Source organism: Rhinatrema bivittatum, chromosome 6, assembly GCF_901001135.1.
Source record: "Rhinatrema bivittatum chromosome 6, aRhiBiv1.1, whole genome shotgun sequence".
In the NCBI taxonomy this organism is placed as follows: domain Eukaryota; kingdom Metazoa; phylum Chordata; class Amphibia; order Gymnophiona; family Rhinatrematidae; genus Rhinatrema; species Rhinatrema bivittatum.
In genome coordinates, this window is record NC_042620.1 from 72,307,480 (window position 1) to 72,788,795 (window position 481,316).

General features: G+C 42.3%; 2 protein-coding genes across 3 annotated transcripts in view; both read left to right on the forward strand.

Moving 5' to 3' along the window:
- Positions 1 to 1,710: 1,710 nt before the first annotated feature.
- On the forward strand, positions 1,711 to 271,069 carry KIF5C (kinesin family member 5C). The gene is made up of 26 exons (XM_029605443.1): positions 1,711 to 2,349; positions 86,030 to 86,120; positions 111,026 to 111,099; positions 134,865 to 134,969; positions 139,385 to 139,433; positions 145,620 to 145,675; positions 150,350 to 150,437; positions 156,513 to 156,637; positions 158,646 to 158,750; positions 161,361 to 161,509; positions 174,854 to 175,002; positions 181,838 to 182,013; positions 195,804 to 195,872; positions 198,665 to 198,871; positions 201,565 to 201,711; positions 205,073 to 205,261; positions 213,273 to 213,390; positions 218,408 to 218,484; positions 226,809 to 226,918; positions 228,234 to 228,335; positions 228,851 to 228,911; positions 231,666 to 231,737; positions 233,650 to 233,754; positions 236,653 to 236,869; positions 237,775 to 237,889; positions 266,579 to 271,069. Exons 1-25 carry the CDS (start codon positions 2,224 to 2,226, stop codon positions 237,882 to 237,884), a joined length of 2,877 nt encoding a protein of 958 aa, XP_029461303.1. The 5' UTR covers positions 1,711 to 2,223; the 3' UTR covers positions 237,885 to 237,889; positions 266,579 to 271,069.
- A 17,049-nt stretch (positions 271,070 to 288,118) lies between these two features.
- LYPD6B (LY6/PLAUR domain containing 6B) overlaps positions 288,119 to 481,316 on the forward strand; it is a 301,641-nt gene continuing 108,443 nt past the window's right edge. Inside the window, exons 1-3 of one of the 2 annotated variants that reach the window (XM_029605445.1) lie at positions 288,119 to 288,268; positions 347,728 to 347,833; positions 386,523 to 386,705. The gene's annotated coding sequence lies outside the window, so the exon portion shown is untranslated. The remainder of the gene's footprint in view (positions 288,269 to 347,727; positions 347,834 to 386,522; positions 386,706 to 481,316) is intronic. The other variant, XM_029605444.1, reaches the window with a different exon arrangement.

A 481,316-nucleotide genomic window follows, 5' to 3' on the forward strand; every position in this document is an offset into this window, starting at 1 on the left:
TAAGACCTGGGACTTGGGTGGGGCTGGGGTGTTGGGAGGGGCCTGGGAATATCTTCAGAGGTCTTGGGGGAAGTGAGGATAGGTGGGAGAAAATAGACCCCCAAGGACTGAGATCATAGGGGTGCTGATGGGAGACACAAGCCAACCACCAGCAGTTTTTGTGTAGGGAGGTGCCCAGAAGGGACCAAACTTGGGGGGGAAGGAAGTCTGGTTTGGAGCACTAGAGATGGGAGAGGTGATGAGCTGTTTTGAGTGTGAGGGGAAGGAATTTAATTTAATTTAAAGAGCAGGGCTCCAGAGCTGGGAGGAGGGTGACCGAGAAGCTAGAAAAGAACAAGCATAGATTTACAGCACCTTGAAGGATGATGCAAGTCTATGCATGTACATTTTGGTAATCACATATATACACATCCCCCCAGGTCTGGAATACCCACTCTTTCCCACAGCTAAATCTAGCTTCCTAATGCATTCAGCTGGGGCTTCTGGGAGGCCGGTTTGGATCTGGGAAGGGAAAATGCATGTGCTTACTTCATTTTCAAATGCACCTGTGTATTTTCCAGCATGTTGTTGGCCTGCAGAAATTGCAGAGCAAAGGCACACGTTTTTTTTTTTTTACCTTATAGTGGGTTTCAATCCACACTGATAATTTCTCTTTAAAAATTAACTCAAGATGCACGAAGACAAAAGTGCCCACCTAACCTGCTCCTCCCTCAGCTTACTGCAAACTGCTCCAGAAGGACAATCTTCAAAGGGTTGAAAACAGTGCCTGCCTGGTAGGCACTATAAATAGATGTGGACTCTCAGAACCAGTGCACTCATAGCTGGATTAAAAGGGGGCATTCCCAGAGGTGTATTTAGATCAGGGGAGAATAACATCAGCTGTAGATTTCATTTTCAAAATTCTGTCTGCTCTTTTACCTCCAGTTGTCTGCTCCCAGAAATAGAAGGTGGATTTACCCAGGCACAAAAATGTATATGGGTAATGGCCAAAACAAAACTGAAGTGCTTGTGTACCGGTCCTTCAAAGCTGATTATGGGTAGATATTTCTCTTTTTCCACAGGGCCTCATTTAGGTAGCATTTTTCCCTAGATAGAGAATGGGAGAAAAGCCTTAGTAATACAGAATCATAGTTTCCACCTAAGGCAATAACGGGTGAAGGAGCTTGCCCAAAGTCCCAAATAGCCTTAGTGGGATTTGAACCCTTACGTCTGGTTTTCAAAACCGCTGCTGTAATCACTAAGCTATTCCTTCACTGCGAGCTTACATTCCCCACAGGCTATCCACAATTGCTTCTCTTGGAAGCAATTTTTCCACTAGTCTGCCTAGTTGCAAACTACACCGGTGCGTTGAAACGTGCATACTTTATGCACATCTTCAAAGGGAAACAGCCCCTGTTTACCTTTGAAAATTAGCAAGCACGCAGTCCACACCCTAAACAAGTCCACATGCTGTGCACCTGCCGTTTGTGCAGGTGTCCCAGCGTGCTCAAAATTGCAGCTGAAAATAACCTGTCTATGCGCTGTTTTACTACCGTAGCCCAAACACTATAGGAATACCTCTTTTTAATGCAACTGAAAGTACGGACTCTATGGAATCCGCTTGCACGTTATCCACATTTGCGAAGAGCAGTTTTCACTGAGGCCATTTTTTTTACCTGGATAAATATTTTTTGAAGAGTGCCCTTTCCATGCATGACTTTGGCAACCTGTACCAAGTGTCATGCCAATAAAGTTTCCTGAATAGGAAGAGAACCACAACTCCCAGCATTCCTCAGGCCTCATGCACGCTGGAACGGGAGATCGGGGAGGGGAGTTGATGTAATGCAGTGAAGTCACAAAAAAAAAAGCCCTTGAGGCTACAGCCGAAAGAAGGCGGCAGGCTAGTGTTGCTGATGTAGAATGGCAGAGCTTGCGGGAGGGTGTGGGATCTGAACCGGGTGCAAGGACTGAGCGGCTCCAGGCGTTTTTCTAACTCCTTGCAATTCATTTCGGTGAAGATTTTGTTTTGCAGCTGGCCCGAACCGAGACACAGATTTTTTTTTGGCTGAAGTCACCCCCGATTGCGGATGCAAACTGACTCGCTGGGGAATGCTTTGTTGCAGCCGGCTGAGCGCACGATAACCTGCGAAAGGTGACAGCTTCTCTTCGCCTCCACGCTGGATGTATAGTGCAAGGCGGCTGCTGGCAGGTTGCTGTTAATATTTGCTACCGGAGACGGCCGAGATGGCGGACCCAGCTGAATGCAGCATAAAAGTAATGTGCCGGTTCAGGCCATTGAACGATTCGGAAATCGTAAGAGGAGATAAATTTATCCCTAAATTTAAAGGAGATGACACAATAGTTATTGGGGTAGGTCTTCTCTTTTTATTCCTGTCTTGTATCCTGGCATGGTTTCCATAGGTGCGCAGAGCTTGTGCTGTTGGCTGATTTGTGGCTCTGGCCGCCCGTTATATTTTGCTGTAGTTGCAAAATAAAACCCACTTATGGCACTTCAGAACTGGGTTAAATTGGACCCCCAGCGCTCGTTGTCACCGCTTTAAAAAAAAAAAAGAAAATGCCCGTGTTGTAGCGATGACGATGATATAACATCTAATGGTTTGTTTTAAGCCGTTCAGAGGATTAGTTTGTCGAATTTTCCAATGCTGTTTCACCTTGGGGACTCGCGCTGGTGGATGCATGAAATACAGATGTGGTCTCCGAGCCTCCTGAATAAAAACCTGCAATCTGCTCGCTGCGGGCAAATTGTGCCGGCTGCATCTAGTTACCGACCGAGGCTCCTTGGAACAAGGAGGTATTAGTGAAAAAAAAATCTCTGCCTGTTTCTGATGCCGGAGCCCTACAAGCACTCCCTTGATGAGGGGGAAGCCTCCTGATGAACCTCCGTATTAAATGTGGGTTCCCTTAGTGATCTGCACACTTATAAACGGCAACGAAAAGAGCCGGCTGTGTTTCCCAAGAATTTCGTGCAAATGCAGTTGGTTTATTTATATTAATTAAAAAATAAGTTGCAAAGAAGAACATAAAATGCTACTTTTTTTGTTTTTTGGCACATTTTTGACCAGATCGTTGATAGAGAACCGATTCTGCTATATGAAAGTTACTCGTTTTAGAAACCAATGATCCATAACACGTAAATGATTTATGTCCACAATAAGGGTTTGCTAATGGCCTCCCTCATCATGCTCATTTCCTCCGTGTTAAAGGACTGCGAGCAAATATCTGATGAGCAGAGCCTATGTATACAGAGGGAGTGTGATTTTTTTTCTTCTTCTAAGTGGGGAGCGGGCACGACTTTTTCGTTATTCCTATTCCTGTTCGCAGTATATTGTAGCTGGGAGGAAGTGAAAAATAGCCGCTGTTTGACATTTTCTGGCTGCTTCTCTGCCCGATGCAGCCTCCCCAGCATTGATTAGGGTGATGTCATGATTGCCGGCGCGCATGCCTAGTCTCGCTCTTGATGCACGGGGGGGGGGGGCAGTGACGGGCACCGGTTTACTGCTCGGAGAATGAAAGCGGCTGCCGTTTGGGGCTCAGGTGGCAGCGTGGATCGCCGGGCATCACTGGGTATTAATAGGCTGCCCAGGTTGCAAGTCTGTGCGTTGGATTCCTTGCTCTTGGCTACTTTTGGTTTGCCATGGCCTCACCTCGTGTGTTGCAGAGAGAGGGCTTTTAAGACAGGCCTGGAAAATGTTGCTATGACCGACTTTTTAGTAACTCCGATTGCGTTATTGTATAAACCAAAGATGTGCAAATGTTGCACCACATCTGTGTGTATCCAGGTATTTGCTGCTGGTCACTGTTGCCTGAGGGGGTCATTTTGATTTCAGTTCGACCTACTTGCAGCAGAAAACGGATACAGCTCATCCCCAGGGCCCTTTCACTAAAGATGAGGTCCCAAGTACTGAGAAATATCATTGTGGGGAGGCTTCATGTTAGTGAAGTCTTAATGCAAATTCAAGACCAAACTCATTCAATTGTTTAAGGTTGCTGTACTTTTGGTATGCATTAGGCAGCACACATAATGGGGGTGGGTTCAAAATGTATTATAGATATTATGAAAGCTTTTTTTTTTTTTGCAATTGCATTAATCATGTAATTTCGGGAAAAGTTTCGCTTCTATTCAATACATCAGAGAGTGCCTCTTCTAACTTTACACTTTGCAGGGCTTTGATATAAAAAGCATATGACCATTTCTTACCCATATTATTGCTAGAAAATTGCCAAAAAAAAACCTTTATAACAAGAAAAGACCTTTTTAAATGTATTTTAATAATCGCTAAACGTACTTGAGAATACAAAATGCAAGAAATGGTTTATTCAAAAGACCTCTTTTTAAAAGCTGTTTCAAACCAACAAAGCACAATGGGGACACATCTGCAGTGGTTCTCAACCTGGTCCTTGAGGACTATTCTGGTCAGTCTGGTTTTCAGAATATCCCTATGAATATGCACGAGCAGGACTTACAGATATCTCATTCATATTCATTAGGGATATCCTGAAAGACTGTCCAAGCGGTCCCCAAGAAGTGGGTTGAGAACCACTGAGATAGAGAACACTCACGTCCAATCCAACATAAGAGCACACACTGCAAAAACACACAAACACAAATGTAACCAGACAAAACCCATTAAAGACACCAGTAAACCTAGCACACCAATTATTTCCAACCTGCATGCAGGCTGTCCACCTTTGAAAGCTCAAATAGATAAAATACTAGCTCAAAAACCTACAACAAGGACAAGGTCTTTCTCTTATTTGTCATAAAAAATGGTCTTTTAACTAATTCTTATACTGGGGATAGGCAAGTGCTGTGAGTTGGTCTGATTTTCAAGATCTCCACTCTATTCATGAGATGCATTTGCATTGTATACAAATGCATATTGATTGTGGCTATCCTGTAAACTTCACCAGCTTGAGGCATTAGGTGACTGGATTTGCTTACCCCTGGATTATACCACCACAGTTCTGCCCAAGTGTTCATCTGTTTTCAGTCAGCAATATTAGCAAAAAAACTCACCAATACCAGGCAAAATAGCAATAGAGTCAAAATGTCTCTGGATCCTGCGGGCAAAAGGAAACTGCACTATACTATTTCAGACATGTTTTGCCTGAACCTGCCATATTCAGGGGATCCTTCATCACTGCACAATTCCCACCCATCCCCACCAATGTTTAAAAAAAATAAATGCTGAAACCCAATTCTTATATAAAGACAAGTGTGGAAAAATGTCAGTTTGTCCTTATAGGAATAGTTTGAGCATTTTATAAAAGAATTGGTGGGGATGGATGGCGATTTTTTTGTAGTGAGGAACTAGACTTACCATGTCAGTAGAAAGTTGTAGGTTAAAAGGAGGCAAGTACTTAGTTTCTTAAAGGCATTTTAAGAGATCATTGGATCGCGCAAACTAAAGCCTCCTTTACCCTCTTACCTTTTGCTACTCTTTAGTAATTAGTAACATATTGATTTGGATAGAAGTTCACATAGGGTGACCTTAGCCCCACTGTGTAGAACAGAGGGGTATTCTAGTAATGGGACGTTCCAAGGGCAGAGTGGTCACTTAGGAGTGACAGGAGGGTCCATCCCCAAAAGTGTAGATCATTAGATTAGAGAGACACATTGTCTGTCAGTCATTGAGGGGGAGCTGTGGTGGAGTGGTTGAGGAGGGAGAGGCAGCCAGGCATTGTATCTCTCCAGGGAGTCGGTAAGGAGAGAGGGCATTTTGTCTCTCTTTCTCTAGTCGGAGATTGGAGTGGGCTCCATGGGGATCCAGTTCATGCCAGATCATTGAGGGGTTTCTATACCAATGTCAAAAGAGTAGAGGAATTCCTTTGGAGAGGCTGGAACTTTTGTGTGTGTGAGTGCGCAAACATTGTCGTGGATTCCGGAGGTGTCAAAGAGATCATTAGGAGGCATCCCCTGAATCCTATTCCAGTGCTCAAGTGGTTTGAAGAGTGTTTGACTTTGTGGACTGACTGCATTTATTCTTGAATGTGTCTGTTTTATTTTTAGTACTCTGGACTATTTCTATTCATGAACCTGCTGAATTTATTGATCAAATTCAGTAAATATTATTACTGTTGTTTCAAACACCGCACTTGGTGTGAGACCTGCTTGTTCTTCTGAGTGTGACCCCCTGGATCTTACAGTTGAATCTTGGTCCTCCACAGCACGCCTTCGTGCACTTTCTAGGCACTGCACCAGTTTGTTCTGTGCTCAGTGGTCCTTGAAGGTGACCCCCTTGTGAAGGTAGAGGGGGAGGCTATACTCACAATTTATTACTCATTTTTTGTTGACTCAGATTCATACGGGAATCAAAGGAAAAGGCTCAGTGTGCTCTAGTGCCTGTAATACCTGCAGGTTTTCTAAAACAAATTCAGGTGCTGATCCTCACAAATCCTGTTAATTTTTTGAAGACTGTGTTTTACCTCTCTATATTATAAAAATGTTAGGGGCTCCGGGTTCTCAAGGTGACATAATGACCTCACCCGGAGCTGGGAGGGATGATGTCTGCACCATGGGGCCAGCGAGTGCCTCAGTGGTGCCAGCACCAGAAAGACTGGTGAGGTTTCCCACCAGCATAACAGGAAAAGACTTGCAGCGGCGAGGGCAGCAGAAGAGGTGGAAGTGTTCCCAGACTCCACCAGCACAAAGGAAGGAAAAAAAAAAAAGACTCACTGGCAGAAGAGCAGGTGGAGTTTCATCAGGCCCCACCAATGCAAGAACAAGAGAAACCTCGGGAGGCAGCAGAAGGGCTGTTAGAGGTTCCCAGGCCCCACCAGCTGTACATAGATATCAAGACTGAGGTGGAAGGGGATTAGGAGAGGGAAGATACGGGAGGGCCAGAGTAGGTGGAAGAGAAGAGGAGGTGGGGATGGGCAGGTGAGGAGCAGTGGGAGGGAGCTGCAGGGGGCAGACCAGTGGGTGAGTGAAGGGTAGGAGGCTGCAGAAGGGGACCTGAGGGAACAGTGGGAAAGTGAAGGGGGCTGGGGAGAGGGCAGCAGGAGGCAGCAGGAGGAAAAGAGGAGAGGGGGAATCGGCACATCTAGCCACCCCCCACCCGCACACACACCATCTGCCTAGCCACTTCCCGACATACCTTCAGTTATTCCCTGGCACACACCAGTCACAACTACTCCTCTCCCCCCAAACACACCAGGGGGGGGAGGTGCAAAGCAGACAGTGAAGGGAAGAGTGCACACAGCCAGCTCCCTCCCTCCTTAGACACACACACACAAATGCTAATATCACTCCACATCAGCCCCATAACAAACACATACAAACACGGGGGAGATTGCACGGCAGAATGAGTCTCTGACAACACACACCTTCTCGCCTTCCTACAATGTGCGGAAGAGGAGAGGGTGAAAAGTGCACCTGCACTCACACATTTGCACCTGCATACTTGCACAGGAGAGGGAGGGAGGGTGGAAAATGGAGGTGGTTTCCCCTCTACGCACACACGCACACCACTCACATCCACCATTCACAGGCAGAACATATATTCACCATTCCCACACAGGTGAGGAGAAGGGATGGAGAGTGCAAGGGAGAAAACAGCATACACCCCCCCCCCCCCCCACACACACCACTCCCACATCAACCCAACACAGTACATACATACATGCACCTCACCCATCACCACCTGCACTCCCCACCACCTTTGCATGCCTTCTGACCTACACCTTCCCCACACATGCAGATAGCTACCCCCATTCCTCCATCCCCCACAGAGCATGTGCAAAACACCGGAAATGTATGGAGCCATAAAACCCACTTTTTGACGGTTCTCATGCAATTATCACTTTCCCTCTTTTGGGGGTTCCACTCGCTCAGTGAAGGGGGAAAAAAAAGAGGGGTGGGGTGGAGAATTCTATAACTCTCTACCCTTCCTTTCATTAGAGTCACTTGCCCTGTTCAGCCATTTTCCATCTGGGCACTAGCTTGGCTTCTAGAGCGGAGAGCCCACTGGCAGGGTTGACGAGCAAAGAGAGCAGGGGCGCAGCCCCTAATTTTAAACACTTATTTTGGCATTTGCTAAACTTACCAACTTAAAATTGGAGCCTTGGTGTTTCCAAAGGTGGTGTTTTTTTTTTTTTTCAAGCTGCTTTTGTAGCCAAACATTTTCTGAGGTTTTTTTCTGAAAGTTCTGTCTGATGATCTAGGTTAATGTTATGTAACATCACAAATGTATTTGCTATTTTACTTTTATTGTAGAAAGTAGTTATTGTGCAGGATGATTTGTGATATAATTTTAGCTTTCTTAGATCAGAAATGTCAATTAGCTTACCTATGTGGGGCGGTCCCGGACTGACCTGGCGGGATCCCCCCTTAGGGCAGACCATCCGTCCTCATGTTCTTAGCAGCTGGTGCCTCCACCTGGAGAAGGTGTTAGTGGGAGGGATTTCCCTCCCTTCACCCCAGGAAACAAATGGGACACTGAACAAGGCTGACAGTATGTACAAATGTATATACTTATATAGTCTAATAAACATGTATACATTTCTACATGATTATGTACATTGCCAATAGGATGTCAAACAGTGCACTTATCTACTTGTGGTTAATAGTCTCAGGCTAGACAACTATACACATTTCTAAGAGGTAGCAAGAACATTTTAATATTTGGCAATTTGGGGTTGTTGCCCTCCACAGTATACCACCATATAGAATAGAAGGGACCTCTTGAGTTCCTGCTTAATCAAGTGTTATCATCCTCCTATTTCCCCAAGTCTCATCCATGTGAAAAGATGCAACAGGACTGGTGGGCAGTGTTTGCATGGGGGGGGGGGGGGGGGGGGTCTGTTGTGTCTAAACCACTGCCATCTTCTCGGTGCTGCTTCCACTCCGTTGAAAGTTCTGTATCAACATTGGGGTCCACACCCTCCTGGGGACCTAACTCTGCTTCCTGGTCTGTTGCTGGAGTCCACATCCTCCTGGGGAACCCAACTTGGTAGGAGGGTTTTTTCTGCCTTGGGTTTACAGCTTCACTAAGCACATGGCTTGTTTAGTGTTCAGTGATTCAGGCCCTCTGCAGTCTCAGCTTTCAGTGATTTTTAGCTCTGCTAAGCTCATGGCCAGTCATTTGCTGTTACTCAGCCTGGATGGGTCACCATCTTTCAGCCAAAAGGCCAAGATCCAGGCAGGAGCATAGAAAGAGAATGTGTGCACACCCCTCCATCCTACCTGGCCTTTATCTGTTGTCTGAGAACTGGGTACCCAAGAGTCTGTCTTACCTTGTTAGGGTGAGACTCTGTTTGCTTCCTAGGACTGTTTTTCAGTACATTGTTTCTCTCAAAACCCTCATTCAGAATTCTCCAATTTAGAACTGTCCAGTTATAATCCTAAGTTACAAAACTATGCTTGATTTAAACTATGCTTGATTTAACTGCAAGTTACCAAGAGTAGTCCAGGTGGCTGTGACATGCAAATCTCCTTTCTGAGTCTCTAAATCATCTGTTCAGTGGATTTAAGCACTTTCACAGTAAGGAGTCCAACCTTTTCAATCTCATTCTGGGTTTTCCTGGGATGGTGGCTCATGTTGCATAGCTGCAGTCCCTTTTTTTTTTCTCTGCTGCATTTCACTTAAATGGTAGCATGTTCTTTACTCTACTCTCTCTCCCTTGGGAGGGGGGTTTCCCTATATTGGCTGCATTTCTTTCTTTTTGTTTTTCTTTACTAAACTTTAACCTTGAACTTGACTCCCTGGTAATACTTTGTGTGCTACTTTAATCAGATAGTGAATCTGTTCCTACCCTTCACCAAGATCTAGCACGCGATGAAGGACAGACCTTGTCTTCAGGTGACATTGTTTTTGTTTTTTTTCCTGTTTTTGCTGCTGCAGCATTAAATGAATCCCCTTGTGTGCTGCAGATCCAGCCTGTTCCATTCATTTATGAACTGCAGCTGGAGCTCTGCTGGGAATAATGGCTGGAAACGCTTAATGCATTGCAAGCTTTGCTTTCAAAATTAGTGCTGGTTTTTTATTTATTTTTTAGGAAAATTGTATTGTGTAATGAATCTGGTGAGGATTATTCCTTGGTTGATGGCTAGATAGAGGGAAACTAAGGATTTTTGTTAGCATGTTAAATTGACTGCATGAATTGCAGGTTCCTTAGTAATTTATAATAAGGTGTGTGTGGGTGTACTTTTTAATTTTGTTGGAAATTTTTATTGTGAAACTGATTTAAAAATTCCTCCCCCAAAATAAACATTTTTCATTTTTTGTTTTTGTGGTTCTTTATCTTTGGTTGGAAGGGGGTAAGGTTTCTGCTTGACATCTGTAAATGCATTCTTGGCTTATAGGAAAGTCAGAAAGGGAAGAGAGCAGGGGAAACTAGAGCTAATGAGAATACATCTGAAGAATTCCAATCCTTTCCCCTGTGGTACAGTGCTTTAGTGCTCATGGCTGTTTTGTTTTTTAATAGGCAGCAATACCACTGACAATTTTATCCTATGTAGAGCAGAACAATTCCTAAAATATCTGATTTTTTTTTTTTTCAGCCAGTTCTCTTCCCAACTAAGGCTGTATATTGATGAGTAAATAAGCTTTTAGTAGGATGAAAACATATATTCCTGATCTATTCTGTAACTGATTTTGCAGCTATAGAGTCCTTGAGGTTTTGGAGCAGATAAGCCTAAACTCTCTTTTAATTCCCCTGGAAATTAGCCAAAGGGACAATATATATAGACTTATGAGTATATTATGCTTTAGAAGGTTAGTCCCTATTTGGTGGTCTAACAGCAATAAATCTGTTTTAAGAAATACTGCATCAGTGGATAATGTTGCATGTTATGGGAAGATTTTATTAAGACTAGCTGAGAGTTTCTGCTAAAAAGCATAATTACGTGTGGCTCTTATGCACAAAAGTCTTAACCTTTCCCTGTTTGAAGCAAGAATTGATTAGAGGTGGCTAGCTACACAAGTACGAGCTTTTGTGCCTGTAGAAGAATGGTGCTGCAAGATTGATTTTAGTTGCTGGGTTTTATTAAATGATGGACAGACATGAACCATATTTAAGAGCAAAGCACTACCTTGCATTTTAACAAGGCTTGAGTTTTTAACATTAAGCTATTTTCCAAAAGACTATGTAAATGTTGATACCCTGGATGAGGATTTTGGAAATCATAATGTTAAATTTTTTTTTTTTTTGTGAATGCAGTTCATCATTCTTAAACTTATTTGAGCAAGCAATTGAATTGTTTTGAATTTATCCAAACTCAACAGGGTGTAAGAGTTATTTAATCAGCCCTAGTACCAAGGTGTGAACGTATGTGCTGAATTGTATGCAGCATTCCTTTAGAAAGGGTTTTAATTTAGTTTTAATATTTTCTATACTGCCTTTCTAGTATAAATCAAAGCAGAATATGTGTGTATATATGTATAATAAGAAAATGTGTGAATGCTATTAGAGGACACTTACTGTTGTCTTACATATGGAAATGAGGTATTGATTTTTAAAGTTTGTTTAAAAAAAAAAAAGCAAAATCAAAGTGAGCACAGTGCGGTTGGGGGAGACATTGCAGTTGGGTGCCCTGAAGTCGCAGGAGAGAGGTTCAAGCTGGGTATCTTGAGAATGGGCTCTTGTTGGTGTGTGTTCAGCCTGCATTGACTAGGAGAGAGTCTAACAGCCACAAAGAGGGCTTGGTTCTGATGGAATTCCCCTTTCCCGCAGAATCCAGGCCACACAGCCACTCTGAGCGCTATCACAGGCAGGATTATGGCAATAATTAATATTTGCTCCGCAAGCCTTGCCGGAAGAGGAAGAGCATGGTAGACAGCAGAGGAAAACATGACTCTCTCTCTGTATCTACCACTGTAAGAGGGGCACTTTCAATTCAGGGTGGGTTGGGCAGGGGGCAGTGTTACGTTGGTTTGCCTAGGGTGTCACAGACCCTTGCTAAGTGAGAAAAATGTGCAGGCTCTTTGTTTTCTGTACAAAAAAAAAAGTTGCAGAATTTAGAAAATGTTTGTGCAGAATTTTCCATTTTTTTTTTTGGCGCAGCATTCCCCCACGAGTACCTGTCACAAGGAGTGGGCAAGAGTATTGATTGCCTTTCAAACCAAGCTGGTTGGGGGTGCAGGGGATGTTTTGCTGACCTATGCATGCACATGCGCCTGAAAGGGGCATTGGGTACCCGGGGCACCATTTTCTCCAGTGTTTCTTATGCACTCCAAAGTTATCCCCACCTATAGACACACAATCTTTTCTTTTCCCCTTTATATATCCCCTACATCCCTTCCCTATTCCATAATAAACCCCCCATTATTTCAAACCAGTATTCTACCCCACCACATTTCTCCTCTTTCACACCCCTTTCTCTGTTTATCTTCCAGTCATAATTACAAATATAACTTGGTTCTTATTCTATTGCCACCCCCAAAAAATCTTCACCTCCCATCCTATATTACTGCAAACTGTTCAAAATTAAACTCCTCATTCTTGGGGTTAATGTCTGTCTCTTTTGAAAAGTGAAATATGACCTGATGCAAATGGACAACAGTGCATCTAATAAAACATTCTGCCATTGCCAGAAGGATGGGCCGTGTTGCTCCATTGCTGTAATATGACTTTTCTCTCCAGCGCACAAGCCTTCCTAAGAACATAAGAAAATGCCATACTGGGTCAGACCAAGGGTCCATCAAGCCCAGCATCCTGTTTCCAACAGTGGCCAATCCAGGCCATAAGAACCTGGCAGGTACCCAAAAACTAAGTCTATTCCATGTTACTGTTGCTAGTAATAGCAGTGGCTATTCTCTAAGTGAACTTAATAGCAGGTAATGGACTTCTCCTCCAAGAACTTATCCAATCCTTTTTTAAACACAGCTATACTAACTGCACTAATCACATCCTCTGGCAACAAATTCCAGAGTTTAATTGTGCGTTGAGTAAAAAAGAACTTTCTCTGATTAGTTTTAAATGTGCCCCATGCTAACTTCATGGAGTGCCCTGTAGTCTTTCTATTATCTGAAAGAGTAAATAACCGATTCACATCTACCCGTTCTAGAACTCTCATGATTTTAAACACCTCTATCATATCCCCCCTCAGCCGTCTCTTCTCCAAGCTGAAAAGTCCTAACTTCTTTAGTCTTTCCTCATAGGGGAGCTGTTCTATTCCTTTTATCATTTTGGTAGCCCTTCTCTGTACCTTCTCCATCGCAATTATATCTTTTTTGAGATGCGGCGACCAGAATTGTACACAGTATTCAAGGTGCGGTCTCACCATGGAGCGATACAGAGGCATTATGACATTTTCCGTTTTATTCACCATTCCCTTTCTAATAATTCCCAACATTCTGTTTGCTTTTTTGACTACCGCAGCACACTGAACCGACAATTTCAATGTGTTATCCACTATGAGCCTAGATCTTTCTTGGGTTGTAGCACCTAATATGGAACCCAACATTGTGTAATTATAGCATGGGTTATTTTTCCCTATATACATCACCTTGCACTTATCCACATTAAATTTCATCTGCCATTTGGATGCCCAATTTTCCAGTCTCACAAGGTCTTCCTGCAATTTATCACAATCTGCTTGTGATTTAACTACTCTGAACAATTTTGTGTCATCTGCAAATTTGATTATCTCACTCGTCATATTTCTTTCCAGATCATTTATAAATATATTGAAAAGTAAGGGTCCCAATAAAGATCCCTGAGGCACTCCACTGTCCACTCCCTTCCACTGAGAAAATTGTCCATTTAATCCTACTCTGTTTCCTGTCTTTTAGCCAATTTGCAATCCACGAAAGGACATCACCACCTATCCCATGACTTTTTACTTTTCCTAGAAGCCTCTCATGAGGAACTTTGTCAAACGCCTTCTGAAAATCCAAGTATACTACATCTACCAGTTCACCTTTATCCATATGTTAACTCCTTCAAAAAAGTGAAGCAGATTTGTGAGGCAAGACTTGCCTTGGGTAAAGCCATGCTGACTTTGTTCCATTAAGCCATGTCTTTCTATATGTTCTGTGATTTTGATATTTAGAACACTTTCCACTATTTTTCCTGGCACTGAAGTCAGGCTAACTGGTCTGTAGTTTCCCGGATTGCCCCTGGAGCCCTTTTTAAATATTGGGGTTACATTTGCTATCCTCCAGTCTTCAGGTACAATGGATGATTTTAATGATAGGTTACAAATTTTTACTAATAGGTCTGAAATTTCATTTTTTAGTTCCTTCAGAACTCTGGGGTGTATACCATCCGGTCCAGGTGATTTACTACTCTTCAGTTTGTCAATCAGGCCTACCACATCTTCCTCATAAATAACTCATCTCTGCTGGTCTTGAATAGCATAGGAGGGAATTGTTCAAATAATAAACCTTTCAGAGTCAGAGAAATCCCATAACCCAGTATTTTTAACACATACTAGACCACTTTAGACCAAAATGATTGGGTTCCTGCAAAGACCAAAAAGCATGTATTAAAGTTCCAACTTCCATATGACATTTATTACATAGCTGAATGTCAGATATACCTGCTTTTACTCCTGGGGGAATTCTGTGCACAAAAACTTAAAATTCTGCAAACTTTATATTGGTCAAAATAAACAACTTACATGACAGTTATTTTAATTTCATTTTAAATTAATACAGAAAAAAGTTATTTTAACATGTAGAATTTTTTTAATATTTTGAGCAGAATTTCCCTAGAAATTCACTGTAAGAGTGTCCCTTCCACTCGCTGTCCCTACTCTCCTGGCCACTTTGCCCTCTCAGGCTCCAACTCCTCCACCTGCCAGTATCTCTCCCCGCCATCTCTAGGCTCAACCCCTTCCACTCTGTCGCCAGGCCCAGAGTTTGACCCCATTCTCAGTACTGCCTCTCACACAGGCTCCCTCAATCCCTCCCTCCCTCTCTCACACACATGCTCCCTCTCTCTAGTGCACATACACACACCTTCATACAGGCTCCTTCACTCTCTTGCACACACACATCCCAACCTACATCCTCTCTTGCATATACACCCACACAAGCTCCCTTTCTTTCTCATGCATACACCCTCACACAGGCTACCTATGTGTCTGTCTCATGCACCCCTTCACACAGGCTCTCTCTCATACATGCACAATCCCTTCACACAGGCTAGCACCCTCACATACACCTGATCCCTTTTTCATACACAGCAGCTCCTAATCTCTCACACTCACACTCCTCTCATAATAGACTCCCTCTCTCTGGCACCTTCCTGCTCACTCTCCTGCTCGCCCCCCACTCACACCCCCTCCCACCCTCCTCTCACAACACATACGCATACACCTCTCTACATACATTCACTCTCACCGGAACCTTCATCTTAGCTGTGAGTAGACCGCGGCATGCAGGGGCTTTCATCTTCACTGTGAATGGCGCACGCTCCGTTTGCTGCATGCTGGGATCTCCTCTGCCATTTTCTGCACAGGAGGGGAATTCTGCCCAAATTCTGCCCTCCAGTAGTGTAGAATTCCCCCAGGACTAGGCTTTACATGCTTGCGATATATAGGCTGTTTTCAAAAATTTGTAGTGCCTTTCTTTGTTGCTTGATAGTTGTAGTGCCTTTCTTTGTTGCTTGATAGTTTTTATATGTTTAAAGCCACCTTTCAACACACTCTCTGTAATCAAAAAATTTGATTCATGAGTCCATCACTCTAGAAGAATTCCCATATTAACATCCAGTGTCTGTTTACGTATTGCTTTATTAATTCTAGCTAAGGAGAGGTTTTTTTGAAATTTCAGGTTTGAAAAAGTGCTCCAAGTCTTCCAAAAAGGTCCCATCCAGATCTTGCTTTGGCAAGGACTGTACATAATGTTGCAGTTGTAGATAAGAAAAATAACTGGTTTCTTGTAAACCACATTGAGCCTTCAAGTCTGGAAAGGTTTGAAGTCACCTATCTCCATCCATAACATGATGCAATTGTGTTAAATCCTTGGCTTCCCAACTTTGAAAATCTGGGGGGAAAGTCCCAATTACCCTGAATTAACAGCTGTGAACATTAAAAAGGTCTCTTAAACAATTTTGTTAACCGTTCCCATGCCCACTTAATCAGGGCTACTAAAATATATTTGGACCACCCCTTAGGCAATCTAGAATATAGAGCATGCAAAATATACTTCAATTCCAAATGTGCTACCATTGATTTCTCCTCCTCCAATTTAGTGGATTTATCATATAACCAGTCCTGTACTATTCTTAACAAACTAGTCAAGTTATAGATTTCCATATCTGGAAGTGCCAGCCCTCCTTGATCCCAATTTCTCTTCAGGATACTGAACGGAATCCTTGGTTTGCCTCCCTTCTATATAAATTTGAACAGTAGAGAATCTAATGCTTTTAGGTCCCTCATCAGTCGCACTGGTAAATTCTGCAAGACATATAGCTATTTGGGAAATATAACCATTTTAAAAATATTAATTCTGCCTACTAAGGATGATGGCAATCCATGCAAAGCCTGTAACTTCTGCTTAGTGTATGCCAATAGTTGAGAAACATTTAAATTGTATGATTTCCCTAGATCCGTTGACATAAGCATATCTAAAAGTGTCTATTGCCCTATACGGGGGGAAACACCCCTCCATTGCTCTTTGAGTGTGTCTGGCAAGGCCAACATCTCAGATTTATTAGTATTCAGTTTAAAGCCAGAAAATTCCCCAAACTTTCCAAATAGAAGCAGAGTTGTAGGGAGTGTACTGGGGTTGGCAGAAAACCGAATATATCATCTGCAAATGCCGCAAATGTGAAATGCGTGGGACCTAAGTGCATACCCAAAATATCTTCCTCACTTTCTATGGCCCTAAGCAATGGCTCAAGAAACAGCAGGAATAATGGGAACAAGGGGCAACCCTGTTTAGTACCTCCCTATTTTAAATCGATCAGAATAGGAGCCATTCGCTGCAATGTAAGCCTAATAATCTCACTGGTTGCTGAAATTAAACCCTGCAAGCCAGTATGATCCAAAATATAAAACATATAATTCCACCTCATCCTATCAAACACCTTCTCGGCATCGAAACTTATAACCAAGACTTGTGCTTCCTTTTGTCTCCCTATCGCCATTGTTGTTAATAAGAGTCATATGCTATGACAAACATATCTCCCCCGAACAAACCTCACCTGTCCAGATTGTATCAAAGTTGTGAGGATAAGCGCTAACCTATCTGGCCAAAATCTTTTCAAATAATTTTTGATCAAAATTTATCAAAGAGATTGGACGATACGTGGATGTCAAGGATCTTTAGCCGGCTTAAGTAATACCACGATCTGACCTATATTAACATAAAATGGATATTCCCCCTTATCAATCAGCACTTGATAATTTAGACTTAGACCAAAACATTGCCCATTAGTATTTTAATAGAATGCTGTGCTGAATCCATCTGGCCCTGGGGCTTTCAAATGCTTAGCCTTCCCAAGTCCCACACAGAGATCTTCCACACTAATTGGTCTGTTCAGCCAGGCAAGTTGGGATTGTTTTTGGGACTGATAATTTATCCCAAAATTCTCTCTATCTCTTTCTCCAGCTGTGTGTGACTCTGAAAAGAACTGCAATTGTTTAAGCATCTCCTTATTAGCGCTAATAAGCCCGCCATCTTTCCTTTTAATTGTGTCAAATCTGGGACCCCTGCTAGCTCTAATTAAATTTGACATGAACTTTAGTTACTTTATTGATAGAGTTGATATCTGTAATAGTGGATGCTTTTTTTGGGAGAATTGGTGGTTGTTGGAGATTTTAATCTGCTGGACGTAGACTGGAAAATCCCTTCTGCAGAATCTAACAGAAGTAGAGAGATGGTGGATGCTCTGCAAGGGGCTCTGTTCAAAGAAATGGAAGCCACAAAGGAGGGATGGCGCTATACTCAATTTATTGCTTACTAATGGGGGTAATGTCTATAAGGTTGAGGTGGGTGCCCACCTCAGCACCAGTGATCATCAAATGGTATGATTTGATATTGCAAATAGGAAACGGAGAAGTTACATGAAGTCCTGAGTTTTGCATTTCAAAAATACAAATTTTGTTGAAATGGGGAAGTGCCTGGAGTGAGAACTAGAAGACTGCGAGAAAATGAGCAAGGAGGAACAGAGGGCCAAACTAAAAGGAGTAATTACAAAGGCAACTAATCTATATGTTAGAAAAGTAAAGAAAAGCAAGAGAAATATGAAACCTATTTGGTTCTCAAAGGAGGTGGCTGATAAATTTAAAAGTAAAAAGAGCAGTGTTTAAGAAATATAAAGGATTCCAAAGGGAGGAACATAAGGAAGAATATCTGGTAAAACTGAGGGAGATAAAAAAAGTAATCAAGAAAGCAAAAGTCAAGTAGAAGAGAGGATCGCCAAAGAGGTAAAGCGAGGTGACAAAACATTTTTCAGATACATCAGAGAAAGGTCTGAAGTAGTATAGTAAAATTGAAAGGATCAATGTGTGGAGATGCAAAGAAATGGCAGAAATATTAAACACTTCAGTTCAGTGTTCATTAAAGAAGACCCCGGAGAAGGACCCTCAATAGTTCACAAGAAAATGGAGGGGGGTGGAGTAGACAAAACTCCATATATACAGAAGAGGTTGTATGGGAAGAACTAGGAAAATTGAAAGTGAACAAAGCCATGGGGCCTGATGAGGTTCATCCCAGGATACTGAAGGAGCTCAGAGATGTGTTGGCAGGTCTGCTGCGTGACCTGTTCAATAGATCCCTGGAAACGGGAGTAGTGCTGAATAATTGGTCCTGCTTCACAAGAGTGGGAACAGAGGAGGCTGGAAACTATGGGCCGGTTAGCCTCATCTCGGTGGTGGGAAAAGTAATGGAGATTCTGCTGAAGGAAAGAATACTGATCTATCTATAGTCAGAAGAATTGCTGGACCAGAGGCAGTATGGATTCACCAGAGGAAGGTCCTGTCAGACACATCTGACTTTTTTGATTGGGTAACTAAGGAATTCGATTGAGGAAGAGTGCTCAATGTCATCTACTTGGATTTCAGCAAAGGTTTTGATACTATCCTGCATAGGAGGCTTGTGAATAAAATGAGAAGTTTGGGAGTGAGCGCCAAGGTGTGGTGGCCTGGATTTCAAATTGGTTGACAGACAGCGTGTGAGGTAAATGGAACCTACTGTGAAGAGAGAGCGAGTGGAGTGCCACAAGGTTCAGTGTTGGGACCGGTCCTGTTCAATATCTTAGTGAGCGACATTTTGGAAGGGATAGAAGATAGTTTGTCTTTTTGCAGATGATACTAAGATCTGCAACAGAGTGAACACACCTGAAGGAGTAGAGAGAATGAGACATGATTTAAGAATGCTTGAACGGTGGTGAAAGATATGGCAGCTGGGATTCAGTGCCAAGAAGGACAGAGTCATGCATCTGGGGTGTGGTAAATCAAGAGTTTGTATGTCTTGTGGGGGATGAAAGGATGTTGTGCAAGGAGCAAGAGAGGGACCTTGGGGTGATAGTATCTAGCGATCTGAAGATGGCGAAGAAAATTTCAAGGCAATAACTAAAGTCGGAAGAATGTGGACTGCATAAAGAGGGGAATAACCAGTAAGAAAAAGGAAGTGATAGTCCCCTTGGTGAGGCCTCACCTGGAGTATTGTGTTCAATTCTGGAGACCATATCTCAAAAGGGACAGACACAGGATAGAGGCGGTCCAGAGAAGGGTGACAAAAATGGTGAGAGTCTCTATCAAATTAATTTAGGAGAGATTGAAGGACCTAAATATGTAAACCCTGGAGGAGAGGAGGTGCAGGAGAGATATAATACAGACCCTCAGATACCTGAAAAGTTTTAAATGATGCACAATCGAAAAACCTTTTCTGTTGGAAAAAAAATCAGTAGAACTAGGGGTCACATAATGAAACTCGAACCAACATCAGGAAGGAGAGGGCGGTGGATGCCTGGAATGCCTCTTGGAGGAGGTGATGAAGACAAAAACGGTGAAAGATTTCAAAGGGGCATGGGATAAACACTGTGGATCCCTAAATGTTAGAGGATGAAAATGAAGAAAAGAGTGCATGGGGGTAACTTGCTGGTGTGGTGGCTTAACCAATTAGCCTTCATACTGTTGATGCAACTCAATCATTGCTCTCTGCTTCAATGGCAAGAGGTAACAGGGAATTTAACTCAGACAGCAACCAACAAGGTCCCTATCTTTGATGGTTTGGGAAACTAAGTAAGGGGGTGACTTGTATGGCGCAGGAGATGCTACCATAAGCTTGCTGGGCAGACAGGATGGATCACTTGGTCCTTTTCTGCCGTCATTTTGTACATTTTTATGTTTCCATGAATGAGTGGTTTCAGTGCAACCTGCATGGCCAAATAAGTTTCTCTGTTCTCTTTATTTGCTGCCACCAATGCTCTAATGGCTTTCTTCAACTGATGCTCAATAGCAACCAACCATTTATAGATATCCTTTCTTTTTATCACATAAGTGATATCTCCCATTAAGACTGCCTTAGCAGTTTGCCAAAACAGCATGGGATGATCCACATGGATGCTATTGTTAGATTCATAATCTTTCCGTTTGGATTTCAAATATTCTTAAACTCTGATCTTCAGCCAAATAATATGGAAAATGCCAAACCAATCCTGCTCCATATCCGTAAGACAGATATCCAAATTGGAGCATGGTCCGATAATGTGTTATCCCCATGGCTGATTCTAAAACTCTAGAAAAAAAATGCTCCGAGAAACTAATAATCTATTCTAGAGTAGGGCGAATGTACCCATGATAGATGGGTAAAGTCCTTCTTCATAGGATGAAGAAATCTCCAATCGACCGCCACTTGCAGTCCATCTTCCAGAAAAAGTATCCCCCTATCTCCCTTTTTGTTTTGGTACCTGTGAAGGGAAGGATTTTGTACTAGAATAAATCCCCTCCAGTCGCTATACCTTCTTCCATATGAATGTGAATGTTTGTTAATGTAAAAAAAAAAAAAAATCATGTTCATAGCTGTTAGGTGCATAAATGTTACAAATAACCAATGGCTTCCTTTATAACTCAGTGATCAAAATGACGTACTGCCCTGTAGGATCCGAAATCTCCTGTCTGACTGTAAGAGGGAGATTTTTTTTATGCATTAATATTACCACTCCTGCTGATCTTGTTTTTGCCGAGCATTATATACATATCCAACCACCCTCACTTTAATTTACGATGTTCCACATCATTTAGATGTTTCTTGCAAAAGGACTAGGTCTGTTTTCTTCTTCTTTTTTTATTTTTATTTTTTAAATGCAGCCAGTATCTTAGTATGTTTAACTGCTGAGTTAATTCCACGTACGTTCCAAGACATCATTTTTACTTCATCTCATTCCATTAGTAAATTTGTCATGAAAATGTAACCTATGGTATCTAAACGGCAAGAGAGAACCCTCCCAGCATGGGCTGTCCCATCAAGTATCCTCTCATAAAACCAAACTACCACTGTCACATGGGGTTGTTTGTGACAATCAATTAAAGCATTCCTGATTTGTAATTCCTCCCTCCCCCCTCCCCCCTTCTCCCTCAAAGCTCACCCTTGTATCCCTATCTTTTTAACCACTTCCATTATCCTAAGAGCACATTCCCTGCTAAGACCCTATCCAAACTTCGCCACCTATCCCATCCCGCAGCACATAATCTACCCAATTTAACCAGTTTGATAGTAATTATCTATCCCATTCCTCTATATCCTCTGAACAACAGTATAATAAACGTTATCCCTCCCAATTTGGGACACCCAACAATGATAACTTAGTGAAATATATTAGCTATTTTGCTAACCCATTTTTACAACAACATAACATATTATTCAGGTGAATGTCACCTTGACGTTAACTCCAGGTCTGAAAGCTGCAATTGGATTTGGCTCACACCCAACCATAAACTTGTCAGCGTTCCTGTTAGAACTCCAGGTATTGCTGTCAGAATGTAAAAATCACAGTTCTGAGCCATCCAGATTCCGAGATGTAGCACAATTAATATTTGCTGCTGCTTCCTGTGCTGTGGCAAATTTTTTCGCCTCTGATAATGAAACAAACCACTTGACTCCATCCTTATAGGCGACCCGAAGTTTAGCTGGGTATAACAAGGTGGACCGAATGCCCAATGAAAACAGCTTTGAACATAACAGACCAAACTCTCTTTGCGTTGATAACTTTGCTGAATAATCTTGGAAAATCAAGATTTTCTTCCTGGCATAATTCAGCTGCAATCCAGAACGTAAAGCCTGCAGCATCTTCACTTTATGGGCATAATTAAGTACCCGTGTGATCGCTACCCATGGCCTCTCCATATTTTCTCTATGTTGGCCTAGCTGATGGGCCTTCTCAATATGCAAGTCTCTGTGCCACAGTAGAGAGTTTTAACTTACAGGACAACCACTTAAACTCAGCAGCTCCTGCTCACCCAAAGAGTCCGGTAAGCTGATCAAACGGATATTATTGTGGCGGGACCAGTTTTCCACGTCCTCCGACTGCTCATCATATTTATTAACAGCCCTCGTAAACTCTCTTACCTTCCTCTTGGAGACCTAAAGGCCATCTTGTATATCCAATACATGCTGCTCGACTTCAGTGAACCTTCGCTCATAGTTATCCAGGGTTTCCGTCAGTCCATGAATCCTGTCTGAGATCTCTTTAAGTTCCAGCGCTTCTATAATCATAGATGTTAAAGCCACAACACAACCACTTTAGTCGGGATCTGTTCTGCACCAGGCTGCCCTTCTGCCATCTTTGGTTCTGCTGGCTTGCTTTTCTCTTTCTTTTTCTTTCTTTGCCAGCCGCACAGACATACCCAGAATAATGGTGACAGTACCAAATGCTTGTGAGCTCTGTCCACATCAGAATTAAGTTGATTAAGCTTATTTATTGATTGGATGTGGGTGGATCAGACTGATCCACCCACATCCTCTCTCACAGCATCAAGTGATTCTGAACCTTGCTGCTAATCGTGACAGAGTCCAGGCATTTTGCTGTTGCTTGCTGAGGTTCACCAAAAATAGACTAGTGCACACCCTGGTACTGCAGGATGGTATAATGCAAACTTCCAAATCGGGAAGAATCGTGGATGATTAACTGGCATCATCTCCCTGGAGCTTACTACATTTAAAAAAAACAAAACAAAAAACCTACCTATGCCCACTATGAGCACTGTGTATAATCATTTGAAGATGATGATCGAATTCTGGTGAAAAGGACGACACACAATTGCAGTGAACCCAGTGCTATGTGTGGAGATTACTTGCATATCAAGTTGCCGTGGTGAAGATTTAACCTGTTCATGGTGATTGATGAAGATAGCAATGTATGAGTGATGTCAATATGAGAATATAGCTGCGCTATCGTGTATTATCATTCCCTGAAGAAGCCCGTGCGGATGGGCGAAACGAGATCTTCGTTGGAGCAATTAAATTTGTATTCATTGTAATAATTAAAAAAGGCGCACAGATGTAGATTGACTATATGTTACAATGTGAAGATTTATGTGTAATTATGCAAGCATATGACAGTGTTAGTAATTTTATGTGGTGTGAGTGATAAGGTTTGGATGGTGTGATATGTATGAATGGATAGATGATGAATGGAGGGTAAGGCATGGATGATATGGTTTTAATGTTAGGGAGGTTATAAGCACACACAGGATTTGTGGGAAAAGTGTGTTAAATATAAATTGGGCATTTGTATGTATACAATAAAAATCTTTTTGAGCATTATATATTGCTGAGTTCCTCTGTAGTATATGTATAATCTGTATTGTGAACAGAGGTAGTGCACGTGTAGTTTTTACCATGACAATGCCACACATTCAGGGTATCAAGACCATGAGTATTTATTGTAGCTCTTTATTATGCTTTGATATAGTTCTGTGCTCAGATTTGCTTGATTATTTTGCTGCTATTGTTTTGTATCAGCTTATCTTATTTTATGGTTGCGTCTTGATGGATCTGCCTAGAGCCACGGTTCTCTTTGAATCGGGCAGGTTATAAATCAAAGAAGTAAAAGTACAGTATCTTAGATGTACCATGAAATGAGAACTGCCTAAGGTGCCACAGTTTCTGCTTTATGCTGTCCAAATCATTCACTGTACTAATATATTTTATCTGGAGAAACCTTATTTTTCTTTAGATTTGTAGTAGATGGCAGAATATTAGTTTAGAAAGGTCAGTCGAGTTTAGGATTAGCATTTCGAATTTAGAATGCTTACACTTCAGACTTAATCCACATGCGGAAGAGCACAGCTACTTTGTTGCTAATCTTTTATGTTTGTCGTGCATGCAGTGAACGTCAGATGAGATTTAGAACAGTTTGATCAGTTGCAGAATGACTTACTGTGCCCATGAATGTGAATGGAGATATGTAAACTTATTTGCATGCAGAAATTCCATAGGTGAATCAGAGATGTGCGTTGTGGATCTTTTTTTTTTTTTTTTTGTTACCCATGGAAGAGATGATCACGCTGGACAGACTTCCTGATTCAGCTAACATCTAGTTTGTGTTTTGTTGTGCTTTTGATACAAGCCTAAAGTTTTGTAGGAAGTAGTGTGCCATAATTTAACGTCTTAATCTTTTGATTCATAAATACAGTCTTAATGCAGTGACCCTTCCCCCCCAAAAACAAACAAACAAACAACCCCCCCCCCCAAAATAAACAAGAAGCTCCATGCAGAACTTATGGAGCCTACTTTCCAGGATGAGTGGGAATAAGTAGTTTTTCCCCTCCCCCCTCCCCAGTACCCCCGTCAGGACCGCTTGAGATGACCAGAAAATGTCTTGCAGCTAGAGTACTGAACATACGTGTTGTTGAAGAGTCACATGGCCGCAAAGAGGACAAGGTGATCTCATGAGCCGGCTTGCCTTGGGGGGGCAAAGAGGGCTAATGAATGTGAGGGGTGCTGTCATTCCTGGGTAAACGGAATTACCACTGCTGCAGATAAAACAATTTGTCTCCCATATATCAGTTGCTATAGAAACTGCTTTGGATTTTCAGCTGTGCGGTGTGCCAGGCCTCCATGTCTGGCCAAAGAACAGGGTTTCCCTTATTTCCGGGATGTGCAGAAAACCAGCTATTCCCCTTGATTAAAAAAAAATAAATTGACTAAATCGTCCCTATTTCTCTGAGCTTCGGTAGGGTTGCTCAGGAATGCTTTATGCTGTGCTCTTGCTGTGTAATGTTCCTGTGTTCCACTATCGCTGGCAGGTGTCTTACGATTAGTAGCTGTATTGGAAAGGGCTGGATTAAACCTGTCAAGTCCCACAGTCATATTTGAACCAAAAATCTTTCGTGATATTATTAGCGTAAATGCAGCTAGTAATTCTGTCAAATCTGAATTTCTTATTTGTTTTTAAATCTTAAATTTAGGAATAAGTTGTACAATCAGGTGGTAATATGCATTTTTTAATGGAATGTTATCCTGGCATATTTTCTGGGTGTTGAGATTTTTTATTTATTTACATTGAGCTCACACCTTTTCATTGGGAGCTCAAGGTGAGTTACATTTAGGTATAACAGATTTATTTATTTATTTAAAAATGTTTTTATACCGCCTTTATAAACAAAGTTTAGTCAAAACGGTGTACAAAAAGATATAATCAAAATAAAATTTTAAAAAGTCTCTTAAAATTACAAAAAGAACATAAAAAAATAATACAAGAAAATAAAATCCATAATTACTAAAATACATATTCTGATATAACATCAACAACAAAGTGCCATATGAATAGTGCATGAGAATAGCATAATGAAAGATGTTGAATTATTGTTTGACAGGTGTAATTTTGAATGCGATTTGAAAAAGATGTTTTTAAGGATTTTTTTGAAATGGCTAGAGTTGGGTCCTGTCCCTGTCCCTATAGGGCTTCGATTTAAGGAGCTCATTCACCAAGCCATGTTAGGCCATTTACCACACGATAAACGGCCTGACGCAAGTTATTTCAAATACCTTGTGTTAGTCTGGCCCCAGCACAGTGCATATTTAAATGAGTGGATTGGTATGCAAATGCATGCTAATCAGCTCATAAATACCCTAAATTATTCAAATCATATAACACGCTGTGAAGAAAAAAATCGCAAGCCATATTGTTTGATTTGAAGTTACAACTCAAGAGTAACTCAAGAGTTGTAACTAATTTCCTTTGGGAGCATCAGGAAGCTAAAGCATGTCCCAATGCTCCCAGGGCCCTATCTTAAAGGGGCCAGTGGGCTTCAGTAAATCCTGATCTCCCTTCTCCCTGCTGCACCTGAAGGCAGCCCATTGTCAAAATATATATATATTTTTTTTCATAAATCAGCTCCAAACCCTACCCTCACCCCCCTACCCTTATTGCTTAGCACTTCTATAGCGCTACCTGACATACACAGCGCTGTACATAAACATGAGACAGTACTTGCTCAGTAGCGCTTTCAGTCTAATGAAGACAAACATACACAGAAATGGGTTTAGGATTTTGGCGTCACGAGGCACTGTTGGTGCTGTCGCTCCTGTCACCTCCTTCTCCCTCCCCCCGAGGTTCAACATTTAGGGAGCAGAAGGTCTGTAAGACACAGTCCCCTAGTTTCCTGTGGCAGCTTGGGGTAGATTCTGTGAAGAAAAAATTAAAAAAAAATTCTGAAACAAAAACATTGTCTTTTTATATTACAGTATATGTCTTGGTATAACTTATTTTATTTTTATTGGTGAAAAAAGGTAATCTCAAGTATTGATACAGAAGGGAGACCTCAGAGATGGGGAGAGGAAGGGAGAGAAATCAGGAATGGGGAGCCAGTGTGTGTGTGCCTGCAGGGCCGGTGCAAGGAGATTAGGCGAGCCTTCTCCCTTGCGCCCCCCCCCCCCCCCCCGGTTCCAGCCCCGACTCCTACATCGTTCTCGATCACGTCCACAGACTGTGTGGTTTTCTGGGTCGCGAGCAGGTTGGGCACTGCTTGCGGCCCGCCAAATCTCCACTCCTCTTTGCCGCCGCTTGCGACCCCATATGGTTCGCACCCAGTGGCGCACCAAGGGTCTCTGGTGCCCGGGGCCCTGGCATTCCCTCCTTAATCCTTCTTGTACTAATGCTTAAGGTCACAGAAAATTAGTGGCATTTCTAGACAGAATAATTTTTTTGGGGGGGAGGGGGGAACCAAAATGACATTTCTTCATCACACCCACCTCTATAGCATGGATCCTGCTTCAAAATTGGTTTAAAAAAAAGTGTTAAAAGTCCAAAGGGTCTTCTGCATAATTTTAAAAAGCTGGCCAGTTTCACCCTTCTAGTAAAACTACTATAAAATTATTTGATAGCCTCATTCAACTAATTCTATAAGGCTATGAGAGTGAAGTCTGGAATATATATAGGAAGGGACAGAATGTCAATACAAATCCTGCACCTCCAGTTCTGTAACTCTGTGCATCCACTGAAATTCCCCCAAACAATGGAGCTTGGATGTTTCCCTTACAGTTCATCATACTAAAAGATATTTTCAAATTCTGCTGTCACCTCACAGTAACAGCAGCACAAACACCTTCCATTTCCAGGCACATTGAACTAACACAAAACCCCACAAAAAAAACACTCAAAATCTATACTGCAATCCCATTGTAACAAACAGTAATAACACCAAGGACTCAAACAACAATAACCCTACCTGTGAAAAAGCAAGGGTAAATATTACACTGGGTCCTAGAATACCAATACATCACCTACTAAGGAAACAAAAGAAACCCGATTGCTATAGATCCCTATACAGAAACTACATGCTAGCAGAATCTCTCATCATGGTCACACACACAGAGCAGAGACAGAATACAAAATAAAGGATCACAAATTAGACAAAAACTGAAATGGAAACTCCAAGAAGCCAGACTCTGGATATTAACAATAGAAAAACAGAACCACCATTTCTCATATAAAACAAATAAAATCAAGAAACATAAAGCATCAGTTATAATAGTAAAACCATAATAAAATAATATTTTAAAACTACTGATAGAATTTCTATTAATTAAAATCATATACATCTTTTACAATTTCCCCAAACACCAATAAAATATTTCAAAACAGCACATATATCAAATAACATCCAATAATTAAAACTAATACGGATTTTTAAAAGCCCCTGCTGTTGCCTTCTGTGGGAGCTCTTGATTTCCAGTCACCCTGATATTGTTGAGGATTAGGAGGTTATTCTCTCTCACACATACACTGTCACATACATACACATTCATGCTCTTATATCCACCATAAGCTCTCGCTCTCACAGACACTGAATATCTTCCATTCAGTCTCTCTCCATTTCCTCTGCCTGAGGAGGTCTGTATATCACACCACCATGGATGGTCCATCTCCTTTTTCCAGATTAATCTGCAGTACCACCTCTTTATATTGTAAGCCCTACTGCTTTAATAACTTTATACACTCCTCCATTTCTTCTTACTCTCTCCTTCTTGAAACGATTGTAGCCCAGAATAACTAGTCACCTAACAGTAGACTACTTTTTGGGGGGTGGGGCTGATCCTAATTAATAGGAGCCAGATAGTCTTGTGAATAGCAATATTGCAAGTATTTTTTCAGGTTTTCCTGTCCAGAAGGGCTTTCAAAGCTAAGTATATATTACTGCCTTAAATCTCTGAAATACAGCAAAAAATTTGTATTTTTATATTATAGTGTCTTGAGGGGATTGCTCAGATTGTAGCACTGAAGAGCAGAAAGTATGGATTATTAGATATTGATTGTTAGGGCTAAAAGGATTAAAAAAAAATCCATCACTTAAGTATATAGAGGATCTGACAAGATCCTTATAACTCCATGTAAGCTAAAATTACAGTAGCTAATAGTATCAACTGTTTAATTCCTTCCCACCCTCCCTAGGGCTTGCTCTTCTAATATAGTCTGGCTGGGATAGATAATTGATAACAAGATAATTTGGTAATTCTTTATCATATTATAGGTGTTCTCCATCAAATCAAATGAACAAAATGATAGTTATTCAATGTAATAATTGTGGAGCCTTTATCTTGAGGGAAACTATCTAGAAACTTAGGGCTTGCTCCATTTGTTCAGAACTCTCTTCCATGAACAAGGATTTGGCTCACCTTAATGCTGAATTAGCTACAATAAAGAAAATATTAGCAACCACCAAGGAATCCTCGCCCACTTTACAGCATTCAGGAATCGTTTCTCCATTACCACAGAAAATTCAGAAACTCAGAAAAAAGTGGTTTACAATAGGCTTAGGTATACTTAAGACCTGTGACCCAAAGACACCCATTCTTCACAATAGTGCAGCCTGGATGCCATCTTCCACTTACACAGAGCATCTAGGAACCCAAGAATAAATGGATTACAGTGGGCTCTGGTAGAATAAGACCTGTGATGCGGAGACAAGTGACACAAGTACAAAATGCCTTTTCTGTATTGGATAATGAAGAAGCTCTAGCACTGGAGACTGAATTGGTATCTGAAAGGATGTCTCGGAACCAACGTCAGAAAATATTTCTTCATGGAGAGGGTGGTAAATGCCTGGAATGCCCTTCTGGAGGAGGTGGTGAAAACCAAAACAGTGTGAGAATTCAAAGGAGCATAGGATAAATACTGTGGATCGCTAAAGGATGGAAATGAAGAAAAGAGTGCATGGGGTGGGGTAACTTGCTGGTGTGGCAGTCACTGCCTTTAACCAATAAGCCTCGATGCTGTTGATGCAACTCCTTCCTGGCTCTGTGCTTCAACGGCAGGGGGAAAAGTGGAATTGGATTTGTATAGCAACCAGCAAAGGCTCAGAGGACAGAAAGGCATCAACAAAAATGTCTTCATTGTCTCCATCTGTTGAATCATCATCCAGTGCTGATTCGTCTTTGTCTTCATAGATGGTGTCATCGTCTTCTGATCCATCTATAGCATTTCTAATGCGGCATTTCAGGAATGACTTCTTGACCATTTGTGGTGGAATTGATTCCCAGGCATCCTTTACCCGCTACCAAATGTATGTCTGATTTTATCAGGTTCCCTCCTTTGGTTAACTTTGCTTGACCAGAAACATCCATTGTTGTCACATATGCCACAATTGAGACAGACATCTAACAGCTGGACCATTGATGTCAGACCTCTTGGAATCACTGCTAATGCAATTGCCATTTTCTTTGCATCGTCGTTCACATCCTCTGTTATATGTGCACGGAACATATCCCACGCCAGTAGTGACAGTCGTTTTCTTAGCCCTGTGCCTGGTTGCCTATCCCACACTGCATAGCCCCCATTTCATTCCCTCCTCATCCATCCAGCCTTTAGGATGAACCTGAACAGTTATGCCTGCTGGAATTTTTAGGTTCTTTGGCATTGTTTTCCTCGTGAATATTACTACTGAATGACATTTTGTGCCATCTGCCAGCCTAGACAGGATCACCATGAAATTAGTCTTTTCATAACCAGTTGTTTTTATAAGTAGGGTCTTCTCACCAACTTCAGCTACAGTGCGATTGCCGGGCATACCAAATGTCATCGGCATATCATCCATATTACCAATGTTATTCATATCAAAATGTTTCTTTATTCTCTGTTGAATAATGAATTTGTGGAACGAACAGATCTTTTCATCAAGCTCTTTACACAGTTTCTGTGAAATTTTTGTGCCCTGACGAAGGTACAATCCTTACCTGTTCATGAACTGCGAACACCAACCAGACGATGCTGTGAATTCTTTCAGACCTTTGGTACCTGAATATTTTTCTGTTTTTTTGCCATTTGAAGGGCATGAATCCTAATGTTTGAGCAAGTCACAATGTAGCCATTCTGTCTGCATTCCATTAACCAGTCATTCAAATCCTTTTCCATTCATTGAAAAGGTGCAATTTTGAAACATAAGGCTTTCTTTGACTTTGGCATTTCTAGCAGCTTTTCTTCATTTTTTTTCTCCAGTCTCTAACTTTTCACTAATGTCAAATTCTCTTGCAGCTACACAATTATTGGCCTCCTTTGCATATTCTATAACTTTCAGTTTCAGCAATGCGGTGCAAAATGCTCTTTTTCTTCTCAGTGCTCATTTTCCTGAGAGTAAGATGTCATTATTTTAATGGCTGTCTCTGCTTTCTGACTCCTTCCCTCCCGATCCCTTAACTCACCCACTGCTATCTGGACAAGAACAATGACACTTGCTCAGGAATTTCCTTCCTCCTCCCTCACGGTCTCCCAGTGTAGTGGTAGGACAGCTTCTCCCCCACAACTCCTCCAGGTCCCTCACTGCTGTTATAAGGAGGATGATGATGGACTTCGGTCGTTCAGCCACGTCCTCCCCCCTTCCGAGCCAGGGTCTGATTGGTGCACTTAGCACCATGTGGTTCAAAGCGCATCACTGGGACCCTGTGGGAGAGGAAGGAAGATGTGCCGTTGTACCAGCATTATGTGGCATGATCGCGATTTTAAGGAGCAGTTTGGGGGTAAAATATTTTTACTTATACACAAGTATATACAGTATCTAATGGTGAAGAGACGTCTCTGGGAACCAATTGACTAATTCATCATCCACGTGGCTTCTGAAGCTATTCTGATAGCCTCCAATGAAGCATCCTAGGGGGAGTAGATGAGCGGTGGTGCTGGTGATTTTGTCATTGACCATTACAGATGTAGTAATGTATTGTCTGGGGTTGGGGAACAGGGCATCGCTTGGACTGGCACAGTATAGGGAGGAGTACTGTGAGAAGCAACAGTTTTTTTTGGAGGAAGCTGCTGGTGTGCAAGTGAATAGCTCGGGAGGCCTAACAGTCATGAAGTCAACAGAAAGGATGGAAGTCTTACAGAATTCGGGCATATTTGGGGCCACAGGTGTGTTAGCTAGGCCAGCACTGGGTGGAAGTCTGGAACTTTGGGGCTGTCCAAGGTTGGCTCCCATTAGACCTAAGGTGCTCAATTTAGAAGAAATTTGGAAGGCAACTGTAGGTCTTAAAGTCCCTTTTGTAGCAGATCTTTTAGGTTTCTGAACAACTACAGGAATTAATTTCCAACTGCAAGTCTCACTGTAAAGAAATGCAACCTAAGATGCTGAGCTACCCAGAAATTGGGATGTCTCCTACTGATAAATAAAGAATGGAGTCTGTTTTCTTGCTCTGTGTCTCCCTGGCAAAGGATCACATCCCATCTTTGGAAACCAGAGGAAACTCCAGTTCATTATGTGACCTTCATAATCTGAGGCGGGAGCAGAGAGGAGCGAGTGTGCTGGTAGTGATAAAGACATGAGAAATATGAAGCACTGACTTAGTTCATTGTGTGAACTAGGGAAATATGCAGGGGAGTATCTGTCCAGCTGCATAAATGTAACAATTAGAATAACTCTATTGTTAGGTTAGGAAAATTACTTTAATAACCTGTAAATTTTCATGAGCTTCCATTCACTAGATCAGTGGTTCTCAACCTTTTTTCTGGCAAGAGACACTTGACAGCTGATGCTTACATGTGTGACACGCTGAGTACATGACTGTCATGGGGCTAAATGTAAACATATACTCTGTATCCACAGGAATCCCCCAGCAATGGGTGCTGAGCATATAACTCACCATACAAAAAAGATATTCTGATTCTGGTGTCATCTCCATAACAGCAACACAAACTCCTTCTACTACCAGGTGCATTGTAATATAATTCAAAATCTGAAAATAATCCACTCATCTCGTGCGCAAACCTGTCATACCATAGCAACACTAACTCAAAGGACTCAAACAGCAGTGTAAAACCAATGCATGACCTATTGAGAAAATGCAACAAATAAGATGATACAAATGCCTACATGCACCTCAGACACACACACAGACAGACTAGTCTCCACCAAATACGAAATAAAAGACCACAAATTACAAATGTGAAGACAAAAATTGGATGAAAACCTCAAGAAGCTCCTCTGTGTGTAGTTCAAAACTGGAGAACTAGAAACCGAAATTAGTTTCTTTCAATACTAAGCAAAGTACAAAGCTGCACAGTTCCAAAAATGACATATTATGACTCTTGCATCCCGTCGCTCCCTCACTTCTTCTCCCAACTACTCTCATTCCCTCGCACACTCATATCTGTACCAAGTATTCCCAACCCCCATCTCCCCGAATCCTCTTCCCTGTGCTCCCTCCCTCCCACCTCACTGCCTAGCTGACACTCCAATCAACTCTTTTCCCACCCTTTCCTGATCAGCATCTCCGATCTTCCCATTTCTCCTCCTCCTACCCAGCAGACCCTACACCACCTCTCCCTGCTCAGGAGCCCCAACCTCCTTTCTCCCTCCCCTTCCTACCTAGCAGACTCCAGAACCCCTGTTTCCCCATGTGTCTCTGCATAGTAGCACCCACACCCTTTCTCTCCCACCCCTCCAAGTCCAGTAACCTGCCCAGACCCCCTTACCTCTTACTCCACTCAGCAAACACCTGACCTCCTTTTGCACTCTCCATGCCTAGCAGTACCAACATTTCCCTCTCCTGCTGGCTTGCAGCCAGCAGAAAAGCAATCAGTCCAGAATCTCCCTCCCCCCTTACCGGCAGCAGAAGTTGGCAGTGGATCTATGCATGTAGAGTACACACCTCGCTCTTTCATGCTCCTGCTGTCTCACTTCTGGGCCCCATGTGGTGAAAAGAGCATCAGCAACATCACTGCTGGACTTGGTGGAGGAAGATAAGGTTGGTTTCCTGCTGGGCCCGGAAATGCAGGAGTTGGTGGTGCCTCGCCCTGATCCAGGTGAAGGAAGAGGGGGAACAGCATCCCACTGGGCCAGGAAGAGGAGAAGGAAGCAAGGGCAGCCTCTTGTCATTCCTAATAATTAAAGAAGGTGGTGAACTCCCGCCCAGGCTCATTGATTTGGGGAGAGCCTTCTGCTGGTCCTGCAACACCCCTTACCGGATCTCGCGAAACACCAGTGTGTGCTGTCGCACCTGTTGAGAACCGCCACGCTAGACGGCACCACAGACTCATTCTGCGATGATTATACCCGTTTCAGATTGATATCGGCTCAGTGTAGTGAGGTCACCGGCTCTGGGTGTAGCCAGCGTGCTAGCTTGTAACCCATGTGTGGAAAGTTGGAATAATGAGCAGATTATTATGTAAACGTGATTTTATCTCCAATATAACATGTGATTTCAAAGATTTCTTGCTTTTTTTTTCTCTTGCTTTGCTTGTACAGTAAAAATTCTCATATTTGCTAAAACCTCATCAGTTCCTAATAATAAAGTCCACATATTAATTATTCTGCAAAGAATGTCTCAATGTGGTATCTAGGAAGAGAAGGGGGCCTGACAGATGAGAATTTATATTAAGGGGGTTTACAGTTTATGCTCATGGGACAATAATATTGGATCATAAAAATCGCTGGGAGTCTCTTGAAGAATAAACTGAAACAGTTCAGGAGAAAGTTATCTGGAGACAGGGTCCAAAAGTCTCAGGTTTGTAGTATAAGGCTTAATTTGTGTGTTAAAAGATACTTATTGGTGGTATTAAAGATTACATCTGAATTGCTTGTACTGTTTTTCCCACTTTTCAAGAAAAGGGGCAAATTGTGTCTTGACAGTTTTAGAAGTGTTAGGAATCATGGAGAAGTCTGAAGAAAGCACTGGTTATATTTTCTGCTTTAACATAGAATTTTATATAAGGTCCTGTCAGAATACTTAAAGATCGGGTTCTTTTTGCCACACGGAAGTACCATTTCTTAATCCTTCATCAGTTAAGAGGAATATGTTCTGATGTGGTGAAGGACATCACAAGAAAAGGAAGCAGCTTTTACAAGTGAGGCCCAGAGTGTCACACCTTGCGCTTTAAGTGTCCCTACAAAGGTGTGCTTAACTATTGGCGTGCATGATGTGTTTTTTTTTTTCAAGCTGTCCCATTATCTCTCTCTCTCTCTCTCTCTCTCTCGCTGATTCAGGGGTTTATCTCCAGTTTTCTTTTTCTGTTTCCACGCCAGTATTAACTACTTGGTTTTTCATTGGTATTCACAATATTCTGTTAGCTTGCAATACACAACCTGCTGCTGTGCTCTATTAAGTCTCTTTGGGTGTTTTGGTGGAGTGTTGAGGTCTGATTCATATTTTGTTAGTTTGCGACTTTGATATCGCCTCATTCTGGACTTGACAGAGCATGATTTTCTTTTCCCTTTTCTGAGATAATACGTGTAACTACGTAATGGTTTCACATTGAGACTATTTCTTAACATAGTAATGATGGCAGAAAAAGACAAAATGGTCCATCTAGTCTGCCTAGCAAGCTTCCCAAGATAGCAACTGCCACTCTGTGCAGGTTACCCCCAAGCTTTTTAATTTATTCCCATCCTCTAGCCCAGGGGTGGGCAATTCCGGTCCTCGAGGGCTGCAAACCAGTCGGGTTTTCAGGATATCTTTAATGAATATGCATGAGAGAGACCTGCATACACACTGCCTCAGTTGTATGCAAATCTATTTCATGCATATTCATTAGGGGTATCCTGAAAACCTGACTGGTTTGCGGCCCTCGAGGACCGGACTTGCCCACCCCTGCTCTAGCCTTTAGGGATCTACAGTGTTTATCCCATCCCCTTTGAAACCCTTCACAGTTTTAGTCTTCTCCACTTCCTCTGGCAGGGCATTCCAGGCAACCACCACCCTCTCCATGAAGAAATATTTCCTGATATTGGTTCTAAGTCTTCGTCCCTGGAGTTTCAAATCGTGACCCCTAGTTCTACTAAATTGTTTCCAGTGGGAAAAAGGTTTGTTGTCTACCATGGATCATTAAAATCTTTCAAATATCTGAAGGTCAGTATCATATCACCCCTGCTCCTCCTCTCCTCCTCTCCTCCAGGGTATACATATTCAGGTTCTTCAACTCTCCTCATAAGTCATTCAATGGAGACCACCCACCATTTTGGTCGCCCTTCTCAGGACCGCCTCCATCCTGTCTCTGTCTCCTTTGAGATATGGTCTCCAGACCTGAACACAGTACTCCAGGTAAGGTCTCACCAAGGATATTGGAAGCCAAATTTAGGATATTAGGTAGGAAGCTAAAATCCAGAACCTCTAGGGTGGCATTCTCTGAAATGCTTTCTGTTCCACGTGCAGGTCCCCAGAGGCAGGCAGAGCTCCAGAGTTTCAATGCGTGGATGAGACTATGGTGCAGGGAAGAGGGATTCAGCTTTGTAAGGAACTGGGGAAACTTTTGGGGAAAGGGGAGACTTTTTTCTGAAAGGACAGGCTCCACCTTAACCAGAGTGGAACCAAGCAGCTGGCACTAACTTTCAAAAAGGAGATAGAGCAGCTTTTAAACTAGAACAAGGGGGAAAGCTGACAGTCACTCAGCAGTGCATGGTTCGGAGAAATGTATCCTTGAAGGATACTAATGAAACAGGAGAGTTAGGGCATCCCAACAGAGAAGTTCCATTAAAAGCAAACATAGTCCCATGTGCCTATATGTAAAAAATCACCAAAACTAATGATCTCCGAATTATCCCAAACAACTGAAAATCTCATCGCATAACCTCCAGAGCTGTAGTACATTTATGCTCTGGAAATGAGGCTGATCTCTGCTTTGAATTGTTGACGTAGCTGAAACTTTGTAAGTTTCCTTTTGAAAATTGTCTATTTTCTGGGTTAAAGGAGTGGCACTAGTTAGATTCTTAAATCAACCTGCCTGTTTGTCATGCATTCTTCTTGCAGTGTTATTTCCAGGTCTCCTTTTTAGTCTCACTTTTTTATTTTCATATGTTTTTTTAAATATTTAAAAGTGTGTCCTTTTTCTTGTGGCTGTATGCCTCTTCTGATTCCACGGGAGTCTTTCTGAAGCCCACTTCTCAGCTGTCCGTTCTCCATTCATATTTTGTGTGTCATTTTGAAGGGGATTTGGCAAGGATCTGCACATTGGAGGTAGCTAAGAAGGAGGGGGTGTGCAAGAACACAAAATACCATTAACTGCTCAGGAATGAGATAAAAATCAGAATGGCGAGGAGGGATATTGTAATGATTTTGTTTAAGTAATCCAGTTGGCAGTTATTGCTACTTCTGCTTTCAATTTGAATACTTTTGCTTCATGGGAAGGAATCATTCTGTTATTGGGTCACAGAGTACCCCATCGCAGTGAAAGAAGGATCCCCTGCGAGCATTACATAGTATCATATTAAATGACGACAGAAAAAGACCCAAGTGGTCTCTTCAATCTGCCGAGCATGCTTTTGTTTGTAATTTTAATTTATTAACTTTTATTCTGTTACGGGTAGTAACTTCTGCTCTGTGCAGATTACCCCTTACCTTCATTTCTTTCCTTTAGCCACTAGTGATCCTCCATATTTATCCCCCACTCTCTGGAATCTTGTCAAGATTTTTGTCTTCGCTACCTCCTCAGGGAGGGCATTCCATGCATCCACCACCCTTTCTGTAAAGAAATATTTCCTGACGTTGTTCCTGAAACTTCCCCCTTGGAGCTTCTTCATATTATGTCCCTTAGTTCTACAGTTTTTCTTCCATTGGAAAGGCTTGACTCCCATGCATCATTAATACCCTTCAAGTATTTAAATGACTGCATCATAGCCCCCCTGTCCTCCAGGGTATGCGTATTTAGGTCCTTCAGTCTCCTCTCATACGGCTTTGGATGCAGACTCCACAGGCAGATGTGCACCTTTTTCAAGGAATAACTCTGAAAGTCTCCCTCTTTCACAATTCATCCAAGTGGTCGTAAATCAGTCTCCTGCGTAAGACATTTTGGCTCTTTCTCTGTTAGCTTTCCCAAGCCATTTACCTTTGTAAATGTGTGGCCACCCCGGTATAAGGGCCTTTTGAAAACTGCTCCTCCCATGTGTGGGTAAACGTGAGCATGTTGTGCCACAACACTTTCTGCTTTTAGTGGAGGCGTTTGCAGAACCACGAACACTTCAACACTGTGCTTTTTCGCCTTGGTTTTGTTTAATTTTTGTGTTATGGGATTTATTGGTGTGTGTGTGTGTTGGGGGGGGGGGGCTGGTGGAAATAAGGTTTGTGTGGCCAACTGTGTGACTACACCTCTGACATGACATCTAGTTGCTAAATTTCCTCAGATGCATGCAGTGTTCCAGTTTATCAGGGATTAGGAAGCAAGGTTGAATTCCTCCTAGAAACAGAGAATGTAAAAAAAAAAAAATTATAGCTACGGTACTAAGTCAAGGACTGATTTCCTTCTTTTCCCACTACAAATTAGTCTCTGGAGAATAAATCATCTAAGAACTAGTAGTACTTCTCTTTATTTAAGTAAAACATTTAAATGCTGCCTGTAGCACAGTTCTGTCTCCATTTCTTTGTCGTCGGGGCCTAACTGCAGCAAGGCTTTCCTTGCAGAACTTACTTACAGCCCGATACTGTAAAACCGCGGGAGAGCGGACGAACGCCCGCTCTCCCGGCGCACGCACCGGCCCTTCGCCGGTGCGAGCTATCCAGTATGCTCCAGCATGCAAATTAGGCGACGCGATGCAAACGAGGGAAAGGAGGCGCTAGGGACACTAGCGCGTCCCTAGCGCCTCCTTTTGGCCTGGAGCGGCGGCTGTCAGCGGGTTTGACAGCCGACGCTCAATTTTGCCGGCGTCGGTTCTCGAGCCCGCTGACAGCCATGGGCTCGGAAACCGGACGCCGGCAAAACTGAGCGTCCGGTTTTCGGCCTGACAGCCGCGGGCCGAATTCAAATTTTATTTTATTTTTTTACTTTTTTTTACTTTTGGGGACCTCCGACTTAATATCGCTATGATATTAAGTCGGAGGGTGCACAGAAAAGCAGTTTTTACTGCTTTTCTGTGCACTTTCCTGGCGCCGGAAGAAATTAGCGCCGACCTTTGGGTCGGCGCTAATTTCTTAGAGTAAAATGTGCGGCTTGGCTGCACATTTTACTTACTGGATCCCGCGCGCATACCTAATAGGGCCATCAACATGCATTTGCATGTTGAGGGCGCTATTAGGTGCCGCGGGTGGGCCGCGTGTTTTCCTCTCCTTACTGAATAAGGGGTAAGGGAAAACACGCGTCCAGAGCAGGCTGACAGTGCGCTCCGACGGAGCACACTTTACTGTATCGACCTGTTAGAGAGAGACGGTGCTGCTTTTTTTTTTTTTTTTTTTCCTCCTCTTGCTGAAGCCTTGAGAAGAGGAAGTCTCGGGGTCGAGACAGCTACCGACTGTGGCAGGGCTAGTGCAAGGGTTACCCTAGCTAACCCCGGTATTGCATCCCCCTCCACCCCTGAGATTTTCAGCATCTACTGGTGGCAGCTCCAGCACAACGCTGCTTTCTCTGGTGGCCTTGGGCTTTGGCACAGCCCTGCTCCTCAATCTTTTACTTTCCCCGTCTGCTCAGCATCCTGTTTGCTCCCTGCCCGTAGTGCCAAGCATTCTCTTTCCCTCCCCACCCCTCCCTAGCATCTCATCTTCTCTCCTGCACAGTATTCTCTCCCCCTCCAAGTCTAGCATGTCTGCATCACCCCAGTCTTTTATTGCCCTTTTTCCACAGTGCCAAATCCTCTCTCCGTCTTTGCACACCGCCCTCATCTGCCCAGGACCCTTTCTCTCTCCCTCCCCATCTACACAACACATTCTCGCTTTATTTATCGCGCCACCTGCTCTACTCACTCTCTACTCCTTCCATTTGCTCAGCGTACACACACACACACTCACTCTCACACACACTCACTCTCTCACACTCTCACACTCTCACACTCTCACTCTCACTCTCACACTCTCACACTCTCACTCTCACTCTCACACTCTCTCACTCTCACACACTCACTCTCACACACTCACTCTCACACACTCACTCTCACACTCACTCTCACTCACACTCCACCTCACCATTCAATTCCCCCTCTCTCCCCTCCTAATGCCAAGCCTCTCCTCTTGCCACTGACAGGATGGGGTTCACTGCCAGCCTGGGGCCTCTCCTTCTCTGCTGACAGAATGGGCACTGCCAGTGGTCCCAAGCCCCTCTTTCTGCTGCGGATGAGACTTTGTCATCCTCTCACTCTCCCTCCCCCCCCCCTCCCACGCCAATGCAATAAGGTGCATTGAGCGGAATTCACAGTTCTACCTGCACTTGAATGCACGTTTTGTGTGCGTAAACTTTACTGCCAATGCAGCAAGGAATTTTACACACATAAAATGTGCGTTTTGAAACTGTGCCTCCAGTTTAGTGCCATCGCATGGAGATCCTATGAAAATGGAGGCATAAATCATTTCCTCCCGATGCAGATATGCACTGCCTTCACTCATATTTTCCTAGTGCCGGAAATTTTACTCTTGGTCTGAGGAGGAATAAAATTTCCAGTCCTAATTAAGCCTCTTTTTTAAAAATTCCGATTTTAGTAGTTTTCCCCCATGCTTTGATAAAAGGCAAAATAGTTTGAGATGATCCCTGCTGGAGGTTTGGCTCCCTACAGCTGTGGTCCTCTGGGGCAGGGCCAGACTTGTACCAGTCCTTCCTGTACTGCAGCTCCATCCCACTCCTCCCCTGGACACCAGAGGCAGCCCCTCCTCCAGCTTACTTGCTCCCCTGCTCGTGCAAAGGACAAAAATCCAGATAGGGGGCCGCCGGAGAGATGAGCTGGCAAGTACCCTTGCCCGTGAGAGACAGCTCCTGCTCCCCTGAGTTGAAATGTGCGTTCACCCTGTGCTGAGGGCCCGTTTAAACCAAGTTTTTGTACTCTGCATTTTATTATTATTATTTTTTTTTTAATTCCCAATGTCTTAGCATCAAATTAGCTTACTGCATTGGGAAGTTCCTTGTGCGTTAAACTGTGGGCTGAGTTTCAGCACACTGTTTCCACGCACAGCTTTCCGCATCGGCCTGCTAGTTGCCTAGAGGAAGAACTGAGTCTGGACTGTGGCTTGTAAAGGACAGTTGGGAGTGGGGAAGAGACTGCTCCAGATTGCTTGGAGAAGGGGTGACAGAGGGCTGGGAGGTGGTAAGTTACACTGTTGTTGCCTCTCCTCCCAACCCTGCCTTGCTCTCCTCTGAGGGATTCTAGGTAGCCTTCTCCCATCTCCACAGGACTTCTGCTTCCCCCCTTTTCCTCCTGGCAGGAAAGTTGCATGTTTCTTGTTGACTTGCCCATTGCTGCCAAACTGGCAGTGGCTCAGTGCTGCTTCAAACTTGGACCCATCACTAGTCCAAGCTGGTGCTGCGCTGCTGTTGGGCAAGGCAGCAGGAAGTAGTCGGCCCTCCTTCCTGGTAAAGCCTTGGGCAGAGGGTTGTATTGAGTTGGGCCTTCAGAGATTCTGGGCAGAAGTGAAGAGGGGGTTAGTGTCTGCGGTCTTGTTTTGTTGGGGGGGTGTGTGGCGGTGGATTAGGGCTTGGACAGCCTCGTTGTGTTGGAGTGGATGATGAGCAGGCGAGTATTCTGACAGGTTCCCTGGGGCCTTAACTTTCTCACAACTGCATGGTGTAAGGCATTTGGCATTCGTGTAAATAATTAGCGCACACGTTTTGTGTTTGAGCCCTATAGCAGCAGCACGTTTTTCTGGTGCACCATCAACTTTTAAGCAGTCATCCTCTGCCCCTGTTAAACCTGATGATAATACCTCCCCCACTCCTGAGATGACCATATTTCTCTTACTCCCTCTGGTTCTCACTCTGTGACTTCTCCAGCTGTATTTCTGTTTACAGAAAATCTAATACATTCTTTGTTGGCAGGGTGAATTGGTTTTGTGCTGTCATCTCTGCTCCAGCCCCAGGATAACTAAACTCTTTTAGTGAGGAAAGGACTGTAGAAAATCAAGTTTTTTTTTTATTATTTATTTTAAGTCCTTGTTTGTTTTTACTCTTCATTAGGGTAACATTTTTTTGTACAAAATTTAACATAGAAATGTCTCTGTTCTCCAAGGACAAGCAGGCTGGCAGTCTTCACACATGGGAGACCTCATCAGATGGTGCCCAGGCTGCAACCTTTGTTTCTTTCTCTACAGTTTTTGTAAGTGATTTTATCTGGAGCTGCAGCTGTTTTCTTTCCTTATCTGACAGTAGTTTTCTTTTCTTTCTCTCTTTCCTCTATCCTCTGTCTGCCAGCTGCATGGCAGTCCTTAGCCATGTGCAGTCTGGCAGCGTCTGTTTCTTCCTATACTACACCTGCAGTTTAGTTTTTGTGTCCTCTCCTTGCGCTATTTTTGTACATTTTGTCCAGTGCAGTCCCTGGATGAGACACCGGGAGGGTGGTGTCGGGAGTCCTCTCCTCCCTCAGAAGAGGGAACCTGCCTCTTGACCTCTCCGGTGTCACGAACCTCTTTCGTGGGGAAGCCCCTGAGGTTCCGTCCTTGGCATGTTTATGAACCGGAGTCTCCATTCTTGAATCGGCACATCTCCTGGGAGGTCAGGGAACAGCAGTGGCGGTCGTTGGATCATTTTTTGCTGGGGCTTTTCTATTGATTACTGTGACCCACCCTTCTGAGGGTAGTTAGTGGTGGATTGGTAGCTTCTGAACCTCTGCGATCAATGATTGTACCTCAGCTCTCCTTGAGAGCTGAAAGGTTTTTAGGATCGGGAGGCCCCGATTTCTATTACTTCTTGCCCTTCAAGATGGGGAGATTTGACCGGGTTCTAGGGCAACCTTTATAGGTTCCCCTTTGGACGCCTGATTGTATACCCCTAAATCCGGGTGTCCCTTGTTCTCCATTCCCAGAGAAGGGATGTCACCGCTTCTGCTGGCGATTGCTATCGGTGCCTCATGAGCTCTATGAGCTGGTTGAGCAGTAGCGCTCTCCTTTGGTCGTTCTAGGTACAGCAGACCTATTTCACGAGGGAGCTTATCCAGTGTAGCTCCCAGGAGAACCTTAAAGGTTTCTCCCATCCAGGAGTCACCTTTATGCCTACTGAGCTCAATGGACTAGAACCTTCCTTACTGAGGCAGGGTCACCTGCGGGACCCTGCCTCAGTAAGGAAGGTTCTAGTCCATCTAATTGGCGAGAGTACCTTTTAAACCTCTTGCCTCATCCATGACTAAGAGAGTTCGGGGATGAGGGACCCAAAAAAAGAGGTGCTGTTCTTGGTTGTAGGGGCTTGCAAGCTATACGTCCATATCTTGGAGATAACCCTGTCTGCGGATAGGGGAATCCTGGTTCATGCGACGATTGTTTCATTACTGACTGCGTGCTTCCCTGGAGGAAGTATTTGCACTCATGGCTGGGATATTAATACCTTTGCCAGGTGCTTGGCAGTCTGTCTGAGATCATCCCGCCCCTGCCCTGGTGCCCTTCGGGATTCCGGCCGGTGAAGAAATCCTGTTCAACAACCTGCACTTATGGCAACCTGGCTTTCTATCTCTTAGTGGAGTATTTCTGGATTTCTTTCCTGGGGACATTGCTCTCAGTTCAGCTGTTCCAAGCAGGCTGAGGGCTTTGTCTCAGTGGGTAACTCCTTGCTGTGTATTGGTAATGTTATTCGCTTTAGGTTGGGATATGCCACCTAGCGTCTTGTGCTTACCCCGGCAGTCCAGCAGTCTGCCTCCTTGTGTTCTTGCTCCCTCTGACTTCCAGCTGGAATGTTGTTATATCCCAAAAAAGATATAATTGCGATGGAGAAGGTACAGAGAAGGGCTACCAAAATGATAAGGGGAATGGAACAGCTCCCCTATGAGGAAAGACTAAAGAGGTTAGGACTTTTCAGCTTGGAGAAGAGACGGCTGAGGGGGGATATGATAGAGATGTTTAAAATCATGAGAGGTCTAGAACGGGTAGATGTGAATCGGTTATTTACTCTTTCGGATAATAGAAAGACTAGGGGGCACTCCATGAAGTTACCATGTGGCACATTTAAAACTAATCGGAGAAAGTTCTTTTTTACTCAACGCACAATTAAACTCTGGAATTTGTTGCCAGAAGATGTGGTTAGTGCAGTTAGTATAGCGGTGTTTAAAAAAGGATTGGATAAGTTCTTGGAGAAGAAGTCAATTACCTGCTATTAAGTTCACTTAGAGAATAGCCACAGCCATTAGCAATGGTAACATGGAATAGACTTAGTTTTTGGGTACTTGCCAGGTTCTTATGGCCTGGATTGGCCACTGTTGGAAACAGGATGCTGGACTTGATGGACCCTTGGTCTGACCCAGTATGGCATGTTCTTATGTTAATTCATGGTATATTTTAGTGTATACCTGCAGGGAAAAATACACTTCGTTTTTGTCTATATGATCGCCAGGCTTTGGCCAATATTACCTTATAGCTTTCTCCCTTCACTTGTTTGCCCAAAGTGCCTTCCTGCTCACCTGAATGTTCTGTAGACAGGATGGATGGCCCTGCCCTTGCCAGGGTGCAGTATGTGTGTGAGCTTCAGGCCTTACTTTCTCCCTGCTCAGGAGTTGGGCTAGCGAACCCTTCAGGGATTGCTATTCATCCTCTGGAACTCTTGCCACTGTCCTACATGGTCAGCTAGATCTGGTGTTTTGGCATATAGGGTCTGTCTCAGGCCCTGTCTTTGTTGTAGATTGTTCTCCAAGCGTTGCTTGGGTTTTCTGCCCATTGTGCCTACTGGTCACAAATGGGCACACTTTTGCAGAGTTGTTTTGTTCTTCGGATGTCAATGGACCACAGTTTTTCTGGGGAGTTCTCAGGCCCCAGTTGGGTTTTTGGTTGTCTTCTAACACTGCCAGAAAACTGTGCAGTCTTTGTCCAAGAGTCCTCTTGTATACATCTCTAGGCTTTTTCCTATACCCAGCAAGTTCTAGGCCTACTTCCTTGTCAGGGTTACTGATCAAAAATCCTGCTTGTAATGTTCTCTGTGAAGCAGAGTATGCTTCTGCTCGCACTCACATCACTCTTCTGCCTTAGGCACCACTACTGTGCATATGAGGGATTTGTCTCAGTCATTTCTAGGTTTTCTTTTTTTCTTCTTAGAACCCAACTCTACTCTAGCCTGGACCCTTTGTGGGTCAGCTGCCTCACAGGCAAAAGGAAGGACGAGTAATGCTTCTGTACTGTTCGGCTTCCTGCTTTGTCTTGCTCAGAGAGCCTATAGCTAGGGATTCGCCCACATGTGAGGACTACCATCCTTCTTGTCCTCTGAGAAAGCAGAATTGCTTACTTGTAACAGGCGTTCTCCAAGGACAGCAGGATGTTAGTCCTCATGAAACTCGCGCGCCTTCCCGGGGAATTGGTTTCTCAGTGTCTTAGCTATATCATGGACCAAGGGACTTTGTCTAGGGGGAAGGGTGATGATTATAGTTACACATGCTCAGTAGGGCATGTTGAAAGCTCTAGATTCTTTGAGTTCAAAGTTCTGTGCTGGGCTCCATCTGATGTCACCCATGTGTGAGGACTAACATCCTTCTGTCTTCAGAGAACATCTGTTACAGGTAAGCAACTCTGCTTTATATAGAACATTTATTTTTTAAACACTTGTTGTTTTTTAGAAAGAAAAATATATTGCAGTGATGCCTACTGTGGGTTTTTATTCATTCATGTTTTAGCATGGGTTTTTCGGTGCTAACCTAGCCCTGGTATGTAATAAGGGCTTTAGCGTTGAAAACGCCCATGACAGGCTTAGTGCGAGTGCATGCAAATTGCATGGTAATAGCCAAGTTATATTAATTTATTCACTTCTTCACTGTCTTCCAATTGGTCACTTCACTGTTGCGCCAGTGAAAGGACCAGTTGCCTTTCAGATGCTGTCCTTTTAGCATTCTTGAAAGGGATTGGTCCTTTCACTAACATGTCAGTAAAGGGACCAATTGGAGATCAGTGAGGGAGTAGCTCTGCTGGGAGGGAGTTGGGGAATCTTCTCCAGCAGGGGTAGGGGCTGCCTTCTATTCCTGGCCTGCAGGAGGGTCATCACTAGACTAAGATAAGAGGGAGGGAGACCCCAAAGGCCTGACCAGTTTAACTGCTGGGTAGAGAGGAAGGAAGGAGGTGCCAGACTGATCCACATGGCTGGCCTGGCTACAGTGGTGAACTTTTTTTCTTTTTTTGATAGTGTGGGTTGATATGCAAATAAGAAAAAGCGCAGTTTTTCAGTTTAGCATGCCTTTTTTATGAGTGGTCTGTTTGTATGTCATTAGCCTGCTACATCCTGCGGGGACCACATGGTTTAGCGTGCACATAAAACAAAATCCGTGCTAAAATCTAATTCTGATTTTAGCGTGGGTTTTATTATTTCGGCTCCATAATGTGATATAAAATGTTATCCAGAACCCTACAGGAAACCACCTGTGGGTTGATCAAGATGGCCACTGAACACACCATTAGTGTAAAGCTTCACAGTGTGCAAAATCTCATCAGTGACATTAAGTTTTGCTTACAGCTGTCTATTTTCAGTTTTTTTCTTCTTTGGCAGCAGTGAACATATCTTCAGTACCATCATACTGTTTTAGCACAAGCAAATATGTTTGCATTTATCTGTTGAAAAAGATGAAAATTATGCACTGGAATGAATTGCAATGGCTAGTGCTGAATATCTCCAGAACTGGCCTGAATATCTTTGGTAGCATGAAAAAAATGCCTTGGGCTAAAACGCATCTTCAGATACTTGTTTATGTGACTAAGGAATTTTGCAGATAGAAACCCAGGAGAAGGTAAATTGTGACCTTAGGCAAGTCACTTTACCCTCACTGCCTCAGGTACAAACTTAGATTGTAAGCCCTCTGGGGATAGGGAAATGCCTACAGTACCTGAATGTAATCCACTTTGCAGCGCTGAAAAAAGTGCGAAAAGCGGAATATAAATCTAAATAAATAAAAATAAAATTAATCTGTATGTAAAACTAGGAATGCAGAGTAAGTGAGGACAGTTCAAGCTCTGATTGAATTATCCATTATTCTTGTTGTGTCTCCTGCCTGCCTGTTGACTAGAATGTAAGATCCAAAGAGTAAGACCTGTCCATTATGTGCGTTTCTACAGCACTGCATACCTCTGGTGAGCAATGCACAATACAAATCATGATAACAGCGATAACGTTTTGTCTTGATAACTAGCTAGGAGGTTGTTCCATGCATCCACAACTTCTCTGAAAAAGAATAAAGTCTAACACCTACCATGGCCCCTTGTTTTAGAGGTTCCATCCCACTGAAAACGCTTGCCTATTATGAATTTGTACATTTGAGGTATCTGAATATCTTGCTTATATCCCTCCTGATCTCAATAGTCTTCCAATACATGTTTAGGTGCTTTAGCATTAAATGAGGTTTTGCATTAATATAGCAATGGAATGACTTTCTAAATGTTTAATTCTAAAGGCTTGCCTTTTCCACTATGAATAACTGGCTTGCACCCCAGCTAGATTTGTGTTTCAAAGGTCTAACCAAAAAGTTAGTCAAGTTAGACAAGGCAACCTTATTATAATAGCATAACCCAAAATGTCCCCTTTCTAATAGCAGATTCAAGCTTGCCTATTGAAATCACTTATTCGAGAAAGCAATTCACTGGGTCGCCAGACAGCTTCTGCAATGTGCAGTATTATATTGTGAAAAAGAATGGAACAGGAGCAGAGGAAACTTTTGTGGTAGGAAAGTGAGGGTAAAGCTGGAGATTAAGTGGAAGTCTTGTGGTATTGCTGAAGTTAGGGAAAGCAAGTAGACTAAATGGCCCTGGCAGTCTTTATTTTGTAGTTCTAGTGTAACCCCCCTCCCTGGATTACCTACAGAGACTTGAGGCCTGACCCTCTTGCTGCAGTGTCTGGAGAATGTATGGATTCATGCTGTGGAGGACAGGATTCGCCTGCAAGGCCCAGTGGATCATATTCTGAACAAAAACAAAAAAACAGTTCACACCAAGTTTTTACCCAAAAATAAAAATAGTTTAAGATAAAAATGACAGACCAAAGTGTAAAGATAGACATAGTTGCTATTCAATAATAGGTTCAACAGAGCCTTAAAAGCCAAATAACAAATCTTCAGACCACTTGAGTACTGACACAGGACTTAAGGGATCCCTGCTAATTCACCTAAAGCTGTCTTTTCTCCTCTAGAAATCCTTAGACTCCAGGAAAATCCTCTTCACACACACACTCACACTCTCACACTCTACCTGATGAGTGTCCCAGCTTCTTGGCAAGATCTTCCTGTCTTCCTTATTCCCTTGGTATACAGGAGCCCTTCTCAGATCTGGACACTAAATGATCCCCACAGAATCCTCTTCCCTTCAGAAAAGGAGAAGCGAGGAAAGCCAATCTTCTCCCTTCTGGGAGCCCAGCAAGAGCCACAGTCCAGGGACACCTCTCACTCCCTTCGATACTGAACTTCTCAAAGCACTGCCCATGACTTGCCGAGTTACTATTTTATAGATCTGCCCACTGACCTGCCCTAATGGGGATGGTCTTACCCCCCCACCTGTCACTCTTAAATGCTCACTACTCCCTGGAACCTCTCACTGCTGAAGAAAAAATAGTGGGGCCTAGTCTGGCCTGTATTAGCTTTCCATATTTTTCATCATGTGAGTAAATTTTGGTATTAGCTGACCTAAGTATGGTGACTTACCTTCCAGTTTTTTTTTTGCTTATGATGTTGCTGTTTTGCTTTAGTGTGCTTTTGAATGCATTTGAATTTAGGAGCTGTGGTTCTTATGTTTTAAAAGCACAGATCATGAAAGTTACAGGAACATCCTCACCCCTAGCTAAATCACAAACAAAAATATGCACAATTCAGAGTAGAGTAGGATTCTCTGAGAATATTGATGTAATTATTATGAATTAGGGTTTACTTAGTAAAACAATATTATGTACATAATGTTTTAAAGTGGTTTCCATTAAAAGCTAAGGCGAGAGAGGTCACGTGATGTGGTGAGCCTGGGTGGCAGGGAAACCCCGAGCTCCGAGTGCCTGTGCTCCATCGGCGCGAATCCGTTTCGTAATTGAGACCCCCAACGCACCAAAAATAGGAGAACTGTAAGTCTGCATGTCCATCATTCGCTTTATGAACAAAACTTCACCGCTAATGGCAGCAAGAGCAGGAAAAAAAGAAAGAGAAAAGCCGCGCGGCCCCGATTCCAAAATGGCCGCCGCGAGCGAACCCGGCGGGGAATCCCCGAATCCAGGGCTCTCTTTGCCTGCAATCGAGAGAGTAATTAAAGCAGCCCTTGACGAAAAACTTGAGGGGGTGAAAACGCAGTTGGGGGAAGTTCAGACTGCACTCGCTGAGATAGCACCCCGCATAGAGCATGCTGAAGGGAGAATATCTGTCTTAGAAGATGAGGCCCTCCGGGCTGAAACAAAAACTGAAAAGCAAGGGAAATTAATTAACCAACTCCTGGAAAAGGTGGACGACCTGGAAAACAGGGAGAGGCGGGCTAATTTAAGATTTTTAGGACTCCCAGAAGAACTGGAAGAAAGGAGCCTAGGGAGGCTACTGGAACAGTGGCTTCCGGAGGCACTGGATTTGCCTGACCTTAAGGGTGTTTTTAAGGTGGAAAGAGCACACAGATTGGGGGCAAGGAGACCCGAAGCCTCCAGGCCACGACTGGTTATTGCTAAGATACTCAGTTTTGCGCACAAGACTGAAATATGGCGAGCATATAGACGCAAATCCACTCTCCTCCATGAGAACCATACCATCCGTATTTTTCAGGATTACTCGGTGCGGGTGTCTGAGCTTCGCAAGGGTTTCTCCCCAGTATGTTCTCAGCTTTTCCAACGGCACATTAAATTTGCTCTCCAATATCCTGCTAAACTTAGGGTCTGGTATGCGGATAAACAACATATTTTTCAGACTCCTGAACTAGCCTCTGACTTTATGGCAACATTGCCAGCACCCTAATTAATTATTTCATTCAGCCTGCTAAAGCTCACTCCTGAGCGGACATGCTCTGAGTTCTTGTTACTCACTAGACAGAGTTTGCCTCTCTTACATAATGTGGAAGCTGACACCAGGCTGCTGGTCAAAAGCGGGATTACAAGTACTTTATTTATTTCTTGATTTCTTTGTGTCTTTTGATCCCAGCACGGACTCGCAGACCTGGGTATCCGACATGGCATTATAAAGTTCTTTTTTATTCATTTCTTTTACAGACTGCACTTCTTTCATGCTTTAAGGGCATTAGTGATTCCGTATCTATGGGACTCCTTACAAGCCACAGTAGGATCTATTATTTTTCTCATTTATTTACCCTTTGGACGAAGATCACTAGGGTTCCCAATTACCCACCATATCCGATGCTATTTATGGAGATACAGCACTTGTTCACGAATCAAATGACCTCTATGCCTCTACGAGTGAGGCGTTTTCACTATTGGACTCTGGGGTTTGGGGTTTTTTTCGTTGGAGGGCAAGGGGGGAGGGGACGATCAAACTTCCTTTGTTTTATGTTTAATTGTACCAGTTTAACTTGTTTCAAGCTTAATACAATACGTGTGCATTTCATCATCTCTACCATTGACGACCTCAAGCGTTTGCCGTGGATCGAGGACATCCAAATTGCTTTCATGTGTCGTTGCTGGCTGAATGAGGGGAGGCTCTGCTGGGAAGTCTCACCTCCAAATCTCTATGGACCTTATGGTTTTTCTTTCCCGCACAATTTTTTTCTCTGCTTCCGCCCACCATGAATAAACTCATATCCTGGAACGTTAATGGGCTTGGTTCACCTATCAAACGAAAAAAAGTTTTAAACCACCTTAAACATCTACATGCAGATATTGCCGGCATCCAAGAAACTCATCTCACAGCCGAAGAGAGTCAAAAACTTCGTCGCGATTGGATTAGCTCGTGCATTTACTCAGCAGCAGTACATAGGAAAGCTGGAGTTGCTATTCTGATTAGTAAAACTGCAAATTTCCAGGTTATACAAAATATCGCAGATCCAAATGGGCGATTCATTTTGGTTACTGGGCATTGGAATGCTACACCGGTCACAATTTGTAACATATACGCACCAAATGAATATTCGCATAGTTTTTTCACCCAGATATGTAATCTACTGCTTACTCATGCTATTGGGCAGATATATCTATTAGGGGATTTTAACTACGTACACGATGCTACAGTAGATCGCAATCCTCCGCAAAGCCGAGCCACAACTATAAAAAAAAAGGGGATAGCATACATCTGTCAGCGTCTCCAACTACTAGACATATGGCGTGTACTCCATCCTGCAGAAAAGGACTTTACTCATGTTTCGCGGTCCCATATGTCCTTATCACGGATTGACTATATCCTCATCTCGCAATCTGTATTCTTCAAAATTACACATGCCACTATTGAACCACAGGCGATTTCAGATCACTCCCCAATTTCGGTGACGCTGACCTCAACATTACCTACCTTAACGGAGAGAACCTGGAGATTTCCCAACTATCTCAAAGATGACTATACGTTTCGAGACTACCTACAAAGGAAATGGAAGGAATATACTGTAACCAATCAGCAACACATATCCGACCCTCATCTTTACTGGGAAGCTGGCAAGGCGGTCTTAAGAGGAGAAATCATCTCTTATGTTCATGCACGAAATAAACGTCTGCATCAGAATATTATAGATCTCGAACAAAGATTGAAGCAGTGCAAACAGAAGATGATCCACACTCCCTCCCCACAACACCAGAAAGACTACTATTCGGTTCTGGGAAATCTTAACACTCTGCTACATACAAGGGCGCAATCCTTCCTTCTGAAAGGTGAACAACAGCTTTTTCAATTTGGAAACAAAGCGGGTAAATTAATGGCTAACTTAGTCCGTACCGCAAGGAAAAAAACCTTTATCAATAGTATGGCTCAGGCCAATGGCACCACGACAACTGATCCCAAGGACATTTGTGAATGTTTCCGCCAATACTATGCACATCTCTATGCGGCGGATCATGAACGAAATGAAGAAGACGAACAACAATTTTTTCAAGACCTGCCACTACCGCAGCTTACCGCCAATCAGAGAACCTTTCTGAATAGACCACTCCAGCAATTTGAAATTTCTCAAGCTATCTCTGTCACTCAAACGGGGAAATCACCCGGTCCCGATGGACTCTCCTATGATTTCTATAAGATACTTCAGCAACAAATAACTGAACCCTTAACTAAATTTTATACTGCTGCTCTCTCAAAGGATAAATTCCCATCTCTCTTTAATCTCGCACACATCACAGTACTACCTAAACCAGGTAAAGACCCGCTCCACCCTTCTTCATACCGTCCCATCTCACTGTTGAATTGTGACTTGAAAATTCTGGCAAGGGTGCTTGCTAACCGCCTGAATATTTTCTTACCCGCATTGATATCCTCCCAGCAAGTAGGCTTTGTAAAAGGACGCTCGCCTCACGCTAATATTTTAAAGCTCATAACAGCTATGGAAATCTGTCAAACACAACAAATACCCGCACTTGCCATTGGGTTCGACTCCGAAAAGGCCTTTGACAGAGTGGCCTGGCCGTATCTTTTTTCCACTTTGCAGCGTTTTGGCATTTCAGGGGAGTTTCTTCAATTCATTCAGTTATTGTATGCCTCTCCAGTTTCTCGAATCGTAGCAAATGGTTACCTTTCTAAGGATGTTCATATCACACGAGGAGTGCGCCAGGGCTGCCCGCTATCCCCGCTTTTGTATATTCTAGCCATAGATCCTTTGTTACGCAAACTAGACCAGAGTTCGCTGATCAAAGGATTTGGAGGGCCTAATTACGTTTTCAAAACAGCGGCCTTCGCGGATGACGTTTTGGTTTTTCTTACCCAGCCGCACTCATCCCTGCCAGAGGTTCTCCGACTCCAGCACCAATATGGGCGATTTGCAGGTCTCAAGATCAACCAAGAAAAATCGGAGGTTATTGATGTCTCAGGCACGGTTCGGACAACATGGCCCGGGGATTTTCCATTACGTTGGGTCACAAAGGAACTTAAATATTTGGGCATCCGAATTCCTACCCGGATAGAACTCCTGTATAAAGCCAACATTCAACCACTTCTGGACCTCGCTTCAACTAAGTTTCAGCAATGGAAAGCGTTACCGCTATCCCTCACGGGACGGATACATTTAGTGAAGATGATTCTTCTCCCTAAATGGCTCTATGTTTTGCAAATGACACCGTTATGGCTCACAAAGAATGATAATAAAAAATTTCAAAACAACCTTCGCATATTCCTCTGGCGCGGTAAGCGCGCGCGACTGACTATGGAAGTCCTTATGGCTCCGGTGCATGCAGGAGGCATGGGGTGCCCGAACTTACTTCTTTATAACTTAGCCTGTGCTTTGCGCTTTATTAAAGATTGTTTAATGTCTACGTCTTCCTACATACCCTATCAATACCTGCTGGAGTGGTTTGGTGTATCAGCTCTCAATTATCTTATACAGCTCCCCGCCCACAAGGTACCGGCACGTCTCAAACCTCATCTTTTTCTGCGAACCTGCCGCTTGTCCTGGAGTGGTTTTTGCAAGCTTGTGCAACACCCTGGGAACCTTACACCCCTCTCACAACTCTGTGGGAATCCGCTCTTTCCTCCGGGACTTAACAAAGGTACTTTTTCTCAGTGGCACTCCCGAGGGCTGATATATATTTATCAATTTTTTGAAGAGACCACTGGCAGGAGACTTTCATTTTCGGAGTTGCAACTAACCCATTCGCTTTCCCCAATTGATTATTATGCTTTTCAACAAGCACACCATTTTATCAGTAGACTCCATTTTACAGCAAACTCTCTCAAAATTTCCCAAAAAATGAGGAGCATGTTGCGAATGGGCACGACACGGAAAAACTCTATTTCTCAGTTGTTGAAATCCATACTTGCGGATATTAAACCATCCCTGCTTGATACTCCTTTTCTTAAATGGATGTCATGGCCGCAATGTACAATCACCCTCGACGAATTCAAGGAATCCATGAAAGGGATTCACTTAGTCTCTGGAAACGTAGCCCTTCGTGAAACCCAATACAAATTCCTGTGGCAGGTGTACCTCCCTCCACTGCGAGTCGCAAGGATGCGTCTCATCACGTCTGATAAATGCCTCAAATGTCTGATCGAGATTGGGACCTACTCTCATTGTTTTTGGGACTGTACAGTAGTGCACCTCTTTTGGAAACTAATCTCTGAGTTTTGCTCTCAACTACTGCACCTGGATTTACCATTAGATCCTTCCCTTTGGCTATTTGGAACGCTTCCACCTGACCTGTCAGCCTTGCGTAAGACCAAGAGTCTACTACTGCAGAAAGCGGCCTTGATGGGGATAAAGACCATCTTACTCACTTGGACCTCTAACCTAGCGCCGAGTTATGAGGTTTGGTTCCGAAAAATGGTCCATCTCTGCGCGCTCGAGTTTGCCACAGCACGGAACACGTCGGCAACAACTTATGCTACCATATCTGCCATTTGGTGCCCGTTCACGACTTATCTCGCACCCACCACGCACCATCCATGACCGATTTTTTTATATACTAAGACTTCTGTATATGAGTGTTTAAACCTCAAGACATTTGTGAAGATATTTTTTTCTGGGAGATGCACATATATGTATCGTATAATATGCTCGTTCTATGGTCATATGGATGAGGCTCTTTGGCTTGTATTTCTTTCCTTATGTTTCTTCTGTTCATCTGTTTCCGGTTGTTTGTCGTCACAAAAAACTAATTATAATTATAATGTATCGTGAACTTGTACAATTAAGCTGAACATACCTTAGTTAGTTGTTTCTAGACAAGGAAGAGGGGAGGGATGGGGGTGGGGGGTGGGAGGTTATATAGAAGAATGCAGAGACAATGTTTAATGGCTAAGGTTTTATTGCTGTTTATTGCTGTCAATTGATTTGCCTGTTATACGCGATATGACATTCCCTGTGTCACGCATTGGTTGTTATGTTCTTCTAAAAATTAATAAATACATATTTCAAAAAAAAAAAAAAAAGCTAAGGCGAAAGTGTAACTCCCCTGCCTCTGAATTGAAGCAGCTCTGGACTAGCCCCCCAGCATCATGCTGTATCCAAGGACCTTGGCTAGAACTTCCTGTCGCTCTGGACTATCTTTATAGGTCCTGTAGCCAGGACTTCCTGTTGTGCTGGCTGATGACATCACATCATATCAGTACTACCAGTCAGTGCCTCTGCAATAGGTCTCCTTCTCGTTTTGTAGAGCAAGTTACTACAATGTGTTTTGTTCCTGCCTTGCCTTTTTCTAGATGGTCTTGCGTATTCCTGTCTACCTCTCCCATTCCAGCCTGCATCGCTTACTCCAGCCTGCTTGTGTGCCTCTCTCGTTGCTGCCTTCAGCCTGGACCTTGACTTTGCCTTGCTCTTTGCCTGCCATGACTTCAGCCTGGACTCTCTGCCTTGTTCTCTGCCTGCCCAGACCACCGTTTGGACTTTCTCTGCCTTGAGGTTTCTCTGCTACCACCTGTTACGGCAATCCAAGGGCTCACTAAACTCCAGAGTGTGACAGAAAAGCAGCATAGCACATCTAATTAACTAAATTCATCTTATCAAAACTGACTGTTTCTGTCACACCTTCAGAAACCATGATTGTTTATGATCAGGTCCTGATAGAGGAGGTTTTTCCTTTGAAACAGTTTTGTTGAAATTCTGGTCTCTGAACAAGAAAGTGGAGTAGTTATTGAATATCTGATACTGTCAGTTTAATTTTTGTTGGTTTATTGTAGTTTTACTGAAATATCTCACATTGGGTCTTTAAAATAAACAGGCACCATTAAGGTTAAATAAATTGCTTTTTAAAATATCCTCACCCTATCGTCATAATGTAGATACTGCTGTTTGGGTGCTTATAACTGATGTTTTTTCAAATTGCCATACAGTCAGTTTAGCATTAATGATATAGGCGGTTCTTTCTATTCCTTCACAAAAGGCTTAACGTGCTTAATGCCATTTGTTAGGTTTGAATGTTTGTTTATTGAAATGGTTCAGTCCAGCACCCCTGTGTGGGACTTGTTAATGGTTAATCTTTTGCTTTTGTTCTGAGCATGGTCAGGTTTCTAGTGTCTCTGGTAAGAGCTTGGAGATTGGATGGTGTTTAGATTGGAGTATGGCTCTAGTGAAAGCCGCTCCCTGCCATATAATCCAACTGAATTTCTCCTTGGGCATCTATATCAAGCCATTTTTTCTTTCGGTGGCATGGCTTGCACCGTAGCCCAGTGAAACACAACTGATGAGCTCTGAACGCCTGAATCTAGTGGTGAAATCCACTGTAACAAAATTAATTTTATCCCTCGTACTGACAGTTCAAAATTTGATGTCTTGAAGTGAAACTACTCCCCTGTGCTGGCGCGATATTGTCATGTTATGTGTTGTGAATAAAATAAACAAGATGGTTGGACTTGCCATGTGGTGGTCAAATCACAAGTACAGGTGCGTTACAAAAGGACCGGCCATTGGGAAAACATCCAGGCCTACGCCCTCAGAGACTGCGAGCTCTATGGAAGTTAGGATGGTGCAGGTTACAAAAACAGGCAAAGCAAGGGTGCGAGCGGAGTATGGTTTGAGAGGTGATCCCAAAAAAGCAGGGCCAGTAAGCAGGCAGAGGGCGTGGGGGGAGGGGAGGTACCTTGGTGCTGAGAGCTCTGGGAATAGAGAGCACTTGTCAGCAGGTACTAGGGATGTGAATCGGATCCGATATTGGATCCGATTCACATCCGATATCGGATCCGATTCACATCTATAGAGATGTGAATCGGAACCAGAATCGGATCCGATATCGGATCCGATTCACATCCCTAGCAGGTACTGCTCTTGCATGAAAAAGTTTGGGCAGTGTAAATTACTTTAGCCTATTGTCCTCTAAAAGAAATAGCAAAGCTTCAGATATTTAAGATTTTATTACATAGATCAGCAATTTTGTAGGGAATATCTTTCTACATGAGGCACAAAAGCATTTGGTTAGTCCAGGGATGGCGAGCTCCAATCCTCGAGGGCCACAAACAGGCCAGGTTTTCAGGATATCCACAATGAGCACGCATGAGAGAGATTTGCATCCAGTGGAGGCAGTGCATGCAGATCTTTCTCGTGCATATTAATTGTGGATATCCTGAAAACCTGGCCTGTTTGCAGCCCTTGAGGACTGGAGTTTGCCATCCCTGGGTTAGTCCATCTTGTGAGAGTTCTACACTTTTAATTGGATCATTGCAAAATGGCTAAAGGGACAATGTTGCTTGATATGTGCATCATGGTCCTTAGTTTATTAGGTAGTGACCTGGTGAAAATTAGTTATAGATGTGTTAGATTGAATTAGCTCAATAAGAGGGTATATCTGCAACTTCTTTACTGATGTGCATTTTAAAGGGACTAATACGGTCATATATTAAGTCATGTAAATGTATTAATATTTTGTACAATGTCAGACCCTACCTACCACATCTTGTGTGTATTTGGCAAGCTATTACATGACATGATCCGACTACCCAAATTAATAGGAATGTGAAGTATTTACACAGAGAAACGTTTTTTTAATTAAGTTCTTTGATATACTTCAGTTGTAGTAGATTAAAGTGAAAATGCCAGCAACGAGAATATGATGTGCTCTGTTTGGTGTAGTATGGTTTATTTGAGATATAATGCATTTTAAATCTGTGCTCATGCTACAGTACAATTAAATTGTCTATAAGAGAATATTGCAAGCTGATTGTCTAAGCAGTGATTTAGTAAAGGGGGCATGGCCTGTCTTTTTGGTATGCATAGACCTTGCACTCATTCTCTCCATCTGAAATGCAATTCCATGCACGAGTATGAAATAGAGGAGGACCACATTTATATGGAGTTAAAAGTTCCTCTAGCAGAGCTTACTGGAGGAAATTATACTGCAGTGTTAATGAGGATTCAGCGCTGTCTTCAGTGGCCGCAAGAGTAATAGCTTAAGTTTGCTGCGCAAAACAAATCCTCTGTTCTAAAGGAAGCTGTCTTAATGACATCAGTTCACTTCTCTATCCTGCCCACTTGCTATTGCTTAGTGCTTTGTGCTCTAAGAATATTGTGACGCTGTAATATTGTAGCGTCATGGTTTTGCAGATAGGTCACCCTAATTTTTAAGAGTTGATATTCTAGTGAATCTGTTTGAGCCAGAAAGGAAAATCTCTCTTGGACTTTTAATCCTGCTCTTTACACGCAACCCCCTAAATGCTTTTTACATTTCAGGTAATCAAACTGAGCACGAGTTTTGTACTGGGGAAGATATTGTAATGTGGAACATTACTTTCACTCAAATTTCACTTGTTTTTGTATTTGCTATGCTTTTGTTCTCTTTGCAAAGGGAGTAGAGCTATCGAGTTTTTTTAAAACCTTTTCTGCCCCTCACATGCCCTCCTGATGGACCTTGATGCTTGGGAAGGATTGCCCTGGCCTCTGTATGTTTTGTCAAAGATTCAGAATGTGGTGGAACCCTTCTCAGACCAGACTGTTTGATCTGTAACCTGGCATGCACTCATCTTTTTGTCACCACTGAGCTACTTGGATTTAAAAAATGATTAATTTTTGTATAAAGTTATCTATGCACTACGAGGCAAAAATTCTTTATCTAGTTCAGTGATTCCCAAACCTGTCCTGGAGGGCCCACAACCAGTCAGGTTTTCAGAAGATCTGCAGTGAATATGCATGAGATAAATTTGCAAGCACTGTCTCTCTAGTATGCATACTTAATTTCATGCATATTCACTGTGGATAATCTGACTAGCTGGGAGTCCCCCAGGACACGTTTGGGACCCTCTGATTTAGCTATATTTGTTCCATTCTCTGTTATCTTAAAACCATAATTCAGTACTAAATAGTAGATAATGACTGGAATATTGGAGGACCATATGGAGCAGCTTTAATGGTAGTTTTCTGGACATGGAAAGGCAGGGTATAAATGTAATAGATAATAGAGATGCATGCTAAGACAAGGCTAATTAAAATTCAGAATTTCTAAATAAAGACTGGTTGTCACTGTAATATACTGTATGTGAGATTTTTAGGTAGATATACTAGTGTCTGATGATTTGAAGGTGGCAAAGCAATGTGCCAAGGCCAGAGAGATGGTGGGCTGCATAGAAAGAGACATAATCAGCAGGAATAAAGAGGTGATGATGCCCCTGTACAGGTCATTGGTGAGTCCTCACCCAGAGCACTGTGTTCAGTTCTGGAGACCTTAACTCAAAAAGGATGAGAACAGAATGGAAGAGAGGTCCAGAGAAAACCAACCAATATGGTGTGGGGTTTGCACCGAAAGACTTATGAGATGGAGGACTTAAATATGTATATCCAAATATCTTGAAGGTAGAAATGATGCACAAGAATGAAACCATTTCCAATGGAAAGGAAGCTGTAGAACCGGGAGTCATGGTCTGAAACTCCAAGGGAATAGACTCCGGAACAATGTCTGGAAATATTTCTTCATGGAAATGGTGGTTGATGGATGAAATGCCCTCCCAGAAGAGGTGGAGAAGACAAGGACAGTAATAGAATTCAAAAGGGAATAGGATAAACTCAAAGCATCCCTAATGACTAGAGGATGGAAAGGAAGGAAAAAAGGGTAAGCTTTATTAACATTCCTGCATAGGGTAACGTGCACAGAGTGGCAGTTATTTCCCTAAACAACTTGCTGGGCAGTCTAGATGGACCATTGTGACTTTTATCTCCCATTATATACAACGTTACTATATTTTGGCTGCTTTATAGTTGATTGAGTAAGCATTTACTCAGATGGAGCAGGATAACACATTGCAGGTACCATTTTACATTTCAGCCAAAGGAAAATGTGTGTTTTCTGGTGCAAAATAGTGAAGAATACAAGTTGTTTCACACAGCAAATATTTGAAACATCTGCATGTGCAGTTTGCACTAGCACAGCATTATTAGCATTTGCTCTGGAGCAAGAAATCATACTAAACAATGAGGAGGATATAATGGAGGTTATACAGTGCGTATGCTCAAGTGGTTTGGCTGAGCTTTGTTTTAAGCAGGAGTTCTACTTCTGGTTGCAGATCTGTCCATAATTTTGATTAGAAAGGGTTTCTCCCATGATGTGCGTACGGTAAAACCTTTATCAAAATGGGACCTATAAGAATTCTGGGCACCAGTTTTTGCTTAATGTAGAAAACTATACAATGAAATTCCATCTGCTTAATGTATGATAGTGCTAGCAATGTGTTCAAATACGATTCTTACATTCATTTTATGGTTGAATTAAAGGTCAGCAAAAAATTGACGAGAAATATTTTTATTGGACTCATTTAATAATTAATTCAATACAAAGATATCTAAAGCTTGTTTGCTGACCTTTTTATTTCTGTATATTTAAGTGGGCTAACATGGGAAACTGTATTTCATTCTAGATCTAATTTTGTTCTGAAAGGACATTAAAGTCTATTGCAGAAGAAAAATCATGTATTACAGTTGTCTAATAGCAAAAACAACAAAAAAAATCCACAACAGAATTAAGCAGATATGACTTGAATGTGAATACTTTTTAAAATGTATTCCTTTATTATTGTGCTTTTAGCTGTTCAGTATGGGCTTTCTAGCTCAGGCACTCCTCGCCCACCCTGGACTTGGGTGGCATGCGGCTTCATACGCAGTTTCCAGTGTTATCCCTAGCTTAGCCACCGCAGTGATTTGATATGGCCCATAGGCATGGATGGATGGCTTCCTTATGACTGGTCAGCAGATGGTATTGAAGTGCAGTTCCTAGGACTCTACTCCTCTTAGGCAGTGTGAATGCTGATGCCTCAGACACCCAAGGGATAGGAGCAAGGTCTAGGAATCAAATCTGGGTCTCATGCAGCAGCGAGGGACAGGGTAGACTGAGCATATAAAAAAAAAACAACAACAACTTGTGAATGAAGCCAGGACACCTTATATATTAAGGGTGTGAGATGCCAAGATTGTTTCCCTCAAGGACACAGAATGAGAGCAAAGTCTTGGTGAGTGATGCCTACATGCCTTACAGCAATGATAAAACACTTTAAAAAATAATTTTCCAAGGAGAACATTTGGTTAGAAGCCATTATAATCTGTCGTTTTGAATCTACTACTCACAATCAATCAAGTAATGTAAAAAAAAATCTTTGTTTTCTTGCTAAAATGGGTCTGTTGGGTACCATTAACCAACGGTTACAAATCTTGTGGAAAACAATCCAGTCAATGAAGATAAAGCATGGTCACAACTAATGCTTTGTATTTTACACTATGCAGCTGCCTTGTGATTCAGCATTTGCTTTAGTTTATTGTGGAGAGTGACTTTGAAAGCCCTATACAAACCCTTTACTATCAAACTTTTTAATAAATTGAAGCAGATTTATGGCAGCACACCACAAGGTTAGAAAGCACAATGACCACATAGTTGTGTGCAAGGAACAGTGTGTGTTGGGTAAAGGAAGTATAATTAGGTTAAAATGCAGTGGTTTGTTTAAGAAGAAAGCCTCACTGACTTTCCAGACTTATATTCCTTATGTTATAGCCCATGCCTTGCTATTTTTGTAGCCAAGATATGAGGAATTTAATTTCTGAGCGAGACAAGGGTACAAGGCCACCTCACTGTTTTCTCAACCACTGGTCCTTGGACTGGCAGTGGTCCTTGGCAGCATTTTTTGCCAGTCCATGGAGTGATTAATCAGTGTAAGAGGAAGCAGATCGGGCAACAGCTGCCCTCTGCAGTGCACAGGTATTGGTTCCCTCCCAGTCACCTGCAGCCATGAGTGGGACATTCTTCATTGCCCTAAACCAATTATTATTATCATGTTTTAATGTAAAATAGGGCAGAACTCGCCCTATTCTCTTAGTTACCTGGAAACCGATGTGATATCTCGATTGAATGTCGGTATATAAAAGAAATAAATAATAATAATAATAATAACCAGTGGTTCCCAGCTTGTGGTCCATGGATCCATAGAGGTCCGCCAGCTTTGGGAGAAGACAAAAAAGGCTGTGCAAAGAAGAGGCCCAACAGGCCACTGCCAGATCCCATCCCATGACAGCCGTGAAAAAGGAGGCCTGAGAGGCCTTCAGTGCACCCCATCTTGGCGGCAGCTGGTGTGAAGGAGACCACAGGGCTATCAGCGCACCCCATCTCAGTGGCTGAAATGTGAAGGAGGCTACAAGACCCTCCTTCCCCCCTGCAGATTGCAGGGAAAAATGGAGAGGGCCCGGGTGAGAGAGAAGGGGGTGTATAAGAGAGAGGGGAGAGTGTGTATGTGCAAGAGGGAGCATGAGAATGAGAGCATATGTGCTAGCATATAGTTTCTATATAGGGATCTATACAGAAGCTAAAAGCCTGAGTTGTTCTGTTTTCATAATTGGAGGTATATTGGTGTTTTAGGGCCTATTGTAATATTTGCAGTGTTAACCACCTTACCTATGAAAAAATTAATATTTGAGTCTGATAGTTAGTGTATGGTGGTTTCCTATAGATTCTGAGTACATGTTTTGCAGGATTTTATATTATACATTATTCCTGATAGTGGCGGGAGTTTGTGTTGATGTTACTGAGGCGACAACAGAATTCTGGTGAGTGGTAAGGGGAAATAGCTTTGTTCTGCTTTGAACCCTTTGGGGGAGTTTCTGTGATCACAGGGTATTTTAGAATGTGAGATGCAGATTTTATATTGGGATTTGACCCACTGCTATATAGAAGAGTTTTTCTTTGATGCTCTTGAATAATTTTAGTAGTAGTTTTACTTAATGGTGGAAACTGGCCAGGGTTTTTTGTTTTTTGTTTTTGTTACGTAGGAGGCTCTTCTGTGTAGAGATGCCACCAAGATGTATGCCTAGCACCTTACAATAATGGTGCAAACTGTTTGTTTGTTAGTGCTGTGGACCCTTGAGCTGGCTCGAGAGTTCGTAAATCCACTGAGGGGAGGCCCTCAAGTGGTTCTCGTACCGGGAGGCGGTGCAGGACCAGGAGACCCAACAGGAGCTTCACCTATACCAGCCCTCGTTCCCCTCAGGTTGAGCCCTTGGGTGCTGGGGCCGGCAGGAATTAGGGCGGGGGTCTCCTGGCGGAGGGAAGTTGAGTAGGCAGTCTGGGTCAAGGCTGGCAGAAGTCCAGAAGAATGAAGACGGTCCAGGAGTCAGGGCAGGCAGCAGTGGTGCAGCACGAGAAAACAGGCCAGAGGTCGGAGCAGGCAGAAGACGAGCAGGAGCCAGATAATACGCCAAAGGTCAGGAAGGGCAGAAGACAGAAGAATCAGGTTACCAGGCCAAAGTCAGAACAGAGGAGACAATCCGAAGGCTGGAACCAGGAGGAGGAGTGGGAACCACAGGAACAGGAGTTGGAGCAAGCAGGAACATAGGAATGGAAACTGGAACAAGCAGGAATGCAGCAACTAGCTCAGTGGTTCTCAACCCTGTCCTGGGGACCCCCCCAGCCAGTTGGGTTTTCATGATATCCACAATGAATATGCATGAGAGAAAATTTGCATGTTATGGAGGCAGTGTATGCAAATTTTCTCTCATGCATATTCATTGTGGTTATCATGAAAACCCGACAGGCTAGGGGGGTCCCCAGGACAGGGTTGAGAACCACTGAACTAGCTACTCCAAAGAGCTGCCCTGTTGCTAAGGCAAGGAATGGGTGCAGGAAGTGGACTTAAATAGCCCCAGCTGATGACCTCCAAGTTGGGGGCCGGGCCGAAGTTTCCTGCCACGGCCCCTTTAAGAGGCCGGCTTGGCTGCGTGTGCCTAAGGAGGCAGGGCCCAAGAGGAAGTCAGCGGCGTCTCCCTTGTGCCGTGGAGGGGAGGCTGTCACCAGCATCTGCCAGAAGAGGTAGGGGACCCGGCTGCAGTGGTCCGCAGCCGGGATTCCCAACGTTGTAGCAGTGCCTCTTGCTTTATGAGTGGGGGGGGGGGGGGGGGGGGGGTCCTGTCCTGTCCTGTCCTGTCCTGTCCTGTCTCTACATATATGGAATTTGGTAACAGGAAGATGTAGAGAGAGCCATTGGACCCCTGCCAGGATCAAACAGGGTGGTTTCCCTGCCACAGGTTATTTCTTAAAAAAAAAAAAATAAAAAAATAGTAGTAGTCATTTTCAAAAAATAACATTAGGGGGTGGGGACTGGGAGGGAAATATGGGCACTAAACCACTCTCCACATCGCCCTATCTCAAACATCCCTCCTTTACTCTTTGCTCCACCAAACCATCCCTGCCATTCACTCTTTCTCCCCTTCACCAGTCCAGCCCCACCAGTCTCTCTCTCTACCTCCACCACTCCATCTCTACCAGTATCTCTCCCTCCACCAGTCTGTCTCTTCCACCCTGCCAGTTTTTCTATCCCCTTCCACCAGTCTATTCCCGCTAGTCTCCAGATTCTGCTCTGTGTATCTGTAATTACCCTGCGTAAATTAGTGAATATGAGTACATTCTTTCACATTTGCTGCTGGGCTTTGCAATTATGTCTTCCATTTATATCAGTTAGGCATTATTTAATAAGATCTATATATTATGAATGAGTCTGGTGTGCATATAATTATTTCTTTGTTATTGCAATAATAACTTTTCTATATATGGCACATAACAGCAGGTAAAAATAAAAGAAAAGCATGAAGGAGGTCCGCAAAAATTATTTAAACTTGAAAAGGGATCCACGTTCCCAAAAAGGTTGGGAACTCCAACCCTAAACCATGGGTCAGAATGTCGTGGTAGAAGCTTCACTTCAGGCTCCAAAGCATTGCACATTGCTGCTGCTTCTGGGTGTTGGGACAGACTGCCAGCACTTTCCAGCTCTTCCCTACCACTGGAACTGAAGAGCTGATCAAACTGGCAGACAAAACATGAGCATCAGGCTTAGCGGAGTCCCTAGACTGCCTCTTCTCCCAGTCCTATATATTAAAAATCCAACAGGTTACTATGCAGCCATGAAAATTGCGGGCAGCATCTACCCCTATTGCCACTGACTGAGTCTGGCTACATGATCCTCTTGAATTAGGAGACCCAAATTTCTCCCTCCCCTGCTCTAAGTGCAAGAAGCACAGCTGCTTTGTCATAATTCTTGTAATTAAAACATTAGTGGGTGGCTGGGTTGAGACTGGGGGTGACTACTGTAAGTGGGGAGAGTGTGTACTTTACCCCCTGCACTTGATCCATGGAGAGGACCCCCATGTTGTATTCGTTTATATATCTTTCCTGTCTTCTAACTCCCATGTTCTTGCTCCCAGTTTAATGTAACTTTACCTTCTGTATAGTTGTTAATTGATTTCCCCCTGTTACACTGTAAACCGGTACGATAAGACCTGGTCTTGAGCATCGGTATATTAAAAGAATTTAAATAAATAACTGTTCTTCCATTGGCGGGAACTCCTCTTTACCCACTCTTCAGTTGCCTCCCCAGTGTTTACCAGCTAGCTGTTCCATGTCAGTTTAGAAGGTCCACCAACCAGTCCCTGACATCAAAAGGTGGAGAAACACTGGTCTAGCTGCAGCATATTGAATGAGCTCCTCTAGTGGAGAGCTTCTGACCTGGGCATTACAAGGGTCACCAGTGCTTTAGAAATAATTATAAGGAACCTTTTTGGTCTTGGGTTTCCTTACCAAAAGGAATGTACTAACTAGCTGGGGAGGTTCAGAGAGATTTCATGAAAAGAGGTCTGGGTTTGATCCCCCCCCAAGTGGGAGCTGCTGATGGTGTGCTTTAGAAGTATATAACAAATGCAACCATCTTAGGGTGTGGATTCTTAGTTGCATGTTTGGGTTATGCTTTTAGAAGGCAGGATGACTTTTAGCAAAAATAATTAACAGAAAGCAAACTTATTATTTATTTATTTATTTATTTATTATTAATATTAAACCGGTTTCTCTTGAGTTGCCCTCTTGGGATCAGTCATTGTCTGACCTGTTTTGCCTTATTTACTGTTTTTGATCCTCTTTTTAGAAACCTTCCCTGTGAGAGCCTTGGTTTCCCTTCGCAGAGGATTTGGGGAGTCCTTGTGTAAAGTTAGACTAAGGGCTAGGGAAGATTCTGCTGCCTTCTATCTCACCTCCAACGGATAGATCAATCTGTGACCTGATGCAGAGGAGTTTCAGTTTGAGTTGCTTTTCCTCACTGTCTATCTTCTCATTTGGGAGACAGATTTTTCTACCCTTCCTGGCTCTTCTTTGTTTCTTCCCCCTTTTCAGCCATCTGTTTTTTGTTCTTCTTGGAAATGAGTGCCCTTGGTACAGGGTACCCAGTTTCTAAACCATTGGTAGAAGGGATGTTTTTTGCCAAGGCAGAGCTTGGAGTTTCATGAAGGAGAAATGGATTTCTGTTCATTATCAGAAGGAAGGAGTTGAAGGCAATTGTTCTAGAGATGGTTTTTCCTACTGTCTCAAGTGTGCTGCACTTGAGGACAGAGTCCACTTAGTGCGTCCGGAAGGAGATTTGAGATATTTAAGAAGACTGCAGGAGAGGTATGAGAATTGGAACTTGCTGTGTTTTGCTTAGTAATTTGGGACTAAATTCTAATCATTCTACATTGGGAAGAAGACTGAGATAAAGTTGTGAGTTGGAAGAAGGATTATGGTTTCTCCAATCTGAGTAATTAAAAGGTGAAAGAGAGAAATTAAGGAACTGGTTTCCATAAATAGAACATAAAGATGCAAGAAATGCAGTTAAGTGAAGCAGTTTCACTTAGAGCATAAGAACATAAGGCTTGCCATACTGGGTCAAACCAAAGGTCCATCAAGCCCAGTATCCTGTTTACAACAGTGGCCAATCCAGGTCACAAGTACCTGGCAAGATCCCAAGGTACTTGTCGTGCCATCCATTGTTCCTACCATGTGACAGGGGCCGGCCAATGGCACTGATAGCCCCGTCACATGGTAAGGGTAAAGGGCCATCAGCGCCATTTTGATTAGTGGCAGCCAACGGCCTGAGAGGGGGACATCGCTCCCAGGACCCTGCTGACCACCAGGTACTTTAGGAAAGTTTTGGGGGGGTCAGGAGGGTGGCCGATTGTAAATAATTAGATCTAAAGGGTCGGGTGGGTTTGGGGGTTTTTTCTGTGTGCCCTTTCTCCCCCCCCCCAAAAAACAATAAGAAAACCGCACGAAAATTTCGTGGGGTTTTCCTATCATTTTCAGGGACCCCCGATACATGACGGATTAGAAAATATTGTACGATATTTTCAGCCATCAAAAAAACCATGCACATCCCTATAGATTTCAAGCTGCTTATTCCAGGGATAAGCAGTGGATTTCCCCAGATCCACCTTAATAAGTGTTTATGAACTTTTCCTCCAGAAACTTGAAATTTATTCATCTTTATTCTTCATTGTTCAATTTTGACATCTAAATGCTATAAAGAATCTTCAGTTAATTGATCAACTGAGTAAAGGAGTCTGTGTGATTATTGCTGCTAGAGACTGGAGATTACAGGACCTGGACAAAGACTGTGTACATGGGTTAATACAAAAGGGCCTTGAAGCTGTGCTTTTCCTCTGTCCTTAGGCAGCTCTGGACTTCAGAAGTGAAAAGCTATCCATGGAGAACTGGTTGCAGATAGAGGGTCTATTCTAGTTCTATGGGCCCTGTGGGACAGCATCAGGTTTCTGTCCCACCCAGGGGTTACATAAGTTAAGATTAGTTATAATGCATAGTAGTCTGCCAGTGTCCTAAATAGATCAAAGCCATTTTGTAGTCTGACTAGTTTGTGGATTGAGTGAACACTTTATCAAGATGTTAGCATAAAATAGTTTCTTGTTATCTTCATGTATTCTTCCAGATTGTGATAACTGCTTATTGGGCCAACAAATATATTTATTTATTTATTTAAAACATTTCTATACAGTCTTTCACAATGGATATTGACCAAAGCTGTTCACAATTTACTGAAAACCAACTTTTAAGATAATAAAAATGAAGAGGGCAAGATGGCTGCCGAGGAATGAACGGAAACGCTGAGCTCCTGAGGTGAGCATTCCTCTTGGCTTAAATATTTCCTCAACTTTTTGTTCTTTTTGCGCGGTATTATGCCGCATACTAAACGTAAAGCCAAGGTTAAAAATATTACCTCAACTCCGGTCCTAGTATCAAGGCAGCCCCGAATAGAGGAAGCGTTTGCCGGACTGGCGATTCCGATGCCGGAGGGAGGGGCCGCTGGAGGCATCAGTGACGAGCAGATGCTGAGCTCCCAGGCCACGGAGATCTCTTTGAGCCCTGGCGCGCCAACCACCCCGGCCCCACCGTGTGAGAGGAGAGATCCTGAATCAATGTTATCAGCTCTGCACGGAGTAAAATCTGGAACTTCATCGGAGGTAGGACCCCAGAGAGGGAACGTAGAGATCACGTTGCCCTCGGTGAGCCCTGATAGATTGGGCTCCAGGGGATTACCAGATGAGGAGTTGCATCGAGCCGCAGTGGGAGCTAACCCCCTGGAGGATGAGCGGGGTGAAAGAAATATACGGGTGATCTGTGAGGTCTCTAAGTCTATGACTCCTAAATCGACGTTGGAAGAAATGCTGAAAGCAATATCTTCAATGGAGAAGGCGATACTTTCCTTTACCATAATTGTCAGGGAAACTATCTAAAAAAATCAAGCTTTGGAAGGAAGAGTTGAGAAGATTGAAACTGAAATTGGAGGAATAGAAAAGAAGTTAATTAATGTGGAAAAACTTCAAATCAATTTAATAAAATCTGAGAATTATCAAATGGTGAAAATGGAAAGCCTAGAGAATCAGCTGAGAAGAAACAATATAAGGATCATTAATTTTCCTAAAATGCATTTACTTTCACATCGAGAATTGTTTAGAAGTTATCTTCTTAATATATTAAAATTCTCGGAAAAAGACTTGCCGAAGATTGAAAGGATATATTACTTTTCTCAGGCTACTGGTGATATAACCTTAGAAGAACAAAAAGGAAATCAAGAAGCCACATTTGACTTGACTGCAATCCTGGAACAATCTCAAGAACTTGTCGTTGAAGATAGAGCGACGCTGTTCGTACAGCTTTCTACTCCTTCAGAAAGAGATTCAATCTTGAGAACATTCTTCCGAAATCAATCTTCAAAATTTTATGGATACCCGATAAAAATCTTCCCTGACATTACTAAGATTACACAAAGCAAGAGAAAAAATTTTTTTGAGATGAGGGAGGAAACACGGGCGAAGGGAGGTAAGTATTCTCTGCGTTTTCCATGTTTATGTATTATTATGTATAAAAATGCTAGATATATATTTAGAGAACCAGATCAGCTACAGCTATTTCTAGACTCCCACTCTAATGAACCTACGGGGGTGTGTGTGTGTGTGTGGCATAAGTAAAAGATAATCTCAGTTAATTCTAAAGGCATATGATATAAAATTTGTGTTAATTTCCTGTATTCTCTGCTTATGTAACATCTTGCCCCTCTGATTTCCTGTATCTTCACATGTAGATAAGGGCTTACATATTACCTGATCATTATAAGGTTTCATGTTTTCTTTTTGTAACCCTAAACTAGAATGTGTTTTTTCCGAACTAAAAAGTTCTGTATATCTTCTTTTGTTGGAAATTAATAAAAATAATTAAAAAAAAAAGATAAAAATAGAAATAAAAATTATTAAAATTCAAAATAACGACATAAAACAAATATTAAAGTAAAAAATAACAAAATAAAAATAAACAAATAGAAATAGAGAGAATTACAATTTATAATCAAATAATTAAAAGATGATATACATAAGCATTGAGATCTCAAAATTCTCTTTTTCATATGTGGCCTAATTCTATCAGACTCTGCACAGAAAGAGAGAGAAAAAGGTTAAAACTGAGCTCCATGTACTCGAGGCTTTGTGTTCCTTGGAGTGCAGTTTCTTGAACTGAAATTTTTTCTGTGTTAAGATCTGAACCAGTTGAGAAAAGTGTAAGAGAGTTTTCTAATGTAACTGAGAGCATCAATAAAGTACAAGCAGACCACATCTGACAAAAGAGGCCTAGGGTGGGATTGCTCTGGAAACAGGATGATACGTTTTGCTCATTCTATTTTTGGACATAAGGAAAGGCATATCAACTCTTGAAAGCTAGTAAAGAGATTTTATTAAATTAGTTCAGTTAAGATATCTCTATATTTATTTTTTATTGGTCCACTTCAGTGCACAGAAATAAAGATGAAACGCATGGCAACCATATGACTTTACCCAGGCTGTTGGTGAGAATTTTAATTGCTGTATCAGTGTCATAGAGGCGAGCATCACAAGAACCCGGCGATGTATAAATCCAAGAAGGTGTGTTTAAAGTTTTGGGTATTTTTTCCTCCAGTATTTTTGAGAGAGATCGGACGCGAGTTGGTCGTAATTTAAATAGAAGGGAGACCAACACTTTCTGCCATTTCTTTTAAGCAGATGCACCATATAAACCATCAACTAACCAATTGGCAAAGCCCCAAGGATCCCTGAAAAATCTATTTAATGGGTTTTGCTATCACCTGTAAATTCCCTGAGTATCCTTGAAGCATGGTTAGTCTCTGCCAGAGAGATTTTTGTAAACTCTGCCTTCAGATATTTTCACTGCTTCCTACCTAGCTGCATTTTCACCAATTCTCTTCCCCTCCCCCCCCCCACACCATTTCCTGTTTTTAAAAATACCTTCTCCCTTGCTGTCATGCATGTTCTAGGTTTACACTTTGGGGAAGCTGAAGTCTCTGATATTTATCTTAAATTTAGTACTGGTTACCTCTTCCTTTTGTCTTTCGGCACTTTCTTCTTTTTGCTCATGCTTTTATGGTCTGTAACTGACAATTCTTATGCTGCATTTTGATGGGATATAGCCTAGGGTGTTAAAGAATAGAATATTGCATTAGGTTGTACTGGTAATGCTCTGGGTAGCTGCTAAAAAAGGCATGGGAAATCCCTCTTTATCCTCCAGCTAGGGCTGTAGCACCATTATCTAATTTATGACGAAGCAATTTAACTTACATTTCTAGCAGGCTGATTCGGGCTCACACTGAGAAAAGCAATTTACGTTTGGAATGCTTTATTTTGTCGCAGTCAGATGCATGAAACTGTATCTCTGAAACAAATGTTGTTTTACAAAACGACAAGCAACACAGAGGAGCAAATGCTGCACTCCAAATATAATATCCAAGTCACCAGGGAGATGCAGAAACATAAAGTCAGTCCCAAACTTCAAGGTTTTTTATACGAACAAATGTTTAATTCATTATATCGGCAACTCCATTGCTTAAAAGACGCAAATGTTTATCAACACGGCGTCCCCCACGGGGGAGTTGCCGATATAATGAATTAAACATTTGTTCGTATAAAAACCTTGAAGTTTGGGACTGACTTTATGTTTCTGCATCTCCCTGGTGACTTGGGTTTTACAAAACGAACCATATTTTTTTCACTAGCTGAGAGCCAGTTTTTTCCAAGGTTATGAAATATGTAATTTAGTGAGATGATAGGAATCTGCATATTTATTCTTAAGTAAGCCTCGTAATTTGGAAGGAAGACCTGAAAATCACAGAGATCTCTCGCCCACCAAGCTACCTGAACTGAGCAGCTAAATAGCCATGCAACAGAATATTCTAGCACATGCAGATTGTAGATATGTCCACCCAAGCCCGTCTCCCTGATGCTTGTCGGAGCTGAAGAACTGTTCTATTACCTGCAAAGTCAGGTGGAAGAGCAGCAATAAACTGAAACACAGTGAAAGGAATTTTGAACAGTGAGACAAATTACTTGTTTTTCTGTTGCGCACAGTTGCAATAACTGGCTCTGTAAAAATATTTGTGTGTATTCATAAATGTGAATTTCCTCTAAATTTAGGGAGAGAAAGCAATTAGTGCAGATTTTGTTTGTTCCCCAGTGCAGTTGGTGATGCTGCTGCTAGATAGCTTCCTGCTGACTGGAAAGACACAGAAGTGAAAAGGGTAACTTATTATTGAGTAGTGAGCAGTTTGCATACATAAGCCCTTTTTAATAATTGGTTTTCATGGCCGGGTTTTAACAAGTAATTTAGGTCAAAACACTTTATCTCCTAATAAAACAGCATTCATAATGCCAATATTTAATGTTTTTTAAAAAAAATTCTGAAGTTTAAACACTTGTATTTGTGACATAAATGTAACACAGGAATATATAGCCTAGAGCAGCAGTTCTCAACCGGTGTGTCGTGGCCAGGGAGATGACTGGTGTGTGTGAGAGAGATAAAGTAAGTGTGTGTGTGTGTGTGTGAGAGAGATAAAGTAAGTGTGTGTGTGTGTGTGTGTGTGTGTGTGTGAGAGAGATAAAGTAAGTGTGTGTGTGTGTGTGTGATAAACTAGTCATGGGCCCTAAGGATGAAGAAAGTGAGGACAGAGCTTCAGCAACCCTTGCTGCTTCTGGTGAGTGCTATTGGCCTACAAGGGAAAGGAGTAGGAGAGTTACTGGAGAGAGTAAATAAAGGTGGCTTTTTAAGTTCTTTCTTGATTTACTGCCATTGTAATTATTGGGTATTATGTGATGTCTGCTGTTAGAAATATTTTATTGGTGTTTGGAGAATTTTTAATAATTTTGAAAATTTTTAATGATTGGATGTTATTCCATTTATCAGTTGTTTTGAAACATTTATTATATTCTAGTTTTAGAATTATTTTATGTTTCTCGAGGGATGTATAAATAGAAATGTGGAGACAAAAACTGAACTAGAAACAGTAAGAAGCCAAACTCTGTATGCAGTGCAACAACGCAAAAACAAAAACATAAGCTTTATGGTCACTCTATTCTGTATTTGGTGAGGGTTTGTGTGTGTGTCCCAGCTAAGGGTGTTCTGAAAGCTTGTAGTTTCTTGCTAGGGATCTATAGCAGCTTGGCTTGTTCTGTTTTCCTAATAGGAGGTGTATTGGTGTTTAGGGCCTGGTGTAATTTTTGCAGTGCTGCCTTTTCATAGGTAGGGTTATTATTGTTTGCGTTCCATAATGCAGGTGTAACTTTGTGAGCATTAGTTTGTGTACATTATTACAAATCCTGGAAGTCTGTTGGGTGCTATATTTCTGTTTTGCACAGAATGTCTTTTTTGGGTTTCCATTCCAGTTTCTGTTTCCATATTTGTAATTTATGCTCTTTCTGTACTTGGTCTATTCTATGTGTGTGACCGAGGTGAAGTATTTTACTAGCATGTAGCTATTTGTATCAATATTATTTGTTGTGTTTTCTCAATAGAACATGCATTGGTGGTAAATTACTGTTTTTTCATAAGGAGGGCTATTGCACCTGGTAGGAGAGAGTGTTTGTTGCTGTTACTGAGATGACATCAGAAATATCTTTTTTGTATGGTAAATTGAATGGGGAATGTTCTAGTTCTGTTCTGTAGTCATTGTTGGGGGGTCAGGGTGGATCCTGTAGAATCAGAGTATATGTTTACATTTAGCCCCGTGACTATCATGTGTTCAGTGTGTCACACATGTGAGAACCATCTGTCAGGTGTGTCCCGACAGAAAAAAGGTTGAGAACCACTGGCCTAGAAGTAAGGGGGAGAATATTCTCAAGGACTCCCCAGTGAAGAGACATATGTAAGGTTTGCCATCATCCTCATATCACACTTTTCCAACCAGAGAGATCAAAGTGTATAACCACAAGTTAGATTTACAAGTGAATATCAAGGTAGAAGCAGAGAAACACGATGGCAGAAAAAACATATGGCCCATCTAGTCTGCCCAGTTAATTTATCTTCATGATTCCCTCCCCTTCCTTAGAGATTCTCTATATTTATCCCATGCTTTCTTCAATTCAGATACTGTTTTTGTCTTAACCACCTCCATTGAGAGGCCTTTCCATACATCCACCACCTTCTCTGTAAAGAAATATTTCCTAAGATTACACCTGAGTCCTACCCCCTTTCATCCTCATCCCATGACTCCTCATTTTAGATCCTTCTTTCTATTGAAAGGCTCACCTCATGTGCATGGAAACCTTCGAGATATTTGAATGTTTCTATCATATCTTCCATATCTCGCCTTTTCCCTAGTGTGCACATGTTTAGATCTTTGTCTATCTTGATATGCTGTAGAATGAAGGCCACTGTCCATTTTAGTAGTCATCCTGTTTACATCCTTTTGAGGGTGCGGTCTCCAGAACTGTACATGGTTTTCCAAGTGAGATCTCACCAGAGACCTATACAAGGGCAAATATCACCTTTTTTTCTGCTGACCATTCCTCTCCCTATGCAGCCAAGCATCTTTCTGGCTTTTGCCATCACCTTATCTACCTGGTTGGCCATCTTAAGATGCTTAGAAGAATTTCATCTCCAATACTGTACCTCTGCCTTGAGCTTTTGCATCCTAAATGCATTACTCTGTTTTTAGCATTAAATCTTAGTTGCTAAACCCTGGACCACTCCTCATATTTTCCATACCTTCCTGTATGTCCACCCTTTTACAGATTTTGGTATTATCAGTAAAAAGATAAACCTTTCTCAATAATCCTACTGTCACGAAAATATTGAAAAGAATTGGTCCAAAGACTGATCCATGAGGCATACTGCTAGTAATGACCAACTCCTCAGAGAAAACTCCAACTACCACTATCCTTTATCGCTTTCCACTCAGCCAGTTTCTAACCTAATCAGTCACTCTGTCCATTACCAAGGGTGTTCAACATGTTAAGTCAACTATTTGGAAACGTGTCAAAGACCTTACTGAAATCCAAGTGCACTACATCTGTTCTGCCTTGATTCAACTCTCTGGTCACCCAATCAAAAAAAACTGGTTAATCTCTGAGAAGATTAACCTCTAGTAAAACCATGCTGCCTCAGATTTTGCAATCCATTGGATTCCAAAAACTGCACTATCCTCTGTTTTAGCAGGGATTCTATTAATTTGCTCACCACAGAAGTCTGACTAACTAGTCTGCAGTTCCCATCTTCCTCCTTACTTCCACTTATATGAATAGGATCCACATCTGCTGGTCTCCGATTCTCCAGAACTATTCCCAAGAAGCATTGAAATTATCAGCCAGTGGAGCTGCCAGGACATCTCTAAATTCTCTTAGTACCCATCAGATGTATCCCATCCGGGCTCCATCACCTTATCTACTTTAAGTTTAGTTAACTCCTCACAAATGCATTGTTCTGAAACTTTGATTGAGGTTTAGCTCACTTCCAATCTTATTTGTAGTCTCTTTATGTGACTCATCCACAGTGAACACTGAACAGAAATATTTCTTAAGCAATTTTGTTTTTTCTTCATTACCTTCTAAATATTCCTAATCTTCATCTCTGAATCTCACAATACTACTTTTTATTAGTTTTTATTATTTCCTTAATTTATATTCTGCATCTTCAAGCACTTCAAAACGGATTGCATTCAGGTATTGTAGATATTTCCCTGTCCCTGGAGGCTTACAATCTAAGGACCTGATTCACTAAGGCATTTCTCTTATTCTGTCTCTATGGGGAAAATGCCTTGATGAATCAGGCCCTAAGTTTGTACCCGAGACAATGGAGAGTAAAGCGACTTGCCCAAGGTCACAAGGGATGGCAGTGGGATTTGAAACCTGGCTTTTGTACTTCCTCCTATCACTAACATATCTTTTAAAAAAAAAAAAAATCTTGGGCCACCCCCCCCCCCATTTTACTGTATTTGCTATTTCTTCCATGTACACTTTTTTGCATTCTTTAATTTTTTGAAATTATTTTTAAAAATATATAGTCTGCACCCTCCAGTAGTTTATTTATTTTATTTATTTTAAAACATTTATATACCGGCATTAGTTGTGGACATCATGTCGGTTTACATCAAACAGTTTAAGCTTGGAAATTACATTTTAACAGGGAAGTCAAACTGGGAGAGGGGGTAACGAAAGGTAGCTGAGAAAAGATAGTATAACAAAAATGTGGTTCAAACGTGTCCAACAAGAACAGAAATACTTACAATGGATAAACTGTAAAAAGAGTCCTTTAACTGCATAGGAGACGAATAGAAAGCGAGGAATTGTGATTTTCGCTCGCACTCAAATGCTCTCTTGAGAAATGTTTTGAGGGCTTTTTTAAAAGCTCTCAAGTCTGAAATGTTATGAATCTCATATAGTTGTGAATTCTATAGACTGAGGCTGGCCAAAAAAAAAAAAGCTTTTTCATGAGTTTCTGCCAATCAAGGATAAGAAATGTCAAGGAGATTCTGGTTAGCAGACCAGAGTGCATGTGAGGGGGTGTGAACTTTTCAGGGTGGTTGTGATCCAAGGGGAGTTAATATTATGGAGCTAAGTTGTGAATTGTGATAGCTATTGTATATGCAATGCGCGTTTGAACTGGAAGCCAATATAGAGAGTGGTGAATAGGAGTAATATGTTCATGTATTTTGGCCCCTGTGACAACCCGGGCTGCTTGATTGTGAATCATTAGTAAGGGCCTAAGCATTATTTGAGGGAAAACCGGTGTATAGTATGTTACAATAGTCTAGCCCTGAAAATATACTTTCCCAGCTTCTCTTAATTTTTCTATCTTCCTCTTTCTGCGATCTCTTGTAGTTTATGAACACTAAGCTTTTCTCTTAGCTTTTCCAGCTGCTACATTAGAAAACCATAGTGACTTTTTTCATTTTACTTTATTTGCTTTCCTAACAAAAAGATTAGTTGCCCTTATTTCCTTTTAGATTTACCCACTGCTCTAATACTTTGCTTAGATTTTCCCATCCAGCTAACAACTCCTTAATGTACTCCCCCCATTTCAAAAAGTTAGTTTTCCTGAAGTCTAGGACCCTCATCTTTGAAATGAGCTTTCATTTCTTGTGCCCTAATATCATATCATCACTGGATCCTAGATGATGATCTTCTGTAACATCAGCAATATTGTCCCCATTGGTAAGCATCAGGTCTAGTATCACCCCCTCCCGTATGGGTTCTACCACTTTACAGAACAGTTCTTCTTGTAGAGAATCCATGATCTCCCTGTTTCTAGAAGACACTGCAGTCGGGATGTCCCATTCAACATTCGGCAGATTGAAATCCCTTGGCAATAGCACCTCCGCTTTCACAGCAATCCTGTGAATATCCTCCATTAAATCTTTATCCATTTCTTCTGTCTGCAATGGAGATCTGTATTTTTTACCAATATAAATAATGTTCCATTCCCTCTTTCCAGATTAACCCACAGTGCCGCCTCCTTTACCTCATAAGCCCAGCAATGCTGTTGGTTTTGTTTTTTTATATAATTCCATGCATCCTTCTTTCCTTTCTTACCCGGTCCTTCCTGAATAGATTGTAGCCCGGTATAACTAATCCCAGTCATGGTTTTCCATGTACCAGGTCTCCGTGACAGCCACTATATTTAGGTAAATGTAGCATCAGGACAAGCTAGAGATGTAAGGTTCCTGGATGCAATAATTTATTTATTTATTTATTTAAGAGTTTTTATATACCGTCATTAAGTTATTTACCGTCATAATGGTTTACAATAAGGCACCTATATCAAAGAAAGTGACAATCCTAATTTACATGGATGGTACCATTGTGATTCGGTAACAAACAGTAATTAAGAATAATATGGGTTGTGCTAGGAAATTACCTTTAGAGAAATTCCCTTGGGAGGTTAAGTGTTTTATGGTACTTCATCCTGATGGTTTGACTACAGTTAAAAGTGAGTGAACTAATTTCCAGTAGTATCTGGAAAAGTATGCTTTGGGTGCTCCGAATCCGCTTTAGCCTTATTGCTCAATGACTGCTTCATTGAGCAATTGGTTCAGGAAACTATGAGGAGCCATTTTAGATCTAATTCTTAATGGAATGCAGGAGTTGATGTGAGAGGGAATAGTGGTGGGGACACTTCGCAATATTTATCATAACGATCAAATTTGACTTAGTGACTGGAAGGGGGATAATAAATAAGTAAATCTATGGCTTTAACACAAAACTTTCAAAAGGGAGACTTTGATAAAGTGAAGAAAATAGAAAAAAACTGAAAGGTACAGCTACAAAGGTTGAGTGTACAGCAGATGTGGACAGTTGTCTGGCCTTCCTTCCACACATTAAAAAAGGTGGAAGGGAAGGCCAGACAACTGCCGGCATGGTTAAAAGGCAACTTGAAAGAAGGTATTTTAGCCAAAAGAATTTCCTTCAAAAATTGGAAGAAGGATACATCTGAGGAAAATAGGAAAAGCATAAGCATTGGCAAGTTAAATGTAAAACATTGATGAGAGGCTATGAGAGAATTTGAAAAGAAGGCCATAGAGGCAAAAACTCATAAAAACTTTAAAAAATATATCCAAAGCAGGAAGCCTGTGAGGGAGATGGTTGGACCATTAGATGATCAAGGGGTTAAAGGGGAACTTAAGGAAGATAAAGATATCACAGAAAGACTAAATGAATTATTTTGGTATTTACTAATGTTCCAGAAGCAGTTTTCAAGGGAGATGATTCAGATGAGCTGAACCAAATAATGGAGAACCTGGAAGATGTAGTAGGCCAGAATGACAAACTAAAGAGTAGCAAATCACCTGGACCAGATGGTATACACACCCAGGGTACTAAAAGGTCTCAAAAATTAAATTTCAGATCTATTGTTATAATTTGTAACCTATCATTAAAATCATCTATTGTACCTGAAGACTGGAGGGTGACTATTGTAACCAGGATATTTGAAAAGGGTTCCAGGGGTGATCCAAGAAGCTATAGACTAATGAGCATGATGTCAGTGCTGAAAAAAATCAGAAAAAACTATTCTAAAACCAAAATCACAGAACATATAGAAAGATATGGTTTAATGGGACAGACACAGCCAACATGGATTTACCCAAGGGAAAACTTGCCTTGCAAATCTGCTTCATTTTTTGGAAGGGTTTAATAAACATATGGATAAAGGTGAGCCAGTAGATGCACTGTATTTGGATTATCAGAAGGCATCTGATAAAGTCCCTCATGAAACACTCCTAAGAAAATTAAAAAGTATGAGATAAGAGCTTTTGTGGATGACAAACTGGTTAAAAGATTGGAAACAGAGTAGGATTAATTGGTCAGTTTTCTCAGTGGAGAAAAGTAAACTCTTTTAAATATACTTATAAATAATCTGGAAAGGAGAACGATGAGTGAGAAAATCACCTGGAGGAGAAGTCCATAAACTGCTATAAGTTGATTTAGGGCTCTATTTTAAAAGCATTGTTCAGGCTAAAATGCCCATATGCACACTTATGTTGGCTGCACTTGAGCAACGTGGATTTTAAAAGCCATGAATTATGTGCATATATGCGCAAGCAAAAACTAAGGAGGTGGAAAATAGGCGGGATACGGATGTTATGGGGCAGGGACAACAGTTAGGCACATAACTGTTGTGGTCCCAGGCCGTGCCCCGGTCCCTCCACCTACCTCGGGGGCGGTCCGGGCCATTTCTAGCCTTCCCCAGGTCGTTTCCAGCAGGCCCTGGGCCTGCAAGCCCTCCAGCACGTCTCTCTGGCACGGCTGGCCCCTCCCCCTGACACGCGCGCAGAGGAGCCCCATTTAAAGGGGCCAGCGTGGGAAAAACCTCTCCCGGGCTGAAGATGATGTCAGACGCCCTCAGGGTATAAGTACCCTGCAGCTAGCTCTCTCCTGTGCCTTGCAACAAGGTTCCTGGTCTTCGGCCTGCTGTTGCTGTGTTCTGGTTTGCACTTTGTCCCGCTTCTGCTCTGCCCTCCTCGCTGGATTGATTCTTCTGGACACCGACCCCTGGACTGGCTTTGGACCGCTCTCTGGATACCGACCCCTGGACTGGCTTTGGACCGCTCTCTGGACACCGACCTCTGGACTGGCTGCGGACCGCTCTTGGACTCAGACTCCTGGACCGACTTTGGATTTCCTACGACCTGCTGGAGGCGCCTGCATCCGGACCATCTTCCACCTTCAAGGAGTTGCCTAAGTCCCAGCGGCCTTGTCCCTACGGGCTCCTCCTGGGGGGACTTCGGCTTCCAGGGTGAATCTCCTAAAGTCCCAGCGGCCGGACTCCTAAGGGCTCCTCCCGGGGGAGTGCCGGTCTCCAGGGTGAAGATTCTTCTATTACCAGGGTCCAACGTCGGCCATTCTCCCAGTGGGTACAGAGTCCTTGGTCGCATAGGACTCCACCGTGGTCCAGTATCTCAGCTTGCTCTGGGTCTCCGAACCGCCTCCTGGTTGGGACACTTGCTGCGGACCCCACAGTACTCCATCCTCTGCCCCAACCGGCCCAAGGGTCCACGAACATAACAATAACTGCATATTTTAAAATTTGGGCCCACATCGTGTGGTGGCTTGTTAGGTCACATATATTTATTGCTGCTCCTGATGAGGAGCAAGTCTTCAGAAATTGCATTTCAGTTCTAACAAGTCAGGGTGAGGGGGTCCAGGTCACTTGAGGGGAGTGCATGATGAAGAACCAGTGGGTTCTGGATGACCTCAAGATTACTTGGGCAAACTGGTGGACTAATAGGAAAAACTGGAAATGTCCTTCGTGCAAAAGTTTTAAAATCTGCTTACCTACACATGTTACAACTGACAACTTCCTAAGAAAGATACATGAAGTACATTTGCTCGTGTAACGGCTTAAAATTAGGAACATGCTTATGCGCAGTAGGTGTGTGTTTAAATCTTAGGCGCACAAGTGTGCGCATGATTTACAATTCCAGTAGATCTCTGCTCATCCGCCTATACACGCGTATATGGGTGCACACATGCTTGTTTTAAAATTAGTTGTGGAAATAGCCGCTGCTTATTACTGGCATTAGCATGGGATTCATTTACTGTTTGGGTACTTGCTAGGTACTTGTATCCTGGATTGGCCACTGTTGGAAACAGAATGCTGGTCTTGATGGACTCTTGGTCTGACCCAGTATGGCAACTTCTTATGTTCTTAAATCACTTCTTCCATGACTGCCTCTAGATCCGGTACTTTATTTCCCATACTATGAGCTTTCCAAATATTGCTCTTATTTCCCATTTCTCCCATTAAATATGAATATTTAATGTTTTACTAACCTTGGGGTTGTGTTCACCCATCCCCGAAGCTTCTTGTTTAAAGCCTTCTTCAGTAATTTTAGCAGTCTATGTTGAAAGATGCTGTGCCCTTCTTTGAATAGATGGACTCCATCTCTGCTCAGCAATCCTTGAAATAACATTCCATGATACAGGAAGCCAAAATGTTCATGTCAATACCATCTAAACAGTCATTCATTTATCTCTTGAACAGGGGTAGGGAACCTATGGCTCGTGAGCCAGATGTGGCTCTTTTGATGGCTGCATCTGGCTCGCAGACAAATCTTTAATAAAAAAGTAAAAATCTTAACAAAACCCCCCACCCTCCTGACACCCCCCCCCCAAAGACCTGCCAAAAGTCCCTGGAGGTCCAGTGGGGGTCCAGGAGCGGTCCGGGAACGATCTCCTGGACTTGGGCTGTCTGCTGCCAGTAGTCAAAATGGCACCAACGGCCCTTTGCCCTCACTATGTCACTGGGGTCGACCAATGGCGGCGGTAGCCCCTGTAACATAGTAAGGGCAAAGGGCCGTCGGCAGCCAGTAATCAAAAAGTCTGAATAGTAAGATTGGAGAATTAGAATGTATGGTATTATGAGGACATAGACATTATAGGCTTTCAGAGATGTGTTGTAAGGAGGGACACTGTGATACCAGGGCAGATTGAATTGGCAGAGGGGTGGTATAAAGGATGACATGCTAAAAATCCTGCAGGAATTGTGGAATCCTTATGGGTAAGAGTATAGCAGTAGGTGTATTGATTGGACCAAACTCATTGGGACATGCTAGGAAGGTTAAGGTTTTTTTTAGATGCAAAGTACTGCTTCATGGAGGAGCAATGAGAGGGGCAACTACTTTAGATCTAATCCTCAGAGGAATCTACGACCTGTGCAATGGCTCACTGTGGTGGGGATGTTAACCCATAGCGATCATAATGTAATCAAATTTGACATACTCACTGGAGGGAGGACGTTTAAATAAAACTATTGCAGTAGCATATAACTTTTAAAAAGGGTGACTATAATAAAATGAGGAAAAAGCTAAAAGGAGCAGTTGCAAATGTTAAGTTTGCATGAGGCCTGGACTATTTTTCTTTTTTTTTTTTTTTTTAATACCGTCTTGGAAGCAAAGATTAAATGTATTCCATGTATTAAACAAGGTTGAAGGAAGACCAAACTACTGCCAGCATGGTTTAATGTTGAGGTCAAAGAGGCACTTAGACAAGGGCATCATTCAAAAAATGGAAAACTGTCCCAAATGAAGAAAATATGTCAAAGCAGAAGCCTTGACAAGTTAGAAGTTAAACAGTAGTTAGATGGGCTAAGAGAGAATTTCTGCCTCACTGGCAAGCTTCTTCTCAGATTAACATTAAAAACCTTTTCAAGTACATTAGAAGCAAAAAACGTGTAAGGGAGTCAGCTGGGCCTCTAGATGACTGAAGGGTAAAAGGGGTGCTTTGGTAGAACAAGGAAATAGCAGAAAACAGAATTAATTCTTAGTCTCAGTCTTCGATGAAGAGGATGTTTGGAATACACCCACACCTGAAACATTCTTTAATGGGGATGATTCTGAGCAACTAAAACAAATCTCCGTGATAATGGACGCTGTAATAAATCAGACGGACAAGCTGAAGAAGTAACAAATCACCAGGATTGTACGGCATCCATGCCAGACTCCCGCAAAGACTCCAACATGAAACTGCAAATCTGTTACTAGTAATTTGTAAGCTCTCATTTAAAGCAGCTACAATACCTGAAGATTAGAGGGTGGCCAATGTAATGCAGCCTTTTTTTTTTTTTTTTTAACTGGCTCCAGGGGTGGTCTGGGAAATGAACCTGATGTCTGTGCTGAGCAAAATGGCAAAAGCAATTCAAAAAAACCAACGGTGTGGCTAGCCATGGCTTAATGGGGAAGAGTCAAAATTGTTTCAGCAAAGAGAAATCTTGCCCTTCCAATCTTTTAGATTATTTTTGAAGGTGTAGATAAAGGTGAACCGGTTTGATTTTCAGAAGACATTTGGTAAAGTCCCCTATGACACTCCTCGGGAGCTTAAAAAGCCTCAGGATAGGAGGTTTGGTAACTGGTTAAAAGACAGGAATGAGAGGGTAGGACGAAATGGCCAGTTCTCCAAATGGAGAAAGATTATTAATGGAGTACGGTCCTGGGACTTGTGCTGTTTTTAATATGTTCTCTTTTTCAGATCAGTTATGAATAGCGGGTGAGTCGATTGGATTTGCAGATGAGACAGTGTTGTTAATGTTGTTAAGGAGCTGCAGAAGGGCCTTGGCAGAGTAGGAGCCGGGGCATCGGAATCCTAGTTCTGTTTGTGAAGGAGTTGCCCGAACAGAGCTCTGCTCCAGGCGAAGGCAGGGAAGAGGGGCGTGAGCCTGGAGCAGAGAGCCGGTCGCCCTGCTCCCTAATTCAGCTCGTTCCCCTAACTGTTTGCCTCTCTCCCTCCTGTTCTGTAGGGAACTGGAGGGCAAGGGGGTAATTCTGACACTCACTGCCGCAGAAAGAACAGACCGAATTAGCATAATTAGGGAACTCGTGAGCAGCACTACCAATTGCCAAGGCTCAAACCCTGGCTACTGCTCAAAGCCACAAACTTGTGCTAATTCAATCCCTTTTTGTGTCTGTTATCCAAGGTTCTTATTTGTGGTGGAACGACCTAGAACTCTGTTCTACCACCCTTTATCCGGGACCTGAAGAACTGTAAATCAGTTCTGGTGGGAGAAGGATGGCTGGTAGGGGCAGGGAAGGAGGAGGAAGTTTGGGAAAGAGAGGGAGAGTTCGCACGTGGTCTTGGCCCCCACTCCCTTGGGCAGCTCACACCTAGCCCTGGCCCTGCTCCATCCCCCCCCCCCCCCCCGACCCCGTCACTGCTCCTCAGTTCCACTTCCTTTTTATCCGCAAATCAAGCTCTATTACGAATGGCAGATGAAATTTCACTTGGAAAAGTACAAAATGATGCCCATAGAGGGAAAGTAATCCCAACTGTAGACAATGTGTTGAAATCCTCAGGTCGGTGCGTGGCGGGGGTGTAAAAAAAGAATGCTAGGAATAATCCGAAAAGGAATGGAGAAAAAATGGAATATATTCCTTGCCCCGTATATTCAGTTTGAATGTTTCAGTATAGCTAGTTAGATTTCTAAGTTACCTAGCCTTGTGTGGCCGGATTATTTGCTGCTTATCCAGATAGCTTCAAAGATTATCCAGTGAAGTAGAGATCTGTAAAAGGAAAAAAAATACATGTAAAAGGACCTGTGGCTCATTTGTCTTGATCACTTGTCCAAATTATAAATGAGGCCCTATCTGCCTTCCATCTACCCTCCCCTCTCTGGCACCAAACCCAATAAAGTATGTTTAAATGCCATAGGCCCACCAACTCTGTTATGTGATTTTAACAGATGGTAAATCTTCCCTCCCTCCCACCCATAGTTTAAGATGTGGCCAGTCCAGACCCCCACCACAGATTGATTTATTCATTTATTCCCCCCCCCCTCCATCCTCCCAGAGTCCTCACAGTCCGTGCCGGGAGCTGGGCGTTACCTTACCTGCTCCCGGCGCTCCAGCAGTGAGTTTGTCGTCACGTTCAGCGCTGGAAGCGTAAGTTACGCACTACTTAACACTTCCAGCGCTGAATCTGACAGCCCTGCAGCGCCAGGAGCAGGTAAGGTAACGCCCAGCTCTCGGCACGGACTGTGAGGTCTCAGGGGGAGGGGGAGGAGTCTGGGGGGGGGGGGCGGGGAGTGGATTGGACTCATCGTAAGCCATAGGTGGGGAGGTTGCGGGGGAGAGATTTAACTATTTGTTTAAATTGCTAACAGGGTTGGCAGGCCCGGGACATTTAAACATACTTTATTGGGTTTCAGGAGTGGCAGATGCAAGGCCGACAGGGCCTCATTTATAATTTGGACAAGGGATCAAAATAACAGATAATAGGCTCCTGTACATATGGGTTTTTTTTTGTTTGTTTGTTTTTTACAGATTTCTGCTTAACCGGACATCTTTGCAGATATCCAGTTAAGTAGCTAGCTATCTGGCCACACAAGGCTGGATAGCTTTAGACCTGCTCAGGAGCTGGTGTAAAGTTATCCGGCTAACCTCGCAGGATACACCAGATATTTGGCGAGGTTTGCCGGATATCTCGGTTCCTCCCTGGAATGCCTTCGAAGCGCCCCCTTTTTTTATCCACGTAAATTATAGCCGGCTGATTACTTATCTGGTTATAATTTAGACTGATAAATAGCTGAATATGCCACATTTGCCATTGCGACGGATAACTTGCAAGTTATCTGTCTAGATTGCTTTTGAATAATTGACCTCTTTGGAACTAGAAAAGGTGCAGTGGAGGGAGATAAAACAGATGGACTTGCTCCCCTATGATGAGAGGCTATGCAGGTTAGGACACTTCAGCTTGGAAGAGAGAGAGAGAGGGCTGAGAGGGGGGACATAAGTTTTATACAATCGTGAGTGGGATGGAATGGGTAAATAAAGGATGATTATTTACCCTTTGAGATAGGGGACCCTCCATGAAACTCACAACCAGCAGATGTAAAACAAATTGTAGATGATACTTGGTGCACAAACAAGCTGTGGAGTCTGATGCTGGAGGTCATGAGCAAAGCAATTAGCAGAGCAGGATTTCAAAGAGGTCTGACCAGGTTTCTGGGAAGAAAGTCTGTAACACCTGGTTAGCCTGGTAGACTAGAGAAAGCCATTGCTATCTCTAGGAGTGAATAGGGGGAAACAGAGATGTACTCATGACTCCGAGCGGCCGCTGTCAGAGACAGGGTGCCGGGCTTGGCAGACCTTAAGTCTAATCCAGCATTACATGTTTTATATCCTTAACCTGTTCGCAGAGATTGAGAGTGCTACTTAAGCAGCATTTTCAGTCCAAAGATCAAGATCTTTGGGACTTAAACCCTTGGATCTTGCTTGGAAACACAGAGCCCTCACCACCCAGTCATTAAGCTGCCCATCACCAAGTATCTTTGGTTTTTTAACCTTTGAAACAAATGTATATCGGAAGCTGGTTGGAATCTGTGACTTGATCTGTTTACAGGGGGCTTGAGAATATATTTAAAGTGCATTTTTGGAGAGTTAGAAGGAGAAATATATGCAAGCTTTCTAGAAATAGGTTCATGATGTAATTCAACAAAACTTACAACACCTTGAAATCAGTGTGCAAACTTAGTTTTTGTGTTTGTTTCTTTTTTTTTGTAAGAAATGGCGCAGCTCATGGCCACTTAGCAGTTTTCTAGAGATTTGCCAAAATGCTATTTCTAGCTAGGACTGAAAAGTAGATTTCTTCAAACTTGTGACAATAGGAAGTCTTACAGTTCTATCCTGTTGTAATTTACTTCCTTTTCAGATTCAGCATCCGCTCTGGGTTCATTGAGGGTGACCCTGTTTATACTGTTTTGTATCGTTACCAGTAGGAAATGTTTTCTAAAGTACTATTTTATTTTATTTTTTGCCTTTCAGCAAAGCAAGCCTTATGCCTTTGATAAAGTATTACCTCCCAACACGAGCCAGGAACAAGTGTACAATGCCTGCGCCAAGCAAATCGTTAAAGGTAAGAATGGGCTTTAAGTTATCTCCATAATAGCAGCTGTCATATCCTGAATGCTCGTTAGTTTCTGAAGCTCGCTTAGATTCTGAAAGGCAGAGCGCAATAGAAAAAAGAATGACTTACTGTTTATAAAGATATTAACTATGGCTGACCCTCCCGATACGGCAACTGAATTGGTCATCAAGGGAATGGAGCGATGGCTACAGTACTGTCCTCATGGGGACAAAGGCTTTAAAGATACAACAGGACAGTATTTATTACGGTACCTCCAGTTGCCTCTCTTATCCGCATGTGTGTCTGTGTGTATTGTACCTGTCTACATATATATAAAGCTGAGTGCTTCAAAACAGTTTAAACAATTAGGCAAAGCATTTCTTATGTTTATTACGTGATTCCAGTGCTATTGCTGTATGTTTATTTTGTGAAACTGTAATGCTTTGCTAACTTGCTGCGCATACACACATCTCTGTCTCAGTAGCAATGGAACGGTTTTTCAGTGCTCCCATACTGGTTGCTAATTGCACGATTAAACAATGCTCCTGAAAAAAAAGAATCTGTTGCTTAACGTAGCAGTGCTTCGTATTATATTAACATTTGCTCTGAATTTGAGCTTTATTTCAGAGCGAGGAAGCATTCAAGCTATTTTTGCTGAAAGCACTCTGAACTGGAAGCAAGTCAGTCTGGTGGGCTCTCGTTCTCCCCCACCATCACTTCGCCTCCTTATTTTTGTTCCTAAGCACCAGTTGTTTACCTCTTCAGGTCTGACTTGTCACACATTGTCCCCAGGGGAGGGTTGAGTGTTCTCTCTCTCTCTCTCTATAACATTTCTTTAAGCCTTGCATACCAGCCATGGTTCTAGGACTGATGTGCTGTAAAGTGGCCCCTGCAGTACTTTGGGGAGAAGCTGTTATGGACACCTCCCTCATATTATGTGACTGAATGATACTGGGGCTTACCTCTTTTTGCTCATCTCTGAAGCTCTCCCTTTATGCTATTTTTTTCCCATTATCTGTAGAAATACATGCCTAAATAAGAATAGCAAATGCCCTAGATAGGTTACATTAATATTGGGTACTAGTGGAAATCAGTTGAATTTCCCCGGAGACCCCTATTCAATGTCCTCCTTCCTACTTCCTTCTTCTCAGCACTCTGATCCCCCTTCCTAGCCACACCTTCACTACTTCCTTTAATCTCCCCCAGCACTATGAGGCTCCTCACAGGCCTAGCCCCAGCACTCCCTCCCCCCGGCCCAGCCTTGGCACATGCACCATCTCCGTTCTCCAGCATGACTCTAGCGCACATGGAGGGGGAGACTGCCCTCCTCAGCTCAACCTCCATTCATTCTGCCCCCCCCCCCCCTTCCTCCAGCTTGACATCAGCACATTCTGACCTCTCCTGCTCAACCTCTGCACACTTTGCACTCCCTCTTAGCTTATCCCCCAGCACACGCTGTACGTATCTCCAGCATGCTCTGTGCACTCCCTCAGCTAATGCCTAGCACATTCAGCCTTCCCTTGCCCATCTTGGCCTAAGCACCCTTTGACCTGTCTGACCCCAATCAAACCCCACCATGCTCTTCCACTCTTACCTGCCCAACCCCAGCAATCCCTTCGCCTCTCAGCGGCCCGGCCCTAGCGTAATCTGAACCTCTTCCTTAACCTGAAGCCAGCACAGTCTGAGTACCCCTTTCCAGCCCGACCCCCCCCCCCCCCACCATGCTAGGACTCCCCTTCCCTCCCCTCAGCCAGATCACTGAACACTTGGATCCACACTCCCCATGTTAACCCCAGCACATTCTGTCTTCTCGCATCCTTTTGACCTCCGCATACTCTGCCCCCCACCAATCCAACCCTAGCACACTGTCCCTCATCTCTGTCCCTCTCCCCAGCCTAACTCCCATTAGGAAAAGTGAAAGACACACACAATAAGAAAAACAAAACAACCCCCCCTTTTTGAAATGTCCAAATTAAACAAGTTCCCCCTTACCCTACCCATAAACTTAGTTTAAAAAAAAAAGACCCTCAACCGCCAGGACTGCCCCCCTCCCAAACCTGATTTGAAAAAAGGAATTTTCCGGCCCTCTAGGTTCACTACCTCCCCCCTCCCCCCAGCCCTTACTGTTTCATGGTTTGGCTCTTCCAGGGGCAGGAGTGATCCCCAATCACTCCTGTTCGGCTACTTCTACTTTGCACATTTTATTGTGCTGCAGACTACTGCTTGACAACATAATGGGGCCAGCTTTGGGTTGACCAGTGGCCATTTTGGAATGTCTGTTCAGCCGGACAGGAGTGACTGTGGATCACTTCTTCCCCTAAAAGATCTGGACAGTGATATTGGGGGGAGATGTATTGGGTGTCTCTGGTGAGTTCTTTCTTCTGTCATTTTAGAGGAGGGAAGTGTGGGAATGTTCTGATCTTGGGTGACCTTTCTTGGAGGAGGGAAGCCAGCCGGCAACTTTGTTTGGGGCAACCTTGGAGACACATGAGTGTTGGCCTTGGGGAAGCCCTCTTCAGCCACTGGCTGGAAGGGACTCTGTCAGTGGCCTGGGCTTCCTTCCCTCCAGGCAGTGGGAGGCTGGTGGGATGAGTGGAAAGTGAAGCATGCATGTGCTCCCCACTGGTCCTGAACATACACACAACATTCTGCACCTGCACCACTATTATATAGATAGATATTGATGGAGTCATTCTAAAGACAGCTCATTATGCCAAGAACTCATAGCCAGATCAAGCTTGCTTGCTGGACTCTGCTGTTCCTTGGAAGAGAAGTAATGGAGTACTGTGGCTGTAAAGAGCATTGCCCATGTCTTTGTTCCCTACTTACTCCTCTCTAGTCTTGGTCTTTTTCAGAAGGAGGGCTCAGCTTTTTTCCCTTGTCTGCAAAAGTGATTGACAGATGTTTGATACAGCTTTGCTGCACTGTGCTGTGGGCAGGGCTCTGCTAGCGTGGGGGAGCTGACATCTTGTAACCATGGTGTCCACTCCTGAAGGACGTGGTCGATAAATGTGCAAGCAGAATACTGAGCAAGGTTTTAATCTAGCGAGCTGTTTGGTGACTATTTTTATTCTTGTTGTACATTTTGGGAACACTGATAGATGTTTCATTTTAGAGAAAGAAAAAGTAGGGTTTTTTCAGCTTTACTTGTTAAACAGCTGGCTAAAGGATTCCTGCAAGAGATGTTTTATGGCCTGTGATAATAGTTTAGGTTTGACATAAAGTATTCAGAGAAAAACGGCTTATTACAGCAGTTTCCATTTATAGTAAAACCCTTGTGGATAGATGAAAAGAGAGGATAGAATGAACATATTCTTAGGTCCTTATTTAAGAGAAGAAAAACACATTGGCATGGTGAAGAGCTGTTCTTATGAGCATATTCTGTTAGCGAGCAGAATCCGAGCTGCAGTAATGAGATTTTCAAAGTACTAGCTTTACACTATGAAATTAGATTCTCCTGTTAGATATTAATGTACTGTATTGATCCAAGAAAAATTTTAGGAATTGATTTTCTTTTCTTAAATAGCTGTTGAACAATTTAAGTTCTAGTGGGTTTAACATTTTTATAGGACCATTTCTGTGAGAATTTTGTCTTTCAAAATGTATGAAAATGAGAACAATGAGCTCAGTTCTCCCCCCTCTATTCCCTGCTACTCTGATGTAGGATTTCAGAAAATTCCCAGCAAATAAAATGCATTATGTATTGGGACACAAAAAAAAATCTATTATCCATTTATCAGTTCAGAGCAACTGCCAAACAGGAAGGTGAATGATCTGAAGGAAAAAGGAGGCACTGTTCCCCTTTTATATGTTATAGGTGGACACCCAGCTCGAGTACTGGAGGCCAGACCTTTTGTAAGGGCATTCAGAAGATAAGAGGAGTTCACAGGAGGGTTACTAAGTTCATACAGGGCCTGCAACACAAACCCTACACAGGTTTAAGGAGCTCAAAATTTGCTCACTGGAAAAAAGAAGGGAAAGAAGAAATAGCATTTAAATACTTAACAAGCTTTAACAAAGTACATAAAGTATGTATGTCCCATTCAAAAAAAAATTATTCAAGGGAAGGGTTTAGAGGAAATTTTGAGGAAATGTTTTTTTACTGAGAGGGTTGTGAATGCTTAGAAAAGCTTTCCAGCAGAGGTAGTGGTAAGCAAAATCATGTCAGACTTCAAGTGTGGCATGCTTGTGAGACGTACAGAGGGCGCGGCGAGGGAATGGAGCCCTCCCTGTTGGCTAGTTAAGTGAAATCATTTGAAACAGTAAAGGGCCAAAACAGACCTGCACACAGCCCATAGCATGGCTGCTTCGCGGTCTGAAGAAAGAGGCAGAGGATACCAATACAAAACAGCAGCAAGGCTTGGGAATATTCTCATACATGATCAGGCAGAGTAGGCGGACTTGCTACACTTCTGCAGACAAGAACCCAAGGAAGAGAAATATAATCTTGCAGGTGGTAAAGCTAAAAATGACTGACAGCTGAGAGAGATCCTTACCTAGGGTAGTGTTGGCAGGGCACCCAAGCAGATAGGGTGGACCAAATGATCCTTATCTGCCAACATCTGTGTTATATTGGGTAAAAAGGATTGCATAGCTGTTAAGATTCGCAGCCTGCAGGTAGGCCCCACAAGCCGCGGCATTCACCCTCGACACCAGTCAGTGCAGCTGGAAGCCGCTGGAGTCAACCTCCCATGCCACCTTGTCTCTCCTATCGGTCTCGATGTGGTTTAGCCTCAGCACAGCAGGAACACCGCCAGACCCAGCATCCCGTGTCCCCATGACCCGGCCTTCCCATAGGCGCGTGCACATATATCTGCACCGTGGCAAAAACCCCTGAGCGCCTCTGCCAGATGACGTCAGTCTCTTGGACGATTTAAGCCAAGGGCTTGAAGCAGCAAAGGGTCTCCTGCGTTTCCTTGCCTGCCAGCCTTACCTTGTCCAGCCTTGTCCTCCTGCCTCATCTTCCTTACTCTTCTTGTGGGGGTGTCTTCAGTGTGACTTTGTCCTTCCTTGGCTTGCCTCTTCAGATCTGACCCCCTTGCCTGAACCTGACCATGATTGCCTGCCGCCTGGATCTTAACCCTTGCCTGGACCTGATCACTCTTGCTAGCTGCCTGCCCAGACCTTGGCCTGTCTCCTCCTGTTGAGGAGGTGGCAGGTACAGGTGAAGCTCTAGACTGTCCCGCTACCGGGTGTGTGTGCCAGCTGCTGGCATAGGCCTCGGGGGGTTTGCCCTCGAGGCTGTCCACTATGCCGCAGCACTAAGGGCTCACACACCCGCTACCCTTCACAGTAGCCCATGTTTTCATTTTGCCAAGAAGCGCTGCACATCTCTGAGAAGCCAAATCAATCTCCTTTTATGAGCCCAACTTTTAAAACTGTCCGCGGTACACAATTTGCCTGTGGAAGTATACATGCGGAGATTTATGCAAGTATTTTATAAACCATATGGTGCGTGTAAGGTAATAATAATACATGGTTGAGTCAGCAGTGGAATTTGTTGGTTTTACTGCTTTGTTTTAGGTTTGGGCTGATTGGAGAGAGGTATTTTGTCAGTTTTCTGATTTGTATTTTGTTTATTTTCTGTAACCCACTTTCATGTATTGTATGTGGAATTGTGAGATATGAAGAGGAATAATCTACAAACTGTATAGTTCTTCCCCCAAAGTATTGTATGTGGTGGTAAATGCGTATATTTCCAATGCTAGACAATAGAGATGTGAATCGTGTGATCGATCGTCTTAACGATCGATTTCGGCTGGGAGGGGGAGGGAATCGGATCGTCGCCGTTTGGGTTTTTTAAATATCGTGAAAATCGTGTAAATCGAAAACCGGCACACTAAAACATCCCTAAAACCCACCCCGACCCTTTAAAATAAATCCCCCACCCTCCCGAACCCCCCCCCAAAATGCCTTAAATTACCTGGGGTCCAGTGGGGGGAGGGCGGGAAAACCGGCACACTAAAACAACCCTAAAACCCACCCCGACCCTTTAAAATAAATCCCCCACCCTCCCGAACCCCCCCAAAATGCCTTAAATTACCTGGGGTCCAGAGGAAGGGTCCCGGTGTGATCTTTTACTCTCGGACCTCCGGTGCTTGTAAAAATGGCGCCGACGCTACCTTTGCCTTGTCATATGACAGGTCAAAGGTAGCGCCGGCACCATTTTGTTTTTGTCCCCCGAGGTCAGGAGCATAGGAGATCGCTCCCGGACCCCCGCTGGACCCCCAGGGACTTTTGGCCAGCTTGGGGGGGCCTCCTGACCCCCACAAGACTTGCCAAAAGTCCAGCGGGGGTCCGGAACGACCTCCTGCAGTCGAATCGTGTTGTCTACGGCCGGCGCCATTTTGCGCCGCCATTTAGCGCAAAATGGCGCCGGCCATAGACAACACGATTCGACTGCAGGAGGTCGTTCCGGACCCCCGCTGGACTTTTGGCAAGTCTTGTGGTGGTCAGGAGGCCCCCCCAAGCTGGCCAAAAGTCCCTGGGGGTCCAGCGGAGGTCCGGGAGCGATCTCCTGCCGCGAATCGTTTTTCCATACGGAAAAACGATTCGCATGCAGGAAGTCGTTCCTGGACCCCCGCTGGACTTTTGGCAAGTCTTGTGGCGGTCATGAGGCCCCCCCAAGCTGGCCAAAAGTCCCTGGGGGTCCAGCAGGGGTCCGGGAGCGATCTCCTACGCTCCTGACCTCGGGGGACAAAAACAAAATGGCGCCGGCGCTACCTTTGACCTGTCATATGACAAGGCAAAGGTAGCGTCGGCGCCATTTTTACAAGCACCGGAGGTCCGAGAGTAAAAGATCACACCGGGACCCTTCCTCTGGACCCCAGGTAATTTAAGGCATTTTGGGGGGGTTCGGGAGGGTGGGGGATTTATTTTAAAGGGTCGGGGTGGGTTTTAGGGTTGTTTTAGTGTGCCGGTTTTCCCGCCCTCCCCCTTCCCCTCCCCCTTCCCCCGATTTACGATTTTTTAACAATAAATCGGGGGAATTGTTATTGTATCGCGGCTCTAACGATTTTTGACGATTTAAAATATATCGGACGATATTTTAAATCGTCAAAAAACGATTCACATCCCTACTAGACAATGCTTACTTTTCTATGCCTATTTTATAAACACGTGAATTTTTTAGGCATGTAAAAATATATAACAGGTCTGCCTAATAACCCTGATTTAAATGCAGATGCCGGTAGTTTATAAAGGCTGCACTTACAGCTTTCTGAAAATACTTACTTGGGTATATACTTGAATTTGGCAATGTTCAACCAGTCTTTCTCCAGTTCACCCTAAATCCCCACCAATTCACACAGACCTCTTAACCTCTTATACGGGCACAAGTTGCTATTTTTTTTATCTGAACTGCTCCCCAGAATGCCCCAGACCACCCCTTTTGTCCTTTGGTAAAATGTATGCGTGTACACTTGAGGTTTATGAAATAGCATATATGGGTGCCTATACTATTTTTACATACAAAACCCCTTTGAAAAAATTCAATTTTATGTCTTTTTTTTTTTTAATGTATTTATGAAATTTTAACAATATCCAAGAAATATATTAAGAAATCAACAAAGAAATAAGATAAAAATACAGGAAAAAAGAGGAAATAATGTCAGTGCATATGCATTCCTCTATTAAAGGGGCAATCAATTCAATGTTCCAGGAATTATAAATTCTCAATTGAGAGGAAAATAGGTGAAAATAATACATGAATAGATGCAACTCAACCTGAGGGATGGAAATAACAGAGGACAGGATGCAAGAGGAATATTTGCAGAAGTTTCAAAACACATATATCTAACATTCTGGTATTTTAATAACCCTTTGGGAAGGTAAATCAAAACTGGATACCCAGTTGTAAAAAAACAAAAAAAAAACCTAGGCCTCATAATGAGAAACTGCTGCCTTTTCTTATATTACTTTGAAAGCATCAAGCAAAATCCTTTCTTTAAGAGTAAGAAACATCTTTGTTCACTTATGAAAGAATAATCTAAGAACCCAATCCCTATCCATTTCAAGCACAAAATCCACAAACAATATTGCAGGACAAGATTCTTCCTCCTGAGTCCTATCTAGCATGCCAGTCAAATCCAGGGAATCAAAAGAAAATTGGGCACCTGAGAAGGGTCACCTGCGTATTTTATCGTAAAGAGTGGAAGGTAATAGGCTCTGGAAATCGGGGGTGGGGAGGGGGGATTTGCAGGAATTCACGATTTTTAAAATTTCAAAAAAATACCCTTTAAGAATATCCATAGGTATTAACCGTAATAATTTTAGGAAAAATTAATAAATCATAATGTTCACCTCACTACATTCATCTCCACTCTCAATTTCATACAATTTTATATTATTGTTCACAAGATGAGATGCCTTCTCCAAATTGTGTTCAATTTTAATTTCCAAAGTATCCAAAAGTTTTTATAGCCTTTCAGCTCAGTCTCAAGCGACTTAGTTCTTCCCAGGGAATCCTGTAACTGAGTTTCCTGATCGGAAAGAGATTTTTCCAGCCTCATAATGGCTTCCCAAAAGTCTTCCAAACTAAACGTTGATAACATGTTGAAAAAGAGCTGAGTCATCCATTTTCACTGCACCGATGTTTCTTTCTGCAAGATGGACTCTGCCGAACCACAAACTCGCACCCCATCAATCCATCCTCTGTTGCTTTTGCCTGCTTAGCACAGGCTACAGCAGCTGTACCAGAGTCCCTTGTTCCTGCTAGTTCCAGTTCCAGGTCACTGATGTCAACCATTGGCACTGCCCACCCCCCCGAAGTCACCAGTTTGTTTCTGAAGTCTGAGGCCCTGGCTTCAAATTTCTGGCTTAATTTGTTACTAGGTACGTCATGTGGAGGGGACTGCTGGCAAACCTTCCCCAGCAATATTCTCCAAGAAACTTGCAGTCAATGGGTTCCTTGAGTGAATCCCGCAGAGATGACAAATGAGTTGATTTAGACCCTGGTCTACCCTTTCCGTGAAACCATACGTAAGAAATAAATAAAAGAAAAGCTGACTAAACCAAACTTAAGTATTGCATTGCTATCCAAACACCATCTTTGATCGTCCCCCTCTTTATGTATCTTTTGAAGGCCGGGCTCCACTCTACAGCACACACTCCTGGAGGAATTCTGGGTTGTGCAGAATTTGCACAGAATTCTGCATTTGTCTCAAAGAACTGGACATGGGGACTAGGAAGCAGCAGCATTGGCTGGAAGAGAAGGGTTAGCACTGGTGGCAGCTGGAAGTGAAAGAGGAGTAGTGGCAGGCTGGCTTACGTGGACCAGAGTTAGGAGACAGTGTGTTGGCCCCTGCAGACCGGAAGAGATGAGCTTGCAATGTTGGCCTTGGCTTGCATGGCCTGAACAAAGGAGAGCAAGAGGGATCCAGTGCAGCATGAATGAGCAAAGCAAACAGAGAATTAGGTTTCTTGCTGGGGTGAAGAGGGAGAGAGTGGGTGGGGAGAGCTTTTTGTTTGCCCCCTGCCCAGGAGTCAAGCTTTAGTGGGGGAGAGAGAGAGAAAGCTAGGGGTCGCTGAAAGGGGAGTGGGGGACAGATACAGCGAGAGAGTCTTGCTGGGGTAAGGAAAAAGAAGAGGGAGAGCAGAGAGAAAGCTGGGGAGGGATTCAAACTTTGAGGGGATCTTCTGAGGTGGAGGAGCCAGGGGCAAGAGAGAGAACAGGGGTGTGTTTAATGTTAGTAGGGCAGAGAAGCTGGTGGAAAGGGGGGGGGGGGAGAATGAGAACAGGGGTCAATGACTGCGGAAGGGGGAGGTAGTGAGCACATTGGGAGCTTGACATGAGGGGGAGAAAATATCAATCATGTGGAAGAGGTTCAAGCCATAGGTGGAGAGAGCTGAGGAGAGTTGTTGAACCTGGGAGAGAAGAAAGCAATCCGGAGGGGCAAAGCATTATGATGGAAAAATTCTGCATTTTTTTAATAATAACTTTTTGTATTGCACTATAAATTACAAAAAAACGGTGATTATCTGAATAAATAAAATCCCTTCCAATGCAGTCTCCCACAACACAGGGACTGTGTGAGGAGACTGATTTCTTCTGTAACAGGACTGTAACTTGCTTCTGATGTATATGACTGCGTTTTCAAAACTGAACTGTTTTCATTAAATTGTGGCTCAGTATAATTTGAACTTGCCCTCAACTTCATTCTCAGGACTGAAGTTTCAGTGCAACAAACTCTTATTACCTTTTGGATAAAACCTAAGGGGTAGATTTAAAAAAAAAAAAAAAAAAAAGCGTTCGTGTTCATGTGCACACGCTACCCAGCTTGCACACATGGAAGGAGCGGACTGGGAGGGAACTTCCCTAGCCTCCCTACCCCCTAAACCTAATCTCCCGTACCTTTTTTTTTTTTTTTTGTTCTGTATGTTGTTGCTCCTTTGTAGTAGAAGCAACTTGTGCGCGTTGGCCGACTGCCGGTGCGCGCTCCCCTTGACACAGCAGCAAATGGTTGCTGTACTAGCACCTCCAGCCCCGCCCCCCGGACCGCCCCCTTTTCAGGCCCTGGCACTTACTCGCGTCCCAGGGTTTTTGCGCGTGGCTGGACCCGTTTGAAAATTGGCCCATCGCGCGAAAGGCCCGGCCACATGCATAAACCCCGGGATTTACGTGCGCCGGGGTTTTAAAATCCGGCCAATAATATTTCCATCCTTAGGTTCCCAAAAACAAGGATGAATGAAGCCCATTTAAAAAAAATTAAAATGTATTTAGTAAGCTAAATAGAATAATCTTTTAAATTTGAAACAAACTGATTGGCTGGCTCACTAGATTCCCCTAAAAATGATTTCCTTTGCTAATTTTTAACTATTCAAAATGTTCGTGTTTAAGTGGTTTATCTTTTTTTTGGGGGTTTTTTTTTTTTTGTCATTAAAACAAATTGTTAAATTGCCAAGGTGCCCTCTGCACAGGGCATTTATTGAAAAATAATGCTTTGTCTGTCTAGGATTACTGCTTAATTATTTGGTTGGCACACAATCTGCCATCTTTTTTAATTTTGCATAACACATTACTTGGTGGACATAGGTTGGCTAACATGAAAATAAATGGTAGCATTTCATTATTAACCTAATGCAGATTTTTTTTCACGGCTTATTTTGAACTTTTTGTCCCTTGCTTTGAATGGTAGAGATCAGTTCTAACGTAAGTGATATCAATTTCATAATCCTAAGGATTGGATATTCCATAACACCAAATTTATTTATTTATTTATTTAAAAGTATTTATATACCGTTTTTCAAAACAAGGTTTTTTTGTCAAAACGGTTTACATTGTAAAATGAAAAATAAAATAAATAGAGTTAAAAATTAAAGATAAAATTAAATAAAATTAAAATACAATAATTGGTATATACCTCATGGTAACAAAAAATCTAAATTAAATAATAAAAAGTAAAAGTGGAGCTGGGCCGTAAGAGATGTTTTATGGAAGGGAAAAAGGTAGGAGAAAATGAATGGGGGGGAGGGAAGGCGTAGGTGGAAACAGGATGATGTTAAAGATGTGGAAGAAATTATTAGGTTGCTAAATGTTGATTATTTGACGTAGTGTATTGTGGATGAATATTAAATGCTAATTGAAATAAATATGTTTTTAGTGTCTTCTTAAATTGTTGGGTATTGGATATTGAACGAAGTAAATTGGGTATCGAGTTCCAAATGGTGGGTCCTGCTACAGAAAATGCTCTTCTTCTAGTAATATCAAGTCTGGCCTGTCGTGGGGAAGGGATGTCTAATAAGTTTTGAGTTAATGATCTTAAATGACGGGTGGGTTTATATATACGGAGTAATGAGCAAAGCCATGTGGAAGATGAGTTATGTAGTAAGCTATGAATAACAGTAAGAACTTTGTATTTTATTCTATATTTTACTGGTAACCAATGTAAGGATTGAAGGATGGGTGTAATATGTTTTCGAATGGGAGTACCTGACAGAATACGAGCAGCACTGTTTTGAACAATTTGCAGAGGATGAATTATAGAATCGGAAAGTCCTAAATAGAGAGAGTTGCAGTAGTCTAGACCAGAGAAGATTAGAGATTGTAGAATAGTTCGAAAATCCTGATAAAAGAGAAGAGGACGGAGACGTTTTAAGAGTTGTAATTTGTAGAAAGATTTTTTTGTTAACGATGAAATATGTTGTTTCATGGATAGATCTGAGTTTATGATGACTCCTAGGTTTGTGGCGTGTTGTGTAATAGGAATAGATGTTCCATTTATGGACCAATGTGAAGGTGGACCAATAGAAGTCTCTGAGATAGAGGTTAAATGAACTATTTCAGTCTTAGATGGATTCAGTTTTAAGCGATTATGGGACAACCAGGAATTAATAGTGGATAAGTAAAGAGAAACCATATTTAGAGTATTAGACCAAGATGTTTTGTAGGGAACTAGGAATTGTATGTCATCTGCGTAGATTTTAAATTGTAGACCGAGTGAAGAAAGAATGTGACAAAGAGGTAGAAGATAAATATTGAACAGTATAGGTGATAGTGATGAACCTTGGGGAACACCAGATGGAATTGTGTAAGCATTAGAGGAGTGATGATTAATGTTAACTTGTTGAGGACGATATGTAAGAAAAGATATGAACCAATTTAGAACTGTACCTGTTATACCAATAGATTTAAGACCAGAGATGAGTATGTGATGATCAACGGTATCAAAGGCCGCTGAGATATCTAAGAAAACAGCAATGTAGTCAGTGTAAGAATCAAAAGCGCGGAATAGGGTATCAAAAGAAGCTAGAAGGAGAGTTTCAGTTGAGTGACCTTTTCTGAATCCATGTTGATTAATGTGAAGAATGTTATTGTCTGATAGAAATTCAGATAGCTGACGTAAGACTGCAGATTCTATTAATTTGGCTAAAGAGGTAAGTGATGCAATGGGTCTATAATTATTGAGATCGGTTGCTTCTTTTGTTTTGGATTTCAGGATAGGTAGAATAGAGGTCTTTTTTAAATTATTTGGAAATTGTCCTGTCTCTAGAGATTGGTTGACTAAAGAACACAAAAAAGTACATGCATGAATACTGAAAGCTTTAAAAAAGGTGCCTGAACAAGGATTTTCAGGAGAGTTTGAGGGCTTTTGTTTCTTTATTATAGCTAGTATGGTGTCTTCGGTTAAGGATGTAAATTCAGACCATTGGTCATTACTGTCTTTATTGATAAAGGTAGGATAAGGTAGTTGAGAGAATTCTTTAGAGATATTTGTTACTTTTGTTTTGAAATTTGTAGGTAAATGATCTGCATCTGTTAACATTGGGATTGGCTGCAGTTGTTTTCATTGTCCTTTGCAGAATTTCTATACATGGAACAATGGAAACGTTACCGTGGTGACCCCTGTGACTTCTTTAGGTGCGACGCTTCCTTGCCATAATTTAGGAAGAGGACCGATTTTGAAAGGACAGAAAAATGCAAACTTACAAATTACATAAACAACAAAAAAAACCAAAACTATTTACATTTCTTCTGCCTTTTTTTTTCATACTTATTTATTAATTTTGAAACAATGAGGTACAAGAATCAACAATAACAAATAATGTACAGTAATAACGCCATGCTTCTTTCCTCTCTCCCTCCGCCTTTTTCTTGGTATCTATGTGCACTGGGCACTGTCAAAATTTCTAGGAAGCATTAACAAAATATTACAAGTTCAAAATTATACATTCAGTCTTACCCAATGCACTATTACTCTCCTTGTTACAAATTCACGGTGCCCATTTGGTTAATGAAAGCCTGCCAGACCTCCATCATGGCTAAATATTTCTTAGTAGGACCTTTCTTAGCTGTTAAATACTCAAAAGTGAGCAGTCTTTCCATTCTAGCATGCCATTGAGAAAATTGCAGAATCTCCCTACCAATCCAAGTATGTAAAATTATTTTTTTTTGCTAATAAACCTGCCTTTTCTATAAACAGTGTGTTTGGATCCATATCCAAGTTCATGCTTTTGAAAGTACCAAATAACCACATTTTTTGATCTACTGGAAGAGAGATCATGACTAAATTGGAGCAAAAGTTCCTTATTTTTCCCAGAATTTTTGAATGGCCTGGCATGAAGTAAGTTCCTTTGTCCTCCGTACATTTGAGACAGGTAGAGGAAGAACAAAGTGTGGCCTCTTATGCTTTTTCTTGTGATAAGTAAAATGGCTTAAAAAATTTGTATTATTTCTATTACAATATTTTCTGAATTTTCATGTATGCAAGTAAAACAATAATTAAATTCTTTTAATGTGAGTTGAAGGTCTGGGCATTTACATCATTTTGCATGAAGCCCAATGAGATCCTCCTTGGTACATATGGTATTTAAGATTCGGTTATAACCTGCTATAGCGGGCTTCTTTACTTTGTCCCCCATGAGAAACTCCTTCAGTTTACTATTAGTAACTAAATCCCAGTGGTGTTCAGGGAAACTCATGATAAAATGTTTCGGTTGTAGGTATGCAAAAAATTCACTAGAAGGAAGAGAAAATGTCAATTGCAATTCTTGAAAACTATGAACGATAGTTGAGTCCTTCAGGAAAAGTTGCTGGATACTCTTACACTTTGTCCTCTGCCTTCCCTGAAAAACTCTACTGTTCCTACCTGGGGGAAACAAAGGGTTATTGTAAAAATGCATGAGAGGAAACTCCACCTATACGATGAAGTAATTTACAAAGTAAAGCCCAAGCTATTCTGCAGGAATCCACTATTAATAGAGAACTAACATTTTTGGGTATCTATCCTATGTTTGTTTGAAGTAAAGCATTCAGAGAAATCAGTCCCAGCCAACTTTGGAGACATTCCCGAGGAGAAAAATAAGAAGAATCACCTACCCAATCAGTAACATGCCTTGACATACAAGCGAAGGGGGGGGGGGGGGGGGGGGCAGGGATGGCTGGTGCCTGGTAACAAATGTAAACAAACAAGTGGTATAATAATACCATTAAGTTCGTTAGCAAAAGCATGTAATGCAAATGCTTATTTTGAATTTGCCAGTATCTTTATATTTTAGTAAAAGGGTCTCTGGCATTTTGGGATATGCATACTTTGAATTCCTTTGATTTGTGTTTGGGTGAGGGGGAGTGACTGGGGTGACTATATGGTGAGTCAGGTGTGTCAGAGAGACTGGTTGAGGTTGTGACTGGTGAGAGAGAGGCAGCCTGGTGTGTTGGGGGAGTAACTGTATGGGGTGACAGGTCACCCACCACACACACCAGGCTGCTTCTCTCTCACCATCCCACCCAGTCTCTATCCCACCTGTCACCCCATACATTCACGCCAGTTACTTCCCCTTACCCAAACACACACATACACAGCAGGGGAATTGAAAGTATGCATGTCCCTAAATGCCAGGGCCCCTTTGCTTTTGCTGACTAGAACTTAATGGTATTACATCACTTGTTTACTCTTCTTACCAGGCACTGGCCATCCCCCCACTTGCAATCTTGGCAGCATGAGCAAATAACTAAGAAGACAGCCAATGGGAATGTAGAACCATACCTTTAACAAACTGCTCCCTAATTGACACTTTTCAACTTATCCTTAACATTTTCAGGTAGTGCACACTAAGTTCTGCTAGTACGCACCAACTCCGAAATTAGGGAAATCCAAAATAAACACCCAATGAACCATTTTAAAAATGAAAAACAGATAACCCAAAATGAAAATGACAGAAAAAAATCAGTGCACATCCCTGTATTTTACTATATTTCCCTGAAAACCAAAACTTTGAAGCACCGAAAACATATATGGCCACGAGATCCGATCAAAGGCTTTTTCAGAGTCAAACCCCTCAGCCATTGCTGAGATAGTCTTGCATAAGGTCATGGCTGTGATTTAATTTAACTGAGTTCCAGTGGTTCTGCCTTTAACAAAGCCTACTTGGCTATTTGAAATAATTGTGGGAAGGATAAGGCTCATTCTGTCTGCCAATATTTTTGCGAAGATCTTTAAATCACAATTTAACAAGGATATAGGTCTGTAAGAAGAAGGCAGTAATGGATCCTTCCCTGGTTTGGTTAACACCGTGATATGTGCTCTATTAAAGTCCTGCAGAAAGGATTCCTGTTGTAATGCATCAGCATAAAACTGACTTATTGGACCTACTATCATAATAAAACCCATCAGGGCCTGGTGCCTTTCCAGATTTGCTAGTGTTGATTACATTTAAAATCTCATAGGCTTGTATAGGTCTATTCAAAAGTTCTAAGTGCGACTCCAAAATCTTGGGTAATGTTGAGTCGGTGAAAAAAATATTTTTCTCCATAAGTCCCCGTGTTTTGTTATCTGTGTATAAAGATTTAAATACCTCACAAATCTTTGCCTTCTTAGATACTACAGAGCCCTGCTTAGTTTTCAGTCTTTCAATTAAAGTTTTACCACCTCGTACTATAACTGCATTTGCCAAAAATTTCCCAGCCTTATTTCCCAATCTATGTTCTGTGACTTGTAATGTTCTTTGTGCTCTTAGATGAATGCTGGTCTTAGATGAAGACCAGCATTCAAGCTTTCTAAAATACCATTATACTCTGCCTTGTTTGCTGGAGTTAAGTTCCTAATCAGTTTTTCCTTGGCTAATTTTAGTTTATCTTCCAATTGTAAGATGGTTTTATTTATCTGAGAATTCCTACTAATCTAATAGGAAATTGTCTCCCCTTAAAAGTACTTTGCTTATTTCCCAAAACAGTTGCAGCGTTTTCCACTTATTCTGGAGAAAAGCTTGAAAATCAGAGACATTTTTTAAAATAACTTGGAAATTTCCAAATATGCTCACCCCTTTTCCATTCTGATAATCGCATGTCTACCCAAATTTGTACTTGATCTGAGAGTGTTTGTGAGCCAATCTCTGCTGAGGCAATCATATGAAAAACTTCTCGAGTTATATAATATATTCCAGGTAAAAGAGGTATGAGCTCTCGATATAAGAGTGAAATATTTCACCTCTGAATGGAGAACTCTCCAAATATCTAAGGTGTTTAGCTTTTGACGCAGAAAGGCAACACCCTTTTTCTTACAATTTCCAGCAAACTGGGAGCTAGGAGATTTATAAAAATCTCTGGTCATGAGGATAGTTAAGTCACCAGTCACAAATAAGAGACCCTGTGTGTTGATTATTAACAGCTTTAGAATCTGAAAAAAAAAAGCACCTTTGTATTCATTAGGGGGTAGATTTTAAAAAGCATTTACTCGAGCAAAACTGGTTTTTGCTCGAGTAAATACACTTTACTCAAGTAAGTGGGCTTTTCAAAATTGCTACAATATATGCCATTGAATTGTCCATAGGATTTACTCAAGTAAGTGCACTTTACTCGAGTAAATAGCTTTTGAAAATTGCTACGATAGTATGTCACATTTACATGCGTAACTCCTTTGAAAATGACCCCCTAGGTGCATAAAGGTTGCAAATAATTTCTTTACCACTCAGTTTGCCAATAATTATAAATATCCCTTTAGGGTCCTGGATCACTTGATCCTCTTTTTTTTTTTTAAATTTTATTTTTATTGAATTTTCCAAATTTACAATAGAACTACTGTTCTGAAATATTTCAGGCTCAATACATAATAAATCAAAAAATTATATGAACATTTTCAACCTTGAAAATAGTATGAAAAATTATAAAAATAGTGGGAGACCATGATATCAAAGGAGCAGTCCTAATAGGAACATTTTACATTAAATTCTACATAGTATATAGCCATACAATTAAATCAATTGCCAAACCCCCAACAGGGTCATATTAGGAATGCGAATCCAGATACAAATGCAATTGATCTGGTTCTGTAAATACATGTTTAGAATTCTGATACACGATTATACATTGATGGAAAACGTAGATGGTATCTAGCCCCTCTTGATACTGCCTCATTCCTCAATGCCAGGAACATATTCCTTCTTTCTTGGGTGACTTTCGTTATATCTGGAAATACTCGCACTTGTTGTCCATAAAATTCCTGTGATTGATTTTGAAAAGCCAATCTTACACAGAGTCTCTCTCAGTAGTAAATGTAACCAGAAGTATGGCTCTTGAATCTATAGCTATTTCTTGAGACATCTCTAAAATCGAAGTTAGATTCACCAAAGATTCATTTAATTGAATTTGTAAATCATTTCTTATATCTTTAGTTGATGGTATATAAAATATTCATGATATTGCAGGAATAGCTTATTCAGGAAATTTTAGAACATTCGTTAAGTAACCTTTAAATAAATCCCGGGGAGACACCATTTTAGACTTTGGAAAAATTAGTATTCTCAGGTTTGATCTCATTATTTCGTTTTCTATATTTTCCAGTTTCTTGTTATATAAGTTTTCTGATTTAATCACCTCCTTCAAGTTTTAAATTTTAACTTCCATTTCTTTTACTGATGTTTCTACGGATATTACTTTATTCTCCAGACTCTGTACCTTTTTCGTACTTTCTTTCACCAATATAGTTAAAGCCTTAATAGATTTGTCCATAGATGTTAGAACACCCCAGATTTCTTCCAATGTAATCTTAGAGGGCTTTATCAAAGGTTGATCATATATTACCTTTATTTATGGATCTCTTCTTCCTGGCTCTGCCGGGCCCATCCTTCCGTTATTACCGAGCTGCTACTCTACCATCGAGCCCGTGGAGCTCTGTAATACTGAGCTCACCAAAGTAAACTGTCTTTCACCGATTCTTCTCGGGGCTTCGAGGTCCTTTGAGGAAGATTTTCCCTTTAGCTCATCCTCCATGTCCTCCGTTTTTCTCGAAGACTCAAACGGGGGTTTGGGAGTCGGCGCGCCGGGGCTGAGGTATGTTTCCTCTGCCTGGAGGCTCAGCGTCTGCTGTTTGCTGGTTCCTCTCATGGCTCCTCCCTCTGGCCGTGAGTGTATGGGTCCTGCTAGTAATGACTCTATCCTCAGCTGTCGTGGATCAAGAATCAGAGTCGAGGTAATATTATCTCTGATTTTTGCCTTTCTTTTCGTATGCGGCATGTTGAATCCGAAAATAAAAAGGCAGTTCGTTAAAGTAGGCTTAAATCAGAGATCCTCTGAGCAGCCGAGGCACTAGCGTGTGATCTGTGCAGTGGCCATCTTGGTCTCCACTTGATCCTCTCTTAATTTCATAGATTTATTTATCAGAACGGCTACTTCTGCTTTCTTACCTTTAGCCACAGAAAAGAAGCAAGAGCTCACTCATTTTCTGGCCAATTTTTTACTCTAACCTTCTGACAGATGAGTTTCTTGAAGGTAGGTTATAGAAGCATCATTCTTCTTTAACGATTGAAGTACCTTTTTCTGCTTGATGGGGGAACCCTAGACTACTTAAATTCCAGGATAAAATTCTAGTGACCTCCCTCATTTCTAACGTATTGATTCAAATCTTTTTTCTTTTCTATACGCAAATGCGGGACACCCAGTCTTGCCTCACATTCCTACTACCATTAGGTATCCAACATTCGTATCCGTTCCACAAACAAATTTGTCTCATAAAGTAAAGTATTACTACTACCTACTTAGAAAATTCCCCTTTATTAAAACCTTCCTTTCATCCTAGCTGTCCTTCCCTTCCCCCCCCCTCACATTTCCCTCCTCAACCCTATATCTCCCCTTCCCAATCCCAAGTATCTCTAACCCTTAACATCCAAGTATCCAATTGTGGGAGACCAGGAGCTATGCTTAACATGAGCGGGTGCCATCCCCCACACACACACATGTATCTGCATCAATGGCGCTCAAAACAATTCCCATTGTTTTCTCAATTACAAATTTACCATATTTAATAAAATGAAAAAGAAGAAAAAAATGCCTTTTTAAGCTAAACCGTCATGCCTGACATTCTGTAGTGTATCCGTGCAGGAAAGAACATTTCCCCATTTAAACAAACATGAAAGATATCGCCGCTTTAACGACACTCTTTAAAAACACTTTCTTTTTCTATTATAATTATTTATGCAGGGTCTTCACATTTTCTGCCACCAAAGAGATTTTAGTCATTCTCCCAATTCTTATCATGCATGGATCATCTTCTGAACCCCTCATAGGGTTTCTTTGTTGACCTTGTTTAATAAACAAAATGCAGCTCTCTAAAGATTATATGTGTATGAATCCTCTCGTGCTGATCTGCTTTTTGATGCTTCCCAAAAGAGTAGCAGTGCCATGATCTCCTGCTGCTCAGTGGCAATTATACATAAAATAAACGGTTAACATAAAATCATCAAAACAGTCCAAGCCTACCAGTGAAGGATAGCTGCAAATAACAGCTGAGTATGTCTCTTCCAAGTGAGGTCACAATATCTCCTTGCGCTGCAAAAAACATGAGCACCCAAAAAAGCAGGAATGCAATAAAGAACAGATTCGGCCTGCTGCCATTATTCGCTGCTCCAATCTTACCAAACAGCTATGAGCAATTTATTTAGGCAGTCCGTCTACAAATGTTGTTGCTGCTTCTGCTGTTTCAAAGACATGCATTTGGTTTCCCTGCTAGATTCGTAGCTTAACCGGGAATTGCAATGTGAATCTCATCTGCTTTTCTACCAATTTTGAGCAGATGGGGACAAATGCTTTGTGCCTGAAGGACACCTTAATAGAGTAATCCTGAAATATCCGAATGGGTTGATCATTATATTGCAGGTTAGCACCTTGCAATATGCTTGCACAATCTGTTGTTTTTCCCTAAAGGTCATTATTCGAGTGATAACCACCCGGGGATGAGTATAGCCGACTTTTTTTTTTTTTTCCCACTGAGTCTGTGCGCTTGTGCTATAATTACAAGGCCTTGTGGTCCTGTGTCCCCCAGATTCTCCAACAACCAATTTGTAACAGTCTCTGCAGTTTCTGCTCTGTTACTTCCTTGGGAAACCTGACAAATCAACGAAAAGGAATGGAGGAAGAACCCCAACCCTCACTCTCTAGCCACATACAAAGCTGCACTCCACCAATACAGAACTGCTACGCTACGAACAAAGAGATATCCATGCCCACCGTATCCACGATATGATCTTCGATGTGAAGGCTCTCTTCTCGTATGTATCAGAACTCACCAAAACTGCTTCCCCAACAATCCCTGACGACCTAGCCCAATCGAAAGCGAATGATCTGGCCTTATTCTTCCAGAACAAAATCTCCAAAACCCTGGCTAGATTACCAACCAGTCCTAACATGCTGTTTCCAGATCCCCCCCCACCCGAACCCCCCGAACCCATACGTAGGTTTGGAATCCTTTGATCCCACTTACACTATAGAGGTGGAAAACCTGATAAAAAGAATGAGACCCTCCACTCACCCTCTAGACCAAATTCCTTCCAAATTCCTGATTCTCATACCGGAATTTTTCTCTAAACATCTAGCTGACATTAACAACTGCTCCCTCTCACAGGGAATCTTCCTGGACGCTCTCAAACTGGCCACCCTTAAACCCATACTAAAAAAAATGAACCTAGACCCGGACGACCCTAACAACTACCGCCCTATTTCAAATCTGCCGTTTGTAGCCAAGATCATGGAGGAAATCGTAAATAATCAACTCTCTAATTATCTGGAAGAACATAATATTCTACTCCCGTCACAATATTGATTCCGAAAAGAACACAGCACCGAAACCCTCCTCATCTCACTCCTAGATCAGGTATACATCGGCATTGACAAAGGACAGTCCTTCCTCCTAGCACTTCTCGATATCTCGGCGGCCTTCGACACCGTAAACCATACTACCCTTCTAAACCGACTATCAGACATAGGAATCGCAGGATCCGCCCTCAGATGGTTCGACTCATTCCTTAGCAATAGAGGCTATAAGGTCAAAATCAATAACAAGGAATCCCCACGCACCAACGCCCCATTCGGAGTCCCTCAGGGCTCCTCCTTATCGCCCACCCTGTTCAATATTTACCTACTCCCTTTCTGTCATTTACTCTCAAACCTAAAACTGAAGTTCTACATATACGCAGATGACGTCCAAATTTTAATCCCCATATCTAACTCACTGGATTCAGCTCTCAAACTATGGGACTCTCACTTACAAACAATCAACCTTCACCTCTCAAACCTCAACCTGGTGCTTAATACTACCAAGACAGAACTCCTGCTCATCTCCCCAGAAGGCAGTCCCTTCCACCATCAGCTGCATGCTAACACACAAATCTCCCACGTTAGAGACCTTGGAGTCATAATAGATAGTCAACTGAGCCTAAAGCAATTCATAAACCACACTACAAAGGAGTGCTTCTACAAGCTACATGTTCTCAAAAAAAACTCAAGCCGCTTCTTTTTCATTATGACTTCAGATCTGTTTTCCAAGCCATTCTGTTTTCCAAGGTTGATTACTGCAATTCCATCTTGCAAGGTCTTCCTGCTTCTACAATAAAACCCCTCCAGTTGCTCCAAAATGCGGCGGCAAGAATTCTGACTAACACTAATCGGTGAGAGCACATCTCTCCCGTATTAAAAGATCTTCACTGGCTCCCAGTAAACTTTAGGATTCTCCATAAATCACTCACAATTATTCACAAAAGCATTCACCATCAGACCCCTCTTGACCTGCAACAGCCTCTCAAACTTCACTCTGCGACCAGACCCTTAAGGGAAGCTTACAAGGGATCCCTACATGTTCCTCCAAACAAAGTGGTGCACCACTCAAACATCAGAGACCGGGCATTCTCAACAATAGGTCCCTCCATCTGGAACGCCATGCCCCCGGACCTCAGGCAGGAAACCTGGCCACTAACTTTTAAAAAGAAACTCAAAACATGGCTTTTCAGTCGAGCCTTCCCTGTTCCTAGCCCTACAGCTTAACTCAGAATTGTTCTCATCACCTCTGTAAATAAACAAACACTAAATCATACAAATACATCATGATGAGGCTGGTTCCTCTGCCTCCCTCCCACATCTTTGTTTGTATATAGTAAATTATCTTGGTTCTCCCCTCTTTATTTCTTTTCCCCAGTTTATGCGCCCTTGTTTAATGTAACTTTTTGCTTCATCAAATTTTCTCTTGTTATTGGTGTTTGTTAATTGCTTAGTTCGATGTAAACCGAGTTGATTTGATTTGTATCAGTCGGTATATAAAAGCCTTAAATAAATAAATAAATAAATCATAAATTATTTCTCCTGAAACAATTTTCCAACTGGTCCATTTTTTCATCTTGCTCTCAGCTTGTTTTTTCTAATTTGTCCAGCCTTCTTGCTGCTGCCAAGTAGTCATCTGTGACCACCACCACTCTCCCTTCAACTGCGTCTAAGCGGCGGTTTTTAAATCATCAATTTGAGCTGATATATTATCTATTCTGCTAGCAATCACTGCAGTCACAGCCTTGATTATTTTCTGTACAGTTAAATTTTCCACTGCGCAATTTAAGGCCTGATTTTCAAAATGTTACGCACGCCGGGCCTATTTTAAAAAGGCCTGGCGACGCGCGTAAAGCCCTGGGACGTGTGTAAATCCCCAGGGCTTGCAAAAAGGAGAGGGGGCGGGGTCAGAGGTGTATTCAAGGTGCAGTCTCACCATGGAGCGATACAGAGGCATTATAACATTTTCCTTTTTATTCACCATTCCCTTTCTAATAATTCCCAACATTCTGTTTGCTTTTTTGACTGCCGCAGCACACTGAACTGATGATTTCAATGTGTTATCCACTATGACGCCTAGATCTTTCTTGGGTTGTAGCACCTAATATGGAACTCAACATTGTGTAATTATAGCATGGGTTATTTTTCCCTATATGCATCATCTTGCACTTATCCACATTAACCCTCATCTGCCATTTGGATGCCCAATTTTCCAGTCTCACAACGTCTTCCTGCAATTTATTACAATCTGTTTGTGATTTAACTTCTCTGAACAATTTTGTATCATCTGCAAATTTGATTATCTCACTCGTCGTATTTCTTTCCAGATCATTTATAAATACAGATTTATAAATGATCTGGAAAGGCACTCCATGGCACTACAGATCCCTGAGGCACTCCATTGCCCACTCCCTTCCAGTGAGAAAATTGTCCATTTAATCCTACTCTCTATTTCCTGTCTTTTAACCAGTTTGTAATCCACGAAAGGACATCACCACCTATCCCATGACTTTACTTTTCCTAGAAGCCTCTCATGAGGAATGCCTTCTGAAATTCCAAATACACTACATTTAATGGAAACTGAAATTTAGCTACTTATTGTTGATATGCTATCCTCTTTGAATGTATTTTCTGGAAAGGTGGGCTAAAAATCATTTAAATAAAGAGTTTACAGAGTTATTGAGGTAGGCAAAAGCAGCTCTCAAATTAAGATGTTCTCATTTTAGTATTTTAAGCCTAGTCTTCTCGTAGTTATGGATTAGCTACTTAAAAACAGCAAACTTTTTTTTTCTGTATAATTTGTTGCAAATTCCTATAATACATTGTTGTTCTATATATTTGTCTATCAATTATTATCTTTTGGGTAGGCAAAAAATTAGGATAATGGAGCTAGCTCTAGTTATTATGGCTATATTTGATGGTAACTGAGTACAATCTTCATGAAAGTTTTAAACAAAATGTTTGACAGTTTTCATGAATAGTAATGTGGTAATCCACTTTTTAAATTGGTTATGCATTTTATAAATTGATAATTTCCTCCTGCTCCTTTTTGGGCTTACAGCCCCCAAAGAGGTCTCACGTTGTGGCTCCTTCAGGAGCCCAGCTGTGGACCTGGAGTCTGTCCACTAGGGATCACCGTTGAGCAATGGTTGAGACCCTGCCTCATATCCCCACCCAGAGTCTGTGAACATTGCCTCTGAAACCCCAGCCCTGCTGGCCTGAAGAGCAGTCTTCTGGCTCGGGGATCAAACCCAATGTTCTCTTCCTGGCAGTGCACAGCGCTACCACTGAGCCCCTGGGCCGACCAACTAACTACATATCTAAGATAAATGAGATTCTTCATGAAGAAAACTGACCTCCTATGACATGTATTTTTTTTCTTCTTTTTCTCCTGCAGATGTTTTGGAAGGCTACAATGGAACCATTTTTGCTTATGGTCAAACGTCTTCGGGCAAAACACACACTATGGAGGTAAAATGCAAAGGGATTGAAATTTGGGTCAGTGGGAGGCTTGAACTGCAAGATTATCAGAAAATGTTGATCAGTATTAATAGGTTTCAGAAGTCAAGTAATTAAAATATTTATTGACTAGGCAGCTTATGTTAGGGCAAAAAATAAATAAAAATCCGAGTAGTGCATGTTAAACGTATTCTGGTCCTGATCCAAACTTTATTCTCATGTTGGGTGACTTGAGCTTGCTCTCTGGACTGGCACTAATATTTAGTGAGCTTGTGTTCACATTATAGTACCTATTTTTATTTCTTACTTTCTTCTAGTCTGCAGTTTTATCTGTTCAATGCGGATAACAAATTTGCATTCATAAAGGCAAACATAATATAAAATAATCATCATCATCATTACAATTCTGCTGATGATGCTACAGTCCACAAAATATTTCCTGATCATGAAAAGGCCTGCACAAATTAATCTTTCCCTTTTTTTTCCCCCTGAATTTCAAGTAATCGCCTTTCTCACAAATATCAGCGGATAGACATTTCAAAACTGTGCTCCTGCAATAGAAAAAGCTCTAGTTCTGGTTTCTTGTAAGCAAAACGCAAGAATAGATGATACCACATGTAGATTTTAAGTGGATGAGTGTAAGGCACGTACTGGGCTATAGAACTTCATCTTCTCAGCTAGACATGCTTTGTTTTTCAGTATACATTGCTTTATGTATTAATGTCAGTATTTTAAACTGCGTTCTTTAAAGCACAGGCAACCAGTGAAGATCTTTTTTTTTTTCTTTCAAAGAAACATGATCATTCCACTTCAAATCAAATACAGTTTGCACTGCAGCATGCTGAACCAATTGGAATAATTTGCTTGAGCATATTTGAAGGCAGGCAATTTTTGAAATACTTGTACTAACATAATATAGCATACTGAGCCCAGTTATTTCTGAAAGAAGAATAGATTTTGCAACACACTTTGATTTGGAAATATGTAGCACAAAAGATGAGAGGGTTTTCAGCATGCATGTCACATGCAGCGATATGGAAATCCCTTTTTGAAAGCTTTAGCCTCCTGCTGTGTACTCATCCCCCCAGGAGTGCCGCCAACTTGCTGAAACAGCACCAGTTCAAATTGGGAATCGATGTTCTCCAGGAGAAAATAATTAATAGGCCAAAGGCTGAGCTCCTTACTACATCCATATCTGAAGCTGAAATCCCCAGAGCATTTCTAGGGACAGCAATTAGCCATAGGCTTGCAAATCCCAACTAAGAGTCATCTGTATCCTTGCTAATTATTCGTTATGGGGTTGTCTGATGGCCAGTAGTTGCTCATGCTCTCTTTCATTCTCGCTCTCTTTCCTTGTCATACATACAGGGCTGGATTTAGGCCTAGGCAATAGAGGCAAAAGCCTAGGGTGCCAAATGTTTTGAAGGACCTCCAAAACGGATTCTCTCTCTCCCCCCCCCTCCCCATTCCCACTCTCTACTCTTTGTCTATGGATGCTGTCAGTGTATATCCGGCCCTACATACATATACGACTCTAATTTAAACTATTCCGCTCAAAGGCATACTGTACTCCACTTTTGGAGCTCCACAGGGTAGTTGGTTGTCTCGATTTGATTGATTTATAAGTCTGTTTTTTAGATCATTATCATTTTGTTATAGTGTTTGGGTAAAGTGTTGCTCTACTGTTGTGAGTTACACTTGAGGACAAAGCTGATACCTTACAATTTTGAGTAGTTCTGTTTATTTGCTTCAGAGTTTCATAGTACTTTACTTTATGTAATTGGTAAAATGCGGATATACAAAAGGAGGAAGGGAAGAGAAGCTATTTGGAAATAACAGCTGGGACCATTTGTTTTGATGCTACTGGCATCCATGTCCAGCGACCATAGAGCAGCATAGGAGAGCTAATTATAAGATGCTTGGAAGAACACAGTTTCACTCGCAATTGTGTGCAGAGTTTAGTGACGATGCATCAAGGAGGTTTGCGCACAATATGTGTTTGTTAGACCCCTCGCATGGAAATTCTATGCTGGTGATGGCATTAGTTATTACCCCCCCCCCCCTTGTTTTTTTTTCTTAGTGCTGGAAACTTAGTTCCTAGTCCAAGGTGTTTCCAGGGCTAATGGTAGTCCACAGGAAGAAGCTAGAGTTCCAGTTATGTAATCTGTATTTGTTACATCCCTCACCTATAATGTGAAGCACCTCCGGCATCATGGCTGAATTTCCTGCAGTTCCTGAGCCTTCTTATAGTCTCTGTTTGGAACACACCCTGTTGACATCACTTCCTCTAGTTTGTAGAGAGGCTCAGAACTACAACTCAGTGTCTTTGTGACAGCTAGTTGCTCAGCATTCCTGCATGTTCCTGTTTATTCCTGTGTTTCTACTTTTTTCCTCTTGTCCCGCTTGCTCCTTCTACATTCCTGGTTGTCTTCTGTGAGTTTTTGTTTTGTCTTGTTCCTGCTCTAGTGTCAATCTTTGTCCTAGCTTTGTCTCCTTGTTGCCTTGACCCTGGATCGGACTTGACCTCGCCTTGCTCTCAGCCTGCCATGATATCGGATCACAAATTGACCACCACTTGCTCTCAGTGAGCCTCTGTCTCAGACTGGAACTCTACCTATGTTATAAGTCTTGCCAGCTGCAGAATGCAAGCGCTCAATTCAAGGGGAAGATGGTTGGCTAGGTGGAAATATTTCCCATGATGTCTCTGCTGCCACCTGTGAAGGTTTATTCTGTGCTTGCACAAAATAGGTTGTGCCAACCTGACAGTGGCTCAAGGCTCACCACTTGCTCAGTATGATAGTTTGTGAAAGCCATGAGCTCCACTGAGTCACAGGCATATCAGCTTCTACAAGGTCTGGTCTTACAGATTTAACAACTTATGTGCTCAGTACAGGCCCTCTGCAACCGAATGGATGCCATGCAGTCCAGAGGGACCATTGCCCAGCCAGGACAGTACCATCAGCACCCTCATCACCACTGCCACCTGTGGCTTCTGTGATACTCCTCTCGCCACCACCACGTTATGATAGAAACCCTAAAGCCTACTGTGGTTTTTTTGAACCGATGCCAAATTATTTTTGAACTCCAATCCATGAGCTTTATGTCTGACCGGGCGTTGCTCTCTGCTTCAACGGCAGGGGGAAATGTGGAAAACAGGATTTACATTCAGATAACATCCAACAAGGCATTGATCTGTGCAGTCTGGGTAAACAAGCATCGGGGTAACTTGCTTGATGCAGTGGTTACTACCCTTAATCATTAAGCCTTATGTTCACCATTGATGCAACTCCAACATTACTCTGCATCAATGACAGGGGATGGCAGGAAATTTGAATCAAACAGTTACTAACAAAGGCCCTGAACTTGGTGGTTGGTGAAACATAAGTGTGGAAGCTTGCTGGGCAAACTAGATGGGCCGATTGGTCTTTTTCTGCCGTCATTTCTATGTTTCTATGATAGCCTATATTTTTCTCTCCTTACTGGGAAAGTGCTGGCTTGGGCTTCTTCACTTTGGGAGCACAACGACCCTCTGTTAAATAACCTGGTTGATTTCTTAACTATTTTTCATCTCGTTTTTTTAGGAATTAGGGCACTCTTCCTCCGCGGCAGCTGGCTTCCTACGTCTCTGTAAAGACTCACAAATTGTGGGCCATTACTTGATCCAATTCAGAACCCTGACAACTGAAAGACTGACTTGGTTCCAGTGGCAAACAGCAGTGTTCTGGCAAGGTTTGGCTGCACCAACAAAGGATGTGCTAGTAGGATGAGAGATTCCTTTATTACTGGATGCACTCAACTCCCTTTGTACCCAGACATACACTTTCAGGAAAGGGCTTGAGAACGCAGGTCCCCTCATACTGCACCACACCTGGCTCCTCGATTCCAACATCCTGTATTACCTCCAGCTAAGGAATCTGCACCCTCGATTTCTCAGGAGGAATCCATGCAGTTAGCTCACTCACGTTTCACAGAGGAATAGAGACGCCATCGTTGCCAACAAAACCACTGTTTGTATGGTGCTTCGGGACATCAGGTTTGAACTGCCCCACCAGGCTGGAAAACTTCAATACCTAGGGTTGACCGGGAAGACAACTCTAGGTTATTCTGAATTCTATTCTGGAGAGGGGAAATTTTTATCTGTCCATCTTCAGACTGACTTGGGTTCAATCCTCACAGAAGCTTTCCTCAATTCAGGTGCAATAGGAAACTGAGGAGAGCTTGATTTGTAATCATGCCATTCCTGTGGAATGGCTACCCTGACTGTTCCTTATCTTTTCTATCCATGGGGAACCTCTGCCAGGGACCATCATTGCCATAATCTGTCCCATCTCTCTCAGGGTGGGATTCTTATATTTTGAGCAATTGACTTTCCATATTCTCCAGAAGCCTGTTCACCCTCTTGTTTAGAATCTACCCTGGCTCCAGCAACACTCACCTGTGGTGAACTGGTATATCAGATACATTCAGTCATGGAGACCATATTGTTTTAAGCACTATCTTAGTACACTTGAATTGTCAATAGTGGTGGCTTTCTCATATCTGGCAACCCTTCCAGGCCTCCCTTGGATCTGTGCTGCCTTCCAGGACAGGTTTAACAAGAAACCAAGTGCAAAGTCTTCCCTCACATAGACTCTGACTGTCCCATCGACCTTCTACTCGGGAAGTCACTACCTCTGAGTAGGGTCAACCTGCTATTGGTGCCCGAGACTCAGGCGATGACGGAATACATCAACGAAAATTTGAAATGTGGATTCGTTCACTCTTCTTCACCTGCAGGAGCAGGATTATTTTTTATGGGGAAAAGACGGCTTTCTCCAACCTTGTATAGACTACCAGGTCCTGAACTCCATTACTATCAAAACAAATATCCATTACTCTTCTGCCCTTGATTCCTGCTGTCTGGTTTGTCTCTGTATTTCCTCGTCTGTGGTCGTCTTTCTCCCGTCTGTCTTCAGTGTCTCCTCATGTTCCTATGGTGTCATCCTCAGGTTGGTCTTCTGGTTTTGACCTTGGACTGGATCACAACGCTGCTTAATCTCCACCTGCCACTGACCACAGCCTGTACCTTGCCTTCAATTGAACTCTGCCTGCTTTTGACCTCTGCCTTGTCCAGACTCCGCTGCCAGTCGCCTGTCCAGATTGTGGCCTGATCATCTGCATTCTCCACTATGCTGGCCAGCCTTCTCTACCAAACTTCAGATCTTCACCTCCATGGAGGCCCACGCCTAAGTCCAGTCGGCCCCGGCACCTGAGGGGCTAGTATTGGTGAAGCTCCACTTGGGCCTCTGCTCTGGCTAGCTCCGCCTGCTGATGGAGGGAACTTGCAGGGCTCCTCCCCGCAGGTTACACCAATCCTGCCTCTGCCTAAGGGTCCATTTAAGCAACATTAGCTGGATAAGGGCTGAATGTAGCCGAGTAAGTCATTTAGACTAACTATTTCGTTATCCATCTAAATGGCTTTTGAATATGGACCTCACAATGTTTATAATCTTATTTTGTTATATGTTGGCGTGTGTGTGATGTAGATATGGTATGTATGTTTGTTTATTCTTCAGGCCCACTACCCGATTCACTTGATTATATAAATAAGGTATTTGGGTTTTTAGTAATTTTTAACTCTTAAGTAAACAGAAGGAAGCATATGTACTAGATATTGTGTTTAGTTGAAAATTAAAATATCTCACAGTTATGGTTATGTGGTTTTGAGAGCTCCACTAAATGTGTGCAGCTTTGCATTTGATGATCTGCAATTTCAGGAAATAGTTAAGGATCTATTCCACAATCTGACTCTGATCATTTGCCTTTTAACAACGGGCAGTATAATTAAGGCCCCAATGTATACATTTCTTATAGCTCAGTGGTCTTCCTGTATTTATAAACTTATACATGATTAACAAGTCATTACAAAATGTGTCACATGCGGTTTATGTAAGAGTTCCTGCAGTCTAAATTAGCCTTAATTAGTAGACCTGTTTTTGAAAGAGTTATTTTTTTTTTCTTTTATCTTGGACTCTTATTTTTCCAGTGTTATAGTTATTTCTTGCAAGAAAGGGGGGCAGTAATTTTTAGAGGACAGTATTTATTAAACAAAGGAGGTTTCTCAGACAGGCTGCCTCGGGCCTCATCTTAATGTGAGAAGCTTTGGATTGTATATATTGTTGTTTCAATAAGCTTCTATCAAAACCACTATGCATTTGGAAGCTGGCATGCAAAGTTGTTTGTTTTTTTTGGGTTTTTTTTAAGCTTAGTTTCCTATAGGGAAACAAGTCTTATTACGATGTTTGTGCGTCATCCAGCCCCCTTCCCCCAGCTCTTTCTTCTTATGAACCATTCCCTCAATTTTATTCAAATTTTTGCCACAGATATTAGAGCATCCTGGGACTGCCTTCCCCTAAGTCACACTTTATTCATGATCTTCAACACTTGGAATCTTTTTTCCTTTTAACCTAATTTCTTACCTAAAAATGGGCCAGTTCTGCTGAAATCTCAGGGAGGTCCTTGAGCATTAAGTGTACAACTGCCTGTGGTCACCAGCTAAGCCTAGAAGGAAAGCAGACAACATGAAATGTTTGCCCATCTCCTAGTTTACAATAAGTTACGTGTCTGTGTCATCCTGATAAAGCCTGGTGACATTTGGGGTACCCATTGTCACTGCGTGAGTTCGTAAAATGTGCGTCGTCTGACTGTTGGCCGATGACGTATCGTTTCAGGTGTGGCTGCATGTCACAGCTGCATTTTTAGCAGTAAGACGTACAGGCTGGTTGCAGTTGCACTGTTTCCTGAGCAGCAGACAAATTCCCATTTAATATCCCACGTGGAAAAGCTGCAAGTGTCACAATGTTTGCTAAAGCCTTCAGGAAATCAGAGCATTTTGAAATGAACCATTAGCTGCTCTAAATTGGTAAAGGTTTAACCTGATTTACTGAGTACATTTAAAGGTTTATTTCTCTGTTTATTGCTCCTTTATTTTCTGAATTCACTGATGGCTAAATATTCATTAAACAATAAAAGGCAGATAATAGGCAGGAAAGCATTTTGCTGCTCAGTTATTAGAAAATGTATGGAGAGATGTAGAAACAACTCTAAATAATCTTTTTTTTTTTGTGCAAGTGACATCAACTATATGTAATTCCCTTTCGGAGCTCATAAAATGAGACCGGTATTTAATGCCTGTTTGAGAGCTAAGCTCCAGACTCTCTGGGGTTCATAAAAAATAACAGGTCAAGTGGGATGAGGTAGTGGACCTGTCCCAGAAGCAAAGGCTATATTTCTCAAGCTGGATAAGGAAAGCACCACAGCACACTACTTTCCATTCTGTGACCTCCTGGGACTGCAGCTCTAATTCTTCCATTGATTGACCAATGCGACTCACGAACCCACGCCTTGTGATAAAGAAAAGTCTCACGTGCAAAGGTATCTTCAACAAAACAAAAACTTGTTTTCTGGGATTTCCAGCAGTCTGGGATGAACAAGATTAACATTCACGGATTAGATCAGGGTTCACAGCACTGAGGTTGCAGCAACTGCAAGAAGGAAACTTCCTCTAAATCTTCACTTGAAGAGCATAGCTCAAAACATATACCTCCTATTCTTCCTCAGTTCACATGAGATTTACTGCTGACTTCTACTTGCACGATTCTTCAGTCATAGTCCCATCAGCACCGTTCACTCCCTTTCCAAAAAGATTCCACAAGGCTGTTGTGGTCCACATTCCTCCAAGGTCACCAATGGATACCACCTGGAAGCCCAACAGTGATTCACTGGCCTCCCATGGTGTGGCCTGCCTGGATATTAGTCCAGCCACTGTCCAATTAACTATCGGGCCGATACAGAAAGAAACACAGGAGAGCGGGTGCTCCGTGTTGAGCACCCACTGTCCTGACGCATGCCCAGCCACCTCTCCTGGGCACGCAATTCAGTATTTAAATGAGGTGGATCACTAATAAGGAGGCACTAAGGACAATAGCGCGTCCCTAGCTCCTCCTCATTAGCGGTAGAGGTGGCTGTCAGCGGGTCCAACAACCGATGCTCTATTTTACGGGTGTCGGTTTCCGAACCCGCTGACAGCTACGGGTTAGGAAAATGGACGCTGGTAAAATTGAGCGTCCATTTTGCTAACTGCTGCCCGGTAGGCAGATTTTTTTTTTTTTAAGTTTTGGTTCCTCCGACTTAATATCGCTAGGATATTAAGTCGGAGGGTGTACAGAAAAGCAGTAATTTCTGCCAAGGAGAACCTACATACTAGCAGAAATACTGCAGTTCAGTCGCACACAGGAAAAGCAGAGACCAACTACAAATTAGAAACAAACATGCAGACAAAACCAAAATCACCTGAGAAACTAGACTCTGAACTGGAATACTGAAGAAAGAGCAAAATACAAAAATATAAGAAATGAACATTCCCAAAGATGGGTTATTGAAATTGCTAAAATCTCAATTTTTTTTTTACCTTTGTTGTCTGATCTTTGTATTTTTCTAATCAGTTGGTCCCAGTCTTCTTTTTCCCATTTTCCCTTGTCTGTCATTTCCTAATTCCTTTTCAGGGTCTCTTCTCCTACTGTAGTTTTCCTTTCCTTACACACCCACACAAGTTCTCACTATCATAAGCTCTCCCCCCCCCCCCCCCCCCCCCCCCACAAGCTCACATTCTCTACACAATTACAGAAGCTCTCACTCTAATATGCTCTCTCTCTCTATAGATATATAGCTATAGATATACACACACTCCCTCTCTCTCTCTCACCTCCCCCCCCCTCCGCCCCAGGCTCCTATTCTTATAAACAGGCACACATTCAGGCTCCCATTCTCACTGACATGCACACATACCCAGGCTTCCATTCTCACCCCCCATACACATACCCCCACAGGCTCCAATTCTAATCCACATGCCCAGGCTCCCACTCTCACCCACATACACGCATTCAAGCTCCCATTCTCACCCTCACCCCCCTCCCCCATAAACACACATTCCAGCTCCCGTTCTCACGCACATATATGCAGGGCCTTTCCATTAGGCACAGACAGACTCCTCCTTTCACTGCTGCCGCTGTGGGGATGGGATCCTATGATGGTCTTGCAGCTCCGGCCCTCCTCTTCACCATCACAGGGATGGGATCCTGCGATGGCATTACTCCGACAGGTCTGGTTGGGTAGGTCTGAGCCCAAAGTGGATGGGCCATGGCCCACCCGTGGCTACACCACTGATCTTAATATCAAAGGGAATTTCTAACACATTTACATTGAAAAGGATCAATCTTACTGTTTTAAGTCCTTCCCATCATCCCAGTGGGTGGGATGATGGGAAGGACAGCCCAATCTTTGCTTTACCCTAAAGCATTTAAACATAGCTTACTGATATTTCGAACTGAAATACAGCTTCAGCTAATTTTGCTATATTAAAAATGCTGTTTAAGGGAGAGCATAGCTAGCATCCATCTTTCTCTCATCTCTTCATCTTTATTAATTATTTATATTCTATAACTTGAGACTGGTCTTTTGTCCTACATTTAAATAATTCTCTCTCTCCTAGGTGAACTATTATCAGACACTTATTTTGCGTAGCACAAATATTTTACACTAACATGTACTTTTATTAACTAAAAAGTATAAAATACAAAATCAAATTTCAGTGCCTTAACAACAAAAGCAACCCAGAAACATGCTGCCCCTACAGCACTGGCTGTTTTTCTTCATTTCCTCCCTTAGATCATTACCAGTATTGGAAGTAGTAAAGACTGCTTAATTAGGATACAGTATCAGCTGGCAAAATAATAGGTTTTGTCAGGCAGTGTACACATACCTTCAGGATATATAAATTTGAACATCTAACTCTTTTTTTGATTTTGGGCTTTAGTGTCTCCATTGAAGAGAATATATCTCACTACACTTCTGATAGGAGTCAATATTTGCAGAATCAGTCAAAGACGTGTGTTCCCACTGATTTTATAGAACACAATGCAGGCTCATTCCCATGCAGTATAATACAAACGTGAGACTCTCTGCCATAAGCAAGAGAAGTAAAATACTCTTAGAACTTGTTTCACTACTAGAAAATCACATTTCCATTTGCTGCTAAGTATTTTGATCTCCTTCCAATCTCTTATCCCTCTCCATTTATTTATTTATTTTATTTTTAATTTTTATATACCGAGGTTCTTATAGAGACTACAAATCACTCCGGTTTACATATAACGATAAACTGCCCAACAGAGATAAGGGGCTTTACATAGAACAGTGGCACATATGGAACAATATAACTGGATGACAATTTAACATAATGATAATAAATAATATAGTATAGTTTAACATTGTAATTAATAAAATTATGTAATATAATCTGTATAATTTAACTATTTAACTTGGATATAGTGACATATTAACCATGCCAAATATAAATAATGAGATAAAATGAATTTTTGAACTTAGAAATTGTAGTCCAGTTGCAGAGGAACATATAAATAATAAGATTAATTTTTAGAACTCAAAGATTGTTGCCCAGTTGCAGAGACCTGAAGGTAGGACTTGGTATGGTGACCATAATTAGGGGATACTTCTTATTTGGGAAGTCTTTCCGTCTTGGTAGGATTGTGAGTCTGGGAAGGCTTGTTGGAAAAGAAGAGTCTTTAGTCTTTTTTTGAACTCTTGATGATTGGGTTCAAGTCTTAGATTTGGGGGGAGCATGTTCCACTGGTGGGGGCCTGCTAAGGATAGCGCTCTTTTGCTCAGTGATGATTTTACTTGTTGGGCATGCAGTGTTCCTTTGTAAGCGCTTCTGATTGGTCTAGAAGATGTGTGCGGTTGGAGTTGAAAGCTTAACGTGATGGGAGCTATTTTGTTTGTCGCTTTGTGGATGATTGTGAGTACCTTATAGAGTATCCTTTGTTTAATGGGAAGCCAATGTAGGTTACTAAGGATTGGGGTGATGTGATCTTTTTTGTTAGTGCTTGTTAGAATTCTGGCCGCAGAATTCTGTACCATCTGTAATGGTTTGATCGTGTTGTTGGGTAGACCTCCATTGCCTTAAGGGTATGGTTTGCTTACCTGATGTATGTCTTCTGTTGATCTCTCAAAGTATCTCTAAACCAAAATGTTGCTCCCCATCCAAAATTCTCTCCACCATTCACTAGCCCCGGGTTTCTTCTTGCCACTTGGTAAACTCCGGGGTCTTCTTTATCAGTCCACAACAGTACTAGATTGTGCTCTCCAGGAATAGATTCTTCACTTTTAGCTTGCTTATTGATCTGAGACTTGGATCACTGATGACTATTTAACTCCATCCACATGTTACTTGACTTGCAGCCCCAGCACCATGTGACATTCTCTCCTCCTTGGAAAGGATAATAACTCACACTTTTTAAGCTTTAGTGATCTTGATTCCTCCAGGGAACAAGCTCTTCACTTCCACTTTATTTCAGGTTGATTCTCCTCCTTTCTATTCACTTGCTTCCCTCTCAAAACCTCAGCAGCCTCCTCCTGAGCAGTCTCACGGGGCATCAATTTCAACTACTTCATTTCAACTGCAGATCCACATAACTTAAACAGGGAACCTCACCAACCATTGTATGGTAATGTCTTGTACATTAAGGGGCGGATTTTAAAAAGCATTTACTCGAGCAAAACTGGTTTTTGCTCGAGTAAATACACTTTACTCAAGTAAGTGGGCTTTTCAAAATTGCTACAATATATGCCATTGAATTGTCCATAGGATTTACTCAAGTAAGTGCACTTTACTCGAGTAAATAGCTTTTGAAAATTGCTACGATAGTATGTCACATTTACATGCGTAACTCCTTTGAAAATGACCCCCTTATTGTGCCCTGAATGCCTGAGTGGTAAGGACATGATGCTAATAGTTTATTTCCTTAAAGGCATGATTAACAGAGAAATCCAAGGCATGCTTGGGGCTCCTGCTTTCCCTCAGTCCTACAACATAATCTGTCCTTTTGCTGCAAAATGTTCCATTCCTGGTGGGGGCATGGGAAATCAAAAATGCTCCACTGGTGCTAATCACTTCTAGCCTCTCATCCAACCCTGTCTGCTGCCCTCTTTCCCTTCCCCACCATGCTGCTACATTATTTGTTTTCTTCTCCCCTCCCTGCTATGTCACTATTTTTTCTCTTCCTGCTGAATTGTGGTTACACTCACTCCATACCAGCAAATATCGAGTGTTCTCCTGCTGTGGCTGTTGCCCAATATGCCCCCTGTTGCTGAGTGGTGATGACAACACCTGTCTCTATCAACATCACGAAGCTCAGGGATAGGACACCAGAGTGAGTGGGGAGGGATGACGCAATGAGAGTAGGGAAGAGATATAGGGGTGGAAGTGGGAAAAGATGTAAGGATGAAAGGGAAAGTATGGAGGCTGAGAAGGAATGGGATGATAGAAATAAACTCTGGACTTCATTGCTGGAGGATGTGGTAAAGGCTATTAGTGTAACAGGGTTTAAAAACATATTTGGACAGGTTCCTGGAAAAAAAATCCATAAACCATTATTAAAGTGGACTTGAAGTCCACTGCTTATCCCTGGGATAAGTAGCATGGAATCTATTGACCTTTTGGGATTCTGCCAGGTACTTGTGACCTTTATTGGCCACTGTTAGAAACAGGTTACTGGGCTTGATGGACCTTTGGTCTGAACCAGTATGACAAATCTTATGTTCTCACTACAGCCTTTTTCTCCCTCAGTCAGAAATGAATAGTAACTTCATTTCTTATCCCCTAGTCTTTGTACTTTCTGAAAGAGTACCTGTTCCACTCAACTCATTTTATAGACCTCTATCATATCTCCTGCAGCTATCTTTTCTTCAAACTAAAGAGCCCTAACTTCTTTAACCTTTCTTTATAGGGGAATCATTCCATTTTCTTTTATCATTTTGGTCATCCTTCTCTGTACCTTTTCTAACTCTGCCATATCTTTTTGAGATGCAGTGACTAGAATTACACACTATTGAAAATGCATCACCATGTACCGATACAGAGGCATTATGATAGCCTCCATTTTATTTTCCATTCCTTTCCTAATCCTAGCATTCTATTTACTTTCTTGGCCGCTGCCGCACACTGAGCAGAGGATTTCATCATATGACGATGCCCAGATCCTTTTCCTGGGTGGTGACTCCCAATATTGAACCTTACATTGTGTAGCTATAACTTGGGTTGCTTTTCCATAAGTGCATCACTTTCCACATTAAATGTCACTTGCCATTTGCATTCCCAGTCTTGCAAGGGATTCTCTCAGTTTCTTACTATCCTCTTGTGATTTCTTAACTTTGAATAATTTTGTCACCTCACTCATTCCATCTCTAAATTTTTTATAAATGTTAAAAAGCAGTGGTCCTGGTACAGATCCCTGGGGCACTCCAGCTTTCTCCATTGAGAACATTTACCATTTAGCTGTTTTCTATCTTTTAACCAGTTCTCTATCCACATGACTTTTAAATTTTCCTAAGAAGTCTCCCAAGAGGGACTTTATCAAATACTTTCTGGAAATCCAAATATACTCTATCAGCTGGCTCACCTTTATCCACATGTTTTTTTTAACCTCACGCAACAACCTATCCATACTATACCCAAACTTGAGGTAGGCTTATTCAAGTCTAAGTCACTTCAAATTCTCCTCACCTACGCTCCTCCCGGACTTTTAGATCAAGATGCCTCTCCCATGATAGAGGTTATAGCCAAATACTTAAAACTAGACTCTCCTGCCATAATCATTGGAGATTTTAACCTCCACATTGATGCCAATCCTCGATCGACCAACTGTGATGCTTTCCTATCAGCACTCTCGGACATGGGCTTCAAACAGCACATAAACCAACCAACACATAAAGCGGGTCACACTCTTGACCTTATCTTCACAAATTCTAATCTCACCCCACTCTCACTCCCCATATGCCTACCAGTCCCATGGTCAGATCATTTTATGATCAACTCCACCTTCAGGTCATTGACAGGATTGACCACACCTCATCAGCCTACAAATCTACTCAGCAGCTTAAACTTGGTCCTCAATGCCTCAAACACGGAACTTCTCCTCATCTCTTCAAATGAAAACAATCTTCCTCCACCTTCACCACACAATGCTCACATCACCTGTACGCACGTTAGAGACCTTGGGGTAATAATAGACAATCGTCTAAACCTTAAAAAAATGGTCAACACAACTACCAAAGACAGTTTTTACAGACTACAGGTTTTGAAACGACTGAGACCACTCTTATTCTTCCAAGACTTCAGGACAGTCCTCCAGGCTCTTCTGTTCGCCAAAATAGATTACTGCAGTGCCCTCTTTCTAGGCCTCCCTAAATCTACCACCAAACCACTGCAGATGTTACAAAATGCGGCAGCGAGACTGCTGACCAACACCAGCCGCGGTGAACACATCTCCCCCGTCCTCAGAAACCTACATTGGTTACCAGTAAATTTCAGAATCCTGTACAAATCTATTACACTAATACACAAAACCATCCATCTGCAACTCCAACTCGACCTGGAAATCCCCTTCAAACTCCATTCCTCTAACAGACCAACGAGAGATATCCACAAAGGCACTCTGAAATTTCCCCCTACTAAAGCCACACGCCTATCTACGACCAAAGACAGAGCTTTTTCAACTGCGGGCCCAGCTATCTGGAATAATATCCCAGCAAATCTCAGATTAGAACCCTGCCTCTTAACCTTCAGAAAAAGACTAAAGACGTGGCTCTTTCTCCAAGCCTTCCCAGATTCACCAGATATTCACTAGTTTGAGCCTCATTTCTTACAAAGACTTGAGCCTCATTTCTTACAAGGACTTCGACACACTTCCTCCTGAACAATGGACACTGGCATTTCCAGGTTAAAGCATATGCTCTAAATCCGTTAAATTATTCGTATCATGATTTATTTATTCTACCTGCCTCTATTTTCCTTCCAGCTTGTCTTTAAGCCTCCAAGTTTTCCATTCCTTGTTGATTGTAACTTTGACTTATTCCTTTTTCCTTTATTATATATTATTTACCAGAATTGTTACCTCAGTTTACCCTTTGTTAAAATGTAAACCGATCTGATATGGTTATCTACTATGAAGGTCGGTATAAAAAACTGTTAAATAAATAAATAAATAAACTCTATACTACAGGAAAACTTGTTCTTCAGAAGATCTTGGCAAATCCCTGATCAGAAAACTCCCAAACTTGGATCTTTCAAATCCCAATTCAGCTATCACCTCATGGCAAAACATCACTGAAATGATAGCCAACGAATTATGCCCACTGTCAAAAAAAATTATAAACCCCTCCCATAAAAATAAGCAACCATGGTTCTCAAATGAACTCCGCACTCAGAAGCAAAATCTAAGACGGAAAGAAAAAGAATGGAGGAAGAATTCTAATCCCCTCACTCTTTCCATATACAAAACTACTCTCCACCAGTACAGATCAGCAACACTCCGAACAAAAAGAGATTTCTATGCTCACCGCATCCACGATATGCTATATGATGCGAGGGCCCTCTTCTCCTATGTTTCGGAACTTACCAAAACGGCTCTTCCTAATATCCCTGACGATACAGCTCAATCAAAGGCCAATGACCTGGCCTTATTCTTTCAAAATAAAATCACCAATACCCTGGCTAGATTACCTGTCAACACAAATCCTACTCTTCCGGACACAGTTCTCCTACCAAACTTAGACATAAGATTGGACTCCTTTGATTCCACCCACACTTTAGAGGTAGAATCGCTGATAAAAAGAATGAAACCTTTGACCCACCCGCTGGACCAAATACCCTCCAAGTTACTGATTCTCATTCCAGAATACATATCCAAATATCTAGCTGATATCATCAATTGTTCCCTTACACAAGGAACATTCCCGGACGCGCTCAAATTGGCCACGCTCAAACCCATACTCAAAAAATCCAACCTGGACCCGGAAGACCTCAACAATTACCGTCCCATATCAAATCTCCCATTTGTATCTAAGATCATGGATCTAAGATCATTGTATCTAAGATCATTGTAAATAAGCAACTTTCAAATTACCTAGAAGACCACAATATACTTCACACGTCACAATATGGTTTCCGAAAAGAACACAATACGGAAACCCTCCTCACCTCCCTCCTGGATCAACTATATATTGGTTTTGATAAAGGACAGTCATTTCTCTTAGCTCTCCTCGACATCTCTGCGGCTTTTGATACGGTAAATCACAACATCCTCCTAAACCAACTCTCAGACATAGGAATTTCAGGTTCAGCCCTCAGATGGTTCGAATCTTTCCTCAGTAATAGAGGCTATAAGGTAAAAATTAAAAACATGGAATCACCTCATACTAATGCTCCTTTTGGCGTCCCCCAGGGCTCCTCCCTATCACCCACCCTGTTTAATATCTACATTCTCCCCCTCTGCCACCTACTTTCAAACCTCAAACTCAAATTTTATATTTACGCAGATGACCTTCAAATTTTAATCCCTATATCCAAATCATTGGACTCAACACTCAGGTTATGGAACTCTCATCTACAAACTATAAACCACTACTTATCCAGCCTCAACCTTGTGCTCAACACTTCTAAAACCGAACTCTTGCTAATTACTCCAGAAGGTAGTCCCATACTTCTCCAATCACAAAATATTCCACATATATCACACGCCAGAGATCTTGGAGTCTTAATCGACAGTCACCTGAACCTAAAGCATTTTATAAAACACACTACTAAGGAGTGCTTTTACAAGTTACAAGTACTCAAAAAAACTCAAACCGCTCCTATTCCACTACGATTTCAGATCCGTCCTCCAAGCCATTCTGTTCTCCAAGATCGACTATTGTAACTCCATTCTGCATGGTCTTCCAGCCTCTACCATTAAACCGCTCCAGCTGCTACAAAATGCAGCGGCAAGGATTTTGACAAATACCAATCGGAGAGAGCATATTTCTCCTATTCTAAAAGATCTCCACTGGCTCCCAGTAAATTTCCGGATCCTCCATATATCTCTCACAATCATTCATAAAAATATCCACCATCAAACCCCGCTTGACCTGTCTCATCCTCTCAGACTGCACTCGACAGCCAGGCCTTTAAGGGATGCTTACAAGGGATCTTTACACGTTCCTACAATCAAATTAGTGCACCACGCAAACCTCAGAGACCGGTCTTTTTCTACCGCAGGCCCTTCCATGTGGAACGCCATGCCTCCGGACCTCAGACTGGAGACTTGTCTAACAACTTTTAAAAAGAAACTAAAGACATGGCTGTTCAGCCAAGCCTTCCCCACTACAAACTCCATTGCCTGATCTAGAATTGTACACCACACATCTCTGTAAACAAAACTCTCCAAATTTTTCATGCATAATATCCATTAAAGAGAGGTTGGCCCCTTGCCCCCTCTTCTGTATATAGTATTTATTCTATTTTATTTCACTTTATTTATATATTTATTGCTCCGTTCACCCCTTCTTTATTTTCCTACTCCAAGTTAAGGCTTCCTTGTTATAATGTAACTGTATGCTCCGTATCTCTTGTTGATTGGTTAATTGTATATTCTGCTTAGTTCATTGTAAACCGAATTGATTTGATTTGTATCAAGAAAGTCGGTATATAAAAGCCTTAATAAAATAAATAAATAAATAAATGTTTATTCATGCCTTAAAGAAAATGTAGCAGATTGATGAGGCAAGACTTCCCTTGGCTAAATCCATTAAACTATGACATCTATATGTTAGTAAATTTGTTCTTTATAATAGTGTGGGAAAACTGGTTGAAACTGATGTCAGATAAAATGCTGAAAGAGTGGGTAAGAGGAGAGAGAGGGAAAAAAGACATAAGAGAAAATGAAAAGTGAAAAAAACAAAACTCAGGAAACATAATAGAGTTTGGGAAAGAAGCACACAATGATTCCGACACGCACTGTAGGTTGAAGGTGTTAATTTTTTTTAAATTATAGATGTTAAATACAAATTAGCTTTAATGCATATATAATTATTTGCAAAATGTATGCAAAATTCTCTATCCCTTGCTGCAGGAAGCCTTGGGCAGAGTGTGTAAAATGCACGTATAAACTCCATGCTAAGTCAGGAGGATTGGCTGAACTATTAGCACAGGCATAGAAACCTGCTAATTGGCCAGTAAGACTGTGCAAGCTTTATGAATGGGGGGAAATGCTGGTGAAATTTAACCCTTTTAATGATTTGCCTTTAAATCTCTTTGCTTTCATGCGTAGTGTAAATGTTGAGCTGTTTTTAATCATTTTCTATATGTAACACTGATTATGGGTTAGAGGAGATCTAAATGTACAAGGCATGGTGTAAAACCGGCAATTTTAATTTAGTGAGCATATCATTAACCCATCTGGGAGGAGACTGCTACTATGTTTCCACATCATAGTTTATCTAATAACACAACAAAAGTTACAATTAGTGCACTTTCAATTAGTTGTGTTTAATGAAGGTTAATGTTCTTCAGTGGATTTTTCTTTTTGTGTAAACCTAGAATATGGTGTCCATAAGGCCCATCTCATCTGTCAGTTCACTCTTCCTGCTGCACTATCACACACCCTGTGTTGTGTTTTTTTTTTCCAGCTTTAGTTTCCGTCTGTGCTTGTCCCATGCTTTCTTGAATTCCATTTCTGGTCTTGTCCCCACCAATTCCCGAGGAGGTTGATCCTTATGCATCCTTCCTCTGTATGCGTGCCATTGTTATGGTCTGAGTGGGGGACAGACAGAATTGCTCCGAAAAGACATCATCTCACTATGTTCTTATATCTGTTCCCACTAACTACAGTAGCTGGAAACATCCTCATGCGCCTGGCTCATTGAAGTCTGTTTTTGAACCATAGGAGAAATGATTAAAGATTACACAGGACAGGAAGCTCAAACAAAGTGTATCCCAGTGAACTCACAACTGCAATTTGAATGGTGTGTGATCACAAATAGTTAAAAAAAAAATTGGTATTTTTGTCCTTTCTGTTCTAGTCAGTAGGAAGAGAGATAGCGAGACTGTTTTATGCTGCTCATTATTGGCAGCAGCATGCACTTGAGTGGTCCTTTTTTGTATAAGTAAATTTTAAGTGGTGCTAGAAAAAATATTCTTCTTAAATAGTGTCTCCCTGTTTTGGAATCTTCAAAATAAGTCTGTGTAGTGAATCTCGGTAATATGAAAAGGTGCAAAGCAGTCCAGCTTCCCTCCGTTTTATAAGACTTGAATTCAGACTGGTTTCTTTTTTGTGAAAATGATGCTGAAGTTAAGTGACCATGATGTCTTTTGACCTGTATTATGAAAGTCAAATTGTTGGCTGGACCACTGTCTTTCCTTTTCTTCAAAAATAACTATTCCAGCATTCTCCTCTGTATTGATTTTATTTTTCCCCCCGATACATTATTCTTCCATCCATCCTTCTAAAGCTCTTAATTTTTTTTTTCTTAAAAGACTGTCCCTGAAGTTTAGAAGAATGATATATGAAGAAGAAAAAAATGTATATGGCCAGCTATGGCCTTTGATTTCAGTATAATTTCTCCCATTCTCCTGGGTCTGTAGCAAAACTCTCTTCAAAACCAGGCCCTATATAATTGTGTGTGGGGGTTGATCAAAGCAATAAAAAAAAAAACTGATTGATTTTATCTACCTTGAAGGTAAACAGCCATAAATCAAGATTTGAGGTGAAATGAAGCATATGATTACAGCTTTGCAAACAACAAATAGCAATTTAGTTCTCATACAAATTCATAGAAAGTTTGATGAGTGGGTCACACTTTGAGAGTGGAGTTGGCTTCAGTTGGTCTACTTTTTGAATGTTGATCTAGGCCTTATTTCAGGGTTTCTGGCTGAATCACACTCAGTCCTGTAGCTAAGTCTCCGTACCAAGTCACAAGTCCATTCAGCCAAGGGCATGGATTCTCCGATTTGTGGAGGGAGAGCAAAACCCTTGAGGCTACAGGGGGACTACCTCTCTCCCTCCTCTCTCCCTCCTCTCTCCCTCCTCTTTCTTTCCTCTTGTACTCAGTTTACTGAATTTGATGCAATGTCTTGGCTTGGGTACCAGTCACACATTGGACACTCCAGTGGATTGCTCCAAAAACAAAATTTACGGCCCCAAAATCTTCAAAGTCTTGCAACCACTCATTTAACCTTCAAAACAAGACTAAGATTTAACCACAGTCTCAGTCCTGATCCTCAGAGTGAGTGTCCCTCATGGTGGCAGGCAGTAGAAATATCTTTCCTTCCAGGGGGGTGGAAGCCAGTCTCCTAGCAGGGTACCAGCGTTCCTGTTTCTTCTCTGATGTATGACGTGGATCTCTCAGGTAGAAAGTCCAAATTGCAGTGATGAGTGAAATCGTCCTACCAGGCAGGAATGTTGGCAAAATGTCCTCCCAACAAATAAGAAACACAACTCATCTCAAGAAACTGCTGTCCCTCCACATCTTATAGGATGGGACTAGCAGATCTTCTTTATCCCTGACCTTCTCCAGGCGGGGTGGGGGGAATCCTGCCAGAGGCAGAACCAAAAATTCACAAACAGCTTTAAAACAATTCTCTCAATGTCTTGCTTCAGTGAGTCTAACCCTTCCAGACCGGTTGGGTACTGGACCAGGGATGCATCTCTCCCCTCCTCTCATAAGGCCTGAAAATGGGAGGCCCAAACAAATTTTCCTGTTTTTTCACCCCCCCCCCCACCCCCCCCCCAAAAAAATCGAAATGCCCCATTATTCTATACATTCAGCTTCAGTTAAGCTGATGGGAGACCACTCCCAGTGTCCTCAAATGAAGTGCTGGTATGGTAGGTATGATATGCTCCCATTTCTCTCTACCCAAGGCAAATCTGAGAATTGGTTATAGCTGTAACTCTACATTGTTTCTACTTTTTAAAAGTAGGGACAATACATTTCAAACTGACACACATGTGCACATGGACGCATTGATTTTATAACATGCGTGCGAATCCCGTCTCGAGTGCATGAGGGGGTGGAATTTTAGTAGATATGCGCGGCGACGCAATGGGCCCATTTCCCCGTTCCTTCCCAGTTCGCCCCTGTAAAGGAGCAGACTTCCTAAAATCCCCTACTTAACCTGCTTCCTTTTTACCCAACCAGCCCCGACTGCTAAAACCCCGCTGACTACCCTAGATTTCTTTTTGTTTTACTACTTACCCGCGGTTGTTGGATCCCGGCGGGTGCTTTTGCGCGACTCTGACTTAATGGCGCTGTCCCACCCCTTTTTTGCCAAACCTTTTTTTATCTGCGTACCAGGAGATACGTGCGTGGCTGCGTGCCTCTTAAAATCCGCGAGGCCCGTGCACGTCCCAGTCATGTGCGTATCTCCCGGATTTGCCACACGTAGGGCTTTTAAAATTTGCCCTTAAGTATATAATTTTTTTATTTTACTCTACAGCTCTAGTGCCAACATGTTACTGATTGAAAATAGACCCAAATCTTTCGCATTGAACTGGATCAGTTGCACGGCACGGTGGTGATGATGATGAAACATGTACTTATTGGGTTCAGTTGTATAACCTTAAATCAGGAAGAAAAAAAATGCCAGTGCATACAATGTTCATGATTTAGTATTTCTAACATTACTGTGTTCGTGTTCAGGGCATAATTGGCAAAAGTCAATTTTTTTAAATTCAGAAATTAATGCTACATCTGGTACTGTTCCCAGATATGAACCTTCTGGATGGAATTGAATATGCATAAAACCCTTCAGTGGGATTCAAGTGCTGATGTAGGATGAAGCAAATAAACATGAAATCAGACCTTGGACCACTGGCATTCACTGATTGCTTCCATCTACTTCATCCTCCTGCAAAAAATTGCAGTGCTGTGAAGCTTCTTTGGATATTTTTGTACATGAAATTATAACAGATTTAAAGAATTAGTGTTAAAACGGACCATGTCCCAAAGTGCCAACACTAAATGCTGCACTAAAAATGCTGCCATCTGCCTGGCTTTCACCATTAAGGTTTTTCTTTCTTTTTTAATTCTTACTCTTTCAGCTTCAAATCACCTACTTATTGCAGAAATTTACAAAGTATGCATGCATATTTTTGGGTGCGTTAATACATGTTTAATGCAAAAAAACATTTATTTTATAGCTTACATTGCTATTTTACGGTGAAGTGGGCGTGAGACTAACTTCATATCCAAACCTGTGTTGAGGAGGGGTAATTTTCAAAGCTATTTCTGAGGGTAAAATAGGGCTTTGCCTGTGGAAATGGGCTTCTACAAAATTGCCTCCTGATTCATGGATTAGAATAAGCATGTTGAGCCTGTATGTGTGTGTACATCTAATCCAGGGGCATAGCCGGAACTGAAATGTTTGGGGGAACCAAGGTTAACATGGAGGGGGCACCGAGCTAACCACCCATCCCGCCCCTATTCCTTACCCCATTCTATGTGACTGCCAACGTTTTAACTACTGGCAACATTCTGTACCTTCTTTTTACTCTACTCTCTCCTTGCCCTGGCTATCTGTCACTATCCCTCTGTGATAGGCTTCCAATCTGCCAGGCATTCCTTAACTTTTAAGTTGCTGAGAGGAGGGGGAATAATTACCTGCTAAAAGTAAACAGCAAGATTATGATGGTCTTGACCTTTACAGGACTAGCCCAAGGGCACTGTTGTTTCCCTGTTCAAGTTAGCCTTTTTAATGGTGCAGGGAATCATGGACTGGCAGTGATTCCAGTGCCTCCAGGCCCTATAACTGCTGTTCCTTTATGGGCTAGGACATGATCTTGCTGCTAGGGGACGGGACCTGGGCCCCATATGTGAGGGGGAACAGGCCCCCTCATAGCTATGCTCTTGTTTCTGTCTACAGTTTGAAGAAGTGTTCTTGGAATTATGCGCACACATTAGCAGGCGTAAATGTTGGCATGCAGCTTTGATTAATGTAATTTTTAATGGGAAGTTATATGCATACTTTTTCTGTCAAAACTAGAGTAAAGTTTGCAGGTAAAATGTACAAAATTACTGTACATAGGACACTTCTTTCCAAAGTTAATATCAACCATAACAAAAACCCTGAACATTTGACACTGGAGAAAGTTACATCTTGATGGAGCCACAATCTTAAGGAAAATAACCTAGTTGCATAAATCAGATTAACAGTAAGGCAAAGGAATACACTATAGGAATTGATGAGAATCAGTGTGCATATGAATAGAAACATAAGTGCAGGCAATGGTGTGGATGCAAATAGCACCAGCTAGGGCAGAAGGCCTAGCATAATTATTGTTGTGTAAAGTTAAATTATGCATATAATGAAAGAATCCGGCAATGCTGCAGCATTGCTAACTACCAAATAACCTAAAAAAAGGAGATGATACAAATATTGGTTCATCACTGGCATCTGGAGGCTGTTTACAGTATTTCTTACACGAAAAACCTGGTATTTGCCAAGCCCTCCTTACCCACCTCACCTCCTTTGTTTGTGGAAATCATGTTTGGAAAGCTATAGATTTCTTAATTTATGAGCTCTGTTCTGTGAAATGTTGTAGAAAACAAATCATTTTTTCTAACCTTGGCCATTGAGACTGAAATCCTTAAAAGCTTGGAAAATACCTCATGAGGGGAACATGTTGCCCCGAAGGTTTAAACAATATTCAGAATTGTGAACTCCACCATGTGTAACTGTATGCATGTGAGGAGAATATCAATTCATCAATTTGCCATCCTCATAGACATGGGATGCAGTATGGCAATCTTGAGCAAGAAAACAAATATTCCTATGTGTGTCTGCACAGAAAATAGTTAGCGAGGTCTTCAGTTATTTTAAATATACTGTTTATCATTTTATCCATTAGGGGAAGCTGCATGACCATCAGTTAATGGGAATCATTCCAAGAATTGCACATGACATTTTTGATCACATCTATTCCATGGATGAAAACTTAGAGTTCCACATCAAGGTAAGTGTGGAATGACACATTACAAGAAACGATCAGGTGAAGAAAAGGTGTAGAGGACTGTAATACAGATGTATATTCATTTCGATCTGAATAGAAAAACACAACAAATGGGTCTATTTAGGTCAACTGAATCAAATAGCTGCAGGCTCTGAAAAAATCAGAACAGTTTATATTTCATTCAGTTTGATCCTATTAAAGTTTATAGGGCAAGCAAAGCAAGGCATTTTTTGGCCTTGAAGCCAGACAGAGTGGAGCCAGTTGGGGATGGGACAAAGAAGGACCAAGACCAATCATGTTTCAGAACTTTTTCAATTAACCAAGAGCATGTTGAAAAGTCACCATTTTGTTCAGTATTTGCCCTATTGAATCTGAGATGGCAGAGATTCTGAAGCTTTTTGCTTCATATCTTACAGTGAAAATAAAGAATAAAGGTTGCTTTTTCCTGTAAACTAAGTGTGCTATTAGTCACTCACACTGTGATTAGCTGAGGTTTGGGGTGCTGCCTAGTAGCAGAAGAAAATATGTAATCTTTTTGAGAGAGTTACAGTGTGTATCAGGGTAAGACTTCCAATACAGTTGACAAAAAGTCCTGTTTTATTAATGACTCAGCAGATGAATGGAAACAAATAGGGCAATTAGATCTGAACAAATGCCTTTCATGGTATATACATTATATGCAAGGACCGCTTGGATTCCCCACTAAATAATGTTTCCTTTACAAAGGACATGCTTTGAAGTAGTAAGGAGGTGGTATGATCCATTTGTAAGGGCACTCCTTTCGTAGGCTCCCATAATAGGATTGCACTGCAAGAAGATATAGAGACCCCTAGAGTTTCTGATGAGCTAAATAGTTGTGCAGGAGGGAAACATAGGCAGCATGACATTATAGTTTTAAAGGGGAGCAGCTGCAGACCCAAGGCCGGGGTCTGTAATATCTCCCACACCTGAAAAGTTTAAGGAAGGGAAACCAAGTCTAAAGCATTCCATTCCTGCTGTTTTTTCATTGCAGTCCTAAATAAATCAAGGGCTGAAGAGATGAGTTTTTCCATGTAGTGGATGATAGTTCTCATGCATAGTAATTTCTCTCCTTTTCTGAGATGAATTCTATCTCTCAACTCAAGAAAGATCTATTTTTTGGCTGCCAGAAAGCAATCTGGAACCCATACAGCAGAGTGCTGTGAATTTTCCAAGGGAGGAGGAGTTTCTATGCTGATTTCTCAATCTGTGTACACGACGCCAATAAGGTACTACAAACTAGGGGGGAAAGAGGCCAGGAGACTATTCTGCCAAAGAGCAGAGCAGAGCTATTGGATTTCAGGTGCAAGGGTTGTGCTGAGAGTCATAGAAGCTTCCAAGGCCTGCCCATTAGGAGATCCTGCAATAGAGCAGCATAGGAATCCTGTTTGCATGACTTAATTTGAATGCAAAGATGAGACACCTTCATCACCAAGAAAATATACTGTTTGCCAGATTGTCATAGTAGAAGACATTTTGTAGCAGCAAAGGTTTGGGTTTTTTTTAGTTGGAACATCAGTCCATGTGTGGAGAGTGTTTTATTCAAGTCCAAAAAATAAACCCCAAGGGCTTAGAAGATAATCTGCTTCCTTACTCAGAAAGATCCTACACCCATAGCCCCTTTGTTTCTAGTAAGGGAGATATATATAGTCTTTCAGTTCCAGAGATATATTAATTTAGTCCTGGGGGAATTCTGCGCTGCTGTGGAGCACAGAATTTGCGCTGAATTTCCCCCCGCTGCGTAGAATTGCCAGAGGAGACCCTGGCATGCCGTGAACGGACCGCGGGAAGATGAAGGCCCATGTGCCATGGGACAGGCTCCACTCGCAGTGACGATGAACACCCTGGTGAGAGTGAATGTGTGTGTGAGAGGATGGGAGGGTGAGAGCAGGGAGAGGGGTGTGAGAGAGAACAGGAGGGTGAGAGAGAGCATGGAAGGTGAGAGAGTGGGGGGAGGGATGATTGTGTGGGTGCCAGAAAGAGGGAGCCTATATGAGGAGATTGAGAAGGAGTGTGTATGTGTGTGAGAGATTGGGAGCTGGTGTATGAAAAAGGGATTGTGTGTATGTGAGGGTGCTAGCCTGTGTGAAGGGATTGTGTATGTGTGAGACAGAGCCAGTGTGAAGGGATGCATGAGAGAGAGATATATAGGTAGCCTGTGTGAGGATGTATGTGTGAGAGAGAGAGGGAGCTTGTGTGGGTGTGTATGCATGAGAGAGAGAGAGACCTTGTATAAGGGGATGTGTGTGTGTGCAAGAGAGTGAGGGAGCCTGTATGAGGGTGTGTATATGTGCACTAGAGAGAGGGAGCATGTGTGTTAGAGAGGGAGGGACAGAGGGAGCCTGGTAAGGGGCAGTACTGAGAACGGGGTCAAACTCTGGGACTGGCAATTAGAGTGGAAGGGGTTGAGCCTAGAGGTGGAGGGGAGAGATACTGGCAGGTGGAGGAGTTGGGGCCTGAGAGGGCAAAGTGGCCAGAGGAGTAGGGAGAGTGAGTGGAAGGGACACTTACAGTGAATTTTTAGGGAAATTCTGCATCTGTAAGTAATAACTTTTTTCTGTATTAATTTAAAATGTAATTACTTAAAGACTGTCATGTAAATTGTTATTTTGACCAATATAAAGTTTGCAGACTTTTTTTGGGCACAGAATTCCCCCAGGAGTACTTCTTTCTTTCTCTCTCTCTCCCTCTCCACAGATTGCAGAAAGGCACAATTGTGTATTGTTGATCAGTTTGTATATTCACCTTTTGTTGTGAATTAATTCTTGATTACCAGTGATCATGTTTTTTATTTATATTTTATTTATAATGCTGCTTTTCAGGATTACATTCAGGTATTCTAGGTATCATCTTAGACAGGCTTCAGCTACCTATGTCCCACTCCTCTGGTTGTAATCAGACTCGCCTCCAGATAAAGCCAACTTCATTTACAGTCCATTAGGGAAAACAAAAAATGACTGCAGTAATGCCTTCTGGTCTGGACTTTGCATAGATGGAAAGTACAGTTGCCTCCATTTGCTTTCATTCAGAAGAGCCCTTTGTACTATGCTTGCCTCTGTGTGGATTGCTGATATTTATCATAATGTTTGAAATTAAAAAAAAAAAATCATCAAAGACTTAGCCAGAATTATAGAACAAAATAGGAAATCCTAGCTCAAAGAACCCTTCCCATTCATTCTAGAACTTTCTTCAGTTTTAAGACAAATATGCAGCACTAATCTAATGTGTGGCCAGAGGTGGGTGCTTTTGATATTTCAGGCTTACTACTCCGGTGAGCCTTACTCTATCTTGCAAATATATGGAGTTCTATGTTCAAAATGGCTATTGGCACAGAGGGGAAACTAGCTCTTTTGAAAATGGAGTGCTAAAGTTCATGAGCGGCCGTTCTCATGCAGTCACAACCCAGAGTGTACCTTCAAAAAGGGTTTACTTTGTTTTTGCTGTGCTGCTCTCATCCTATCCTCTAGCATTATCTCATGCACTCTTAGCTATGTCCTGAAGAAGAACTATTTTAGAATATTATTAGCCCCACAATAAAATCAAATGCTAAGTGGTATTCAGTGACTCTCAAACTCTGTATCAAATGATGAGATCTTATGAGAGCATTAACATTTATTTTAATGACTTTTTGGACAGAGCACTTTGAATTTAACGCCCACCCACTGGTGAATTCAATATGTATTCTGGACTGGAACACATGTTGGGTTTTTTTTTTGTAGTATGATTTGTTTCATTATTTTTCTATTGTATCGATGCCTCAATTGTGTAAGGTCCTGTGGAATTAACATGGCAAAGATTAGAAGAAAAGATAATTTCCAAACCATTCAGTCTTGTGCCTTCAATACAGCAGCCTGCAGGAACTAAATGTTTCAAGCTCCCTATAATATGCGTGTCCTGCACCACACTCCCTTTCTCTGCTGGGACACCTAATTTTTCTATATTTTATTTTCATTCAAAATCCTAAAATTTTCATTTTTTTTTGTGGCTGGTATTCTATTCATGTGCGATTAAACGTATACTAACATAGTAATTATGGTAGCTAAAGACCAGGTGGTCCGTCCAGTTTGTCCAGCAATATGCCCATGGTAGTAACTGCCGCTCCATGCGGGTTACCCCATGTGTTTATGTTAAGGGTAGTAACTGCTGCTCTATGCAGGTTAACCCATGCAGAGATGTTACACCAAATTGGAGCAAGAATCTACATTTAAAAAAAAACCAAAACTGACCTTGGATATGCAGTATGGAAGAGAAATGAGCAGTGACAAGTTCTAGGACGCAGAGTCTCTGTGCTTTCAAATGTCTGTAAAGATGCCATAAATGCACTTTTGGTCCATGCAATAGCCTGGAATTGGGAATGCTATTTGTTATGTATTATGTACATACATTTTGTCTTTATTCAGGTTTCCTACTTTGAGATCTACTTGGACAAAATCAGGGACTTGCTAGATGGTGAGTAATTTGACCATCTCCTTTCTCCTGATGTGAGGAATTAACTAAGTACTTCCGACTATATAGACAATAATAACATATTACATAATAACCAACACTGATTCCAAAAAGGACATAGCACAGAATCTCTACTCATCTCTTCATTTGATACCATCATCAGAGGTTTTGACTCTAACACGAACTACATCCTAGTACTAATCGACATATCCGCAGCATTTAATACCCTAAATCATGACATTCTACTATCCAATCTATCTCAAATAGATATCACTGGAACAGCTTTACAATGGTTCTCCTTCATTACAAATCATCCACAAAGAATTGCAATCGAAAATCAAAATCTGAGTGGTACACCACAGAATCTGGTGTACCGCAAGGCTCATCACTCTCAGCTCTCCTGTTCAATATATATCTTTTACCATTGTGTCGTCTCCTAGCCGGTCTCAACCTAAATTTTAAAATCTATGCAGATGACATTCAGTTCACTATTCCATTTTCTGAATCTTGGTCAAAAACCTTTGCTCTACTTCAACTCTACTTAACAACAATGAAAACTTGGCTGTCACATAACAGACTAAAACTGAACACTTCAAAAACAGAGTGAGTTTATTTATCTACAGTACCAGACTCACCCCATCAACCACCACAAAAGTTCACATTTAAAGTTCAACCTATACCCATAAGATCCCATGCAAAGAACCTAGGTATGATCATAGATTCCATGTTAGCAATGACTAACAATATATCAGATATGGTAAAAAAATCATTTGTCAAATTACAAATGTTAAAAAAACAAAACAAAAAAACCCAAAAACTTCAAACCTCTGCTACTTTCATCTGACTTCCGATCAGTTACACAAGCTTTAATTCTAACGAACCTAGACTACTGTAATTCTTTATATTTAGGACTGCCCACGTCAACAATATATCCTTTGCAAATTGTCCAAAATGCTACAGCTCAAACTTTATTCAACTTACCATGAAGAGAGCACATTACACTTATATTGCAGCAGCTTCACTGGCTTCCAGTAGCCCATCGCATCACCTATAAAATTCTGACAATTATCCATAATTTGTTATACAACTCTAACTCAGTCTGGCTCTGCTCCTTAATGAGAATCTACAAACCCACAAGACAGCTCCGATCAATGGACAAATGTATACTAGAAATTCCGTCAGTCAAGACTGCAAGTTTAGTATTAACTCAAAAGCGAACCTTTTCTGTTGCAGTCCCGATCCTGTGGAACTCCCTTCCCGAAAAAATCCATTTAACTGCAAATACTAAAGAATTTAAGAAAACTTTGAAAACCTGCCTTTTACTATTGCCTACAACATGCAATAACTATTACTTTCTACTCCTGAGAATATATTTTTTCCAGACCAAATTTTAATGTAAATGTGATGTATTTTACAATTGTTTGTTTGTCGTTGATCTATGAATGTTTTACTGTAAACCACTTAGACGGTCAGATTACTGTCCTATTTTGCGGTATATAAAAACTTTTAAATAAATATAATCTCACCCCAAGTTTCTGATGATTAAATTCAACAATCGTCATCAGCCTCTCCCTCTGCCCCCAAGAAGGATCCTGTAAAAACCAAGGACACTAGTGTTACTGAGATTCTGCCGGCCTTAGGGACAATAATAAGCTCCAACCACACTGGAAGAGCAAAGGAGGTAATGCAGTGCTGGTTGAGTCTTACATATGATGGTCAGTGATGTTTCCATTTTCTTATGGGGCTCTCACCAGCTGTGACCCATTGGAAGAGGTGCTCCTTGTTTTCTCAAAATTATTTAAACCTCCACCAACTCTCTCCATATAATAATAAAAACAAAAAATGCATCGAACGTACAATAACCTTTATACTGAAAATTACATTCTGGTCATGGGATTCATAGCAGATTTTGAAACCTTTTACTGGATCAGCATACAAATGATCTAAAAAAATCATATATGAGGTTTTGAAACCACAGGGGCCCCTTCTTCAGATGGTCACATCGGAGACATTTTCACATCTTGTGTGATCTCACCAGCTCATGTAATACGTTTCTGAACACATTGATCCAATAAAAGCCATCACAGCATACAGAGAATCCAGTTTGCTCCACCATCTCATATCACATCACTACTCCCTCTTGAATTACCAGCATTCACCCCTTCTTCATCTCACTCTCTATCAGTATTTATCTCCTCATCATCTCCATCATTTACTTGCAACTCCCTGGCTGTGCTCTAGGATGCCTCCTTCCTCCCCCATTCTAGCCTTAGCTAAATCTGGAGTCCTGGGATTACAGGCTGTGTCTGTGTCTGGTTCAGTTCCTCACCTCCTGTTAAAACAAGGGGGACAGAGTGGGAGGAGATGAGACATATCACCCCAATCCTGCATCATCTACACTGGCTCCCGATAAAATACAGGATCCAATTCAAGTCCTTAATGATGATACATAAGGCCTTACATAATATCGCTCCACTCAATTTAACATTTCAAATTCAGCTACACACATCAGTGAAACCAACTAGAAGCGCATATCAGTACAGACTTAACCACACAACAGGCGAAATGAAATCCTCCCTGAGGAAACGTGCTCTATCCACAGCGGGCCCTTCTCTCTGGAACTCGCTCCCTCCGGACCTTCGCCTTGAACCGTGCCACGCTACATTTAAAAAGAAACTTAAGACTTGGTTGTTCGAACAAGCTTTCCCATAGAACTAATGAGCAAGAAAAAAGGCATTTCATATCCTCCGTATCTTCCCCAGCTTATATCTCTCTGAAGAAATTAACACGAAACTGTACTTAAGCATATGCAACACTATATTTTATCCTGTTACCAGATTCTATCAAGTTCAATGTTATTTACTTACTTATGTACTTATTAACCTGCCTTTTAGTTATTAACTGGTTAACCATATTATATACCTTTTCTCAAATTAACTATTTTATGTTTATTTATGTTTATTTATGTTTATTTATGTTTTCTCAAATTAACTATGTTCAATGTAAACCGCTAAATGTTCAATGTAAACCGCTAATTGAAGCGATAGTTACGGTTCCTTAGCGATAGTTTTGGTTCCTTGTAAACCGGGGTGATATGTATACTATACAGGAACCCCGGTATATAAATTCTTTAAATAAATAAATAAATAAATAAATAATAACATAAGAAATTGCCATACTGGGTCAGACCATCAAGCCCAGCATCCTGTTTCCAACAGTGGCCAATCCAGGCCATAAGAACCTGGCAAGTACCCAAAAACTAAGCCTATCCCATGTTACTGCTGCTAGTAATAGCAGTGACTATTCTCTAAGACAACTTGATTAATAGCAGTTAATGGACTTCTCCTCCATGAACTTATCCAAACCTTTTTTTAAACCCAGCTACATTAACTGCACTAACCACATCCCCTGGCAACAAATTCCAGAGCTTAATTGTATGTTGAGTGAAAACATTTTCTCCAATTAGTTTTAAAATTTGCTCCTTGCTAACTTCATTGACTGCGCCCTTCCGAAAGAGTAAATAACCAATTCACATTTACCCGTTCTAGACCTCTCATGATTTTAAAAACCTCTATCATATCCCCCTTAGCCGTCTCTTCTCCATTCTGAACAGCCCTAACCTCTTTAGCCTTTCCATCCCCTTTATTATTTTGGTCGCCCTTCCGTGTACCTTCTCCATTGCAACTATTTTTTTTTTAGATGCGGCGACCAGAATTGTACACAATACTCAAGGTGCGGTCTCACCATGGAGCGATACAGAGGCATTATGACATTTTTCATTTTATTTACCATTCCCTTTCTAATAATTCCCAACATTCTGTTTGCTTTTTGACTGCTGCAGCACACTGAACCGACAATTTCACTATCCACTATGATGCCTTTCCTGGGTAGTAGCTCCTAATATGGAACCTAACATTGTGTAACTATAGCATGGGTTATTTTTCCCTATATGCATCACCTTGCCCTTGTCCACATTAAATTTCATCTGCCATTTGGATGCCCAATCTTCCAGTCTCCCAAGGTCCTCCTGCAATTTATCACAATCTGCTTGTGATTTAACTACTCTGAATAAATTTGTATCATCTGCAAATTTGATTACCTCACTCACGTATTCCTTTCCAGATCATTTATAAATATATTGAAAAGCACCAGTCCAAGTACAGGTCCCTGAGGCACTTCACTGTTTACCCTTTTCCACTGAGAAAACTGACCATATAATCTTACTCTGTTTCCTGTCTTTCAACCAGTTTGTAATCCACGAAAGGACATCTCCTCCTATCCCATTATTTTTTTAGTTTTCCTTAGAAGCCTCTCATGAGGAACTTTGTCAAACGCCTTCTGAAAATCCAAATACACTACATCTACTGGCTCGCCTTTATCCACAGGTTTATTAACCCCTTCAAAAAATGAAGCAGATTTGTGAGGCAAGACTTGCCTTGGGTAAATCCATGCTGACTGTGTTCCATTAAACCATGTCTTTCTATATGTTCTGTGATTTTGATCTTTAGAATAGTTTCCACTATTTTTCCCGGCACTGAAGTCAGGCTCACTAGTGTGGACAAAGCAGTACATAAAACAATTACTCTGCTCCCTTGTTCAGCTAATCTCCTCCTGGTTCTCCCCACATGCTGCTTGCAGTGTCAGCTCCAGTCTCCCCTCCTCCCCTCCTGTGGGGACAGGATGGGGGAGGGGTTGAGTCTGGAATAGACTGTAGAGAAGAAAGCAATTGCTGTGCTTCCCTTTCCAGTCCCTCTCATCCTGCTCCCTGCAGGCTACCTGGATGGAAGAGGATGGAGCAGTAAACAGAAAAACTGTTTGAGATTTGGGGCACTGGCCAATACATTCAGGGCACAAGCCTTATATGCCCATGGCTAGCTATGCCCTTGTCACCAAATAATGTAGAGTTCTAGAAAATGAACTGCTGCTCTTTAGAATGTTGTAAAAATAATTTGCTTTTCTTTTGATCCAGGAGTATCATCCTATTTCTTTGTACTTCCAGCTCATTTGGAGCCAGGGCTGGTATTTGGTGCCCTGTCCATTCATTCTCAACACCCCAATTATTTTTCTCCTATTTTATATAACCCCTGCCCCCCCCAACATACCTCGTCTGGTCCTGGGCCAGGGGTCATGCACTCATGGGCTCTAAATCTGGCTACTAGATATTAGAGATGTGCTTCGGGTAAAGATTTTGTGTCTGGCTTCATTTCGGGGCCCCCCCTCAGGAATTTCGTTTTTTTTTTCAGGTTAGTGCGCACTATTGGGAGTTGGTGCATGCTAACCCGGCAGAGTTAGCGCGCGCTAACTAAAAAATGAATTTTTTCCGAAAAAATTCAATAGTTTTTCGGTTCTCCCGAACCATTCTGAATTAGGCAATTTTGTTGACATTGCCTAATTCGGGAAAAACGATTGCTAAAAGTGATATCTAGTAGGGATGTGCAATGTCATGATTTACTCTTCCCTCCCCCACCTAGGGATTGTGAACACTGCCCCTATAGCATCTCCAGCTGACCTGGTGAGCAGAAGACCTGGCCCAAGAATCGAACTGGGGACCTTCCATCTGGCAATACACTACTGGCCACCTGAGCCACTGGTCTCCACTTGTTTATACCTGATACTGGGCATCTACTAATCTTTCCCTCAAATGTTAGCCATTATATTTATTTATTTATTTATTTATTTATTTATTTAACATTTTTATATACCGCAATTCATGTAGCAAAGTTACATATCATTTCGGTTTACATAATACCAATAACAGGCATGTAAGAATGCAATTACGTTAAAACAGGGGAGTGAACTAGGATAAGAGTGAACAGGGTAAAACCATAGCTTATAATGTAAAACCAGCTTATAATGTAATCCAGCAAGATTCTAATTTAGATTTATATGAAAAGTAATGAATAATATGGTAATTAGCTTTAAGCCCCCTACTCCTCTCCCCCCAAAAAGTTATACTATATATGATACCTTGAACATTTCCTGTTTATATGCTCTAAAGTTCTGAGTTTGTGAATGAAATTGGACTCGCTTTAAAAAGAACTGACAATTGATATGATGTTTAACAGCAGTTTTTTAATTGCGTATAAGATAAACTAAGATGGGTTTTACAAAGATTTTTAATGAGAATGTTGAGCATTTGCTGTGTCTTGAATTTCTTCTGGTTTTTTTTTTTTTGTTTTGTTTTCACAGTATCAAAGACTAATCTTGCAGTACATGAAGATAAAAACAGAGTACCTTACGTAAAGGTATGTCAGAATTGTTTGTTGGGGAGGGGTTTTTTCGTTCAGATTTCTGGAACATTTTTATTTGAACCGACTTAAAGCTGCAGTATTGACCAAAAACTATTAGGTATTGGTAATTAAGACAAAATCACAAAACTCCTTCTCGTTCTTTTATTTAATTCCTGAAAATGGTAATGGTGTGTTAAAAGGTGTTTGTTTTTTAAGTTCTGCATACCTGCCCAGTTCTATCGTTATGAATCTTGGTGTATTGGGTTACTGATCCTTCTCAGGAACCCTATTTGGGCTTTTCAGCCCAGTGGGCCTAATTTTCAAAAAAATTTACATGCTTAAAATTGGGTTTTTACATGTATAAATGCACTTTACCTGCATTAAGTGGCTTTTGAAAATTGCTCCTATAAATGCCAATGAATTATTTTATCAAAAGGTTTTACCCATGTTAAGAGCCCTTAATGCAGGTAAATGGCTTTTGAAAATTGCTGCAATAGTATGTTACATTTACATGCATACCTTCTTTGAAAAGTCACCTGATTATGTGTAAAATATAAATACAATGCTGCGTTTCGAGTCCCCTTCTGCTTTAGAGGATCCTGGTTATTTTCTTTCATCTATGGTAAATAGTTTTAAGCTCCCTACCTCTCCCTCCCAAAAAAACAGAAATTTTGTGCAGCAATATTGTGCACCTAAGTTGACATTTGGGTTTCTTTTTGGCACCATAACAAGTACATGAATACTGTTGCATAAATATATGAAAACATATTAAAAGGACCATTAATCACAGTCTTATGAGGTTCAAATCACCAGACTCCTGATATTAAGGTCTGACAAACCTAAGTACTATTATCGAGAACAGTTTACTGTGGGATCTTTTATGATCGTGTAGTGTTTTCCCTATAGAGGTTTTGGGCTCTCTGTTTGTGCAGTGATTAAAATATGAATATAACAATCTACTTATATAATAAACCACGTTTAAATGCAAAGGCCAATAATTATTTATATACTAAGAGCTTGCAACAACAACCCTCATATAAAACCCGCAATGTGTGCGTTCTTAAATGGGTCAATATTCCTTCACTTAATCAACTGTGGGATTTAAAACCCACCTTAAAATGAATCTTTTAACCATATATTGTGTATAATCATCGGGTGTGTTGCACGAACCTGAAAATTGAGATTATTTTTTAAGATTCTTTTTTTAGAATTTTCTGAATCAATTTATCTTGCAAATAACCTTGATGGTTCAAAAAATCTTGACAGTTATTTTAAATTCAAAGAATAGGCCTTGATTAATAATGTTTATCCACAGATAGAGTAGAGTGAAAAAACACTTATCCTGATCTTTCCCTAAGCGCCGACGGGAGTGCTATCCGCAGAGTAATTGAATTGGAAGTCCAAGCCCCTGATGAGTATCTAAAACGAAACACACACTGTGTCGGGTTAAGCATTTCGTGGCTGAAATTATGGGTTAAGCATTTCGTGGCTGAAATCGTGCTACATATCCGGACGTTTGGAACAAGGGCACATAAAGTTGGAGTGTCCCTTGCAAGATCAGGATAAGTGTTTTTTCACTCTACTCTATCTGTGGACAAACATTATTAATCAAGGCCTATTCTTTGAATTTAAAAGAACTGTCAAGATTTTTTGAACCGTCAAGGTTATTTGCAAGATAAATTGATTCAGAAATGCGGCCATACCACACACTATCGCCCCCATTGCGCCATGCTAAAAGGTGGTGCTTTTTCCCGTGCTACTGCTGGCGATAAAGTCCAAAACATTATCGCCGGCAGCGGTGCCACCACCCCATTTCCCTAACTCCACCCAAACTCCATCCCTTCCCCTAATTTTAATTTTACCGCCGCAATAAGCCCATTATCATGTGCGTTAGGGCGTTATCACGTGCGATAATGGCCTAATGCATGCGATAATGGTCTATCGCAGCTTGAAAAATAACCCCCTTAGTTACCTACATGTAAGTGAAAAACTAGTAGTGTTAAATTTAAGTTCCTCAGCTTTAGAAACCTACAGAGGTGAATTTTCGCTGAAAAGTAATTTTGGCTGGAAATTCAGCTAACTTTCAGGCTGATACAGTAAGGACGCATAAGAAAAAGTGCAGCAGTGCCAGGCGCCCGCTCGTTTGACGCGCGCACATTTTGGTTCACAAGCCGCTAGATTCAGTATTCAAATTTAGACGCAAATCCAAGCGGCGGTAAACGAGCATCCAAAGCGTGTCAATAAAGCGGTAGGCATTCACAATCCATTTTACTGTATAGAGCAGTATCCAGCCCCTATACAGTATCCAGGGTGCGCTGGTACCTGTCATTTCATATGTCATTTGAAATGTCATTCCACCAGATAAGTGGATGGTTCTTTTCTACAGACCCCACATGGAGGCCCCACTGCCTTGAGCACCCGGCCGGATGTCCAAGGTCGCGGCTTCCGTTCATGGCCCTTCCCGCCTGTATCCAGGCGTCCATGATCGGAGGCCCTGCTGCCATAGAGGCATCCGTAGAGGCATCCATGCCTCCGCTGGACCCCCGAAGCCTCAGGACGCCTAGCAGATGCCAGATGAAGGCGTCTGTAGAGGCGTCCATGCCTCCGCTGGACCCCGGAGCCTCAGGACGCCTAGCAGACGGATGAAGGCCTGGCGCGCCTCCGATCTCTCCGGCGTCCGTAGAGGCGTCCATGTCCGGAGCCTCAGAGATGCCCAGAGATGGATGGTACAGTTGAACCCAAACAGAACACATACCTCCTCTGGTCTTGCTGCTGGGTTCTCTGAATGAAAAATATTGCCAGAGCCAATATATGTATGTTGTCCATGGCGCTGTCCGGTAGGAAGCTGACTGAACACCACACTAACGCCAGGGTCAGGGTAGGCGGTAAATATTCAGGTTAAAGACGCGGTAAATAAGCTGGTTAAAAAGGCGATAATTTGGGTGCAAGGTACTGTATTGGAGGGAATAGCTAAACCGATCATTAACATAACATATATACATGCGGCGGGCAGAAAGGGACACGCGTCTTTTTCGGCAAGCGATAAGGACGCGTATAAGCAGATACTGAATCGCGGGTCCGCCTTACGCGCTCAAAACGCGCGTCCAAAGCGGGTTAAACGGGCAACCAAGGCCGCGCTTTACTGTATCGGCCCGTTTAGGGGCCTAGGTCAGGCGCTCAGTTTTCTTTCCGTTGATTCCAGCCAGTTGGTGGCCATGGTTGTAAATGTAAACCATTTTTAGTTATCATACTCACCTTGATAATTTTGGTGAGGTTGATTATCTTGCTTTGCACCTTCCCCATCATCCCACCCTTACATGTCTTCTTTCCAGTGCTTAAAGGAAATTGCTTAGCCAAGTAAGTTTTAAAAAATGAGTAGCAATGTCTTAAATGGCTCTCGCCATCATTTCTTGCCGCTGATGCTGTGGTACATCAAATAACCATCTAACTCCTCTGCTGACTAATTACGGGATCTGAATCCCAGATGCTTTGTGTATGATATGACAATCTGCGAACCTTTAATTTATAGTCTGCACTGAGCCTTTTCTTCACAGTCTTGGAACTACAATGCATGATGAGCTGAAATATGTTAGGTTTGCTATTTAAAACAAGTCTCTCATGCATTTAAATGCTATTTATGAAAGAAAATTAAAAGCACAATGTGGATAGGCAGTTCTAGAAATGTCAAGAATAAAATGTTCTGATTTTCAGTTCTGGTTCAGTGCTAGGAAACTGATGCTAGGAAACTGTGCTTCTCCACTGTACACTAGAGGTATTCTTAGGAAAGAAATGGAAAAATAAAACAGAGGATTTCATGATGCCTCTGTATTGATTATTGTGTGACTGCACCTTGAGTTCTGTGTGCAGTTCTGGTTACCCATCGCAATAAAAGAAATAGTTGAAAAGGTACAGAGAAGAGTAGCCAAAATGATAAAGAAGCTCCCACAGGTTAGGAGTTTTCAGTCTGGAGGAGAGACGGCTGACGGGAGATATGATAGAGGTCTATAAAATCTTGAGTAGGGTGAAAGAGACACAGGAAATGTTTTTTTTATCTTTTCAAATAGTACTAGGACCCAGGGATACTCCATGAAGCTAAAAGGTAGCACATTTAAAACAAATCAGAATATTTAGCATAGCTGGCTTTAAAATGGGTTTAGATACACACTTGGAGGAGGAATCCATAAAGCATTATTAGCCATGTAGACTTGGGAAACCCACGGCTTAACCCTGGTTTATAAGCAAGGAGGATTGGATCTATTCTTTGAGATTTGCTTTGGTATTTGTGACCTGGACTGGTCAATGTCAGAAACAAGATGCTGGACTTGATGGACCTTTGACTGTCCCAGCAGGGTGTTTCTCATGTTACTCTGGGGAGTAAATTTGTTAACCCTTTAATTCTTCCTTTGCAGAGAGAAAAGTACACAGTAACTTCATTTTACATTGAATCATGTATCATTGTGTGCAGATAAATCTGGTGGATTAATTTCAAAGTGAACTCACATGCACAAGTTCGCTTTGAAAATTGGTATAAGTTTTATGCATGTGTTTGCCAGCAAATTTAAGCCGGCTTTTACAAATGCACCCCCTTGAAGTACCGGTATATGAAACTGTTGTGCCAGACCTTTTTGTTTTTTGAGAGTATAAGACACTTCTAGTAATCACTGGAAATACTGAATTGAATGTCTGCAGGGGTGCACAGAAAGATTTGTCTCTAGTCCTGAAGAAGTCATGGATGTGATTGATGAAGGAAAGGCAAACCGTCATGTTGCTGTTACAAGTAAGTAATTATGGAGCTCTGAGCACAGAAAGCATAACCTGACTGTTTGTTAGGGATGTGCAGAAGGGACGGATTCGTCCAATTTGGTATTCGTATTCGTCGGGACCCAAATAAGTTGCATTCGTCCATTAGTTGAATTCGGTATTCGTTTTCCATTAAAATTGGAAAAACAAGAAAAACCCCTTCCCAACCCTTTAAATTTAATTAACTACAACCCCCACCCTCCTGACCCCCCCCCCCCAAGACTTGCCAAAAGTCTCTGGTGGTCCAGAGGGGGTCCTGGAGCGATCTCCTGCACTCGGGCCGTCAGCTGCCGGTATTCAAAATGGCGCCGATAGCCTTTGGCCTTACTTTGTCACAGGGGCTACCGGTGCCATTGGTCGGCCCCTGTCACATGGTAGGAGCAATGGACGGCCGGCGCCATCTTGTGCTCCTACCATGTGACAGGGGCCGACCAATGGCACCGGTAGCCCCTGTGACATAGTAAGGGCAAAGGCTATCGGCGCCATTTTGAATACTGGCAGCCGACAGCCTGAGTGCAGGAGATCGCTCCAGGACCCCTGCTGGACAACCAGGGACTTTTGGAAAGTCTTGGAGGGGGTCAGGAGGGTGGGGGCTTTATTCATTAATGATACGTTGCTTTCGTGGGGGTTCGCCATACGTTTCAAGAACCCACGAATGCAACGAATAGGGACCTATACGTTGCGGATTTAGCATTCGTTCAAAACAAATGCACATCCCTACTGTTCATGTCCCTTCAGATTACTGGTGGGAACTTACTCAGACTTTATATTTTTCTGGTATGATTGGTACAAACTAGAATAATCCAGCTTTGCATCTGATGGAGTAGATAGATGCAGGAGTATTTTACAGTAGTAGAAAAGTCTTAACGACATTGAAAACTTTGTTGTGTTTTGTGCGGTATTTTAAAAATACATGTGGCAAGTATTGGTTCTTGTCATCAACAAATTAAAATTAATACTGCAAAGCCTTTTTTTTTTTTAAAACAGAATATTTATTTAAAGTTTTTATTATTCTATACAAGGAAGAAAATTGCAATCGCCAAAGTCTGACAATCCAATTTAAGTTTTAATTTAAATTCCATCTTCTGTGATTGGTCAGCCGTTTCAAAGTGGCTTATATTCAGGTACTAAAGTTGTAGGGAATTTTAAAGGCCCAGCTTCATGCATTTTAAACATTGAGTAGTTAACAATGGATTGAAGTATTACAGTATATTATTGGTCCTTGTGAATTAATTCACCATAAACAGAGGGGAGCTTTCTTTTGCAGCAGCAGATGTGATATTTTTTAACCTGGGGATTAGTGGTCATCGAGTCAACATCTGGAAAAAAATGCTGGGGAATTGGTCTGAGAGAATAGTGGATACTTTGGAGATTGCGATGTTATGCATTCTTTTATTCCAATTCCTTTTCTTTTGTTATGTTGCTGTCATTCTAAGTCTTTTCCTAGACTGAGTTTTTCATTGTACATGCTCCCTTCTTACTGGCACACATGCTGTCCAAAGTTCGTTGAATACTGTACAAACAGATCAAATACCCTGTGATTAGTACAGAGAAAACGTTCTCATCCCTTGCCTGAGACACTTTTTTTAAAATTTTTATAATTTCAAATATGACAACAAAACACATTGTTCCAGCAATAGAGATATTACATTATTGCAAAATTACTATAATTTTGCATACAATAGTAACAAGAACATTCTCATTAATCTCTAATTTTAAAAGGAAATATGGAAGGGAGACCAAGAAAAGAAAAGGGAGCTATTACATCCTCGGAAAAAAATTACAGTGATACAAAGGAAGCAAAACATGGGAGCATTTCCACACCCTTATTTTCAGCATTTAACCTCCTAGGCACATGCATCTAGAAAAGACCTTAGTTCATTTTGGTATCTTATTAAACACTTGCAAGGGTACTTCAGAAGAAACTTAGCACCACAATTTAACGCCTCCGATCTCATTACAAGAAACTTTTTTCTTCGATCTTGTGTAGATCGAGTGATGTCTGGAAAAATCCAAACTTTATGCCCATGAAATTGAGATGATCTATTCCTAAAGAAGAACTGTAACACTAAGTTCCTGTCATGATCAAAGACAAACGAAACTAATAAAGTTCCTCTAGTTGGTATTTCTGTTTCAAGAGACATTTCCAAAATCTCTGATATATTTAAAGAGTGCTGATCCTGTAAATATGTTCCAGTAGGAAATCTACATCTTCCGAGGCATATAGTAAGCCTTAGTTATCACAGGCATAATTTCACTTGGAATTTTAAGACTTTCTATTAGATAAGACTTAAAGAAGTCCACCATCGATGCTTTTGGAACAATAGGAAAATTTAGAATTCTGAGATTCGAAAATCTTAAAGAATTCTCAAATTTCTTAATGGATGCATTTTCAAATTGAATTTGATTCGTTTGAATCTTTTCGATGGAAACAGGTTTTTTTTTTTCCAGTGCTTCCAATCTTTCTTGCTGTAAGTTCACCCTTTTCTCTATATCTTTTCCCTGTTTATTAGAATCCAAAACAACTTGAGTTAGAGGTTATCGCCGATCCTATAGATACCAAAGCATTCCACACAGTGTCTAAAGTCATGATAGCAGGCTGCTTCAAGGAAAAAAACAGTTGCTGGTATTAGCAAAGTGGTGCTCCTAGGTTCAAAGCAGCGCTTGTTATCTCCTACCAGTTCAACCACCTTAGGGAGCGCAGACTTCGATGTTCCACTCGGCCTCAAGGCCTCTATTGCTGATTCTTCAGCCACCTCTCTCCCTTTCTCCACTCCTGCATGTAGGGAAACCAGCTCTTCCCCCTCTAAACCCGATGGTTTTAGATTTCCTCTGATCTCCTCCAAGGTGCTTATCGGTTCCACAGTTCCTGCCGCTTCCAAACCGTGGGGAGGGGAGGAAGTCTCTGGTGCTCCCGGGCTAAGCGAAATTTCCTCGGCCAGTGAAGGGGATCCATGCTCCTGATCCTCCCTCTTAGCAGCCCTCGCTTCCGGCATTGTTGGTGTAGAGACAAACCTGTCTATCTTCCGTTGACTTGTTGACAAAAACTCCGTTACAGGTATATTTTCCCTCACTTTTGCCTTCCGTTTGATGTGAGGCATCTTGCAGGCAGTTTTTATATTGAATTTCAATATTGAGGTATTGAGGTCGACAGAACAGCTCTCTCCTGCTCCCTATGCGTCTGCCATCTTGGCCTCTGTTCCGACCGCCTGGGACACTATTGAGGCTAATCCCAAGTCTCTCCACTCTCTTTGTTGGATGTTGTCATTCATCTTGTATGAAGAATGTAGGTTACGTTATGTGCTGATTTCAGTATGTGAATTTGCATAACATCTATGTGCAATTTGTTGGTTGAATTAAAGCTATCACAGTCTCCAAAGCATCCAGTTTTCATTTGCTGGCACTTTTGTTATTGGTGCTGCTAGCAGCAATATAATGAGAGATTTTCATGACTGAGATTTGTTGGAAGTATAAACCACTCAGATGTTTGAATACACATTCATAACCACATTTTAGGAAACATTGGTCCAGTTTTGACTGAAATGAGGAAAATCTAGAGATGAGGGGAGGGACAATTGTTAATGGCAGTTAACAAAAAAATGATTTTTCTCAGTGAAACTTGGCCACCCTCAATGCAATTAAAAGTGGAGCAACATGCCAACTTCTAGCCGGGCTTGTGTTTAGGTCGGGGGGAGGAAAAGTACATGTATCTGACATTTTCAAATCTGTGTGTGTATTTTTCAAAATTCTGCTGACGGCTCTTTTCAAAGTGAAAGTCCTTGCATGCTTTCCCTTTGAAAATTTCTACAGAGACCCTGAGTAAAAGGTATGCATGGACTTTACACCAAAGCAAGGGCAGTTTGAAAGTTGCCCCCTTAATAAATGAAATGTGTCACTGTTTTGTTTTCTTACAGTAGAGCAAAGAAAAGAATAGCCCCCTAATGTTCTGTATTCAATAAGTTGAAAAGGTATTTGTGGCTCTGAGATACAATAAAACACTAAGGGACCTGCATACTTATTTCTTAGAGAAGAAATATAGCCGTTTGTATTGTAATAAAATTGTCAGGTTAGTGGTGGTAATGTTTCATTAGCTAAATATTTCATAAGTTGTGAATCAATTGGCAGATCCATTAATAGAATTCCAACTTTGAGTTTAATTGACATCTGGTCTTTTTGTACATTAGGATGATGTGAAGTGTAATTGGTTGGAGTGTTGTTTTTTTTTTTCTTTTTTTTGGTCTGGGAATTCAAGGAATGACTGCCCATCTTGCTTGTTTCTGGGTCCCCCCACTTCCAGGTATACTAAATATTTAGCTCCAGAGAGTAGCAGTAACAGACAAGCAATATAGAATGTGTTCACAATGGAATTGATTCTCTCAGTTTGAGACTGGAAAGGTGAATAGTGGAGTGCACCAGGGATCTGATCTGGGACCACTGCTTTTTAATATAATTAACAACCACCTGGACATGGGAACGAGTGAGGTGGTCAAATTTGCTGATGACACAAAGTTATTCAAAGTTGTTAAATCACAAGAGGACTATGAGAAATTGCAAAAGGACCTTGCAAAACTGGAAGACTGGGCATTCAACGAAATTGAATGTGGACAAGGGCAAGGTGATGCACTTAGGGAAGAATATCCCAAATTTTAGCTACACAATGCAAGGTTCAGGATTAGGAATCACTATTCAGGAAAAGGTTCTAGGTGTCGTCATTTATAATACATTGAAATCTTCTGCCCAGTGTGCAGCAGCAGCCAAGAAAGTGAATAGAATGCTGGGGATTATTAAGAAAGGAATGGCGAATAAAACAGAGAATATCATAATGCCTCTGTATCGTTCAATGCTGCAACCTCCTCTTGAGTATTATGTGCAGTGCTAGTCACATATAGCAAAATTAGGAAAGGTACAGAGAAGGGCAGCCAAAAAGATAAAGGGGATGCAGCAATTCTCCTATGAGGAAAGGCTAAAGAGGTTAGGACTCTTCAGCCTGGAGAAGACACAGCTGAGAGGAGCTTTGATAGTCTATAAAATACTGAATGGTGTGGAACGAGTAAATGTTAATCTGTTTACTCTTTCAAAGAGTTCAGACTAGGGGTAACCACAAGGAAGTTACTAGGTGATACATTTAAAACTAATAAGAGAAATTATTTGTTTTACTCAAGGCATAATTAAGCTCTGGAGTTCATTTCTAGAGGATGTGGTAAAAGCTATTAGTGTTGCGTTTAAAAAAAGGTTTGGACAAGTTCCTGGAGGAAAAATCCATAAACCATTACTAAGGTAGAGTTACAGAAATCCACTTCTTATCCCTGAGATAAGCAGCTTGGAATCTATCTACCCCTTGGGATCCTGCCAGATACTTATGACCTGGATTGGCCACTGTTGGAAACAGGATACTGGGCTTGATGGACCTTTGATCTGACCCAGTATGGAAAATCTTATGTATGGAACAAAGACCTTGAGCAAATAAGGTGATTAATAAGCCATAGACTGCAGCATTTTCTCTTTTTGGACTTGCAAAGGGCATAGGTGGTGATGATCCCTTTATAGAAAAAGGTGAGCATATGTGGACAGGAGATCAAAGTCTCTAATTTGAATATCATACAAAAAAAAATAGAATATTTTCACATCTTGTGAAATGTGAATGATTGTTTTATTTTCTTTAAATATGGAGTCTTGTACTGTGCTGGTGTAATTTGGTGGGATTTCTTTGCAAACAGATTCATCTAGTAAATTAACTAGAGCAAAGGCATCCAACTTTGGCCCTCCAGGGCCACAAAATAGTCCAGTTTTCAAGATGCCTACAGTGAATATGCATGAAATACATTTGGCATGCCCTGCCTCCGTAGTATGCAAATCTATCTCATGTACATTCATTGTGGGTATCCTGAAAACCAGGCCTGTTTGTGGCTCTTGACGGGTAGATGGCCACCCCTTACCTGGATCAGTGTATAAGATGAAATAAAACCACAGGTTATCTTTTTTGATTATTAGCTTAAATAAGCCAAGAATAAGCTATTTTAAAGAAAGTGTTCAAATACTGTTTCCCCTGTAGATATGAATGAGCACAGCTCTAGAAGCCACAGCATCTTCTTAATTAATATCAAACAAGAGAATATAGAAACGGAAAAGAAACTTTGCGGAAAGCTTTATCTTGTTGACCTAGCCGGAAGTGAAAAGGTAAAACCAGTAATGAACTTCTTTATTCAGCTATATCAGGGCTTCCCAAACCTGTCCCAGGGACTTCACAGCCAGTCGGATTTTCAGGCTAAGCACAACGAATATGCACGAGATATAGTGGCATATAATGAATCTGCAATGTATATGCACATTTATCTCGTGCATATTCATTGTGGATATCCTGAAAATCTTCTAGCGAAGAGGTCCCCAGGACAGGTTTGGCAAGCCCTGCTTTTTAGCCCTTTTCAGAAATGAATTATGATTTTGTATGTGTTTTGGTGACTCTTCCCTTCTCCCTTGAATCTATAGGCCTTTCAACTCTGGCTTAAGTCATGCAGGCTATATCCAAACCCACAAAAAAAGAACAGGAGTCAAAATACTATGTCAAAAAAGCATGCACGTATTGTTAACAGAGAGAATTTCAATGTGGATAAGGGTGTCAGCAAGCCAGGATATGAGTGCAAGACCACCTCAAAGGTGGTTGCCCAGACCTCTCAATCATGACCCAAAGAAGCTTTGTTTTTCTGTTGATTTTCATGAAAGAATTATATATATATAATTTTAAGAAATATATATTAAATATTAATATATATTTCTTAAAATTATATATATATAATTCTTTCATGAAAATCAACAGAAAAACAGAACCCCAACGTCAGCTGGCGTTTTGGTTGCCCTGCATCAGGGGGACTTATCTGACAGCGGGGAGTTCTCTTGTAGAATGGCGCGCGCTTCAATTGAATCACTCGATCTCCATCACCATTAAAGAAAGCGGTATCTGTGCTGCACAAATGTTAATTCATGCAGCACAGATAACCTTTTTTTTTATTTTTTAATATTTACGATTGTACAGCTTTATTTTTCCTGCTCAGTTTCAGCATACAAATTCTCCCAGCTGCTTGCTTAAGTATCCATGGTTGCATTAAGAGCCTGGAATGAATTCTCAAATGCAGTAATGAATATTTTATCATCTATACCGATCCAATCTTAGACCAGCTAAGGATCAGAATTTTAAAAGTTGAGTGGGACAAAAATTCAAAACAGAAGAATGCAAACCATAAGACCATTTTCTTTTGCTGCCTGCCATTCTGCACAGAGCTTTCTATTTGATGTGTAAACTATAATGGGGATAACTGCATTACACCTCCACACCATGCACTCCTCCCTCCCTTAGTCTCAAACCTTTGCATAGAAATTTCAAAATGTCTGTCCTGCCTTTGCAGTTTTTCAGCACTTGAGTATCCATTTAATACATCTGAGTCTCTAGCCAAAGTAGCAGATCTTTAGCAAAATTCCTGAAAAGTCTCCTGCATTGAGCCTTATGCTTTTAAGGGAGGGTATGACCTATATTTTTGGGCTTGGTGGGAATCCGGGATGCTTAGTGATGGGCAGACATGCAGAATATTTGCGAACAGTACTGCTTATTAAAATTAGTTAACTTTGAATTTTTTTGTGTGCCACATTTTAGGATTCTAGGTTTTTCTTACACAGTCTTCATATTCTGTCTAGGGGTTTAATATAAAATAGTGAGGTTGCCATATTTATCTGATTGAATATATGGAAGTCAAGGTTAACCAAAAAAAAAAAGGTACTGTTTTGATTGGACTAGCTTAATACATCTCTTGACTAGCTTTCGGGAACTCCATGTGAGGCAAACAACGGCATGCTTTCCTGTCTGTGTCGAGCAGTGTGCATTCCCTGCATCGGTTAGACACCTCAGTCAATGATGCTGTTAACAGTGAGACGAGGAAGGGGGAGAAAAAATTGGCAAGTTAAATACATGCAGAATATCAAAGGAGAGAGAGACACCTGCTTCCCCCTAAAATAAACCCCATTGTCCCTCTGGACATAAATTAGCTATTACTAGGGTCAAATGCAAATTATTTTGCTTTTGTGTAATACCCCTGAAGCTGCTCGTCTTGATTTATTATCTTTACCTGGGTTGTAAATATGCTCGTGAAGGCTTTTGATGGCGGTTACTCTGACCAATTTCCTCTGATCTGTGTAGGTCAGCAAAACCGGAGCAGAAGGAGCTGTGCTTGATGAAGCTAAAAATATTAACAAGTCTTTGTCTGCTTTGGGGAATGTCATTTCTGCATTGGCAGAGGGAACAGTAAGTGGCATTTTGCTTTCCTGTTTATTTATGTTTGTAGTCCCCTTTTGGGGCATATAATACGGTAGAGGTTCTTGCTTTGGAGCGAAGTACCAGCCTCTGTGGATTCAAACATAAAACTGTGGTCGAGCAGACGCTGAAGGGGACCTGGCCCAGAGGCTAGGGCTGGGTGTCTCATGCTGGACAGGGAATGTACCACAATCAAAACCATTTTTCTCCTCTGTGACCCATCCGACTGCTCTCCAACTTATTCCATGATCCCACTCTGTAGGCTTTTCACTTCAAGGTATCTTCAACCAAGAAAACTTTTATTTTCCATTCAGAGGTTTCCAGCAGTCACAAAACAAAATCTTAAAACTGGAATCACTTATTTCACTGGAGTTCACAGATTCCAAAGAGCACTGAGTCGTCGGCAACATCGACTACAACAGAACACACTTCCTCTATTACTCATCTGTACAGAATTGTGAAATTTCTTTTCTCTAACATAAGAGGCTAAAAAGTATTCCTTCTTCTTAAGAAGAGAGAGTAATCAGTACTCGCACATCCTCAGACTGCTCGTCTCCTGGTTAGGAAGCTGGGGGTCTACTAACCTAGCTGTCCGTGCTTTCTCCTAGGTGACTCGGTGGCACTGACCCAGTTTAATCTGGTCATCTTGTAGCCATGGCCTTTGCTGGCTAGTGGACTGCAAGGATGAGCGAGAAGCTCCCTATCCTGGAATTAGGAGTGTGCATCCTCCAAAATGTCATTTAGGGGTTGGTTTGTTTGGGGTTTTTTTCCTTTTATTGGATATTTTTCTCCCACGTATCATTTCATTTAATGTTTATTTTGTTTCCATTTCTTTGCAGAAACAAAATAAACATACCCCCGCCAAAAAACCACGAAATAGGGCTTCCCCCAGGCCCTCTCACCCACCCCAAATAGTCCTAGGGCCAGGAACCACCCTGGCTTCTTTAGACCATCTACAGGGGTCAAGCGGGACAGGAAGGATGCCCGCTTGCCCACATGAAAAAGGCTCATGGCCGGTCAGCCCTTAGATTGGCGCCATAGTGTGGTCAAAATGGCACCGGCCAGGCTGGCGCAATAGTGTGTCGTTAAAATGGGGCCGGCTGGCGAGCCGTGACATCAAAAAGGCATTGGCTGGCCCAGTGCCATAGAGTGACATCAAATTGATCCTTCTCAGGGCTGGCTGGCACCATTTACTTGTGCAGCTGTACAAGAAAATGGCACTGGCTGGCCCTGAAAAGGTGCCGTTTTGATGTTGCACTATGGTGCCAGGCCAGTTGATGCCATTTTGACATCACACTATGGTATCAATCTTAGGGCTGACTGGCCCTGGAGCCTTTCATGCAGATGACCTCGAGGCACATGGGCATCACTCCTACTCCTCTGGACCCCTGTGAATAAAATAAAAAACGTTCCATTGGTTTTCTTCCATTTTGTTTTGAAAACATCTTGAAACAAATAGGAAATGCTGACATTTCCTGTTTTGTTTCAAATGAATGCACATTTATTTATTTATTTATTTATTTTTAATTTTTATATACCGGAATTCCTGTATACAATACAAATCAGTCCGGTTTACATGGAACGAAAAGCTTGCCCTGGTCTGGGAGGTCCGACCGGGGTTTTTTCTTTTTAACAAGGAACTATGAACAATGACAATAAACCATTAAACAATGACAATAAACCATTAAACATTTTCATAAATTAAATTAAAACGATTAGCAGGATAAACATTGCATATTAACTGTAAGACAAAATATTCTAACATTTCTACATATCGAGACATTTCTACTATTCTGTACTAAAGACTAGTCAGACTCCTATTCCCACTCTGAATGCCACCTTATATTGTACCCTAGGAGAATGCCCCAGTGTTTCTTCCTTAAAACAGTCTCTTAAGGAATGTTGCCAGTCCTTTCTATAAATCCTACCCATATTGACACAGTATCGCAACCCCCAATGTAGAGATTAAGTGATACCCCTTAACATCGTTCCAAGAACACTCCCGTTACAAAGACCTACTTTAAGGTCCCCATCACATGTTTTTAATTGTAGTTTTCTCTTATGAGCAGTAGAATGCTGAACTGCTTTGTCAGGAGGTTTGGTAGTAATTGCAAAGTGATAGTGGCTTGCATAAAACTTTTTACCTGAGATTCCACTTGGTTATATTTATTATATGTATTGGTTGCCAATGTATGGCAGCACTGTAAGACAAAACTGGGAAGCATTATCTTCCCATCCAAATAGGGAACTTAAAAATACCGTAATAAAAACCAGACAGAAAAGTACTTACTAGTAAAAGGAAACATTATTGGAATAATGTCCAAATATTGCTCGTGGTCTTGACAAGAAGACACACATTCAAACTGATAGAAATACAATATATACCCCGTTGCTTAAAAGTGAGTTCTTCAAAGGCAGACCTCTGACACTCACTGGAATACAGTAATAAATCAAGAAAGAGATGTGTGAGGTACTCAGAGGCTGTGATGTGAGCTAGCGCCTGTCCCCCAACCTTACCACTTGCTCTTGTCTACCTATTTTCTAATGGCGTGAGGGTTAATGAAATGCTTTGTACCATTCACTTATTTTTATTTTGATTAGAAAACACACGTGCCATATCGAGACAGTAAAATGACTCGAATCCTTCAAGACTCTCTTGGTGGGAACTGTAGAACGACTATTGTTATCTGCTGTTCTCCTTCCGTCTTCAATGAAGCAGAGACCAAGTCAACCCTCATGTTTGGACAGCGGTAAGACAATGGCGCTCAGATTGGAGTGTACTTTTGTATGTTTAAAGTTGCTAGAAATGAAGCATGAGTTTTCCAACAAAGCTACCCTAAGACAAACTCCTGAAATACAATTAGGTTTGAACTGTGTATTAAATATTGAACCATTTGCTATTAATGAGCTAATGCGTATTTTGCACAGATTATAGATTATGTTAAAGGCATTGGCTAGTTGCACCGTGTCTTGTGAGGTAGTCACGCACAAGCTGTGTGTGTCATAACTAAACCTGGAGGGATGATAAAAGGTCTTTCTTCAGAGTTAGAGCTGATCGCCTGTCCATAATCAACAATACTTGTGGCTTCAGTAGACCTCATTTTAGTGTCAAAGCTGTGGGACTTTTATCAAGAAACTGTTTTGGATATCAGCCTCCGGGTGGGTTTGTAGGGGGAAAGGCAGTCTTTAAGATAGTTAGGGCCTAGGGCTTTTTAGGCTTTGAAGGCAATGCATATGGCTTTGAATTGGACCTGGTACTGGACAGGAAGCCAGTGAAGGTCCTGGAGAACTGGGGTGAAGTCCCTGTAGCTGGGTCCAGATAACATCTGGGTGGAGTTCTGCACTAGGAGTAGTAGGCGATACAGAGGTTTTTGTGGGAGACCCACATTTATAGTGTTTTGCGATAATCCAGTTGGGACAGAACAAAAGAATAGTTTAGGGTGGCCAGGTGGCTTATATGGTTTTATCTGCTTGAGTTGCCTGAGGTGGAAGAGGGCATTCTTAGCCACTGAGGTGCTATGCAAATTCATGTATAGTTTATTTTCTGTTTGTTTTTAAAATTATATCTGTTTTGATGTTATCCACCCAGCACGCCTGATATGATATAGGCAGAATAAAAATGTAATAAATACTAAATGCAATCTTTCAGTGCTCTTTCAGTGCATAACCATTTACAGGACAATTATCAAATCTTTTAATGCAGATAAACAGCTGAAAATTGCCATCCCCCCTTCACTACAGGTGAAAGTATCTGTGGCAAAAAAATGGGTGGGGTTAGGACAAGGGAGGAAAAAGACACATGGGGGCTTTCATTTAGTACTTTCTGCATGTACATTTGCACCTGCTTCAGAGGAGGTGTCAATGTATGTGAACATAAGAACATAAGAAAATGCCATACTGGGTCAGACCAAGGGTCCATCAAGCCCAGCATCCTGTTTCCAACAGTGGCCAATCCAGGCCATAAGAACCTGGCAAGTACCCAAAAACTAAGTCTATTCCATGTAACCATTGCTAATGGCAGTGGCTATTCTCTAAGTGAACTTAATAGCAGGTAATGGACTTCTCCTCCAAGAACTTATCCAATCCTTTTTTAAACACAGCTATACTAACTGCACGAACCACATTCTCTGGCAACAAATTCCAGAGTTTAATTGTGCGTTGAGTAAAAAAGAACTTTCTCCGATTAGTTTTAAATGTGCCCCATGCTAACTTCATGGAGTGTCCCCTAGTCTTTCTACTATCCGAAAGAGTAAATAACCGATTCACATCTACCTGTTCTAGACCTCTCATGATTTTAAACACCTCTATCATATCCCCCCTCAGTCGTCTCTTCTCCAAGCTGAAAAGTCCTAACCTCTTTAGTCTTTCCTCATAGGGGAGTTGTTCCATTCCCCTTATCATTTTGGTAGCCCTTCTCTGTACCTTCTCCATCGCAATTATATCTTTTTTGAGATGCGGCGACCAGAATTGTACACAGTATTCAAGGTGCGGTCTCACCATGGAGCGATACAGAGGCATTATGACATTTTCCGTTTTATTCATCATTCCTTTTCTAATAATTCCCAACATTCTGTTTGCTTTTTTGACTGCCGCAGCACACTGAACCGACGATTTCAATGTGTTATCCACTATGACACCTAGATCTCTTTCTTGGGTTGTAGCACCTAATATGGAACCCAACATCGTGTAATTATAGTATGGGTTATTTTTCCCTATATGCATCACCTTGCACTTATCCACATTAAATTTCATCTGCCATTTGGATGCCCAATTTTCCAGTCTCACAAGGTCTTCCTGCAATTTATCACAATCTGCTTGTGATTTAACTACTCTGAACAATTTTGTGTCATCTGCAAATTTGATTATCTCACTCGTCGTATTTCTTTCCAGATCATTTATAAATATATTGAACAGTAAGGGTCCCAATACAGATCCCTGAGGCACTCCACTGTTCACTCCCTTCCACTGAGAAAATTGCCCATTTAATCCTACTCTCTGTTTCCTGTCTTTTAGCCAGTTTGCAATCCACGAAAGGACATCGCCACCTATCCCATGACTTTTTACTTTTCCTAGAAGCCTCTCATGAGGAACTTTGTCAAACGCCTTCTGAAAATCCAAGTATACTATATCTACCGGTTCACCTTTATCCACATGTTTATTAACTCCTTCAAAAAAAGTGAAACAGATTTGTGAGGCAAGACTTGCCCTGGGTAAAGCCATGCTGACTTTGTTCCATTAAACCATGTCTTTCTATATGTTCTGTGATTTTGATGTTTAGAACACTTTCCACTATTTTTCCTGGCACTGAAGTCAGGCTAACCGGTCTGTAGTTTCCCGGAGCGCCCCTGGAGCCCTTTTTAAATATTGGGGTTACATTTGCTATCCTCCAGTCTTCAGGTACAATGGATGATTTTAATGATAAGTTACAAATTTTTACTAATAGGTCTGAAATTTCATTTTTTAGTTCCTTCAGAACTCTGGGGTGTATACCATCCGGTCCAGGTGATTTACTACTCTTCAGTTTGTCAATCAGGCCTACCACATCTTCTAGGTTCACCGTGATTTGATTCAGTCCATCTGAATTATTACCCATGAAAACCTTCTCCATTACAGGTACCTCCCCAACATCCTCTTCAGTAAACACCGAAGCAAAGAAATCATTTAATCTTTCCACGATGGCCTTATCTTCTCTAAGTGCCCCTTTAACCCCTCGATCATCTAACGGTCCAACTGACTCCCTCACAGGCTTTCTGCTTCGGATATATTTAAGAAAGTTTTTACTGTGAGTTTTTGCCTCTACAGCCAACTTCTTTTCAAATTCTCTCTTAGCCTGTCTTATCAATGTCTTACATTTAACTTGCCAATGTTTATGCTTTATCCTATTTTCTTCTGTTGGATCCTTCTTCCAATTTTTGAATGAAGATCTTTTGGCTAAAATAGCTTCTTTCACCTCCCCTTTTAACCATGCCGGTAATCGTTTTGCCTTCTTTCCACCTTTCTTAATGTGTGGAATACATCTGGACTGTGCTTCTAGAATGGTATTTTTTAACAATGACCATGCCTCTTGGACATTTTTTACTTTTGTAGCTGCTCCTTTCAGTTTTTTTCTAACAATTTTTCTCATTTTATCAAAGTTTCCCTTTTGAAAGTTTAGCACGAGAGCCTTGGATTTGCACACTGTTCCTTTTCCAGTCATTAAATCAAATTTGATCATATTATGATCACTATTGCCAAGCGGCCCCACCACCGTTACCTCTCTCACCAAGTCCTGTGCTCCACTGAGAATTAGATCTAAAATTGCTCCCTCTCTCGTCGGTTCCTGAACCAATTGCTCCATAAAGCTATCATTTATTCCATCCAGGAACGTTATCTCTCTAGCGTGACCCGATGATACATTTACCCAGTCTATATTGGGGTAATTGAAGTCTCCCATTATTACTGCACTACCAATTTGGTTAGCTTCCCTAATTTCTCTTAGCATTTCACTGTCCATCTCACCATCTTGACCAGGTGAACGGTAGTATACCCCTATCACTGTAGTCTTCCCTGATACACAAGGGATTTCTACCCATAAAGATTCAATTTTGTATTTAGTCCCATGCAGGATGTTTATCCTGTTGGACTCTATGCCATCCCGGACATAAAGCGCCACACCTCCTCCCGACTGCTCCTCTCTGTCATTGCGATATAATTTGTACCCCGGTATAGCACTGTCCCATTGGTTATCCTCTTTCCACCATGTCTCTGAGATGCCAATTAAGTCTATGTCATCATTTACTGCTATACATTCTAATTCTCCCATCTTTCTTCTTAGACTTCTGGCATTAGCATACAAACATTTCAAAGTTTGTTTTTTGTTTGTATTTTTATTCTGCTTTTTAATTGATAGGGATAAGTTAGAATTTTTTAGCTCAGGTGAGTTTTTAGTTACAGGCACTTGGACTACTTTTCTAATTATTGGAACCTCACAGTCGGGATGCCCTAATTCTAATGCATCATTAGTATCCTTTAAAGATACATCTCTCCGAACCATGCGCTGCTGAGCGACTGTCGGCTTTCCCCTTTGTTCTAGTTTAAAAGCTGCTCTATCTCCTTTTTAAAGGTTAGCGCCAGCAGTCTGGTTCCACCCTGGTTAAGGTGGAGCCCATCCCTTCGGAAGAGACTCCCCCTTCCCCAAAAGGTTCCCCAGTTCCTAACAAAACTGAATCCCTCTTCCTTGCACCATCGTCTCATCCACGCATTGAGACTCCGGAGCTCTGCCTGCCTCTGGTGACCTGCGCGTGGAACAGGGAGCATTTCAGAGAATGCTACCCTGGAGGTTCTGGATTTAATCTTTCTACCTAAGAGCCTAAATTTGGCTTCCAGAACCTCCCTCCCACATTTTCCTATGTCGTTGGTGCCCACGTGTACCACAACAGCCGGCTCCTCCCCAGCACTGTCTAAAATCCTATCTAGGTGACGCGTGAGGTCCGCCACCTTCGCACCAGGTAGGCATGTTACCAGGCGATCCTCACGCCCACCCGCCACCCAGCTATCTACATTCCTAATAATCGAATCACCAACTATGACGGCCGACCTAACCCTTCCCTCCTGGGCAGTAGGCCTTGGGGAGATATCCTCAGTGCGAAAGGACAATGCATCACCTAGAGAGCAGGTCCTTGCTACAGGATCCTTTCCTGCTACACCTGGTTGGTGCTCTCCCATTATGAGACCACCTTCCTCCAAGGCAGCACCAGGGCTGCCAGTCTGAAGTTGGGACTGGACTACTATGTCCCTGAAGGTCTCATCTATATACCTCTCTGTCTCCCTCAGCTCCTCCAGGTCTGTGGTATACTAATTACCCGCTGTGTGCAATCGGGCTGATTTTTCACAGGGAAACTCTCCAAGGGGTTTCCCTTTTAAACATTAGCTTGCATACCTTTTGTGGCAATTCTGAAAATTGACCTATTAATGTTCGAAGTAATTATAAAGTAAAACAAAATTGTATTTAAGCGCTGTATTATAATCTAGAATGGCGAGAGTTGGTGGTGGAGAGAAGAGTAATAGAAAGGAGGAAAGAGTGAAATGCCCTGAGGAAGTGATGATGGTGATCTGTGCATTGCCCTCATGGAGGTGCACTATTATCTATTGGTCTATATATTTTAGAATATATTTAGCAGTCCAAAGGTTATTTTTTCTTTCTTTTTACTTACTGCAGTAAACTTCTTTATTTATGCTCTGTCATCACCATTGCAAATTTTAAGTAGATAATCTTCTGGTTTTGGTAATAGTTAATTTAATACTGGAGGACATGATAGACAGCAAAAAAGAGAGAGGAAAAGCAGAGCACATTTTGGGGTGAGAAGATATTTAAAAAAATTAGATTAAGAACTAGAAACATAGATAAACTAAAGAGGAAAGCTGAAGAAAAGAGAGAACCAGTGTAGCATGGTTGCCAACCTTCAGGCAGCATTTGATGACAATGAATCATGCAAAAGCCTGTTTCTTGGATCCTTTCTCAAGTCGTCTTTACTTTCAGAATGGATCCCACTTTAATTGCTTGGCATCGCATATCCCCCATCGACAGTGGTACCAAGAATTTCTCCCTCAGCATTGGGATAGAGGGTTTGGAGGAAGTTAGACTGATAACTTTTAGTTGAACTTGGGTAAAACAGCTGCAAGTCATTTTTTTTTTCTTAAATCTAATGAATTAGTTGTGAAAGGCGAGGCCTCTGACTTTCCCTTTTATGTCTGTTGTGTGACTTACAAGTTAAGTCAGTCCGGTTTATTTTGTTTTACTCCCTTGGTTACTGTTGATGGATGTGCCCTGTCCTGACATGCTGGGAGGCTCTTGCTCGAGTGCTAACCTCAGTAGGCTCCGAAAATGTTTCGTGATTGACATTATCGCTGTTGCCCTTATACTTATAGGGTGGGATGATGAGGGTCATGTGGTATAAGTCCATTACCATTATTTACAAAACCATACATCAACACTCTCAGCTCAACCTTCAAATTCCTCTCAAAATATTTACTTCAAATAGACCAATCAGAGAGTCCTACAAAGAATCCTTACAAATACCACATTCCAAAACTATGTGACACATAACAGCCAGAGACAGGGCTTTCTCCACCGCAGGACCATCACTGTGGAACTCCATCCCACCAGATTTGCGACAGGAACCCTGCCTCCCCACTTTCAGGAAAAGACTCAAAACATGGCTTTTTATGAAAGCATTTCCTGACCTAAACTGAACCTTAATCAGTCTTTGACTAATCACTCTGACTTTACCTTAACATAGAAATTAACTCCACAGCATTAGGGCAATTCGTTATTACCTCAAATGCATTGATATGCATATATGTATCATATGTATCTAGTTAAAAACCCCAGCTTCTTTTCTCTGTTCCAAGTTATTACTACCCTGTTTTATTGTAACTGCAACCCTTAAATTTCACTTGTATATTGTTACTATTACTACTACCTTTTTTAATTTTTGTTATTTATTGTTATTTATGACCTCTTGTTACCTCTTCACTTGTTAATTGTAAACCGACATGATGCGATACCCATCGCGAATGCCGGTATAGAAAAACTTAAAATAAATAAATAAATAAATAAATAAGTAACTTCAGCTTGAGTTCAGAGCAAGGGTGATATGTGAGAGCGAATATGTATTTAAATTCTGTCCAGCAAAGTGAAATGACATTGAAGTAAATCATGTTTTGTATAGAAGGATTGGTAGAATATTTGCCACTTGGGAAGACCAAAGACAATTGAGAAAAGATTTTCCCTGTCTTGGGCCTTTGAGAAAATTTATAGAACACCTAGTCATGACTGAAATGTTTATTCATTGCCTTTGATTAGTAATGTACTATTCTGGTGATTAGAAGCTGAACTGTACAGTATGTGGTCAGTGTAATGCTTTATTTAGAAGAATCTGTTTTTGTATTGGTTATTTACATCCCAAAGAAATAATAGAGACCGAGTCCTTGTTCTTAAGGCAAATCAACCAAGAAACTACCTGACTCAGCGAGTTTAACTAATGAGGTTTGTGATTGCTGTGACATGAATATTGAATGCAAGGAGTCAGAGAATGTTTCGGTTCTGAATGTGCACACTTAGAAGAAACGAGATCGCCCATGCTTACTACAGAAATTGGTTGTTCAAAGTGTCAAGTAGGTTTCTAGCAATAGGAAACACTTAAAATTCCCAGTGTGTCCGAGGCAATTGATATAGGCCCCAAAGATGAATGTGTCAGTTGACCAAGCTGTGCGATCGCAGGCGCTCTGCGGACACTTGGAAGTCATTGCTGCATTATGCCCCAAAACTCTTTTGCAACGCAGAAAGGTTAGGTATAGCCATTTGTTTGAAAAGATGCACACGTGCTGCTCAAATGTTTGTTTCTGAAAGTGAATTTAATTGGTAATTGGCAGTAAATAATATATCGATGCTGTTTTTGCATGCATGTAAAGGTGGCCAGGAAGTGTTGAAAAGCGGAGTATAAATAAAATAGATACTGAATAAACTGAATATTTTAAATCGTTATCCCTACTTACAAGTTGTACTGTTGAGTTGCTTACTAACCGCTAGAATACATGTGAAGCAGATCCAATTGCTAAGGTTACTATGCTAGTGGAAGTCTGGGTAGAAGAGCAATTACCTACGCAGACATAGCCCCAGTATTTGTTCTTGTTTACAGAGCATTGGGTACTTGGTGGAATTTTGCTTTGCATAATAGATTTGAGCCCCTTCCGAATCCTGCAGATATTGTCCCTGATGCTTGCAGGCAGAGGGGATGGAGGCAGATCTGTTTCCCATGATACTAATCAGTGTTTGAAAAATCTACTTGCCCACTTCAGGCAAGTGGATATTTTGTGCAGGCGAGACAAGTTGTCTTTGGCCCTGATAAGGGCTTGGGAGAACACAGAGTTGCTGCAGGAGGAGAAGAGTGTGAGAGGGTTGAGGGAAGAGAGGAGGAGAAAATAGTGAGGGCAAGGAGAGTACTTGGAAGAGGTGGTGTGTGGAGGCGATGAGAGAGCTGCATGGGGTGAGGTGGCAGTGTGTGCATTATCAGGGACAAAGTGCATTCACCATGTACATCTATGACCCACCCCTTCAAAACAAATTATTTGGGGGGGAGGGGGATGGATGGCAGGTGTACGTAAGTGCATTTTATCCTTAGTAAGTCCTGGAGGAATTTTTTAAAACCCTAGTCTCAATGATGACATATAAACAAGATGCATAGGTTAAAAACATGCATTAAAAATATCTGAATTTGAAATGGTACATTTTATGCATTGCATTTTTCTTACAGAGGCAAACAAAGCAAGAGATGCTTTAAGCTATAGAAAGAAAGAAGAAAAGAAATGTTTCTTTAGATTTGCTTCATTTGTTTAACATAATGATTGACAGGACCATAGTTATTTTCTACGGTAAACTGATCAAACGAGGATGGCTTTCTGATTTCTGTTATGCTTGAGTTCACAGTGAATGCCATTTGTACCCATTTTACATATATGAGCTTGAGATGATAATGCCTTGCAGTGATTCATAGATCTACTGCTACTAGATAACTCTGCCTATATATAAATGGCATGCATATTAAACCATAAACAAAGATTGGAGACCAGGTTCTGCATTTATTAAACCACCAAAATATAGAAATAGTGCAGAATAAGGTAAGAGTCCACACAATAGTTTCAATATACTCTTGTAAAGGTTTTACTCTTACCTTATTCTGCACTGTTGCATGGATATTAAAAACCATTTGTCTATCCACCGGACAGAATTTCTTGTCCTCCCTTAACCTTAATGACAACGTTTTTGTCAAGAGCAATCCATGAAAATTTCATTTCACTGATGAAGATAAGCTGATTTTTCAGATATTAATCTTTGGGATAAATTAAGAACATATTTGCTTAGAAAATATATCTGGGGGCTGGCTCAGTGGCAAGCTCTGTCCACTGCCAAGCAGAGGTCCTTGGCTCATTAGTCTGCTCCCCAGGTCGCCTGGGGCTGGCGATGCATTTGTTTGAAACAAATGGGGAATCTGTACCGAAAATGTCCGTTTTCAGTTTGGTTTGTTTCAAAAGAAACAAATGACTGGTGCCTCTGAAAAACAGTGACATTGCTGGGAGTTTTGTTTTGTTTATGCAATTAGTGCTGCCATGAAAAATCCAAAATAAAAAAAAATAAAAAGAAATTGGCTGAAAAACAGGACAAAAACAAATGAACCAAAAATTGTTTGTTTGTTTGCAAACCCCTATGCCGCAGAAGCAGCATTCACGGTATCTGAGAGTACTCGGGTACCGTGAATTTCCCTTAACCCGGCAAGGCGTCTGGGAAACTGATAAGCATGGGGGTAACCTGCACAGTGCAGGAGATACTGGCATAAACTTGCTGGGCAGACTGGGTGGATCATTTGGACCTTTCCTGCCGTCATTTCTGTGTTTCTCTCTTTCATTTCACAAACGTGATATCTAGTAGCCATGTTTATGGTGCACAAGGGCATGGTTCCAGAATCAGCCCTGGTCACTGCAATGACAGGATTAGGTGAGGAGGGGTGAGATGGGGAGGAGGAAATCTCCTGGGAGTTTCAAATGAAAGCTGCTTCTGCTGGATCTCATCTTAAGTTCTATTTGAGCTGAAAGTTCAAAGGGACAGAAGGAAACCGGGGAAGAAGACAGAAAATGTTTGGTTTTGGAGTTTTCATGGTTTTTGCTTTCATATTTCAAAACAAGCAGGTTTTCTATCCATACAAAAAGTATGTTTACCTTTTGAAAACTTACTTGCGGGCCCCACTGTTAGCCCGGGTTTGGCCGCACGTTTTCGACGCACTAGCTTTACCCCTTATACAGTAAGAGGTAATAGCGCATTGAGAACCCCTTATACAGTAAAGGGGTAATAGCGCGTCGAAAACGTGCGGTCAACCCCCCCCAAAACTAATAGCGCCCACCATATGCAAATGCATGTTGATGGCCCTATTAGTTATTCCCGCGCGATCCAGAAAGCAAAATGTGCAGCAAAGCCGCACATTTTACTTTCAAAAATTAAGGCCTGCCCAAAGGCAGGCCTTAATTTCGGCCAGCACCGGGGAAGTGTACGGAAAAGCAGAAAAAACTGCTTTTCTGTACATCCTCTGACTTAATATCATAGCGATATTAAGTTGGAGGCCCCAAAGATTAAAAAAAAATCAAAAATTTAAAAAAAAAAAGTAATTTAAAATCGGCCCGCGGGTCGGAAGACGGACGCTCAATTATGCCGGCATCTGTTTTCCAAACCCGTGGCTGTCAGTGGGTTTGAGAACCGAAGGCGGCAAAATTGAGCGTCGGCTGTCAAACCCGCTGACGGCCGCCGCTCCTGTCAAAAAGGAGGCGCTAGGGATGCGCTAGTGTCTGTAGCTCCTCTTTTTACCATGGGTCCTAATTTGCATAGGCCACCCTCCTGAATCGCGCGCCCAGGAGAGTCACCTGTGCACTAGCCGGGAGAGCGGGCGCTCGCCGGCTCTCCCGCGTGTTTTTCTGTATCGGCCTGTTACTGGGGGAGGGGGTGGTAGGGAGCAAGCCATGATGGAGCACAGAACACGTCCCACCTAAGCAGCGTTTCCGAGCAGCACGAATGCAGTGATACTTTTGTTATGTCTTTTGAATTATCTTCACAAATATGAACTTACAGCATGCGTAACGAGCTGCACTGTACAATTCTCATTCAGCTTCCCCCTCAAGTGAGTTTGAAATGCATTCCAGTCGAGCTTTCAAACACATTGTAAATGGCAGGAAGCTCGAGTGGAAAACAGTTCGGGTTCATTTGAGAGAGTGTTGAGCGAGGAGTGCACCGTGCCAACCAAAACCAATTTAAGAGATCCAAGACTGCAGTTTTCTTCGCTAATGCCCAAATTTTAAAAGCCTGGCATGTGCAAAAATCGGGGGATACGCGTGTGGTTGGGCCTTGCGTGCGCTGAGCGCATTTTGAAAACGGCCCGGCCACGCATGTATCTCTCGACACACGCAGACGTGCCGGGCTCGCTCAAAGAGGCGGGGTTTGGGCAGGGTGGGACAGCTGCCATTAGGCCCTGTCCCGGGGAAGCGCGCACCGGCCAAAATAACAAAAAAAAAAAAAAGTTAGGGACAGGGGTTTTAGGGGTCGGGGAGGAGAGGGGAAAAGGGAGGCAGAGTAGGAAGTGGTATAGGGAAGTTCCCTTCCTAGTCCGCTCCCGCCGCATGTTGTCCTTTAACATTCTTCTCCCCCCCCCCGTGTGCGGAGGACACCACCTGCCTGCACATACATGTGTGGATAGTAGAAAGACTAGGGGGCACTCCATGAAGTTAGCATGGGGCACATTTAAAACTAATCGGAGAAAGTTCTTTTTTACTCAGTGCACAATTAAACTCTGGAATTTGTTGCCAGAGGATGTGGTTAGTGCAGTTAGTGTAGCTGTGTTTAAAAAAGGATTGGATAAGTTCTTGGAGGAGAAGTCCATCACCTGCTATTAAGTTCACTTAGAGAATAGCCACTGCCATTAGCAATGGTAACATGGAATAGACTTAGTTTTTGGGTACTTGCCAGGTTCTTATGGCCTGGATTGGCCACTGTTGGAAACAGGATGCTGGACTTGATGGACCCTTGGTCTGACCCAGTATGGCATGCTCTTATGTTCTTATGGATGCTAAAATCTGCTGTGCATGTATGTACGGATATTGTATTTTATAACGCGCCTGCCCATGGACGGCACACTTTAAAAAAAAAAAAACCAAAAACAAAACAAACAAAAAAAAACAACCTACCCCCTAAGAACCTGAGTGAATTATTTTATTTGGGTATTTACTGCCATTGTATCTGGGCTTACTCTGCTAAAATCTAGGGACAATCTGGGACAATCTACGTATTTATAGAGCACGGAGCCCTGATTTTTGCAGGCAGTACTTGTTCAATGTGTTTGTATTTGGCACTTTGACACGTTATAAAAATATATTCCACATGTAATTAGGATTAGCCATAAGGGAGGGGGGAGGTTTAACTTCAGAAATCAGTCTGTAATGGTGCGTAAAACTGATGATTATTTTTTTTAAAGCAAAGACACAGAATAGGGTAAAGCTCTGATTAAATTAAACCCTATGTAGGAATAAAAGAGTGTGCATTATTTGGATAAATGTAGTATGGTGCCTTAGAATTCACACTTTTCATAACATGGCCACTGTTCTACACTTAAGGCCAGAGGTGCTGCTTTTATGTAACTGCAGTCTGGCTATATGAGAAGTGAGGCCATAAAGACCACCACATGCCCATAGCGGCGCGATTTGTGTTTGTCCCTTTTTGTTCAAGTTCATGCATGGGTGGGTTTGTCATTCCCATCTTTCTTGGCACAATTACGAGTAAGGAAGAGATGAAACCAGGTAGGAGCGATAAAACAGAGGCCTCTCCCAAAGTCCATCTCTGTGCTCTTTGCTTGGTCTGTCTACTTTTGTTTTAAAATTGTATCATGTAAAATGAATCAATTACGACTTCCAGTGGGCCTTAAACAGAATCCATTTAACAACTGTGATCCATATGGAGTATTTGCAATGATACAGTATTTGGTACAGTTATCAACAGCATATATGGTAATATATTCTTTAGTAGCCTTAGGGGACAGAAATCTTGCATCTATTTCTTAGTAGTCTGAATCCTCTGGGCTTTTCAATTAGACCTACAGAATTGTTTAGTACTGACTGAAACAAAGCTACATTGGCTCAGTTGCATTTTGTATAGAAATAGAACAAATTGCACTATTTCTGTAGAAAATGTCTGAGTCAATATGTACTGTCTGCGCGCGTGTGTGTGGTGAGGGCAGGGGATATCTAGATTACATTGCTTATGCTGAAACCAAAAATCACAAAGCCATTGTACCTGGTCTAGAGTTACAGTAATGCAGAATTTTTCAGGAAGGCAAGCAGTTTGCTTACTGTAAATGTAAAACTCACTGCATTGAGAGGTTATTTTTTTCTGCCTCTATTTCCAGACCTGGAATGGTCAACCTAACAGGGTCCTTTAAGTGTATTCGTTAAAGCCCTGCAAAAGCAACTTCTAAAATGCAGTTGGTTCATTCCTTTAATGCTTGTTATCTTCCAACATCCAGAGCCAAGACTATTAAGAACACGGTGTCTGTGAACCTTGAGCTGACAGCTGAAGAATGGAAGAAAAAATATGAGAAGGAGAAAGACAAAAATAAATCTCTTAAGAATGTTATCCAGCATCTGGAGATGGAGCTGAACAGGTGGAGAAATGGTAAGAGTCGACTCTATTGTAGAAGATAAAAGCTGAAAAATAATGTAACTGCAGATCTTAAAGAAACGATGCTTCGTTTTTTCCTCAAACTAGAACATCCCTGTGTCTGCACTGAACTTTTTGTCCAGCGGGCCCTGTGAAAGAGTTTGCAGCTGTAACTCCACCATGTGAGGACAGGCAACTTCTATTTTCCAGTACACTAAGTCTTGGTCCTGCTGATGATCCGCTATAGAGTTTCTGAGATCTCTGTCCTCTGGTAGAGACCAGTGCTAGTGAGATGTGCCCAGTGTGACATCGGTCAATCACTGAGGCCTTTAGTACCAGATAGGTCTGAATCACCAGCTTCTGAATCTGTTGCTAAGAATAGCCAGGAATGTGTGTCTGAAGCTTTTGGTTTCAACTCCTCGTTCTACATAGGCAAGCTTAGAATTCTTGTGCACAGGAAAAATCATTAGAAGCCTTATTACAAGCCTTGCACCTAGTTTTCATATGGATGCTGTCGCTTGTTTGACAACATGTGATGATGGCTCCAGAGTAGCACTGTAGAAATAAATAGTAGTAGTAAAAGAGGACCATGTTCGCTTTAATGGCACTTGGTGTATGTGTAAGAGGACGAGGACCATCTTCCCTAGAGTAGAGGGAATGGGTTGGCGGTAAGTGATGAGAAAAATGGGGTAGAAAGAAGAGAGAGATAAGAAAAGGCAATGCAAAAATAATTAGAGGCAGGAAAAGAGGCTGTACAGGAGGTCGGGTACTGGGCCTTGCTTCCAGCACCAAGGCCCAGTACCTGATATACAACACAGTACTTAAAGCTTTTTCCCCCTCCTGTCCAGATCTTATCTCGCTTCAGTTGTATAAAATGAGGTGTCTGCTCCAGCTAGCCTGCTGGTGGCAGAGGGGGCAAACGGCAGCTAGGAAGAGGATCTCCTGCCACGTGCTGGCTGGCTTTACTGCTCCTTCCTTCCCTACCACCTCGCTTGGTCATGGCATAGGAAGAGGAAGACAATGCCTCTCCATGCTCCACTGCCATGGGAAGCAATCACAGCAGGAGCTTTCAGCTGCCCCCCTGTCCCTCTTTCAAAGGGGGCCCCTCTCCCCCTCAAGTATCCATCATGGGCGGGAGCTGTTGGCTCCACTCTCGCAGTCCTTCCTGGGTTTGCCGCGCTGGCAGCAGTGCCCAGTTCTTCCAGCCTGCTGAGTGGCAGGGCATGGGCTCTGAACATGCTGATGTCTGTGCCTGGCCAGCAGCAGCACTGGGAAATGAATCGCACATCTGAGGGCTGGATGCGGCTGTGGATTTTTCTCTAATGTGAGTACAAGAAGTACTTATGAGTCTGGTGTCGTATCAGTGAGGACTTTCCTGTAGCAGGAAATGAAAGGAACAGTAAAATTTAGAGTAAATGAACCAGGAACGCTACAAAGGTTTGCAAGCATATTTTAAATCTGATGTTTACTTGGTTAAATATGCATGTACTTTATTTATTTATTTATTTAAAGCTTTTTTATACAGAGGTTCAGGTAACAGAGTTACTAATCACTTCGGTTTACATTTCAAACATCAAACAATTGACACGAAATATGTCTTACAATGAACAAGGTAGAAAACAACTTGGAAAACAAAATAACAAGGTAGAACAAAGTGTAACAAGGTGGGGGAGTTGGTCTAGTGTGGCCTAAAGCCAACTAGAATGGGGAGGGAAGACTAAGACTACTTTCAAAGTAGATTATAATCAGCACATTGTACCATAATGTAAGCTGGCTGAGTGCCCAGCCATTAGTTGGCAAGTTTTGTGAATTTCAGGAGGCAGATACATCTGAGGGACACACTCAGGACCTGTCATAACGAGAGGAGTTTGGTAGAGGTGGCAGCTAAGCCACAACAGTTGTAAACTGGAAATCGTTAGTGTGGGAGCATGCTCTATCTTGGTTAAAGGTTTAATAGTTGACCTAGCAGAGATGTCAGAGTATCAATATAGATAAATGAGCTCTGACCGACGTGCTGCGAATCACAGTAGAGAGCGGCTCTGACCGAAGTGCTGCACATGCGCGGACCAGAGAGCTCTGACTGACGTGAGCAAGCATCTCGCCCGTGTATATGGGCCCAACGTCTTGTAGCTTGCTATTCAAAACAAAAGTTCAAAGCCCAGTGTTAGAGGATTTTTTTATGTACATGATTTAGCCATAAATTATGGATGTATAGAGGGAAGATAATTTTCAACCTAGGTGTGTTGTTGAAAAGGATTAATGCATTAAATCATCTGCCTCAATGCATGAAAAAATGTGTGCAGTGTTTAAATTCAAATATTTTATTATTTTCCATTATTTTAAAAACCAAAGCTTTGTAATGAAAACAGTGACACAAGCAAAAAACACAAAGTATATGATGTAGGAATCCTAACCATTCCCTGAACCAGTTCACAATATGAGGGGAGGAGACTTACTGAAACTGCATCAAGAGAGGGAAAAATAAGATGGATGGGGAGGTTCCCTTAATGTTCCAAAACAAGGGTGTAAAAACAGAAGAGAATCAAGATTTCCACACACCGCCACCTAGAAATAGAAAAAGCAGTAAACTGGAGCAAGAGGGAGGGATAAAAAAAAATCGAATAGATTGCAGCAGAATTACACATTTACAGGGAGAAATTCAACCAAATTTTCCCTCCCAAATGTAAAACTGTATAGAAATTGCTTCCTTTTACGCTGAGTAACTCGCCACAAATACAATGTGCGGTGCTAAACGTTGCAGGTACTTTTAGCCGCTTTTAGAGAGCAAACACACGTACCTTGGATTTTCGAATCTACAGGTATTTGTTTCCCAGCCAAAATCTCTCCACAGAAAAAGCAGATGCAGAGTTCACTGGTCCTTTGGGCTTAACCATTTTCAAAGCAGAAGCCTGCATGTAGTTTCCCTTTGAGATCCGGTATGAGGTACATAGAAATGACGGCAGAAAAAGACCAATCGGCCCATCCAGTCTGCCCAGCAAGCTCCCACACTTATTTTCCCATACTTATCTGTTTTGCCAACCACCAAGTTCAGGGCCCTTGTTGGTAACTGTTTGATTCAAATTTCCTGCCGTTCCCTGCCTTTGATGCAGAGAGTAATGTTGGAGTTGCATTAAGCATAAGGCTTAATGGTTAAGGGTAGTAACTGCCGCATCAAGCAAGTTACCCCGATGCTTGTTTACCCAGACTGCACAGATCAATGCCTTGTTGGATGTTGTCTGAATGTAAATCCTGTTTTCCACATTTCCCCCTGCTGTTGAAGCAGAGAGCAACGCTGTATATGCATTCTAAGTGAAGTATCAGGCTTAATTGATTTAGGGTAGTAACCGCCGTAATAAGCAAGCTACCCCCACACTTATTTGTTTACCCAGATTGTTGGATGTTGTCTGAATGTAAATCTTCTTTTCCACATTTCCCCCTGCCGTTGAAGCAGAGAGCAACGCTGTATATGCATTCAAAGTAATGTATCAGGCTTAATTGATTTAGGGTAGTAACCGCCGTAATAAGCAAGCTACCCCCATACTTATTTGTTTACCCAGATTGTTGGATGTTGTCTGAATGTAAATCTTCTTTTCCACATTTCCCCCTGCCGTTGAAGCAGAGAGCAACGCTGTATATGCATTCAAAGTAATGTATCAGGCTTAATTGGTTTAGGGTAGTAACTGCCGTAATAAGCAAGCTACCCCCACGCTTATTTGTTTACCCAGATTGTGAAGTTCAGTCCTTGTTGGTTGGTATCCCCCCAGGTACAAAATACTTATAGATTTTGTATCTGGGGAGGGGAGTTTTGAAAACAGGGTATGACTGCCTTGTATTGGGGCAAATGGCAATGTTTATTTTACTATGATTTTCAAAAAAGGTTTCAAAACTGTGTACACTAGAAAAATTAAATACAATATCAATAATAAAAAATATAAAAAGAAATCAGAGAAAACATATTAAAACATTCAGTAATAAGTGAAAAAAAGACTAACAAGCCTTACAGAGTCCACCTAGTGCTCTTACAGTCCATAAAAACCTGATTATACAGTCAGGACTTCATCAATTTCCTCAACTTGATAAAATTCATTTCTGTCCGAAGATCAAGTGGTAGAGAATTCCAGACCAAGGGGGCCTGGCGTTGAAGGGTACATTTCTTTGTTCCTTCCAATCTGATACTTTTTGACATTATGTTCAAAATAAAAGCAAAATCAATGACTCTAAATGTGTGTTAGAATAAAGATTTGTAAATCATGTACAAAGTACCTTACATATTAAACTCTGGTTCAGTTGTTAGATGTCGCTTGTACTTTTTAAGGATAAATAAGTCTTTGTAATTTCCTTACAATGCTGTTCGTCACTGCAGGCGGATGTGTGGTTTTTCTTACTCAGCCCATTATATAGAAATGGCTTTCTGGGACCACCCCTGGAGACTTGGTTCACTGCAGTGCAAGAAAAGTAGCTTGATTAACACTGTGTGATTGCCATGGAGACAGGTTGTCTGGTGTTTGGTCTGGCATACGATTGGGAATTTTCAATTCCCTAATATGCTTGCTGGTTTGAATAAGTTTTTTTTTTTTTTTGTTTTTTTTTTAAATCTAATATCTTTTAAATAACCTTTTCATGGTCAAAATCTGGTAGCGGTTTTTTTTTTTTTTTTTTTTTTTTAAATGCAGCGTGGATGTATTCATTAAAATGTGTACTGAATGATATGTTACAAATGTAAAATAAAATAGATTGAATCATATTCTCCTTTTGTTTTGCTTTCTGGTAGTGGTAGTCATTCAAGGGATTTAATCATTGTCACCGTCATTGTGTCCTACTTCAAGAGGGAGAGATGAATCCATCACGAGAGGGCTAGGCAGTCACCAGGCCATTCTGTATAATGCTTTGTTATGCAAGCATCTTACAGTAGTGTGAAGGTTATAGATATGTGTGCATGCCTTGGGTATACCAGAAGAAAATGGAGAACTGCCTTCTGTACCCAAAGCAGTATGTGTGTGCATATCCTGATGATTATAAAATCTCATATATTTTATGTCACCTTTAGAATGAGCCTGATGAGGTAGGAAGAAAGCTCATTTTGAAAGTATATGGAGCCCTTGAAAAACTACATACAATTTATGTAATGGCGATTAAAAAGATTTTATATAGGTTATAATGTGTGTCTGTCTGAAGAGTAATATTCAATCCTATTGGCCATGGGAGAAACTAAGAAGCTGACATGCTATGCCTTAAGATACAGCCAACGTTCTTGAGATTTGACATTTTGCAGAGATGTGTGCAGTATTTAGCTTTTGTGTGCCAGAATTTTGGAAAGAACATTTTGTTAGCTAATTTCATTATTGCTCATTACCTGGATGCACAGTAATAGCTTATCTTAAAAAAATAAAAATACAACTGTATTTGTTGAGAGGGCTGCTTCAGCATGAGCAATGACATGTAATTAGAAAATAGTTCTTTTAATATGCCTCAAACACCACCTATGCATTCCAAAAATAGTACTGTCTATTCCAAGCATGTGTTCATTTCAATAAAGTTTTAAAGATAGCTGAAGAGGTTCCTTCACAGCAGTTAGGCATTAGCTCAGGGAATTAGAGCTCCACAGTAAAACAAGTTTTGACTTATTTGGTTTTACTACATCTACCTGATCATTGTCATTAGCTTTAAGTGATTATTTCTGTGGGCTTATTGCTTCTTCAAATAGCTTTCTAGCAATATTGATCTTTCCTGGCTCCAGAGAGATTCTGACTTCTAGAAGGATTAGTGCAAAAAGCAATGGCCCAGTTTTGGACGTAGGTATTAGGAGGTGCCATAGCTTTTCTGTCACACTTAAATGTCCCAATCATTCTAAAAATTTGAAATTCAGCATCTATAGATCTTTTTTGCATGCTCTCTTCTTTTCTGAAGGATTATTTCTCCATTAAATTGTAGAAAATGAAATCCTTGAGCAAGATACTCTATTTCCAAATTTATGGAGGCAAACTGATTTACAGGCTTTTTTGTCCCCTCTACTCAAAACTTAAGTTTGACCATTTGTCTTAATTTTTAATAAACAGCTTGGTATGAGCTTACAGCATAATATGTAGGAACACAGAACATAAGAAGTGGCATGCTAGATCGAGCCCCCAGCATCCCGTCTCCCAGAAAGTAGATCCAGTTTCTTACTGCTTACTCCAACGATAAGTGGTGGGTCACCTGGTTAAGAGCTATTTATGAGTGTGTTAGTTTTTGTAACATTCATGAGTTTTGCATTGATTGTGAATCCACATGTCGTTAAGATAATTTAAAAGTTAGGTTCACAAAAAAAACATAAAAAACCAAGCAGTAATGCTGAATGTAGTTTTTCCATTTCAGTTTATGGACAGTTTGAATTCAACATAGTACACATGGTTTTCTATTTGTTGTGTGTATAAGTATGTTATAAACATCCTTGTCTGAGCTATTATATGTCCTGCATATGCTGAGTTAGCAGACTGCATTTTACAGTCATATTAACATATTTAGAAAATTAGAAAACATTTTATTTCTAGCAAAGCTGTATCAAGTCAAATATACAAGTAACTTGTTTGACTGATAACTTTTCTATAATATTATTACATACTAAGTCTTATATACCATATATCTTATGTACATACAAGTTAAAAAAAAAACAAAACAAAAAACCCAAGAAAATGTTTTATATAAGCCATAGGTCATTCTGGAGTGTTATAATGTCTTTCTTGCATGTGCTTATCACATGGGCCTGATCTTTATGCAAAAGGTCTACCATAGCGTGGGTTCACTTTAGAGTTGATGTCTCTGGAATGCATTGGAACATTCTCCTTCAAAGTAACACATTTTTCTTCTGCAGGGGAAGCTGTACCTGAAGAGGAGCAGATCTGTGCAAAAGATCAAAAGAACTTGGAGCCCTGTGATAACACACCCATCATTGACAACATTGTGCCTGCTGTTGCCAACATTTCAACAGAAGAGAAGACGAAGTATGAAAAGGAGATTACCAGCCTTTACAGACAGCTGGATGATAAGGTTTGTGGCATAATATGGCATAGGAAAAAATCAGACATAAACAGAAAAGTCAGTGTGTTCTAAATTCTGTTATCTGTTGTACTGTTGCCCCCCTTGGCTGTGTTATATACTAGAGCACAGGTTTGAGATCAGACACTCACAGGGAAGGAAGAGTGGGCAAGAGAGAGAGAGAGATGCACACAGACATAGTGGTAAAGGAGATAAACACAAGAGTGGCATTATTAATAGAAATGTCAGTATCAAGTGACTATTCTGTACTGCGTAATGGAGAGTGATGATAATCAAGTACCAAGAGAAGCAATCAGAGAACTTCAGAATGTGGCAGAAAAAATAATCCCAATTATCTTGGGTGCTGCTGACCTGATTTAAAAAGAACTTTCGAGCACACCTTGACATATTGCCTTCAAATATTACACCCTGTGAGTTCCAGAAGGAAGCTAGCCTTGGCACAATGCAAGTATTAAGAAGAGCAGTTAGAATAAACTTGAGAACTTGGGGTTGTACCCAATGTGCCCTAGCTTAAGATGCTAGGGCACATTGAGTGCTAGCATCTTAGGGCACATAAGATGCTAGACACACACAGAGTGAGGCATAGCCTGTACTTATCCCAGTTGCACTTGCACATCACCTGAGTGCCTGAGTCTGCAGTGCTGAAAGTTTTGATCCGAAGGAGATCGCCAGCGGGAAGCTTCATCCCCTGCCACTGACATCGTTCTGGGAGGCCTGTAGGGCTGTTAAAAAGACAGGCCCGCAGGTGGCGGGTCATCAGCGAAGGACCATGGCAAAGGGCTGTGCCCCTTTGCTGGTCTCATGGTTGAGCCTTTCACTGAATCCTTCATTTAAGTTTTTTCTTAGTTGGTTTCTAGTAGTTCTTTAGGGCTTATGGCTAGGATTTTATACACTTTTTTTTTTTATGGCTTCCTTCTATATTTCTATAGTAAGTGGATAGGGTAGGTACAATCCTTTTTTCCAGGGTGGTATCCCTTAGTTTTTCTTCCATTAAGCATAGAGAGTGGAGCTCATTTGTCCCCCAAGAGTCGGTTGCTCTGTTGGGGTTCTATACAGATTAATCTGGTTTTGTTGTTTGCTTACATCAATGCTTGTTCGCTGCAAGGTAAAACATATGCTTTCAACATTACTAGCGGAGGGAAATTTGGATATTATTTAATTGTGAGACCTGGTTGTCTTCATGTGACTTGCCCCTTGTGAATTTTTTGCCCTGTAGAGTACTCCTATCAGGATGTTTGGATAAATAAGAAAAGGGGATGAGGAGTTTTGTTTTATAAGGGAAGTTTGCCATTAAAATTGACTCCTGTGACTATTGGTAATAAATGTGAATGTGTGGTGACGAGACTTCAGGATTGGTTGCTAGCTGTTCTTTACTGCCCTCCAGGTGTCATTTGTAAGAACCCACTTTTATGTTAGATTTTTCTTAACTTCTCTGAAAAAATCTTAACTGGAGATTTAAACATCCATCCGGATTGTAAGCCACATTCCAGTTTGTAGGTTTTTATGAAGGGCTTGATAGTTTACAGCTCACCCAACTGATTACTACAGCAACTGACAAGAGGGCTCATATTTTAAATTTATTGATAGTGTCTAGTCAATTTCAGGGTGTAATTAATGATGTGGCAATACATCCTGTCCTTTGGTCCAATCATTATTTTATTTCATTTGCTGTCAATGTGGAAAATATTTTAGGCCTATAAGTAGTGAGCAATTTAGAGTTCCTATTGATTCTGAATGTTTTAAATATGAATGGGAGCAGGTCCTTAGCTCTTTTGATACAGCCTTGTCTGGTTTGTCAACTGATATGTTGATTCAAACATTAAATAATATCTTTGACAAAATTGCTTCTCTTCAATGTAAATATTCAAAGTGGCAGAGACCAAGGGTTCCCTGATATGATATAATGAATTCCGATATATGAAACAATGCTTTCGCCAAACTGAGAGACACTGATGGTAAGCAGCAGTCAGCTTGAAGTTGCACCCATTATTTATCTTTACGCCGGAGATACAATGTTTTGAGATGGCAAAGAGAGCATATTTTAAGGTCTGCTTGTCTAATTCCTTAAGTCACCCAAGACAATTATTTTCTGTCATTCATAAGAGAGTTTCATGTAAATATTCTTCTGCTAATGTTTTTTTCTATTCAAGATTTTGCTCATGATTCTATTAATAAAAGTAATTCTTTACCTCAGAGACAGTTTTGAAGATACATCAACTGCACCATCCTTCTATCAACACTTTTGCACATTGGTATTTTAGGAACAGCTCTTCAGTGGTTCAAATCCTTTCTTTCTTACTACCCTCAAAAAATTATCCTTGGCGAATTTTCTTCTTTGTGGTATCACACTAACTCGGGTAAAAAAAAAAATGTTAGCGCACGCTAACATAAAATTCGGGTCCCCCCGAATTTCAAAGGCGCAAACCGCGGGAAATCAGGTGCATCCGGGAGGCGGCGTGGCGCTTTATGTCCAGGATGGCAGAGTCCAACAGGATAAACATCCTGCATGCAACTAAATGCACAATCAAATCTGTATGGGTAGAAATCCCTTGTGTGTTGGGGAAGAATATAGTGATAGATTTATACTACTGCCACCTGGCCAAGATGGTGAGATGGACAGTGAAATGCTAAGAGAAATTAGGGAAGCTAACGAAATTGGTAGCGCAGTAATTATGGGAGATTTCAGTTACCCCAATACTGACTGGGTAAGTGTATGATCGGGACATGCTAGAGAGAGAGAGTTCCTGGATGGAATAATTGACAGTTTTATGGAGCAATTGGTTCAGGAACAGACGAGAGAGGGAGCAATTTTAGATCTAACTCTCAGTGGAGCCACAGGATTTGGTAAGAGGGGTAATGGTGTTGGGGCCGCTTGGCAATAGTGATCATAATATGATCAAATTTGAATTAATGACTGGAAGGGGGACAGTGTGCAAATCCACGGCTCTAGCGCTAAACTTTCAAAAGGGAAACTTTGATAAAATGAGAAAAATAGAAAAAACTAAAAGGAGCAACTACAGAGAGACTCCTGATACTCGCTTGTGGTAAAAACTTGAACTTTACCTTTTTTTTCTCTCTGGGAGAGTCGGACGCCGGGTCCCCCGCGACGTCATAGGGAGGCGCCGGAAGACCTGCTACAAATAGCGCCTTCCCTTGAGAACCCTCAGAGACTCCTGATACTCGCTTGTGGTAAAAACTTGAACTTTACCTTTTTTTTCTCTCTGGGAGATTCGGATGCCGGGTCCCCCGCGACGTCATAGGGAGGCGCCGGAAGACCTGCTACAAATAGCGCCTTCCCTTGAGAACCCTCAGAGACTCCTGATACTCGCTTGTGGTAAAAACTTGAACTTTACCTTTTTTTTTTCTCTCTGGGAGAGTCGGACGCCGGGTCCCCCGCGACGTCATAGGGAGGCGCCGGAAGACCTGCTACAAATAGCGCCTTCCCTACGGCGCGTCGCCGAAGCTGCGTGCGCCCCTTGGGCGCGCGCGACTTTGCCCGACTTCACCCGAATTTGCCTGTAATTGACTGAGTTATTAATAGGAAAAGGATTTCAGAGTTTTGAATTTTTCAAATAATTATCAGGTTAAAAGGAACTGCATCATATAAGGAAATTTTTGACTTCCCTATTTCTATCATGCCTGCAAAGAGGAAGGGGAAAATCCGGGTTTTCCCTTCAGAGCCGGTGCCCTCAACCTCAACGCAGCAGGAAATTCAGAAATTTCTTATTCAGCTGGGGAAAAAGAGTGCCGAAGACCCAGGTGTAGCTTCCTTGTTAGGAGAAACAGGAAGCTCTTTGGAAGAGGCTTCTCTTAGCCTGGATACCAGACCTCCCCCGGTCCAATGCTTTAACGATGAACAGGTAGCCCAACCAATCATCCTAGAGAAGGAAGAAAAGGAAGGGCAGGAGGGTATAAGTTCCTCGAATTTGGAAGAACTGGAGCGATTGACAACAAGGCCTGAAAAGGTAACTCTCGAGGCAATCTGGGATGCAGTTAAAAGTATGAGTAATGCAGTAATAAGGTTGGAAAAAAAGATGGACTTAATGTCATCGGACTATCAAAAGAATGTGCAATTAAATTTGGAAAAACATGAGGTAATATCACGGAAAGTAAATCAAAATGAAGAAAAAATACAATCTTTGCAGAAATTAAATTTAATGGTTATTAAATATCAGTTAACTTCTTCCCATCGATTAGAATTATTGGAGAATAGATCTCGCCATCTAAATATTAGAATAACAAAGTTCCCTCAGGTTTTGGGAGAATCTCCATATACCTCTTTCCAAAAATATCTTAGAGAGGTATTATCCTTTTCAGAGGAAGAACTTCCCTTAATAAATACGTGTCATTTTTTCTTAAAAAGAGCTACAATTCCAGCTAACCTTACAAATTATTTAGAAGATTCGACACTTGATGTTATACATAGAAACACTTTACTTGTTTCACTTATTGCTGTGAAAGATATTGGTATTTTAATGAAAAAATACTTTCAAAAATTTCCCACTTCTTTTCATGGTCAAATAGTCAAATTGTGCCCAGATTTGGCTCCCGTCACAAGGATAAGGCGTACAGAATTTCTTCTTTTAAAAACAAAAGTAATTTCATTAGGTTTTTCCTTTTTTCTACGCTACCCTTGCAGATGCGAGATCAAAAAAGGGGACTATGAATATGTTTTTTTTCAAACTGAACAACTTCAGAAATTTTTAGATGCTCAACAACCTACTGCATCAACTCCAGTGCCTATTGATATACCATCTGTAGAGATGCTACAGGGTGATGAGCATGTATCAAATGGCTGATTAAATACCCAGCTTGATATGTAGGCTTGACAATTGTGTTTATCTTAGTTTATATCTCCTAGAAAATCCTATGTTCCTTTATAGTCTCTATTATTTCTTGCATTAAATTTGCTTAAATTCTTATTTTAGATATACAATACATAATTTGTATTTCCTTGAATTGTTTTGAGAATGGAAGGAAAAAAGGGTTTATGTAGAATCCATTGTATATTTCTGTATATTTGAAATGTGAAAATTCAGAAATAAAGAATTAAAAAAAAAAAAAAGGAGCAACTACAAAGGTAAAAAGTGTGCACGAGGTGTGAACATTGTTAAAAAAAAAAAAAACAACAAAAAACTATCCTAGAAGCATAGTCCAGATGTATTCCATACATTAAGAAAGGTGGAAAGAAGGCAAAACTATTACTGGCATGGTTAAAAGGTGAGATGAAAGAGGCTATTTTAGCCAAAAGATCTTCATTCAAAAATTGGAAGAAGGATCCAACAGAAGAAAATAGGATAAAGCATAAGCGTTGGCAAGTTAAATGTAAGACACTGATAAGACAGGCTAAGAGAAAATTTGAAAAGAAGTTGGCCGTAGAGGCAAAAATTCACAGTAAAAACTTTATTAAATGTATCTGAAACAGCCTGTGAGGGAGTCAGTTGGACCGTTAGATGATCGAGGGGTTAAAGGAGCACTTCGAGAAGATAAGGCCATTATGGAAAGATTAAACGATTTCTTTGCTTCGGTGTTTACTGAAGAGGATGTTGGGGAGGTACCCCTACTGGAGAAGGTTTTCACAGGTAATGATTCAGATGGACTGAACCAAATCACGGTGAACCTAGAAGATGTGGTAGGCCTGATTGACAAACTGAAGAGTAGTATATCATGTGGACCGGATGTATACACTGGTAAACAAATTTCTGGGAACATTTTGTTTCCTCTACAGCCTTCAGTGAAACAAGTAGATTTTAACAAGCTGAACACAAATATGCATTTATTATGTCTATATCATGTACCGTTTGCAAGAAAAGTATGATATACATTAAGCATTGTTACGTGTCTGTAGCGGCATAAGCTATAATGGCAATGTTGGCACCAGAAACAATGATGGATGGTAGCACACATTTCAGCCAAGCTCGCAGACTACTGGCACAAGATGCGCAACATATATGAGGAGCCCATGCTCTGTCCTGGTCACCAATTTTGCACCTGAAGTATAACTCGTGTGCCTTCTTAATGAGTGCAGTCGTATTTCTTTTCTGTGCTTTCAGAGTAAACTCACCACAGATGTAACAAAACATGTCACGGCTATGACGACATTGGCGCGACATTTCATAAAGTATATGAAATTAAATCCACAAGCTTTAAACTCAACAGTTTTAGTGATACGATTCGCTCATTCACACAGACATTGCATAGGAGAGTACTCATTGCTGCTGCTTATATAAGGCTGCGTCGTTATGGAAACAAGTTGGAATCTTGCAGCTGAGCTGGGGCTTGCCTGAGCAAGTTCTGGCATGATCAGGCAGAGTTTCTTGGTGTATTTTTTAAAAAGTTAGTCTCTGTTTCATGTTATGTTGCTTATGGCCATCAAAAATATGACAAATTTTAAAAATCATAAACTACTTTCCTGCAAGAAAATATATGTACATGAAATTGTTTTAAAATTTTACAATTATTGTAACACAAAATTGGCTGTTTCTCAAAACCTTTATGTGATGTTCAAATTTCAAAGTAATATTTGTGATCAGCATCAAAAATCTATTTGGAACACCAAAAAGCCTGAAAGAAATAAAAACTTTGTTTACCAGTCATACACCTCAGGGTTCTGACGGAACTCAAAAATGAAATTTCAGATCTGTTAGTAAAAATTTGTAATCTATCATTAAAATCATCCATTGTACCTGAACACTGGAGGGTGGCTAATGTAACCCCAATATTTAAAAAGGGCTCCAGGGGCAATCCGGGAAACTACAGACCAGTTAGCCTGACTTCAGTCCTAGGAAAAACAGTGGAAATCATTCTAAATATCAAAATCACAGAACATATAGAAAGACATGGTTTAATGGAACAAAGTCAGCATGGCTTTACCCAAGGCAAGTCTTGCCTCACAAATCTGCTTCATTTTTTTTGAAGGGTTAATAAACATGTAGATAAAGGTGAACTGGTAGATGTAGTGTATTTTGATTTTCAGAAGGCATTTGACAAAGTTCCTCATGAGAAGCTTCTAGAAAAATTATAAAGTCATGGGATAAGTGGCAATATAAGTGGCACATTGACTGGCATATATATTCTTTTAATTTAAACCCCTGCTTCTTTTCTCAGATCCAAGTTATTTTATTCCCTTGTTTTATTGTAACTGCATTCCTTAGCCTTCTCTTGATCTATTGTTTTTTACTACTATTATTATTATTATTATTTATTACTAAATGTTATTTTTTGATTTTGTTCCTATCCACTTGTTAATTGTGAACCGACATGATGCGATATTTATCGCGAATGCCGGTATAGAAAAACTTAAAATAAATAAATAAATAAATATCCTTTCATAGATTACAAATTAGTTAAAAGACAGGAAACAGAGTAGGATTAAATGGACAATTTTCTCAGTGGAAGGGAGTGGGCAGTGGAGTGCCTCAGGGATCTGTACTGGGACCTTTGCTTTTCAACATATTTATAAATGATTTGGAAAGGAATATGTCGAGTGAGGTAATCAAATTTGCAGATACAAAATTATTCAGAGTAGTTAAATCACAAGTGGATGGTGATAAATTGCAGGAAGACCTTGTGAGTGGAAAATTGGTCATCCAAATGGCAGATGAAATTTAATGTGGATAAGTAGAAGGTGATGCATATAGGGAAAAATAACCCATGTTACAGAAACACAATGTTGGGTTCCATATTAGGAGCTACCACCCAAGAAAGAGATCTAGGCATCATAGTGGATAACACATTGAAATCGTCGGTTCAGTGTGCTGCAGCAGTCAAAAAAGCAAATAATGTTGGGAATTATTAGAAAGGGAATGGAGAATAAAATGGAAAATGTCATAATGCCTCTGTATGGCTCCATGGTGAAACCGCATCTTGAATACTGTGTACAATTCTGGTCGCCGCATCTCAAAAAAGATAGTTGCGATGGCGAAGGTACAGAGAAGAGCAACCAAAATGATAGGGGAAAGACTAAAGAGGTTAGGACTTTTCAGCTTGGAGAAGATAGCTGAGGGAGGATATGATAGAGGTGTTTAAAATCATGAGAGGTCTAGAACTGGTAAATATGAATTGGTTATTTACTCTTTCGGATAATAGGAGGACTAGGGGGGGCACTCCATGAAGTTAGCATGTGGCACATTTAAAACTAATCTGAGAAAGTTCTTTTTTACTTAACACACACTTAAACTCTGGAATATGTTGCCAGGGGATGTGGTTAGTGCAGTTAGTGTAGCTGGGTTTAAAAAAGGATTGGATAAGTTCTTGGAGGAGAAGTCAATTACCTGCTATTAATTAAGTTGACTTAGAAAATAGCCACTGCTATTACTAGCATCAGTAGCATGGGGGATAGACTTAGTTTTTGGGTACTTGCCAGGTTCTTATGGCTTGGATTGGCCACTGTTGGAAACAAGATGCTGGGCTTGGTGTGACCCATTATGGCATGTTCTTATGTTCTTATCTTCACTCTCTTTGTGTGTTAATTGAAATTAAGGGGTCGAATTATGATTTTTCTAATTGTCCTATTGTAAATAATGGAATTAATATTCTAATTATCTAACTGTTAGGAACTTATGTGTTTTATTTGACCCTTATTTATCTTTTAAACCCCAACTTCAAACTATTTTGAAATCAGGTTTTTTAAAATTATGGACTTTGCATCATGTACATTATATTTTTTACGCAAATGATTTTCGTACATTAGTTCAATTGTTCTTTCTTCGATTGATTATTGAAACATTCTTTTCATTGGTCTCCCTAATTTTTATCTTCGAGTGTTACATATACTACAAAATTCTGCAGCTCGATTGGTTTTGGGAAGATCCCTGTGGGATTTTGTAAGCCCAAATTACATTGGTTGTCTCCTCAACAGTGTATTGAATTTAAGATGTATTTGTTATTGTTCAAAACTATCAAATTGAATGGCCCTAGTTATTTAGCAAACAGATGAAACAAGGTCGTTGTATGGAAAACTTTATTCTGACAAGATTCGAGCCAGACTCTGGCCGAGTTTTGCTCTTTTCTGAAGAACTGCCTCAGAGGCTACTAAAATTCAAATTAAAACACACACATATATGTCAAACATGCATAAGTGCGTGAACATTAAAGGAAACTGAAAATATAAAAAATCTAAAAAACCAAATCATTAAACAATTATAATGATTTGCAGATAAACAATGACTCACAAAAACATATATGCATGTGAAGACATCATAATAGCGCATAACAGGAACATGGATAAAAAATCAAGCAAAAAAGCGAAGGGATTTATAAACAAGTATAAAGATCATAAGTGTCTATATGGAGCCATATTGTTTGAATACAATGAGGTGAACAGTGATGTGTGAATAACGAAATTGTTAAAAATACAACTTGTTAGTGCGGAGCATGTCAAGAGAATAATAGATAAATAGATAAGATAATAAAATGGGTAAAAAGTAAAATTAAAAAATACTAAATTAAAAGTTAAAGTGGTGACTAAATTGCAAAGGAAATTACGAATAAAAGGAAAAATAAAAAATCTTTGAGTAAGAATGAAAAATTAAAAAGGAAAAGGGACCACTTACTACAAGTCAGCCGGGTAGAAATTGGAAGGTTGAATTCCCACTCTTTCTGTCCCTCTATACAGTCAAATAATTTATATTCTGTTTGAATCCTTTGAATAATAAAATACTAGCCAGCATAGCAAAAACTGAAACCAAAACACAAACGCAATTTGAATATAGTGCAAATTGCGTTTGTGTTTTGGTTTCAGTTTTTGCTATGGTGTCTAGTATAGACAAGGTTAATAAAAGACTGAGTCTCAAAAGATTTTTGGGATTAACATTTTCTCAGCCAAGATTGATTCTATGGTCCAGATTACACATACAGCTGCAATACTAAGGTATGCGGGGTTGCCCCAACGCGTTTTAACACATTAAAGTGTGCAAATATTCATGTATATATACTAATAATGGAAATTTTTGATTTGACACTATTTGCGATATTTTATTTTTATTCTTCGCCAACGTAAACGCTGGGACATCATTATACTTACCCATATATTCCTACAAGCACTTTAATATTCCACTTTTTGACCAGCATTTCCATCACTTGTTTTTATGTTTTATGATTTTTTTTATTGCTTAATGTTTTTAATCTATTTTATTATTCAAAGGATTCAAACCGAATATAAATGCTTTGACTGTATAGAGGGACAGAAAGAGTGGGAATTCAACCTCCCAATTTCTACCCAGCTGATTTGTAGTAAGCGGTCCCTTTTCCTTTTTAATTTTTGATTTTTCATTCTTACTCAAAGATATTTTATTTTTCCTTTTATTAGTAAAGTCACCACTTTATTTAACTTTTAATTTAGTATTTTTTAATTTTACTTTTTAACCATTTTATTATCTTATCTATTGTTCTCTTGACATGCTCTGCACTAACACCAAGTTGTATTTTTAACAATTTCGTTATTCATATACCACTGTTCACCTCATTGTATTCAAACAATATGGCTCCATATAGACATTTATGACCTTTGTACTTGTTTATAAATCCCTTTGCTTTTTTGCTTGATTTTTTAATTCATGTTCCTGTTATGTGCCATTATGATGTCTTCTCACGCATATGTTTTTGTGAGTCATTTTTTATCTATATAATCATAATTGTTTAATGATTTGTTTTTTTATATTTTTTTATATTTTCAGTTTCCTTTAATGTTCATGCACTTATGCATGTTGTTTGACTTATATATGTGTGTTTTAATTTGAGTTTTAGTAGCCCCTGAGGCAGTTCTTCAGAAGAGAGCGAAACTCGGCCAGAGTCGAGCTCGAATCTTGTCAGAATAACATTTTCCATACACCGACCTTGTTTCATCTGTTTGCTACACAGCCATCTTGGATCTGCTTCCGGTTTGTTTTTTGGTTCCATCCTAGTTATTTAGCTAAATTAACGCCTTATGTTTCAGGTAGAACCTTGCACTCTCAAGATTTGGGTTATTTTGAAATTCCCTTTTTTAATGCTATTCATTTGTCAAAGGTTAGGAAATGAGCATTTTCAGTAAGAGGTCCTGCCATGTGAAATTCATTGCCATCTTCATTACGTGATATTACAGATATTAAGGTTTTTAGAAAGAAGTTAAAAGCCTTTTTGTTTCAGGAAGCTTTTGGTGACGTAGTTAGTAGCTGAGGGCAAGTGCTAAGTCCTGGATTATTGTTTGTGGTATTTCAATGTTTTATTATTTCACTTTGAATGTTATTTAATATGTTGTAACCATTTAGCTCAATAGATTTGTTATATACTGACTATAAATGTTTTTAGTAAATAAATGTAATGTAGGAGCCCTAATACCCCCTTCTGCAAATCTGTATTGGGAAGCATCCTCAAGCCATGCCTCTGCATGCTTTTCCTACTTGTTATTGGACTTGGCACATCTGTCATTCTGAGAGACCCTCTCTTGCTAGGGAAGTGCCAAATGAGCTAAAGGTTATCAGAAAGGAGGAGAATTTTCAGGCAACATAATGAAGACTTTTTGGGAGACGGCTGGAGACTGCAGTCTAGTTCTAAAGGTGATGTGAGAGAAGGTGGTTGGTGTCAGAAGCAGCATTTAGCTCAAAAAGGTTGAGGAGAGAAAATTAGCAAGGGGCTGAGAGCTGGTTAGGTGCTCTTAAACTCAGACGGATATAAATATAACCTCAGGCAATAGTTGAGGGGGGGCATATAGATGCTAAGGTAACAAAGTAAGAGGATTGATATTTTTCATTTGCCTGATTATAACTGCTCAGTTCAATTGAAAGAAATGCCGTTCATATCCATAAATAAGAGGTAACTATCTAAAATAATCAGGTAGAGGTTGATAGATGGCTTTTTACAAGGGAAAATGATAATAGGTTAAAGAAAAGGCACAGAAAATGAAGACGGCTGCGAGTTGCCTTGGTAATGGAAGCTTTTGTCACATGAAAAGAAAAAGCAAATACTCCCTTAGAGGCAAGGTTGAGCAGAGAGGTCAATCCTAACTGCTAATGGTATTCCAGCAATGACAAATCTGCTGTGTTACTAAAACATTTCCGCATCGTTCTAGATGGGCCAATATGCTCTCTGAGCAGAATTTAACTCCTGGGCGGAAAATGCAGGGGGCGAATTTGAGCCAAATGCTTTTCTGTCTGTTGTGCAAGGAAGGCAGCCTCATTCATAAATGTGAAAGTCTGCATCAAAAATAGATTCTAAAGTTACACATAAACAGTAGTGTTTTGCACGGCATAGATGATAGATTTTAGTGAATATATCTTGGTGGTTTGTAATGCAAGCTGTGCTCTTTCAACTACTTTAAAACCATTTTTTTTTAAACTTACCCCCATTTCTTTTTCTGTTTGTGCAGATTGCCAGTAAAGAGACCGACATAGTTTGCTCTCCCTGTTGCACCTTTTTATTCAGTAATTTTAAACTTATGTATGCTTTTTATACCACTAACGACTAACAAATGCAAGCAGTAGCACAAAAAATGCTGGACAGTATTTTTGCAGTTGGAAAACTGAAGTTTATCTTTTTTTCAATCATGTGGGTCCCAGCTGCGGCTGCTTATAGTGAAGGCGATCACATTGATGGGAAGGGGAGAGGGTGGGAGAAAGAAGCAGAGAAGGGAGGTCTATGATGCTGGCAGCTACCTTCATGTTCCCCAAGGCTTATTATGCTGCACCTCTGAGCTAAGCAGGTTTCTGAATCTTGCCTCATAAAATATTGCATCAAGTTGCCTGCCAACCTACAATGCATTGATTAGAGAGAGGATTCATGAAGATACACAGTCCTAGTCATTTTCTGTCTGAAAGGAGAACAGTAGGGAAATACTGTGGCAGCCTAATCTTCTGATCTCACCTGACCATAGATGCCTTGCACGGTTAGATGCCTGGAGCTTGCAAGCTTTTCAAATGACAGTGGTCTAACCACAAAAATATCATTTCACCACTGCTCAGGTTGATCTCTGAAGCTGTACTTAATGATTTTCCACAGCTGCTAATCCTTAAAACCTCAAAATAAGCAAAGTAGTAAGTAAAATAGTAAAGAATTTGTAGCCATTCCTCTTACATACGAGTCCAGTCCTGGCAATATTTGGAGCCTCATGGGATGAGAAGAGATTTATTTTGATTACCTCCTGATAAAGAAGATGGAAGTACATTTTATTGTAGAGAGAAGCAACTGCATTGTATTCACATTGCAAGTTATAGTAGTATTATGGTAATGTTTGCTATGTACTATGGACAGATTTTTATGATCATCTTTTGTTCCAACTGGTATTAAATTCTATACATACAGAGTGTAATGCATTATATGAATTATGTTGTAGACTAGTTGAACTACGTGTGTTTGTAACTCTCTATGCTGCGGTAATTCAGTAATTCACTTAGAACTTCTGCACTTGGGTATATCTACTATAAAAATTTGAGAATTCAGGTTTTTGTGCATAGATGTTACAATTAGGGCAACAGTATGGCTAGAGAAATTCAGAAAGCCAAGTGAATTTTCCTTCAGTTTTTTTCTGTTCTAAAAGCTGGAGAAAATGAAATTCGTGAGTATAAGGTATGCCATTCTGCAAACTGATTTGCAGGTTTTTTTGAGCATTATTTTTTTACCTAAGCTTATGCTTGAAGTTTGTCTGGACGCTACTACTGATAAGGGAAAAGAAACAATGTACACATTGCATATGAAAAACTCTCCACTGTATAGACAAATTTTCTGAGTTAAACATCTGACTGAATTATACAGCAGCTGTCAAGTCAGAATTACAAAAATGCTAAACATGTCACTTGTTGTTATAGGATGATGAAATTAACCAGCAGAGTCAGCTGGCTGAGAAGCTAAAACAACAAATGCTGGACCAGGAAGAGGTAAAACAAAAAATACAACAAATCCCATTCAGATGATTACATTATAACGTCTTTGCATTCCTCATTTGGAGGTGGGGTAGCATTTGAAACGAATGAGGCGTATATTACAAGAATGCTTTTCCTCCTATGATTCCTTCCGGTTCTTATTCTGAAGGCACATGCATAATGACACGTAGCATTGAAAGCCTATCACAATCATTTTAGCTTTTTTCCATCAGAACCCAGGTCTGATCTGTTGTTGGATTCTGGGATTTTACCTTTTGGAATTGGTGAAGCGATTCTCTGGTACCACTATGCATGTTATGAGCCCTTGTGGGCCAGTAGCAAAAATGGGGGGGCCTTATTTTCAATGATCTTTTTGCCATAGGCACAAAATGGAAGGAAATACTTTATGAAGTGGATTGTGTTTGAACAAATTCTGGGCCCAAATTATGACATTTATAGGCCAAATAATTAAAAAAAAATATATATATATTGCAGCTACAAAATGTAACTGAGTAATTTTCACACAAGTATTAGACAGGACATCAATAACAGTCAAGTGCAGTCTTTATTTCCTTACTAGATTTTTCACAAATTAGATCCCTATCGATGGAAATAAGTATAATATAGAATCAGTTTTTGTGCTTTGGTTTGATAAAAGCTGTGCAGCCAAGCTGTTTTAATTAAAATGTTAATTACAGGAACTTTTGCATAATGAAACTTGAAAGGTTAATGTCAATAGTAAAATAGGCAATAGTGTGGTTCTGCTTTAAAAAAAAATAAAAAAAGTACTGGACACCATTTCCATGCGTTTCCCACTCAGCCCCTGTTATTACTCTAGACGAGTCTGCCCGCCTTGACCTTCTGCCTTGATTGAATCCATGTAGTACCATAGGAAAACAAAATAGACACATTTCTGCCTTTTAGCCGAGGCTAGTTCCAGTAAGTTATTGTAGTTTACAAATCTAATACCTATAGTGCCTGAATGTAATCGACTTTGAAGTGCCAAAAAAGCGGAATATAATGAAATTAAATGAAGGCATGGATGGCCATTAATCGAAGAATTTGCTTTTCTGCAGCAACAGCGCCAGTGGGTTTGCCTTCTGGCCCCTAGATATCAGTAGCAAATATCGGCAGTGTGCCCAGAGTTGGTTCTCGATGAATTGCTTTGAATTTCCTCCCTTAGCTAAGCTGATTGGCCCTCTTTCCAAATAGGAGGAATCTGTTTGGATGAAAGAGAGGTCCAATCACCCTTCAGCACAGTATTGCTGCTGGCAGTGCAGGAGAGAGAGAGAGAGCGGCCATTTTTAGCACAATACCTGCAGACAATTTCATTGATCCCACAGTCTGAGATCAGGCTGGTATGTGCATACTACAGTATGTACTGCAGTAGCTTGTGTATTCCTTGGTGAGATGCAAATTATGCTGCTCCTCCCACTACTGCAGAATCAGGATCCAGGGGCTATGCCTGTATTCCTTGTTTCATTTTTTTTGGACACTGGAATTTAGAATGAATGACTTTAAATTCCCAGAGTTTCAAAAACTGAAATATTTAAAGGATGCAACTAAAATGAGGTCTAACTTCAAAAGCCATTTAGACAGATAACTGAACAGTTATGCATCTAAATGACTATCTGGTGATTTTCATTGCCGTATGCAGTTAAATTCTAGCCACATAAGTCGTGGGGCATTCCGTGGGCAGGTGTGATGCGTTTCCAGGTGGAACAGAGTTAGCCATTTTAACCTATGCAGCTAACTCTGGTCTGGCTGAAGGGTTCTCCTAAAATTAGCCGGTTAGACATATACTCAGCTATCTTAAAGTTAGTAGGCTATTCAGTATGTTTATCTGGCTAATTAGCCGAGCCACATAATGGCTGAAAATGGGCCCCAATGAATACTTCTCATTAGTTCTTTGTCCGAAATCTCTCTCTCAATTCTATTGGCAGGTTTCTTAGTCATTCATTTAGCCAATAGTGGAGCTATTGAACATCAGTCACTGAAAGACTACAGAATATTATCATTTGTTGGCTCCCAAGTCCATGATTTCAATACATGCAGTTGTCATGCAACCATTGTTGAAAGAACGAACAATTCTAATTGGCTTTATAAGACAAACAACCCTATTGGCCTCTTTGGTTTCACATTAGCTGAAGCAGTAAGGATGGACGTTCTTACTTTCAACAGAAGAACCCCTATTCCAAGAGGAAATTTGAAATGGTTTACCCTTTTCATTTTTCACTGGACTTGGTTAATTATAAAATTAGTCTTCCATTGCAGTCTTCTGTTTGTGGCTTTTGGCACGTGCCTGTGCCAGTTAGTTCTTATTGGGCTAACAGAGGACCATGGTGTCAGTCTTTGTTGCTTATTTAGAATCTTCAGCAGCTACCCTGAAGCTTTAAAAATCAATAAAATAGGTGTGGAGTAAAATGTCCTCATGTCATAGCAGGATGATTGTTTGTTTATTTTGGGGCATCTACAAAGTGCTTGTGGATAATGGTTCTGGAAAAGACATATCACTAGCCAGAGTGCATGGCTCTGATTTAATTTTAGGAAATAGTTTGGCTGCTGTATTAGTCCACTTCATTTGAATTCTGACCTGAAGAGTATTAGCTCATGAAAACTAGTCAAGAAATGTATTAAATTTGTCCAATTAAAAGGTATCATCTCTACATATTTATTTTGCTTTTATTTGTTAACCTTTTATTTATGTGCTAATTTTGTTGCTGTATTTAATGTTCTTAAATGATTTTCTTTTGAGTTAATGTGCAAAAAGTAGTGCAGACTTTTTGAAATGCACCATTTGCTTCCAGCTCTTGGCCTCTACCAGGAGAGATTATGAGAAGATCCAAGAGGAACTGACTCGCCTTCAGATTGAGAACGATGCTGCGAAAGACGAAGTGAAGGAAGTGCTTCAGGCACTGGAGGAGCTCGCTGTCAACTATGACCAGAAATCACAGGAAGTAGAAGATAAGACCAGAGCCAGCGAGCAGCTGACTGATGAGCTCACCCAAAAAACGGTGTGAAGAGATTTCTGGAGGGGTTTTTTTTTAGTTTTCTTTTGTATGTAAGGTTTGTGTTAAATTGTATTAGTGCCAGAAGAACTTAGGAGTAGGCTAAAAACATTTTAGAGATGCCTGAATTGGTTTGCTGTTGGAGTCCATCCTTAAAGGACCTATTAAAAACTGAAAAATGTAAGTTAAACTATTACATTTAAAAGAACGGGATGTGTGAACACTTTCATGATGCCTAGTTTTTTCCTGTGGTACAGAAATTTGCACATGATTGACAACATTCATTATGTGGATTTCTGTGTAATAAATATATTATTAAACAGCTGATTTTTCCCTATAGAAAGCTAGGCAAGAAGTGGGAGTCGGCTGGTGACCAAAGCACTAAGCAATGGCAGTGGTTAGTGCCTGCGGTATTGCAAGATATCGTAGTGTGCTCTGACTTCCGAGAGATTTCAACTGAATCGAACTGGCCTCATGGATGGAGTTTGGGGATAAAAAGGGTAGTGCTCCCCCACTCCTCCCTGAAATGGTCTGCATGGTGGAGCTAAGCCCTCCCCCCCACACACATGCAGACTTCGGCTTTTGGCCTAAGAAAAGCATTCTGTGTGTCAAGGGCCCATGAAAAATGTGAATTAGGGGTCTCACTGTGTTAGAAATTAGAGTGAAATTGGATGAACGACTCAAAAGTTATTAGGCAGGGAGATATGATTACTGGTAAGGCTAGTTTCCTATTAGAATACTAGCATTAAAATGGTGGTTTTCCATTCAGGGAACATGATTTTAAGTCTGAGCTGAAGGCCATGCAGATTACTTCATATTACATATTTCTTTTTAAGCAGTTGGAATTTTCCCTAAATACCTATGTGGCCATACGTTAAACGTTTGTTTGTTTGGAAAGGCTCAACTAGTCCATCAGATTGGCTGATTCTGGCTTTACTGTTAAATCAGCCTGCCAGGGACCCCTTGACGTGAAGGTAGGTTGAAAGCCGGTTGAACGTTGGCATTTCATAGCCTGCTGGAACTAGAGCTGAGGGCAGTGACTTGGGATTTTGTCTCTTAGGTCAGTGGTGGTGAGTAGCTTGGTCTCGCTTTATTTTCTTTAGTAGCTGCCTCATCACTTCTCTTCATTTAATAAGACCTGGGCAACTTTATCCAGTTTTCTGCCATCAAACCAAATAGTTTTTGCTTCTTTTTTTTCTGGCACCCACATGTTTTAAGTGTTTGGTTATTGCTGGTATTGCTGACCTCATCTGATAGGAGTTACATGGCGGTTTTTTCGTTTAAAAAGAAATATGGCTTGACTTGTTATAGTGATTATCATTGAGATGACAACCATGACCTTATTCATAATACCTTCTGTGGGAGCCCTGTGGTAGGGGGCGAAGAGACCATGGCACTGTCCTGGGCCTGGCTTTTTTTTTTTTTTTTTTTTGGTGCACAGAGTAAAAAGAAGCATGCGAGGAAGCAGAACGATAGTCTATTTACCATAAGTACTGATTTAAATAGGTTGCAGCCTACTAGGTATATGTTTCTTGTTCCTGGAAAAAAAAATCTCTGAAAGGCACTGCATTTCAAGTAGCCTGAAAGCTGCTTAAGGTTAGGTCAAGAAGGATGTTTGAATGGGAAATCTTTTTTTGACAGCTGTGTCTAAAAGCCAGCTCACCCTTCTTTCTCTGTTTCACTCTCAGTAGTAAAGTACTTTTTAAATTGGATTGAATGTGTTTGAGAGATGAGAGGGGAACTGCATCGATAAGTGCACAGGGAGGAAGAATGCAGGCATTCTCCGTCTCCAATAGCTGGAAATCCATTTAGGATGTTCAGATGTCCACCTAGAATTTAGTTGCATCTATAATAGATTGTGTAGAGTGCAGCATCATTAAGCCTTATTACAATAGTGGAGCTGGCCTGAGCCAGAGCTAAAGTTTTGTAGCTCAAGATTACTAAGGCAAAATACAAAAAGCTTTAGATTTCATAGTTTGGTTGTGTGAAGACACAAGGTCAGTAAATTCAACCACTTTCAATCCAGTAAGGATTTTGGTTTTTGGGTGGTGTGTGTGTGTTTGTTTTTTTTGTCTGTCTTCCTTCCTGTTTGTCCTCTGTGTTCTTTTGTGGCTCCCCCTCCCCAGAAAACATGCTTGGGGGGGGACCCTCGCTTGTCCGAGAGTGGGAAGGGGGTACCTCCTCCGAGGCGTGCCTGCCATTCTGCCTGTTGGGTAGCAGGGCCTGTCAGCGTAGCAGCAGCCAGCTTCCCTCCTATGTTGGGTCTGATCACACCGTGTCTGCAGGGCACCCATTCTGCCCATCCTCGATGGACAGGGGTTCTGAACCCCGATTCCCTTCACTGCAGCACCCATGATCTGAGCCATGGGGGGCTGGTTCTAGTCCCATCTGGATAAATGCAACCATAATGAGCTAAAAATAAAATGCATTGTGGGACTTAATGTTTCCTTTCTCTATCTGCTGAATTCCCACAAAGTAATGCAAAATGAAAACTGTACAGCTTCATAAGACACATCATTGGAAGCCTGCTTATGTTAAAGTAAAGCAACACGAGCACTGCATAATATTTACTGGATGGCTTAATATGTAGCATAGTTGACGGAGTTAGCATAATGTATTAATTTTTATTCCCCTAACAGCTGAAACAGAGAAAACAAGAGCATTGAGCTAGTGGTAATGTCTCTATTTCTTGTTTGCAGACGAGCTTAATAGCCATGCAGAGAGAATTAAGCCAGCTGCAAGAACTCAGTAACCACCAGAAGAAAAGGGCTACAGAGATTTTAAATTTACTGCTGAAGGATCTGGGAGAAATTGGAGGCATCATAGGCATGAATGATGTGAAAACGGTAAAGTCCTTTCCTTTGGATATTTTTTTCAGAAAGGTGGCAAAAGTCTTAAGTGCCTTAGAGAGTTTGGTACGATGCTGCAATTCATTATATATTATAGGTGAATATGTGTTTCCTATGAGGCTGAGATGGAAGAGACTTTATTGTTCGTTTTCTCCCTCTCCTCATAGTGCTTTATACGGCATTGTGTTGGGTGTGCCATGGTGGGGAGGGAAGGAAGTATCTACAGGAAGTAAAGTCACAGTTGGCACCAGAAAACCACATCTTAACTTGAAACCGTTTATCCTATAGAAAAGTTATGCATGGGGGGGGATTGGTTCCTCCACCAAGGTTGTAACCTCATTTTCACCTTAACCTCTCTCCCCCAGAATTATATTTCTGAACTTAACTTAAAAGCACTAAAGTTTAGGAAATGTCATGTGAATGTGACTGCAGGTTTGCCTGGTCTACTTCCTTAAAGAGAAGGTATCTCATGAAGCTTGGAGAATTTTCACAGGAGACACTCACGGGCTTACTTAGGTGCTGACATATCACAGAACCTGTCTGGTAAACCACAGGAAATTTCAGTGGAGACACACTGGCTTCTGTTCTGAAAACCAGCTTGAATGGCTGATGTGTAACGCCTGGTATCTCCTATGTGCTCAATGGCAGGGGCCAGCTGACATCAGTGCCCGGCGTCTCCTGCATGCTCTGTGACGAGGGCCAGCGTTGGACACGCTGATGTCAACGCTCTGCTCCACACTCGGCACTCGGTGTCGGGAGGTGAAACAGCCTTGGGAGGTCTGGAGCAAAGTTTTTTCTCTGATCTAAATGGGGGGACATCTCAAGTCAGGTGACACAACCGCGAGGACTTGCTGTGTTTTCAAAAGCTTCTGGAAATCTAAGGCCCAAACTAGCCTGTTTCCTCTCAATTGAAGCATACATTATAGCTGATGATTTACTTCCTCATTGTAAGTAATGTGATATTTTTGGCAGCAAAAGAAAAATAGATGAATTCTCCAGTTGTGCTTCTCTGACTTTACCATGGTTTCTCTATATATTGGCACAACTGATGTTTTTGGCAGTACCTTTATATAGCAGAAGTCCCTGGAACTCTGCAGAAAGTTAGTTTTTTATCCCGCTGGTCAATGTACTTCTAATGAGTCATAAATAAACCATAAACACCACAACTAATGATCCATAGCTATGCATAATAAAATGCAGAATAAAACTGGGAAATCTAAATATACACATTGGTGCTAAATCACTGCAGAATAAACAATAGTGAAACTTCAGCTATCAGTAGTTCTGATTTTTGCCAGAGATTCACACACAGGCCTTCTTAAAGAGCCAGGTCTTCACAATTCAACGAAAGGTCAGACAGTCAGTATATCCTTCAGCCTCCAAAAGAAGCTTGTTCCAAATTCATGGCCCAAAACAGGAAAATGCCAAGAAAACAAGAAAATTTATCTTTATAACCATTGGGTGGCATATAACACAAAGAGAGACAGTGTATAGAGGACAGAAATATAGAGAGAGGAACTGTGCTTGCCTAGCACTTGCTCTTACTATGTCCTGTGCTGAGGAAGAGTTAGAGGAATACCAGTGCCACTACTGTGGGGAGAAGAGGAGAGGTGTGACAGAGGGAGGAAGAGCTGGCCGCTATGTCCTGGGGGGGGAGGAGGACTCTTTGCTGCTGCACGTAGGCGTGGAACAGCACCTCAAGGAAAGGAGTAAGAGAGCAGGTTCTAAGCAGTCAGCAGCAGGATGGCTCTGCCACAGATATGTGTACCCTGGAGGGAGAGGAGAGGCAGGGGAGATAGGATACAGATTTTTAATTACCTGAAAGGCATTGATGCACATCAGTCGAACCATTTCTGATGGTGAGGAAGCTGTAGGGGTCATGATATGAAACCCCAAGGAGGGGTAGACTCAGGAACAATGTCAGGAAATATTTCTTCACAGGAAGGATGGTGGATGCACGGAATGCACTCCCGGAGGGGGTGCAGAAGATGATAAAGTGCAGTAATGGAATTCAGAAAGGTGTGGGATACACAGAGGATCCCTACTGGCTAGAGAATGGAAATGAAGAAACTGGGTAACCTGGTAACTTCTGGCGCAACATTTATTCACAGGATAACCTGCATAGAGAAGCAGTTACAACCCTAAACAACTTGCTGAGCAAACTGGATGAACCATTTGGGTCTTTTTTTTTTTTCTGTCATTCATTTACTATATTATTATGGCTGCAACTGCTGCTTCTCCTCTCCTTGGCCAGACTGGGACATGAAAAGCGCCAGTAAAGAGTACTGACCATGTTGTAAACCCTGGCCAACGGCACCAAATAAGAAAACAGTCCCCTTAGAAACCGAGTTCTCATTTTCCCAGGGTCGTCTTTTCTATTCAGATTGCTGTCTAAGGGCTCAATTAAGCCAGTTAGAGGCTGGGATGGAGGCCATGGCAAATAGCAATTAAAGAAGGCCACCGAATACAAACCCCGCCCTCCACATTATTCAGAACTGAAGCGGAGGCTGCACAGGAGGCTGACTACTGGCAAATGAGTGAATCAAGTGGTGTCCACCCAACCCTGAGGCAGCAGGGAGAGCCTGGGAATGAAGAGCATAGACTGGTTCCACCTCATGATTGCTTTGAATAAATGTTGAGAGATAACTTTTTTTTGAGGAGGGGGGGGGGGGGGTTCTGGTCTGAGAGAGTTTTTATGTTCCAAAACAACAGAAATAATGACTGACACTTTCCCTTTTGTGACAGTAGATGTTCAGGGAGATCTCCGTCTCGGGGGGGGGGGGGGGTGAATTGAGTGTTTAGTGATGATTTTCCTTCTGTTTCTTTCACTCCGCACGCACAAATGGAGCCAAAGTTGCTTGCAAAGCACATTAGCCAAAATGGAAAATTAAAAAATAAATGTGTAGCATATGTGACCAATGCTGCTGACTCTTAGAGATGGATTTGGCATAATGTTTTCATTTCATTATGCTAAAATGTGGGATCTAAAATGAAGAGCACTAACACAGAATTACCATTTTCCTGTAATTCTACAGTGGAGCATCTCTGCTGCAGAAACTCATTGATCTCTGTAATATATGTTAATATTTGTAATATGTTCTATTTCGGCTAGTGCAGGCAACTGAAAGCATTGGGTAAACTAATTTAAATCCAAATATCTCTATCTGAGCTCCAGTGCCAACAGCTGAATTTTAAGCAAGGTGTACTGCATTTACTGAGATGTCACAGTGCCCTCTAGTGGGTAACAGAGTTGTGTTAAGCAGCCTTATCGACATTAGGACACCCTTTATTAGTGCAAAATGAAGAGTACCTGTTTACACTAGATAGGATCATCCATTCTATTTTTGTTTGCATGTAGTTGGCAGATGTGAATGGTGTGATCGAGGAGGAGTTCACCATGGCTCGTCTCTATATTAGTAAGATGAAGTCGGAGGTGAAGTCTCTGACGAATCGCAGCAAGCAGCTGGAAAGTGCACAGATGGATGCGAATAGAAAGATGAATGCCAGCGAGAGGGAACTTGCCGCCTGCCAGCTCCTCATCTCACAGGTACGTTGACCATGTTCTTCTTTGTCAGTCTCCATGTTTACATTCTCGCGCGCTCTCATTTGATTTTCCTCTTGATCAGTGGGTTTGTGGAAGTACCACGGTTTGCTAGATATTAGCTTCATATAGGAAGTGCCCTGTAAAATGTGATTGCAGAGTTGTTGGCAGGATGGGTTGCTCCATACCTTAATTATTCCATCTTGGTGACACACAGTTTTTGCCTGATTGCTAGCTGCAGGCTGGATAAAGACTGCAGTATATATTCAGCAGTTGAGGATCAAAGAGTATTGTATTCTCTCTCCTTTGTAGCTCTTATAAAATGGTTATCTTTTTATCTGTAGTATGAGGAAGAAGGAAACAATTTTATTGGCAGGAGTGTCCATTTGTACAATGTCCTGATGTAGCTTAAACCATGAACTAACCAATCCTTGGCTAAACACAAAACTATGAACATGGTTCTCTTAGTGTGAGCAGGAGTAGATTGGTAGCTGCAAGGCATTGGGAAGGCTTTGTACTCTGTGGAAGCGCTGTCTCTAATAACTAATACTTTATTTCTTTCTAATACATGAGAAGTGAGGGATTTAGCAACAGTAAGTTGGTGATAGTTCAGGTCTGTTAATTAAACATTAACCTTCAGCTCTGATGACAAGATTGCCTTAAGCATGCAATTTTCATATGTATGTTCACTGTGTTACTATTTAGTGTGAACATAATATGGCTCAAATATGTAATCTGGTACTTGCTTATGACTTCTGATTTATTCTATATAATACTATATATTGGAGGTAATTTTCAAAGGAGTTTTGCCCATAAATGTAACATACTTTCATAGGGATTTTCAAAAGCCCATTTATGTGCTTAAAGTGCACTTATGTGGGTACATTTATTATTTATTTATTTATTATTTTTATATACTGACATTCATCTCAATTGAGATATCACACCGGTTTACATTCAGGTACTGTAGGTATTTCCCTATCCCCAGAGGGCTTACAATCTAAGTTTGTACCTGAGGCAGTGAGGGTAAAGTGACTTGCCCAGGGTCACAAGGAGCAACAGCAGGACTTTGAACCCTGGTCTCCTGGTTCATAGCCCACTGCTCTAACCACTAGGCTATTCCTCCTCTTATGGACAGTTAAATAGCATATATTGTAGCAATTTTAAAAAGCCCACTTACATAGGTAAAGTGCATTTACATGTGCAAAACTAAATTTTAAGCATGTAAATCCTTTTGGAAAATTATTTATTTATTTATTTATGTATTTATTTAGCATTTTTTATATACCGAGGTAGAGCAGAGTAGCCTTCACTCCGGTTTACAATTATAACAACCTGTTACATAAAACTATTGAAGACATTTAAGAGAAAAACAACATTTAACAATCTGAGAACTGTCATGTCAAACATATGGACAAGGCAAGCTATCCCAAAGGATAGGCACATTGAATATAAACCAGATAAGGTGTACCAAAGGAAAGGTACATTGAATAGACTGAGATCAAGTATAATGATAAAATAGTCTTAGATATCTGTAGGAAACAGGATGATTAGACAGAGGGGGGGAATAAATGACAAAATATGGGAAGCTGTGGGATTAAGTTTTGAGATTGTTGTGCAGGCTGTCAGTATGAGATTGGCAGAGTAGCCAGGCTTTTAGTTCTTTCTTAAAAGATTTTGGGTTTTCTTGAGAGGCGAGGAACTGAGGTAAGGAGTTCCACAGTTTTGGGCCGATGATAGAAAAGGCTCTGTTTCTGGTGGAAGAGAGTTTAGCATAAGGGAGTGATGGAATCACTAGCTGTAGTTTACTAGTTGATCTTGTTGTGCGTGGAGAGTACTGGATATGAATGATGTCATCAAGTGCGGTGTAGTCTGCTTTGTATATTGCTTTCTGTAAAGTTGAGAGGATCTTAAATTCGATTCTTTGTTCAATTGTGAGCCATTGTAATTGCTTGAGTACGGGTGTGATATGATCAAATTTTCTTTTACCCGTCAAAACTCTGGCAGCAGCATTCTGAAGAAGTTGTAAGGGTCTTAGGGATGATTTAGGTAAGCCAATTAGTAGAGAATTGCAATAGTCCAGACCAGAGAAGATTAGGGTTTGAAGGACGGTTTTGAAATCATGGGGGTGAAGCAGAGGTTTTAGGTGTTTGATTACATGTAATTTATGAAATCCTTCTTTTATTTTTGAAGAGATGTGTATTTTATAGTTTAGATCGCTATCAATCCAGAAGCCCAAGTCTTTAACGTTGTCTTTGAGTTGGATGGTGGTGTTGTCGAATTGGAAAGGTGGGATAATTTTTGGTCTGGCATTATTTCTGGCGATTAGAATGCATTCGGTTTTGTTCATGTTTAAGCATAATTTGAGCTGGAGTAACATGTTTCTGATTGAATCAAGGAGTGAGGCAGCTCTAGACATAGAATCTTCAATGGAGGAGGAAATTGGAATGAGAATTTGAATATCATCGGCGTACATGTAATAGGTAATATCAAGTTTGGATAGGAGATGGCATAGCGGAATCAGGTAGATATTAAACAGAATGGGAGAGAGTGCTGATCCTTGTGGTACATCTGTATTGAGGGGATGGCATTTGAAGAAGAGTTGTTGTAGGAGACTCTGAAAAATCTATTTTTCAGGAAGGATGAAAACCAACTTAGGGTTTTTTCAGCGAGACCGATGGCTTCCAGACTAGAAATAAGCAAATTGTGGTCCACCGTATCGAAGGCTGCGGAGAGGTCTAGAAGAATCAGTAAATATCCTTTTTTGTTGTCAAGACCTCTTAGTATTGTATTGGAAAGGTTGAGTAAGAGGGTTTCAGTGCTGTGGTTTTTCCTAAAACCAAATTGGGTGGGGTAAAGGATTTTGTTGTCATCTAAATGATCATTGAGTTGTTTCAGTACCGCCTTCTCAGTCAATTTGGCAAAGAAGGGTAGATTAGAAATTGGGCGGTAATTGTTAAGGTCGTCAGGGTTGAGGTATTTTTTCTTTAAAAGAGGTGTGATAGTGGCAATTTTAAGCATGGGAGGTAACTCGCCTTCTTCTAGGGATTTGTTGATGATTGCTGCAATTGTTGGGGCTAAAGGATGAGCAATTTCCTTAAGAACTCGAGTGGGAATGGAGTCTAAATCATGTCGTGCAGGGTTGATTTTTTTAATCATTTTTTCAGTTTCCAAGATGGAGATGTGTCTGAATTCGAACCAGGGAGAGATGTTATTTGTTGAAGTTTGCATTTGCATATGCAAGTTTGATGTAGGGTTGAGGGAGTCTATGATTTTGGAGATTTTGTCGTTGAAAAAGATAGCTAAGTCTTGGCTTAGGTTTTTTTTGGAGACAGAAACAGTAGGGATGCCGTTATCTGTGATGAGGTTGTTTACAATGTTGAACAAGGATTTCGATTTATTAGTGGAGTTTATTATTTTTTTACCATAGTAGTCCCATTTTGTGTTTTGGATAGATTTTTTGTATGCAGCTAGTTGAGTACGGTACTTCTGTAGTGTTAAGGGGAGCTTGTTTTTTTGCCATTCTTTTTCAGTTTTCCTGAGAGCATTTTTCATGTTTTTTAGAGTGGAGTTGTACCAAGGGTTTTGATTTTCTTTTTTGTTCTTCAGACGTTTGATTTTCTCTAGGTTAACGATATTGGCAGTTTTTTCTGTGATATGAGACCAGGATTGAATAGCGTTGTTTATGTTTGATAGATCAAGATTCGCTGGTTGATGTCCCAGCTCACGAAGGAGGGGATTAGTTTGAAAGGGAGGACGGTATTTGAAGATTTTTTGTTTGTTATTATCGTTAGAAGGGAGGTTGTAGTTCAATTGAGACTTGCAAGATAGAAGATAGTGATCAGACCAGGGAACTGGGGTGTATGAAATAGAGGTGTCCGTGAAGAAACTGTTAGTAAAAATCAGGTCAAGGGCGTGTCCTGCTTTATGTGTGGGGTGGTTTACTTGGGGGGTAAAATTTAGACTTGAGAGCAGGTCTAGTAGGGTTTCGAAGCTTGGAGAACTGGAGATGGCATCAGAGTGAAGGTTGAAGTCACCCAGGATGATGGAAGGTTTTTTCGTGTTGATGTTTATAATGAGGAATTCCAGGAGTGGAGACATGTTGCTGTTTAGTAGTTTGGGTGGACAATATACAAGGCAAACTTGTAGGAATTGAGAGTCGAAAAGAGCTACTTCATATTGTTTTGGGAGGTTATGTGGAATCAATTTCATTGAGAGGTGTTTTTTTATATGAAATAAAAGGCCGCCTCCTCTTTTGTAGTTACGAGGAATTGAGAAGGTGTCGTAGTTAATGTGAACTAGGTGGTTCAGAAGTACTTGATCGGTGTTTTTTAGCCAGGATTCTGTTATGGCGAGGAAGTCGGGGTTATTTTCTTGTAATAAGTCGGAGATTAGCATGTGTTTTTTTGATAGGGATTGAGCATTGATGAGGAGGAAGGTGAGACATAATAGGTTTTTGTTATTTTCAAGAGGGGGATGTTAATAAGGAGTTTGCGCCTGATTTGGAATGGAGGGTTGGTAACAGACATCATCTTAGTGGTGGAAAAGAACTTTGTTGTGGTTTGATTGTAGCTTGCTGCGGATGAATGCGGAAGCTGGAGAGATGTCCGAGTGTGGCTTGCAGGGGATGAATGCGGAAGCTGGAGAGATGTCCGAGTGTGGCTTGCAGGGGATGAATGCGGAAGCTGGAGAGATGTCCGAGTGTGGCTTGCAGGGGATGAATGCGGAAGCTGGAGAGATGTCCGAGTGTGGCTTGCAGGGGATGAATGCGGAAGCTGGAGAGATGTCCGAGTGAGGCTAGCAGAAAATGCAGACAATGAATGAGCTTGAGAGACGGTTGGAGATGAAGTAATGGAGAATGTAGAGTTCTGGGCAACTTTGTTTATTAGTTTGACTTAATGAAGAACTCAGTGGCTGCACGAAGGGGCGCACAAAGGGGCCAGCCCCTTTGTTGTGCTCCTTCGGCGCGCGACGCAGGCGCGCGGCGCCTTCGGTCCAGTTAATTTAAGTTGTGACGCTGGGATTTTGAAAATCCCTCTCCGTTTGGATTGGCTGGTTGCTGGTGGGAGGGTCCGATGGGCGGCGCGGCTGGTGGCAGGCAGGCAGCGCGATCGGAGGCTGGGCTCGCCGGGGCAGGGGAATAGGAAGGCCTTACCCCGACGGGTCTGGGCGCCGATCGCGCAGTCCTTCTCTCCCCTGGTATTCGGCAGCGGCGGCAGCAGCAGCAGCAGAAGCAGAGGTGAGCAGTTAAAGGGACGCGGCGCCTTCGGTCCAGTTAATTTAAGTTGTGACGCCGGGATTTTGAAAATCCCTCTCCGTTTGGATTGGCTGGTTGCTGGTGGGAGGTCCGATGGGCGGCGCGGCTGGTGGCAGGCAGGCAGCGCGATCGGAGGCTGGGCTCGCCGGGGCAGGGGAATAGGAAGGCCTTACCCCGACGGGTCTGGGCGCCGATCGCGCAGTCCTTCTCTCCCCTGGTATTCGGCAGCGGCGGCAGCAGCAGCAGCAGAAGCAGAGGTGAGCAGTTAAAGGGACGCGGCGCCTTCGGTCCAGTTAATTTAAGTTGTGACGCCGGGATTTTGAAAATCCCTCTCCGTTTGGATTGGCTGGTTGCTGGTGGGAGGTCCGATGGGCGGCGCGGCTGGTGGCAGGCAGGCAGCGCGATCGGAGGCTGGGCTCGCCGGGGCAGGGGAATAGGAAGGCCTTACCCCGACGGGTCTGGGCACCGATCGCGCAGGCCTTCTCTCCCCTGGTATTCGGCAGCGGCAGCAGCAGCAGCAGCAGAAGTGGAGGTGAGCAGTTAAAGGGACGCGGCGCCTTCGGTCCAGTTAATTTAAGTTGTGACGCCGGGATTTTGAAAATCCCTCTCCGTTTGGATTGGCTGGTTGCTGGTGGGAGGGTCCGATGGGCGGCGCGGCTGGTGGCAGGCAGGCAGCGCGATCGGAGGCTGGGCTCGCCGGGGCAGGGGAATAGGAAGGCCTTACCCCAACGGGTCTGGGCGCCGATCGCGCAGGCCTTCTCTCCCCTGGTATTTATTTATTTATTTATTTATTTATTAACTTTTATCTACCGACATTCGTGAAGCACATCATGCCGGTATTCCAAAGTATATGGCCTTTCAGTGAGACAACTTAGAAATAACCATTCAAATGTAATGTTATAAACCAAGGGTAAGCAACTCCAGTCCTGGAGTGCCACAAACAGGTTTGGTTTTCAGCACATCCACAGTAAGTTTGCATATGAGATATTTGCATACAGTGGAGGTAGTACATGCAAATATACCTCATGCATAGTCATTGCGAGTATTCTGAAAAGCAGACCTATGTGTGGCACTCCAGGATTGGGAGTGGAGGAGTAGTGTAGTGGTTTAGAGCAGTGGGCTACATACCATGGAAGTCAAATCCTACTGCCCTTCCTTTAACCTTGGGCAAGTTACTTCATCCTCTGTTGCCTCAGGTACAAACTTAAAGCTAGATGCACTAAATTGCAATTTTTTATGAGGGAGGGGGTGTTACTGCGATAGTGGGCCCCTCTCCTGAAAAAAACATTGCAGCTGTATCACCACATTTTGTGTCACGTCATCAACCCTTTATGTGCAGTGGAGGCCCCCAAAGCAAGGGTGGCCATCGTCTTAAAGGGCCATGTTGCTTAAAAAAAAAACAAAAAACCCTGCTCAAAATCGAAAAAATGCATGCAAGGGGGGGAGGGAGGTCAAAGCTGATCCCCCCCCCCCCCCTCATGACAGGGCCACCATGTGAGGCGACCCCAACATACCAATTTAAAAATCATAGACTTTCACGCAATGGTGGCTCCCCCAACCCTGTCAAAACAAAATATGTGTATCCCCCATTCCACTTTTCAATACTATAATGTGCTGGCAGGTCCACACCCTTATTCCTTTCTGCCCCCTCCCCTCCATGATAATAGAATAACCGTTGGTCAATTTGGCGCCATTTAAAACATGTCACCAACCTGGGCTTAGGGGGCGCCTCAGGCCCCAATATTGAATTCTCTTTTGTTTTTGGAGGTTAGGGGGTATGGGAAGGGATTCGGGAGGTTCTCCACTAGACACCCCAACAAGGTGTTCTAACACTTGGGGGATCTGGAGGGTAGGGTTATGGGGATCCCTTTACCCTAAAGATTATTTTATTATTATGGGGGAGTGTGAGGAAGGGAGTGACCTGCTGTTGTATTATAGTATTGAAAGGGGATGGGGGATACACTTATGTTTTTTTTCACAGGGTTGGGGGGGGAGGGGCTGTCGTTATGAGAAAAGCTATGAATTATTTTTAGCTTGGTGTGTCGGGGCCTCTTCCAGGATGAGGAGGGGCATCAGCTTTGACTCCCACACACCTTTGTTTTGATTTTGAATGGACTATTTTTTTTTTTTTTTGGCATGGCTCTTTAAAATCCAACACGGGAGTCTCGGAACCTGCATTAGGGTTCTGAAGCTCCCGCAATAGATTACCGTTTCTTCAAGAGGTAGTGTTAAATTAACAAGGCTGACAACTTTCTAAGTCAGCCACGTTAATTTATTAATCAAATTTTTAATTTATCAATCAAATTACCTGTTCAAGAGCTGCTTTGTATGGATTTGCAAAATTCATGCATATAAATCCCATGCAAAGCAATTCATTGTAATAGGGGAGGGAATCTGGGCAGGATTATGCAAAATAACATATATATTGTGCAATATCGCCACATCACGCAATAAACACTGTTTAACTAACATGCATATTAGAGCTCAGTGCTTCTCCCAGATGGATTGTGAGCCCTCTGGGAACAGGGAAATGCCAACAGTACCTGAATGAAATCTGTTTTGAAGTGTCTGGAAAAAGTAGAATATCAATAAAATAAAAGTATAAACTATTTTAGCTTCTATATTTTTCTTAAATTGATCAATTTACCTTGGAAAATAGTCCTAGATGCAGATAATTGACATTTTCAAGGGCTGAGGAGGAATATCTGCATGAATGGATCTTCTTATCTTGCATGTGCTTCCTGTTAATTTGTTTTAAAGCATGAGGCAAAGATCAAGTCCCTGACAGACTACATGCAAAATCTGGAGCAGAAGAGAAGACAGCTGGAAGAATCTCAGGATGCCCTCAATGAAGAACTGGCCAAACTCCATGCCCAGGGTACCTATTCATTTTGACATTTGCTTTTGTCTGGTTCTTAGTCCAAGTTAATTGCTACCGTGAGGCTAAAAAGTCATTTATGCTACATTTAAGGCTATATTTGATGGCTTAGTATGTGTTTGACATTGACACATTTTCCATGAGTAAAAGGCAATGCAAGACAGGACGTATAACTAAGTTTTTAATTGAATTTTATTTAAAGCACAGACTGCATTTGTGTAAGAGCATCTGCATGAAATTTCATTTAATGACCCTGTACAGCCCTAGAAAAACTCATCCATCTGCTTCATGGTTGGAGCATTGGTGTGAAAGTCAAGACTGGCCTGTGAACAGCTTTATGGTTTAGTCCTGGCTTTTATACTTACCTTGTAAGAGTTGTGGATGAATTCTTATTTTTCAGCTTACCCAGTTACAATTAAGTATTAAATGCATTCCACACTTGTTCATTCCTTTGCTCTCTGTGTTGATCAGCCTTTGTCTATATTACTGATAAAAAAAAATAAATAAAAAAAAATATATATTTCATATACTTCATAGATCTGGCCCAATCCTCACATGCCAGATTCTTATCCTGTGGCTGATTCTTGCACATTGGATGGACTGGGCCCAAAAACTCTGCAGAGTTCATGTTCACAGCCCTCTGAATGCTTGCAGTGTACATGTTATGAGTTTTAAATTAATCTTTCTATAGTGCTGTTAACCTGGTGATATAGAATCCATATGCAAGATTTTCTTTCCCTGAACTTAAAAACTTAGCTTTTATATCCCATTCTCAGCAATTAAGAAATATGATAGGTAGGAAATCTCAGTGAAAAGATGGCACTAGTCTTCTGAACACAATAATTTAAGATCTGCTCTTGTGTTCTGATCCTTTATAAAAAGCCTCTTATTTCCAATGAGTGCACTATGCATACAGTTCCATGATTGTTCTGAGGACAATCCATAAATATGGCAGAGATTTGCAAGGCAGTTTTGAGAGGGATAATTAATTACAAGACTTGTTCTCATATTGATTGAATTTACAAGAGACAAGATTGTGTCTCTCTCTTTCTGCTAGAAAAGTAAAACAAATTCATTTTTTCTATTTAAAACAATTTTACTAGTTAACCAGCAGGGGAAACTTTGGGAATAGTTTCTTACAGAAATGTGCACTAATAGGCTGCTGCAGTACCTTGCACGGGCTGCAGTGCACGGCTCAACGCGCGATTGGACAAATGTCAGTGAAAAGGACCAATCAGGAAAAGCCCTGCCGGAGAAGGGTCTCCAGCTGGGGGTTCCTGGCCGGGAGGGAGGAGATTTGCAGTGTGGCAAGGGCAGTTTTGTCGCAAGGACTTCAGATTCCCGAATTCAGGTATTGGACCCTTGGGTCTGACCCGGAGCACTTGGCCCATTGGGCCAGACCTTGTGGGGAGGGAGTTTAGGTCAGGTCAGCCGCTGGACGCCCAGCCGTGTCTCCTGCGCGCCCAATGCCAAGGATGCGCTAGGGACGCACAGTTTTCTCTAGTGCGTCCTTTTTAGCATGGTAGGTCATTTAAATATGACATCGGGTGCCCAGGAGAGGTGGTTGGGCGAGTGTTAGGAAAGCGGGCACTCAGCATTGATTGCCTGCTTTCTATATGCCGATATTGCATCCGCCTGTAAGACGGTAACTTTCAAACTAGCACGCGGGTGGCCATACACATACGTATGGACGCATGAGCGCAGATACGCTGGAATTTGAAATCATGCACGCATTTATGTGCGTATGATTTAAAACAGGCCGTCCTCGTGTATGTGTGCGCCTAATTTTAAGAGGTTACTCGAGGAAACCTATGTTGCGCTTCTTCCTTAGGACTTTATCGGCTTTAAGCGGATTTTGAAACATGCTCATATGAAGGACATTCCCAATTTTATCAAATACTCCATCAGTTTGCGCAGTCTATCTCGAGGTCATCCATACCCTTCTGGTTCTTCAGCCTGACCCAGACCCTCTTCCTGGTGTATTAAGCCTAAAAAGCAATTTCTACAGACTTGCATCTAATCAGGAGCCGCCATATTTCAAATATGGCTTTTTGCACGTAACTGTTAGGCCCGCCCCTGAAACAGCCATGCCTACCCCTTTTTTGCCTCCTTTTTGTTTTTGGCTGAAACAGGCACATTACATGTAATTTGCAACTTTTAAAATATGCATGGCCCAGATAGGTATATGAGCCTTTTAGCAGAGCAACACATCTAAATTGGACCTCTGTCTTTCATTTTTGGAATATTTTTGTTCATTTTGCATTTTCGGGGGTTTTCTGTTTTTTGTAATTTTTGGGGAAATAGTGTGCACTCTTAGACAATAGGGTGCTCTATTCCTGTAAATGAATATAAGACTTGCCATACTGGGTCAGACCAAAGGTCCTTCAGTGTCCTGTTTCCAACAGAGGCCAATTCAGATTACGAGTACCCCCAAGGGGGATAGATGCTATACTGCTTATCCCAGGGATAAGAAGTAGATTTCTGCATCTCCACCTTAATTATTTACTGACTTTTCCTCCAGGAGCTTTTCCAAAACCTTTTTAAAAACAGCTACATTAATAGCATACACCACATCTTCTGGCGATGAATTACAGAGCTTAATTATGCATTGAGTAAAAAAATATTTTCTCTTATTAGTTTTAAATGTATCACCTAGTAATTTCATTGTGTCCCCTATCATTTGTACTCTTTGAAAAAGTAAATAACCGATTAACATTACTCATTCCACCTCACTAATTATTTCATAGACCTCTATCATATCTCCCCTCAGCAGTCTCTTCTCCAGGCTGAAGAGTCCTAACCTCTTTAGCCTTTCCTCATCGGGGGAATCATTCCATCCCTTTTATCATTTTGGTTGCCCTTTTCTGTAACTTTTCTAATTCTGCTATACCTCTTTTGAGATGTGGTGACGAGAACAGCACATAATACTCAAGATGAGATCGCACCATGGAGCGATACAGAGGCAGCATGATATTCCCTGTTTTATTCTCCATTTGTTTCCTAATAATCCATAATAATCTATTTGCTTTCTTGGCTGCTGCTGCTGCACACTGAGCAAAAGATTTCAAAGGGTTTTCAACGATGACACCTAGAACCTTTTCCTAATGCTGAACCTTGCATTGTATAGCTATAGTTGGGGTTGCTCTTCCGTAAGTGCATCACTTGTCCACATTAAATCTCATTTGCCATTTGCATGCCCAGTCTCCCAGTTTTGCAAGGACCTTTTGCAATTTCTCACAGTCCTCTTGCGATTTAACAACTTTGAATAATTTTGTGTCATCGGCAAACTTGATCACCTCTCTCGTTTGTCCCATTTCAAGGTTGCTTATAAATATATTAAAAAGTAGTGGTCCCAGAACAAATCCTTGGGGCACGCCACTGGGAAAATTTGCCATTTAGGCCTGTCAAATATTTTTTCTAAATTTTCATTTATTTGATGACAAAACAAAAACTGGCTCATTCATCATGTTTTACACTTTTTGTTTCAAACGAATGCACATTCCTAGCTTCTTGTGCAGAGTACAGGCTTAACTAGTATGGCTGCCATGCTGATTTCCTTGAATATGCTGAAATATGTCCATGAAATGCTATAGGTGATGCTTTGTTTAGTGGATTAGCTTGCTACATTTTTTTGACTTTCTTTGGGGGAGCTACACTCCTAAAAGCTTTTCTGAGCAGTTTATTGAAATTATCCTTGTGTTTGTTTCTCTAAAGTCTCACTGGTGGTCTGGAAGTCATTGGTAAGGGGGTGCAGATTAAACTTGATGCCCGATTTCCATTTCCAGTTTAATTTGTTGTGGAATAGGATGATGGACAAATATACTGCCATCTTTAAATAAATTTGCCAACCTTGGCTTTTATTTCTTGCAGCCATTTTGCTTGAGGAATTTAGAAAAGAAATTAGAATTTACTTAGTAAATTTAATAATTTACGTATTGGCATTTACTTTAATACATTTTGAGTTATTCAGTTATTCAGGTTTCTACAAAAAAGCAAACAGAATGTTGGGAATTATTAGAAAGGGAATGGTGAATAAAACGGAAAATGTCATAATGCCTCTGTATCGCTCCATGGTGAGACTGCACCTGGAATACTGTGTACAATTCTGGTCACCGCATTTCAAAAAAGATATAATTGCGATGGAGAAGGTACAGAGAAGGGCTACCAAAATGATAAGGGGAATGGAACAACTCCCCTATGAGGAAAGACTAAAGAGGTTAGGACTTTTCAGCTTGGAGAAGAGATGGCTGAGGGGGGGATATGATAGAGGTGTTTAAAATCATGAGAGGTCTAGAACGGATAGATGTGAATCGGTTATTTACTCTTTCGGATAGTAGAAAGACTAGGGGGCACTCCATGAAGTTAGCATGTGGCACATTTAAAACTAATCAGAGAAAGTTCTTTTTTACTCAACGCACAATTAAACTCTGGAATTTGTTTCCAGAGGATGTGGTTAGTGCAGTTAGTATAGCTGTGTTTAAAAAAGGATTGGATAAGTTCTTGGAGGAGAAGTCCATTACCTGCTATTAAGTTCACTTAGAGAATAGCCACTGCCATTAGCAATGGTAACATAGAATAGACTTAGTTTTTGGGTACTTGCCAGGTTCTTGTAACCTGGATTGGCCACTGTTGGAAGCAGGATGCTGGGCTTGATGGACCCTTGGTCTGACCCAGTATGGCATTTTCTTATGTTCTTATATCGCCATAAATGCCCCACTTTTCTGTCACTGCTTTACTGGAGGGTAATTACCATTCCCCTATTGTGGCTGCATGCATCACTGGCATAGAGATTTTTAGTATTCATAGCTATTCCTAGGTTTCTACAAACCAGCTACCTTCTGGGAAATGCATTTCTTTCAGCTATGTACCCAGGGATTATTAAACTTTTTTTCTTAGCCCAAAGTCACAGTAGCACATTCCATATATTTGTTTTTCATAAGAAATGCTATTCTAAGTTTTCCAGAATATAACGACTGGATAAGTGGAACTTTTTTTTTTTTTTTTTTTTTATGAGCAGAAAAAATGCATGAAGTCTCCTTTAAAGATAAAGAAAAGGAACATTTGACCAGACTCCAGGATGCAGAGGAAATGAAGGTAATATGATGCAATTATGGGCTATTTTCTCTCCAAGACGTTTGGCGGGCTTTGCCAGTTTTTGATGCTGTGGGAAAGATATACAGGTTGAAAGGATGAATGCTTGTGAGAGTGACCCATAACCATTTGAAAAATAAGATTGGACTGCATTAAGGAACAGGATCAGCTATGGAGTGCCAAGTAAGAAAACTATAAAGGAAATAGCTTTTGAAGTTGACGTGCTGATCTAAATAACTTAAGTCTGAGAATAATTTTTAAAAATTACGTTTTGTGATGAACACTGTCAGTTCAGCGGTTTAATGAGCTACATTGCTTTGGCGAGCATCTGACATTTAGTTTTGGATTTATTGCTTGTCTTCCAGTCTACCAAAGGTAATAAAGGCGGTTCTTGGACCTGAAACTGGAGGGAATGGGGGAGGCTCTTGAGAATGATGCACTCTGCAACACTTAGGAAGTTGATCATCTTTTTATTTATTAGCAAATAGCATTACAGCATTGCCAGCTAACAATACTTAGACCTGCATAGTGCAAGAAAAACTAGTGTGATTATAAATATCTATTTCCAGTAATCTGATAATCCTAATAGTTCATTTCCTTTTAAAATACTCCTTGAAGTAATTCTGTGCTGAAATAAAAATTTTGTGCATAATCAGGCCAATACAGAACGGTGCGCTCAGCCGAGCGCACAGTTAGCCCCTGTCTGGACGCGCGTTTTCGACGCGCTATTATTACCCCTTATACAGTAAGGGGTAATAATAGCGCGAGGAAAATGCGTGTCCAAGCCCCCAAAAACTAATAGCACCTGCAACATGCAAATGCATGTTGATAAGCCTATTAATTATTCCCGTGCCATACAGAAAGTAAACTGTGCAGCCAAGCCACACATTTTCTGTACACCCTCTGACTTAATATCATAGCGATGGCTGCTGACAGCCGCCGCTTCTGCCAATAAGGAGGCGCTAGGGTCCCGCTAGTGTCCCTAGTGCCTCCTTATTACCACGAGCCCTCATTAGCATAGAGAATCGCGTGCCCAGGAGAGTGGCCTGTGCACACGTCGGGAGAGCGGGTGCTCATCTCGGAGCGCTGGCTCTCCTGCGCATTTTACTGTATTGGCCAGAATATTTTTAAATTCTGTGTATTTTATTTTTTGAAATGTATTATCATGGTCTTTGAGTAATAATTAAACTACAATACAGGAATATGTTTTTCTCAATGATGAAAAATCTGTTTCTAGCACAGAATTCCCCCAGTTGTACTGTAATGATTCTTCATAACTGGGGCTTCTGGTTTTTGAGGATTTTGCTTTGGCTGCCTGTGGAGCTCCAAATTTGAGGCAGTTCTGGCTTCTTGAAGCTGCCAGTACTTGTAGCAACATAGTGGTATCCATGGATTTGCTACAAATACCAGCAGTTGCAAGAAATCCGTGCTGCCTACATATCCTCTTGGGCTAATCAGATTGGCAATTTTAAATCCCCCCAAACCAGAAAGCATTAACTATAAGGCAATAGACCTTGCCTCCTGATCCAGTGTGTCTCCCCCTCCATATCCTTTTCTTACTTCCCCCTAGCTTGTCTCCAACAGACGCACACACACACACACAAGACTAGACCCATGAGCTGGAGAGGTTTTGCACGTGGAGAGACAAGAGACAGAGAGAAGAGCAGATTATTTCTATTTTTTATTTTGCTTGTATGAAAGGTTGAAATTCAGAGGGAATTGTTAATATTCTCAAACTAGAGTATGTGTATCTGAAAGAAAGGAATGAGATTGTGATTTAAAAGGTTTGTTCATATTAGAGCAATCCAGACATCCAAGCACAAAATTGTATCTGGCAACAAAGAAGGATTGAATGTGGTATTTTAAAGATCACTAAGAGAGCTTGTCTGATCTGTACAGCCCCTGAAGCAGCTCGGTCAAATGAGCGAAACTCAGCCAGAGTCGGGCTTTTACCTCTACTAGACCACAGTTTTATAATAAAAGAATCCCTTTTTTTACCGATCTATTCTTCTTGGTTGTTACTCTGCCACTTTGGATCGGCTTCCGTCTTGTTTCCTGGGCCAGTAAAAAAGATGCAGGAATGACCCTTACCTCCATTTGGCATTTATGGCATTCATCACTGTCAATCAAACCCATCTTATACAGACATATTCTGTTCTCTTGACAGTATAGTATTTTGTAGTGCATTTCCTTTAGTTGTATCGAGATAAGTAACTTATGGATCTCCCAAAAGATTTTTCCCAGCCCCTTTGCTGTTTCTCCCTGTCCCAATTCCCGTTGCCAATATTTTTCTAAATCTGTCAACAGATTATAGTCTCTGTGAGTTTTGCAGTAATGATACCAATTAGCAATAGAATTTTTCCCATGTGCAATCTGTTCCATCTCAATCACCCATTTGAGTTGCTTTTTAATCTCTTCAGACTTCATTCCCAATGAAAGCAAATAATGACGAACTTGTAGATATCCAAAAAAATGAGTTTTAAGTATATTGAAAGATAGTTGCAGCTGTTGAAAACTCATATCTACCCCAGACTCTTCATCTATCAGCTGTCTCAAGGTATTCAAACCTGCCATCCTCCACATGTCAAAGATTTTGTTCTCATCAGCCGGTGAGAAATTAGCATTATTTTGAATTGGTAAAAACAAGGAGACATTGATCGGCATCCCCAATCTTTTCCGTTAATGTCTCCAGGCTTGAAAAAGGGATTGCAGGAAGATTTCTCCCACAATCTCTCTTGGCATGGAGACTTTAGAAAGGTGAATCAAACTCAGTGGAGAGTAAGGTTTATATGTTTCTTCTGTTAGCCGAAAAACATCATATCTGAATTTATTCCCCATAAACTCCACTAGATATCGCATATGACATACTAGGTTATATAGAAAAAAATTTGGAGCATCTATACCACCCTCTTCTTTGGGTCTCATTAACTTGCTGTAGGCTGTCTTCAGTTGTCTACGACTCCACAGAAAGCTTAAAAACATAGCTCTAAGATGATATAAGCCTCGACATGTGACCCAATACGGAAGCATTTGAAGTCTGTATAGTAGCTTTGGTAACATAATCATTTTAAATAGAGCATTTCTCCCCATCATTGAGATTGGAAGATTCATCCAAGTCTTCAATTGATGTTGAAAACCCTCTAATAAATCTTTAAAATCACACTCATATAAAAGGGTCAGATCCTTAAGGATCTAAACACCCAGATATTTGTTTTTGAGGGGCCCCTCTGAGAGGAATGTTGCCATCCCAATTTTCCTTTAATTCACTATGCAAAGGAAGAGCCTCAGAGTTATCAAAATTTATCATTAAACCAGCGAAGGATTGAAAAGCAGAGAAAGACTCCATTATCAAAGATGGAGCTTGTGGGGCATTAGCAAGAAATAAAATATCATCTGCAAATAGGCATATTTTCAGTTCCTTATTACCTAATTTTATCCCTTGCAGATCTGCGCACTTTTGTAGCTGAAGTGCTAGCGGTTCAAGGGTCAGAACAGTTAAGGGGACAAAGGGCACCCCCGCCTAGTCCCCCCATCCCCCCAAGGGAAATTCTTCTGAAAGAGAACAGTTTACTAATATACGTGTCTTTGGATTAGTATAAAGTAATTTAACCCAATCTAGGAAAGGTCCCGCCCAGCCCAAAACATATAAGATGCTTTCTCCACATCAAGACTTAAGACTATTCCTTGAGCGTTCTCTGCCTTTTCATTATTCAGAACAGCCAGCAGTTTGAGTACATTAACACCATATCTTCCGGTCACAAAACCTGTCTGATCTTCCCCTACTAGAGATTGTACTATCCCACCTAGACTGGTTGCCAGTATAGAGGCTAGCAATTTGGCAACTACATGCAGCAATGAAATAGGTTTATAAAATGCTGGGCTCCCCAAATCTCTCCATTTTTTAAGTAGGACTATAATAGCCTGATTCATGTTTACGGTAACGAACCTATGAATCAAGGCATAGTTAAACATTTCTTTGAGGGACTTGAGGCCCTGAAACTTGAGAATTTTGAAAAACTCAGATCCAAGCCCATCTGGTCCTGCTGCTTTACCCAAATTTAGTCTAGTTATAGCCCTAGAGATCTCCTCCTCAGATATAGGCTTGTGTAATTGACGTGCTATTATGTCTGGGATGACAGGAAGTGATAGGTATTTGAAAAAATTATCCCTAGTGCCCGTAGCTGTGCATCCAGCATCATATGTTTTGATAATGCAATCTAAAAATCTCTAATATCTTCCTGGTATCTGTGTGGTACGCCATTGGTACTCCATAGCCAGGTAATATATGCCCTCCATCGTGTCCCTTTCACCAAATTAGCCATTAATCTGCCTGCCTTATTACCACTCTTGAAGAGTTGAAATTTAAAGAAATTGAGAGAGCAGAAGGCTTTGAGATGTAGCAAATAATCCAACGTTACCTTGGTATCTTTTTATGTTCAGCTGACATAGATGAGATATGTACCTGTTTCTGAACTCTTTAAGAGATTAGAAAGGTGCAAAATCTCAGCATCTCAAATCTTTTTCTGCTTAGCCACATAAGCAATAATTTTACCTCTCATAAACAGCCTTACTGGCTTCCCATACCAGTGTGGGAGCCATATCTGGTGTGGCATATACTCCCACCATTTATGTCTTAGAAGTTGACAAAATTCTGTGTCTTTTTTTTATTAATCCAACATTTGTACGCTAAAATTGACCCATCTTCCAGTTTCAATGACATAAAAACAGGGGCATGATCCAATAGATGCATTAATTACTTTTGGAAACAACTTTTCAGAGAGGAGAAAATCTATTCTGGAGTGGCTTTGATATGGATTAGAAAAGAATGTAAAATCCTTCTCTCCAGATATCCAGCCTAGCTATTTCCTTCAAAAGTAAGTTAACCCCTCTCCTATTCTCCTGAGCATTAGTCACCCTAGGCAGCTTGCAATTCTCTCTACTGTCTGCCACCACATTGTAGTCGCCTCCCAAAATTAAATTGTCAGGATAGCCTAAGATAGTGATCAAAGAGGTAAAAAAATTCATATGAATAGACATTTGGTGCATATATATTTTCAATAAGATATCGAATTCCAAAAAGTGCCCCTACCAAGAATAGTGTCCCTCATCATCCCCAGTTGCTTTATCCACCTTAAAAGGGAGATCCTTATGAATCAGTTGCATGTCCTGACGTGACATTTACGCAATCAATACTTAAGTAATTAAAATCTACCATTATTATTGTGTTTCCAGTTTTATTAGCCTGTTTAATATCTGTTGCATTTTACAGACTGCTTCCTCAGTTTGGCCAGATGGATGGTAGTCTAACCAGCACTACTGTACTCTTCCTCGTCTCACTTGGAGTTTCTGTACATAAGAATTGCAGAGAGCAGCTTTTTCTTGCAAAACTTTTCTCCTTGAAATTATGCCACCTTCAACAACCAATTCAATCTGCCCTGTCATGCTGATATAATTCATGCTGTGATATCAGTGTCCCATTGATATGCTCCTTCCACTAGATCTCTGAAATGCCTATTATGTCTATATCTTCTAAGTGCCATACATTCTAGCTCTGTCTTATTTCTTAAACTTCTGGCATTTGTATACATATGTTTTAAAGTACATTGTGTTTATTTGTATTCATATTTATGTGCTCTTTATTTAGATCTGTCTGGACTGCTTCAGCCATTACTACAGCATCTCTGTTGTAACTTCTCTGTATCCTTGAAGTTACTTCTCTCTGAACCATGCATTTCTGAGAGACACTCTCCTTTTTAAATGTTAGCATATGCAGCCAGGTCCTACCTTGGTTAATATGAAGCCCATCCCATTGAAACCAGTTCCCCTTTCCCTTGAATATTCCCCAGTTCTTAATAAATTTAAAGTTGTCTTCCCTGTATTATTCTCTCATTCATGTATTGGGACTGGAGCTCAGCCAGACTCAGGTCCTGTGCATTGAATGGGGAGCATTTCTTAGAATGTAACCATGGAGATTCTGGATTTCAGTGTCCTACCTAAAATCCTACATTTAGTTGCCAGAACTGTCATGGTACCCCATGTACCATGACAGTTAGCTTCTTCCTAGCACTCTCTCAAATCCTATGTAGGTTACACATGAGGTCTGCTAATTTCACACTAGGCGGGCAAGTTATCAAGTGATCCTCAGGGCCAACAGTCACCCAGCTAAAGTAATCACCAACTATGATGGCTGTGCTAACCCTTCCCTCCTGGGCACATGCTCCGGGAGACACACCCTTGGTGCAAGAGGATATCTCATCACCTGGAGGGCAGGTCCTAGCTACAGGATCACTTCTACTACCCAAAGTTGATGGTCTCCTTCCAGGTGATCTTAATTCTCTAAAGCAGCACTGGGACTTGAACTGCTCTACTATGTCATGGAAGATCTCTTCTAAATACTTCTCTTTCTGCCTCAGTCGTCCTGGTCCACCATTCTGGCCTCAGAGGTTGTATTTGTTTCTTGACGGCCAAGAGCTCTTTGCACCAGGTGCACACATACTTCTCACCAACTGGCCCCTGGTGCAAAAGACTGAATAGCCCCCATCTCACTTCTGGGCCTTTGTCTATATCAGTGTTGTTGAGTTATTAAAGTTATTTAAAGCTGTATAAGAAGTGGTTATGTTTAATCAAATTCAAGTTGTGCCATGTTAGCTTGTCAGTGACTTGCAGTAGAACTAAAATCATGGTTATTTACATGTTGAGATAAATCCCTACTTGACTTGGTGTGAAAAAAAATCCTCTGTTGGGTTAAAAATATGACTGAGGTGTGTGAGAATCAAATAATAGTTATTTCTTCCCCAGGAAACACAGATATGCTCAGAATTAAATTTAAAACTAAACTCTGAATGAATTCAAGCACACAATAGTCATACATAGTAATAGTTGATAATATTGATGTTAACTTTGACAGATAACCATGGATCTTTTTTTCTATGCTCAGTTGAATAGCAAAGAAACAGTTTGCTATTGTAGAAAATTAAATTTACAGATTAATACCTTTGCAGAACTTTTCTGTGGAGTCCTTTCAAATGTCAGTGTGTAAGCGATTTAAAAAAACAAAACCCTGAATAAAATAAAAATTAGATTGTCTCTATCAGATTGTAGTTGCAAAATGTATTTGTATTTTGAAAGGGATATGGGTAGATCTATTACTTATATTCGTTGCCTCTCTTCATAAAACATAACTACTGAGAGCAATAAAAAAACCCCCACTAAAAGCATCTTCTTTCAAAGTTGACAACTATGTAGTTTGCATTTTCTAATTTGAATGAGGCCTGATAGAAATCTATATCTTATTTCATAAAATAATGTTCCGTTTGCACCTTATTTAGTACAGTAAGTTGATAAGTAAAACACTTTTTTGCCTGGCGTGATGGAGGGAGCTTACCTCTCAAAAGCTATGTTACATCACATTTCTGTACTGCCTTCTTCAGACATAGTCCCAATCAAAGTGGTTTACAAAACATGAATAATACAACATACAATACATTATAAATAAAAATACATCGAAATATAATGAGCATTAATAGTTAGGGTCCTAGCTCCAACCTCTCCTACATATACTGAGGCAGGCAAGAGCTACTATCCCTAACAAGAAAATTTATTAAAACAACCCTCAATACTTATTTAAGAACATTTCTAGTCTTCCATTTCCAATGCATTTGTCCAAGATGGAGTACAATATAACATACATAATAAAAAATAAAAAATGCATACAAAGACAGACAAAGTTTAAATCTCATCATAAAAATCAATAAAACAGGCTCTCCAACAAATGCACGGCGAATAGCAATGACTGTAACTGTTACCTGAATTTTAGATCATCCCTTTTCGCTGTGTAATCCACAAACCCACCCTATATCTCCAAAATATCTAAGAACAAGAGGCTAATCTGGTCTCTAGCTAAGATGAGCTGCTTATACCGCCCCAGGGGGTGCTGCTGATATCTGCCAAAATTGGAGCCAATCCTAGAGTAGAGCAGCCAGGGGGAGAAATGAGGGCAGCAACCTTAAGCAAATAATAATGGGCCAAAGATGATAGTATCGAGGACCCATTGGCAAAAGTGAAAACCAGGCTAACATCTCAGAGAGGAGCCTATGAGCCAATACATGTAAAAGGTTGTATGACAGGGTGGCCAAAGCTAGGGAGCTAGTGATAAATGTTAAGTTAGCACAGGAAAACGCTGCAGTTTGTTTTATTGATCTGTATTTCGTCATAGGTAAAGCAGAAAATTGTTTGTAAAACTGCTGATTCTGTTAAATGAATAAGGAAAATGCAATCTTCGTAGTGGGGTCTGAGTAACTGCCTTCCTTTCCTCTGGCAAACTTTAGAAAACTCTGGAGCAGCAGATGGAGAACCACAGGGAGGTCCACCAGAAGCAGCTGTCCCGGCTGCGCGATGAGATAGAGGAGAAACAGAAGACCATTGATGAGCTCAACGAGTAAGTGCTTTTCGTGAAACTTTTTCCTGCTTCCTTCTGCAGAAGTTAATTTGCTCCTCTGAACTAGATTCCTTTTATACGTATTAAATAAAGTAGGAAGTCCTGATTTTTAAATCAATTAATCGTAGTTATCTAATAAATAATCTGGTAAGGTTTAGCAAGTGGAGGGGGTTCCCAGTGGAGGATGGTTATATTGGCTTTTAGCATTTAATGTAAGGATACATGGATAGGGGGTTGGATGCATTGACTCACCTCCCAGTGAAGGTATAAATGGTATTGAAATTCAAGAAGGCAATTATCTTGCAGCATTTTCCAGCCTTCTGTGTCTGGGAATTATTTCTGTAGCCAAGGCCCCTGCGGCAGCTCAAAAGTTGATTTGATGGCAAAGGTTAGAAAGCTCTGTGGCAGAGTGTTTGTGTGGTAATTCTGTGACAGATTTACTTAACTTTAGCAGATGTTTTATATTGCTTAACATTCACACAATTTGTATAGAAAAGTTTGAAAACACTTTTAATAAAATAACATAGTTTCCAACTTTTTTGTGTGCTAGGATCAGTTTCTTCTTTTTTTCTTTCATTCTTCTAAACTTTTATCCCTTTTTCTATTTTTTTTTTAATTTTTCATTCTTTGATTTTTTTTCCTCTTATCCCATCTTCACTACATTCTCTCTCCCTTCGAAATATGCTTTTTGCCTCTTACTCCTCCCATGTACTCTCTTCCTTTCAATCTTTCCTCCCTTCTGCATTCCCACTTCCTCTTTTTGCTGTCATCTTCTCTTCTCCATTGCTATATCTCCTCATTTTCCAACTTCCTTCCCTCCGTATACCTTGATTCATTCATTCCCCCACCTCCCATTTGTCTCTTCTCCTTCTCTCCTACCATTCTTCTTTTTCCCTTCCTCCTTGTAGCAGTGGGAGGAATAGAGAAGGACCACATCTCTAAGAATAGTTAAGCCTCAGCAGAGGTTGAAGGAGGGAGAAGAAGCACACCAGTACACATCAGTGGGAATGAAGAAAGGGAGAAGAGCACAGGGAGACCCCAGGATAGGGAAGAGGGAAAGAGAGAATGGTGAACATTGAGGAGTGGAGAAAGGAGTGTATCAGCAGTCCTTGGAGAGAGAGAGAGAGTAACAATGGACCTTGGTGGGACAAGTGAGAGAAGCATTGGCGGCAGCTGTAATGAGGGGGGGCTGGGAGAGCAGTTTGCCATGGTTGGGAGAACAGATTGCTTAAGAAATCATTTTGATGGTACTGGTTGTAGAATCATGGAAAACTGGTTGTCTTGGCTTATAGCTTCCTCCATTTTACGATTTCAGTTTGAATCAGAAAATTGAACTACAACAGGAGAAACTGACCTTAGACTATGAGAAGTTGAAATTAGAGGACGAGGAGCGAGAAATGAAACTGGAAAAGCTCATGTAAGTCCACATGCTTATATCAGTTGTGTGTTCAGTACGAGCTGTCATCATTGCTATTTCCTGGTCTTTTAGTTCAGTAGAGTGAGATTTTTCAACTCCTTTCTTGGAGACATCTATGTTAGAGAGACAACACTTGAGGGACCCTTTCCTTGCCTAGGCTTGATGGGTACCTGAGGTGCCCAAGTCTACCACAACTTTTTGACGCAAATTTATTTTCCTGAGAATGCAAGCACAATAGATGGCTCCAAATGTCATCCACTGTAGTCATCCTCATGCACATCTGTACCCACCGTTGTACCTGATGCACTTCTGGAAAATAAGTGATGGGCAATGTTAGATTGAAAATGTCTAGATACATCCAATGACTCTTGACTGTAGTGCAGCATTTCCTTATTGACATGAAATTTTCTGGAAATTTACGGCTGACTTCTACCTCAGAGAGCTGGTTGCACCCCCATATGATGATATGGGTCCATAGGATACATTTTTCAAAAGAACCTTCTCTTTTATTTCAGGCTGCTTAATGATAAAAGGGATCAAGCAAGGGAAGACCTTAAAGGGCTGGAGGAGACAGTGGTATGTGGAAAACCAAATGCTGCTCAGGTCCCTTGCTTTTCTTGTATAATCTAAAAGTATTTGTTTATAAGTAGATTAATGAATGCTCAGCACGAATGCCTGCATTTTTAATCTTGTATTCCTTGTGAAAACCGGACTATATTTTTCTTAATATTTAGAAGTTCCTGGAATGTTTTTCCGTGCTATAGAAAGAAGCTTGTGTATCAAAAGTTTATTGTATTGGGTTTCTTGTAGGCACTTTTTTTTTAATTTAATGGGTGGTTATGTTTTCAGTAGCTTTTGAGCGTTTTCTATTTGCAGTCACCAGACTCGTAAGTGGAAGGTGAAAATGGATTTTATGGTAGATCATTTGATGATAAAAAATAAATAACCCCAGTAGAACAGAGAGCATGCACAATTTCTTTAAATTTAAACGTACAATTATTCTGTGATATAAGATCTTCAAAGAAGCACTGCCTGAAGGTTTTTGCTAAAGATTTTTGTGAGTAGTTGGTCTCCAGTTGTGTGATTGAACATAGGAATGTGTAATTTTATGACATTTTGCCTGTCCCCTTTAATGGAGTGACTCTACAAGCATTTAAAAAAATAAAAAAAATCTTTCTTAGGGTTCAGTAATCTATTCTGCTTTGAGATTAGAACACCCTCTCCTCCTACAATCAGACTTATCTCAGAGAGTGAGGTGGGCTAGGGAGGAGGTGCTGCAAACTCCTCAGATTTAGCAAGGATCTTCAAGGTGGCCTTTGGCTGCAATTGGTGCACTGATACACTGCATTGTAACTTTTTGATCACTCCCATGCGTTGATGCTTTGAAGCAAGCTGCTTCTGACTTTTTAAGTAACATTTCAAGTCACTGAGAGAGATTGGGAGGGAGGGATCCCCCTTGGAGTTTTGATGTGTATGTGGGGCAGGGGAACTGTCTCCCTTGGAATCCAGCCCTTTAGATGATTTGAAATGCTGAGGGGGAGGTAATATTCCTAGAGCGGCGTGGCATAAGGTGTTGGTAAGAATGTTTCTAGAAAGTTGGCAATTCTGCCACGCTCCCAGAGAACTCTACCATCTTCCTCCCCCTTTGTTTTGCCTCTGCCCCTGGGAGAGAAGAGGGGATGTGAATGGGTAGGGTGGTGTATGTGTGGGGCACCCTGTCTCACTCATGCTTTCCTCCCTTCCCTTCCTTTCACCTCCTCCCCCCCTCCGTGTTAACCCCTCTCCCTCCCCCCCCTTACTCAGTCGTCTTTCTTTTCTGCCAGTGGGGGTTGGAAACTCTGCCAGCACTTCCGCCAGTTTTGATACCAACTGGCAATACCAGCAGCACGAGCATGTGCAGAAATCACAGGTTATGCAGCCTCTTGCTGCTGATTTTACGCCGTAGCAGTGGTGGAGGAGTTAAGCTTCGAATGATAAGCTTCAGTAAAGACAGAATATAAGAATTTTAAAATAAAATGAATAAGCAAAGTTTTCAGGATTATAGTTACTGATGTGATTGACTATGCTCTGATTCTGGAGTCAGTTTTTAGGTGCCTGATCTGTGAAGATTTTTGTCTCATTGAGTGCCTTTGGGTTGTGAATTTGACCATCAGGCACTAAATGTAACGTTAAGTGGTATTTTTGTCGTCTTTACCTTTTGTAGTCTGAAGTATTTTTGCGGTACTTTAACTTCAATAAAGCTGTTGATCTGATGCCCCCCTCCTTCACCACAGTTTGGGGAAATTTGTATTGTGTTCTTGCATGACCCTCGGAGAACTGATATCCCTGTGAACCTCTTTGGTTTCCAGCCGTTTATAGACCATTACACACAAGCACCGCTGAGCACTTGTGCAGTGATAATTACAGTGTAAACATGCTCCTAGCAGCAGTGGATGCTTACTTCAATCCAAGCAGCCTGTCGGCATACATGAATGGAAAGGTTTCAGTGTCAAAAGGATCTCCTGGGGGCCGGTAACTGTTTTTATATGTATAGAGAGAGGAAACAAATGTGAGCTGTTCTCCATAGGTTCAGGATAGAATATGCTAGGAACGCTATTGTGCCCACACTCCCTACTCCACTAGAGGGGGTCTACAGGGCAAATCTCAGGCTTAAGAAAAGAAATCATTTTTAACAAGTATTTTTAATACTGGCAAGTAGCACTGTACGCCCTTAGAGGGCCATTCCAATATAGCTGAATTTAGAGCAGACTGTGCTGAACCACTGCTTTAAAAATAAAACTGTACCTACCAAATTCCAGGCTTTGGAAGTCCATATGTTGCGTAGTAATACAGACCCTTTGTCGGTTAGAAATGTTTGTGGGTTGATGGTTTTTAAATTATTGAAGTGGCTGCTCTGTAGTTCCCTCTGAAGCAGCCAGATTTGGAAGAGTGTTGTGAATGACCTCAATAGTCTGACATCTGATTGGCTCACGTATTGCTGAGTCAGGCGCCATTTTGTATGAGGTCATTCATGACCCGCTTTCCATCCCTGGAGCGAGGGGGGAAGGAGGGGTGCAAATGTTTGTGCCACTTACTATCCACGCTTCTGAAGATCCTGCAGGGTCGTTCTTCTGGTGAAGATTGGCATGCAGTTCCTCAGAAGTTCCTCCAAAGTAGCCTAATTTTACATACATTTGTAAGAGTGCTTAAAGTGAAAATTCAAATGCAGGGAGAGGCGCAGAAAGCTGCAGATTTCGAAGGAGCCTTCGTTTCCTGGACGGGGCAGGATTCTTTTTGCATAACATGTTCACTCCAAAGCACTTTTGTTTTCCTCCCCCTTCTTGTTTCTAGGCCAGAGAACTCCAGACTCTCCACAACTTGCGCAAACTCTTCGTTCAAGACCTCACCACCCGAGTTAAAAAAGTGCGTGGTTCCCACCCCTTGATATTCTATATTGAAATAAGTATATTATAAAAAGTCTATTTAACTGGATCATGATTCCTTTTGCTTGTAGTTGGTTATTCTTTCTGATGAAACCAGCTGTTTCCTCCTGTTTCTTTGGGCCTCCAGCTCAGGTGGCACTAAGTCTGGGGATCCTGTTGCCAAGAGCCTTCACTGTCAACTATTCAGGAATATTTCCCCCTGGTTTTATAACCACTACCACCACCTCTCTACCCAACTCATTGCAGTAATAGCCCTTCGGATGGGGAAATGAGCCAGGGCTCCCTCTGAATCCCTGCAATTATAGGCCCTGAATCCGAGCAGTGAGTGCCACTCTTGAGCGGTGTCCGTGATTTCCCTCCCCTCCCCACTGCCCCAGGGAGTGTGGATGTCTCCTCTGCAGCATCCCCGAGATGACCTAGGGGAGCGGAAATTCCAACTCGAGGATTCAGTCTGGGACCTTCTGCATGGTCTGTTGTCTTTCTAACAACTCTACATGTCTCTGCAAAAAATGGAGCCATATGATACATTAAACAAATGTGTTAAATTATTTTATAAAAATGGCTGCATATGCTGCTTGTAGATATAAACAAAGGAGGAACCACTACTACACAATAAGAATGCTTTTGAAAAAGAGTAATGGCTGAGCAATTTTTCTTTGTATTAATATACTTCAATATTTCTAACTTCTTTCTTCACATGTTCAGAAATGCCATACGCAAGGCTGTTTTCTGTTTGAAATCATTTATGGCACTTTTCAAACTTTTTGTGATAAGGGCATCAAACGGGACCAGTCAAAGTGCTACTTCAACCCTTTGACTTCATGCCCTTAGTGTCCCAAAATGTTTTCTATTTTTCTTCAATTTTTTTTCAAAAAAACTATTCATGCTCAATGCATCTGTGAAATCAAAGGTCAATTTATAATGTCCCCGTAACTGAATAAACAACAAAATGTGCAATCTGTACTTATCTTATTTTCTTATTTCTTGCACAATTGTATTCACATCTCAAACATCTTTCTGTCCTATTTAAAATGAACGATAATCCCGACAGCAATGAGTTCCACTTAGAGGTAATCATCGGTTTTTCGGTTGGAGCTGTGTCAGGGGACCTGTGACAAAATTTTGCATTGTCATTCAAAACTGTTACCTTTTAAACATTTCCCACTGCCAATCAAATCTTTAGGTAACACAAACTGGACTATGTTTCATTAGGAAACCCCATAGCTAATAGATTTACCTCACCAAGTTAGGATCAGATATTGTAGGCGTAAAAATATTTTTGCAAAATGTATGTAACTCCATTTTCACTTATACCCATGAAAAATTAAGAAATTAACATGAAAGCCAGTCGATATAAGCATCAAACCCAGTGGTTCCACGGTGTGAAGTTTAAAAATCCATCTTTGTTCCAATTTAATCAATTTAGCATCTAGATCCCCTCCATGTACAGATGATACTATTCGATCAATGATGCCCCACCGCGTATGGCATTTCTGAACATGTAAAGTAAGAAGTTAGAAATATTTCAGGTACATTAATACAAAGAAAAATTGTTTAGCTGCTACTCATTTTTACGTACACTGCTTATCTTACTCGTTCTCCCTGGAGAAAACATGGAAGAAAATGTGACTCACTGAATTTTTAAACCATATCATGCATGGTCCAAATATTCAAGTGCGTACATCTTTTGTGTGGTGCAATTTTATTTTTACAACACACAAGATGTACGTACTTGAGTATTTGGACTATATATATAATTTTATTTTTTTTTAACATTTCTGCATTGAGGCAATGATTTCTGTATTGAAGTCATCCATAATCTTCTCCTATTCACCATACATGGTGAATGTTACACCATGGTTACATGTGTAACCATTTCTCTGTCTCCACAGTGTGTGGAGCTGGACAGTGACGATGGAGGGGGAAGCGCGGCCCAGAAGCAGAAAATTTCCTTTCTGGAGAACAACCTGGAGCAGCTTACAAAAGTTCACAAGCAGGTGAGATAAATGCATGAATGCAGTGCAGCGTGGGACCCATTAAATTAAATTTTCTTCATTTTTCTTTTCCTAAATGATTTTGTTTAATTGAGTTTTAATGACCCTAGGACTATCTCCAGCTCCTCACAATCCTAGGCTGTAGCCAAAGGTGCTAATGACTATTCTGAAATTGTTTTCTTCCAGATTTGCAAAGATGACTTTCTTTGCAACGAGGGAATGAAAGAATGTATTTTTATAGCGGCTGCTTTGGTGGCCATTTCTTAGAGCTCGGCGATCAGTGCAGAAATGTGTTCCTAATTATTTTGTTCAGTTTAAGCGTTATAGTTTACCCCTTTGTAATGAAAGGAGCAAACCCGCAAGCACTACAGAGATCCTGGATATTTTGCTGCAATCTCAGATTTGGGAGAGAGGGGGAGCCATTGACATCTAGGGGACCTATGCCAGGGAAATACAAGGCTCACTGCTGCAAAGTGGTGTTCCCACTGAAAGAAAGGTTTACTGATGCAAAACGTAGTCATTCTGGAAAAGGAGATTTTGTCAATCAGTCGAAAAAAAAACAAAATTAGAATTTACAGGGTAGCTTCTTTTCTAGTAGTTTCTATGAAGGCAGGAGTGGCACTCGTTCCCAGGGTTTAGTCCTTCCAAAGTCCCATTAAGCCCTGACGTGAATTAGTGAATTCTCTGAATAGGATGAGAAGTGGAGAAGATATACCTCCAGGGCTTAAGACAGTATAAAAGCCTTTTTCTGGCCATAGGCTTAGTCTCTGTAATCCCTTCTGCCAGTAAACAGGCTGGACACTTAAGCAGAGTATTCCAGAATAATAGTTTATTGTTCAGCTTGTTCAGTAGCAATTAGCACATTCGGTTCTTGTTAAATCCATAATTGCTCCAATAAATTAAGTTCAAAAATTGATCTATCTCTGTGGTATTTAATTTTTTTTCCCAGGGGTCCCCTTTCTTCCTGTGAGTGGAAATGGAATTGGTCTCCCAACCTCCACGGAACGCCCCCTTTCCAAATCCCTGTAGTCTGCAGATTGTCTCCAAAATGTTCCAAACGCTCCTCTCCTGTTTCTCCTTGGCAGAAGCTCCTGTGGGAAGCCTTAGGTTTCTCCTCTCTCACCCAGATGGTACCCTTCCACTCTCCTCGCTTCCTCTCTGTAAGACAGTGATCCAACGGACTGAAAAATTCCAAAAAGTAATACAAAAAGAGGAGAAAAATCCTTCTCCATTGCCTCTCGTCATAGGCAGGAAGGGTGGATAGAATATGTCCTTCCAAATATAACCACCATATACTCAAAAGCACTCAAAATCACTGGATGACTGACAGGGGTGTGCATTCGTTCCCTACGTATTTGTAATCCGCAACGTATATGGCCATATTCGTGGGGAAGCGAAACGTATTGCGATTCCCCATGAATACAACGAATCTTCGCCAAATTATTCAGCCATCTAAAGGAGCCAATTTAAACAACCCCCCGCCCTCCTGACCCCCCCCCCCCCCAAGACTTACCAAAACTCCCTGGTGGTCCAGCGGGAGGTCCGGGAGCCATCTCCTGCACTCACACCCTCGGCTGCCTTTGACCTACTATGTCACAGGGGCTACCGGTGCCATTGGTCAGCCCCTGTCACATGGTAGGAGCAATGGATTTGCCAAAAAGACTTGCCAAAAGTCCCTGGTGGTCCAGCGGGAGTCCGGGAGCGATCTCCTGCACTCGGGCCGTCGGCTGCCAGTAATCAAAATGGCGCCGATAGCCTTTGCCCTCACTATGTCACAGGGGCTACCGGTGCCATTAGTCAGCCCCTGTCACATGGTAGGGGCACAAGATGGCGCCGGCCATCCATTGCAAATTTATTTATTTAGATTTATATTCTGCTTTTTGCACTTCTTAAAATGGAGGATGTCAAAATGCCTCTGTATCACTCAGTAGTTAGACCACACCTTGAATACTATGTGCAACTCTGGTTGCCGCATCTCAAAAAAGATATAATTGTATTGGAGAAAGTGCAGAGAAGGGCAACCAAAATATAAGGGGCATGGAACAGCTCCCCTATAAGGAAAGTCTAAAGAGATTAATGTTGTTCAGCTTGGAGAAGAGACAGCTGAGGAGGGGATATGATAGAGGTCTACTAAATCATGAAAGGACTTGAACAGGTTTATGTAAATTGGTTATTTACTCTCTCAGATAATAGAAGGACTAGGGGACACTCCATGAAATTAGCAAGTAGTTCATTTAAAACAAATCTGAGAAAATTCTTTTTCACTAAATGCATAGTTAAGTTCTGGAATTCATTGCCAGAGGATGTGGTTACAGCAGTTAGTATAACTGTGTTTGAAAAAGGTTTGGCTAAGTTCCCAGAGGAGAAGTCCATAAACTGCTATTAATCAATAAGACATAGTAGCTTGGGAGCTATTTAATGTTTGGGTAATTGCCATGTATTTGTGGCCACTGTTGGAAACAGGATGCTGGGCTTGATTGACCCTTGGTCTGACCCAGTATGGCATATCTTATGTTCTTATGATAAGGACTTAGTAGGCGTTACAATATTATGATGACTACTTGGTCCAACTATTATGGTACACCTACAAAATACCCAACAATTCAAAAAGTGCTGAGAGCAAAATCAGAATAAATGATCATCTTTTTCTGCTCATGTTCTCTGAGCTACAGCAATGTGAGACTAAACATGGGTAATAGTAATGAAGGTTAGTGCTGCATATGCAGATTTTGCCAAATGAGACTATTTGAAGACTCCATCCACTGTGTGTGAGTTTATGAGAGTATTAAATCCTTATTTACAATAGCTATGCTTGTTTACTGCTTGTTTTTACTCTGACACATTTTTCAAACGCAGTATTTCACTGTAATAATGGAACCAAATCTTCTGCTTGCACCGCAGCTGGTACGTGACAATGCAGATCTTCGCTGTGAGCTTCCTAAGTTGGAAAAACGACTTCGAGCTACAGCTGAGAGAGTCAAGGCCCTGGAGAGTGCACTGAAGGAAGCCAAGGAGAATGCCATGCGGGACCGGAAGCGATACCAGCAGGAGGTAGATCGCATTAAGGAGGCCGTGCGAGCCAAGAACATGGCAAGGAGAGCACACTCTGCCCAGATCGGTGCGTATACTTCTTGGTGCCAGGCGAAAGTGAAGCAGGAGAGCGGTTCTGTTCATATGTGGCTGCTTTTTTTTTTTTTTTTCTTTCTAGAATTTTTTGGTATAGTTTTAAAACATTAGAAGGCAGCATTGGTCTGCTTGTTCATTCCTCAGTGCTCTACTGTTGTTCATGCACTACTGTACATGCTGACTACTTGCCACAAATATAGTCTGCTGTGTATAGATTTAAAAAGGCATTTTGCCTGCTGTGAAGATAACTAAACACTACCTTTTTTTTTTCCATTATGCACTTGTTACATTTTTTAAGATTAATCAAAGCATAGAATGTGTTTACAGATCACACTGGAAAGTACAAACAGTATAATTGCTCTGCCCTCCACCCACATCCTGTCAGGAGCCTTTATCCCTCCCTCCTTCCCAGCTGTCTTCCTCTTTACCCTGTCTCTTGCTCCCCAAGCCCTTTGATGCATTATCTAAATAGAGAGCATGTTTTTGAGCATCCTTTTCACAGAACAATGGGATGACATCATTTGGTGCAAAAGTTGTTGACTTTTTCTTAGGTGAAAACAGTAAATTGAACAATAGGCTTTTTGTTTAACTGTCCAAATCAATGACTGTAGTAATACCGCAGCAGTCTGAGCAGAGGCATGAAGAATCGGTCAGAACATGAGTGATATTGATATATCGATTATACCATGCACATTAATTTCAACACTCAGAGCCCCTTTTACCCTCTGAATTTGCACTATAGGATCATAGTCATTTGCATTAATGGGTAATTAGATTTGCAAAGAGAAATCATTTTTTGAGGAAGGGGAGGGTTGGGCAACATAGTTTTTATTTGTGCTTTTTTTTTAAGTACTATTTAAATGTTTAATCTTCTCTGTTTTTTTTGTTGTGCTTCAGCTAAGCCTGTCCGCCCTGGCCATTACCCAGCCTCATCCCCCACAGCCGTTCACACCGTCCGAGGAGGGGGTGGCTCATCACATTCCACCTACTACCAGAATGTGAAATAAATCAAGTGAGTCCCAGGGAGATTCCTCGGGTTAAAGATGATTCTGTAACACTGATGTTGCTGTAAATGATCTCTTATCGGCTATTCTTCTGACCATGCTTTATTTTAAACTTCCTGATGTAATCTTTTTGTGTGTGTGTGTTGGTTTAATGTTGCCTGGGGCAAGCAAGTATAGAGGCGGACTGATTGAGTACAATTGTGCAGAGCATGCAAAGCTGCTTGGAGGTGAGTTTGGAGAGGGCAATTTGCAAAAGCTGCAGATTAGATCAGTGCTTCCACCCCCAGAGAAGAGGAGACAGCTGATTTTGCAGCACGCTATACAGGGGAGAGGCTGTTCTGCCTTTGTAGCCCAGCGAGATGGAATAAAGATTTGGAAAAACATTCCAGCCAGTGTGTCTGAGCAGTGCGTTTGCTTTTCAGAATCCTCCCTTTTAGAATATCCATCACCATATCATGTGGGAAGGGGAGGAGGATTGGTTTTTAACCTCAGGAGGTGCATGTTATTTGCATGTGCACACGCTTACCATTGCCAGCATGCCCTGAAGGACTAAGACCCAGGTCAAATGACACTTATGCCAACATCAGGGGTTAAGTTACACTGAGTCCTTGACAGTCAAAAAAGGGCTTTGTGTATCCCAACTTGGTAGCATTCTTTCATTTTTTTTTTTAATGCAAAACCAATATTGCTGAAGAACTTTTTATTTTATTATTTTAAGAAATGCAAAAAATTAAGTCAGATGCTATCAGCATTTTATTCTTGGAAATTTTAGAAAACCTGCAAAATTGAGATGAATGGAAATCCTGGCTAATAAAGTTCCCAGAGTTCAGTCCTGTTGTGGTTCAAGAAATGCTTAGCTGAGGAGAAAAATCCTTTTTTATTAAATACTACAAATAATATAATAAAGTATACCTTATGGAGAGAGAGTGACAGAGTGCCATGGACGACGCCAGCACAGAGCGCTCTCTGAGATGATTTTACTGAAAGTAACTTCTTCACATCTCCAACTTCTAAACCAATAGCTCGGTTATATAATTGTCAAAATATTTCTATGACTGGCTATTTAATTTAAATAATTAATCCAAGTGGCTATATGTAAATTTGCTTTTGCTCAATATGTAAATGCTATCTATGAGTTTTGCAGCTAGGCAAACTGTCAACATTGGCCTTGGTCTATTCTAAACATAACTGTGTGACGCAGTGGTCTAGTAACTTTCTAGCTTAAGCAACATTTTTATCTAGCATCTTCTCTTCTACGATGTCTGTCTAGCAAAAGCAAAGCATAAAATTTAAATATAAATGCTATAGAATACTTATGAGTAATTATAAAGTTACTTTTAATAAAAAAAAACTTAGGAGAACAAGAATGACTCCTTCTAGGACATGCTAAAAATGATTTCATTACTTCTTCACCACTCTCCATCAAGTCAGGACTGCAATAGGACCCTTAGCAGCCACATCCCCACTCCATTCAGACCTCTTCTTGTTGAGAGTGTTCTGAAATATTCCTATGAAGCTTATTAAAGGATGCCTGTATTGTCTGGGAATATTTCCCCAGCATGAAGGTATTGTTTTTGCTGATTTAAATCCCATTCTTTGAAAAGAAACTCCCTTCATTTCTCAGAAATGTATGGATTTAGTAGTATGGCTGCTGTGTTAGTCCTTTTGAATGCAGGGAAGTAAAGGTAAACCAATGAAACAAAACCACACACACACATAAGGTGTGATATATTTTTTTTATTGGACTAACTGAACGCATTTCTTGACTAGCTTTCAGGAGCTAAGACTCCGCTCTTCTTCGGATCAGAATGTTTTTTTGTTTTTATTCAGAAATTTACGGTGGTAAAACAGATTTTATGATCTCCTCTCGACCACAAAACAAACAATCCAGTGCAATTCCTCATCTTCCCACAAGATGGAGCATTATTATTAGTTTTAACCAATATCTCATTCAGCGATGAAGCAGTGGTTTAATAATACAGGAAACCGTTCATAATTATTTCTTACTTCTGTTGTGATTTTTAACCAAAGCATTGTTTGCAAAATTCACAAACTCTGAATAGAAGAATAGAAGATGTACAAGTAACACAGGGGAGAGAACCAGTCTAGGAAAGCACTGGGGAAAGCCCTAGTTTCCTGGCAAGAATCTGAAGCAATAGAAGATAAATGCAACGTGCATGAAGAGGAAGCTGATGTCAGAAATTGAGTGCATGGAGTCTGAAAGAGCAGAATCAAGAGGAGTTGCCTAGTGGTTAGAGCAGTGGGCTGAGAGCCAGGGATATTAAATCCCCCCCTGTCCCTGTAACTTTGGGCAAGAAACTTTCTCTCTTGTTTTCTGTTACCCATGTAAAGGTGAATTTTAAAAGCCCAGCATGCACATCAATCTGGGGGGGATGCACGAATAAATCTGGCTCATGCACGCCTATTGTATTTTAAAAAGTGCCTAGGTATGTGTGTAAATGCCATGGCACACAAATTTCCGAAAAGCGGGTGGGGTGTGAGCGTTTCGGGGCCTGCCCAAGGGATGTGTGCGTAAATACTTGTGTCCTGGTCACCTACCGCGTAACTTTACTTCTGCTACGGATGGGCGTGCAAGTCCTAAAATAAACGGATGGAGCTATTTCTGAGGGGTTCAAAAGGTTTGGGGTAACTGGTGGGAATGTGGGCTATCAAACCAGCAGGGTCTGGAGGACTTAGTTGTGAACTGGTGGGTAAACTGGGAATGGTGTGGGTGTGTGCCGCTTTTAAAATGCCACGATTTACACGGTAGAAGTGGGATTTGTGTATGCCTACTTAAAATTTGGTGCACATGTGCCGCAGGGATGTGTGTAAGTTATTAAAAAAAACAAACAAAAAAAAAAAAAAAGCTGCGTCCCTGGGCCCAGGCTGACCCTTGTGCATAAATTTGCGCCCGCATGCCGGTTTGAAAGTTACCGTCCCTGATTGTAAGCGCTTTTGAAGCAGGGGCTTATTTGTACCTGAATTCTACTAATGCTGTAAGCCGGTTTGAGCATCATTTGGAAAGGTGGGCTAAAAAGCGAAACACAAACAATTACGCTGAAAAAATATTATTATGAGAAATAACATTTTGAAAGGAAGGGAACCAGGAAAGGGGGCATCTGCCTATCTCGGTGGATGTAGAAAAGACCTCGGTGATGCCAGGTGATGCCAGGTGTGATCTCTTCCTGTTACGGAGGTCATGAGGGAAGGGGACGTCTGCCTTTCTCGGTGGATGTAGAAAAGACCTCGGTGATGCCAGGTGTGATCTCTCCCTGTTACGGATGTCGCATTAGAGCGAGGGAAGGAGACATCTGCCTTTCTCGGTGGATGTATAGATGAGCTGGAGGATGCCGGGTATGATCTCTTCCCTGTTACGGACGTCGCATTAGAGCGAGGGAAGGGGACATCTGCCTATCTTGGTGGATGTAGAAAAGACCTCGGTGATGCCAGGTGTGATCTCTCCCTGTTACGGAGGTCATGAGGGAAGGGGACGTCTGCCTTTCTCGGTGGATGTATAGATGAGCTGGAGGATGCCGGGTATGATCTCTCCCTGTTACGGATGTCGCATTAGAGCGAGGGAAGGAGACATCTGCCTTTCTCGGTGGATGTATAGATGAGCTGGAGGATGCCGGGTATGATCGCTCCCTGTTGCGGATGTCGCATTAGAGCGAGGGAAGGGGACATCTGCCTTTCTCGGTGGATGTATAGATGAGTTGGGGGATGCTGGGTATTAGGGGTGTGTATTCGTTTTGAACGCATATGTAAAACGCAACTTATATTTTTAAAAGAGAAAAAAAAGGTTTGATGCGCAACGCATCGCGACTTCCAACTTATTCAACATAGCTATGTTGAATAAGTTGAACCTAAATAAACACTTAAACCCCCCACCCTCCTGACCCCCCCAAGACTTACCAAAACTCCCTGGTGGTCCAGCGGGGAGTCAGGAAGCCATCCCTGCATTCCTTTGCGATTTCCTCACGGCACCGATAGCCTGTGTCACAGGGGCTGCCCGTGCCATTGGTCAGCCCCTGTCACATGGTCACGGCGCCATCTTGTGCTTCTACCACGTGACAGGTAGGTCATGTGGCAGGAGGTCGCTCCGGGGGGGGCCTCCTGACCTCCCCAAGCTGGCCAAAAGTTCCGGTTGGGTCCAGCGGGGGTCCCGGAGCGACCTCCTGCCACATGACCTACCTGTCACGTGGTAGAAGCACAAGATGGCGCCGTGACCATGTGACAGGGGCTGACCAATGGCACGGGCAGCCCCTGTGACACAGGCTATCGGCGCCGTGAGGAAATTGCAAAGGAGTGCAGGGATGGCTTCCTGACTCCCCGCTGGACCACCAGGGAGTTTTGGTAAGACTTGGGGGGGGGATTAAGGAGGGTGGGGGGGGGTTTAAATTTTTATTTAGGGAACCGGGAAAAGTATGGACAGATCCTCAACTTATGGAATTCTCCATAAGTCCATATTGAACGAAATCGACACCCCACGAAAACTTATCAACGATTCAACGAATACTTTTTGTCTGCACATCCCTACTGGGTATGATCGCTCCCTGTTACGGATGTCACATTAGAGTGAGGGAAGGGGACGTCTGCCTTTCTCGGTGGATGTATAGATGAGTTGGGGGATGCTGGGTATGATCGCTCCCTGTTAAGGATGTTGCTCCCTGTTAAGGATGTTGCATTAGCGAGAGGGAAGGGGGGTATTTACCTCTCTCGGTGATGCTGGGGGGTGATTGCTCCTTGTTATGCACAGCACTTTCGTGCTTTAGTTCTGCCGCAGGACCAGGTGGTGGTGAATTTGCTCTTATCGGAAAGTCCACTGGGTGAAAAAAGGATTTGTGTTCCTTGCTTTGCTCTAACAGTAAAACTTAAAGACCCCAAAAAATGTTTTGTTTCATTGTTACTGAGCAATCCTTTACCTGGTGAGCCTTTGATAATAAAATAGACCCAAATAATTTTTGTAATTTTTCTGTTTTTGTTGTGGGCTGTTTTCTGAGCTTGCTGCCAGGACTCGTTTTGGCTTCGGACAGCTTCTGCATCAGGTCCCCGGGAGGGAGGGAGGCAGAATAGTACAGGCATGGCTGAGTATCTGGCGAGCGTTCCCTGCGGGAAGAGGGATCAGGAGGAGCATGACCGGGGAGAGATCTCCTGATTTTGAATGTTCTTAATTTTAGCTTTGGTTTTATCCTTGCCATGGCTTTCTGGTTTTCTTTTTGCATCCTGTGGATTTTCCTTTCGGTTTAACAAGTTGGCTTTGTGGCATTTCCTGCCTCACTGACAGAATAAGTGGTCCTTGCTGGGCAGCGAAGGTGGATCCTTCCCTATCTGTAGGCGCGGTGCTATTTCCTGGCTTTTTGGCAGTCTGCATTCTTCTCCTAGGCAGGGGGCTTGTTTATCGCGTTTCATACGCTCTGAGAACTCCTGTCACCTGGCATTCACACTTCTGATGACCCACAGCCATTATTTTTACTGCCGGCATTTACTTTGTGACCTGTGGATAAAAGAGGGTTTCTAGTTAAGGGAGTAAGATGAGCCTTCTGCTTGTTTGCTCTGGGTTTCACTGGCACTATAACTAGCACCCTAAAACAAACATTTGAAAGCTGGATGCATGTCCGATTATCCCTGATCAGGCATGGACAGGTGTATCGTCCGACGAGGGCATATCACTTTCAGAAAGGAGAAATAATTGGCTCCAGTATTTTTCTTTTATTTTGTATGTGTCAAACTCTTTCTTCCCTACCAGATCAGAGCTCTTACTCCACCCTTGGCCCTAGTGGGGGATTCAGTGTGTGAGCAGTGCCCAGAAGGTTAGAGGCCTTCAGGAGCGCAGCTGCCTAAACAGCCCTGACAGAGACAAAGGAAGTAATTTTTGAAATGATGTATTGCATACGGTCATAGTCTTATTGGGTATGCTGAAATGCTGCTTCAACAAAAGGTAAAAAAAAACAACAACATTTTGGGCATTATTGATGTCTAAGAGCAATTACGGTTAACTAAAATTTTCAAGTGCCACTCTGGCTACCATAAAATACAGAATGCAGCCCAACAAGTTTAAAAATACAGTAAAATCACAAGAGGTGGCCTTTAATAAGCCAGGATATTCTGATATTAAGTGGTTGCTCAGCACACCACAGAGAATATCAGTGGCCAGGTAATGTACACTTTGCATAGAGCACAGCCCGTTTTCAGGAGACTCTGCGCTTTCAGAATGATATTGCTGGCAGATGCGGATCCCGACTCTCTGCAGAAGTCTGAGAGGAGATTTGGTGCCGGGGTAAACGAGAATCTGTGACTATCTGCAGTGCAAAATAGGTCCATGCATTTTAATGTTTAAATGGTGACCAAAAGATTGCAAGTGAAAGCAAAGCACCATATCTGTTTAATTAGAAAGTGAAAGTTATGTTAGAGCTGCATCTAATGGGGAGGGTAAGCAAGACTTGCTGGGAAAGTGTGCTTAGATCTCGCAAAGGAATTTGTTGGAGGGTTGAACTGTTACTTGTGCGCACAGATTTGTGCGCTGGTGTGAGAGTGTAAATTCATCCTAGGAAGCCCCGGGCTGACGCAGCAGGACAGTGTCTTGGTGGTATCTGAACCACAAAGATGGGGATAAGTGCGGCTGGTTGCTGGACATCCCATAGTTGGCCAAAACATTACACAAGCAGATTTACAACAAATCATAGAAATTTTTTTTTTTCACTCAGAGTGCACTCAGCCTATGGAATATGTTGCCAGATGATGTGGTCAAGGTGGGGTTTAAAAGAAGTTTGGACAAGTTCCTGGAGGAAAAATCCATAAGATGCTGTTAGCCAAGTAAACTAGGTAAAACCCTTATTCCTGGGAGTGAGCAGCAAGAAATAGATCTACTTAATGAAAACTGGGTTATTTGGACCCAGACTGGCCACTGGGCTCAATGGATCTTGGTCTGAGCCAGCATGGCATTTATGTTCTTAATCCTTAATCTCTTTGGATTTTCTTTAAATACAGTTCCTTTTTTGGTTGGTGTACAGGTTTTTTAATATATAGTTTCAATGCAAATCTCTACAAGGAAAAAAATTCTTGATCTGTATGCTTTCATTCACTGATGGGAGGTTAAGTAGCCCTCATTAAATACATATTTAAAAAAAAAACAAAAAAACTTATTTTTAAATCCCCACTTTGTCTTCATCTGTTTCCTTCCTGGACTTTTCAGTGTACTAGTTGTCTTTATCTAGTTTCACACGGGTGGCCATGATTTTTGCATCCCGTTAAGATGCTCATGGTTGGTATGGCAGCACAGTTGTGCCATGCTCTGTCTAAGAATTCTGAATTAATTTCTGCAGAATAAATATACCGTATTTTTCGCTCCATAAGACGCACCTGACTATAAGACGCACCTAGGATTCAGAGGGGGAAAATTAAAAAAAAAAATTTGTGCTAAACCGGCTCTGCGTCTGGGCGTCTTATGGAGCAAATTAGGGGAGTGCATAGCTTTTTTTTTCCTCCCCATTTTGTTTTCGGGTCTGGGGAGGGCCATTTCGGTCCACTCCCCAGATCAGAAAACTTTTCTTTCTCTGGGAACCCCTCCCCTCCAAAAAAACCCCCATCCCAACCCTTTAAATTAACAACCCCCACCCTCCTGACCCCCCCAAGACCTGCCGACTTAATTTACTGCAACCCCCCCCCAAGACCTGCCAAACGTCCCTGGTGGTCCGACAGCGGTCGGTCCCAGTGACATAGTGAGGGCAAAGGGCCGTCGGCGCCATTTTGTTTACTGGCAGCCGACGACCGAAGCCCAGGAGATCGTTCCCGGACCGCTCCTGGACCCCAGCTGGACCACCAGGGACGTTTGGCAGGTCTTGGGGGGGGGGGGGTTGCAGTAAATTAAGTCGGCAGGTCTTGGGGGGGTTAGGAGGGTGGGGGGTTGCAGTAAATTGTCGGCAGGTCTTGGGGGAGTCAGGAGGGTGGGGGGGGTTTGTTAGATTTTTATTTTTTTTTTAATATTCGCTCCATAAGACGCACATACATTTTCAGCCCACTTTTGGGGGGAAAAAGTGCGTCTTATGGAGCGAAAAATACGGTATATTTTTTTATTTTGAGCAATTTTCATTTCTTTCCCTCAGTTAATGTAAAAATACTGTATTACCATGTTGAAAATTTTAAGAAGGGAAGATTCTGAGGAAGAGAGCAGAGTCTGTATCAATAAGCTAAGAATAACAGACTAGTGCCATTGTTTATAGAGAAATAGAGGGAAAAAGGTGGGGACTAGTCTTTGGTTGCTGTGCCACATTCTGGCAGCAGTGCTACCTGTACAGACACAGAAACTACTGTTAGAATTTTTTGCTTTGACTTCATGGTTGCTTGGAGATTGGTTGTCAGAAAAGAAAGATACGGAGAAAGGCAGCAAACATGATAAAGCAGATGGAACAGGCTCCCTTATGAGGAAAGGTTAAACAAATTAGGGCTCTTTAGCTTGGAGACGAGACAACTGAGAAGGGGTTATGATAGAGGATTATAAAATCATGAGTGAGGTGGAACAGGTAAATAGGGAATGGTTATTTATACTTTCAGATAGTACAAAGATTAGGGGACACTCTCTAAAACTAATGGGTAGTACATATAAGATGAAGAAGTGAAAGTATTTCTTCACTTGGAATTTGTTGCTGGAGTATGTGATCAAGGCCTAACAGGGTGGGGGGTTTACTTTGCATCCTACTGAAGCAAGGCAGGGAAGTTATTCTTGTCCTCCTGCCTCAAGTAGCGGCAACAAAAATAGCACATTTTCTGTGCTGGGTTAGACCAAGGTTGCATTGAGCCCAGCATCTGACAGTGGCCAGACCAGATCTTTAGTAGGAACTTGGCAGATCCTAAAGAGATAGATCCATTCCTTGTTGCCCACTCCCAGGGATAAGGTTTGGCTTTACTCATCTTCCTGGCTAATAATTATTTATGGACTTATCTAAATCCTTTTTAAACTCAGAAATGGAACTCCGAACAAAGTTAGTGTTCAGTCAAACTTTAAACTTGAGATTAAATCATGGATCTATTTATAATGGACACGTGATATTGCCCTTCCTTTTCCCACCCCAGTTAGACTGTAACCTTGTGGATATACCTTTGAAAGGCAGCGTGACTCACAGTAATCCCATGGATTTCATTGTAATGGTACGAGTCCTATTTATAGTAATTTCTTGTATTGTATGTGCAGATCCTTCACTATGTTACTGCAAGCAAAGGTCACTGTGCCTAGTTATCTATACTTTTTTTTAACGGGAGGATTAAACCTCCAGTTTGGTTCATGGGCAGGGTATTAATTCCTCCTCTCTGTTTTCAATCAAAAGACCAAAAGAGGGCTGGCCATCAACTTAGATTTTAAACCTTATACTTGATTGTAGCCAGTTACCTTTATTTGATCACCTCTTTATTTAAGATCAAATGTAAGGTCTGAGCCATGAATTGGGGAGGATGCACTGCCTCCATTGTATGCAGATATATCTCATGCATATTCATTATCTGTATCCTGAAAACCAGAGCTGTTTGCAGCACTCAAGGGACTAGAATTGCTTACTCCTGCTCTATCAAAACAGGAAGATTAAACTTCCCATTTAAACACACACACACACACACTTCTTAAAAATCCAAAACATTTTAATAAAAACCAAGAATATATGCCATGGAATTTACAGGCCATTCTTCTATTAAAATGGGAAGAGTAAGACGTTTTGCTTGGCTTGTGGAATGCTAATATTAGCTTCTAGTGAAACAATGAGATGTCTGTTATGACATGGTCTGTATGAACGCTGCTGCCTTTTTAATATGTTGTTCTGCCACATGGTCTTGGGCCCGAAGATTTATGATCAAGCATAGAGAGAAGTTTAAGTGAAAAATGTTTGATCAAGGTCGCACAGTAAGTGGGAGAGCGAGAAGTCTAATCTGTTTCACCTCGTCTGGTAATTCTTGCCTCTAACCCTTTGGTTACACTACCCATCCCCATGTAAGTGTGCAGCTGTTCCTTGCACTGATACATTTTTTGCAGATGTCAGGTTCTCTACCTTTCTCTGCATGTTTATTATGCAGATAGTGATGATATTGAGGTTACAAAGACTGGCTCTTTTTTTTTTTTCAGCTTCCGCCCTGCTGATTTTGGGTGCTTTCTCCAATGCAATGTAACTAAAGGTCCCTAATGGTTGCCTGGTATTTTTCCTGCAGTCGCATTACATGGCCTGCTCTAAAGTTGTCTGAATGTAATTACAACCAGATCCTAACAGGACTTAGGAAATTAAAATTTGTATTTAATTTGTTTACAAAACCATTTTAAAAAGTTACTTGAATTTAAACAAAACAAACTATTCCAACTATTCAAGTTGTAGCAGTCTTCTCCTGCCATGTGCAGTCTGCTGGATCTTGATTCTGATTTGGTTGGCAGAGACTGAGTTTTGTTATGAAGAATTTATTGCATCCGGAGTGAGATGATTTGTGGGAAGCTGCCAGTCAAGCACAGAATAAGGACATCTAATAGAATTATACTGACATAACATCTGGAAATCCATGACTCTCAGCCTGATTTATCCCCATTCTGTTGCTAAGGGAAGAAAAGCCTAGTCAGGCCCCAAATGCTTCAGCATGGTGTTCTTTGCGTTTTGATTCCACAAACTGAGACTGTTAATTTTAGACACCTCTTGTTTTATAATCTGACTTAGTTTTTTTAAAGAGCACTTCCAGAGCCTTTTACTAGCACATTTCCATGTGTTAGTGTCATTGACGTTATAATTTAAAATAAACAAATTGGTAAGTGACAGTTGATATCCCTGGAAATTGCGCATTCTTCCGTAATAGCTATCTCTACTTAAAAACATATTTTGAGAGCTGGGCCTCTCACTGACTAATGGTTCTCTACTTTGTCCCATGCACGGCTATTAAATGACAAGTAGCCAGGTAGAAAACACCATTTTCTTTCTCTTTGTCTTATCACTACCTCCTTGACGGCTGGGGAAGAGACCTGTTCTTAGTTCCAGAATTTAATGATTTTCTTAAGTACTATGGTGGAGAGGCAGATTCTTCCCCCCATCCCACTCTAACCCTAAATCAAAAGCTGCAAGCAGAAGTCTGCAAAATGAAGGAAACCTCGGTATCGGGTCTTTATAAGATTGTAAAAATTTGCAAAATATAAAGAACTTTACTTTCTGAGTAGAGAATTCAGGAACTGTAACATAAAGTAGCACATTTGACATTCCTGCTAACATTAGACTTTAAACAGCCCACCTGGATGTGTTGAGCAAATGTATTCAGGGGCTATGAGTTCTCAAAAAATAGACGTTATGGTGTAGGTATCTCGTTCTGATTAGAAATTTCAGATTCTTCATCTAGAAAGCGCCATCCCTTATAGGGATGTGCATTTGGGAGAAACAAATTAGGAAATGATGACAAAATTTCTTGTTTCGTTTCAGGCCGTTTTAAAAATGAAACAATTTAAGTCAGAATCTTGTTTCGTTTGAAAATCAAAAATAAGTCACCCGCTGGATCTAGGCCCAATGCCAGGGCCTCATCTAGGGAATAGGCAGACATCCAAAGCAGTGGCTATGGCCTACGCGCGAGTGCAACACAGGTGGCAGGGCCTTGCCTAGGCATAGGCTGCAGCCCGACCAGGGGCCACAGTCTACGCCCAAGTGCGATGCTGGGCTCTTGGTGTAGGTTCAGGCCCAATGCCTAGCCAAAAAATGTTGCCAGGATCAGGAAATTTCCTGACCCCACACAACTTCTCCATTGGTGATCCAATGCCACAACCAGGTCCAGGCCTGATGCTAGGGCCTGGCCGGGGGGCTGAGTCCCAAAGCCTTGGCCTAGGCCAGGGCACAGACCCAGACCAGATGCTGGAGCTTAGTCCAGAGGCTGGGTCCTGACGCAGGCCCAGGGCCCAACGCCAAGCCCCAGCCCAGAAGCCAGGAATAAATGCCAGGGCCTCAGCCCAGGGTCAGGCCCAAGCCTTGTAGGTTTTCTTCTGTCTTCAAATGATAGCGTCTGCTCGGGATTTGCTGGAGTAAATTATCTGCAGTGCATTATCCCAGTGGAGGGTGCCAATTTGATGTATGGCTCTTGTATAGGTTACATTTAAAATTTCAGTGTAGGAAAAAGCACTTTTATTTTCCAGTAGCCTTTGAGCCTAGTGTTGGGACTGACATCAGTGTTACACACTCCTGGCACGTCTTTAAGATTTATATTACGCCTCATTCAGTTTCACATTGCTCTAGGATTACAATAAAAATACAAACACTCATAACTAAAACAAAACATTAATGAGACAAAAATAAGAATAAAAATTGCAGATACTTTCATCTCTCTTGCTCCCATGACTTCATTTGTCTAACGTATCTGTGCTAAATAGTTCATCCAAATAGCTATAAGCATTCAAATTTAACAAAATGCCTTTTCAAATAAATGTTTACAATTTTTTTTCCCTAAAGGTTTTCAAGTCTTTCTCCTTTAAGTTCTAGCATGAGTGCATTCCAAAAGTAGGACTTGCTACAGAAAATGCTTGTGTAGGGGACATCTGCAATCTCAGTTCATGAAAAGAAGGGCTAGTAAGTAGACGTCTTGTTCCTGGATTACAGAGTCTGAGAAGGGAGACGAAGCTCTCATATTGTGGCATTAAAAATGAATACCTGCAGCTTAAATTGAATTCTAGAGACCATGGAGAGCCATTGAAGTTTTTTCACGTAAAGAATAATATGCTCTCCCTGTTGACTTCCTGTGATCAATCATGCAACCTCATTCTGTGTTAGTTGTGGAGCCTGCAGACAACACGTAGATTACTGTAGCGCATTGTACGTAGGTTTACCTAAACGTACTGGGTACAGGGGCTGGCACTACAGTGTGAAAATACAAATTTGGTAAGATAAATTTAAGGCGGCGCCCCAGGCAGAACTTGTAAAATGTAAACTTTCTAACAGAATTGAGTTGTGGACACAGAGAGGGAAGCATCAAGGATGAAGGCCAAATCTTACTTGAGTCTAAAAAGGACATAACTGGCTATTGAACTGCAAACCATGCAGATATTCAGGGGACATCATGACTAACCTGTAATACTTCTGGATTTTATTTTTTTTAGATTAAGGGCTAGTTTATTTCTTTGCATCTGTATTTCTGCTTCAATATGCTAAGTGTAAACACATTAACGAATCATGAGAGTCGGAACCTATTCAACTAAGAACATAAGAACATAAGAAATTGCTATGCTGGGTCAGACCAAGGGTCCATCAAGCACAGCATCCTGTTTCCAACAGAGGCCAAAACCAGGCCACAAGAACCTGGCAATTACCCAAACACTAAGAAGATGCCATGCTACTGATGCAATTAATAGCAGTGGCTATTCCCTAAGTAAAATTGATTAATAGCCATTAATGGACTTCTCCTCCAAGAACTTATCCAAACCTTTTTTGAACCCAGCTACACTAACTGCACTAACCACATCCTCTGGCAACAAATTCCAGTTGCATGTCATCAGTATAGATTTTATACTGAAAATGAAAAGATTCAGTGAGTTACCCCAGCAGGTACAAATAAATATTAAGTGCCGATCCTTGAGGAATTCATTAGGTAAGGTTCGTAGGGGTTGAAAAAATGTCACCTGCCCTCACCTGCTGTATCCACTCAGGAACCACTTTAAAACTCCTCCTCCTATTCCAAAAGACTCAGCAGCTTATGAGAGAGAGTGTCAAATGCATTGTAGTCATCAAGCAAGACGAATAATACCGGCCTTCCAAGAACTTCTCAGGGCCAGTCCCAGTAACAAGGCTTCCTACCTCCTGGGAAGAAGCAGAGAGATCACAGCCCATGCAGCTCCTGAAATACGGAGTAAACAACATGAACCTGGGTACAGAGTGAAGGAAATGTAGTTAGAATGGACATTTTCAAAGAGCAGCTTTAAAGATGAAACCTTCCTTGTGAATTATCACTGGGTAACACTTCCAGGGGTAAATTAAAATATGATATATTATGGTAACTAGGACTGTATTAAGCTTCTCTATTAATCCTGTACTGGCCTGGCTTATTAGGGCGACATGCATCACAGCACACAGCAGCTCTTCAGTATTGATTTAAGCAGTAAAACTTATTATACTAAGCATTTTAATTAAACATTAGCAAAACTGGAATTTGATTTCTAGATAATATTTAGCTTGTTAACTTAAAATATCTACTTCTCTGTTTGGGTAAGAAATTAGTGTCCCCTTGATAAGATAGCATTTCCTAATGGTCTATCAGTCATTATGCACATGAGACAATTGACATTCATTCAACATGATTTAGACAGCTATATTCATTTATTCTCATTTTAGAGTAATGGTCTGTTAGCTGTAAAGTTTCTGATAGGCTATGCAGGGGACCTAGGAGGCTAGATATATGGGTAACTGCTTTATGGATTGACATGTGAAGGAAGGGACACTGCATGTGAAATAAATTGGTGACCTTTTATGCTAATCTGCTCCGGATAAGAACATAAGAAATGCATGCTGAGTCAGACCAAAATCCATTGAGCCCAGCATTCCATCTCTGATAGTGGCCAGTCGGGGTCATGAGTAGCCAAGACGCACATTTTACTTTAAGAAATTAGCACCTACCCAAAGGTAGGTGTTAATTTCTGCCGGCACTGAGGAAGTAAAAACTGCTTTTCTGTGCACCCTCCGACTTAATATCATGGCGCTTGCCCGCTCTCCCGTGAAATTTACTGTCTCGGCCTGTTAGTTTGTCAGTATTCTTTGAAGGTACTTTCCTCCAAACCATGCACTGCTATGGTTTGGAGGAAACCATGTTCTAGTTTAAAAGTTGTTCTAGTTTAAAAGTTGTTCTATCTCCTTTTTAAAGGTTAGTGCCAGCATTCTTGTTCCATTCTGGTTACGATAGAGCCCATTCCTTCTGAATAGGTTTCCACTTCCCCAAAAGGTTCCTCCAAAGCAGCGCAAGGACTGATAGGAGTTGGGACCACTCTGCTATGTTATTGAAGACTAGAGATGTGATTCGGCTGAACCTTTCAGTTTGGCCTTTATCGGCCTGCTGTCCATTGCTCCTACCATGTGACAGGGGCCGACCAATGGCAGCGTAGCCCCTGTCACATGGTAAGGGCAAAGAACCGCTATTTTGATTAGTGGCAGCCGATGGCTCGAGAAGGGGGGATCGCTCCTGGGACCCCGTTAGACCACCAGGGCTTTCGGCAAATCTTGGGTGGGGGTTGCAATTACATTTGAAGGGTTGAGGTGGGTTTGTGTTTTTTCCCCAATGTGCCCTTTCTCCCCCCCCCCCAAAAAAAAAGATAAGAAAACCACACGAAATTTCATGGGTTACCTATCGTTTCGTCAGCCCCCCCCCCCCGAAATGCGACAAAATAGGAAATATTGTCTTTATTTCCTGTTTCATTGCAAATGAATGCACATCCCTATTGAAGACCTCTTCTATATACCTCTCTGTCTCAGCTCCTCCAGGTCTGCCACTCTGGCCTCCAGAGCTCAGACTCGTTCTCTGAGAGCCAGGAGCTCTTTGCACCAGGTCCACACATGCAACCTCTCACCAGCAGGTCATTAGGCACACTCTGCAATAGGCTGGATAGCCCCCATTTCGTTGCTGGACTTCTATCTACATCTTAATTTGTTGAGTTGAAAGTCTTAAGATTAAGGAGTAGGTATATCTCAATTTAAGGACTGTTAAATGTGATTAAGTTTTTTCAAATGTATTTATTAGGTGACTTTTAAAATCCTATGGTTTTTAAATTTGATAAATGGATGAATAATGTCAGTGAATGAACAGCAAGCAGAACTTAAATTAATCAATCACTAAAATCAGGGTCAATTGAATGTTTTAAGTATCTAATTGACTTATTTTGAAGACTTTCCTCTTAGTGGAGGTGATAATCTATATATCAAAATGAGACACAGGTGGACAGGAGGGCGGGGATCAAACTAGTAACTCGTTGCCCAGGAACTAGTACTCACCTTCACAGATCAAGTAATATGACCTTTGCAAACTCACAATTCAAATACTGATGAAGAAATACTATCTTTTACTAGCTCAGAGAATCAGTCCATTTTCCAATTACATAAACAATTCTAACACGGGCAAACAAAAAAGATGGAGTACTGAGAAGGAAGAAGACACAGCTTGTCCTGGATAGGGAGTGGTATCTTTCAAACTCTATGGCTGGCAGCTGAATATATCCTTCGCAGTGTGGATGGAAATAAATGGGCAGATTGGATGGGCCTGTTGGTCTTTCTCCTGTGGTCATCTATTATGTTACTGTGTTTTATAGCTAATATGAGTGCTCTGGACCTTCACATGATCCTATCCAACGTCTAGGCTATTCCCAGTTCCAGAAGTGCACTTTTAGTTAGCTTCTGCCTCTGTTGTAATTTAATGTTTGCATATGATCATGTTCAGTATAAACACTGGGTATAAAATACTACTTGGACAAAGCCCCATGATCGTGTAGTATAGAGGACACAAGTATAAAGGATGGTTCTGATCATATCATAACAATTGCTCTGATCAGCTTGTTGCACTTGCTCTTACTAGTTCTCATTTTTATGCTTGAGGTCATTGGTCTGTGTGAGAAAAGAGTGGGAGCTGTTACACATGCATCTCTCACTTAAATCCACTCACTGTGAAGGCATGTCAGGGGTGTTAGATTCTTAGTTACGTCCTGTGTTGATTAGTGAATTGCCATGGGCACAAGTTGAGGGATATCACTGGAAGCATCTAATCACTGATCTGCATGTAGGTGGCTCAGTTATGATGGTTGCTCGTTGTTGATCTGGAATAACTGCAGAATTTGTATCCTGCCCCTGAGTGTCAGAGCAGCCCTATGTAGGGATGCTTCTTTGTTTGAAGAAGAAAAAAGGATCCCTTAAAAACAAAACCAAAAAAAAAACCCCATACACTTGTCCCATTTAATATCTGCTGGCTTGCTGTTGCCAACTGGATATCTTTACATGTAGTTGCAATATTCACTTGTATTCACATAAACATTATCGTTGATGCGGTAATCAATAGCTCAGTCCAGAGGTAAAGTATGTAATAAAATAACATATCTGGGCTCTTCATCTTGGAGAAGAGATGACGGATGTTTATAAAATCAAGTTTAAGGAGTGGTTAGTTACTCTTTATTTTTTTTTCTTCAGATAGCACTAGAACCAGGGTATACTCCATGAAACAAACTAGTAGCAGATTTAAAACAAATTTGAGAGTTTTTCTTCATTCAACACTTAATTAAACTATGGAATTTGCTGCCAGAGAATATAGTCAAAACTAGTAGTATAGCGGAGTTTAAAAAAAAAAAAAAGGTTTGGATAAGTTCCTAGTGGACAGGATCCATCAACCATTATTAGCCAGATAGACTTGAGTGTCTCCATCTGAATGGGACTATTGGTCTGACCTAGCATGGCATTTCTTATTTTCTTTATGAAAAGAACGTTCCAAATGACCAAAGCAGATACCAGAGATGAAGTGAATTTATATCCCTTCTCCACACCTTCCTCAGGAGATTAGTCCTTTTTTTTTTTTAAATGTCTTTTTGTTCGAGACATTACAGTCTCCCTTCTGTGGCTCTGGTAGACTGTTTTCTTGAGAAGAACTTGTTTTCTTGAGAACTTGCGTTATCGTCTCTGGAGCATGTCAGACTTTTAGTTCATTGGTTAGTAAACTCATCTTCTCTGTCTTACAGGATTAGCTCTAATAAATAGAACAAGGTATTAGTTCCCAGGTTAAAGATAGGAAAAAGTAATAAGCAACATTCAAACTGAGTTTATTAATGCTTTAATGCACACTGATCAGTATTTCCCTTCAAAAGATGCCAAAACCTATGTAAATGTCAGTGGGGTCATGGCCAGAGGGTCTGGGTTGGAGCTGGCATCATATCCTTGTCCTTGCACCTCTCCCTCTTATGCTTTTTCCGTGCAACTTAAGGCTCCCTCTCTCTTGCCCTCTCCCTCTATACTTATTGGCTTTCAAATGTGGTGGTGGCGGCAAAAGCAGAGAGCCAGTGTGGGAATTCACTGAGCCTGGGCCCACTCAGACCCTGTTCCCATCTGACTTCCTTGTGGGAGGCAGGCTGCTGAGCAAGCGGGGGGCGGGCTTCATAAGTCCCCATGCTTGACTTCCTTCTGCTTGCACTACTGCAGCAGCAGCTGGAAGCCATGGAATGAGTCAGCAGGAGGGATAGGGGCTGCCTTCTGGGGTGGGGAAGGGACATTAACAACCCTGCCAGGATATTCCTTAAAAAGGGGCCCTGACCCTCCCAGTTTTAAACGTTCAGGGGTGGAGTGTGACAGTAACCATGACTGAATTCTGCCCACTCCCTCCTTGTTCCAGCACTACTGCTTCCTCTCAGAAAGCAGCAGGAAGTATTGGGGTGTCTGCAAGAATTCTAATTCTTCATAACAAGGAGCAAGTGACTCTGTATCCAACTTTTCTTAGGATATCCACAATGAAATTGCATGCAGTGTATTTGCATACAATTTAATGTAAGTATGTTAATATTCCATGCATATTCACCAGATGAGCTGGGTGGGCCTTAAGGACTGGGGTGGGAACCACTGGCATCGTAAACGTAATATAAGCCTTGGAAATCTGAAATACTGTTTTCAGCCTGTGCAAACAAACTGAAAGTATCTGGAAGAATCTTTGTACCTTTTGTAGTTCCTAATAAAAGAAGATGGACCTGGCCTCTCCAAGAGCCTCAAATGTCATGCCTCGCTGAAGCTGAATTTTAGCTTAGTCTTGCACTATGAAATATCTGAGCTTTCTGCAAACAATATACATTTTGCAGTAGGAATAATTAAGTTCCATGGTCTACTGAAAAAGTTATAAAGTAACTGGTTTCTGTGTGCATTAAGCATGCTGTGCAAACATGGGCATGTCTTGTGTCGTTAGGAGCATACCATAGGGTTCAAGGGACAATGAGGAGACCAGAACTCCTCCCAGCTCTCCCATCCCAGCAACTTAAAATGTAGTTTTTGTTGAATTTGTAATAATTAAAACTGGAACTATGTCCAGCTCTGCTTAGCTTGGCAAAAGAAGGAACTGGGAATTTAGCCTGCAACTTGCATGTTGCGTGCTTGAACTGTTGCCACCTGGTGACTGCAGATAACCGAAAGAGCATGCAACACTTCTTTGGCCACGTGTGCCGAAGGATGGGCGCACAAATGTGGTCCATAAGGGCCACAAACCGGTTCTAGTCTTCAGTTTCACCACGATGAATATTTGTTAAATATGGATTTACATTCATTTGATGCTGTGAACCAGACTGATGTGCATCCGTGGTCTTCCCGTTTTGTTACCTTCAGTCCGTACTAAGGGGTTTCATTCAGGATCATAATGGGTGGGTGAGAGGGGCAGCTGTCCCAAGGTGAATAAATGACTGAAATGCAAATGTGGGCAGGCAGAGCTCTACTCTCTTCCTGTTGATGAGGTTGGAGGGGAAAAGGGAGGGGAGAGACATGGACCTGGGGATCAGAGTGGAAGGGGTGAAGGGATTGGATAAGTTCTTGGAGGAGAAGTCCATTACCTGCTATTAAGTTCACTTAGAGAATAGCCACTGCCATTAGCAATGGTAACATGGAATAGACTTAGTTTTTGGGTACTTGCCAGGTTCTTATGGCCTGGATTGGACACTGTTGGAAACAGGATGCTGGGCTTGATGGACCCTTGGTCTGACCCAGTATGACATTTTCTTATGTTCTTATGTTCTTAAGGGAGAGAGGAATTGGGGGTTGGGAGGCATCAGAGTGTGAGGTGATGGAGGTATGCAAATAACTTACCTGCTATGAACACTAAAATGCCTATTGATTTATTTGTATAGTTTATTTGGTTCTCTTACAGTTCTAATTTCACCCATTATGCGTCTGCAAAATAAGGGGCATGGAACGGCTCCCCTATGAGGAAAGGCTAAAGAGTTTAGGGCTGTTCAGCTTGGAGAAGAGATGGCTGAGGGGGGATATGATGGAGGTCTACAAAATCATGAAAGGATTTGAACAGGTTAATGTAAATCGGTAATTTACTCTTTCAGATAGGGGGTACTCCATGAAGTTAGCAAGTAGCTCATTTAAAACAAATCAGAGAAAATTCCTTTTCACTCAATGCATAGTTAAACTCTGGAATTCATTGCCAGAGTATGTGGTTACGGCAATTAGTGTAACTGGGTTTAAAAAAAGATTTGGATAAGTGCCTAGAGAAGTCCATAAACTGCTGTTAATAAGAAATAGTAGCTTGGGATCTATTTAATGCTTGGGTACTTGCCAGATTCTTGTGACTTGGATTGGCCACTGCTGGACCTCATGGATCCTTGGTCTTGACCCAGTATGGCATATCTTATGTTCTGTTCTTAATATATCAGGATTTGTTTTTCAAATTAAAACTGTGGCTTATGTATCTTTTGTAGGTTGTAGGATTCTTATAATAACGTAGAAGTGCCCTGCTATAAGGGTTGAGTGCTCCTTTTTGGTTCACCTATGCTGTGGCTGCAGTATGCACAGTTCAGGCATAGAAGAGAGATTCAGGGCAGTGGTGCCCAAACTGGTCCTTTGTCCCTGCCTAGCCAGACAGGTTTCCAGGATATTCTGAGTGAATACACAAAAGAGCAATTTTCAAGCACTGCCTCCAAAGTATGTAAATGTATTTCATGTGTATTCATTCAGGATAACCTGAAAACCAGACTAGCTAGGGGAGGGCCTGAGGACCAGTATGAGCAGCACTGATACAGGCCCTGTGAATTAAGCCTTCTGCCTATAGACACGAAATGGGTTAACTGCTAATTTCAAGAAAAACTGGATGAATAAGTGGGCTTGGCAGTAAATGTTTCATCGTTTTTCTGTTTTTGCTTTTACTGTATGCATCAAGAGAAAACATTTGATTTGTATGTTTTAGTAGTGGATGACAAACATTTTTAATATTCTATTTCTTTCTAGGAGAATGTCACTGCGTAAATACCATGTACATTATTTGTAGCATGAGCAGACTTTACTGCTAGTCTTTCTGATCACTTCTGTAGCGCTACTTGACATGCACATTGTTGAACAAAAACAAATGACAGTCCCTTCTCAATAGAGCTTCCAGTCTACTCAAGACAAGTATATAGGGGGCGATTTTAAGACCTGCGCGCGTCCGTGTGCTCACGGTTCCTGGTGCGCGCACACGGATGCACCAATGCTTACAACATGCACATGCCGGTGCGTATATGTTATAAAATCAGATGGCTGTGCGCACATGCGTACTGGATTTTGCAATCCACGTGTGCATGTGCGGGTGGCCTGCGACTCGCATGCGCGGGGGGGTGGGGGGGGTTGAATTTTACAAAGCAATGTGCGGCGATGTGAGTAGGGCTTCCCCACTTCCTTCCCAGATGGCTCCAATTAAGAAGCGGACTGGGAGGGAACCTCCCTATACCGCTATCTAACCTTCCTACCTTTTCCCCTTTCCTCCCCGACCCCTAAGATTTTTTTTCAAATGTTTTATCTTATTGCTCCTTCGGAGCAGCGGTAGACTCCATGCGCCAGACAGCTGCCGACGTGTGCTTCCCTGGGACAGCGGCTAACGGCACTGTCCTGACCCACCCCTTTTGCAGGGCCTGGCACTTCTGCACGTAACAGGGCCATGCGCACAACCCCCAAAATTTACATGCGTGGCCCTTTTAAAATCAGGCCAATAGGGCACACGTCTGAATTTGTCACTAGGCCTCTATTTAGGGCAGCAGAAGTCTGGCGGCAGCAGGCTGGCTATAACTCTGCTGCCTTCCAGCTGTGCTGACTCTCATTCAGCAGAGATCAGCACTCTGCTTCCTGATTCAGTCCCCTTCTTTCCCTGGCAGTGTGCAAGAAATAGAAGGGGAAGGGATGAGCCTGGAGCAGACAGAGAACAAACAAGAGCTAATCTGTTCCCTAATCCAGCCCTTCATTCAGGAACAGGAGGGGGGATAGACGAGCCTGGAGCAGAGAGCTGTAAAGGGGGATCATTTTGGGGAGATTAGAAGGGACTATATGGAGATCATGGGGTGGGGTGTTTTGAGAAGATAGACTGCAGGATGAGAGAGGGTCAGCTGGTGGGGGGTGTGTGTGTGTGCGTGTGCAAGAGAGCTGGGAATGAGGGAGGGAGCAGTATTTTGTGTGCGTAAAGGGGCTGATGTTTGGATGTGTAGTCCCCGCCCTAGTCAACTCTCTTGCATGGAGACATATGGGGAAGGGCCACGGCTACACAAGGCCTAATGAACAGTCTAAGACAGTCTTTTCAAGGTCACTATAGGGCTCTTCTGAACACTAGTTAGACCAAAAAATTACTCTGCAATCCAAAACTGTTCAAAATTGTCTATACTGCAAACTGATGGCAGGAAAGGTGGATAGTGCCCTCCAGCAAATAAAGTCCAAAAACATCCAACACAATCTCTCCTCCTAACACGTGCATGCACATGCCAGCCCCTGGGACAGGTACCCTTCCACCCTGGGTCTTCCCAGTACTTTTAGGGTAGCTGAATCTTTCCTGTTCCTTTCTCTCTTCTCTAAGGTAAATAGTTTGGATGTGAAAGTGGAGAGGGAGATTGTATGATAGCAGGGAAGGTAGGGTCCAGTGAGAGTTTTTTGGGAAGTGGTGTGATCACATTATGATGGGGTCAACAAAATGGGCCTTTATGTTTTAGGAGAGTGGCCTTGGAAGAAGTCTGGGCGGGGGAGGCCTTTGACTTGTTTCTGAGATCTTGTATTGGGTTGATAAAGTTTTTGAATGTAGTAGGCAGATACATTGTGGAGAGAATAGCCTAGTACTTAGAGCAGTGGGCTACAAAGCAGGGCGACCAGAGTTCAAATCCCCTCTGCTGCTTCTTGTGACCTTGAGCAAGTCACTTTACCTCATTTACTAAACTTTTTTTCCCCATAGATACAGAATGGTAGAAAAGCCTTGGTAAATATGGCCCTTAGACAGTTAGTCCTCGGGTGTTAAGGAAACACAGTACCTGAATGTAATCTGCTTTGAAGTGCTGAAAAGTCGAATATAAATCAAATAAATAAATACTGTTATGACACTAGAAGGCAGAGTTTAAGGGAAAGATTCCAGTGTTATCTCATAATGAGAAGAGCTCTGGATAGAATGTCCATTAGGTTACTCATGATGTCTCCTGTAAGGGGGCGAGTTGGGGATCCTATAGAAGAGGGTGTGTTATTGGGTGTAGATAAGTCTGGTTCCACATTTTGGCAGGGGGAGTTTTGGGGAAGGCTGCAGCACCCCCATCTAGGGCTGCTCGGCTCAGAATGTCTCTCTCTAAGGAGAGGGCTCTTTCGGAGCTTTACCTCTCAAGGGGAAGGGCTCGAGGTTGTGGGAGTGAGTTGCTTCAAGGGGAAACACATAGGGGACTCATTCTGGGTCCCGAAGGAGGAGAATCCGAGGTGCCAAAGATGGGAAGTCTGAGAAATGAGAAGCTTTCCAGTGGGCTGAGCTGGGGATATTAGGGAAATCCTTGTCCATTGATTGGAAAGAAAATTTGGAAGTTAGACAGAGCAAAGATATCAAATTCCTGGAAGACTGGGGAAGAGGTTTCCTGTTCAGGGGAATGAGTACATCTTCGCACAGATACTGAAGTTAGTTAAGGGATCTAGGGAGGAGTCTAGATCCACTATGTATGAACTGAAGAGACTGATGCAATTGGTTCTGAGCAGGGGTAGAAAGGGAGTGAGAAGAATAATTTCTGGTCTTCCTCTGGGTTATGGAATAAAAATATATAGTGGAATAAAAACCCATTGTCCATTTCTGTTTTATCTGGTTACTGCTCCATCTTTTACAGTTAGCTGTAGATACTTGCGTACTAATTCTACCCTTTTTTTCAATACTTGTTCTTAAATTGTGACCACTGACCTACCCAGAAATAAGTTTGTGATTGTTTGAATATATCTGGTGGTGTGAGACTCTGGTTTTTCTTCAAGGGGGGATGGCTCAGAGTTGTGTATCCAGGATGGGAAACTCCAGAGAGCTGCAGAGGGGAAAGCGAGAGAATTCCCTATCCAGCTGAATAGTGTTGACCTTTGCCTCTGACCAGGGATGCTCAAACTGGTCCTCAGGCGTCCTTCCCCCCCCCCCTCCCCCCCAAGCCAATTGAGTTTTCAGAATATCCCTAATGACTATACATGAGAAATATTTGTATACATAGGAGGTAGTGCATGCAAATAAATCTCATGTATATTCATTAGAGAGATCCTGAAAATCTGACTGGCTGGGAAGGACCCAAGGACTGGTTTGAGCACCCCTAATTGACATTTTTGTTCGGAACCACACATATAGAGACCCCCATCATTGGGTGCCAGACCACCTTACATTTTATGTGATCTGTCAGGGAGGGGGTGGGGGTGATGATTAATAGCATGTTTGAAGGCAGTGGGAACAGTTGCAGTGGAAAGTAATGGGCTGCAGATATGACATTTTGAAGGGATGACTGCTGAAGAAATAGACTGAGGATCTGGGAGGGGGGGGGAGAGAATGGGGTCAGAGGAACAAGTAGTGAGTTTGGAGGAAAAGAGAAGATGGGCTGTGTCCTCCATTGTAATTTCAGAAAAGGAGGAGAGAGTGGCAAGAGCCAAAAGAAGAAGGGGTGAAGCGTGAGAGGGGGCGGTAGAGGAACATAGTTGAGAAGTCAACTAATTTTGTGAAGCATATCATGGAAGTATTCAGTCATAGTCTGGACAGAGAGCGAAGTGGTGGTGGGAGGCAAAAGCATTCTGAGGAGGGAATTCAAAGTGTGGCAAAGAGATGGTGAGGGCTGGAGGCAAGAGAGTTTGTCAGATGGATATATAGTAGTCTTGCTTGGCAAAAGCAAGAACAGTAGCAGACTAGGAGGAGGAAAGCATGAATCTGAAATATATGAGGTTGGCATGCCACAGTAACATAGGAATCAAATTCTGGGGGTGAATGAAGGCTTGGGTTTAGCATGCCTTACACTGGACAGGTAAGGGGAGGGACAAGAGTATCTAAAGTAGAGGAGAATATGATATAAGACTAAATTGCTTCGGACAATGTAGTGGAGGCAGTGCTGATGCGAGTGTCTGCTGTCGCCCTAGGCAGTGACATCACAGGGTCATGTGGCACATTCTCTCTTCTCTACCACCACCCTGCACTGCCAAATCGTGCACCTCCTCTCCCGCTCAACAAACCTCCAGCTGCTGCCGCTATCATAACTCCTTGGCACATTTGAAAAATGGCGCCCTTGTGTGCCCCTACACCGCCCCTCCCACTTCCATCACCGTGGTCAACTGCCTAGTCCTGCCTTATACTTGCGCTAGCCCTGCGTGGAGAAGAGGAGGAATGAGAGAGAAGCGGAGAGGATACAAGTGCCAATAGCATAAAGATTCCTGAAGATGTTAGTGATGACTAGACAAGGCTGTGTGGGAGGGTGGTTTAATATGAAACTTATCAGATGATCTGAGAGAGGAAGAACTGAGGGTGAGATGTCTGAGACATAGAAGTTTGAAGAAAGGACAAGGCAGTAGCCATGCTGGTGAGATAGTGGAAGAGAAGAATTGGGAATCAAATGAAGAAATTAAGGCAATAAGTTTTGAGGCATAAGAATTTAGAGGGGTCATCAGCATGGAGATTAAATTCCCCAAGAATAAAGGAAGGGGAAAGATGGTTTAATGAAGAACAAAAGCCAGGAATAGGTCAGTGAGAAAGGAGGGGCATTATCAGGTGTCAATAAATGACAGCAAGAGGTAGTGGGGTGAATAGGTGGATCCCAGGATTGGGATTGATATCCCTAGCTGAGAGGAGGAGGAGCACGAGACTACAGAGAAGAGAGGTGGAGGTAAGATGAGGATGAGATGCTCTCAGGGAGCGTGGAAATGGCTGGATCAGAGGAATCGTTGAAATTCAAGAGCAGTGGAAAGGGTAGACAATAGAATGGCTGGTGAAGTGAAAAATGTAGAGAAATAAGGACAGTAGTCTTGATGTTGGTAGCTTATAGCAGAGAATAAAACTGGGAAAAGCATGAAGAAGAGTAGATGTAGTAGAGCCATTGGAAATAGAGAGAGAGAAACAATCTACTGATCTGAGGTAATGCTATGATAAACATGTCCTGGCCTACTGGTGGAAGCCCAAGTGAGTTGGGGTTTCCTCTGGACTCTACCAATGTAGCTAGAAGAAGTATGTACATGTACTGCAATCTCCCCAGTACCTGGCTAGCTGCTCGAGGAGCGTGGGGTAGCAGCAGCCCATGCCTGAGGTGGGTTGTGGTGACTTCTGAAGTTGCCCACCAAGGTAGACAGGAAAGGTGTGCAGATGTACTGTAACCTCCCCAGTACCTGAGGGGATTTGTCTTCCTGCAATCTAAATAAATGTTACCCTTATTCTCTCGTATGCCTTTGTGCAAACAGACACATGCTATAAATGAATGGCAGTACAGCAGGGGGTATCAGGATATTCACAATGAATATACATGAGACCTATTTGTAAGTACTGCCTCCTCTATATGTAAATAGATCTCATGCATGGAAATCCTACAAACCTTGACTGGCTATGGGATACTTAAGCATGTTTTTTGTACTCACTGCTCTATACTATTTAATTCTGCCAGTGCCTAAGACAGGAATGGCCAATTCTGGCCTTTAAAAGCCACAAACAGATCTAAAAAATACTTAAAGAATATGTATGAGATGGATTTGCATGCAAATCAATCTCGTGCATTTTCACTGTGGTTATCTTGAAAACCAGACCTGTCTGAAGCTTTTCAGGATTGAATTTGGCCACTCTTGACCTAAGGGATGCACAATGCAAATTTACAAGGCCATCTGAGAGCCTGCTTATTATAAATTGTGCTGGTCATGCTAAGATATTTGAATACAGCAGATCAATTTCTAGTCCCACACCATGTTAAATTTTTCCAGTTTTTGCTTTTCATTTAGTTTGGTTGATATGTCTGTGTATTCTTCTACAATGACTGCATTCGTCACTCCATACCTTATGGAGATTTGCTTTGATTTCTGAAATCCACAGGCACCTGCCCTCCACACACCAAAAAACCCTAAAAAATTGTGAAATAATTGAAATGTTCTGACTGTTGGTCTGCAGATGTTAATTGTGCAGTTGAACTTTGAGAGGTGTGATGTCATAGTTAATTTTTCTTTTTCTCTGTATGAAAGAAAATCTAAAAGCATCCACTCAGGAAGCCTGTCCAAGTAGTATATGAATGTACATTGTTCTTGCATATTTTATCTTGGCTCTGTTTTACACTGTCAGCAGTACACAATTTATATCCAGTGAATAGACTCCTTGTTGTATTATGTATCTTGAGGTATTATAGAAGTGGGTAAAGCTTCACCCACTTAACAGGGAAATAGATTAATTAGGGACCTCTTTACTAGAGCATCAACAGTCTGCTTTAATGTGGTTTTTAATGCTCTTTTTGTCTCCCACGTTAATGTGGGATTTAGCAAAGGACAATTTTGTGAGAACACATTTCCACAGCCAGTTACACATGGACCAGTGACAGTAACGTCCATGTGTTCCTGCTCCCCCTGGGATCCTTAAAGGGGCAGCTAGTGCTGAGTAGCATTATTTCCCCTTCTTCCCAGTCGAACACTCAAATCCCAGGGGACGAGAAAGTAGCTCGGTTTTCATACCTGTTACTGTTTGGTATCCCGATCAGATAGCTATGGGGTGTGATTTTGTTGTGGAGTTCTGGCCATTAACAACTTGAAACTGGATTAAACATGTTAATCTGTTCAACTATTCATTCTCATAACACGATTAGGAATATATATTTTCAAGTAAAATACAGCATTTTGTATAGCTTTTTCAATGTGAAGATGGAGTTTGTGTCAATATCTTCTGGCATAAGGTCGTCATCTATGTCTCTGTGATATATTAGTCAGCAGTGATCATTTCAGTCTAGGGCAGATTTAGCCACCATTTTACATGTAATCAGTTCTGCTCATGATTAATGCAACTCTCTATACAAGAGGTTACTGTGTAGCTCCTCCAAAATATGGCCACAAAGATTTTAAGAGATACAAGATCTAGGGGTCATGCTACACCTATTCTGATCAAGTTGCATTTACTCCAAATAGATTCGCTGGCGAGTACAGTTTAAAACATTATCCGTCATGTTCAATGTTTGAATGGGAAGGACCCACTTATCTCTCTAACTGATCTTTTTTTATACTGTGCAGACATTTACATTCTTTTCAGCAAGACCTGTTGGTGGCTCCACTTCCTTCGGTGGCAAAGCTTATCATGACTCAGGTCACCATTTAGCATTACTGGGACAGCATTATGGAACTGGGGTACCTCTAGACATTCGTTCCGAAACTAGTTGCTTGATTTTCAGGAAACGTTTAAAGGCATGGTTTTTTACCTGATTATTTGGCTGTTGCTAGACAGATGGCTATATTTAAGCTAGTGGGCCTAGTCATGGTAACTGAGATTGTGTACTGTACTGGAAGCAGGAATTTTACCATGCTATTTTTTTTTTTTAATTTATGGGTTTTTAGAGGCTTATTTAATTGTTATAATTTGGTTGCATTATGACTTTACTGATGATCTGCCTTGTGGCTTGTGTAATGATTTTATTTGTAGCTTGCCTTGAGGCTCTCGTGATGGAGAGCAAGAAAGCAGATATGAGAAAATAAGTAAGAAACTACACTGTAATACAGCAAGTTTAAACTTTGCCAAGTAGACGTTCATGCTTTAATTTTGTGATTTTCTTCTTTTGACAGGTTATTCCACCACATAGCATGTTCAAGATGGACTTTAACTTCATTGCCTTTTTTTTTTTCTCACCAACACCCCCTCCCCCAAACCTTATCTGCATTTTATCTACCATGTGCTTACTAAGGACATAAGCAGCAAATTAGTTTCCAATTTTTTTGAGCTTTGTAGAATCTCTGTGTACAGAAGTGTTTGATTCAGCTTTTCTTCAGAAACCTATCTAGTGCATCTAAAACATCCAGCTACTGTAGGGAACAGTAGATCTGCAATTCTGGATCTTTCTTATTGGTCAGACTAAGCCTTTGGTGCTGAGAGAGGCAGAAGTTTGTGTCTGCACCAGTATGTCCTTGCATCATCACGTCTCAGAAATCCCGACTTTTGGAGTCCAGTCGTCAATATTAAATGACAAGTACTACCTTGGGCAGGAGATTTTGTTCTGCGTGACCATCTGATTTATTGTATAATAAGCATTATTTTATATTTTTAGGGGACAAAAAAACAATGTGCTGCTATATCGTTTACATTAATTTTTAACTTTTAAATTAAAAACATATTCCCTGGAGAAGCATTTTAAAAATACATTGGGAAGATCCTAAATCTCAAGAACTGGAGTCTAGAGATTCATGACTAAAGATTGGAAACCACTGAAGGCAACAAATATCCCCCCCTCTCCCAAACTCCCCAGATTGTTGCTGTATATCCAGATTTTGAAGTTAAGTGTTCATTTTAACACACAAACGGTAATGGAAATTTTGTGATGTGGTTTGATGCTCTCATTACCGTACTTATAAAGACTTGTTCTCCCTAGCTTGTAGACATGACTGAAAATACTATCTCATCATTAAGGCCTTTGTTTACTCTAATTCCTAACCAGTAAGTCTGGACAGGATATGTAAGCTTCAAATACATCCATCACAGCTCTGATCTGATATGTATCGATGGATAGAACCCTAAGAGGAACCCAATAGGCCTAAAGATTAAAAATTGCTGGATATGGTCTTGCTTTTTGGCACAGATTTTTAAAAAAATGGTCGGAATCCCTAGCTGAAAGGCAACACATTCAAATAGTACTGTAAATTACAAATTGCTGTTAAGATCCTGAATGTACTTGCTGAAGTAGCAGGCTTTCTAGATTCCTCCTTCCCGTATTCTGTTGACAAGACTTGCTCTTGTAATATTGGAATGCAGAAATAGAAGCCAGCAATTTGCTCAGCTAGAAAATTAAAAACTTGTTTTCATTTTATAGGAATACGAGTTGTAGGAATTGATTTTCTTTAGGAAGCCAGTAACAGGCTATGAATGTATGTAATACTTTGACACAGTAGCTTAACAATCCATCAGATCATTTCATTCATAGACATTGTAGTATATCAACCCTTTCAACTGATTGTCCAGTTTCTTGCCTAATTTCTGATATTTCAGGTGCCTGAGATAAGATCCTATTTATCTCCATGGAAGGTTAAAATTCTGTTCTTTACTGCACATCTGTGAACAGAAGATCGAAGTTACTTAGCAAGTGTGTTGCTGCCCCTTTGTGAATCACCATGCTTGAATATGTATCTTATAATATATTAAATCATAAAATGGTATGAGCTAGATCTGCTATGTGAAGAGAAAAACCTGTTAGCAAATCCATCACGTCTAAAGTTGAATATGTATACCATTTCAGTTTTATTTGCTGCTGTTAACTCTGATAAATGGTGTCTTCTGTCTGTTGGTAAGAATAAACCAAATATGCCCTGCCATAGAAAATACTTAAACATTTTCTGTGAAAGTCTATTAGAAGCTATTTTTTGTAGCAGGTACATTTTGACTTACTGCACCATTAAACCGTTAAATTATTTTTTCTGCATTTTGTTCAACATTGTTTTAAATATTTAAGGAGATTTCTATTTTGTATTTATTTTGTCTTTTCTTATGTGTTTTTTTGTTTGTTGGTTTTCATGAATTAGACATGGATTCAAAGCCAAATGCACTGTAACCCCAATATTTGTTACCTCAGGTTAAATATACGCTGCCCAATTAGTCCGTGATACTTGATTGAGTCTTTTAGAAAAATCAGTGTGCTGGCCAGTTTCTCAGAGAGATGGTAATTATTTTTACTGAATGTCTAGGCACCTTCAATTTGTTTAATTTTGTTTTCCAAGAATTGATCAGTGTGTTATAACCAACAAGAACAAGAGAAAGATCCATGAAAAAAAAAAGGATTTTCTCCTGTTTTTGTTGGTTATAACAAACACTTGATACATTTTCAGGAAAAATAAAATTAAACTGAAAACGAATGTTCCTATATACACTGTAAACTGACAATGTTAACTTGAGCTGCTGCAGATTATACCCTGTAATCTGCCTTAATGTGGGCCTCTGGTGCTAAACGTCACTTCCAAAAAAAAAGATCTTTATAGTGCTGAGATAAATCTGTGACTTCCAGCTCATATTGTATCTATTCAGCTGAAATCACTTTTTTTTTTTTTTTTTGTGCACATTCAGGTACCGCACAGTATAGTGGAAAGGGAAGCTAAAGACATCTCTTTCAGGGTCTGACATCATTAGATAATGACAACCTATTGACTGATGATTGTGAAAGAGCCGTGCTGAGCTTGGCATTTCACTGCAGTGACTTTTATCACCAGAGGATCACTTTTAAGCCCCTTCAGAACGTATTTGAACTATTGCTCTGTAAAATGAGCACCTGTATTTTCAATAACTGTTTATAGTCACTGTACTTAAGAAGGACAACCCTATTAAATGCAACCTTTAGCTCCAGCATCTTAGCTTGGATAGTTCCCTGAAGTTCTGTGGATAAGTTGGCTTTGACTTTGCTTAGTGACACAGGGATTAGGCGGGTAGCTGATTAGCCAGTCAGTCTATTAGCGTCCTGTAACTCCTAGGGGAACTTCAAGCTGACTTTCCTCCAGAACGCAAGGTCATTTTTCTAAAACTGCTAATAGGCTGAGCTAAAGGTTCTACAATAGGATTGTACTCCAGAGTGAGACTTGCTAAATTATGTTTACATATTTAAATCCATTTTTGTTTGTACAATGATAATTTGTCCCATTATTACAGTTTATGAAATTTAATTTACAAACTGTGATGCTGTAATTAATTACTTGGATTTTTTTTTGGGATATTTTGAATTTTGTATGCAGAGAAATAATATAAACCATAACTTTGGTGGTCAGATCTTTTAAAGAAGATTGTATTTTGCTATTTTCTAGTACTAATGCTGCTACTTAGCTGCTGTGTATTCATGTATGTTATTTTTTTTTTCTCCAAAAGGGACCTATTCACTCCCATAATAATTTTCTAGAGCCCCATAGTATTAACTGAAAACTCTTTGTGAACATGGCAGAGTTGAGTAATGCTAAGTTTAAACTGAAACAAGTGAGATTACTTTTCAAGTCTAAAGCAGTTCAAAACTCAGGAATATTATAATTATTACAAAAATACACCTGAGTCACATAGTGATTTCAGATTTAATATACGCTTCTATTTTTGCCAAAAGGGGCACCTATCAACTCCTTACATTACAGACGTAATCTTTTTCTATCAAATTCAGCATTTTTCTTTAAAGTTTTTTGCGTTTTTCAATGCTTAAGAAGGGTCCAAGTCTGCAGAAGCTGGACTTGATTTGTGGTACGAAAGACATAGGTAATCATAAAAGGGGGGGAGTGATGAGACTATCCGGGGTGTAGCCAAAACATTTTTATAAGTTCTAGGTTACAATGCTAAGACTTCTTAAAACTATGGGCAAATGATATCCTGTACTCTTTGGTTCCCTATTTAGCCTACATACAAAGTAGCAGGAAAAGCATGGCATTTTTTTCAGGTGCCATGCTGCCCGGAAGAAGCTTTAAGCATCATAAAGTGATTGTAAGCTTTGGTGAAGGGAAAGGGGAGAATTTTTTTTTTTTTCTTATTGGGATGGCTGCTATGGAAATCATACGGCAGGATAAAATGTAATCTACGCTAGCTTTAGTGTAAAGCTTTAATGAGTTCATGAACTGAAAGGTGACAAGATGCCATTTTGGCAAACATAGGCCTAAGCATCCCACTGCAAAAATACAAATAATAATTTTGTCATTTCGTCATAGAAGTTGTGCCTGCTCATTCGACACATGCTGCCCTCAGGAGAGAAGTGGTGTGCGAATGGGGTGCTTTCTGTAGAATTGTACATGTCTAGTTAGTAACGTGGTGTGATGTGTACCCCAGGTGTATGTATTCTCTTGGTTGTCTGTACCTGTACAGTAGTGCTTAATCTAGGAAAGACAATTATTAAATTGTGGAAACATTTGATGGTATTAGGGAAAAATCAATTTACACTCGCATCATCAGATGCCTTACTATACTGAATTCTTGAAAGTGGGTCTGATTCCCCTGGGAGACAAGTCTGTTAAAATCTTGGTTCTAAAATGCTGTCCATTTTAAGATGTATGGATACACTGGCAGACTGCATGATGTACACTTTGAAATTGTTAAAATTGGAAAATAAAACTGAATTCAAGTTTATCAGATTTGCTTTGTGTGTGTGTCTGGTATATGAATCACTTTGATATGATATGATATCCTTTTTTGTTCCATTTAACAGTGGGTGAAGATGTGTTACTCCTGAGAAGCTTGAGTCCTGGTACCCCAAGGGTTTGTTTTGCATATACAAATTGTTCCCTCTTGAGAGTGTTCTAAAATAACCCAAAAGAAGTGCTGGTCTTGGGATGGTCCGATAGCCCAGGTGGCAAATGCACATGGGCCTGCAGAAGGTCCCTGGTTTGATCCCTAAATTCGGGCTCCCACTGCTCGAGTGAGCTGGGGATGCTGCGGAGGCTTCCTTCCCATTCTCGGGGGGGGGGGGGGGGGGGGAGGAGTCCTGGTTGGATCCAGGCCCTATGATTGCAGAGTTCCAGGAGGAGCCATGATGCATGGCCCTTGGACTAGTGCCATCCCTGCAATGACCAGACTCGGTATGTTGGGGCAGGATGGGGTTATTATGGATATAAAATAGGGCAAAAATCCCTCGGTAGTTGCAGATGAAGACTCATGGTGCCAAGTGAGCTGGAAGTACAAAAGAGCCAGGAGGAAACTATTGGATCAAAAAAAAAAAAAAGTGCTAAGCCTTTAGTAGTTTCTCAACCATTTCTTCATGAATGTGCAGAAACTGATTGCTTGAAATCCAGAATCAAGTCAAACTAATTTATCCAGTCCAGTTCATACCTGGAGACATTCCATATTGCTAGACTTTGATGCCAGGCTAAATTTATGAAAATAAGAGAAAAGGGGCCCACCCAACTCTACTTTCTACCTTTCACATGCATGTGCTCAAAATAAAAACCAGGCACAACGTGTCCAGTTCAAGGCTTGCAGGACAGAAAGTCAGTGACTGAATCTTTACCTTTTGTGGCAGAGAGAGACCCAATATGCAGCTAATGACTACAAGCTAATGACTATGAAATCTCGAAAAGCTGGTGAAAACTTAAAACGTCAAATTCTCCATATTTAAGCTAGATTAGCATTTTAGATTTAATTTTCTCGCCTTTCCTAATCCGAGCCTAAGGCTAGTTACAGTTCAGGCACTGTAGTTATCAAGGTTTTAACTCATGACTTTTTTCCTTTTTATTATCCATCGTTTTAATGAATATGCTTTTATGTGTGTGTGTGTGTGTGTGTGTAGGAAAATTAAATTAAACTGATTATATGATCTGCAAATGGATGGTCAAATATTTAACTTCCATTTTTTGGAGAGTATCAGAACTTGTCAGATTACTTCAAGCACCCAGTATTCACATGGGAACACGTTCTATATGTAACCGGGAGAAAACGAGTGCTTGGTGACAACAATCTCGTGCGGCTTAAGAGTCCATTCTGCTCGTTTGGCGTCTTCTGCCTAGTAGTCTGCTAGTTAGCACTTTGTTACTAGTTTTACTCCTTTGCTAGACCAGGAGCTTCCCAAATCTGTACTGGGGCTCCTGCAAACCACTTAGACTTTTAGGCTATCTACAGTGGATATGCATGATTGATTTATTTGATTTATATTCTGCTTTTCAGCATGAGATGAATTAGCATATACTGGGTTTCCAAATTTTATTTCAGATATTCATTGTGGATAGCCTGACAATCCAACTGCCCCTGGCCAATGGGGTCCCTAGGACAGGTTTGGGTAGCACTGAGCTATACGGTATTATAATAGTATTTTATAAAAAAACAAAACTATTTAGTGAGAAACATGCGTCTGTTTTCTGCCCATGGCAAAAAAACTGTTACAGACTGGATCCAAAATGCCAGACATGACTGTCAAAAAATATATTTATTAATAATCATTTGATTTTTGAATTGTCCTTTTCATTACATCCAGAGGCTTTGTTCAATAAAGATTTTTTTTCTCTACTGAGACAAAAAGGGGAAAAGTCTTCTCTTGAATAAGCACAGAAAGAGTACCTCAAACATATGCAGATGGATCCTGTGTGGCAGCTGTTCAGAATGTGGCCACTGAATGCTATAAGTGGATACCTTTTTCCTCGATATTTCAGAAGATGGTCAAGTTCTGTAAGAGCTGAGCAGAGGGACAGAAACTCATCTGTTGAGGGCTTGTAAATACAAGTTCCTTTTGAAAGCAGTTAACCTGGCCTTAAGCAATTGTACCAGGGGTAGGCAACTCCAGTTCTGGAGTGCCACAAACAGATCTGGATTTGATAATCACAGTGAATATCCATGCAAATTTGTCTCATGCATATTTGCTGTGGATGTCCTGAAAACATGGCAGGTCCTTAAAGTAGTTCTCAGGAATAGCAGTAGCTTTCATTGGCTTACAAATTTTGTAACATTATTAACCAGACTAAAGAAAGGTATTGCTATCTCTTGCAGCGAGTAACAGGAAATAGAGCTACTGGATGAGATCTTCCAAGTACTTGCAACCTGGATTGGCTGTGCTTGATGGATCTTGATCTGACCTAGCATTGCATTTCTTATGATGTTATGAGCTGGGGGAAGAGGAAGCGAGAGTGTTGTCCCTATCCCTTTTCTGGTCCTCTTCTCTTTCACATCCCACCCCTTCTCTAGTCTCTCTTTCTTGCTCACCCCCCAATCCTGCATATTCTCACTTACACATACAGCTCACTCTCCTGTACCCTCCAGCATGCAAGCCTGCCCCCATCAGTGATTCCTCACAACCACCTAGCCTTCCTTCCAGTCAGCTTGTCCCCAATCATTTCCTCCCTATCAACCAGCCAGTCTGCAAGCTAATTCCCTAGTCAGCCATTCCCCAAGTCCTGCTTGCCAATGCCTCCCAATTAGCAACCAACATCCAGCCCTGAACATCTCCTACAGCCAGGAAGTCAGTCAATCAGCCTTGAGCACTCCATTCTCTGCTCCCCCAGCCAATATAAAGCCTCAGACCCCCTCCTTTCCCCAGCCAATCATTAGTCTCTGAACCCCCCCTCCCAGCCAGTCTCCAGCCTCAGATCTCCAACCAGTCTTGGATCCTACCTCCCCAGCCAATCTCCAGTTGGGACCTCCTCTATCTCCAGCCAGTCTCAGAAGCCCCCCAACTTAACTAGTTTCCAGCCTCAACTCCCACCTCCCCAGCCAGTCTCCAGCCTTGGAAGCCCCCCAAGCCAAAAGCCTTGGAACTCCCACTCCCAGCAGCTTACCTCATCCAGGCTCTCCTACTGTTTTCAAATTACTGACTATAGGCCTGAAATCGCGCAGCTCTCTGCATGCATGCTTGTGCTGGTCTCGTGAGACATGCAGATCAGCCTGAGAAATCTCATGCTGATCTACATGCCTCAAGAGACCAGCGTGACTAAGCATGCAGAGAGCTGGGCAGAGTCAGGCTGGCAATTACTACTTCTGGGATAGCCTGGGCAAAGTTGGATGGGCTAGGGCCTGAGTGGCCCACCTCATTCCAACAACTGTAGGGCTAGAGCAGAAGAACCTGATCTTACAACAAACTCTAGGTCCAGCTACCTTTAGCTCTTGTGTATGCACATTTTCTTTCACTCTTGTTCAGCCTGGCCCCAGTCATGTTAGTATTCTTTTTGCATACAGTACTACAGGTGCCTTATCCATTTGAATATGTAAAAATAAAGGTACGCAAATACATGCAAGGTTCTACCTTTTTAGTGGACTTTGGGCTGGATTTACGAACCAGAGGTGGGAAGGAAAGCCCTCTCTGAACTTCTGGTTAAGTTGAAACTTTGTGTGTGGGCAGGGGGAGTAGATGATGGAAACCCCCCACCCCCCTGAAAATGTTAAGCTCTCCTTTAGTGGAGGAATCACTGCTGGTTGACAGAGATGAGGCTGGTGCCCTTAGGAATGTGCCTACTTTATAAAATACCCAGGATTTGACAGTAACCTTCCTAGCCTACTTGACTGCATCTGAGTCCCTCTTGGAACCCACTCCAACTGCCTGAAAGAGGAACTTACTCTCCCAAAGAAAAAAGAAGGAAAACGCCTTTGCCTCTCCAGGAAGCTGGAGAGCTAAAGCCCTTGCTAGCTCTTTCTAGTTCCTAGCTCTGACTAGCTTCCAAGAGCTATGTTCTCTTGCTTGGGTCAATGCAATTCCTTTTGCACAAAGGTAATGCCTCTCCAACACTGATACAATCTACATGAACATGGTTGCCCTAAGTTTGTTTTTCTTTTACAGACACATTTTTCTTTGCTTCATGCTATTTATAAATATAATTTTTGTTGACATGGGAGTACATCTGTTCTCAAATCAATGGGCCAGATCTACCTAAGGTTTTTCCCCCATTTTGTGTTATGGGGGAGGGGGGGAAAGCTTAGTATAGAGAGCCCATGTTCCTAAAGAATACCTGCATTACTATTGCTAACTATTAATAATGTTCACTAATCAATACAGCACAACATTATCCTAAGACGTTATTTCAAAATGTGGCATGCTCTGCTAAAAATAAAATACAAACTCGGCTGCATCAATTGTCCCAGGATCTCAAATCTCTCACTCAAACCAAGGCAGCATTATCATCACTCCAGAAAACAGCTCCATCACATACACTCATCCTACCGTACCAAGCACTACACAAGTGAGAGATCTAGGAGTTCAAATTGACAATCACCTAAATCTGAAAGCTAACATCAACAAAATCACCAGAGACTGCTTTTACAAGCTCCAAGTGCTGAAAAGAATACGACCTCTCTTCCACACACATGACTTCAGAACGATCCTACAATCAATCATTTTCGCAAAGCTGGACTATTGCAACACCATCATGCTTGGTCTCCCTTCATCACACACCAAACCATTACAAATGGTACAAAATGCCTCCGCCCGTATACTCACCAACACCAGGAGAAGAGAACACATAACACCTATCTTGATGTGAGTGAGAGACCTCCATTGGCTGCCCATCCACTTCAGAATAATCTACAAGGCCATTCTCACCATTTTCAAAAACATCCATCAATTAGCCCCAATCGATCTCCATATTCCCCTCCGATTACACCATTCCACAAGACCGACAAGAGATGCTTACAAAGGATCACTTCAAGTACCTCCAGCCAAGACTACCAGACACATCACGCTTAGAGATCGGGCATTCTCCACAGCCGGTCCAACTTTATGGAACTCCATTCCCCCGGATCTCAGAATGGAACCCAACATCTCAACATTCAAGATAAGACTCAAAACGTGGCTGTTCACGCAGGCCTTTCCGAACTCCAACCCCATCTAATCTCCCTTCACACAACAAGCTCCGCTAGTATTAGCGTTAACAGCCACCTTTCAAAATGTTATTTATACTTATATTTTACTATCTAATCTTCATTTCCCTTCTCATTCCAAGTTATTGTTTTCCCTTGTTTTATGTAACTGCTTTTCTGCACTTTTGTTAAATGGTAAAGTTTCACCCCTGTTTCTTGTGAACCAGCATGATGGGACCACCGTCTTGAATGTTGGTATATAAAAAACTTAAATAAATAAATAAATAAATACTGCCATTGAACCACCAATCCACAGATGCGGAGAAGTCGTTGACCTCTCCCATTGGCCCACGTTCATTTTGGATCATTCAGTCCTTAATAAACATTCCTTGAGCCTATAGATAACATGGTGAATACTTCCTTAACTGAATGTATGCTCCCAGTACCAATGAAGAGAGCTATAATTTGCCTGATTAGTTTAAAAAAAAATCTAGTGCATGATATAAAAGATTTGGTTAATTATAGACCGATTTCTAATCTGCATGTGCTGCAATAGCTACAGGCCTTTTTGAATGAAAATGACATTCTTGATCCACATCAATGTGGTTTTAGAAAAGGGGACAGTACCGAAACACTGCTGAATTCTGCATTGGATTTTGTGTTATGAGAACTTGATCAGATCAGGTCCGTACTACAAAGACTGCTTGATGTAGCAGGAGAATTCAGTATATTAAGTCACCAATTGATGCTTGTCTGCAGGGGCGGACTGCAGGAAAATATCAGCCCGGGGTTATTGAATCCCTTGTATACTTTCCTTGCAATACACACTTCAAACAGCTGACCCTTAAGAAAAACATCATGTGACCTGGAGCCTGGCAGACCTGAGCCAAAAAATCTCCAAAATAAAATTTTACATTTTTCCTAAATATGAAGTAAAGGATACCCTTGAGCAGGGATGAGCAAACAGAGCTGTAATTCACCTTCCATCCATTCAATTGGTTGGGTCCCTCTGCAAGTTTGGTTGCATCTCTTGTCTGTAGATAGATATCTTGATACAGTGTTAAGTCTGTCAACCAATCAGCTCTTGAACCAGTTGCTAAGTAATGAACCACACTGCTTGCTAGTGAGTGTCAGACCCACACACTCTGACATATTTTCAGATTGAGTACACTTTGTTTGCACATACACACTGACACATACTGCAAGTGTCTGGGAGTCTCACACAAAGACACACATACTCTCTTGCTCTCAGACATGAAGACACACCCCCACACTCAGGCCTATACAGAAAGAAACGTGGGTCAGTGGGCGCTCTGTGTTGAGCGCCCGCCCTCCCGATGCGCACCCAGCCACCTCTCCTGAGCACGCGATTCATTATTTAAATGAGAGGGTCACGCTAATAAGGAGGCACTAATAGTGATCCTTATTAGCGTGATCCTTATTAGCTCAATTTTGCCGGCGTCTGTTCTCAAACCCGCTGACAGCCATGGGTTCAGAAACCGGATGCCGGCAAAATTGAGCATCCGGTTTTCGAGCCGTGGGCCGACTTCAAAATTTTTTATTTTTTAACTTTTTGTAACTTTCGGGACCTCCGACTTAATATCGCCATGATATTAAGTCGGAGGGTGCACAGAAAAGCAGTCTTTACTGCTTTTTTGTGCACTTTCCCGGTGCCCGGAGAAATTAGCGCCTACCTTTGGCTGATGCAAGAGTATTAGGAACCAAAGGTGAGCCTTACAGCCTTGCATTCCTCTCTCTCCCCCCCCCCCCCCAGCTTGCCCTCCCCACACACAATTAAAGTTTATGCATTTATAATAAATTTTACCTGAAATTCAAGGTATAGTCTTCTGAGGTAAAAACATCACTTAAAACAATGTGTGTATTACATTTATGTATATTACTCGGGTGCCAACCAGAAAACCCTTGTAACAACAAAAATGACTGTTGGAGCCCATATGGTATCAGGCCTATTGTAACGCTTGCTGGGCTTGGGTATAGCCCTCAGCAATTCACGAGTAAACCTCCCATATGAAAACAGCACAAACTGCCAGCATTCAAAACTCTTACAACCCTACCTATGAAAAGGCAACACTTCAAATATGATACCAGGCCTTGAAATTACCAATACACCTTCCATTAGGAAAACAGAATAGAAGCCAGGCTGCTCTAGAGCCCTATACAGAAACTACACAGTAGTCGCCTCGTGCTTGAAACATGGTATTGAGAGAAAAGAAGAATGAATGGGGAGGGCTAGTAAGTTAGTTCTCAACCTGGCTTCCCCAGGATAAAACCTCTACTGACTTGCATGATATACAACTGAATAACCAAGATTATTCTCTTTTGAATAAGGTTCATGATCTGGGATTCATAATAATTTACAATTTATATTCCACCTTTCATGGCCCTTCAAAGTGAATTACATTCAGGGACAGGAGTGAAATCCTTGACCTCAGAGCGCTTACAGTCTCAGGGCCTCATTTGTACACTGTACATAGCTGTTCCTTATGTATCCACTTTCACCCTCCCCCCTCCCCCTCCTTTGTCTCGTCTACCCCTACCCCCTACCCCTCCCTCCCTTATTTATCTTATTTTTCTAGTTAATTGCCCTGTTACTGCGTTTATGTTACACACTGTTCCTTGTAAAGGCCTCGCCTATATATCCTTTGGTTGTAAGTTATCTGTAAACCGGCACGATGTGCAAACGGTTGCCGGTATATAAAATAAAATAAATAAATAAATAAAAAATTTTGCCAAGGCTTTTCTCCTCTGTCTCTGGCAGGGCTTCCCAAACCTGTTCTGGGGACCCCACAGCCGCTCGGGTTTTCAGGATTTCCACAGTGACTATGCTTGAGATTTATTTATTTATTTATTTATTTATTTATTTATTGAAGTTTTTTATATACCAACATTCAAGACAATAGTCCCATCATGCTGGTTCACATGAAACAGGAGTGCAAAATAAACTTAAACTTGAACAATAGTGCGGAAATAGCAGTTACATGTAACAAGGAAAATTGAACTTGGAATGAGAAGGAAAAAGGAAAAGGAAAACCAGCTAATTACATATAATTACATTGTAAGAGGTAGCTAATAGTGATGTTGATGGTGATGTGATGATTGTTAGGAGTTAAATGATATTGGAGTTAGGAATATATAGGAATATATAGGAATATATAGGAGATGAACTTGCAGCTCATGGAGACTCAGAATAGGCAAATTTATCTCATGCTCTATGAGAAAAAGGCTTAGAAAAGGAGGCTCTCGGTTTACAGCTGAGGCAATGGAGGGTGAAGTCGCTTGTCCATGGTCCCAAGGAGTGTCAGGAAGATATGAGCCCTGCCTTCCCTGCTTTAATCACTAGGCCACTCCTATGGGGACAGGGAAATAACCAATGTAGTAACCGAATGCAATCCACTCTGAAGTCGCTGAAAGGCAGAATAAAAAGAAATAATAACAGAGAGAATCTATATGCGTAGGCATTCAGAGTCATATTTTCCATTGACGTTTTCTTTCCAAGGACATGGAATCCCTGTTGTTCAGGAGGCAAAGAACCTTGGTGGTGTTTTGTTTTGTTTTTTTAATTCATTTTATCTTTTAGGTCCCATTTCACACAATTGGTGCAGAAATCTTCCTGGATATTGCATGTGTTAGGCAGACTGAAGCCAAATTTAGAGTTTTCTGAATTTAGGGCAGTGCTGCAAGCACTGACTACTGCAACTCTCTATTTTTAGGTTTGCCTAAATATATTCTTAAATCCATTCAGATGCTGCATTTTAGAGTTCTTGCACTGGTTTTCAGTGGAATTCCATATAATATAGAAAACTCCTCTTCTCATTCACAGTGCCTTAAGTGAAGATGCTCTCCCTTTTGTATTCAAGAAGTCAGAGATCTGAAGGGCAATGTCTTTTCGACATACCTAGTTGCCGTCTCCTTATTTTAGTAGATATACAGTACACGAGCGACTTCTCTCAGTAGAACATGCAGCTCAATGGAATAAATTGTCGATAATGTTGCATAAGCAGGTTTGTAGTAAAACCTTTTAAGAAACAACTGAAAATTCATATTTTATTTTTGCTTATTTGTCTGCATTTTTCCTATCCATTTGTGTGAGTTTTGATATGGAAGCTGCTCGGGACATGAAATGATGTAGCATGCACCTTTTTAAAATGAATAAATAAATAAGGAAGAGTTGGGGGAGCAAAGGGGGATCATTTTTTTGAGGTTTGGGAAACCGTGTTGTGTGTCAAAAAAGGGGGGAAGGGTTGTTTGCACATGTGAAAGAGAAGGAAATGGTGCTCAATGGTGATGATTCAGAAGAACTGATACAAATCACTGTGAAGCTGGAAGATGTAATAAGGCAGATTGAAAAACTAAAGAATAACAAATCACCTGGACCACATCGGATACACCCCAAAGTTCTGAAAGAACAAACAAATTGTAGATGTATTTCTGGTACTTTGGGACCTGTCATGGGGATCATCCATAGTGCCTGAACACTGGAGTGTAGCCAATGGACTCCGATCTTTTAAAAGGGCTCCAAGGAGGGATCACATGATGCTGGCTGAGTGATCAGACGCTCTTCTGGTCTCTCCGAGGTTCTCCCTCCACGATCTACCAACAAACGTACTTTTAAAGTGGGAGTTCATCCTTTCAAAGCATAGCAGCCGAGATCTCTTCAGCTCTAGCAGCGTGTGACTACTTTCCCCAGTATTTCCGCGTTCATACTGACAACGAAATCAGGGAAAAAAAGACGAGGAGAAAACAAAGAGGCCGGACCCCAAGATGGCCGACGTTCCCAACACAGCTGCAGTGGCGAAAGCAGAACCAGTGGGCGCGGACATAGCGACTACTGTAATCACGGCCTTAGAGGGAAGGTTTACCCTCCTTTCCTTGCAAATTCCCGGAGTGAATGCCCAGCTCGTAGCCATCCAAACCCAGCTGCAAGCAGCAGAACGGAGACTATCCAATGTGGAAGACAAAATGAAGACTGAGGAGAAGGAGGTGAAATTGCTCCAGGACTCTTACACGGCGTTATAATCCAAAATCGATGATTTAGAGAATCGATCCCACCGTAACAACCTGCGGGTAATCTGTCTCCCAGAAAGCATCCCCGAACCGGACCAAGGCCCCCGTTTAGAAGCCTGGCTGCCACTGGCGCTGCAACTGGATCAGCAACATGGCACGTTCTTCATCTAGCATTCCCACAGACTGGGCCTACCCCCGTCGGGGCCAACAAACTCACAGAGGCCGTGTGCAGTCATACTCTGGATCCTAAATATCACCCACAAAATCCAAATCCTATGCATATACCGGAAGATGCCCACTTTAACCTATGAGGGATCTAAAATCCTCCTGTTTCAGAATTATTCCGCCTCACTAGCCGCACAGAGGAAGGCCTTCGCTCCGGCGTGCTCCCAACCCGCCAATCTCAAAATACGTTCCACACTGCTTTACCCAGTGAAACTTCGTGTAGTGCATAATGGCAAAATCAGTGTTTTCACAGAAGCGGCTGTAGCGATATCCTTCCTCCAGGGACTGAATGCAGGATGAGAGGTTTTTGATAATTAAGTGGGCTATACTCTTAGCCTAGGTAATAGGCTACTATACCTTGCCAGATCAGGGTGATGTTGATGTTACTGAAAATTCATTGTTGGAATGTAGGGATGTGAATCGGGCTTTGGACGATTGAAAATATCGGACGATATTTTCAAAATCGTCAGAAATCGGGGGCTCCCGATAAGAAAACCCCACGATTTTGTGCCTGGGGTTCTCTTATCGTTTTGGGGGAGGGCGGGAAAAACGGCACACCAAAACAATCCCTAAACCCACCCCGACCCTTTACAACTGTTCCCTTAGCCTCCACCACCCTCCCGAACCCCCTCAAAACGTTTTACAAGTACCTGGTGGTCCAATGGGGGTCCCAGGAGCCATCTCCCGCTCTCTGGCCGTCGGCTGCCACTAATCAAAATGGTGCTGATGGCCCTTTGCCCTTACCATGTGACAGAGTATCCATGCCATTGGCCGGCCCCTGTCACATGGTAGGAGCACTGGATGGCCTGCGCCATTTTTAAAGATGGCGCCGGCCGTCCATTACTCCTACCATGTGACAGGGCCTGGCCAATGGCACGGATACCCTGTCACATGGTAAGGGCAAAGGGCCATCGGCGCCATTTTGATTAGTGACAGCCGACGACCCGAGAGCAGGAGATGGCTCCCGGGACCCCCACTGGACCACCAGGTACTTGTAAAACATTTTGAGGGGGTTCGGGAGGGTGGGGGAAGCTAAGGGAACAGTTTTAAAGGGTCGGGTGGTTTTTTTTGTTTATCGGCTTGGGCACAGCCGATAAACAAAACCGCGATCAGGCCGCACAAAAAAAAATTAACGATGTGAATTGGAACCGGAATCGGAATTGATTCCGGTTCCGATTCACATCACTATTGGAATGTTTTCTTTGTTAAAAAAAAAAAAAAAAATTTAAGGAGGTGGAATCCCGCAGCTCAAGGGATCCCACCCCGACTAGTGGATGATATGGTAGTGCATAGGAAGAAACAGTTTGCTTTCCCTAGTAGCTCCATACACCCACAGGAGGGTTATCCGGGGTACCAATACTGGAAGGGATATGGGGTTTAGTATGTGTTATGATTCCTGGGATTGACAAGGGACATGGCACTGAGCGGAATAGCTCCCAGATTAAGACAATGTGCAAGGCACTTTCAGCCAGCAAGGCAGACACAGAGTTACTCTGCAACTTTTTTTTTTTTTTTTTGGGGGGGGGGGGGGTGGTCCATGCTGGGGGACCCACCCTTGTCCTCCATGGTTTTCTCGAACAGAGTACCATAGCTCTTTCCCCAACCTATACCGATGGTGAAGGCCCGCTGCTGTACATGGAATGTATGTGGCATAGGCACTGTCACCAAACGATATAAGGTTTTACAGGTGCTGCACAGACAAAACATTCAGGTGGGGATGCTACAGGAGACAAGACTCACTGATTCTGAACATGAAAAATTAAAAAAGCAATGGGTGGGTAAAGTATTCTATGCCTCCTCCAGCGCGAGGAAAGCGGGGTTAGCCATACTGCTACATAAGACAATCCCTTTTCAGCTACATAGTTCAGAGGCGGATCCTCTGAACTATGTAGCTGAAAAGGGAAATTGAACTCTTTGGGAAGAAAATGCTCCTGGGGAATATATATGCCCCTAATGTGTTCTCCCAAGCCTTTTATAATAAGGTGTTCAACATTCTACATGCCCACTCTCATTTACCATTGATACTTGGGGCTGACTTTAATACAGTCTTAGACCCTACCAGGGATAAGAAACTGGCCAAACGAGCGGCTCCCATTGACGCTACTAGGGGTCTCCCTTTTATATGTCATCAGCTGGGTCTCACTGATGTCTGGAGGGTTTTCCACCCTGCAGAAGACAATTATACTCATATCCTGGGTGCATGGTTCCTTATCCCGTCTCGATTACATTTTCGTCAGCCAGGTTATTTCACCAAGGTAACAGGTTCTGATTATAGGACCCCTAGCGATCTCAGACCAGGCGCCTGTCTGGATGGACTTTATGGGACTCGCTTTGGCTGGGGGACACAATTGTTGGCGCTTTCCTGCAAAGCTTTATTATGATGAGGCCTTTAAAGTTTACATTCAGGATAAATGGCAAGAATTTGCCCACTTTAATCAACAACATGCTGACGACCCTGTCTTTATTGGGACATGGCGAAAGCAGTATTAAGGGGGGAAACGATTGCTTACACTGCCAAGAAAAATAGAGTTGTCAGCTACAATAATTCACTTGGAAAAGCAGCTCCAGCTAGCCAAACAAAAATACAACTCCGATCCCACAAGTGATATCAGATGAGCATATCCAACAAAAAATACAAAGAAGCCTGCTTTACTATAAGTATAGACTATTTCAATTCGGAAAGAAAGCAGTCAAACTCATGGCCAGTTTGGTGAATTCCTGGGAGGGGAAATCCTATGTTAAGGCTCTTAAAGACCCTGCTGGCCAGTTAAAGCATACTAACAAGGAAATTGGGGAAATATTTGCGCAATATTATCAAAAATTATACACGGACGATCCTTGCAATCGCTTGGACGTCCAGGTTTACCTAGAAAAACTATACCTCCCTAAAATACAAGAGCAAGATTTAAAGTTCTTAAATGCCCTCATCAGTAATTTGGAGATCGAAATGGCAATTACATCTTTGACTTTGGGAAAGTCACCCGGTCCTGATGGGATATCTAACGAGTTCTTTAAGATCCTTGCACACCATATCTGCTCCCCACTACAGCACGTCTTTGACTCACTGGCGTCTCCCTCTTTTCAGAATTGGAAGACCAACAGGGCAACTATAGTAGTATTACCCAAGCCGGGTCGCAATCCTGAGCTCCCTGGTTCGTACAGATCTATTTCCCTAATTAATTGCGATCTCAAGCTTATGGCAAAAGTTATGGCAGATCACCTGTCCTCTTTTATTCATAAGTTAATAAAATCTCTGCAGGTGGGATTTGTCAAGAGACGACAGGCAGTAACCAATGTCCATAGAGTCTTGGCCTCCTTGGCATACACCGAAAAGGCATTTGACAGGGTGAATTGGACGTTCCTTTTTGAAACTTAGTTCCTATGGTTTTCAGGGCCCCTTTATGTCCTCCTTGAATACAATTTACACGTCGCTGAAAGCCAATACCTGGGTCAACGAGGAACTTGCATACGATTTCATACTCTCTCGGGGTTCGAGACAGGGATGCCCATTGTCCCCACTTTTATTTGTTCTATCCTTGGACCCTTTAATACATCTCCTGGAGGACACACAGGAGGGATCCAGTTGGGGGAACGTACGATCAAGATGGTGGCATTCGCAGACGACCTGTAGCTTCATTTGACAAATCCCACTTGCTCTCTTCCGAAAGCTTTTCACATCATTGAAGAATATGGCACATATGCTGGTCTCAAACTCAATTTAGACAAATCAGAGGCCTTACTGACGGGCTCGGACTGCCATCCACATTGGAAGAGGAGGTTTCCACTAAAATGGGCAAATAATAACAAGATTAAATATCTAGGTATTTGGATACCAGTCGATATTTCAGAACTTTATGATGTTAACATCCCCAAATTGCAGGAGAAAACAATCAGCTTTAACATCTTGGATGCACCTTCCCCTTTCGCTGATCGGACGCATACACCTGTTAAAAATGACAGTACTACCCAGGTGGCTATATGTTTTGGGGTGTTACCCATTCTGCTGAAACCTTCAACCGTTCTAAAATACCAGCGGATGGTTTTGAAGTTCTTATGGCAAGGCAAGTGACCAAGACTGGCCCTGAAGTATCTAATGCGGCCTTTCGCTACAGGAGGATTTGGGCTCCCAGACCTTACAATCACGCTATCAATTTGAGAGATATTGGAGATTGGCTTCTGAACACTTCCTTTTTCTCTGACACACCTCTAGAGGCCCAGCTGCTGGCCCCCATCTCCCTCAGTTATGGTCTACATGCCAAAGCTCAGGCCATCAGAAGCTCCATTAGCTCGAATTTACTACTTAAACCGTTGCGACGGACGTGGAAGTGGCTGTTACAGAAAGCTGCTTTGCCCTCTAATGAGACCCCTTCGGGGGGCAACAAAACGTTCCCCCCCCCCCCCCGGGGATGGGAGCCACTAAATTCCGAGAATGGGAATGGAAGCACATCACTAGCATATCCACTTTTCACCAGGCTGCTGGAATCTTGCTCTCCTTTGCGGAGATGTGTACTCACTTTGATATATCTTCCTCTGACTTTCTGCACTATTATCAAACTCTACTGAAATATAAGACCCAGTATCTACAACATGATACTTAATACAAGAAATCAATACATGTTAGATATAAAGATGGAGATAGAGTATACCTTCATACGATGCAGGTTCTGCTATCGTGTCTGTGAGCCTCAAAAAACGGCTTCTAATCATTAGGTACCTCTATGGAATGGTTAAATGATATTATAGTCCACTGGTATTGCACTTATCTTATGCTCACACAGTCCGTCTCGAACCGCCGACACCAGGGTGTTTCGGAGCGAAGCTCCTTCTTCAAGGGCAGTATTTATACTGGGAGAGACTGTTAAGACATTGTGGAAATCTGCATAGCATGAAAAAATATACCATAACATTCATCCTGGAATTATTGACTGTTTAGTCACTTAATGCGGTCACTATGAAACTGAAGAGATACATACTTGCAATCGCGGCTGTTTCTGTGTTGTGGACTTGGCGTTAGTAATGCGGTCAGAAGTGCTCCGCTATAAAATGCATATAGAAAAGGACACTTTTTGAGGGTGTCATTAGTGGAGGCAAAGCTGCCTTGTAATAGGTAAGGAAGATCAAATCTGGATATCTGGACAAAGAATACTTACTGTATTTTTGACGGCTGTCTCTGAGCGGCTCCTCTTACTAACGCGGGAAGCCGCACTGATGCCGCCATATTTAAAGGGGATTCCTCCGAATCAAAATCATGACGTTTAGGGGGCGGTGCTTATGACGAGTGAGCTGTGATTGCTAAATCAAATCATTGTGAGCCACTCTATTTTGTCATTGAGCCCATCTGGTTCCAAAGTGTTGAGGCGATGTATCCATTCGTTTTCTTTTCTGTTGAGGATGTTGACACGATCCCCGCCTCTCCATGAAGCGCGGACGTGCTCCAATATGGACCATTTTAGATCTCCGAATGTATGTCCCGTGTCTATGCAATGCTGTACTACTGGCGCTTTAACGTCCTGATTATTAATACGGCATTTGTGCTCCGTGAGTCGATTCTTTATTTTTCTTTTTGTTCTGCCTATATAGACCTTGGGACAGGGACATTGTAGAGTGTAGACAACATGGTCGGTGTTACAATTGACATCATTGTTTAATTTAACCACTTGGCCTGTGATCGGATGATGCCAAGTGGTGCCCTGATGCGATTGTGGGCAAAATATGCATTTGCCACATGTTGTTTGTCCTGTGATGACTGGATTGACTGGTTCTGAGAGTGCTGCCCTGATAACATGCTGTCGTATGTTACGGCCGTAACATACGACAGCATGGAGAAAATTTAAGGACACCCTCCATCATCCCTCCCTTAGCAGACTTCGGTTTCTCTTCTGATCTTGGATTCTATCCCCAGATCATGGAAATTCAGGCAACCGATCCCTCTTCTACACCCTTCCTCCATCCCACAACCTTCCTACCACATCCCAAATTCCTGATGTTCCCCCTCTTTCTAATCCCTGATTGTATGTCCCTCTTCTCCCTGCATCTGCAGTCCTCTCTCCTCCTCATTCCTGGTCCTCTTCCCTCTCATGTCCCCAAGCCCCACTCCTATCACCCACTCTTTTTATCCCTATGCTATTTGAAATTCCTTTTTGTTGCCCAATGAAAACAAAATAAAGTATGTAGATACAAAAAAGGTTCGAAAGCTACTTTTATAATGTAATGATGAAAGCGGGAAATGATGCCAACCTCCTCCACAATTTTTTTAATTCTTGCTGCAGAATCTACCCTAGGAAACCATAGGGCTGTATCTTAGACTTTCTGCTAGCTGTAGTTCAACCAGCTGGGGGATCATCGAGTACAGAGGCAGCCAAAATCTAAATCCCTCATTACGGTAGAGCAAGGAACCATAGTAGTTGAATAAAGTGCCATCTGCTAGGCTCATCGCTATGCTACAAAAAAACACAGCTTCAACCATAGCCCAGTCCTAACCCAAGAAATCCACTTGGATCCGAAAGCTGGAAATCCTTCAGGAAGCAAACGAACACCTCATGCCCCGCCCCATCGCCGTCCCAGAGCGCTCAGCAGAGCCCCCGTAGACAGCAAGTGTGGGAAGGGCTGTGCCACCGGTGCCCGCCCCTCCACAAGTTCCCACCAATCAGCGGCCAGATCCACCCCGGCCCGCGGCTCTGCGTCCGTCTCGAGAGCGCTCGAGCCGCCTGCCCGGGGAAGGCTGTAAGGGATTGTACGAAGTTCGCATCGCTGGCGGCGGGTGAGGAACGGGTCTGCTTGTCACAGGCGAGTCCAAGGTAACGCTGAGCTAGTTTAGCAACTCGTTCGATTTATACTCGCAAAACAGTCCTGTTGACAGTTCGTGACCTGTTTTAACGCCTTCAGCTTGGGAGGGGCGTAAATGCAGTTTGTTCGTGGCTTATTGTCTCTAACCTTGTTGCTGCATCATGACGGCCAAGTCTAATAGGAAGTCTGCACCTTAGGTGAGAAGTTAGTTACACACCGGGTCAGATATGTAGCTTTCTTGGCAGATCTTACCCCGAAACGGGCAGCAGGCTCTGTGCTGGCTTCTTTCCACTTTCTCGGTATTGAGTCGGTTTCTGCTGTAGGACAAAGGCACGACATCCACGGTGCACCGATAAACAACTCCAGCGCGACAGTGACACACAGTGCACAGAGTCGCATGCATAGCGTATGGGTATAGCAGATCATGGGTGCAGAGCATCACACCGGTCACCGATGCGCTAGGAGACACTGCGCGCGGATATCTAAGCTTCTACAGCACTGGAGGGGCAAGTCAGGTGGGGTTTGGCTGTGTGTAGGCGATCGCTTTCAGTGTGATTAATCAGAACTGTCTGAAGCGTTGTATTTGCTTTCTGCTGTTTTTGTAGGTACAATAATTAGTATACATACTAAATCGGCAAGGGTTTGTGTGACTGCCACAGAAACATACGCGCCCATAAAGTCTGGGCGAATTAGGACTCTTACGGCTTACATTCCATGCAGCAGGAAGTATTTTGGCAGGGAAGAAGATTGTGTGAAGCAGTGCCTGAAATGCAAGTAGTAATAATCGGTTTTCTTTTGGGTAAAATTTGAGAAGTGAATGAATACTCGGTATTGGGTAAAGTAGTGGTCTTGCTGTGTTAGCAATATTGAGAGAAGCTGTGTGCAGTTGCTTTTTCTGTCAATACAGTGGGGGTGACTGAATATTGTAATTGCTTGTCTAAGTAATTTAGCGAGACCTTTAATCTTTTTATTAATGGTTGTTAGACACAATCATTTTATGTTTATATATTTACTTGTAATCAAATTGGATACCTGTGTGAGCATGCATGCACTTTTCCATGCCTCTTTGATGAAAAGTCTGGCTGCCAGTTTTGATGCTGGATCGGCAAGACACCTTCCAAAACCAACAAGGACCAGAGTCACTGCTCTGCTTCACACAGGCCTTACTGGGCACCTCAGAAAAATCCAAGTATAGTAATTCAGGAACAGGAAGATTTGGTTAGCTGTAGTGAAATGAACGAGAAAGTGCAGGAAACAATGTCAAAGTCTCATTTGGATTTATTTATCCTCTCAAATCCAAGCTCAAGACAAGTTATATCCGGTTACAGCAGCATAGGACCCTGCCCCAGAAGTTGGTACCTGCAGCAATAGAGTGCAAAGTGATTTGCCCAAGGTCACAAGGAGTATCATTGGGAGAAACAGGATCCAAACTCTGACTACCCTGGTTCTTAGTCTGTTGCTCTAACCACTGGGCCATTCTTCTATGGGAAAGGCAGTGTTTAAAAAGCAGAGCACGAACTGAATGGTTAAGGAAAATGTACTCAGTAGTTAAATCCCAATATAGCTGATGAATCAAACGTTTCCAAAATACAAACACCAGCTCCATGTTACATATACCTGTTAGAGTTTAAGGGACAATCATATGTGGAAAAGACTCTGTCTTAAATTCAGAGAAAAGCCGCTTTTTATAATCATTGTCCCAGTCTTTTTTTTTTTTTCAATTTTGCAGTGCAACCACTTAAGTCAAAACATAAAATAAACACCGTACTTCTCTTTGTCATGTAATATAGTGCTTTTATGAAGACTGCGCTTGACATAGCTGTGCTTCCATTCCTGCTTCAGGTGTGTTGACTTCCATATTTAACGCTTTTCTGCTGGACCATTCTCTTCACATATCCGACTAGAATGAAGGGACAGATATGTGAGGAGAGTGGTCCAGCAGAAAAGCATAAAAGATGGAACACAACACCCCTGAGGAACAGTGACAGCATCTCTGTCACCAACACACACAAGCACACTTATACAAATTCAGCTGTCTCCCGCTCACTCAAAATCCCACCCAGAACTCTTGCTATTTAGTCTCGTGCACACACACAGGCTTACTCTTGCATAAACACGGTCTTCGGGTGTCTCTTGCACACACTCGGGAAGTGTGTGCTTATTGTAAAGAAGGCCTTCTTGCCTTCCATGGCGTACACCTTTCCAATCTTGTTTATTTAATGCTGTTACCTGGTGCAGCTGTGATTTTCCTGATCGATGTACGCTAGAATATGTGCTCGCCCTCTTTTTTCTTATATTTACATAAGTCAAGAAGTGTAGTGACATACAGGGTTAGGAATTTAGGGGTGAGGTTAGGATATATTTGACAGGTCAGCTCTATTTATTGAGAAGCAAATGTTACAGAGTATGGTAAGAGTAACTTTCCTATTGTATTAAGGGTGTGTGTGTGGGTGGGGGGGGGGTGGGAGGAAGGAATGGTTATGCGGATAAAAGGGATGGGGAGAGAGGCTATTGTAATTTACTCAGTTCATTAGTCATAGGAAGAAATAATTATTCCCAAATATCATCAAGTTTTCACCTACAATGTGCCAGTTTTCTTGTTTTGCCCATGGTTTCAGATTGTGATCATTTTTTAATGTCAGCACCCCAGACTGCTGCTGCTTTCATCTCTCTCTCTTTTGCCCTCTAACATGCTCCAAAATACAATATTAAATTTTCATTTCGTTGCACACAGCCCACAAAGGTGTTCTTTATGCCGAGCACAAAGTTCCCAAATGGATTTGTGCGTATGAGTGACAGTGTATGCATGTGTGAGATTGAGGCTTTGCATGTGTTTCAGAGCTTGTGTGTGTAAGAGGAGGCTGTGTATGTATGAGAAATGGCGTGCGTGTCATTGTAGATTTTCATCTATTTATTTTTATAACCTCCGTTCGAAGCTTTCCATTGTTAGCAAGTTATGGGCAAATTGCATGGCTTACGTGGATGGGATTCAAGAACGGACGCTGTCTTGCAGTGTCTCATACAGTCACTGTACGCACCTATTTTTCTGGTACCATGGAAATTGCACGTTTAACTTTTTGAAAGTTCTGAGTACAAGTTGAAAAAGGAGATGGACGGATATCGGCGAGAGTGGAAGGCATCCTCCAGCTTTTCTTGTAAAGAACGCCTGTAAAGATAACTAGAAAGCGGGGATTCTTCCCCATGTCTCATTTTGGAATTCAAGACACCGGACCTTTTGTTTTGATAGTTGCCTTCGCCACGATTCTGGAAGGACGTTGAGCATCTACATCTCTGGGTGCTTTTGACACGGCCTGCTGGTTTGTTCAGTGACGTCTGATTGCAAGAAGAGATTCCACGTAATATTCATTCACTCTAATGTTGGGGGGGGGGGGGGGAAAGAAAGGTTGCAGACTGATTGCTAGGGGGTTCCCGAAAGTTGACTGGTTCAGCAGAGATAGCTACAAAAAGAATCCCCCCCCCATTAAAAGTACGTGAATGGTTTTAGATTAGCCAGGGCCCTTTCCTCCTTTCTGCTACACTTTCTTGGCTTCCATTGTGCTGTGGGAGAAGCCAAAGTGACGTGGCAGGGCCCTTCATCCTCTGGCACACTGCCCTCGCCATTAATTCTCCTCCCCCTCGCTTGGACCAGTGGATGGAAGTATTGGTTCTGTTTTGACTCCTAGGTGCAAACTGCCTTGTGCACTGGTGGTGCCTTATACCTAATAAAAGAGCACCGGTGAGCTGATCTTTTCAAGTGTTTTCAGGCCTTCTAAGGATCTTTTTTTCCTTTCCGTCTGTAATAACAGCAATGGCATACCTCTGTGGCTTTATTTTTCAGCTGTTTGTGTCTGTTCTTCAGCTAGAGAAAGAGGGTGGAGGCGCTTGGATGGCTTTGAGAGGAAGTCTGATAATGATTGTGGTGGCACAGTAATTAGGTGGCACATACACTTGTCTTGTTAACAAAGGAAGCAATCTTCCTTGGCATGATCAAAGTTAACGTCTAATACCTTCTCAGGATATAAACCAATCTTGTAGTTAAGAACCTCTTTTTGAAAAGTCATTTGCTTCTCCTGGAGGTTTATTCCTTGGCGAACATTTTTTCACATTTTCAATCCTTGTCAAATGAAAGCCTTTCTTGATATATATATTTTTTTTAATTAGTAATTTTTATTGCAGTCCAAAAAATAGAGAAAAACAGGTGCAACAGTACACTAAGTATTGTAAACCAACAAGTGTCAAGGACAGCATTTCAATTCTGTATATAAACCCCTTCCCCCCCCCCATGCTTCAAGAGCATACATCTTGATATAAGTGCCAAATTAAACATCGCTGTACACAGGTATTCGCTCATCATAAGCTTAAATATATATTATTAGCATATCTGAGAAGGGCATTCATTAGTGTCCTGGATTATAATCTCAAGGAGTAATGGGTGAGATGTGCTTGTCTCCAAGTCAAATATGGTGTCCAAATGAGATGAAACTTGCCCAGCTTATAGATGCTTTGCCGTGGTGATTTTATACATTGTACGTGTTTTATCTATATGCCGCAAAACTTCATGTATAGTTGTGGGACAAGGTCTTTTCCATGAAGCAATGGTCTCCGTCCTCATAGCTATGCAACACTGTTGGATTAAGGTTTGAGCATTAGGCGGGAGTGGTTCATCTTGAATGTTAAGAAGTGCCTGCTCTTTAGTTAATTGGACAGTGGCCTGAATATGAGTGCAGTCCCACCACATATTGAAGGTACGATCCTGGTAGTGAGCAATGGCCTTTCTTGCTTGCTACTCTGAAGGCCATGAATTTTGGCTGCTCTTTCCAAAATTGGATACATGCTCATTCTTGATATTTTTGCTATAGCCGGACATGAAGGCAGGAGCCCAGATGTGAATCAAAACATCAGAAGCCAATCAAGCAGCCTTACATGACATTTTATTACCCAAATGTGTCTGGTCACCAGGCTGCAGGGAAGGGACATCACTATCTTATGCCAGGGAGATCAATCCGTCTTCCGAAGCAAAAGTCTAAATTTTACATTCTGCCCACATGTTATATGGTCCCATTTGTTATAAATTTAAGAATCACCTTTCCTCCAAGTTGGCCTATGTATCTTTTCTGCAGCATGATGAAAAAAATGCCATGAGCTGACTACCTCCAAGTATTCGTCACGAGAAAATAGGGGTCCACAGTGAGAGTTGTTCCACTCTACCAGACATTAGCTTAAAAGTTCATAGATATTTTAGGGACAAATACTGCAGTAAGCCTTTTAATTCATTAGATATTTTTCAGCAATGCACGTGAGGTCAGCAGAAGATCTGCACACATGTATGGTGGGCTCTTTTCTTTAGCTTGATGTATTTCAGTGGAGGGGGGAGGATTTCATAGGAGAAATTATTGCCTTTCCAATAGCACGGTAGAGTGAATGAGATCAGACTCTGAAGAGGATGTGGCATGAGAACGAACCATCTGGTAGCCATGTTGTGTGGCAGAGAGCCGCTGCTGCTGTTGCAGGGTATTGGAAAGTTATTTCCGGAGCCCTGAGGTATTACTGAATTCCATTTCACAACACGTTTGTCTGGATAGTGTGTCGGCAAAGCAAAACCGCAATCTGCAAACCCGGAATTATCCATTTGGCTCTGCGTCTGCTGAGGAAGTTGGAAGTTTCTTTTAAAAGTTTTGGCATTGGGATAGAGGAGATTTAGGTTTTGCAAAGGAGAAATTACTGTTTTGATGAAGATGATCTTTTAACTCCTGTCTGTGAAAAACAGAAACAGTGTGCAAGTGCCAGTTATATCGTTAACCTACCCGAATCCCACTCATCCCTTTTCCTGCTTATATACATTGTTTTGTAAGATTAATTATTGCACAACGAAAACAGATTACAAAGCTTGGGATGTTATGTTTCTGTAAAATCAGATCATTTGACAATTGGCTGACATCAGTAGATAGTGATTATTCTACTATCTAAAGACAAACTGTAAGTGATTCTAGCAAATACACTGAGCAAATCTAAGTTGCTGGTAACAGAGCAGCCCTATAAAGAGTGCCCACAGGCCTAATTAATGCATAGTAACTATCAGCACCTGAGAGAGATTTCAAGCTCCAGTCCATCGTCCCTTTCTTTCCTTTGTTACAATACCACTACTAAACATTTATATGGTACTTCAAGGTGTACACAACACTGGACAGATGTGCATAAAAGTGCCTGCTCTGAGAGGCTTACAGTCTAACCAACAAACAATTGTATGGAGAGAGGTAGGGATGAGATTTAACAGTCTCAAAGGCGTGAGAATAGGTGGAGTTTAACTGAAGAAAAGCACCACTCTAGGTACAATGCATGAAAATGGTGTGTTAAAGAAAACCCCTGGGTGCTGCAGAGGCAGCGTTCATAGCCCCTGGGGAGAAGGGGGTCTCATCCATGGCATAGTGGTGCCACCTAGTGGCCAGATTTAGGGTCCACAGTAGCTGGATTACAGAGAGAACTACAGCTCATGGCCACCCACCAGCTGAGGACTCTTCAGGGATGACTGGGCCAAGTTGGAAGGGGAACATGTAAAACTGGGGAAAATCTTCTGGATAGTTGCAAATGAAGGCTCATAGTGGCATAGGCGAATAGAAGCTGGCTTCATTTGAGCTGGTGGCCAGATTTCTCTGTATGGTGTGCAAACTGGAAGTCGCGCGACATCCCCAAACTGCCATGGATATTGCATCCCATACTGCCCAACCTGTACTGCTGCACCATGACCAGGCTTACCGATAGCTGTCAATCCCTTATGCAGAAGAGGGCAAAGAGACAGGGATGGATGGTTGCTGGAGAAGAGGGGAAAGAGGCAGAGGATCTGATGCTGGGGAAGAGAAGAAGAGAGAAATGAACGGTTGATGGAGGAATGGAAAGAAGTCTTTATACTGGGATGAGGGATGATGAGAAGAAGGTGAAGGGTATGAGAGACAATGAAAAGAAATGGAATGCTCACACATGTATACTTACAAGGTCATAGCCAATGGGAAGTGGAGGTGATGAGCGGTATACACAAAAGGTATAAACCACAATAACAATAGTATAGCACTAAAGAGGTTTTACGGATCCTTGTATAGAATTACTCAAAGAAAGAAGCATGAAGAAGTATTAGAATAAACATTTCCATCTTTATTCTTGAGTGGTTGAAGGAGAGTTTTGGGGACCCATGAATAAAGATGGAAATGTTTATTCTTCTTTGAGTAATTCTATACAAGGATCCATAAAAACTCTTTAGTGCTATACCATGCTCACACACTCATATGCTCACAAACTATCTTATGTTTGCTCGCACGCTTGTACACGCACCCACACATTCTCTCATGCTTGCTCATATGCTCACAATCTCACACATTCTCTCATATTTGCTCACACTAACTAGTGCTCTCTTATGCTCATTCACAGGCGCTTTCACGTTTCTTCCTCTAAAAAAGTAAAAAAGAAAACATTTTTACTTACATACGGGCTGATACAGTACAGTGCGCTCCGGACGCGCACTGTTAACCCGCCATTGGACGCACGTTTTCGACGCGCTAGCATTACCCCTTATTCAGTAAGGGGCTGAAAACGCGCGTCCAACCCCCTGAACCTAATAGCGCCCGCAACATGCAAATGCATGTTGATGGTCCTATTAGGTATTCCTGCGCGTTTCAGAAAACAAAATGTGCAGCCAAGCCGCACATTTTGCTTTCAGAAATTAGCGCCTACCCAAAGGTAGGCGCTAATTTCTTCCGGCACCGGGAAACTGCACAGAAAAGCAGTAAAAAACTGCTTTTTTTGTGAACCCTCTGACTTAATATCATGGCGATATTAAGTCTGAGGTCCCGAAAGTTTCCAAAAGTAAAAAAAAAAAAATTTGAAGTCGTCCCACGGCTGTCTGGTCGAAAACCGGACGCTCAATTTTGCCGGCGTCCGGGTTCCGAGCCAGTGGCTGTCAGCGGGCTCGAGAACCGACGCGGGCAAAATTGAGCATCGGCTGTCAAACCCGCTGACAGCCGCCGCTCCGGTCCAAAAGGAGGCGCTAGGGACGCGCTAGTGTCCCTAGCGCCTCCTTTTGCCTGTTTTTACCGCTGGGCCTCATTTGAATAGAGAATCGCGCGCACAGGAGAGTGGCCTGTGCGCGTGCCGGGAGAGCAGGCATTCGCCCGCTCTCCCACGGACTTTACTGTATCGGCCTGTGTGTTGGTCAGGGGGATCCCGGCAGGGCTGCCAGTCGAGGCTCCTGGAAGTGTTCCTTGGTGTGAGAAGAGATAGCTGAAAAGTCCTGATGGTAGGAGGAGGTATTATTTTTTTGCCATGGCCTGAGCATGCGGGGGGGGGGGGGGGGGGTGGCGGGGTGGCTGGCACAGCAGAGAGCAATGGGAAGCCTTCAGGCTGCCTCCCTCAGCAAGGACAGAGGCACGGTGGGCGTGAGGGGGAGGTGATGGGAAGTGTTTCCTACTGACATGGAAATGGGAGGGCAGGGGAGGGATGCAGAAGCTGGGGCTGTGTAGGAAAAGCAAAAGTGAGAGGAGATCCTTGGGGAAGGCTCTCGCTCTGCAGAGATGCTGCTGCTATGAAGCACGCCTGAAACCCCGATAGAAACCCCGATAGGCCCATCTGCCCCCTGGCTGTGGATGGCCCTGCGCTCAGGTTTGAGCAGTTTATGTTGGCAAGAGATATTAAAGCAGAAGCCTGCCGGAGGGCAGTTTTCTTGTCCTTGCTGCCCAGAAGACACCTTGCCTTGCTGACAGACTTGCTAGCTCCTACGTCCCCACTGAAGGTTTCCCTGGCAGACGATTTGGCAGCACTCTGGCGTCACTTTGAACCCGATCAGAGTATGGGCGATGGTTCGTTATCCGTTTTCTACCTGCATGCAAACTCGTGCGAGTCCCTGTCCAACTATAGGACTGTGCTATAGCTCCTGGCGACCTGCTGTGCTTCTGGCACAATTCTGGAGGAAGGAGTGGCAGACCAGGTGGTGATGGAGGGGGGTCACAGTTCTGGCCTGCAGAAATAAGTTGTGGCGTGCAGCTAGAGTGGCACGACCGGCCCGGGACAGAGCTTTGGCAACAGTACAAGAATTTCCATTTACCCAGTGCTGATTTTTATAAGAATAAATGTACCAGGGGAGGAGGAATGGAGGGTTCTATGCCAGCTTTCTCTCTGCCGGCCCTGTCTGGCTCAGACCACCTTTCTCCTCCTCCCCCCCCCCCCCATTCCCTTCCTGCCCTACCTTCTCATAGAGTCTGGGGGAGCAGTAACCTCCTTTGGTGGCAGGCAGGGTGAGCTCTGCCACAGTACACCTCAGGTGGGTGGCTAGTGGGATAAGCTCCAGTTCTGCCAATTGCCACAGCACATGATGAGTCAGCCGTGGCCAGCTGCCTCATCCTTGCACTGTGGTCAGTCTGGAAACTCGTGGGCCAGTTGCCAGAACTTCCTGGCTGCTGATTTCAGAAGCTCTCATGAAAAAATAAGTGTACACTATCTGTTCACTGGTGGATCAAGATTAAGATAAGTGCACGCATCAGCTGATTTATTTTACAAAGTGCCTGCACTCGCGATACAGCCCAGTTTGGAGAGTATCGTGTCTCATGCAACCTATGATTAGACAAGCCCAGTGTTTTACGGGCTTGACTATATAAGCCAAAAAGTACTCTGTGGCAATATATGACCGTTGCTAGACAGCTCTTGTCACTGAGTTCCTTTTTCATAGCTGAATCCTTACTTTTTCGTGATTGTTTCTTATTTTCAGCTGTTTTTGGGTTATATAATAGTGCTGATTTCAGAAGCTCAGCAGCCAGGAAGTGCTGCTGTATTCTCCGCCCCCCCCCCCCCCCCATTTTAAAAATGCTGGCAGTGTCTTAAATTTTTTTAACTATTAAATATTTAACTATTAAATATTTTAGTTCCACTCTCCCGGATTCCCCCCCCATGCTCACTCCCATATAGCATACCCACTGTATATATTGTTAATACCCCCTGTATATTTTTTAACCCCTTTACCATCCCTTTGTATATACTTTACCTACCATTAGCTACTACTACTTTATATCATACGAAGTTGTTAGTTTTTGCTTTACTTCTCACTGCCTGTTTTGTTTGTTTTTTGAAATTTTCTTATGATTCCCCCTTCCCCTACCCCTGTTCATTGTATTTTCCTACCTTTCAGTTCAAATGTAAACCGGTATGATGTTGTACACTAATGTCGGTATAGAAAAGTTTTAAATAAAATAAATAAATAACTACGGCAAACTCATGGAAAGTGAATTTGCTATAGTTCAAAAAAGTTTCGGGTTCTACAAAATCAGCAGCCAGCAGCTGGTACTAGTGCACGGAGTCAAAGTCAGATATCTAGTGATATGACTGCCCCAGCGATGGGACTGATACTGCCTGACTCGTCTGCTTCATTAGCTTCCTGGCATTGTTAAGGAAGGCATGCAGTGGACATTTGCAAGTTTACCAGAGCTGCATATTATAACTGCAAACAACAAGGCCATCTAGCATGAGTTTGCAGTAATTCCAAATGTGCCAGTCATCACTTGGGCCCTCGGCACCAGGAGTCCAGTTACCCCTTTCAGCCCTCATGGGGCTGAGGTTTCTCAAAAAATTCTTTTTTTCTTTTTGTGTGTGAGCACGTGCAACAGCCTGTTGCTGCACCAGTGAACACAGCAGGTGTTGGAGTCTCTTCTCGCTACAGGAAGAAAAGGAACCAGAATCACCAGAATTGCTGCCCTCATCACCATATGGATGACACTCACTGTGCAGGGGCACCTCCTGCAGTTTGTTTTAGATATATGTAGGGACCCTGAAGAGCTATGGTAACACACCCACATGGGAGAAAACTACTGCCTGGGCCGAGAAGGTTAGCCTTCACCCCCACAGAACCTTGGGTGTTGCGCTGGAGATGGACCCTTGGCCTGGCGCAGGATTGGTATGGCCCTCAGGGAGGTCCCAGAGGGCGCCTGCCGCCAGGAGGCGGAGCACCCAAGGAGATAGAGGCAAGCTGGGGCTTCACCAATAACAGTCCGGTGGTTCCGCAGGTTGAGCCCCTGGGTACCCGGACCGCCTGGGCTTAGGTGGGCCTCAGAGGATCTCCCGGAGAGGTAACGGAGAGGTGTGCCTACCAAGAGCAAGGGTGCACCGCTCGTGGAGAACAGCTGAGCTAGACCAGAACAGAGAGTACCGGAGACCACTGGAAGGGAACTGGAACTGAAGGTCCTCCGGACAGGATAGGCATCGCCTAGTGGTCTAGCTTGTAGAATGTCATGGGCAGCGTCAGAGCAGGCAGACCTGATGGTCATGGGAGAAGTGAAGAGAGTGTCCAAGTGAAGCGCAAGGGTCAAAGCCAGGGTATCCATCCGAGGGTGGTCAGCCAAAGCAAGGGTCAGTTCCAGGTATCAGTTTGAGCGTGGTCAGTGGCAAGCAGAGGTCCGTTCCAGGTATCAGTTCGAGCATGGTCAGTGGCAAGCAGAGGTCCGTTCCAGGTATCAGTCCGAGCGTGGTCAGAGGCGAGCAGAGGTCAATACCGGGTGTCAGTCCAGAAGTGGTCCGAGGCAGGCCGAGATCAGTACTGTGAATCAGTCCGAGAAGGTACAACCTGGGAAGCGGAGCAGGAATCGGGAGCAGACGCTGGCACACAGGAGGGGGACCACTGGAACACAAACGCAGGAGCAAGGACAGGAACGCAGGAACACTGGAACAAGATCAAGGAAGCAGGACAGGACGGCAACTAGCTTCTCATGAATGAGACGACCCGTTTGCTAAGGTGAGGAGCTGTGGGAAGAGCCTCGCCTTGTAAGTGGTGCTCAAGTGATGTCATCGGGAGGCGTCCGGCCCGAGTTTCCCGCCCTGGGCCCTTTAAAGGAGGGAGCGCGGGCCGCGTGCGCGCCTAGGGGTGGGGCTGAGGACGCGGATCCCTGACGGGAGCTCCGCTGTGAGGCCTACGAAGACGGAGGTGAGCGGGGAGACGGCGCAGAGGACGCCGTTAGCTGGCTGCAGCCGCGAGAGAGGAGTGCCCGGAGCTCGTGGAGGGAAGCGTGAGGTAAGCAGACCCGGGTTGCGGCACCAGCTCGGCCGGGACGCGCAACATTGGGGACTCAGGAAATGGGAATGAGAAATGAGAGGACAGCCCCAGGTATAAATTCTTTTATGGTCCTTCAGAATATATGCTGTCTGCTAAGAAAGGGTTACATACAGATACCCCCTCTCACCGTTATTTCAGTAAAGGTACAGTAACAAATCGGGACAGAGGCAATGACAATCTCGATGCCAGTGACTTTGCTTTCTTTCACTGGCCATCCAGTCTCCCTAAAAGGGGTTATATCTGTGTCTGCTGAGAACCAGGACGAACCACCTTGAAGAGCTGTTTCTTTGGGAAAGGAACTGGTTGCAAGCTTTGCAGCTTCATTTCTGCACTTTCTTTCTCTGATCCACAGAGAAAATTCCAGAAGTGTTCACTGCTAAGTGGGGATGTTTCTCAATGGGGTGGCACACGTGGATGTAAAAGAAGGGGCTGTACGTAAGTTTGTCAAAAGTCAGCCAGCTTCGCGCAGGTTACAAAATCGGGCGTACATTTGTGCGCACCGGGTAGCGCACACAAATGTACCCCGCGCATGTACCTTTTAAAATTTGCCCCAATGGATACACAATAAGCATTTATTGACATTGTTTATTTTTATGTGGTACATAACATTTAGCAAGCAGGGTGGTTTGTATAGAGTGATTGTTTTCTGTTTGTAGCATTCTTATCAGGGACTGTTTATTCTGAGTATTATGCTATGAATAAACATGTTTGTTGGAAGAACTGGCTCAGAATATGGACTGAACAGCCTCCAAGCTATAGTGTGAATATGGCACAAACAATTTGAAAAGGAGATTTTTAAAACTAGGGAGGGGTTTGACTCTAATAAATGTAATACATGTTTGCATGCCTTTTATTCCTCCAGAGTGTGAAAATATAAAAGGGTTTGAAGTAAGATAGAAAAGGAAGCAACAGAGCCAAGAAATAGTCAATTTAAACATTTTGAAGGATCTTGCTTTACACCAAAACCAAAATATAGTCTGCAAAGGGTACAAAATATAACCTGCAATAGAAATCTGAAACTGAAGCTGCAGCAGTTGCTATAATGTTCAGAATGAATAGAGACACTTGTCCTTAGTTTTGCCTTAGACATGTCTTAAGGAGCCCAGGAAATTGCCTGGATATGTAGATATAAGAATGATGCAATGGTAAGGAAGCTAAAGGATTTCCAGCTTGGGATTTCTTTTCAATTTCTTTGTCTGTTTTTTATTATTGCAGTTTTGCACATAAATCCAGATAGGAAGAAAAAACAAGTAGGCGCTGACACAATGTAGAGAATGAACGCAAACTGGAATAATTATGCCTCACAGACCTTAAGTTGTACTTAAATGTTTTGCTTTTTTAAGGTTCTTCTAAAATTGGCTTTTTCTAGTTGTGCCAGTATAGAATTTCTTTTTCTATTTTCCTTTTGGAGCACCATTTCCTTTTCTTAGCATGCAGTAATGTAGACAACACTTGAGAGAAATGCGGGTCATTTTAACATGGCAAGATGTGTCCTCAGCTTTTGGATGAAGAACTGAAGGGGAGTAGATGCTAAGGTGATGCATGAGTACACGGTGTCAAGCTAACGATGATGGATCTGCTTCCTTGAGCAACTGAAGTGACCTAATGTGGTTAGTTTTCTTAAGGACTGTTTCCAAAATATAGTGCTAAATCATCACTGTTTTTAGACCTATTGGAAGAAAGTAAGGCTTTTCCTGAGAAATGCAAGATGAGGTAAGAAAAGATTGAACAGAAAATTCCTCTTTCAGGTCTTCTGCATGCAGCTTGTGGAACCAAAAGTTGGTTCTAGGTAATTTTACAGTTCACAGGTCTGGGAGGATTCAGGGCAGAAATCGCCGAAGGTTTGATGCATGTTGGTTGCTGATTCTAAAATGATGTGTAGTTAAACTATGAGGCACAACAGTGGTAGACTATTTCAGTCCTCGATTGCTGCAAACAAGACTGGTTTTCAGATATCTTAAGCAAAATTCCTTTCTAAAAATGTATTACCTTCATTTTCTAAATATTATTCCATCCCTATTTAAGCAGATAAATAGGTAAAGTTAGATTACAAACCTGCACAATGATCCTTCTTCCAGACTGTAAAAATGTAATGTAATAATGTTCTAGTCATAAGGTTTGATAATTTAGTGATTTTTTTAAAATAAACTTCTTTCTTATTTTTTTGAAGAATGATAAAAATATGTTAAGGAAACACTGATTTCAAAAAGCTCCTGAAGAGAAATTTATCTGGGTAGATTCTCTGGGTTAGTTTCTTTTTTTCTCTCCCTTCTTCCCTGTGTAAAGTGAGGCAATAAATCCAGTTATTTGAAATGAAGAATGTTGTGAACGACATGTGCAAATTATTTGCCTTTGGACTGAATATTAAAATGAAGATATGTCCCTTACTAACGTACAACAAACCTCACTCATACTCCACCTATGGAGCACAAGATCCTGCTTATTAGAAAGTGAAGACTTGAGTTTCTTGTCCACTAAACCAATGAGTGTTTCATCTGATTGCTTTCTTATTACAAAAATGCAGATGATATCTTCATTCCAATATTTCCTAGTAAAAGCCAAAAGAACTGCCATACTTGGTGAGAATAAGGGTCCCTCAAGCCCAGTGTCCTGTTTTCAGTAGTGGCCAATTCAGGTAACAAGTACATGGCAGGATCTCAATAGTAGATAGATTCCAGGTAGCACCAAGTTGCTCAAGCCATAGGTTAATTAGTGGCTTTCCTCAAATCTACCTGGTTAATTATGACTTATGGACTTTTCTTTCAGGAGCTAGTCAAATCTTTTCTAAACTCAACTACACCAACTGACTTTATCACATCCTTCAGCAATTAATTCCAGAGCTTAACTGTGCATTGAGTGTAAAAATATTTTTCTCCATTTTGTTTTAAATGTTTTAACTTATTAACTTCATAGAGTGTTGCCTAGTCTGATTCGCATTTACCCATTTCATGCCACTCATAATTTTGTAGACCTCTGTCACATCTCCCTGTAGTCATCTCCAAGCTGAAAAGCCTTAACTTCTTTAGTCTTTCTTTACAGGAGAAGTGCTTCATCTCCTTTATCTTTTTGGATACCCTTCTCTGAAACATTTCCCGTTCTGCTATATCTTTTTTTGAGATATGGTGACCAGAATTGCACAGTACTCTAGATACCATCACACCTTGGAGCAATACAGAGATAATACAGTATTCTCTGCTTTATTCTCCATTTCTTTCCTAATAATTCCCAACTTTCTCTTTGCCTTTTTGTCCACTGCACACTGAGCTGAGGATTTCAACATATTGTTCATAATGCTGCCCATATCCTTTTCCTGAATGGTGACTCTTAATATGGATCCTAACATCATGTAATTACAGTTTGGATTACTTTCTCCTATGAGCTAAGAAAACTGAAAGTGGACAAAGCCATGGGGCCTGATGAGGTTCACCCCAGAATACTGAGGGAACTCAGAGATGTGCTGGCAGGTCCACTGTGTGACCTGTTCAATTGATCCCTGGAAAAGGGTGTAGTGCCTAGTGACTGGAGAAGAGCGGTGGTGGTCCCACTTCACAAGAATGGGAGCAGAGAGGAGGCTGGAAACTACAGGCCGGTTAGCATCACCTCGGTGGTGGGAAAATTAATGGAGACTCTCTGCTAAAGGAAAGGATAGTGAATTATCTACAGTCCGGTGGGTTGCTCGATTAGAAGCAGCATGGATTCATCAGGGGAAGGTCCCGTCAGATGAATCTAATTGATTTCTTTGATTGGGTGACTAGAGAACTGGATGAGAGAGAGCGCTCGATGTAATTTACTTGGATTTTAGTAAAGCTTTTGATACAGTCCCACAGAGAAGACTCATCAACAAAATGAGAAGCTTGGGAGTCAGCTCCAAGGTGATGGCGTGGATTACAAACTGGTTGACGGATAGAAGACAATGGGTGATGGTAAATGGAACCTACTGTGAAGAGAGAATGGTGTTAAGTGGAGTGCCACAGGGATAGGTGTTGGGACCGGTTCTGTTCAACATCTTCGTGAGTGACATTGCAGAAGGGATAGAAGGTAAAGTTTGTCTATTTGCGGATGATACTAAGATCTGCAACAGAGTAGACATGCTGGAAGGAGTAAAGAGAATGAGACAGGATTTAAGGAAGCTGGAAGAGTGGTCAAAGATATGGCAGCTGTGATTCAATGCCAAGAAGTGCAGAGTCATGCATCTGGAATGTGGTAATCCAAAAGAACTGTATGCATTGGGGTGTGAAGGGCTGATGTGTACGGAGCAGGAGAGAGACCTTGGGGTGATAGTGTCTAATGACTTGAAGTCGACAAAGTAGTGTGACACAGCAATAAGGTTGCATAGAGAGAGGAATATCTAGTAAGAAAAGGGAAGTGATAGTCCCCTTGTACAGGTCCTTGGTGAGGCCTTACCTGGAGTACAGTTTTCAGTTCTGGAGACCGTATCTCAAAGGAGACAAAGTCCAGAGAAGGGCAACCAAAATGATGGGTGGTCTCCATGGAATGACTTATGAGGAGAGTTGAAGAACATGAATATGTATACCCTGGAAGAGAGGAGGAACAGGGGTGATAAGATACTGACCTTCAGATACTTGAAAGGTTTTAATGATCCATGGTCGTCAACAAACCTTTTCCTTTGGAAACAATTTAGTAGAACTAGGGGTCACAATTTGAAATTCCAGGGAGGAAGACTTAGAACCAATGCCAGGAAATATTTCTTCACTGAGAGGGTGGTGGATGCCTGAAATGCCCTTCCGGAGGAAGTGGTGAAGACTAAAACTGTGAAGGATTTCAAAGGGGCATGGGATAAACACTGTGGATCCCTAAAGGGTAGAGGATGAGAATAAATAAAAAAGCTTGGGAGTAACCTGCATGGAGTGGCAGTTACAACCCTTAACAGAAATGTGGGGGTAACCTGCACGGAGTGGCAGTTACTACCTTGGGAAGCTTGCTGGGCAGACTAGATGGACCATTTTGTTCTTTTTCTGCCATCATTACTATGTTACTATGTATGGGGGAGAGAGAGAACGTCTGTGTTTTTGTATTGGGGGGGGGGAGGAGAGAGAGAATGCTGGCGTATGTATGGGGGAGAAAGTACCTGTATGTGTATGGGAAGAGGAAAGCGTGTGTGAGTGTGTATGGAGGAGAAAGAGAGTACTTGTGTTTATATGGAGAAGAAGAAAGTGCATGGATGGGGTAGAGAGAGAAGAGAGTATGGGGTAGATTTTCAAACACGGCGCATTCGTGTACTTTTGCTGGCGCATCAGGCGCAAGCAAAAGTACGCGGGATTTTAGTAGATACGCGCGTAGTCGCGCGTATCCGCTAAAATCCTGGATCGGCGCGCGCAAGGCTATCGATTACGTATAGCCGGCGCGTGCCGAGCCGCGCAGCCTACCCCCATTCCCTCCAAGGCCCTCCCCTCACCTTCCCCTCCCTTCCTCTACCTAACCCACCCCCCCGGCCCTGTCTAAACCCCCCCCTTACCTTTGTCGGGGGATTTACGCCTCCCGGAGGGAGACGTAAATCCCCGCGCGCCAGCGGGCCCCTAGCGTGCCGGGTCGCGACCTGGGGGCGGGTACGGAGGGCGCAGCCACGCCCCCGGACCGCCCCGGGCCGTAACCACGCCCGCCCCCAAAATGCTGCCGACACGCCCCGAAAACGGCACGCTCGGCCCCGCCCCCGACACGCCCCCTCCAAAAACCCCGGGACTTACGCGAGTCCCGGGGCTCTGCGCGCGCCGGTAGGCCTATGTAAAATAGGCTCACAGGCACGCAGGGCCCTGCTCGCCTAAATCCGCCCGGTTTTGGGCGGATTTAGGCGAGCAGGGCTCTTAAAATCCGCCCCTATGTGTGTATGGGGGAAGAAAGCCTGTGTATATGGTTGAGAGAGTGAAGCGAGCATGTGTGTATGGAGAGAGAGAGAGAAGCATGTATATGTATAGAGAGAGAGAGAGAAGTGTGTGTCTGTGTATGGGGAAAGAGAGCACGCACATGTATAGGGGTGGCGAGAAAGCACACATGTATATGGGAAAGAGAGAGAGAGCGCTTTTGTGTTTATGGAGAGAGAGATCATGTATGTGTGCAAGACTGTGTGAGTAATCTAGAGCAGCGATTCTCAACCGGTGTGTTACCAAGCACCGGCAGGAATGTCGCGGCTCCTATTGTCCCACTGCCCTGGTTGTGCTTCCCTGTTCCCTGACCCCGCGGCCCAGTGGCAAGCCTCCTCCATTCTTCCTGCCCCCGTGCAGGCCAATCGGAAGCCTCTTCCTTTTAACCTGCCAGTTAGAAAGAAGGGAGGAAGCTTCTGATTGGCCGGTGAGGCAGGAAGAAGGGACATAGCATAGGTAGGGGTTGGGAGGAGTGGCAGTGTCGAAGTGAGGCCGCCAAGGGAGCTCATCCCGTTGGCAGTGAAGAGGAAACCCGACCTGATGAAGCAAGGTCGCCACGGGAGCTCATCCTCGTGGTGGTGAAGAGGAAGCCTGACCACGGGAGCCATCCCTGTGGTGGCAAAAAATAAGTCCTACTGGAGTAATGTCATGGCGGAACTGGAGCCCATCCCTGCAGCAAAGGAAGAAGAGGTTTGGCGGTGAGGCCCGGTACATGCATGTGAGAATGGGAGTGTGGGTGTGAATGGGAACTTGGGTGAGGGCTGGTGTGTGTGTGGGTGTGAATGGGTGCCTGGGTGAGGGCTGGTGTGTGTGTGGGTGTGAATGGGTGCCTGGGTGAGGGCTCGTGTGGGTGTGAATGGGTGCGGGCTGGTGGGTGTGAATGGGTGCGAGAGCATTTGTATGTGATTTTGAGCTTGTATATAAGAGAGAGCATGTGTGTGATTGAGAGAGAGAGACTGGTCAGGGAGGTGATGAGTTTCTGGGTAAGAGAGAAAGACTGGTCAGGAAGATGACTGGTGTGTGTGTGTGAGAGACCAAGACTGATCATGGGGTCTAATTTTTGGGTATGTGTGTGTGAGTGATTGATTGACTGGTTGTGGGCCCTAAGAAGAGGATCGTGAGGACAGAGCTTCAGCAGCCACTGCTGCTTCTGGTGTGCACTTTTGGCTTGCAAGAGAAAGGAGTAGGAGAGTTGCTGGAGATGGTAAATAAAGATGTCTTTTTAAGTTTATTTTTCTTTATTGACTGCCATTTTAATTATTGGGCATTATATAATCTGTCTGTTTTGAAATATGTAATTGGTATTTGGACAATTTTTAAATCATTTTTATGAGTTTTTAATTGTTGGATGCTATTCTGTTCATCAGCTGTTTTGAAACATTTATTAGTTAAGTTTTACAATTATTTCTGCATGGCGATTTATAGCAGCTTGGCTTATTCTGTTTTCCCAATAGGAAATGTATTAGTGTTTAGGGCCTGGTTTAATAGTTGTATTTCTTAGATAGGGTTGTTACTGTTTGAGTGTGTTCCATAATACAGGTGTAACTTTGTGTGGGTTAGTTTGTGTGCGTTATTGCAAATCCTGAGAGTCTGTTAGGTGCTATGTTTCTCTTTCCATTTCTCCAGATTCGCACTGCATGCAGAGTGGCTTTTTTGGTTTTCCATTCCAGTTTCTGTCTCCATATTTATAATTTGTGGTTTTTCTGTACTTGGTGAAGGTGTGTGACCGAGGTGAGGTATTTAACTAGCATGTAGGCATTTGTATCAATCTTATTTGTTGTGTTTTCTCAATAGGATATGCATTAGTGGTAAATTATTGCCTTTTCATAAGGAGGGCTATTGTGCCGGGTAGTAAAAGGAGTTTGTGTTGCTTTTACTGAGATGTCACCAGAACATCTTTATTGTATGGTGAGTTGTATGGGTAATGACCTAGTTCTGTTTTGACCCATTGTCGGGGGTCGAGGGGGTTCTCGTGGATGCAGAGTGTATGTTTACATATAGCCCTGTGACGGTCACATGTTCAGTGTGTCACGCATGTGAGAACCATCTGTCAGGTGTGTCCCGGCCGAATAAAGGTTAAGAACCACTGCTCTAGAGTGTGTGTGTGTGTGTGTGTTGGAAAGTGTGTTTATGTGAGTAAGATGAGAAAGTTTGTGCTTTCTGCCTCCCACCCCCCAGAGAAAAAGGATGAGGGTGTTTTGGAGGGGTGAGATAGCGGGAATAAAGTTGAGGAGGTAAAAGAAGGGAACTTGGTTGCTGCTGGGTTTAAAAGACAAAAGAAAGGGGCAGAAGGCAGGGGAGGACATGAAAAACAGAGAGTGCTGATGAGAGGATTAGAGGCAAAGGAAAATAGTTGAGAACTGGAGAGAAACTGTACCTAAAGGGTGGAAATAGGGACTAGGGAGTGGAGAATAGGAGACTGGGAAAGAATGAGAAAGCAGGGTGATGGACTGGGAAGGTGGTGGCAGTGGGAGATGGAAAGCTGGTGAGTAGGTGAAAAGAGAAATTGAGGACTGAAGGGTAAGGAGAAAGAAGAAGGGATGAAATCTAGTTATAAGTAGCTAGAGGCAGAATAAAGAAATGAAGAAAGAAGATGGAAGTGCAAGATAAATCTCAGACAAATGTAGAGGGGGAAGGGAAAAAGGCAGAAGAAGAGAGAAGGAACAAAAAATAAAAGGAGTGTTACGCGTGCCGTCCGTGGCAGACTCGCGGCGCAGCCCCCTCACCTTCTTACACAGACTCCAGATCCTGGTTCCTCCTCGCTAGCGGCGGAGGGCCACCGGCTCCGACCTCGGGCCACTCCCGGTGACTCCGGCGCTGCCATGGTCCCTAGTGTTGCCAGTCAAGATACCAGTGTTCGTCGGGCCTCTCCGCGTGGTTCGCGGAGAGACGCCGCCACCAGCGCCGTGCCCTTCCCTAGGTGCGCACGTGCGCATCGCTAATCCTTTTAAAGGGCCCACGGTAGGAACTTGGCTGCGGCCCCATATGATGAAGTCAGACTCTCCAGTGTATTTAAGCTCAGGCCTTGCTTCATAGCATTGCCTTTGCAACAGGTCTCCTCGTACTCCGAGTACTCGTTGCTGATAGAGAATCCTCTCTATTCCGTGTTCCTGACCTTTGTTGTTCCTGGTTCCTGTCTTCATTGTTCCTGCCTTGTCTATGTGTTGGACTGACTCTACGGATATCGATTTGCTTTGCTTGACTACGCTTCAGCCTATCTCCAGACCCGGACCTCTGCTATGCCTGCCTACTCTACTGCCTATCTCCAGATCCGGACCCCTACTACGCCTGACTACGCTTGACTTCTCCGTGCTCAGAGCATCGCCTTGATTGACAACGCTATAGACTTCTCCGTGTTCAGAATTCTACATTGCTTGCCATGACCTCCGTTTGCCGCCGGCCCTGATCCAAGCCTGTCATGGAAGCCTCTCCTAGCCTACTCCCTGGACGTGGACTTATCAGACTTCAGCCTGTCTTTGCTTGAGCGCCTCCAGCCACTCTCGTCCCATTGGCACCCACGTTCCAGTACCGTACCCAGTCCAGGGTAGGACTATGCCATCTATCGACTGCTGTCTCTGGGCTGAACCAACTTCTCTGACTAATCTACCTCGAGGCCCACCTAAGTCCTGCTGGCCCCGGCACCAAAGGCTCAACCCGAGGGGAATGAGGGCTGGTATAGGTGAAGCTCCAGCGGCCTCTACCTTCAGCCCACTCCACCTGCTGATGGTGGGGGTCCCGTAGGTCCTCACCTACAGGTTGCATCAACCCCACCTTGGCCCAAGGTTCCACCTCCGACGCAACAAGGAGACCCTGGAGAAACAAAAGAGAGTCTGATATTAATACAATTTGAAAAATAAGGTGTCCAGACAACAAAGTAGAAAAAAGCATTTTTTTTTAGGTTATTTATTGGAATATGTTCATTTTGGAATTATGTATCTCTTATCCTTTCACTTTGCTCAGCAGAGGAGGAAATGCATTTCTGTTTCGAGTTCTCAAAGGTTGCACTGCATATGGAGTCTGGCTTCTTGGGATTTCCATTTCATTTTTTGTTTCAATATTTGTAATTGCTGGTTACTTATTCTGTATTTTCTAAGGGTCTGTCTGTGTTCTGCATGTGCGACTGAGGTGCTAGTATGTAGTTTTTGTGTAGGGATTGATAGCATTTTGCTTTCTTCTGTTTTCCCAGTAGGAGGTATATTGGTGTTCTAAGGCCCATTTCAACATTTGTAGTGCCACCATTTCATAGGTAGGGTATTGCTGTTTGAGTTTTGGGTATTAAAAGCTGTTTGGGAATGGCAGGTTTGTTACATAGGTGCTAAATGTGCTTTTGGCAGGGTTTTGTGTTGCTTCATAGCTTGCCTGGTACAGAATGGAATTTGTGTCATTGTTTATTGAGATGATGCCAAAATTTGAATATTATTTTTTGTATGGTGAATAGAAAAGATAAACTTCCTCCTCCTGCAGTGCACCCTTATTGGAATGTTTCTATAGACACAGAATATTTGTTTGCAGAACCTGGATTTCTGTAGGGATTCTATTCTATTCTGTATAGTTTGGGGTTACTTATAGATCAGTGTCATATAAGAGGATTAACTTGAATGATGCTATTGAATGAATGGTCTTTATCTGCCATCATCACTATGTTACCAATGGTGGATTGGCAATAAGATATGCGTGGATGTGGAAGGACATCATCAGCTAAAGGTTTACTCGGCACTAGGGATGTGAATCGGGTCCGTAATCGTAGCCGGAATTGGAATTGTACACAGATCATGGGAAATTTTCGTTCCCGCGATTCGTAGCGTTCCGTTTTGTGGCGTTTTAATCAGCTGCATTTTAATCGGCTGCGCCGGAGCCCCGACCCTTAAAATCGAATTCTTTAGAATCCCCTACCCTCCCGACCCCCCCCCCCCCAAAAAAAAAGCTTTCTTAAAATACCTGGTGGTCCAGCGGGGTTCCCGGGAGCGATCTCCCGCTCTCGGGCCATCGGCTGCCAGTAAACAAAATGGCGCCATTGGCCCTTTGCCCTTATGTGGCAGGGGCTACCGGTGCCATTGGCTGGCCCCTGTCACATGGTAGGAGCAATGGGTGGCCTATGCCATGTTTAAAGATGGCACCGGGTCGGGGTGAGTTTGAGGGGTTCCCTTTCTCCTCTACCCCCAAAACTATACGAAAACCATACGAACCATTTGTGGGGTTCCTATCTGTTTCGGGGGGGGGGCTCCGAAATCTGACGAATTTTGAAATATCGTACACGATATTTAAAATCGTCAGAGAAACGATTCACATCCCTACTCGGCACTGAGTGTTTGGAATTTTCAGTTGGAAGTTGGCAAGCCTAGGTGCTACCTGTTGTGAATGTCATGAATATGACCATTGGGAGAAAAGAGGCCTTTTGGGCTAACCTATTTGCTGGCACAGGCAAGGCTGTGAACCAGTCACCATCAGAGAGGAGCCTTCTAACCTTGAGTGTCAGCAGAAGGGACCCAACTCAATCATGGCATTTGTGTTAAATGAAAAGAAATTGGGGGAGGGAGAAAATATGAAGAAGCCATAATTCATGGCTTTTGGCGTTACCATAATTATAGAACAACTAGTTAAAGTAGTGTCAAATACATTTCAGTGCAGTGCAGAATCAATTTTTATATTAATGTACAGTCTACTTGAAACAGATCAAGTTTTGGCTGGAGCCCAAGGTTATCCCCACTCTAAGCTCCAAGCGTGGGAGCAGGGGGGAAGCTTGGATACCAGCCAAAACATTTTAGGAGCCAAGAGGAAACTGTACTCCCTGGCCTCACTTCCCCAACTAGCTTTTTTTTTTTTTGTTGTTTTTTAAGTTTATACTAATTTTTCTTTCTTTTTCTAATTGAACTCCTTTGAATTATTTTTATGTGCCCTTCCCCCACCACTTTATCTCACTATTTCTTTTTCCCGTGGGATGGCATTGGCAACGGCAGCAGCAGCAGCCGCTCTTCTGTTGCCTGGAACGGCGCTGGCTCCTCCCAACAAACACGGCTCTGCACTTTAGCCAGCCACAGCGGGCACAGCGCCAGTTGGTCTGGGCCTGCTGCTGCTAACCACTGTGCTGTGCTGCTCCTGCCGTTTCCGTGCTACGATCAGGCATTCAGGAGCACAGCCCAGGTCACTGACACCTGCACGAAGTGCATCCCTTACTGTGATCCAGCTGCAGGTGGGAGCTTGCTCGTTCAGCCACTCTGCCTGTCGGGTTCCATCAAGTCTTGCAATCTTCTCAGGTGGCATGGGCAGCGATAGGGGTGGTGGACGGGACGAAAGACTTGGCAGGCTGGAAACAGCCCAGGAGCCTGCTGTTTGATACCCCTGAAATGCTTGCTGGTTGTGTAAGATGAGACATTTCTGTGCTCAAATTGAATAAAACGATTCTTTGGAGTCCAGATGTGACTGGATTTATGTCTGAGATTTTAGCAGAATTTAATTTGTGATTCTTTTTGTAAGCTCCGTACCGGAGTGAAAAATAACACTTTTAAACCTGGACTTTTATTTTGGCCTAGTTTTGTTACTTTGGGCCTGCCTAATGTTCTTTACCTCTCCCTTTCATCTGCCCATCTTACTGTCTGTAGGGAAGGAAGGAAGTTATTTCAGTTTCATTGGGATCCATCTATCATGACTTGTAAATGTGGTCCTTATTCAGAAAGAACTTTTCCCCATCCCTTGCCAATGGACAAAATATTTATTGAATAAGGCCCTGTCAGCTGCAGGAAATTACCAAGTAAAAGTGACCAGTTTGGGAAGCTGTAATTTGCAGTATGAGGATTTGAACAACAAAGGGAATATTAAATTGGAAGCTGTATTGATTACTCATTTGAATGAATTATATCTTGCTTCAGCTTTTTGAGAGCCCTGTGAACATTCACTTTGGGCAGGGTTTCAAAAAACTGCACTTGCCTATTCTTCTGGGACAACTTTCAGTTGTTGGGCCTGGGAACATATGGGAGGCGACAGAAGCATCTTCAGTCCTGATTGGGACAAGAGGAGTGGGGAGGAGGAGGCATCTTTGGCCTTGATTGGGGCCCCAAGCTGAGGAAAAGAGGAGATGTTGGGGCTGGGAGAAGAATGAGAGGGCGGAGGGGGAAAGGAAGAGATGAGGTGAGAGACTTGTAGGCAACGGGGGTAAGAGAGGATTGGAGAGACTGAGAGGGCTGCAGGGAGAGAGAGTGAAGGTGGGAAGAGGCAAGAGGGCTGCAGGGGGAGAGAGAATGAAGTTGGGAAGGGGCGAGAGTTGAGAGTGAAGGAAGAGAGGGCTGCAAGGAAGACAGGACTGCTACAAGGAGGGTTGACATTAGGGGAGTGGTGAAGAGAGGGAAGAGGGCTGCATTTACCAGGGGGAGAAATGTACTCACCATGTACTCCCTCTGCTGCCCCCACCTCACAAAAATCATGGAGGCAGGGGAGAATGTGGAAGACGAGTTTACACGGTGAGGGCATTTTGTCATGGAGGAGTTTTCGAATCCCTGCCCCTGGGTATGTTGGAAACTTGTAGAGCTGGCACTAGTTAATAATAGTATCTCATTAAATGTGCAAACATTGCACTGAAGCTGGGATTAGAATGGTTGCTTCCGGAAAGTTTGTTTGAATCAATATTTGTGCTTTGTTAAGAATAATTCTTTCACTGAAGCGTATCATAGAGAAATTTAGATGACGGGATTTTTTATAGTAACATAGTAGATGATGGCAGAAAAAGACTAATCAGTTCACCTGTTTGCCTAGTTCTTCCAGTTCTCATTACTGGGCTGTGTATACTTTTGTTAGATGAACAGTATGCGGTTTACAGTAATATAATTAGATTCTTATTTCTTTGGCTGTTGAAACTAGGTGTGTCATATTTGACCCTTTCCAGCAGTCTTTAGGAGAATTAGTCCTTAGTACTGCTCAATGCCTCTTGCCAACTAAGTCATGGGAGGCCTTGATGGCTGTGCTTCAAACATCTGGGGAGGCACATAAGCTGTGTGATTACATCATTGAAAGGGAGAGACCAAAGAGAAGAAAGCTAGTGAAACCCATGAAAGATTTTACTGAGGACAATTGGTGTCTCCTCTCGCAGTTGGGCCTAGCCTGAAGCAGAGGCGCTTTCATGGTTATCCACTTCATTTTGTGCTAGTAACACACATAATAGATGACAGCAGAAATTGACCTGATTGTGTCATCCAATCTGCCCTGTGGTTCCTGTGCATGCTGCAAGGATGTATTCCAGCTACTTAGGGATGAATTGCAGGAAAATACCCCGGAGGATTTTTCCCTGCAGCATGTCTTCCGACAGTTCCCAAACGCATGCCAAACTGACCCTTCAGAGGTACATCATGTGACCTGGAGCCTAACAGAACTGAAGCAAAAAGTCTCCAACATAAATTTCAAATTATTTCCTAAATAATTAAGTAATAGAACACACCCAAGACCAAGGGTGCACAAACACAGCTGCAGGCTCCCTTCCATCCGTCAATCAGTTGCACATTTCCCCCCTAAAAGTTTCGTTACGTCTCTCATTTATACATGTATCCTGGATTCCTAGTCTAGTATTAAAATCTCTTGCCAACCAATCAGCTCTTGAACTAGTTGCCAACTAATGAGACAACTACACTGCCAGCCAGTGTCAGACACAAACAATCAAAGTCTCTCAGACACAAACACCGACGCACACTCTTTCAGACACTCATTGTGTCTGAGAAAGTGTGTAGGTATCTTTCCCTCTGACACAAAGACAACCAACACACACACACTCTCTCTCTCTCTCTATGTGAATGTGTCTTGTCTGTGTCACAAACAGTGTGTGTGGCTGTCTTTCTGTGTCAGAGAAAAAAAAAGATACCCACCCAGACACACACGCAGAAACAAAGGGGCGGATTTTAAAAGCCCTGCTCGCGTAAATCCGCCCAGATTTACGCGAGCAGGGCCTTGCGCGCCGGCGCGCCTATTTTCCATAGGCCTGCCGGTGCGCGCAGAGCCCCAGGACTCGCGTAAGTCCCTGGGTTTTTTGTCGGGGGCAGGGCTGATCGCGGCGTTTTGGGGGCAGGCCGCGGCATTTCGGGGGCGGGCCCGGGGGGCGTGGTTTCGGCCCGGGGCGGTCCGGGGGCGTGGCCGCGCCCTCCGGAACTGCTCCCGGGTTGCGTCTCGGCGCGCCAGCGGCCCGCTGGCACGTGTGGATTTACATCTCCCTCCGGGAGGCGTAAATCCATGGACAAAGGTAGGGGGGGGGGTTAGGTTGGGCCGGTGGGGTGGGTTAGGTAGCGGAAGGGAGGGGAAGGTGAGGGGAGGGCGAAAGAGAGTTCCCTCCGAGGCCGCTCCGAAATCGGAGCGGCCTCGGAGGGAACGGAGGCAGGCTGCGTGGCTCGGCGCGTGCCGGCTGCTCAAAATCGGCAGCCTTGCGTGCGCCGATCCTGGATTTTAGCAGATACGCGCGGCTACGTGCGTATCTACTAAAATCCAGCGTACTTTTGTTTGCGACTGGTGCGCCAACAAAAGTACGCGAACGCGCATTTTTTAAAAATCTACCCCAAAGTATATGTGTGGATGTTTCTCTGTAACTTAGAAAGATGCCCCTATGTATATTCTCTGACACACACATTCCATTGTTGTACTGCTGCTCATGTGCTCATATAAAGGCAAATTTTAAAAGCCGGGAGATTCATGTAGAAGTCAAGCTGGCCCTGTGGATTTTAAAAGGCACCAAGGTACGCATGTATCTCCTGGTATGTGCACAAAACGTTTTTGCTGAAAAAGGGGCAGGATGTGAGTGTGGTCTGGGCAGGGCACAGGTGTTCCTGGATTTATGGATGAAACCACAGCATAAGTATGTATGCGCACAAGTGTGCATCGGGATTCCCTGCTGCACAACTTTACTTCTGCTGTGGATGGTGTGTAAGTCATAAAATATAAAAAAAACTAGGCTAGTCAGCAGGACCCAAAGCAGCACAGCTCCAGAATCCTACTTTCTCATGTAGAGCCAGTGCAGCCAGGGCTTGTGCAAGGGTATTAGGTGCCATCGGTGAACCTTACAGCCTTGTCCAGCCCCTCTCTCCCCGCACATAATTAAAAAGTTATGCATTTATGACAACAAATTTTACATCAAAAAGGACATTTAAAGTACAGTCTTATGAGCTAAAAATATCACTTACATGTATATTATATTTATATGCAATGCTGTGGTACCAACCAGAAAATTGCAAAAAAAAAAAGTAAAAAGACACTTGGATCCTGTATTGTATTAGGCCTATTCTAACATATGTTGGGTGTGGACTCGGCTCTCAGAAAGCCTTGAGTAACTCAATTACAATTGCAATATAGTAAACCTCCCATACCAAAACAGCACTAAATGCCAGCACTCAAACAATGACAACCCTACTAATGTAAGGTCAACACTACAAATATTACCCCAGGCCCTAAAACACTAATACACCTCCTCTTTGGAATACAGAATAAGCCAGGCTGCTATAGATTCCTACAAAAAAAACTACACGCTAGCAGAATATCTCACCTTGGACACACCCAAACTTTTAGAAACTGATACATCACCACTGATTGAAATACTTGCAAGCCTTCCAGCCTCTAATAGTCCCACTATTATTCTAGGAGACTTCAACTTACACCCGGATATCAAAGTAAAAATCAATGCATGCCAAACCTTTCTTAACTCTATGACAGCCATGGGCTGGACTCAAATCATGGCCAGTCCAACACACAAAAGCGGCCACACACGAGACCTCAAATTTATTAATATGGAAAAATTAACACTAAAATCTTTAGGAATTTCACCAATCCCATGGTCAGATCACAGTTTAATAAACACAGCCTCTGAATATATTTAAAAAATAATTTTACTTACGTTGATCATCAGGGAGAATCCAAACAGGGATACCTGCTGATGGTGCTGGTGTGAGAAGAGATGGCCAGGAGGGCCCCGATGCAGGGTGGGAGGGGTGGAAGGTTATAATTCTTTTGCGGTTCCAAAATAAGGGAGGGGGGGGGGAAATCAATGAGAGGCCTTTAGCTGGTTTGATAGGAAGCAGTGGGTGATCTCCTGGCTGCCTCCCGTGACAGAGGCAAGGCTGGAGTGAGAAGAGATGCGGGAGCATTTTCCCCCCTTCTGCGGTGGTAAGGGGACAGTCCCATACTGCATTGAGGATGCAGCAAGGGGAAAAATAACCCAAAAGGGAGACCCATGGAGCCATGGTGAGGGCTGCAGAAACAAAAGACAGGCTCATGGAGCCAAGAGACAAAAAAAAAACCAAACAACAAACGTTAATGGAGAGGATCCCGCTCTGCCAGGAGAGCTGCTGCAGGGCCTGGCATTGATCACAGCTGCTATTAAAACAAACATCACCATTACCATTAACTTTGCAAGCATGGGGTTGCGGTGATCATGTGACTGGCTGACAGGCCCACTGGGGCATGCCCGAAGTCCCGATAAGTCAATCTGCCCCTGCAGCTACGTAAACGCTTGGCAGTTATAGATTGTCACTCTTTAATCAAGTCAGCTTTTGTTTTCTTCCTCATTGGATCTCTACCATCCTGAGTAGATGAGCATACAAGATCTCATATTTATTCCAACTTTCAACACCCATGTCTTTATCACCAAACTTTCTAATAATATCAACAGCTGTCAAAACTAATGAGGCTATTGCTGGAACATCCAGTTGGACCTTGCTGGACAGCACCTGGCCACCACCAACATGTCAGTACTGATCCAATTGTTTTATAAGAATTGTAGCCTCCTAGTGCCAACTTGTGTGCCCCGTGGCCTACAGTAACACTAGGACATGCTTCCTTTATTTATTGTTTGTTTGTCTTTATCATCTCTCTCCTTGCCAATAATCTTGAGGGAGTAATGAGTGAGTTGTTAGCAATACTGCAGCTTCCCAATTTTATCCCTATCGCTGATGTGGAATATGACAGAAAAAGTCCTTATTTACATTACTGATTGTCATGATTGGCATTAAGAACATAAGAACATACCATACTGGGTCAGTCCAAGGGTCCATCAAGCGCAGCATCCTGTTTCCAACAGTGGCCAATCCAGGCCATAAGAACCTGGCAAGTACCCAAAAAATAAGTCTATCCCATGCTACTGATGCTAGTAATAGCAGTGGCTATTTTCCAAGTTAACTTAATTAATAGCAGGCAATGGACTTCTCTTCCAAGAACTTATCCAAACCTTTTTAAAACCCAGCTAACTAACCTCACTAACCACATCCCCTGGCAACAAATTCCAGAGTTTAATTGTGCTTTGAGTGAAAAAGAACTTTCTCCGATTAGTTTTAAATGTGCTACATGCTATCTTCATGGAGTGCCCCCTAGTCCTTCTATTATCCGAAAGAGTAAATAACTGATTCACATCTACTCATTCAAGACTTCTCATGATTTTAAACACCTCTATCATATCCCCCCTCAGCTGTCTCTTCTCCAAGCTGAACAGTCCTAACCTCTTTAGTCTTTCCTCATAGGGGAGCTGTTCCATCCCCTTTATTATTTTGGTCGCCCTTCTCTGTACCTTCTCCATTGCAATTATATCTTTTTTGAGATGCGGTGACCAGAATTGTACACAGTATTCAAGGTGCGGTCTCACCATGGAGCGATAAGGAGGCATTATGACATTTTCCGTTTTATTCACCATTCCCTTTCTAATAATTCCCAACATTCTGTTTGCTTTTTTGACTACCATAGCACACTGAACCGATGATTTCAGTGCATTCATGGCATATGATGCCATAGACATCCAAACAAAACCCAAATGGGGATACTATGTTTTCTCTGTAAACTCTGGTATCCGATATTGCTTCTATAAGTGAGCGAGAGCTATATCCATCGCCAGCCCATCTCTGTGGAACTCTTTACCCCACAATCTACGAACTCAGTTTGACACCAAAACATTCAAAAAAGACTTAAAAACCTGGCTTTTTACCAGAGCTTTCTCAGATGCACTTAATCACCAACACCAGCAGACTCCCAACCAGACTACACCAAGAAAACAGAGACTCCACCCTATCAACCCATGAAAGATCAACACAACCACAAAATCTACAATAGTCATCTAAGAACTTTTTTTCCTATATAAAACTAACCCCGCTACTTCCTCCCCAATGTTACCCATCTTTATCTATGAAATTCTTTGTTAAAACTCTAATGTTACTCTCCTAATATTTTTTTGTCCTGTAACCATTATGATGGCAAAACCGAATACACGGTATACAAAACATATTAAATAAAAAATAAATAAATAACCACTTGTTGGTTATGACTCTAGTAGTCTTGGGTACCGTTTTAATATTATCAGTTTTGTGCTCCTATGTAGCGTTCAACAGTTTTATATGTATATTTTTCTGTTTGTTTAAAGTGTAAAATGTCTCTTTCTTGGGTGTAAAGTAGCCTTCGACTCTCCTCAAGCGATCAGCCCAACTCATTTGCTCGCATTAGAACCCCTTCACTTATCTTTTATGGATGCGGCATAGAAATGTCGCTGTATATGCACACGAATTCTCCAAAGAAGGGTTGAGCCTTCTTATGTTCTTATCTGCCCAACACTGGCAGTATTTCAATGGTATCCGTCTGCTTCAGGGATTAGGATAGCTGAATTTAAAATAGTTAAAAAGTAAAAAAAACTACCCTCCCCAAAGTTACAACTTCATTAAGCATCAGACTTACTTGCCCAGCATAATTTCTCTTTCTAACCACCATACTTGTCAGTCCCTCAGGCGGTAGAAGGAGTTCCCTCCATCACTGGACATCACAAATGTGGCCAATGTAGTGCCTGTATGTTTTTATATTTCGGGGCAGTCCCTTCGCATACCGGGACATCATCCTTTTTTTTTTTCCGCCAACATTTTTTGTGTACCTCGTAAAATATTATTTATGCACTTTGCTGTCCATGCAATCTTGTATATATTAGGAAAACAACACACAAACTTAAGACACGTGTGCAGGAATATTTGTTATATAAGAACACAAAAAGAGGGAGCTCCCTTAGTGGACCACTGGCAGACAACAGCACACCATATAGAGGGACTTAGAACTGCAGCATTACTACAGATTCCTCATTCACCAAGAGGAGGAGATCATAATCTCAAACAGATCCAAACAGAACAATTCATTTTTTTTTATTGGAACATGGTAGTTCCTTATGGTTTAAATAGGGAAATAGAGTGGTCAGTGTTTTATTGAATTAGACATCTAGCTCGGGCAGATCAACATTAATCTATGTTTCTAACAAGCAGCAACAATATTTTTTAATTTCTATTTCCTGGGACATAATATTACAATGATCACTTGAGCATGTGGCCCGAGCAAGTGTATCAGAGTTTCCTCACAAGATTATTTTTTTTGCAGTCTACCAGGTATATCAGCAGATGCTAGCTTAGTTCTGCATATGGTCAGTTCAAACTAAGAAACACGTAAGTTCACTATCATCATAACAATTATTTCAACTGGATGCACTTGGGTAACGTAAATAGTACCTGGTTTTAGGCTATGAGGAGTACGTGAGAGATAACCTTTCCTAGCGTGTAGCAGATGGACTCAGGACCAATGGGTATAGTGTACTCCTGATAGCAGTTAGAGACGGATCAGATTTCAATCTGACGTCAGCCCTAGTACACATATACCCCTGCAGGAAGTGCAGCTCTTCAGTATTTTCCGTCTCCATAGCAGTTAGGGACTCTATGCACGCTCGCAAAGCGTTAGAGTAATTTCACCAAAGAAAACCAAAAGAATAAGAAAAAATCTTACCTCTACAGATGAGCCCTACTCTTCTGCGGTGACACCCATTGGGTCCCTCCCCCAGTTGAGAATTCCCGAGGTGATTTCCGCGATCCCTCGGAGGTAAGCCTCGGTCTGGCGGCCGACCCTCGGTGGGGACCTAACCCCCGACATCGGGTGAGGCTGAGAGGCAGCGGATGCAATCTCAAGCGCCGCGGTAAAGGTATTTTCCCTCTCCCCCCGCAGCCGGAGAACGCCCGAAACGAGACCAGGAAGCACCGAGACAAGGTAAGGTAGAAATCTAATTAAAAGTCTCTGGTCCCCGAAGCTTGAGGAGTTGCACAGGTCGCCAGCCGGGACCAGTGCCACCGGGTTGATCTGCCCTAGCAGGGCTAGACCCCGGTTAGATCCGAAGGTCCTTCCACGTGGAGACCCTCTGAGGTGGTTGCCATATTGGCCGCGTGGTCGCCGTCACCATTTTTATCTGTTCGCCGCCCTGATCCGTGCTCACAAATACCTTGTGCGTACAATGTCGCACGCACAAGTACCATGCGCACAGACGACGTGCATAGCCTCGCGCTTACTGTGCCGGGCGCACAAATCGATCTGTGCGCACAATAGCGTGCACATCTCCCTGAGCGTGCAACAAACCTACGCGCACAACTCTGACATACCGGAGCGCACAATTGTATTTTACGCGCACAAGCTATGGCACCTCCGGAAAAGAAACTCAAGGCTCAGGGCCTTTGCCCAGCATGCCACATTAGAGCTGCACAGCATGAGGAGGCCACGGCCCTGTGTATACAGTGCGAAGAGGCCCTAGGGGATCCAACTCATGGCCCTCCCCATCCGGTACCGGGTTCCAGCCTCTCGAACAGTACGCCGGACCTAGCATTGCACAGCGGGACCCCCCCTCAAACGGGACTCCCCAGGGACACGGCGCCCCTTAGTCTAGACCCAGCATCTATCTCCTGGGTGGAATTCTTCAAAGGTCTACATACCTTCATCCACATGCAACCGGAGCCTCCTATAATATGGCCACAAGCTCCACCAGAGGACCTCAACGTCCTGGGACCCTCTATGCCAGGGGTCGGGAACCTTTTTGGCTGAGAGAGCCATGAACGCCACATATTTTAAAATGTAATTCTGTGAGAGCCATACTAACTACAACCCCCCACCCTCCTGACCTCCCCACCAAATTAATTTACTACAACCCTCCACTCTCCTGACCCCCCCCCCCCCCAAGACCTGCCAAAAGTCCCTGGTGGTCCAGCGGGGGTCCAGGAACGGTCTGGGAGCGATCTCTTGGACTTGGGCTGTCGGCTGCCAGTAGTCAAAATGGCGCCATTACTGGCAGCCGACGGCCTTTTGCCCTTACTATGTCACAGGGGCTACCCCCGCCATTGGTCGACCCCAGTGACATAGTGAGGGCAAAGGGCCGTCGGCGCCATTTTGACTACTGGCAGCCGACAGCCCAAGTCCAGGAGATCACTCCCGGACCGCTCCTGGACCTCCGCTGGACCACCAGGGACTTTTAGCAGGTCTTTGGGTCAGGAGGATGGGGGGTTGTAGTAAATTAATTTTGGAGGTCTTGGGGGGTGTCAGGAGGGTGGGGGGTTTTGTTAGATTTTTACTTTTTTTTATTAAAGATTTGTTTGCGAGCCAGATGCAGCCATCAAAAGAGCCACATCTGGCTCGCGAGCCATAGGTTCCCGACCCCTGCTCTATGCCCAGGGAAGTGATCCCGCCGTCCAGAAGGCCCACCTTCAGGGACACGGACAACTCGGATGAGGATTCAGAACCCCTGTAGGAAGGGGAACTCCCTCCGGGGACAGAGCCCCATCGAGCAATGAGACGCTTCTTCACCAAGGACGAGCTTCCAGACCTGGTCACACACAGCTTGAAAGAGCTTGCTAACCCGGGCACAAGTGCCTCGGGGGAACCTAAGACTAATCCCCTGCTAGAGGGACTCCGTCAGACCTCCCATCATTTCCCACTATTACAAGCTGTCCAGCAACTAATTGACCTTGAATGGGATTCCCCGGAAACTACGTTCAAAGGGGGGGCGTGCTCTGGCAGCCATGTACCCTCTGGACCCAGCCGCCAAAGATCTCCTGGCATGTCCGAAAGTGGATGCCATGGTCTGCGCGATCTCGAAGCACACTACTATCCCGGTGGAGGGAGGAGCAGCACTCAAGGATGCTCAAGACAGGTGTCTGGAATCTATCCTCAAACAGTTCTTTGACGTCTCCACTATGTCTTTACAGATCGCGGCTTGCTGTGCTGTGGTGACACACGCCTGCTTAGCACAGACCAGGAACAACACTCCTGGGGAAGCCCTGGAACTAGAAGTATCATTCCTGGCGGACGCTGCTTTTGATCTGGTAAGCACTGCAGCTAGAGGAGTGTCATCCGCCGTGGTAGCCAGAAGACAACACTGGCTCCAAAACTGGTCGGCCGACGCATCTTCCAAAACGAGACTCACAAGGATGCCCTTCAAGGGAACCCTCCTGTTCGGAAGCGAACTAGAGAAACTAGCCAACAAATGGGGTGAGTCCCCACTGCTGCGGCTACTGGAGGACAGGAATAAGAGAAAGCAGTGATTCTTCCCCCGAACTTCCAGGGACAGAGGATCACAGCGCTTCAATCCATATAGAAGCACATATCAAGCGGCCCGCTCCTAAGACCGAAGCCAGTCCTTTCGGAACAAGCACAACAAAAAGGGAGCCAGCTCGGACCCAAGCCCCAGCCGCACCCCACATAAGAACATAAGAAATTGCCATGCTGGGACAGACCAAGGGTCCATCAAGCCCAGCATCCTGTTTCCAACAGAGGCCAAAAACCAGGCCACAAGAACCTGGCAATTACCCAAACACTAAGAAGAACCCATGCTACTGATGCAATTAATAGTAGTGGCTATTCCCTAAGTATAATTGATTAATAGCCATTAATGGACTTCTCCTCCAAGAACTTATCCAAACCTTTTTTGAACCCAGCTACACTAACTGCACTAACTACCTTCTCTGGCAACAAATTCCAGAGCTTTATTGTGCGTTGAGTGAAAAAGAAGTTTCTCCGATTAGTCTTAAATGCGTTACTTGCTAACTTCATGGAATGCCCCCTAGTCCTTCTATTATTCGAAAGTGTAAATAACCGAGTCACATCTACTTGTTCAAGACCTCTCATGATCTTAAAGACCTCTATCATATCCCCCCCTCAGCCGTCTCTTCTCCAAGCCACAATGAAAATCAGCCGACCCGTCCAAAGGAAGAAGCCATAGGGGGCAGACTTGCCCTATTCTACCAAAGATTGGTCGAGATAACTTCGGACAAGTGGGTCCTATCTATCATTCGAGAGGGATATTACCTGGATTTCCACCACCTCCCTCCGGACAAGTTTGTGGAATCCCCCTGCCACGACCCTTCCAAGAGGATGGCAGTGGAAGCTAAGCTGACCAGATTGCTAGCCTTAGAGGCTATAACACCGGTGCCTCCACAACAAATAAATACTGGACATTATTCCATCTATTTTATAGTCCCCAAGAAAGAAGGAACATTCAGGCCCATCCTGGACCTCAAGGCGGTCAACCATCACCTGAAGATTCCTCGCTTCTGCATGGAAACCCTACGCTCAGTAATAAGGGCGATACAACCGGGAGAGTTCCTTACATCCCTGGATCTGTTGGAAGCCTACCTACACATTCCGATCCATCAAGAGCATCAGCGTTTTCTACGCTTCTCGATCCCAGACCGTCACTACCAGTTTCGGGCACTACCATTCGGGTTAGCCACTGCACCCTGGACATTCACCAAGATCATAGTGGTGGTGGCAGCAACACTGAGAAAGGAAGGAATCCACGTACACCCTTATCTAGACGATTGGCTGATCAGGGCAAAATCCCCAGAGGAAAGCCACCAGGCAACCAACAGAGTCAAAACTCTACTGGAGAGCCTCGGGTGGGTGGTCAACACAAACAAGAGCTGTCTGCAGCCCTCCCAATCTTTAGAATACTTGGGAGTCCGGTTCGACACCAAACAAGACAAGGTCATCCTGACACTGACAAGGAGATCAAAACTGATGACTTAGTTATGAACCCTGTTGAGCGAACTTCGCCCCACAGCATGGGACTACCTACAAGTCCTCGGCCTTATGGCATCCACACTGGAAGTAGTGCCATGGGCAAGAGCTCACATGAGAAACCCTACAACGCTCACTACTATCACAATGGAATCCACTGTCCCAGAACTACACCATACATCTTCAGCTCCCGGACAGAGTTCGGACCCAACTATGATGGTGGCTACAAGAAGGCCATCTGAGCCAGGGAACGAGACTATCCTCACCAACCTGGATCCTGCTCACCACGGATGCCAGCCTACGAGGATGGGGAGCACACTGCCAGGAGCTAACCGCCCAAGGTCAATGGAACAAAGAAGAGTTGGGATGGAACATCAATCGCCTAGAACCCCGGGCAGTCAGACTAGCCTGCCTACGGTTCGGTCACAGACTCCAAGACAAAGCGGTCAGAGTAATGTCGGACAACGCCACAGCAGTGGCCTATATCAACCGTCAGGGAGGAACCAGATGCCACAGGTGTCTCTGGAAATAGACCCCCTAATGTCATGGGCGGAAGCGAATCTTCAAGAGATCTCGGCCGTCCACATAGTCGGGAAAGAGAACGTCGCTGCGAATTACCTCAGCAGAGAAAGTCTAGACCCAGGAGAATGGAGACTGTCAACCACAGCATTCCAATTGATAGTAAACTGTTGGGGAACACCAACCATGGACCTCCTGGCAAACCAATCCAATGCCCAAGTACCCAGTTTCTTCAGCCGCAGGCGGGAACCCCAGTCCCAGGGAATCAATACCCTGGTACAGACCTGGCCACAGGAGACTCTGTTATATGCCTTCCCGCCGTGGCCCCTATTGGGCACAGTCATCCACTAGATAGAACACCACAGAGGACTAGTACTTCTAGTAGCCCCGGACTGGCCAAGAAGACCATGGTTCACAGACATGCGAAGACTGCTGACAGGGAGCCCCCTCCCACTACCTCCCCTCAGAGACCTGCTCCAACAGGGACCGATCCTCCACGAGGATCCAGCTTGATTCTCTCTTACGGCCATTGAGAGGACTCGCCTGAGGAAGAGTGGATACTCGGGGGCAGTAATTGACACCCTACTCCAAGCACACAAGTTCTCCATTCCCTAACATACATAAGGATTTGGAGAGTATTCGAAGCCTGGTGCGAGGACCGCAACATCATACCACGCTCAGTCAAAATTCCTGCGATTTTGGAATTCCTGCAAAATGGACTACAGAAGGGATTGTCTCTCAACTCCATCAAGGTACAGGTGGCTGCATTGGCATGTTACAGAACCAAGAGCGAAAGCGGCTGCATAACCTCTCACCCGGATGTCTCCCGCTTTCTGAAAGGAGTCAAGCAGATCCGACCACCCCTAAAGTGGCCGGTGTCTTTTTAGAACCTCAACCTGGTCCTAGATTTCTTAGCAGGAACCTCCTTCAGACCCCTTCGTGGCCTGTCTCTCCAACTATTAACATTGAAGACAGCCTTCCTGCTGGCAATCTGTTCGGCCCATCGTATTTCCGAGCTGCAAGCACTGTCCTGCCAGGAGCCGTTTCTCAGACTCACCCCGGGAACCATCCAGTTACGCACAGTTTCATTGTTCCTCCCCAAAGTGATGTCTCACTTCCATCTCAACCAAACCATCTTGCTACCATTGCCAGATGAGCATAAGAATTCGGAAGAGGCTCACAGTCTATGCCATCTCAACGTCGGCAGACTCCTAGTCCGATACCTGGAAAGTTCGGAATCCGTACAAAAGACGGACAATCTATTCGTCCTTCACAGTGGGAAGAAACAAGGGGAAGCAGCCTCACGAGCAACCATAGCCCGCTGGATCAAAGAAGTCATTAAGGCGGCCTACGTAGAAGCAGGCAAGCCGCCGCCTTTACAAGTCAAGGCCCATTCCACTAGAGCTCAGGCAGTGTCCTGGGCGGAAACCAAGATGCTATCACCCGCTGAGATCTGTCGGGTAGTGACATGGTCCTCCATCCACACCTTCTCCAGGTTTTACCGCCTGGATGTTCAGGCTCGAGAGGACACAGCATTTGCAAGGGCAGTACTAAGTGGGTCTCAGGCAGCCTCCCACCTGGTTCGGGAGTAGCTTTTTTTACATTCCATTAGTCCTGAGTCCGTCTGCTACACGCTAAGAAATGGAGAAATTACTTACCTGATAATTTCGTTTTCCTTAGTGTAGACAGATGGACTCAGCATCCCACCCACGGCTGCCGTTATTCATGGAATCCTCGAGTGACATCACCGACAGTGAATGATTCACGGGTAAGCCATGCCTTTCTCCAACTAGAACACCCATCCTACTGGGTGTCGTCGCTTCTCGGTTGAGGGCACTGGCGGTCTCCAGCTATAACCAATTCAACCAGTTCAAATTCATTAAGTTAACCAAGTTATAAAGTTAATCAAATTACCCAAGTTTTAAAGTTAATCAAGTTATTCAAATTATTCAGTCATACATACATCCACAATTGCTTTTCGAGGAGAATACTGAAGAGCTGCACTTCCTGCAGGGGTATATGTACTAAGGCTGCCGTCAGATTGAAATCTGATCCATCTCCAACTGCTATCAGGAGTACACTATAGCCATTGGTCCTGAGTCCATCTGTCTACCCTAAGGAAAAAGAAATTATCAGGTAAGTAATTTCTCCAATTGGCGACATAGAGGAGCAATATAAGAGGACGTGAATGGGAACTTATACCCATCAGAGCCATCGGTAAAGGCTTTATGAGTATGTAGCCCCAGTGCTGGGGCATTATGAGAGTAGACTCTTTAGCAGTAGCACCCAATCTAGTGCTGAGAGGTTCATTCAAGAAAGTATCATCGGGAACTTTGTTGAGAAATGCTAGAGGATGCAATTGAGAACCCATAGTCTCCTCATACATCAGAAATAATTTCACGTTTTACATTTTATGCGGTTTCTGATTTAGGAAATAATGGTGACTATTTTACATCGTATATGACAATTTGGGTTTCCAGTGATAGCGATTGGGCATTTATACGGGAAGGGAGAGGGTAAGAGAGAACACCTTCTATTACTGCAACCTTATGTGGACTGAAAGAGAACTAACAAGAGTAGTACACCCTAAAAGACTGGATTCACAGCGAGATCACGATCCAGTGAATTACATAATATTCTAACCTTGCTTTGGTAAAGGAAGGGGATTGGACAATACTCTTTTAAAAATCAGAGCAGACAGTGCGAACGCCGTCCGACAGTATGTATGGTGGTTACAAGGAGAAATTATGCTGATGCTTAATGAAGTTGTAACTCTGGGGAGGGTAGTTTTTTGACTTTCTAACTATTTTATATATAGCTCTCCTAGTCCCTGAAGCAGACAGATACCGTCGAAACACTGCCAGTGTTGGGCAGATAGCTCAACTCAAAACCCACCTCTTCCCTTCCTTCTTTTATTAATGTACCTGAAAAAAAGTCTTGTCACCTTACTTTACCATCTTAGCTGTCTTTTTTTCTTCCATTCTTGCTATTGCCATCCTGTCTACCTTCCCTGCTTTTCTCAGCTTTACCCAATATTTTTGCCTGTGCTTATCTTTCTGACATCTTCTGTACTTTTTGAATACTAATCTTTCATACTTGATGGAATTACATTTGGGATCCAGTAAGTTTTAGAATTCATTTTAAGGAGAAGGGAAGGGATTGGAGTTAGCTGGATGATACACTGGAGGACAGGATAGTTTAAAGACATGCATGTAGTTCAACATTCGCAGTGCCAAATCCTAGATTTGTGTCACGCTGGTGAAAGGTAAGGGACTCTCCTCTCGCTGGCTTGATGTGGGCAACTATTCTAAGAGCCTGGTGGGGTGGTGATCCAGGGAAGGGGGATTGGAGGCCATGGCATTTAGAGGGTGAGAGTCCATGGGAGGATATATTTTTTAGGAAGAGGGAGGGGATGAGGACTGATGTCAGTTTTTGTGGGGGAGAGAGAGTGATCCTGTGGAGAGAGATGACATTTTGGTGGGGGATGGAGAAGGGGCACTTCGGGGTGTGTGTGTGTTAACAAGTTGTTTGAGGGGGATGACCAAAAACATGGACTCCTATTAGTAAACTTAGCAATTCTTAATCTGTGTGCTACCAGTTTACTAGAGCCCCTGACAGGGACTACATTTTTTTTTTTTTTTTTTTGCTAAAACTGGGCATCAAATTTGGCTCTTACCTAGGGGGCCAGAGTACTTAGGATGAAAATGACTAATAGTTCAGTTGCATGCTAATGATCTTGATGTGTTATCTTCCTTCAATCTCGCTATGACCATGTAACACCTCTTCTCAAGTGGATACATGGGCGCACTGTCTGCTTTCTCAACACGGTTCAAGCTTTTCTTACTTGCCTAAAGGGGCATTCACTCTGCAGCTCCTCGTTATCTATCTTCGCTTCTCTCCCACTGCACCCTTCCTTGTGAACTCCATTTATCAGGAAATTTGCTCTTATATGTGCCCTTCTCCCTCACTGCCAATTCTAGACTCTGTGCTTCCCACCTTGTTGCGCTGTATGCCTGGAATAAACTCCCTGATTCGGTGTGCCATGTTCCCTGTCTGGTCATATTCAAATCCAGTCCAAAAACGCCTTTTGACTCCTAACTACTTCTCTACAATAAACACACACATGTCTAGTAGCACTGTAAATGATAAACAATAGTAGTAGTAAGTGCTTTCATTTCTTAACTGTACTCCAGTAAAAGAGTTTCTTCTATGAATGAAAACAAATTCAACAGGGAATGGTATCTTATCAGCACCTGATATGCTCTATAGAAAATAAAGGTGGTGCTGGAATAGCTTAGAGTTCAGACACTGTGAACACAAGATGGTAGCTTACAAACCGGGTCATGCTGATCTACCCTCTATTTCTCTAATGGGACAGTATCTGCAAAATGAGGGCATGAGGGAAGTGTGGCCCTTGTTTACACTGCAGCGTTATGTTGCCCATGATCCCCTTGGAAGTAGATTATTTTTAGTGAAAAATTGCAGCGGTTTCAAACATTTTGATCTACTTACAGGGACGTTATGGGTAAAATAATCCAATAGCCACACACATGTGAAATCATTGGAAAGCCTATCTTGTGCTGAATGAAAAAATATGCAAAGTTTGCCTGGGTGCACGTGAAGGAAGAACATGTCTAAATCACAAGGACACTTTATGTAAAGAATCACAAAATTCCTTTGCTCGTTTAAGTTGCAAACACCTTGGCCCTGAGGGTTAAGCAAATGTCTCAACAGAGCTTCTGCTCCTTGCAGAGCCCCTCTTTCAGCCTCAAAATTAATATACAAGTTTGAAGTAAGAAGTACTTCTAGCTGCAGGCAAATACCATTTCAAGTTGATCATGAAAAGCCTGTAGAAAAAAACCCCCTGAAACTCCTTTATTAGAGGTAGTTGTGGGTGGTTGGCACAATCTAGGATCTTTTCATCTCCACCTAATAATTCCACACTGAAAATATATAGTTTTGTATATTTGCATTAATCCTAAATTATGCTCCTCTCCTTTCTATATCCTACTAGAGGACTGAGCTCTAGTTTTGTATATACAGTATATATTTTTATTTTAAAAGTGTCTTTTTTTTTTTTTTTTTTTTTTTGCAGTCTTAAATTAGTTTTATGTGCTTCCTAGGTCCAGTTGCTTTTCTTTGCTTTTCAGAGAGCAAGTTTGACCAGAATATGATCTTGTTAGGTTTTACAGATATCCAGAAATCTTGTCCGATTATGTATCATCGGGCAAACTGGGTTTACTTTGTGTTGGCAACATGATGTCCAAAAATCATTTCTTTGAGCATTGAGTACATATTGACTCTCCTACTGTTTTGGGGCCCAGCATAATTTTCTGATGATTATCTGTCCTATTAGCTTTAGAAAGCACCCGTGTCCGACTCCAATTGTCCATAAATGATCTCCCTGGTCAGGCTGAATCAGAACCTGCACTTTTGGTTTATTTGTTCCATTTCATTCCACCAGGTATAAAGTTTAAAAGGTAGTCATGATGATAATTTATTATATTAAGCTTATTGTAAATCAATAGCATTGTCATAGTTAAAGTCTATGATCCATATTCAGTAGAACATTTAGTGGACAAGTTGGTGAATATCCTTGTTTCAACTCATCCGGCTAGCGGTAGCCGGATAACTTTAAACATAACTGGATCTTCTTTTGAATATCACCGGTTATGTATAAAGTAATCCAGCTATGGTTAGCCAAATAACTTTACACTTAACTGTCTATATACAACTGAACATAGCCGGTTAAGTAGCTTTCCTGGTTTAAAAAAAAAAAAAAAAAGTATGGCGGGCCTACATGTCCAAATCTTTCCCTTGCCTCCCTCCTACCCGAACTCCAAAAGAACCTCTAGGTCCAAACCTGTCAGCCCCTGCCCCAGCTCTAAGTTTAATAAAAACTATTAGTTCCATGAGACATAACAATTTCATCTACCCCACCCCCCTGCTCCTATTTCCTATTTTTTTTTTTTTTCAAAAAATGTCATATTCTGTAGATGTCCCGTTTCCTTCAACCCCCCGATAGCTTAGTATGTAGCATTTCTTCAGCCCGTATCGCGGTAGTATCCTACTGTGCTCCAGACCCGGCACTTCTGTCATTGCTAGCCAGTCCATTTTGGTCGCCCTTCTTTGGACCACCTCCATCCTGTCTTATTCTTTTTTGAGATGCGGGCTCCAGAACTGAACACAGTACTCCAGGTGAGGACTCACCAAGGACCTGTACAAGGGCATTATCGCCTACTTTTTCCTGCTAGTTATTTCTCTCTCTCTGTGCATTCTTCTGGCTTTAACTATTGCCTTGTTGCATTGCTTTGCTGCCAAGGTCCCTCTCCCAGTCCCTGCATATTAATCACTATTCAGTCTCTCCTACCCCTTTAGGCATGTCCACTCTGTTGCAGATCTTAGTAGAATTGAAAATAGACAAACTTTACCCTCTATCTCTTCCGCAATGTCACTCAGAAAAATATTGATCAGAACCAGTTTCAAAACTGATCACTGTGGCACTCTTCTTAACACCATTTTCTCTTCAGGACAGGTTCCATTTAGTGTTACACACTGTCTCTTGTTAGTCAACCAGTTTGTAATCCACTTCAGCACCTTTGCGCCGACTCTCAAGCTTCTCATTTTATTAACGAGCCTCTTATGCAAATCCATATCAAAAGCTTTGTTGAAATTCAAGTAAATTACATTGAGCAAACTTCCTTGATCCAATTCTCTGGTCACCCAATGAAAAACATCAATCAGGTTTGTCTGACAGGACCTTCCCCTGGTGAATCCATGCTGCCTTAGGTCCAGCAATCCACTGGATTGTAGATAGTTCACTATCCTTTCCTTCAGCAGAGTCTCCATTAATTTTCCAACCACTGAGGTGAGGCTAACCAGCCTGTAGTTTTCAGCCTCCTCACTGCTACCACTCTTGTGAAGTGGGACCTTCACCACTTTTCTCCAATCTTGTGGCACCACTCCCATTTCCAGGGATCTATTGAACAGGTCTTTCAATGGACCTCCCAACACATCTCTGAGTTCCCTCAGTTTCCTGAAATGTACCTCATCTGGCACCATGACCTTGTCCACTTTCAGTTTTCCTAGCTCTTCTCATACATTCTCTTCTGTAAACGGGGTTGCATCTACCCCACTGCCATTCATGGTTTTGTCAACCAGCAGTGGTCCATCTCCAGGGTCTTCTTTAGTGAACACAGAACTGAAGTATTTGTCTAATATTTCTATTTTTAACTCATCTTTCTCCACACATTGCTCTTTGTCACCTTTCAGTTTCACTATACTACTTCAAGCCATCCTCCTTTCTTTAATATATCGTAAAAATGTTTTGTTACCTCACTTTACTTCTTTGGCAATACTTTCTTCCATCTGACCTTTTGCTTTCCTGATTTCTTTCTTTATCTCCTTCACTTTCACTAAGTATTCTCCCTTGTTTTCCTCTGTTTGGGAAGACAGGGGAGAATACTCTAAATGCAGATAGAGATCTATACAGTATTTTAAATTACTTTTGAATATGGACCTCTGTCAGTATTATATCCTCTGTTAGAAAACAAAGATGGCAACTGAGCAGTCAGCAATGACTTCAATAAGACTTGTACTAAAAAAATTAATTATTTCTTAAATGTCCTTATTGTTTTACCTTTCTAATTTATTATTTTAATTTGAAACCTCTTTGTTTACAGGCTCCGAGGGTGAATAATTATTTCTCACCTATTCTTGTGCTCTCACCTTTATTTAAAGAGGCTGCAGTCATAAGTAATTTTCTTCTCTTGAGCTAGAACAGTGAAAAATGGTTACTTAAGTTAAAGGTTCCTATCATTTATATATACCTGGACTGTTTTGTTCTTGGCAACATTGGTCAACACATTGGTTGTTTAGAGTTTCTATGGAGGTTCAATTTTGTGATATAAAGAAAAGCACTTTTGGTTGTCACCTCGGACACTTGGAAAGGAGTGGAGTCTTAGGCTGTCATCCTCACCAGGAAGAATGCTTTTCTGGCCTCAGAAGACCTCTGCAAACCTTTCTTCTTCCTAGGACCAGTGAAAGGGTATTAGGTGCTCTAGGTGAACCTTCTGCCTTGCACCCGCCTCCTTCCCGCTCCGGTCCAGGCCCCATATTTGTCTCTGGCCCCAACCTCATTCACTTAGACAGGCTCCCCCAATGGCTGGCACCCTAGGCGACTTAGTTTGCCAATTGGGATGTGCCGGCACTGCTTCTTCCTGGTGCCATGTTTTCCCCATTTTTCCCTGGTACCCTGTCCTTCTGGCAGGTTTGCTGCATTCCCAGTACAAATTTTATGATGCGGCTGCTTAGGTAATGTTGGGGGAAAATGTGTTTCTGTGCATAAGTGTATTTTTGACATCGGTTCTGTGCTGGGCTCTGTTATGTAACTCTCTATTGATTGATGCACCACTCTGTATAATAGCTTGTGAAACCAGTATAGTATTCTGGCACCAGAGCTAAATAAATCAGTTATGGGTGGTGATATAATTTGTCTACAGCTGGTAGTGTGTTATTAGTGGCTAATTTATTTATGAGTGGGGATGACACTTTGGTGTCTTGAGGGTGAATTTTTCAGGTCGTTAGCATTTTGTGATGTCTTTTCTCAAGCACTGTTTGTACCCACATAGTTGTAATTTGCTTTTTGACATTTCTGTTTTGAACTTTCAACTTAAAAAAAAAAAAAAAAGAGATTACCAAGGTTGTGACCTCAAAAAAAAAAAGAAAAAAAAAAAAGAAAATTGCAATGTTGGAATTCAATGTCTCAGAAAAGTGTTTAAACAAGTTTTCAAGAAAGTAAATCCTGATGAAGAGTTAGTGTGCACAGGTATTCAAATTAATGTGAAAGCTTGTTTTGTGGGGTAGACGATAAGCAAAGAGAACTTCACAATATTTAAAGTATCATGCTTCTCTTGCAACTTTGCAGATCATAAAAGATGTTGCAGATTCTTATTACACTAATAAAAGTAGATTTTTTTGTGTGAGCATTAAAATATAACTGCCATCACTTTATAAGGAGCAAATAATTGTTTTTATATTAATAGCTGTTTTCTCCCAAAATGTCGGGCTATTTTTGCCATATAATTGGCCACTCTTTGATCCTTATTTAAAACCTGATCTGGGAGCATATAGTTCCAGAACATGTTATGCAAAGTTCTGACCAACCATGTACTGTTACAACAACAGTAAAATTTCTCCAAAATTCCTGATGAATTTGAAAAAGAGGACTAGATATGTAGAAAAATACCCATGGCTGGCACTTTGACAATGTCAAACATGTATAAGAACATGCCATACTGGGTCATGCCATACTGGGCCAGCATCCTGTTTCCAACAGTGGCCAATCCAGGCCATAAGAACCTGGCAAATACCCAAAAACTAAGTCTATTCCAAGTTACCGTTGCTAGAAATAACAGTGGCTATTTTCTAAGTCAACTTAATAGCAGGTAATGGACTTCTCCTCCAAGAACTTATCCAATCCTTTTTTAAACACAGCTATACTAACTGCACTGACCACATCCTCTGGCAACAAATTCCAGAGTTTAATTGTGCGTTGAGTAAAAAAAAAACTTTCTCCGATTAGTTTTAAATGTGCCACATGCTAACTTCATGGAGTGCCCCCTTGTCTTTCTATTATCCAAAAGAGTAAATAACCGATTCACATTTACCCGTTCTAGATCTGTCATGATTTTAAACATCTCTATCATATCCCCCCTCAGCCGTCTCGTCTCCAAGCTGAAAAGTCCTAACCTTTTTAGTCTTTCCTCATATCCCCTTATCATTTTGGTAGCCCTTCTCTGTACCTTCTCCATCGCAATTATATCTTTTTTTGAGATGCGGCGACCAGAATTGTACACAGTAGTCAAGGTGCGGTTTCACCATGGAGCGATACAGAGGCATTATGACATTTTCTGTTTTATTCACCATTCCCTTTCTAATAATTCCCAACATTCTGTTTGCTTTTTTGACTGCCGCAGCACACATATAATCTCTGAGCTCTCAACCCAGATTATTTTATATAGAATAAATAAGTATTGAAAGAGACCATCATACAGGATCCCCACTAAACACACGGCACACTGCCATGGCAGTACCCCAATATAATCATGGGTCTGTATAGTCTTTTTGGTATATGTGTGTATATATATATATATATATATATATAATTTTTGTTACAATTAATAAAAATGCACAACACCTGTCATTTGTGTACTTATTCAAATTTGTTATTGTCTGACATTGTTCTGTGTTTCGATTGTATCTGCATCTGGGTTGAGAGCTTACAAATAGGTAGATTTTTTGTTTGTTTGTTTGTGTGAACTCTGAATTTTTTTTCTCAAAGGTGGTTTATTTATATGAATATTTTAATACTGTACATCGCTGGTGAATATTTCCAGGGTTGTGAGGCACCCTGTGTCGTGAGTGGTCTCTGGCTTGCCAGAGAACAGATTGAGTCTGGACTCTGGCTATCCTTTTGCAGTTTTTATTACAATCAAAAATTTACAAAACAAAAGTTTGTTTACCTCAGCAGTGCTGGAAACAGAAATGCAGCACTTTATACACATAAGACATTTAACAAAGCTCCTACTTTCTCCTAGTCTTATCTGGGGCCTCTTATCCTCTCTGGGACCTGCCTTCTTAACCCTCTCTCCAGGAGAAACACCCTGCAACCAGGATTCCCTTGTGGGCTGCATTAAAATGGACCTGTTCACAAGTAACCATTGGTTAGTGTTCACTGTGGTTTCCCTTTGTTTCAAGGGAATGGTAGCAGAAACCCAGATGTAAAAACTCTGTGATACTGCATGAAGTGCTAGTTGGAAATGACTCACATTTTCAGTTTCAGTACATAAAGGTAAAGTGTTGTTCAACCTTTGCTTCTAAAGGAGTTACCTGATCAGTGAACCTCATCCAAAGCCTCTATGCTCACTGATTTCCTTGGTTAAATGGTAGAATATTAGGGAGAGCACCACTTCATTATGCTGACTCTGTTGTGCACTGTCCACACAGAAGACGTTGGAGAGCTACATGTGGGTTCTGTGCCACGGACTCCAGAGCCCCTGTTATGTGACATCCTTTTAAATAACAAGATATCATAGAGGCTGTACCTGCAGCCTCTCTCTCATTTTTAGATTTGCTTCAGTCTTGTATTGCAGCAGCAGCAGCAGCAGCATTAGTACAGATCCTGCTGCTCGCTTAAATAATGTGTTCAATATGAATTTACTGTTTCAGAAATAACCTGAGGAACTTCATGTCTTTGTGTGAAGAACTGATTGAGCGGCCTTCTCTAAAAAAAAAAAAAAAAAAAAAATTGTACCTTTTTAATTTAAAGCTTCTTATGGCCATCTAGTTGACGAATGCTTTATTGACCAGTAATTTGTAGTGCAATGTTTATCAGAAGGCAGTGATCTGCTTGAGTCACAGTCAACTCAAAGAGTACACAATGTGTTCTGGATAAGCAAATGTCCCTCTGTATCCAAGTTTGTTGACTGGGAGAAAATGAATTTAAAAGCACTAATAATAAAGTGATATAATAAAAGAGATTAGAGAGGTTTGCAGATGGAATTAAACAGAGCTGAAGAGGGATGGCTAGTAGGTAATTTTACCACACATAAATTAAAATCATATTGAAACAAAGTTTAGTTTTTGTATGAATTTACTGGTGTGACTGTACTGCTTTTAAGAGAAAAGTGTCCAGTCAAATGTATTCTTTCATGCCTGCAAGTACCTTCTGGTAGATAACAGCAGAGAGATCTTTTATCTCTTTTGTAACTGAAGAACTGGCCCCTTTATGAATCAGAGGTACCAAGTTATTTCATTTCTGTACTCCTTTGGTGGAAAACTATAAAGTAAGGGCAATGGATTTGGCATTAGTTTTGATGCTGCATTGACATTTTAATGAACATTTCTGAATAAATTTGCTTGGGATGTGCATTAGAGCAGTTGAATCCTACTTAGTAACATTGAAATGGTGGCAGAAAAAGACCAAATTGTCCATCCAGTCTGCCCAGCAAGTTTCTTATGGTAGCAACTGCCGCTCCGTGCAGGTTACCCCAAGCCTTATGTTAAGGGTGATAATAATACTACTAGCAACATTTTTACATGGTCAGCAGCCTTGATAATTCAGACAATGCTGCTTGAATGGGCTTTGCTTTCAAAGTTGGCTGTAGAAGCAGTCCTTAACGTTTTTTTCCTAATGTCGGGGTATCAGTACATTGGACCATAAAAGTTAGCTATTGTCTGAATTAAATTCCTCATTTACCCCCGTGGAGGTCTTCCACATACTGTCCAGCACTGACAAATAATGCTTGCCACCTAGTATCACTGACAGATAAGCTTACAAAATGTGTTCCAAGTCGTGAGAAGTGGGCAGATGAGTGTGGCAGAGATCAAACGTGAATTACACGAAGTACAGCCTGAGAATAAATGGGATTTTTGCTTTGAGAATGCAGTTTGTTTAAAGCAATGTCAAAAATGTATCCTGGATGTTGCTTGCTTGGATTTCAGCAAACTTTTTGATACTTTCCCACATAGACAGCGCATTTGAGGGCTAGACAACAGAGGGTAATGTACATGGAATTCACTTTGAGGAAAGAAAGGTGACTGGTGAAGTGTCTCAAGGATCTGTCTACTGTTCTATTGAATATCTTTCTGGGAGATATCGTGGAGGGGTTAAACGATTTTTTTTCTTTTTTGCAGGTGACACTAAGTTCTGCAGCAGAGTGGAGGGAGTAGATAGAATGAGAATTGATCTAATAAAGCTCAAATAGTGGGTCAGGGTTCAGCAGTTAAGATTTAGTGCAATAAAGTGCAAATTAATGCATTTGAGAATGCAGAAAATGCAAGGAAGCAAGTATACAATGGAGTGTGAGAAACTGATGGGCGCCAACAAGGAGAGAAACCTTGGGGTGATCATGTCTGATGATCTCAGTAGTGAAACAGTGTGATAAGGCTGCTAGGGTGCATAGAAAGACAACCTGCAGGCAAAAGTGAAGTGATAACCCCTCTGTGCAGGTGATTTGTGAGCTCTCACCTAGAATATTTTGTCCACTTCTGGATATAGACAGTCTGTAAAGCTGCTGATGCACTTTTTAGTGACCTAAGCTAGAGAAGTGGTTTCTAACCAGCTTTTCATGATATCTATAATAGTTGTGTGTGTGATATGTTGTGCATCTTCATTGTGGCTAGCCTAAAATCCAGGCTGGTTAGATGTGCCTTGAGGACAAGGTTGGGAAACAATGAGCAAGAGGCCTGACCAGAAAAACTCAAGAAATAGCTGTTTGCTCTCATTTTATGCAAGTTTATTGAATCCTTTTTTTACTTTGGATTGGATTTTTGTTACTAATTTTTATTTTATTTTATTTTTTAACTGGTACTCCTATTAAATCAGTTTGTGGGATTTAAAAAAAGTTACTACTACTTTTTCTTTGGTCCAGATATTCAAAACTAGAGGGTTTTTGACCCATACTAGCCTTGAAAACCCCAAACCTATTTATGTAAGTTCAAAGACATTTAGAATTAACCAAAGTACAAATGTATCTTGTTACGAGCGCGGAGGCGTGGTCGCTTCTGGCGGGAGATGTGAGCCCTTGGATCGCCAAGCCACTCAGGGAGGAGCCCCGAGAGCACAGCAAGAGGTGAGCTGATGCAAGCACGGGCAGACAAGGAGCGGAACAAGGCTGGAACAAAGACAAGGAGCAGAACAAGGCTGGAACGAAGACAAGGAGATTGAAGGTCTGACCCTCTACTGGACCTGCACACCTCAGGAAAACCAACAACGCAATGGTGGAGTCCTCCGACCGTTCCAAGCCCTTTCGGACCTGCCGCTGAATAACGGCAATAGGCGGCAGGCCGGACAGAGGATGAGGGTAGATGGAGGCCTTGGAACATGGAAGACTCTGGATGAAGGCTCAGGCAAGGACACTTGGACGAAGACTCAAGTTACTTAGTAGATTCAAGCAAGGATACTGGGATGAAGACGTAGGATCAAGGCACAGTAGACGAGGAGTCAGGATCAAAGTGCTGGGTTGACTGTGATGCATAGTGCCCTACACAGCCCACCCATGGGGCTGGTCGCGGACCACGCTGGGCTCGAAGTAGGCTCCAGACGAGGTGTGGAGTAGATGAGACTGGAACATGGCGAAGATCCCAAAGAGTCCTGCACTGGGGCGTGCCCTACATAGCCGCCTTGGCTGGTCGCGGACCACGCTGAAGCAGAGCAGATTCAAACAGAGTTTGACATGGATGGACGCAAATGCAAAGGGCTCCGAAGACAGGGAGAGTATTCAAGCTCAGGATAGAAGATACAGGATTCTCAGACAACTGAGGATTCGAGACAGGATTCAAGCAGACGTCTTCTGGAGGCTTGCACTGCGGAGGAGAAGATGGCCTTGTACCATGAGGCGCCCTACACAGCCCGCCCGTGGGCTGGTGACGGACCACGACAATGGCACGCTGGGAAAGTGGACATCAAGGAACCAAGGAACTGGAGGCAGAGGTGAAGACAAAGGCGTCAGAAGGAACATCGGACATCAGGAACATGGAGACATCTGGAGGTATGGACGAAGGAGCTCCGACTAGGGACTAGACCAGGACATCAGGAACATCAAGACAGAGGAGCTTCAGGACACTGGGAACATCAAGGTGACGAAGGACCAGGACATCAAGGACACCAGGAACATGAAGACTGAGCCGTCAAAGCAGGAGAAGACCACAGAGGATCTGGACTGTGAAACCTGATCCGAAGGCAAACCAAGACTGAAGGAGAAACCCTTTTATAGGGCTGACAGGAAGATGCCCTGAATGATGTCATCAGGTGGGGCCCGGGGCATATCCGGCTGCGGGGCCTTTAAATCATGATGAGAGGCGCGGCCATGCACCTAGAGAGGCAGGCAGGAACAGAGGCAGCTCAGGAACAGGGCCAGGCTGGTGATGGCGCTTCTGCCGCAAAGTAAGCAGGCTCTAGCGGCTCCCTGCCGTGAAGGTAGGCTTAAGGGTGGCCCCAGCAGTGGTGGCTCCATGCCGCTGAAGATAAGACAGACTTGGTGGCTCACCGTCGCGAAGAGAGACAGCAGCATGGTTCCGGCTCGGTCACCTGACCACATCGGGGGAAGTCCATGGCAGGCTCCATTCGCTGCGAAACGCGGCAGCAGTGGTGGCCTCCAGGCCGCTTGGGAGGTAAGCAGAGTGGCAGTTCGGGCTGCGGAAGTTGGCAATCTCAGCGGCTCCCAGCTGCAAGACAGAAGAGAAGTCAGCAGTGTCTCTTCGGCGGCTACTCGGCCGCGACGGGAAAGGCAGCGCAGGAAGGTGAGAGGTCTGCTCGCGGGATTGGCACCGCGGGCAGTAATCGCAACATATCTCATACATCTTTGTTTCAAATACAGATATAATGTATATTTTCAAACTCTTTTTCCTCCAATAACACATACATATTGAGATCCCCACAACAACAAAATATCATCAATCCAGCCACGAGGTACATTTGTTCTTTTGTGCACCTCAGGATCAAGAAGCAATAGGATCCTCACCCCAGAGTTCCCTAAACCCTCCCTCCTAAAGCTCACCACCCTCCCGTCCCATCCACCTCATCCTATTTAAATACATATGTAATGCAAATGAAGACGCACCAACAATTTGCATGAGTGCGGCACTAAAAGGCAAAAACACTTGGAAATGAGAGCAACTAGTCAGGCATGCATCAGAAAACACAGGAAGAATCCAAGCTAAAGATAGTACTTTACTAAAGTACTTCATGAAGCCTTAACATGTAATTTTAAAAATCCTTACTCTTACGGCTGTCACATAAGTCTCGGGAGGAGGAAAAGTAAATGCTTGTTGAGTGTCAGCTGAAATCTGTTCTGCTCAATCGTCCCCTAGATCAGGGCTTCCCAAACCTGCCCTGAGGACCCCAGAGCCAGTCGATTTTCAGGATATCTGCAATGAATATACATGAGATAATTTTGTATACACTCCAGTATATGCAAATTAATCTCCTGCATTGTCACTGTGTATATCCTGAAAACCAGGCTGGCCGGAGGGTCGCCATGACAGGCTTGGGAAGCCCTGCTGTAGAGATCACTCTTGCGTGATTTACCTCACATATTTGTGCTTTGCGGGTTCTGATACTTTCAATTGGGCCAACATAAGAATTAGCCAGAGAAAGTGTTACACACATACACTTTTTGATCCAGTGGTTTCTTCCTCTTCCTTTGGGCTTCCAGCTCAGTTGTAATCAGCCTCTGTTAGCTGTAATAACAAGAACATTAATTTGTGATTACTCTGGCTTTTCCGCATGTGTAAGATCTCCCTCCTTATTTTGCTCTGACAGCCTATTGCCAAGGTTCAGAAACCACAGCTCCTACAGATCCTGGCTAACATGGACTCTCTGTCTGACCACTAGGAGTTGCCATTGTACAATGGTAGAGATTCCCTCCTGTCCCCCCTCCCACCACAGCTGTGCCCCGGGGAGCAGAAGACCTGAGCTGGGGCAGGTTCCTTGCATGGCAGTACTGAATCACCAGGCCAGCCCTTTGCACATGATTTTTTGAAATCACATGGATTTCTTTTTCAAAAGGGACCCCTTGTGGTTCTGAAAATTGATGTATAGCATCTTTGGATAATTCCTATGTTCAATAAAAATTGTCACAACCTGTAAAGCATCCAGGTAGGGCTGACCAGCAGCTGTGGGATAGGAGGGAGAAGGTAGTGATGTCAGGCGCTACCAGGAAATTATTGTCCTGGGGGTGGAGCTACCATAGCAATGTGGGGCCTGGGGCACTTTCTACGATTCACATCCTTCTCCATGGGTGACTATGTATCCAAGACCCTTTTATGGCCACTAGAACTTTGCACTACATCCTTATAATCCCGCAGTGCATTGCACCAGAGGGCTGGTTCACACATCTTTTAGACCACAAATCAGCCACACATCTCTGGAAACAGTTGAGTTGGCCTAATAATACAAAGAAGCCTCTTACATCATTTCACTGCCTGATTTAAGATTTTGGTGCGGATATACAGGACTGGAGAGCAGGAAGGGAGAGGGGAGAAAGAGAGGGCCACATCCCCATATCAGGTAGGGAGCAGGATTTTACTTGGCTTAGATATTTGGAGCTTTCAAAATTTGGCACCCTAAACACTTGCCTATGCCTAAATCCGGTTTTGGGATTGAAGAATACTTGTAACTAAATATAGATGAGTGATTGATGGAAATGTTAATCTTTCATTATGACAAAATAAACTATGTCATAGAAACATATCAAGTAATGTAATAACTTGTAACCACTAAATTGGTAATTTAATATGTAACTGACTTATACATAGGTGACTTTACGCTTCCTGACTTGACAAGGCTTTCAAATAATAAATATACTTACTATACCAAAGATCAGTGGTTTATCCTCTTTTTTTTAATCCTTCATACAAATTATAACTGCAAAATATTATGCACATATCTTCCCTGTAATACACTAGCAAATCATGTATTGGACATGTAAGGGCAGTTTTGCAGATCTGCCTTCCCTTGAAGCTAGAGACTAAATATTGAGGAATGCTGAAATAATTACAATTAATCTTCAACTCCAAAATGTTCCGTTTGCAGAAATACATTTAATGGAGAAGATGAGTTTTGTTAACTTTGATCTTCAAACTCTGAAATTTTTTTTTTGTGCCTCTCACAGCCTAGTGGTTAGAGCAGTGGGCTCTGAACCAGGAGACCAGGGTTCGAGTCCCGCTGTCGCTCCTTGTGACCTTGGGCAAGTCACTTTACCCTCTATTACCTCAGGTACAAAACTTAGATTGTAAGCCCTCTGGGGATAGGGAAATACCTACACTATCTGAATGTAAACCGATGTGATATCTCAGATCGAATGTCTGTATATAAAAAATAAATAAATATCTCACAATGACCCTTGTCCTATCTTACAGCGCTACACATTGCTGCTGCCATTAACATTTGAGGTATGCTTGCCTTATGTGCTAGAGATTGGAATCCAAACTTTTTCCAATGAAGTCTGTAAGCTCCTTTAGTTATGTAGTCCCCTTTATTCAGGGTCCTCCCTGCAACAGGCAATGGGCCATCTTTGAGTACTGTAAAGCACTAGCCAACTCACTACAGTCCTGGAATCGGGCTTCTCCAGTGCAAATCAGCACAATTGCTAGGTCCAAAGAAATCAGTTCTTAGTCTCTCATTAATCAAGCCAAAAGTTGTGCTCCACAACAAAATCAAACTACTGTTTACCAGATATGTAGATAATAAAATATTACATAAATCAGGAAACAGTTCTTTAGCATTTCAATAAGCAAAATTACAGTTCCTTACTCTCTTTAATCCCAACAAGAATTTTCTGGAATTTAGAAAGTTTTCTTCTCACACTTGGAAAACTATGATCCAAATACCTGTCTGCTGAAACAGTCTGGTGGCCAATCTGCCATTTCCCAGGGACTCTGGGAAATCAGACTTCCAACACACTATTATTGTAAACTACCAAGGATATACACCATCAGGCAGAGATAGATAAGAAAGTACCAGAGTTTATTATTACAGAGGTCTCCTGACAATAACAGAATATAAAGTGTCATTTTTAACCATTTTCCTGTGTAATTAATACAGGACAAGTAAAGAGAGTGCAACGTTTGGACGGCTGTGGGAAGGCCCTGCAACTGGCCACACTCACCTTGTAATGCCGATGGGCCCCCAGATGCCATTCCTGCTTTTTTGGAGCACAGATGCCGCCACTATCACGCATGACCATGGGTGTGGGCGAATGCACTTTCTCTCGTTTTTACAGGCTCCATGATGGGAAATGGATGATGTTGCATGCAGATGATGTCAGTGCTGGCTGGGTATTTAATTTGGGGCCTGTTCCCATCTGGTGCTTCAGCAACTGGTCTCCTGCCTTACCATGAAGTGCGTGTTGCTCTGTGTTCCTGTGCCTTGCTTCTTAATCTTCCTGCTGGTTCCTTGTCTCCTCTCCTCCTTTTTGCCTCTCCATTGCCTCACCTTGCCCAGCCCTCCTTGGTTATTCTATGTGTGTCCTGTCTCAGTACCTCATACTGCCTGACCGTTTCTCTCTGCTTGCTTCTCAGTTTTGACCTTTTCTTCAGATCTAGACTACTCTATTGCCTGCCACTGACCATTGCTTCAGACCTGGACTGCTCTCTTGCCTGCCACCTGCCATTGACCATTGCTTCAGACCTGGACTGCTCTCTTGCCTGCTGTTAACCATGACCCCTGTTACGGAACTTGACTGTGCCTTGCTTGCTTCCTGCCCTGACCCTCGGCCTGAACCCAGTAACTGTCTGGTTGCTGCCTGCCCTGACCTCAGTTTGACCCCAAATATTCTCATATGGGACAATCTCCTAAGTCCTGCCAGCCCCTGGAACCCAAAGACTCAACCTGCAGGTAATGGGGTTGGTATAGGTGAAGCTCCTGCTCTATCCCGGCCCAGGGTGCATCCAACAGCTGTTGGCTTGGGTCTAGTGAGTTCTTCTACTAGGATGTGCCAATAACGCCACAGCACAAGGGTTCACTCCCCTTACAGAGAGATAGTAATGTTACTGAACATAGCAGAAGCTGCACTTCCTCTCTCTCACTGTACCAAAGACATACAGTATAAACATTATTTTGTGAGTTTAATAACTTGTATATTTTTTCTTTTATTGGTGCAAAAATTGTCACCTCCTTCCTCAGCTGTTTGTTCAAAGGGATTCTTTATCATTAGTTTCTCCAGTTATTGCCCACTAATTTTCCCTGTGTGTTTTCAGCTGTTTCTAGACAACATCTGAAAACATGCCATTCTAAACTTAAAGTTAACTATATGCACTTACCCGAACCCAGGGTGAGAAGACCTGGGTACTCTTTACCCTGAAGTGGAAGAGCAGCAGGGACTCATCACCTCTACAGAAGAGAAGTGTTTTAGACTTTGAAAGTGTTTTGCCCAGACCTTGCTCTTGTCACATGATAGTGGCAAGGTCAGCGCCATTTTGAAAAATGGCATTAACTGGACTGGGTGCTAGGCAATGCCCCGGCCCCATTGCGGGACCTTCATCTAATTTTTAAGCGGGGGCCTCTCTGGAACCCTAATGACTTTTTGGATACATTTGGGGAGGGGAGGGAGGGGACTCCCCCATTGAACCCTAATGATTTTTAGTTATATCTTTGGGGAGGAGGGGTGCCCCGGGGGGAGCATTATATGCCAATAAGGTTATTTTACTATTGGGGTAGAGTGGGTGGGGGTATCCCCCAAACCCAAATTACTTTAAAGTCAACCTTTTGGTGCGTCTTCATTGCATGTGAAATAGTTGCTTTTTTAAACCTTTGAGGAGTCGGGCCCGTTTTTGAGTGGCAGCCCCAGGTTGAGCCAGGGGTCAGCCCTGATCCCCACTCAAGCTTTTTTTTTTGTTTTTAGCCACAGCAAACGTTTGCTTTTGGCAGCGGACCTTTAAGGCAATGGTGGTCCATTGAGGTTTGGGCTGCCATCACACCTAAAAGGCTGTTAGCCACGTACTTTTGTCCCACAGTGTTTGACCATGAAACAAAAGAATGCACCATAGAACTGCAATGATTTTTCAGGAGAGAAGCCCCCACTATTGTGGTGACCCCCCCCCACCGCAATAGTGGGACTCTTTCAACCGAAAAAATATTGCGGTTTAATACATCCAGGTCTAAGTAGGATAGTGGATAAGTCTTAGAATCCAGCTAAGTAGCAGCAAAACCGCCACTTAGGCGGATAAGTCAGAACTTTTTCAGCTAACGAATATCTATTTGCTCGTATCTTTTACATGTTGTAGGGTAAATTTACATGTATTTTATAAGCCACTTATATATGATGCACATAGGTTATAAAATACTGGGTTAGATCTGCATGCGACCGTATACATATGTAAAGTTATCCTCCCTGGGTCCAATATTTTGCTTGTATTTCCATTATTTTTGCTCTATGCATTGTGTATTTCACTTGAATCCCCAGCATTTCGAGCATCAGCACATCAGACAATTCTCTAGTAAAGTTACAGAAAAAGCTCCAGTTCTGTCCTGAAAGTTCTTTAAGGTTATGAAAGTGACGAGTTTCATCTAATGTGGAGGGAGCTAAATAGCGTACTTGTGTATTTATTCTCTAAGTGCTGCCCACACTAATGGGTACATTTTAAAAAAGAGCGCGCGCGCGTACTTTTGTTCGTGCACATTTGTGCAACTTGCGTGCGCTGCCCGTTCCCTCTGAGGGTGCTCCGAAATCGAAGCGGCCTCGGAGGGAACTTTCCTTCCACTCCCCGCACCTTCCACTTCCTTCCCCTACCTAACCCACCCCCCGACCCTATCTAGACCCCCCCCCCCCCCACCTTTATTCGAAAAATTACTACTGCCTCTGGGCAGTAGTAACTTACGTGCACTCGCCACGCCCCCTGGCCACGCCCCTGACCGCCCCTTTTTGCAAGCCCCGGGACTTACGTGCGTCCCGGGGCTTGCGCGTGCCGCCGAGCCTATGCAAAATAGGCTCGGCGCACGCAGGGGCGTTTTAGAAGGGTTACACGTGTAACTTATGCTCGTAACCCTTTTAAAATCTGGCCCTAAGGATTTGGAAACCATCGTCTATAGTTAAGATCATTGTTCTAGTGAAATTAGCTAGCCCATATCAGACCTGATGAAGGTTCTACATAGATAAAGAGTTTCCTTTTGGATCTCTAGAAATACTAGAGAAGGTATGGTTTAGCGGTTATGACCACTGAACTAAAAGAAGAATCTTAGGATGTGAGTTTTGATCTCCTCTTTACTTATGATTTTCTCTGTGACCCATGGTAAAGGGGTAATAATAATATTCTTTCTCCTCTCCTCTCTTTGGAACCAGATACAACTATGTTTTGACACAACATATCGCAAAGCATGTTGGATTCTGTTTGAATGTCAGGAACTATAGAAATCCAAATAATTTGTATAATCTGGGAATTGACACATGCAAAAAAGAGCATGTAAATTCTGATAACTGAAAAGAAAATAAGACCTTTAACACATCTTACTGAAATCTGTGGTGCCCATGTTTACCAGTGTTTGTATAGTATTTTAGAGGGGGTAAAAAGGACAAGGGGCATGAGTAAGGGGGAGGGGTAGAAGAGAATGGGAATAGGTAAGTGCTCAGTTATAAAGTTCTTCCTTGAAATGAACTTTGAATATTGGTTATTTAACCTAATATTTTTTCTTTAGATAGCTGATGGAAAGTGTCAGCCATCATGTTACAGAAGATGGTGGAAGCACATTAAGGTCACTGCCGTCCCTCCTTCACCACATTGTGATATAACGCGTAGCAGAGGTATGTTAACTAATTGCCACGGCTTCTCACTGACCATTGTTTAAAAATAAAGCAAGCTTCCTTTTTTTTAACAAACAATGAAAAGTGTAAAGTTCTTACATATAATTTTGATTAAAACACTTAAAAGTCCTTCAACTAGTAGAACGCATTTTCTCTAAAATAACTAAAGGTGAATTTTCCAAAGTTGCATGTGTTAAAAATAGCATATACATGAGTATATGCTAAATTTGAAACCTCAACATACATGTGTAAATCAGGGTCTGCAAATAAATTTAAGCATATAAAAAAAGGGGTGGGTCAGGGGTGGTCCAGGGAGGGGCCAATATTTACGTGAGTAAGTTGATATTTTATAAGCAATTTATACATGTAAATGTGGCATCTTACTCCTGCTCAATATCTGGAGTAACTGATCGCAAACATACTAAAAGTGATAAAAAGACTGGGTGAGCGGGTCTGGGTGAAATGGGGAAGGATTTCAGGCTGAACAGCCAGGAGGGTCTTCATAAGCTGCAGATGGACTAGGTGAACTGGTAGACTAATTAATAAAACTGGTTATTTCATTTCTGTGTACATGTTAGAAAATGCCCAACCTATGGGGTAGATTTTCAAAAACGGCGCGTTGGCGTACTTTTGTTGGCGTACTTTTGTTGGCGCTCCAGGCGCCAACAAAAGTACGCGGGATTTTAGTAGATACGCGCGTAGCCGCTAAAATCCTGGATCGGCGCGCGCAAGTCTACCGATTTCGTGTAGCCGGTGCGCGCCGAGCCGCGCAGCCTACCTCCGGGGGCGGTTCCGGAGGGCGTGGCCCGCCCCCGAAACGCTGCGTTCCGCCCCGAAAACGGCGCACCGCTCAGCTCCGCCCCCAGACACGCCCCCGACACGCCCCCCTCAGAAAACCCCGGGACTTACGCGAGTCCCGGGGCTCTGCGCGCGCCGGTAGGCCTATTGAACATAGGCGCACTGGCGTGCAGGGCCCTGCTCGGGTAAATCCGGGCGGATTTACCCGAGCAGGGCTCTTAAAATCCGCCCCTATGCTTGTAAATGCGCCTTTAAATTACACATGTAAAATCTACTCATGTATTCCTTTAAAACTAGAAGTAAAGATTTATTTTTATTTTATTTATTTAGAATCTTTTAATATACTGATGTTCAAGATAAATATCTTATCGTACCGGTTTACAGCATAACAAGGGATAACCAAACGAGTAGGAGGAAGTTACAAAAAACAGGGTGTTGCAATTCGGGACAAGAGAGCAAGGAAGAATTGGCTAAACATAGTGTGAATATAGTGAAAACAATAAGTAGATTATAAACTTAACTTGATGAGTAACCAAGTAGGAGATCAGTCAGTTCTTCAGGGGTGCGTAAATCTATACGGGATTGACGGAGGTGGTGTTAAGGGTAGGAAGGGAAATGCCGAGGTCAGGGTGGGGAGAAAGACCAGGCAGTGAGTGAAGGGGGGGGGGGGGGGGGGGAGGAGCTGCGAATCTATCAGAGTGGCTTGCCTAATAATAGGTTGGAGCCAGAGGGCCGCCAGAGTTACTGAAGTTACAATGGAACAGAGTAGAACTGACAGGGGATTATGAATTGGTTAGGGGAAGGCTAGTTTGAAAAGCCATGTTTTCAGTTTCTTTCTGAAGGTGAAAGGGCATTGTTCCTGTCGAAGCTCTGGTGGTAATGAGTTCCATTGGGAGGGTCCGGCGGTGGACAGTGCACATTTCCTAATGGAGGGGTGAAGTGAGGATTTCGTGGGGAGGTTCGTTTAGAGATCCTTTATATGCCGCTCTGATCGGTCTTGCAGAGGAGTGAAGGTTGAGCGGAATTTTGAGTTGGAGTGTAGATTTGAAGGTAGATGGTTTTGTGGATAATGGTCATGGTCTTAAACAGGATTCTATAGTTGATGGGAAGCCAGTGTAAGTTTTTGAGGATAGGGGTGATATGGTCTCTTCGCCTTGAATTGGTTAAGATCCGAGCGGCGGCGTTCTGTATCATCTGTAATGGTTTAGTTGTGGAGGCAGGGAGGCCGAGGAGTAAAGCATTACAGTAGTCAATTTTTGAAAACAGTATGGCCTGGAGGACTGAGCGGTAATCATGATGGTGTAAGAGGGGTCTGAGCTGTTTTAGCACATGTAGCTTATAGAAGCATTCTTTTGTGGTGTTCCTGCTAGACCAGTCCGTATACGTGGGATTTCTCCTCTCCTAGGATGATGGAGACAGAGGACACACCTCTTTTATGCTCTCACTCTGGACTATAAGGAAGGTGTGTGGCCCTAGGCAGTTGCCAGTAATCTCTTGTCTCCTGCACCTGTGGACACGTGAGGGCTGGTCATTCACAACTCCCAGAGCCTAGGTAAGGCCCTGGCCTGGTGGAGTCTCTTTTGCTCCTGTTACAGCAGTCTCGCGGAACTGATTTTCCCAGTGCAAGCTTCCTCCCATGTGGTTTGTGTGTATGTGTGTAATCTCAGTAACTTTAGGGCACTGTGTACTCCTCAGGGGAAGGGTTACCTTGATTCTTTAGTAAATCAGTGAAAGGCTGCTGTGAATACTCAGAGAATGAGTCCTCAAAGCCCGCCCCCCCTCTCTCCCCCTCTCCCTTTCTTTGCCCTTCCTAACTACTATTTTTGAAGCAATAAAGTTCTTGAAAAAAAAAAGGAGAGTAACAAAAACTGGGAGAGAGAAGGAATATGCTGTACAACGTACAGATTAGTTGTATTATGGCAGGCCCCAGGGGTAGGGAGAGTGGGACTCTGTGCTTACCTGCAGTGTTTTCCCTCCTGGACATTGGGGCAGGACTTTCATGGCTCTTGCAGCCTGTTAAAAAAAAAAATTAAAAAGAGTGGCCACAGCCAGTGGCACTAATGCTGCGAGTAATGTAGGGCAGGCACGGCTGCGGGAACTGTAAATACTGCCACTGGGCATATGCAGGAAACAGTATAACAGCACTCAGTAAACCTGCCGGCACTATACACAAAGGCAGGAGATGTGGGGGATGTGGGACAAAATACCACCTCAGTGTGGCAGAATTCTTCTGCCCTGGGAGGATGGTCTCAACCCAGATTTGTAGGAGGATGAGGAAGACATCCCTTCCCCACTGGCTAGGGAAGAGCAATCCATCTACGATTCACTGATTGAGCCAGCCCAATGAACATTAGGAGAGAGAAGTTCATTGCCTCCAGGAGGGCAGGCCCCCATAGTTCCTCCCATGGACACTGCGGCAGGGAAAGCCCTGGCCCCACAGCTCCCAGTATAAAAGGGCCGGCTCTGCTAGAATTACCGTCTATGTCGGTATGGTCCTGACAGAGAGAGAGGCTTTGGTTCAGAATTTGTAGTAATGATGCACCAGGCGTTTTGTGCCCTGCAAAAGCCAGGGGGACCCTCTCCTTTTGGGACCTCAAGAAACAATCTCCCCATAGACAAGCAAGGGACCTCTTTCTGTTCATACTCCTACTGAAGTATCCAGAGAAGGCTCTTGGTCAGGAAACGCTTCAGATCATGGCTGTCCTGGAGCTTCCCAACAAGGAATTTACAATAGTCAGACTGTTCAGGAAAAAAGAGGTTTCAGCCTTTATATCAAGTATGTTATCTGCCTTAAAGAGGACAGATTCCAGCCCAAAGATATGGCAGACGGAGACCCCATTCCTCAGAGAATAAGTTGGTCTCCTAAAGTTTTTCCTTTACATGCCTTAAGGCGGATGGTGCTGTCAAAATTGGAACACCTCCAAGGGTGGCTCAAAGTGGGTAGAGTGATAAATAAGGTATGCCCTCTATCCCTGGAGGAGAGAAAAATCTCCTCAAGATACCCTGTGTAGACATATTGGTCTTGGGAGTAACACTCAAAATAACTTATCTATCTCTGTGGAGGGAGGAACTGCCCTAAAGGATCCTCAAGACAGGAAGATAGAATCCATTTTGAATCAAGCCTTTTCTAAAGACTTACAAGCATCTATCTGTGGAGGTTATGTATCTTGAGCATCCTTCTACTGGATTCCACAGTTCCCTGAAAACACGGAAACAGCGTGGCTGGAATCAGCCATAGCATTCTTTGCTGATGCTAAGTATGAAATCACACATTTAAAAGCCAGTGTATTAATTCTGTTATCTTCATTCAAACATTATAATGAAATGTAACTGGACCACAAAAGAATTGGCGTTTTTATACGACATATAATCATAGACCAGTGTAGCAGGTTCCCCATTCTCAGTGCGTTAGCCTTAACATGGGGTGCTACAGGTTTGGGAGGAAGAATAATGTTCCGGGGCCCTACTCTTCTATCTCCACGCTCAGACTGGAGGTAGAGGACCTCCAACCAGTGTCAGACAGTCCAGAGAAGGAGTAATGAGGCCAATAACAGCAGTAAGGGTATATAAAGGGTATATAACTGTATGGCTCACACCAATAGCCAGCTAATTCAGCTAATAATTAGGGTAGGACAATCTGGAAAAAATACTTACTAGAGTCCAAGAGTGGTGTTCAAATTAAATAGACTTTACTGTAACTTAAAAAGAATAATCCAAGCTACAATGCCAAACATCAGAAACAGCATCAGAAATATAATAGCAATAAATATTATGATCAGTTTATCCATCTTGGGTGTTGGCTCCCTTCTCACTTCCTTTGCACCATTATCCACGAAAACAAAATTCTTCCTTTGTAATGTGGGATAACTGGAATTGGGTTCACGTATAAAAGTAATCATAAGGTAGAAAAGTATCCCCAAACAAGAAAACTGCAGGGCCACAGTCTCCAAATACCCGACATCCAAAAACTCTACTTTTGTCAACTCTTCAACTCTCATAGCTGCAGGGAAATTCTCATTATTAATATATTTATTTATATATAGATAATTAATATATTTATCTTTAATATATTAAAACAGTTTCGCTACTACATAAGAAGCAACAACCTTGATTACGTTATACTGGAATATGTTTATATGTGGTGTAAAAAATGAGTTTTTTTTGTGGATTGGCACCTTGTATAATACCAGTTACATTTTATTATAATGTAGGAATGAAGATAATAGGAATAATACACTGCCTTTACATGTGTAAATTTATAATAGTTGGGACTAGTGTTTGGGTTTCCATTGACTGTTTATTAGTGGATGTTATATATGACCTGATGAGGATGTCCTCCCTGGCACTGGCCTAGGGGTGGCAGCAAGGAGGCTTCTGTGGTTGCGGAATTGGGTGGCAGAGTTAGCATCCAAAACACGACTTTGTTAGTTGCACTTTAAAGGAGGCTAACTTTTTTTGGAGAAGACCTAGAGAAATTTGTAAAAGATTTGAGAGAACGGAGACCCCAAAGATTACCTGAAGATAGGACAAGACTTGGGGACACAAGGGCCCAGACTACAGATGCCTCGGGACTTGCGCAGAAACAAGCCGGTTAGGCGATCACTTCTACACACTGCATGAACTAAGCTATATCCCTTTTGAAGAGCCAGAAGAGCTAAAGCAGAGCCCCCAGCAGCAGCTGGAGGAAGCTATGCAACTCACATACATATGCCCTCCCGGTCATAAAGAGGCACACCCCCACCAGGTTGATCCTCCCTATCATTGCGATATAATTTTTTTTATGCAGACTTGGTCACCTTCAGATTGATCCTGTCTTTTTTGCCTAAGGTGGAATCTTCATTCCATGTAAACCAGTGGGCATCTCTCCCAGCATATAGAAGGAGCAAATATCAGGGCAAGAATTCCAGCCTACACTTACTTAGATGTACCTTATTAGCAATATTTCAGAAGGATTGTTGGGAAAGGTTTGTCTTTTTTACTGATGATACCAATGTCTTCAAAGGGAAGACAGCCAGAAAAGTGTGGAAAATATGAGGAGGGATCTAGTGAAGCTTGAAAAATGGTCTAGAGTCTAGCAGCTAAGATTTATTGCTAAAAAATGCAGAGTTATGCATTTAGGCTGCAAAAATCCAATGGAGAAGTACAGTATTGGTGGTGAAATTCTTTTAAGCACAAAAGATGAGCGGGATCTGGGGGTGATTGTTTTTGATTACCTTAAGATGGCCAATCAGGTAGATAAATAGATAGTAAAAGCCAGAAAGATGCTTAGCTGCATAGGGAGATGAATGATTAGCAGAAAAAGGGAAGTGATATTGCCCCTCTATAGGTCTCTGGTGAGAACTAATTTGGAATATTGTGTACAGTTTTGGAGCCCATACCTTCAAAAGGATAGAAACTGTTTTGAGTCAGTCCAGAGAGCGGCAACTAAAATGGTCAGTGGTCTTCATTCTAAAGCATATGGAGAAAGACTTTGAGATCTAAACATGTACACCCTAGTGGAAAGGCGAGGTAGGGGGAGATATGATAAGACATTCAAATATCTTCAAGGTTGCCATTGTATGGCTAGAGAGAGAGTTCTGATTTCCCTATTGAGTTCCTTAAGAAAAGCAGAACTACATCTCCCTGCATGCAGTGGGGGTAAATCAGGCCTACCTGAACTTGCACATCTTGACATGGAGCTATATGGGTCACCCTGTCCATAAGCCAGAGGACTTTGTCGCAGCACATCTTAAAGTTCCATTATGTGACCTCACACTTCCATGAAGGGGCGTCACTTTACTAGCTGTCAGCCACAGCAAACCATTAAACCCAGAATACATTCATAAGAGAATTGAAAAGGCTACAAGGGGAAGAGTGCTCTTGATTCAAGAATTAGGAGAACTGGATTGAACCAAAATGTAATGATGACTTGAAGTGAGGTTGGCAAGAGTCCCAGCAAAGAGTTAAAGAAACTGTGTCTGTCCTCTACAGAAAAGGTTTGTTTAAACAGCTCTAGCGCAGTCTGACTTCTATACGCATACTGCTGTTTGTTAAGTGTTGTAGCTCACCTTGGGGAAAAATGCACCTTTTATTTAATGAATAATTCATCTTTTATTTAAATGCACCATTGAATCCTTGTCAGGTGTTTGGCAGTGTGAATAGCAGGACTGTTCTCAATGTGAAAAGCAGTTTTGTTCTACAGTACAAGTTCTTGCATTTTAGTTTTTCCAGCTCTGGTGAACCATTGCTGTCTCCTAGCAGTTGTCATTATGCTGTTTAGTTTGACTTTTTAGCTTTAATTCCTGTATTTCATACCATCTTGCCACTTGAGCTCCCTCTATCACCCTTTCCTGTAATGCCTACTGTTAATTTTGCATTTCTATAATCATAGTTTACAGATTTAAAGACTTCAGTTTTTCTATTTAAAATCCATATTAAAGTATAATTATTGGGTTGTGCAGTTTTCCCAAGGGCTTTCCTCTAACACTGAAGATAAAGGGATTCCATGTACATATCTGAAAAGTCGACAGTATGGAAATGTACAGCTGCAGCATAGGAGCACTGAAGAATGCAATAGACCCTGGGAGAATGTATAGGTTAAAGAAACCTTGCACAATAATGAGTAACTTTTCAAAGGACTACACTTGAAAAATTAGTATATACACGCATAAGTAGGCTTTATTGGCATTCATGTTATTATAGAAATATCGAACGTGCGTGCACATTTTTGGTTTTGCACACACATTTACTGGCACAAAAAAGGGGATGTCTAGGGTGTTCTGGGCAGGGGTCGAGGTCTGCACAGAAGTTGCTATTTTATAAGAGATATTTGCATATAAATTGTCTAACTTTTTTGTGCAATTTTACATCTGCTAATTGACTAGAACAGTTTTTTGGAAATACTGGGATAAATCTTCATGCATCTGCTTACATGTGCACATACAGTAATGCAAATAGGTTTGAAAGTTACTCTAAGGCTGTTATCTCCATATTCTCTTTTCCCCTGTTCTTTGCTGTCCATTGGCTGCTGAGGTGCTGTGAAAGAGGCTGGCTCTGAATCTGATTGGATGTACTGAGTATAGGGGGTTTGTATGGGGGGGGGGGGAAGAAAGGTAAAACCTCATGCATAGCTACAGCCCTCCTATAATATTGTTGAAGGGCCATCTTATTTTGAAATGCTCTTTTTAAAATAAAACTAATGGTTGACATATATGTCAGATTCAGAGCCAGCCTCTTTCACAGCACCTCAGCAGCCAATGGACAGCAAAGAACAGGGAAAAGAAAATATGGCGATAACAGCCTTAGAGTAACTTTCAAACCTATTTGCATTACTGTATGTGCACATGTAAGCAGATGCATGAAGATTTATCCCAGTATTTCCAAAACTGTTCTAGTCAATTAGCAGATGTAAAATTGCACAAATAAGTTAGACAATTTATATGCAAATATCTCTTATAAAATAGCAACTTCTGTGCAGACCTCTTGACCCCCGCCCAGAACACCCTAGACGTCCCCTTTTTTGTGCCAGTAAATGTGTGTGCATAACCAAAAATTAAAGATGATCCTGTGGATCTGGGTGCTTGAGTGCTAACCAGAAATACTTCAGAGGACGATTGAGTTTCCGCCATCAGTATTGGTATAATCACCTTTCAGTCTTTGAATTTAAGCCTCAGCGCCATTCTTGTGCATTTTCCAAACATTCCATGCTACTACCATAGACAACAGTTTCAATCCATCGGACCCAGACGTTACTGATTTATCGTTTGGTCCCATTTGTAAGTAGGAATTTCCCAGCAGCATGTGGATATTGCCTGCAACAGGCTTACGTCAAAGGCTTTAAGGAGCCACCCGTGTTCCCCGGACCCTCAGAATGAGTAATACCAATAAACTGTCACAAAATACTTTAGAACACATCATATTACACTTTATTTGCCATTGTTACATGTACCAGCTTTCCATATGTGACTGGCTGCCTTGGCTGTTTGAGAAAAGAATTGACGAAGTACCGCTTCATTGCTCGCTGACAGTCAGGTGCGCACCAGGGCAAGCCGCCTGCCAGTAAATCTAGTAACAGGTTCTTAGTTTTATTACTTGACTCTGCCAAGGAGTTTTCGGATCCCAGGCGATGGAGCTCTTTTTTGTTAAAGAAAGCTGGGTAACTGATGATAATCATTAATTTGTATTTTTAAATTATGTATGCTAGAAATGGGGTTTTTTTTTTTAGTTTGGTGGTGGTTATAACCTATATCAGCATGTTTTCTGCATAGTTTTATGCACAAGATGAGAGTTTCAGCTGAATTTATTGGGGGGGGGGGAGGGAGGAATACACAAACTAAGGAGCAACAGGTGAATAGAAAGGTTTGCTTTGCAAAGGGAAAACTGTTTCCTAATTATTTTTTTTTTAGTGGAACTTCTCTGAAGCAATTTTTAAAATCGGCTCTGAAATAGATATGCTTACTGGTAAGAACTGCAAAATGATTTTAATTCAGCAGTTCCTCCATAATCTCTGGGATTGTGAAGATTCAAGAATCGTCAAGTTCCGCAGACTGCTCCTTAGCAGCTTGATACTGGGTTCAATTGTTTCTTGTAACTGTACTATGTTCAATTTATACTGAGTTCTTTTGTTCTATGTAAAGCTCCCACCCCTTTCTTTGGGCGTTTCACCATTTTATGTAAACCGGAGTGATTTGTATTTCATACAAGAACCTCGGTATATAAAAATTAAAAATAAATAAATAAATAAATGGGTTGGTGTGACTGGGAAAGTAGAACCATTTCCTGCTTCAGAGTTGCCCTTTATAACATGATGCATACTGTATAAAAATGTCCATAACTCCGACTTCCAAGTCAGCTGTTTTGAAATGAAGTTTCAAACCATGTACAGAAAATGAGGTGCCGTGTCAGCCGGCGTGCCACTAGAAACCAAATTATTACATTTCACACTGCATGAAGAAAACAACCATTTCTGTTCCTTCGTTTCAGGCATGAGGAATTTCCAAATAGCTGATGTACATTTGTGTTACTCCTTTGCAGCTCTTGAAATGTTTTTTTATTTTGGTGACCTCAAAGAGCCCTTGTCCTCTACAGTCACACAAGGATGCATGATTATGGACTTCGGTCATGCAGAAGTTAATTGGCATGCAGGATGTCACATTGCTGTCAGGATACTTCATCCCAGTTTCTACAGTTTCTTCTTTATGCTGCCTTCTATTCCTGCATTCTTTTCTCCCCCCCCCCCCCCTTCTTATCCTTCTGATTACATTCACAGGTTCAATACTTGTCTAATGTTTAATGTAGCAGTTTCCTCTGCAACCAACAGCAACATATAATTGTTCCAAAAGAATCTGAGTCATAGGAAGGGTAGTACTAACCATAAACAGGCACATATTCTAGTCATTTTCCTTTTTGAATGACATTATATAATTGGGGGAGACCCACATTAACCGCCTGTACTGGGTGATAAATTACCTTACTATGATCTTTGACTCCACAAAAAGAAGTGAAGAGGCCATTCCCACCCCATCCTCCAGATGTCATATCTGTAGCCTTCTCCTCAGCCAGCAAGGTGTCGGTGAACAGAGTAACTTTTGCAGCTGTTTCCATCAGAAAACAGTGCTTTTCCTGTGGAAATGGCTTATTATAAAATTAATAACCCTCATGGAATAAATTAACAAAAGAAGGAAAATAACTATCTCAAAGGAACATAATGTCATTCAAAAGAATAAGAAAACAATGCTTGTACATATTTAAATATATCCTTACATATCACAAAGTACCAAATAGTACAAACATATACAATCACATAGTAATGTTCACTATTATAGCATAATTAATCATGTTTCACAAAAATCAAACACATCAATAAATATATAACAAGAAAGATATAGTTGCAGAGAAGAAGGTACAGAAAAAGGCGACCAAAATGTTAAAGGGGATACAACTGCTCCCCTATGAGGAAAGACTAAAGAGGTTAGGGCTGTTCAGCTTGGAGAAGAGACAGCTGAGGGAGGATATGATAGAGGTCTAGAATGGGTAAATGTGAATCGTTATTTACTCTTTCAGATAAAAGAAAGTTAGCATGTAGCACATTTAAAACTAATCGGAGAAAATTCTTTTTCACTCAATGCACAATTAAACTCTGGAATTTGTTGCCAGGGGTTGTGGTTAGTTCAGTTAGTGTAGCTGGGTTTAAAAAAAGATTGGATAAGTTCTTGGAGGAGAAGTCCATTTCCTGCTATTAATCAAGTTGACTTAGAAAATAGCCACTGCTATTACTACTATCATTAGCGTGAGATATACATAGTTTTTGGGTACTTGCCAGGTACTTGTAGCTTGGATTGGCCAGTGTTGGAAACAAGATGATGGGCTTGATGGACCCTTGGTCTGAACCAGTATGGCAATTTCTTATGTTCGTAAAACATAGCACAATGCAAGCACACCACACCATACATACCCACTATTATACATTCATACTTGCATCACTAATACCCATCCCTTACCAAGATGATAACTTTACCACACTCCTACAAATATATATAAAATACAACTATTCCATTCTACTTCAGTCCTCTTACATGAGTCTTCTCACTGCCTTGTTTCAAACTGTGTCTCAACTGAACTGCCCACAATTCAATTTTACTTTAATCCTCTTCCATAGATCTTCCTTTTATTTTGGTGTACTAGTCCCAATTGAACTGCCCTAACAAAGAATCCCTCAGTTCGTCTTGACAAGTTTCTTCAGGGGGGGAAATTATATCATGCCTTATAGCCTTTAGAAAATGTATAACCATATTTTCCAATGACTAATCTCATTATAATATTTAAAAAAGGACATAAACATCAACTAACAATTCCAAGTACTCACGTTACCCAGTATAAAGCCGTATTTTAATAGTTGAGTCACCAATTCACTCAGCACCAGGATAAAATTGATTCATATTCCCTTATATAGTTTAGTTACTCACATAACTTAAATCAATCTCATCATGGTCAACGATTACCTGGAACACATCTCTATAATCTAAAAAAATGCTTCTCAATTATATCTGAAACTTTCATCAATCATTCAAACAACACAAAAATGAAAAAAAAAACCAAGAAGAATTGAAACCTTTGAGAACATACCGTCAAGCTGCTAGTGTGCTACACCAACTATGTACCTATGTTATATAAATACCCAACTGTGAATAGACTAATAATTTAGTAGAGGAGTTTTAGCATTAACTTATCAGTTTCACCAAAAGGCTGCCCACTCAGTTTCATTATTTAACCCACTAGATATCACGATACACCATGCAAAAATAAATCATTGTTCTAAACACCACAATGCCTGGGATATATCCCCGCCTCTGCTTAAATGAACCTGCCGAACAACAAAAAATTTTAAATACTCGACCAAATGACTCTACTATATCCAATGTTGTACACGTGGCACATTGTCTTTTACCAGCCTGATGCAGCTCTTATGTTCAATGATCCTCTGTCGAATGATCCTTTTAGTTTGCTCAGTGTAAATTAAATTACAAGGGCATACCATGGCATAAATTACTTCCCTTGTTAAACTCGTAAAACATCCTGGTAATATATAAGAGTATTTTAAATTAGAATGTGCAAACATTTGTACCTCAATACGTTTTGACAAATGGAGCAACCTTCACATCTGAACTGCCAAATTGAAATCCCTATGAAAATGATGAGATATGGGTTCTCAAATTATGACTTTTTTTTATAGCAATAGGACATTATTAAAGGGAACTAACGAAGACAATATTGGCCAATGATCTAAAATTATTTGTTTAATACCTGATGTCCTAGATGAATAAGGAATGGCACAAACAATATGAGAGAGAAATTCTTTTATGGACTTTAGATGTAATTTATCCCTATTGGCATTTAGAGCTCTTTTGTAAGTCCATCTCACCTCTGTCTTTAAATATCCACGATCCAAAAATCTATCCATAAGTCCATGGCCCTGCATTTTATATTCTATGGTGGAGGAACACAGTCGACAAAATCTCAAAAACTGCCCCAAGGGGATGTTGTCTTTCAAAAAACAGGGATAAAAACTGGAGTTGTGAAAAAATGTATCTCTATCAGAACTCTACTGGTCCATCTGCTGTCTCTGGACTGATATAGGACATCTATGGACTACATGGGTGTCATTAATCTGTCTCCTGCCTAAGCTATGAGTATAGGTGAACTGCCTACATGTTAGTGGCCCCGAGAACAGACCTTGAACCAGACAGCCAGGATTGCTTCAAGGAGTGACTTCCCAGTCATCTACCAGCTCCTGTAAGGCATACATAAGACCAAGCTAGGTATTCAGAGTGCAAGTCATCTGGAAAGTGCAAGTTGAGATTAATTTTGCTTAAGGTGTTTTAGGGCATTTGGACCAAGAATGATATATGTAAATTAATTCACAAACGTAAAACAATATCTAATGTAATTTGTATGTGTTGTGAGCTTTAATTGCCACAATAAAGCCCCATAGAACCATAATAAATGAGAGGTCTAGTCTCTGAGTGTGGATTGTTATGTCTGATAATTAAGCAAGTTCAGATAATCTATAAGCACATCTTCTTTACATGCAGTCATTTTCTATGTACCTGCTATTATGATCATGAACCCTGATTTTCTAAACTTTCCAGAATTTGTATATATGTATGTATATATATAGAGAGAGAGAGAGAGAGAGAAAGAAATGAATTTGTTTGGATCATGCCCTTCTACTCGTAAACCCACATTCAGTACATATTACAGTACATAATAGCTAGTTCATTTAATAACTAATGAATTGACAGCTGTATTGAAGCCTTTACAGCAAAGATTTAATAAACAACTGATGAAACTACTTATAGACAGCCAGCCATCTCTGTACTAATGTCTCTTGGCTCTGATTTATCCTTCTGTATCCAGAGTTGACAACTCTCCATATAGAGATGAAAAATATTCCCTTTTAGTAGATCTGTTTGAGCCTAAGGGAAAAGCAGGTTATAAATTAGCAAAAAAATAAATATATGGATAGACGTGCTTATTTATTTTTCTGATTTATAACCTACTTTTCCCTTAAGCTCAAAGCAGGGTTTCTAGATCAAGTTGAGAAGATACAATCAACATGAAAAACAATAAAATAAGAATGTCAACCAAATAAAAAGATATAAGAGTAATAAAATTTAATAGAACATTTTCCAAACATCTAACAGCTTGATCTCGAATGATTATGAAGTGAACAGATCATCCATTTAAAGCTTGCTAAAAGAGCCATGTCTTCACCAGTAGTCCTTTGCTGTACATACTTTTCTGGGAAGAGAATGCCACAATTACAGGATTGCTCTAGAAAAAGCTTGCTGTCAAATCTTCTCCAATCTTGTCTTAAGAGAATGGCGGCATGTAAAGAAATGATTTCTGTTCTGTTCTTATAGTCCTGGTAGTCCAGATGATCTCTGAAGTATGACAGCCCAGTATCATTCAAAGCTATAAGAGCTAAAGATAATATTTCATATTATGTAGTGTAACTCAGTATTGGTGTGTTTCTCACATGATTACATGCTTGACAAAAGACCGGCAACAGCAACTTCCATATACTTCTAGTGGTAATCCATTATAAAGGGAGTTGAAGTAGTAAGAACATAAGAACATAAGAAATTGCCATGCTGGGTCAGACCAAGGGTCCATCAAGCCCAGCATCCTGTATCCAACAGAGGCCAAACCAGGCCACAAGAACCTGGCAATTATCCAAACACTAAGAAGATCCCATGTTACTGATGCAATTAATAACAGTGGCTATTCCCTAAGTAAACTTGATTAATAGCTGTTAATGGACTTCTCCTCCAAGAACTTATCCAAACCTTTTTTGAACCCAGCTACACTAACTGCACTAACCACATCCTCTGGCAACAAATTCCAGAGCTTTATTGTGTGTTGAGTGAAAAAGAATTTTTTCCGATTAGTCTTAAATGTGTACTTGCTAACTTCATGGAATGCCCCCTAGTCCTTCTATTATTCGAAAGTGTAAATAACCGAGTCACATCTACTCGTTCAAGACCTCTCATGATCTTAAAGACCTCTATCATATCCCCCCTCAGCCGTCTCTTCTCCAAGCTGAACAGCCCTAATCTCTTCAGCCTTTCCTCATAGGGGAGCTGTTCCATCCCCTTTATCATTTTGGTTTCCCTTCTCTGTACCTTTTCCATCGCAACTATATCTTTTTTGAGATGCGGCGACCAGAATTGTACACAGTATTCAAGGTGTGGTCTCACCATGGAGCATTATGACATTTTCCGTTTTATTAACCATTCCCTTCCTAATAATTCCTAATATTCTGTTTGCTTTTTTGACTGCATTTGACTGCATTATGACATTTTCCGTTTTATTAACCATTCCCTTCCTAATAATTCCTAACATTCTGTTTGCTTTTTTGACTGCTGCAGCACACTGAGCCGATGATCTTAAAGTATTATCCATTATGATGCCTAGATCCTTTTCCTGGGTGCTAGCTCCTAATATGGAACCTAACATCGTGTAACTACAGCAAGGGTTATTTTTCCCTATATGCAACACATTGCACTTGTCCACATTAAATTTCATCTGCCGTTTGGATGCCCAATCTTCCAGTCTTGCAAGGTCCTCCTGTAATGTATCACAGTCTGCTTGTGATTTAACTACTCTGAATAATTTTGTGTCATCTGCAAATTTGATAACGTCACTCGTTGTATTCCTTTCCAGATCATTTATATTTATTTATTTATTTAAGGGTTTTTTATATACCGAGGCACGTTTGCAAAACATCACCTCGGTTCACAATGTAACATAACTTAGCAACAAGCTTTACAATAATAACATTAACAGGGAGAGGGTTAACAAGGGCAGGAGATGATAATACGAGAATTATATACAAATGTACATGTTAGTTTTAACAAGAGAGTTAAACAAAGCAATCAGGCTAATTAGCAGGGGAATGTAAAAAGGGAAGGGGAAGAAGAGGAGTATACCCACAGTGGGTGGGGGTAGGGAGAGAAGATAGAAAGGGCAAGGGTCAGATGGGCGGTCATGTCGCATCTTTGGGGAGAGACAGTTCGTTAGTCAGGGTACGCTAGTTTGAACAGCCATGTTTTAAGATTGTGTTTGAATTTTTTGTAGCAAGGTTCCTGGCGTAGTTGAGAAGGCATTTTATTCCAGTGAGCGGTTCCTGCAATGATGAAAGATCGCTCTCTAAAGGTGGTATGCTTTATGAGCTTAGGAGCGGGTATTTGGAGTTTGGCCAGGTGATGCATTCTTGTGGGTCTTGTTGGAGTGTGAAGCTGGAGATGTTCTGGGAACCATTGCATGTCATGGTTATGGATGGCTTTGTGTATGAGCGTGAGTACTTTATATACTATCCTGGAGGTTACGGGGAGCCAATGTAATGATTGAAGGACGGGAGTGATGTGGTCATGACGGTGAGTGTTGGTAAGGATGCGTGCCGCGGCATTTTGTAATAACTGTAGAGGTTGTAGGGTACTTTTTGGTAAGCCTAGGAGGATAGCGTTGCAATAATCAAGTTTGGACAGGATCATAGCTTGCAGAACTGTGCGGAAGTCAGAGGTATGAAGAAGAGGTTTGATTCTCTTCAAGGTGTGGAGTTTGAAGAATCCGCTTTTTATGGTGGCTGAAATGAATTTTTTGAGGTTAAATTGGTTATCTATCATAATGCCAAGGTTGCGGACTAGAGGGGTGGGAGGGCAACTGGGTAGTGAGGGTGTGGGGGAGAGACTGCGTGATGGGTTGTTAGGAGGGGAAAGAATGAGTAGCTCTGTTTTGTTAGTATTGAGTGCTAGGAAGTTATCGGAGAGCAATTTATTTATCTCAGATAGCGCAGAGTTCCAGATCTTCATTGCGTTTGTAATGGAATCCTTAATAGGGATGAGTATCTGCACGTCGTCAGCATATATAAAGTGCTGGATACCCAGTTTAGAGAGGAGATGGCAGAGGGGGAGGAGGTATATATTAAAGAGTGTAGAAGAGAGGGATGAACCCTGTGGTACTCCTTGAGATAGTTTGACAGGGTTAGATTTGTTACAACCAATTTTTACACTGTAGCTTCTGTTATTATTAAATATTATATTTAATTAATAAATTAAATATTATATTAATATAATATATATATTAATAAATATAATATAATATATATAATATATATATATAATATATATAATATAATATAATATTAATAAATTAAATATTATAAATATTGTTATTTATATATATATTGAAAAGCACCGGTCCAAGTACAGATCCCTGAGGCACTCCACTGTTTACCTTTTTCCAATGAGAAAATTGACTATTTAGTCCTACTCTCTGTTTCCTGTCTTTTAACCAGTTTGTATTCCACGAAAGGACATCGCCTCATATCCCATGACTTTTTAGTTTTCGTAGAAGCCTCTCATGAGGGACTTTGTCAAATGCCTTCTGAAAATTCAAATACACTACATCTACCGGTTCACCTATATCAGGGGTCAGGAACCTTTTTGGCTGAGAGAGCCATAAACGCCACATATTTTAAAATGTAATTCCATGAGAGCCATACAATATGTTTAAAACTAAATACAAGTAAATGTGTGCATTTTATGTAAGATCACACTTTTAAAGTACAATAAGTCTCTGAAAATATTACACCAGGCCTTAAGACACCAATACATCTCCTATTAGGAAAACGGACCAAGTCAGGCTGTTATAGAGTCCTACACAGAAACTACACGCCAGCAGAAAACCTCACCTGAATCACGTGCTGTCCTTCACCTAACATAGAATAAAGAGACCAAAATGAGAAGCATGCAGAAAAAACTGAATTGGAAACTGCAACAAGCAAGCTGTATGCAGTGTAACAAAGGAAAAAAGAAACATCACCCATCCTTATAAAACAAATCAAGAAATATAAAATCAGCAGCAGTAAAACTGTACTAACAAAAAGAACATATTTCGAAACAACTGATGAGTGGAATATCCAATAATTAAAAACTCATATAAAACATTTCCAGATACCAACAAAATATTTAAAAATAGCAGACACAAAGACCCAGTAATGAAAAATAATAAGGATACAAAATTTTTTTTGCTTTGCATACCTGGGAACGTTTGATATCCAGGTGTCCTGAGATTTGTTCTGAATTAGCAGGAGGCGGGGTGGTTTGCTTGGAACTTTCTCCTCTCTCAGTCACATACCAGCGCTCTCTCTCACACTGGCTCTCAATGACACACCTATACACACATGCTCTCAGTACTCACATTTACACATGTTTTTTCTCTCTCACTTATATAGGCTCTTAATTACACATTTACACACATGCTGTCTATCTTTTCATGCTTACACACACAATCACATAAATACATGCTGTCTTTTTCTCTCACACACAGACTCTCATTCACATGCTTACAAACATGTCCTCTCTTTCTCTCATTTACACACAGGCTCTCAATCACATACTCACATGCTCCCTCACCTAAATCAGCTCTCAATCACAAACAGACACACATGATCTCTCTCTTACTTATACACACAGGCTCTTAATCATACATACACATGATTTCTTTCACACACAAAGGATCTCAATCATACACACATACTCTTTCACACAAACAGGTTTTCAATCACAAACTTACACATACAGGTTCCCAATGGTAAACTTACATTCATGCTCTCAATCACAGACATACTCTCTTTCACATACACAGGCTCTCAATCATTCACATACATGCAATCTCTCACTCACACTCACACACACACGCCCCCCCCCCCCGGCCCGGAAGAGGAAGTGGAGAGTATCAGGTGCGTGCGCGGCAAGAAGAAGCCACGCTAGTGCGCTCGGCATCGGCCCGAAGATAAGAAGACTGCAGCGCGGCTCGGAGGAAAATGAAGAGGTTCAACCGCGGCCGATGGGACTCCGCCTCCGCGAGGGCTGAAAATGAAAGAGGTTAGCGTTGGGAGGAGGCTGCTGCTGCCGCGAGTTCCCGGGGTGGGGGTGGGGGAGAGAGAGTGAATGAGCGAGCAAGCTGCTCGCTCATTCACTCTCTCTCCCACCCACCCCGGGAACTCGCGGCAGCAGCAGCCTCCTCCCAACGCTAACCTCTTTCATTTTCAGCCCTCGCGGAGGCGGAGTCCCATCGGCCGCGGTTGAACCTCTTCATTTTCCTCCGAGCCGCGCTGCAGTCTTCTTATCTTCGGGCCGATGCCGAGCGCACTAGCGTGGCCTCTTCTTGTCGCGCACGCACCCGATACTCTCCACTTCCTCTTCCGGGCCGCGGGGGGGGGGGGCGGGGGGGGAAGAAGAGATCATGCCGGTGCCGCTGACTCCAGCTGTGCTGCCGCGTTCCGTCCGGGCTGACAGCATTTTAAGCCCGGGCGGAGGAGGACCGGGGAGCAGCTGGGTCAGCGGGAAAGTGTGGCGACACTTGTCTGCGAGCCAGATACAGCCCTCAAAAGAGCCATAACTGGCTCGCGAGCCATGGGTTCCCGACCCCTGACCTATATCCACATGTTTATTAACCCCTTCAAAAAAGTGAAGCAGATTTGTTAGGCAAGACTTCCCTTGGGTAAATCCGTGTTGACTGTGTTCCATTAAATCATGTCTTTCTATATGCTCTACGATTTTGATCTTGAGAATAGTTTCCACTATTTTTCCTGGCACTGAAGTTAGGCTCACTGGTCTATAGGTACCTGGATCGCCCCTGGAGCCTTTTTTAAATATTGGGGTTACATTGGCCACCCTCCAGTCTTCAGGTACAATGGATGATTTTAAAGATAGGTTACAAATTTTAACTAGTAGTTCAGAAATTTCATTTTTGAGTTCCTTTAGTACCCTAGGATGCATACCATCCGGTTTGCTACTCTTTAGTTTGTCAATCTGGCCTACTACATCTTCCAGGTTCACAGTGATTTCGTTCAGTTTGTCTGACTCATCACCCCTGAAAACCATCTCCGGAACTGGTATCTCCCCAACATCCTCATTAGTAAACACGGAAGCAAAGAATTCATTTAGTCTTTCTGCAATGGCCTTATCTTCTCTAAGAGCCCCTTGAACCCCTCGGTCATCTAATGGTCCAACCAACTCCCTCGCAGGTTTCTTGCTTTGGATATATTTAAAAAAGTTTTTATTATGAGTTTTTGCCTCTATGGCCAACTTCATTTCAAATTCTCTCTTCGCCTGCCTTATCAATGTTTTACACTTAACTTGACAATGCTTATGTTTTATCCTATTTTCTTCAGATGGATCCTTCTTCCAATTTTTGAAGGATGATTTTTTGGCTAAAATAGCCTCTTTCACCTCACCTTTTAACCATGATGATGATTGTTTTGCCTTCCTTCCACCTTTCTTAATGCGTGGAATACATATGGACTCTGCCTCTAGCCTCCATATGGACTGTGCCTCTAGGATTGTATTTTTAAACATCCATTATGTAATCAGCACATGTATGTGTATGTTTAAAAATAGATATACTAATAGTAAAAGTCTGTCCAAGGATGGGGAAATACTGTGAACTGTAGGAAGTGTGAAATTGAGTTATGTGGTGGTAGAATCACATCACCATCCCCTTTTTCCCTTATCCCCTTTCCATAGCCCCTTTGATCCCTTCACTCTCCCTCCCCCAACCAGATCACATCACTAACCCTGGTTCCCTTCCCTCCCCATGAACCTCTCTCTGATCCTGGTTCCCCCCTCTCTCCCACAATTCCCCTCACTTACCCTGTTCTGCCACAAACTCCTTACTCACCCAGGTTTACTCAACCCTTCCAAACCCCTCACTCACCCTGGGTCTCTGCCCTCCAAACCCTTCACTTCCCCTAGTTCACGTCCCCCTTCATCCCCAATTCAGTCCTTCAACCCCCTTTCTGATCACTCTCCCTTTTTCATTCCCCCTACCTGATCCCCTTACCTTGGTTCTCTCCCCTCATGAACCCCTCACTCACCCTGGTTCCCCCACAAACCCCTTACTAACCCTGGTTCATTCCCCTTCCTCCAATGAACCCCTCCCTCACCTGGTTTATTGCCTCCTCCTAAACCCCTCAGTCACCTTGGTTTACTCACTTCCCCCATCCATGAACCCCTCACTTTCTCTAGTTCAGTCTCCCCCATCCCAAGTTTACTCACTCACTACTCCCACTTCTCCTGGTTCATTTACTTCTCCTCCCCAATCCATTTGATTCATTTCTTCTCTCCCATCCTACGATCTCCAGTTCACTCTCTCTCTCTCTCTCTCTCTCTCTCTCTCTCTCTGTGCACCTCCCAGACTCCCTCACTTACCAGCTCCAGTTCCTAATGGCCAAACCAGGAGGAGGATGTCGGCCTTGCGGTGTCTCCAGCATGTTCTCCTCCTCCACTGTGGAGGACCCAAGCATCGTGCTTTGAACCATGTGGTTGAAAGCATGCCATCCAGGCCCCCAGCAGGGGAGGAGGAAGGAGATAGGATGTGCCGGAGGCACTGCAAGGCCAACATCCTCCTCCTCCTCCTCTTGTTCGTTCGATAGGAAACGGTGAGGGGGAGGGTATATTGCACTGAGAGAGAGGGGTGGAGCTGGAGAGTACAGAGAGGGAGAGGGCACAGCTCAATTTGCATACCAGCAAGGCAACTTTCTTCTTTATTATATATATATATATATATATATATATATATATATATATATATATATATATATACGCCTGCACACACTGTAGCATTGTTAAAGATCTGTTTATCCAGGTGATGACTGTATAAGGCTCTGATGAGAATCAGTAGAACACTTTCAGAAGCTTTGATTTATCTTATCATATGTGAATGGCTAAATGGAAGGAGCTTTCAAAAAGTTGGAACTTAAATGGGTGGTCTTAATTTTAATTTAATTGTTAAATAAATTAGGTTAAAAAGGTCTTGGCTAATAGCGCTGCTTAAGAAAAGACGTTTTGGGAGGAAGAGAAAAGATGTCTTGCTCTCCTCATGAGAGGCACTGGGGGAAGGAATCTTTCAGAGAGGCTAAGAGAAGGTGTCTTGAATCTTTAGATGGGGAGCTGGCAACTCTAGACACAGAAAGATAAGCCAGAGCCAGCAGACATAAGCGCAGAGATGGCAGTCTGTCAGTAAGCAGTTTCATCAGTTGTTAATTCAACCTTTGTGAACTCTCTTTGCTTGCAGGCTTCCATACAGCTGCCTTTATTCATCAGCTATCAAATGATCTTGCCCATTGTCAATGAATTCTGAAAAAGCTCTCATTCAAAAAGAGCGAGCTGAAAAAGAACGCTTTGATCTTTACATTTTTGTCATCATTTAGCCCGCTCTGTTCCCATTTCAAATTCAGCTCATGTATTGAAAGTCCTGCACAACCAATGCACCAGCTGTACACCTGATTTTTCACCAGGGTGCTGCACTCTAAAAGCTCCGAGTTGTTAATAGGAAAAGAATGTCGGCCATGTGTTCTCCTAGGCGCTGGACAATTGCCACTGCAGCCAACTAGTCCCAGATTTTTCTATGGAATGCAAGCTCTGATACCTGAGCCTTACGCTGCTGGGCATATTAGCAACAGGGATCTCATTTTCTGTCAGGTGTGCACAAAGAATGTTGTTGTTGAAGTAGAAGGCAAGGAATGGTGACTTTATGGTTCCTGGCTGGACTAATTTTCGGATGGAGACCAACAGATGTAATCTGCCTTCTCATTAAGGTGACCCCATTTCTACCTCTTGTTGTAATGATGTTACAGGAGTACTTGGAAATTTTATGTGAACACTGTAAGCAGTGTGTCACAGGAACCTAGGTTAAGTGGAGACAGGTGGTGTTCCATGCAATTGTGTCCTATTTTTCCGTGCAGGTTACACCACATTTTGGTAGTTTTTGAAAGAGAAACGTGAGCACTGTTGCAGAATGAGCACTTTGTGAAGATGATACAGGGCCAGATGTACAAAGCATTTTTCCCATGGACACCAAATGGAGAAAACCCTTTAGTTCATCTTGCCCATAGCAAGGAAGGACATTAGTGTAGTTTTCTCCTTGTACAGATTTCTGCCATATGAGGAATGCTTCAGTTAGCAGAGACTGAAAACTAAAGGCTGTCATTGTACACCTGTGCATTTGTAGTACATGATAGCTCTGTGTACTTATGAGGTGTGCACAGAGGAAAACCTTTTGTCTGATTGTATATAAGCCAGAAGATTAAAGTTTAGAGCAAGGACAAATATTGAGAGCTGAATGAAAACAAGGAATTTTGCTGGATCCATTTTTCAAAGAGTGGCCCAACAAAGCTAAAAGAGCACAGTTGTAAAGTGGCTTCCTCTTTCTGGATGGCCCTGTATTCTAGACGAGTAAGAGAAGTTGGATGTCTTTAAACACACCAGGATATGATGTTCACTCCTCTGGGGAAAGAAATTGATGCCAGTGATTTCCTCTTGTGCCCATGACATTTCCACTGCGTTTCTTCTGCAGTGTGGTTTTTGATGGGGGTTTTAGATGACGTTGGCCGTGATTGACCTCTTAGCTCCTCCTCAACTTCTATGCTGAGCAAACCTGATTATTTCATGGAAGTATTTTGGTTTCTGTTAGAAAAGCCCCCAGACTCAGTCTTGTATGTTCCGGCACCTCATGATACAGGAAAGTTTTTATACTTGGCTGGCACTCCTATTTTCCTTATTTGTGCGTGTTTTATCACTTGGCACAAAGTTATAGTGCTGTGTACATATAATAAAGATTATAGTCCTAACATGTTTTTCTAGGTTGTGGTGACCCATGACTGCCGATGTATCTGATCATATATTTCACCTGGACAGAAGCTTAAATTAAAAACAATCTTTATTTGAAAATAAAAGTGAATAGAGTATTAGTCTCACATTCTTTAGTTTTCCTGTTCCCTTTAATCACAGTTGTTTATGGATTTCTCTGTGTGTGTAACTAGTTTTTGCCACCACCTGCTTGGAAAAGTTATTTTGGGTTTGCTGATCAGGTACAGCTCAGTACAGAAGAGTCTAGGTCAGTTTAGATGTTGTTTTGGTTGTTTTAGGGAAGTAAAGGAACATTGAACAAAGCTGTGGAACCAGAATGATTTTACTAAGAGCAGATTTAGGGGCAGTCTTATGAGATGGTCTGTATGAATTATTTTCTTTATTATACTAAGGAATAATAAAATCATTGTATGCCATGGGATATATTAATCCTTGTTATTAAATAATATCAGGACATTCACAATTCTTTCATTTTGCAATGGTCAGATGAGGACCTCATGAAATCTTCCATTTGGGGTGGGACAGGGGACATCTACTTCAGAGTGCACTGATTGGACCACAGCAAGGACCAGAGATTCTGCTGGTGAGAATGGAAACCAGTCACACCCTCTTCTAATGGAGTTCAGCACTCAGACTTTCTGTAACCTTCTTATCCGACTCTAATCAAAATAACACACGAATGGCTTGTGCAAATAGGCAACATTTTGGGGAAAGTTTTCGAAATGTCCATTTTAGGATACAGTCCGCAGGTACTTTTTTTACCTGGGGCTCTGCTCCAAGTTGCAAAATGAAGTGTGTGCATACTTTGGTATCAACATTTTCTGTAGGTGTAAATTGGCCGCATCATCTGCACCTGCTTTTTCTGCGAGCAGACTTTTGCTGAAAAGGTCGGTGCATAGAGTTAAAAATCCAGTCTACACATGCCCTTTTCATTCCCCAACCTATACATGCCCCTGACAATGCATCTTCTGAACGGGACTAAAAGTCTATGCCTTGTTCCGCAAGACATGTACTTTTAGTCATCTTGAGGAAAGGTAATTTTCAGCCCATTTATGTGAGAAGACCACTATTTACCTGTATCAATGGCTTTGAAAATTGCTCCTATACCTGGGGTATGCTGTAATGTCATTGCGAAAGCACTGTAAGCCTGTGCTTATCTGAAGTGCCCAGCATTGCTCTTTGGCCTGAAGCTGAGAGGTCTGCTGTATAGAATGTGTTTGTATTGTTCACTAGCTCGTATGTAATTACTGATGTAAGATACTATACTTAGCTCATTCAGGGCAGAGATACCTAATATCTCTGGAGTATGACAGCAAGTGTTTATTGTTAAACTCGCCTATCAATGTAGGCCGGTGCCAGGGGTGGAAAAATATTTTGAAATCTTAGGCACCAACCCAAAATTTTCAGGAACTAGGAAATTTTTTCCCCTTTTACTTTTCATTGCCTTTCCTTTTGATTTTTAAATTTTGGTTATTTATTTTTTGTTGTTGTTGTCTTTCTGCTTTTAATTTTTTCTTTATTTTTACTTTTAATTTTTCTTTGCTTTCTCCTTCAAGCAGCTGCTTCTCCTGCTTCCAGGCACTCTCTCTCTCCCTCCCAGTTCCTTTCTCACCAGTCTCTTTTCCTTCTCCATGACCCAGGGATAAGGGGTAGCTCTGGGCTATGGCATTTCTTCTGGGCCACGGTGGCAGCCTCTGTGACTCTCCGCAACCCACATGCTGCCCGCAGCAACAACTGCATCTCTCCTTAGCCTGGATCCTACAAGTGTTAGGCTTCAGGAGCCAGATTTTAGGTCACTGGGTAGCCTGGCACCTGGGGTTTTCTCAGCTCTGGTCGGTACTCTGCTTTTCATAAGTAGAATCCTAAATTCCAGGCTGCATATGGGATGGGAGGAAATGCTCTCTGACTGCTGCTTCTGCCATACCTTAGAGCCAGTTGTCCACCATAGGGTTAGGGCACCGCAGGAATCCAAGTAAAGAAGATACACAGCAAATAGAATAACTTCTAGATGAGTATCAGTTACCAGCTGAGATGAATTACTACCAGGTAACAAGCAGCATACTTCTGCTGCAACAGCGTAAAAACACTACATTCTTTCTATCCTCCCATTCACAAAACACTATTTTGTTTCTTTCCCTGTTCTCAGACAGTGTCATGTTTGGGAGGAAACCTACCATTGTCAGTGAGACTTAAAACAGCAGTGCACGTTAAGTTTTGTAAGGAGATTGCATTATGGGGCAAATGTCCTAAGCTCCTTTCCCATAGGCACAAAATGACCAAAACACTTTTGTGCATCAGATCTGATTTATCCTCTGCTGGAATATATCTTAAAGAGCTGAATTTTATGCAAGATATTTTTAAATGTTATGCATCAGTGTTCAGTTAGATGTGTATAAGATATATGTTGTATTATGCTATGCACTTTTATTTATTTATTTATTTTTAGAAATCGTAACTTTTAATAATATGAATGATTTTTCTCTATAGTGTGGGGATTGTTGATCTCCTCCATAGCAGCTCTGTTAGACCCCACTGAGCTTCGTGCAGACGGCCACATTTCACGAGGTGAGCTGTGATCGCTTTTCATCAGCAGGCGGTTACAGGCTAGCTAAGAACACAGAACCTAGAACTTTAGCTAAAATGTTCAGTGGAAATCCATGTTTTTCTAAAGTCTAACATATTGTGCTACTGTATATGCATTTGTTAGACATAAAGGGAGGATTTTGGTGCACAGTAACCAAAACCTGTAGTGGATAGTGTACACATCCAAATTCTTCTCATTACTTATGCTTTTTGTAAATAATAATTTTTATAATATATATTCTGCTATTCTTTTGTGAAGTGATATTCCTCCATTCTTATACCATGACCCTTGTTCTAGAACATTCCTATTAAAAAGTACACCTACACTTGGGCTATTTACAAATTTTCCCTCCCTCCTTCTTCACTAGGGTTTCAATATTTAGATGAAACTGAGAGGGCTTATGATTGTAGACCCCGCACCATTTTGGTAGTATTTCCGTAAACAATTTGTGCGGAGGTATCATATCATAGAAACATATATAGAAACATAGAAATGACGGCAGAAGAAGACCAACCGGTCCATCCAGTCTGCCCAGCAAGCTTTACACTTATTTTTTCTCATACTTAACTGTTTCTCTTGGCTCTTAGTAACCTTATGTTCTAATTCCCTTTTCACCCCCACTATTAATGTAGAGAGCAGTGCTGGAGCTGCTTCCAAGTGAAATATTAAGTTTGATTAGTTGGGTAAGCGGCAGCATAGCTCTCTGCCATGAAGCAGAGGGCAATGCTGGAAATGTGTGAAGTATCAATTTTTCTTTTCCCCTGTCATTGAAGCAGGGAGTCATGCCGGACATGCACCGAAAGTGAAGCATGCCTTGAAAGTCACATTAACTATCATCAAATATTGAAAAGCCTAATAATTGGTAATACCTATAGCCCATGAACCCATCCCTGTTTTTTTATTTTTTTATTTTTTTTTTTTAATTGGGAGATGGATGCCCTTCATCCTTCTACTCTGTGAAGGTGGACACCTACCACCTACCACCGGCCACTGGCATCCCGCTCCGTTAATGCCTTTGTGGCTACTGCCACTCCATGCAGTGTTTTACTACCTGCTCTTTATATGCGTCCTCTAGAACTGATGGATCCCATCCCTGGTTTTTTTTTATTATTATTTATTTAATTGGGAGATGACAGCCCTCCATCCTTCCGCTCCGTGAAGGTGGACACCTATCACTGGCCACTGGCATCCCGCTCCGTGAATGCCTCTGTGGCTACTGCCGCTCTGTGCAGTATTTTACTACCTGCTCTTTATATGGACACCTACCACTGGCCACTGGCATCCCGCTCCGTGAATGCCTCTGTGGCTACTGCCGCTCTGTGCAGTATTTTACTACCTGCTCTTTATATGGACACCTACCACTGGCCACTGGCATCCCGCTCTTCCTTTGGTCTTGTTGCTCCCTGTGTACTGCAAAATCCTACTTGCCCTGTCTTGAGTGTGCAGCTTTGCCAATGAAAAGTAGCTGGGGTGATTCTAGTAGGCTACAACTCTCCAGAAACCAACTGGTAGGATGGTGGTGACTGGGCGCTTTTCCGCAAGGCCACAGGGACCTAGGAGGCTGGCTGTTTGGGCAACAGCCTCACTAGTTCTATTAGCCTTTTAGATAGTGGGAATACTGAGTGGTGGGGGAGGAGATTGTGTCAGATTAAGTAGGAGATCTTCTATGGTCATTATAATAATGTGCAGTCCTAGCTGAAATGCAGATGGTCACGTAGCTGGGTTTGTCTGACAGGCAATGCAAGGAATCCTGGGAGGCTGGATGTTCACGCAACAGCTGCATCTGGTTAGGATGATAGAATTCAACTAGCAGCTGATTCTCTACCTGTCAGGCTGCAAGTACAATAAAAACTAGTAATCCTACTGGAAATGCAGGTGTAGGCAAAGCTAGATCTGTGGGACCTAGATGGTCAGATGTTTGAGAAGTGACCATGCTAGTATTGATAGCTAGTTAGGTCATTACAAAGCTTTTGTGGTGAGACATGGGAAGGGAGGGGATCTGTGTGTGAATTAACAAATACATTTTAAATGGGCTACATGTGTAAATTTTGGGGTTTTTGCACGTGGCTGGGCCTTGCGCGCCGCACGCATTTTACAACAGACCCAGCCATGCGCGTAAACCCCGGTACGCACCGAAGTGCCGGGCCTCTCCAAAGGGGCAGGCTGAGGGGCAGGCTCTGGGAGAGGAGGGGCGGGGAGGGGGCGGGGACAGTACCATTCGACGCCGTCCTGGGGAAGTGCGCAGAATGTTAGGAATTATTAGGAAGAGAATGGCAGTATGTACCAAAATAAAAAGTTTGGGAATAGTTAGGTTAGATTTAGGGGGTCGGGGAGAAGGGAAGAAGGTTAGGTAAGAGGGTAGGGCAGTTCCCTCTCAGTCCGCTGGGAGGGAACTGGGGAAAAGGCCGATCGCGTTGCTGTGTGTAATTGGAAAATCCCCCCCCTCCCCCCGTGCATGCGGATCGTGGGCCACCTGCACATGCGCGCTCGGTCATAGGATTTTATAACATGTGCGCACATGTTATAAAATCGGCACGCGGGTCTTAAAATCGACCCCTAAGTGAGACGTGTATGCTCATCTGCTAAAGATGGTAGAGTACAAATGAAGAATATTGAATTAACTCCTTCTTGGATAAGGAGTGATATCTTACAATATCTTGGTCTATTGCTGGCAGCTGGGATATATGCTTAGCAGTCTGGGCAGGAATGGCTGGGCAGACTCGGTGGGTCAGTTGGTCTTTTTCTGCTGTCATCTTCTGTGTTACTATGGGATGAGTTTTTTAAAAAGCTGCAGAGCATAAAAGGTATCTGGTCAATTTTATCCAGTTATCTTTAGGAAAATTTTCAATTGAACCTAACTGGCTAGGTTTATCAGGTGAAAATTCACCTAAAACTGGTTAAATGTAAGCCTTTCTGTGGTTTCCATAACTATTCAGTAACTTAACATCCTCAGTCTGATCTAAACTGAAGGATATGCAAAACTGTACCAGCATTTATTTTGAAATTCTCGAAACCTATGCCACGTTGAACTGCAGTGTCTAGGGCCTACTCCTTTATCCGACTTACCTTTTCATCAGGGTAGCTTTGATTGCAATTATATTCCTATCCTGCCTCAGGACAGCACCTTATCACTGCTAGATTTCCCTCACATTTCTGCCTTAAATTCACATCTGATTTTCTCACCTTGCAGCACGCTACTTATCTTAATAAAATGTCCATTCATCACATATAATGGATGCAAAATAGTTGTGGGTGGGGTTATTTTTAAACTCCCAGATTATATGCATCAACTAGGTAGGAAATGCAGATTTCAGCACAGGACTAGCTCTGGTGTAACAAATGTAGCTTTGCCTTCCCTGTTACATCTGTTTGATCTTCAGAAGCCGGTGTACAAAATAACATCCTTATGAATAGAGGGAATATGCAAAAGGTGACAAAAAGGGCTTGTTTGCCAACTCCAGAGCACCAACACCTTTTTATTTTAGTCCTTACAATCTGCTAACAAGCACCTGGCAACCACAGGCATAGATACCCGCAGGAGACCTCACCCGGTCCCTGGAGTACTGTGCGCATTCCCAGGAGTTTCCCCACAGTGGTCAGACATGTGCATTATATAGGGGTCACCAGTGCTTGCATTAAGGAATGGCAAAAGGACACTGTTTTCCTCTCTTATTTTCCTTTCTATTTGTTTGCTTTTTTACTCCACTATGACGCCTAGACCTCTTTCCTGGGTGGTAGCTCCTAAAATGGACCCTAACATCGTGTAACCACAGCAAGGGTTATTTTTCCCTGTATGCAACACCTTGCACTTGTCCACTTTATATTTCATCTGCCAAATGAACAACCTATCTTCCAGTCTCACAAGGTCCTCCTGCATTTTATCACAATCTGCTTGTGAATTAACTACTCTGAATAATTTTGTGTCATCCACAAATTTGATCACCTCACTTGTTGTACCCCTTTTCAGATCATTTATAAATATATTGAAAAGCACCAGTCCAAGCACAGATCCCTGAGAAACCCAACTGTTTACCTTTTTTCACTGTGAAACAGACCATTTAATCCTTTTGTTGTGCCGGAGGTGGACCCTTGGGCCGAGGTGGGGTTGACACTACCTGTCGGAGGGATCCTACGAGTCCCCACCTTCGGCAGGCAGAGAGGGCTGATGGACAGAGGCCGGCTGGCGCTTCACCAATACCAGCCCTCGTTCCCCGCAGGTTGAGCCTTTGGGTGCTGCGGCCGGCTGGACTTAGGTGGCTTCCGTCGGTGGTCGTCGATTGATGGATCGAGGTCCGCCCAGGGGCAGCAACAGATGAGGTATCAGTGTGTACTGGACGAGGCGGAGTCCCGGAGACCCGGGCGCCAATAGGAACACAGTCAGACAGGGGGGGGGCCTGAGCAAAAGCAGGCCAAAGCCTGAATAAGCCATGTCCAGGACAAAGGCTGAAGAGGCATCGTTGAGCAAGCTGGGTTCAGGGCTGCCGGCAATCTGGAAGCAATGGCAATTAAGGCTGAGGTCTGGACAAGGAGAGAAGCAAGTGGATGGTCAGACTAAGTGGAAGTCCAGGGCTGGAGAGAGAGGCAATGGAGTAGTCAGTCAGTGTAGAAGTCAAACCAGGTCAGCAATCTGAAGGGGAGATGAAGGATCGGGGACACAGCTACGAGGAAACAGGAGCAAGGATACTCAAGATCAGGAACAGCAGAAGCAACGAGCACTCGACAAGCAAGGGGACCTGTTGCAAAGGCAATCTGAGGTAGCGGGGCCCGGCCTTATATACCAGAGCTCTGCTGACATCATCCGGGGCCTGTGGCTAGGCTCCCACCGCGGGCCCTACTTAAGGTCTGGTTGTGAGTGCGCGCCTAGGGAGGGGTGTGGTGCTTGTCGGAACGGTGTCTCTCTGCAGGCCACACAGAGAGGCCTGGCACGAAGCACCGGGAGCAATAGCAGAGCTGGAGGCACCAGGGGCAGCCCACAGCCGCCAGAGACCAGGGACCAGGCACTGGATTACTTTGAAAGAGGTGAGGGGGCCGAGCCGCCGGTCTGCTGCGGCCGGTGCGCGTAACACCTACTGTTTGTTTCCTGTCTTTTGAACCGGTTGTCAATCCACAAAAAGAGATCGCCTCCCCCAAACATTTTCCTGTCTACACAAACTATATTAAGCATCCTTCACTAAAGCTGTCCTCTCCGTGAAGGATCAGAGTTTACAGGATACGAGGCGCACACCTGCATATGCAGCTTGTACCGTACAATTCTCAATGCTTGCATCACATCCGGGGCCTCACAATCACCTTCCACATATGAAAACATGCCCAGGTTAAGGCACCATGCACCGAAACCTCATCTGTTGCCTGCGGCTGTAAGGGATGGCCGAAAGTGTCTTCTCGAATCTCCATCGCTTCCTCCCTTCATCTGTCCTCCTGAGGGATGCTCCTTCGTAAACTGCAGCCCTGCTGTCTAGGTGCAGCAACAGCTTCACTTCCTCCATCCCAGTGGAGGCCCTGCCTGCCTCTGTTTAAAAGGAAAAACTAAACAGGAAGCTCACACCACAGGACATGAGGCTGCTAAGGGGCGACAGTGATGCTGCTACCACCGTTTGTTGAGGATGTGTAGGGTGGCAATTGTGCACCCCTTTGTGCTACCTTTTTATTTTAAATTCCATTATTCTTCCTCTCTCAATTAACCTTTCTCCATGTTTTTAGTTTTATTCCTTGTTAACAATTTCTTTGCTATAAATGTTCAATGAATTAGACACAGGAAACTTATTTCCTGCATCTCCTGTCTTAATGTAAACCGGTATGATTTGTATTTGATACAAGAATGTCGGTATATAAAAGTTAAAAATAAATACATAAATACATAGTAGAATTAGAGAAATTAGTAGTAGCAGTGCTGGGTGCTTTTTGAGGAAAGAAGGTGAGGCAGGCACATGACCTGCTGGGAAAGTCCGGAAGGGGATGGGACAGTGGTGATGGAGTTCCCTTAGAAGGAGGGGGAGGGGGGGGCACTAGATTTCGATGTCGCCTATGGCGACAAAATTCATTTGATTAGTCCTGAATTTCCTTCCTGGCGAATATGTTTTCTAGAAGTTTTAGAATTCATGGTTTTGTGTACAAGCACAGAGAATTATGAGTCAGAGGGTTTCCCCTAAATTCTGCCTAGGTGTGGAAAAGTACACAGTGTACGTTAGACATAGTATTTCAAAGAAAATTGGTTGAATTGGCAAGTTTGTAATATGTGCAGGAATACCAAGGCATTCACTTCTCATAGACATCGAGTCCCCACACCCAACTGGCAGACACAGACTATAAAAGAGTTACTAGACAAGACAGAGACCGTTTTAAAAGGGCTTGACCTATGTGGAAAGAGAGAGCACTTTACAAAGTTACCATCCTATGTGGCAAACACAATCCATTTTGTCAGGCCTGTATGTAGTGGGACTTTAGAATATTTAATAAAATGAGGCACTGTGGGTTTGAGTTCTGGCGCCTTTGCAATTATGGAAGATATTCCATAATAATTTTTGGGGAATTGTTTACACCAAGGGGTAGATTTTATAAAAAAGTGTGCTCGCGTACTTTTGTTCGCGTACCAGGCGCAAACAAAAGAACGCTGGATTTCAATAGATACGCGTGTAGCCGTTAAAATCCGGGGTCGGCGTGCGCAAGGCTGCCCAAAATCAGCAGCCGGCGCGCGCTGAGCCGCACAGCCGGCCTCCGTTCCCTCCAAGGCCACTCCAAAATCGGAACGGCCTCGGAGGGAACTTTCCTTCCACCCCCCAGCCCTATTTAACCCCCCCTACCTTTTGTTGCACAATGCGCGTGCCGGGCTGGCCGCCCGCGCGCCATGGTCCGGCCACGCCCCCGGAACGCCCCCAATGATGCGCTGGCCGCGATATGCCCCCCGACGCACCAACCGCGACACGCCCCCCCAGGAAAGCCTCAGGACTTACGTGCATCCCGGGGCTTTGCGCGCACCGGCAGCCTATGCAAGATAGGCTCGGTGCGCGCAGGGGGCGTTTGGGGTAGGTTTTCGGGGGTTACGCGCGTAACCCTTTGAAAATCTACCCCCGTGTGTGTGTGTGTGTGTGTGTGTGTACAACCAAGGGGAACATTTTTAGTAAGCCACGTTGTGATGGTACAGCTAAGCTTAGGGAATATTTAGCTACAACCTAGCTGGCTAGGTAATAGTTGCGGCTGAAACGTTCCCTAAATTAATTTAATCAGCTACAACATAACAGACTACAGCTAACCACAAATGGCTGCAGATGGTCTATTTCCCTAAATCCTTCATTTTAGGTGGGTAGATCCTTAAACCCAGCACTATAATGCTTCAGAGAACCCCACTAAACCATCCCCAAACCTGATGGTTGCCTCCACTCCACTTCACTGAATGCTGAGGCAGAAAGGAGTTCAGGATACCTCTTCTGGGCTCCAGGATCAGAGTCTAATAGTTGGGCTGGGGGAAGCCTGGGGTGGGACATTTTTTTTTATTTTTTTAAGCCTCAGGCCTCTAGGTTGAAAGGGAAAGGAAGTGCATTTCCGGTTCTGGGGGTCCAGGCACAGTCTGTTAATATTTAAGCTAGTTGTCCCTGCACATGGGAATAGTTGATTTAATGTAGCCAACTAGTACTTAAGCTCGAAAGCTAAATTACTCTCCCAACCAAACCCCAAACCCAGGCCCACCCTGAATTTGAGAAGCTAAAATACAGCCACCCAGTAAAACAACGAGGCAGCTTTATTTAGCCATTCAGGGTGGTAAGTTTTCAAACTATTTGATCTAGCTACCTAGCACCATAGTTAGGCAGTTAAATCATTTTGAAAATCAGTCCCCAAATGTTGATCCTTAAAAGCATCATTATGTGCTGTGTGAACTTTTGCACTTTCTAAGCTGTTTTTTTTTTTTTTTTTTTTGTTAATCAAGCCCAGAGCCGGCAAGATTAGGCATTAAAAAGTGAGCTGCATGTATGCTTAGGACTGTTTACAGTGCATATTCTCAGGGTTACAATCTGGGTGGTGTTTATATTGTTTAGAGGGGCTTTGTTTAATTTCCTATCCGTCATTCCTGCTGGTAAAGATTTCAGTTTGCTTTATCGTCTGTGTGCGGGGTTCCTAATGTCGTTTCACACTTTCTCCACTTTAACCTGCAACGCTCAGGTAACCAGGAAAGCTGTGGAGAAAAAAACCTGTGAATCAGGGACAAGGTGAGTTTTGTGTGGAGAAGGAGACTGCCCCTGGAGGTGGCTAAGCTGAACCTTAATAGGAGAGGTTGACGTGTCAGGCATATTAGTTTGAAGAGTTCAGCATATCCACAGTGTGATGTATCCTGAAATTCACTTAAATACTAAATGAGAAATATGCCAAGAATTGTATTAGTTGCGTTGTTTATTTATGTGCAAATATTTATCATTTGTAAGTAAAAGATATGACAAATTCCAGAATATGCTGTGCTGCTTACAGTTTATTGCAACAAAAGATTTGGCTGAGGGTGTACAGGTTAATAGCACTAGAAGGCTGGGTTAAGTTACAAATCAGCCATCCTGCTTTCTTGTTCATGTTCATACTGTGCTTCCATCTGTAATATGGCAGGCACCCTGAATTGTGTAATGAGCCACATTATTGTTGTAGCCAGTGTGCAGCTTATCTAATAATATTTCCGGCTTGTTTGGAAGGTCTGCACTTACCTTTTGCTGACATTGGTGAATATCTAGTGAATGCAAGTTTAAACACCTTTATTGTTATAGAGAGTGGTTTTATACAGGTCATTTTATAGCGGCAGATTTAAAGAATAATGTATAAATGAATGCAGTAGCAACTGGGCCATTAAATGCTAAGTTATTTTAAGTTGAGATTTAAGTTCTTTCTAAATCTAAAAAAAAAAGATTTAACAATTTAAAGCCTGATTTTCAAAAGCATTTACAAGCTTAAAACTGGATTTTATACATTTAAATGCACTAAACCTGTGCAAATGGGCTTTTGAAAATTGCTGCACTATCTGCCATTGAATTGTCAATAGGTTTTTACCCACGTTAAGTGCATTTAACGTGGGTAAATGGCTTTCGAAAATTGCAGCGGCAGTGTGCTACATTTACATGCAGATCTCCTTTGAAAATTCACCTGTTAATGTTTTAGTTGTTGGTAATTTCAAACTAAGAGGCTGGAACGTGTCAGGTTTAGGGACAGGGCCATTCATCGGGAGAACCCACTCCACACCACTCCTTAAATAGCAGGGTGGCTTGGGGAGAGCTTCTAGGAGGTGAATTGCTGTTCTATTTCCAGCACGTTAGCTTCAGTAGCCCGACACTGCCCATGAGAATAGAACAGTGGCCTGTCCTTTATGCCACAAGGCTATTAAGTTGTTGTTTTCCTGTCATAAACTTAATTGCTTCCTCTGCATTTTGATGGTACGGTACAGTAGTTGACTGTTTACTGGCACCCGCTGCGTAAATTAGGGCTGCAAATTCCTTTTAGGTTGCAAAGTCACAGAACAGGAATAATCTATTCTGTTGCAGCCTTGCTTGTGGCTTGTCTGAATTGCTTTGTGTGAACCGCACCCTTGGGTCAGTTCTATAGAGTGGAACAGTTTCAGAAAAGGAAACTGGTGTTTTGTGTGCGCACTGACCGTGTTAAAGGACTCAGCCTTTTCCAGGAAAATGGGGCATTTGGCAGCGCGTTACAGGCATACACAGCAGACTAGTTTGGATGTTGTCTTTAGGGAAAATGTTTCTTTTTTTTTTTTTTTTGGAAGGGTTCTTGACAGTGATGTGGTAGTGGCTGGGCCTGGTGTCTGATGTGGCAGATTTGTGTACAGTGCAGTGCTATCTCTTGTTTGAATAAAGGAGCCCTGTCGGGCCTGGGAAAAGCTTTCCATTCAAACACTATTCACTGTGGCTCTGCAGCAGCCACTCGTCTGCTTGAGGGAATACACAACAAAGCAGCTAGGGTTAGATTTCAGATGTTTAATCAAGAATACATTTATGTCTTGATACAAAACCATAGAGACCAAATGGCATGTACATGTAATTAACTCATCTAAAATCTACTTACTAAATATACTGCAAAGAGTGTGAAGCTGTGTGCAAAATAAAAAATAAACAGTAAACTGTCCATATATACTGTATCTTAAGCAAATCTGGAAAATGACATTTTTTTTAATGAATATGTTCTTCAGCAAAATTTTGAGAATACATGATTTAAAAACTAAATTAGCAATTAAACCAAACAGACTCCACTTCTCATCTGCTTAGTAAAAAAAAAAATAAAAAAAGCCCTTCATAAGAACATAAGAAATTGCTATGCTGGGTCAGACCAAGGGTCCATCAAGCCCAGCATCCTGTTTCCAACAGAGGCCAAAAACCAGGCCACAAGAACCTGGTAATTACCCAGACACTAAGAAGATCCCATGCTACTGATGCAATTAATAGCAGTGGCTATTCCCTAAGTATAATTGATTAATAGCCATTAATGGACTTCTCCTCCAAGAACTTATCCAAACCTTTTTTGAACCCAACTACACTAACTGCACTAACCACATCCCCTGGCAACAAGTTCCAGAGCTTTATGTCTAAAGGATATTTATAAAGGCCTGGAAGTATAGCCCAATAGGTAGCACCCAGAGCTATGAAGCCTGGGTATCTCAGTTCAAATCCAACCACCACCACTCAGTATGTGACATCTAATTTCCCTGTGTGTTCAATCTTAGCATCTAGCTCAATAGTGGTTTGGTTCCCCTCTAGGCTCAGAATAAAAGAAGACACATGAATCCAGCCTGTGGCAAGATATATTACTCCTGGGAGAACTCTGCATACTTTATATTTGTCTAAATAACACAATATACATCACAGTCTTTGGAGTGAGTAATTTAAAATGTAGTGCATAAAGGATATTGCTCCCAGATGCAGAATTTTTGAAAATATTTTGAGCAGAATTTCCCTAGAAGTACATTGTAAGAGTGTCTCTTCCTCCCTACTTCCCTGGCCAGACCCCTTTTACTTTGCCCTTTCAGGCCCTAATCCTTCCATCCTCTACTAGGTTCCTCCCTCCCCCTCTCGGCTCAACCCCTTCCACTCTATCTTCACTCCTCAGTCCTCCACTCCCAGAATTTGACCCCTCATACTCTCTTTGTCCCTCCCTCTTTCTTACACACTGGCCTCTCATATAGTCTCCCTCTCTTGTGTACTGTCCCGTCCCCCCCCACACAGGCTCCTCCCCCCCCCCCCCACACACACACACAGGCTTCATCTCACTGGGTCTCTCATCCCACTCAGCATGTAACATCTTTGCTGTGAGCGGGATGGGCTTCACTTGTGGCTGCAGGGCCTGCCAGATCCTTGCCGAGAGCAGGATAGGCTCCGCTCATGGCCATCGGGCCTGCCAGATCTACATGTTCTCCATGAGTGGGCTGGGCTCCGTTTCTGGCTGCCGGGCCTGCAAGGTCTTCATCTTTGCCACATGTGGGATAGGCTCCACTCACTGCTGCCGGGACTGCCAGTTTTTTTGCCACAAGCGGGATGAGCTCCGCTCATGGCGCACTGCCACTCTCTCCAAATTTTGTGCAAAAAAAAGTGGAATTCTGTGCAGGAGGGGAATTCTGCACAAATTCTGCACTCCACAGTTGCACAGAATTCCCCCAGGAATAATATATGATTACTACATTCACAGAATGCTTTCTGATCTATTTCTGTTTTAAATTTATACTCCATCTTCTCACAAAGGCTCAGAGTGGTTTACATACATAAAAATAATTGCTTAGCAATAGCATAACAATAATAAAATAGCGCAAGTTAACACAATTTCAAAAACACAAGAAAATAATTAAATCCGTTTTAAAATACAGTAATACAACGTGTAAAAATATCTACCTCAAACAACCTCTCACACAAAGGCTGGAGAGAAGCCTTCTAAATAACGCTCTCACATGGCTCACTGGGGTACTCATTGCATCTCTCTATCTGTCTTTCTCTCTTTACATATATACAAAATATTCTCCCTTCCTGAGATAGAAGAAAGAATCAAACCTTTAATTATTTATTGTTTCAACATATAATAACAAACAACAAAAACACCGAATATAACTACTGGACTACAAGCATATCTTAAACATAATCAAGAAAGCAACCATACAATGTCATATAAAATAAATAAGATAAAGAGTACATAGATAACAACCCTCCCATCCCACAGCAATTTTGTAATGTTTATTTGCTTTATTTATGTGTTCTTAGTAGATCTTAGTTTGTATTCTACTTTATAATAGATTAACTGTTCGATATGTTCCATGTAAACCGCCATCCCGGCGATAGTTATCTCTGTTATCTGTGAACCGGAGTGATATGTATATTATACAGGAACTTCCGGTATATAAAAACCAAAAAATAAATAAATAAATAGATATATGTGAGAACTAAGTCACAGAGAAATAACTCGGTGGACTCCAAATCAAACCTCTGTTTTAATTGCTAACCATTATGTATTTTTGTTTATTGCAGCCATGAATGGCTTTAGCATTGAAAGAACTTTTTCAGAATTCAGAAATCACTAGATGTTTTCTGTGGTTGAGTTTTGGCAAAGGACCACAATTTCTGGTTTGATTTTTGTTGTCTTTTGCTTTCTCTAGCTTTACTTCCAGGCTTTTAGCAAGAGAATATTTTATGTGCATATAGAGACAATGGATTGAAGAATGATGGGAGACTGGATGTTGTACTTATAGCACAGGGTACTGTTTGGTGAAATGCAACACGTTTTTTCGGTTTCCTGTATAATATCCCATGCAAATGGAAAGGGGCATCACTGTTCATAGGTAAGTGTGTGTGTGTTTGTGTATGTATACATGTGTGAATATAGATATGATATGTATGTATGTATGTGCATACAAGCCTGGAAAGGATATTTGTGTATTTACATATATAAATCAAATGTATCCCGAATGGAAACTACATACTGAAACTTCTCCTGTCATGAGTGAACAGCAAAAATAAAACATTTATCTAATGAACAACCATTGACAATTAGTTAAGCCATATGTTTTGGCAACAGCCACATAAGTGCTGGTAGATATACTCAGATAAATTTTTAATCGGCCACTCGTGTAAAAAAACGGGGGTTACATGCGTGGCCGGCCCTTGTGCGCACTGCTCGCATTTTCAAAAGGGTCTGGCCAAGCGCGTAACTCTTGTTACGCATAAAAGTGCCGGGCTGAAGGAAAGGGGCGCAGAGGGGGTCAGGGAGGCAGCCATTTGCTGCTGTGGTGGGGAAGGGACTGCTGGCGCGCGCAAGTTGCTTCTTCGGCAACGGAGCAGTAAGAAACAAAATAAAAAAAGTAAAAAAGAGGAGAAAGGGTTTAGGGGGTAGGGAGGAAGGGGCGTTAGGGAAGGGGGGTAGGGAAGTTCCCTCCCAGTCTGCTCCTTAATTGGAGCGGAGTGGGAGGGAACCGGGGAAGGCAGGGATGCGTCGCCGCACGAAAATTACGGAAGTCTCCCCCCCCCCCCCCCTTTGCGCGTGCCGCCCGCAGATGTGCGCTTGGATTATAAAATCCGGCATGCATGTGCACGCGGCCCCTGGATATTATAACGCACGTTATAAAATCGGCGCGTCCATGTGTGTGCGCCAGAAAGTGCGTACGTGCACCTTTAAAAATCTACCCCTTAGAGTATTGTGTGTTTAGACATGGGAAAGGAGGGATGTTGAATATGAATTAATTAAGGGGGATCTTGCAGGCTCATTTATTATTATCATCATCATCAGGATTTGTGTAGTGCGTACTGTATGTATGCAACACAGAGGCACACACATAGGGCCGGATTTTAAAAGCCCTACGCGCGTAAATCCTATTTTAAAAAGGCCCGGCGACGCACGTAAAGCCCTACGCGCGTAAGCCCTGGGGCTTTACTAAAGGGGCGGTCAGTGGGTGGGGAAGGGGTGGGGCCAGAGGCCTCCGACACAGTGGCCATTGCCGCTGTGTTGAAGGATCGTGTGCCGGCAGGTGCAAAAGGTAAGATAAAACTTTTGGGGGGATTAGAGTAGGACTAGGGGAAGGGGTGGGAAGGTCAGGCTAGGGGGAAGGGAATGGGAGAAGGCAACGCGGCTCGGCGCGCACAAGGTGTATAATTGTGCATCGCCTTGCGCGTGCCAACCCCTGATTTTATAACTTATAAGTTATAAAATTGGGCATACCCTTTTAAAATCTACCCCATAATGAACAGTCGCTATTCCTTGGAGCTTACAATTTAGTTAAGACGGAGAGGATGTATGATGATAAACAAGTAGGAGGCCTTGGAAGATAACAAAAGCTGACTTGGATAAGGAGTGATGTCTTACATGCAGTCCCGGGCTGTGGCTGGCATCTGGGATGTATCCTTGGTGGTGTGGGTAGGAATAACTGGGCAGACTGGATGGGTCGGTTGGTCTTTTCTGCCATCATGCACTCTGTTACTGTGTGAATGATATTTCTGTATTAAGATGTTAAATTAATCTTGGATGTAACTTTTCCAGGCTAGATTGGTTGACTGTAAATATCAGAAGGTCTTAGGGCCTGACTCACTAAGACTTTTCTCCTATTCAATATCTATAGGAACAAAGCTTAGTAGATCAAGCTCATAGATGCCACTAGTCACTTTGAAATTAGCTGATTGATTATAAATAGGGCTTCTGACTTTTGCTTATTATAAAACAAATTTTGGTACTTATTTTTTGGATTTGTTGTTTCAATTTTGTAAGATACATTAAAATTGGTGGGTTTCAGGAATTTTACTTTAAATTTTACTTTAAAATTTATACCCCTAAGTCCCCATCCATTGATTTTTAACTCTCCCTTCTGCTTATTCTGAGCACCTCTCATACTTGCTCTCCCATTCTAGTCATCCCAATACATTTCTTCTCTTTAGTTGTGTCTTGATCCTCCTTACATCTCCCTCTTCTCTCTCCTGGGGCCTTGGCAATGCTGCTATCTGGCTATTCCATCCGTTGACTCTACTGCTGTATCATCTATGTGGCTGTATGAGTTTGTCATCTGGGTACCCATAGCCTTGTGCTATTCTCTTCTTTAAAACAGCAAAACAGGAAGCCTCCATGGAACCACATGGAGGGTCAAACAGCTGTGGAGCAACAGAGCCGGCAGACAGAGGAACAGCACCGCAGTGTTAATGAGGATCCTTATCAGTGCTCATTGGTTAAAACCAAAACATAGAAGCCCTGACTGTGAAAGGCCTTTTGTATCATTGCATTCCAATTCCAGATCAGTGCTGAAAGTATAGACATCAATTCATGCAGTGCAAAGAATTGCCCTTTTCTGGAATGATAATCTAGATGTGTAGAGAGCTGTTTGCATTTTTTACTTTTTTATATTCTTTTTTGGCACTTAAAATTGATTACACTCAGGTACTATAGGTATTCCCCTATCCCCAGAGGGCTTAAAATGTAAGGGCCTCACTTAATACTGGGTTTTCCACATGTAAAAAACCCGTGTAAGCGGGCTTTTGAAAATTGCTACAATAGTAAGTTGCCTTTACATGCATTACTCCTTTGAAAATTGCACCTAAGGCAATGGAGAAGTGACTTGTCTAAGGTCACAATGCATGTTGTACTATTCCAGTCAGTCAGATTGCTCTTGTAAAAGTTTTCCTATAATAAATCAAGTCAAACCTTAAGAATTTTTGTCAGCATGCTGAAGTGTGCTGAGGGGCCTCCAGCCACTCATTTTATCAGGATATCTGAAATATATTTGCATGCAAAGGAGGCAGTGCATGCCAATCTATCTGCTGCTGCTGATCTTTTTAAAAGATGTTAGCTGTAAGTTTTGTCTGTCTCTTGGGAGGCAATATCCCTGACTTCTAAAGTATATTATCATCTTACATCTGTTATGTAAAATTCTGAGTGTCAGCAGCCAAAAATGCAGCAACTAGAGGGATTTCCTGAGGGTGTTTGAGGTCTAACACAGGAGATTGGAACAACAGCCTTGTGGGTAACTTTTTTAATTCTAGAACAAGATAAGACTTAGAGTCCAGGCTTGTATTTTCACTATTTAATTAATTAATCAATTAATTAAAACATTTGTATTCCACTTATAGTGACTCTTATGCTATGCAGATTCCAGATAAAACAAATAACAATAACATTAAAAAAAAGCAAAAATTAAAATATAAACATAAAAAATAAGAAATAAAACAAAATAAATCTTCATGTCATTATGGTACCAGAGCATTCATTAGCTGTGTAAATACCAACGGTAGCTAATTTCCAGGTTAAATAAGCTGCAGGTCCATTGTGCCCCCTCTAGGCATCCATTACATTAATTCCTGAAATGTTTCCCTAAACAAAATAGTTTTTAATATTTTATGAAACACCTTATAATCAAGAGCCTGAATATCCTCGGACAAAGTATTCCATAATATAGGCCAATTGATTGAGACTGAACCGGTTGGATAAGACTCTAGGTTTCTAGATTATAAAATGTGTTTTCTCTGATATCTCACAAATTTGTCAAAGTGAAAAACATTAGATTCTTAGATATTTCATGATTCAGCTAAAGGAGAATTTTAAAAGCCAGATGCGTGTCAAAATCAGGAGGAGCGCGCACTAGTTGAGTTTACTCGCACACAAATTTTAAAAGCTGCCCAGATGTGCGCATATCTCCAGCTGCACGCACATCTCACTCGCTTTAGTAAAAAGGGATGTGGTCTGGGTAGGGCATGGGCGTTTCAGCGTGAGGCCAAAAGCTGTGCATGTAAAGACTTACATGCTCCGCCGCGTGCCCAAGTTTATTTCTGCCACGGAGGAGGTGAAAATTTGAAAAAGCGAGAAAAGCCCGGCTGTAATGAAGGGGTTTAAAGGGTCTGGAGTAATTGGGGAGAGTGCAGGCTATTTAAACCAGGAGGGTTTAGAGGACCTAGCTGTTAAGTGGACGCACGCCGCTTTTAAAATATCCTGACTTATGCAGTAGAAACGGGATTCACATGCCTAGGCGCACACCTACTTAAAATTAGGTGCACACGTGCGTAAGCTCAGACTGTTTTATCACTTGCATGCATATGTATGTGCAAGTTAAAAAAAAAAAAAATCGCTGCATCCATGGGTGCACACCGATGCAGGTACACCAATGTGCGCCTATGCGCCGCTCTGAAACGTAGCATCTTAGGGGTGAATTTTAAAAGCCCGGCACACACCAAAACCAGGAGATACGTGAGTATGTCTAGCCAGCGCACACCAAGTTGATTTTAAAAGCCACCCATGAACATGCCTATCTCCCAGTACGCACACATGTGAGAGCTCCCCAATAGAGGTGGGGCAAGGGCAGGACATGGGCGTTCCGGGACTTTAAGATGGAATGTGTGCATAAGTACGCGCACAGGGGTGCGCTGCTGTGTAATTTTACTACTGCTAAGGATGGCGTGTAAGGAATAAAAAAAATCTGGGCATGTCAGTGGGGTTTTAAGGGTCGGGACTATTAAACTATGGGGGTTGAGCAGTCCTAGCCCTTAACTGGGAGAACCGAGAACAAACTGAGAAAACTCCCTGTGGCATCGGCGCACATCCCATATAAAGTTCCCCCACTTCTGCAGAAGAGGCAGCATTTGCACGCCCAGGCACGTGTCCATATAAAACTGTATAAACATGCACAAGTGCACATCCTATTTTATACCTTAGGTGTGAATATTTGCGAATGTTATAAAAGGGTCACGTCCTTTGGGAGCGAGCCGGCATATGTTTGTACATGTGAGCCTGCACGGCTGTTTCAAAATTACCGTTCCTGGCTCTGAGGAACATAAGAGAACGTTAGATTTGCCCTTGTGGGTCAGCTCAAAGGTACATTTTGCTCAGCATCCTGTTTCTGACAGTGGCCAATCTGGGTCACACGAGGTGCCTAGCAGATCCCAAATAGCAGATCCATTCTTTATTGCTCACTCCTAGTGGTGGTTTTCTCAAGTCTACCCGGCTAATAATTTTTTAAGGACTTTTCTTCCAGGGACTTAGCCAAACCCCTTTTAAATCGAATTATGCTAAATGCCTTGACCACATCCTCTGGCAATAAGTTTCTCAGCTTGATTGCATGTTTATTTAAAAAATACTTGCTCCAGTTTGTTTGAAATGTGCTACCTATAGTACTATTTGAAAGGCTAAATAACCGTTCCCTATTTACCTGGTCCACCTCACTCCTTATTTTATAAACCTCTAGCATATCCCTTTGCAAACGTCAGTTCTTCAAGCTGAAGAACCCTTAACCTGCTCAGCCTTTTTCACAAGGGAGCCGTTCCATCCCATTTGTCATATTTGTTGCTTTCCTCTATAGCTTTTCTAGTTCCGGTATATCTTTTTTTTTTTTTCAGATAGGGTGACCAGACCTGCACACAGTATTCAGTCAAATAAGTAAATGATGTGATCACACCATGGATGGATAGAAAAGATCTTCTGTTTTATTGTCCATTCTATTCATTATTTTTTGTTCACAGCCGTACACTGAGCTGAGGATTGCAACGTATTATCCACAGTGACTACCAGATCCTTTTCCTGGGTGGTGCCTCCCAATACACAACTCAGTATTATGTTCCTGTAGTTAGGATTATTGTCCCCTATCTTCCACATTCAATGTCGTCTGCCATTTAGAAGCCCAGTCTGGCAAGGTCCTTCTGCAGTTCCTCACAGTCTCATTGGATCCCCGTGTGAATATTTGGTCAAATATCGGTGGAAGAAATGGTTTCAGCTTTTGTAGTTGTTCATTCTGTAGCAGAAGGTAATTCTGTGACTGTCTCTCAGCTCTCTGGCTCTTAAGATGTTAATTCATTGCTCAGCAGCTCATTAGATCTGCTGTTTAGCAATTTCTCTGCCATTGCTTCCTTGCTTGGATTATTGTAAAATATGGACTTTTTCCTTTTGTTTTCTTTCTGTTTCTTTTCATGTTTGTTTATTCTCCCCTGTATATGTTATGAGCTTTTTGCTGGGACACTCTTTTTTTTTTTTTAGTTTCTCTTCTTTTTGTTTTCTTCAACAAAGTAACATAATAAATGATGGCAGAAAAAGATCAAAATGGCTCCTCCAGTCTGCCCAGGTTTAGGATTAGATATTGCCCTTGCTACTTTCTTTTTTCAAGATTTATCTGCTTGAAAATATAACTAGTAAAAGTTCTAAAACTAAAGTTAAAAAAAAGAAAAGTTCTGCCATGTGAATATTGCAGATTTTTTAGAATCAATATTGGCCCTAGAGAAAACTTCATTCTTTGTAGGCTGTGATACCTTTTGTTCGACCAACATCAGAATTGTTCAAAAACGTATTTTCAAGGAGGGATCTATGTGGTTTTAAAAGCCTATTTATTTATTTATTTAGGGATTTTTTTAATATACTGTCGTTCCAATGTAGGATCACAACGGTTTACAAAATCTACATTGAAATTCTGGGTTCAGCATTCCCATTCTGGTTCAATATTCATGCAGCAGCAAATACATATTCTAGGACAAATTCATACATAACCTAGTTCAACATAACAGCAAATGCTAGTCAACACATCAATATATGGTACATGTTAACTAGGGTGGTCTGATGGAGGTTTGTGATCCATGATTCCATTTCATTATTCTTCACGTAATACTCAGTATATTGTCTTGTTACACTTTACACTGCTCAATACTTATTGCTCAATCTGTTCACATAATCTAGGGCTCTGATAGTGACTTTACTGGCATATTGGTATTTTATGTTAGGTCATATGCATTTCTAAAGAGCCATGTTTTCAGTTCACGTTTGAAACTCTTTCCGTTGTCAGATGTAATGACCTGCTATGGAGAACATTCCGTCTCTTATTTGTGCTAGACGTGTATTCCGTGTTGTCGGTAATTTTAGAACTCTTACAATGATGCAATAAAATTTAGCACCACCTGCCATGTGAATAATAATGTATAGGTTGAATGCATGAATGCATTACATTTAAACATAATGGTGAAAACAGTGTACTGAAATGTTAGATTTTAAATAATAGTTACTATTTAAAATATTTTCTTTTTTGGGGGGGCAGCGGGAAGCAGCAGTTTTCTCCTGCTTCTTTTTGTGCTTTCAGCTCAGTTGGAACCTGAGCTGAGATCTGGGGCCATGAGCCTTCATCCACGAGTATCAGCATATTTTTCTCCGACTTTATATGCCCTCTCAATTTACTGTAATTCAGCTGTTGCAGCGACAGCCAGCAGTCACGCACCAGGATTCCTTTCAGCATCCTGCAAAGATGGGCCAGCAGGTGTGCCAACCTTAATGCTGACAATGATTCATCCCCAGCCCCAGCTAACCCAGAGCGTGGAAGACGTGAACCGGGGGGACCTTCTGCATGGCATTGCTCAGCCCAGGCATCTGGTATTCTGCTGCTGCTTACTGATCGTCATAAAATCAGCACTTGACTATTGCTAACTTACAAATTCACTTATAATGAATAGGTTCACTCGGTGGACCTATTCAACAACATAACATTATTTTTAAAAAAATTGAATTTAAGTTTTTTTTTTTTTTTTACAGTTCACTTTTGGGGCTTTGCAAATCAAGAACTGTAGTTTATTGCATGGTGGCTGCAAGCGTCTTGCTTGGACTCAGAGATAGCTCTGAGAGACTTGATCTTGAAAGGTTATGCCTCAATGAAGTACCACCAGTTTCTGTGTCATTTTTGCTACTACAGACTAACACGGCTACCCAGTAGCACCAGGATGTCATGTCTCCTTTTACGTTCTTTTTAACAAGATAGGAACTTGAGTGTAAAGTATTAATTTGTTAACTTGAAAAACAACACTTTTGGCTCCAGTACCTAAAAATGTTGACTGCTTTCTATTTCTCTGTATCCAGTATTGCTGTAATTGACAGTTTTTGAAATTGGAAATGGAATTACCAAGTCAGATTTGCAACCATGAGCATGCCTTCTCCTGTTAGAATTCAAGAAGCAATGTAATAACCAAGCTGGAGGCAAAATGGAACTCAGTCCTTAAATAGGTTGGCTAGGCTTTTCCTTGATATTATCTCAGCCTGAACTTATTTGTATTGTTTTGTATTGGTGTTTAGTTTCTCTTTTTTTTTTTCTGAAAAGAATAGATTTATGATGTAAATCCTGATAATCTCTAGATAGTGTATGTTGAGGCCTCTGGTAATTTGGTAGCAATTATAAATAATTTGTTTATGTGTAATATTTATGAGGTGCCTGTTCAGATGGAGGATCCAGGAAACTTACAATCCATTTAAATCAAAATAAGTTAAAATAATAACAGAATTAAAAAGAAATCAAAACAATTCATAATAAAAGAAAACAAATAAATAGTGTACAATATAAAACAGCCAATCCACCATGAAATATTCAAAATCAAGCCCCATTTACTAATAATCTGTAGAGAAAATTATTATTTAAAAGCAGCCAAGCTTTGCAGATTTTCCTAAACAAATTATTATTTTACACAGTTATTTAGGCAACAAATTCCACACAATAGGTGCTGCCTATGAGAAGGCCCTTATTCTTGGTATCCATATTTTTTACTTCTTTAATCAAGGCCCAATATTCAGAGCTGCTTGGATAAGTAAATTAGCTGGATATAAATTATGCCACTGAATATCCATGTACAGTTCGCTACTTAGCCAGATAAGTTTTATCTGGCTAACCCCTAGATTCATCAAAATGCGTTAGTAATGCATTGATAATGCCTGCGATAAGAAAAAGGGGTGTGTTTAGGGAAATTTTAGAATTACTGCACCACGCGATAACATACCGCTTCGCATCAGTAGTATGGTAAAATTATGGTGCCAGTCATATATTTTTGCATCTGAGTGAGAGAGACTATCTACAAGGCCTTCATGTTAGTCAAGTATTTATATCTCAATAGGAGGGCCATCTAATAGCTTGAGGTGAGGTGGTGATGGTGGTTTAGGGGTCAGTTTCTCATGTAGAGTGAGACATGTAAATAGCACAGTACACTTTGGTGAAGAAGTGACATCATTTGGAGTGAGGAAAGTCTCACAAAGATGCAATTTCTACTATGTTCTCTCACCCTAGCTTGATGGACTCTATAACAGGGTGAGAGAACATAGTATAAAATTTCATCTTTGTAAGGCTTTTTCCTCACTCCAAATGATGTCAAATCTTTACCAAGGTATACTATGCTGTTTGTACATCTCACTCTACATGAGAAACTGGCCCCTAAACCACCACCAGCACCTCACCTCGACCTATTAGATGGCCCTCCTGTTGAGATATAAATAGTTGCACACTGTGAGGGCCTCCCCAGAGTCAGTCTCTCTCTCTCTTTCTCTCTCAGTCCAGAAATGGCCAAAATGTAATTTTAAAAATTTATCGCGAACTGCGTTATGGCACAGCCTTACACCAGGAAAAAAGGTGTAGTTATTTTCGGCGTTAAAACTATATGATAGCATGCATTATGCTATTGCACGATGTGATATTGCCCCTCATTTTCCTAAATCCCACCCCTTCCGAAAATTTGCATTTGCCCCGTGCGCTAGCGTAATTATCACATGCATTATGGCATTAATGCATGCGTTATCGCCATAACGCATTTTGATAAATGACCTGGTAAGTGAGGTGAGCAATATTTGTTTTTTATCAGGGAAGTTTTATCTTGTGTTTGACTATCTCTTAAATACTAGGGATGGGAAGAAGAAAACATGTTTTTTCATCTAATCTTTGTTGTTTGTTTTTTTTAACTAAATAAAGAAATATAAAAATAAAAATAAATGGGGCCTCTCAAGTTCTCCCATCCCTCCCATCCAATAAAATGCCGAGGCCAAGATCCTCCGCAGCCCCTACTTACCCGGTCTGGGGGGATCTGACGCCTAGGCCCAGGCAGAAGACTGGGCCTTACCTAGGGTTTAGACTGAGGTTGCAGTGACCTATCATGGCCTAGACCTATGCAAGACAGAAGCTTCAGCCTTGGCCTAAGCAATGGGTCCAGGCTTTGAGGCCCCAGTGTTGGGCCTGGTCTAGACCGTAACACTGGATCCCCGACAGAGTAGGGAAGTTTCTACAATTTTTGGGGTCTCGGTTAAGGTCCCGGCATTGGGCCCGAGCCTCCTCCAAGACTCAGGTGTCGCGCTCCGACCTAATCCCCAGCCCTGGGGTATAGGCCGAGGCCCCTGTTTTGGGCCTGTGCTTAGGCCTGATGGATCACTTTTTTGTTTTCAAAACGAAATATGAAAACCAACAAAATTTTGTTGGATTTTTGATTATTTTGCATTGAGAATGAAATGAAACAAAATAGGAAATTTTGAATGCCCATCCCTATTAAATAACGCTGATTAATTATATTCTGAGGATCTTCATTTTGGTAGAAAAGGACTGGTCAAATTTTTCCAAAATATTTGTAGGTGTATACAGCATTTCACCAATAAGTTCTTTTCCACAGTCACTTCTTTGAAACATTCCTTCTCTGTCTTTTCACGTTGTTGATTTTATTAAATCATACATCTCCACTTAGGAAAACAATTGGTTTAATTTTCAGTAACTCCACCCTTGTAATTCCACTGTTGCAAAGTGTAATTGCTGGTGGTGTCACTACTGATGAATTATAGTGCTGGTTATTAAAAGAATAATTAAATAACCTAATCATTTTATCAAATTAAAAAAATTCTCATGGCTTAAAACTCTGTTCTACAAAATGTTCTTTACAAGTACAAATTTACAGCCTTGAAAAAAGATTCCAGTTTTACAATGATCCCAGTAAACCAGTTAAATATTAATTATGGCATATGGGTTTTGCTGTTATTAAGAGTTAGATGTACATTTTTATAGAATAGGAGGTACTCTAGAATAAGAGAATTTATTTCACTCAAAATAAATGTCAGCATACAAAGGACAGGTGATTACCTTTTATTAGACACATTTAATGCATTTGTGACTAGCTTTCCCTTCCTTCTTTTCTTCAGTACAAAATGTAGGAATGATAACATTGTATGAATACACAAGTTAATTGCTTGTCGGAAGATGGGCCTGGATGTGCTTAGTTTGTCTTCCAGTCATTACATTTGTTTTCCTGGTAGGAGGAGTGGCCTAGTGGTTAGAACATTGGGACGTGCTTTAGAAGTTCTGGTTCATTAGTTCAAGATGCAGTTCAAGACTCATTTTAGCCACCGATTGTGTGGCACCCTGGGCAAGTTATTCTTTCTCGTGTTTCTGAAAACAAGACATTTCTCTTAATCTGGCTTTCCTGTTCAACAAATTTATTTTTTTTAAGTGTAAAATGGGCCATAGAGACGAGAGCATATACAACAGAATTTGTAAATGCAAAATCCTTATAATGTGTGAGGAAACAAATATCTCTGAGCCTTTTTAGGTTCAAATTTCTTTTGTATCCAAGGCCATATTTACAAATGATGGAAGGGAAGGCCCCCTCCAACTTCTGGTGGAGTTGAAACTTTCAGTGTAATGGGGGAGGAGGTCATCCTACTAAAAATTGAAGCTCCCCTTTGGAAGGAACCACAGTGTCGCTGCTAGTTGGAAGATGTTGATGCCTCTTTGAAGTCAGCGCCCTCAGGCTTATGCCTACTTCACCTACAGGCCGATACAGTAAGGTGCAGTAGAAAGAGCTGCGTTAGTGCCGGGCGCACCTGCGTTTGCCGCACGCACAGTCTGGATCACATACCGCTCGATACTGTATTTAAATGGCATGCAAATGCAAGCCGCGTCCATGAAGCGCAATCCATTTTACTGTATAGGCGCTATACAGCGCCTATACAGTATCCTGGGTGTGCTGGTACCTGTCATTTCAAATGAAATTTGAAATGTCAGGTACCAGGAAGTGGATCCCAACTTTAAGCAAAAGAAAACCTAAAAACCTAAAATCCAACGCGCCGGGAAAGCCACTCTTCAGATTGCGACTAATCCCATCCCCCAGCCCCCGCTCACTTGCCCTGGCCGCGTCCATGGGTGCCAGTCTCCGGGGCAGCCCCAGTCCTCTTTCCCATCCTCCCGGGGGCAGCCGGCGGCGAGAGCAGCCCAGGGCGGATCGCGAGGCGGCTTCCAGCAGCCCTCGCCGGCGATGGTGCATGAACGCACGCTGTGACCTCTGACATCCAGCCGGGCGCTCAGGTCACGGCGTGCGTTCATGTACCCTCGCCGGCGGGGGCTGCTGGAAGCCGCCTCGCGATCCGCCCCGGGCTGCTCTCGCTCTCGCCGCCGGCTGCCCTCGGGAGGATGGGAGAGAGGACTGGGGCTGCCCCGGAGACCGGCACCCATGGACGCGGCCAGGGCAAGTGAGCGGGGGCTGGGGGATGGGATTAGTCGTGATCTGGAGTGGCTTTCCCGGCGCGTTGGATTTTAGGTTGGGCAGGCAAGAGTTTAGGTTATACTTGGAAACAACAGGTTCTTCCTTCCTGCTCCGGAGCTGTCAGTGCGCCCGCACGGGAGACCGGCACCATGGACGCGACCAGGGCAGGTGAGCGGGGGCTGGGGGAAATTTTGCCCGATCCTGGCTCTTGTCCCGGGGGGGGTGAGGGGGTCGTTTGCCCGTGAAATTTTGTCTCTCTGACCTGACGCTCCACACTAACGCAGGGGTAAGGGTAGGCAGTAAGTTAGCAGGTTAAACACACGGCAAAACTGCAGGTTAAAAAAGCGATAATTGGGGCACACGTTACTGTATGGGAGGGAATAGCTAATCCGATCGTTTACATCTCATATACATGCCGCGGGCGGAAAGGGTTACATGTTGATTTAAAGAAGCGGTAAGGATGGGTTAAAAGGGATAGTGAATCGCGGGTTGGACTAACGTGGCCAAATTGTGAGTAGAAAGCGGGTTAGAAGCAGGGTAACCGCGGCCGCACTTTACTGTATCGGCCTGTTAATTAGAAATCCAGGCCTATATGTTTCTGTCTAGTTTTGAAGTTCCTTTTTATAATCCTTATTGTAAACTCATTGATGGAATGCCCTGGCTTGGAAAGGTTTTCCCCCAGTAGGCTTATCCATTTGTTCTTGTCGGGGGTATGGGGCGGGGGGGTGAATTTATTCTTAAGTTTAGCTTCTGATCTGTTTCTATAGTATAACATCCTTTTTCTTAATTTCTGCTTTGGCTGAGGTATACCACACTACTAGGAAAGGTTCCCAGTGATTATGTTCTTAAATGTGATTCTTTTACAGAGTGTCATCTTTATATGAGTAATTAAGCTAGCATACAGCCCAGGACCATATCCTTTTGTGTGATAGTTTCTTGCATGGTGCAGTGCCTTCCTACACTTGTATTTCAGCTGTAAGTTTACTTGTCATCAGCTTTTGCTTTTAATTGGTTGGTTGCTGGAAAAGTTGGCCTTGCATTAACAGAATACTTGTAATTATCCTTTCTCCAACAATGTCATGGTAATGTGGTAACTTGGGCGAAAGCAGCTTGGAAACAGCCAGAGAAATAAGGAGGCAGATTCTGGCTGTTCCTTAGGTGACGTTTATTTACAGTGGCAAAAGCAAAATCAAAACAATCAGCACAGCTCACCTTAACTTCAGCTAATACACAATCCTTAAACATAACAGGTTTTGGTGTACAGTGCATCTCTGCCTGCTTAACCCTTATAGGCCCTGAGTTCTTATACTTTGATGAAGGGCTCCTGCTTTTACCCAGGATTCTCTGTGAGTCTGGATCTTAAGGAGGAGTGGGCGAAACAGCTGTGCCCAGTCTCTTAAGGTAGTCTGAGGGAGTTTCCTACAGACTCCCTCACAATTTGTTTTTTATTTATAAGTTTTTTTTATATGTCCATTTTCAGGTGAGGCTATAATGTACAAACAGTTCACTACCTCAATTTTGCATTTGCATAAAGGACAGCATGCATGAAACAAGCTGTAAGATTGCTAAAGATTCTGTTTTCCTTCAGTCCAGATCCCAAAAATATAATCAATATACTGTAGTATCTAAACTATTTGGCTTGGTATGCATTCAGCAGTTTCTCTGCAAAATCTCTCATAAGAAGACTGAACTGCTGAAGTGTCATCCAGGTACCTGTAGCAGTTCCCAGGATCTGTAAATAGATTTCGTTATTGAAGACCAATGAGTTGTGAATGGGATTGAATTTATTAATTTTGAGATGGCTTCTGATGGGTATTGATGATCCCGGCATGCTATTATTCAAAGTGTTTATCATGTTGTTGTATGATGATTTCACATTCATAGTGACCAGAAGGATATTTGTTAGTAGCTATTTCATATCATTTATCTTGCATAGAAAGTTCTGTAATGTCTCTTTTATGAAACTGTATTTATAAGTAATTTTGAGACTTCTTTCCACTAGTCTAGTTGTTTCTTCTGTGAGTATACCAATAAATGCCAAATTCTCCAGATTTGTGGCTTTTGGATAGTGCATGGAACTAAAGCACAATGAATGGTCTTGTGAACTGTTGAGACTGTGCCCTTGTGTATTGCAATCCATTGATATCATATGTAATGTATAATGGTTTTCCTTAGAGAGAGAATTTATCCTCATTGATCATGAGTGAAGGAGTATCTATGCAGCTCATGCCAGACATTGACACAATTCAGTTACTAAGAATCCACCACCCATAGGTGAGCAGGAAGAATTGAACCCATTGTCTGATGCTGGTTTCCCAACCCTGTCCTGGAGACACACCTAGCCAGTTGGGTGTGCTCGGAGACCTTTCTTGTGTTGCCACACTCCAGAATGTTGTGTGTTTTGTAGAGAATTTACGACTGCAAAGGCCACTTTTGCAAAATGTTTTTTTCAAAACCTTTGCATAAAATGTCCCTACTTTGGCCTTTTGTACTATTTTTTTTGTACAAAAACCCCTTTTATGAAAAAATGTTGCCCTTTAGTACATCGGCCTCTTAAACGGTGTGAGTCTGAGAAAGTGAATTGAAGTTTGCACAGTGTTTCTGTTGAGCTGTTGCTCCTGTTGTGAATGGGGGTGTTTAGTGTGCCCTTGGGCCTCAGCCCGGGCCCAGACCTTCACGGCCGAGCCGAGGGTTGACGGTGGCTCCGCATGGCTGATGGGCTGACCCTCTGCCAGGCCTGCAAGCTCCCAAGCCCAACACCCAAGGATGTTGGAAGTTGAATGGTCCTCCAACCATTCCGAGCCCTTTCGGACCTGCTGCGAACAGCATGGAGCAGCAGGCCTGGCCTGAGGTTGAGGGCAGATGGAGGCCTTGACACATAGACAGGACTATGATGGATGCGGGGGCATCTCGGACGAGACTGGGTTGATGCGACGGCATCACAAGCATGACAAGAAACTTGATCCAAACAAGACAAGACATAGGGCAGGAGGACATTGGCACTGTCTCTCTGGGCGCCCTACGCAGCCCACTTTCACGGGCGGACCCAATGGGCTGGTCACGGACCACCCTGCCCCAGGGGAGCGGGACAAGGGCAGGAAGACCCAGGCAAGGAGGAACTCCAATGACGAAGCCGGTGTCATCTGAAGCTTCCCCCAAGGCTGGCAGGAACGGAGGCTCAGGAGCACAGGGACGAATCCCACCTGCAGGCCACTCCATTCTCGGGCACGACATCATCCGAGAACCATGGCTATGCAGGGCGGAAGGCTCTGGAGCACCAGACGAAGATGCAGGGAAGAACATCCTGGCAGGCAGACACATCAGGATAAGGAAGATCATGGTGGAACATCAGGACATGGTCAGGGACCTCAGGCAAGACATCAAGACATGAAGCCGTGGTATAAAAGCAGAAGAGACGAGGAGCTCCACGAAGAACAGAAGACCTTACAAGGCTCTGGCAGGCAGGAGCCTCCAGAGGGAAGTCACGATGATGCAAGGCAAAGACAGAATGAAGCTGAAGTCCTTTTATAGGGCTGCAGACCGGCGACTCCCTGGGAGGAGTTTGGCAGGCCCACACCTAGCTGGCCCTATAACTACGGAGAAGTGCTGCGGGCCGGCCCCTAGGGAAGGGCGTGGCTCAAACCAGGAAGTCCATGCAAACACAAGCAGCCTCAGGCAGGCCCCAAGAACATCAAGGCCTCCCAGGCCCTGGAGCAAATCGTGGACAGTTCGCAGGCGAGACCCTGGCTTGGAGCGGCCTCCAGGAAGAGGTAAGGAGCCTCCCGTAGCACCGCTACAGGAGGGTTCATAACAGCTCTAGAGTGTCTAAAGAATTGAAAGGCCTCACATAATGGTGAGCTGTACATTGTGAAATACCAAATTGTTAGAGGTGATTAAGTGGCCCAAATAAGGTGGGAGATACAAGAGTAGGAGAGGAAGGTGTGTTGGGTTAGGTGCTTCATTAATTTTCAGAGAAGCAATTAGTCTAAAGTCCTGGTAGGATAGACCAGACAGAGCTGTGATGGACCGGAGTCAAAGTCTGCAGAGTGGTTTCTTCACACAAGGGATGTCAGTTTTCAAAAGAGCTGACTTCAAGCATTAACTGATTAAACCTCTGCTTTTAAAAAGTTCTCCCCACTGACTGGTTAAATTTAACCCCACACATTCATGAGGCAGGTGGCTTTAGCCAGGGCAGGAGTTCCTGGGGTCAGCTTATGACCTATCTGGTTAGTACTGATTGTCAGCACTAACTGGCTAAGGCCTGGATTTTCTAAGGTCACAGACAGGTCACAGACCTTAGAAAATCCTGTGGTAACAGGGGGCGGGGAGGCGATGCGGGGGGCGGGCCTGCGAAAGCCGGCAGCAATCACACCCAATAGCACCATCGTGAAAGGTGGCACTATTGAGCATGAAACTGGCGGCGAAAAGGGTCCTTCCCTTTTCGCCATCAGTGAAGTCGTCGCGGAGTCCACCCAGACTCTTCCCCTTCTGGTGCGGACTCCGCCCCGACTCTGCCCCGATTTAGCTATCACACGCAAAAAGTCCCTTTTCACGTGCGGAAGCTTTCAAAAATGACCCCCTAAGTTAGGCAGGTGACCCCCATCTGTACAAACAGCTGTCCTAAATCTAACTTGAGGAATATATTTCCAAAAATTGGGTTAAGTTTGGATGAAAATTTATCTAAAGATAACCAGCTAAAATTAATAGATTATCCCATCCATAAAGCAAAACTTAGAAAGCGAGCAGTCACATGAGCTCTGACATTTTTAATAAATGTAAAGAAATGTATTTAAAACCTTTATGATTGGTCCATGAATATTTTTAAAGAATTATTTTCAATCTATTTGGGCTCTTTTCAAATGACTTTAGGCCTATTTAAATGTAATTTTATTAATTATGGAACTGTTAAAGAACTTTTTATGTTACATAAGATTTTAGAACACAGAAGAGAGTTGACCTGTTATTACAGTGTCATAGGGCCTGTTTTGGGGTCCAACAGTAACAAACGCAGAGGGAATTCATATAAAAACAGGCTTGAAATAGGATGGCTGCATGAAGTATGTCGGAGAAAGATTTAAATTGTTTTTATTCTAGTTTTTGCAGGTAAGGGTTAGAATAGAATAGATAGATACAGTTAAATACAGCCAAATTGTGGGATTTTCTTGGCTGAATCGATTTAGGATTGTTGAAAGGATTTGTTAAATCCAGGAGACATAAGTAAAAATCATACTTTGGTACGATTTGTCACTTTTTATGGGGGCAGTCATGTAAGCTCTCTGTGTTTCTGCAGTGCTGCAGTGATATTGTTTAAGCCTGCTTGAATATTGAAGGGAGAGAAATAATTCACCAGAGCAGTGAGAGAGAGAGAGAGAGAGAGAAGATTTTTTACCAGGCTACTGAGATCATTATTTAACTTATCTGAGTGACTAAGGAGTCTGTATTTAAATTACAATAAAAGTCTGTACAAAGGGAATAGTGACAAGGAAGTTTTCCTAAATAATTCCTTTACAAACTGAATAGATTATGAGACACTTTTAAATATAAAGGCATCATATTATAGAGACAATCTGTGGAAGTGGCATGAGAAACATTTATCCTACAAAACAATTCTATTGATAGCAGGAACATTACCAACTGAAAAAAGGGCAATCCCGAGTTAGCTTGGAGTCCAAAACATATGAGTGTAAACCACAAAGAGAGTGTTGATATGGAAGTTCAGGGTTTTGTTTTTTTTTTAATTTTACCTAAAATACATATGATGGATTCACAGAAACTATATTATGATCAAGTGTGATCGAAGAAGAGGATATTTGTGAATGAGTGTGAGAAGCTTCAGAGAGGAAAGAGACATCTCCTCTGTGAGCTACTTAGGGGTACATTGATTATTCTTTTATTTACTCACCAAGCCAGCCTTAGGACAATTACATGGTGTAGACACCAAGCAGAGCAACATATTTAATACCTCATTGGAAGAGGGGGACATGGTAGTGCAGATAGGGAACATATGTTTTATGTTATTTACAGATGGATAGGCTTCAAGTGACCATCACCAGATGATGGAAAGAGGAGAAATACAGACCACGCACACCAGAAGCCAGAGCCAGAGTAGACTTTACCAGAGCATTGTAGCCTGAAAAGTAGAGACAGCATTGGAACTTCTACAAGCCTGCTAAGTGTATGCACCGACCCAAATGCCTATTGGTCTAACTAGACTATCATAAGAGATTAAAGGAAGTAGACACCCTCACAGAACAGAAGTAAAAGTAAAGTGAGAGTGCAAAGTAATAGTGTTAAAACTGGAGAAAGTACAAAGAAAAGACAGAAACACTTACACAGAACATACGTACCATCTAAATATACAAGGAGATTGTCTGGAACGCCTGCGAAAAGAAGCACCAGGAAAGAATCATATTCTTTATCAACCAACACCTATTTTTTACACACATTCTAGTGGAGATAAATTTGAGTACTCAGACATATGCAGACAGCTATACTTATATGATGAGAGCTCTCATATAATAAACTCTGGTACCAGAGAGGAGAATAGTAATCCTAGAAAGGGAAAAAGGAAAAGTTTTAACAACTGTCATTTTCTGTGTTGTGAAGAATATTCTCTGATTTATAGGCAATATACAAAAGGTTGCAAACATTTCAATTGTTTATTCATAATACTGTTTCTTGTGACTAAAATTTGAGAAAACTGTGTTTTTTGAATACAGTCTTGAATTCATCTGAGTTTTATCCTTTAAAGACCCTGACTTTCCACTCTGCCCCTGGGAAAACCCAACAGGAAGAAGGGCAATTTTTCTCTCTTATCCCCTCTTTGGTGGTTATAGTAACTTCCAAAGTAACATCTGAAGCCCTGTACGTCCATATCGCCATAGTCACCGTAGCAGGAAAGTCACAGAAGTAGCGGAGTACATAATCATAGTACTATTGGAAAGAGTAAATAACTGTCCTCAATCAACTTATTCCACACCATTCCTGACTTTGTAAATCGGTACCAAGTCTCCTCTCACTGATCTCTTCTGCAAACTGGATCCCTAACCTGTTTAGTCTTTATTCATAAGGAAACTATTCCAGCCCTTTTTTCATTTTTTCCCCTTCTCAGTACCTTTTCTAGTTTGTTTTATCTTTTTTAATGGGGCAACCAGAACTGCACACAGTACTCATGGGGCAGTCGCATTATAATAATCCCTGTTTTGTTCTCGAGTTCCTTTTGAATAATCCCTAGCATTCTGTCTGCTGTATACATGTGTTAGGACTTGGGATGTTTATTTCAAGAACTGGCATCACTGGACAATGTCTTCCTCTTGTCTGCTGAGGCTAGGCACATGCTCAGTTATAGCTAATGGAGCAATCATCCTTCAGTTTTAAGCGTTTGAAAGAGTAGATGGTGCTCTTTCATAACATCAGAGAACTTTTTAACCTTTGTGCTTGCAAATGGTTTTCTAGCTGCAGACCATGAAGGCAACCGTCTTTCTAGTCTGATTTCTGGCCTGCTTGCTAAACCATCTTCATCACTTGTTTTGTTTGCCTTTCTGTGTAAAGTGATCCCTTAAGACAAAGTCAGCCATGGATTTAGAAAGTCTGAAAAGTAATTCCTTTAAAGCAAGGCTGGATTATCTTTCTTAGAGCCATGTCACCCTAAAAATATCCTTTGGCTAAAAGAAAAGTTAAAGTTTTCTGATCAGATTACCAAAAAGCATAAAACTTAACTCAGACTGACAGGAGGCAGAGTAAAAACAAGAGTTGTCAAGTCCTAACCAAGTTGCAATAGTGCATATTTGAATATGATATTATTGTAATCTCAACTCGGGTGAATCTCAGGGAGTCACAAGGCTCACATTCCATACTGGGGCTAATAGTGTTCAATCCCTTTTTATGACTGGAGGATTCCTCATTGAGGGGGGTGCAAGGCTAAACCTTCAAGATCTTAGGCACTAGGGATATTCTCTTTCTATATGAATGCCAGTAAAGAAGTAGGAAACTGTAGCAGTGATCCAGTATAAAACTTTACTAAAGAGAGGATTCAAAGGAAACAATATGGCACTTGGTACAAATCTCTAAGATAATTTCCATAACAAAACTGAAATCTGTGAATCTGCGGTGCCATAATCTCTCCCTCGGGGGTCCCTTCTTTCACTTTAGGTGGAATGAGAAGCTGAAACCAAGGGGGTTGCCCTCTCCTTTCCTCAATACCTGGGGATACACTGCTTGCTCTTGAACTCTCCAATTTTCTCCTCTCCTTCTCTCATGTACCTTGTGGGCAACTCCTTAACTGTGGGTGGTGTCTCCGCCTGGTTAGGGTGCCCCTGAGTATCCACTCCTCCTCCCAGCAATTGCTGGATTGGCAACAGAATCCCTTGGACTATAGGGACATCAAGATAACTAAGAAAAATCTCTTCGCTCCTCTTTCTAAGGTAGGAAGGGGGGATTAAAGCGTCCTTCCAACAAAAATCACACCCTGAACACAGAACTAAACAAAAACCACAGCAAAAACATTTATCAACCACTGGATGCGAGCTGGAAACCATCTCTTAAAACTCCTCAGCCAAGGCTTTGGGCCTTTACTTTACGAACAAGAGAACTGAAAGAAACAGTTTCTGCTGTCTCAAAATCCAAACTAAGAAATCCACAGACTCTTGGGGTCATTTGCATATGTGCAAGCAGGAATAAACCATTGCAGCAAACTTCGGTGGGGATGCTGTGGCCTTCTTCTACTCCACACTGCCTGACCTAGTTAGTAGGCCATACTCCTGAGCAGGGATCCCAGTAGCGGCCCTACGTTATTATAAATTGGTATATGTTTGTATGTTCCATTTAAGCGATGTTCAGTCTGTGCCACTCAATAACATCAGCACCAATTTCAAAGAGACACATTCCATGCTAATCTGTTTTTAATTGTAACAGCAAAGCAGATAATTAAAAAAAAACAAACTGTGCGTGTGTATATGGCTGCATGCAGATCTACCACAGTATTTTATAATATACATGCGGTTTATAAAATATATGCAAATCTACCCTGCAACATTCCCATGCATGTAAAAGAATAGCTCCTCCCGGTTACCACCCTGGAGCGTCTCTTTTTTTTTTTTTTTTATATGGCTAGATTTTAGCTAGATAATGACTTATCCATCTAAACTCTTGCGGATAAGAATCTGAATATACCAGAACTAAGTTATCTGTCTAACTGGCTTTTGAATATCAGCATTTGTAAGATTTATCCAGCTATCTTCCTTAACTTCAAAACTTGTCCGGCTAAGTGGTGCCGAACATGCGTATTTTAACTTTGTTTGAAAAATATACACATGGAGATTTACGCACATTTTAAATAACACTTATGCTCATGAATCGCTTTTTATGCACGTAAGTCCATACATTTTTATCATGCGCTTGTGAAGGAAATTATCAGTTATTAACCGATTAGTCCACCAGTGTTTCACCCAGTCCATGAGCTGGTAATGAGACTGTCCTGGTTCTTCAGGCCTGAACTCCCCAGTTCTCCCAGATTCCCCCTCCCACTCAGTACTTTACAATAAAGCCATTTAATGAGGCACGCCAGATAATGAGCAGGTGTAAATATATACCTAATCTACATGCATACGTTTCTTTAAAATTGCAATTTACATGCAGAGTTGTTGGGCCCTTTTTTACTTGTATATATTTGTATGCGAACCCTATTTACTTGTGTATATTTGAGCTTTATAAAATTGCAAATACGGGGATATTTGCTATTTACAAGCATATATGCTAGTTTTTCCATATGCACCCGTTTCAAAATTCCCCCTTTGTGTTTTATCAAGAAAAAATAGTTTAAAGAATGTTTAGAAAAAAACTCTCACTAAAGAGTCAGATGTGCTGCTTGAGGTACAGGTTGCAAATTCCTCTTAGTTTGTGAATTAGAGTGTGTGTGTGTTTAAAAGGGTTCGTTACCTGTTCTCCTGAGCAGCCGGCTGACGGCGCGGGCTTCACCAGGGCAGCGCCTAATGGTGCTGTCCGGCTGGCCCTCGCCCTTTTTAAAAACCCAGCTCTTCTGCACGTACCCGGGAGATATGCGCATGGCAGGGGGACGCTCTGAAAATGGGCGGCCACATGCGTACCTCCCGGGATTTGCGCGCGCCGGCATTTTAAAATTCCTCGTATGTTGTCATCAGTAAGAAGTCGAGCTTTCGGTAGTTACACCAAGTCATACTGCTATGGAGGAGGAATCTTTTAAGGACTATAGAACACTGAACCTTAACTGTGATTCAGGAGAAGCCCTGGGAATGTGGTCATCATTGTTCAAAGCAAGTTTAACGTTAGGTTTCTGCTGTCTTCAAATAAATAAACTGGCACAAAGGTCATCACAGGGATATGTCATAGGTGCATCAAATAAATCAGGGGAGATATATCAGAGAGGCACATTAAAGCACTGTGAAGGATTCAAAAGAAATAAGGCACTTGTGAGGTAGAGCATGTGCGTACAGTTTTATCCTAATCGCTTGCCTCACCGAGCCATGTGTGTAGTAGTTTTCTGAAGGCTAGAACTCTGCTTTGGTGTAGCAAAGTGATTCAGTGGGTTGGGGCAGCACCGTCAGAGGTTTCCTGTCAGTGGTTGTGAGGCATAGTTCCTTACAGGAAGGCACTTGCAGGTGAGCGAGGGAGTCAGCAGCTAAGGTAGGAAGGTGCACAGGTGTTTATTATCTTGAAGGCCAAAAATAAGATTTTGAATTGGACCCTGTAGAATACTGATTGGAAATGTAGAGACTGTAGAAAAGTTATCCTTTCAAATTTATTTACATTTACAATCAGTGGAACAGCAGCATCTTGTGTAAGTTGCAGGGGTGAGTTGAGTGCTTTTGGAATTTCTATATAGAATGAATTGCAGTGACTGTGGCAAATGCAGGGTCATTGAAGAGAGAGTGAAGGTGGTGGAGCTGGCATAGCTGAAAGAAATTTGATTTGGATGCTGCAAGGTTTTGAGGTTCAATTGTGAACCTGTAGGTCAGCACAAAATCCCAGACTGTAAACTTGACAGCTGAGAGGAAGAGCTATGTCTTCTAGGATTATCTCAATTTGCCTGGTTCTTTAGCAATTTGAAGTCTTTCCCAGTCATCCGTTCAGCTGTCGTTTAATCAGGGTTTGGGCCGAGAGGGACCAGTAGCTGAATGAACTGATGATCTCTAATAGCCTTGCCAAGGAGGCTGGAGCGAGAATGTTTACCCCAATTAATATAAGTAGAAAGGAGGCAAGGATTCATAAACAAGTCTTATAAACAAATTTGCATTTCTTATCTTTGTACCAGAGGTATCGTAGATGAAGAAAAAATTCAGAAAGGTTGTTAGGGGCAAAAACGTCCGAACCCCGACACGAGCCAGGTTTCGCCACAGGGCTGTCTCAAGGGAGGGGGGGTGGGGATAAAACAATCATGAGAATGCTCAAATAAACAATAATAAACCGCTACAGAAAGCATGTAAATCGCATCATAGAGATGCTCAAGTAAACATTAAATAGACTGCTGCATAGAAAAACTTAAAGGGATTTATGAAACCCTCCCATATGAAGGAGCCCAGGGCTGTATTTTTTTGCATGGTAGGTCATTTGAATAGTAAACCTTTTTTGTCTCCATGGTGGCTCTGCGATAATGATGCCTGCTGTCACCATGCAGCTATTTCTGTCCTGGTCGCAGAGCTTGTGTTCTAACCCTCTTCTTTGGTTGCTTGTTTTTTTAGCTCTAGTGTGAACCTACTGTGTAAGCTCCAGGCTGATCATCCCACACAGGACCCCAAGGACCACCTTTGAATTTAAGGGCTTCTGCTGTTCAAACTTTCTTTACCGACATCAAGCCCCTCCGAGTCCAGAGTTCTTTGTCCGGGGGGGTTGGGGGTGGAGATTATTCTCCAAGGCCCTGAACATTCTTAGCACAATCTTTTGGATACAGCAGTAAGAATCATGCTGGAAGCTGGTATTGGTTTCCAGCTTAACTTTACTGACAATTGATGGTGGATGATCCGCATGCAATTCAATCCATTTACATGTTTAGCTCTTCGATAAATCATTTGACTGGGTAATTCTTTAATACAGCATTTAGCACATTCATGATCCTTTCCAATTGTAAAGTAATTTAGAAGTTCCCTCCCAAATTTAAATATTCAGGTGAATTTAGCTCAATTAACCTGGCATATATTAAAGCCTCATGTCTCATACCTTTAGCCAGTTGTTCTTACTTCATATCCATTCTCCTTACTGTTCTTGCTGGCACTTGGAAGCTACCTTCTCACTCTTCATATCAATATCCAGATAATATTATAGTGACTAACACCAGATGGATGACACTGGTCTTCTCTGAAGTCCACTTCTCTTCCTCCCCAGAGTGAATGGAGATTAAATCTTTCAGGGGCTGGCCTAGAGTCCATGAACTCTCAAGGGTGAGAGACTAATAAACTCCTTTTAGATGTTAAGTACTGCGTCCCTGGATCTTTGGAAACTCAGACAAATGGTAAAAGTAAAATCTAAATAATGAAGAAGGAAGGGTGGATAAAAACTTTCTTCACTCAAATCAAAAGTGCAACAAATGACATCCTTCAAGGATGGAAAAAACGGCATCCTTTTCCTAGTCCATACCTGAGTTTCACTCCATGAGCCCAAGGGTCCTTCTCCAAAAGCAAAACAACCTAAGGAGCAAGAACTGGAACATTTTGCATCCTCAAACGACTAAACGAAAATCCACACATCAAAATGGTGGTATGGGATTTAATACATAGTAATAGCAAGAGTGGAGAAGCCTCACATGCCAAAGTGCAAATGTAAACAAAGAAATGTGAGGAAATAATTTAAATCCAAAAGTAATATTTTTGATGATCCGGTGCATCACAAGATTTCTAATGTCAAGTTCAAAGTAACATCTTTATTAGTTTTATGCTCATATTATCACTGTATCGGTTATAGAATTCTTAAGCCTTAAAGTCCCTCTTTAAATATTAAAGTCCCTCGACACGGCCATGTTTCACCAGTCAGCTTCTTTAGGAGGGACTTCACTAGGATACCATGCAGAAACTTATAGCCCAGTGATATAAATAGCTTAGTGATTGCACCAGATCATCAAAAATATTACTTTTGGGTTCAGATTATTTCCTCACATTTCTTTGTTATACATGGGATTTAATACTCCGTGGATTCCATCACCATTTCACAACCTCCTACTTGAAACATAGAAACACAGAAATGACAGCAGAAAAGGATCAAACGGTCCATCCAGTCTGCCCAGCAAGCTTATGGTAGCATTAGATGTGCCATACAGGTCTCTCCCATACTTAATTTTCCAAACCATCAAAGTCAGGGTTCTTGTTGGTTGCTGTCTGAGTCGAATTCCCCATTACCTCTTGCCATTGAAGCAGAGAGCAATGTTGGAGTTGCATCATCTCCATGCTTATTTGTTTTCCAGACTGTAAAATCATATCTTTGTTGGTTGCTGTATGAAACTAACTTCCCTTTTCCCCCTGCCGTTAAGGCAGAGAGCAATAATGGAGTTGCAATCAACAGTAAGAAGGCTTATTGGTTAAGGGTAGTAACCACCACACCAGCAAGTTACCCCCATGTGCTCTTTTCCTCATTTCCATCCTCTAGCTTTTAGGGATCCACAGTGTGTTTATCCCATACCCCTTTGAAATCCTTCACCGATTTTGTCTTCATCACATCCTCTGGAATGCATTCCAGGCATCCACCACCCTCTCCGTGAAGAAATATTTCCTGACGTTTGTTCTGAGTCGTCCTCCCTGAAGTTTCTATTCATGACCCCTAGTTTTACTGATTTCTTTTGAACTGAGAAGGTTTGTCGATTGTGCATCATTAAAATCTTCAGGTATTTGATGGTCTGTATCATATCTCCCCTGCATCTCCTCTCCTCGAGGGTACACATATTTAAGTCCGTCAACCTCTCCTCCTAAGTTAGTTGATGGAAACCCTCACCAATTTGTCACCCTTTTCTGGGCCGCCTCCATCCTGTCTCTGTACCTTTTGAGATACGGTCTCCAGAACTGAACCACAATACTCCAGGTGAGGCCTCACTAAGGACCTGTACAAAGGGATTATCACTGGTTATTCCTCTCTCTATGCAGCCCAGCATTCTTCTGCCTTTAGCTAATCGCCTGTTCACATTGCCTTTGCCGTCTTCAAATCGCTAGACACTATCACCCCAAAGCCCCTCTTGCTCCATGCACAGCAGCCCTTCACCCCCATCACATACAATTCTTTTGGATTACCACACCCCAAATGCATGACTCTGCACTTCTTGGCATTGAATCCCAGCTGCCATATCTTCGACCACTCTTCAAGCCTCCTTAAATCACTTCTCATTCTCTCTACTCCTTCCGGCGTGTCCATTCTGTTGTAGATCTTAGTAGCATCCGCAAAAAGACAAACTTTACCTTCTGTCCCTTTCGCAAAGATGGTGAACAGGACTGGTCCCAACACTGATCCTTGCGGCACTCCGTTTAACATCATTCTCTCTTCAGAGTAGGTTCCATTTACCATCACATGCTGCCTTCTGTCCATCAACCAATTTGTAATCCACGCCACCACTTTGGCACTCACTCCCAAGCTTCTCATTGTATTCACAAGTCTCCTATGCGGGATCTTATCAAAAGCTTTGCTGAAATCCAAGTAGATGACATCGAACGCTCTTTCTCAATCCAATTCTTTTATCACCCAATCAAAAAAATCAATCAGATTAGTCTGACAGGTCTTTCACCTAGTGAATCCATGCTGCCTCAGGTCCAGCAATCCTCTTGAATGTAGATAGTTCAATATTCTTTCCTTCAGCAGACAGATGTAAGCCATCTTTGACATAGACCCTTTTATTGTTCCATACACGGCTCCATCCTCCAATATATCTAAAACTTTGTTCCTTACACCAAGTTTTGAGCCATGCATGGAACCTCTCTTTCCCTTTTCCATGAACAGGTATCACTTCTAAAAAGGCAATAGACTTCGCTATGTGACTAATCTGCTTCACCAGAGTCTGGAAATCTCTCTGTGAAGAATGGGTGTCTTTGGGTCACAGGTCTAATTTTGCCTGAGCTGGCTGTAAACCACTTTTTCTGGGCTTTTGAATTTTCTGTGGTAATGGGGAAATGATTCCTGAATTATGTAAAGTGGGCGAAGATTTTTTGGTGGTTTCTGATATTTCCTTTATTGCAGCTAATTCAGCCTTAAGGCGAGCCAACTTCTTTTTCAGGCAGAGAGTTCTGAACAAATGGGAGAAGCCCTCAGTTTCCATATGATTTGCCGCAAGATAAAGACTCGACAATTGTTACATTGGATAGTCTTCATTTTACTCATTTGATTTGATAGAGAACACCTAAAGACTTACCAAACTAACAAATTATCTTGCTACCAATTATATTCCAGTCAAACTATAATAGAAAACCAAATCCTGGGGTGGGTGAGTAGAGGGGTAGGTTGGGAGGGAATTAACCAGTTGGTATTAGCTACTTTAACTTTAGCTTACAGGGAGCTATAGGGATTTTGTAGGATCCTCTATTTAGTTAAAGTAATATATATATATATATATATATATCTTTTTAATTTTAATTTTAATTTTTTAATTTTTTAATTTTTTGTTTTTATTTTTCTAATTCCTCTCTATTCACACTGCCAAGATTCAAGATCAATACTCCACACTACCTGCTCTTCAGTGCAGCAGCCTGAGCAATCCTCTAAGAAATCCCCACAGCACAGAGAACTTTTGGTTATATTCCAAAAATATCAGGCAGGTAGCTAAAACCCAACCAACATCTACTTCTGTGACCCCTCTTACTAGAGACCCTGTAGGGCTCTCTACACAAGAGGTGGGTTTGGCGGTTTTGATATGGCAGGCCTTCACCGAGGCAATAGAACTGTTGGCTGCTTTTGAGGTCTGTGTTCCAAGAGTTCTGTCGGGGTAATGCTCCCAAATAAGTTAGTTTCTGTGCATACCATGACAGGAGTGAACCTCACTCATAAACCAGGGTGTATTGGATATGATCTTAATCTTTAACAGAGGGCCTCTATCTGGAGTTCATAAGATATAATATGTGTAGGCAACTTTTCAAGATGCCCCTGGAAATTCTTTTTAATCAAGCCACTGGCACTTAATACAGGTGGGACTACTTCTGTATCTTTCTGCCATATTTTCTAGGTTTCTTCATCTTTTGCTACAGATAAGGATGCTATGATATAGCATGAGCTAATATCATTTTTTTGAGGGTTTGTAGTAATGTAATGATAGGTAAACAAATATCAGAGTTCTGAAGTGGAATGGACGCAACTTGATGGAAGCAGCTATATGGTAGGGGTAATTTATTAACTTCAGCCCCCATCCCGCTGAGCATGCAGACGGTCCTGCCTTCTCCTCTTCCTTAGGCACTACTCCTGGTTTCTCCTCCTTCAGGTCCTCAGTCTATAGTGGCAAAAAGGAAGAATTGTTACAGAAAGTGAATAGCTGCAGGACATTTGACCCCCCAGCACCTTCTAACCCTCCCTAGTAGCCTTTTTTCCCTGCATAGCCGTAATTTGTCCACCCCATTAAAACCCCTTGTTTCTCCAGAGACCCTCTCCCTCCTGTACTAACCAGTTCCCCCTCATCCCCCCTCCATATATGGCCTGACCTTCTCCATCTCTTTCCCTTCCACGCACTAACCCCTCCTAGTAAACATCCCCATGCATGGCCTGACTCTCCTCCTCCATCCACTAGTGAGAAACACCCTCTCTTCCCCCCATGCATGGCCTAACCCTCCTCTTCCTCCATCCATTAATGAGAAACACCCTTCCCCTTCCCCCCCTATTCCATCCACTAGTGAAAACCATCTACCGCCCCCCCTCCTACCATCCTCTCTACCCCCCCTCCTCTCCCCCTCCCCTCTCCCCCTCCCCCCCATGCATGGCCTGATGCTCTCTAACCTCCTCCTACTTCTCTATCCATAGTGAGATCCACCCGCCACTCCCGCCCTCCCCATGCATGGTCCAATATTCTCTTATCCTCCTCCTCCTCAATCCACTAGCAAGACCCCAAGCATGGTCTATCCTTCCTTACCTTGCGTGATAGGAAGCTCTGCAGTTGAAGGCAATGCGCAGACCACTTCAGGCTATAAAGGAGTCGAAGATTCTTTCTGTCTCTGGGTGCTGTGTACAGCCGATTCTCATTCTCCACCACCAGGGACGCCATCCATCAGATGTCCCTGGTGGTGAAGTTCAGCTCTCTGACCAGAGGACACATCATTGTAATGTATTGCTGAAGCGGGTGCGTAATCTGCTCATGCACATGTGTGCGTACCTACCCCTACACACCTAAAACAAACGCACACAAATAATGTTTAAAAAAGGATTGGATAAGTTCTTGGAGGAGAAGTCCCATTACCTGCTATTAAGTTCACTTAGAGAATAGCCACTGCCATTAGCAATGGTAACATGGAATAGACTTAGTTTTGGGTACTTGCCAGGTTCTTATGGCCTGGATTGGCCACTGTTGGAAACAGGATGCTGGGCTTGATGGACCCTTGGTCTGACCCAGTATGGCATTTCTTATGTTCTTAATGTGTTACCTACCATGGCTAAGGGGAGGGTTGGTTAATATGGGAAGGGGGGGATGGGGGGGTGGTGGTGTTCTGTGGAGGGAAGTGGAAGAGGAGAGGATCAAGCCTTGCATGGGGGAGGAGGGGGAGAGATTAAGCCTTGCATGGGAGAGGTGGGGGGGGGGAGGAAGAGGGAGGATTAAGGCTAGAATGGTATGGGGGAAGGATATGGGAAGGGGGCAAAGGGGAGAGTTAGTGCATATGGAAAGAGGGTTATGAGGGGAGAAGAGAGAATCAAGTCTAGCATGGGAGGAAAGGGGAAAGATATGGGAAGTGGGGGCTAAGGGGAGAGTTGGTGGATATGGGAAGGGGGTTATGGGTGGGGGAAAAAGGAGAGAGGTGTGGCCTAGTGGTTAGAGCAGAAGGGAGACCAGGGTTCAAATCCCACTGCCACTCCTTGTGATCTTGGCCAAGTCACTTTACCCTCCATTGCCTCAGGTACTTGATTGACTAAGGATTTTTCCCATAGACAAAAAATGGGAGAAAAGGCTTAATGAATCTGGCCTCTAGATTGTAAGCCCTCTGGGGCTAGGGAAATACTTACAGTACCTGTCCTGAATGTAATCCACTTTGAAGTGCTGAAAAGCAGAATGTAAAAATCAGATAAATGAATAAGAATGAAGCCTAGCATTGGGGGGGGGGGGGGATATGGGAAGTGCATTATGGAGGGGGAAGTGGAGAGGATCAAGTCTAGCATGGGGGGCAGAAGAAGAGAGGAGAGTTAATGGGGAAGAGGGAAAGTCTAGAGAAGAGTGGTTGGGGGGAGGAAAAGGAAATGACTAGAATATGAAGGGCAGGCCTTTATAAAAAAAAATACAAGATGTGATATTTTAATTAGTTTACTTAACCTCGAATATGACACAAACCAGGAATGAAATTATTTCCATAATACACAAGATTACATATGTAGATGACACTTTCCATAAGCAGTTCATAAACTGGAAGAACACTGCTGAAAGCCAGACTAGGCAAAGATGAGGAAGGGGAAGCGTCTGCGAAGAGACGAGGCATGCAGGAGTGAGAAGCATCTGTACCGGATGGAAGCGCAGGAGCATAAGCGTCATCTCTGTATACAGCAGCGACGAGTGGTGACGATGACACCCACCTGCAAAGGAAAGGGCAAAGAAGGGAAAAAATTAAGCACATCAAATTCCATGTTCTGCTGCAGACCCTGGGGTCTCAGAAGGGGCGGTACCGTTTATAGCATGAGAGGAATGGCTGCTCACGTAAAGAGAAGAGACGAGCATTGGTGGGACCGCTGGTCAGGCGTTGGTAGAGATGAGGAGGGAGGGCCATCTGCAAAGAAACGAGACATGCAGGCATGAGAAGCCATCTGCACCCGAGCGCAAGCGCCATCTCCGCATACAGCAGCAATGAGCAACGAAGACATTTAAAGGAACTACCATTACAGAAGCAATATGCCATCGCACTACATGCTACTCCTAGTTGTTTATTGGATGTATTCGTGGGCACTGCCTCTGCCTCTAGTTGGGGGATTTCTGGATATGGATGAGCTTTTCTCCTGGACAATGATTCAGTGAGTAAGGTTTGCACAGCTCAATACCCTGCAAAGCTGAGTTCAGTTCATACACTGCTCCACTTACCTCTTGAGATGCTACATGGATGTGTTCGTTATGCCATTAGAAGCAGCCAAGCTCTCCCTTGCATGCTTTGTGGCCTCCTATTACATCCTACACATCTCTTTACGCCGGTGCAGGATCTCAGCCTGGATAGCCCTCCATCTAGTGGTTATAGAGGATTCAGTAAGATCTTGATTGGCAATCAGTTCCGCCACCCGCTGCTCTGCCATGACATCCAAAGAGGAGCGTGGAGCATTGATAGCTTGCTCTTTCTCAGGCCCACCAGTGGCCACTTCAACAGCAGGGGATTTACCACCCATATAGATGACAGATGTGACTGGCGCATCAGACAACCCAGACACGGATGTGTCGGCCCATGTGAGATGCAGCTCCACAACTTCATTTTCCTCTTGTGAGGAAGGTGATGGCCCACTGAACATCTGGCACCCTTTAGCTGCAATTGGTCCCTTTGCTGCCGGTGCTTCTGAGCCTGTCCCCTGTGCCACAGGAGCCTCTGTGGCAGGCGCATCAGACTCCGTTCTCTGTCACCGCCTCCTTTCACATTGTCGGGGTCTGTGCCTCCGGAATGGACCCCTTTGACAAAGTCACATTGCAGAGTAGCCCGAACTAGTTCTTCCACCTTATTTAGATACACCTCACATGGTGGTCCCCCTCCTCTCTGGCACTTTGAATGCTTAATCTGGGCTAGCATAGCCTTCATAGTCAGCCTAATGTCATGCCAATGGTTTTTAAGCTGTTCTACTGATCTGGTGGCCACCGACAGGCTGCTTACATCTTTAGCAGTGTTCTCCCCATCCTCTTTTTCACCTTAGTAGAAGTTTTCTGGCCAAAATGTCTTCAGTGAAGCACACCTCCCACTGCTGCCACTTCTGTTCCTGCTGCTTACTGGTTCCTGCCTCCACCTCCCTTTCAGCAGATTGAAGTGCATCCCTATCCTACCACCTCCCTGGCCCTACATCCTCTTCCAGCTCCCATCCTCCTTCCCCCTCCACTTGATCTGAAGAAAATGCCATACTGGGTCAGACCAAGGGTCCATCAAGCCCAGCATCCTGTTTCCAACAGTGGCCAATCCAGGCCATAAGAACCTGGCAAGTACCCAAAAACTAAGTCTATTCCATGTTACCATTGCTAATGTCAGTGGCTATTCTCTAAGTGAACTTAATAGCAGGTAATGGACTTCTCCTCCAAGAACTTATCCAATCCTTTTTTAAACACAGCTATACTAACTGCACTGACCACATCCTCTGGTAACAAATTCCAGAGTATAATTGTGCGTTGAGTAAAAAAGAACTTTCTCTGATTAGTTTTAAATATGCCCCATGCTAACTTCATGAAGTGCCCCCTAGTCTTTCTACTATCCGAAAGAGTAAATAACCGATTCACATCTACCCGTTCTAGACCTCTCATGATTTTAAACACCTCTATCATATCCCCCCAGTCGTCTCTTCTCCAAGCTGAAAAGTCCTAACCTCTTTAGTCTTTCCTCATAGGGGAGCTGTTCTATTCCTTTTATCATTTTGGTAGCCCTTCTCTGTACCTTCTCCATCGCAATTATATCTTTTTTGAGATGCGGCGACCTGAATTGTACACAGTATTCAAGGTGCGGTCTCACCATGGACGATACAGAGGCATTATGACATTTTCCGTTTTATTCACCATTCCCTTTCTAATAATTCCCAACATTCTGTTTGCTTTTTTGACTGCCGCAGCACACTGAACCGACGATTTCAATGTGTTATCCACTATGACACCTAGATCCTTTCTTGGGTTGTAGCACCTAATATGGAACCCAACATTGTGTAATTATAGCATGGGTTATTTTTCCCTATATGCATCACCTTGCACTTATCCACATTAAATTTCATCTGCCCATTGGATGCCCAATTTTCCAGTCTCACAAGGTCTTCCTGCAATTTATCACAATCTGCTTGTGTCAATTTTGTGTCATCTGCCATTTAGTGTCATCTGCAAATTTGATTATCTCACTCGTCGTATTTCTTTCCAGATCATTTATAAATATATTGAAAAGTAAGGGTCCCAATACAGATCCCTGAGGCACTCCACTGTCCACTCCCTTCCACTGAGAAAATTGTCCATTTAATCCTACTCTCTGTTTCCTGTCTTTTAGCCAGTTTGCAATCCACGAAAGGACATCGCCACCTATCACATGACTTTTTATTTTCCTAGAAGCCTCTCATGAGAACTTTGTCAAACGCCTTCTGAAAATCCAAGTATACTATATCTACCGGTTCACCTTTATCCACATGTTTATTAACTCCTTCAAAAAAGTGAAGCAGATTTGTGAGGCAAGACTTGCCCTGGGTAAAGCCATGCTGACTTTGTTCCACTGTTTTTGCAGTGCTCATGACAGTAATGTGCGTGGATATGTTGTACCCTGCTGAGAACAAGAATTTTCGGCTTGGCAGTTTATAATTGGTTTTAGATAAATAAATAAAATGTGCACGGAATCCCTTCTGCATGTATTTTATGCCTGCAACCCCCTGGGTAATTTTCAAAAGTCAATTTATGTAAATTAAACCACATTTTGAATACATTTTCAAAGGGGGTTTATGTGCAGAAAATGCGCATATATGTGCAGAAGTAGCCTGTGCTCACGTGTATGCTTTTAAAAACATTGAAAGCATGCATGTATTTTCAGTTTCACCACACAATTATCTGTGCAAAAAGGGGAGGTCTGGGGTGTTCCAGAACAGGGCCAAGAGGTACGCACAGAAGTTGCTATTTTGTGAGAGATTAACGTGAATACATTAGGCGACTTATTCGTGCAGTTTTACACCTGCTAATTATCTAGTGCAGTTGATATCAGACTCAATTGTCTGTTATTTTTGGCTGAGGAGAGTTGAGGGTGAAGTGCTGATGATTTCAAGTACATGTGCATACCTTTCTTCACATATAAATCGGGGTTTTACGCACACATATATTTTTTCACGCATAAAGTATGTGTGTATGTCTATAAAATATGTAGAGAAAGTATGTGCTTTCAGTGCATTGCAAATATTTGTGTACTGAAACATACAGTGTGTACTTTCAGAGCTGAGCTATGCCGTGTTTTTTATAAAATTGTGTAGCAGCCCTCTGCAGACTTTTATAAAATTCTAGGATAAATCCCTGTGCATCCACTTACACATGCAAATCCGTAATGCGAATAGGTTCAAAAGTTCTCCTCTTTATGCACATAAATGTTTTTGAAAATACAGACCATAATATATTAAGTGCTTCTTTCTTGTGCATTGCGTGATTGGCATACAGTATCATTTCTTTGTATAGGAGGGTAGCGTTCTGCTTAGCCAGTGGAAAGCAGAACGGGCTAGGCCTTGAGCTGGTGTTCCCCACCAATTTGGAAAATGGATCCTAGTACTTTTATTGAGTAAATGGTCAAAATATGTCTGGTTGCTGGCAAATGGTATGTCAGGAAAAGACATATCTGAAGAGGCCAGATGAAGGTTGCAGGGAGTTGCCCAAGCGAGGAAAGGGTCCATGGTGATCTGGGCAAAGCAGCCAAGTCGGGTAAAAGCAAACCTACCTTGAAGGTGTCAAGGCAGGCTTCTGAAGCACTGCACCTGGATTGCAGGGCTAGGTGGAGATCAGGAACACTGCAGCAAGACTATAGGGATGGATCAATTCAAGAGTCTGTTATACTAGCAAAGGTGCGCCTCTGTTGCTCCCCTTGTATACTTTCACCAATCAGGACATGCCCTGTGCTGAACTAATGGGACATGCCAAAGGCATATCTAACTGCTTGGCAAATGGAAGATAAATGTCCCCTGGCCTTTCCCTGCCTCTGTCTCCCTTGGCTGCTCTGCAGCTTGGTACCATCTGCCGATTGGTTGTTAGTTCAAGCCAGTGGCGTAGCCACGGGTGGGCCTGGGTGGGCAGGTGCCCACCCAACTTAGACCCAGGCCCACCCAACTGGCACCGGAACTGCAAGGCTGTCGCGGGATCCCATCCCCGCGACAGCGAACAAGAGAACCCACGCCTCGCGCGCCATCACGGCACATGGGGAAGCAGTGCTGCGGCCGTATGGCCAACCGGTCTTCCTGGGGGGGGAGCGGAAGCGCCGCGCGCAGCTTCCGCTTCCTCCCCCCAATGCAGGAAGATCAGCTGCCTCTCCTGCTGCCACCCGTTCTCCTGCTATCTTCGGACCAAACGGCCCGCCGAACTTCCTGTTTGGGGGAGCGGAAGCGCCGCGCACAGCTTCCGCTTTCTCCCCCAGAGCAGGAAGATCAGCTGCCTCTCCTGCTGCCACCGGCCTCCTGCTATCTTCGGGCGTCGGGCCGTACTGCCCGCCGATCTTCCTGCTTGGGGGGGGGGGAGGGAGGAAGCGGACGTTGTGCGCTGCGCTTCCGCTCCCCCCCCCCACCCGACAGGAAGTTCGGACGCCCGAAGATAGCAGGAGGCCGGTGGCAGCAGGAGAGGCAGCTGATCTTCCTGCTCTGGGGGAGAAAGCGGAAGCTGTGCACGTGCTTGAATGTGTATGTGTGGATGAGAATGGGAGTGTGTGTGGGTGAAAACTGGAGCCTGGGTGTGTATGTGGGTGAGAATGGAAGCTTGAATATGTGGGTGAATGGGAGCTCGAATGTGTGTATGTGTGGTTGAGAATGGGAGCCTGGGTTTGTGGGTGGGTGAGAATGGGAGCTTGAATGTGTGTATATATGGGTGAGAATGAGAGCCTGGGTTTGTGTGGGTGGGTGAGAATGGAAGCTTGAATATGTGGATAAGAATGGGTGGTTGAATGTGTGTATGTGTGGGTGAGAATAGTACCTTAAATGTGTATATGTATGGATGAGAATGGGAGCTTGAATATGTGTGGGTGAGACTGGGAGCATGGTTTGTGGGTGAGAATAGGAGTCTGGGTTTATGTGTGTGGGTGAGAATGGGTGCCTGGATGTGCGTCTGTGTGTGCATAAGAATATAAGCCTGGGGGGGGGTGAGAAAGTGAGAACTTGAATGTGAGCTTGTTGGGGGGGGGAGAGCATATGAGAGTGACAGCTTGAGTGTGTGAGAGGGAGTCTGTGAGAGAAAGCGTGTGTGTGTGTGTGTGGAAGGGAAGAAGACAGTAATAGAAGAAAGACACTGAAAAGGAATTAGGAAATGAGCTATAAGGGAAAATGGGAAAAAGACCAGGACCAACTGATTAGAAAAATACAAAGATCAGACAACAAAGGTAAAAATATATATCTATATTTTGAGATGTTAGCAATTTAAATATAAGCAACACAACCGCTCTCTCAAAATTTATGGACAGGTAGGAGCCGTGTATAAAATCGTAATAATAAGAAGGCTAAAGTACCACAAATCACCGTGAATTATGTTTGTATCATTAAGTAAACCTCATACTTAGGCGTAGATGTGAATGCTATGCTGCATAATTTGGCATTATTTATCAGTAAAAAAACAACTAGTAGACCTGCATGCCTACAGCCCACCCATGTTAACCTTGTGCCCACCCAAAAAATCAATTCTGGCTACGCCACTGGTTCAAGCCCTATCAGCTTTAACACTAATATGATCTTTGCTGCATAGTTTGTTGAGTTTGCTCAGCTGTATCTCCCTCCCCCCAGCCCTGTATGCTTTTCACAGGTATAGGTGGGCAAGTCAGACAAACAGAACCTGGGTCACATCGAAGCGTTGGCTCTAGTTTGATGTGGTGCTCTTTCCAGTGAGGGCTTGGCAAGGAATTGTTTCCAGAGCTTTTATTAACCATATTTTGGAGTTCCTTTTTCCCCAAAGACTTTTAACTATGATAATGTTTGTTTACTGCAAGTATTGTAAATCAGTGGCATAGTTGAATATTTCCTTGGCACTAAGATATTACTTTGCACCCTCAAAGTTCAGGACGGGTTACAAAAGAAAATATAGATAATTAAAATCAAACAAATAGATAACAAGACAAAATAATATGAAATGACAACCTTGCCATTTAGAAAAGTAACACTGACAATGTCTGGCTGAAGGAATGCAGAAGCCGTAAATCACGAGTACAAATCAAAAGGCTGAGGCTCATAATCTTGAGCGCCTCTTTGAACAAGAACGTTTTTAATGCTTTCCTGAACTCCTTGGTGTTATTCTGAGCTCTGATCTTTAGTGGAAGCAAGTTCCACACCATGGGGCAAGCAATCAAAAAAGCTATTTCATGAATAGCCTTTCCTGTCTAGGGGAGGGCACAGTAAGAAGGAATTGGTTCGGGGATCTCAAGTTTTGCGATGGAACATAAAAGTGTAAAATGGAGCTACTCCATGGGCTGGTGACATTGTATAGGAGATTGTGAAGATGCCAGTGAAGAGGATATGTGGTCATGACATGTCACATTAGTGAGAAAGAAGGCAGTGGAGTTTTGGAGAAGCTGAAGGGATCTAAGCGTGTTATTGGGGAGAGCGGCATAAAGGGGGTTGATAGGTTGTTGGCAAATGGTATATTAACTTTGAGGCAATTTGTTGGATATATTAAAACTTCTTACATAGGCTCACATTGGGCTGGGATGATATATTTCAGAAACAAGTGAAGACACTTGTTTCCAAAGGTGACGTGATTTATACTTGGGTATATAGTATGAGTAAGTGAAGACTCCTTTGAAGGTGAGGTGTTTTTGTTTAGGAGTTATTTTATTATTTTTTATTTAAGAGTTTTTATATACCGTCTTTAAGTTATTCACCATCAATGGTTTACAATAGGGCACCTATATAAAAAATGGGTCGTACATTACATAGGTGGTGCCATTAGTATTAGTTATGTAGTTATTTTAGATTTTATTCTGTTTTGTTTGTTTTTTTTTGTTTCATTTTATGTAATTTTTATTTTTATGATGTTTTTGTATTTAAATCTGTTTGTATTTTATTTTAAATTATGAATGTTATGTTGTAATAGTTTTACTGTTTATGTGATATGTAAATCTATTAAATAAATATTTATATCGCTTTTCCCAATCTTATTGGGGGGAGGAGGAGCAGCTTCAAGGGAAGAGAATGTGCTCTTTCTACTCCCCCCATGATAACAGTTGTGGCCTTGCTCTACTTGCCTTTCTTCAACTGTGCCCCATGGTTTGCAGAGACAAACCCCAGTCATCCCCCTGGGAAGTACTAACACTGGTGGGGACGTAGAGAACGTGTAAAACTGGCCTTGTGCCTTCCCATCCCCTTGTTTGCTTCCTATCTGGAGATGATCTTGAGGGAGGAGTAGCCATGGAGTCATCTTTTTAAATATTCATGGAAATAAAGGTGACCAAAAAGAAAATGTTATAAGGTGATGCCTTTACCTTTCAATCACCTTTTAAAACTTTTCCTTTATCCTCCAGCTATGCGCTGTATCTTATGTTTAAAAAAACCCCAAACTATAGAAAGAGAAACAAAAAAAATGCAAAAATGCAAAATCTAGTACTGTACATTCTCATAAAAATTTAATGTGTTCCTTGGAAAAACAGAGTACGTCAAATGTCTTGTTTTCGAGTCAGTAGCCCAGGCACGTTCTTGAGCTAAGAGCTCTCCTAGTAACAGTAAATAATGGCACAAAAAGACCAAATTTATCCATCCCATCTGCTCAGCTGAGGTTCATCCAATTTGGATAGATGGGTGTATAAAAAAAATCCCTTAGAAATCTCTGAATCCAAGTGCAGAGCTTTCACCATAGGCCATGCCTCCTCCCTCAACAGCCCTTTTAGTTTTTGACTGAATACTACTTACTCTTTATTGCATTTTGCTTTTATATTGCTCTGCAGGGCTATTAATATAGCGTGCATGCAAATTACACCCTTCCTTAAAATAATACAGCTAGTATCAGTGATCAAAACAAAATCCATCGCAGCACATACAAATGTGCAGCTGAAGCTATATTTACAAGGTGGGTTTTGTGATCTAAATGATGATTTATGTTTATCTGATGTTTAGTAATTGTACACAGCAATGGTTTTGTACAAAGAAGGATTCTTCAGAACCTTAGAAATCTGGTGTAATAGCTGACACGTGCCACAATTACTAGTTTAGAAATGTTTTCTTTTTATGCCGCTTGTTGGCATGTGTGTTTGGATAATTATGGTATACTCTAAGGCATGATTGAAAATTTCATGCTTCGGCAGATTCTATGAGGATTTATCTGAAGTTCGTCAGAGTTGTGGCAGCATTAATTAAAGAAACGGGTATGGACATGCTCCACTCTTCATATGCAAAGTATCAGGATGGTCTATTACAGATTTTCCTGTGCAGCCTAATAAAATAGTAAACCAATAACTAAAGGATATTTTTGCAAGACCTACCCGAGTGTGTCATTAGTGACACTAAGTTAAGCGTCCATGTCATGCTAACAATAAAATAAGAAAGTTAGGAACCTGAATTACACTTCAGGACTGAGGGGCATCACTCAATCTGCTGCTAACTCTTCATGCAGGTGGGTTCTGCTGCGAGAGGTAGTGAGCAAATATGGCTGTTTTAGAATGACTAATGATAATGTATAGCTTTGTCATTTCTATTACTTTCTTGCTTCTGTTGAATTGTGTTTCTTATGTGCTTGCCATGGTTTTAGCTCTTTTAAGGATTTTTTTTTTTATCTCCTAGTTTCCTATGGAGAAAATGAGCATAGAAGATAATTGTGTCTGTTTGTTGCTTCCCTAGAAACTTGTGGACCATTCATTTAATTTTTTTTTTTTTCAGATTTCTGCACTCTGGGACTCCCAGCTCATACTTTTCATTTGCTTCTGACTTCCGTTTTTTGTGTTTTTTCCCCTCTAGTTTTCTGTAGGGCAAAAATGCACAAACTTTGTTCTTGAGGTCACAACCCAGTCAGATTTTCAAGAGTTCCACAATATCCATGAGATGTATTTGCATTTGATGGAGGCAGTGTATGCAAATGGATCTCATGCATATTCATTATGGAATTTCTACAAACCTGACTAGGCTGCAGGCCCTCGAGTACCAACTTTGTGCAGCTCTTCTATAGGGGAACAGGTTTAAACTGAACTGATATGAGGAAAGTCAAAGCACTTAAAAAGAAGAGAAGACATGCCATTGAGTCCAGCATTCTGCCTCTGACAGTGGTCAGTTCGGGTTGCCTGGAAGTATCTGGTAATCCCAACATGAAAATCTATTTAGAATTTAGAGGTAGAGAAACCAAAGTCTGTCTGATAATTATTTATGGACCTGTCCTCCAGGAACTTGTCTGAATCTTTTTTAAACTCAGTTATACTTCTAGCCTTAACCACATGTTCTGGCAACAAGTGCCATAGCTTAATTGCAAATAGACTGAAAAATACTGCTTAATTTGTTTTAAATCTGCTACCTGTTAGGACTTTTCAGCTTGGAGAAGAGACGGCTGAGGGGGGATATGATAGAGGTGTTTAAATCATGAGAGGTCTAGAACGGGTAGATGTGAATCGGTTATTTAGTCTTTCAGATAATAGAAAGACTAGGTGGCACTCCATGAAGTTAGCATGTGGCACATTTAAAACTAAACGGAGAAAGTCTTTTTCACTCAATGCACAATTAAACTCTGGAATTTGTTGCCAGAGGATGTGGTTAGTGCAGTTAGTAAAGTGTGTTAAAAAAGGATTGGATAAGTTCTTGGACAAGAAGTCCATTACCTGCAATTAATTAAGTTGACTTAGAAAATAGCCACTGCTATTACTAGCAACGGTAACATGGAATAGACTTAGTTTTTGGGTCCTTGCCAGGTTCTTATGGCCTGGATTGGCCACTGTTGGAAACAGGATGCTGGGCTTGATGGAGCCTTGGTCTGACCCAGTATGGCATGTTCTTATGTTCTTAGTACTATTAGCCTGTTCCATACCCCACACTATCTTAAGAAACTGTTATCATATACGTCTAAGTTGTCTCTTCTGCAAGCTTAACAGCCCTAACCTATTTCTTCATAAGAGAGTCGATCCATCCCTGTAATCATTTTTATTGCCCTTCTCTGTACCTTTTCTAGCTCTGCTATACCTTTTGAGATACTGTGGCCAGATGTGTGCAATACTCAAATTTGACAGCTCCATAGATCGATACAGAGGCATTATATAGTTCCAGTTTTGTTTTCTGTTTCTTTGCAAATAATTCCTAATATTTTATTTGCTTTTTTGGCTAATGCCACACACTGAGCTGAAAATTGCAATGTGTTCCTGGGTGGTAACTTGTAATATGGAACCCAGTATTGTGCATGCAGTTAGAATTATTTTTCCCTATGTCCATCACTTTGCACTTGTCCATATTAAAAGGGTAATTTTCAATAGTGTCCGTAACTCAGCAAATCATGTGCAAGTAGCTGTGCCCAAACTTATGCCTGTATTTTATAAGCAGTAGCCACACAATTTATAAGATATTACATATCTCCACCCTGAAAATACACATGCATGTTTTAGTATGTGCACATGTTTTAATGCAGGGATCCACATAGTTTGTACATTTAGGGGTAGATTTTCCACTGCACGTGCATGACATATTCTGGCCTTCCCCAGTTCCCTCTGGGAGGAAACTTCCCTATCCCCCTACGTAAATTTCCCCTCTCCTTCCCACCCCCTAAACTGTACCTTTGTGGGTTTTTTCTTTATTTCACAACTTCTTTCAGCCCCCAAGCTGAAGTAAGTTGCGCGCGCGCTGGCCAGCTGCCGACAAGCGAGTCTTCGGGACAACAAACAATGGCTCTGTTCTGGCCCACCCCCCATCATACCCATCCCCGCCCAGAACTTACTTGTGTACTGGCGTTTATGTGCTTGTCTGGGCCTCTTCGAAATTCACCCGGTGTGCGCAAGGCCCGGCCACGTGCATAAATGCTGGATTTTATGCACGTAGGGCTTTGAAAATTCACCCTTTATTTTTTTCAAAATAATTGTAATGTGTATAATATCCTGTTTATGTGCGGAGGCAGGTATTTTATTAAGTCGCTTTTGAAAATATATTTCTCGTGCATGTACTTCCAAACATCAGTTCACCAAGACCTCCACTGCTTGACCCAGAATCTCCACCAGCTCATCCATACCCTCCACCACTTTCCCTAGAGCCTCCCACCACCCCAAAACTATAGCGAAAAGAAACATCAGATTTAATTTCCATGATCCCCTTGCAATGCCCCCCAAACACCTTTTTTCTCCATGGATACTTTTCCATGTGGAAGTGGCCGTCAGCATAATTGTGGCCCTCTGAAAATTTTCTTGGCCCACTCAGAACAGACTTGCATGCATATATGTCTGTTTTATGCACAGCAATTCTGTGTAAGTCTCCACCAATTGGTTTTAAAATTTTTATTGCAATTTACAAAATAACAAGTCAAGCAAATACTTAACTGGTAGAAAAAATAAATGCAGCTTGTAAAACAAAGAAAACCTTAAATTAAGCTAGAAACCCAACCATTAATTCCAAGCCATATAACAAGTCCACAAAAGGGGAAAAAACTGTAAAAAATTAAATCAAAATTAGAAGAGGAAGCGTCTGAAAAATATAACACATCACCAAAGTATCATGCACACAGTTAACCAGATCTTCCTTCCAAAAATGTCTCCAGTGGAAGAAAGTCATAGAACACAAAAACGATATCCCTGATATTTAATAATGCATTTCACAGGAAACTTAAGAAAAAAATCTCCACCTAAAGCAATAGTTCAACTATGCAAAGCCAAACATGATTTCCTCTTATCCCAAGCAACTTTACAATGATCCAGATAGACTCTAATCTTTTGACCCAAGAAAAAGGAATATTCTTATTCTTAAAGAAGGCTGTCAAAATCCAGTACCTGTCAAGCTCCAGTGCAAAGGAAACTGCATTCTTTCTACCATTTCTTCCTGCGATTGCGCCCACATCTCCGTCCAATTTAAATCACTCAGCGCCTTCCGTTGGTAAAGGTTGATCACCAACACCTTCAGCTCCACACATACTAAGAGCTGATAGATAATGGAGAAAGGAATTCTGCAGAACATTTAAGAGCCTCAGTTAAATATTTATTGGAGAAGTGGACGACAATCTAGGAAAATTAGTAAAACGAAAATCACTTCTCCTTGTATTATTTTCAAGCATTTCCATTTTGTCTGAGGCTTTAATTATCCTTGACCATAGTCACCTGTAGATTTTGCATTGAAGATCATTTCTCTTCACATTGGTGAACTGAAACACTATTAGAAGAAAGTTTGGCATCTTGAATTTTATAGTCATCCAAAGCATATTATTCTATCATGTAAACTATTTTCTTTTGTAGTAACTCAGTAAAACTGGTCTGCATGAAGTTTCTCCCACTCTGTGTCCTGCAAGAATCTGTGATGGCAAGAGTCATTATGATTAATTCTTCTATTATTTCTAATTAACTACCATTGAGTCTTTTATTAAAAATTCTGTAATATTAGCACAATATGTGCTGCTACAGTTTTAACTGGATCACTGAACAAAAAGAAGAAAAAGCATTCAACATAAATAGGTACATTTTTAGAGACATAATGAGCATTGTATAATAGCAATTAATGAGTTATGGGGCAGCTTTGACCCAGTGCTTATTTAGCTTTTTTGCCAAAACAGCTGAGGAGTTCATCATTATTGGCAAAGTTGAATACTCTTAACTCAACTAAGGAGGTCATTCTCTAAAGGGTTTACATGCGAAAAGTTCCTTTTTGCGTGCGATACCAAAATCAGGGCAGACTTTGGGAGGAGTTGGGGCGGCACCAGAGCAGACGCTGCAAAGACATCGCTGTCGGCGAAAGGTAAGGACCCTTATTTCCGCCAGTTTCGCACCAAATAGCTACACCTTTTATGGTGTAGTTATTCGGTGCAAAAGCCGGCAGTCAGCACACTGCAGTGGTGCGATGGCTGCTGCTTTCACAGGCCCGCCCCCCGCTTTGCCCCCCTGCCCCCCGTTACTGCTGGATTCTCTAAGGTCTGTGACCTTAGAGAATCCAGGCCTAAGACATAAAAGGAAATGCATGACCTCCGGAAGTTATTTGTAAACCTGACACTAATGATTTTAAACTAAAAGTAAAAAAATATATTTCATATAATAAATGATTTAGAAGATCTGTAATAAGAGCTGGGTCAGACCAAGGGTCCATCAAGCCCAGAATCCTGTCTCCAACAGTGGCCAATCCAAGTCACAAGTATCTGGCAAGTACCCAAACATTAAATTGATCTCATGCTACTAATGCCAGCAACAGGCAGTAGCTGTTCACTATTGATTAATAGCAGTTTATAGACTTCTCCAGGAACTTATCCAAACCTTTTTTAAACCCAGATACACTAGCTTCCTTAACCACATCATATGGCAATGAATTCCAGAGCTTAATTGTGCAATGAGTGAAAAATAATTTTCTCTGATTAGTTTTAAATGTGCTACTTGCTAACTTCATGGTACCCCCTTAGTCCTTGTATTATCCAAAAGAGTAAGTAGACTTTTCACAGTTACCCATTTAAGTCCTTTCATGATTTTGTAGACCTCTGTCATATCCCCCCTCATCCTTAACCTGCCTTTCCTCACAGGGGAGCGTTTCCATGCCCTTTATCATTTTGGTCGCCCTTCTCTGTATTTTTCAGGTGCAATTATATCATTTTTTAGATGCAGCAACCAGAATTGCACACAGTATTCAAGTCTTTCATTCTGTTTGCTTTTTTGACCACCACAGAACACTGAGCTGACGATTTCACTGTAATATCAACCATAGCGCCCAGAACTTTTTCCTATGCTAACTCCTAAAATGGAACCTAACATTGTATAGCTAAAGCATGGGTTATTTTTCCCTATATGCATCACCTTGCACTTGTCCTCATTAGATTTCAATTGCCATATGGACATCCAATCTTCCAGTCTCTCAAGGTCCTCCTGCAATTTATCACAATCTGCTTGTGATTTAACTACTCTGAATAATTTTTATATCATCTACAAATTTGATCACCTCACTTTCCAGATCATTTATAAATATTACCTTGGACTGGTATGCTGTCCCCAAGGAATGCTTTAAAAAGATTGCTCCCCACTGATCAAATTATTTACTATGATTTTTCCATCATCAGAATCTAGATTAATCGTAGGAGACTTTAATGTCCATATAGACAAAACTCCGAGAACATTAGACTGTGAAATGTTTTTTGACGCTATGGAAGCCCTGGGATGGTCACAATTTGTCTCAAAAGCCACCCATAAAGAAGGCCTCACTCTAGACCTAATATTTATTAACACCAACAATTGCCTAATCAACACTTTGCACACACAATATTGCCCTTGTCTGATCACCAGTTAATAAAAGCAGAAATAACCATGACCAACCATAACCATAATAGAATAGAGAATAAATATACTTTTAACTTCAGGAGACAGAGATAGAACTACTCACTGAAGCAGAGAAACAAGCTCCACGAGGCTAATTCAAACCAACCCTACATCAGCATTTGATTCCTGGATAAGATAGTCAATGACATAGTTTTTGTCTGGATGGCACTGTTTTTCTGCTATCAACAAAGATAGAATAACACTAAACTTAAGAAGCCTGGTACAGTGATGAACTAAGAAGCATGAAAAAGAACCTCAGAAAATTAGAGAAACAATGGAGGAAATGTCCATTTGCTGAATCCCTAGAAAAATACAAATCCTTCCTTACAAATTACCAACACTAACAAATAAAGTTAAAAAAGATTTACCTATGCCAAACAAAGCCATGGTTCATATTCAATTCTAAACTGCTCTTTGATGATGTTAAACAATTTTAATTAAAGACCCAACATCTTCCATATCTGGAAATAATAAAAGCCTCCTGCAATGAATATGCAACTGCACTCTTAAACAAAATCAATAAGCTGAAATTCAATTTCCAACTATACCTCAGTTAAAACAACCTGAAGAATCAAGTGGCATAATTTGACAGAGTAATCAAACTGGAAATTTGCCAAATCATTGCAAAATTAAACCTGCCACTCACTCATGTGACCCTAGTCCCAGCCAGCTCCCTAAAACAAATACACAGGGTTATCACTCAGGCAATCACAACATTAATTAACCTGTCTCTCTCAGAAGGAACTTTCCCAAATGGACTAAAACAAGCGATAATAAAGTCGATTCATAAAAACAAGTCATAGTAGAACGGATGATTGGGACAACTACCATCCAATATCCAACGTACCCTTTCTAGCAAACTTTCTTGAGAAAGCAGTGTTATCCCAACTGGAATAATCATCTGGAAGACCAAAATATTCTATTCCCAAATCAATTTGGATTTTGGAAACATCACTCAACTGAGACCTTACTCCTCTCACTAATGGACTGGGGTTAAGAGGACTAGACGCTGACAAATCTTACTGCCTTTGTACTATCGACTTAAAAGGAGCCTTTGACACAGTGTGGACCATAATCTGTTTGCATCATGTTGAGAAACATTGAGGACGACAACAGGGTTCTTGGATGGTTGTATTCATTTCTACCACTTTCCAAAACATTATGATACTTTCTAACTATATGAAAGCAATACAACAGGGAACTTCGCAACTGAAATTCACATTAAAGCCCTAAAAGACCAAAATCATCTGGCTAAGTAAAAACACTCCGATAGTTAAACCACCCGTCATGGACCTAGGCAGTGTTTCAAATAAATCCTTCGGACCAAGTACGGGACCTAGGAATATTACTAGATGAAAACCTAACAATAAAATACACATCAGTAAACTAATCAAAAGTGGTTACGCCAAGCTGCGTAAAACTACATTGGTTGAATCCATTATTAACAATGCAGACTTCCGTACTGTACTGCAAACTCCAATATTCTCAAACCTAGACTACTGCAACTTCTTACTACTAGGACTTCCAGCATGTCACTTAAAACTGCTATAACTATTAAAAATGCTGCAGCAAGACTTCTACTAGGGTTCAAGAAATATGACGACATTCACTCTCGCTAATCTCACAGCATTGGTTACCAGTGCAATCCAGAATTTATTATAAAGTACTAATGACATCATTCATTACAATAACTCCAGCTTGTTAGGAGTGACACTACAACTTTACACACCCCAGCAACTTTAAAATCACAACAGGCTAATACAGTACAGTGCGCTCCGACGGAGCACACTGTTAGCCTGCTATTTGACGCGCGTTTTCCCTTACCCCTTATTCAGTAAGGGGAGGAAAACGCGCGTCCAACCCGCGGCACCTAATAGGGCCCTCAACATGCAAATGCATGTTGAGGGCCCTATTAGGTATGCTCGCGGGATACAGAAAGTAAAATGTGCAGCCAAGTCGCACATTTTACTTTCAGAAATTAGCGCCGACCCAGAGGTCGGCGCTAATTTCTTCCGGCACCGGGAAAGTGCACAGAAAAGCAGTAAAAACTGCTTTTCTGTGCACCCTCCGACTTAATGTCATGGCGATATTAAGTCGGAGGTCCCGAAGAGTAAAACAAGTAAAAAAAAAAAAAAATTAAAAATTTGAATTCAGTCCACAGCGGTTGGGCCGAAAACCGGACGCTCAATTTTGCTGGCGTCCGGTTTCCGAGCCTGTGGCTGTCAGCGGGCTTGAGAACCGACGCCGGCAAAATTGAGCGTCGGCTGTCAAACCCGCTGACAGCCGCCGCTCCTGTCAAAAGGAGGCACTAGGGACGCGCTAGTGTCCCTAGCGCCTCCTTTTACCCGGATCTACCGCCGGACCTAATTTAAATACTGCATCGCGCGCACCGGCCACCCGCCACCCGCTCTCCCGCAGACTTTACTGTATCGGCCTGAAAATAGTGCGCACTAACCGAAAACCGAAAAAACGGGAGTTAGTGCGCACTAACAGAAAATGATACAATTTGACACTTTTCAGGTCAGTTAAGGTCAGTTTAGGAATGAATATGTATTCCTATTGGCTCTTATTTATTCATGTTACCAAGGTTTCCACTGATGTGATACCGGGAATGTTGTGTTGTTGCCCTATCCCTGAAACCGGGAGTGTTGTGATCTTCCTGCATGCAGTGCCCTATCCCTGATACCGGGAGTGTTGTGATCTTCCTGCACGCAGTGCCCTATCCCTGATACCGGGGGTGTTGTGATCTTCCTGCATGCAGTGCCCTATCCCTGATACTGGGAGTGTTGTGATCTTCCTGCACGCAGTGCCCTATCCCTGATACTGGGAGTGTTGTGATCTTCCTGCATGCAGTGCCCTATCCCAGTTACCGGGGGTGTTGTGATGTTCCTGCACACATCCCAGTATCAGGGATAGGGCACTGCGTGCAGGAAGATCACAACACTCCCGGTATCAGGGATAGGGCACTGCGTACAGGAAGATCACAACACTCCCGGTATCAGGGATAGGGCACTGTGTGCAGGAAGATCACAACACTCCCGGTATCAGGGATAGGGCACTGCGTGCAGGAAGATCACAACACTCCCGGTATCAGGGATAGGGCACTGCGTGCAGGAAGATCACAACCACCCCCGGTAACTGGGATAGGGCACTGCGTGCAGGAAGATCACAACCCCCCCGGTAGCTGGGATAGGGCACTGCGTGCAGGAAGATCACAACGCTCCCGGTATCAGGGATAGGGCACTGCATGCAGGAAGATCACAACACCCCTGGTATCAGGGATAGGGCACTGCATGCAGGAAGATCCAACACCCCCGGTAACCAGGATAGGGCACTGTGTGCAGGAAGATCACAACACTCCCTGTATCAGGAATAGGGCACAAGTTCTAGTCACATTGACTGATCAGTGATCACATTACTTTTTTTGTCAAGCTACCAACCGTTTCTACCCATCCCCCATATATTAACCATCACCTCAGTGGGAACCTTGGTAACATCAATAAATAAGAGGGCAGCCAGCCAATAGGAATACATATTCATTCCTAACTGACTTAACTGACCTTAACTTGACCTGAAAAGTGTCAAATTGTATCATTTTCTGTTAGTGCGCACTAACCAAAAAACCTGATTTTTCACAATAAATCGGTGGAATTCCTATTGTATTGAGTCCCTTACCGATTAATGACGATTTTAAAATTATCGGACGATAATTTAAATCGTTAAAAAACGATTCACATCCCTACTAACACCATTGCTCTCTCGTACTCACACAATCCCTCTCATTCACACACATACACACATACCCTCATACAATCTCCCTCTCTCTCACACTCACACTCACATACACATTTCCTCAATTTCGAATTTAAACAGAGATTCCACTCTCCTCCCATAAGGACATGTTGTGCAGGGATCAAATTTAACCTATCAAAAAGAGAGGAGAAAAATTCCTTGGAGTAGTGATTGGGACCATAGAAATTAACAAACAAAATCGATTGTCCAAATAGATCCCCCTCCCCAAATAACTTATCTGCCCTCTGGATCTTTAAACTGTCATAATATCTTGATAGGCAGCGTTTTACTCAATAATATACAGGCACCTCTACTCCATGTAGAATATAAGGATGCCACAAGTGTCCCAAAATACACCTTTACCAATTTATCAAGCTCTAATGCAGTCATGTATGTCTCTTGAAGAAAGACAACATAGGAATTTTGTTAGGACTGGAAAGACACCTTACATTGAGAGACAAAATTTTAACCTGCGTCCATGCTATAGAAGCCAAGAAAACAAATAATGCAGTGAAATATTACCTATAACAAAAAATCTTAAATAATGTGGTATAAACTTTCAGCTCCTTACAAGAAAACATCTCCCAAAACCTTTGCAACTCTGCGCAAGAGCAATCAGCTTGCCCAGATCTCTTGCCATCCAGTCCCACAAAAATGAAAATCCACAAAATATCCAAAAGGACCAAAAATTCCAAGTGTCCAAAAATTGTCAAAAATATCCAGAAATTCCTTCTGCAATCTCCATACGGGTAAGAAAATTTCAGAAAGATAAAAAAAAAAAAAAAAAAGTCTCATCAAGAATGACGACTGTACACCAGATAACAAAGGGGGTACAGACAATCTGGAAGAAAAAACAAATTTCATATTTCTGATATCAAGGAGATTCATTCAACGTGAATGACCCATCTCGATAAGACCAAAATGATTTAAATAAAAAATAAGTCCAATGAAATATGGGAGACATCCTCTCTGAGTCTTCCCTGCCTGAGCCAAAGAAGAAAATCAAGGTAATAATACCTCAGTCCTTAGGGTCCATGGATTGAGAGCCTTTAGTAGTACTCTGCCCCCTGCCTATCCTCCCCCACCGCTCCCTCCCCCTTCCTCCCCCCGTTATCATTGCTCCTTTGGTTCTCTTTGTATTCTGATTTTTGGTTTCTGTTATTAATGTGTTATTGTTATATTGTTATATTGTTTCATTGTATTTCCCGCCTGAGTTCTTTGTAAACCGGCATGATGTGCTCCACGAATGTCGGTAAATAAAAGTTAATAAATAATAAATAAATAAATAAGAAATTAACCACTTTTCTGGAGAAGCAAATAGGCATGGTTTGCCATTATCCAAGACCCAAAGTTTCACCAAGTATTACATACCTTATGTGAAACCATTCTCTCTCAACTTCCTTTCGACTTCGTTAAAGCCTTGATGTTGCTTTTGTACGGCAGCTGAGAAATCAGGAAATAAAAAAAAAGTGATGTCCCTTATAAAATAATTCCTTTTCCTTGCTGCTTCCAAAATTTTGTTTGTCCATAAAATTATGTATGTAAATCAGAAGCGCCCTAGGTCTGTTAGGTCCTGGTTATGGGGCCAACATACGATGAACTCTGTCTGTTTTCACCCTATCGTCCTTTAAGGAAAGGCCTACCAAATTTGGCAGCCATGTTGAAACAAAAGAAACTGCATCATGACCTTCAAGTGCAATACAACCACCCAGATACTATTGTGATGGCTACAATTTTTCGAGATCATCAGTTTTTTCCTCAAATAATTTAACTGATTTTAGCAGACTGTCAATTTATTCTTCTATAGTCTTCCAAGCCACTGATGCATATTTCCATGTTATTGAGCTTCTCTTCATGGTCCATCACTGAAGCCACTAAATTAGCGATTTTTTTTCAACAATAGTAAGTTTGGCATCAATTTTCTTCTGAGCCATCTTTTCTGAAAAGTTTTCAAAATAGTGTTTAGACAGGTCACCAGAGGTAGAAAATATTTGGGTTGTCGTCTCATCTTCCTTGCCGGAGGAATTACCATCAGCCGTAAAAGCAGTCTCTCTTTCAACCTGAGATTTACCGGGCTGAAATTTCTTCTTTTGTTCATTATCAGCCCATAGTCTGGTAATAGTAAGTTCTGAGGTTCTTTAGTGCCCATTATTTCAAGGTAGAAATGACCGTTTCTAAATTTTGAAGGTTATAAAGCAGGCACAGACAAGCTCACAGATCAAGCTGCTTACCACTAAGAGCATCACATGGTCTCATGTGTGTGGGTGCTATTTGTCCACTGACTTTTGTTTCTACACATTAATATCACAAATGTTAATGGCTATTCAGTTTTCCTATGTGACTTTAGTATTTGTAAATTTTCACTACTACTTCATAAATCAATTTGGACCTTGTAGTTTGTTTCAGATAGGTGGAAACGGAAAGCTTCACAAACTGACCACTGTATACAAATTTTTCCTTAAACTTGTAAAGAATGTTCTCCTCCTTCATCCCATCAGTCTTCAGAGGCAGACATATTTTATTGGAGGAAGCTCTGTTTGTAGCAAGCTCTCGTTTTGGTCCTATCGGTGTGTTTCCTACCTCATCCTATTGCTTTGACTCAGCTAAAAGAAGATGAGCATTGGTCAGTTCTCCTCTTTCAGCTGGCCTGGGAATGCTTAGGCCGTGTTTCAATTCATTCCAAGGTATGCTCTTTGGATCTCCCTGCTCAGCCTCTTGAGATTCTTACAGGAATTAGATTTAGAATTATTTACTTACTTGCAAATTTCATGCTGCGTGATTGGAGAAATTGAAAGGATGATAGACACATCACAATTTTAGAGCATGAGAATCGGAGCCTAACAGCCTTTATTTTTTCCAGTGGAATGCTTGTGCTGTTCTCAAGATCTGTGAGCTTTATTAGCCTTAGACAAATTGGTTTATTCTATAAAGTTTGACAAAGAGCAGATTTGAAATATGTCAGATTTCAAGGAAGTGAGAGAAGGATTTGGCTGTTTCGAGCACAGTACATCACCTGTCAGAGATAGGGATCATAATTCTTGTTCCATTGCCGGAGCAAGTGAAAGGAATTATTTCATCACACCAAAAGGAACAGGAAAATTAAAACTAGTACTAGACTTGAAATTTCTAAATGGGGGGAAGGGGGGGAGGGATTTGTACAGAGATATCAAAATCTACAGTCCAAGCAGCTCAAACTAATGGGTTGCTCTGTTGTATAGATGTCAGAGGCTAATCTATGTGTTCCCATCAGATCAGCTCACGGGAGATTCCTTCACTTTGCAATATAAAACCAGCAATTTCGGTATTCATATCTTCCTTTTAGTCTAGGGACTATGCCAACAGTTTTCACAGTTATGTCAGTACTGGCAGATTTTTTCTGAAAAGGGTTTTTTGTGTCTATATCTAGAAAATAGGCTTCTGCTAACCAGTTCTCTTTCCTGCACAGAAAGTATCTCAAATTATGCAAGGTCATGGTTTCCTAACAAAATAAAATACTTTTTAACTTTCCAATTAGTCATTAGAGAGAACAGAAATAACTTAGTTTTTCTCACCCAAAATAAAAGAAATTAGGTAATATAATTGGCTTTATAAAAGGCTTGTTGATTAATAACTCAATATCTTCAGGCCTCATGAACTTAGCTACACCATATACTACAAATTCACATTCACCCTCTTGAGTGTCATTTCCAAAGTCAATAAAATTGATCAAATACTTCAAAACTTGAAAAAACACAAGAATTTTATATAAAAAGTAAAAAATGGAGATAATTAAAAGGTCAATAATGTTATAGCTTGACAGATGTTATGGTTTTGAGGTGTTTGAGTGGATTCTTGGGTACTGTGGAGATGACCACGCCCATGGGGAGGAGCCCCGTGAAGCACCACAGTACTAGGCTAGACTCAAGATGCACAAACACAGAGATTCATCTTTTATTATACAGCTGATGTATACCACCATAGGTGGCAGTAGTGAGATGATCCAGAGGTAGCAGTTCAGGGACCCTCGGCAGAAGGGACCCGTCTCACAGAGATAGTATAGGGAGATCCGGATGCAGGTTCCCAGTGCAGCAGAGCTATAGATGAGACAGACCGAGAATGTTAGATTACTCACTAAGGGGATCATTTATCAAAATGTGGTAAGGCGTTTTTGCATGCATTAAGGGCTTATCGCATGCAAAAAGCCCCATTAACGCATGTGATAGCACCATATCCGTATGGTGCAATGCAAATCCGAAAAAGAGGAGGAGTTAGGGGTGGGAGTGGGCTGGGTTTGCCAGTCTGTGAAGTGCTATTGTACAGACTTAATGCTGATTTTAACTACACCTTCTTCAGTAGTGTTACGCCATGCGATAGCTTGTGTTATGGGGTGGTAAGGTGTTAGTGCATTTTGTGAAGAAAGGCCTGTTTTAGTAGATTTCAAGCTCCCAGAGCACCAACCGAGCCATCAGGAGAAGAGTGAGAGTGTGTGAGAGAGAGACTGACTGACTAGCCATAATGTCCTCTCCCTAGCTAGGTATTTGTATCCCTATGGGAGGCCCACCTAGTAACTCGAGGTGAGGTTTACATATTAGTGTAGGGGGTTAGGGGCCACTTTGACATTCAACGTGAAACGTACGAACAGAACAGTGGTCTCTTGTGAAGATTTGATTACCTACGAAGAGAGGAAACTCACCCAAAGATGAGATTTGTGCAATCTTCTCTCCACCTAGCTTGATGTTACCTAGGTAGAGAGTCCATCAAGCTAGGTTGAGAGAGGTAATTAGCGCAAATTGCGATAAACTGTATATTAGCATAAAACATGCCCCTTTTGCTATCGCATGCGATACTTATCGCATTTTGATAAATCCAGGCCTAAGTTGGTAGCTGTATAGGTGAAGATCCCAGCAGGCAGAAGTAGTTGAATACAGGCACCGAACCGGGGAGAGCAGGCCCTCCAGGAGCGAGTACCTGATCCCAGATAGGCACCTGAAAGAAAGCAAAGGGCCCCCGAGGAGCGGGTACCCAGGTTAGAGAAATATCCCGAAGGGCAGAGAGAGCTTCCAGCGGCAGCAAGGAAGCGGCAGAGTAGCTCAGACCGGAGGCTTTTCATCCATTCATGATCCTTTCATGATCCTTGCTAACTCGATTAGCTAGCAAAAAAGGGCAGGCTAAATACCCGGATGACGTGACATCACTCGAGGGGGACGCCCCCTGAGATTCCCGCCATGACGTGGATAAAGACGTGGGTAGCGAGCGAGCGCGCACCCTAGAAGGCCCTTAGAAGAAACATGGGGTGAGGCTTAAATTAAGATGACACAATCTGTTTTCAAGAAGATTCATTCTTCTCTGAAGGCTGTTCCGCTCCTTGATTAGCATCTGCTGAGTATTTTTAACGAAAGAAACATCTTGCTCTAAAGATAGAAATCTCTCTTGAGATTTATTTTGGGAAATATCATATGTTGAAATCTAAATCTCTAACCAATGTGAAACTTTGTCAGCCTTTATGGAGCAGTTGGCACAGGTCTGGCCTATAGATGCTATTAAATCCCAAAGTGCATCCAGTGTGACCACCGCCTGTTTAGGAGGAACGGCAAAGACTGAGGAAATATGGGAACCTGACCAGACTCACCGTCAGATTCCTCAACATCTTCAGATATTGTAGAAAAAGTGGCAAAACCACAACATCTCCCAGAGAATGGACTACTACAGTGTCAGCAACCATAACGGCACCAGGATCTCCACTTGGAGCAGTTTGAGACATAACACTTTAGGATGACGACGCTGCAACATCTGGGGCCATGTCGCGCTGAGCCGGTGGCAGATGAACGTTGAGCGGGCTGAGGGAAACCTCTTCCCCAGCCAAAACTGGCTGTCCTCTGCCCAGCCAGCAACGGCGATCCTCCCTCGAGCTCCGATATCATCTACTGCCTGATCAGCAAAAAAGGTTCCGGGGGGTAAGCACGCATTTTGCCTTTGCGTGTAGGGAAATCCAAGGAGATTTAAATACTAGGAAAACAGCTTGGAAGTTTCCAACATTTGATTTGCTTATAAAACTGAAACCTTAAATTGGATTGGAGTTGGCAACTGTGTAAACAAATAACACAATGAGATTATTACTGTGTAAGGAAACAAAGTAGAATATGATGTCTCTCAATGCAGAGAAAAGTGAAGAAACTGTTGCATTGTCATAAAGGTCACAGAAGCATCTGTCAAGACTCAGTTCCATTCATGTAGCAGGAAAACTAAATGTAAAAAAAAAGGACTGGGTAATTACCCTGTGGATTAATCTGGTAGATTGGGAGTTTTATTAGGTTTTACAAGACCTGAGAGAAGAAAAATTAAATTAAAGACATTTACAAAAGTGTTTGGATCAATGTGAAATCTTTAAACTGCTCATTAGATGAGCAGCAAGTGAGTACTGGAAACGATTGCCATGGTTCACAAATTCATTGTTCAACTTTGAGCAGGAATTAAGACAAGTAAAAAGGGCCTGGGTGAAGTGCAGTACTGATTTAGATGGGCAAAGATGTAAACTGCAGAGACATTAATATCAGAAGGAACTTATGATAGCTAGGAAAAAGTACTGTGCATCCCTGCTAGCAAATTCATCGAACCCAGCAAGAGAGTTCTTTAGGATAGTGACTTGTATGGGACAGACGGAGAGGAAAGAGATTCGGGAACATCCGAGTAAAGCATATGATTAATTTATGACATTTTATGTACAGAAGATGGCTAAGATTCAGGCAGAGTTGGGGCCAGTGAGTTTTCTCCAGTTTCTGTTAAGAAACCAGGTGCAGCAGGAGTTAAGGGAAAATACTTATTTTTTTATTTGTGTTATTTTATTTCACATCCTACCAGTTCAGCTCAGGTTGCATTACAAACCCCATACCACTCATATTCATGGCATGGAAACCTAAGTCATCCAAAAACATTTTATTTATTTTATTTAACATTTTTATATACCGGCATTCGTAGGACACATCATGTCGGTTCACAATTAACTGAGAAAGGAAATTACATTGAACAAGGGGGGTTTAACTGGGAGAATTGGATAATAATTGGATAAAAGGAACAAGGTAAAAAACGAAGAACGAGAGAAAAGAGAAAGCAAGCATGGATAACTTAATTGGAAAGATATGGGTTTAAAATTACATATTACATATGTGAACTTATTTACAACGTTGGGGGGAGGGGTGAGGGGAGAGGGAAAGGGGGGGAGAAAATATGCGAGAGGGGAGGTAAAGGTAAAGGAGAGATTGATATGGTAAAGAAGGCGGGGGGGGGGGAGGCTGAAGAGGCTAAGAGGCGGGGGGGGGGGGTGGGTGGGGAGTGGAGGGGGGGAGTTAGGGGGAGCATGGGGTGTGCTGGAAGGGTTACCAGGGTGGGAAAGGTGGGAAGGGCTGTATGGAGAATGCAGGTTCCTGTATGCGTGGGAGGCCTAGGGTTGAGAGGAGTTGGGGTAGGCCTGTTTAAACAGCCATGTTTTTATTCCTTTTTTGAAGTGGCTCAGGGATGGTTCTAGTCGGAGTTTGGCCGGGAGGGAGTTCCAGAGGGAGGGGCCTGCGATAGAGAAGGCTCTTTCCCTGGTGGCGGTGAGGTGCCCAATTTTGAGTGAGGGGGTTTGGAGGGTGCCGGCGAGGGCGTTTCTGGTGGGGCGGTTCGATTGTCGGAATTGAGGCATATCTTCAAGCCAGGGGGAGCTGTTTTTGTATAGAGTGTTATGTAGGATGGTAAGTGTTTTGTATTGGGAACGGAATGCAATGGGGAGCCAGTGGAGATTTTGTAGTATGGGAGTGATATGATCGGATTTTCTTGTGTTTGTTAGGATACGTGCCATGGCATTTTGGAGGATTTGAAGAGGTTTAGTAGTAGAGGCTGGGAGGCCTAGGAAAGGGCGTTGCAATAATCGAGTTTGGATAACATGGTGGTTTGCATGACGGTGCGGAAATCATGGGCGTGAAGGAGGGGCTTCAGTTTTTTGAGGGTTTGGAGTTTAAAGAAGCCTCCTTTTAGCAGTGACTTAATGTGGGATTTCAAATTTAGTTGGTTGTCTAGGTAAACTCCTAAGTCTCTGACGCTGTGTGGTAGTGATTGAGCTTGTGAGGCATTTTGGATCGTATGGTGGATTGAGTCGGAAGATTGATTTGTTAGGATAAGGATTTCAGTTTTGGAGGTGTTGAGTGCAAGGTGGAGATTGGAGAGGAGTGAGTTGATGGAGGTCAGACAAGTTTCCCAGTACTGCAGGGTTTCGTTGAGGGATTTTCGAATGGGAATCAAAATTTGTACGTCATCTGCGTATAGGAAGAATTTCAGTCCTAGTTTAGAGAGTAAGTGGCAGAGTGGGAGTAAGTAAATATTGAAGAGGGTGGATGATAGGGAGGAGCCTTGTGGGACGCCCTGCGTGAGGGAATGTGAGCGGATTCGAAGTCATCGAGTTTGACTAAGTACATTCTATGATCTAGGTATGAGGAGAACCACGATAGGGCTGTGTTTGATATGCCTATCTCGGATAAGCGTGATACTAGGATTTGATGGTTCACAGTATCAAATGCGGCTGAGATATCTAGGAGGGCAAGGATGTAGGATTGGCTGTGGTCCATGCTCTTAAGGATGGTATCTGTTATGGCGAGTAGGAGTTTTTCGGTGCTTCGGTCTTGGCGGAAGCCATATTGGGAAGGGTGTAAAATATTGTTTTCTTCTAGGAATTCTGTGAGTTGGGTGTTGACCACCTTCTCCATGATTTTGGAGATAAAAGGTAGATTCGATATGGGTCTGTAATTTGCAGGATCATTGTGGTCAAGGGTGGGTTTTTTAGTAGGGGCTTTACAATAGCAAAGCTTAAGGGGGTCGGGAACTTTGCCGGTGGTGATGGAGCAATTTATAATGTCTGCTATTGGTTTTGCAATGGCGGTAGGAATGGTAAGGAGGATTTTTGATGGGATGGTGTCCTGCGGTGTGGGTGGCTGGCCGCATCTTTTTTAGTATGGATTCAATTTCCTTCAAGGAGGTGAGGTCAAGGGAGCTGAGGGTACCTCCATTGTGGAAAGGTAGTGGGTCTGTAGGGGCAGGGTTGGATGGGAGCCGAGTTAAGATTTTGGAGATTTTATTTTTAAAATAGTCGGCAAGCTTCTCACATTTCTCTAAGCTGTTTTCATCTTGGGGGGAGGGAAAGGGGGATTTTGTGAGATCTGAAACGAAGGAGAATAAGGCGTTGGGGTTGAAAGTGTAGTTATGGATTTTGGCTGCATAATAATCACGTTTGGCGAGGAGAATAGCTTGCCGGTATGTATGCAAAGTATGCTTGTAAGCCATATTGAGGGAGGGTGTGGGTTGTTTACGCCAGGTGCGTTCCTTGGATCGGAGCTCTTGCTTTAGTGTTCTTAGTTCATTTGTGTACCATGGTTTTTTTTTTTCAGTGTGTGTCGGTGTTATGGTTTTGTGGATGGTGGGGCAGAGGGCATTAGCGATGTCGGAGATGGACTTATCCCAGGACTGTAGAGCAGTATCTGGATTGGTGAGGTCGAGATATTCACTAATATTGTTGAATGCTAGGGAGAGTTGCTCAGAAGGACATGGTTTACGGAAGGAGATCGTTTTCTTTTTTAGTGGATTTGAGATCGGTGTGTTGGTGTTGATAGTAAGGTGGGCATTGATGAGAAAGTGGTCGGACCAGGGGATGGGGGTGGTGGTGGGTGCGTGTGGTACTATGATGTCTGTATTTACGAAAAGGAGGTCGGGTGTGTGACCAGCTTTGTGTGTAGGCTTGGAGATAAGTTGTCTGAAACCCAGGGCGTTTAAGGTGACGAGTAGGGTTTCACAGGCAGGCGTTGCGGGGAGGGTGTCAGTATGGAGATTGAAGTCTCCGAGAATTACTGCGGGTATATCTGGTTTTATGTTTTCAGTGATGTATTCGATGAAGGGGGATGGGTCCTGTTCGAGTATTCCAGGAGGGGCGTAGATAAGGCCCCTCCTGGAATACTCGATACTCGATAAGGCCCCTCCTGGAATACTCGATACTCGATAAGGCCCCAACATAGCAGTGTGAATTATATAATCAGACACAAACAATAAAACAACAATCACACTCCCATACTCATATCCATATCCCACTTAAAATCAGCCCCACATTAAAAAAAAAAAAAATTTCCCAAGTACTATCTTTCCCCATATTTACTAAATATCCCTCACTTGGCAACTACCCATTCTCATAGTACATAACACAGTAGCAATGATTGCACTAATCTGGCTTCAAGCAAAATGCCTTTGCAAATAATCCTGGCTTTTTATTTCTTGCAAAAAGATAGTTTCATTCAGAGCGCAGTTTGGCAGGCAAGGCATTAAAAAAAAAAAAAAGGTACAAAATAACTGCATAACCTGTACCTCGTAGTGACCAATTTCACCTCTACAAGACTAAACAAAGCGCTTTTGAGGGTCTGTAAATCCTTAGCAAATCTGCCAAGGTACCTCCCTATGTAGCACCTTAAATACAATGCACAAAGTCCTGAACACAATCTGTCAATCTGCAGGCAACCAATTTGAATTCTAGCTGCCATGTTTTGCAAGACTCTCAAATGCCCGATGTCCTTTTTAGCTAATCCCTGATATAAAACATTACAGTAGTCTGTTTTACTGGCCATTATTGAATGAATAACAATTACCAAGTCATTTTCCCCCAAAATAAACATCATTTCAGAATCATGCATAAACTAGCAAACATTTCAATATGCCACTACATGAACCTGCTTATGTATAGGCAATGAGGACTCTTAAAAAAACAAAAAAACCCACCCAGATTTCTTAGCATGTCGTTTGGTTGCAACTCCATCCCTTTGAACAGAAGCAAATTTTTCTAAACTGGGTTTACCACTCTATACTGGGGTTTGATGCTCTGGTTTGCTCCTATTCCTGTAGTAGCTGCCATAATCTGAAGTTTTTAAATATTTAAGAGAAGTAAAATCTTCGATAATTTTGTTGTATGGGGTTCTGCATCAAATATTGAGATGGAAGGACTGAATTATTAATCTCTCCTTGAGTGAGGGAGTGGCACTGGTGTGTTTAATGTATTTGACATAATATACTGCCTTTTTTCATATAATCAAAGCATTTAAAGTGCTTGGCTATTTGCCCATTGCCAAAGAAGTAATCGCTGGATCCAGAGGTCCTGCAGAACTTTTGGCTAGTAGCAAATGCGTCATTCTTGGAAAAGCTACTGGAAAAGGCCGACCTGCCACAAATTTAGGAATTTATTGATGAGCAGAAATTGCTGGACCCACGGAAGTTTGGCTTTCGGGTGGGTCATGAAACGGAAACAGTGTTAGTTGTGTTGCTAAATGGTTTTCTCTGTAGTAAGGACAGAGGTGAGACAGCAGCGGTAGTACTCTGGGATTTTTCAGGTGTGTTTGATCTTGTGGACCAGGTTCTTGACATTTGAGATATGAATAGGGACCTTTGTTTTCAGGTTTTATTTTATTGTTCATAGGAACTTCAATATTATAACTAAAAAAAAAAGGTCAGTGGAAAAATGACTTATAACACAAAGGAGAAAAATCAGTGGAAAAGTCATTTTTCCACTGATCTTTTTTTTTTTTTTTTTTAAATAATATTGAATGTGCCCGGAAAAATAAAAACTGAAAACGAAGGTCCCTAAATACGAGGGACGGTACTGCAGTGATTCATTTTGTTTTAGAGGAGGTAAAATGCAGCAGGTATTCTTGGGGAAGTGTCAGTCCGCGTCTGTTACCCTGCCATTGAGATTCTTTGGAGCATCCTGCCGTTGCTGCTATTTAATTTGTTTTTGAAACCATTAGGAGAACTACACAGGCAACGACAGACGATGTACAGAGATTCTTGTAATTAATGAGACTGGGGACAGGTTTCAGCTGCAATTGCATGGGGTTTTACTTCTGTGAAAAACGAGGTTTGGAAACAGGGGGTTTACCTTGAGGATAATTTGAAATTGAACTTGCACATGTCCAGACTCCCTAGAACTGCTTTTTGTCTGCTGCGGGGAATTTTGAAGCTTAAGCCATGGCCACTTTGATGCATGCTATGGTGATATCATGTTTGGATTATCACAATGCCGGTTTACCAGTCAAGGACAACAGTTGTTTGCAGTTAATCCAAAATGCGGCTGCCCACCTGTTGATGCATTGTGAGCCAAGAGAGAGTATATGTCATCACAGTTGCCTTCCAGTCCAGAGCCAGATACAGTGTAAGATATTATGTTACTCTTTTAATGCCCTGGAAGGTGGGGCACCAGGGTACTGGCAGGAGATCTTACGCCCCTGTATTCTGAGCCGCCCTGTGCTGCCCCAAGAGTATGAGTCGGTGCACAGGAAAGCTTTCTCCTGCTCTGCCTTATATTTGTGGAAAACCTTCCCCTGGAAGGTTTGTACAGAGAGAGACTATTTTTGGCTTTCCAGAAAGAGCTAAAAAAACCAGTGTGCCATTCTGCATTTGATGGGAGACAGCAGGATAATTGGGTACTTCGAGAGAGATTTTATTGGATGCCTGTTAGTTGGTTGGGGAGATTGTTGAAGTGAACAGGAAAGGGCAGTTTTCTGTTTTAGGAGCTAGATTTGTATTATAATGTGGGATATTATGAATATGTTGGTGGCATGGAGATAGATTTTTGCATATATTAAGCCATTTTAATCATGCAAATGCATTCAAAGCAGCTTATTTCCACAGAGGGAGGAATACATTGAAGATATTGTGTGATAAATGGCATTTAACACGCAATATTGCAGCTTAGTAAATCTCCCTTAAATCTCTACCTGAGGCAACAGTGGGATTTGAACTTTGGTTCGTAGGCTGCTGCTCTAACCATTAGGCTGCTACTCGTGGCCGGCGGAACCTCTACACGAGCTAGGAGGAGGCCTAGGGTGCCAGGGGCAGCAGCAGCAGCAAGAGCCAGCGACCCGTCTGTCCTCATCCGACCCAGCGCTTCTCTCCGCCGTGCAGTAACCTGGTCCCCACCCCCCCGCGGTGGCTCCCTCAGGCCGGACCCCGGCTCGCGCCACCTCCCGCCAGCTTGCTCTGGCTTCCTCCACGCGGAGGAGTGGGAGAGAGTGCATGAGCCCGGGCGGGGCAGCGCGGCACGATGGGGGAGGGTGGGGCAAGGCAGAAGGCGCCCAGGGCGCCTGATACCCCTGCACAGCCCCTGCTGCTGCTCCACTTGTTAAATTGCTGATTGTAGTTTAAATCCTTGCCCGTTTTTATTGATTAAGAATGTTACAGGTATTTGCTGAACATCTTGTTGTAATTATTAATTTATCATTAAGTAAAGGAATTGTTCCTCTGTATCTGAAGCCAGTTTTGAAAGGCTCCTCTGTTTCAGGAGGGTTAATCCAACCATCATCCTATCTCAAATTTATGCTCTTTAAGTTGCTGGAAAAATGGATGCTAGAACAGCTAAATTAATATTTAGAAAGCTTTAATTTATTGGATAAAGGTCAGTTTGGGTTTAGGAAGACCCAAGGAACTGAGACATTGTAGTTATCTTTTTCAGATGAGGTCTATTGTAGAATAGATTGTCAAGAATCTGGCATTAGAAATAGCATCCACATTTGATACCATCAGTCACGAGACCATTGTAAGATTTCAGGTGATTGGAATAGGAGGGGTTGTCTTACAACGGTTTTCCTCATATCTCCAAAAAAGAATGCAGCACACATGGCTACAGGATAATTGCTCTTCTTGGCCTTTGATCGCTTCAGCTGTACCTCAAGGCTCAGGTTAGCTGCTTTTATATTTAATATTTTTATGTAACCCTTGGGGCAGTTGATGTCCTCATTAGAGCTAATTTGCAAAATATATGCAGATGACCTGCAGTTTTAATTACCGCGTGATTGTGTAGGAGTCTTCCCCCTGGAAAAAGTAATTATATCTTTAGCTTGATTAAGAATTGGTTAGATCCGGCTGGGTTAGCTCTTAATTGTAGTCAAACCACCATTATGTGTTTAGGAAAGAAGGTAGAGGAAAATGTTTTAAATATCAAGGTGAGTGATTCTATTTTTAAGTCCTTGTTGCAAAGCAAGAAATGTAGGTGTGTTATCTGATTCTGACCTTTCACGCGCAGGTAAAAAGAGCTGCCAGGAAATGGATTTTTTTTTAAAGTTGTGAGTTGTCAGACCTTTAAGCGAAATTATATTGATCCAAGATTTTTGCTCGGTAGTACAGGCTGTAGTTTTGTCCCATTTGGATTATTGCAGTGCTTTATATGTATGGTTGCCTAAATATTTGATCCATATTTTGCAGTTGGTGCAAAATGCATCGGTAAGCCTTTTTTTTATTTTTTCTAAAAGAACTCCATTATTACCAGTTGATAAGAGAATAGAATTTCAGTTGTTGACACTGATGCACAAGACTATGTATTTTAGAGAATTCTTGTTTATCAAACAAGCTCTCATGAACCTTATGCTCATCGTATCAAGTAATGTTAGGACGCAACTGCAGCATCACTTTCCTCTTCAGTGGCAGGGGGGAAAAAAGGGGAATTGGATTCAGATGACAAGCAACGCTGGGCCCTGACTTTTACGGTCCAAGGTAAGTGATAGGCAGACATTAAGGAGAAAGTGCAGGACTGCTTCATCGGCCAAGTTCAAAAGCAAAGCACGTTCAAGCAGGAGCATTGACTGAATTATCAGGAAGGCTGCTCGCCCTGCAAAAATGTTGCTAGCAGTAATTTTGTTATGGGTTTGACAGTTACTTGGTTTTGATTTGTTAATATTACTACCCTTAACATAAGGCTTGGAGGGAACCTGGATGGAATGGCACCACCATAAGAAACTTGCTGGGCAGACTGGATGGACTATTTGGTCTTTTTATCATTACTATGGTACTATGTTTCCCTGCCTTCTGTACGCCTGCCGTTTGAATAGGACAAAGAGTAGGGCTTTTTCAATGATGGTCCCTGGTTTATGAAATTTATTACCATTAGAAATTCATGGTGAATATGATCAACTTAAATTTCGGAAACAAGTAAAAGCTTTTCTCTATGTTCAAGCCTATGGTTAATAATATTATTATATGCTTTTGATTGTTTTAACTCTACACTTTTTATCTGTATGTTAAATAATTTTCTTATGTAGGTGAATTGTAATCCATGATGGAAATTGTTGAACTGTGGAATATAAGTTATGTTAAATAAATGGTGTCCATTGTTAAATCTTCTTACACCCTGTTTTCTTCCTCTGTCCTTTACATAAAAATTATCTATAGGAAAATCAACCACTCATGGATATGATGCTTCCATTCACAACTGTGTACTTTCCTCAAATATATTATTTTTAATTTACTGTAAAAAGTATATTTAGAATTTTTGAAATATGGAAAATGATTTTTTGATCCTATTTTGATCTTATTTTTTTGGATCAATTAATATTGAACATTTCCCCATTTTTTTGATGCCAAGGTAAAAATACATACTATTTAATTTCTTTCCTTAAATCTCCTGTTTTATGTTCATTTGTTTTCTGCTACGCAGCAACAAAGATGTGCAGATTGAAGCAACAATATTAGTCCCTCCATCATAAACAAGTGTCAGCTATTCTGCTTTTGCCAGCTATAACTAAACGTTCTCCATTAAAAATTGCTCTGTAATCTGAGTTGGAAAGAAATGCAAATGTAAATACCAGGTGGATCTTGCTGGCTGGAGGAAAATCAAAACTGGTTGTAAAAAGAGATCAATGAGGAGGTATGGATAAGGAAGCTGTGATACCAAGGGTTTCTGTGCTCACTGGATTGGGTGACTGTGAGAATCATTCTGCTGGGAGCTGGGAAAAATAATACAACCCAGGGAGTTTCGAAAAAACGTGGACTTAATATTTAAAGACTGACCAGTACAATTAATAATTAATTTTCTCTCTTGCAGCACATTTATAAAATAAAATCCTACTGAGTCAGTAAGCTTTTCTAAGTAGTATTAATGAGTCGCAATACTGTAGTGAAAACTAATTCAACAATTTCCATTGTGGATTACAATTTCAGCTACATAATAAAATTAAATGTACACAGGCAGAAACTGTACAGTTAAAACAATAACACAATAAATTTAGTGTAAAGTAAAATACCTCAGTTTTGCTGTACAGGCTAACTTCCTTTGTAACATACTTTTCTTTCATTTCACATTTTCCAGTAGATCTTTACTTTTTAAAAAAATGTTTTTATTTATCATTTTTATCAAATACAATCAACAACGCGGTCTTGAAAGAAATATATCCAGACAGTAATTAAGTGAAACCTACATAGAAAAAAATGCACCAAGAAAAAACAACATAATCGTGTGGAAATTTAAAGTCCACAAAAGGAGCCGGGCAAGGGAGAAATAGATAGCACCAAAAACAGACCGTCTATGAAAATACAACAATATTATGCATCCTCCAGCCAACAGTTCAAGATGTAATTATAGCTTTGGATTCCCTCTGCTTGACAAACTTCCTAAGCTGGTCCGCCCTATAAAAAGAATGATTGTCCCCATATTAAATAATGTATTTAACAGGAATTTATTTTTAAGTTGCCTCAAGGGTTATAAGGTGAGATCTTTACTTGTGATACTGATAGGATATAGTGAGTCTGGTTCTTTAATAGACAAAGTTCCTTTGCCGACTGTAAAATATTTAAAATAAAGTAAATAGCCTATTAGGGCTCGATAGCAGCGTTGTGTACTGACATGGGGAGACCCTGGGTTGGTCAGGACTGGGGATGCTGCATCCCGGGGGGAGGGGGGGGGGGAGGCAGTACTAGTCATTGAACTATGGCAGTACCGCGTGGTCAGATTTAGGGCCCATGATCGTAGGGCTCTAGAAGGGCCCTGGTGCATATCTCCAGGCCAAGGACTGTTGCTGAAATGACTGGGCTAAATGAGTCGGGAGAAGATATAAAAAAAAAAAAGGTGACAAATCTCTGAGCAGTTTTGAATGTAGGATCATGGCGCCACGTCCCCGACCTGGTTCTAGATGAGCAGGAAACCCAAAGAAACATGAGAAAACTGCCGAGCGACATCAAAATATCTCTTGTGTTTTCTTTGTGCTTAATTTTTTTTTTCTTGCCTTCTTTTCTCAGAAGGATATCGTACATAGAATGGGTTTTATTGATCAAGGCCCACAATGCTAATATAAAGACTTTAATGATATCAAAGATGGCTGCTGTACTTTTGCTCTTTCACATCGTGATGCCTTGAATTTTTTAAGTGGTTTAAATTGCGCACATGATGAAAAAAAGTTTATAATCCCCAGTCTTCTAAAACACCATGGTAATTTATCTATGGCAAAAGTCCTCTAGGTGAATATTCTCACAATAGGCTTATAGCTAGAAAATCTAGGTGTAACCTTAGAGGAAGAAAAACGCTTATTCCACAAATAAGATTTGTATTTATTATATTTTGGGGGATTTCCTCCAGGTGCAGTGCAGCAATCTGCCCTCGGACCTCTTGTTCACGTCATGTGAGGTGGGGGCACCTCCAGCGAAGGAGTTTACAGGATAGTGGGGACAAGAACTTTTTACTAAATGGTTATTTTGTCCTGAGAAAGTTGACTGTTATATTGTAACCAATATAGCCATGAGGAACATTTCAGGTTTAGAGTATGCATGGTGTAAATGCTGCTTCTAAGTGGTTAAAACATTTTAATCTCTTATCTAATCCACTAGTTAAACTATAAAAAGACAAAGTAATGAGTAACAGTGTAAGAAACTGGTGGGGCTTTGAACCCCTAACCTTATGTATTATGGGTCAGGAGTCCTGTCAGGAGAGCTATGCTGGCTCATGAGAAACTGGGGGTTTAGTACCCTCTCAGGTACTGCGGGTAGGGGTCAGCCCAGCCAGATTCCCATTGGCTGTGAGTAAACCCACACCAGTTACACAGCTGTGCTTAAATAGTAGCTTCAAGGAAGTGCCATTTCTGGCACAACAACTCCTGAGCATTTGCAGTGAGTTTTGGATTAAAGTGGCACTGAAAGAATTGTTAGCTGGTCTGGGTGTTGCCCTCTGCTACAGTGTAAGGGAAACTGTACCTTTTTACTACTTGGGAGTTTTCCCCAACCTGCTGCCATAAATTAGGAAGTATTTATTTGTTTTTGCCTTGGTTTCCAGCATTAAAGAACCCTTGTGAGCATTGCTATGTGGACTGTCCTGTTTTTTTATTTTTTACCCTGTCAACCAGAACATAATGCTTTGTATTTATAGGTATTCAGTTTATTTTAAAAGCTTGAATTTGTTTATTACCTTAAGCTGGATTTTCTTTGGAGTCTGATTTTTCAAAAGCATTTACATGCTTGAAACTGGGTTTTCTCCAAGGTCAAGCAGGATGGTAGGCCTTACACACAGGTGGCATCAGATGGAGCCTCGATGTGGAAAACTCATGTCAAAGAACTTTGACTAGGCACACTGAGCATGCCCAGCATGCCATATTCCATGCGTCCATGCGGGATCCCTCTTCAGTCTCTTCTTTTCTGCAGAGCTGTAAGTCTCGCGGTTTGATTGAGCTCACTTTGGCTATTTCTGACCTAGTGAAAAACTGTTTTTCTTCGTGGTTTTTCATTATCGTTCCAGCACCAGGTCCCTCTCAGTGCCTCCCCGTAGTGTCCTAGTCAGGATTTACAGAGTTTCTGGTAAGTTTACTTTCACGGTCGATTCTCCCCACGGTAGCAGTGCCCCAGTACCATCGATAACCATCACCATCATATAGTGTCTATGCTCCTTTTCTTTTGTTCCGTCACGGCCATGTCCAGTTTTCCTCAATGCCCCCAGTGTCCAAGGACCATGTCCATTATGGATCCCCATGAGATGTGTGTCCTCTGACTGGGAGCATTGCATGATTTGTGCACCCAAATGACTCCGAAGGGATGTCAACTTCAACTTTGGATCGAGGAAGTCCAAGCCAGTGGCATCTGTGGACCTTGGAGATGCACCGATAGACATCGCACCATTAACTCAGCGATACCATCGGCAGATAGGGGTGTCAGAAACCAACAGTTGTTGATCTCCTCTGGGCCGAGGACACCGTGTTCATTGTCTTTGGCCTCAGCATTGGGGAAAGACCAGGCCGAGCATCGAGGGAAGGCTAAGAAGCATTGGCACCGTTTCCCGTCGATGTACCAGCTTTTGCCTTGATGCCCCCGAAGCGACCCTGCGGCAAGGAGGTCCCATCCTCTGTGCTGAGAGTCTGCAACAGTCTCCACCAGTCCTGGTGCCAGTTACTGATCCACCTTGCGAGTCCAAAGAAGATCTGCCCACCTCTCCTTCCTTCCAGTTGGTGTTGGCATTGACAATGTTTGAGGAGGAGCTGGAGCATGAAGTCCAGCTGGCAGTGGATCAGGCACTGCAGGGCATTAGGTCTATGGCACTGACAGCACTGGAGCTGGTGCTGCCTGTCATCCTACTGCTGCTGGAGAAGCTAAACATGCTCATCAGTGCATTACCTACCCAGCTGTTGCCAGTTTCCGGGATGGCACCGGTGCCCGGTGGGGCACCAAGGCCTCACCCTGTCAATACCGTTGTCATTGATGGTTCTTCTGAGGAGGAAGCTCTGCTGAGGCCGGCAGAGACCATGAGGCTTGTAGTCCCCATCCAGTTCTACCGGCACCTGCACCTTTGGATGAAGGCCGAGCTCCTAGGGCCCCCATCCCCTGTAGCATACAGTGAGGATGAGGCTCCTTGTGACCCCTGGGGAGATGATCTGATGGAGTCCTCCTCTGAGCAGTCTGATGGTCTCCTGCCACACCCTTCTCCTCCAGATGAGTGAAGGAACTCCCCGACTGGGGACTTGACCTTTGCAGGGTTTGTGAGGGTGATGGCGGATGCCATTCCATTTCAACTTTTAACAGAGGAGGATGCCAGGCACAAAATGCTTGAGATCTTCCACAAAATGCTTGAGCCTCCTGAGGAGATTGTGGCGGTCCTGGTACACGAGATCCTTAAGGAGTTGCTGCTGAGGATATGGGAAATCCCCCTCACAGTTCCTCCCGGTAATAAGAAGGCAGACATGGTCCACCTCATCAAGAAGGCTGCCGGATAAACGTGAACTGCAACACCATTTGGTGGTGGTCGAATCCGCTCTCAAGAGGGCCAAGCACTCTCTGACCCATTCCTTGGTGCCTCCGGGGAAGGACCACAGAGCGATGGACACTCTTGGGAGGAAGGTGTTCAAAGGCGCCATGCTTATTGTCCGCATTGCTACCTACTAGATCTACATAAGCCAGTACTCGCGGGACATCTGGAAGCAGGTGCAGGAGGTGGCTGAGCTGCTATCTCAACAGCAGCAAGACACTCTCATGTCGCTGGTGCATGAGGGCCTGGAGTGTGGAAAACATGAGGTCCATGTGACCTACGATGTTTTTGAAATTACATCAAATCTCTGCAGTGGGAATTGGTGCCCACAGAATGGCATGGCTGAGGGCCTTGGATCTCTGACCAGAGGTACAGGAATGACTCGCTGATGTGCTGGGTACCGGAGAAAATCTCATCGGAGATAGGGTGATGGATGCTGTGGTCCAACTTCGGGACCACCATGAAATCCTCCAACAACTTTCCGTCAATGTTGCAGCCCTGTCCTCCTCATACAGGTGGCCTTTGAGACTGGGGCCAAGGAAGTCTTTCTTTCACAAAAGAAAATGCTATCCTCTGCCTCCTCACTCCCTTTAACATCATCAGGGCTCCCACAGCCATCCCAGGCAGCAGAGAGTGCCTAAGCCCCAGCTGGCTCCTCAGTCAATGCCACAGTTGGGGTTTTGACTCGGCCGCAGGGAGCGTAAGCCAGTCATCCGTACCTGGGACGATGGACCCTCCGGTCAGGGGCAGGCAGCAGTTCTTTGTGAACCAGTGGTCCAGTGTAACCTCGGACCAGTGGGTTCTGTCCATCATCCGCCAAGAGTACCAATTAAATCTTTTGATTGTCCCGCCAAATTGCCCTCCATGCCTATATTGGGGCCTGGTAGCGCATCAGAAGGTATTACTAGCGGAGCTCTCCTCCCTCTTAATGGCCAGAGCGGTCGAGCCTGTACCACCAGGGCAAAGAAGGCAGGGATTCTACTCCAGGTACTTCCTGATTCCAAAGAGAACTGGAGCACTCCATCCCATCCTAGACCTAAGGGCCTTGAACAAGTTTCGAAAAAAAAAGAAAAGTTCAAGATGGTTTCCCTGGACACCTTGATCCCCCTTTTGCAAAAAGGGGACTGGCTATGCTCCCTCGACCTAAAGGATGTATACACTCATATTGAGATGTTCCCCGGTCATAGTAAGTATCTCTGATTTGTGGTAGGTACACAGCACTTCCAGTATCGGGTGTTGCCATTTAGGCTCGCAACTGCCCCATGGGTCTTCACAAAATGCCTGGCTGTGGTGGTGGCGCACCTCCGCAGACTGAGAGTGCATGTCTTCCCGAATCTGGCCGATTGGCTGGTCAAGAGCACGTCTCAGGCAGGGGCTGTCAGGTTCATGCGCTTGACCATTCGGGTGTTGAAGTCACTAGGGTTCATTCTGATCTACCCAAAATCCCATTTCAGCCCATCATCTCAATTGGACTTCATAGGAGCTCTGCTAGACATGGCTCAGGCCAAGTCCATTCTGCCTTGCCAGAGGGCCGTCACCTTGGCGACAATTGCGGCAGAGATTCAACAGAGCCAGCAGGTGTCAGCCTGGCACATGTTGAGGCTGTTGGGCCATATGGCCACAACCATCCATTTCACTCCCTTGGCACGTTTACACATGCATAGAGTCCAATGGACCCTGAGGTCACAGTGGTGCCAGGACACTCAGAGCCTTCATGATTGCATCTGAGTCACCCCGTCTCTCCAGGACTCATTTAACTGGTGGCAGGTACTTTCCAATCTGGAATAGGGGATCTCGTTTGACTCTCCCTACTCAAATTATCTTAATCATGGTTGCATCTACCCTGAGGTGGAGAGCTCATGTAGATGTGCTCAGTACCCAGGGTCTTTGGTCCACTCAGGAATGCTCTTGCCAAATCAACTTTCTGGAGCTTCGGACGATCAGGTATGTGCTACGGGCTTTCAGAGATCGGCTGTCCAACAAAGATGTCTTGATCCAGACCGACAACCAGGTACCTCCTGTATAAGGAAGCAGTCCAGATATGGTTGTGGGCCCTGTCCCACAAGATGGTGCTCAGAGCTATGTACCTGGCCAGGATGGAAAACGTGGTAGTGGATAGGCTGAGTCAAGCCTTCAGACCCCATGAAAGACCCATGAAAGACCCATGAAAGACCCATGAGTGGTCCCTGGACCAGGGAATAACGCATCGGTTATTCTACCTCTGGGGGAGCCCGGATGTAGATCTGTTTGTATCCCCCTGCAACAGGAAGGTGCTTTGGTTCTGCTCCCTGTACAGGACAGACAGTAAAGGGTATTCTGTATGCGTATCCTACGATTCCCTTAGTGCCAAAGACTCTCTTGAAGCTTCACGAGGACAAAGGGACTATGATTCTCATAGCACCTCATTGGACGAGACAGGCTGATCAGTCTCCAGTGTCCATCTGGAGGCCAGTCAGTCTGGGGACTTCCCCAGATCTCATCACACAAGACCAAGGCAAGCTGCGGCATCCCAACCTACAAACCCTGTTGCTCACATCCTGGATGTTGAAATGTTAATTCTACAGCTGCTTGATCTTTCAGAGAATGTGTCTCGGGTACTGGTGCCTTCTAGAAAACCTATGGACTGAAGTGGAGCAGATGGCCCTAGATCCATTCTCCTGCCCCACACAAAAACTGCTTGATAACCTTCTACACCTATTTGGAAGCTGGCTTAAAAAACAACTCCGTTAGAGTTCATCTTAGTGTAGCTGGCGCATACCACCAAGGTGAAGATAATATGCAGATCTCCGTATAGCCTATAGATGTACGTTTCATGAGAAGCCTGCTTCAATTGAAGCCTCCCCTAAGGCTGCTCGCTGTGTCCTGGGACTCAATGTGGTGTTAGCTCAGCTGATGAAAGCTCCTTTTGAGCCACTGTGCTCCTGTAACCTGAAGAATCTGACCTGGAAGGCCATATTTTTGGTGGTGGTCACTTCAGTGAGCAGGGTCAGTGAGCTCCAGACCTTAGTGACTTATTCACCTTATACTAAGTTTTATCACAACAGGGTGATCTTGCGAACGCACCCTATGTTCCTGCCTAAGTTGGTGCTGGAATTCCATCTTAATCAGTCAATTGTCATGCCAGTATTTTTCCCAGGCCCCATTCACATCAAGGCGAACAAGCACTGCACAGTTTGGACTGCTTCTGGAGCGGACAGAAGCCCATAGACAGTCCACCCAACTTTTTGTTTCTTTTGATAAGAATAGGTTGGGCGTTGCTGTGCCAAACAGACACTATCCAATTGGCTAGCAGATTGCATCTCCTTTTGTTATTCCCAGGCGGGGCGACATCTTGGGGGTCATGTAGAGGCTCATTCTGTCAGAGCCATGGCAGCATCGGTGGCCCACTTAAGAGCAGTTCCTGTGTAGGAGATCTGCAAGGCTGCGACGTGGAGTTCTCTCCATACATTCAGATCTCACAACTGTCTGGTCAGGGATGGCCAATGCAACAGTAGGTTTGGCTGGTCTGACCTTCGGAACCTGTTTGAGGTGTAGAACTCAACTCTCCCTCCCAGGGTCCAATGTTTGGGTTTAGGCTGTCTCCCCATCTGTTACCAACAGCATCATTGTTGTTGTGCCCGTTGGCACCTGTTTGGGTGTCTGTTGGTACCCTTTTATTGGGGAGCAGTCTGTAGCTAAGGATTCACCCATGTGTGAGGACAACATCCTGTTTGTCCTCAAGAGAAAACAGAATTGCTTACTTGTAACAGGTGTTCTCCAAGGACAGCATGAAACCCACCCGCCATCCCGCGGAGTTGGGTTTCTCCTATTTTTTATTTTAATTGCAACATGTTACGAGACTGAAGAGGGACCCTGCGTGGAAACATGGTGTAGGGAAGTGGTTCTCAACCTTTTTTTGGCTGGGACACACCTAAAAGATGGTTCTCGCAGGCGGGACACACTGAACATGTGACCATCACGGGGCTAAATGTAAACATTCACTCTGCATCCACAGGAATCCCCTCAACCCCCAGCAATGAGTGCAGAGCAGATCTAGGGCATTACCCTGTACAACTTGCCATACAAAAAAGATATTCTGGTTCTGATGACATCTCAGTAAAAGCAAAACAAACTCCCTTTACTACCAGGCACAATAGCCCTCCTTATGAAAAGACAGTAATTTACCACTAATGCATATCATCTTGAGAAAACACAACAAATAAGATTGATACAAATGCCTACATGGTAATAAAATACCTCACCTCTGTCACACACCCAGAACTGACCTTCACCAAGTACAGAAAAACCACAAATTATAAATATGGAGACAGAAACTGAAATGGAAAACCAAAAAAGCCACTCTGCATACAGTGTGAACCTGGAGAAATGGAGAGAGAAATATAGCACCTAACAGACTCTAATGCTCACAAACTAACCTGCACAAAGTTATACCTGTATTATGGAACACACTCAAACAGTAACAATCGTATCTAAGAAATACAACTATTAAACCAGGCCCTAAACACTAATACATTTCCTATTGGGAAAACAGAATAAGCCAAGCTGCTATAGAGCCCCACACAGAAATAATTGTAAAGCTATACTAAAAATGTTACAAAACAGCTGCTGAACAGAATAATATCCAACAATTAAAAACTCATAAAAATTATTAAAACATGTCCAAATATCAATAAAATATTTCAAAATAGCAGACATCGCATAATACCCAATAATTAAAATGGCAGTCAATCAAGAAAAATAAATTTAAAATGCCACCTTTACTTACCCTCTCCAGCAACTCTCCTACTCCTTTCCCTTCCAGGCCAATAGCACTCACCAGAAGCAGCAAGGGCTGCTGAAGCTCTGTCCTCACAGTCCTCTTCCTTAGCACCCACAACCAGTCACTTACACACACACCCCCCCCCCCCCCAGATTAGACCCCACAACCAGTCTCGTTCTCTCTCACATCAGTCATCTTCCTGACCAGTCTCGCTCTCACATACGCACACTAGTCATCTTCCTGACCAGTCTCTCTCTCTCACACAGAAACACATCACCTCCCTGACCAGTCTCTCTCTCAATCACACTCATGCTCTCTTATATACAAGCTCTCAATCACACACAAATGCTCTCGCACCCATTCACACCAGCTCTCACCCAAGCACCGATTCACACCCACAAGCTCTCACCCAGGCTTCCATTCACACCCACACACACAAGCTCTCACCCAGGCTTCCATTCACACCAGCTCTCACCCTGGCACCCATTCACACAAGCTCTCACCCATTCACACCCACAGACACAAGCTGTCACTTAGGCACCCATTCACACCCACAGACCCAAGCTCTCACTTAGGCACCCATTCACCCACAGACACACAAGCTCTCACCCAGGCACTCATTCACACCCACACACACAAACTCTCACCAAACACTACAGGGATGGGCTCCAGTTCCACCGTGGCGTTACTCTGACGGGCCTTTTTTTTTCGCCACCATGGGGATGCGCTCCCGTGGTGGCCTCGGTGAGGGTCGGGTTTCCTCTTCGCCGCCAGGGGGATGAGCTCCCGTGATGGCCTTGCTTCGTCAGAATTCGACACTGCCATTCCTCCCACCCCAGCCCCGGGCTACCTGCCTCACTGGCCAATCAAAGGCTTCCTCCCTTCTTCCTACTCCTACTGGCTGGTAGAAGGGAGGAGGCTTCCGATTGGCCTGCACAGGGGCAGGCAGAATGAAGGAGGCTTCCCATTGGGCAGTGAGGGTAGGAAGCAAGGAGGCTTCCAATTGGCCCGTGGAGGCTGGAACAAGGGAGAAGGAAAGTACAATGGGGCAGTGGGACACCAGGAGATGCGGCACACCTGTCGGTGTTTGGCAACACACTGGTGCGTCGCGACACACCGGTTGAGAAGCGCTGGTGTAGGGCATGCTCAGTGTGCCTAGTCAAAGTTCTGGAAGCTTTTTTTTTTTTAAATTTTATTTTTATTGAAGTTTCATCAATATACATTGAATACAATGTTTAAGAAAAAAGAAAGAAATTATAACATCATCATCATCATCATCAATCTTTAACAGTGGAAAAATGTTCTTCTATATATTACAGGAACACTGGGAGAACCAAATATTTAAGCGGTGTTCAAAGAAAATACATAATCCTCATACATTATTCGCTGAAACTCTGTGTTGTGAACCTGCTTATTAATTTGTCCAACCCTCTTAACACATTAGGAGTGGGAGTCTAAGTATGAATGTAATTGTGCTGGCTCAGCAAAAATATATCTATTATTCTGGTATACCACTATACACCTACACGGGAACCTCAGATAAAACTTAGCTCCTTGCGTAGTCACTTCCCCTTTCATCATTAGGAAACTTTTTCTTTTCTCTTGCATTTTCCTGGTGATATCCGGAAATATTCTTATTTGATATCCATAGAAAAGCTGACTTTGATTTCGGAAGGATTTTCGTAATATATTATCTCTGTCATTTGTTTGAATAAACGTCACTAATAACGTTGCTCTGGTCTCAATTTTGCTCTCAAAAGACTTTTCTAAGATTTCTGTTAAATTATCTGGTTCTTGATCTTCATTTCTCTTTTCATCCTTTTTTTCAGGTAAATAAAGCATTTTAGAAATTATAGGAATAGAAGTCTCAGAATAGCCCAGAATATTAATAAGGTAACTTTTAAGAAAATCCTTAGATGTCATCAATCTGGATTTAGGAAAATTCAAGAGTCTTAGATTATTTCTCCATATTTCATTTTCTATAAAATCCATCTGTCTCATCATCATGCTTTCAGATTTTATCAAGTTACACTGTACTTCCTTCATACTTATAATTTCAGTTTCAACTTTTTTCACAGATGTTTCTACCAGTTGTATCCTATTCTCCAGTCCTTGGGACTTATCCATATTTTGTTTTACCACATTAGTCAGATCATAGATAGCTTTATTCATATTTATAAGTGCCTTCCTTATTTCTTCCAATGTAATTTTTTTCTGAAATTTCCAGTGGTGCTTTTACAATCACATTAATCTTAGTCTCCTTACCTCTCCCCTCTCCCCCTTCGTCATTTTCCCTCTGCCGAGCTTCCTCTTCTTCTCCCTTCGAACCCTCAATCAGGCTCACCGAAGCCAACGGCTGTTCACCGTCTCTTCTCAGGGTGTCGTAAATCCTTGGAGCTGAATGTACCGGCATTGGTTCTTGTTGTTCCGACCCTTCACCTTCTGGGGTTCTAAATGGCATTGCTGGAACTGTTAGAACCCCGGGGCTCAATGATGTTTCCTCGGCCTGGGCGTCAGGTGGCCGCTCTCCACTGCCGGCGCCCGCAACCCCGCCCTCCCGTCTCAGCTACACATTTCCAAATACCTCCTCGATTTGCGGTTGTCATGTAGAAAAATTTGGAGTAGAGGTAAGGTTTTCGCGTATCTTTGCTTTTCTTTTGGTGTGTGGCATCGTTTGTTGGAGACAATATAAATAAAGCAAAGAAGAAGAAATTTTATAGAGCACCGCGGAGCCGAGATGGATTTGTGTTCACAGAGTAGCAGCCATCTTGGTTCTCCTCCTGGACTCAAAGTTCTGGAAACTTTGATATAAGTTTTCCGCATCAGGGCTCCATCCGATGATGATACCTATGTGTGAAGACTAATATCCTGCTGTCCTCAGAGAACATCTGTTACTGGTAAGCAACTCTGCTTTACATGTGTAAATGAACTTTACTCAGGTAAGGAGGCAATTGAAAATTGTTACAATATATGCCATTGAAGGCTCAATAGGTTTTGCCCACATTAAGCACACGTAAAGGTGAATTTTAAAAGCCTGGCACGCACCTTAGGAGACGCACAGTAAGTCGGGCCCGCATGCACCAATTGTATTTTAAAAAGTGCCCAGATACATGCATAAATGTGGTGGTGCACACATCTCAAAACTTTTGAAATGGGGCAGAACTTGGGCATGGTCTGAATGGGCACAGGCTTGTTGGGGCCTGGCTAAGAGATGCACATGTAACTACTTACGCGCCCTGGCGCACACCAAGGTCCCCTGCCATGTAGCTTTACTTCTGTGGATGGCGTGTAAGTTATGAAAGAAAAGATTGAGCCATTTTGGAGGAATTTTTAAAGGGTCTAGGGTAACTAGAGGGAGTTCAGGCTATCAAATCATGGGGTCTGGAGGACCTAGCTATTAACTGGGTGAACTGGTGGACAAACTGGTAAACTGGGAATGGACTTGGTGCGTGCCCTTATTAAAATCCCTTGACTTATGTGGTAGAAGCGAAATTTGTGCGCCTACTTAGTTTAATGCACATGTATACGTGGCCAGGCTATTTTATAACGTACACATATACGCACAGTGGGGCAATTTTCAAAAAGATTTCCGCACTTAAAACTAGGTTTTACACGTGTAAATGCACTTTACCCGTTTAAGTGAACTTTAGAGAATTGCTACAATATCTGCCATTGAATTATCCGTAGGATTTATATGTATAAGTGCACTTTATGTGCATAAATGGCTTTTGAAAATTGCTACAATAGTACGTTATGCATGTAAATGTAACTCCTTTGAAAATTCACCTATTTCTATTTTATGACTTGTCGTGAAGAAAGTATCTGAAACCCAAAATAATACATTTTGTTTTATTTATAATTTATATTTTATATTGAGCAGGATGCTCTTGATATGCTTTCCCATTGGTATGTAAAGTAGCTACGTAGAACCATTGGTGGCAAAGGATAGACTGCTGTTTTCAGGAAAGCTTCTGTTTGCTGAATTGTCCTCCAGCAGTTGGAACCAGGACTGGGGATCAGGTACCATGAGGATTTTCCCCCCCTGTTTTATATTCTCCCCCAATTTACTGTAGTCAAGTCATCAGCCAAGGACCATGTCCCAGGGCTCCTTCTGTAAAAGAGCAATCATGACCACAAGGTGTCGCCATTGTGCAATGACCTCAAATATCCCGAACCCCAGTCAGGGTTGTGAAGACTGCCTATGCAGCATCCCCAGCTCCAGCTGACCTGAGGAGCAGAAATCCTGAGGCAGGAATCCAACCCAAACTGCCTCTGAGCCACTGGACTGGCCTGGGAAAAGTCCCTTTTGAATAAGGCTCAGTGACTCAATTTCTAAGAATAGCCCTGCACATACTAGTCAGTCCACAAAACCTTTTTTTTTTCCACAGCAGCCTACTCCTCCTTTGGGCTTCTAGCTCACTTAGAGCTGGCTCCTGTTGGAGCAATGACACCATGAGTCTTCATTTTAAACCTCCTTGGGTTTATTTCTCCATTTTAACCCTCTGCAGCATCCTCGACCATGCTTGATCCAAGATGCAAAAGACACATTTTGAAATCAAACCTGATAAGTGCAGGTTAAAAGAAAACTCTAGCATCTGACTTGGTATTTTGCCTGGGGTGGGGTAGATGGAAATTTCTGAAATAATCATATTGACTAAATATGCACAGTATATTCACACAAAACTGTCATTTTAAGAATAGCACTGTGATGAATTCTAGTGATGTAATAGTCCATATTTACCTCAGATGAGAAGAAAACTAGATTTTGAGCCTTTTATGTAACTAAAAGACAAGTTGTAAAAGTTATTGAGTCAGTAGGAGACAGCAGTTTGTGATGGGGGCTTACCTTTTAGCTGGAGGCATGGTTTTCGTGAGTGGAAACATTCTTTAATATGACAGCAGTGACAGCAGCTTGGAAGCTGCATGCTTTTCTGATGGGTTACTCCATCATTTAAATTGAATACTTGAGAAATCATGTGCCATTTTATAAAGAAAAGAGTCCATTTTTAAACTAGTCATAGTCTAGATCTAAAAAACACAAGGTGCACGTTTACATCCTGCCCGCCTGCTTTTAAAAATATGAATGCTCAGCTTGTCTCAGCAAGATGCCGTGACATGCTGGAGAGCACTCTCGGGGGGGGGGGGGGGGATGTTAGACTGAGCACAGTGGATCTGGCAAGAGAATTCAACAGCACATTACTGCAACAAGGTTGACAGAGTAAAAAAAATAAAACAGCTTTTTCTTAGCACCGCGTCTAATGCAAGAATAAGTACTTGTTTTAATAAAAATGGTTCCAGAGCAATAAATGCTCAGGAAAATCAAAGCGAGGATTCCGGTTAGGACATATCTAAGCCTGAGAAATAGTGCAGTTTGGTGGAAAGAAAGCACAAGTCCGTTGAGTTGCAAATTCTCGAATTGCATCTCTTTGGGCAATAATTTGCTTATGGTAATGAAGAGCAAGCCACAGAGCCCTCCAGCAAATTTGTTCTACAGGTAGAAACATTCCTTTCTGGATGCCAAGAAGCCACTGGAGTAAGTCATTAGATTAATGCCTGCTAATGTGTCTCAAAATACCGGAATACCTAGGAGTATCAAGCTTTAGGAAGTCATCCAGTTCATTGCTTGACACAGATTGGGATTTCTCCCATTTTCTGTTTCTGAGATAAATTTCATAAAAAAGCATTCGGTGATGCAGCCAGAACTCTGTCACATTGACCCACAGTTTAACCACTCTGAGAGTAAAGAATCCTGTAATTGCAGTTAGGGACTGCTGTATACAGATTGCAGGCCATCAGACATTCTTTCCAAATTTTTTCTCTTATACAGTTTCAAGTGCCCCATCCCTACTTGGTGTGGGGGCAGATTTAGAGTACTGTAAATACGCATTATCATTAAGCATGTTGTTGGGAAAAAAAAGATCAGAGTGAATCCCGTAGAGTGGAGAGCAGTGACATGATGTGGCTTGAGGTGGTGTGCGGGCAGGTGTTAATTGCTCCCTGCTTTGGAAACCTTCTACGCAAAAGTGATGACAGGCCTCGTGTGAGCGCGATGAGAGATGCCAGAGATGAGGATCCCGCAGGCGGAACAGGCTTATCTAATCTGAGAGCTGCCAGAGAAGAGGGAGCCTGAGCACGGACCGTCCGGCGTTTACACGGGGGGTCAGCTCGTTTCAAACCCTTAAAGGAGGAACTGGCAAATTCTTCTTTAGTGCCTGCTGCCCTGGGAAAAAGGGCATGTGGTTATTTAACTTAATGGCACTTGAGCTGGCAGTGTCACATAAGCATTTAGAGAACAGTTTCTCTCTATCCCACTTAGTGTGTGACTTCATGCAAACCATTTCAGATCCTCTGATTAAAACCACAAGGACTAATGTGTTATCAAGGAGTGTCTCTAATTATGTGCCAGTGGGGAAAACCGGGCCCATAGACTGAAAGATCTTTGGGGCAGAAAAACTGAAAACTGCTAGGGGCTGCTGCAGTATCATGTTTTGGGTGCGCTGGGCTAACACCCGATGCAATAAGGGGGTTAGAGCGTCCAAACTCACACGTAGCTAATAGCACTCATCATATGTAAATGCCATGTAAATGAGGCTATTATCTAGTGGGTCCCCCCCCCCCCCCCCCGATGCAAAAAATTGCTGTGTGCCCGACCGGCGTGCACTTTGTAACGCAGCAAATTTAACGCCAGGTCTTGCTGCATGTCAAAGGCTCACTAAAAAAAAAAAAAAAAAAAAGTGCTACTTTCTGTGGTTCCTCCTACTTATAGTATCGTTGCAATACTAAGTAAGAGGTACCACAGAAAGCAGCAATATGGAAAAAAAAAAGGCTTGATGGCGGGCAGCGTAGTTGCTCAATTTATCAGCGTCTGTTTTCTTAACCCCTGACTGTGTGCACAGCCACGTCTCCTGGACGTCCGATGCCAAGGACGCGCTAGGGGTGCACAGTTGATCCCTAGTGCATCCTTTTTAGTGCGGCACCTCGTTCCCAGGCTGCACTGGGCGCCCAGGAGACTTGGCTGTTCGCGCGTTAAAAAAAAAAACGTGCACCCAGTTTGGATACACGTTTTTTACGAGCAGGTTATTTGATCGGCTCCTTAGTTTGTAAATTATTTGTAAGCATTGCATTCGGAAGTTAGCTACAGTTCCATTGCTTTTAATACTGCTCGTTCTCCCCAAGACTTGGGGCCGCAGAGCTTAAGAGCTCATACTAAAGTTAATGTGCAATCATCGCATATAATGTGTGCAGGAGTGCAAGGAGGTTGAATGATGCTCATTAATTCTGATATTATAATAGATAAATACTTTTCACTACTAAAGCTGATCTGAGCTAGAATATTTCAGTCTAATATTTATTATGTGAGAAGCTGTGAATTTCAAAATCGCATCCATGACGCAGTGTTTCTTTAAGAATCCCTTCTGCATGCTTGCATCCGCTAGCTCCTGGAAACAGTGTTAACCTCCTGTTTGATTTTTGGGAACAGATTTTACTTCTGTATCTGATTCCCAAATATTTGGCGCATGTTATAAAATCCGGGGCCGGCGCATGCAAGGGGATGCACCTTGCGCGCGCCGAGCCCTAGGGGAGGCCCGATGGCTTTCCCCATTCCCTCCAAGGCCGCTCCAAAATCGGAGCGGCCTTGGAGGGAACTTTTTTTTTGGTTCCCCCCCATCTTTCCCTCCCTTCCCCTATCTAACCCACTCCCCAGCCCTACCTAAATCCCCCCCACCTTGTTTTGTAGAGTTGTGCCCCGACACAGGCTGCTGTGTCGGGGCACTCTCCATGCCCCTGGACTGTGGCCCCGCCCACGGCCCCACCCCAGACCGCCCATTTTTCAAAGCCCCGGGACAAACGCGCGTCCAGGGGCTTGCGCGCGCCGCCGAGCCTATGCAAAATAGGCTCGACGCCACAGGGGTAGGTTTTCGGGGTGTTTCGCGCATATCTTACGCGCGTAACCCTTTGAAAATCTACCCCAGTGTGTATATATATATATATATATATATGTATGTATGTGTGTGTGTTCCTCCTCTAATAACTTCTGGTGTTTGGTGTCCAATTCACACCAGATTTTCAGGACATGCCGGGCGGGGGGGGGGGGGGGGGGGCGGGAATGAGGGTTGTGACAGTGGTAGTTTTTTGTTTTTGTTTTTTTTGAGATCTACACACATGGAATGGGCCGGGGAAAGTTGGCTCCATTATTTCTGGGTGGAATTTCTTGTTTGTGCAATAGGGCATTGAGGTTTATTGTTTTTCTTGCTTGTCCAGTAGTCCCATGTTGGCTTTGCCAGTAGCACGCGTCTTTTCTTTCTATATATTAAAACAAAAAAAAAAAAAGGCAAGTTGAATGCTGTTAATCTTCTTGGCCACTGCAATTTAAAGAGCACAAATTCCTCTTGTGTGTAGTTCAACACTGCCCTTTACTTTCTCAGGTTTATGTACATGGCTTTTTACTAATTCAGAATTATTGTACATGCAGCCCATTCTAAAGCTTTCATTTTATTTGTATAGGATAACAGTAGGCAAATAAAGTAACATTGCTTGTTCTTGTCAACTGCAGGAAAGGCTCTTGTTGTGTTGGCTCTGTAGGATGACATCATCTAAAAATCATCTTTCTTTTTCATAGCTAAATTCTTTCCTGGTGGGTCAGACTAAAGGGCAGGGACTGGGTGGGAAAGAAGAGAAATGATAGAAAATGTGTAGTAGGAAAGACAAGCGGAGGGAAAAACAAAAGGATTTCAAAATGCAAAAACTCTCTTAGATGAAAAATATAGGGAAAAATATTAGTGAAAGGCAGAGCCGGGTCACATGTGTAGGGATCCTGTTAGTCCCCTGCTAGAGTTAGGTAACAGAATATACCAATTGGTGTAGGGAGAGTCCTAGAGATAGCATTGTGAGTTTTCAGCTCTCCCATGTGGAAGCTGGGAATGGTATGTCCCTCTGGCACTTAGTGTCAGTGAACCATTTTACCCTTGTGGAATCCCCTTTGCTTTTTAAGAGGCAACATGTCCTGTGCTGTTCTCTAATTTTTCTATTAATTAACTTTTGCCTTCATGGAGCATATTATTTGGATATGAGGTTTTTTCTATCCTCCTATTCCACCTTTTACTCTTTAAATTAATTTATTTGTTTGGAGTGCCTAGTCAATTGGGACTCAATTAAGCTAATGTAAATTGCATTCTGCTATAAACTATAAAATGAACTTGAGATTACCAAGATCCAAGGAGAGGATGACTTTCAGCCAGCCTATGAGAGGAAGGAAGTGAGAGTAGGGAGAGAGGAGTTGCCCATGGGCATCTATCAATAATGAGGAAAAGAGAAGTCACCAGTATCATCATGATACTGAACTGGGAATAGGAGGAGGAAACGTGCCTTTCAGGTACAGTGAGAAAACTGAGGAGTTTCAAGAAGAAGGCTACAAGAAGGAAGTAGGATGTAAAATAACTGTTTAATATAAATTCCATCGAAGGATGTATTACCCACATTGGGAGGGAAGCCAGTAACTTACCCTATATCTAATGGGAAGGGAAATCCAAATCAACTTCAGAAGTAAATTCAATTGCTTTAATACCTTGAACATAAGAGAGGTTCTGAGAAGTCAGTTACTTAAAGAACTGAATCAATTAAAGAAGGACTGTAAGAAGTCACAAACTTACTAAAAGCATTTGTAGCAATTTGAAAAGGAAATATACAGCTATAAAGAACTTTATTTCATTATTTGCACCTTATTGGTAAAAGAGAAATGTTGGAAACCACCAAATAACTCTCTGGTGCCTTATTGAGTAGTGACTGCATTATTCTCTATGCTATGATCATCAGTGCTGTATACAATACATAAAATTGGGACTTAAAGCTAAACAACGTGAGAGCGTTAAAGGAAACTCCCCCCTCCCCCATGCAGGAAACCCTGGATATACATCATGTGGAATAATAACAGTGTCCAACTAAATAGAAGTGTGAGATATGGCTTCTGGAACTGTTATCCAGGTTCAACCATCACAGAGGTTGCACAAATTATAAGTTGATGTTTTCTATTGGACTAATCTAATTTATTTCTTGACTAGCATTTGGTGGGAGTTAATCTTCCTTCCACCATCAACACCCATAAACCTTCAAGTCGCGATCCTCACCAAGACCAGGAACCAGCTCTGGGGCTCGCTGTCTCTGTCTGTCTGTTTTGTGGTGAAGGCTTTTTCTTTCTACCTAAGGTTGTTTCAGCTGCCCATGTGGACTATAGGTTGGCGCCATGAGCTCCCAAGTGAGACAGAATTACCACTAGGGTGGCAAAGGGGCCATCAACCACCACCACATCAACCTGCGTCAGTCTCCCTCTATGATAACAGATGATGTTGCTCTGAAGAACTATGCCAAGTATTATCTGTTCTAGTTACATGAGGAGTGGTAGCATACTGAGAAACTTCAGACCTAGAGGGGTGGCCACCTCTTCCTGCAGGATGTTTGGAAACCAGGCAATGATGAATGAGGAAGTAGGCTATAGGCGATGGATTGTGCCCTGCCACTGGAGGAGAGTGTAACCCTTGAAAGGGAGTATTAGTTCCAAAATCTAGTCAAGTATTAATTTAGTCCAATAAAAAGGTATCACCTTATATATTTTTTGTTTTTATTTGTTAACCTTTATTTTCATATATTCGAGTGGACAGCAGTCACCCTGCTTTTATTATAAACACTGGATATTTCACCTTTTCCCAAAGCTGGAATACAATCAAGTTTAATTGCAGTTGCATCAAGTTGATATCAAAACAGAAGAACTAATCGCAAAGGGGGGAGATAGCCAGAGGCTCAATGCATTAGGGAGTAGGATAGATGCCTCAGTATAAGGCAAGAGCAATGATCAGAAGAGTAGAGTCATTCGGAAGTATTAAGGGTTGATAGGGTGGTTCCATGTTCAAGAAAACTGCTAGTAGTTTTAAGGAGAAAAGTATCCGCCATGGGAGCTCTGAAAAGGCCTGGATGGCTTGCTTTCTGAAGGTAAGGTAGTTTGCTTTGAGGCAGAGGGATAGGGGCAGCTTGCTGCATAGTTTAAAGGCATAGCAATGGATTGCACAAAGTTTTGCTCCAGTTAATCAGGCAGCTGTCAAATTTGGGGAGGACAAGAGGGCCATTTGGGAGGATCGGAGTTCTCTTGTGGGAGTGTAAGGATGACGATGATAGAAGGAGATACTCAGGGGCCAGTTTGTTTATGTATTTTGAATGCTAGGCAGAGAGTTTTGAATTGGATCCTGTATTTAGCTGGGAGTAGTGCAGTTGCTTTAGCATTGGCCATATGTAGTCTGTAGCTTTGACCCTAAGCAAAATTCTGCAGGCGTTGTGGATGCTTTTGCCTTGGAAATGTCAGAATGTGCAGCATGTCCAAGGCAAGAAGATAGCAGAGAAAACTTACTTTGAAAGGAAAGTATCATGGAAGTAAACATTTGGTAAAATGTAACGCAGTGTTCTGTATGTTTTAGTTTAGTATGTGTAAAGTGACATGCTGTATAACTAAATGTATCCGGAGCAAATAAATATAAACTTAACCCCAGGCTTCCTGTGGCATCTCAGGCCTAGAATCTGCAGAAAAGGGTATAATTCTTGCATAAATGTACTGTTTTTAAAATGCAAACGTTTTTATTTAGAAAAAGTCATTTCCAGCTTTTCTTATGGGTGCCTTGATAATTATTTTTGTACTTTTTTCATTCTTTCTTTTCTTTTTCTAATCTCCCCACTTCCTTTCTTCTGTCTCCTTTCTCCCCGCATACCATAACCACTTTCTCACTACATCTTCTATATCTGAGCTGCCTTTTTACCTCCACTGAATGGCTCAAGGGAATTGCCCTAGCCCTAGCTGTCCTTTCACCTCTGGGTCACTGGTTCTTCAGATCCTTCTTAGGGCGTAAAAAAAAAAGGTGGCCTGAGTTGGCAAGCTCCATCTCATTTTAGAGGCCATAGCAGATGTATTCACCTTACCGCTCCTGTCCGAATCCTCTGAATTCTGCTCACACTTTGTTGTTGATTTGTAACAAGGACATGAGATAAAGGAGACTAATCCAGTCTATCATTTTCTTCCTTCTTCCCCAGAATCTGTTCTGCTCTCCTCTGATTCCTCTTACAGTTTTCCCTTCTCCAGCTTCTCCCTCTTTGCTCTCTCCTCTAGATTTTATCCCACCCTTTCCCCTCTGGCCTCTCATCCCTCCCTTCCCCATCTTCTTCTCTTGAACCTCTCATCACTTCTGCCCTCTCCCCTAGCATCACTTTTCCAGTTTTTCTCCCTCCTTCACACCCTGTCTCCCCACCACCAGCCTCCCTTTTCTAATTGCATGATTACAGACCCCTCCCCCCCCTACCTTCTCTATACTGCCACAACCTGCCAGTAAATGTTTTCTTACCAGGGAGAATACTCCCCCTACACACATTCAGGGGTTGTTCTATAATTATATGTGGCACCCCCTCTGATTTTAGAAACCTTCCTTCCTTCCCCCCCCAGAAAAATAAAACATGGGTGTTTTCTTATCCAGGGTCTTTAAAACTGCTAGAGTGAGGTGCTTCCCCCCCCCCCCCCTTCTCTTATAATGTTAGTGGATTCAGTGCTTATGAAAAGTGTGGAATCGAGAGCATGAGCACTCAAGATCTCCACGCATTCTCAGCACGAGCCGTGACGGGATAGGCTTTCCCTGCAGAGCCCCTGCCAGTGTGCCCCAGAGCGAGAGGGGAATTCCGTATCGCTGCCTGTGCAGCCTTTCACCTTGCTGCTGAAAATGCCTACGTTTTGTTGAATGGGGATGGGGATTTTCATTTTTATTTATTTATTTAAAGCTTTTTTTTATACCGAAGTTCGTTTGCACATCACATCAATTTACACACAACATTAAAACGAGGAGGGAGAAAGGAGAGAGGAGTTACAACAAAACTATATACAGATACTATATATTCATGATGTAGACCCCTCTCCACTGGGAATGGAACTGAGCCCACCAACTCAATGTTCATGTACCAGCTAGCCCTGACCTGAGCTTGATTTGAACTAGTGACCCTAGAGGTGGAAAGCTCTGTAACCCTGTGATATTTCCTGAGACTGATCTAGTACTCCCCAGTACCTAATAATAAAATAAATTGAAAGAAAATCTGTAGTGTATTCACTTTGAAAGAACGTAGGCTGTCGGGGATGGAGAAGGGAGGTGAAGGATATTGTGTGGGGAATTTTGCTGAAAAATCCCTATTTCCAGTTGAAAAACTTATTAGCACTGGTGGGACGTCCTGTATCCTAGAGTGAGACTCATTCTAGCCAGAGGGAGCAGAGACAGAGGAAGACCTGTGAGTAATGGATCAAGCACTAAAAACGAGTACTGGGGCATGCCCTGAAAAAAATTGACACTGACCAGATGACAGGGTGAAGAAACTTGAGACCTCTGTGACATATGCAGCCAATTAATCACAGAAAAAGGGATGCTGTGGCTTGGAAAGAAGTTTATTTTTTACATTAACAAGCATGCCGGTTCACGAACACATTACACCTGTCTTAGCTGCTCTCCTCCGCCTCCCAATCCAGTGGAGAGTCAAATATGCTATCTATGTTGATCCATAAGTTATTGCAGTTGAACACCTCTATTAGGGCCTGTACTGCGTTACATATTTATAAACCAACAGGGGCACTGAGGTCATCTCAGCACAGGCTGCTTGAAGAACCATCGTGTCATGCTGGCTGTCTTGAAGAGACTCGAGAGAGGCCTTTTTCTGTGGCTGACCCTATCTTCTGGAGCAGTCTTCCGGACTCCTTCCGATTAATTGAGGACGCGCAGCTCTGTAAGAAGACCTTGAAAAAGTATTTTTTTTTTCAGCAAGCATTTATTTGAAGTCGATGTCAGATGGCCTATTTATTTTGTGACTGCCTGTTCATTTGTTAGAACGTATATGTTTTGTTGTTATGTTATTGTATCATCATATTTATTTTATATGTGTGTACAGTCCCCCCGCTATGAACCTTGGATATATGCAGGCTACAAATTCTTTAAAATACATAAATGAGCCTGTCTTGTTAGTTATTTATGCTGTTAGCAGATAATGTACAGTTGTTTAACCTATTTTGTTTCCCTGTTTAAAAAACATGATTTTGAGAAATTGTCATTATCAGTGACGCAGGCATGTCAAAACAGTAGCGCACAGGGATGGCGCAAGGAATTTTGCCACCACTGCTACCATCCGATGCATTCTTGCTTTTCTAAAGCAGTGGGGAGGCCCCAGGTCCTGCTGCTTTCTTCCTCCCTGCACATGGGGACACCAAGGCAGAATGCACTCAGTTCCTGCAGTGGCTCTGCTGCCTAATGCACCTGCATGGTTTCCATTTTAAAAATAGGAAGCCTGTGCAGAAGCAGGCAGGGATGCCTGGGGAACTGTGAGCAGGCATTGTTTTCACAGTCCCTAGCTCGCCAGGAGGAAGGGAATTTTACTACTGCTGCCCACAGATGGAGGCAGGGCCTGAGATGAAGTTGAGCGCTGGAAGGAGGAAGAAGAGAACCATGGCAACATTGGAGAAACACGGGGGAATTTTTTGCCATCCTAGGCAGCCACCTGTTCTGCCTAATAGTTAGTGCCATCTCTGGTAGCATATGTGATACTCTGAACTCCATAAAGTTAATTTAATTAATTTATTATTTTTTTACATGTAGATGATTCATAACTGAAAGCTATGTCTTTCATCAATCCCTCTTTTTTTCTTAATATCCACTTGAACATTTGGAGAGTGTGATTTTTTTTTCCCCCAAAAAGATGGTAGGTTAACTGAATTTGCTGAGCTGTAGAATGGAATTCAACTTCTACTGGCTTTTACCAGTTTAATTTTTAACTTATCCTTAGTGAAAGAGGTCTTAACGTCTCGTCTATAAGACTTACTGTTTTGACTGTAAATTAAATACAGTTCTTTCTCAAATATATATATATATATATATATATATATAAACACATACATATTCTTTTTTGCATTTTCAAATGTGGGCAAATAAGTTCAGCCTGCTTTCATGAAATTCCCAGTGAAGTATAGGCAGATTGAATGTGCCATTTAGGGCAAGTTCATTTTAGCTGAAAAATGATTTTCCAGCTAAGATGAGTGGTAGGACAAAGCAAACAGCACTGTACACAGTTTTAATTTTGAAGCTCTTCTAACAAAATAATTGTTCCCATTGTTTTGTCATTACTTCTTCCCTTTGATTGTTCTCTAATTATTATTTGCCTGATACCTGGATGCCTTTTGGGGAAAGAAAAATGTGCAAAATGATTTTCCCTATATTTTGTAACAAAAACTGAGTACCACCCAGTAGCGCTGCACTTTGAGTGAGGTCACTGTTTATATCGTATCAAAAAAGCCTGCGGTGAGCTGCTCATCTCTGGTCTTTACTTCATGACAGATGGACTTATCAGTGCTCATGTATACGCACAGTATTTGCTATACAATGCAGATATTTTTAGTGAAATATTTAGTGATTAATGAAATATATGATATAGAAGGCAGTCTTCAAAAGCCGTTTACTTATATGCATGACTGTTTACCCTTGGTGAAAGGGCTTTTCACCTTATATACGGTAAACTCGTGCGTTGTGCCACAGTTTGCTTTCTTTTGTCTGCAGTGAATGGAGGCAGCCCTCTTTTCCCTTCTGGTTGCAACGACTTCCAAGTGACATCTTCAGCCTGCAGAAGTCCCCGCCGAAATCGCTGTCGATAGGCTTCTGGGGTGAGTCCCGTTCTCTCGAGAATGGCTGCCTTGACTTCCTGGTAGGTGGCCCTCCCTTCCGGATTAGCTGTTTGGAAGGCATCTTGACTAGACCCAGTGAGCAGATTCCCCAGATAGGTAGCCCGCCTGTTCTCTGGCTAGCCTGCAGTCATGCTGTGCATTCAAAGTTCTTCAAAAAACCATTCATGCCTTCTCCGGGGGTCATTTTAAGTACTTTCAGTGTCACAGGAGGTGGACTGACTCTGGCCATTTGCACAGCTTGGCCTATCTGCATTAGCACCATTTGCTTCTGATCAATTTGTGTTTACAGGGCGTTTTGTAATTGTTGCTGCCGTGTAGCAAGGACCTGGATCACCTGATCAACTCCCTTGCTTACTTAGCTGATTCCAAACTATGTACCTTTCTGGGGATAGGAGAGTGTGGAAAACAATTTAAAAACCTGCTGGCCTGTCTGACCCTTGCTCACTGCTTCATGGAGAGATAACTCCCTTGGCCTGTTGTGCAAAAGCTGGATGAGTGGAACTGGGAGGCCCCAGAAAAAAAGGAAAAAAAAACCTAAAGGGTTTTTTCTGATTTGTGTTTTTTTATTCTGCTATTGTGGCTGTGGGCTCTTGTCTGTGCTTCTCGCTTAGGCAAGAGATCCCACTACTGCCACTGTATGTGATAACTCGAGTGGTAGCGGCTTGGAAACAGCCAGAGGGAAAAGTTTATTTATAGTGAAAGTGCAGTGCAAGCAAAACAAACAAATTAGGCAGCTCCCTTTGAATTGCAGGTATCTGACAAATATTGGGTATCACACATAGCAGGTCTTAGCATATTCCTGCTTCTTGCCTGCTCCATAGTGCCTCTCTAACTCTTCTGGGCCCTGCCAACTTATGTTAGGCTGAAGGGATCTTCCCTAGACCCAGAATCTCTTGCAGGGCTGATCCTTAAGGAAGACCCCACTAGATCTCTGTGGCCAGTCCCTTAAGGTAGTTTGAGGGAGATCCAGTATACTCCCTCGCAGAAGCCTTATTAGTTTGAATGCACAAGGCCACAATAGTCAAGCTAGGTTGAGAGAACATTGTACAAATCTCATCGTTGTGTGAGTTTTCCTCACTCTGAAGGACATCAAGTCTTCACAAGAGTGTACTGTTCTGTTCGTGCGTCTCACTCTGCATGTCAAAGTGGCCCCTAACCCCTACACTACTACCTAAACCTCACCTCGAGTTACTAGGTGGGCCTCATATAGTAGCATAAATAGCTAACTACTACAAGGGCCTTATAGATAGTCTCTCTCTCTCTCTCACACTCCCCTCCAGTGGTTGCAGGTAGGAAATATAATAATTTTGGTATTACCACAAAGTGTGAAAATAACTCTCTTTGCGGTTGCTAAGATAATGCACATTGCAATAAATAGGCTATTACCATAAAACATGCCTCTCTTTTTATCATGTGTGAGCGGGAGATCACTCCTGGGACCCCCACTGGACCACCAGGTATTTTAGAAAAGTTTTGGGAGGGTGGGGGATTCTAAATAATGGGATTTAAAGGGTCAAGGTGGGTTTGGGGGTTGTTTTTGTGTGCCCTTTCTTTCCACCCCCCTTAAACGATAAGAGAACCCCACAAAAATTTTGTGGGGTTTTCCTATCGCTTTCAGGGACCCCCGATTCCTGACGGATGTGAAAATATCGTACGATATTTCCATCCGTCAGAAAAATGATTCACATCCCTAGTGTTTAATGAGTTCCCTGGAGGAAGTGACTAAAAGTAGCAGAAATAAGGAGCAAAAAATATTTTTAAAATAGTTGTATTGAAATTGTATACAAAGAATTAATTTTCTTGATATCTTGAGCAAAATTCTTGTAAGTTGTTAGCCACTGCTGCTTAAATAAAGGGAGAACATTCATAGCGTTAACCCATCAGTCTCACAAGCAAACTCGAGTGCAGAGCCAAGGCATTATGAAGTAATAGGCTTTGTTTCTCAACATGTTTTCCCTGTAAGTATAAAATGGGAGGTTGTAACTGGATGCTTTCTCTCTTCTAGGTGATCTGTACCACCCCAACACAGCAGGAGGTACCAGATCCCAGGAGCACTATGCAGACATCTCATCGGTTGTTGATCATTTGTTTTCTTCCGCTCTTTGCCTGCTCAGTAAACTGGATTTCAGCCAGAAACATCAACTTCTATAATGTGATACCTCACATCGGCCGTGAGTAGCCATCTCCAGCTCTGCGAGTAGGGAGAATCACAAATCTGATGCAGATTCCTACCATAACTGCAAAAGATGCCCCAAAATGAATCATCAACATTTGGTCTGGAGGGTAGTAAGCAATTTTCCCATGCACACAAAATGGGAAAACTCCCATAGTATGTCAGGCCCAAGGTCATGCATGTCCTGGATTGAAATGATAGACAGAGCTAGATTATAGATTGCAGTAAAATGTGATCTGGCATTTGGTGTGTGATGTTATACCTGAATGTGCATATTGTGCACTGTAGGACATAAAGTGAAGAATGGAATCCTTGCAGCACCTGTTTGCTGGACATCTTGGGCCCGAAAAAATGCTACTGCTCCCATTAAAAGGATTGTTTTTGCAAATTTTGAAATATTTTCCACAATGTAAAGAAAGGCATTTGGCCTCCACCTGAGGGATTAAGTGTTTTCCATTTTCTCTAATGCATGGGAGATTAATTTTCAAGGGGAACTGGTTTGCGTGCAGGCTTCCTGCTTCTGTGGGAACTACTTTCAGGTTAAAGTTTCACCGCAGTTTTTCTTGACATTTCCTGATTCTCTCCTTTTGATTTTATGGCCTTCCTTTTCTCATGACTTTAACAGTCATGAGGCCAAATGTCAGCTGTGGGCAAAAGGTACAGAAAGCCTCTCTCTTAATCTGCTTGCACAATTTTAAATTGGTGTAGCATGCCCACAGACTTAATCTCATGCAACTTCTAAAAAGGAAAAGGAAATGTTCAGGCCAAATCAGACTGGGACTTCTGCCCAGACAATGCTGGAATTGGGCAAAAATCACGCATTATTTATTGAATTTTATACCATATAAGATACATTTCACAGTGTTAAGTAATAAAACAAAGGAAAAAACGTCTACTCAATCATCTTATTTCTATCTGGGAATAATTATCTATAGAAATGACAATCATAAGATAAAAGAGAATACAGAAAAGAACATATTACTCTAGAAGCAGTCTAATAGTAAGAAAATCTCAAACAAGTACTTATGTCAACACTCACCCTATTTTCTAATTACCAGCACAATAGAGATTCTTAGGAATGGGTATCCAAGTATAGTCTTAACTGGTTAGATTGGGTAAAAACATACTTATTTCCCTGATTTCTATTAATACAGCGACATGGATATCTCAGTAAGAATTTAGCCCCTCTTTTTTGAACTTCTCCTCTCATTAATTAATTAATGAAAATTCCTTTCTTCTGATTTGCGTTTCTCTTGATATATCAGGGAAGATCCTTATACTCTGACCATAAAACTTCTCTTTCTGATGTCTAAAATATATTCTCATTAATGAATCTCTTTCAGCTAAGAAGGAAAATTGAATAATGATGGTAGCTCTAGTACTTATATTTGTCTCAAATGACTTCTCCAATGCATCCGATAGATTCAATTCAGGTTGATTATCCTGTTTCTGACTTTCTATTTCCTGATTTTGAGGCATATAGTAAATTCTAGCAATTGCTGGTATTGCTTCATTAGAATACTTTAATACATTTACCAAATAACTTCTAAACAGGCCTAATGGGGATATTAAATGACTTTTAGGAAAATTCAATATCCTTAGATTGTTCTTCCTAACCTGATTTTCTATTGCCTCCAATCTATCAAAGTTAATTTTTTCAGACTTAATTAAGTTTGATTGAATCTTATCCATCTCCTTTACCTTAACCTGCAAGGAATTTACAGAATCTTCTACTTTATCTACCTTAGTTTGCAAAACCACATTCTTATTTAAGACTTCTTGCAGTATATTAGCTATATTATTTATAGATCTTTGCATTGAGATTAGCATAACCCCAATTTCTTTAAGGGTAAAATTCTTTGGAGTAATTATAGAAATCCCAGTTAAGAGTTCATCTTGGTTACTACCACTTCTCCCTCTATTGGAGCCTGACCGGGTATGGATTGTCCTGATGGAATACCAATTTGAACCTTGGAGCCCATCTGTGGACTCTCCGAGGAACAGATTAATCTCTCTGCTTCTCTCTGGTCTCGTAATGGTGTAAAATCCAACTTAAGTTTAGGATCTCCTCCAAGAGAGACCCCAATTCTATTCCCGTCTGGTGCCTCTGGTGTCACTGGTGCACCCGGGGTTAAGGATGTTTCGTGTGTCTGGAGATTCAACCCCTGCTCCCGATTTGATCCTCCTGCGACTCCTCCTCCTGATGTTTCTATAAGGGTTCTGGCAAAACAATCCTCAATTTTGGGTTGGTTGTCCATCACTAGCGTGGAGGA

Coding starts and splice junctions, on each gene's coding strand:
- KIF5C (XM_029605443.1), top strand. CDS start 2,224: ATGGCGGACCCAGCTGAATGCAGCATAAAAGTAATGTGCCGGTTCAGG. Junction 205,262..213,272: donor GCCAGCTCCTCATCTCACAG/GTACGTTGACCA, acceptor TTTGTTTTAAAG/CATGAGGCAAAGATCAAGTC. Junction 231,738..233,649: donor TCACCACCCGAGTTAAAAAA/GTGCGTGGTTCC, acceptor CTGTCTCCACAG/TGTGTGGAGCTGGACAGTGA.